The sequence below is a fragment of the Plecotus auritus genome, assembly GCF_963455305.1.
Source record: "Plecotus auritus genome assembly, chromosome: 6".
NCBI lineage: Eukaryota > Metazoa > Chordata > Mammalia > Chiroptera > Vespertilionidae > Plecotus > Plecotus auritus.
Window position 1 is genome coordinate 148,171,081 of NC_137773.1, and position 499,189 is coordinate 148,670,269.

General features: G+C 40.1%; 3 protein-coding genes and 2 pseudogenes across 9 annotated transcripts; 3 read left to right on the forward strand and 2 right to left on the reverse strand.

Moving 5' to 3' along the window:
* The first annotated feature begins 7,825 nt into the window (after positions 1-7,825).
* LOC308250538 (ubiquitin-conjugating enzyme E2 C-like) lies at positions 7,826-8,374 on the forward strand (annotated as a pseudogene). Its single transcript has one exon. The product of its transcript is annotated as a ubiquitin-conjugating enzyme E2 C-like (transcript).
* Positions 8,375-32,857: 24,483 nt separating this feature from the next.
* Positions 32,858-33,100, forward strand: LOC308250468 (large ribosomal subunit protein eL37-like; annotated as a pseudogene). The gene has a single exon. The product of its transcript is annotated as a large ribosomal subunit protein eL37-like (transcript).
* Positions 33,101-45,868: 12,768 nt separating this feature from the next.
* Positions 45,869-389,646, forward strand: STAG1 (STAG1 cohesin complex component; the record flags this gene model as incomplete). 3 transcript variants are annotated; one of them, XM_080674892.1, is made up of 34 exons in its annotated part: positions 45,869-46,111; positions 159,403-159,514; positions 165,893-165,995; positions 186,987-187,151; positions 203,661-203,757; positions 226,210-226,286; positions 236,962-237,166; positions 254,535-254,686; positions 257,052-257,125; positions 274,952-275,075; positions 287,683-287,781; positions 288,292-288,371; positions 298,065-298,172; positions 304,198-304,312; positions 308,493-308,610; positions 317,820-317,923; positions 327,098-327,190; positions 327,288-327,377; positions 327,534-327,737; positions 329,005-329,075; positions 330,914-331,001; positions 332,337-332,417; positions 349,343-349,435; positions 352,280-352,454; positions 353,939-354,078; positions 360,958-361,059; positions 363,512-363,660; positions 364,596-364,724; positions 378,676-378,881; positions 380,926-381,100; positions 385,213-385,323; positions 385,878-385,992; positions 387,464-387,544; positions 387,634-389,646. In XM_080674892.1, exons 2-34 carry the CDS (start codon positions 159,486-159,488, stop codon positions 387,655-387,657), a joined length of 3,777 nt encoding a protein of 1,258 aa, XP_080531018.1. In that variant the 5' UTR covers positions 45,869-46,111; positions 159,403-159,485. The 3 variants fall into 3 exon arrangements, with proteins under 3 accessions (XP_080531018.1, XP_080531019.1, XP_080531017.1); XM_080674893.1 differs by having other exon boundaries at positions 330,959-331,001; XM_080674891.1 differs by lacking the exon at positions 387,634-389,646 and having other exon boundaries at positions 387,464-387,604.
* Positions 194,876-197,494, reverse strand: LOC308251468 (UPF0500 protein C1orf216-like). The gene has a single exon (XM_080674894.1). The coding sequence runs from the start codon at positions 197,343-197,345 to the stop codon at positions 196,668-196,670; it is 678 nt and encodes a 225-aa protein (XP_080531020.1). The 5' UTR covers positions 197,346-197,494; the 3' UTR covers positions 194,876-196,667.
* A 7,226-nt stretch (positions 389,647-396,872) lies between the features above and the next one.
* PCCB (propionyl-CoA carboxylase subunit beta) lies at positions 396,873-485,174 on the reverse strand. Of its 3 annotated transcripts, none has more exons than XM_080674897.1 (15): positions 485,069-485,174; positions 483,196-483,315; positions 481,817-481,885; positions 477,223-477,279; positions 474,057-474,170; positions 446,012-446,122; positions 424,973-425,081; positions 418,029-418,149; positions 416,154-416,235; positions 405,597-405,720; positions 400,603-400,710; positions 400,249-400,349; positions 399,721-399,819; positions 398,627-398,726; positions 396,873-397,183 (listed from the first exon to the last, which is right to left on the reverse strand). In XM_080674897.1, exons 1-15 carry the CDS (start codon positions 485,135-485,137, stop codon positions 397,062-397,064), a joined length of 1,506 nt encoding a protein of 501 aa, XP_080531023.1. In that variant the 5' UTR covers positions 485,138-485,174; the 3' UTR covers positions 396,873-397,061. The 3 variants fall into 3 exon arrangements, with proteins under 3 accessions (XP_080531023.1, XP_080531021.1, XP_080531022.1); XM_080674895.1 differs by having other exon boundaries at positions 484,937-485,172; XM_080674896.1 differs by lacking the exon at positions 481,817-481,885 and having other exon boundaries at positions 484,937-485,164.
* Between the last annotated feature and the right edge of the window lie 14,015 nt (positions 485,175-499,189).

Genomic DNA, 499,189 nt, shown 5'->3' on the forward strand with positions numbered 1-499,189 from the left:
TCATGGTTTGATTCCTGGTCAGGGCACATGCCTGGGTTGCAGGCTCCATCCCCAGTGTGGGTTGGGCAGGAGGCAGCCGATCAATGATTCTCTCTCATCATTAATGTTTCTATCTCTCCCTCTCCCTTCCTCTCTGACATCAATTTTTCTAAAAAAAGAAAATTAAAATTTGACTCTTTTTTTTCTCATTAATTAATTTTTTAGGAGTCTTAATCCTCCCCACCCTGTGGTTAGTAGATACCTTTGACTGACTAGAGAAGTCATATACATAGAAATGCAAAAGAGAAGACTATGTTGATATGTTATTTTATATTAAGTAAAATGGACTGATTTGGGCAATAAGGGAATATAATTGCTCACATAACTACACAGGTTCAGAGGTTCAGGCCAGGCTTGATCCAAATGCTGAAATAATGGAATCAGAGTCCAGTTTCTCTCTGTATTTCAAATTCACTATTATTGACTCCATTCGTGGCAGGCTTCTCCCCTTGTGGTGTCAAGATGACTACCAGAGGCTCTAGGACCCACATGCTTTTTTGTTCACATGAAAGGAAGAAGAGCACTTTCCCTCTCCTTCTTGTTGAACCAAAGTCCTGTGCTTAGGCTGGTTGGACTTGTTTTCTAATCCAATCAAAGTGGTGATTGGGATGGTGTTTATGAGCTTAAGGTAAATTCCATACCTCATATCATATATCCCATTTATAAATCAGAAGAGGGGTAGCATCAGGTTCCCTTGAAAACCATTGACTATTGGAATAAACATTAGATACCATTACCAAAAAAGGGAAATGTGTGTTCAGTGGTCAAGTAGAGCAATGTCCACTACCTCCGATGTCTACCAGATCTGATTTGACTTACTGCTCAAGCATTTGTTGACCTAAATACTGAAAGAAGCAAAAAAGAAACAACTTAATCTTAGCAACTTTTCCCCACATTGCTCCTGATTCTTGCTCGGGAAATTTCTTCTTAAGTAATATTCTAGTGTCTGCACTTGATACACTAAAATCCTCCTGTATCCCGGGAGTCCTAGGCCATTTCTTTCTTCAGTCTCTGTCCTTCCCCTAGGACTTGGTCTGAACCCTGGTCCCTTGTCAGGAACTGTGCTTAGCACTACCTGCCATGTAGGCAGGCTGCTAGTCTGCATGTCCACGGCTCCTTAGAGATCATTGAAGTGGTTTGTAAACCACCTTATAGCTGAATCAGAGTTTGTGCTAATTTTAATCACATTGATTATTATTACATATAATAATACTAGAGGCCTGGTGCACAAATTCGTGGGGACCCTCGGCCTGGCCTGCGGGATCGGGCCGAAACCGGCTCTCTGACATTCCCCGAGGGGTCCTGGATTTCGAGAAGGCTCAGGCCAGGCCAAGGGACCCCACCAGTGAATGATCAGGACAGAGAGGGATGCAGGAGGTTGGTCAGCCAGGAAGGACCACAGGAGGGCTCCAGGGCATGTCTAGCCCATCTCTCTCAGTCCCAGCAAGCTAATCTATTGGGGTCAGTGTACATCATAGTGACTGGTCGACCGGTTGACTGGTGGTCAGTGCACATCATAGCGAGTGGTTGAGCGGCCTTAGCATATCATTAGCATAGTATGCTTTGATTGGTTGAACGGACAACTGGACACTTAGTATATTAGGCTTTTATTATATAGGATATATAATATATGAGTGTCTCTGCTTAGATATGACTGTCAAAATACTCACAAACAAAAGGAGAAGGGGGTCACCAGGGTTAGGCCCAGTAGAGGTAAGGGGTTAGAGGTGGCTCATTCCAGCTTCCTACCTTTGCCCATCAGCTGCTTCACTATGTCACCCCTCTGTACCCTCTGTAAACACAGGCAAAGAACAACAGCCAGCCTGTTACTAAATTTCCTATATGCAAAATAAGCCCTCTCTTTTTTCTCCATTAATCCTCAAAAACTTTTTCATTTAAAAACTTGAGATGTGGCTGCTCATGCTGGGTCTTTAATATTAGATGTAATAATCATCAACGTGATAAAAATTACAACACACTGCTTCATCTGTAAGGTGGTTTATGAACCACTTTAATGAACGTTAAGGAGATGTGGACATGCTGGTTGGCAGCCTGCCCACACAGCAGGTGGTATTGGGCACAGGCTCCTGACTAGGGATGGAGTTCTATTGTTAGTTCTGCTGTTGTGCAGTTATGTGACCTTGAGCAAATCAACTAACCCCTAAGGACCTACCAGTTCCTCAACTCTAAAACAGCAGGGTGAAACTCAGTGTTTTCTAAGTTCTTTTCATCTTCAGCATTCTCAGATGTTCTAAAAAATCAGTTTTGTTTCTAACAGTTGATGAATAAGAAGTTATCAGTGAAGAGTTACCTTTTCTAGAGCAGGGAAGATTACCAGGAGCTACTCATTCAGGTTGAATGAGGTGAAAGAAGAGGTGAAGTGTAGACAAAACTGCAGAATGAGCAGTATTGTAGAAGATAAGATGCAGCAGTGGGTCATGAGCCTCCTCTCCAGTGAGCCTTAGATAGTACATGTATAGCCTCAGGAAGTTGTGTGGACTGACTTGCAAGAATACCCATATTCTCTGGCCTGGGAAAAAGTTGGAATTTTCTAGGTTCACAGGATTTTATTCTTCTGAAGCTCCTCCAAGGACCTAAGCCTCTCCCCCACCACCTCTGTTTCCTAAAGGAGGGACCTGACTAGGGTGGAGTATCCAAGGTTTTGTCCTATGATGCCTAAATTAAAGTAACAAATAGAAAGCACAAATTAACCTCCACTCTCTCTCAAAATCTCACTAAAACAACTAGGAAGAAAAAAAAATTTAAGGACAGAAATGCACAAGGACAAAAAGAAAAGAAGAGGAGATAGCTAAATTTTCAACATTAGAAAATGCCTGGACAAGTTTAACTGGCTTAGCAGATCCTAGTAAACTGAATCCTAAGTCAGTAATGGTGAAAGATATCAAGCAACTTGATTCACACTGCAAAACCCAATGGTCGCTTGAATCAGCAGCATTAGGTACCTATGGAAATGGGTCCAAAATAAGGGTTTGAGATAAAAGGGATTGATTGAAAGTTATTTTAAGAAGCTGTCAGATCCTAGATGCCCTTCCCAATTCACACAGCAGGGCAACTATCTCTCCCCGACCCTAATAGGAGATGAGCCCTTCCTCTGAGAGTGAAGAGGAAGGGTCTCTGGAGGAGAAAAGCCTGAGGGTCTCTGCACTAGGGGACATCAGGCACAGCTGAGCATAAGGACAGCCATATAGAAAACAGGAGGGTGTGAATGTTTACATACTGAATGTTGAAACCACCAGACTTCTTCTCCCACTCAGCTCCCGGAATACTGGCAGCCAAGCTTGCACTGTCTAGGAGACTAGAAGATTCTTCTCTGAGCATCCTGACCAGCTCAGCGAGAAGACTTCCAAATTCTGACAAGGGGGTTTACAACTGATTGGCCCTGCTAGACCACGGTACAGTGAAATAAGAATTGACAAGTCCCAATTCATGCTCTCAGAGCTTCCATTCAGTTTTTACATCCTGTCCTTAAATGTGAGCAGAGGCCAAAGATCACCACACATCTAAGGAAACATTCAGAAAGACCAAAACCAACACACAGAGAAAGATAACTTTGAGGAAACAGAACTTATCCAGAGAGGAAAAAAAACCCAACATTTTTTAAAATATATGTTTTTTATTGATTTCAGAGAAGAAGGGAAAGGGAGAGATAGAAACATCAATGATGAGAGAGAATCATTAATTAGCTGCCTCCTGCACACCCCACACTGGGGACCAAGCCCGAAACCCAAGCATGTGTCCTGACTAGGAATCAAACCATAACCTCTGGTTCATAGGTCAATGCTCAACCACTGAGCTGGGCAAAAAAAAAAAACACAAAAAACAAACAAACAAACAAAAAACCACATTGTTTTAAATCACCAAAATCCTCAGAGAGATGGATATTGCATCAATAAAAGAAGAAAAGGTTGTACTTATAAAAAGGAATGTTCAGAGAACACAAAGGGAGCCTTTATTTTCTTTCCTTTTTATTGAATTTATTGGGGTAACAGTGGTTAACAAAATTATACAAGCTTCAGGTGCACAATTCTACAACACATCATCTATACACTGTATTGTGTTTTCACTACCACAAAGGAAGCCTTTTAAATTTGAACATGATGGTTGAATTTTTTTTAAATAAAAATATTAAGACTGCCCTAACCAGTTTGGCTCAGTGGATAGAGCGTTGACCTGCGGACTCAAGGGTCCCAGGTTCGATTCCGGTCAAGGGCATGCATGTACCTTGGTTGCGGGCACATCCCCAGTAGGGAGTGTGCAAGAGGCAGCTGAATCGATGTTTCTCTCTGATCGATGTTTCTAACTCTCTATACCTCTCCTTTCCTCGCTGTAAAAAGTCAATAAAATATATTTTTAAAAAAAGATTAAGGCTGTCTCCCATGGTATGGAACAAAAAGGCAAAAAGATAGGATATTAGACAGAAAAGGTAAGAAAATTAGAAGACCTTCTCAGTAAGAAAACATCCAAATACAGTCCAAAAAGAGAGAACAGAAAAAACTGAGGTGAGGAAGTAATCCTTGAAATAATTCAGGACAGTATACTACTAAAGTTTGCAAATCCAAGGGGCCTGTAGAGTACCCAGCGTAAAATAGACCCACATCAAGACGTATCTTAGTGAAATTTCATAACTCCTGGACAAACAATATCTTTATGCTTCTAGAAAGAAAATAAGCAAAAACAAAACTATTTATTTATTTATTTTTATTATTTATTTTTTTTGCTGTTCCACTTATTTATGTATTCATTGGTTGATGCTTGTATGTGCGCTGACCGAAGATCAAACCTATAACCTTGGCATATTGGTACCACTGAGCTACTTGGCCAGGGCCTAAAAACAAAATTTTAAATAAGTCATAAAAAAATCAGAAATCAGAATTCTTGAGGTTTCTTGATGAAGTCCCTACCATGTGCTCAGAGCTTTCAACCAAATTTTCAGTGCTCCATTCTTAAAAATGAGTCAAAGATAGAGGTTAAAGGGGATTTGTAAATGATGATTGTAAAAGACCAGGCCAGTCTAAAACTCTTTCCCCTCTTCACTACTCACTGAGCTGCCAGTGGGACGGATGTAGCCAGAGTCAACCAAAGACCTGTCTACTCAACCATCCCTTACTCTTCCCTTAGGCTCTACCTCCACCACCCCACTGGACCACTCCACCCTTCCCTATTCACCACCATCAATCATTCTCTCTCTCTCCTCTCTCTCTCTCTCTCTCTCTCTCTCTCTCTCTCTCTCTCTCTTTCTCTCTCTTCACACACACACACACACACACACACACACACACATACACACACACACACACATTCACTGGCCTGATTTGAGGGCATGCATCATGCTGATTTACTTGATAGCAAACCTTGTTAATTATAGCTCTACCCAGGAAACAGACAAAGATCCCAAGAGCTTAGGCCTTGACAGTAGGGAGCTGTACTTCTTTCTGGACAAAGAGTCAGACTAGATTTAGTGACACATTCTAAATTGGTATGAGACTTTCCCATTTCCTTGAAGCATAATGCTCCATTGATTGCAAGCTGAGTCATATATTGAGGCTGCTTCTCACACTGTCAGTGGGAAGTGTAATTCCTAAATGACTCCTAGCACACATTTATAGATTTTTTTTTCAGTCTGTTGAGTTATAAAAGCTACTCAAAGTATTTTTTCCTGAAGACTTTTAAATAAATCTTGATCTCAACAGCTAAGTCATTGAACATAATTATGTGCAACACACATGGAGTAATCTGCATAGAAGCAATAGTTAAGATAATGAGGTTAGAAAAAAAATATATCAAGTAAGTGTGAAAAACAAAGAACAGAGGACTGAGGACTGACGTTCCACCTTCCAGTTTCCTCGTGGTTAAAGGGTAGAAGAAAGAAAAATAACCATTCAAGGAGATTGAGAGGGCAAAGATAGAAATAAGAACCCAGTTAGGGTATCAGGACAAAAATAAAAGAAAGAGAATAAATACTTCAAGAAAGGGTGGTGGGCAGAGTAAAATATGTTGAGGAGTCAAAGAAGAAGTGATGTGACAGACCCAGTCAATACCATGTTCATATACTCTTGGATCTTATAGGGCAGGACTTCTGACTCCAACTTTCTAGGGACCTTTCCCTGCTGCAGCCTCTAACCCAGCTGTGACAAGGCAGAAATGCTGGAGAATTAATGTTTCCTTATCCTCTCTCTAATGCAGCAGTCCTCAACCATTGACTACCTAGAGTTGGTGTAAAAATACCCCAGACCCCACACCCTTTAGAATAACTCTGAGCCCATGCTCTTCACTGACTCCCATAGTTTCCCATAAGGATTAAACTCTAGTTACTCACAGTGGTAATTGATTTGATAGGGCACCATTTATTGGCTTCCTTTCCTTTTCTTTCTCACTTTCCCACACCCCTACTGGTGCTTTCTGGCATCATCTCCAAAGGACTGGGATGAGAAAAGACCATTGATAAGATAGCCTGAAGGTCCTCAAGAGATCAAGGTCAATAGAATGAAAAAGGCAGAAGCCATGCTGCTGGATTCTAAGGGGAGAGTTGGAGATGAGGAATTGGAGACAGAGATGGAAAACAACTCTTTCCAGAAGTTTAGCATTTAGAGGAAGGAACAAAATGGGGGAATTATTAATGGGACAATGGGATTGGGCAAAAATTTCTTTTTGTTTGCATCTGTCTAGGAGAGATCCAATGCATATTTTTAGACCTTTGACTCTAGGACTATTTATGCCTTTCTGGAAACTGCCGCACCCCCAGGTTTACCTTCCTCTCCTGTTTTTATCATCTCTTTGGCTAGCTTCTCTTCTTTGCCCAGATTTAAGTGTTTGTTTTTCTGAGGATTCTGCACTTGGCCCTCTCCTCATCTCTTTCAACAGCCCTCTCTCTCTCTGGGTAATCTAACCCTCTCCCATAGCTTGGACTTCCAACAATACACTACTGATTATTAAACTTGTATCTTTAACCCAGACCTCTTTTTTAGACTCCAGATCCATATACTCAACTGCCTACTTTATAATTATTATTGTCTATCCAGCAGGCACTTCAAATTAATCATACAAAAATTGAATTTGCCAGCTTCTCAAATTTATTTTTTCTTCATAGTTGATTGGTGAATGGTATACTATTCATTGAGTTGCCCATATCAGAAAAATAGGACTCATCATGGACCCCATCTTCTCTCTCATCACCTTCACCCAATCAAGTTGAATAAGTCCTTTCCTTTTCTTTAACATCTCTAAAATCTGTACATTCCTTCATCTCTCTCATGGATCATAAAGGTCTCCTAAGTGGTTTCACTGCTTTTAGTCTTGACCCATTTAATGCATTCTTCACACTTCAGCCAAATAGATTTGCTCCTGTTTAAAACATTTCCACGTTTCAGTGTGTGTGTGTGTGTGTGTGTGTGTGTGTGTGTGTGTGACTTTAGAGGGAAATTGTGCCAAGGACCCAGCTTGAAGAATATCAGACTTCTGAGTCCATTCCCCATCTTCCTTTCTATGTGTTTGGAATAAGAATCTGCCCACCACCACCAAGATATTAACTCCATTGGGATATTTTCCTGGGGTCAGCCCCTATGAATCAGGGTAGATATAGGAAAGATATCCCCTGGTATTTTTTTTTTTTTTTACCTATTGAGGACAACCACCAGTGGAGGACCCAAGGTTAAGAAGTTCTGTCTCTACAGAAAGCTCAAAGTGCAGAAGCCCTCCTAAGACAAGCATCTTCAAAGTTAAGGCAAAGAGTTATACTCGTGTTCTCCGAGTTCGCGTCTCTGCCAGCGCTGCCCGGATGGCCTCCCAAAACCGCGACCCAGCCGCCGCAAGTGTCACCGCAGCTCGTAAAGGAGCCGAGCGCAGCGGGGGTGCCGCCCGGGGTCCGGTGGGCAAGAGGTTACAACAGGAGCTGATGACCCTCATGACGTCTGGCGACAAAGGAATTTCTGCCTTCCCTGAATCAGACAACCTTTTCAAATGGGTGGGGACCATCCATAGAGCAGCTGGCACAGTATACGAAGACTTGAGGTATAACCTCTCCCTAGACCTAGAGTTCCCCAGTGGCTACCCGTACAACGCGCCCAACGGTGAAATTCCTCACTCCCTGCTACCACCCCAACGTAGACACCCAGGGTAACATCTGCCTGGACATCCTAAAGGACAAGTGGTCTGCCCTGTATGACGTCAGGACCATCCTGCTCTCCAGCCAGAGCCTGCTAGGAGAACCCAACATCGATAGCCCGTTGAACACACATGCTGCAGAGCTCTGGAAAAACCCTTCAAGAAGTACCTACAGGAAAACTACGCCAAGCAGGTCTCCAGCCAAGAGCCCTGACCTGGGCTGTCCAGCCTGTCTCCTTGTGCTGTCTTTTAACTTTTTTCCTTGGATGGTCTGTCCTTGCCTTGATTTCTGTATAGGACTCTATCTTCAGCTGTGGTGTCATATTTGTTTTGTGTCTGTTTTTTAAATTAAGTCTCTGGTTGAGCCCCTGTGATGAATATATTAAATAAATACATTTTGAATTAAAAAAAAAAAAAAAACAAAAAAAAAAAAACAAAGTTAAGGCAAAGACCGTGGGGTGGTGAGAGCCTGGGATGGGGGACAGGAGTGGGCTGGAGGGGATTGATGGGGGATAAAAGGGGACATATGTAATACTTTCAACAATAAAGATTTTAAAAAACAAAAAATCACAAAGTTAAGGCAAAATCTAAAATAGCAAGACACAAAAAGAGATTTATTTTTCTTACAAAATTCTTGCTTAAAAAGTTCATTCTAGCCAAAACCGGTTTGGCTCAGTGGATAGAGCGTCGGCCTGCGGACTGAAAGGTCCCGGGTTCGATTCCGGTCAGGGGCATGTACCTTGGTTGCGGGCACATCCTCAGTTGGAGGTGTGCAGGAGGCGGCTGATCGGTGTTTCTCTCTCATCGATGTTTCTAGCTCTCTATCCCTCTCCCTTCCTCTCTGTGAAATATCAATAATAAAATATATATATATAAAAAAAATCTTAAAAAAAAAAAAAAGTTCATTCTAGACCTGAAGGGGTGACATTTCTATCCTGGCTCCCACACAGGTTAGCAATAATATCTCCTAACACAGTGGTCTTCAACCTGAGGTATGTGCAGCCCTAGAGGCACATGACTTTCCAAGGAGTTTAAGGGCAAGGTGATTCTAAGACAGTGGTCGGCAAACTGTGGCTTGCGAGCCACATGCAGCTCTTTGGCCCCTTGAGTGTGGCTCTTCCACAAAATACCACGTGCGGGCATGCACGTACAGTGCAATTGAAACTTCGTGGCCCATGCGCAGAAGTCAGTTTTCGGCTCTCAAAAGAAATTTCAATTGTTGTACTGTTGATATTTGGCTCTGTTGACTAATGAGTTTGCCGACCACTGTTCTAAGAGAATCCATTTTCAGGTCCTCAACTTCCTTATTTCTTTTTTCTAATGATTGATGTAGGTCTGTATCCTGCAAGTTCTCCATTCCTACCTATCGTTTTACAGTTATCCTTCTTCCTCTATACAAAAGAAAGGCACACCTCACCAATCCTGAATCTCATTTTGGTGCACCAAAAAAGGGTGTGCATGTGTTGGGGAGCTTTTGGTATTTTAGTGTTAGTGAGAATGTGAATCATTGGATAACAAAACTTTTTAAAAAAACATTTTTAAAATCCTCACCCAAGGATATGTCCTTATTGACTTTTAGAGCGATAAAAAGAGATAGAAAGACATTGATTGATTGCTTTCCCTACGTGCCCCAACTGGGGATCAAACCCATAACCAAGGTATGTGCCCTGACTGGGAATTGAACCAGCAACCCTTTGGTGCCCAGGACAGTGCTCAAACAGCTGACCCAGTCCAGGCAGGCAATAGTTTATTATTTTTATTTTGTTTTATTTTAATCCTCACCCGAGGATATTTTTCCATTGATTTTTAGAGAGAGAGGGAAAGATAGAGAAATATCAATGTGAGAGAAACACATTGATTGGTTTCCTCCTGTTTGAGCCCTGACTAGGGCCTGGGCCCGGGACGAGCCTGCAACCAAGGTAATGCCCTTGACCAGAATCGAACCCAGGACCCTTCGGTCTGCAGGCCAACCCTCTATCCACTGAGACAAACTGGCTAGGGAAATAGTTTATTTTTAAGTGCCATATTTATAAAGTGCCAGAAACTATATCCTTTGCAATGTTTATACTTATGATAAATATTTTAAAGGTCAATTTAACAATATGCCAGGGGATCCATAATCTTCAAATGAGCAAAAATTTTTGAAGACCACTGAGTTAAGATTTTGTAAGCCAAGCCAATTTTGTTCTGTTTAAGTTAACCAAGAACCAGAAAGACCACAACTACCATAAAAGGGCTCCTGGTCCTGATATTGCTCCTTAGCACTGAGGATAAATATCTTGGCATTGAGGTTCATAAAGCTCTATCTGCCCATTTCAGATTCTATCAGCTTCATATTTGGCCAGCCATCCCTCACTTTCCACTGTGCCTCCTCTCTCAACTTCAAACTAGAGTCATATGAGATCCTTGCAACTCCCACAAACCACCATAACATTTCATACCTTGGCCTTTGCTCAAACTTCTCCTTTTGCCTGGAATGCCCTTCACCTCTCTGCTCAGTTCCCCCTTTCCATACAACAGGGAATTTCTCCCACAAATTTTCATAAATTGTTGGTCCTTAATTTAGGGTAACCAACCATCCCAGTTTGCCAAGGATTGGTGGGTTTCTTTGGGGTGAGGGATTCAGTGCTAAAACCAGGACAGTCCCAGGCCAACCAGGATGGTTGATCACTCTACTCTGATATGTTCAAAGGACTCATATTTTGGCCTGGGGAAAGTGACCCCAACTTTACATCATCAACTTCTGTCTTCTCCCTACTGACAAATCTCTCATCTATGGAAGAAATCACTCTTCCATATTCCAAGAGCACTTTCTTAGGATAGTACAATTGAATGCTTTAAGCACTTAAGTAACTGTTATTCCAACCACTAGCTCACCCTTCAAACAGCAGTTGTTTTGTGATCTTAAAAGAAACACTCTCATCTAATTAATTAAACTCATTAAGCTTGCATATTCAACTGCCAGTGTATGCTTTAGATCAGTATTTCAAAAATAATTTATCTACAAAGATTGGGCTTCCTACTCTCCTAAAAATAATTTTGAAAGAAGTATTATAAAAATCCTATTAATGTGTGTTTGGGAGGTGGAAAGTGAAAGGTTGATTCTAACCCTTAGGAGAACTTCCAGAATTTCCCCAGGTCAGAATGTGGTCAGGAGCAGAAAAGCCATAAAAACATGGGACCTAGATTGGAGAAACCAAGATGGCGGCATAGGTAAACACCTAAACTGCTGCCTCGCACAACAATTTCAAAACTACAACTAAAAGACAAAACAACATCATCTAGAACCACAGAAAGGCTGGCTGAGTGGAAATACTACAACTAGAAGGAAAGAGGAAAGCACACTGAGACTCAGAGAAACTGCAGGAGGCAGAGTTACTGAGATGCATATGCGGAGAGGACTGGCAACTGAGTGCGTGGCTGGCTTTCTCAAGCGGGAGGGAGACAAAAGCTCCCAACTGCACTGAACTCCAGTTCTGGGTGAGACTCTGGGGACCCAGACTCATACAGGGTGAAACTGGACTGTCAGGAAAGAGAAAAGCACACTGAGACTCAGAGGAACTGCAGAAGGCAGAGGTACCGAGGCGCGCACACAAAGAGGGCAGGCAACTGAGTACGAGGCTGGCTTTCTCAAGTGGGAGGGAGACAAAAACTCCCGAATGCTCTGAACTCCAGTTCCAGGTGAGACTCTGGAGACCCAGACTCATTCGGGGAGAAAATGGACTGTCTGGCAGTGGGCGGAACTCAAGGGCGGCTTTCTCTCAGAGGTGCTTGCAGCAATTACCTTGGGACACTGTAATCTAGGCAGGGGCCTCTTAGGGCAGGGCTGACAGGAAGCCGATGCTGTCTGCTCCGCCCTGAGACTCCGCCCCATCCAAGCTGAGCACAGAGGCTTTTGCAAGTCTTGTCTCATAAGGGTGTCTCCAGCACAGAAGTTCTCCCAGCATAGACACAGCTGATCCTCACAGCCAATTGGCCTGGAGGTCAATTCCTCCCAGTGATACCAACAACAATCAAGGCTTAACTACAACAAGACTGTGCACACAGCCCACAAAGGGGTGCACCAAGAGTGTCCACCTCAGGTAACTGGGGAGGCTGAGCCACTGGGCCCTATAGGACACCTAGCACACAAAGCCACTCCATCAACTCAGGGAAGCAGCCAAAATGCAGAGACAAAGAAACAGATCACAAATGAAAGAAATGGAGGAAAACAAACGACTGGATATAGAGTTCAAAACCACAGTTATAAGGTTTTTCAAGAATTTTCTAGAAAAGGCCAATAAATTTAGCGAGACCCTCAAGGATATGAAAAAGGACCAACTAGAAATTAAGCATACACTGACTGAAATAAAAAATATTATACAGAGATCTAACAGCAGACTAGAGGATAGCAAGAATCAAGTCAAAGATTTGAAATACAAAGAAGCAAAAAACACCCAACCGGAAAAGAAAAAAGAAAAAAGAATCCAAAAATATGAAGATAGTGTAAGGAGCCTCTGGGACAACTTCAAGCATACCAACATCAGAATTATGGGGTGCCAGAAGAAGAGAGAGAGCAAGATACTGAAAACCTATTTGAAGAAATAATGACTGAAAACTTCCCCCACCTGGTGAAAGAAATAGACTTACAAGTCCAGGAAGCGCACAGAACCCCAAACAAAAGGAATCCAAAGAGGACCACACCAAGACAAGTCATAATTAAAATGCCAAGAGCAAAAGACAAAGAGAGAATATTAAAAGCAGCAAGAGAAAAACAGTTAATTACCTATAAGGGAGCACCCATACGACTGTCAGCTGATTTCTCAACAGAAACTATGCAGGCCAGACGGGAGTGGCAAGAAATTTTCAAAGTGATGAATAGTAAGAACCTACAACCTAGATTACTCTACCCAGCAAAGCTATCATTCAGAACTGAAGGGCAGATAAAGAGCTTCACAGATAAGAAAAAGCTAAAGGAGTTCATCACCACCAAACCAGTATTATATGAAATGCTGAAAGGTATTCTTTAAGAAGAGGAAGAAGAAGAAAAAGGTAAAGATAAAAATTATGTACAACAAATACATCTCTATCAACAAGTGAATCTAAAAATCAAGTGAATAAAAAAATCTGATAAACATAATAAACTGGTGAATATAATAGAATCAGGGGCATAAAAGGGAGTGGACTGACAATTCTCGGGGGGAAAGGGGTGTGGGGGGTGCGGGAAGAGACTGGAGAAAAATCGTACACCTATGGATGAGGACAGTGGAGGGGGGGGTAAGGGCAGAGGGTGGGGGTGGGAACTGGGTGGAGGGGAGCTATGGGGGAAAAAAGAGGAACAATTGTAATAATCTGAACAATAAAGATTTATTAAATTAAAAAAACAACAACATGTGACCTAGCTGAGCCTCAGTATCCAATCTCTACAGTAAGCATAGTAACACCTAATTTATTGTATTATTGGAAGAGGCTATATATAGCATAAATAGGAGCATAAATTCTGAAACTAGGCAGCCTAGGTTTTAATTTTGTCTCTATAGCTTACTAGCTGTGTGACCTTGTAACATCTCTGTACTTCAATTTCCTCATCTGTAAAATGGGGATAACAATAGAAGCTGCCTCACAGGCTTGTTATGAAGATTAAATAAACTAATATGTGCAAAGTACTTAGAACAGTGCCTGGCACATAGTAAGTGTTATATAAATGTTTGTCAAATAAGTGCCCATAAAGTGCCTGGCGCATTAATAGATGCTTAGGAAATGGAAGCTATTCTTCTATTTATAGCAGTTCTTTCTTAGCTGGAATCTCTAAACTTTCAGTGGATAACTGGTTTCCACAAATTACTGAACCGTGAGCATAGATTTTCTAACTCTCCACTGAGAGTCCTTTGTTCAAATTATGTAGGGCTCACTGAGAAAAAAACTTGGAGAAGAGTGTGGTATTTTTTGTATATTTTTTTAACATTGATACAGAAATCTAACAATAGAGACAACAGAATTTTTAAAAATAAATTGTTTTACATCAGCAAGGGTATCCCTGAGGTTTTCATTGCAAGTGTGTTATTTCCATCATTGCATTGTTCCGGTTGTCCAGGAAGGAAGGCCAGCATATGCAGCCTGATTCAGAGTCCAGGTCAGCAGGCAGCCCTCCTCAGCAGGGCTTCCCATGGTACACAGGACTGTGAAACCAATTTTGGGTTGCTACGGCAACTAAGGGAGCTTCTAGAAAAATTTCCTAATGAAACATTTCTCTGGGCATCAATAGACATGGCCTAGATGGGAGGGGTTGGAGAGAGGGACACACTATCCTTGACCCCACCAAATTGATGAGTTTGTTGGAAAGAGTATAACAAAATCATGGCCCCCCCCCTTAAAAAACAACAACAGTTTAAAGCTTCTGAAATCCGATGTGTTAATAAGTGAGTTCATTTAATATGGGTTCCCCTGACCCAGATATCTATTATTAAGTTAATAGATTAAAATACGTCTTACAATCTCTATTTGTTTGGAACTGAAAAATTTAGTATGCTACTGTGCTATGTGCTATAACAGAAGCACATGCAAATGTCAGGAAGGCCCCAGCACTGGGGGGAGGGGAGAAGACGCATGAGTGTAGGGGGGCTCCCTAGGAAGCATTTTGCAAGCTTCTGCTTTGATTCTGAATTATTTGGATACAGAAGATACAGGACCCTAGCAGCAGGATGCAAATCAAATTGCCTTCTCTCTGTCTATTAAGTAAACATGGCACACCAGCCTCACATTATGACAAGCAAATGACAAAAAGACCAGAGGGACAGGACTTAGTGGTGGCAAGGCTTGTGACCACTGATGGTCAGTATGTGAGCACATAGCCTGGCTCTTCCAGCTACATGCCTAGGCAGCAAGGAGCCTCCTGGTTGAGGAGGCTCTGTCTATAGCACCAGCTTTTAGCATGGCTACTCTCAGGGGCATCTCCAACTGAACTAATAAGGAACTCTACAACTGGGGCCCCACACATGTAGTGTAGCACCAGCACTTGGTCTCCTTCTTGTGGACTGAAGGGATACTATTGTCCAAAAACCGAGAATAGCAAACACTCATATAGCCCTTCCTATGCAAAAATTCTTAGACTGTTCTAGGAGCCTTACCTAGTTAATTCATCTAACTCATTCAACAATTTTATAGGTGGATACTCTTAATATCCCCATTTTACTGATGAGGAAATTAAGGCATAGAGAGGTAAAATAACCTGCTCAAAATAACTCTGTAAGGAGCTGAGATTTGAACCTGGTCTGACTTTAGAGTCCATGGTCTCTCCCCTCTGCTGCCTCTCAGCCTTACTGTTCGTTAAGCAAGTACACATGGGGTGTCCAGGAACACACACTGACAGCTCTTTACTTTGACTTAATGGTATATTCCTATCCTCAGAGAGCGGGGAGCAAGGACAGGAGTTAAAGGGTGGGAAAGGCTTCTATTAAACTTTTCTTTTTCTTTTTATTGCCCTTGACCAGAATTGAACTCGGGACCCTTTCCAGGTAGAAGGAAATAGCAAGAGCAAAAACTGAGAGACAAAAGATGTAAGATCTCTTATGTGACTGGAGAGTATGGGTACTAGATGTGGGAGGGAGGCAAGGCCAGGTATCAGCAGGATTCCAGCATCAAATAAAGATACTTAGCTTTCACCCTGAAGTCAGTGAAAGGTCCTCAGAGATTTTAAGTTGGAAAGTAAGATGCTGTGATTTGTGTTTAGAACCTTTACCCTGACAGCTGCAAGGAGATGGTGAGAGTCCGTGGGGAGCTGGGAGCAGGGTGGGCTGCTTGAACCAAAGCAGAGGCTCTGCAGATAAGAGTGTAGAGGTCCCAGGTATATTTAGTTTGTAGAAATGATAATATGCAGTGATGGGGAGGGGAAGAGGAGAGAAAATTGCAGAGTGGATAATATTAAAACTTGTTCAGGAAAAATATTCAGAATATGATCCTGCTCTTGAATTTCTTTGTTCCAGTCTGTATCATTTTGACTTAAAATTATTCTTGAATTGTTTCAACCTATTATGAGAAAACTAGAGGCCCAGTGCACAAAATTGTGCGTGGGTAAGATCCCTAGGCCTAGCCTGCGATCAGGGCCATCTTCCGCCCTTTCTCTAGTCCCCAGTCACACCCCCCTGCCACCCACCCCGTTCCTCGTAGTTCCCTGTTGGCCATCCAGCGATAGGAGCCTGCAGGCTGCTGGGAGGGACCAAGAGGTGGTCAATGCACCTCATAGCGACTGGTCGATCGGTCTTTCTGGTTGTTACACTGTTATGGTCGCTGGCCTTTTATTATATAGGATTCCTGTTCTAGTTCAGTTGTAATTGAGATGTCTAGTAGAGGAAACGCAGAACCCATTTATGAAGAAACGTGGAGCTAACACAGGCAAAAACGTGGCAGTGGCAGGTGGGCACATAGCCTGTGTTACCCCTGTGGTTCCTGATTCCCATGCTCTCTTGGTCTCTCTCTCTCCCTGTCTTTCTCTCTCTCTCTCAGTGAGAGCTTCCTCCTGGCACTTCCCCTATTCATTCCTCCAAGCTTTAATTGACTGGATCCTTGGAGACAGGCACCTCTGAACTATCTAGTCAATGTCCTGAAGAGCCAAGCCACATTTTTTTCTAAGATTTAAGAGAGGAAGGAAGAGTGGGAAGGAGAGAAGAGGGAGAAGGGAGAAAGAGAAACATTGATGTGAGAGCAAAACATTAACTGGCTGCCTCCTGTACACTTCCTACCAGGGATTGAGCCCACAACACAGGCATGTGCCCTGACAGGGAATCGAACCAGCAATCTTTCATTACACAGGATAAGGCCCAACTAACTGAGCCACACCGGCCAGGGCCAAGAGCAACATTTTGTCAGGGGGACTCCATGTCTTCTGATTGGACAATTAGCAGAAGATAGGGGGCAAATGGGTGACAGGGAAAACTGCACTTTGAATGAAAATCACCCTAGGGATATGTGATGTTGCTGATCAGCACTCAGAGGTTTTGTTCAGGCTGAATCTCAAGGGGATGGATTAGGAGGTCTGAAGGTCAGCTTCAAGCTACTTCACAATGGACAGCACCTGGACACTGGAGAGATGAAATTCAGCAAGAAAAAGTTGTGACCTTTAACTGCAAATCAAACTACCTATAGGAACAGCACAAGAGTTAAATGGTTTGGGGGAGACTGTGGCACCATGGAGCATGAATGCTTCATCTAAAAGGGGTAGCTCTGCTGAAACCGGTTTGGCTCGGTGGATAGAGCGTCGGCCTGCGGACTGAAGGGTTTCGGGTTCGATTCCGGTCAAGGGCATGTACCTTGGTTGCGGGCACATCCCCAGTGGGAGGTGTGCAGGAGGCAGCTGATCGATATTACTCTCTCATCGATGTTTCTTGCTCTCTCTCCCTTCCTCTCTGTAAAAATATCAATAAAATATATTTTTTTAAAAATTAAAAAAAAGGAGGTAGCTCTGCCCTAGCTGGTTTGGCTCAGTGGATAGAATGTCAGCCTTCAGACTAAACCGTCCTCGATTGGATTCCGGTCAAGAGCACATACCTTAGTTGCAGGCTTGATTCCAGACATGTGAGGGAGGCAACCAATTGATGTGTCTCTCTCACATCGATGTTTCTCTCTCTGCCTCTCCCCTCCCTTCCACTCTCTCTAAAAATCAATGGAAAAATATCCTCAGGTGAGGATTAACAAAAAGAATTAAATAATAACAGGGGCAGCTCCTACTCAGTTCCAGCCAAGACCATATGGAAACATGGGGCCAAAGAAGGGAGAGCTGCCATCTTTTCAAGAAAAGGCAGAAGTTCAGAGTTTTATAAGCCATCCCCTGATTTTGGGGTGTTGTCAAATAACTCAAAGTATAAAAACATTGAACAGGTCAAACAAAGCTCACTTATGGGTCAGATTTGGCCCAGCAGCTACCATTTGCAACTTCTACTCTGAAACTTGGACATTAATCTCTGAATTTCATCAGTCTAGAGCTAGAGCAGAAAAAACGGTGGAGCCATTAGGAAGCTGGAGACATACAAATGATTCATTGGACCTTAGAGATCATTAGTTCAATTCCTAATTGCACAGACGGGGAAAGTGAGGCATTGCGAAGAGAAGTGCCCAAGGGCACAAGTCAGGCCCTTGAAAAGCAGCACTCAGCAGGCCTGGCTGACATTGGCTCTTCTCCCCTCAGTTGTCTGTTTGTTTATATATTTCCATGCTCTAGTTTGCATCTGTGACTGATATATATGACCTCTACTGCACTCTGGATTCTCCCCCATTGAAACCCTGGGATCTGTCCTGGGCTTGATCTGGAATCTCTGCCTGACTCCTGGCCTGGAGCTGGTGCTGTTCTTGAGTCTGCTGCCACTGTTTCCCTCGGGCTCCTTGCTGGGCCTGTCTGAGCCCCCACCTTTGCTGGCTATGATACATTAAGGGGCAAAAATAAGGCTTGATGCAAGTCTGCCTGAGTCCTATGTTTCATCTACTCAGATACACTACTTCCTGGAATTAGTATATCCCTTTAGAAAGGAAAAGCAAGTTTGAATGTCATTTTGTGTATGTGAACTACAAAGTGAGTTTGAGTACATTTCAATTTTGCTCTTTCTTTCCCTTTTTTTTTTTTTTTTTTTTTTGCCATCTAATAGTCAGGGGCAACTTATTCATTAGACAGAGCAAGCAATGTCTAGGATCCATGATACTTTTAAAAACCCATGAAAATATTTTAATTTTAATTTCTTTTAAAATAAGAATAAAAATGAATAGATAAAATAATAAACATATTAAAATGATTCCAATGTACTTAATGCCACTGAATTATACACTTAAAATGGCTAAAATGGTAAATTTTGTTATATATATTTTAACACAATTTTTAAAAGTGAAGGGACCCACAAATTTAAAAGTGCCCAGGGCCCATGAAAGTCATAATTCAGCCCTGCTAGTAGTGGGTAGTTGGCTAATTTATATCAATCATAAATTTTGCATTTATGGACCAAATCATGTGGACTGCACCTCTCTCACTTGTCCATGGTTACAAAGGCCTAACCATAAAGGTTACACACTATTAAAAAACAAAATTCTACTGAGTAAATTTTAAAGATCTTAATTGGTTTTATTGAATGAATCATGAATTGGTAGCATCCTACATAATAAATAGAAAGGAGCTATAAAAAATGGAAGGCTTTTATAGGCAGAAGGGGGAAGAGAGTAGATTGTTTCAGGCTTAGGTACCCTATTTATGGGGATTGGAAGGGGTTTTATCAGGGATTACCTCACTAGTGCTAGCCAGGTAATTCCAGGTTGACTGGTTAAAGGTTATATTCATAGGAAAGGCTGAAACTATAATTAGTTTTGGTATGAAGTCTCAGTTTGGTGACATAGGTTTAGCACAAGTGACTCAATTTGGAGCCCCTTGTCTCTTTTGTAACAACACCATGACCCAGGTTTCCAACACCTGCCACCTGGTGACAGCTACAGAGATTATTCAGGTGAGATGCTCAGTACAGTAGCTTTTAAAGCCTTGTTAGTTTTCATCTCCACAGTATAGATTTTTCCTTAGCACAGTTGAAGCCAGACACTTGGAGCTGGTCAATTTTACTCCAAAGGGCATTTTTGATGCCTTTTAAATGAAAGATCTCTCTTTGACTACCAAAACAGCCTTCTGGTGGCACTCCCTGACTTGACTTTTGCTCCCATACAACCCAGAATGATCTTTTAAATATGTATCTCCCTGGAATAAGATTATTCAGTGACTCCCAATATTTTCATTATTTCAAAAGTTCATTGGAAATCCCACTCTTCATGGCAAGTGAAATAGACTAACCCAAAGCTGCTTTAGTTTGGGCTGGAATTGTACCAGCATGCTTGGTACAGTTAATACATTTTGAAAAAACAAATGGATTTTTCTTCCTGATGCATAGTTGGTATTACAATGAGGTCTTTCACTCATGGGCCTTTGGGGAAAAGTTCATGAATGGGGTCCTTGAAAGTGAAAAGGCATGTGGGGATCCCTGGAAGTGTCCGAGTAGAATTTGCCTGACCCTTCTAGGAGGACAGTATCACTCCAGCCACAGAGGAATCACTGACTAGCTGACTTGGGAGAAGGGAGGTGGGGCAGCAGAAACATCACATTAAGATTCAATGCAAAGTGAAAGCTTTTCTTGAGTAAGGGTGAATGACTCAGCAAGGAATTTGTTTCCAGGATTATAGTTACTGCTCTGTCTGAAATGTCTATATTACATAAAAAAGTAGATTCTCATTATTTCCTTGAAGTAATTCCATTACTCGCCAGAGGCAAATAAACACAAACACGTTTCCTAGAATTTTTCCCCCCTAGAATATTTTTTAAAATCCTACAGTGAAAACACCGCTTTAGATCACAAATGCTTGGCACATCTGGTCATTGAGAGGAACTTGGCCTTTGGCAGGATGAAAGACATTTTGGTTTTTAATCCAATTCTACTTGTTTGTTTGTCTCTTAGTGCGCATAGTTATCATTTCACATTCTTATACTCAGTCTCCTTTCTTCTGATAATTGTCACCCTTCTCCCCCCAATTTCACTGAGAAATTGTAAATATACACAGACAGCCCATTGTTTTCTTAATTGTTTTAAGTATTCTCTGTGCTATTCTGGACACAGGGGCTATAGCAGTAAACAAATAAAAGTCCTTGATGAAACATATTCAGGAATTCAGGCATGTGATCTGGATTATCCCTTAACATAATTTTTCCTTTAACCACTCATTCAGAAACTAGTTCAAAAATGTACATGTGTCTTAGATGCGTTTCCTAGAAGCAGAGCCTGAGGCAAGAATTCAGATGTAAGAAAGATGGGGAGTACTCTTAGGAAAAAACATATAAGGGCTGAGGGAAGCAAAATAGAGAAGAGGAAGGGGCCAAGCAGAGAGCTAATGTCGTGTTAAGTCCAGATTTGGCCTGATTTTGGATATAAAAGGGGAAGCTTGTCTGTGGAACTCAAATTGCACTACCGAGTTGTTTCTGCCTTAAGGCAAGGGGACTGCCCTTTTATAACTCCTTATCTGTCAATCATTGGTCTAGAGATAGAAGCAATGTAATCTCCCAGGCATCCCTGGGCTAGGAGGGCCAGAGAAACTCTCATAAGTCAAGGTCACAGGTTTAAGCTGCTTAGACACAACCTCTAAACAGATGTGGGTGGTGGGAATAGGGGTAAGGAAGGGAAGGGATGCACCAGTTGATACAAGGAATCTGGGTGGAGTATCAAATGCACTTATTATTGCATGTGTCACAACCAGCTAATCTGAGAAGGTGAGGTTCAATTCTGAAACTTCTGTTGGAACCCTTGGAAAAAGAATCTATCCTTTTGCTCATTATGAAATTAGTAGGGTGCATACCTGAAGCTGCTTAAGCCCACAAAGAGTCAGCTGAAATGAAACAAGTACAATATAGAGAAATGTAAAGAGACAAAATCCTGATGACATTATTTGAACCTCACAACCAGCTGTACAAACAGGCATGTAGCATTGCTACAGGTGATACCCAGTTAGGCAGAGCATGAAAGTTGATGAGGGGCACAAATATTAAAAAAAGAGCCAAAAAAAGAAGCACCTGTGGAGGGTGCTGAGAGGTCAGTGAAGTAGGAGCCAAAACTAAAGAAGTAATGTGAAATATTTCCTGGTAGCACATTCCCCGTTTTTCTAGATTTCCTGGGACTATGAAATGGACATGTTCATTTTTGCCTCCAATTCAACACTCCCTTCTTGGAGATTCTGAGCCTTGCATAACTCCTGCTCACCCTGTGATCCCACTTCCCCTGGCCACATGTTATTAGAACCAATAGAAACCAATCCAAAGACAACCAAATTCTCTGGATAATTTAAGGTGAGGAACCCAGTGATGATCTCTGATGGACATTTTAATTAAAAAGCCATAGACTTGCCCTAGCTGGTTTTACTCAGTGGATAGAGCATTGGCCCCTGGACTGAAGGGTCACAGGTTCGATCTCAGTCAAGGGCACATACCTTGGTTGCAGGTTCCCTGGCCCTGGTCAGGGTGGGTGCAGGAGGCAACCAATCAATGTGTCTCTCTCACATTGATGTTTCTCTCTGTCTCTCCCTTTCCCTTCCACTCTCTAAAAATCAATGGGAAAATATCCTTGGGTGAGGATTAACAAAAAAACCAAACAAATAAAAAAACACAAAAAAAGCCATGGACTGTGAGCCTAAATCACCACAGGGTTAAGGCAACACCACAGCCAGTAGGAAACTAAAATAATGGAAGAAGAGGCACCTTGGGAAGACAGAAGAAACCGGTCCTCACAAAGAAACAGGTTAATAAAGCAAATACTAAGAAAGCAGAAACCAACTTTATGGGAATTGGAGAGGTAGTTTCACATCCTGACTTTTTAGCTTCAATTCTGTGTCATCAGAACATTTCCTGTCCCCAGATGACCTCTTACAATAATGTACTCTTCACATAAGTTAACTCAAATGGCCTTCTGTTTTATTGTCAATCTTGTCTGAAATAGAGACAAATTGCCTATCACATTTATGTGGCCCATTAAACAGAAGTATATCACATTTATACAATATGGTAGATTGATTGATTGACACCAATTCTTTTTTCTTTTTTTAAATTTCAGAGAGGAAGGGAGAGGGAGAGAGAGAAACTCAATGATGAGAGCGAATCATCCATCGGCCTCCTGCACACCCCACACTGGGGATCAAGCCCACATCCCAGGTATGTACCTGACCAGGAATTGAACAGTGACCTCCTGGTTCATAGGTCAATGCTCAACCACCGAGTCATGCCGGCTGGGCTGACACCAATTCTTCACCTTTGCCTTCATGCATTCCCTTTGCCATATGACTTTACAGTTCCTCTCATTAGAGGCAGAATGTATTTCTCCTAACTGTGTGCAAAGCATTATGACTTGCTTTGGTCAAAAGGGTGTTAGAAGACATTATACATTTGAAACACTGAAGACTTCTTGTGCGGTTGGGTTTGCCTCATCAACCTAAGCCCTAGAATGAACACATATGGAACTTATCTGAGCCCTACTCTTTTTTTTTTTTTTAATCCACACCCCAGGATATGTTTTTATTATTCAGAGAGAGGAAAGAAGAGATAGAGAAAAACATCGATGTAAGAGAGAAATATTGATTGGTTGCTCCCCCCATTGCCCCTCCCCTGCAACATACATCCCCCCAACTGGGATTGAACTGGAAACCTAGGTATGTGCCCTGACCAGGAAAAAAACTCTCAACCTTTTTGTGTAGGGGACTACACTCCAACCAACTGAGCCACATGGCCAGGGCTCAGCCCTACTCTTAATGAGGAACCAAGCACAGGTGAACCCACTGCTTAAAGTAAAGCCAGCCAACCAAATCCCATCTAGATCAGCTAACTCCAAGACACACAGCAAGAATAAGTGAACTTGGGATGATTTGCTACACAGAATTATTGTGACTATAGCTCACTGATATGTACACTGATAATTCCTGGAATAGTCCAGCCTAGCAAAGCTATTGCACCCTTCCTATACTTAGTGAACTTTCCTTGGCCTTCCTCTCAACTCACAGGGGAACCTGTGTGGTGGGCCCAGCTTTGTGCATCAGGCTTCAAAATATCCGAGCTGTCTTGAGGTTCCACTGGACACATGAACTTTGGTACTCTTCAGTGTCCATTCTAAAAACATAATTCTTCAAGTTCATGGCTCAACCCTAGCAAGGCTGATGAAGCTTTCCTACAATAGGTGCTGAATTTTGGAGCCTAACAGCAAAGCAGTGCCAACTAACTTCTTTCTGCCATAGCCAGACCAAGAGATAGTTAAGAAGACCGTAAGACACTGACAAGTAATTTACATAAATTATTTCAATTAACCTTATAGTGTCTTGAAGTATGTATTATAAAATATTATCTCCATCCTTTATCGGAGATGAGAGTTTTAATGACATACCCAAGGTCACCAGGCTGGTTAATGGAAGAATGAATTAGGATTCGTATCCCTTAAATCCTAGTGGGTGTTCTTTCCTCTGTATACCAGTGTGTACTCCACGGCAATGTGTCCAGTTCCTTTCAGCACATATCAGCTAACCCAGCTGGAAGGGACTAAGTAGTCATGGAGTCCAATTCTCTTACTTCAGAGGAGTGATTAAGTGAGATCAAAGTGGCAGAAGATTGGGGATTATACTCTAAAATTCATGACTGAAATTGAGGGCATGTTCTGGGCACTAGGCTGTCCCAGCTCTTGGAAAGGACTAAAATTCTTTTGCCAATGAAAGAGTATTTATTTTAGAAGGTCAGCCACACGGTAAGAGAAATACAAACAGAAACTGCCTGGTGATTATCCAGTGTATCCAGTTTATGGAGCCTAAGATCCCTTCTAGACTCCCACCAGCTTTAAGTCAAGGTCTGTACCCTCTCCCACTTCTGGCTGGAGTCTCATAGAGATTGACTGTTCCATTCAAATCAGAATGAGGGCCAATTTCTGTGCTGACCTATCAGTTCTGCCTCCTGGCTACATGGAAGTCAAGACAGGCCCTTCCTAGAGGCTGTAGCTGCACTCTGTGAATGCAGGCTGGGCTGCACTCACTCACAGCCTGTGTTGGCTCTGTATTTATTGCATTTCAAGGAGCCAGCAGGCTGAGGGCTGGAAGAAGATCCCATTAAGGATTATGAAACAGATGCTTCACTGCTCCTTTTTTGCTGTCAAGAAGACTGAAGAATTAACCACCAATGAATTTATGGAAGTAAACAAAAATAGTTCCAGAATCAAGAGTGCAAGAGAAAACACCAATTAAAAAAAAAAAAACGAACTATAAATTTGAAGAGACTATAAAGTTTCAAGCTGTTGGCCATCTGGCTACCTTGCAGTGACTCCCCTTTCTCTTCTCCATAATTCAAAATTTGAAAATGTTATTTCTGAGACATATCCTCCTCCAAGTATTGGCAATATCTTGGAAGGACTAGTTAGTGATGCCTCAGAAATTAGAATAGAACTTTTAAAATTTGAAATTAGGAGTCTCTAACTGTATTTTTACCTTTTTAAAATACAATGTCGAAGACTACCTCCTTCCACAAGGACAGCTCAGCCATACAGCTCTGTGAGTTTCTCCCTTGTGAATGTCATGGACATGGTGATGTGCCACTAAAATCCCTTTCAATGAAGGATTGCTGCACCAGCTGTTAGGAGTGCTATTAACAAACAGCTTCCAGCCATCAGCCCCTTCAGGGTCATCTGATCTATAGAGATTAACCTCTCCCGAGGTCAATCTTTCAGGGCTGGCCATATCCAACAAATAATGATGCAGAAAATAAAGGCCTGGACACTTCAACTCAATGTGGAAAACTCTGAAGGGCCATTCTCACTCTGAAATTCCCTTTGAGAGGCCAAAGCTGCATCAGTTTGATGCCTCCCTATGTCAACTCTTGCTTCCTTCCTTCCTCTTACTTCAGCAGGAATGGACCCTAAGGGCACTTCCCAATAAACTTCCTGCACACTAAACTCTATCTCAGATCTGCTTCCTGTTTCATTATCTATAAATTGTTTCCATATTTTTTCAACTTTTAAATAGGCAATTTTTGAGCAGGTTTAGATTCACAGCAAAATTGAGCAGAAGGTACAGAGATTTCTCATATATTCCTTGCCCACCACACACACTCCCATATCAAAATCCCACACCAGAATAGTTCATTTGTCACAATTGATGAACCTACATTGACACGTCATTATCCAAAGTGCATAACTTATATTAGGGTTCTATGAATTTTGACAAATGTAAAATGACAGGTACCCACCATTATCAATAGTTACTTTAAGAATTTCTGCTTTGCCCAGCCTGTGTAGTTCAGTGGTTAAGCATCAACCTATGAACCAGGAGGCCACGGTTCGATTCCCGGTCAGGGCACATGCCCAGGTTGGGGCCTTAATCTCCAGTAAGAGGCATGCAGGAGGCAGCTGATCCATGATTCTCTCTCATCATTGATGTTTATCTCTCTCCCTTCCCTTCCTCTCTGAAATCAATTAAAACATTTTTTAAAACAAACAAATTTCTGCTTTATGTCCCTGACCATAGCCCTGTTCTGATTAGTTTTATCATGGTCTTCTTTTTTTTTATTTTATTGTTTAAAGTGTTACATATAGTAGTACATATATCTCCCTTTTTTCCCCCCATTGACCTTCCCCCAGCCTCCCCTACCCCCTGTCACATGCCCTCATCCCACCACCCCCAGTGTCTTGTGTTCATTGGTTGTGCTTATATGCATGCATATAAATCCTTTGGTTGATCTCTTTCCCACCTCCCCAACACTCCCCAGCCTTCCCGCTGTAATTTGACAGTCTGTTCGATGCTTTACTGCCTCTGTATCTATCTTTTTGTTCATCAGGTTATAATGTTCTTTATTTTCCATAAATGAGTGAGATCATGTGGTATTTTTCTTTCATTGACTGGCTTATTTCACTTAACATAATGCTCTCCAGATCCATCCATGCTGCTGCAAATGGTAAGAATTCCTTCTGTTTTATAGCAGCGTAGTATTCCATTGTGTAGATGTACCATAGTTTCTAATCCACTCATCTGCAGATGGGCATTTAGGCTGTTTCCAAATCTTAGCTATGGTGAATTGTGCTGCTGTGAACATAGGGGTGCATATATCCTTTCTGATTGGTGTTTCTAGTTTCTTGGGATATATGCCTAGAAGTGGGATTACTGGGTCAAATGCGAGTTCCACTTTTAGTTTTTTGAGGAAACTCCATACTGTTCTCCACAGTGGCTGCACCAGTCTGCATTCCCACCAGCAGTGCACGAGGGTTCCTTTTTCTCCGCATCCTCGCCAGCACTTGTCGTTTTTTGATTTGTTGATGATAGCCATTCTGACAGGTGTGAGATGGTACCACATTGTCCTTTTGATTTGCATCTCTCGGATAATTAGTGACTGTGAGCATGTTTTCATATGTCTCTTGACCTTCCTTCTGTCTTTTTTCGAAAAGTTTCTATTTAGGTCCGTTGCCCATTATTCTATTGGATCATTTATCTTCCTTTTATTAAGTTGTATGAGTTCCCTGTAAATGTTGGAGATTAAACCTTTATCAGTGATAACATTTGCAAATATGTTCTCCCATACAGTGTATCATGGTCTTCTTATGTTCTGATCAGCCCTCACTATAGACACTTGAATAGACCCAAAAGAGGGAAAATCAGGGAGGATGGGGTTTCATGACCAGAAAGTCATGAGGAGGAGCTGGCTGGGTTTTAAATATAATCTCCTTTTTATTTATTTTATTTTTATATTAAACATGCTCCTTGTGAAAAGACAGGTTTCACATGAAAAGTAAGAATGTCCCCTACTCTGAAGCCCTAATTCCTCACCACATAGTTAATCAGTAACTGTGGTTAATGATTTCCTTTGTGTCTGTATTTGAAGGATTGGTTTTAAGGGAGAGATGATGATTCTGGCTCTAGTCTAGACACATTAAGTTGAGGATTATGATGTTACATCTTGGTGGCAATGTTCCAAGAAACAGCTGGATATTTTTAAAAGGCAGTTGGAGAAGTGAGAACTAATGGGATAGATCTGGATCTCCCTTCCCCCTCCCCCGTGTTGTTAATGGTGTGAGAGTGAAGGAACCATGAGAGAGGGAAATAAGAGGGAATAAAACAGAGCACAATTCATTTGTGGACTATAACGAACAACATAAACTGATGAACAAAAATAGATACAGACAGAGAAGTATCAAACAGACTGCCAAACATCAGTGGGAAGGCGGGGGGTGGGGGGGGGAGTGTAAGAGATCAACAAAGGATTTATATGCATGCATTTAAGCATAACCAATGGACACAGACACTAGGGGCGTGAGGACATGTGCTGGAGGGTGGGGGTGGCCGGGTAGAGGTCAATGGGGGAAAAAGGAGACAAATGTAATACTTTAAACAATAAAGAATTAAAAAACAAAAACAGAGCACAATTCTCAACCTTAGGCAACATCCATATTTCAGAGGTGGCCAAAGAAAGTGAGGCCCTTGAGGAAACAAAAGCAATGGTCAGTGAGATTAAAAAAAAAAAAAAAAAAGTTGAGAAATGCTTCTGTGTTTTGGTGACATATAAACTCCATGTCCCTGTGAAAATGCAATATAAATATAATTGATAGTCAATATTTCTTCCAGCAGGAAAATTTATAGCAAACATAATTACATTTTGTGCTGTATTTTACTGCAGAACTGGCTGCTGCTTGCTCTTGTTCACCAGTCTTGGTTTCTATATACTGGACTTTGGGCCTCATGTCCATCTAGATATGTCACATGGACCATACAAGCTCTCCCCATGCCTCAGCTTTCTTGACAATTCTACTCTTTGGTTGAAAACCTCCCTCCTGTCCTACTGTGATAGGCCACCTTCTAAGATGGCCCCCAAATGATCCCCCAAACACTGCTATTTATACCCTTGTATAATTCCTTCCTATACATTTGGGCTGGAACTAGTGAGTTGATTCTATGGCAGGAAGAAGACCATGATAAACCTAATCAGAACAGGGCTATGGTCAGGGACATAAAGCAGATGGGATGCCACTTCCGTGATTTTTAAAGACTCTAATTTCTGTCTTACTAGCAAACTCTCTCTATTACCTCCAGGCTTGAACATTTTGATGAAGTAAGCCCCCATGTGCCAAGGAAGTGAAAGCAGCTTCTAGCTAATAGTCAGTAAGGAACAGAAGCCCATAGTCCAACAGCCCATGAGTGACTGATGGTTCCTAACAATCCGAATGTGAGCTTGGAGGCTGATTCTTCTCCAGTTGAACTTTCAAATGAGATCGCAGACTCTGAACTAACACCATGATTGCAGCCTTTTGAGACACTGTGAAGTAGAGAACCCAACTCATCTGTGCCCAGATTTTTGACCCCAGAAACTATAAAATTAGTTTGAAGCCACTAAGTTTTGGAGTAATTTTTACACAGTAACAAATAACTAAATCTCTGATGCTGGTTGTCTCAGAAATGTCCCAAATCTCAAGTTCCAGTATCCAGGAGTGCAGGAAGGCAAGTTCAGGAGAGTGATGCTGAGGCATGAACCAGAACAGTGACAGGGGGAATAGAGAGGAGTAGTGTATAAGAGGCAGGACCAGCTGGACTTGATCAACTGGATGGTGGAGGATTAAGGAGAGGAGTCGACATGGACTACTAGGCTGAGAGTGGGGCTGTTCCCTAAAGAATGGTAAACAAAGGATAAGGAGATGGAGAGATGGTTTTACATATTATTTCCTGTGTTCAAGCTAGAATAAAAGTTTAGTTTTAGACTTTCCTGATCTGTTTAAAAGCAGATCTGTTGGGACCTAGCTGGTTTGGCTCAGTGGATAGAGCATCGTCCTGAGGACTAAAGGGTCCCGGGTTTGATTCCAGTCAAGGGCACATGCCCGGGTTACAGGCTCGATCACCAGTAGGGGGTGTGCAGGAGGCAGCCGATCAATGATTCTCTCTCATCATTGATGTTTCTATCTCTCACCCTCTCCCTTCCTCTCTGAAATTAATAAAAGTATATTAAAAAGTTTTTTAAAAATAAATAAAAGCAGATCTGTTGGGAAAGTGTGTAGGGATATTTATAAAATAATTTTGAAGCTGGGTCATGGGTACATGAAGATACACTGCATTTTACAATTCCTTCAAAATTTATATGTTTAAAATTTTCCATAGTAAAACTTTCTAATGGAGAAAGGTTAGGAGCATTTGAGATCTTCCTTCCCGGCATGTCATCAATTTAACTCAAATAAACATACAAATTTTAAAAAAGGGCTAACAGCTAGGTGGATTATTTAAATCTATGCAAAGGAACAATGGAGAGAGAAAGAAAGAATATATATTAAAGGTAACAGGCAAAAAACAACAATAACAAAACAAAACAAAAAAAGGACAATTTAAAGCAAAATATAAGAGAAGGAGCCTAGGAAATCCCCTAAGTGAAGAGGCAGTAACTAGAACTTTTAAGGGGAGCCCATGGCCTTGTCCACTGAAGGCTCAGAGCCAACCTGAACTCTGAGTTTCAAGGATAGTCTCGCCCTCTGTTAAGATGCTTAGGATATTTCATGGGTAGAGACAGTAGCAGTATCATCTAGAGCAGGGTCATTGTAGAAAGACATCTGTAAACCAGGCAGGAAAGTACAAGAAACAAGCCCCAGAAAATGGACCTAGCTAGGGAAAGCATCCAAGTAAGTACCAGTAGCCTGCTGAGGTGCAAGACTGCCTTCTACTTTGGCCTCACTGATTGAGAAAAGAGGGCCTGGGAACAGAGTGTCTAAGTGTATATATTAGACCTTCCAGAAGGAGGTTTGGGAGGCAGAAGGCCTTCCTTCTGGGTGGAAGTAAAAGATACTGCCTTACAAAAGCTAAGAAGGAGCAGCCCAAGACTGTTACCAATCCCACTGACTCTTGGGATAAGGGCCACCCTACTAACCTTCCTTGTCAGTCTTTTATAATCCCAAAGGATAGTGGGCAATCTGCAGATAGCTGGATGGTTGATTTGAACAACTGGGATGAGGCAAGAGTAAAACAAATACTGATAGTTAACCTACAGACTTGGGCTCATGGTAGGAACTCTACATGATCAAATAAAATATAGAACCATCCACACAGTACTATGCAAGGCAGATTATAGTTTAAAAGATCACTCATGGGAACAAGGCCATCATGATGGGCCTTGCAGAGGTAAAGTAAACATTCCTTACTAAACTGAGAGACATACTAAACTCCACTACTGCTCTCACCCAACCTCTCCCCTCAGGTGCAGATAGCATCTGCAGCTCTGCAACTGAGTCCTTGCCTTGGCAAAATATATTAGTAGCAGTGGTGTGTTGGTAAATATTTAATAACAAGCTTTCAAGGGCTGAAATGGAGGAGAATCACTGATTTAGCATTTGCCAGTATCAGTGGTGTAAATCCTGATTCCAACTTGCCGTCAGAGACATCAGCACAAGTAGCTCTTACAAGCAACCCATCCTCTGAAGTCTCAGCTAAAGAACCATTCCTTTGAAGTTGCCTTTCTGAGAATCCTCACACCAGTCAGGTGTCCCATTACATGGCTTTATAGAATCCTGTACTTTTTCATAGCACTTATAACAATCAGAGTAATTATATAACTAGCCATTACATAATTAGTTGTTTGTTATATAAGTAGTTATTATATAATTAGCTGTTTAATGTTTTTATCCTCTGCTAGTATATAAATCTCTACAAGGGCAGGGAATGTGTCTGTCTTGTTCACCATTGTCTCCCCAACACCCAATATGGTGCTTTACATAGAATAGGCATGCAAATATACTTGTTAAATGAACAAAAGAATGACTTACGGGAACTGCTCCATTCTCATTTCTCCCAGTCTTTTGTCAGAAGGGAAATCCCTTTTTCAGGATTCACAATCCATCTTGATCTCAGCTTCTGGGAGGCACATGCGGATACCCTGGGCCTCACTCTTTCTTGTAGGAGGTATCATGTACTTTGGTTTCATGTTCTCTTCCTGGTTCTAGATATCTGATTATGGCACATGTGCTCAAGACCATTTATTTAAGAGAATCATTCAGTGCTTTAGCCTTAAGTTAAAAATGAAAATTAGCTGTAATTATTTCAATAGCCCTTTCATTATTGAAATATTAATATTAGTATTTTAATAAGTTATTTCTCTTCATGGTAAGTTGTAATTAAATGCACTTATTTTATAGCCTTGAAGGTAAAATACAAAATGATGTTTGCAACACTATTCATTTTCTAGAAACAAATACAGTAAAGCGTATAATACACTCAATATTGTTTAGTTTTAAAAACATTTTTTCTCTGATTATAATAGTGTGATTACTATAGAAAATTTGGAACATGCAGAAAAATGTAGAGAAGAAAATAAATGTCACCTATAATTCTAATACCTTGAGAAATCTACTACTAACATTTTTAAAAAATATATATTTTTATTGATTTCAGGAGAGGAAGGGAGAGGGAGAGAGAGAAACATCAATGATGACAGAGACTCACTGATCAGCTGTCTCCTGCACACCCCCTACTGGGGATCAAGCGTGCAACCTGGGCATGTGCCCAGACCTGGGAATTGAACCTTGACCTCCTGGTTCATGGGTCAAAGCTCAATCACTGAGCCACACTGGCTGGGCTACAATTAACATTTTTGTGTAGTTTCTTTTATTGCATTTGTTATCTGTATCATATAGTTCAAATTTTTAGGAAAAATAAAACCATATGCATTTTTAGTTTTATATTATGTTGTTTTTTTGTTTGCTTGCTTGTTTGCTTTGTAGATTGTGGATATAAATTGGCACTCCCTCTTTGAAGTGCAACTAAAAATAATGATACAAGTTTTAAATTCACATACCCTTTGACCCAGCAATTCTATTTATCCTCCAGATGTGCCCCTTGTGCATGAAAAGGTGGATGTATAAAAATGTTTTAACAGTAAAAGCTCCAAAACAACCTAAATGTCCACATTACATCCATATAATGAAATACTACTTAGCCATTAGAAAATATATATATACTGTATATATACATATACATATATGTATCTTCCAAGCTTAGTTGTTAAAGATGAGAAAGATATAGAACAATGTTCATAGTATGCTCTCTCATCTGTGTAAAAACTTTAAAAAGTATAAAAAGGAGATTATATACCTTTATGCCAATATGGTCATAGAATATTTCTGAAATCCGACATTGAAAATCTGTAAAAATGGCTCTTTTTGGTCTCAGCCTCAGAAGTGAGATGACGAAGGGAACGTTATGGTTCAGAAAGCACTACAACAAGACTGTGCCACTGCTGTGCCTCAAAGGCCTACCACCTTCAGAAATCCACCAGTGACAAGTGTGGCTACCCTGCCAAGAGGAAGAGGAAGTATAAACGACAAAACATCCAAAAATTGTATACTGCAGGTTCAGGCATGGATTCCATAAAGGAACAACACCTAAATCCAAGAGGGCAGCTTTTGGAGCATCCAGTTCATCTTAAAGATTTCAATAATTAGTTGCACAATGAATTTTCTGGTTAAAAAAAAAATCTGTAAAAATGGTTCTGGCCCTAACCGGGTTGACTCAGTGGATAGAGCGTCGGCCTGCGGACTCAAGGGTCCCAGGTTCGATTCCGGTCAAGGGCATGTACCTTGGTTGCGGGCACATCCCCAGTAGGGGGTGTGCAGGAGGCAGCTGATTGATGTTTCTCTCTTATCGATGTTTCTAACTCTCCCTCTCCCTTTCTCTCTGTAAAAAAAAAATCAATAAAATATATTTTAAAAAAATGGTTCTCTTGGGGAAGAATCTGGGGGTCTGGAATGTGAGGAAGGTTTAGTATCCCTTGCATATACCCTTTTGCAATGTCATTTTCTTTTCTTTTTTATAATCATGTATATATGTATTTTTAAATTAGAAAAGGTAAAGGATTTTTAAAAGGACCTGCAGTTCTAATATTTACAAATATTCACTGTTAAAATTTTGATATTTTTTCCCTTTACTATGAGTATATGTGTGTGTATGTGGATACATAGCCATGTATATATGCTGATAAGAAACAATCCCCAAAATAATGTCAAAATTGGTATCAAACTATATGTATAATCTTTTATTAATCTCTACCATTCACTATTTTTATATTGTGATATTTTTCATGTCAATGATTATTCTTTGAAAACAAAGAATTTTGAATGGCTATACAAATTTATACACATACATGTACATCCTATATAATAAAGAGGTAATATGCAAATTGACTGCCACACTCTCATGAGATGGCTGCCTATGACCAGGCCGACAGGGGGGTTAGTGAGGGATGACCAAACAACAGAACAGCAGGCTGTGTGGGGCGACCAGGCCGGCAGGGGAGGCAGTGAGGGGCGACCAGGCCGGTGGAGGGGGGCAGTTAGGGGCAATCAGGCAGGCAGGCAGGTGAGCAGTTAGGAGCCAGTGGTCCCGGATTGTGAGAGGGATGTCCTGGATTGGAGAGGGTGCAGGCTGGGCTGAGGGGACCCCCCCTTCCCTGTGTATGAATTTCATGCACTGGGTCTCTAGTATACTATAAATGGCTATTTGGTTTTCCAGGAAGCAGACTCTGAAATAAATTTTAATAGGCAGGCTATTTATTAAGGCATGCCCTTCATATCAATATCTGTAGAAGGAAGGGAAAAGTGGAAGACTTGAACAGAGGGAGAAGTTAAACAGGAATGCAAGCCCAGTGAGCCTTGGCTGACCTCATAAGGAGTTCTGGTGCTAGTGAAGCATAGTAACCTCCATCTTGGGTAAAAACTGCTGTTTGAAATTTTAACCCTGCTATTTTGGCTTCTGTAAACACTTGCTTGCTTAAATAATAGGGAAAAATAAGACTACTCCCATTCCAGAGAGGCCATAAACTAGGCCCCAGACAGAGTTGTCAGTGCTGGTGCCAGGCCAGGCCTTGAGATATAATCTCACAGCCCAGTCCCAGCACACAGGACTTTTTCTCAGAAGGTCCGGAAGTCTGATTCCAAATTTGGAAGACAAAGAGCTGAAAAAGGTATAAATAGAGAAGACTTCCACCACTTGGGGGCCCAGAATTTGACAGAGACATTCTACTCTGAGCCCGCTAGTGCTAACGTAAAAATAAAAGACTTCCAAATTAATTTGGCTTATTAAGGCATCTTCTGATTTACACTATAACACTAGAATGGACCCTTAGCATCATACCAAATTAGACTGAGATGGCCAGGCCTTTTTATACCCTGGCACTGATCAGTTACTGGATATGGGCCATCCTGGGAAGGATCATGCCTCTCTGCAGCTGAAGCAATCCTTGAAGGGGCCAACATTATTCCTAGAAGTTGGGCTAACAAATCCTTCACTGAAGAGGGATCTGGACAGCATATCACAGTGCCCACTATAGTCTACCTCTTGTTCTATTCAGATATACTTCATCATATTTGTTCTGGGAGCAACATGATTGGAGTGGGCCTCTTTTTCTGTGGGAAACTTTTCAAATGAAGGTTAATGGAATAAACTACAACCCCTGGCATTGCAGCTAGTCTCAGGGGCTTGATAACTCATCATCTCCCTCTTCCTCTACCATTCTAGATTCCCCTTACCCTCAGCTATCATCTCTGCTGGTCTCAGTGGCTTACCAGAGGGCAGACCCTCATCCTGGCCACCCCATTCTTGGGCTGAGATTGCTACACTTGTTTATTTATAGCAAAATTGGATAAGGGTGAACCAAGAGGTGTCCAAGTAGATCATCTGAATGCCAAACATATTCTTCCATGGCTCCATTGTGTAACCTGTGCCAGAATGGTGACTCCCCTTTTTGCCTGCTGGTCTCTGGACTCAAAGAACACAAATAGCTTAGGTTTCCAGCCACAGCTTATAGCTCAGTTGAAGTCTTGCTGTGTTCCCTTGATAACCTTATGTTCCCTTTGGAGACCAGTACCCTCAACCTTGCAGAATCGAGTTGGAGACAATTTTTCCAACTCTTGTGTTTCTGCACATCTTGTAAGCAGACACCAACAACTTTTATTCTGAACTTTCATTCCAAGGATGTTTGTATAGTTAACAGCATCAGAAGATATCTATGATATCTCTTTTCAGAATAAAAAAGTTTTGTTTACTGTCCAGTATAATGAAAATGACGTTATAACAAAGGGTTGGAGAATTAACATAACCCTGGGGCAGAAATGTAAATGTATATTGTTAGCCATTATATGTAAATGAGAACTGTTTTTTCATTCTCTTTTCTGAAAGATGGAAAAGAACATACTTGTCAGATTAATGGTTGTATACCAGCGAACTTATGTTACGCTGATCTTGCAAAGACACCACATCTTGTATCTTTCTCCAGAATCAGGCTGTGTGTGTGTTTTTCAGGGACCACACTACTGAATAAAATGGAGGTATGATGGGGATCACCACCACTCCTGCATCCTTTAGATCTTTAGGAGGAGCACTAATTCTCACCATTTCCCCCAGCAATACAGTTTTTTATTTATGTCTTGGCTAGGGGAGGAGGCGGTTTCAGAGGTTTCCAATAGGCCTTCCCCATTATGATAGCTATTACTTCATAGGCCAAAGACCCAATGTGGTGATTGTGCTAACTATGAAGTATAACTATTCTGATTATATATTCAAGAAGTGAGGATGACTAATGTTGGACCTTAGATAGGACTTCATTTATTACCTGGACTCCATATGCACCTACTCTAACAAGCAGACCATGATTTTGGGTCTCTAAGTATCAATCTCAATTCAGACTCTGTGATCAACAGCCCTTGAAATGTTTGTGTATCCCCATTCTCTCAGTACACAGTTGTCTTAGTAAATTGCCTTAGGTCCAAAAGTCCTGGAACAACTTTTGGGGAAGGACTGTACATTACTTTGTACATTTGCCATGGTGTTGCAGGTTCCTTTGTCCTGGGGACCTGATCTCTACTGGAGTTTATCATGATTTTATTGGGATAACTGCCTTAGTCTCCTGGCTATACATTTTTTAATTCATCTGAAGGTACCACCATTGGCTACCCATCAATTTTTCCCCTAGGAAAACCAGGTTCTATTAATTATCTTCAATAATTCTCTGTGGATTACTTCCACCTGACTGCTCCTTTGATTTTATATTACAGTGATTGTCCAACTTGGCTTCTGACCATTAAACACTACAACTGGACTCTTATTATTTTGGGGTCCTACCATCCCTATTACTATAGGTAAACCTAGTTCTTTAACGACTTCCTTTATCATGAACTCTGGCTTCTAGAAAGTCACCACAGAGCTGCGTAAGGAGATTGGTGTCCTTCACAACAATATATTTATGTCCTTGACATATGGTGTAGCCTCCTGGCCTTCTGTACCCTAACCATCTGGTGTGCTTTCCATCTTTACATAGTATATGGTCTTCAGCATAACCGATTGCCTGATCTTTTAAATCTTTTATTTAAAATCCTCACCCGAGGATATGTTTATTAATTTTTAGAGAGAGAGGGAAAAGGAGAGAGAGAGAGAAATCAATGCAAAAGAGAAACATCGATTGGCTGCCTCCCATATGTGTCCAATCAGGGATGGAACCTTCAACCTAGGTATGTGCCCTGCCCTGGAATTGAACCTGCAACCTTTTGGTGTACCAGTTGATGCTCCAACCAACTGGCCACCTGTCTGGGACTGCCTGATCCTTTAAATTCTTTCTTCCACTGTCAGCCACATCAATTATGAAATTTTGAGGTTCTTACTACGATGTTAAATCCTTAGTACTGCGAGAGTCCCAAATCTAAGTTTACCCTTTCTTTTTCATCAAGAACCCTCAAAAATCAATCCTATACTTAGTCTCTCAGTTCATGCTGGCTAGATAGTAAAGCTCCTTTGGGATATAGTTTCTTTCCTCCATTATCATATCCAGCATATTGAGACTTAATATCAGTTCAGGGCTACTCGACAGGAGACAACCTAAAAGCAAATCTTGAGAGGAAGAGGTCTTGATGGGAAGAGGTCTCTGCATTATCCCTAAACAATGGGAAAAGGATAGTCTTAATAGGGAAGGGTGGGCTACTTCTGGGAACATCCTCATCTAGTGTATCAAACCTTATTCTTTCCCAACCAGGGCCCTTAGTATATTTGTCTTGATTAGAAGTTTAATCTTTGGAGCTTAGCTGCTCTGACTGAATTTGTTCTTTAAATTACTCTAGTCTCCCATTTGCAGGAGATGAGAGCCACTTTGTATGCTACAAATGTAGTCTTCACTTTAGCTTTCCATTAGTGATTAATCACTCTCAGATTTTCATTATCTTTTTCCAGTGCATCAGTCTGCCTTAGGAATAGTCACCTGTCTTAGCTCAAACTGCCATAACCAAATACCTTAGACCAGGTAGCTTAAAAAATAGAAATTTATTTCTCACAGTTCTGGGGAGCATGGGATCAAGGTGCCTACCTGCTTCAGTTCCCAATAAAGGATCTTTTCCTGGTATGTGGACAGCAGGCTTCTTGCTATGGCCTTTCCTTCAAGGGGAGAGGGAGAGGGAAAGAGAGGGATAGCTTCCTTTTCTTATAAGACTACCAACCTTATTAAATAAGGATCATACTCATGACTTCATTGAACCTTAATTACCTCCTAAAAGTCTTACTTCCAAGTACAATCACATTGGGGGTTAGGACTTAAATATAGGAATTTCTGGGGGAACACAATTCAGTCCATGGCATCACTCAATTTCATTGTCCTTATAGTATTTTACCTATATTTCTCAAATACCTGATACACCATACCATTTAATACATACCCTTCCACTGGTGTACCAACCTGATTCACCACCCATGAAAATTTTAACAATTAGACCAGGCACACAGTGTATTATTAAAAGTTACAAAGAGTCAGGCCAGTGTGGCTCAGTGGTTGAGTGTCAACCTGTGAACCAGGAGGTCCCCGGTTCAATTCTCAGTCAGGGCACATGCCTGGATTTTGGGCTCAATCCCCAGTGTGGGGCATGCAGGAGGTAGCCAATCAATGATTCTCTCTCATCATTGATGTTTCTATCTCTCTCTCTCCCTCTTCCTTCCTCTCTGAAATCAATAAAATAGATATATATATTTTAAAAGTTACAAAAATAACCAACAAAAGAGCTAAAATTAATGCAAATGTTAAATGTTGGAGGAGTAGATATTAGCATAATCCTTATTTTTCATAGCAGGGAGTCATTACGTCTAAAATTGATATGGGCATATTTAGAAATACCAAAGTAATCACACACAAAAACATGTAAAAGAGGTTGTCCTTTGGGATTGTCCTAGATTTAGAAAGTGTTAGGATGAAATTTGTTGCTTTTCATCATATATATTTTAGTGCTATTTGATTTTGTTATAATTTAATTTATTTTTATTTGTTGGCATGTGTATTTCTTTGACTGAAAAAAAATTAGAGGTTTGGTTTTTTGTTTATATGGAAACAATATTTTAGATATCTACCCTATCAAGGTTCACTCCTTAAAGTGGGTCAGGTCTCATTCCAGATCTTTTAAAATAAGCAATGAGGTAGAAAACCAAGGACACCAAGAAACTTGGACTAAGCAAATGGTTGTTCTGCTGATACTTTATTCTCTACCCTAAATAATATTTAAGAACACTTAGGTCCTACCCACACTAATACATCCCTCTGCTTATGAGATTTCCTTCAAGTGTCTGAGTAGTTCTGGTCTTCCATATTTTGGGAACTGGATTTTGTCTGCAACCAGGTTACTGACTTTGAAAGGGGAGGCATTCTGGCTCTCTCTTATTATCAATTTTGGGACAGACTGATTGCTCATGTTTACAAGAAATTGTGTTTTTCATATTAAAAAGGAATAGAAAAAATCATGGTTTAATCTGATAGGTAGAATACCATGGCACATTACTGCCACCAGTTGGCAGAACACCTTAATTGCAAGAGTAGGAAAGAGAAAACAATTTCTGATTTTTTCCAAAGGTCTAGCAGCAAATGTCCTGTATCAAGTGAAAAATGCAAAGGAAGAATACTAAATGTATGAAGAGTGAAATGAAACAATGGTCATGATCCCTAAAATACTATTTTACAGGTTTGTGGAGATAGTGAAAATGAAGAGTTTTGAAGAATAATTAGCAGACCTCTCTTTGGTCTAAATATACAGTAGCTGCACCTGGAACTCTGTAAAAGTGTGGGAAGGGAAGAATCATTAATGAAATGTTACTTTGAAAAGTCTTTCTTATGAGATCTACAGGAGAAAAACTACAAAATTCTGATTACTGCAATCAGAGAAACTACATAAATGAAGAGATATCCCATGTTGATGAGTAGAAAGACTCATTATAATTGAGAAGTCAGTTCTTCCCAACTTGATCTATAGATTCAATGTAATCCAAATAAAAATCCAAATTAATATCAACAAACTGATTCTGAAGTTCATATGGAGGGCAAAAGATGCAGAGTAGCCAGAACAATATTGAAAGAGAAGAACAAAGTTAGAAGACTGATGCTACCTGACTTTAAGATTTATTATTACGCTACAGTAATCAAAACAGTGTGATATTGGTGAAAGAACAGACAAATAGATCAATGGAAAAGAATTGAGAGCCCATAAAGATAATCAAGTGATCTTAGACAAAGAAGTGAAGGCAATACAATGGAGTAAAGAAAGTCTCTTTAATAAATAGTACTGAAACAATGGATATTCACATTTAAAAAAAAATCTAGACACAGATCTTACATCATTCACAAAAAGAATCTCAAAATATCATAGACCTAAATGTAAAAGGCAAAAATATAAAACTTCTAGAACAATAACACAGGAGAATACCTAGATGACCTTGGGGTGGTACCATTTAGATACAACACCAAAGACACAATCCATGAAATAAATCATTGATAAGCTGGACTTTATTAAAATTAAAAATTTTTGCTCTGAAACACATAATGTCAAGAGAATCAGAAGGTAAGTCACAAACTGGGAGAAAATATTTGCAAAAGACATATAATAAAGGACTATTAGGCAAAATATACAAAGAACTCTTAAAACTCAACCCCAACAACCCAAATAAAAAATGAGCCAAAGACCTTAACAGACATCTCACCAAAGAAGATATACATATGGGGAAATAAGTATATGAAAAGATGTTCTACATCACATGTAATCAGGGAAATGCAAATTCTAACAATGAGATACCACTACACACCTATTAAAATGACCAAAATCTGGAACACTGACAACACCAAATGCTGATGTTGTGGAGCAAAATAAACTCTTACTTTGGGAAAGCAAAATAGTACAGACACTTTGGAAGACAATTTTACAGTTTTTTATAAAACGAAACATACTCTTAGCATATGATCCAGCAATCAAACTCCTTGGTATTTACTCAAAGGAGTTGAAAACTTATGTCCACACAAAAATTCTGCATAGGAATGTTTATAGAAGCTTTATTCATAATTGCCAAAACTTGGAAGCAAACAAGATGTCCCTCAATAAGGGAATGGATAAATAAAATGTGGTACATCCAGACAATGGATTATTATTCAGTACTAAAAAGAAATAAACTATCAAATTACTAAAAGACATGGAGGAAGCTTAAATGCGTATTACTAAAGTGAAAGAAGCCAATCTGAAAAGGCTACATTCTCTATAATTCCAACCATATGACATTCTAGAAAAGGCAAAACTATGGAGACAATGAAAAGATCAGTGGTTGCCAGGGGTGAGGAGGAGGAGAGATGAAAACACACAACACAGAGGATTTTTAGGGCAATGAAAATACTAGTATGATATTATAATGATGGACATATGTCATCATATATTTGTTCGAACCCATAGAATGTACACCACCAAGAGTAAACCCTAAAATAAACTATAAACTTTGAGTGATTATGATGTGTCAATATAGGTTACTCCGTGGTGACAAATATATCATTCTGGTGAGTGATGTTGATAATAGGGAAATCTCAGTATCTTTCTCTCAATTTTATTGTGAACCAAAAACTACTGTAAAAAAAGGGGGGGACATTTAAAAAAAGCCTTCTTTTAAAGGAATACAATTATTATTATGAAAATAAGTTGGCTGAATATTACTTTAAGCAGAACTTTAAGGTCAATGGAATAACTTTGAAATCTTCTTCATGGAAAAGGTGTCCAGAGAGTAAAAAGACTTACAAATTTTAAAATAGTTAAAAATTAGCTCTGTGCTAAAAGGCAACATTATTAATGTTATTGGTTAATAAATGTTAAACATTTACCTTGAAATGCATTTATATTACATTTACATTAATATGTAGTTTTATAAATGTAATTCTAAAATTTATAATATTAAATATTTACTTTTGTACCAGGTTGGCTGAAAGATTAAATTGAAATAAAAGTCTAACGGGCACTTGTCTTCTTTAGAAATCTAACCTATCAAGGATGAAAGCTCAAGGTGGGCCAAGTCCCATTTCAGATCATTTGAAATCAGCAATGAGTAGAAATTCCAATGCCAAGAACTTTGAACTAAACAAATAGCTGTTCCATTGATATTTTAGTCCCTATCCTAAATAATATTTAAGAACTCTTAGCTCCTACCCATACTAGTCCCAGATACCCTTTTTGATATTTTGTTCACACCTATGACCCAAAGCTGTAATTAAAATTAAGGTGTTTGAAAATCTTTTCCAAGAACTTTGGAATCTCCATTGAGAATTTCATGGAAACAAAGTCTACTGGGAAATGTGTGTTTTGTAACAAAGTCAACACATTATGGAACCTATTACTTTATTTTACCAGATAGCTAAAGATTAAATATATCTGCCTTTTGCTTACTAGTACATTTATGATTTATTAGACTAGACTAGACTAATGAATGTGAAGAATTTGTAATAAAATAGAAATTGAAAAAAACAAGGCATTTCTTGAAAGTTATTATTTTAGATTATATTTTGTAAATCTAGGACCCACAGAACATTTTTGTATATTTTTAAAAGGGAGGTGGTGAATGAAAGACAAGGATTTTTTAGAAGGCTATTATAATTGTTCTGGTGTATGGCAAAGGGAATTGGTGGGAAGGGGTTAATGAGGATAGAGCAGTTGAAGAAAAATCAAGGGATTTGAATGAGAATATGATGGGATCTGGGCTTTTTGAAGGAAAACAATCAAGCCTGGCCTTACAATTTGGGGACTAGGTAGTTATTTACAAACAGCAGTTCAAGTAAGAGATCAAAATAAAGAACATTTTAGATATCTATAAACTCAGAAAGTTGACTACCCATGTCCCTGGGTATTTTTTAAAAATTGTTAAACATTCTTAGCAAGATAAAAACAATGTAATAACCAATGACATTTCTATATGTGTTAATTTGTTTAACTGTCATAACAAACCCATGAGATAGATATTATTGTTATGGCTGTCTTCCAATTGAGGAAACTGAAGCATAAAGAGATTTGCCCAAGGTCACATAGCTTTCCAGAGCAGTCTGTTTCCAGAGTCCACAATCTGAAATTATGATGCTATTAAGAGAAATAAGGAAATTAGAATAAGAAAGTTGCATTGTTTTATATGTTAAATTTTGAGCTGGAACTTCCTGGCAAGTAAGTTGAACATGAAGAATCTTAGTTACAGAAAAATCAGGAACAGACAGTAATTTTGGGAGACTTTTGAAGAGAAAGAATGTAGTAGAGAACAGAGAACTAGGAGTTGAATTATGGGGGGGAATAAAGAGGAGGAGCTAACAAAGAAACCAGATGACCAGTAATCTAGGTAGATTGTAGAACCCAGGAATTGTCCTAAAAGCAAGGGAAATAGGGTTTCAAGGAGGGACTAAGGATTGGGTGGGCCAAGAAAACGAGGAATGAGAAAATGGTTGGAAATTAGAACTCTGGTAACTTAAAAGTGTAATTTCAATTTGCTGTTATGGAGTCACTGATAAAAGGTAAAGAATAAGGTGGAAATGAGTTCTTTTGAGAAATATGACAGTGAAAAAAGGTTGTATGGACCCCAAGAAGATTCATTTGGTATGAACCCCAGAAAGGAATTTCTCTCCTGAGATGGACTCCCCATGATCAACTGACAGCCTGAATTTTATAAATAGTAAGAGCCTAATAGCCATTTACTGACAGGGGCTTCTCGAATATTCTGGGTACCAGGAAAAACGTAGACAGAACTTGTGGTTTCCTGCAGTTTGCCCTGTCTGTCCACTTACGCTGGCGGATGTCAACAACTGCAGGGAAAACCTGGATTGAGACCTGCCCTGAAATGTGCAATTTGGACACCTCATTTACATAAAACAGACCTAATTGAGAACCTGGGTGGGAACTTTTGCTATAAAAGGTGGCCTCCCCTTTGGTAAAACACAATTTAGGTTGCTAATTTGTGTGTCCTGGGCTGCAGCTCCTTTTTAGTTAAATAAATGCTTTTTATCTTTTATTACATTATAAAATTAACTTTGGTTTACAGTTGACAGTACAGTAACTGGAGGGAGTAGCACTGAATTTTTAAAAAGGAATGGAAACTGTCTGTTGAAAAATAGAAAGGAAGAAGCCAGTGAATAGGAAGATATTGAAGATATATCAGACCCTATTAAAGTAAAGGTGGGCCCTAACCGGTTTGGCTCAGTGGATAGAACATCAGCCTGCGGACTGAAGGGTCCCAGGTTCGATTCCGGTCAAGGGCATGTCCCTTGGTTGCGGGCACATCCCCAGTAGGGAGTGTGCAAGAGGCAGCTGAATCAATGTTTCTCTCTTACCGATGTTTCTAACTCTCTATCCTTCTCCTTTCCTCTCTGTAAAAAATAAATAAAATATATTAAAAAAAAAAAAAAAAAGTAAAGGTGGAAGGAGGAAGTGGGAAGGGTGGCATATGTAGTCCAGGGAGAAAGACTGGTTTTGGAGAGAAGGGAAGAATGGATTAATTTGATGAGAATTTTTGAAATCAAGAACAGGATGTGGCTAGATATTTTAATATGGAGAGAATATCAAACCGATATGGGAGTCCCATAGCTTTGATCCCAGGAAACCAGATGAAGTTTATTAGTATAGATTGGGACTGGTACCTTGAACAAGGAAAGTTAGAAATAGTCTTTGTGAGATTGAGGCAACCAAAGATTAATAATTATAAGTGGGGTTCCAGGTCGGTTGTGATTTCAAAAGCCACACACCTTATGACCCTTGGGAGAGAAACCAAAAATTAGGGTAATTTACTGGAGATTGTCACTCAAGACTGTAAAGGAGTTGAGCGATTCTAAGGCATTACTAAAATAGAGCTGATTATAGCAACAGAGAATTTAGTCATAAATGGGGCTGATGACCTGGGAGATTAAGGATTCAATTTGTATAGAAAAGTTGTGAGCAAGTGGAAAGGTGGGAAACACGGCCAAGACCACCGCGAGGAAGGCAGATGGAAAGCAGGGAAGAGACCAATTTCAAGGGCAATATTTTAGCCTTGATTTCACGTTAGTCAATTATTTCCCTTTTGGCAGCTACAAGGCCAGGAACGTCCATTTCAGGACCACTGAGAGTAGTCCTAAACTGTGGGAGAAGAGATCTAATTCAAAAGCTGAGGCTGCAGCCTCCTAGTCTAGCTACATTCCATTTCCACTAACTGGCCAATGCTGCCGCCTATGCAAAGCCAGCACCACGAGAGGCTCTGCTTTACTGAGTCACGGACAACGCCGGTCGTGCCCTGGGGTGGGCACTGCCGCTTCTAGATCAGCGGCGAGGGAGGTCTCAAACAGTTCTCGAAACCTTTTCACCCTCTCCCGGTAAAGCGCCAATCAACAATAAGTCGCTAATACAATGCTAGGTTCCGAGGTCCTGGTTACACCGGAGAGGTGGGAGCAGTTTTGCGCCGCCACTCCCACCCGTTGCCGCAGAGAGTTCGGGGCGGGGGCAGGGGTGGGGGCAGTAGGAGCCGGGCAGGGCTGCAAAAAAGCGCCAGTCCCGCGACCAGGGGAGGGGCCTGGGTGAAGGGGCCGGGGCAGGTTTCCCTCCTAGGTCTCCGTAAAGCTCCAAAAATGGCGGGCGGCAACTCGGCTAGTGAGGCGCGCAGGCGCCACCGTGGCCGTCTTTCCGACAGCCTCGGGCAGCCCACGAACTGTCCACAACACCCTCATCCAGCAGGACCCGCCGCTCACGATTGGCTGAGCTGGCCCAGTGCTCCGTGCAGGGGCGGGGCCGCCACGCAGAGGCCACGTTTCCCGCCCCGCTGGTGCGCGTGCGCGCAAACCCCTCTGGAAAGCATTTGAGCGCGTCCCCGCCGGGGCCCCCAGCTCGCGCCTCTGCTCCCTCCCCTTTCCGGGCAGGCCGGTCCCGTCAGCGAGGCAGTATGCACCACGGCCAGCAGAGGGCGGTCCGGACCCAAGTCTGCAGCGGCGCCATTGGCGTGTGGAAAATGCCACCAGATGGCGGGTTAGGATTGCAGCTCCGTTGAAGGCGCGGCCCCCGCTCCCGAACCCCCGGCGACCACCCCGTAACAACCCCCCCACATCGGGAATAACACACCGGAGACTTTTGGGGGGAAACTAGGTCCACGGCCGGCGGCGCCCGGATGGGCAGCTGAGGTGAGTACGGGCGGCGGCGACAGAGGCGGGGGGCGGGAAATAGGGGGAATGCGGCGGCAGCAGCGCGGGGGCTGGAGACGCCGATCCAAAATGGAGGCCGGGCGAGAGCGAGAGAGCGCGAGCGGGGAGCTGGCGGGCGGGCCCGGCTCGCGCTGCGCGAGGGAGGGAGGCCGCGCGGGCCTCCGCGCGGTGTGGCGGTCGCTGACCGTCCGGGCGCGTGGGGGCGACGGCTGTGGGCGCGGCGGGCACCCCGGAGCTCTCGTTGCTCCTCACCCATCCCGCGGGCCCCGAAAATTGTGCCCCCGCCCGCTCGGGCACTACGGCGACGAGCGCGGAAGCCTTTGTGGCGCGCTCGGGCCCGCCGCCAAGCCCGCCCTCCGCCCCCCCCCCCCGCCCGGACTTCGGGACTCGCCCGCGCCCGGCAGAGCCGGGCCGAGGCGGGCTGGTGTGAACGCCTTCTGCCGCCCTGCGTTTCTGCGGTGTTTTAGCGGCAGCGTCGTCACATGACAACGAGCTCGCCTCAGTGGAGGGGCCTGGGGGTCGCTCGGCGTGGCGGTCGGCCCAGGCTTTTACTTGGTCGGGTGGGGCTGGGAGCTGGCAACTGGGGAAAAGGGGGCGTCGAATCCAGGCTTCCCGCTATCTGCCCTCCCCGCCCCCGACGGAGGCTTCCTCGTGAAACGTGTCCAGGCCCGAGCACGGCCCCGCTAGTTTGTCAATCCCCCGGGAGATGAGACCAATAAAAGTTGTTTTCCCTCTTTTCTCGGGGTGGGGGCGGGGTGAAGAGCTGGGAAATTGGAATGCTTGGAGTTGGACCTGGGCCTCGATTGGAGGGTCTGAACTGGGTGCTGCTTGTCTGCTGCAGGGATTGAGAAATTTTAAGGTTTTAAAATTGTCACCTCACCCCGTCTACCCATATGAAATGGTATCAGTTCTCTTCACATTGCAGAGAATCATGCCCCGGGCGTTTAAGTCAAGGGGTGGTTTTGGAAGCTTATGGACTCAATGATGCTGTTTGTATGTTTTAGTGTTTGTATGTGACTATAGCGAATTATTCGCTGTTAACGTTGGTGTTAAGATGACAGTTTATTCCTTTTCGTGGTTGTGACTAGGAAGGACTATGTTTTGCATCTTAGCAAATAGAGTTAGTGTTTGTTAAAGTATCTGAATTGACAAAGTGTGATTTGTAACTAAAGTTGTGTGGAATTTGAATGTAACTCCACCTTTTAGTTTTCCATGTGTGTGTTTTCAAGAAACTTGCAAATTCTGATGCTCAGGCACTTAGGGAAGTATCCTCAACAGTGATATATTGTGCCACTTTCTCATTTTTATAATGTATGAAGAATTCAGATTCCAAAATTTGTTCAGAGGGTGGGATGTTGAAAGATCCAGAAGGGTTGTTTACTTGCTTGTGATTTTTGTGGTTTTTGAGAATATTTATAACAAATTATTTGCTATCTAAAGTTCTAGAAAACCTACAGGTGTTTTGCTACATTTTCAAAATGTACTTTAAATTTATTCAGGTGGTCTACCAATGGTCATGTTTACAGCCAAATTACTTTTGAATGAAAATTTCTCTGTATTCTCTTTAGTTTTGATGTTCTGATAAAACTAAGGGATATTCAGATGTGAAATATGGAAAATTGTTATGCTACTAGGATTGCTTTCTTTGAAGACAGTAATACAGTTACTGTTGATTTGAATGGCTTTAAGGGGGCTATGGTGTAGGGGCGAGGACTGGACTGAAGTTAAACATTCCCTTAGGTTTGGGATCTTTGGGATGTCATTCTTGAGCTTTACTTTTCTCATCACTAAAATGAAGGTAATAAGTTATATGATAGTTGTTTTTAATATGTGTGTGAAAAAGTCCTTTTAATTGTTAGGACTTTAAAAATTTATACAGTTTTAATCTTTTCCCCTTGATTTTGGATCTGTATAATCAGTGCTTTGAGAGATACCATGCACTCTGGGGAAAAAGATACAAGTCTCCCTCTCCCCCTTTATTTTCTTTGCTGCTTTGTGCTATGTTGAGGGAGTGTATTAATTTTCAAGTACCACAAGTTTAACAGCTTAAACAACACCTCTTTTATTATCTCAAAGGTCAGAAATCTGGGTACTGTTTTTTTGTTTGTTAATCCTCACCTGAGGATATTTTTTCCATTGATTTTTAGAGAGAGTGGGAGGAATGGAGGGGGAGGGGAAGAGAGAGAGAGATGTGAGACACATCAATTGGTTCCCTCTTGTACTCATTGCAACCTGCAACACAGGCACGCACCCTTGACTGGGAATTGAACCCTAGATCCTTTGGTGTGTGGGCGGACGCTTCAACCACTGACCCAACACGGAACAGAGCTCTGGCCACTTTTTGTAACCAGGCTCTCAGTTCAGCATCTCACCAGGCTGAAATCGAGATGTCAGCTGGCTGCAATTCTCATTTGAGGCTTAAGGTCTTCCAAACTCACTACTTGTTGGCAGAATTAATTTCTTTGTGGCTGTATGAAGTTTTTTTGCTAGCTATTGGGCAGGGACCAGTCTCAGTTCCTTACCATATATATGTCCATGTAGGTAGTTACAACATGGCTGTTTGCTTTCATACAGGCAAGCCTGACCAGTCTCTTGACTTCCTCTGTCTCTGATCTCTAGACTCCCCTTTAAGACCTCTTTTAAAAGTTCGTCTGATTAGGTCATATCTACCCAGGTTAATCCCCTTTTTGGTGAAATCAACTGATTAGGGACTTTAACTACAAATGCAAAAATCTGTTTTCCATCTAACAGTCGCAAGAATTATATCCCATATTATACCTTTCCCACACTCAAGGGGAGAGGATTAGTCAGGAGTGTAGGTCATTGAGGGTTCTGATTGCTTTTTTTTTTTTTTTAAATTATTGATTGATTTAGAGGTGGGGAGAAGAGAGAAACATTGATTTGTTGTTCCACTTATTTATGCATTGGTTGCTGCTTTGTGTTAGCCCTGACTGGGGATTGAACATGAAACCTTGGCGTATCGAGATGACACACTAACCAACGGAGCTACCTGACCAGGGCAAGGGTATCAAGCTTTAAAGCAGCGGTCGCCAACCTTTTGGACCTCATTGACCATCTGTGGTCCGAGGACCACCAGTTGGCGACTGCTGCTTTAAAGGATATAGCCAGTAGTTAAAATTGTTAGGGAGATACAGTTTAGTTTCTTAACAGAGAGGTGATGCAGTAGGGACTTGGTCAATCTTTGTTAGCGGAATAACAATATAAATCTTTAGAAATTAGATGATTCTTGCTGCTCTAATATTCTGTAGGGAAAATTAGGAAGTAAAAACCTAAAAGATGCTCTTGCATAAGCCCCAGAATGAGATTAATCTTGAGGTAGGAATTACGGTTGTGTCTAAAGAGAAGGAGGGGATCAGTTTTCTGTCGTTTTGTTAGTTAAGAGGATAGGACCCCAGCTTCCTATCTTTAAATACTGAGAGAATCCTTGTCTTATTGAGAAATGTTATTCTTTTAAAATTAGCTTTTAAGTAGGTCATAGTTAGACCAGTCGGTTTTATAGAATCTTTTCTCCATGTAGTACATCCCTTCCTTACTGCTTCCATCAGGTTTTTTCCTCCTCTTCTCATTCCCTGTTCTTGCCAGTTAGTGCTTGAAGGACAACTTTAAGTCCTACCTCCTTTCTTTAAAAAAAAATAAATAAATAAAAAAAAATATATATATTATTTTAGAGAGAGGGAGGAAGAGAGAGAGAGAGAGAAACATCAATGTGGGGGGAGGGGGGGAAGAGACAGACCAGACAGACATCGATGTGGGAAACATCAATCGATTGCCTTCTGCATGTGCCCCAACTGGGTATGGACCCTGCAACCTGGGTGTGTGCCCTGACCGGGAATAGAACCCACCACCTTTTGGTGTACTGGACTACATCCCAACCAATGGAGCCATACCTGCCAGTGTGAGTCCTACCTTCTTTATGAAATACATTCCTTTATGTTGTGGGCCTAAATGATGTACCAGTTAGTCGTGTCTCTAAGGAGTTTTGTAAATTAAATAGCTATACTAATGGCTTTTAACTTGCTAGAAGCTCACAGTTACCAAAACATTTTACATTGTGACTTAGTACAAAAATGCAATAGAAATAAGTGTCACGAAACAGTATTTTATGCAGTGCACTCTGATATACTGAGTTAAAAAAAATGAAGAATGCTGGTTGCAGCTTGCCTAACTGTGATCTAATAACTCACCTACCCACAGTTGGAAAACTGTTGAATTATAATCTCATTGGTAGTCAGGAAAGTGGAAAGTATACTACTAAAACCATAAGAAGAAACCATTTCACTTCCATCAGATTAGCAAACATTAAAAATCATGATACCAAATTTTGGTAAGAATGCAGAGAGTGTAAATTGATAGTCATTTTGCAAATGAATTTGTTTTAGCTAGTAAATTGAAGTATAGGTACCTTAAATCTAGCAGTTATACTTCTGTCTACATTCCTGTGAGAGAAAATCTTATATATCAGGTTGTGAACAAAAATGTTCATAGTAGCCTTGTTTGTAGTAGCCAATATTTAGAAACAGACTGTTCATCAGTGGTAGAATGGATAAATAAATGGTAGTTTTCAAAAGTTAAAATAATTTTTAAAAAAGTTAATCTTAATTCCTATGATAACCTCACTTGGTCATAGTGTATTATCCTTTTTATATTTAATACTTTGTTAGGAATTTCGGGATATTTCTTCATGAAGGATATTGTGTTGTAGTTTTCTTTGGTTGTAATGTCTGATAGGTTTCAGTGTTAGGATTATGATAGTCTCATAAAATAAGTTGAGAAGTGTTTCCTCTGTTACTGAGTTTGTGCAATACTGATTGATATTAATTCTTTCTGGAATTTTAGCTAGAATTCACCAGTGATACCATCTGAACTTGGAATTTTTTTTTTTTTTTATGAGAAGGTTTTTGATAACATTCAGTTTTTTAGTGGATGCAGGGTTATTCAGATTTTGTTTCATCTTAAGTCAGTTTTGTTAAGTTGTATTTTTACATTTTCATCTCATGTGTTGACCTAAGTTGTTTATACGATGTCCTTGTTAGCCTCCAAATGTCTGTAGGATCTGTAGTGATAACTTCTCTAATTTCTGGGGTTGTTAATGTGTTCTTTTTTTCTCTGCCAGTCTAATTCAGGTTTACCAATTTTGATATCTTTTCTAAATATGCTTTTTTAATTGATTTTTTTTTTAGAGCGAGAGAAAGAAATATCAGTTGCCTTCCCACACACCCCTACAACCTGGGCATGTGCCCTGACCAGGAAGCGGTGCATGATACGACACTCAACCAACTGAGCCACACCAGCTAGGCCTCAATATCTTTTCAAATAATAACATTGTCAGTTTTTCCCATTCATCTTTTCTCCTCATTTATTTTTGTTATAATTTTTTTCTTACATGTATTTCCGTTTTCTTTTTCTGGCTTCTTAAAGTGGAACTGAGGTCATAGAATTCAGACATTTATCTTCTAATATAAATATTCAAAGCTAGAGATTTTTCTCTAATGTATCCCATAGATTTTGGTATGTTGTGTTTTTATTCAGTTTGAAATTGTTTCTAATTTGCTTTGCGATTCCTTTTTTTGTTTGCTTTGTGATTTCTTCATTAACCCATGCATTACTTACAAGTCTGTCTAATTTTCAAGTAATTGGAGTTATTTTAGATATCTTTTTGACTGCTAACTTAATTTCATTTTGAGGTCAGAGAATATCCTCTATATGATTTTAATCCTCTTAAACTTATTGAACCCTGTTTTATGGTCTCTAGCATATTGTCTGTCTTGGTAATGTACCTTTCACACTTGAGAAGAATGTGTATTCTTCAATAGGGTCGTCTTCTGTAAATATCAATTAGGTTAAGAAGTTTTGGTAATACTTTTCAAGTAATTTATGTCTTTACTGTTTGTTGGGGTGGGGGTCAATGGGGTTTGGTCTAGTTCTGTGAGTTGCTGAGAGATGTTAAAATATCTATGACCATCGAATTGTCCATTTCTCCCTTAATTCTGTCAAATTTTGCCTCATGAATTTTGAAGCTTGTTATTAGGCATGTAAAATTTATGATTGTTTGTCTTTCTGATGAGTTGACCTTGTTATCATTATGAAATATCCCTATTTATTCTGGTAGGAGTCTTTGTCTTGAAGTCTACTTTATCAGATATTAACATAGCCACTCCAACTTTCTCCAGCTTCCTGTTTCCATACTATGTCTTTTCCCATCCATTTACTTAGACTTTTCTTTACATTTAAGATGCACTTCTTAAAGCATATAGTTTAGTTTTGCTTTTTTGTCCTTTTGTCAATATGGAATTGGAATATCTCTTTCAATTATAAAAAACATTGATTATGTGCTAATGCCTAGCAAGGTCTGTGAAGGATCTGAGATTATACCCTCCTTGTAGGCTAGCAAGCGTCATGTTGGTTGTTAGCGCCAATAGGAATTCCTAATTTGGGGTGCTGTTGGTGAAGATTAAAAAAAAAAGGAAACTTTAATTCTGCTTAATTGTGATACAGCATAGCTGTGAAGCAGTCATGGGGCCAAGACCCTCTGTCCTGACAGCTCTGCTCCTTGCTGGTCTGCTTTGCTCTGTGCTAGTCTATTCTACTGTGATTTGGTCTGCTCCATTCTGTGCCAGTTTGTTCTGGCCTGTACTGGTCTGCTCTGTTCTGCTCTAGTAGGACATCTTAGGTGTTTCAGCTCAGCCTGGGAGACACAGTTTTCATTCTTGGTGGAAAGGGAAAATGCTTATAGAGCAGAGGGGAGCTGGCTTATATGGACAGAAGTCTCTGCCCTCATGCAAATGAGGATTCCAAGTCATTGAAGATTGATTGGTCCAAAAGGCACTCCTGATTGGTCAGAATAGAGCTACTCTGATTTGTCAGAGGTACACAACTCTGGATGGAGAAAGCCTCAGTCATACCAGTTTAAATAGGATTCTAGGAACTCCTATTTTAAGGGATGGATCTGATGGCAGAGTGCAGGTTTCTCCCTGAAGTGCAGTTTGCATGAGAGGCCACTGTGTAAAAATGGCTGCTAGGCTCTTTTTTTAAAAATTTGAGACCAGTTAGCCACCATGAGCTCTTCTTAGTAGGTGTCTTCTTAGGGTTCACACAGGTTAACCTACCACAGTTTAACTGGATGCTAGTAGGAGCTATGAGACTCTTTGGTCAGAGATGAACAACAATGCACTATATAGCAATAGCAGTAGCCACAGAATCAGCCCCAATTTGCACAGAAGTGTGGAAGAGTGACACCTATACATGAAATGAGTGGGTTGTGTCATAGGAGAGGAATACCAGGGTTGGGGAAACTAAATCATTATAATGAGTGGTAAGTATGCCTCCCCTTTTCTCTGAGGAAGATGCCTGATTATACCAGGTTTATTATTTTTCGTATCTTATTTAGAGCACTGAGAGGTAAGCTTTTTGCATTCTCTAGTAGATAGTATGAAGTAGCAAATGTGTAGATATTTTTATGACAGTAAACAATATGAAAACTAAAGAACATCTTAAGCTCTGTTGTACTTTATTGTTAAATTGGGGGCCCAGTGCACGAATTTGTGCACCTTGAAAGGAACTGTGGGCCATGAGGCTGTGGGTGGGCACAGGGGCGGGTCTCAGCCCATCCTCCGCACCCCTGCCTGGCCCCTCCCACTGTGGCCTCTGGTCCCTTTTCTGCCAACAGCCCTGCTCCCGCCACTGCCGCCCCATGCACTGACGGCACTGGCCCCGCTCGCACCCGCTGATGGCGTGGAGCGATTGGGGCCGGTGCGAGCAGCGGGTGTGAGTGGGGCTGGCGCTGTCAGCGGGTGCGAGCCGCGGCTGCTGCCCCCATCGCCCCTCAGGAGTAGGAGGAGGTGGAAAAGCCCTGAGGGGCGATCGGGGCCGGCAGCTGCCACTCACACCCACTGACATTGCCGAGCAATTGGGGTGGCGCTGGGTGCCCGCAGTAGGTGCGAGCGGGGCCGGCGGGACTGTGGCTTGTGGGAGCAAAGAATTTTCAGTAACCACCAGAGGCTTGCCCTGATGTCAGTGACCAGCACCCTGCCTTGGTCTGGCGCCCTTGCTCACCTGCTCCATCATCCCGCTGGGACTGATGCTGGCCATGTTCCACACGCACCCCCTGGTGGTCAGCGCACATCATAGCGACCGCTTGTTCGGCTGTTTCACCGTTCGGTCGATTTGCATATTAGGCTTTTATATATATAGATTCTAAATTAACTTTTGAGAAGAAAATGCCTTACTCTGTGCCTTGTATTGTTAGGGATAATTAAAAAGTTGATGCTCACAGATGAAGGAAGCACTGTCACATGGTAAGTGGCTAAGAATGCCATTGTTCATTATGTAAGAGAGTTCCTGGCACTTGAGTCACACTTGTTTTAAATTCTAACTCAACCCCTTCCTAGGTATATAAACTTGGGCAAATTCTTTAACCTCTCTAAACCTCAGTTTTGTATTGTGTAATATGGGAATAATAAAAGCATGCCTCTTATGGATTAGTGTAGAGGTGAAAAAGGTAGATTTTAAGTGTTAGACTATATTGCATAAAAATCCAAAGGGCATTAATCTTAAAATTAAAAGGAGAATGAAATTATAATTAAATAAATGATGAGGTTACTTTCCAGAAGTAAAGAATTTTAATTAATTGTTTCTTAGCACATAGAGCTAGCAGATTAAAACTTTATTAATGAGAATGGTCAGAGAATGAAGTACTTTTGTTAATTGAGAGATGAGGGTTATAGCCAGAGTTTTTTGCTTATTGTTAAACATATTTCAAACAGCAGGCTCTTTTTCTTTCCTTAGAAAGTACTGCATCCTAGAAAGGCAAATTTAATGCTTTCTTGGTAATTGAGAAACTTTGATGGTTGAATGAGGATTATTATTTAATTATTAGCTTTATGTATAATTTTGTAAAGACACTACGAATGAATCTTTACCAAGAGCAAAACATATCTTGAAAGTTACTAGACAAAATAAGATGATAGATGGTTTCTTTTATTATCATAAAAATGGGGTACAAAGAAGAAAACCCTGATTAACCTAAGAATTTATTTTAGTTACGAATTTTAAAAATTTTTTTATAAATGTAAAAGCAGTGTGGTGTAGGAGAGTGAAAACTAGGGCTAAAGACATGAGTTTTAATTACACTTGTAGCACTAACTACTTGTAATGTCTTTGAGTCATTACTTTTCTCTGGCCTCTGTTTCTTCATTGTAAAAGTGTCTTGGGCCTCGGTTCCAAGATTCTTTTAAATTTTGTAGTATCTGTTGAAATAATTAAGAAACTGACTCTGAATTAGGTCATGTAGAATGTTTGATTTGAAAGTCCTTAAGTTTGGAAAACCTAATTGTGTTATCACTAGGCTCTTTTCGCCTCCTCATCTCCAACTAGTTATTAGAATGGTTCATACTATCCTCTAGCTGTTAAGTGTACAGAACAGTTACGTTAATATTGAGATAGTAGTTACAGGTTTTGGTGTGTGTGTGTGCTGCTTTATTTGGCAAGAAAGAGATTAGCAAGTGCTTTCATATAGTTTTATTCAATGTGAGTTATTCAAGCATTTATTGAACATCTACAATGAGCCATACACTGGGTACAAAGATATTAAAGCATAGTTTTGTCTTTCTGATGTACAGAGAAGGTGATTCACGATTCAGAACTTAGGTGATATCTTCTCTAAAAATCTTTTCCTGATTGCTCCTTTCTCCCTTCCTTAAATCCAGGGTTGATCTAAGTGCTCTTCCTTTGTGTTTTAATGGTAATGCTGTGCCAGGGCTGCTATGACTGTAGAATTGGTGTTCTCCCTGGCCAAGGGAGTTGGTGGGGGCTGAAATCCAGATTTTATTCTGCTTGATGAACTGTCCATTTGCTTTTTCACCTTTTTCTAATTCACCTGACCAAAGGAGGCCTTCCCCCCACCCCAATTCTTAAAAAGAATTTGTATATGCTAGCAGATATCTACATTAAGAACGTTTTGTAATGTATTTTTTCTTTTTTTTAATCTAAGTTGTATACTAGGTAATAAAAGTGTTGAGGTGATTTTTTGAAGTGAGAAAATGCTACCTGAAGTTGAATTCTTATGTAATTTTGAAAGAAAAGTGAAACTTAGCTAGCCAAGAGTGAAATAATGGATATGGGAATGGCATTTCAGGTGAATGCAAAGGGACAGGTTTGTGATCTAATGTTGCCCATTGCTTTTTCAAATTTTGGTCCTTGCACCAGCAGTGTCAGTATTACTTGGGAATTTGTTAGAATTCAAATCCTTGAACCTCACCCCAGTCCGACTGAATCAGAAATTCAGGTGATTTCTGCTGCAGACTGAAGTTTGAGAGTCACTACTATAACCCACTTTGTGAGAAAGCATTAGTTAAATGTATGTTCAGACCATAGGGTACCTGTGAAGGACTGATTAAAATATAGAGCTGTTAGCAGTGACCAAAGTGTCTAGTGTGCCAAACTAGAGTTTGAACTTTGACCTTAGGCTGGTGGTTGCACATTAGAATTACCTGTGAGCTTTAAAAATATACCAGTGATTGGGATCTACTCCAGACCAACTGATACCAAATCTCTTGAGTATCTGATGCACATTGTGAACTATGTAATTGACTGAACTTGGTTACTGATTATAATAGTATACACCTTTATTGAGAATATGTCAAATACTATGTCAAGTAGCATGGTAATAATTAAATAACAGCAATTTTATGGAGGTATTATTCCCATTTCACAGATGAAGTAGAGAGATTAAGTACTTTTTCCCAGTATTACCTACCTAGGAAGTGGTAGGTTTGACTACAGGTTTTTGTGACTGTAAAGCAGCCGTGGGCAAACTACGGCCCGTGGGCTGGATCCGGCCCTTTCGGCTGTTCTATCCGGCCCGTGGAGCCGAAAGAGCGGAGGGTTCTCTTGCTCTCCCCTCCGCTCCTTTACTTTGAATTTATATTAGTTCACACAAACACTCCATCCATGCTTTTGTTCCGGCCCTCCGGTCCAGTTTAAGAACGCATTGTGGCCCTCCAGTCAAAAAGTTTGCCCACCCCTGCGTCTAAAGTCTAGTCTTTTAAGCAATTTTTTTAAAAAACCTGGGGTACATAAACTTAGATGGAATACAATCATATCTTTTATTTATTTTTTATTGATTTCAGAGAGAAGAAGGGAGAGGAAGAGAGAGACAGAAATACCCATGATGAGGGAGAATCATTGATTTGGCTGCCTCTTGCATGCCTCTTTGAGCCCGCAACCTGCGCATGTGCCCTGACCAGGAATTGAACTGTGACCTCCTGGTTCATGGGTTGATGTTCAACCACTGAGCCACACCTGCTGGGCACCAATCATATCTTTATTTCACTAACCTCTAAGTGAGATTTAGCATTTTCTTTGATTTTTGAATATAGGTAACAAATCACAGTTGTATAAGCAATACCTGTGACTTTGTTACCAATAGAAATCAGAAATACTTTCATATTAAATTACAGATGTTGCAGATATCTCACAATGTTTAGGCTATAATTGTTAGTCCCACCTAGATATATATTTTTTAATTCACACCCAAGGATATGTTTCTTTATTGACTTTTAGTTAGGAATAGAGAGAAAGAGGAAGAGAAACATCGATCAGTTGCCTCCAGTATATACCCCGCTGGAGGTCAAACTCGCAACCTAGGTATGTGCCCTGACTGGAAATTGAAGCTGCAACATTTTGATGTACGTTCGATGCTCCAACCAACTGAGCCACCGACCTCTAGACCTTTATTTGCTGTGTTGAAGAAGTAAATATATATATTGCTATGTCATAAGTTTGCTTTTTAAAATACATTTATAATTGTATTTGAGTATAATTAATGCATTTTCTAAGCATGCTACCATGTGCTGAGGAAGAGAGATTAGTAGGGTAGGGTAGAAGGGAATTTAAAAAATCCATTTGTTTGGTTATCTCTCAGAATATAGATGAGGTCTTTATAAAAGAGACAATCTCTTTTCATTTCCCAGTCCCCTTTTATTTAACTTGTTAAATAGGACTGAATGCCAAGCTTTTTGTTACATGTCAGAATTCTAGGTTAAAATATACTTTGGGTTTAGATTGCTTTTTTCTTAATATATTTTTTGATTGACTTCAGAGAGGAAGGAAGAGGGAGAGAGAGATAGAAACATCCACGATGAGAGAGAATCATGGATTGGCTGCCTCCTGCAAGTCCCCCACTGGGAATCGAGCCCACAACCCGGACATGTGCCCTTGACTGGAATCGAACCTGGGACCTTTCAGTTCATAGGCCGATGCTCTATCCACTTAGCCAAACTGACTAGGGCAGATTGCTTTTTTCTAAGCTCTTCCAAGAAAAATTAGAGATAATGATATGCATTATCTCACCAGTCATTCTAACTATCCTGTAGTCTAATAAGTGCTATTCAATAGAACTTTCTGCAGTGATGGAAATGTTTTGTGTGAGTGCTGTCCGATATGGTAGTGATTAACTACAATGTTGCAAAGAGACAAAATAATATCATTAACAGCAATATAACAATCTTCTATAATAATAAAAGCGTAATATGCTAATTAGACCAGATGTCCCTCTGGACGACCTTCCAGTCAAAGCTGGGTCTGCAAGGGAAGTCTGGGTCCCGGGTACCAGAGGGAAGCAGGTGCCAGCAGCCGAGGGAAGGCAGGCCTACTCTTGCACGATTTTCATGCATCAGGCCTCTAGTATATAATAGCTGATAGTATTGTTCACATGCCAGGTACTGTTTTAAGCATTTTACGTATGTTAACTGAGGTAATCCTTATAACAACCCTGTACCGTGTGTACCATTGATATGACATGGATACTGTTGTTAAGTCTCAGTTTACAGATGAGGAAATTGAGGCACAGACAAGTTCAAGTGATTTTCCAAACGTCACATAATTAGCAGAACTGAGACTCAGACCCTGGCAGTATGGCTTTCTTTATGCTCCCTTTACAATGTAGTCCTTTATCACTTTCTTTAAACCCTCAAATGCATATACAGAATGCTGTCAGAAAGAGTATACTAAAAGGAATTTAAGCCCTAACCGGTTTGGCTCAGTGGATAGAGTGTCGGCCTGTGGACTCAAGGGTCCCAGGTTTGATTCTGGTCAAGGGCATGTACCTAGGTTGCGGGCACGTCCCCAGTAGGGGGTGTGCAGGAGGCAGCTGATTGATGTTTCTCTTTCATTGATGTTTCTCTTTCCCTCTCCCTTCCTCTCTGTAAAAAAATCAATAAAATATATTAAAAAAATAAAAGGAATTTAAGATAAGCCATTTTGTTCTATTATTAACTGAAGTTTATAATACTTTGTTTTTTATTATTTAACTCTAATCATAACTAACATTGATATTATTAAACAGTAATTTAGATTTTACCCTTCAAGATTAATTTAAAGCTCGGTTCAGAAATTAAATATTAACACAGACATACTTGTTTTATTGCACTTGGTTTTATTGCACTTTGCAGTATTGTGCTTTTTGCAAATTAAAGGGTTGTGGCATTGAACAAGTCTGTTGCCACAGCATTTGCTCAATTCATGTCTCTGTGCCACATTTTGATAATTCTCGCAATATTTTAAAGTTTTATTTTATGATATTTGTTAACGGTGACCTATAATCAGTGATCTTTGTTACTGTTGTAATTGTTTTGGGGCACCACATACCATGCCCACATAAATGTTATGTGTGTTCTGACTGCTCCCCTGACTAGGTGTTCCCCATCTCTTTCCCTTTCCTTTGGCCTTCCTATTTTTTTAGACATACAATATTGAAGTTAGGGCAGTTAATAACCTTACAATGGCCTCTAAGTGTTGAAGCAAAAGGAAGAGTCGTGCCTCTCTCACTTTAACTAAAAAACTAGAAATGATTAAGCTTACTGAGGAAGGCATGTCAAAAGCTGAGATAGGCTGCAAGGTCTCTTGAGGTCATTAGTTACCCAAATTGTGAATATAGAAGAAAAGTTCTTGAAGGAAATTAAAAGTGCTATTCCAGTGAACACGTGAATGATAAGAAATCAAAACAGCCTTATTGCTGATATGGAGAAAGTTTTAGTGGTTTGGATAGAAGATCAAACCAGTTACAACATTCCTTTTAGCCAAAGCTTAATCTAGATTAAGGCCCTAACTCTCTTCAATTTTACCAAGGCTGAGAGGTGAGGAAGCTGTAGAAGAAAAGTTTGAAGCTAGCAGAAGTTGGTTCATGAGGCTTAAGGAATGAAGCTGTTCCATAACAGGAAAGTGCTGATATAGAAGCTATAGCAAGTTACCCAGAGGATTTAGATAAGATAATTAATGAAGGTGGCTGTACTAAACAACAGATTTTCAATGTAGACAAAGTAGCCTTACATTGGAAGAAGATGCCATCTAGGACTTTCATAGCTAGAGAGAAGTCAATGCCTGGCTGTAAATCTTCAAAGGACAGGCTGATTCTCTTGTGAGGGGTAATGCAGCTGGTGACTTTAAATTGAAGCTATGTTCATTTACCATTCTGAAAATTGTAGGCCCCTTAAGAAATGTGCCATACCTACTTTGCCTGTGTTCTATACATGGTAAACAAAGCCTGGATGACAGCACATCTGTTTATGTTTACTGAATATTTTAAACCCACTGTTGAGACCTACTGCCCAGAAAAGGAAGATTCCTTTCAAAATATACTGCTCATTGATAATGCACCTGGTCACCCAAGAGCTCTGATGGAGATGTACAATGATATGAATGTTGTTTTTATGCCTGCTAATATAGCATCCATTCTGCAGCCCATGGGTCAAGGAGTAATTTTGACTTTCTGATCTTACTTAAGAAACATTTAGTAAGACTATAGCTTATAGCTGCCAGAGAGAGTGATTACTCTGATGAATCTGGGTAAAGGAAATTAAAAACCTGGAAAGGATTCATAATTCTAGATGCCATTAAGAACACTCACGATTCATGGGAAGAGGTCAAAATTAACAGTTTTTGAAAGAAGTTGATTCCTCATGGATGACTTTGAGGAGTTCAAGACTTAGGTGGAGGAAGTAACTGCAGATGTGGTGGAATTAATAAGAGAACCAATTAGAAATGGAGTCTGAAGATGTGACTGAATTATGCAATCTTATGATAAAACTTCAATGGATAAAGAATTGCTTCTTTTTAAAATATATATTTTTTATTGATTTCAGAGAGAAAGGGAGAGGAGAGAAAGACAGAAGCATTAATGATGAGAGAGAATAATTGATCAGCTGCCTCCTGCACACCCCCTACTGGGGACTGAGCCTGCAACCCAGGCATGTGCCCCTACCGGGAATTAACTGTGACCTCATAGGTCAACGTTCAACCACTGAGCTATGCTCAACCACTGAGCTACGCCGGCTGGGCAGAATTACTTTTTATGGATGAGCAAAGAAAGTGGTTTCTTGAGGTGGAGTCTCAATTTTTGTCTTTGTGCACTGCACAGTAACTTTGTTTCAATGCCAAATTATAAAGTAATATTTTAAGGAGCATTTTAAAGGTAGTTAAACTCAATATGCATGAAACAGTGCAAATAACTCAATGCGTGGTGAACAGCTGTGACTGAGTTAGTGGATGAACCATGGCAACTATGTTTAGTATCTGTCCATTGTTATAAAATGCTATTGATTGTGAGGTGCAGCTTTATCTCAGAAATATTAAAATAAGGGGGAAAATGTACATGTTTGAATAGGTGAACAACAGTAGATGGTGAGAAGCTTCCCATACCAGCTGATTTAACGTGATATGGGTGGGAAGTGGATTAATAGCACTGCTGATAGTATAGTGTTAATAGTATGAATGGCTTCTATGTTATGGAAGCTCACCTTTTGAAGACCACTGGTAACTGAAAATTTGTATTTGCAGTGGGCTGTTCAGATAGTTGTAGAATTTGTTAAAAGAATGTCTTAAGAGGGCAACACGCCCTGGTTGGGTGGCTCAGTTGGTTGGAGCATTGTCCCATGCACCAAAAGGTTGCAGGTTTGATTCCCCGTCAGGGCACATAACCTGGTTGTGGGTTTGATCCCTGTTGGGGCACATACAGGAAACAACCGATTGATGTTTCTCTCTCACATTGATGCTTCTCTCTCTCTCTTTCCCTCCCCCCCCCCAAATCAATAAAAACATATCCTCGGGTGAGGATTAAAAAAATAAAGAGTAACAAGTAAGAAATAGTTTTTAGACACTATGTATAAGCTAAGTTATGAAATTAAAGTAATGACACTTTGATATGTATGTTTTGAGAGATAGTTCAGTACTAGCAGCACAGTTAATACAGAGTAAGTTATAGGCAAATGTATCTTAATTTTGGAGAACCTGGCTGCCATTTTTTTTTCATGTTGCACTGTAAGTTCTAGTTCAATTTTCATAGCTTTGGAAAACAGTTTGCTAGTAGTTTTGGTGCATTTTATTAGAAGGGTAGTAACTATCACCTAAAACATACTGAAATTTTATTAACCAAAACAAAGTTCCTGTGTGTATAAATGGCGTGTGCATATGTGTGTATTTGAGTATAATTCCTTTGACATATTAAACCCAAATCTTTCCACCACCACCCTTAAGCAGGAATGTATCTCTTTAATCTGGGCCATAGCCAGAAATATCAGTTACTTCTGTCAAGTCTGATAGTGATTTTTTTTCATATTCATCCTTTTTTTGTTAATTGATTTCTCCAAATGATCATATCTTTCTGAGATTACCTTTACCAAGAAAAGTAATCACATTGGTTAAGTTGCAAATGCCTTGGGCATTCCCTTATGGGTAACTAACTGCTTTTCTCTTGCTGCTTTTAAGATTCTCTGTCTTTAGCCCTGGACATTCAAATTATGACTTTATTTTACTTTTTGTATTGGGATAAATTGATAATTCAGATGTAGCTTTCTTTTCTATACTGTTAAGTGTCTTCAGGGCAGGGGCATGTTGCATTTGTGTGTTCCATAGCAGCAGAACACAGTATTGGACAAAATAATAGACAATAAATAGTGCTTAAATTCAGCCAAATTGAATAACTTAGATTCATACCGTAGACTAAGCTTTATTGCTATACTTTAAGCCTATTTATTAGAGGTTATTTCATTATAGCTTCAAATATACTTGATAATAACATCATTCTTTTCTGAGATTCATTCTTTTATTGTGCTATTTATTCCTAAATTTTTTCAACCACCTTTTTCCTTTTTAATTTATTCATTCATTGATTACATATTGTTACTGATCAGTTTCAGTCTAAGGTCAAGCTAGATAGAGCTTGGAAATAGGAAATAATTCTTTTTTTCTATGACCCCACTTTAAATAGAAACAGACATATTTATAAAAATCCTTATCTTTTATTTATTTAGAAAAATTATTCAAGTTCTCTTCTGACGGCATGTTTTCTTTTTTTGTAAATTAATTTTAAAGGTAGAGGAAGCGGGGCAGGGGGTTGCGGGGGAGAGCTGGTCAGGGGGATAGAGAAGGAGAGAGAGAGAGACAGGCACAACCCAGCTGGACCAAGAAATGAACCCATAACCTTTATTTTTTTTTAATCTTTATTGTTGAGAGTATTATAGTTATCCGTCTTTTTTCCTCCGATTGCCCTCCTCCACCTGGTTCCTGCCCCACTCCAGGCCTTTGCCACCCTATCGTCTGTGTCCATAGGTAATGCATATATGCATAAAAGATCTTTGTTTAATCTCTTCTCACCCCGCTTCCCTCTGAGAATTGTCTGTTCCATTTCCATACCTTTGATTCTGTTTTATTCACCAGTTTATTCTGTTTCTTAGATTTCTTGTTTGTTTATTTTGATTTTTCAATTGTTGATAGATATGTATGTATTGCCACTTTATTGTTATATATTTGATATTTTTCTTCTTCCTCTTCTTAAAGAATACCCTTCAACATTTCATGTAATCCTGGTTTGGTGGTGATGAACTCCTTTAGCTTTTTCTTGTCTGTGAAGCTTTTTATCTGACCTTCGATTGTAAATGATAGCTTTGCTGGGTAGAGTAATTTTGGTTGTAGGTCCTTGCTGTTCATCACTTTTAATATTTTTGCCACTTCTTTCTGGCCTGCATAATTTCTGTTGAGAAATCAGCTGACAGTCATATGGGCATTCCCTTATGAGTAACTAACTGCTTTTCTCTTGCTGCTTTTAAGATTCTCTTTGTCTTTAGCCCTGGGCATTCAAATTATGATGTGTCTTGGTGTGATCCTCTTTGGGTTCCTCTTGTTTGGGACTCTTTGTGCTTCCTGGACTTATAAGTCTATTTCTTTCACCAAGTAGTGGAAGCTTTTTGTCCATATTTCTTCAAATAGGTTTTCAGTATCTTGCTCTCTCTCTTCTCCTTCTGGCACCCACATAATGTGAATGTTGGTACACTTGAAGTTGTCCCAGAGGCTCCTTACACTATCTTCATATTTTTTAATTCTTTTTTCTTTTTGCTCCTCTGATTAGGTGTTTTTTGCTTCCTCATATTTCAAGTTGTTGATTTGATTCTCAGAATCCTCTACTGTTGAATCCCTGTAAATTATTTTTTATTTCAGTTAGTGTATGCTTAATTTCTGACTGTTTCTTTTCCATGTCTTTGGCATTCTCACTAAGATCCTTGAAAGTCTCACTAAGTCCCTTGAAGTTCTCATGAAGATCTTGAGTAAACTTATAACTGTGGTTTTGAACTCTGTATCCAGTAGTTTGCTTTCTTCCATTTATTTCATTTGTGACATGTTTCTTTGTCTCCACATTTTGGCTGCTTCCCCATGTTTGTTACTATGTATTGGGTAGAGCTGCTCTGTCTCCTGGAGTTGGTAGAGTGGCCTTGTGTAGTAGGTGCCTTATAGGGCCCATGGCTCAGCCTCCCCAGTCACCTGAGCTGGGCACTCTAGGTGCACCCCTTTGTGGACTGTGTATACAGTCTTGTTGTAGTTGAGACTTGATTGCTGTTGGTATCACTGGGAGGAATTGACCTCCAGGCCAATTGGCTGTGAGGACCAGCTGCAACTACAGTGGGAGAGCTCCTGTGCAGGAAACACCCCTATGGAGCAGGACTTGCTTCAGTAGGGCTTTGGCACTCACTGGGTCTGCCCCTTGAGTGTGTCGCTTGTGGATGTGTAGGGTTGTAATCTGGTATGGTCTGAAGCTGTCCACTGGGTTCACTGGCTCTTGGGTCTCCAGGGAGGTGCAAAGTCAGCCACTGCTTGGAGCCACTTGGTAGGAGCTACAGAGATATCTGCAGATTCCTCCTCTTTGTATCGGGTTTGAAAGTGTCCATGCAAAGCCCAGCAGTGAAGCAAGGCAGGCAGGTGCTAGTGCCAGGTCTTGGGCTTTTATTGATAGGCATGGGGCATGCTGGCAGCAGTTGCAGCTTCTTTGAGAGATTTTAGCAAAGTCTGAAGCCTGAGCCAGGATAGGCCATTCATATGGAAAAGCTGCTGCAAATAGCTTGGGTGGGGCTGCAAATTGGATGGGGTGGGGTCTCAGGGAATCACTAGGGTGGAGCAAACAGTGTGCTCCAGGTTGATGGGGACTCCGATATGGTTGCCAGTCAGCCCTGGGACAGGGGAGGTCTCAGCATAGGAACAGTGATCCCTGCAAGCTCCTCTGTCTGGAAGAGAGCCACCCCCAAGTTCCTTCCCCACTGCCAGACAATCCAGTTCCTCCCTGGCTGTGTCTGGGTCCCCCAACACCTCCTGGCACTGGAGCTCCGAGGAAGGGAGTCCAAGTAAGTTCCTGCACAGGCCCTTTAAGAGGGACATGTGGGTCTCCAGCAGCCTTGGTGTCCCTTAGCCACAATCCCCACTGGTTTTTACAGCCTGAAGTTACAGGGACTTCTATTCCCAGCTCTGGGACCTTGGGTGGGGGATCTGGTGTGGGGCTAGGACCCCTTGCTCCTCACAGCAGCCCCTGCAGGGACGATTTCCCTCTGGATTATAAGAGCGGCCCACATGGGTGCTGGACCAGCCCCTTCCGCACCTCTGCCCCTTCATGCTTTCTTCTTTAGGACTTCTATTCAGCCAGCTTTCAGGTGGTTCTGGATGATGGTGGTTCTGTATTATAGTTGTAATTTTGATGTGGTTTTGGGAGGCGGCAAGTACCAGCATTTACCTAAGTCGCCATCTTTGTTCATCAAACCTGCAACCTTTTGGTGTACAGGAAGATGCTTCAACCAACTGAGCCTTCCAGCCAGAGCAAAAGCTCTTAGTTTTTAAAGGGTGATATGTTGATGTGTGAGGAGATGGATTTGCTTACAGTAAGATTTTTGGTAGTGGTTTACTGAGGACTTTGGATGCTTCCTTGGTTGATTAAAAATGTTATTGAAAAAAATATCATTGGATTTACATAGAAATGTTGAGGAATATATAGATGCATAATTATAATACCAACATTTGGCCTTTTTCACTTGGAAGCTTTTTAGTTCCCTTAAAAAAGGAAATTTGACTTGTTAAGCAGGAGCATTCCATTGTCTAAAATAAGAAGAAATGGCACTTTGTTATTAAAGACCTAATTCATGAATTTTTACATGTTGCTGAGTTCTTTTGTTTTTGAACATAGATACTGACCATTTCTTTTCAATCTTACAGAGCCCTTTAGTCCTTTGAAACCTGTTTTGTCCCCCTCCTTCCTTAATGTTCTCATCTAGCCTGTACTCTTATTTAGCTTTTGAAATGTGTTGAGCTGCTTTCCACATTTGTTCCTTAATTGTATCTGTTTAACCAACACTCAATTACAAATGAGTTCATCTTTCTGATTTTTACATACCTGGCTCTGAGCACTTCTTTGTTTTTAGTTAGTTCTTTCTCATAGCAGTTATTAACAAACTTCTAATATCCTGTAGCCCCCTTACTTCAATACCTATGATCATACCTATTCATTGGGAAACTTGGATTTAATTATTTTATTTCTGAAAGGTGAAATGATTGAAATGCAGCTAGATAGAGATTACCCTGACCTTTTGTGATGCTCAATCCTTGGAAGCATACAGGAAACTAAGAGACATTTTAGAACAAAATTTGAAGGGTGTATCTTTGATAATTTTGGTTGAAGCTACGGTGGGTTAATCCTACATAATAAAGAGGTAATGTGCAAAATGACCATCACGTCCTCACAAGATGGCTGCCTACGACCAGGCCGGCAGGGGGGTTAGTGAGGGACAACCAAACGACTGAACAAGCAGGCTGTGTGGGGTGACCAGGCCAGCAGGGGGGCCAGTTGGGGGCAACCAGGCCAGCAGGGGAGCGCAGATGGGGGAGATCAGGTCAGCGGGGGGGGGGGGGCAGTTAGGGGCGACCAGGCTGGCAGAGGGGGGCTTTGGGGGCAATCAGGCTGGCGCGGGGGGGGGGGGGCAGTAAGGGGTGACCAGGCTGGCGGGGGGGTGGGGCGGGCAGTTAGGAGCGATCAGGTTGGCAGGGAGCGGGCAGTTGGGGGCGACCCTGACTGGCAGTGGGGGGCCGTTAGGGGAAACCAGGCCTGCACACAGAGGCAGTGAGGGGCTATCAGGCCAGCAATGGGGGGCATTTAGGGGCAACCAGGCAGGCAGGCAGGTAGTTGAACGATTAGGAGCCTGTGGTTCAGGATTGTGAGAGGGGTGTCTGATTGCTGGTTTAGGCCCGATCCTGGGGATTGGGCCTAAACCAGCAGTCGAACATCCCCCAAGGGGCCCCGGATTGGAGAGGGTGCAGGTTGGGCTGAGGGGACCCCCCTACTGGTATGGTCTGAAGCTGTCCACTGGGTTCACTGGCTCTTGGGTCTCCAGGGAGGTGCAAGGTGCACTGGGCCTCTAGTTTTAGTATAAAATCACTTTTTCAGTAATAGTTACATTCTTGGAATAGTCTTGTGTTTTAAAATGAAGACTAAAGAAAGTTTGTGTTGAGTAAAAGGTTAGTTTGTTTATTAGCAGCATGTCCTTTTGTAAATTACTTTTACCTCACTGCCTCACTTGTATTGGATAAGCATTATGTCCTGGCCATCTTAGAGGATGTTGGCTAGTAAATAAGGTAATGTAACAGTGCTATGAAATATGAATATAAGCAGTTGAATGTTGTGGGGGCCATTTTGTACATTTACAGATTTCTAAGCAGCATTCATCTAGTTTATAAAGAAACAAAATACAAATTGCAGTTTTCAGAGGCATGCAGCAGGACAGGAGAGTGTCACCAGGGAAGGCTGACTGCCTAATGAGTCAGTTCTTTCGTGTGGCAGGAACTGATGAACTATGTACCAGACTCTGGTTCTCAGAATTGATATGCTTAGAAGTTCAATTTTTTATTTACATCCAGGTGTGATTTAGGTTTCAAATGATTTCAAGTCTGAGGTATAAACCAGGATGTCCTATTATTGATATACATTGAGAAATGTAACTGTCAAATGAAATGGACTGCCTTGTTCACCAATCAGTGCATTCTACCCCTGTAGGAAGAGCTGTATCAGACACAGATTATAATCTGAAAATTGACCTGTAAACCTGGAGTGAATCCAAAGTGAGCTGTATTATAGAGCTGTGATGACCTGATAGATCTGTTTGCACTATAGCTGATCTGGGTCAGGGCACTATCCACAGACAGTGTTGGAAACAAACTGCCAAATTTAGTTTGTTTGAACATTCCTCATTATTCAGTTAATCTGATTTCAGCTTTCATATAGTCACAGACAAGATCTAGGTCCTGCTTCCCATGCCACCTTGTTTGGATTTTGTGTATTTACTTTCTTCATTCTATAGGTAACTTAATTCTTATGTTTGATTCCTCCTTTTTTCTTGCCATATAGTTCTCACCATAACTTCACGTCAGTTTTAAAGGAAACTTTTCTGTGTGTGCCATGTACTGCTCCACTACTGGATTCAAGTTATCCTTGCAAAGTTGAGTAAGATACACTGCTTCTAGTGCTCCCTTTCTTCTCTGGATGTAGGAAGAATATGGATTTTGTAGTTAAGTCTGGATTTCAGTATTGGCTTTGCCATCTACTTAGCTGAGACTTTGACTGAGTTACTTCTTTGAGATCCATTCATCCATCATCCCAGAAACATTATAGTCTTCCTGCTCCTCCTTGTCTCCTTCCCCTTCTCCTTCACAGTTATATTGAGGTATAATTTATGTAACATAAAATGCTCTTGTTTTTAAGTATCAATTCAGTGATTTTTTTAATTTGCAAACTTTTCAATCATCACTACAGTCTAATTTTAGAATATTTTCATCACCCCAAAAAGAAAATTCTAGGACCTTTTGCACCCACTTCTCATCTCCACCCCTAACTAGTCAATACCTAATTTGTATTCTATATAAGTTTGTCCCCTTTGGATATTTCATATAAATGGAATCATATGATACATGGTCATTTGTGTTTGGCTTCTTTCATTTAACAATGTTTTTGAGAATGATTCATGTTCTACCATGTTTTAATACTTTTTGTTTTTATTCCTAAAGAGTAAGTCCATTTTTTAAATTCATTACCAATTGATGATGGACATTTGGGTTGTTCCTATTTTTTTTGTGTGTGGAATAATGTTAATAATGCTGCTTGTGAACATTTGTGTACAAAACTTGGTGTAGATATATTTTCATTTCTGTTGTAACCTAGGAATGGAATTGCTGGGTCATATAGTATATTTATGTGTAACATTTTAAGAAATTGCCAAACTTTTCTGAAATAGTTATACCCCTTTACATTTCTTCTTATCCATGTATGAGTATTTCAGCTTATCCTTTATTTCTATCTGAATGTTTAGGATGTCTGTTTTATTAGACTTTAATATCATATATGACATTAGCTGATGTTAGTGAATAAGAATCAGCATCAAAACATTTAAACTCTAGCTAGAAAAGAAATATTAAAATTCTATTTATGTTAAATGCAAAAATATAATGCTGAATGTTTAAAGACCTAGATTTCTATTAGGTGAATGTGATTACTTGGAAAATTTCAATACAGCAAGATATAGCACTCCAAAGAACAGTGGTCACAATTTATTAACTTCATTAAAAATAATTATGGAAAACTTAAGACATGCAGCTGAAGACAGAATAGTTTAGTGCAGTGGTCGGCAAACTTATTGGTCAACAGCGGCTAACCGCGGCTCGCGAGCCGCATGTGGCTCGCAAGCCGTGGTTTGCCGACCACTGGTTTAGTGGTTTCTCACATAATTATCACCCAGCTTCAGAATTGTTGTCATATGCTGTCTTGTTTCATCTATGCCCATATCCCTCTATCCCATATTATTTTGAAGCAAATACTAGACATCGTAAAGATAAATATATTGCCATTATCTTACTTAAAGCCATTAGTAACAATTCTTTACTAAGAATTTATTACTTTTGAAGAGTGAGATGCAGAAAGGAAAATTTAAATGTCTACTTTTATTTAAAAACGAGTGGCCCAGTGCATGAAATTTGTGCACATTAAAAAAAGGGAATTAATTAGAGGAAATATTTTAATATTGCTATTTGTCCTTCCTCTATAATAGAAGTGTCAGAGATGGAAGAAAATTAGTAAAATGTATATGAAAATCTTCCTTCTGTCAGAGTCTGGGGTGTGCCGTGGGACCCAGAGTCAGGTCCCCACCCACCCACCCACCCACACACACCTTGAAATTGTGCGAGACCCAGATCCAGCCGGCCCCACCCATGTCAAGCCCCACTGGGTGGGGGGCGCAGCCTGAGGTCCCCAGTGAAGCCCGCCGGGCAGGGTGCACGAACTGAGGTCCCCCGGCCCGGTGCTGGGGTGGGGGGTGCAGACTGAGGACCCCAGTCAAGCCGGGGGGTGGGGGGGGCGGCGCAGCCTCAGGTACCCCGCCCCGGCTCCATGCAGCCTCAGGTCCCTGCTGATCGCTCGTTATGGGGACCCCACCTCCGCTGTTGGTGCAGCCATCTTGTGACATCGTGATGGTTAATTTGCATATGACCTCTTTATTATATAGGATAGAAACATTCAAATTGATTTCCAACTTCAGGAATTAGATTTTTATATAAATATGTGTGTGTGTTTTCTTTTTAAAAATATGTCTCCCCCTTTTTAGGGATTTTTAGGTTGCATGTTTTCCTCTCCTCCTCTCTAGAAAAAAATCATAAGAAAGTTTTGAGGATGTGGTGGTGGGGTTCTGTTTTTATTTGGTCCATTTACATGAGAATAAGTATCCTTGAAAAGTGGGTGAGTTAGAAGGAACTTGCCACTTTTATTTTATTTTATTTTATTTTTTTTTAAATTGCTGTTTAATATTTTATTTTTTTTAAATATATTTTATTGGTTTATTACAGAGAGGAAGGGAGAGGGATAGAGAGCTAGAAACATCGATGGGAGAGAAACATCGATCAGCTGCCTCCTGCACACCCGCCACTGGGGATGTGCCCGCAACCAAGGTACATGCCCTTGACTGGAATCGAACCTGGGACCCTTCAGTCCGCAGGCCGATGCTCTATCCACTGAGCCAAACCGGTCAGGGCGGAACTTGCCACTTCTAATTGGAATTCATTGTATTGCTGTTTTAGGAAAATTTTATCATTTACATTCAAAATTTAATTGTTTAAAAAAATTAAGTTCCTGAGTTTTACTTTCTATTACATTATTTCTGATTTGGAGTATAGATCTACTGGATACTCTCAGATCCATGATCTGTTTTTTGTTTGTTTGTTTTTCTTAAAACACTACAATTTTTCTGATAAGTAGAATTGATTTCTTATTAGTACTAAAATGCCTATAACATCAAAGCCAATGATAACTATTTATGGTAAATGTGGGCTTCAGTTTTAATTCCATTACTAATCTATATGGATTACTCTTTTTTTTTGAGACTCAGTTTACATGTGAAACGGAGACACTACCGTGTTTCCCCGAAAATAAGACATCCTCCAAAAATAAGATCTACTCACAGGTTTCCTTCTGAGTGAAATATAAGGCATCCCCCAAAAATAAGGCCCCAGGCTCTGTCTCAGAATGAAAATTAATTTACCGTAAACTGGTCGCTAGGGCCGCCCCGACTGGCGTCTAGCAACCAGTGATGTTACGCGGAGTCCTGACGTCACTGCTGTGTGGAGGCGGAGCGGAGGTCGGAGTGTGAGCAGTGAGCGCGGGGTGGGAGAGAGGAGGAGACTTTCGCAGATGCGTGTAGAAGAACAGGAGGATTAGAGCGGACGGGACGCGGCGAAGGTGGTGAGTGCTGGTCTGTCTCTGGTGACACTACCTGATGCTCACGGCCGCCTTCATGATGACTAAAGGTTCTCAGTCAGTGGCAGACCCTGCTCCAGCCCAGATCCAGGCCCCAGCAAGCCCAGTGACAGTCCCCAGGCAGGACCCAGGGGGTAAATGTCTGATAAAGGGGTAGGAGGGATGTCTGGTGAAGGTGTTCAGTGGCACAGGGGTGGGGGGAGGGGGATCACTTAAAATGACACAGGAGGATCAGAGGGGGCAATCAAAATGACACAGGAGGATCAAAAGGGGTTACTAAAATGGTAATCCCCCCTCTGATTCTCCTGTGCCATTTTGATTCCCCCCTCTGATCCCCCCTGTGTCATTTTGAGTGATCCCCCTCCCCCCACCTTGATACCCCAAATTCCTTTTTTTTTTACCCCTACGGTAGAAATGAGCGCAAAAAGAAAAAGCTACTCCGTGGAGTACAAGAAAGGAATCGTGGAAGACTCTTGGGGCCAAAATCTTACTGCTTTCTGCAAAGAGAAGATGTTGAGTATCCGATTGGTCCGAAAATGGCGAGCAGAGTATGGTAACCTCATTGAACAAGTGGACAAGGGAAATGCTAAAAAGCGCAAGTGTGGATCAGGTCGGCAACCATTATTTTCCGAGCTGGAAGACCTGATCTGTGAATGGGTTGTTGACAGGAGAGCAAAGGCTTTGGTTGTGAATAGGGCTCAGATTCAAGAATTTGCCCTTGCAATGGCACCACAGTTTGACATAGCCCCCGAAGACTTCAAAGCATCACAACACTGGCTGGATAATTTCCTTCAGCGAAGTGAACTGTCTTTAAGAAGATCTACAACATTGTTTAGGTTGGAAGATACTCAAGTTATTAAGCGAGCACTTGCATTCAAGTCCTTTATTGATGATGCTGACTTCTCTAAATACAATCTTTCCAACATGATTGTTATGGATGAAACTGCAGTGTTTATGGGCCAATCATCTCAAACAACAATTGAACAGCGGGGTGCCTCCTTAGCGTACATTCCCTCCACTGCTTACGAGAAAGTGCACGTGTTTCCTGTATTTTGGCAATTCGTCTGGATGGCACCAAAATCCCACCTTTAATCATTTCTAAGGGCAAGAAGGAAAAGATTGAACGTGTTTTGGGTGTTTTTATTCTTGAAACTGAGAAAGCCTGGGCCACACAAGCAGTTATAAGGAAGTGGGTCGTTTTAATGCTGCCGCTTGTTATGCGAGGGAGCCAAAGAGGTCTGCTAGTCTGGGATGCAGCCAGCACTCACCGCGCTAAAGACATGAAGACATTTCTTCACGAAAGAAAAATAGATCAGATAATGATTCCCGCAGGAATGACGGCCTATCTCCAGACTCTTGAGATTGCAATAAACAAGCCATTCAAAGACAATTTGCGCATGGAAATTAATGACTACATTGAAAATAGAATGGAGAGAAATCAGCGTGGAAACTTTGTGAAACCTAAACTGCAAGAAGTTGTGACTTGGGTGAAGAATTCATGGGAGAAAATCACTGACAGTTGCATTGCAAATGCACTGCGAGCAGGCTACCTTGACAAGAAGTACTCATTTAAAGACAGTGCTATTGCTAAACATGAGAGATTTGGTCCACTGATTCTGAAAGAAATGGAGTCACAAGAAATTGACCAGGAAATTCAGGAATTGGATTGTTATGATGATGTTCCAGAAGATGATGACATGATTGTCATTGAATAAATGAGTAAATTCTTGATACTGTAGGATTCACAGTTTGTCTAGTTTGTGTTGACAACTACCATACTACCGTACTGTATACAGGTAATAAATTTCCTTTATTGTCATTTAACAATAAATGTGTACCGTATTCTTCTTCATGGAAAAATAAGACATCCCCTGAAAATAAGACCTAGCGTGTCTTTGGGGGCAAAAATTAATATAAGACACTGTCTTATTTTCAGGGAAAACACGGTATATATCTGTACTTTATTCACTTATGATTGCCCAAAGGGGAAAAGGAGAAAGTTAAGTAAGTGCATGTGGATTTTATTTGGGGTGTAGGTTTGAGGCAAGATTAATAATACTTGTGTGGCTTTATGCTCTTGGAGGAAGACGGAAACTATTAAGTGCCTATTATGTACAATTCATTGTGATAAACCATTTACGTACATTCCCACTTTATCCTTACAACAATGTTGCTGCAAGGTATATTTTATTTCTCCATTCTAAATCAAGGCTCTAAAGTGTGAAGTAATGTAGAGAAGATATACATTGTATGAGGGAAGGCTTGGAAAAATAATTTGTAGAAAGTCTTGTGAGTTAATGTGAGAATTTGAGCCCAGAGAAGCTTTAATTAGAAAGTTTAAGCTCTTTTTCTATTATGGGTAGTTGTATACCAGGGAGAGAATGAATAGATGCTTTTATTCTTTTTTTTTTTTTTTTTTCCTTAAGCATTAAAAGCTGCTTTGGCCAGTTAGCTAATTAGAATATTGTTGTTATATAGTTATATTTGTGGATTTGGTCAGTAATTTATTTAAGCTTTGCAGAAGAGAAATTATTTGCATTTATGTTCTGTTCTCTACATGGTTAAATTGGGTTGGTAGGATAAATATTCCCAAAGCACATGGTCAAAGCAATTTTTTATAGCAATTTTCAGAACTTCAGTTTTCCAGGCACAAATGTCAACATTTTGGCCATAAATATTTACCACCTTTTACTGCTATTTACTTGTTTGTTTGTTTTTTAATTGACATTTTCTCCCTACATTCATTTTTAAAAGGAAACTAGAATATTATAGTGAGTGGAAAACTAATTTCACTTGCCATAAATAGAAAGTAACTCTTAAAATCAATAAGCAACTATTAGATTCAACATTTTTTTCAGTAGTATAGCACCTGAAACTGCTCCTTAGCCACAAATGGTTTGCATATCACTTATTGGGAATATCAGATTTGGAAGATTTAACCCCAAAAGTTTTATCTTTTTCCAATATAAAACAAGCTGGTAGAGAAAGTTTGACGAAGGTGCAGGCATTCATTCTAAATAAGCAAGAGTAGAGCAGAAAACATTTGTGAAGAGGCCCAAAGTGACTTCTTTATCTAAGTGTCCTGAACCATTAGAAAGAAGTGATTCATATCAATTTATGTATACCTTATATATCTTTTTTACCTATACTAATTGTCTAAAATGTCTAGTAGATTTTTCTCATTTGCTTTTTGAAGTCATGTTTTAATTTTGAAGTAAAATAGTGTGCATTAAATAAATTACTGCTTAAATAATTATAAAGTAAACACTGTGAAACTCTTAATTTGGTCAAGAACCAGAACATTGTCAGCACCAAAGAAATTCTTCCATTGCATGCTCATTTGCATTAAAATAGCATACTCATCACTTTACCCTAAATGAACCATTATCCTGACTTTTATGGTTCTAATTGTCTTGTTTTAAAAAAAATCTTTCTACCTCCTAAGTCTGTGTCCTGAAGTGCTATAGTTACGACTTTTGTCTGTTTTTGAGTTTCATATAGACAGAATCACTCTCTATTTTTTGAGTCTTGCTTTCTTCACTCAGTAATGTGTTTGTGATATCTATCCATGTTGTGTGGATCTGTAGTTGATTTTTATTACTTTGGTATTCAATTGTGTGATTATGCCACAGTTTATTCATTATACTGTTGATGTACATTAGATTATTTTCAGTTTGGGGCCATTACAAATAATGCTTTTAAGAACATTCCTGTGTATGTTTGTAATGCACATGTGCAGCCATTTCTGTTGGTTCTGTATCTAGGAGTGAAATCTCCTGGTCCTAATGTATGTCATAAGTATAAAATGCCAGGTTGTTTTCCAAAGTGGCTTTACCAAACTTTATAGTTTTCTGGGTAGAAGTTTTGCAGACCTTTGTTAGGTGTATTATATTTGATTTTTTATGTCACAGTAAATACTATCTTGAACTTTTGAAAAGTGGGCTCACATAAATTAGTATACTTTAATCAGGAATTTTATAGCAATTTTTTTGTGTGTGACAAAATTTTATTTTAGATCTAAATCAAATTGTCCCAAGCATCTCCATACTGGGAGAATCCAAGATGGTGCTCCGCAAAATAATTGCTTCTGATAACATCGTTTTTCTTTTGTTTTCAAAGAAGCTGGACAAAATGATTATTGTAAATTGTAAAAAAGAAAAACATTTTACATGACCATTACACTTATCTTTGCTTGGTTAACTAGGTTGGTTTTTTTCTGTATTTGGCTTTTAGTTGCATTTAGGGTTTTGAGCTACTCATAAAAATAGTTGCTTAATAAAATGGTTTATTCACTATTTTTTAGTTTTAGATTTTTCTTTTAAACTTTGCAGTAAATAGTTTCTGCTAGGGGCTATGACTTAAACATTAAAATGAAGTACATTATGTAAATTGCAACCTTGTTGCAATGGATATGGAATGTAAAAAATTTTTTTGAAATTCCAGAACTGTGGAAAGGGAACAAAATAGAGTATACTAGTAATGCTGCATAGTGTGTGCTTGTGTGTGAGAGAAAAGAATTAGACAGGAACCCTGGAACCTGGAGCACTGGAGTAGAAAGTAAGGGGGAAAAGTATTAGAGATTAAAGGGAAAATGAAATATTTTGGAGAAGGGAAAGATAAAATAATATTTTAACAGCTTATTTTTGGGAAACCATTATGAATTCAGATTTCAATATTCCAAGAAAATTGATCTTTATAAATAATCATTTTTAAATTGGAATTTTGTGAAGGTGAACTTTTTGAGGCCTTACTATAGTAAAAACAATATTCAGAAAGGAAAGAAAAAGAACAAAAATTAGCATATTTCTGGGGTTACATAAGCCAGAAAAAGTTGCATTATGTTTTATGAATAAGTTCTGTGGTACTTATCTGGAGTTCTCAAACCCTTCTTTAATTAGGAAAAAGTTCATTTAAACTGAGAGAAATAACCATAGTTTATCTGCATAAATCTTATTTTAATCTGACATTCCTAGAGTATAAATTCTGCATTAGGGTTGGTTATAAAGTAGGCATAGTAAATATGCACATGCTTAAAATAATTGTCAGAATTCACTATACATTTGAAAGATTCCATGATTATTTGCTACTCATTATATTTTGGGGTTTTGTGGGGGGAGGGTGAATTAAGCACCTAATAGTAGTATAAATACAATGTAGTAAGCAGTGAAACTGTTTCTTATTAGTGTACTAGAGGCCCAGTGCACGAAATTTGTGCATGGGAGGGGGCGTCCCCTCAGCCCAGCTTGCACCCTTTCCAATCTGGGACCCCTCGGGGGATGTCTGACTGCCGGTTTAGGCCTGATCCTGGGGATCGGGCCTAAACTGGCAGTCGGACATCCCTCTCACAATCCGGGACCTAACTGCTCACCTGCCTGCCTTGGTCTCCCCCAACTTCCCCCCCTGCCAGCCTGGTTGCCCCAACTGCCCCCCCCCCCCCGCTGGCCTGGTCGCCCCCAACTGCCCCCTCTGCCAGCCTGTCGCCCCACGCAGCCTGCTGTTTGGTCGTTACTGTGAGGGCATCTTGACCAATTTGCATATTACCCTTTTATTAGTATAGATCAGTGGTTGGCAAACCACGGCTTGTGAGCCACATGCTGCTCGCGAGCCACGGTTTACCACTCTGTTGACTAATGAGTTGCCGACCACTGGTATAGATGATAGTTAATATTGGTTCCCCAATATTAGCCTTTATCTTAGTAAAACAAAACAAAACTGAGGTGATATTTACATAACATAGAGTTAACTATTTTAAAGTGTATGGCATTTAGTGCAGTTGTACTGTTGTGAAACCACCAACTCTGTAGTTTCGAAATGTTGTCATAACACCAAAAGAACACCTGATATCCATTAAGTAATCACTTCTAGTTCCCCTGACCCCTATCAAAAATCAATGCTTTTGGCAAACACCTACTTTCTTTCTTTACGGATTTGCTTCCTTATGGTATTTCATACAAGTGGAATATTTTAATATGTGTCTAGCTTTTTTTACTTAGCATAATGTTTTTGTGGTTCATCCTCCAAGTGGTAGTTTGTACCATTACTCATTCCTTTTTATGGCTGAATGATATTCCATTGTATGTATAAACAATGATTTATCTGATGCATATTTTGGCCATTGTCCGTAATGCTGCTATATATATTTGTGTAGAAATTTCTATGTTTCCATTTCTCTAGAGTATATGTCTAGGAGTAGAATTGCTAGATCACACAATTAATTCTTTGTTTAGCTTTTTGAAGAACTACCATACTGTTTTCAACAGTGGCTGCATCATTTTACATTTCCATCAGCAATGTAGGATTCCTACGCTCCACATCCTTGTCAACATCTATTTTTATTTTTGTTTTGATTAGAAAAAATCACTGCTTTGATTATTGTAGCTTTGTAGACCTGTGAGCCTTCCAACTTTTTTTTTCTTTTTCAATATGGTCTTGACTGAAGGAGAATATAGGGGGCAACTTGGTGTGGGGGGACGGCCAACAATCTGAATCTGTGCAAGTGACTGGTGTCCTAATGCACATTTTTTTTTTTAGCCTATAATTAAGTCACTGCCCCTTCCTTAGGCAATAGTCTGTTTTCCTGGGTGCTCCCAGTTTGCAGGGGCCACGGCTGGGAATTTGGCAGGTTGGCCATTGGTTGGGTCGCTGGTGCCATCCAGGCCAGGCATTTAGATACAATCTAACCTCCCCATTCTAACTGACTCAGGAGGGGCTGTGAAGCCCACCACAAAAGCCTGGTAGTTAGGAAACAGATAGGAAACAAAGAAATTTAGGAATATATATAAGGAGTAATCTCATTGTAGAGATGGTTCAGGCTTTGGATCTTTTAATCCCCTGAGCCAGCAACGCTGCTTTAAATAAAAGGGTTTTTCCTGAATCTTCATGTACTTGTTGTGTATTTTCCAGTTGCCTCGTAAATTCTACAACATGACTATTTGAGGCCCCTTGCAATTCCATATGAATTTCGGTATTGGCTGTCCAATTCCACATCCTACTATAGGTGAGGTAGTATCTCATTGTGGTTTTCTCTTGAATTTTCTTAATCACCAGTGAAGATAAGTATTTTTTCATGTGCGTATTGTTGGTCAATTATGCAAGGGTGGGCAAAAGTAGATTTACAGTTGTAATACAACAATTAATAAAGAACAAATGTTCACATATTCATAACTGTAAACTTACTTTTGCCCACCCCATATATCAACTTTGGAAAAAGAATGTCTTTTCAAGTCCATTGCTTAAAGACTTTTGTCTTTATTATTGAATTAAAAGAATTCTTTTTATATTCGGCATACTAGATTTTTATCAGATATCTAGTTTTCAGATATTTTCTCCCATTCTTGTGAGTTGTTTTTTAACTCATTTGACACTGTTTAATGAGGTGCAATTTATATATTTTTTCCCTTTACGTACTTGTGTTTTTGTGTCATATCTAAGAAACCATTGCCAGCTCCAAGATCATAAGTTACCCCCTTAATGTGTTTTTCTAAGAGTTTTATAGTTTTAGCCCTTAAATTTAGGTCTTTGGTATATTTTGAATTTTTATATATGGTGTGAGATAAGAGTCTAACTTCATTCTATTTCATGTCGATATCAAATCATCCCCCCCCCTTTTTTGTTGTTAAAGAGACTATTCTTTTTGCATTGAATTGTCTTGCATCCTTCTCAATAATCAGTTGACCATGTATATTTTTGGACTCTCAATTTTTCTCCTCAATTGGCTTATTTCTATCCTGATGCCAGTACCACACTATTATTGTAGTAGCTTTGTAGTAAGTTTTGCAGTCATAAGTGTGAGCCTCCTACTTTTTCTTTTTCAATCTTGTTTTGACTATTTGTGGCTCCTTGCAATTTCATGTGAATTTGGGGTTGACTTTTCGATTTCTGCAAAAAGGCCATTGACATTTTGATAGAGATTGGACTGAATCTGTGGATAGCTTTGGGAAATATTGCCAAATATTACATAGTCTTCCAATCCATGGGATGCCTTTCCATTTAATTTTCTCCGTAATTTCGTTCTTTATTTAATTTTTATTGATTTGAAAGAGTAGAAGCGGGGAGAGAGAAAGGGAGAACCATCAATTTATTTTTCCACTTATTTATGCATTCATTGGTTGATTTTTTTTTTTTTTTTTTATGTATGCTGATTGGGGGATTGGACCCGCAACCTTGGTGAATCAGGATGATGCTCTAACCAACTGAGCTACCTAGCTAGGGCTTCTCCTTAATTTGTTTCAGCAGTGTTTTGTAGTTTTCAGTTACAAGTCTTTAACCCCCTTGGTTAAAATTATTCTTAGGTACTGTATTTTTCTGTGTATACGACACTGTTTTTTTCTAACATCGTTAGACTGAAAATCGAGGGGTATCTTATACACAGAAGTCAGCCAAGGAGGGAGACGCGCTGGTGCGTAGCTGCCCATATCTTGTCAAACAGGCTTCCTCTAATCACGAGCCTTATTGTTACTGACATCAGTTGATGCCATAATTGGAGGTGGAGGTGGAGAGTGTGCAGATGTAATAGGGACCAGAGCGCTCTGAGCCCATAAAGATGTCAAAAAATAAAAAGTTAAATACCGGTGAGTGATTGTCTTACTCTGCAAAATTCAAACTAAATGCAATCAGCTATGCAAAAGAGCATGGAAATAGAGCTGCAGAGAGACAATTGACATCCTCCCACTGAGTGTATGATCAGTCAGTGGAGAAAACAGGAAGAACAACTCCTTAAGATGCCAAAAAAGAAGACCTTAAGAGGAAAACCAGCAAAATGTTAAAAATATTAATTTCTTAATTTTGGGTTGGAAAAGTGGGGGGCACCTTATACATGGGGGCGTCTTATACACGGAAAAATAGGGTATTTTATTTTCTGGATGTTATTTTAAATGGAATTGTTTTCTTAATTTAATTTTTGGATTGTTCATTGCAGTAGAAACACAACTGAGTTATATGTTGATCTTGTATCCTGTAACTTGGCTCATTTATTAGCTTAGTAGTTTGTTGATCCTTTGGGATACTCTTTCTCTGTAGGATCATGTCATGTGCAGCTAGAGATAATTATACTTCTTTATTTCCAATGTGGATACTTTTAATTATTTTTCTTGCCTAATTGCTCTGGCTAAGACTTCCAGTACAGTGTTGAACGTTATTGGATCTCCTTACCTTGACCTCCTGGTTCATAGGTTGATACTCAACCACTGAACCACACTGGCTGGGCTGGATCATATTGGCATTATTTTAAAATCATTTTGCCAATCTGTGTCTTCTTTTTGGTGTGTCTAATAAGCCTTTTACATTTAAAATATTAACTGATAAGAATTCCTGCCATTTGCTATTGTAGATGGTCACCGAAGCCCATGTTATATTATCTTCATGGTCAGCCAGTGACTTGGCAGGTTCTTGAGTTCATGGGTCAAATAAAGAAAGAAGGAAAAAATTATTCTGCTGCCCAGGACACTACTTTAGCCCAATAGGGTTGAAAAAATGGCCAGCCTGTATGCACTATTCTCTCAGTTATCTGTTTGGCAGATCACAGCACAATCCCAATTTTTGAAGAGACTATATTCTTGTTGACCACTCTGGCATCAGTAAAATGCAACAGGTATGCAGTGCAGGCTGCCATATCCAGAGGTGCCTGCCTCCAGGCTAGTGGATGGGGGACGGTAGCTGTTACAAAAAATGCAGAAATTCATGAAAGTTTAGCAGCCTCTTTATTAAGCACTCTTGTGGACACGGCAAGTGTCCAGAGTTCTGAAATAGTTGATTCTAATAATTCTTGCCAGCACAATATTGTTTTGATGGAGGGACCAGTGTTTGGAGATTTTTTTCTCTGTCCTCTTTGGTGATGTCACCTCAGCCTTTACTTTTACATATTGACATTTTATCTAAACAATTTGCTGGACTAAAATCTGTGAATGAGTTTGGATAATTGAAGTGAATTTTAAGTTTAATTATAGGTGAAAATATAACTGAACTTATAAAGCTGTATTTACTGATTTAATGAAATGATTTAAGTTTAGTATTGGCCACTATTGGTTGGAAATAATTTTAACAAGTAGTGATATAAGTGTAAAAGAATAACCAAGTTGGGTATGAAACAATAATTAAAATCTAATTTGTACAGTAAAACTGTGGGGGCAAATAAATAGCTCTTCCTATTTTATGATGTTAATTAGTAGGCTTCATTTGAAGTTTTTTTAAAAAAATATTTTTATTGATTTCAGAGAAGAAAAGAGAGGGAGAGAGATAGAAACATCAATGAATAGAGAGAATCATTGATCCGCTGCCTCCTGCACACCCCTACTGGGGATCGAGCCTGCAACCTGGGCATTGCCCTTGACTGGAATTGAATCTGGGACCCTTCAGTCCGCAGGCTGACGCTCTACTTACTGAACCAAACCAGCTGAGGCCATTTGAAGTTTTAATGGGTAAAGAATGGATTTGTAAAGTGACTCTCCCAAAAGTAATAGCTACCTTTTATTGAGTTACTGCTGTAAACTTAGAACACTGAAAGATGTGTTGGATGATCTATTTTAATTCTCAGAGCATCCCTACAGGATAGGTATTTTCTTTATTTTTTCATTTGAGAAAATTGATGCTCAAGAGGTCAAGTATATTTACATGAGGGGAACGGCAGAGATAGGAAGCAAGTTCAGGTCTTTCTGGGTCTTTGTACTTCTGAGCTGCTTTTTAAAAGTGCTTTTATTGATTTTAGATAGAGAAAAAGGCAGAGGGAGAGAGAGAGAGAGAAACATTGATGAGAGACAAACATCAATTGGTTGCCTCCTGCACGCCCCATACTGGGGATCGAGCCCGCAATCAGGGCATGTACCTTGACCAGGAATTGAACTGGCAACCTCTGGGTGCATGGGTTGATGCTCAATCACTGAGGCACACTGGCCAGGCAATAAACTTTATTTATTTATTTATTTTAAAATATATTTTATTGATTTTTTTACAGAGAGAAAGGGAGAGGGATAGAGAGTTAGAAACATCGATGAGAGAGAAACATCGATTCAGCTGCCTCCTGCACACCCCCTACTGGGGATGTGCCCGCAACCAAGGTACATGCCCTTGCCCGGAATCGAACCCGGGACCCTTGAGTCTGCGGGCCGATGCTCTATCAACTGAGCCAATCTGGCCAGGGCTAAACTTTATGTTTTTAGAGCAGCTCTGAGCTCACTGCAGCCTGAGCTGCTTTTGAAGATAGGAATTGTTACATTAACTTAAAATATTTGAGATAGCACATTTATGTCCTTTTAAATTGTTTTTGAGAGAACCATTGTTAATTTCTTGCTAATAATTCCATTATAAATAACAGAATTGTTGATTCATATATTCTATAACTAGAAGGGATTTTTGAAATAATTAAGTCCTATTATTTAACAGATGAGAAAACTCAGTTTGAAAGTTACCGAGACTAGTAAAACAGTTTGGTGATTCTTTTTCTTAAGTGCTTAATTGCTCAAGATTAGGAATGGAGGATAGCATGAGCATCCAGAAATAATTTTCTATAAATGTCAATTCTAGGCACAGCTTTCTAGACAGAGAAGAAACAATTTGGGAGGCACACCAAAAAGGAGAGGAGCTGGAAGGACATTATCACATTATAGACATATAGAAAAACATAGCACATCAAAGAAAGGGAAGAATAAACAATTCCTTTTCAACAATAGGACAACTTTGAATATTCTAAAGTAAATTTAGAGGTATTAACAGGCAAGAGGAAGAATGGAGGTGAAGCACAGCATAGAAACATCTATGTGAGAGAGAGACATCGATTGGTTGCCTCCTGCATGACCCTGGACTGGGGCCTTGAGGTGGGGGTGGGGTCAGGGATATAACCTGCAACCCAGGTACGTGCCCTTGACCGGAATTGAACCTAAGAATCTGTGTTGATTGAGCCACATGGGCTAGGGCTAAGCTGGTTATTTTTAAAGCCCAAAGGCTCAGGAACAACTTTTGACCTTCCCTATCTGAAAGAATTTAAGTTGAAAGGGCTTTATTCAAGGAAGGAGCTATCCAGCTATCACTACAGATAACTATCTCTCTCTATATAAAAAGCCAGCGACTGGAATGACTGGAATGACCGGTCGCTATGATCCCCACTTCGGCTGGCCACCTGGCCTGATCAGGGGCGGGGCCGGCTGGCCAACCTCCTGCGCCTCCCCCCCCCCCAGCCCTTCCCCTGATTGGCCCTCTCTCCATCAGGGGCGGGGCCCACAGACCTGCGGCCCCTCCCCCCCCACCGGCCTGGCCCTGATCGGCCCCCATCAGGGCAGGCTAGCCGAACCCCACCTGTGCACGAATTTGTGCACCAGGCCTCTAGTAGTGTAATATGAACTAAGTATGGTAGACAGGGAGGAACCTAGCAAGGTTCATTTGATCAAAGTCCTATGTGTCTTTTTGTCTCTTCATGGCCCAGCAAACATGTTTATCAAATATTTACTTTCCTATCTTCATGTGAATTTCCTTTCTCTCCCCCTTTGAAGTCCCAAACCACTATGCCATCTTCTCTTTAGCACAAGATAGCAATTAAGCCTAGACTGCCTGATTTGTCCTGGGGCCTCATATTCTGATGGAACGCTTGTACATATTCTCATAATTAACTTGGTTATTTTCTCTTGTTAATCTGTCTCATGTCTATTTAATTTTAGGCCAACCAGAAAAACCTAGAATGGTAGAGGAAAATCCCCCCCTCCTGCCACAGAGAGATATAACATGGTAACAAGCATAAAATTTTTTAAATGGTCATATGTAGACATGATGTGGCTATTTGGTAGGATCCTTTTTATTAGGAGCATTCAAACCTATTTGCTGTTAACTTTTTACTGGTCCCTCTGAAAATATTTTTCTCTTGATGTGTAGAGACTTACAGATTGTGGATCACAAGCTTTAGTAGTCATGTTGTACATTTTAATTCAGTGGCTGTCAGTGTAGTGACTGGGTTGTATTACATCAAAATTGTCTAGGGAGGTTTTTTGGAAAGCATGTATCTATGTCTCCCTCTGGTAAATCAGAATGTATAAAAATGTAAGGCCAAGGTAAAGAAGAGCATTCTATTTATATTTTGGAAATACTACCCAGGTGATTTTTCTGCATCAGTTCCCTATCTACTTTACAAAAAAGAGGTTAAAAAAAATGTTTTTGTCAAAGACAGTAAAGTAATTTGGCAGGAGTTTGGTTGATCAAGAGAGCTTTAAAATAAGAATGAGTTTTAAAATAAGTTTACTTAAAACTGAAACTATTTTGGTGCCTGGGATAGGAGTTAATGAACACGGACTGATGTGTGGCAAAGGAGGACTTGTTGAATAACTTTAGGAATAAAAATAGAAGGGGTCAGTGGTGAATCACATAAGTAGACAAGTGAAATTGGGGTAGCAAATGAACTACAAATACAAATGTTAGTAGAATTAAGAATGGCCTTTTTATTTAAAATTTGACAGGTTCTATTCCAGATAAATCGGTGTGAACAAAGAAGGCAAAGATCCATGTCCTAATGGAAGTTACATTTCAGTTTAGGGAAGAGAGCATAGTATAAATACGAGAAGTAAATTAAATGGTAGGTGATAACTACTGTTATAAAAGAAAAAAGTAGAGCAAGTTAAGGTAATGAAGAGTGTTGGGAGACAGAGGTTTCAATTTTTATTAGAATGGTAAGGAAAAAAAACACATATTGAGCCCCACAGACCTAAAACAGTAACTATATGATGTAAATATATGGTGGTGGGGAAAGTGAGCTTTGCTGATATCTGGTGGTGATGTCAGTGTAGGAAGTTGCATAATACAAACCAGGAATTTGGGAAAGATTTCTAGGCTAAAGATATAAAATTGAGATTATCAGTTTACATGATATCTGAGTGTAGATATTGAAGGGGAACAAAATATACTACGCCAAAATATGCTTCTTTGGCATATCGATTATTTAAACTGATTAAAGAAACAGCCTATACTGCTGAAGCTCTAAAGCTGAGTAGAAGTTAACCTTTTTGTAAGAAACATTTACATTTATAAGGAAAACCTTTATTTGTAAGGATGCTTCCCTCTCTGTACTATGAAGAGAAGTATGATTCTAAATCTCTAGAAACTTCTTTTCAAATCCTCACCTGAGAGATATGTTTATTGATTTTAGAGAGAGAGGAGAAAGAAATCGATTTGTTGCCTCCTGTAGATACCTCGACTAAGGATCGAGCCCACAACCTTTTGGTGTATGGGACAAGGCTCCAACCAACTGAGCCACCCAGCCAAGACTATAAACTTGTATGTATGTATGTATGTATGTATGTATGTATTTATTTCAGAGAAAAAGGGAGAGGGAGAGAGAGATAGAAACATCAGTGATCAGCTGCCTCCTGACACCGCCTACTGTGATTGAGCCTACAACCTGGGCATGTGCCCTGACCTCCTCTCCTGGTTCATAGGTTGATACTCAACCACTGAGCCACACCGGCTGGGCTAGACACTTTTTATTAATGAAGAAGGCAGTGATTTAAATTTGAGTAACAACCTTATCTTTGTTTACTGTGCTTTTTCAGGTAACCCCCATAACATATTCTTCACTCAACATCCTCTTTTCTCTTTAACTGAAGATGGTATTTAGGCCATTTCTGAGAATTTCTATTTTCCTTGGTTTCTCCATGGGTACAGGAGGTCTACACAAGATGTACTAAACTTTTGTTTTCCTCTGGTTAATCTGTCCTTTATTAATTTAATTAGACTAGCCAAAGAACCTAGAAGGTAAGGAAGGAAACATTTTGCTCCCTTATGATACAGAAGAGCACCCTGGGTTATTTTGCATGGGGGTATATATTCCAATCTTAAGTGGTGGGGAGGGGAGGAGGATCCAGTAAAAGTTGGTACCAGCGATGAAGGACAGCTAGAAGAGTGTTCTGGAAGCCAACAAAGGTTTTCAGTTTTGACTGTGTTGCTAATAGTCAAGCTAAGTTGCAGGCTGAATATTAACCACTAGTAGCCCTGTGCATGAATCCGTGCACCAGTAGCTTGTTGCCGCCCTCCAGTAGCTCTTCGCCTGCTGCCCCGCCCTCCTGTAGCTCCCCCGCCCTCCTGTAGCTCCCCCGCCCTCCTGTAGCTCCCCCTGCCCCACTCAACTTGCTGCCCTGTCCCATCCTGTAGCTCTCCGCTGCCCACTTGTAGCTTGCTGCCCCACCCTCCTGCTAATCCGTGATCTGGATCGTTACGTGGTTGGTCGTTACACTTCACGGCGTAACAACCATTTGCATATTACATCTTTATTATATAGCAATAGATTTAATAGTGATTTCGATTAGCTGTTTTGGTGGCATAGTGGGGAAAATAACCTTGTAGTATTGGGTTGAAGAGAGAATGGGATAAGAAATTTTGGAAAAAGCAACATAGACCATTTTTTGAGACATTTTGTTGCAAACGGAGCAAAGATATAGGGAACCTAGACTAGAAAATTGACTCTAGAGAAGGTTTTTAAAAGAAATGGAGTAGTGAGTAAAAATGATGTAGAAAAATTATTGAGCAATTTTGGCAACATATCTTTGACAAAGTAACTGCAGCAGAAGCAAAGTATGTGGGTGCAGATGCTGGTGAGTAGGTAGATGTGGAGTTTTCAGTCTGTGGAAGTTTTTTTTATTCTTTCAGTTTTCTCAGTGAAGAGGGAAGCTGAGCAAAGGTGGGAGGTTTGTTGTAGAGTGGAGAAGTTTATATATGACTAGGGGCCCAGTGCACGAATTTGTGCACCTTGAAAGGAACTGTGGGCCACAAGGCTGCGGTGGGCACAGGAGGGAGTCTTGGCCCATCCTCCGCGGCCCCTCCCGCCACGGCCCCCGGTCCCCTGTCTGCTGGTCCCCTGTCTGCTGGCAGCCCTGCTCCCTCTGCTATTGCTCCTGAGCGCTGATGGCTCTGGCCCTGCTCGCACCTGCTGGAACGATTGGGGCTGGCACTGTCAGCAGGTGTGAGTGGTGGCTGCTGCCCCGATCGCCCCTTAGGAGTGGGGAGGTGGAGAAGCCCTGAGCGGTGATCGGGGCCAGCAGCCACTGCTTGCACCCGCTGACGGCGCTGAGTGATTGGGACCGGCGCTGGGCACTGGCAGCGGGTGCGAGTGGGGCCAGAGCTGGCAGTGGGGGCGAGTGGCGACGTCGCCAGCACCGGGTGTGAGAGGCTGCTGCCAGCCCCAATTGCCCCGATTGGGACTGGCGCCAGGTGCCGGCAGCGGGTGCAAGCGGTGGCTCGGCGCTGGCTGCAGGTGCGAACGGGGTCAGCACCGGCAGTGGGTGCAAGCAGCGGCTCCGGTGCCAGCAGCGGGTGCAAGTGCTGAGTGGGACTGCGGCGTGCGAGAACAAAGAATTTTCGGTAACCGCCAGAGGCTCGCCCTGATGACGTGACTGGCACCTTGCCTTGGTCTGGCACCCCAGCTCACCTGCTCCACCATCCCACCATGGCCGACGCCCACCATGTTCTGTGTGTGCCCCCTGGTGGTCAGTGCATGTCATAGCGACTGGTTGTTCAGTTGTTCTGCCATTCAGTCTATTTGCATATTAGGGTTTTATATATATAGATTGAAATGGTTGTATAGTACATTTAATTTTTTTCAGGGCTACAGTTATGGGCCGCATAATGATGCTCTTGTCATCGACAGACCGCATATGCAACAGTTGTCTCATAAGATTTTAATGGTTATAAGCAAATGTATGTTTGCAGTGTTGAAAGAAAAGGCTGTACTCAATTAAGATGTTGAATTTACTCCTAGCTCTTGGTGGTTTAAATAGAAGAGGAGGCTCAGTGTGCTGTCCATCCACCCTTGTTGGTCTGAGGTTGGGCCTAGAGTTAGCCAGTATTGGGGAGGAGAGGAGCCTGGAGCCCACCCACGCCCATCCCTGCACATGCACATAGACACACACTCTTGCGCACAGACTCACTTTCCCTCCTTCAGTTTCTCTTTCCTTTCAGTCTTATTTTTCACTCTCCCTCTATTACTCTTTCACTTTTCTCCTCTCCTTTTCTTTCCTTCGCCTCTCCCTTTTATTATTTCTCCTCTCAAGCTTAATCTGTATGGGTCTCTTGAACTCTGCCCTCACTTTCTCTCCTCTTCCTTTCATCTCCTCTCTTCCTTCTCCTGATGTCTACTCTTCCTCGAAGAGTGCTTCTCTTCACAGCTCTCCCTCAGCACCCCCACGCCCTTAACGTGCCTGCACATGTGGATACACACACACACACACACACACAAACACACACACACTTTATTTTTTATACCTTGTTTTTACTGTACCTTTTTATGTTTACATGTGTTTAGATACACAAATGCTATTGTGTTACAATTGCCTACAGTAGTCAGTATAGTAAAAATGCTGCACAGGAGGGGTGGGGAAGAACGTTTGGCCCATGGGCCATATAAGGCCCACAAAATCATTTAGTTTGGCCCTGCCAAGGCATTAAGTGTGAGTTAATTAAACGTTTGGCGAAATATAGCAGGCTAATTTTTAAGTTGATAATTTTGTATGGCCTTCGAATGATGTTATAAATATCCAAATGGCCCTTGGCAGAAAAAGGGTTCCTCACCCCTGCTGTACAGGCTTGCATCCCAAGAGTAATAGACTATACCACACAACCTAGGTATGTAGTAGGCTATATCATCTTTGGTTAGTCTTAAGTCAGTGGTCGGCAAACTGCAGCTCATGAGCCACATGCGGCTCGCGAGCCGCAGTTTGCCGCTCTGTTGACTAATGAGTTTGCCGACCACTGGTCTAAGTACAGTCTGTGATGTTTGCACAGTGAAGAAATCACCTATCAAACATTTCTCAGAAACTGTCCCTGTTATTAAGCAGTGTATGACTGTATATAAGATAGAATATGAGAATTTGCATTTGCTTCTTTTCCAAAGAGGTAACTATTGTTAATGGTTTTCTCTGTATCCTTACCTGCCCTTTTTCCTAGCTACTTACAAATATGTGTTCATACGTATGCAGTTGACCCTGGAACCACTTGGGGGCTAAGGGTGTGTGTCTACCTTCTGTGTAATCGAAATTTCTCTTATAACTACATTCAGTCCTTGGCATATGTGAATTCCTAACCATGAAGTTGACCCTTGAAAAATGCAGGTTTGAACTGCAATCAGTTGGGGAGAAGAACACAGGGGTGGGGAACCTTTTTTCTGCCAAGGGCCATTTGGGTATTTTATAACATCATTCACGGGCCATACAAAGTTATCAACTTAAAAGTTAGCCTGCTATGATAAAAGCTCCTAGATTTATTGAATTTCAAGTCATGACTGTGGTTGTCTTAGCAGAGCCAGACCAAAGACACAGTCTGGCCTGGACGTTCCCCACCCCTGGTATAAGTGACCTGTGCAGTTCAAGCCTGTGATGTACAAGGGTCAACTGTATGTAATAAAAAGCAAAATGTAACTGGGCCACTCTAAAAAATGAACAACTCCTAACCTTTGGAACCTGTGAATGTGACTTGGAGAAAACGTCTTCGTAAGTATAATTCAGGATCTCAGTTGGGTAGAGTGGACACTAAGTCCAATGACAAGTCAGTCTTCTTAGAAGAGAAGACACAAAGAAGCAGGCCATGTGAAGACAACAGACATGGGAGAAGGTGATGTGAACTTGAGGCAGAGGCTGAAGTTAAGCAATCCATAAGCCAACAGAAACTGGAGAGGCAAGGAAGGATTTTTCTCTATAGGCTTGGGAGGGTGCAGGGCCCTGCCTACACTTTGATTTTGGATTTCTGTCCTCCAGAATTGTGAAGAATAAATTTTTGTTCTAAACTACCAAGTCCTATATAATAAAGAGGTAATATGCAAATGGTCGTTATGCTGAGACGCATAACGACCAGCAGAGAGCTACAGGAGGGCGGGGCAGAGAGCTACTCACGCATGGCGGAGAGCTACGAGCGGCAGTGGGCGGGGCGGGCAGCTGAGGCACGTGGCAGCGAGCTACTCGTGCATGGATTCGTGCTCAGGGCTACTAGTTTGTGATAATTTGTTATGGCAGCTAAAGGAAACTAATATAGGTTAATACTATACATTTTGTTCTACAGCTTTTAATTTTTTATTGTAAACACTAGAGGCCCAGTGCACGAAATTTGAGTACGGGTAAGGTCCCTAGCGGCTGCCGGCTGCTGGCCAGGGCCTTCCTTCATTCCGCGCCACCCCCTGGTGGTCAGCGCACATCATAGCAAGCGATCAAACTCCCAGTCTCCCAGTCGAACTCCCACAGGGACAATTTGCATATTAGGCTTTTATTTATATAGACTAGTGGCCTGGTGCATGAAATTTGGGCACATTAAAAGGGAATTAATTAGAGGAAGTATTTTAATATTGCTATTTGCCCTTTCTCTATAATAGAAGTGTCAGAGATGAAAGAAAATTAGTAAAATGTATGTGAAAATCTCCCTCCTGTCAGAGTTTGGGGCACTCCGCGGGACCTAGAATCAAGTCCTCGATCACCACTTGCACGCGCTTCGAAAATGCAGGAGACCCAGACCTGGCCGGCCCCAACCCCATCAAGCCTCTCCGGGTGAGGGGTGCAGCCTCAGGTCCCCCAGCCCGGCACCATGTGGGGGGTGCAGCCTCAGGTCCCCTGGCCCGGTGCCAGGTGGGGGGAGCAGCCTCAGGTCCCCCAGCCCGCCACTGGGGCAAGGGGGCTGTGACCTGAGGTCCCCCATCAAGCCCTCCCGGGCAGAGGCCATGGCCTGAGGTCCCCCATCAAGCCCTGCTGGGTGGGGGACACGGCCTGAGGTCCTCCAGCCCAGCACTGGGGCGGGGGGCATGGCGTGAGATCTCCCGGGCCAGCGCCGGGGTGGGGGGCGCGGCCTGAGTTCCCCCGTTAAGCTCTGTTGGGCAGGGTGGCACAGCCTGAGGTCCTTGTCAAGCCCGGGGAGGGGGGGCACGTCCTGAAGTCCCTCGCCCTGGCCAGGCGCCATGCAGCCTCAGGTCCCTGTTGTTTGATCATGACATTATGGCATCCTGGCTAATTTGCATATCCCTCTATTATGATCTTTCATGTTACTGCATATGGATGGGTTTTGTTCTTTTATAACAACTGGTTTGTATTACATAGGGTGAATCTACTATGCATGGTGTACTGTGGGCATTTAGCTTATTTCTAAATGTTGTTGCACAAGTACATTCCTGCCAGTTAAATTCCTAGATTTGCCAAATATGCCCTCCTAAAATATTAGTTTTATTTATATTGCCAACAATGAATATTAAGAACCTTTAATTTCTCTTATATGATGGGTGAAAGATAGTATATCACTGCCTTGTTTTACTTTTCTCTAATTGACAGTGAGATTAAATATTTTTGTCATGCTTGGCCATTTGTAAGGCCTCCTAAAAATGCAACTCATTGTTTAAAAAAAAATATCAAAGTTTAGTAAACTTTAAGTATGCTTTTTTTTTTTCTAAATATGTTTTTATTTCAGAGAGGAAGGGAGAGGAAGAGAAAGATAGGAATATCAATTATGAGAGAAAATCATTGGTTGGCTGCCTCCTGCCACATCCCCTACGGGGGATCCAGGCCGCAACCTGGGCATATGCCCTGACCAGGAATCGAACCCTGACCTCCTGGTTCATAGGTTGACGCTTAACTACTGAACCACACCGGCTGGGCTAAGTATGCCTTTTTTTTTTTTTTTTTTTTTTAAATATATCTGTATTGATTTCAGAGAGGAAGGGAGAGGGAAAGAGACATAGAAACAACAATGATGAGAGAGAAACATTGATTGGCAAGCCTCCTGCACGTCCCCCAATGGGGATCAAGCCTGCAACCCAGGCACGTGCCCTTGACTGGAATCGAACCTGGGATCCTTCAGTCTGCAGGCTGATGCTCTATCTACTGAGCCAAACCAGCCAGGGTCTAAGTATGCTTTTAAGAGACAAGTGTGTAACTTTCTTTAAGTTCAGTTATTTTTTTAATATGTTTAATCAATTTTTAGAATAAGTTTGATGGAAGTGGTTCAAGACCAGCCCCCCTTTCCCCCAAATGTACAACCTTAACATGTGCATTATTGCAAGCTGAAGGTAAATCAAGATCCAGCAGTTTCAAGAAAAACTTTTACCTCTTATTTAATTACCTAAAAGAATTTAGATAGGGGGCCCTGGCACAGAGAGGTAACTTATTATCTGAGTGAAGTGACCTATCCATATGGTAGGACAAACATTTAATTAGTAAACATCTGCTCTTCTTATTCTGTGAATCACTTTCCTATGAAGCCCCAGGCCCGTATCTCATTCCTTAGTTCAGAATGACATATAAGCTTCAAGTACCATCCTTGTCCTTGACTCTCATTGTCTTTGTGAGGCCTCTGTTTACACAGAATTAAATTAGCTTTTCTCTTGTTAGCCTGCCTTATGTCAATTTGATTATTAGACCAGCTATTGGAACTTATAAGGGTAGAGGAAAAATTTTTTCCCACCCATACACTTAACATAAATGGTAGAAAAACGGGGCGGGGGGGAACTTGTTAACCTTTGAAGGCAAAAGTAGAACTTGTGAATGTAGTTTGACTTATTGAACTTAATAAATACAAGTAGTCCTGCATAAAATGGAATTGTGTAACTTGCAGAAAACTGGCAGTTTGTAACTAACCATGAGACAACCACTTTAAAAAATATATATATTTTTATTGATTTCAGAGAGGAAGAAAGAGGGAGAGGGAGAGAGAGAAACATCAATGATGAGAGAGAATCATTGATTGGCTGCCTCCTGCACGCCCCCCCACTGGGGATCGAACCCGCTACTGGGGCATGTGCCCTTGACAGAACTAGAACCTGGAACCCTTCAGTCCGCAGGCAACGCTCTATCTACTGAGCCAAACCGGCTAGGGCGAGACAACCACTTTTGTCATGAATACAACTCTTACCACTTAAAATCATGAGTTCTAGGTAGAACTTCTCACACTGCTCTTCTCTGAACCCTATGCTTAGATTTCTAATTTTTTAAAATTTTGTGTGTGTGTGTGTGTAGATTTAATGTCGGAAATATATCTTTTATCTCTTTCTCACAACTTTGGGAAAATTGTCCTTTATATTTTCTTCAGGAAAATTATAGCTTAGTTTGAAAATAGGGATATAAATCATGAGTAAAGTAACATGGACCTTTCCTAATAAAAATCCTATGTCTTCTGAAAATCAGTGAAATCATGATAATGATCTTTCGTTATTGAAATTTAAAAATATTTAGGGCATCTTATTTTAAATGAAGATAAAAAAAAAGACTTATTGCTCCTATAATAGATTTAACAGATAGTGAATTGAATTGCCACGTGTTCCCCACTCTGAATTAAATAGTGAATTAATCAAGAAACTCCTATATAAACTATCTCTTACAACACTGAGGATTTGTTGATACCATGGTTTTTCCTTGCACTAGGTATACCACTGTTAATGATAGTCTGTTGAGTCCTAGGTCTGTGAAAGATGGTCCAGATTAAGTATGCTCTCTTTGCTGTTATTATCCTAAGAAATTTATTCAGAATACTCTATATAAGTTTTGTGAGTTTTGTTGAGATCTTGGAAAAAAATTATTTTTCTTTTTCTTTATTTTTTCTTACATCTGTCCAAAGTAATGGGTGAAAAATGATAAATTGTCATGAAGTTAATTAAGAAAGGCTAAACAACACTTTGGAAATGTTGCATGATAAGACAAGTCAATAGCATTTAGGAGTGAAAGTGAATGAAAAAGTTAGCTTTTAAAGTTCTTTGTCTTGTTGGATGTGAACATAGTTATGAATGAAACTGAAAAACACTAAGGACATGAAGAGCATCAGGCCAATATCATCAAGTGATGATGAGAAAATGCAGTTGACTAATCCTCTGAGCAGGAACAGTTTCTGATTATGTGGCTGATTAGGAAAAACACTCCTATATGTCTCCTCTCCTTTATTACAACACTAGAGGCCCGGTGCATGAAATTTGTCCACTGGGGGAGAGGGTCCCTCAGCCCGGCCTGCGCCCTCTTGCAGTCCCAGAGCCCTCTGGGGATGTCTGACTGACATCCTTATTGCTGCCACAGAGGTGGGAAAGACCACCGCTGCTGCACTCACCAGCCGTGAGCTCGGCTCAGGGCTTCTGCTGAGCGGCATTGCCCCCGTGGGAGCGCACTAACCACCAGGGGGCAGCTCCTGCGTTGAGCGTCTGCCCCCTGGTGGTCAGTGCACGTCATAGCGACCGGTTGTTCCTCTGTTTGGTCAATTTGCATATTAGCCTTTTATTATATAGGGTCTTTTATTTCTAGACGTTCCACTTTGCTCTTTTCTCTTTTTTAAAATTTTATATATATTTTTATTTCAGAGAGAAAGGGAGAGGGAAAGAGAGAAGCATCAATGATGAGAGAGAATCATTGATTGGCTACCTCCTGAATGCCCCCCACTGGGATCAAGCAGAAACCCAGACATATGCCTTTGACTGGAATCAAACCCTGGACCCTTCAGTCCACAGGCCAATGCTCTATCCACTGAGCCAAACCAGCTAGGGCACACTTTGCTCTTTTCTATATCTTCTATTTATCTCCTTATTATGTTCATGCTTTCCTTTTAAGTTCCTCAATGTATTTATAATAGCTGTCTAAAATTTTTGTCTGCTTTCGATCAATTATTGTTTTATTTAGTCTATATTTCCTGATTTTGATTCTCACTTTCCTGCTTCTTCCCAGTAATTGCTAAGTGTCTAAATTTTTTGTTCTTCTTTTAAAGAGCAGCTTTACTTGGAAGACAGTTAAATTGCCTGCAAATCAGCTTTCAAGACTTGAATTTAAGCTCTGTTGGTATGGATTTATGGTGGCCTTTAATCTAGGGTTATTTATTAGTAGCCTTAATATCAAGGCATGGCTCTTCTGAGGTCTCTATTAACTGTACTAGATGTTCAAAAAGGTCTCATTGCTGTGTGGGATCAGAACTCTACCATCTCTCAATTCTTTGTTAGTGTTGGGACTTGTTTAGTCTATAGCTTCCTAGTAGTTTGTTCTGTTCTCAGTAATTGTTCTTTGATCAACCACTTGAAATCTAATTCTAAGTATGCAGGGCACAGAATTCAGCTAGAGACTCAATGAGACCCCATGCAGATGTTTGGGGCTCTTTATCTGGGTAATGCCCTTCTCTCTGATACACTGGCCCACAAAGTCCAACCATGCAGCCTCTCTGATCCCCGATCTGTTTCCCCAACTCAGTGAGACCACCATGCTCTGTTTAGAATTCCCTTCCACGTACTGTGTATGATCCAAAAAGTTTCTCCAGGCAGAAAATCAGGGACATACATATTAGGGCTGTCTCCCTTTGTTTCCCTTCTCTCAGTGATCAAAATTCTGCATTGCCAGTTGTCCAATGTTTGCAAACATATGGTTTATAGACAGTCCAGTTCTTTATTTACAATGAAGAAAGGCACCCAGGACCCGGACTTCCCTCCTCAGGTCGCTGGCAGGCACCCGAGACCTGGGATTCCCTCCTCAGGTCGCTGGCAGGCACCCGAGACCTGGGATTCCCTCCTCTGGCTGCCAGCAGGCCCAGGATCCGGGCTTTCCTTGCAGCCTGGGCTTTGTCTGGAAGGATGTCTGGTCTAATTAGCATATTATGCTTTTACTATTACAGATTGAGTACCTTGTGATTATATGTGTGGGTTTTCCATATATCAAGTAATTCCAGCTGGGTTTCCTAAAATTTTAATTCTGGCACAATTTTTCTGGCATTAGCATCAGATCCCACAAGTTAAGGATTCCGTTCTGCAAGGAAATCCCTCTTCCCCTTCCTTGTTCAGGCTCTTACACAAAACTTCAGAAACCAATAGCAAGTCCATATTGTTACTTATGCTTCGGACCAACTGACTATGAATTGGAGGCTCCTGTGACCCCCTTCCTTGGTTTGATTAATTTGCTCATGGAACTCTGGCAAAACAGTTTACTTGCTAGTATGGGCTTATTCTAAAAGGATATAGACAGATGGAAGAGATACATAGAGCAAGGTAAGGGGGAAGGGGCATGGCACTCTCCCAGCACCTCCAAGAGTTCACCTACCCAGAAGCTCTACCTACTCCATTATTATTATTATTATTTTTGTGGAAGCCTCAACAGGTAGCAATGATTGATTAAATCATTGACTGTTACTGATGAATTCAGCCTCTAGCCCCTCTCCTTTCCTTTTCCTGGAGATCAGGGGATGGGGAATGTCTGGCCCGCAGGCCGTATAAGGTCTGAGAAATCATTGGTCTGGCCCTCCAAGGTATTAGGGATAAGTTAATTAAATGTTTGACCAAATATAGCCGACTAATTTTTTAAGTTGGTAATTTTGTATGGCCCTCAACTCAAATGATGTTATAAATATCCAAATGGCCCTTGGCAGAAAAAAGGTTACCCCCCCCTGCTCTAGAGGTTGGTTCGTCACTGATCACTTAGGAAATTACAAGGGTTTTAGGATCTCTGTGCCATGAAAACCAAATATATATTTACTAGAGGCCTGGTGCACAAAATTCGTGCATGGGGGGTGTCCCTCAGTCTAGCCTGCACCCTCTCCAATCAGGGACCCCTTGAGGGATGTCCGACTGCCCGTTTAGGCCCGATCTCACCTGGACATCCCTCTCACAATCCAGGACTGCTGGCTCCCAACTGCTCACCTGCCTGCCTTCCTGATTGCCCAAACCCCTTCTGCCTGCCAGCCTGATCACCCCCTAACCACTCCCCTGACAACCTGATTAATGCCTAACTGCTCCCCTGCCAGCCTGTTTGCCCCTAACTGCCCTCCCCTGCAGGCCTGGTCACCCCTAACTGCCCTCCCCTGCAGGCCTGGTCACCCCTAACTGCCCTCCCCTGCAGGCCTGGAACCCTGCAACTGCTCTCCCCTGCAGGCCTGAGTCCCCCCCAACTGCCCTTCCCTGCAGGCCCGGTCACCCCCAACTTCACTTCTCTGCCGGCCTGGTCACCCCTAACTGCCCTCCCCTGCAGGCTTGATTGCCCCCGACTGCCCTCCCCTGCTGACCTGATTGCCCACAACTGCCCTCCCTTGAAGGCCTGATCCCTCCCAACTGCCCTCCCCTGCTGGCCATCTTGTGTCCACATGGGGGCAGGATCTTTGACCACATGGGGGCAGCCATCTTGTGTGTTGGAGTGATGGTCAATCTGCATATTACTCTTTTATTAGATAGGATAGAGGCCTGGTTCATGGGTGGGGGCCAGCTGGTTTGCCCTGAAGGGTGTCCCGGATCAGGGTGGGGGTTCCCTTGGGGCATGGGGCGGCCTGGGTGAGAGGCTTGTGGTGGTTTGCAGGCCGGCCACGCCCCCCCCCCGGCGACCCAAGCAGAGGCCCTGGTATCTGGGATTTATTTATCTTCTATACTTTAAACTCTGTAGCCTGGAATGGAGGCCTGGGCTGGCCAGGGCAGGCAGAAAGCTTGGCTTCCTCCAACGCCAGGGGCAACCCTAGCCTCCTGCTCTCTCCAGCTCTGTGGCTGCCGCCATTTCTGTTGGGATTTACTTACCTTCTGTAGTTGAAACTTTCTAGCCTTGAGTGGAGGCCTGGGCCGGCAAGAGCAGGCGGAAAGCTTGGCTTCCTCCATTGCTGGGGAAACCCAAGCCTCCCTCCTGCTCTCTGTGGCTGCAGCCATCTTGGTTGGGTTTATTTGCATATTCGCTCCTGATTGGCTGGTGGGCGTGGCTTGTGGGTGTGCAGTCAATTTGCATATTACTCTTTTATTAGATAGGACTAGTGGCCCGGTGCACGAAATCTTGCACATTAAAAGGGGATTAATTAGGGGAAATAATTTAATATTGCTATTTGCCCTTTCTCTATAATAGAAGTGTCAGAGATGAAAGAAAATTAGTAAAATGTATATGAAAACCTTACTCCTGTCAGAATCTGGGGCACACCACGGGACCCAGAGTCAAGTCCCTGCTCACCCACATGTGCCTCAAAATCATGTGAGACCCAGACCCAGCCACCCACCCCCCATTGGGCAAGATCCAGACCCGGCCAGTCCCACCCTTGTCAAGCCCTGCCGGGCAGGGGACGTAGCCTCAGGTCCCCCAGCCCAGATTGGGGCGGGGGACATGCCTTGAGGTCCCCCATCAAGCCCCACCAGGTGGGGGACACGGCCTGAGATCCCCTGTCAAGCCCGGCTGGGGTGCAGCCTCAGGTTTCCCGGCCCGGTACCGGGAAGGGGACACAGCCTCAGGTCCCCCATCAAGCCCCGCTGGGTGGGGGGCATGGCCTGAGTTCCCCCGACCCAGCACTGGGGGTGCACCTTGAGGTCACCTGTCAAGCCCCGCCAGGCGGGGGGCGTGGCCTGAGGTACCGTATCAAGCCCTGCCAGGTGGGGGACACGGCCTGAGGTCCCCCGGCCTGGCACTGGGGCGGGGGGAGCAGCCTGAGGTCTCCTAGCCCAGCACCAGGACAGGAAGCTCACCTTGAGGTCCCCTGTCAAGCCCCACAGGGTGGGGGAGGGTGTAGCCTCAGGTCCCTGCCAATTGCTCATTAAGGCTCCTTATGGGAACTTGGCTTCAGCTGTGGGTGTATCCATCTTTGTGATGGAGTGATGGTCAATTAGCATATTCCCTCTTTATTAGATAGGATTACAAGTTATATCACAATGGCTAAACAGTCAGACACAGAATCCTTAAGTATTTGAATAAAGCTGTGATCTCAGCAAAGAATATCTTCCTATAAAATTATGTTAGTGAGACATTACAGGAAGACATTTATAATAATATTTTGTTGATAGTTCCTCTTCTTTTTAAAAAAATATTTTTATTGATTTCAGAGAGGAAGTAAGAGGGAAAGAGAATAGAAACATCAATTATGAGAGAGAATCATTGGTTGGCTGACTCCTGCAAGCCCCCTACCAGAGGTCAAGTCCACAACCCAGGCATGTGCCCTGACCACGAATTGAACTGTGACCTCCTGGTTCATAGGTCCACATTCAACCACTGAACCATACCAAGTGGAGGAAGACTTTTATTGATTTCATAGAGGAAGGAAGAGGGAGAGAGAGATAGAAACATTAATGATAAGAGAGTATTGTTGATTGACTGCCTCCTGCATGCCCTCTATTGGGGATCAAGCCCACAACCCGGGCTTGTGCCCTGATCTGGAATCGAACTTTGACCTCCTGGGTTTATAGGTGGATGCTCAGCCACTGAGTCAAGCCGACCAGGCGAGGAAGACATTTTTAATAGGAGCAAAAGATGGTTTGATCTCTTCTGTAAGACAACTGGTTAGCAAATCAAAAGGCTGTGGAAACTATAAGGACTAATACACAAAATATTTTCTAAAGTAATGTTCAGCTGTTTAATGTGAACAAAATAGGAAACAATTTATTGATTCTTGATTGTAAAGCCGGTATGGTTGAATTGTTAGATACAGAAGCTCAAGAATGTAGATTTTTGCCTCCACGGGAGCAGCATCTCTACCAGCATTCGCTAGTCTCAAACCTTCTGATGATCTTTCACAATGAGAGATTTTTACAAAGGGGAATCTCTACTTTAAAAGAAACTACATTTTCTAAAGCATGATTTCCCATGTTTTATGTAGGTTGAAATAACAAGAAAGTGTGTTCTCCACAAATTTGTTTACTATTTTATGATACGAAACATGATTCCAATAAGAGAAAATTATACTTTCAGGAAGTAAGGGATACTCTTAAGAAGAATTACTTTGCAACTATTATTCCAGGAGCCAATAGGTCTTAAATGGCAGTCATTGACTGGTCTTTAGGAATTAATCTAAATGGCATTTGGAGGCAGAAGAGTATATTTAGTCTTGGGTTTGTCACTTCTTATTTGATTTTTGGGCAAGTGATATGCCTCCTTTAGTCACAGTTTCCTGTTCTGTAAATTGGTAATAATGTTTGTGAATGAAGCTGAGGGAAGGTGTTACTGGAGAAATTAGGGGGTTTAATTTCCCTGACACTAGTGGATGTGGGGAGGCTCTTGTAATATCTTCAGAAAAAGAATTTTCTAAGATTCGCATAGGAGAATTAATGGTTTTTATTGTTGTTGAGTTACATTCCTTGGGTTGTAAAGTCTCATGCTCCATGAACCAGTCCTGAAAAAAGGTGTAGTTGGGATTCCAGTAGAGCCAAAAGCAAGGCCAATGTCCAGAGCTTCCAGTCCATCTTGCAGCTGGGTCTGGGTCTAGTTCAGCATCAGGCTAATTAAAGTCCATTAGTCCATTGTGTGGAGTCCACATGGTTGAGAGCCACATGGGCACAGGGCAGTCCACCCCTGCAGTTGGAGAGGCCCTGTGCATGAGAGAAAGTCCCTTTGTTCAGAAGTTTAAATATTCAGGTCTTGTGCCCTTGCAGTGGCCACACCTATTCTGGCCAATTACCTGTTCCCAGGTGTAATTGACACACAGGTAAGCATCTTCCCACTCAGACCTTATTGGGCATACTTCTAAACTGCCTTTGTCCAGTCCCTTCCCCCATTGATCAGCAGTGAACAGATTTGGAGAGTGTTAAATTACCAAAGCTGTATAAATGGCATGCCTCTATTATCTAGTCTTCCCTTTACTCCTTTCCTATTAAATAATAATCAGGTTATTACAGTGATATCAAAGGTATCTGAAAGTGATATAGAAACTGTCAAATGATATATATTTAAGGATGTTTAGTTATATATGTTCTGCTTTTAAAGATTGTAAATGGAAAGTTAGGTGAAAACCAAAAAAAGGGAAAGAAATGTTTAACAGTGGAGTCGTATTAAAATTCCAAATAAAATTTTGTTTTATTTTTTTAAGTTTTACAAAGAGGATTTAATGTCATGAATTATTTTTGGCAAAAGTTGACAATTGGCTCAACTATCATTTACTTTTCTTCAACAATTGTTTTTTAAAATTTGAAACAGATAGGACCTGTGCTAGTATTAAATGTTTAATTGTGGGGTTTTCTGTAGTTATGTGTATTTCATTTTTAAAAAGACTGAATATCTGACTTGTGCTAAATGTACCTCAAGTTTGTTTATTGAAACATTTGCTGTGTAGTTCCATTTTTAGAAATATATTCTCTAACTCCTGTATTAAACAAGATATCCAGAGAATACAACTTTTGTTCTCTTTATTTTCTATTTCCTTAGTTGTATAATTCCATATATAAAAGTGTCTGGGTTGTGTCTAATTTCAGAGTTCAAGTAGATGAAGTTTACCAGTAATAAAAAAAGTACAGTGCACAGTATTTGATTGGATTTTTTTTTTTAAAATCACAGATCCTTAGATTACTGATATTAGAAACAACGGGGAGTGTTTGTTAAAATTCTGACCTCTGATGCTCACCCAAGACTTACTGAATCAAAATCAACATTGGTTACACATTGGAATTATCTGGGGAGTTTACAAAAATACTGATGCCTAGATTCCCACCCCAGAAAATCTGATTTAATTAGTCTGGAGTTGTGGCTAGCCGTTCTTAAACTGTATTAGAATTACCTAGAGGGTTTCTTAAAATAGAAATTGTGACTCAGTTGGTCGGGATTGGAGTCAGAGATTTTGCAGTTCTAATAAGTTTATAGGAGATGCTGATGCTAGTCTAGGAACCACACTTTCAGAATTGTACTCTGACCATTTAACTTGGAGGATGTGTAATATTAAATGAGGAAACTAAATTCATAAGAAGCATAGGAAATGTAATAGACTTCAAAGTGATAAGTGTGGTATACTCTTTGAACTTACAAAGTTAAAATTTTATCTTTCAAGTGGCTATATTAATTACATAAGTCTAAAATCTTTTTCATTTACAATGAAAAATCCTAAACATTATAAATAATAACTTACCCCCAAAATATCCGAAGAGATGTTAAATAAATAAATTTTTTTGTCAGGTTTGTTGTGCTGTAATTTGCATACAGTAAAATTGATTTTTCATAAGTTTTTACAAACGCATCAATTTTGCAACCATCAACAGAATCAAGTTCAGAGTTACAACAATTACTCATGCCCCTGTGTGGCAATTCTTTAGCCAACCCCAGCCCTTGGCAAGCACTCATCTCTTTTTTTACCATATAGTTCTGCCTCTTTCAGAATGTCATATAAATGGAATCGTGAAGTATGGAACTTTGTGATTCCGGCTTCTTTCACTAAACATAATGTAATTTAGAGCCATCCATGTTATTGCGTTTATTAACTCTTCTTCTTGTTCTTTTTTGAGAGCACTTTAGGTTTACAGCAAAATTGAGGTGTAAGTGCAGAGTCCCCGTATAGCCCTTATTCCCACACATGTACATCCTCCTTCACTAGCACATTGTAGTTCATGGTTAGAGTCGGTGGACATATGTCATCATAACCCAAGTCCATAGTTTCCATTAGGATTCATTCTTAATGTACGTTCTGTGAGTTTTGACAAAAGTCTGATCACACGTATCCATCATGGTACTATCATACAGAGAATAGTTGCAGTGCCCTAAAAATCTGTGCATCGCTTATTCATCCTTTGCACTTGCTTAACCCCTGGCAACCACTGATCATTTTACTGTCCTCCATCGTTTTTCCTTTTCCAGAATGCCATTTGGTTGGAATTATACTGTATTTAGTGGTGGTCTCAGATTGGCTTCTTTCACTTAATAATATGCATTTAAACTTCCTCCATGTCTTTTCATGGCTTAATAGCTCATTTCCTTTTATTGCTGAATAATACCACACTATCCACTCACCTGCTGAGGATGTCTTAGTTGCTCATAAATTTTAGCAGTTGAGAATAAAGCTACTATAAACATCTGTGTGTAGTTTTTTATGTGAACAAAAGTTTTCAATTCATTTGGATAACTTTCAAGGCTGGAGAAACATGGTCAGCCTGTTTAGTTTTGTAAACTGCCAAACTATCTTTCAAGTGGCTATATTATTTTTCATTCTTGTCAGCAGTGTAAGAGAGTTCCTGTTGCTCTATATCCTCTCCAGCATTTGGTATTGTAAGTGTTCCAGATTTTGGCTATTCTGATAGATGTATAAGTGGCATTCTGTTATTGTGTATGATGTTAAGTATCTTTTCAAATGTGTACATGTGTTCCATGTATCTTGTGGTGATACATGTCTTTCTCTTACTGCCTTATTTCACTTGGTATAGTACTCTCCAGGTCCATCCATGCTGTTGCAGAGGTAAGATTTTCTCCTTTTTTATGGCCGAATAGTATAGCATTATGGAAATATGCCAAAGCTTTTTTATGCACTCATCTACTGATGGACACTTGGGCTGCATCCAAATTTTGGCATAGGCAGTAAATCTTGGAAATTTCTTGTAGCAGTCTTTTTCCTGATATATCTCCTCAAGCAAGGGAAACCAAAGAAAAAATAAACAAGTGGGCTACATCAAGCTAAAAAGTTTTTGTAAAGCAAAGGAAACCATCAACAAAATGGAAGAACAAGCCACTAATGAGAGAACATATTTGCCAATGATACATCTGATAAGGGGTTAATATCCACAATTTATAAAGAATTTATAAAATTCAATGCCAAAAAAAAAAAATCCAATTAAAAAATGGTCAAAGAACCTGGATAGATACTTCTACAAAGAGGACATACAGATGAAAAGATGCCCAATGTCATTAATCATCAGAGAAATGCAAATTAAAATCACAATGAGATATCACCTCAAATTCTCAGAATGGCTATTATCAGTAAATAAATAACAAGTGTGGCAAGGATGTGGAGAAAAGGGAACCCTTTGCACATTTGGTGAGAATACAGATGGGTGCAGCCACTGTGGAAAACATTATGGAGTTACCTAAAAAAATTAAATATGGCGCTGCCATATGAGCCAGCGATTCTACTTCTGAGAATATATCTGAAGAAACCTGAAACTATAATTCGAAAGAATATTGTATCCCTATATTCATTGAAGCATTCTTTACAATAGCATATTTGTTTTTAACTATATTTGTTTTGTCCCCTGCCTCCCTTCTTCTTCTCCTCCTCCTCCTCCCCCTCCTCCTCTTTCCTCCCCTCTCTCCTCCTCCCTTTTCTTCTTCTAGAAGCCTTTTAACATTTCTTGTTACTGTTTTGGTGGCAACAAATTCTTTTAGGTTTTTTCTTGTCTGGAAGCTCTTTACTTCTCCGGTTTTAAGTAATAGCTGGGTAACGTAATCTTGGTTGTAGGTCCTTGTATTTCATCATCCTTGAATATTTAATGCTAGTTGTGTGAGGTAGGTTCGCGCTGAGTCACCAGATAGGGGCAAGTGGTGTTCACTAGATTAATACAGGTCCTAGCTCAGTGCCTGTGCTGGGTCTGAGGTCACTCAGCAGATGTCTCAGGGTATACCAAGTGTAGTTGCCACCTGTTAGGTGCTCACACACCTTTGTGATGGACGTGGTCTTAAGGGAGTTTTCAGGGTGAGGTCAGCAGAGTTTATCAGGCACAAACAGACCAAGATTTGGCTGTATGAAGAGAGGGCCCTTCACTGGTTGTGAGTGCAAGGGAAGAATGTCCCCTATGCTAGAGCCACACAACTCTGTCCCAGATTCTGCCAGGAATGTGATCTTAGCTGGGTGGGGCTGCTGGGAGTCCAGAGGATGAGCTAGTGTAGTGGTCGGCAAACTGCGGCTCATGAGCCACATGCAGCTCGCGAGCTGCGGTTTGCCGCTCTGTTGACTAATGAGTTTGCCGATCACTGAGCTAGTGGGTCTTCCATGTGGAGGAGGTACCAGTGAGGTTCATCAGAAAGTGGGGGGAATGGCTTCTGCCCCCAAACCCTTTTGCCCCTCAATCACTGACACCCTCTAGTTTGCCCGGACCTCTGTACCCTGTCCCAGGCAACTGACTTCTCATCAGGGCGAAAGCTTCACAGGGCAGGGCAAAAGGAGCCCAGAGGGTAGACTGTTGCATCCCACTCTTGTATGCAGGGGAGTGCTCCACCAAGAAAGATGGCATTTGTGGTGTGGGAGAGGAACTCAGCTCAGGAATCCTGGTGGTTGTCCCTTCAGCTTTCTTCCCAGAGCCACAAACCTCACTCTTCTCACACGACTCTAATCTGCACCACCCTCCCTCCACCAGAGCCCAGGGTCTGTGGCTATGAAGGAGATTTTGTGTGTTGGCCCTTTAAGAGGATGCCTGTGTCTCTAGCGGACTCCTGTCTCCTCCCTGCTGACAGAATCCCCACTGATTTTCACAGCCAAATATTACGTTGGCTCTTCCAGCTTTGGTGCTCTGTGCTGGGAAGCTCAGCTTGGGGTTGGGACCGCACGTTTGTCAGGAGGAATCTCTGCAGCTGAGACATCCCTCCAGAATTTCATCCACCTCTTGTGGGAGTGGGGCCCATACCTTGCATGTCTCTGCCCTTTCTACCAGTCTCAACATGGCTTCTTTGTAAACTTTGTGTTATAAGATTTCTCTTCAGCTAGTTTTTAGTTGGTTATTCAGGTTGATTGCTCGTTATTTTAGTTGTATTTCCAGTTTGGTCCTGGGAGGAGGTGAATGTAACATTCACCCCTACTCCACCCCCTACTCCACTGCAGTCCTGAAATCCCTCTGAGACACAACTGATTTTAAGTGTTGATTTTGTATCATGCAACTTTGTTAAAATTTTTTTTAATGGTAAAATTTATTTTGTGTGGAATCCTTTTTATATATAACTAGAGGCCCGGTGCACGAAATTCGTGCATGGGGGCAGTGGGGTCCCCTCAGCCCAGGCTGCACCCTCTCCAATCCGGACCCATTGGGGGATGTCCAACTGCCAGTTTTGGCCCGATCCCAGGACATCCCTCTCACAGTCTGGGACCGCTCACCTGCCTGCCTGCCTCATTGCCCTTAACTGCCCCCCCCACCAGCCTGATCACCCCTAACCGCCTCTGCCTGCCAGCCTGATTGCCCTTAACTGCCCCCCTGCCAGCCTGGTCACCCCTAACTGCTCCCCCCACCGCCGGCCTGGTCACCCTTTAGTGCCCCCTCTGCTGGCCTGGTTGCCCCCAACTGCCCCACTCTGCCAGCCTGGTCACCCCTCACTGCCCCCCCCCCCCTTGCTGGCCTGGTCACCCCACGCAGCCCGCTGGTCACTCTTTTGGTCATCCCTCACTAACCCCCGTGCCTGCCTTGTCGCCCCACGCAGCCTGCTGTTTGGTTGTTACAGTGAGGGTGTCATGACCAATTTGCATATTACCCTTTTATTAGTATAGATAAGTTTTTACAAGCAGAGAGAGTGTTACCTTTCTATTTTGGAAACTATTTTTTTCTTGCCCAATAGGTGTGGTTTCTAGTACTTAGGACTTATGGACCATGTTGAATAGAAGTGTTGAATAGAAGTGCATTCTCAACTTTTTCCAGATTTTAGAGAAAAGCTTTGAGTCTTTCACTATTGAGTATGATATAAGTTGTGATTTTTTTTTTTTTCATATTGGCCTTTATTATGTTGAGATAGTTTTCTTCTTTGTTAAGTGTTTTTAATTGTGAAAGAGTGTTGAATTTTGACAAACGCTTTTTCTGTATGAATTGTGATGATCATGTAATTTTCCCCCCCTCTCATTTCATTAATGTGGTATATTGCCTTGATTGGTTTTTATATGTTGAAACATCCTTTCTAGGAATAAATCCCATTTGATTTTATGGTATGTAATTTTTTTACTAATTTATTGAGTTCAGTTTGTTAGTGTTTAGTTTATTTTTAAAACAAAGATATTTTGTTTATACAATACCACTGTTAATAAATGGCAGGAGCTATGTTCATTTAAATAAAAGGCTTAATTTCACATGTGAAAGCTGCTCATTTAACTTGTAGAATTAAATAGTTTGATACTTTTCAGTTCCAGTATTTTGCCACTAGAGCTATTTTCAGATAATATAATTTATCGATATCACAATTTTAAATGGTTCTCTTTTCCTCAGTATAATTTGATACCTCACATTTATATTTCATATTTATATATTTTACCACTATTTTTTGAATGTGTTACAGCAATTGATGCTTAGTTTTCTTTATTATATATTATTAATTCTTTCATCCTTATATTGACATTTATATCTTGATATATCTCCTTAAATTAAAACAATTTTTAGTTTATTTTTTACATAAAGTCAGAAATGAGAATTTATCCTTCATTCTTTTTTTTTGTACCATTCTTCTTGACTTGGCTTTCAACATTTCCTTCCCACTGCAGCAGAACTACCCCACCCCATCTTAAATCTGTGTTAATACCTTTATATATTATATATTGCTCCTTATTTATTTCTCTTTTCATATAATCTTATACAGATATTTTTATTCCCAATTACATATATAGGCTTGTTGTGATGATGAGTTTTTTTTAAATGGAATCATTATATATACTTTTCTTCAGCTTTCTGTTTTCACTAAATATACCTCAGAGAAATACCCCATCAAAGGTATAACTCTGTTATTCATCTAAGGCAGTGGTCGGCAAACTTATTAGTCAACAGAGCCAAATATTAACAGTACAACGATTGAAATTTCTTTTGAGAGCCAAATTTTTTAAACTTAAACTTCTTCTAACGCCACTTCTTCAAAATAGAGTCGCCCAGGCTGTGGTATTTTGTGGAAGAGCCACACTCAAGGGGCCAAAGAGCCGCATGTGGCTGGCGAGCCGCAGTTTGCCGACCACGGATCTAAGGCATAACTCTAATTAATTATTTTCATGACTCCATAATAAATTTATCATAGTGCATAATATAATCCTTATTTAACCATTCCCACATTTATGGTAATATTCTGTTTCCAGTTCTTTGCCATTTTAAACAGTGTTATATCTTTGAATATATGTCCTTATTTTTAGATGCTTTCATTTCTGTGGGATTAGATTTCTAGAAGCTGAATTGCTGTCTTGAAGAGTTTTTATATTTTTTATTTCAGTAAACGTCAAATTGCTTTCCACAAAAATTTTTCCACCAGCAATTTGGGAGAATACTCTTTCTCCTGCACTGCTGCCAGGAATTGCACTATAACTTTTTAAACATTTACCAGCTCAATAAGTATAATGTTATATCTCATTGTTACTTTTAGTTTTAATTTTCTTGAGTACTTATGAGTTTGAGCATCTTTATGGTTCATGGACATTTGATTTTGATCTTTCGTGAATTGTTTTTTTGAATTCTATTGGAGCTGTTTGCCCGTTTCAAATTGTAGGAGCTCACTGAGTATTAAAGCATTAATACTTTGTTATCTTTGCAAATGTTTTTATTTTCCTCCAGGTACAAAAACCTTTAGCATTTATTTATCATTTTTATTTTGACCCTCACCCGAGGTCTTGTTGTTTTTTATTCATTTTAGAAAGAGGGAGTGAGGGAGAGGAGAGAGAGAGAGAGAGAAAGAGAGAGAGAGAGAGAGAGAGAGAGAGAGAGAGAGAGAGAGAGAGAGAGAGAGAGAGACCGATAGGTTGCCTCCCATTACAAGCCCTGTCTAAGGATTGAAACTGCAACCTATGTATGTGTGCTGACTGGGAATCGAACCTTTAAATCTTTTGGTGTACTGGACAAACGCTTCAACCAACTGAACCTCCTGGCCAGGGCTAACCTTTTAAATTTTGTATGGATTTCTTTAGACTTTTTAGTTTGAGTTGTAAGATGTTGCCCATACTCTTTCCCACAAGATTTTTATTGTTTTTATTTTTTACAATTCACATTAATCTTTAAGTTTTTATATGTCTTACAATATTGGGTACTCAGTTTTTCGTCTAGAAGATTACTAGCACTTTTTAAAAAACATTTCAACCAATTTGAATGATTGCCGTTATATTCAAAACTTTTATTTTTATGGCAATCTTTCCTTAATTGTATACTATTACATTGATATTCTTCTTCTTTTAAAATATATTTCTTTATTGATTTCAGAGAGGAAGGGAGAAGGAGAGAGAGATAGAAACATCAATGATGAGAGAGAATCATTGATTGGCTGCCTCCTGCACGCCCCCGCACGAGCCCGCAACCCAGGCATATGCCCTTGGCTGGAATCGAACCTGGGAACCTTCAGTCTGCAGGCTGATGCTCTATCCATTGAACCAAGCTGGCTAGGGCTACATTGATATTATTCTGTTTCTACAATAATATTGAGTTGTTTTCTGTGACCATTGAATATTTGAAGTTGTTCCAATTTACCCTTTTTCAAAATCTTTGGCTGGTCTGCAGCATTAGTTCTTATATACATTTAATCATTTTTTCTTTTTTGTTAATCCTCACCAGAGGATATTTTTTTCATTGGTTTTTAGAGAGAGTGGAACAGAGGGAAAGAGATAGAGAGAGACAGAAATGTCAGTTTGAGAGAGACACATCGATTGGTTGATTCCAGCATGTGCCCTGAACTGGGGCCGGGGATGGAGTCTGCAACAGAGGCATGTGCCCTTAATGGGAATCGAACCTGCAACCCTGCAGTCTGCCAGCTGACGCTCCAACCACTGAGCCAAACTGGCCAAGGCAGATGTGATCATTTAAAAAATATATAGCAAAAAGCCTTTTGTGTTCTTATTTGAATTACATGAAATTCATTAATATAAAGTGACAACTGATACTTTATGATAGTGCTTTTTACATACATGATAGTGTTTATGCCTTTTAATAAGAATGTATAGTTTCTTCTTATTAGTTCCAATCTAATTCATTCAGAAGTATTAAATAGGTCTTTGTTGCTGTTGTAATGAAAACCTTTTAATCTCACATTTTTAAGATTATTGTTTCTGTAGCACAGAGATTATTACTTTTTGTATGTTGCTCTTTTCTCTAATCATCAATTGGTGATTAGGCAAAATGTGATATATTTACACAATGAAAAGTTTGCCATAAAAAGGAATGAAATGTGCTGATTTATGCTATAGGATGAACCTTGGAAGCATTATGCAAAATGAGTAAAGCAAAACCCAAAAGCTCATATTATGTATGAGTCTATGTGGGATATTCAGAATAGGAAAATCCAGAGAGATGGAAAGTAAATTAGTGATTGTTAGGACCCAAAGATAGGGGGAATGGGAAGTTAATACTAATCCGTATAGGGTACTTTTGGGCTTAGATAGTGATAATGGACTTAGATAGTGATAATGGTAAAACAACCTTATGAATAAGGTAAAACTACTGAATTGCATGCTTTAAACAGGTATATTTTATGGTATGTGAATTATATCCCAATTTAAAAACAAAAATGGTGGCTGTAATTATATTAGAGTTGAATTTAACATTAAATAACAGAAAACTTGACTTCACTACATTGATAAAAATAGGACTTTATTTTCTTATAATTGTTAATTTTGATTCACTGGTAGAGTGATATCAGAACAGATGTCTCCATGATTAATTCTTGGTGTCTCTTTCATGTTTGCGTGTGGTTGTTATGGTTCCAAGCACTCAAAGATAGAGGAATGGGAAGCAACAATGACTGTTCCAGGAACTCCAAAGCAGTCTTCCCAACTCAATGGCTGGACCACGTTAACTAGTTATTCTTGGCTGGAAGTTGGTTGGGAAAAAGATGGTGGTGAGGAATGATATCAGAGTCACAAAGTTCTTGCCACATCTATATCCTTATTTTAACTAATGTAATTTAATGTTTTCCAATCTGAAGGACATTTGTTCTTGGTTTTTCTTTATGGAAAGGGAAAGAGGGAACTAATTATTTAAAACTGTAGTTAGCTTTGCTTATAACAGCTTAATTGAATTAGAATTGACATACAATAAAGTGAACATATTTAAAATGCACAATTTATTAAATTTTATGTAAGTGTACACCTGTGGAAACACCAAATACTACATAAAGACACTTTTTTTTTTTTTACTAGTGTCCTTTTTTCTTATTGGGGTATATTGACATATAATAGTATATTCATGTGACACAATGATGTTTTGGTCACCAACAGACTGCATATACTAGTATGATGACAGTCCCATCTACACTAATAAAAGAGAAAAATGCTAATTGACCGTACCTCCACTACACCCACAGCCAATCAGGAGTGGTATGCAAATTAAGCCAACAAAGATGGAGGGTAAATTTGCATATTCAGGAGGGACGGGCTGCGCCTGACACTGCCTGCGGGGTCCAGGCCACCATTGGGGACCAGGCAGGCCAGGCTGGCTGCGTCTGATGCCGCCCACTGGGTGGAGGCCACAATTGGTAACCGGGAAGGCGGGGTGGGGGGGAGCAGCGCTTGACACTGCCTGCGGGTTCCAGGCAGCCATCGGGGTCGGGCAGGCCCGGCGGGCTGCGCTTGACGCTACGGGGTCCAGGCCGCCATTGGTAAACGGGCAGGCCAGGCTGACAGCGCCTGACACCACCACGGGGTCTAGTCCACCATGGGGGACCGGGCAGGCCAGGCGGGCTACACCTGACGCCGCCCGCTGAGTCGAGGCTGCAGTCGGTACCCGGGCAGGTCGGGGTGGGGGGGGGGGCGGGGTCCAGGCAGCCATCAGAGTCGGGCAGGCCTGGCAGGCATTGCCTGACGCCACCTGCGGGGTCCAGACCGCCATCGGGGACCGGGCAGGCTGGGCCGGCTGTGCCTGATGCTGCCCGTGGGGTCCAGGCAGCCATCGGGGTCGGGCAGGCCTGGCGGGCTGCACCTGATGCTGCCACGGGGTCTAGACCGCCATCGGGACTGGGCAGGCCGCGGAGTCCAGGCCACCATCGGGGACCGGGCAGGCCTGGCGGGCAGCATCTGATGCCGCCCGCAGGGTCCAGGCCACCATAGGGGACCTAGGTAGGTGGGGGTGGCCAGGGTCTCTGGGATAACTGTCTGTCCCCGGGCCGCCTGTGGACATTGGTGGAGCAGGCTGGGGTTGAACATTTCAATGAAAATGGGATGTCTGTGCCCCGGCCCACTGTGCCCCGTCCCTGGTGAGGAGAGGGCAGTGGGCAGTTAGCAGGCACCAGGGCTTGGAAGGGACTGGGAGCAACCTGCAGGCATGCTACCAGGAAGAGGTGCTGAACCATGAGGATGCAGAGGGCTGGCTGATGGAGGCGCACAAAGGTGCAGATGAGTTGGCTCTCGCTGGCGCTAAGCTTGAAAAGCGCATCGACAGCCTGATGGACTAAATCGCCTTTCTGAAGAAGGTGCATGAAAAGGAGATCGCCGAGCTGCAGGTGCAGATCCAGTATGCTCAGATCTCCGTGGAGATGGACATGTTCTCCAAGTCCGACCTCTCTGCCGTGCTCAAGGACATCCGCGCCCAGTACGAGAAGCTGGTTGCCAAGAACATGCAGAATGGAGAAGAATGGTACAAGAGCTGCTTCACCATGCTGACCGAGAGCAATGCCAAGAACACCTACAGGGTGCGCGCCGCCAAGGAGGAGGTGTCTGAAAGCCGCCGCCTGCTCAAGGCCAAGACCCTGGAGATCAAAGCAAGCCGGGGCATGAACTAAGCTCTGGGAAAGCAGCTGCGAGAGCTGGAGGATAAGCAGAAATCCGATGTTAGTGCTATGCAGGACACAATCAACAAATTAGAAAATGAGTTGAGAACTACAAAAAGTGAAATGGCATGATATTTAAAAGAATACCAGGACCTCCTCAATGTGGCTTTGGACATTGACATTGCAGCTTACAGGAAACTCTTGGAAGGTGAGGAGACCCAGCTCAGTTTCACCAGCGTGGGAAGCATAGCCAGTGGCTACTCCCAGAGTTCCCAGGTCTTTGGTCGATCTCCTACGGTGGTTTACAGACCAGCTCCTACTTGATGTCCACTCACTCCTTCCCTTCTTAATACACCAGCCACGTCCAGGAGGAGCAGATCAAGGTGGAGGAGACCATTGAGGCTGCAAAAGCCAAGGAAGCTAAGGATGAAACCCCCTCTGAAGGAGAAGCTGAAGAGGAGGAGAAGGAGAAGGAAGTGGCTGAGGAAGAGGAAGGAGAGGAAGAGGAAGAAGGTGCCAAGGAAGAATTTGAGGATGCAAAGGAGGAAGAAGAAGGTGAAGGAGAAAAGATGCCCAAGAAGCTGAGGATGAGAAGAAAGATGAAGGTGCTGGGGAGGAGCAAGCAACCAAGAAAAGATTGAGCCCCCCTTTCCTTAATTATTTCAGGAATAATCCTCCTGAAACCAGGTCAACCCCATCACCAACCAAGCAGTTGAGTTCCCGATACTATATGAATTAAGAAGTCAATATATATAACATTCTGAGGTGACTGAGGTTGGACATTAAATGTTGTGCTATGACTTTTCTCCTTATGCAGAGTATCTGTTTGCTTGCAGAGTGGCTTCCTGGCTTGCTGCCAGCCTGTGCATGGTCCATGCTTATGAGTTCAGGATCTATGACAATGTGAATAATTCAGATGTTTACAATAAAAACACATGAATACATGAATTCACTGATGTTAATGTTAAACTTCATGGAAAAAATAGTCCTTTGAATCTTTGGTGGTTAAAAATTAGACTTCAACTCATGTGCAATAAACAGTAAATAAAGTTAACACTGAATGACCAAAAAAAAAAAAAAAATACATTAGGGGCCAGGAAACGTTCAAAGAACTGAGACCATTTCCAAATCAGGAAGGGAAGTCACAGGGTGTATATTATTGCTATGAATACAGTATTTCCTACTACTTACAACATATACATTGTAATGTATTAGATGCCTTCCTATCGCATGAAGTATGTATTCTCATAGAGTAATACTGGTACATATGTTATAGTTATGGCAGTATGTCATATCCTATCTATATTAATAAAAGGGTAATATGCTAATTAGACCATGAGACCTTCCAGAAGTCCTTCCAGACAGAGCCATAGTGGCGGGGCCGAGGCAGAGGTGGTTAGGGTGATCAGGCCTGCAAGGGATGGCAGTTGTGGGCAATCAGGCCAGCAGGGGAGGGCAGTTGGGAGGGACCAGGCCTGCAAGAGAGGGCACTTGGGGGCGATCAAGCCTGCAGGGGAGGGCAGTTAGGGGTGACCAGGCCGGCAGAGGAGGGAAGTTGGCGGTGACCTGGCCTGCAGGGAAGGGCAGTTAGGGGGGGACCCAGGCCTGTAGGGGAGAGCAGTTAGGGGTGACCAGGCTTGTAGGGGAGGACAGTTAGGGGTGACCAGGCCTGCAGGGGAGGGCAGTTAGGGGCAAGCAGGCTGGCAGGGGAGCAGTTAGGCATTAATCAGGTTGTCAGGGGAGTGGTTAGGGCAGCCTTGGGCAAACTACGGCCCGCGGGCCGGATCCGGCTGTTCTATCCGGTTCTCTTGCTCTCCCCTCCGCTCCTTTACTTTGAATTTATATTAGTTTACACAAACACTCCATCCATGCTTTTGTTCCAGCCCTCCGGTCCAGTTTAAGAACCCATTGTGGCCCTCGAGTCAAAAAGTTTGCCCACCCCTGGGTTAGGGGGTGATCAGGCTGGCAGGCAGAAACGGTTAGGGGCAATAAGGAAGGCAGGCAGGCGAGCAGTTGGGAGCCAGCAGTCCTGGATTGTGAGAGGGATGTCCGACTGCCCGTTTAGGCCCAATCGGGCCTAAACGGGCAGTCGGACATCCCTCATGGAGTCCCAGATTGGAGAGGGTGCAGGCTGGGCTGAGGGACCCCCCCCACCCCCCCCCCCCCCCCCGTGCACGAATTTCGTGCACCAGGCCTCTAGTAAGATTATAATGGAGCTGAATGTGATGTCACAGCTCTAGTAAAGTGATTGCACAATGCATTACTCACATGTTTGTGGTTATGCCGCTGTTAACAAACTTACTGTATTGCCAATCGTAGAAAAGTATAGCACATAAATTTACATAACTTATGTTACTTTACAGTATTCTCTACTTACAAAAAAATACTTTGCTATAAAACATTATACCTTGTTATGCAGGAAGCAGCCTCATATACCTCATGTTTACCACATCTTTTTAAAAAATATATATTTTATTGATTTTTTTTAACAGAGGAAGGGAGAGGGATAGAGAGTTAGAAATATCGATGAGAGAGAAGCATCGATCAGCTGCCTCCTGCACACCCCCCACTGGGGATGTGCCCACAACCGAGGTACATGCCCTTGACCGGAATCGAACGTGGGACCCTTCAGTCTGCAGGCTGACGCACTATCCACTGAGCCAAACCGGTTAGGGCTAGCACATCTCTTGATTACATCATTTCTCTTGTCCTAGATTTAATCTCAGGTTGTTGGTACAACATCATGATATATAGGCTTGTGACTTAGGAGCAATAGGTTATACCATCTAGGTTTATGTAAGTATATTCTGATGTTGAAAATGCCTAACAATGCATTTCTTAGAATGTATTCATGTCAAGTGACACATGACTGTATACTAGTTTAGGTGTACAACATAATTCAATATTTGTATGGATTCTGCAGTAACTGTAGTTAACATCCATCACCTTACATAGTTACAATTTTTTTCTTATGATGAGAATTTTTAGGACATACTATCAGCAACTTTTAGATATACAGTATTATTAACTATAGTCATTGTGCTACATATTACATCCCCAGGATTTACTTTATAACTGGCAATTTGTACCTTTTGTCCACCTTCACTTATTTTGTCCACTCTGACCTTTCTTCCCTCCCTCCTTCCCTTCCTATCTCTGGCAACCACCAATCCACTCTCTGATATTTTGTTTTTTTTTAGTTTTTTTTTAGATTCTACTTATAAGTGAGCTTGTACAGTATTTGTCTTTCCCTGTCTGACTTCCATTAGCTCATATCCTCAAGGTGCATCCATGTTGTCAAAAAATGGCAAGATTTCCTTCCTTTTTATGTCTGAATAATATAGTGTGTGTGTGTGTGTGTGTGTGTGTGTGTGTGTGTGTAGAGAGAGAGAGGTGGGGGGAGATTTTCTCTTTACCCATTTATCTATTGGTGGAGACTTGGGTTGCTTCCATGTCTTGCCTACTATAAATAAAGCTTCAGTAAACAGGAGAGTACTCTATATAATTGGTTCAAAATAGTGTTTTTGCTTCCTTTGGATAAATAACCAGAAGTTTAATTGCTGAGTCATGGTAGTTTTTGTTTTAATTTTTTTTTTACAGTTTTTCATAGTGGTTGAACCAATTTATATTCCTACCAAAAGGGCACAAAGGTTCTTTTCTCCATATTCTGGCCAACACTTGTGTCAGGTGTGAGGTGACATTTCATTGTGGTTTGTTTTGACTTGTATTTTCCTGATGACTAGTGATGTTGAGCATCTTTTCACATACCTCTTGGCCATCTGTATGTCTTCTTCGAAAAATGTCTATTTAGATCCTCTGACTATTTTTAAATCAAGTTGTATTTTGTTTTTTTGTTTGTTATTGAGTTGTATGTGTTTTTGGATAGTTTGGATATTAACCTCTTATCAGATATGTACTGTGCAAATATTTCCCCCATTTGGTAGGTTGCCTTTAATTTTGTTTATGGATTATTTGTTGTGCAGAAGCTTTTTAGTTTGATATTGTTCCAATTATTTATATTTACTTTTGGTGTCAAATCCAAAAAATTGTCACTAAGACTGAAATCAAGGAGATTACTACCCGTGTTTTCTTTCTTTTTTTTTAAATATATTTTATTGATTTTTTTACAGAGAAGAAGGGAGAGGGATAGAGAGTTAGAAACACTGATGAGAGAAATATCTATCAGCTGCCTCCTGCACACTCCCTACTGGGAATGTGCCCACAACCAAGGTACATGCCCTTGACCGGAATTGAACCTGGGACCCTTCAGTCCGCAGGCCAATGCTCTATACACTGAGCCAAACCGGTTAGGGCACTACCCGTGTTTTCTTCTAGAAGTTTTATTCTTTTAGGTCTTATGTTCAGATCATTAATTCATTTTTAGTTAATTTTTAGTGTATGCTGTAAGAATAGTGGTCCAGTTTTATTTTTTTTTGCATGTGCTTGTCCAGTTTTTCACCATCATTTATTGAAGGGACTATCCTTACGCAATTATGTGTTCTTGGTGCCTTTGTCATAAATTAATTGATCATTTATTTGTGGGATAATTTCTGTTTTTTTTCTGTTCTGTTCCATTGATCTTTGTATCTCTTTGTAGGCCATTTCCATTCTGTTTGGATTACTATAGCTTTGTAATATAGTTTTAAATAAGGAAACATGATGCCTCCAGCTTCATTTAAAATACTGTTTATACATTTAAAATACTGTTTCCATCTTAACAAATGCATTTAGCAGACATTCATTTAAAATATTGTTTCCATCTTAATGAATGCATTTAGCAGGAGCAATACTTTTTAGTTTTAAGTTTCATTCCGTGGGCTCATCTGAATTCTAATAACATTTCTAATATTCTTATTAAGTGCATGTGCATTGGCTAGAATGCCAGCTATAGATCAAGAGAATCCTTGCTTTGGTAAACAATAATAAAAAAATAGAGAAGTGTTTGAGTGAAACTGTGGAAAGGTATTTTACTGGTGAATGGGTTATGTAAGTCAGCTCGTGTTTCAATACCTTAACTTATTACCTACCTAACCTTATAAGTCACTGAACATTAAAACATTAATTTATATAATTATTTCTTTGGTTCTGCACTTACATTATTGAGTTCATTTATATTTATCATTTCAATATATTACTTTAGCTTTAAAGTCCTTCAAAAGCCTTTCTACTAGTATTTTCGAGCCTCAGTTTATCTTTTGAAATTTCCTTAATGCTATCAAAGAAGTTATCTACAGATAGGTGGGGTCAAGACATTAAACTTTCACCTTTATTTCCTATCTATTCATATTTTTAAGTTAGTAGGCTAAAAAGTATATGAAGCAGTTAGTGTCTGCCATAGGTATATGAAGCATGTGTAAGGGAAAAAACATGAGCTATATGGCATATACACTATTTTATAAACAATAATTTTTTTTATTTTTTACAGAGAGGAAGGGAGAGGGATAGAGAGTTAGAAACATCGATGAGAGAGAAACCTACTGGGGATGTGCCTGCAACCAGGGTACATGCCCTTGACTGGAATCGAACCTGGGACCCTTCAGTCTGCAGGCCAACACTCTATCCACTGAGCCAAACCGGTTAGGGCTACATATACACTATTTTAAAAATAATTTTTGTTTTTGAGAGAGAGAAACATCGATATGAGAGATATAGTTGCCTCCCATAAGCACCCCAATAGGGGGATTAAAATCTGCAACGTTAGGTATGTGTGTTGACCGGAAATTAAACCCTCAGCCTTCCCGTGTACAGGATAATGCTCCAACTAACTGAGCCACACTGGCCAGGCTTTAATAATTTTTTTAAAAAGATATACATATATCATTAAAAAATTAAGAACCACTTCATTTTTGTTTGTTTCAAACCTACTTATAGATGCAAAACAAAAACAAACAAAATTCACCAAGAGCTGGAAACTCACCCATTATTGAAACCCCCAGTGGTGTCAATTAACATTTATCCCAGCGTGTATTGGGATACATGATTTTTCTTTGAAAATACAAGTTGCTAAAAAGAAGAAGAAAATTTAGATTTTTTTTAAAGCTCTTTAAAAATGAATGCACTGTGATTCTGTTAATATACAGTTCTGGTTGGAGGTGTGAGTTCTGCAGGAGCCTTACCAGTGAAGTCTAAAAATCATTTAATTATGAATCAGTGTTTTTCCCTGGCATTGCCACTTATCCGCTTGGTGACCTTGGCCTCATACATCAAATTCTGCATTTATTAAATGAGAACACTAGAAGCTGTCTTGGCTACATGATTGGGAAAACTAAGAATAATATGAAGTTATGTGCTTTTTACCAGAGATCTTGCTGATAATACTGAATGATTCTATAAAAGTGAAAGGATTTGTGAATTATTTGACTGTAAATTATTTCTGCTAGTTATGTATTGAAAGCATTGAAAATTTTCTAAAAAATTATGTAATATGTTTTAGTTATTTGTGGACTACTAAATGCCATGATTTCATTAGTTGAATGTAAAAATGTTTTATGGAAAAATTAAAGTGTATGTATATATTATGTCTTAAAAGGCAGAGCACTTTTTGAAGTGCATGTTATAGTTTGCAAGTGTGATTTTTGTTTGTTTGCTATGATTAATAAGAGGCCAGGTAATTTTCTGTAGTAATATTGCTCTTAAGTTCTGAGGAGAGTCATTTTGTTAGTTGAGAGCTTTTTTTTCCCCCACATAAAATTTTAAGTTAGTTTACTTTTCCCTATTACCAAAACCTTATAATGTAAATTGTAAAAAGTACAGAAAATACAGGTAAGCACAGACGTTTTCATCTCACCGCCCAGTAGGTAATACCACTGTTAAAACATTTTGATGTTTGTCCTTCCAATTATTATGTGTGCACATTGCAGGCTCAAGCTTACACACAAGCATAAAAGTTAATTCTAAACACACATGTTTGTTCCTGCTTTCAATTAAACGTTATTTTGTGATAGATTATTTTTTAAATTCTTTTTAACAAGGCAGTATTGTTCAAACAGCTCGTAAGGAGAAATGCAGTATATAAAACAGCTAAAAGTGAAGTTGCTTTGGTTCAATGTGGTATGGAAATGCAAAGCCTCAGTGTTTGGCTTTGGCTTTTGTCACTAGCCTGAATAATCTACCTCGGAGAGGTACCTCTGAAAAACTCTAGGGCTTAACCATAGGAGGCATAGTTGAACATTACTGCTGTCTAACATTTTTAATGGCTGCAGAGTATTCCCATATATATATCCTATATAATAAAAGCTCGGGGATCATAACGGCGTAACGACCAGAACGACCGCTCAGCTATTTGCTATGAGGTGCATTGACCACCTCTCAGTCTCTCCCCGCCCCCGGCCCACAGGCTCCAATTGCAGGATGGTGAAAGGGGAACCAGGGGGGCTGGCATGTTGGCGGGGCGGGATCAGGGCTGGCGAGGGGAACTGGGTGGCTGGCAGGGCGGGACTGGGGACTGGTGAGTGGGCAGAAGATGGTCCTGATTGCAGGCTAGACCTAAGGACCCTACCCGCACACGATTTCGTGCGCTGGGCCGAGAGAGAGAGAGAGAGAGAGAGAGAGAGAGAGAGAGAGAGAGAGAGAGAGAGAGAGAGAGAGAGAGAGAGTGTGTGTGTGTGTGTGTGTGTGTGTGTGTGTGTGTGTGTGTGTGTGTGTGTGTGTATGACAGCCCTATAGGTGTTCTGCTTAGATATTCCTTAGCTGACAGCCTCCAGCTACAGAGCTTTTGAGATTTGCTGCAGCATTGAGCCATGGCCACATTCTCCCTGGGAAGCTCCCTGTGGGTAACTGATCACATTAGGATAAGTAGGGTTTAGCCATTTCTTCCCAACATGTGATTTCTCTAAGGGCAATCTTTGCACCTAAGCTCCCTATTGGGTTGGCAGACCACAGTTGGACTGATATGAGGATCACACAGTTGTCAGATCTTCATTGAAGCCTGAAGGCTTTCTCTATTTACTCACCTCTGCTCCCTCTCCTCTTCATTCTTCATAGCCATGTTTTACAATGAAGAAGTTCTTACATTTTTTTATTTCATCTGGGGTCTGCTTCTCAGAAAACCTGACCTGACACACATCCATGTGTGTTTAAAATAAATATTTTAAAAAGTTATAGATATATGTTCATGGTTTTAAAAAAGCAGAGAAATGTACAAAATGAAAAGTAAAATATTCACCCCTTCTCCAAATCCTCAGAAAACTGACTTCACATGTTCATTTTTATACGTATGTCATATTCCTATATTACTATTTCTTTATCCATTTCAGGTAGCACTTATCTTACTGTTCTGAAAGATAAGGGAAACTAGTGATATTTTTACCTTTTCAAGGCTTTGTTTATAATTAATTACATATCTATAATTTAGACTGTACTTGACCATAAATTGTTTTTAAAAATTGAAAATCAACATTAGCATTTGCCATAATTATATAAATATAATTTAATTGTGAACCAAGTGATTTGGTGGAAATATAAAGGAGGAATGTAATTCTATATATCTTAGATCAGCCAAGGAAAGTCATCAGGTTTCATTCCAGATGCTTGGCTATCTCTGTTCCTTGTTGCTCATGTTGTCTTCTTCAGTAAGAATACAAGGTGTATCCAACCGGCATACCTTGTTTTATTGCACTTTGCTTTATTGAGCTTCACAGATGCTGATGATGCTGATGATGTGTGTATTTTTTTTTTTTTAAATAAAATGAAGGCAAGATCCTCTACCAGCAAAAAGATTATGACTTGTTTTATTGTGATACTTGCTTTAGTGCAGTAGTCTGGAACCGAGCAGTATCTCTGAGGTATGCTTGTACTTAATAGTTATTGGTTAATGTGATCATGAGCAAGTTACTTAAGCTCTCTGCATTTAAAGTTTCTGATCTGCTAAAGAAATAAGTTATCTCCTCCAAAAATACAGTGGTAGGACAGTAATAGACAGACTAAAAAAGGGTTAAAATATAAAAAGGAGTCACAAGTCCCTCAAAATTTCAAAAACCAGCTAGGGGAACTTGACTAGATTTCTTTTAAAAAATTATTTACTTTTTTATTTTTCAATTATATTTGACATACAATATTATATTAGTTTCAGGTGTACAACATAGTATAGAAATTTATATAACTCATGAAGTGATCATCCCCCATTAGGAAACGACCAAATTTCAGGGCCTGGGAATAATGCTCTGTAGTTGGCAGCTTTACCCTCTATTCTTCTCTTTGTTGTTGTTTTTTGGTGTATGTTTTTTAAATTGATTTTAGAGAGAGAGGGATAGAGGGATAAGAGAGAAATGATTGGCCACCTCCTGCATGCTGCCCCACTTGGGATTGCTGCCCCATCTGGGATCGAGCCTGCAACCCAGGCATGTGCCCTGACCGGTAATCTAACCGGCAACATTCTGGTTCATGGGTAGATGCTCAACCACTAAACCACACCAGTGAGGCTCTTTGGTTATTTTTGTTGTTTTAATTCAGATTTGGTAATTCTTGGTTGTTTATCCATATTCATGGAAAAAAAAAAAAGAGTAAATTGGTCAGTTTAGGTAACTGGAATGAGGTTTTCTGCTACAAGTTTGTTTCATTCATAGGTCTTTCCTTAGCCAGGGGTCCTCAAACTTTTTAAACAGGGGGCCAGTTCACTCTCCCTCAGACCGTTGGAGGGCCGGACTATAGTTTAAAAAAAAACAACTATGAACAAATTCCTATGCCTACTGCAGGCCCGGGACGAGTCTGCTGCTAAGCAGGACAGGCAGCGGCACCTGGCGGGCTGGATAAATGTCCTCGGCGGTCCGCAGTTTGAGGACGCCTGCTAGACTGTGGTATGTGGTAGGCTTATTTACTCCAAGGAATGCATTCTCAAAGGGGTAAAAATTGGTTAGGGGGGGTAAAAAAAGAAGTGGCTCTTTTTATGTATAAGCCACAGATAGACAGTATATGTATGGTACTAAAATTCATGGGGAACAGGGTGATTAAGAGGAAATTATCTAAAAATGTTACTTGGGTGGGGGGTTGATAATGGAAAAAAAGGTAGAGAAATGGTGCTTTAACGCGTATGATGGAGGAGGAGGCAGGCTGTTAAGTACCCACAGTTGCCAAACTAATTATGGCTTATCTGGGGAGTGGAATGCTTTAGTATCTCAAGTGCTGCTCTGCTTTTCTTTTAGGCCTCACCAACCACCCTAGGAGTTCTCCATAGATCTGCACACTTTATTTGGAGCACTAGTTTTCAGCTTTCAAAACTGATCCATAGTGCAGTATAAGATGTTCTGTATTGCAGCCTAGTATATGCACATACACACAAATTTATAAATATATAACCAAACAAAAGTTCCATGAGACAGTACATACCTCACTTTATATTTTCTAGATCAGGGGTGGGCAAACTTTTTGACTCGAGGGCCACAATGGGTTCTTAAACTGGACCGGAGGGCCGGAACAAAAGCATGGATGGCGTGTTTGTGTGAACTAATATAAATTCAAAGTAAAGGAGTGGAGGGGAGAGCAAGAGAACCGGATAGAACAGCCAGATCCGGCCCGTGGGCCGTAGTTTGCCCACGGCTGTTCTAGATCATTGAAAATTGCTAGTTGTAACCCATCAAAATTGTTTCAAACATTGAAGAACGCTTTAGACTAGCATGTGTATTTAATCCTGATGTTGACAGCCATTGCTCTCAGCTCTCTCTCTTTGATCAGGGAGAGATGGAGAGGCCTAGTTGGCTATGTCATTTGGAATGCAATTCTTTAATTACTGACTTATATCCTTGATGATATCCCACCAACACGTCCTGTTCTTTGTTTATTTTAAGTTTGGATCCTCTCTATGCCTTCCACAGGAAGACCCAAACTGGTATCTTTTTTTTTTTTTTTTAAATATATTTTATTGATTTTTTACAGAGAGGAAGAGAGAGGGATAGAGAGTTAGAAACATTGATGAGAGAGAGACATCGATCAGCTGCCTCCTGCACGCCCCCCACTGGGGATGTGCTCGCAACCCAGGTACATGCCCTTGACCGGAATCGAACCTGGGACCCTTCAGTCCGCGGGCCGACGCTCTATCCACTGAGCCAAACCAGTTAGGGCCCAAACTGGTATCTTGGTTGCAATTTCTTTTGCTCACTCTTTCATAATCTGATCTCATTTGTTTTTATATTTTCTAGTTGTCACCCAAAATCTTTGATTTGATGATGAATGCTTTTTCTCGCAAACATTTATTTGATTTATTTTCTTTGTGAGTTTGTTTAAAAACAAAACAGGTTTCTAACAAGGAGAAAATGCATATTTGTTTGCTCAGTCTGCCATCTTCAATTGGAAATCCTATAGTTTATTTAGCCGTCCTAAAGTGTTATATTTTGGTGTTTTCCAGTTTTTCTAAAAGTTGGTTCTTGCTAAATCTGCATACATAGCCATGACTATTTTTTTTACTTGTTTTACTCCTCACCCGAAGATATGCTTTGTTTTTTTAATTGATTTGAGAGAGAGAGATAGGCATTGATGTGAGAGAGAAACATAGATCCCTTGCCTCCCATACATGTCTTGACCAGGGATTGAACCCGAAACCTAGTTATGTTCTCTGACCAAAAATTGAACCTGCAACCTTTTATTGTACGGGATAATGCTCCAACCCACCGAGCCACCTGGTCAGGGCAACCATGATCATTTTTAGAAATGATTATAACATGTTGACTGGCTGTGTGATGTATCTAGTTACTTGTAAAATCTTGAATTTCCCTTTTCACCGGCGGTAATTATAATTAGTTGGATTATGGTTAAGAATGAAGCTATCTCTGAAGTAGTCAGGCTTTAGAATTTCATTTCTGCCACTTATTAGCTGTGTCCCTGTTTGCTTATTCTAAAGTAGAGATAGTACAGTAATCCTCAATATCATCAGTAGGTTCTTGGAAACTGTGAGTTTAAATGAAATTATGTACTATAATGAAAACCTATTTTACCATAGACTAATTGATATAAACAAGAGTTAAGTTACTATAGCATATTTCCAGTCACAGAAACATTTCCAAACTTCTAAATAAAGATCCCAAAACACTTAAAATATTAAACATTCAAATAAATGTGAGCTAATTTAAGAAAGATTAATATAAACAAGTAAGATCATTATTTTCCAACCCTCTCTTCCAGTTCAGGGTCTTGGGTGGCTGGAGCCTATTCCGGCAGCTCAGTGAGCAAGGTGGGAATCAATGCTGGACAGGATACCATTCCATCACAGGGTGCACTAACATACACACTCACAGTCACTCATGCTGAGACTGTTTAGACATGCAAATTAACCTAACTTACACATCTTTGGGATGTGGGAGGAAACCAGAGCACTGTAGAAAACCAATTTGGACATGAGGAGAACTTTGCACTTGACAGTTGGCCCTGGCCAGAAATTGATTTTTTTTTTCCTTCTCATCAACATGATAATGAAACAACGTTGAACAAAACAACATTATTTGAGGAGAGGACCTGTTTTATGTACTTCATAGGCTTGTTGTGAGAATTAAATGTTAGAGGATATAAAGAAAGGTCTTAGACCAGTAGGAATGTAGTAAACATTAAATAATTTATTTGTGTATATCATCATTATAACCATACTCATCCATACATTTATGTCTTTTTGCTTAAAAAAATCACATACAGGGTGGGCAAAAAGTAGGTTTACAGTTGTAATATAAATAAACACAATAATTAATAAATAATATAAAATTAAACTTTATTTGCAATCGTAAACCTACTTTGCTTACTTTTTTGTATATTTTATCCTCTTAAGTAATTTTATTAGGCTTCATAGTTGAGTCAGTTGCTCATTTTTTGTTTGTTTTTAACCTACTTGACTTTTATTTTAAAATAGCTAATTATTTCCTGGAATTATTAAGCTGGGAGATTAGATAGCTAATAATGAGTTAGCTAAACTAAGGAGAGAAGCGGTGAGAGGCAACTGGAGAAACATCAGTTTGTAGGGAAAAAGGATTGTAGTCACTTTCATGGGCTTTGTGGATAATGTTAAAGGTAAGGGATATAGAGTCAGTCTGTCTGGTTTAGAACATTGATTCCACAACTTACTGGCTGTGTGACTTTGGGTAAGTTACTAAACTTTTGTGTTAGTCAGTTTCACCATCTGTTAAGTAAGGATTATTAGAGATATGGTGAAGATCCCGAAAGTTAACACATATAAATTGCTTAGAAGTACTTAGCTGTTAGTAGCAGTAATATCTGTTAGAATTTTTTATTCAATGTTTGATTATGTTTAGAGTTTGTGTAAGGAATACAGAGTTGAAATAAAGGGTGAGATTTTTATGTTAAAAGGAGAAATGTACTACATTTTCCACTACTTAGAGATGGAATAGCATTTGGGACAAAGGAATAATGAATATTTCATTAATACAATAATACTTCAATCATTGGTCCTTCTAGGGTTTTCTGGGGCCACATATAGTCATTGCTGTGGTGACTTGTTGCTAGTTCTCTCACTAAACAGCCATTAAAAATTTTTGCTTTCATTCTTATTATACCTTACTTTCTGAATATCTGCCATCCTAATTAATAGTATTTAGTCCCCAGTTTTTAAAAATCCTTCCTTTGAAGTACAAAATTTAAAGTTAGAATATGTACAAAACAGAATCTTACGTTACAGTTTATATATATATATATTTAGAATATGTTGCTCAAAATGTTTTCCCAGTTTTTGAGTATTGGAATATGTTTATTAGTAATTTCAGTGTATTTTATCTAGTTATCCTATTTATAGCTATTTTTTCCCCTGATTAAACAACACTTGAATAATACTTCTTAAAATTTATTTTTTAACCCTTAGGGGAGGTTATTTTTTTTATTGCTGTTTTAGAGAGAGTGGAAGGGAGGGGGAGGAGAGAGAAAGGAGCAGGGGGGAAATGGGGGGCAGTGGGAGGGAGAGAGAGAAACATCAATGTGAGAGAAACACATGCCTCTTGCACCTGCCCCAACTGGTGCTGTGGATCAAACCTGCAACCCAGGTTTCCTTGACTGAGAATTGAACCCAAGACCCTTTGGTGCGTGGGCCGATGCTCTAACTGTTTAGCAGCACTGGCCAGGGCTTGATAATACTTTTTATGCATTCTATTTATTTACATGAATTACATGTTTGAGTATAGTTTTAGAAATAGATTTTGCTAATTTTGTTTACTCTTTTCCTTTAATCATGGACATTCATTATCAATTTTGAAGTTATTTTTCAGAGACAGGTTTGTTTTTTAATGTTTCTTATTGCAGAATTGCACACTGTTCAGATGACTTCATTGCTTAATGCTGGCTAGCTGTGCATCTTTTTATGAGAAGGAACTTTCTCAGGATAGCCTTTGAAGAAGAGATGTCTATTTCTGATGAATTGCCGAAAGAATGATTTTTTCTTGAAAACAGTAGAATGTCTTTTGTGTTTACTACTTGCCTGCATATCTTTTCATTATCTATGAAGGAGGTGTCATGCACGCACATACACCCCACATACCATGTGTGTGGGAAATATTTTAGTCTACCACATTTAGGCCCAACTTTTTCATTAGTAAAATTGTATATGAAAATTTAGCATTTCATTACAGCATATAATCATTCTTTATCCTAATGGTCCATTGCTAAATGTAGTCCTGATTCTTCTTTCCTTTACTGTAGCAATTTTGTGTATTACTAAATGGTATGCAACTATTATGTGTTATTAATTATAGGCTTGATTTTGAAATTTAAAAACCAAAATAGCATTTTGGTTCAAGAAAATCAAATATCCCTTTTGTTGCAATGGTAGTTGCCCTGTTAAGGTAGTTGAATTTTTAGTTTCATTTGGGTAATATGCTGTATTGAGCTTTGGTTGTTAATTGATAGATGTAGTATCTTCTCCGTGAGCTTTTAAAATGCATAACACGTATTTCAGAAAGCAGCTGTTGCTATGGCAACTCTCAGGTCACTTGCAGCTCAGCTTACATGATTGGCTGTTAATGGAGTCTAATATGCTTGAGAAGAGAATTGAGCAAATGAAAGAGGGTTTTGAAGGAATACTCTCAAACCTTGAAGTTTAACAGAACAGCACACAAAAATTTAACACTTATATTGCTGTTACACAATTTTACTGGGGATAGTTTTATGAATAATAAAAGTGAGACAGGACAAATTTTTGGAAAAAATAATTTTCTAAACCCTTTTAAGACTGTTGGAAGCTTTTTAATGGTACTCTTCCTCATTTTACTATTGTTTAAAGAAACACTCTCACAGCTATCAGTTGCATTCTGGATTCTACCCTCTGTAGCACCTACCTAGAGGAGTTCATTATATTGAGACATGGGCAGGTTGTTAATTGTGCAGGGTCAGAAAGAATCATAAAACCAGGAATAATGTCTAAATTAACAGTGGTTACGTGAGTTAGAGTCTGCTCTCACTTGAATTCTTAAGGTAGTCCCATGAACCTGACCTAATTGTCTTAAGGGCATATGAAAGGCATGAAAAGGGAGGTGGTGATGTGTACTTTGGATTTTAAGGACTGTGAAGTAAGTAAAATCAAGTTCAAGAACTGGAACTACCATAATAAAAATTAATAAAGCCATACAAAAATGTCACAATAATGATCTGTTTTGAAATGATGGAGTTTTCATCAGTGTCTACCTACCACTTCTTTTGTAACTATGATGCTAGAATGAGGGCAGTTTTACTAATTTTGGCAGTTAAATACCAAATGTAAGTAGAGTAAAATTAAGGAATTTGAAATTCAGATATAATATGTGATACAACAAGTTAATATCACCTTGGAAGTGATTTCACTTTGTAAAACCAACTCAGCTGGTTCAGCTAGTGTAGGAAATAGGTCTAAGACATATATGTAGCTTATTTTAAGTATCTGCTATTTCTACTTTATGTCAGAGTTGTAAAAATATTATCATAGTAGTATCAGATTGCTACACTAAGTAAGTTACAGCTATGTTAGTATGTATAGTTGTATTAAATTTTTCTTATTTTGCAAGCAAAAATAACATGATAAAAATTAATTAGTACTGACACCCTAAATTACCTTTGCATTATTATTTCCTTTATTAAGGAAATACTTTGAGATATTAAAGAAAAACTTTTTATAATAGGTTACATAAAAATGTAGGGTACCCCCAATAATTTTTTTTGACAAAACACTTTAGAAATTTAATAATGTTTTCTAAACTCTAAAAACTGTATGTCCATTATCAGTATGACATTTGGAAATTAAGCTATTTTTTTTTTTTAAATGAGTGTCCATGTGACCTAGTGACATAGGTCCTGGTCTGCCTGGGGCAGTTTTGGTAGTACTGGATTATTCTGTTACCTAATGTAATTATTAATAGCATTCCCATTTTATACCAGGAAATATAAAGAAAATTACGGGAAATCACATATAAATATGTAACTCATTGATGGCCACTATTAAAATTTTACTTTTAAGCATTTTCTTTTCAGTATTCTTTTGTGCATGAGTGTAGATAAAACATATATAGTAGGAGTCATCAGTTATATGTTTTTCTTTCTATATTAATGGTTGATGTTTAATTTTTTACTAACATTTATTTTAATGGTACATAAAACATTATACAAGCAACTATTCTCATTTGTATGCTATTAAATTGTCTTTAGGTTGTTGTTGTTGTTTTGCTATTATAAATAGTTCAGGACAAGTGGACACCTTTACCTGTAAATATATTCACAGTTTCTTATTTAAGAACATTCAAGAATAGGAATTACTGAATCAAAATTTATTGATATTTTAAAGGTCTTGATATGTATTTGTTGCTTTCTAGAAAAATTTGTAATATTATTGACTTTGAAATTATTTTAAATTTACTTGTTGGAACTCAAATGCAGAGTGAATTATTCCTTTCATCAGTTCGGTCTTGCTTTCATCTTATTTATTTCCTTTTATCTGCATTATTCTTTCCTCTCATAATGTAGCTATTCATTTAACATCCTTGAAATACACACATGCACACATACATTTATTTGTATGCAGAAGTTCTGTTCATGTTGTTTTATGCCTGTCTTGTCTATTTAATCTACTAATGGTTTCTTAGTATTACATAGTATGCATCTTCCATGTTTCACTTAACCATTACTTCAGTGCAGTTATGTATACCGTGATTCCCCTCGCTCTCTGCTATCACAAGCAATACTAAAAAGAGCATCCTCTTATATGTCCCACTTATGGATATATATTCAAGAGTTGGATGCCTGAGTTAGCTATGCTCAGACCCATTGCACTAAATACTGCCAGGTTCTTCCAAATAGTTGCATCAGTCTGTATCCTCCACCAGAAGAACATGAGAATACCTATATCTCCACTACAGATAAATCCCAATAACCAGTATTCCTATCAGAATTAGTAAGAAAGGTAGCCAGAATTTTTTTCATCTAGCTGATTACCTCCAAGTTCTAGGAGTGTAATTGTTTTCCAGGCACCCCTTTTCCAATCTTTCCAGGGTTTTACCTGTGCAGTGTTTTGACAGGTGGGATAGTGAAGTGGTTAAGAGCATGTGTATTCTGGATCCAGTCAGCTTGGGGTTGAATTCTGGCCCTATTGTATAGTAATAAGGTGATCCTGGACTTGCTTAACCACTGGATGCTTTATTTTTGTAATTTGTAAAATGAAGTTAAGACAAGTTTCTGCCTTAGTGAGGGTTAAATTTGTGGATTTGTGTATAGTGTTAAAAAATAGTGGCTGGCCTATAGTAAATGCTATATAAGTGGGTTACTGTTAACAAAGTTAAAACAAACAAAAAAAAACACAGCTACAATTAAAATGGAATTGCACTGACATGAGAGAGAAATCACATCCTAAGTTGCCCCTCCAAGAGCATGGAATGGCTCTCCATTGATAAAAACTTTGCATGTATTTTAATAAAAGTAGACTTTCTTTTGTTTTTTTCATAGTACATGTTCTTGATCACTAGTTCTTAATCAGGGACAATTTTGTCCCCCTAGGGCCATTTGCATTGTCTGGAGACATTTGGTTGTGACAGTTTGAGAAATCTACTGAATCTAGTGGGTAAAGGCCAGGACTGCTGCTAAACATCCTACAATGCACAGGCTAGCCCCACACCAAAGAATTATTCAGCCCTGTATGTGAATAATGCTGAAGTTGAAAAACTCTTTTTAGATATATGGTTTTGGTTTCCATTGTGAATGCTGTTTATTTTCTGATTAGTTATTGCTATTGGAGGGAAATGTTATGGATTTTTCTGTTGCCCTTGTATCTGGCTATCCTGCTGAACTCTTTAGTTCTCAGAGTCTATCTGTAGATTCTGATTATTTTTCTTTGTAGATGACTAGAGGCCTGGTGCACGAAATTCAGCCTGCCTGCACCCTCTCCAATCTGTGACTCCTTGGGGGGATGTTTGATTGCCGGTTTAGGCCCGATCCCTGTGGGACATCTGGCAGTCGGACATCCCTCTAACAATCCAGGACTGCTGGCTCCTAACCGCTCGCCTGCCTGCCTGATTGCCCCTATCCGCTTCTGCCTGCCAGCATGATCATCCCCTAACCGCTCCCCTGCTGGCCTGATTAACACCTAACTGCTCCCCTGCCGGCCTGGTCACCCCCAACTGCCCTCCCCTGCCAGTCTGATCTTGCCCCCAACTGCCCTCCCCTACTGGCCTGATCTCACCCCCAATTGCCCTCCCCTGCCAGCCTGATGGCCCCTAACTGCCCTCCCCTGCCAGTCTGGTTGCCCCCAACTGCCCTCCCCTGCCGGCCTGGTTGCCCCCAACTGTCCTTTCCTACTGGCCTGATCTCACCCCCAATTGCCCTCTCTTGTCAGCCTGATCTTGCCCCCAACTGCCCTCCCCTGCAGGCCTCATTGCCCCCAACTGCCCTCCCCTGCAGGCCTGATTGTCCCCAACTGCCCTCCCCCACAGGCCTGGTTGCTCCCAACTGCCCTCCCCTGCCGGCCTGGTTGCCCCCAACTGTCCTCCCCTACCGGCCTGATCTCACCCCCAATTGCCCTCTCTTGCCAGCCTGATCTTGCCCCCAACTGCCCTCCCCTGCAGGCCTGATGGCCCCCAACTGCCCTCCCCTGCAGGCCTGATTGCCCCCAACTGCCCTCCCCTGGAGGCCTGATTGTCCCCAACTGCCCTCCCCTGCAGGCCTGGTTGCCCCCAACTGCCCTCCCCTGCCAGCCTGGTTGCCCCCAACTGTCCTTTCCTACCGGCCTGATCTCACCCCCAATTGCCCTCTCTTGCCAGCCTGATCTTGCCCCCAATTGCCCTCTCCTGCCAGCCTGATCTTGCCCCCAACTGCTCTCCCCTGCTGACCTGATGGCTCCTAACTGCCCTCCCCTGCAGGCCTGATTGCCCCCAACTTCCCTCCCCTGCAGGCCTGATTGCCCCCAACTGCCCTCCCCTGCAGGCCTGATTGCCCCCAACTGCCCTCCCCTGCTGGCCTGGTTGCTCCCAACTGTCCTCCCCTGATGGCCTGATCTTGCCCCCAACTGCCCTTCCCTGCTGGCCTGATCACCCCTAACTGCCTCTGCCTGCCTGATCACCCCTAACTGTCCTTCTCTGCCGGCCTAATCTCGCCCCCAACTGCCCTCCTCTGCCGGTCAATTTGGTTCTGATTGGTCAGTTTCTATGCCAGTCAGCGTCCAAAACTCTGCCTCCTAGGCAGCCATTGGCTCCTCACAGTTCACCCAGATTTGGTTCTCATTGGTCGGTTTCTGTGCCAGTCAGTGTCTCTGGGCCTATCAATGGGGCCTGATCAGAAAGATGGGCTGATCAGCAGCCCCCGTTGAGGCCTGGAGAGAAATGGAGGTGCGGCTGCTGGCCAGACCCAGAGAGAAAGAGAGAGGCAAGTGCTGATCAACAGCTGCCACAGAGGCTACAGATCAGACCCTGCTTCTCTCTTCAGGCCTCTCTCCAGGCCTGATTCGCTGCCCCCTCATCAGCCACGGCAACCCAGCGCTGACTGCAGGACTGACTTCTGGTTGGTCGAGCCCCGGTCGTGATGGACCCGTGTTTTTATATATATTAGGATTTTATCTCTTCCTTTCTGATTTCTCTCCCTCCCTTCCTGCTCTCCTTCCTTCCTTCTCCCCCTTTTTTCTTTTCTTTTTTATAGCATTGGCCAGGACCTTTACTGTTAAGTAGTCATAGTAGGAAACTTCGCAGTGTTTCCAACTTTATGGAAGGAGTTTGAAGTTTCTTAACTTTGAGTAACACCAGAAATATGAGTCAATCTCATTTTACCTTGCCATTATTGCATATTAACACTTAAAATATGTTCTTGGGAGAAGAATGCTTAATGTAACTTGATCAAAGAAATGCCATTTAAAGCAATAATGAAATAATGTTTGTATTTCACTAGTGATATCAGGAATTTTTCTGCAAGTGCATTAGCCATTTTTCCTGTGTCTTTGTCCTTTGTTTTTATATGCAAAGTTTTAATTTTTATGAAGTCAGATCTACTTACCCTTGGTAAGATCTTTTTTTGCTCTTATGCACAGACAATCCTTAATTTCCTTTCCATGAGCTTTCCACTTCTATCTGTGACATTTTCCTGGTCAAACAAGGGTATATTTATGAATCCTTTTTCCTTTTTTTCTGAATTATTCAAATGACTTCAGGTTAACTTCTGCTAAAGTGCTAGAATTGAAAGTGATCATAAGTGATTATCCATTCTGTGTCATCATCCCTTCAGCTTTCCCCCGGATTCCATAGCGCTCAGGATTATATGAAAGTATCTCATAGGCCATTGGAGATATGGCACTAAGGTGTGCAATTGATAAATGGGCAGGGCTCTAGACTTTCTATCCATATTAACTTAGGTTCAATCCTTTTATGCTGGTATTCTGTATATGATTATCTCTATATAGGTGGTCTGCTTAAGGTTATTTGTAAAAAGGTTGATCTGCCATAGAGAGAAAGCAAAGTTTGAAAAATATATTGATCTATCATGAGAAATCAGAGTTTAATTACCAGATCACAAGTTAGTAAATATCAAAACCAAGATTAGAGTCTGTGTTCCCTGAATCCAAATGCAGTTTTCCAGTTTCCTATATATTACATGATACTTCTGTCTTTGTGTTGCACATTTCTGGCAGAATGATCTGTCACCTCTCAGTTCTAAAACTGATGCCATTATCTTAACGCTTCGGGGGGCGGGGGCGAGGGGAGGAAGGGTTGCTTCCTTCCCCAATTCTTTTTTGTTTTGTTAATCCTCACCCAAGGATATTTTTCCATTGATTTTTTTAGAGAGAGTGGAAGGGAGAGGGAGACACAGAGAGAAACATCATTGTGAGAGAGAGACTTGATTGGTTGTCTCCTGCACGCACCCCAGGGCCAGGGAACCTGCAACCAAGGTATATGCCCTTGACTGGAATCGAACCCAGTACCCGTCAGTTGCGGGTCGACGCTCTATCCACTGAGCCAAACCGGCTAGGGGCCCCCAATTCTTTATCCTTACTTTTTTTTTTATAATGTCCTACCACCATTCTCTAATGTGAGGACTTTGAAATATGTCACTTACATTGGCTTTTTTAAATCTACCATATCCAGTTCACTGCTAAGAACTACCAGTTTGGTCTTTATATATATTTTTTTGAATTTATCTCTTGTGTTGTTTGCCTGCTGTTAGCACCTTGGTTGAGTTTCTTAACATCTCCTGCTAGTACTATTATAGTAGCTTCATAATTAGTTTGCTTATATTTAGGCTTTAATTCCTCTAGTCATTCCTACACCCTGCCTCAAATTAATACTTATAAAATACTAGTGTCCCAGTGCACGGATTTGTGAACATTGAAAGTAAATTAATTAGAAGAAATATTTTAATATCACTATTTGCATCTTGCTAATGAAAAAGAAGATAGGCTTCTACTGAGCCTCCTATCTACTTACTCCAGGACTTCTGTGAGGATCAAATGAGATGAGGCACAGGAAAATGCTTCACAAACATTTGGATAAACTGTAAAATGTTTGCACCTGGCTTTAAAGCAAGTCGGGTTTCTGGGCTGAAGAAACTCCAAGAAGGCTAGTCACTAGGGAGAGGAAGCCAGGCGTTGCTACGTGACGTCATTACCTGGCGCCCACAGGCTGGGCTGGGCTGTGGGTCGCATTTTGCACCATGGGGTCTTGGCAACATTGGCTGCGATTTGGTGGGGTGTCGCTCCGGGGTGGTGGCGGGGCCTGTGTCCCACTTGGAGGAAGCCGAGTGTTGGTTTGTCAGCGCCAGGTCCGTGGTGCCGTTTATTTTTAAATAGCCATTGCGCGTCATGGCAGCTCCTGTGCTGAGTGTCCACCCCCTGGTGGTCAGTGTGCGTCATAGCTACTGGTTGGATGGACGGACACATAGCCTTTTAAATATATAGATAGCTTCTTTGGATAAATTCTTAACTTTCCTGAACTGACATTGAAGGCCTTTCACAATTTGGCTAGGTTCTAGGTATGTAAATGCAGGTAAATATGTTTGTAACTTTATAGTAATTTACACTGAGTGGCCAGATTATTATGACCACCCCATCAGTCCTTCGTTGGGCCACCTTTTGCCTTCAATACTGCAGCGATTCTTCTTGGCATTGACTCAACGAGATGTTGAAAGGTGATGCAAGGAATCTGACACCATGTCTGATGAATAGCACTGTCCAGTTCTGTGAGATTTGATGGTTGTGGAACCAGCTGCCTGATAGCTCTTTTGACTTCGTCTCACAAATGCTCAATTGGATTGAGATCTGGTGATTGTGGGGGCCACCTAAGCAAGGTAAAGTCTCCCTCTTGTTTTTGAAACCACTCCTGCACAATACGAGCACCGTGGCATGGAGCATTGTCTTGTTGGAAGAAGCCATCTCCATTGGGATATGCCATCAACATGATAGGATGAACTTGATCAGCAACGATACTTAGGTATGTTGTGCTATTCAGATGTTGTTCCACACGAATTAAAGGGCTCAAATCATGCCAGGAAAACATGCCCCAAACCATAACACTGCCCCCACCAGCTTGAAGGGTTGTACTCACGCATGTGGGGTGCATGCTTTCATGCTGTTTCAGCCAAATTCTCACTCTGCCATCTGCATGATGCAACTGGAAACGTGATTCATCGGACCACATGACTTTTTTCCAATGCTCAACTGTCCAATCCTTGTGTTCCTGTGCGAATTGGAGATGTTTTATCTTGGTAATTGCAGACAGCAAAGGTGTTCGAACAGGCCTTCGGCTTCCATATCCCATACGATGCAGTGTATGGCTAATTTGCCTACAAACGTCAGGTGGTCAGAATAATCTGGCCACTCAGTGTATTCCTGTCTGTATAGGTCTATACAAATATATTTTTTAAAAATCTTACAGTTCTTATGTCTATTAATACTTGTTTTATAGTAAGTACAGAGGAACAAAAGTAAGGAATAAAAGTTGTCCATAAATTCACTCTTCAGAGATAATCATTAGTCAAGTCTTTTAAAATGAACTTCAGAAGAGTTGACTATTTTTATATTTATCCTGTGTATGTTTTGATAAGTTTATATACATAACTTTTTAATTTTTGTATTGCTATTATGAACTTCAGAATCTTTATTTTCTATTCAGGTTTTTTTTAATGAACCATTTTTTATATTTTATTGGCTACCTTATTAAGTGTTTATTTACTCTAACTTGAATCTTTTAATGTAACAATCAAAACTGTGAATAGACTATTTCAGGGAAGAAATAGTATGAGCAAAGATGTGAAGATGTGAAACAGAAAGGGTTTGCAAGTAGTTTGATACCACCAGTGACATATAAAATGTCAGGGAGAGATTGGAGGTGAGGCTAGGGAGAAGCTAGATCATTAAGAATTTTTCCTTCTGTGCTTATGAATTTGAATTTTATCCTAGAAGTAATAGGGAGTTATTTGAAAGATTCAAACAGGGATCTGATGTGATTAGATTAACATTTCAAATACACCAGTCTGGCTATAGGATGGGGGAGGATTGCATTGAGGGAAGCAAGAAGACTAAGGGACTATTTCGATTCATGGGGACAGTGGGAGCCTTTATTAAGGGAAGTGTGAGTAGGATTAGAAAGGAGCATTTTACTTGTGCATTTTACTATTAAAATGGGCAAGATTTTAAGGGGGAATCAAGGCTGATCTCAGGGTTTCTGATTTTCCAGCTTGGGTGACAAGATGATTCCATTAGGTTAGGTGAATTATTTGGAGGAAAACATAATTTTAAGATATAATTTTTATTAAATCAATTTCTTTTTTGAAAGATAGGAAAGTGGGGCACTATTGAGAAGGGAAGCTCAATTTGTGATAGGAATGTCATGACTAAATTCACAGTTTTACAGCTAAGAAATTGTATATTGGAAGCAATAATAAAATCAGATATGTAATAAAGATTTTAGAGCCATCAGGTACTTTAAAATTAGTAACAACAGCCCTAGCCGGTTTTGCTCAGTGGATAGAGTGCCTGTGTGGACTGAAGGGTTCCAGATTTGATTCCGGTCCAGGGCACGTACCTTTGTTGCACGCTTGTTCCCTGATCCCTTGGTCGGGGCTTGTCCAGGAGTCAACAAGTCCATGTGTTGTCTCTCACATCAATGTTTTTTTCTCTCTGTCTCTCCCCTTTCCTTCCACTTACTCTAAAAATCAATGGGAAAAAATATCCTCAGGTGAGGATTAACAAAAATAAAATAAAAAATTAGCAACAACTTTTTAAACTGCCTAACATACCTAAAAGTTGCATCACAACCCATTGGTTAAAGCAGTTTACTGTTACATGAAGACAGGGATTGGAGAATGTTTTTGGAGCTTCAGGGAGAGGAATACTCCCCCAACCCGCTGTCTCAGTGACTTCTATGGTTGTTAAAAACCATGGTCTAGTTCAGTGGTCGGCAAATGGCGGCTCGCGAACCACATGTGGCTCTTTGGCCCCTTGAGTGTGGCTCTTCCACAAAATATTACGGCCTGGGCGAGTCTGTTTTGAAGAAGTGGCGTTACAAGAAGTTTAAGGTTTAAAAAATCTGGCTCTCAAAAGAAATTTCATTCATTGTACTGTTGATATTTGGCTCTGTTGACTAATGAGTTTGCCGACCACTGGTCTAGTTGAAAGGGATACTATAATGTAGAGATCTGTGTTTTTTATTATTATGAGCTTATTAAGGAAAATTCCAAGCATAAACAAAAGTAGATGCATTTGTATAGTGAGCCTCTATATAACTATTTCCCATCTTCAACAGTTATAAGCTCATAGCTAATTTTGTTTCATCGGTACACCTCAAATCCTTTATTCATTTGAAGCAATTCCCTGATACATAATTTAATCTATAAATATTTTATTTTTTTATTAACTTTTAGAGACAGAGGGAGGGAGAGAGAAAGAGACACAGAGAGCAATGTGAGAGAATGATTGGCTGCCTCCTGCACGCCCCCTACTGGATATTGAGCCCACAACCCAGACATGTGCCCTAACCTGAATGGAACTGGCAACCTTTCAATGCTGTACGGGATAATGCCCAGCCACCTGAGCCACACCAGCCAGGGTTCATCTGTAAGTATTTTAGTGTGTATCTGTAAAAGATAATAACTTTAAGGAATATTAAGTCCTTAATAATTTATAATATCATAGAATATTTCCTAGTGTTTTTTTAAAAAATAGTTTTAGCAAAGAATTAGGGCTAAAATAATATATATTTTTAATTTATTATTATTATTTTTTTATATTTTATTGATTTTTTACAGAGAGGAAGGGAGAGGGATAGAGAGTTAGAAACATCGATGAGAGAGAAACATCGATCAGCTGCCTCCTGCAGGCCCCGTACTGGGGATGTGCCCGCAACCAAGGTACATGCCCTTGACCAAAATCAAACCTGGGACCTTTCAGTCTGCAGGTTGACGCTCTATCCACTGAGCCAAATGGGTTAGGGCAATATATATTTTTTAAACTAGAGGAGGGAATGAGATGCGAGGTGGCAACAGTGAATGTAAGTTGCTTTTCTAGGAAGAAAAACAGGAAGTGTGGTACCTAGTGAAGATAGGGGCTATAGTTTTTTATGTTTTACGTGATAGACGGCACACTTGAGTGGTTTGTAGACTTAGGGAAAGAGTTAGTAGAGAGTGAAATATGGACCAAGGATGGACCAAGAGAAAGGACACTTTATTTTCGGAGGTAATATTGAAGGACAAAGAATAAGTGAGGGAGAGCCAAAACATTGAGTAGATAGTTCATAACTAGTTACCTCTTTGTTTAAATGAAATTCAAGGAGGATGGAAGTTGGCTATACAAAAGGGTCTTAGATTAGTGAAAATTTAGAATACTTGTTGAAGACAATGGGAGAGGGAGCCCAACATAAAGAATAAGTAAAAAAATTACTTTCGTGGATTAATATTCTACCTGAAATTGGATAGAGTGGTATCAATTTTCATGTCTCTGTGATCCTTTATGTAACAGTATAAAAACTTGGATGTTTAAGAGAAGATAGTTTGTGGAATTTATTTTAGGCTTAGACTTTTGCATGACAGGTCCTGCAGAATGACCAGTGATAAAAAAGTGTTGGTGAGGAAGTAGTTTAGGAGCTCATTCATGTGTAGATTTACTAAGGAGATGATAAAAGGACAGATAGACAGTGTAAGGAGTAAGTGCTAAGCTGTGATTGAGGAGCAAGTGTAAGGATAGTTTGGGCAGGAGAGAGCTGTGAATATTGGAAGATTAGATTAGGTTGGCTGTGAAAATTAGTACATTCCAAAGGCTGTGTGTGAAGGTCTTTGGAATTGAAAGGTTCAATCATCTTGAGACTTGGGTTTTAGATAGACATTGCCCATGATAGTAGGGCAGTAGGGCAGAAATCTGACCACGATGCAAACATCTTCAGCAAATGTGAAGAGCAGTGGTAGGTGGTCAGGAAGTGAGTAGATAACTCTGATGAGTAATATTAGAGGGCAGTGTACAGGTGGAGGGTGGGAATGAATAATGGTTTAGGAGAGAGTGTGGGTAATTAAGAGAATTCAGAGCATGGGAGAATATTTGTCCTAGTGTTCCTGATAGTATAGATGTTTCTATATGAAGATGCCCCAGACCTTGGTTAACATTATGTTCAAAATAGTAATATAGAAATATAAAACAAGACAATTTTGTAAATAGGTGCCATGTATGGCATGGGTGGTACTATTCTAGGAAACTTTGAAAGAAAAGATCACTTCATTCTGTGACTCTGACATTGGAAATGTCAAGAGATTACAGAAATGCAGAAAGAGGGATTATCTATAATAATAAAAGAGTAATATGCTAATTAGACTGGACGTCCTTCTGGACGAAACTGGGGCTGCGAAGGAAGTCCAGGTCTTGGGTGCCAGAGGGAAGCCCAGATCCTGGGTGCCTGCCAGCAGCTAGAGGGAAGCCCGGGTCCTGGGTGTCAGAGGGAAGCCAGTTCTGGCAGCTGGGGGAAGGAAGGCCTACTCTTGCACGAATTTCATATATTGGGCCTCTAGTGGTGGTATAGGTGAACTGGAGTTGTGGCATGGAGAACTGGCAATTGGGGCTGAAGACATTGAAACTTACAATCCTATATAATCCTATATAAAAAGATGTAATATGCAAATTGACCCTCACACAAGATGGCCACCCCCATGTGGTCAAAGATGGCTGCCACAAGATGGCTGGCAGGGGAGGGCAGTTGGGGGCGACCAGGCTGGCAGGCGAGGGCAGTTGGAGGCGACTGGGCCTGCAGGGGAGGGCAGTTAGGGGTGACCAGGCCGGCAGGGAGGGCAGTTGGGGGCGATTGGGCCAGCAGGGGAGCAGTTAGGCATCAATCAGGCTGACGGGAGTGGTTAGGGGGTGATCAGGCTGGAAGGCAGATGCGGTTAGGGGCAGTCAGGCAGGCAGGTAGGCAAGCATTTGGGAGCCAGCAGTCCCAGATTGTGAGAGGGATGTCCGACTGCCGGTTTAGGCCCGGTCCCACAGGCATCAGGCCACATCCCCCGAGGGGTCTCAGATTAGAGAGGGTGCAGGCTAGGCTGAAGGACACGCACCTCCTCTACCCCCCCACCCCCCAGTGCATGAATTTCGTGCACCAGGCCTCTAGTTTTACCTATAATAGAGCATGGGGGTATGGGTAGCGGAAGAAAGATAGTAGGTTATGTACCCCCAAATCCCACCTTTATATGTTTAGCCTTTTCACTAGATTTTCCAAACTGAAACCTACCTCTCATAAGAATATCCCTTATAGCCCTTTGGGGGTGGAGAGATAAAAGGTGTAGCTCTGAGCCGTGAAATCAGTGGAAACTTTAGTATAATTTAGGTTTGCCATTCATATGCTTAAGTGTTTTGTCCTAGATACTTCATAAATGGAATCACTCATATTCTACAGATTTTAGTTAATAGAGGTTTTGTTGTAGTCTCCAGAATACCTAATGTTTAAAACAAGCTCATGACAGAAATACTGCAGGTTTGTAAGAACTGAGACATAAGAAATGAGTCTAGCAAACTGCTAACCCTATATTATAAAAGGCTAATATGCAAATTGTCTCCTCAACTGGGAGTTCCACCAGGGAGCTGGCCAGATCCCACCCATGCATGAATTTGTACACCGGGCCTCTAGTTAAATATAATAGTCTGAAACCAGATCAAGGTGTTATACTATATTAAACAACAATGATAATATTTTAGAAATTTGTACTCAGTACAATAGTTTTTGCACTTTCACTAATTCCCAGAATCACTACCTTCAGTGGTAATGATTGAAGTACTTTATTACCTAACTAGTGGCTTGGTGCACGGAATTTGTGCACATTAAAAGGGAATTAATTAGAGGAAATATTTTAATATTTCTATTTGCCCTTTCTCTATAATAGAAGTGTCAGTGATGAAAGAAAATTAGTAAAATGTATATGAAAATCTCCCTCCTGTCAGAGTCTGGGGCGCGCCGCGGGACCCAGAGTCAAGTCCCTGCCCACCTGCACATGCCTCAAAATTGCGTGAGACCCAGACCCGGCCAGCCCCACCCCCATGAAGCCCCACCAGGCGGGGGGGGGGGGAGTGGTACACAGCCTCAAGTCCCCTTGCCCGGCGCTGGGCGGGGGGCGCAGCCTCAGGTCTCCCGTCAAGCCTCTCCAGGTGGGGAGTGCAGCCTCAGGTCCCCCGTCAAGCCCCGCCGGGTTGGGGGTGCAGCCTAGGTTCCCCATCAAGCCCCGCCGGGTGGGGGGTGCAGCCTAGGTTACTTGTCAAGCCTCGCCAGGCGGGGAGTGCAGCCTCAGGTCCCCCGTCAAGCTCCATCGGGTGAGGGGGCACAGCCTCAGGTCCCCCGTCAATCCGTGCCAGGCAGGGGCCCCGGCGTGAGGGCCTGATGACAATTTGCATATTAGCTCTTTATTATATAGGATGAGCATGGCATTAGGGAACACTAAAGACATAAAGAGAGAAACCTGATCAGAGGCTTCACTGGAATGTATTTAATCAAGATGATTACCTAGGGCAGCTGGCAAGCATGGTGTTCCAGTAAGCAGTGATGAAATGGTACGGTTATGATTATTCCAAGACTTACACCTACACTTTATGGAACTTTCTGCTCCACCCCACATTTCATAGTCAGTGGATTCTGAAAAGCCTTCTATTGAGGGAATACTGTAGACTGTTTTTCAATTTCTGTTAAAGTTTTATTCCCCTCAAATTAATTTTTCCTAATTATGGAACACTGTATTTATTAAACAATAAAAATACAACTATATAAGCTGTACTTTTTTATTATAACAACACATTATGTTGGCCTAGCCTTCAATTACTAATTTAATGTTCTTTTGAACTCATGATTTACTGATATGGTGTGATTATGGGCTATTCAAATGTAAATTTTCTAAAATTGAAATTGCATAATATTAAAAATTAAATGCCTAACATTTTGATGTACAAAGTTTGATAGAAGACTTTTAAAGTAAATAAAAATTTTTAACAATCACATCAAAGTTATGCCTTATAGCCCAAACCGGTTTGGCTCAGTGGATAGAGTGTCGGCCTGCGGACTGAAAGGTCCCGGGTTCGATTTCGGTCAAGGGCATGTAACTTGGTTGTGGGCACATCCCCAGTGGGGGGTGTGCAGGAGGCAGCTGATCAATGTTTCTCTCTCATCAATGTTTCTGACTATCCTTCTTCCTTCCTCTCTGTAAAAAATCAATAAAATATATATTAAAAAAAAAGTTATGCCTTATAAATTGTGAACTGCACCATTGTCACATGGCCATATCACTTAAGCAAACAAATACCTTCCCCGACTTTCGGGAATAGTCACTCTGCTCCACCCGTCTACCTTGACCATTACACTTGCACAACCTTCAAGTCTTAGCTTAAATGTTTACCCACCCCCTCCCCTTAAAAAGTCTTTCTAAGAGCCATACCTTTGAAGTACTTTCATCACCTCATATAACTTCTCATCATCTGAATTTGTCATGTGTATCTCTTAATTGTCTGCTTCTATGAGTTAGAAATACCATCTACTTAAAGAAAGGGATTCCATCTAATTTATTTACCACTCTATGTTTATCACTTATTTAGAACATTGCATAGCATATAGGAGTTTCTCAGTAAACATTTTTTAAAATGGTTTTGGATAACTAACTTCTAAACAATACTATTGAGGAATAGTGGGGTATTGTAGGCTGATTTGTGTCCCTCCCAAAAGATAATGTCAAAGTCCTAATCACTATATGAATGTGACCTTATTTGGAAATAGTCTTTCCAGATACAATTAACATCAGGTCAAACTCAATTAGGGTGGGCCCTAATCCAAGATGACTGTTGTTTTAAATAGAAGAAAACAGACACAGGGAGGAAAATGGCATCCAAAGACACAGAGATACATAGACACAAGGAAGACAGCCATGTGAAGATGACTATAGAGATTGGAGTTATGCTGCAACAAACCAAGGAACTTCTGTGGCTGTGAGAAGCCAGAAGAGGCAAGGAAGGATCCTCCCCTAGAGTCTTTGGAAGAGAGCATGGCCCTGCCAACATGTTGATTTTTGACTTCTAGCTTCTGGAACTGTGAGAGAATTAAGTTAATTTAAAGCCACCCCGTTTGTGGTACTGTTTTATGGCAGCCTGAGGAAACTACAAGGAAAGAACTTTGGAAATGCAAAATACAAACATAAATGGTGAAAGAACAATTGCTCCCAATTGTTGTAGCCTATGGCTTTTAACATTTTTTGGTTAGTAATTTTCTTCACGGGATTGAACATTTATGGCATTTTGAGGCATGCGGACGGGTCACGAGAATTCTCGTGTTTTCTATTACACAGTGTTTTACCAGGTATCATACTTTAAAAAGATATTAGCTTGTAAGAACTTGTAATAAATAACTTCAAAATGCAATGGGTATTTAATTTTAAAACGTGCCTTTAACATTTATGTAAAACGTTTTTTGTACTCGTTCAATAGAAACTTATCTGGCCACTGGGTAAAGCTAGCAATAAAACTACTGGTCCGCATTGTGTTGAGATATCATTGCTTTTATCACATGATGTTTTTTCCCCTGCAAGGATTTATTGAAATTTCACTTATTGCACAGTTTACAGTCCCATGGAACTCTATGGGATAACAAGACATAATTTTGTTTAAGTGTAATTTGATCATAATTGAGTTAGAATAGTTATCATAATCTCAGTCTTCAAGAGGTATAGACTATGCTGGGTATGGGGAGCAGAGAGAGTATCTACATAGCACTGATGATGCCCAGTAGTAAGAATAAAGAAATATTTTGAACCCTGGGGAGAAACTGTGATGATCATTTGACAAAATACTTCACCTGTCTTTTCCTTTATGTTCTTGGATCTTTTAATGAGTTGTATTTTAGTGTACAGTTTGGGAATTAGTTCAGATTCTTCTCCTGAAGTAATTTTAGTCTTTAATAAAGTTTCAGAAATAATACAGAGGTTTTCCTCTGTACTCTTCATTAGCTTACCCAGATGCTGATATCTTACATACATACATAGCACAATTAGCAAAAGCAGAAATTAACTGATATCATACTAATAACTAATATGCAGACCGTATTCAAATTTCATCAATTGTCCCACTGATGTTTGCTTTCTGATCCAGGATCCAATCTAGGATTACACATTATATATAGTTGTAAAGTCTCTCCTCTAACATGGCACAGTTCCTGAGCCTTTTTTATTTTTCTTTTTAAATATATTTTTTATTATTGACTAGAGGCCCGGTGTGTGAAATTAGTGCAGGGGAGGGTGTGTGTCTCTCAGCCAGGCCTGTGCCCTCTTGCAATCTGGCCCCCTTGGGTAGGGTCCCTAGGCCTGGCTGGCGATCAGGGCCTATCGGAGCTTTCCTTCCCCCGGCTCCACCGCTGCCACTGCTTGCCATCTGTGTGGCACTGTCTCCCCCGCCCACCACCAGTCACCTCCCTCTGCAGGCAACAGATGGGTTCAATTGCTTGGCTGGCCTGGGCCTCCCTCTGTGGAGTGATCCCTGGCCGGCTCTGCACACCCGCCTCAGCATCGCTGGCCGGTGGCCTGGGCCTCCCTCTGGGGGGCGATCGATCACAGGGTCCCCAGATTGATCGCCCCACAGAGGGAGGCCCCGCCCACCCACTGTGGTGCCTCCTGTCGGGTAGCCTGGGCCACCCTCTTTCTTTTTTTTTTAATATATATTTTTATTGATTTCAGAGAGGAAGGGAGAGGGTGAGAGATAGAAACATCAATGATGTGAAAGAATCATTGATCAGCTGCCTCCTGCAAGCTCTCTACTAGGGATCAAGCCCACAACCCGGGCATGTGCCCTTGACTGGAATCGAACCCAGGACCCTTCAGTCCACAGTTTGATGCTCTATCTGTTGAGTCAAAGCAGCTAGGGCATGGGCCTCCCTCTTTGAGGCAATCGATAGTGGGGCTCCACGATCGATCGCCCAGCAGAGGGAGGCCCCGCCCACCTGCCGCAGTGCTGCCAACCAGGTAGCCTGGGCCTCCCTCTTTGCGGCGATCGATCTCGCGGGGCTCTGAGATCGATTGCTCAGCAGAGGGAGGCCCAGCCCACCCAGCTGGGGCTCCACAATCAATCACAGCACAGAGGGTGGCCTGGGCCTCCCTCTGTGGGGCAATCGTGGGGCGATGGCGGGGGCCCCCGACCAATCACATCGCACCTGCCTTGGCTGGCCTGGTGCCAGTGCGTGTCATAGCGTGGTCATCTGGATGGTCATTTTGCTGTTCAGTCATTCGGTCGATTTGCATTTTACACTTTTATTATTATACATAATATTACAGATATCTCTTATTTACCCCCACCCTTTACCCTCCTCTTCTCACCTCCCCCCACCCCCCCAGGTCTTCACCACCCTATTGCCTGTGTCCATGGGCTATGCATATCTTCTATATATATAAAAGGCTAATATGCAAAGTGTCTACTTGGGAGTTTGACCAGGAGTTCGATTGCTTACTATGACGTGCACTGACCACAAGGGCAGCCAAGGAAGGGAGGCCCCGGCCAACAGTCGGCAGCTGGGGAAGGGAAGCCCTGGCTGGTAGCCAGAAGGCCCCGATCAGCCCTGATCACTGGCCAGACCTAGGGACCCTACCCATGGAATTTCATGCACCAGGCTTCTAGTAAGTATATAACTTATTTGGTTTATCTCTTCTTGACCCTTCAACCCCACATCGAGGTATGCCAGTCTGTTCCATGCCTCCATGCTTTGGGTCTGTCTTTGTTGGTCAGTTCATTTTGTTCATTAGATTGCACAAATAAGTGAGATCATGTGATAAATTTGTCTTCCTCTGGTTTGCTTATTTCACTTAGCATAATTTTTTCCAGGTCCATCCATGCTGTCCCAAAGGGTAAGAGATTCCTCTTTTTTACAGCTGCATAGTATTCCATAATGTAAATGTCCCATAGCTTTTTATCAATTCATCTACTGAGGGGCACTTGGGCTGTTTCCAGATCTTAGCTATTGTAAACGCTGCTATGAACATAGGGGTGCATATATTCTTTCTGATTGGTTTTGGGGGTTTTAGGATATATTCCCAGAAGTGGGATCATTGGATCAAATGGAAGTTCCATTTTTTATTTTTTGAGGAAACTCCATACTGTTTTCCATAGTGGTTGCACCAATCTGCATTCCCACCAGCAGTGAACTAGTGTTCCCTTTTTTCCCCACATTCTCGCCAGTACTTGTTGTTTGTTGATTTTTTGATGATAGCCATTCTGATAGGTGTGAGGTGATATCCCATTGTGGTTTTAATTTGCATTTCTCTGATGATTAGTGAACTTGAGCATTTTTTCATATGTCTCTTGGCCATTTGTATGTCCTCTTTGGAGAAATGTCTTCTGCCCATTTTTTAATTGGATTGTCATCCTTTTGTTGAGTTGTATGAGTACTTTATATGTTTTGGATGTTAACCCCCTATCAGATATATCATTGGCAAATATGTTCTCCCATACAGTGGGTTCCCTTTTCATTTTGCTGGTGGTTTCTTTTATTGTGCAGAAGCTTTTTATTTTGATGTAGTCCCATTTGTTTATTTTCTCCGTAGTTTCTTTTGCCCTAGGAGGTGTATCTGTAAACATATTGCTATGTGAGATGTCTGAGATTTTATTGCCTATGTTCTTAAGATTTTTATGGTTTCATGCCTTACATTTAAGTCTTTTATCTATCTTGAGTTTATTCTTGTGTATGGTGTAAGTTGATGGTCTAATTTCATCTTTTTGCATGCATTTGTCTAGTTTTCCCATCACCATTTGTTGAAGAGACTGTCTTTACTCCATTTATGTTCTTGCCTCCTTTGTCAAGATTTAATTGATTGTAATGATGTGGATCAATTTCTGGGTTCTCTGTTCTGATCCAGTGGTCTGTATGCCTTCTCTTGTGCCAGTACCAGGCTGTTTTGGTTATAATGGCTTTGTAGTATAGTTTGATATCCGGTATTGTGATCACTCCTACTTCGTTCTTCTTTCTCAAGATTGCTGCATTCTTTCATAACCTTGACACTTTTGAAGAATACTGGCCAGCTATTATGTAGAATGTCCCTCAGTTTGAATTTATGTGATTATCCTTGTGATTAAATTCAGGTTTTTCTTTTTTCTTTTTCTCTTTTTTTGGCAAGAATACACAGAACTGAAGTTGTACCCTTCTTCATCATCACATCAGGAGGCTTCTGTTGATGTCTCTTTATTAGTGGTGTTAACTATGACTTCTTCATTAAGGGAGATTTTGCCAGGTTTCTCCACTGCAATATTACTATTTTCCTCTTTTTAATTAATTAGTTATAAAAGAACTTTTGCTAAACTAGTCCAAAAAGTACTGAGTCACTATACTTTTATATCTTTTTTTTTTTTTCTGTTTTGGACCACACTCTTTAAAGTTTATTTAGTCATAAGGATTTGTTAAGAACCCTTATCTTCCTGATCAAGGTCCCATAGAATTTGTTTATTCACTGCTTCATCAAACTTAATAGGTATATATTCTTTACTCAAGAAACGTAAAGTCCACTTATCATGGATTCTATACTTTTTCTGTCTTGCTGAATTTTAAGTTCCTTAAGAGCAGGCATTTATTACTAGATTTTAAATACCAGTTGGAGGTATGGAATGGTTGGCACCAAAAGAAGGTGGTATTGGCTTTTTAACTTGGTGTGTCCACCCCCAACCCCGCCCTGTGAAACTAAGCATATAGAAAACCATTTTAGAATATCTCTTGGAGATTTAAATTGGAGATTTATCCCTAGCTCAGAGAACAGAATGTGCACAATACAGTGAGGAAGGTTTTTAATATTGTTCATGTTTCAAAATTAGAATTAGTATTGTGGATTTAGTTTTGTAAATTAATATTTTATAAACAGTTAATAAGATATGGAGAGAGTATATGGAAAGATAGTTAAGCTTTAGGTATAAATTGTGGGTGAAATGTTAATCTTTATTTCTGCAAAGCTTTATTTAATGGATTAATATATTCACACATATTTTAAGGGAATTGAAAAAAAAAGGTTGGCCTTCAGTGATGCTTTCTTCATCATATTAAAATGAAAAAATGTGTATTTCACAAATTTTTCTTAGGTCGGTGGTAAAGTAATGGCTGTTGTTTCCACACTTTTGAAATAATTTTTATATGAAAATAGTTGTGCTATATAACTTAATTATTCATAAGGTGTTTTTTAAAGTCATTTTCCCATAAGTATTTTTATTTTTCAGAAACTTTTTAACCTTAGATGTTCATTTGCTTTAGGTAAAGGTCATACTTTGGAATGTTTCTATTGTTTTCCGTGTGCAGTTATAAATTGGTGATAAATATATATTTCCTTTTGAAGCTGTTAGACAGTTCTTATTTGTATGAGTGGGTATGTTCATTAGGAAAATATCTAAAAGGATTTCATTTTTAGCTGGGAGAAGTTAAGTGATGGTAGTGGTTAAATTATGCAAAATTTGTAATTCTTATTTATTATTTTTTAAAATATGTTTTTATTTCAGAGAGGAAGGGAGAGGAAGAGAGAGATAGAAACATCAATGATGAGAGAAAATCATTGATCGGATGCCTCCTGCACGACCCCTTCTGGGGATTAAGCCCGCAACCTGGGCATGTGCCCTTGTGACCAGAGTAGAACCTGGGACCCTTGAGTCCACAGGCTGATGCTCTATCCACTGAGCTGAACCAGCTAGGGCGAAAATCTGTAATTTTTAAAAATTACAATGCAGTTTTCATATAAAGCAAATGAAAACAAATTTCTGTAATTTTGATAGGCAAGTCTGTCAGTTTTTTATTTGCAAGTATTCTCTCAAATATTTAGTGCAGGGTGATTTAATATAGGCAACTTAATTTCCTTGGGTTTCCTTTTTACTTGATAGCTATTTTAAAAACTGATGGCATTTTTAATACTTTTTAAATTTAGAACACACCAATCAATAACATTTATTTGTGATCAGTGAATTATATGATTTAATGTGGTATAAGAATAGTTTAGAGGGCTCTATATTTAAATAAATTTATTTAAATTAAAAATTTTATCTTAAAATGGTAATGAACACAACTGTAATCCTTTTTTTTTAGTTTGATTAATAATAGAGCTATGAATTAATATCTTGACTGTGCCACAGATCCACATATTAAATCCCTGCAGTCTTTGAACTGTCATTGTTTCCAACCTGTTCTGGTCTTGATAAAGTACTTTATATTTATTAGACTTGTTATTTTGCATATGACTTTTGATTCTGATCCCTCATCAAAGCTCTAGTTTGGATATGTCCAATTGATACGCTTAGATTTTTCTCCCTTTTTCACATAGTGCACCTGCCCTACCTTAGGTGAACACTGACATACAATGTATTACCAGGAAGCAGTATTCTTCGCCAGAGAGATACCAGGGATGGAGCTTTTTTTAGCTTCAGTGTTTTACAGATTTCCAGAAATGAAAAACTTGTATTTAAATTAAAAGGTAAATTATATAACAGTTATGTAATTGCATAGTTAGAAATTATAATGGGGATAAGATCCCATGCACAGTAGCATTAAAAACAAACTTACTGTTGAATTAGCTATTTACCACCTTATTAATGTTAACTAGTGGCAATGTATGTCTTTGTTTTTAGACTTGCTAATTTTTCTGCCACTTTTGGGTGCCAGGTACTAGACAATTCCTTAGGAACAGAAAGGGAAGACAGTTTTTCTAAAAGATCATGTGGCAATTGCTGTTAACTTTCAACTGTTCTAAAAATTAAGTTTATTGCCCATTCTGTGTGGTTCAGTGGTTGAGCGTCAAGAGGTACATTTGATTCCTGGTCAGGCCACATGTCTGAGTTGTGGGCTCGATCCCCAGTAGGGAGTGTGCAGGAGGCAGCCGATCAATGTTTCTATCTCTCTATCCCTCTCCCTCTCTCTCTCTAAAAACCAATAAAACCATATTTTTTAAAAAAAGTCAACATAGATTAGTCAAAAGGGAACTGAATGAAATTTATAACTACTATTTACAGAATAATATTTGCATGCACACAATATATTGCAAAAGTACTGAGTTGTGTTCATGTACAAGATAGAACGAAAACTTATAGATGTGAGACCTAATTCTGCCTAGATTTCAGGAAGGTTGGAGATTTCCAGTTTGTTTCAGGAAGAGTCAGGTATGGGGCATGAGCTAGTATGTACATATCAGGAAAGCAGAAGAGAGTTGGTTTTGTACAGGAAATAATAAGCAGTTTGGGATTAGAGTAATGGGAGAGGAATAGTGAAAGATGAGATCACTGGAGAGCATTAAGGTTCTAGGTGCCATTTCATGATGTTGGAGTTTATAAGAAGATAAAATTCAGAGAGTAGTGATAGTAAGGAAAATTGTGACTAGATATGAAGATAATATGGAGGCAGCATTTGGGGAAAGCTTGAATGTGTTTATCATGGAATTGTATTTTCAGAGGTTAGTGTGTAAAGTTTTGGGAGAGATTCATTAAAAAATGTAAAGCTCTCTTCATCTGAGAGTTATTTGGCTTGTCATTTTTCTTTAGACAGTGGATATTCATCTGTGTTGTGGGATGGCATGTGTATATAAGATCATTTATGAAAGCTTTTCGAAACTTAACTGTCCTCCATTTTGATAAATTCTATTTCTTTATCTCACATCCTAATACCTGCTTGGCCTCCCATCTTCCCCCTTCACCAGCCTTAAGTGTCACTGCTGAATGAGTCACAGTAAGAATGCAATCCTCAACTGTTTATCTTTCTAATAAAAACACTGCTAAGTTTGATTAGTTTGTTAGCTGAGAGTTCTCCTTATGTTCAATTTTGCATCCTCTGTTTTTATATATTTACTAGAGACCCAGTACACAAATTCATGCACAGGTGGGATCTGGCCGGCCCACCCCAATCGGGCCTGATCAGGCTGGGCTGGCCGGGAGAGGGGCCACGGCTGTTGACAGGCTGGCCCTGTGCCCTGGTTGAACTTCTGGTTGAACTCCCAGTTGAACTCCTGGTCAAGGGGACAATTTGCATATTAGCCTTTTATTATATAGGATATGCACACACATTGTGAATTCAACAAATGTTTATTAGGTTTCAGGGTGGCTCATTTGGTTGTGGGCTCGATTCCTGGTCAGGACACATACCTAGGTTGATCCCCGGTCGGCTGTATATGGGAGGAAACTGATCCATGTTTCTCTCTCACATCAGTGTGTTTTTTTCCTCTCCCTTCCCCCCCCTCCTCTGTCTCCAAAAAGCAATAAAAACATATCCTTGGGTGAGGATTAAAAAAAAAGAATATAGCAATGGAAAGACAAAAAAAATACCTGTCCTCATAGAGCTGACATTCTTTTATATTATCTGCTCCTTCCTACTGTAGCTAGAAGTTAATATTTGCTAAAAAAATTACAGACATTCTTTTAGTTACTCTCTCTTAACACCCATATGAAGTATGGTTCTTCTTTTATTATTCCTCTGTAGAGATGGGAATACTGAGGCATAATATGTTACAGAGTTAGAAAACATATCTGTTCTAAGAGCCCAGTCCAGACCGATTGTTTTAGGTGGTTTGTATTATAAGTCCTCTTTTTCCTTATTGATCTGTCTTGATCGTCTGTGTTTTATTAAAAGCGGTATATTAAAATTACCAACTATTATAGCACTTATTTCTCCTTTCAGTTCTGTCAGTGTTATATTTTGGGACTGCTGTTTGGTATTTATCCTATATAATAAAAGGCTAATATGCAAATTGTCCCCTTGGGAGTTTGACTGACTGGGAGTTCGACCACTCACTATGACATGCGCTGACCACCAGGGGGCAGCACGGAACGAATGAAGGCCCCGGCCGGCAGTTGGGGAAGGGAGGCTTGGATCGGCCCTGATCGCAGGCCAGGCTAGGGATCCTAACCGTGCATGAATTTTGTGCACTGGGCCTCTAGTATCTTTATGATTGTTATAACTTCCCGATGAACTGACCATTTTTACCCAATATATCATATTCCTTCTTGTCTCTCATAAGTCTTGGCTTAAAATTTATTTTGTCTGATATTACCATAGGCACTCCAGTTCTCTTTTGATTATTTGCCTAAAATGTCTTTTTCCATAATCTTTTAACCTATTTGTGTATTTAATTCTAAAATGAACTCTTGTAGACAGAATATAGTTGGATCAGTTTTAAAAATCCATTGTGTCAAGCTTACCTCTTAACAGATGGGTTTAATACATTTATTTACATTTAAGGTGATTACTGATAAGGAAGCACTTTTGCCACTCAACTATTTGTCCTCTCTATGTGTTATATCTTCTTTGTTGTTTAATCTTCCTTTGTGTTCAATTTTTTTATAATGTACAAGTTTCATTTTCTGTATAGAGCAGTTTCTCAATATTAACAGGCGATTGGTTTCAGGATCCCCTGTGGATTCCCAACTGCGGATTGAAAGTACTGTTTTCTATCCACAGTTTTATGACTTTGAGGATTTAAAGCCTGCAAATGCGAAGGACCAACCAACTATATATATATATCAATCCTCACTCGAGGATATTTTTCCATTTATTTTAAGAGAGAGGAAAAGACTGAGAAACATCAATGTGAGAGAAACACACTGATTGGTTGCCTCCTGCAGGAGCCCTGACCAGGGCCCGGGCCGGGGAGGAGCCTGCAACCAAGATATTTGCCCTTGACTGGAATCAAAACTGGGACTCTTCAGTCGCAGGCTGATGCTCTATCCACTGAGCCAAACCAGCTAGGGTCGACTATATCTTAAAATTATTTTCTTAGTAATTACCCTGATGCTGACCATTAACATCCTAAATTTATACTGATCTCATTTGAATTGATATTAACTTCATAAGTAATAAAATTTTGCTTCTATCTCCACCCCTCTCTTTTATGTTATTGTTATAAATTGTATCTTTATACATGTATTCATGTATATAGGCCTATAATTATTATTTTATGTATTTTTCTTTTATTATTTTTCAAAATATACTTTTATTGATTTTAGAGTTGGAAGGGGGAGAGTGAGTGATAGAAAGAAACATCAATGATGAGAGAGTATCATTGATTGGCTGCCTCCTGCACCCCCCACACTGGGGATCGAGCCCATAACCCCAGTTTGTGCCCTCACTGGCAATCAATCCAAGACCTCCTGGTTCTTAGGTCGATGCTCAGCTACTGAGCCATGCCTGCCAGGCATGTATTTGTCTTTTAAATCATATAGGAAACAAGAATGCCAATACCACAAACATATAGTAAACTAAAAATACAATAATATTGGCTTTTATGTTTACTTGTGTAGTTACTTTTATCAGTGTTCTTTATTCTTCATGTGTCTTTCAAGTTACTTTCTCTTGTCCTTTCATTTCTGGGTGAAGGACTGTCTTCGGCATTTTATTGTAGGGTAGGGAGTATCTTAATTTCTCTGCCATTTTTGAGTGATAGTTTGTGGGATGTAGAATTCTTGCTTGACGGTTTTCTTTCAACACTTTAGATATGTCACCCTATTACCTTCTGGCTTCCATGGTTTTGATGAGAAATTGGCTATAGTCTTAAGTGGGGATTACTTGAATTTGACAAGTCATTTTTTTTTCTTAAGATCTTCCATTGTTTTTGGCTTTTAAAGTTTGATTATAATTTATATCTGTGTTAATCTCTTTTGAGTTTGTCCTACATGGAGTTTGTTGACCATGACTGTGTAGATGTCTATAGTTCATGAAAATTGGGCAGTTTTCTGCCATTGTTACAGACGCAATGTTCTTTCTACCCCTTTCTCTCTAGTCTTCCGGAAATCTCTCCATCCACTTCTGCAAACCTAAGTTTTATATGTTGGGCTTACTCAGAGATGATTTCTATTAACTTCCATTTTTTTTTTCCTGTTAATGGGCCATGCTTTTCTGTTTCTTCATATGCTCACGGTTTTCTGTTATTGGTAAAAAATTGGACACTTTGAATATTATAATGTGGTAACTAGACACTGATTCTTTCCTCTTCCCAGGGTTTACTGTTGTTACCTCTTAAGGACTTCAGTCATCTGTTTAGTGACGTTTCCAAACTATTTTTGCAAAGACTAATCCTTGTCATGTATAGTAAATGAAATTTTATCTCCATCATAAGCAGCGATCTCCCGTGTCAGTGGTAGTCAAAAAGAAAAAATGTTACCTCTTGGTGTTTGCATACTGTTAGTTTTAGCTGAGGTATTCAAAGGTTAGCTAAGTAGTCTTAGTCTTTACCTTAACGATTTCACACAGCCCAAAGATCAACTAGAGTTGAAAGCTTATGCTTCTCTCAGTTTTTCTCTAAGTATGCATCCATCTGTGGGCTTGCATGTAGCACTCTGGATTTCCTGGTGTACAGATAGCCCTTTAAAGCTCTTATTCCTCACAGTATCTTCCTTCTCAGCCTCCTTATTTCAGGGCTTTTCATTTGTTCTGCCGTTTGTCCCATCCACTGTCTCTTGCTTCAGGCAGCTACTTGTAGTGTCTGTATTAAACTTTTTTTTTGAAAGATGACAGCTGGGAAGCCCTTCAAAACACACAGTTTCAATTTTTTAGAATACTGTGATCCATGTTTTTCTTTTTGGCACCAGCAAGCTGTACCAGGAACTTGGACTGCTGTCCCTATTCACCATTGAGCTGGGGACGGGTGGGTGGTAGACAGGTAAGCAAAATGCCTACAGTACTTTCTTAGAAGATTTCATAGATTCTTTTAAAAATATATGTTTTTATTGATTTTAAGAGAGAGAGGAAAGGAGAGAGAGCAAGCAAGAAACACTGATGTGAAAAATAAATGTTGATCAGCTGCCTCCCACTTGTACCCCAACTGGGGATTGAGCCTGCAATCTGGGCATGTGCCCTGACCAGGAATCAAACAGGCAACCTTTCAGTGCATGGGATGATGCTCAACCAACTGAGCCACACTGGCCAGGGCTAATTTTTTGTTGTTGTTAAGAACTCCTTTATTTATGTTTTTATTAGATTCCATAAAGTTGATTTTTGTCCATAAGTGCTGTTTTTGTCTTCCTCCCCCCGCCCCTGCCCCCAGCCTAAGAGTTGCTTCACTGAGGGGCTTATTCTTGGAGCTGCCTACTTCTCCATTTTTCATGACATCACTCTTTTATTTCATTTTTGAAGATTATTATCATTGGGTATATAATTTAGGGGCCACTTTGTTTCTTCTCAGCACTGTAAGGATATTATTCCATGTCTTTCAGCTTACATAGTTTCCAGTGAAAAGTCTGATGTAATTTTATCTTTGTTTTTTGATATGTGAAGAATTTTATTTCTTTAGCTTCTTCTTGAATTTTCTCTAACTTTGGTTTTTAGCAATATTTAGTCTTTAAAGTATTTATTTTGCTTATAAATATATTCATCTGTGTTTTTATATCTTAAATTATTTTTGACATATTCTCTATCTCATCAAATATTTTTTCTGTCTTGTACATTCTTTTTCTGGAATTCCAGTTGAACCTATGTTAATCCATTTGATATTACATCTTGGCCTGTCTTAGATGCTCTGTTTTGTCCTACTTCCCCTGCTACTTTTCAAAAATAGATTTTATTTTTTAAAATATATTTTTATTGATTCCAGAGAGGAAGGGAGAGGGAGAGGGAGAGATAGAAACATCAATGATGAGAAAGACTCATTAATCGGCTGCCTCCTGCACCACCTCCACCAGGGATGGAGCCTGCAACCCAGGCATGTGCCCTGACTGGGAATCGTTCCGTGACCTCCTTGTTCTTAGGTCGATGCTCAACCACTGAGCCATGCCGGCCAGGCTAGACTTTGTTTTTTTAAACAAGTTTTAGGTTCACAGCAGAACTGAGCAGAAGGTAGAGAGAACCCCTGCTTACCCCTGATATCCTGTGTTCCCACATACATACAGCTTCCCTCACTATCAACATCCTGCACCAGAGTGGTACATATGTTGCAGTCAATGAACTTACACTGACACGTATTATTACCCAATGTCCATAGTTTACATTAAGGTTTACTCTTTTTTTAAAAATATATTTTTATTGATTTCAGAGAGGAAGGGAGAGGGAGAGAGAGATAGAAACATCAATGATGAGAGGGAATCATTGATCAACTGCCTCCTACACATCCCCCATGTGGATCGAGCCTGCAACCTGGGCATATGCCTTGAACGGAATCGAACCGTGAAATCCTGGTTCACAGGTTGATGTTCAACCACTGAGCCACACTGGTTGTGCTTAGGCTTTACTCCCGATGTTGTGCATTCTATGGGTTTTAACAAATACGTGACATAGAGCTGTGTCCACCATTGTAGTATTATACAGAACTAAAGGCCTGGTGCACGAGATTCATGCACTCGGGGTTGAGGGTCCCTCAGCCCTGGCCTACACCCTCTCACAGTCTGGGAGCCCTCAGGGGATGTCCGACTGCTGCGGAGGCGGGAGAGGCTCCTGCCACCACTGCTGCGCTCGCCAGGCATGAGCCTGGCTTCTGACTGAGCGGTGCTCCCCCTGTGGGAGTGCACTGACCACCAGGGGCAGCTCCTGCATTGAGCGTCTGCCTCCTAGTGGCCAGTGCACATCATAGCAACCGGTCATTCCGTTGTTAGGTCGTTTTGCATATTAGCCTTTTATTATTATATAGGATAGTTTCACTGCCCTAAAAATCCTCTGTGCTTACCTATACATCTCTCTCCCGGAACTCCTGACAACCCTGCATCCTTTTGCTATCTCCATAGTTTTGCCATTTTCAGAATGCCATATAGTTGGAATTACATGGTATTTAGCAGTTTCAGATTGGCTTCTTTTCCTTAATAATAAGCATTTGAGCTTCCTCCATGTCTTTTCATGACTTGATACCTCATTTCTTTTTAGTGCCAAATAATATTTCATTTCTGCTTATATCACAGTTTATTTATTCATTTATCTCCTAAAGAACATCTTGGTTGCTTCCATGATTTGGCAATTTTGAGTAAAGCTGCTATGAACATCTTCATGCAAACTTTGGTGTGGGCATAAGTTTTCAATTCATTTGGGTAAATACCAGGGAGTATGATTGCTGGTGGTATTGATTGATTGTAGTCTGTATAGTTGAGATATTAATTTCATAATAATTTTTCTTTTCAAATGGCCTAAATAGACATTTTTCTAAAGAAGACAAGCAAATAACCAACAGGTACATGAAAAACTATTCAACATCACTAATCATCAGGGAAATGCAAGTAAAAAACACTATCACTTTACACTTGTTAAGATATCCATTATCAAAAAGACAAGAGAAAAATGCTCTGAAGATGTGGAGAAAAGGAACCCTTGTACATTGTTGGTAGGAACATAAACTGGAAAAAACAGTATTGAGGTTTCTCAAATAATGAAAAGTAAAAATACCATATGATTTGGCAATCCCATTTCTGGGTATATTTTCAAAGGAAACAAAATCGATATCCCAAAGAGATATTTGTACTCCCATGTTCACAGCAGCATTATTCACAAATTGCTAAAGTATGAAAATAACCTAAGTGTCTGTCTATAGATGAATGAGTAAAGAAAATGTGTGCATGCGCCTGCGTTTCTGTACACAGATATAAACACAGGAAAATATTTCTGTGTTTTTAAATAAAGGAAATTCTGTCATTTGACAATATGGATGATACTGGAGGACATTATGCTAAATGAAATAAGCCACACAAAGAAAGACAAATACCACATGGTATCATCATATATGTGAAATCCCTGGGAGAAAGAGGGCAGTTGAATTCTTAGAAACAGAGTGAAAAATGATTGCTAGGGACTGTGGGCTGGGGGAAATAGGGAGAGGTTGGTGCATATATGCAAACTTTTACTTAAAGGTAAATAAGATCTAACGATCTAATGTATAACATGGTGTCTATAGTTGATAACATTTTATCGTATAATTGAAATTTGCCAAAAAGAGTAGAACTTAAGTGATCTCACACAAAATAAAGGTAAATATGTGAGGTGGTGGATGTGTTAACTTGTGGAAAAGCGAAGCCCTTCACAATATACATGTATATCAAGTAATCACATTGTATGTTACAACATTGTACATTTTAAACATCTTAACAGTTTTGTCAATTATACTTCAATAAAACTGGAAAAATATTTTTTTTTTATTAACAGGATTGCCTTTGAGGTTATTTATAAAGATTTGAGTTGTACAGCACTTGATTCTTTTGCTCCATTGTGGAAAGATCTCTCCAGCAATGATTACTTCAGAGTTACCAGTGTTACAGTAAGTATTGTAATTTTCTTATTTTTTTAAATGTATATAACATTTTTCTATATAAAAATGTTGTCTTTTATGAGACATATCAAATATGTTCTCTGATATATTTAGATAGGCAATATGTTTGAATTCAAAGAACAATTAGAGTGCATAATTACCATATCCATCCTTGGCCCGTGGTATTATAATCTCAATATGTTCTGTGGTATTGAACAAAAAATAAAGTGTTAATTTAAAAAGAGCCACATTCATTCCTTTATAGATGGTTTATGATTTCTCTTGTGCTACAAGTTGTGACAGAGAATAAATTGCTTTAAGCCATATATATTTTGTTTGGCTATTTACAGAAAATGCTTGTTGACCTTTATCCTGTACCACAGTTTCTCTATCATACCTCCCACCTCCGCCTTGTTTTCCCTGAGATTGAGATTCTTAGTCTATTCTGGTTGCCAGAAGTAATCTGAAGGACATACCAGTTGGCATTTCTGGTGACATCTCATTAGATTTTTTGGAGTTATAGGACCATTCTAGAATTGAGTCTAATTTTTGGATTTTCTTGGAAATGTGATCAGTGTAATGGCAGATACTTTTCCTTTCATAGGTTTCATCAAGGTGCTAATTAGGAATATGTATACTATGATTTTATGTGATAACAGTTTAGATACAATGAAAGGGATCAACAGTTTACACAATTATATATATACTAGAGGCCCAGTGCACAAAATTTGCCTGCACCCTCTCACGGTCTGACATCCTTAGTGCTGCCGCAGAGGCAGGAGAGGCTCCTACCACCGCCGTTGCTCTTGCCAGCCGTGAGCCCGGCTCAGGGCTTCTGGCTGAGTGGCGCTCCCCTGTGGGAGCACACTGACCACAAGGGCACAGCTCCTGCATTGAGTGTCTGCGCCCTGGTGGTCAGTGTGCATCATAGCAACTGGGTTGTTCTGCCTTTCAGTTGATTTGCATATTAGCCTTTTATTATATAGGATGTTTATCGTCCCAGTTCATTTAATTTCTTTTTTAGTGCAAAAGACTATTTTTTAATTTTTATTTTTTAATTGAATTTATTGGGGTGACATTGGTTAGTAAAATTATATAGGTTTCAGGTGTACAAATCTATAATACATCCAGTTTATTTATATACCTTTTTTTCTAAGAGATTATAGTTGACTTTCCATTTGTCTCCTGGCTCTCTGTTTTTCTTCCAGAGCTCTAAGACAAAGAAGCTGTCCAAACTGCTTTACCTGCTTGAAAAACCATCAATACTTGCCCTCCTTTCCTCCAAATATAGGAGATACAATTTAAGCTTTTTCTAGTTACTTACCTCAAGGTTCTTTATTCGCCCTTTACTTGAACATAATAATGATTTTTGTAACGTAGGCACTAGAAAGGTCACTGTAGTGAGTGATCTCATTATTTCTTGGCTTACTTAGATATTATAATTATCAATGAATTTGTCATCATAGTAGTGTTGCTTACTATTAGGCATTGTCAAATACTATCAATTGAGATATATATTCCACCACATAATGCTGTACCAGGAAGTATGCTAGATTTTTAGGGAGAAAGAGCATGTAAAAGAGACTCAGTCCTTGCCCTAGCTGGGTGGCTCAGTTGGTTGTAGTGTCATTGGTACACCAAAAAGGTTGCAGTTCTATTCTCGGTTAGGGCACATACCTAGGTTACAGGTTAGATCCCCTGTCTGAGTGCATACGGGAGGCAGATGATTCATGTTCCTCTCTCACATTAATATTTCTCCCTCTCTCCCTACTTTCTCTCTCCTTTCCTTCCTCTCTCTCTAAAATAAAAAACAAAACATATCCCTTGGGTGAGGATAAAAAAAAAAAAAAGAGTCCTTGTTGCTATGAAGCTTATTATAGATAGATATTAATCAAATAACCACAAATATATACATCTAAATGCCTTCAGTGCTATGAAGGTAAATTAGAGGATTTTATGAGAATTTTAACACATGCCTTGATTTAGTCAACTTTTTAAATATATATAATTTTATTGATTTCAGAGAGGAAGGGACAGGGAGAGAGAGAAACATCAATGATGAGAGCATATCATTGATGGCTGTCTCCTGCACGCCCCACACTGGGGATCATGCCCTCAACCTGGGCATGTGCCATGACCTCCTAATTTATAGGTCGGTACTCAACCACTGAGCCATGCCAGCTGGGCAAGTCAACTTTTCTAAGGGTGAGATAGAGCCACATGCGGCTTGTGAACTGCGGTTTGCCGCTCTGTTGACTAATGAGTTTGCCGACCACCGGTTCAGGTGATAGTAAGTGAAGTGAGGGTTTGGAGAAAGAAGGGAACAGTATATAAATTCCAGACTGAAGGAATGGCATGTGCAAAGATGCTGAAAAAGGGGGAGTTATGGTATATTTGAGGGACTGAAATAAAGCTGGTTTTTGTTTGTTTCCTTCCCACCCCCTCTCCCCAGTTTGGGAAGAGTGACATGAGATAAGGCTTGTGACGAGAGTGTGGCTATATCATACAAGAATCTGCTAAATCATATTAAGATTTGGAGTCTTTCTTCCTAGGAATAGTAGGAAACCACTGTAGAATTTTTAAGCATGTAAGAGAACTAATAAGACATACTTAGAAAATCAATCTTAGTGCAGTATAGTGATTAAATTGGAAGGGGCAACAATAGAAGCAAGAAGACCTAATAGGAGGAGGATGTTGCAGTATCCAGGCCAGAGATGATGACAACTTGAACTAAAGTGATTACAATGGAACTAGAGAGAGGTAGATAGAATTTTAAAGAGTTTTAGGGAGCAAAAAAATCATCTATACTAATAAAAGGGTAATATGGTCCTTCCAGATAAAGCCACGGTGGCGGGGGCCAAGGCAGAGGTGGTTAGAGGTGAACAGGCAGGCAGGCAGAGGGATTAGGGGTGATCAGGCAGGCAGGTGAGCAGTTAGGAGCCAGCGGTCCTAGATTGCGAGAGGGATGTCCGACTGCCGAATTTCGTGCACTGGGCCTCTAGTCCTATATCATAAAAACTTAATATGCTAAGTGTCTGACTGATCATTCAACCATTTGACCACTTGCTATGATGCGCACTGGCCACTAGGAGGTAGACACTCTGACCGGTAGGTTAGCTTGCTGCTGGGGTCCGGCCAGTTGGGACTGGGCGAGACGGGCCGGACATGCCCTGGAGCCTTCCCACAGTCCCTCCCCAGCCCCAATCTTGCACCGGTGGGGTCCCTCAGCCTGGCCTGTTCCCTCTCGCAATCTGGACCACTTGGGGGATGTCTGAGAGTCGGTTTCAGCCCAATCCCCACAGGCTAGGTCGAGGGACCCCACTGTGCACTGATCCTTTAGTTTTGATAATGATTGATCTGATTTTTCCATTCTCTTAATGTTCAATAGTCATAAATATGAACATTAGCTGTTTACAGGGTTTGTGTAGAGCAATTGGTTGAACTTTGAATTAGCATACCCTTCAAACCCAGCATTCTATTGTGTCTATCCTAGAGAGATATATACTGGCATATAGTAAGAGTTAATGTACAAGGGAAGTTGTTTCAGCTCTATTTTAATAGTACAAAAACTAGACACAATCTAAGTGCTTTTGATAGTGAAGTAATTAAAATAAATTTCATATATATTATGGAGTTACTATTCAGAAACCCCACATATTTGTATGGAAATTCCTATTTAAAATTTTTAAAATTGAAATATAGTTTTGTTTTATATTTTTATATATAAAAACAAACATTTATGAAAAGTATTGATCAAACTATTGTTATTCTGCATGTTGGGATTCAGAGTTAGGGTGTGGTGAAGTGAAACTCTTCGTATTCTTATATCTTCTCTATTACTTGACATTAAAAATTTATGTAGTGTATATTCTCATAAACATTCCTACATATACTAATTGAAGTGTATTAGCTTATTTGTTGGTAATAGCATTCACCTTTAAAGCTGGATGTAATTGGCAGAATTTGAAAACAAATTGTACTTTTCTCTTTTGTCAGTAAACTCTTGTTCAAGGATAAATTAGTTTCACTAATGGGTCACACATTATAACCTGGAACTAACTAGATCCTGTAGTTGCCAGGAGATTTTTATAAGCATCAAAAGTGGGTTCTGTTTACACAAGAGAAATACAAAACATAATATTTGCATTTTAGTATCCTGACAGGAGATAGAAAATTGAAGTTTACCTTGTTAACTAAGTGGACTCTGCCACTTAACTAGGTGTTTGTCTATGGACAAGATAAAAGGTTTTCATATCTTTTGTTTCCTCATCTAGAATTGGGAAAATAGTATGTTTTTGTTTTCTTTTTTACAAAGTTTATGTGCATGTTTTATATAAACTGGCACGCAGTATATGCTGAGTATAGTCTATTTGAACTGTAGTGAAGAGAAAATGTAGTATGATTTGTTGTTCTTTAGTAGAGATGAGTAAGATCAACTAGATCAGGAACTGACAAACTACTGCTAGTGACTCAGATGCCTCTTTTTAAGTATTATTGGACCATAGCCACATCTATTCATTTATGTATTGTCCTTGGCCACATTCATGCTATGGTGCCAGAGTTGAGTAGTAGACATAGAGATGTGGAGACCCCCCCTCCCCCAAGACTAAAATATTTACAGTATAGTTTTTTAAGAAAATGTTTGGTGACCCTTGAATTAGATCAATATTATTTATAGTTTTAGGTACTAGATTACCTTTGAAGATTTGCAAGTAGGGAGGTAACATGCTATAAGAATGTTACTGGTAGCATTGTACAGAATGGCTTGGACAAGGGAATTAGGAGAAGCAGGGAGATGAGATTAATTCAGGGAGTGGTGATTATAGGTAATCGAAAGAATGAGAGACAGAATTTTTATACTGAGGACAACTCAAGAGGATTTGTTAGCTGATGGGCTTGAGGAAGATTGATGTGATTCTAATAATTTGAGTAAGACAGGATAGTAGTGTGGTGACAGTAATAAATTTTATAACAACTTAAAGCACATGCATGCATTAACTTAATAAATCAGTTAATTAGTGGTATGGCCATGAGCAGAGAGCTAGAAAAAATCAGTATGGACATAGTTTTACATGTGGTATTTGGTGAACTTGAGGTAGAATTCAAAACATGTTACACATGCAGTTAAAAATTTTGAGCTACAGATGGTCAAGACTATTGATAATATATAGTTACTGATGTAGAATTTAGTGAAGAAGTTTTTGTTCAGATTATCCATACCTTTTCAGTGCCATGCTGGAGCCAACTTATACTGGCCTGGAGGACTGAATATTAAATTTCTAGGAATTTTTCTGACCCCAATTAAATATAATATAGCCATTTAAAAAAGTTAAGTCATACAAACTTAAAATTAAATAATATAAGTAAAAGTAATAATAGTCAAAATTCATCACTCCTTAATTACATATTATTTTCTGCTCTTTAGTTTTTATTTACATCTATATTATCTGTATGGTGGAAATACTTTTTAGTGGTGTACGATTACTGTTCATTACTTCCCAATTCTGGTGATGTCAATTTTGTAATTTGAAATTGGCTGTGGTGGAAATACTTAGATTATGAACATCAGTAAATAATGTAAATCAGGGCTCAATTTATTGTTTTATCAATTGGTTATAGATTCAATAAAGTGATAGAGAAAGTAATAATGGAGATTAAACTTGTATCAAGTCTATAGCTATTACTTTATGAAAGCACAAAAAATTGAAGCAGTCCAGTATTTGAGATTTGTTATCCAATTCAATGAAGAAGTTGCTTACACCATTGAACAATGATTTAAGTTCCAACAAATGTCTTTTTAATTTCACTTGCATTCTTTTCATTCAAGTGAACAAAGCTATAAACCATCTTTCGTGTCAAAACCCTATTTGTTCTTCACTTGCAACCTTAGGTTAGTTATGAATACAGGAGTTTGGCAAAATTATTGAAATCATTTTATGTGAATGTAATTTACCTTTATAATGGTAACATTTCTAAGTTTATGTTAATATATATATATATATATATATATATATATATATAAATTGTTAAACATTTACCAGCCCACCACTGATTTTAATGATTTATAAAATGAGTAAAATTCTTCCCAAACCTTTCTTTTCATATTGAAGAATTGTCTTTTTCAGTTGTATTTTACATTTATATTTTGTATAGCAGCTGTCATTTCCATAGTCATTTCCTCCTTTTTATTTCTCTATTTGGGAGCTTCATTTCACTCAATGTTATGTGATATTAGACAGAGAGGATAACATTTTTGATTTGCTAAAGTAGAAGTATAAACCACTTCTAAGCATCCATATAATAGGAGGTAAGGAAAATAGTGGAAACAATACTGCATTGTATTTATGAATTAAATTGTTCACTAAAATTATATATCACATTTTATAGGGATTCAACTAATGAAACTACTGCTCATTCTGATGCTGGCAGCGAACTTGAAGAAACTGAAGTCAAAGGGAAAAGGAAAAGGGGTCGTCCTGGCCGGCCTCCGGTATGTATTATGCTTCTCTTCTTTGTTTCTGTAATGATGACCAAGTAAAAGGGCTTGATAAGAGCTATTTGTTAATTCTAGTACTGTTAATACTTTCATTGACTACTAAAGATTCTTGGAAACTTTACTTCATAAATTGTCTTAGGTAGTAATCAGAAAAAAGATAATGGTTATAGTATCTTTCTTGCTCTCCGTGTTTCTCTTGCAAGTAAATAGTAGTCCACGTGAAGACATAGAGATGATTAACATGGAATGAGGTATAGTTAGTAATGACTTCCCTGCTTTTTAAATGCACCTCTGATTTCTTGTGAGAACCTATGTTTGTAGTTTGGTAGTGTTAGTTTGGGATTTGGGGCCAGTCTCAGAATATATTCTCATTCATACATGATTGAGAAATTTAGAAGAGCTCTAAGCATTCTTACTTTGAGGGATATCTTTATGTATTCTGAGTACGTGAGTCATTTAATTTAAGGCAGCATAAGCTCTTAGAGACAATAGTATGAATGTGTCAAGGAGTTAAAGCTTGTACTACACTACTTTTATGATATTTGCCATTAGCAATTTTATCTGTTTTATAAAAGTTCTTATTATAGAATATTTCAGCCTCTTTTTTAGGATGCATAATAGTATAAAGAACCCTTCATGTAACCATTGCCCAGCTATAGCAGTTATCAAATCATGGCCAATCTTGTTTTATCTCTCTACTCGTTTTCCTTTCCATGTTATTTTGAAGGTCATCTTAGACATCATTTCATCTGTAAATATTTCAGAATGTAGTACTAAAAGATAAGGCTTTACACCCTAGCCATTTTGGCACAGTGGATAGTGTTGGCCTGGGGGACTTGAAGGGTCTCAGATTCAATTCTGATCAAGGGCACATACCCGGGTTTTGGGCTTAGTCCACAGTACGGGGCCTGCAGGAGACAGCTGATCAGTGATTCTCTGTCATCATTGATGTTTCCATCTCTCTCTCCCTCTCTGAAATCAATAAAAAAATATATTTTTTAAAAAGGTTTTACTTTATTGTTTTTTTTTAACATCACTCTAATATCATTATCATGTCCCAAGGTAGCGATATTTTATTAATATCACCCAATAACCAATTTAAAGTTTATAATCATTTCATAAATGTTATCACTTTTAAAATACAGTTTGTTGGTTTGAATTATGACACATAGGATCTGTCTGTTTTAATTGATGATAATGTTATTTAACCAGTTATTTATGTATATGTCTTTTGTAGTGACTTAGGGTTTATACACACACACCCAATTGGGGCCTGATCAGGGCCGGGCGGACTGGGGTGTGGGGCCACGGGCCATTGGCCGGTGGGCCCTGCCGCCAATTGGGGTGGGAGAACCAATCAGGGGTCAGAGGCTGGGGGAGGGGCTGTTGGAGGTTGGCCAGCCAGCCCCACCCCTAATTGGTGTGTGTGGGGCATTCAGGGGAGGATCTGGGTCGATTGGGGTGGTGGGGGCTGATCAGGAGTGGGGCCAGCCATGGGAAGGGGCTGTGAGCAGTGGGCCAGCTGGCCCCGCCCCTGAATGAGGTAAGGGGACCGATCAGGGGCCAGCAGCCTGGGGCAGGGGCCATGGGTGGTTGGCTGGCTAGCCCTGCCCCTAATCGGAATGGGGGGGGGTGGATCGGGGGCGGAGATGGTTGGGGGGAGGGGCCATGGCCGATTGGGGTGATAAGGGCCCATCAGGGCGGGGCCGGGTGCGGGAGGGGCTGCAGGGGTTGGCTGGCCAACCCTGCCCCCTATTGGGGTAGGTGGGGGTGATCAGGGGTGGGGCTGGCTGGGTGGAGGGGCTACGGGCCAATTGGGGTGGTGGGGGAGCCCATCTTGGGCGGGGCAGCTAGGGGGAGGGGCTGCTGGAGGTTGGCCAGCCACCCTGCCCTCGGGCGGGGTGGGAGAGGCTGATCAAGGTGGGCCTGGCTGTGGGGAGAGGCCACAGGAGGTTGGCTGGCCAGCCCCACCCCTAGACTGGGCCAGTTTGCTGGCCACACTGGGCGTCATAGTGACCAGTCATTCTGGTTGTTCCAGTGTTCCAGTCGCTAGCTTTTTATAGATAGATAGATAGATAGATAGATAGATAATCTTCTTTGTAGTGACTTAGTATTTTTTTATGTGTTTGCTGTTTCATCAGTATTAATTTGTTTGCCACAGTTTTTAATTAACTTCAGTGAAACTTCATGCCCTTTACTTTTCCAGGATGACTTCTACCATTTTTCTCTTACACTTACTTTTATCCTCCACTTTTATTTAAAGGACAAAAATATTATGGAGAAAAAGATACGCATTGTAATCACTCTTTATAAATCTTCTTAATTTTGTAGAAGTATTTGGTGGTATAACATTTTTTAAAAAAACATTTTGAGAAAAGTGAAAGAGTCTTGCACTTAGAAGCTGGAGACAATTCTAGCTCCCCTTTGTATGATTTTTCTGAAACTCTAGGCAAATTACATTGCTTTTTCTGGGACTCATGGATATACAAGCAAAATTGGAAATTAGACTAAACTTGCTTGAAGGTAGGAGAATGAACTTGCCTACATGATTTCTTACTTGAATTTGTAGTAGGTAAATAGTACATATTCATCTCATGTCTATAAAAATTGAAAAAAATGTTGACCAGGTAAGATAGTAACTTTCTAGAGACTTGTGTTAGTTAGACTTCAGTCCATATTTTCATACTTGTTAACTCACATGGCTATTTACCTACATTTCCACCTGACCCAGGCCTATGTCTTGATCTTGGAAACAAACAAGACTTTCTGAGTTTGTACTCTGGACTTGGCACTGAGATGGTAATTTTTATGTCACTTAAATCCTCACACCAATATTATGAAACTAGTGCCCTGGTGCACGAAATTCGTGCATGGGGAGGAGTGGTCCCTCAGCCCAGCCTTCACCCTCTCCAATCGGGGACCCCTTGGGGGATGTCCTCCTGATGGCTTAGGGGAGCGGGGAGCGGGCCTAAGCTGCGGTCTGGCCTCCCTCTGGGGGAGGTGACTCACCGGCCGATCAGGATGGTGTGGGCAGCAACTGGCCGGCCCTGCCCCCAATTGCGCCGCGGCCACTGGTGGCCTCCCTCTGCAGGAGGCAACCCCAGCAGGCCTATCTGGGGACGGTGCTCAGTGGCCCTGCTCTGAATCACTCCACTGCTGCTGCCGCCCGTGGCCTCCATCTGCGGAAGGCGGCCAGGTGGACGATCGGGGGATGGCACCAGCCCCCATTGCCCCACTGCCACTTGTTGCTGCCACCCCCAACCCCCACCCCATCGCTGTCCCCTCCCTCTGCCCACTGGCATGCACCTTGGCTGGCCTGGCGACACCTGCTCGTTGGCCCCGCCCCCCACTGACCAGTTGTTGCGGTGTTTGGTCAATTTGCATATTACACTTTTATTATATAGGATTGCTTTACTTGGAGATTTATCCACCAAAATGAGCTCTAGAAGGAGTGTTTTTCAAGGTGTGGTCCTACATTTTAACAGGCAACCCAGATGAGTGTTATGCATTGTATTATTTGAGAGGATGTCTTTTGAAGTGTGACACTTCAGTAAAGAGACATTGGCTCATTAAAATTATGCCTCTGGCATGACCACATTCAGTATCTGATTTTTAAAGTTAAAAATTGAGCACCCAATATCTCTTTATCAATCTATATAGGCTCATAATGTTTCCTTATCTTGAAAGTCCCCATACTCACAGAATGACTTCGATAAGTATTTTTAAGGAATCATGCAGGAAAGCTAACTTAGGTGCTAGGAATGTGTAGTACATAGATAATATCCTAGATTAGTAGAAAAAATGGCACATTAGCCTTACATGGTGGTGGCTGAAGGCAGAAGAACAAACGTTGCAGCAAAGAAAGCACTAAGTCTGTCTTCTGTCCTAATTGTTTGGCTATTGCTGAACTAAGCAAGCTCCCTTACACTGTTCCTTTTCCTCAATACCTTCTCCCAATTATTAGAATCACCCATTCAACGAAGTTGCTCCAACTGGAAAACCTGGGCTAATACCATTTGCTTTGTTTGCTTTCATCCCTGTGTAATCAGCCAAATAGTTCCATCAGGTTTCCTCATAAATATGTCTCTGATCCACTGCCTCCTGGTTCCCAACATCAGTCTCTCTTTTTCTTGGGCCCAAAAACACTGCAGCTGTCTAAATTGATCCTTCCCACAGCCACCAGAATGGTTCACTTAAAATGAAAGCAAGACCAGGATGCGCCCATGCTTGACATTCTTCACTTTTCCTCCTTCTGTGGAATAAAATCTAAGCTCCCTGCTATGGTGTATAAGACCCTCAGTGGTCTGTCCTCTGCCTACTTCTCAGACTGCCATGGGAGTCGGGCTGAGTGGCGCCATGGGCGGCCGGGACCCAGACATTGACTTGCACAGTGCCGGCTGCCTCGGGAGTCAGGGCCTGACTGGCGCTGCGGGTGGCCAGGACCCAGACCTGACTTCCGCCCCAGGCCCCCCTTTCTCCCCTACCTGTGTAGGGCTCTGGGGCCGCTCTGTTGTTCTCTCAGGCTCTGGGCCCGAGCCAGGCTCTTCCTACTGAGCTGATCATGACCATTACGGTGTCCCGGCCTAATTTGCATATTACCTCTTTTTATACACACACACACAGACACACTAGAGGCCTGGTGCACGAAATTAGAGCAACGGGAGAGGGGGTGTCCCTCAGCCCAGCCTGCACCCTCTCCAATCTGGGATTCCTCGAAGGATGTCCTACTGCTGGTTTACAGGGATCGGGCCTAAACCAGCAGTCAGACATCCCTCTCGCAATCCTGGACTGCTGGCTCCTAACCGCTTACCTGCCTGCCTGTTTACCTGATTGCCCCTAACCACTCTGCCTGCCGGCCTGCTCACCCCCAACTGCCCCCCCTTGCCAGCCTGATCACCCGCAACTGCCCCCTGTGCCAGTGTGCTCACCCCAACTGCCTCCCCTGCTGGCCTGCTTGCCCCCACCTTCCCTTCCCATTGGACTGCTCACCCCCAACTACCCCCCTGCTGGCCTGCTCACTCCAAACTGCCCCCCATCCGCTGTCTTGATCACCTCCAACTGACCTCCACTGACGGGGTGAGGGACTGAGGGCTGTTTTCAGGCTGGCCACACCTCCTTCAGGGTGGGGTTCCCCACTGGGGTGCCTGGCCAGCCTGGGTGAGGGGCTGATGGCTGTTTTCAGGCTGGCCAAGCCCCTCAGTGGGGACCCTCACCCCATGGGAGTGTGGCCAGCCTGGGAGAGGAGCTGAGGGCTATTTTCAGGCCGGCCACACCTCCTGGTGATCCAGGCTCCCAGCCTCTCCTTTTTTTCTTTTCGTTTCTTTTCTTTTTTTTTTCAGCACCTCCTTGAGCTGAGGCCAGGGCCAGCTGGAAGCAGGTATCTGGGATTTATTTATCTTCTATAATTGAAACTTTGTAGCCTTGAGCCGGAGGCCAGGGCCCGCCAGGACAGGCAGGAAGCTTGGCTTCCTTCATTACCGGGGCAACCCAAGCCTCCTGCTCGCTCCAGCTCCGTGGCCGCTGCCATCTTGGTTGGTCTAATTTGCATACTCACTCCTGATTGTTTGTGGGTGTAGCAGAGTGATGGTCAATTTTCATGGTTCTCTTTTATTAGTGTAGATACTAGAGGACTGGTGCACGAATTCGTGCTTGGGTGGGGTCCTTCAGGCTGGCCGGCAATTGGGGCCAATCAGGGCAGTGGAAGGTTGGCCAGGGGGAGGGGCTGCAGGATGTTGGCTAGCTGTGGGGAGGGGCTGCAGGAGGTTCCAATCCGGGCCATTGAGGCCGGTCAGCCAGGGGGAGGGATCGCGGGAGGTTGGCTGGCCAGGGGAGAGGGGCCGTGGGAAGTTGGCCAGCTGTGGGGAGGGACTGCTGAGAGGTTGGCTGCCCCGATTGGGGCCATTGGGCTGGCCGGTCAGGGGGATAGGGGCCACGGGAGGTTGGCCGGCTGTGGGGGGGGTCACGCGTGGTTGACTGGCTGGAGGGGCTGTGGGTGGTTGGCTGGAGGAGCACACTGACCACCAGGGTGCAGCTCCTGTGTTAAACATCTGCCCCCTGGTGGTCAGTGCACATCATAGCGACCGGCCGTTCGGTTGCTTAGGTCTATATATATATATATATATATATATATATATATATATAGAGAGAGAGAGAGAGAGAGAGAGAGAGAGAGAGAGAGAGAGAGGTCTTATATACAGCTAATGAAGTACAAAACAAAAATAGAAAGTGGTAACTTTCCTAATGTAATTTACCACAGACTTACTTGTTGTAGTATTATTTATTTATAACTAGAGCCCCGGTGCATGAAAATTCATGCACTGGAGCGGGGGGGGGGGTCCCTCAGCCCAGCCTGCCCCCTCTCACAGTCCAGGAGCCCTCAGGGGTGGGAGGTAACCCGGCGATCAGGGGAAGGCGACGCCCCCATCACACCTCTGCTGCTTCCACTGCCAGCAGCGCAAGCCTTGGGCAGCTGGGCTGCTGACATCTGAGGCTTGCCTGCGCTTCGGGCGTCAACTGGGCAGCCGCCATCCAAGGCTTGCCTGCACCTCAGGCCAGCCCTGGGCGGCTGGGGGGCTGAGGGGACTGGGGGACTCCGGAGGGAGGCGCCCTGGCAGGGCTGAGGGGACTGTGGATGCTGCCATCTTTGGCTGTGGATGCTGCCATCTTTGAGGGCGTGACAGTCAATTAGCATATTCCCTCCTTATTGGCTGTGGGAGCCGCCATCTTTGAGAGAGCATGACGGTCAATTAGTATATTCCCTCTTTATTAGATAGGATAGTAAAAAATTCTGTCTTCCAAACTCTTTTTCTTAAGAATGCCAAAATGCCAAGCTATTACTTAATATTGAGAGGTATAATTGACAGAATGGTCAGATTTGAGTTATGCCTCAGTACCTGTTCTGAAAATTGCATGGAGATTTTCTTACTAAAAATAAAAAATTACTGACTAATTTGAGAGCGAGCAAAAAAGTGAGAGGAAAATATTGATTTGTTGTTTCACTTTCTCAGGCATTCATTGGTTTGTTAATGTAAAAAACAAACCAAAAAAAACAAACAGTGAAACCTGTAAAGAATTTTTGTGAGTTTATTTGAGCCAAACTGTCAACATATGCCAGGAAGCAGCACTTCAACAAATTGAGATAATGCTCCAGAGAACAGTGGGTTACATCTGTATTTACTAGTATACATTGCAATTAAAGGAAAGGGACGTAGGTGGGTTACATGAAATCCATTGGTGATAGACTAGAGAGGCGGGAGAAAACAAAGCAGGGAAATCCCTGGGATTGGATAAAAAGTAAAATGATAGATACATAGTTAGGTGGGTGCAGGAACAATTAACATAACAATGAAGGAATCTGTGGTATCTGTCCTGGAGCCCAGGCACATTAGGTTGTGCCCCCAGGGGTCCAGAAAAAGGGAATTTACAAGTTACTTAGACATTTCAAAGGATATGTTATTACAGATGCAAAAAGACAGATAGGCTCAGATAAGGTAAAGGTTGACCTTGTCAGTGAAGATACTGGCCTAGGATGTAACTACCCACCATAACTGCTTTTAGTTAAAGTTTAATTTCAGACCATCCTTTGTGGTTACTTTAGGTCTCTGAGTTTGCAAGACCGCCATACAGGCCTTCCCTGAGCTTGTCAGGTTAGCATGTGGCTCCTTTTGTCCACAGGCTGATGCTTATATGTGCCCTGACTGGGGATAAAATCCATAATCTTGGTGTATTGGGATGACGCTTTAACTAACTTAAGTACCTGGCCAGGGCCTGTTTGGACATTTTCTGTCAACTACCTCCATTTTTAATAATTCCAAATTTTGATTGATAAATACCTTTTATATAGCTACTAGAGGCCTGGCACATGAAATTTGTGCATGGGTACAGTCCCTAGGCCTGGCCTGCGATCAGGGCCATCTTCCTAAGCTGCCCGTAGCCAGCCCTGCCCCCCCGCCGCCACCCACCCCCGGTTCCCCATTTGCCATTGGGTGATTGGTGCCTGAAAGCTGGGGGAAGGGACCAAAAGGTTGGCTGTTCCCACCCGCTCACCGGCCCTGCCCCCCACCACAGGTGGCCATCAGGCAATCAGAGCTTGCCAGCCAGGGAAAAGAACCAAGAAGTGATCAGTGCGCCTCATAGTGACTGGTCCAGTGGTCGTTCTGGTTGTTCTGCTGTTAGGGTCAATTTGCATATTACCCTTTTATTATATAGGATTTTAATACTATTTATACTTTTGAGGAAGACTTCATGGGTTTCTGGTTTTATTCATTTACTCAGTCACATGATAGCGATAGTATAAGGACTTTCTGATATGGGCAATATTGTTTCCCATTTCTTAGTTCTTAGGGGACATCTCATTTTTGTTATATCTTTTTGGTGTACTGTTATTTCAAAGACTTTTGCTACTTATTAAACCACTCTTATTTTGCAGTTGTCCTAATTCATATTTGTTATAGCTCTTTACCCAAGTAGTTACTGATTTCTAAGTAAACACTATATATAGTATCAGACTAACTATGATTGCATTAACAAATAATGGACATCATTTTCTCTGTCTACACACATTATTTTGATGATCGCATCCAATCTCATAACTTAAAATAACATATCTAAGCTTATGTCACTTAGATTTATGTCTCTGGCTTGGACTCTACACTCATAACCAAATGTTTGTTGAACATCTTCATTTAAATATTTAATGGGCCAAAGATGTTTTAAAAACGAAACTCCCTAGCTTTCTATTCCCCTGCCCACCTCTCTTCCATATGGCAACTTCATCGCTCTGGCTGCTCAGGCTATAAATCTTGTAGTCATCTTTGACTCTGTCTTTCTTAGCCTTTATCCAGTCTATCAGCAAATCCTATTCAATTGATTTGAAAATAAACATAATTTTTTTTTCTATAAAACTAGACTAAAACACCATCATATGCTTTTGCTCAATCTTTTCAGTCTTGCTCCTTGTTTCAGGGCCCTCTGTTTCATCTTCTTGTTGAGGCCTCCCCTAAAGATTTAAAATAGCAAATCCTCACTCCTACCCCAGGGGACTTACAATTCCCTTCCGTGTGTGTGTGTGTGTGTGTGTGTGTGTGTGTGTGTGTGTGTGTGTGGTGTGTTTTCTCCTTTCTTTAGAGCACTATTGCCATCTAACATAGTATACATTTTATTTACTTACTGTCTCTCTACCTCTAGAAGTTAAGCTGTATCTTTTTTTTTTTTTAAGCTGTGCCTGACTTTTCAGTACATGTGTATTGAATGTATGGTGTTTAATTTTGTTAAATCACCACTCTTTTTTTTTCTGTTTAAAATTCTTTTTATTTTGAAATAATTTCAGACACAGAGAGTTACAAGAATGCAGATTGTCCAATTGTTAGCATTTTACTAGATTTGTTTTATATTTTCTCTCTATTTATACAAATGCATATACATATATATTATATATAGTAGCATCATATATAAATATATATTATATACCTCTATTAACTGTTTGAGAATAAGTTGCAGACATCATGCCACTTTACTCCTAATGCTTTAGTATGAATTTCCCTGAAATGATTGACATTCTTATACTCAGCCATAGAACAATTTTGAAAATCAGGAAAAAATGTTTATGGAATACTAACCATATCTATACACTTCATTCAGATTTTGCCATTTATTCAGATAATGCCCTAAGGAAAAAGAAAAAAAAATAATGGTTCAGGATTCAATACAGGATTTCATTTATAGTTGTCATATAAATCAGTACTTCTATAGCTTAACCTATCTTTAATCCCTGTTTTAATATTTTATTAAGGATATTTTACTCTTGTTCTATTTGAGTGAGAACTAGCACTTCTATTCTCAACATTATTTAACTACTAGAGCCCAGGTGCACGAAATTCATGCATGGGGGTGAGGGGTTCCCTCAGCCCAGCCTGTACCCTCTCCAATTCAGGATCCCTCTCACAATCGGGGACCACTGGCTCCTAACTGCTCACCTGCCTGCCTGCCTGATCACCCCTAACTGCCCCCCCCCCACCAGCCTGATCACCCCTAACCGCCTCTGCCTGCCGGCCTGATTGCCCCTAACTGCCCAACCTGCTGGCCTGGTTGCCCCAACTGCCCCTCCCCCCGCCAGCCTGGTCACCGCTAACTGCCCCCCCCTCCCCCCAATGGCCTGGTCGCTCCTCACTGCCCCCCTTTGCCAGCCTGGTCGCCCCTCACTGCCACCCCTGCTGGCCTGGTCACCGCACACAGCCTGCTGTTCAGTCTTTTGGTTGTCCCTCACTAACCCCCCTGCCGGCCTGGTCGCCCCATGCAGCCTGCTGTTCAGTCGTTACTGTGAGGGCGTCGTGACCAATTTGCATATTACCCTTTCATTAGTATAGATTTTATTTGTCTAGACTAAATAGGAGAAGTAAATAAGTAGAAGTATGCCCTCTTCTTTTTCATGTTAGCTTTGTTTTATTTTCTTAAATATTTATTTTTATGCCTTTATATTCATACATTTAGAAAGAAAATGGAGACTACACAATAAAATATTAACAATGAGTATCAGAAGGAGGAGAGATTAGCAGGTGATTTTATAAAATGTGGATATTACAAATTATTTGGATCTTATATTTACAATACTGTGAGTTTTATGATATCATTTAAATATTTTACATAATTTTTAGTAAGTATATAGTATTTTGTATCAAGTTAATCCCCTATTGAACATTCATATTAAAATTTCTTTACTAATCTAAACCGTGCTGGCATAAACTAGCTTGCAAAAAAAATTTTTTTTAGAGCCATTGATATTTTTTATCTTACATTTCTAAAAGTGGATTGGGTAGTCTAAAGGTATGCCATATGTTTGAAAGCTTTTAATGTGTCTTATTGGTTTGCCTTTCACACAACACAGTATGTGGCATTGCTTATCATACCTTTGATTAATACTGTTAAATCTTTACTAATTTCTAAGTGATGTAAAATTTCATCATTATGTTCTGAAATATTGATCATTTGTGTTTCTTTTCTGAATTGGCCTATTTATCATCTTCTAGGCCAATTTTTATTTTTCTAAGAAACAAATATTTTTATAAAATGATTTTTGTAGCTTAAACTTCATGGTCACTTTTGGAAATGTATTTATCAGTTGGACTTGTATGCTCTCTTCTTTTTCATGTTAGCTTTGTTTTATTTTCTTAAATTATATTTAGCATTTCTTCCACGGACTAGTTTTTAGTTCTTACTTCCTTAATTTTCTTAAAACATACCAAAATTTTTCCAGAAACCCAGAATTAAAACATGAGTCACTATTGAATTTCCTCCTCCAAAATTTCTTCCCCCTCTACATTATCTAATGAGATTCTAGATCTGATGAAATTTTATTTCACAGTGTCTTCTCTGTAATTCCTTCTACTATCTCTCTACTTACAATATTTTTTGTTTTCCCTTACATCCTTTTAAATACTGCCAGGTTGACTTTTTTTAAAAAAACATCGGTTGCCTCCGGCATGTGCTCTGACCAAGTATCAAACTGGTACTTGATATGTGCCCTGACCAGGAATCAAACCCGCCAACCAACTGAGCCACACCGGCCAGGGTGCCAGGTTGACCTTTGCAAAAACTTGTTCAAATAGCAAGAAGTGTCTTTGTTTGGGGGAATGTTCTTTTGACTTACCTTACACCTAATATTTTATGTGTTTCCCTAATGATAGCCTTTCATTCAGTCAGATACCTATCTTTGTCCTTCTACACGTGGCTTGTGCTTTCCTACTTCTACACCTTAGTCTATGATGTTTTTGTCTTTCTGGAATCCTTGTTTCCTAAGTTCTTCTTATGCTGATCTTACTAATTTTACTAATTCATTAAGTTCCAACTTGCAGCTCATCTCTTCTGTGAAACTTTTCCTGTTTACAGCCACTAGAAGTAATCTCTTCCTTCATAGAGCCCTTTCAACACTTGTCTTGAACCAAATTCCTTTACAGAATATTTTTATATACTATAGTTTACTATATTATATTGTAGTTATTTGTGTTTCTGTTTTTCTTTCAATTATATGTATGTTAAGATTTTGCAGTAAGCTGTTGCAGTTATGTTTATACATTATTTGTGAAAGGTAGGGGTTATTTCATATTTATAACTTATGGATAAATACAGGTAAGGCACAAAAGTAAAGAAAGTTGGTATGTCTGTGTCTCTTAAAGCTTATAGAAAAGTCATTGCTCATTCATACTACAGTGTATCCTATTCATAGCTTTGGGATAGAGTAATTTTTAATAATTTTTCTATACTGCTATACTAACTTTTACTTAAAACTGTTTACCAGAAATGTAAGTATACATTTAAATTAAATAGTATATAATTGTAGTAAGGCATTTGTCCTAAAGATTAATTAAAAACCTCTGACACTAAATTGCAACATTTTCACAAAGATGCAGTGAGGAGTGTATATCTTTGTTACTTCCTGAGAATATTGTCCATAACATTCATTACATAATATGTTGAGGCAGGCTTTGTTTTAGGTAACTTTATTTTTCTACAGATATTTATTAATATCTTTTTCTCTCTACTGTTTGAATTAGCTACAGCAATGAACATGTAACCCTAGAGTCTGTATTATTAACCCTGTGGACCATAGAAATCTTTCTTATACAAATGTTTATGAAAAAGAAAGCAGAAGCATTTCTCCACCATCAATTGACAAAATTGTATTAGAATGTTGAAAAATACATCTTAAATACTGTAAGCACTTTGAAAGTTACTAGAGGCCTGGTGCACGCTATGTTGAGTGTCTGCCCCTGATGGTCAGTGCACATCATAGCAACTGGTCGTTCTGCGTTTGGTCAATATGCATATTAGCCTTTTATTTTATAGGATGTGTTGTGCTACATGCAAGGGTCAATTTTTTTTAAACATATTTTATTGATTTTTTACAGAGAGGAAGGAGAAGGATAGAGAGTTAGAAACATCAATGAGAGAGAAACATTGATCAGCTGCCTCCTGCACACCTCCTACTGGGGTGTGCCCACAACCAAGGTACATGCCCTTGACCAGAATTGAACCTGGGACCTTTCAGTCCACAGGCTTACGCTCTATCCACTAAGCCAAAGCGGCTAGGGCAGGGTCAATGTTTTTATGTGCCTGTACATAGTAACTACATGGTGAATGAAAAAATAAAAGTTACGTTGCATGAGCAAAAAATCTGTTTTCTAATACCTTGTGTTCTGTAAATTGAGTCAGATTCAGATTATGCATATTTAGCAGCAATATCACATATGTATCATTTGGGCACGAATTATGGAAGGTTGAATAAGTGAGACTCCATGAGTCAAAACATAAACTGCACATGACTACTAAGTTGAAGCAGTATTTGGGAAGAGTTCCACTTGCTATTAATGGGAGAAAGATTTCCTAGGTTGGGAGTAGATGGAGTAAGCTGATCTTGTTCCATCAAGAAGACTATGTCTCTGGGATCAGTAAGCATTTAAAGATCTGTGTTGAGCTAGAAGAGCTAGTGTGTATGCAGGTCTGGCAGACTGTTGTGGCCTGGGATTCAAGGATAGGACTTTAGTCCCTGGAGTAAATGGATAATCCTAGCTAATAAAAGGGTAATATGCAAATTAACCATCCCTCTGTCACAAAGATGGCGGCGCCCATAGCCACAAGATGGCAGCGCCCAGTCCTCTCAGCCCCACCGGAGTCCCCCAGTCATGGGGGTGAGGGAGGGCGGTCGCTGAGAGTTGGCAGCGTGAATGGCCGGGCGGAATGCTTGCTTTGTCGCCGCAGCAATGAGGCAAGAGTTCCACCCTGGCCGCGGATGGGCCTCTGGCCAGGCCAGGGCACAGAATGCTTGTGTTGTCGCCCTGGTGACAAGGCAGGCGTTCCAAGCCTGGATGCAGATGGGCTTCTGGGCCGCGGAGAGCCTCTGGGCAGCGGGCGCGGAGCGGCCAGGCTCCACAGAGAGCTACTGGTGCACGGATTCGTGCACAGGGCTACTAGTATATATATATATATATATAAGGCTAAGTGACCGACCATGTCTGTCTGACCGACTGACCGGCTGGTACATGTGACGCGCACTGGCAATTTAAAAATAAACATTGACTCGCACATGAGCAATACATATAAAGCTCTCGCTGGCGCCAATCTAGACAGAGTAGGAATATTTCTACCTGAATCCGTTTTCAGACATGGTCAGTTATATGTTGCTTTCTCTCAAGTTCGAAGAGCGTGTGATATTAAAGTTAAAGTTGTAAATGCTTCATCACAAGGGAAATTAGTCAAGCACTCTGAAAGTGTTTTTTACTCTTATTGTGGTATACAAGGAGATATTAGAATAAGTTTAATCAATTTATCAGTCATTGTTTTTATCAATGTTGTTTTTATATCATGTCTTTGTTGTTATATCATGTTATTTATTAATTTATATGTTATTTTCATATACATTCTTCTAATTTTTCATCTCTGACACTTCTATTATAAAGGACAAATAGCGATATTAAAATATTTCTTCTAATTAATTTCCTTTCAATGTGCACGAATTCGGCCACTAGTTACTGTATATTACCATCTAGATCTGTACTAGGAAAATCACTCTTCTGATAATGGGGGAAAATATAGATAGAACCTAGGTAAGATCAAATGGGTTTTTGTTTTTTATCTATATTTTTTGCCACATTTATAATCAATGCTAAAAGCCTTTTGAGTGTGAGAATTACGGGTATTTTACTTTTACACACACAGACATTCCTAAACATACACAGGCTTATTTGTTGTATTATTATTTGTAATAATAGAAGGTCCAAAACAAAATAAATGTCCATCAACAGATTATTGGCTAAGTAAAGTAACATATATCTCTGCTGTGGAGCACTGTAGCTTTTAGAAAAGAATAAGACATTCTCTAGATCTTGATATAAATTAGCTACAAAATATATTGATAATGAAAATAAGATGATGCACATCTGTGCATAAGATATCTTTTGAGATCTTGCTTTCATTTCTTTTAGTTGTTTTATGTCAAATTTTTATTGTTGAAATACATGTAAGATTTAACCAACGTAATCATTTTTAAGTGTACAGTTCAGTTGTATGAAATATATGTCTAATGTTGTGCAATCATCACCACCATCCATCTTCATCTTAACTCCCCATTCTCTCCTCCCATTAGTCTCTGGCAATCATCATTCCACTTGTTGGCTCTATGATTTTGACTAAGTATCTGATATAAGTGGAATCATACACTATTTGTCTTCTTGTTACTAACTTACGTCATTTAGCATAACGTCCTCGAGGTTCATCCATGTTGTAGCCTGTGTCATAATTTTCTTCCATTTTAAGACTGAATTAATATTCCAGTGTACATGTATAGCACATTTGGTTATCCGTCCACCAATGGATTGCTTCCAAGTTTTAGCTATTATGAACAATGTTGCTATAAGCATAAGGTTATACAAATTATCTTTTGAGACTCTCAGTTCTTTCAGATATATACTCAGATGTGTAAATTGCTGGATCACATGGTAATTCTATTATTAATATTTTGAGAAACTGCCATAGTGCTATCCACAATAGCTGTATTTTTTGCATTCTCAGCAACAGTTCACAAGAATTGCAATTTTTCCAAATCCTCCCCAAGACTTACATTCTTTTTTTGATAGTAGCCATCTGCCAAGACTTGTTTTCTGTTTTTTTGATAATAACCCCTCGTAGGTATGAGGTGGCATCTCATTATAGTTTTGATTTTCATTTCTCAATTGATTAGTGATATTGAGCATCTTTTCATGTGCTTATTGGCCATTTGTTTATCTTTGGAGAAATGTCTATTCAAATGAGTCCTTCAATGATTTTCAGATATGTTGTTTTGTTGTTTTAGGAGGCTTTTTATATATTCTGGGTATTGATTTCATATCAGATATATGATTTGCAAATATGTTCTCCTATTCTGTGGGTTTTCTTTTTTTTCTTTTTCTTTTTTTTTTTTCATACTCTTCATTGAATAATATTGGTACTCTTGTCAAAAAGTATTTAACCATGGCCGAAACCGGTTTGGCTCGGTGGATAGAGCGTCGGCCTGCGGACTGGAGGGTCCCGGGTTCGATTCCGGTCAAGGGCATGTACCTTGGTTGCGGGCACATCCCCAGTGGGAGGTGTGCAGGAGGCAGCTGATCGATGTTTCTCTCTCATCGATGTTTCTAGCTCTCTATCCCCCTCCCTTCCTCTCTGTAAAATATCAATAAAATATGTTTTAAAAAAAAAAAAGTATTTAACCATGTATGTGAGGCTTTATTTCTGAGGTCTCTATTCTTTTCAATTGGTCTTAGTCTTGCCTTTATGTTAGCACTACAGTTTTAATTACTATAGCTTTGTAGTAAGTTTTGCAATCAGGAAGTGTATGTGTCTTTCAGTATTGTTCTTTATTCAAGATTGTTTTGGCTACTCAACATCCTTTGAGATTTTCTATTAAATAAATTTTTTTTTTTATTTCTGCAAAAAGGTCATTGGGATTTTGATAGATATTTAATTGAATCTGTTGAGCACTTTGGGTAGTATTGACATCTTAACAATACTGAGTCTTCCAGTTTATGTACATGGGATAGGGTTTCCATTTATTTATGTCTTTTAAAAATTTTACTTTTGCATTTTTTTATTATGTTTAAATGTCTCTGGAAGGACATATAAGAATGAATAATATGTCATTCAAGAATTGGAAATTAAGACAAGATACCATTACACATCTGTTAGAATGGCTGAAATTTAAAAACCTGACAATACCAATTTCATGGCAAGGATGTGAAGGAACAGGAACTCTTATTTTTTGCTGGTGGATAGACAAAATGGTACAGCCATTTTGGAAAGTAGTTTTGCAGTTTCGTACAAAGCTAAAAATAATTTTACCATATGATTCAGTAATCATCCTTCTAAGTGTTTATACTGCTTTGAAAATAACGTCCACACAAAACCATTCGTGTGAGTGTGTATAGTCAGTCGCTTTATGCCTAATTGCCAAAAATGGTGACTGAGATGTCCATTATTAGGTAAAGGGATGACAATTGTGGCACATCCATACAATGGAATGTTATTTAGAAATAGAAAGAAATTTGCTCTTTAGCCACTGGAAGACATGGATGACTCTTCAGTGCAAATTATTAAAGTGAAAGATGCCAGTTTGAAAAGGCTACACATACTGTGTAATTTCAATTATATGACTGAGTATAAAAGACTATATAGGTGATGACAAAAAAATTTTAGTGTTTGTCAAGGGAAAATGGGAAGTTTGAATAGATGAAGCTCAGGGATCTTTTAAAGGTTATGAAACTTTTCTTTATGATACCAGAATCATGCATACACAACACTATGCATTTGTTAAAACCCATTGAACTCTACAGAAAAAGAATGAATTTTATGAATATAGATGGTTTAAAATTCACACACACGTGCACACACACATACTAATGGGAATATGTCAAATAGACATAGAAGCCAACTAAAGCTCTCCCAATGGCCAAAGCTGAAACAAGTTGAACAAGAAAATAAAATAGTGTTGGAATTATAATCCAAAGTATAAAATAAATATTGATTAGCCCACATTAGTATAAATGATTAAATGTATAACTGAGAATAGACAAATCTCCCATTCTGAAGGATTCCAAATAATATGTGTAAATATTTCTCCCTCAAGGGGATGGAGTATAATTTCCCATCCCTAAAATGTGGGTGCTTGTGGTAACTTTCTTTCAAAGGGTATAGTATGAAAATTGGAGTAAAAGTAACTTTACAGTGGAGAAACTTGACAAACATCACCTCAACCAACTGATTAAGGTCAACATTAACAGTGATAAATTGTGTTGATAATACGTACTCTTGATATGAGGAACTTAAAAGTAACATTTTATCTCTCACATCATCCCAAACCTACAGTTCCAGTCGAGTCATGGGAAAAACAAGAGACAAACCCAGTTGAGAAGCATTGTGCAAAATACCTGACCAGTAATTTCTCAAAACTGTCAAGGTCACCAAAAATCAGGAAAGTCTAAAAACTGTCATAGCCAAGAGTAGTTTATTTATTCTGGGTGGAGTCCTCAAAAAAGAAAAAGGTCATTAGGCAAAAACTAAGAAATCTGAAGTATGGACTTTGGTTAATGTACCAATATTGGTTCATTCAATTGTAGCAAATGTATCAGATAAATGGTAACTAGATGTGATGTATTTGGGAATTCTCTGTACTGTCTTCATTTTGAGGGAGTAAATATAAAACTTCTAAATAATATAATTAAATAAGCAGTAAGCTCATTGTGTGTAAATCCACACACAAAAGTGGTTGTAAGGCTATTTATTAAAAGGAGTGAAAGTGTACTAAGAACACAGGAATAGAAAATGAAGGGAACGGGTACTGTAAGCTGGGAGAGAAGCCCTTCCATGCTATGCTTTGTAGTATTCCTCCAGTGCCCTCTAGTTACAAAGCCTAACACCGTAGCAGATGATAAAAGATAAATGTTTACAGGGTTCAGCACAAAGTGGGACAAATAAGGGTGGATTTGGAGGTGAGGGGCAATCTATATACACTGAGTGGCCAGATTATTATGATCTCTGAACACATAATAATCTGACCACTCATTGTATATCCTGTATAATAAAAGGCTAACATGCAAATTGTCCCCTCGACCAGGAGTTCGACCATCAGGCAGGCCAGCCAATGCCCATGTCCCTCCCCCTGGCCAGGCTGGCCGGACCCCACCTATGCACAAATTCATGCACCAGGCCTTTAATAAACACACACACACACACACACACACACACACACGCCTGATTATTATGCATTCAGAGAGCATAATAATCTGGCCACTCAGTGTATATAAAAGCCTAAGTGACTGGCCTATTGGACGGTAGCTATGACACGCAATGACCACCAGGGGGCAGATGCTCAATGCAGGAGCTGCCGAGTGATAGCAACTTCGCAGAGTGCCCTCTAGCACTCTGGGACCCCTCAGAGGATATTAGACTGCCAGTTTTGGCCTGAACCCAACAGGCCAGGCCAAGGGACCTAACCTGCTGGAGGGACCCCGCTTACTCCCCAGATGCCCTTCAAGCCCCGGCACCGCCCCAGGTGTGGCCGGCCTGGGTGGGACTGTGGAAGGTTGGCTCTAGGGCATGTCCAGCCCATCTCGCCCAGTTCCGTCCCACCGGCCACCTTCTAATTAATTTCCATTCAATGTGTACAAATCCATGCACCAGGCTTCTAGTAAATTAATAACTGAACAGGCCTATTATGACAATAAATCACTCAAAAGAGAATATAAATACTGAGAAGAACAGGTGCTCAAGAGCAAGCATGTCAAACTCAAAGGCTAACACCGGCCAAATAAACAAAGTTTAAGTTTATGTGGGCCACAAAAAGTCAAAAACTTCAATTTTCATAGAAACATAGGTTTATTTCAATGGAGACATGCTGAATACAAAGGGCTGAAATAAATGAGTAATCATTAACATAAAATAACATTTTAATAAAAATTAATATTTTTTCTTGAACATTAACTTACTAGACACTGAATAACTGCACAAATTAATAAGCGTAACGCAAATAAACCTATTTTTCTTGTTCTCTGAAAACAAAATATTTGCTGTTGCGTACACCAAACAAGTCAGTCCAAGACTAATGACGTGGCAGTCCGCTGCTAAAATATTTGCTGCTAGTATTCGTGGAGAGAAATGGTGCACCTGCGCGTAAGGGAAATGAATGCAACACTATTATGGTAATCAGTCATTAGCGAATGTTGTTACTAATAATTATGCATAACAGGATATTGTAAACATTTAGTTACAAAGTTTTTATTAAAACGTTTCTTACATACCGTTATGTTGGCTGGGCTGCAAAAATATTCGTTGAGGGCCGCAAGTTTGACATGCTTGCTCAAGAGAGACCTAAGGTAACACTAAACAGGTAAGGAATATAGGGAGGGAGAAGGTAATGAAATGAAAGGAAGATATCATGAGGCCTGTTGAGAGTTTCAAGAAATATTTATTACAGTTAACAACATTAATTTCATGGGTGAGTTTGGCAAAGCAGCAACCATGATGAGTTTATATATAAATTAAATTTATGTGAATAATAACAGCAACTGGAAGCAATTCTATTAAATTACCCTTCACTCTAAAGGTGAGACATAGGTAAGGTGGTAGTTAGTGTTGATTTTTTTTTTTTAAACTGGTGGCATGAGCCCTAGCCAGGTAGCTCCGTTGATTTGATTGTCCTCCAAGGTGCAGAGCACATACAAGAATCAATGATATGCCAAGGCTGCAGGTTTGATCACCCGTCAGAGCACACAGGAATCAACCAAATAATGAATGCATGGATGGATGGGGCAACAGATCAATGTTTCTCTCCATCTTTTCCTTTCTCTCCCTCTCTCCCCTCCCCCACTCTCTGCTTTCCCTCTCTCTCAAATCAATTTTAAAAATTCAAAAACTTGGGGCATGAGATGGGATGTTAATTGAAGAATGTAAACTCCAGCAAGGCAGAAATATTTACTTTGCTTATTTCCATATTTCCAGTACCTAGAGTGGTTCCAAATATGTTCAAATGTATAGTTGTTGCATGACTGGCTAGGAAATACTTGTGCACTTAAGTAGAAGTCGAATATACAGTATTTCCAAGTAGTTTTATTGAGCAGGGTTTCTGAAGAAGGAGAGTAATGAGGAGGGTACAAAGAAGGATATGTCAAGAGGGGGACGTGGTTAAAATGTTCAATCTTGGCATTATTGTTGTACAAAATACTAAATCCTTTTTCTTTAACTTTATTTTCATGACTTATATAAATTAACTTATGCTTTGCTGTTTGCGCTTTTTTATCACTGAAAACAAATTGTAAATCTTCCTTTGGTTAGATTATGTTTCTTGCCTTTAGTAAAGTATAGTGCTAACTACCTTTCACAGGATTACACATAATTTGAGATCATTCTGCCTAAAGCAAAGTATGCCTGCATTTATTTTTTTTTTTTCTTCTTCATCTTTTTATCCAGTCTACAAATAAGAAACCTCGAAAATCTCCAGGAGAGAAGAGTAGAATTGAAGCTGGTATTAGAGGAACAGGCCGTGGAAGAGCTAATGGGCACCCTCAACAGAATGGTGAAGGGGAGCCTGTCACATTATTTGAAGTGGTGAAACTGGGGAAAAGTGCAATGCAGGTAAATTTTAAGTGTTTTTATTTTATTTATAATAGTCAATATAAAGTAATAGTCAATAATTTATGTGGAACTTGTTAGTATATAGATTGACATTTTATATACTCTTTTTTGAAATTTATAATTCTACTTTTCTATAAAATTCTTTATTGTTGAAAGTATTGCATATGTCCCCCTTTTCCCCCATTGACCCCCTCCAGCCTGCCCCCACTCCCCGCCCCAGGCCTTCAGCACCCTGTTGTCTGTGTCCAATGGTTCTGCATATATCCACACAGGTCTTTGGTTGATTATCTCCCACCCATCCACTCTTCCCCGCCCTCACTGAGATTCCCCACTCTGCTCCATGCTTCCGTGTCTCTGGATCCACTCTGTTCATCAGTTTATTTTGTTACTTAGATTACACATATGAGTGCAATCATGTGATACTTGTCTTTCTCTGACTGACTTATTTCACTTAGCATAATGCTCTCCAGGTCTCTCCATGCTGTCTCAAAGGGTAAGAGATTCTTTTTCTTTTAACTGCTGCATATTATTCCATGGTATAAATGTACCACAGCTTTTTTATCCATTCATCTACTGATGGGCACTTGGGCTGTTTCCAGATCTTAGCTATTGTAAATTGTGCTGCTATGAACAAGATAAGTGAAAATAATGACATAGCTATTAATAGTGCAGTGTAACTGCAGAATATTGAGGATAAAAAGAAAATCTTGAAATATTTTATCAAGGAATGTTTTACCTTGTTCTCTGACTACAATTCAAGTGATGTTAAAATACACAAAATAAATTTCCCTTCTAAATTATGTTATACTTACAAAATATTTTGAAGAGCCTCCATACTGTTTTCCATGATGGCTTTAACAGTTGGCATTCCCACCAACAGTTTCCCAGAGTTCCCTTTTCTTCACAACCTCACCAAAACTTATTATTTATCTTCTTTTGGATGATAGTCATTCTAACAGGTGTGAATGATATCTCATTATGGGTTTGATTTGTTTCTAGTTGGTGATTAGTGATGTTGCTCATCTTTTCATGTACTTCTTGGTCATTTGTATGTCTTCTGCAGAACCTGTCTATTCCGTTTCTCTGCCCTTTTGTAAAAAATATGTTTTTATTGATTTTAGAGAGAGGAAGGGAGAGGGAGAAAGATAGAAAATCTATGATGAGAGAGAATCATGAATTGGCTGCCTCCTGCACACCCCCTACTGGGGATCAAGCCCAAAACTCAGGCATGTGCCCTGAGGGGTGAACCAAACCGAGACTTCCTGATTCGGGTCAAGGCTTCAACCATTGAGTTACATGAGCCGGGCATCTCTGTCCATTTTTTATTCAGATTATTTTTTTATATTAAATGTTAATTTATTAAATTTTATTCAGTATAAAAACACAATTGAATTTAATATAGAAAACAACTGTTTTCTGTATGTTTGATTTTGTATCCTGCAACTTTATTAAATCTGTTGATTAGTTTTTTAGATTTCCTATATATAAGATTATATCATCTGTACACAGAGATTATTATACTTCTTCCTTTCCTGTTAGGATGCCTTTTTTTTTTCTTGCCTGATTGCTGTGGCTAGGATTTCCAGTAATCTGTTGAACAGAAGTGGTGAAAGTGTTAACCCTACTCTTGTCCTTGATCTTAGAGAAAAAGCTTTCAACCTTACTAGTATATCACTGAGTATAATGTTGGCTGTGGGTTTGTTATATATGGTTTTTGTTGAGGTTGGGTATATTTCTTCTGCACTCTGTTTGTTTTTTATCATGTTGCATTTGTCAAAAAAAAGCTTTTTTGCACCTACCGAGAAAATCATATGATTTTTATGTTTCCCTGTTTTAATGTGGTATATCACGTTTATTGATTTACATATGTTGAATCAGTTTTGCATCCCAGGAACAAATCCTACTTGATCACGGTGAATGCTTCTTTTAATGTGCTGTTGAATTTGGCTTGCTAATATTTTGTTGAGAATTTTTACATCTATACTTTCCAATCAGTATCATCTGACTTTGTTATGTGTATAATGCTAGCCTTATAAAATGAATTTGAGAGGGTTTCTTCCTCTTTCATTTTTTGGAAGAGATTGGTTTGAGAAGGGTTGGCATGGATTCTTCTTTCAATATTTGATAGTATTCACCAGTGAAACCATCTGGTTCTGGCATTTTCTATTTTGGGAGGTTTTTGATTACTGATTTAATCTTCATAGCAGTAATCAGTCTGTTAAGATTTTATATTCATGATTCAATCATAGTTGTATGTTGCTACAAATTCATCCATTTCTTCTAGGTTGTTTAGTTTGTTGGCATATAATTGTTCATACTAGCTTCTCATGATCCTTTGTATTCTGTGGTATCAATTTATAATATCCTTTTAGTTCTGATTTTATTTGAGTCCTCTTTTTTTTTTTAAGTTTAGCTAAATGTTGGGCAATTTTGATTCTTTTAAAAAATCCAGCTCTTAATTTCATTGATCTTTTCCATTTATTTCTCCTCTGATCTTTATTGTTTCCTTCCTTCTGCTGTGTTTGGGCTTAGTTCTTTTTTTTCTAGTGCTCTGAGGTGTATAGTGAGGTTGATTATTTGAGATCTTTTTTGTTTCTTAATATAGGGATTTATTGCTGTAGCCTTCTTAGAAATGTTTTTGCTGTATTCAATTGGTTTTAATATGTTGTGCTTCCATTTTTGTTAGTTTCAAAGCATTTCTTGATTACCAGTTTTATTTCTTCTTTGACTCATTGATTGTTCAGTAGCATTTTGTTTAATCTCTACATTTTGCGATTTTTCAATTTTCTGTGTTACTGATTTCTAGTTTCTACCATTCTGGTCAGAAAAGATACCTAATATGATTTCAGCTTTAAATTTGCTAAAACTTGTTTTGTGAAATATGTGATTAGCCCTGAAGAATTTTTCATGTGTCTTCTGTACCTGTTGGATGGAATGCTCAGCATTTGTCTGTTCCATTTGTTCTGAAATATGTATGGTTCAAACCTTCATTTTATTTCTATACTAGTGGCCTAGTGCACGAAATTCATGCACATTAAAAGGGGATTAATTAGAGGAAATAATTTAATATTGCTATTTGCCCTTTCTCTATTATAGAAGTGTCAGAGATGAAAGAAAATTAGTAAAATGTATATGAAAACCTTCCTCCTGTCAGAGTTTGGGGCACACCACGGGACCCAGAGTCAAGTCCCTGTCCACCCACATGCGCCTCAAAATCGCGTGAGACCCAGACCCGGCTGACCCCCCCCCCCCCCTCATTGGGATAGATCCAGACCTGGCTAGTCCCACCCTTGTCAAGCCCCGCAGGGAATGTAGCCTCAGGTCCCCTGGCCTGGTGCCAGGACAGGGGGCGTGGCCTGAGGTCCCCCAGCCCAGACCGGGGTGGGGGGGGCATGCCTTGAGGTCCCCCGTCAAGCCCTGCCAGGTGTGGGACATGGCCTGAGATCCCCTATCAAGCCCCGCTGGGTGGGGGGCATGGCCTGAGGTCCCCCGTCAAGCCCCACCAAGCAGGGGATGGGGGGGCTCAGACTCAGATCCCCTGGCCCGGCACTGGGAGGGGGAACAGCCTCAGGTCCCCTGTCAAGCCCCACCAGCAGGGGGGTGCAGCCTCAGGTTCCTCCTGGGCGGGGGGGTGGTGTGGCCTGAGATCCCCCGACCCAGCACTGGGGATGCACCTTGAGGTCTCCTGTCAAGCCCCGCCAGGCAAGGGGGCACAGCCTCAGGTCCCCTGGCTCAGTGCTGGGGCAAGGGGTGCGGCCTGAGGTCCCCTGTCAAGTCCCACCTGGTTGGGGGCATGGCCTGAGGTCCCCCATCAAGCCCCACCAGGTGGGGGGCATGACCTGAAGTCCCCCGGCCTGGCCCTGGGGCGGGGGGAGCAGCCTGAGGTCCCCTAGCCCAGCACCAGGACAGGAAACGAACCTTGAGGTCTCCTGTCAAGCCCTGCTGGGTGTGGAAGGCAGGCTGAGATCCCCTGTCAAGCCCCATGGGAGTGGGGGAGGGTGTAGCCTCAGGTCCCTGCTGATTGCTTGTTAAGGCTCCTTATGGGAAGTTGGCCTCAGCTGTGGGTGCAGCCATCTTTGTGATGGAGTGATGGTTAATTTGCATATTCCCTCTTTATTAGATAGGACTAGAGGCCTGGTGCATGAAATTCATGCACGTGGGGGTGCCCTCAGCCCAGCCTGCACCCTCTCCAATCCGGGACCCCTTGGGGGATGTCCGACTGCTGGTTTAGGCCCAATCCTGGGGATTTGGCCTAAACCGGTAGTCAGACATCCCTCTCAAAATCCTGGCCCACTGGTTCCTAATCGCTCACCTGCCTGCCGGCCTGGTTTCCCCAGGCAGCCTGCTGTTCAGTCATTTGGTCGTCCCTCACTAACGCCCCTGCCAGCCTGGTCACCCCACACAGCCTGCTTGTTCAGTTGCTTGGTCGTCCCTCACTAATCCCCCTGCCGGCCTGGTCATAGGCAGGCATCTTGTGAGGGTGTGAGGGTCATTTTGCATATTACCTCTTTATTATATAGGAGGATGATCTATTTTTGAAAATGGGGTATTGAAGTTCCCTAATGTTGTATTGAGGTCTGTTTATCCCATCTACTAGTATTTGCTTAATATATTTAGGTGCTCTGATGTTTGGTGCATATATATTTATCATAGTTGTAGCTTTTTGATCATTTCACCCCCTGATCATTATGTACAGGCTAGAGGCCCAGTGCACAAATTCATGCACTCAGAGGGGTCCCTCAGCCCAGCCTGCGCCCTCTCACAGTCCTGGATCCCTCAGAGGATGTTCGACTACTGGCTTAGGCCTGCTTCCCGTGGGGAGCGGGCCTAAGCCAGTAGTCAGACATCCTTAGCGCTGCCATGGAGGTGGGAGAGGCTCCTGCCACCACCGCTGTGCTTGCCAGCAGTGAGCCCAGCTTCTGGCTGAGTGGCACTCCCCCTGTGGGAGTGCACTGACCACCAGGGGGCAGCTCCTATGATGAGCAACTGCCTCCTGGTGCTCAGTGCGTGTCAAAGCAACTGGTCATTCCGCAGTTTGGTCGATTTGCATATTAGCCTTTTATTATACGAGTATACGATAATCTTTGTCTCTTGTGACTGTTTTTGGCTTAAAGTCTATTTTGTCTAATATAAGTATAGCTATCTTTACTTTCTACTTTCATGGAATATTTTTGCCATCTCTTCACTTTGAGCCTATATGTGTTCTTGAAACTGAAGTAAGTCTTTTGTAGCCAGTATGTATTTGGGTCTTGTTTTTTATTCTTCCATCCATCCACTTTATCCTTTTGATTGGAGAGTTCTGTGCATTTAGATTAATTATTGATAGGCAAGGACTTTCTCAGGCTATCTATTTGATTGTTTTCTGGTTGTTTTGAAGTTCTTTTTCCCCCTCTTTCTTTCTTACTGCTTTCCTATGCAAATTGATGGTTTTCCATAATGATATACTTTTAGTCCCTTCTGTTTGTCTTTTCTGTTTATCTCTTAGAGCAGCGGTCACCAACCTTTCGGACCTCACAGACCACCAGTGGTCCATGGACCACTGGTTGGCGACCTCTGTCTTAGAGCACTCTGGGCTTCCATCCAGATGGCGGAGTAGAAATGGAAGAAAAACATAAATCAAGAAACAAAACAATTTTGCTCTGTAGTTCCCATGAGATTTACATAAAACATCTTATACACATATAATAGTCTGTTTTATGCTAATAGCAATTCAACTTTGATTACATACAAAAACAACCCTTTTATTCCCCTTCCCTTTTATGTTTTTCAGTAATTTTTGTTTGTTTGTTTGTTTTTTGTTTGTTTTCAATCTTTATTCAGATTATTACAGATGTTCCTCTTTTCCCCCCCCATAGCTCCCACTCCAGCGCCCCCGTGCCCCGACAGTCATATGGTTACTCCCTTCCCTTGTAGATAACTGTTTTTCTCTTGCTGCTTTTAATATTTTCTCTTTGTCTTTTGCTCTTGGCATTTTAATTATGATGTGTCTTGGTGTGGTCCTCTTTGGATTCTTCTTGTTTGGGGTTCTCTGCACTTCCTGGACTTGGAAGTCTATTTCTTTCACGAGGTAGGGGAAGTTTTCTGTCATTATTTCTTCAAATAGGTTTTCAATATCTTGCTCTCTCTCTTCTTCTGGCACCCCCATAATTCGGATGTTGGTACGCTTGAAGTTGTCCCAGAGGCTTCTTATACTATCTTCATATTTTTGGATTCTTTTTTCTTTTTGCTTTTCCGGTTGGGTGTTTTTTGCTTCTTTGTATTTCAGATCTTTGACTTGATTCTTGTTGTCATCTAGTCTGCTGTTGAATCTCTGTATATTATTCTTTATTTCAGTCAGTGTATGCTTAATTTCTAATTGGTCCTTTTTCATATCCTTGAGGGTCTCACTAAATTTCTCAGAGGTTCCTAGAAGATTCTTGAGTTACCTTATAACCATGGTTTTGAACTCTGTATCCAGTATTTTGCTTTCATCCATTTCTTTCATTTGTGACTTGTTTCTTTGTCTCTGCATTTGGTTGCTTCCCTGTGTTTGTTTCTATGTACTAGGTAGCTGCTAAGTCTCCTTGAGTTGATAGAGTGACCTTGTGTGGTAGGTGTCCTATAGGGCCCAGTGGCTCAGCCTCCCCAGTCACCTGAGGTGGACGCTTCTGGTGCACCCCTTTGTGGGCTGGGTGCACAGTCTTGTTGTAGTTAACCCTTGATTTCTGTTGGTATCACTGGTAGGAATTTACCTCCAGGCCATTTGGCTGTGATGACCAGCTGTGTCTACACTGGAAGATCTGTTGCGCAGGAGACACCCTTATGGGGCAGGACTTGCTTCAGTGGGGCTTTGGTGCTCACTGAGTCTGCCCCTTGAGTGTGTCTCTTATGGATGTGAAGAGTTGTAATCCAGTATGGTCTCACTCTGACCACTGGGTACACTGGCTCTTGGATCTCCAAGGAGGTGCAAGGTCAGCCACTGTCTGGGGCCACCCAGCAGGAGCTCCAGAGACATCTGCAGATTCCTTCTCTTTGTATGGGATTTGGAAGTGCCCAGACAAGGCCCAGCTGTGAAGCAAGGCAGGCTGCTGCTGCCAGGCCTTGGACCTTCTTTTGGAAGCTCTGGGGCTCTCTGACCCAGCTGCAGTTTGACAGGTTTTAGGTGGAGAAAGGACAGGCCATTCATATGCAAAAGCCGATGCACACAGCTTGGGTGGGGTTGTAAATTGGGTGGGGCTGGGTCTCTGGGAATCACCAGGGCAGAGCAAACAGCAATGGCTGCCAGTTAGCCCTGCACCAGAGAGGCCCCCGGGGTCTCCGTGTCCCGCACCCCCACGTAGGAACAATGATCACTTTGAAGCATCTCTGAGAGAAAGCCGCCCTCACGTTTCTCTCCTGATGTCAGACAGTCCAGTTTCTCCCCGTATGTGTCTGGGTCCCCCAGAGTCTCGCCCGGAACTGTAGTTCAGAGCAAGTGGGAGCTTGTATCTCCCTCCTGTTTAAAAGAGCAGCACATCCAGGTGCCAGCACTTTCTGCGCCTCAGCACCTCTTAGCAGTCTCAATGCGCTTTTTTCACCTCTCTAGTTGTGGAACTTCCACTCAGCCAGCTTTCCCGCGGTTCTGGGTGGTAGTTGTTCTGCCTTTTAGTTGTAATTTTGATGTGGTTGTGAGAGGCAGCAACTATCCTGCTATCTTGGTTCTCTCCCCTCAGTCATTTTTTTTTTTTTTTTTTTTTTTTGCATTTCTCTGCTCCAGTTTATTCATCTTGGTTCAGACTCAACATGCAAGAGCTAGACACAAGTCCCCAGGGTCACTGTCTCAGCCTCACTCCCCATTGCTTTCACCCACCCACCCACTTAGAGATAGAAAGAGCCCCCACATTTTACAGATAGGAAGACTGAGAGCCAGACTACTAGTATCAATGACCTCCATGCCACTGCTCACACATTAGGATCTTGCAACCTCTTGGCTCCCAGAAGCAAAACAGAGAGCTTGGCTACCTTAGTCTTTGGCTCTATCCAGAATTCACCAGCTCTCCACCTCACAGAGCTTCTGCTGGAGCCTGTCAACTCCCATTTAGAGGGAATTTCAATGATGAAAGGGGGTATGATTCAGCATCCTAAGAGTTTACAGAGGTAGGGCTGACCCTGCGCCCTGTTCCCTCTTCAAAGAACTGTGGCTCCTCCTGGCACAGACCGTCTGATTTAAGGGAAAAGAACCAAACTAATTCAACATCCAGTGCTGCTAAATCCAGAGAGGCACAGCAAGTAGAGGCACAGAGATGCAAGAGAGATTTTACCCAACAGCCGGGGAACACCTTGTCCATTCCTTGCAAGCTTATTAGCACACATTTCTTTTCATCAGAAGCATAAATCAATATGGTCTGTAACAGCTCCTTTGCAGTGGAGAGGGGCTAGTTTGTGGTTTGTTTGGAACTGGCATTTAAGAATTCCCAAACTCCTATTTTTCACAGGGTTCTACCATTATCATCTCCACATCCCCATCTCCCACGTGCTGGGAGGCAGAGTTCAAGAGAGACAGTCCCTTTCTTCTTCTCTGATCCCACCCCCATCCCTGCCACGGTGTCAATCACCACCCCCAGCTCCCCTGCCTGATACTAATTCTCTACCAATTGCTCTGGCAAAATTGCAGCCAAAAGCCTTGACAGGCCAAAGCGGCTACTATCTACAGCAAATCCATGGTCAGGGACAACAGCCTTAGCAGAGCAAAATCTAGGAAGAGTAAGGGGAAGGCGAAGGAGGGGTGGCCTGGGAAACCCCAAGAGAACCTCTTTCCAGGAAGCAGTGGGGCCCTGTGGAGAAAAAAAGCTAGAGCAGGTCATGGGTAACATAGGGTGTGGATGGATGCCCCACATGTGCAATTGAATATATATTTGCACACCCTTGCTCAGCAGTCTGCCTGCAAATACATATTCCTAATAGACACTTCCCAGGCTTCACCAGCACACATGCACCCCTACTTATAGGCCTACACAGACAAGAGCTCACTCATATACACCCACCACAAGCCTCAACATTCAAACCTACTCATAGGCACACACTTCTTTTGTATGTGCAGTTGACCCATGAGCAATGAAGGTTTTAGAAGTGTCGATCCCTGAAACAGTCGAAAATCCATGTAGAACTTTTGACTCTCCAAAAACTTAACTACTAATAGTCTGCTGCTGACTGGAAGCCTTATGGATAACATAAATAGTCGATTAACACATATTTTGTATGTTATATGTTTTATACACTGTATTCTTACAATAAAGTAAACTAACCAAAATGTTATTACTCTCTTACATACATACATACATAGATGGACACACACACAGGCCTGCACATAATTTAGGCTGTGTATATATACAGCACACATAAGCTGATGCCTGGCACATGTTAGCACATACATACTCACTTATGCTTACCTGCACTCATACCAGCTAATAATCATATACTTGTGCACAATCACACACATGCCTGCAAATATATACAAATACCCTTGCACCCCAGAGAGGCACACTCTTAGTCCTGGTCCTAAGGCCGGGATGGTGCTGCCTTATGTTGGAGACAGCGGATAAGCTCCTTTCGGTTGTCTAGGATGGTGTCGAAGCTCTCCTGAAGACGGGCCTGCTGGTCAACCAACTGATGCTGCAGGCCTCGGATCCACTGGAGCAGGGCCAGGCGGCGGTACATCACCAAGTGCATGTGGTGCTTCTCCTTCTCCTGCTCTTTGTACCGCTCTTGAGCCTGCAGCTTCTGCACAGCCTGGGCCACCGAGGGCAGAAGGGGATCTGAAGGCCCAGGGCTGTGAGGGGTCCCACAGGAAGGCTCAGGGCTGCTACTAAGGCTGTCAATGCTTAGGGAGCTGCTGGCATAGCCGTTGTCCTCCAGAGGGGAGCAGATTGTGCCAGCACTACTCATCTTCTCAGGCTCAGCTCTGGGGATCTCTGCTCCCTCTGGTGGGCTGCGGAGCTCCCCCTCAGGGAGTCCAGGGTCCTGAAAGGCCTGGTTGTCAGAGGGCAACTCGGAAGAGCTCCTCATCAGGATGGGCTCCACTTGGTCTGGCATCCCATGCCAATTCTCATTGGCGTCCTTGGCACTGGCCATGAAGTTGGAGTTGCTGTCTGGATGAAACTCAGGTTGACATACTCCAGGAGGCAGCCCCCCCAAAAACTGGCCCCCCTCAGCTGCCTCTGGCTGGATGGCAAACATCTGGCGGCCTAGAGGCGCCCGCCCCGGCACGGCCAGCTCTGGGTCCACTGGCCCCGCGACGGGAACTAGCCCCTCCGGGCTCGGGGTCTCTTGGCCTGGGCGTCCACGAGGGTCCGGCGTGGGGTGCGGGGTTCCTGAGCTGCGCTCCCAGCTCCATTTTTTTTTTTTTAATATATTTTATTGATATTTCACAGAGAGGAAGGGAGAGGGATAGAGAGCTAGAGACATCGATGAGAGAGAAACATCGATCAGCTGCCTCCTGCACACCTCCCACTGAGGATGTGCCCGCAACCAAGGTACATGCCCTTGACCGGAATCGAACCCGGGTCCTTTCAGTCCACAGGCCGACGCTCTATCCACTGAGCCAAACCGGTTTCGGCAGTCATTTTTTTTTTATATTGTGTAAACATTAACGAACTATTGAAGGTATTTTTAATATTTTTTTCTTCAACATTTATACTAGAATTAGGTAGTTAACAGAGTACCATATCACTTACTATATTACGGGTTCAGAATCTGACTGTATGCTTATATATCATCCCATTCTCCTAGCTTGTAAGGTCTCTGGTGAGAAATACGCTGATAGCCTTATTGGGGTTTCCTTTGGAGAGAATTATTTTTTCTCTTGCTTTAAAATTCTCTCTTTAGTTTTGGTTCAGAGAGTTTTGTTCTTATGTATCTTGAAGAATAATGTTTGTTTGTTTGTTTGTTTGTTTGTTTTGTTAATCCTCATGGAAGGATATTTTTTCCATTGATTTTTATAGAGAGTGGGAGGGGGGAGGAAGGGAGGAAGAAATAGAAACACCAATGTGAGAGAGACACATCTATTAGTTGTCTCCTGCACTAGCCCCAAATGCAGGTTCGTGCCCTTGACTGGAATTGAACCCACGACCTTTCAGTGCATGGGGCGGCACTCTAACCACTGAGCAACACTGGCCAGGACATGAGGGAGTTGTTTTTTTGTGTTTTTTTTTTAATTGATTTTAGAGAGGAAGGGAGAGAGAGAGAGAGAGATACATCAATGATTAGAGAGAATCATTGATTGGCTGCCTTTTGCATGCCCCCAACTGGGGATCAGGCCCACAACCTGGGCATGTGCCCTTGACCGGAATCGAACCCGGGACCCTTCAGTCCCCAGGCCGATGCTCTATCCACTGAGCCAAACTGGCTAGGGCAGGAAGTATGTTTTTGATTGAAGATTTGAGGTGGCCTATTTGCTGCATAATGTTGGATGTCCAAATCTTCCTCCAGGTTTGGGAAAATCTTTGCTATTATTTCTTTAAATAAGCTTTCTATACCTTTTTCTCTGTCCTCCTGGGACTCCAGTGGAGTATATGTTATTACTTTTTTATGATGATATCTCATAATTTCTGTAGGCTTTCTTGATTTCTTTTTCATTTTGCTCCTCTGATTGGATAATTTCAGCTGATCTGTATTCTAGTTCAGTGATTCTACTTTCAGTTTGTTCAAGTCAGCTGTTGAAACTCGATTGAATTCTTCATTATAGTCATATATTCTTCAGCTCCAAAATTTGTTTAGTTCTTTCTTGTGTTTTCTATTGCTTACTGAACTTCTCATTTGTTCTTGTATTTTTTATATCATTTTAATTGTTTATCTGTGTTATTTTGTAGCTCTCTGACCATCTGTAGAACAGTTTTGAGTTCTTATTCAGGCAATTTCTGGATCTGTTTCTTTGGCCTAGTTACTGGAGATGTACTATATTCCTTTGGTGGAGAAATATCTCTCTGATTCTTCTAATCACTGTGTCCTGATTTTGTGTCTGCACATTTGACGAAGTAGTACCTCTTCCAGACTTTATAGACTGATTTCCAGTAAGGGAATTCTTTCACCTGTGGTAAGGGCACACTGGGCTATGCTGTGACTTGAGTCTAGTGGTGCAGAGTACTAAATGCAGGGGCATGTGGCAGCACTAGGTCTGGCAGAGAATAGGGGGCTCGTGATGTCTCTTGGGCTCATGCCACTTGGGTCCACAGCATTGACTGTGTGGTTGTTGGTGAGCAGTGTAAGCAACAATCTGCAATTGCTGCAAGGGTTGTCGATGTGTTAGGCAGCACCTTCAGATCCAGTAACTAGGGATGAAGTCAGTCAGTGATGGTGGTTGGAGCCGGTGGTGTGCAAACACTCTGCTGTGGTGGTCAGCTGCAGACACTAACATGTGGCAGAGGCCATTTGCATACACACTTGTAGTGATGAGGGCCAGTGCAGGTAGCGAGGACTGGGACTAATTGGTTTCACTGGCAGCTATAGAGGACCTGGCTAGCAGCATCCTCTCCTGTGGTTGCCAGGTCTCTCTCCCCAGACATGCACACTACAGTGGAGACTCATGCCAGGTTATGGTGTGCAGGTACACAGCTTGGCGGGGGTAGTTACAGTAGGCATGGTGATGCTGGCTAGTTACAGAAGACAGAGCCTGATTTGGGTCTACAAACAGTGACAGGGTACCTTGGCTGTCAGTGCACTCATTGGTATCTGCATACCTCCTCACCCCCCTGCATTTGCACTGCAGTGAAGGCCAATGATTGGTATCAGGTTAGTGGTGCAAAGCCGGAGGGGGTTACTACTGAGCATTGGCACAGTGGTGGTGGTGGGGATGGGCACTAGGCTGGTATCTTGCAATTGTGAAGCTGCAGAATCCCAAGTTGGCTTTGAGCCATGGCTCCTATGGTGGTGGGGTGGGGGGGTGACAGGCTGAGGAAACTGGATTATTACACTTTTTCAGCAGTAGAATTCATGGATGGCTGAGGGTGCTGTCCTGCAGTGGCAAGAGAAAGGAGCAGGAAGGACTCCAGTAGTTGGTATTTGTGAGTGCAAATACCTCTGGGAGGAAAGTAGACAAGGCTTCAGTGGTCCTGCTGGCCTTTGGCTTCATCAGTGGCAAAATCTGCTGAGTTAGTCTGCAGAGCTGGTCTCTGAACCGTGATCACACCTGCTGTTTGTCTTCTAATAATAACCTCTGCTTTTATTCCTGTTCCTAGCCGGCTTACCACATTTCAGCTTTGCTGGTCAGGGTGGGGTGAAACCAAAGTGTGACCTGTGTGCAGTGTCCTGTGAAGCTGAAGAAGCTGGTCACTCACCCCACTCTGTTCTGTTCAGAGGAACTCTTCTTGCTGGGAAGTTTCTTAGCACTGAACAATATCAGTTTGGGGGATGATGCCGGTTAAAAAACGATGTCTTCCTCTTTTTCTTGTGTGATTATTCTCAGTTTTGTTGTGTTAAAATTTCCTTAGTGGACTCTAGAAGTCTCCCAGAACTGTTTTCTTTGTAGATAGCTATCCAATCTTTGATCTTTGTAGGGCAACAGGGAAGCTGGGTTTTTCCTCCTACTGATGGGCAGTTCTTTTCTCTTTCAGTATTTTAAATATGTCATTCAATTATCCCCTGGCTTTCATTGTTTTTGATGAGAAGTGTGCCATTTTTTTAATTCTTTGGTTCCCTGTAGGTTGTTTTAAAATTGGTTGTTTTAAAATTCTCTCTCTTTTTTTAAGATTCCCAGCAAGTTGATTTTGATATGACTTATGTAGTTTTCTGTTTTATCCTGCCTCCTGGTTAAGGCCCTTATATATAATCATCCATTCACCTATGCCCATAGTTGGCAGTGCCTCTAACAATCACCAGTTTCTGCCAGTCCAAGAAGGGTTTGTCTCTCTGGAGTTTAAGTTCTTTAGAGTCCTTTGCTTCCACACCTCTCTGATAGCTTTTAAAAGTGTAGGGTGTTTACTTCCAAATGAATAATCCATTACATCAGTTATCATTTATTAATTCACCCCTATTCCTCTAAAATTGAAAATTTTCCTGTGTCATAGCTTAAGTTCTATGCTTACATGGATTGATTTCTATTCTTTTATATTGTTTTTCTAGTCCTATATTATTTCCAGTCTGTTTTGTTTTCAATATATTTGTATGCAGTTTTAGTATTTCTAATGCAAGCTCTTGCTCGCTAGTCTTACTCAGCATGTTTTGGGCTCTTTCATACATAACCAGTGAGATTAGAAATTGATATTATCACTTTGGGAACTAAAGAAAATTTGGTCACCATCTTCATTGTGCCTTCATAATTGCTAGGCCTCATGTAGAAGTGGGGAAATGACTTTCTCCTTATTTTTGTGCCACTCTTTGTTACCTGTGTCACAAAGTATTTCTCCTTGGGTCCCGAGTCTCAGTTACTCTTGACTTGCTCTTTCCATTCTTAGTACTTATTACCATAGCCCATGTGGTTTGACACATTATTCAGTAGAGCTGAATATTGAACAGACACCATGCCATTCTTTTTCTTTTTAACCTCTCCCACAACCATAATATTCTTTCTAATTTTCTTTTTATTTTTAAAATAGTACCTTCCGAACACTAATGTGATAAGACAAAGAAACAGTGTTATGTATAGCAGCAATTAACATAAAGTTCTCTTTGACATAGAAGAAGGGAATGTGGTTGCTCCTCAGTAGACTAGGTAATAAATTAAACAAGGTGTATTTTCAACCTGAATGGGTTATATTAAAGGGACTGACAATACCTAGTATTGGTGAGGATATGGAACACCCAATCTCATACATTGCTAAGATATTATACATTGTAGGTGGAAGTACAATTTAATATACCTGTTTTGGAAAATTATTTGGCATTATCTCCCAACCCTCAATGTACATATTTTCTCTATTAACAAGTCTGCTATTTTGTATATATACAACAGAAAAATGTGTATGTCTATCAAAAGATGTGTACAGTTATATTCATGACAATTTTGTGATAGCCTAAAATGTAAACAACACTCATGTCCATGAACAATAAAACTGTTATAAATTGTGGTATATTAATACAGTGGATACTACCCAGCAATGCAAAAAAGGAATTACTGATAAACATAGTAATATGGCTGAATCTCTCTTTGATTGAAAGAAATCAAACAAAAGATGATACTGTTTATATGAATTTAAAAAACATGTCAAATGTTAAGGAAAAATAATTAAACCATATGAGCTGGGGATAGTTACTGACTAGAAGGAAACTTGTGAGAACTGTTTTGGTTCTAGAAATGTTTTATATTTTCATCTTTGTTATAGTTACATAGGTACATGTAGTATTTATCCAGTTTCATCTAGGTATAACAAGATGTATGCATCTTACTGTATATAATTTATATCTCAGTACAAAAACAGAAAAATTTTGTTTGATTTAAAACTTATTTTTATACCTTTTCTCTCACCCAAGAAAATTCCCAACCAATTTTTACCCACTAATATCCTAAGTACAAATTACATTAAATTTGCCTACCAACTTGGAGAAACTTTATTGATACAGTACTAAGCCTTTTTTAGATTCAAGTTTAGTGTATGATACGTGTTTAGGTAAGTTTTTATAATTTTCTTTATTAGTACATATACCTTTTAAAAATGTATTCTTAGATATTTTTAGTTATGAACAGGCTATCATATTTTTCACAATATTGCAAGTATTAAAAAGTTATTTTGTACATTTATCCTTTGTCAACTATCTTAATTTTTTTAATTATTCATCTTTCGAGTCTGTTTAGTACAGACTAAATAGTTTTGTGTGTGTTTTTTTTTTTAAATCAACTTTAGGAGAGGAAAATTGTCTTTACCAATATTCTACTAATTTTTTATAAATTGAATTATTTGATTTGTCTAAAATTAAGCCATCCTTACATTCCTGAAGAAAAATGCATTTTGTTATATATGGTGTATACTCTTTTTATGTGCTAGTAGTAATGGATTGGATTTTCTGATACTAAAAAAGTTTATATTTATGTATAAATAAAATTAGTTTTTGTGTTATTTTTGTAATGTGTTTTGAATATTAGTATCTATAGTTGCTAACTGTTGAATTCATGGGATTTTGAACAAATTTTTGAAAACCAGTGACTTTCAATTGTCTTAATAAAAATGAGGTAATCCCACACCAGTTGGTTTGGCTCATTGGATAGAGCATTGGCTTGTGGACTGAAGGGTCCTGGGTTCGATTCCGGTCACGGACATATGCCTTGTTGCGGGTTCAATCCCCCAGAGGGGGCATGCAGGAGGCAGCCAATCAATGATTCTCATCATTGATGTTTCTATCTATCTTTCTTCCTCTTCCTTCCTCTCTGAATCAATAAAAATATATTTTTTAAAAAATGAGGGAATCTCTACTTTTATTTGGCTACAGAGAAATAATTTCAGGTAAGTAGTTATTTCTTTGTTTGAATAAACACACAGAGAGAAGCACAAAGTTTTTTAAAAAAATTTATTTGCTCTAATATTTTTTTCTGAAGTTTTCATTTTTATATTTTCTTTTCCACAGTCCGTGGTGGATGACTGGATTGAATCATATAAACAAGACAGGGACATCGCACTTCTGGATTTAATCAACTTTTTTATCCAGTGTTCAGGATGTCGAGGTACAGAATGTTGGAATAAATGATGTACATTGAGCCTGTCAGTCCAGCAATGTCAATTTATTTAATCTCCCATTAGTTATACATAATTCATCATAGAATTATGTGCTAATTTTTTCTGATAAAGAAGATTATTAAAATTTTTAAGGATGTTTCATTTTGTTCTGGTTTAGCTTGCTCCTGTGAAATAACATATTTCTAAATATTTTAAGCCCTAGCCAGTTTTAGCTCAACAGATAGAGAGTTGGCCTTCAGACCCAAGGGACCTGGATTCGATTCTGGGCAAGGGCACATACCTTGGTTACAGGCACCTCCCCAGCCCCAGCCTAGTCAAGGCTCATGCAGGAGGCAACCAATCGATGTGTTTCTATCTTTTTCTCTCTTCCACTCTCTCTAAAATCAATGGAAAAATATCCTCGGATGAGGATTAACAACAGCAAAACATATTTTGAAATTTTGAAGGAAATCTGAAATTCATTTCAGGAATTTATGAATTCAGCTTTATAATAAATATTGTCTGGTATTATTTGTACCTGTGCTCCATATCAGGAACTTGTGCTAGTTGCTGTCATTGGTTATTTTGTTTGCTTGTCAGTATTTTTGTCTTTATTTTATCAATGAGGTACTTGAAGCTCAAAGAATTTGTTTAAGGTTGCATAAGTACCAGAATCAGGTTTTTTTAAGTTTATAGTTGGTTGGAAATCCGTAGACAGTTTGTTAAAGTGAAGTTTTATTTTTATCATGTAAATGGATAACTGATATTTTTCTTCCTTAATACAGATAAGTCTTAATAGATTAAATTCTACATGGGGGAAATCATTTGGTAAATCACCATTACTTTCTTTCCAATAGAGAAAGAACAGTGATAGTTTATTGAGATCACTAATCAAATTGATTTCTTAAAGGCTCTCTTATTTCTGTTCAAGTTATAGCTCACCATCCTATAAAATAAAAGAGTAATATGCAAATTAACTATCAACTCCACTACACCCACAAGCCATGCCCACCAGCCAATCAGGAGCAAATATGCAATAAACCCAACCAAGATGGTTACAGACACAGAGAGCAGGAGGGAGGCTTGGGTTTCCCTGGCAATGGAGGAAGCCAAGCTTTCCGCCTGCCCTTGCCAGCATAGGCCTCCACTCAAGGCTACAAAGTTTCAATGATAGAAAATACATAAACCCAAACAGAAATGGCGGCAGCCACAGAGCTAGAAAGAGCAGAAGGCTAGGGTTGCCCCCGGCGATGGAGGAAGCCAAGCTTTCTGCACACCCTGGCCGGCCCAGGCCTAGATTAAGGCTACAAACTTTCAATTATAAAAGATACATAAATCCCAAGAGACTACCGCCAGGGAGCAAGCAGAAGGCTTGGCTCCGCTTCAGGCTACAAAGTTTCAATTGTAGAAGATAAATAAACCCCAGATACCAGGGCCTCCACTTGGGTCGCCAGGGGGCGTGGCCGGCCTGCAAACCACCACAGGCCTCTCAATCAGGCCGCCTCACGCCCCAAGGGAACCCCCACCCTGATCCGGGACACCCTTCAGGGCAAACCAGCTGGCCCCCACCCATGCACCAGGCCTCTATCCTATCTAATAAAAGAGTAATATGCAGATTGACCATCACTCCAACACACAAGATGGCTGCCCCCATGTGGTCAAAGATCCTGCCCCCATGTGGACACAAGATGGCCACCACAAGATGGCCAGCAGGGGAGGGCAGTTGGGAGGGACCAGGCCTGCAAGGGAGGGCAGTTGGGGGTGATCAAGCCTGCAGGGGAGAGCAGTTGGGGGTGATCAGGCCAGCAGGGGAGGGCAGTTGGGAGGGACCAGGCCTGCAGGGGAGGGCAGTTAGGGGAAAACAGGCTGGCAGGGGAGCAGTTAGGCATCAATCAGGCTGGCAGGGGAGTGGTTAGGGGGTCATCAGGCTGGCAGGCAGAAATGGTTAGGGGCAATCAGGAAGGCAGGCAGGAGAGTAGTTGGGAGCCAGCAGTCCTGGATTGTGAGAGGGATGTCTGACTGCCCTTTTAGGCCCGATCCCCCACCAGGATCGGGCTTAAACGGGCAGTCAGACATCCCTCGAGGGGTCCCAGATTGGAGAGGGTGCAGGCTGGGCTGAGCGAATTTCGTGCACTGGGCCTCTAGTATTGATATAAGTAGTTTAATAAATATTTACAGAGCACCTACCTTGTACTAAGCACTGTTCCTGAGCATACAATTGTTACCAAGAATCTCTGTGACCCCCCCCCCCCCCGCCCTCCAGTCAATATTAGGGGATGAAAATTTTTTTTTTAAATCCTCACTCAAAAATATGTTTTACTGATTTAAGAGAGAGAGAGAGAAACATCTATCAGTTGCCTCCTGGGATTGAACCACAATCTTTGGTGCATAGGATGACACTCCAAACAGCTGAGCCATACCGGCCAGGGCAGGGGATTTGTAATTTTTAATGGAGGCTTTATTACAAAGAACAATGAGGGAAATATACCAATAGTTAAGTAAAGTGCTCAGGGTCAACGTAAGAGTAATAAAGCTGGTTACTATCTAATGACTTTATATGTGCCAAGCTGTGTGTACTTTACGTACATTAGCTCATTTAATATTAGTTCCTGATTTTATCAGGCAGATGTGGTCTTTATTTTGTAGATCAGGAAAATGAGAATAAAGGGCTTAGATAAGTGTTTGGACATCATGCAGTTTGTAAATTCCAAATTCATGATTCAGAGTTTGTCTTAATCTGGGATCTATATGCCTAACCACAGAATACTCTGGGAATAATAAGGAGGGATTCTCATCCAGCCGGGGCTCTCTGTGAATGGGGGGATATTTGTAAGAAAGTGCATCGAATAGGAAGAAACTGTGGTGAGACTGAGGTTGAGTAAAATAACGTTAATGGGGAGGAGAAAGGCCAAAGTTAACAACTTGTGCAAAAATGCCTGAAGACAAAAAAAGCACTGCACACTATAGGACATAAATTGAGTTTGTGGCTGAATCCGAGACCATAGAAATGGGTGAAGAGTTGCAAGAGATTAGGCTATGTGATAGAAAGGGAGTGTTAATTTTACAGCCTTAAAATGAGCAAGGCAAGCACTGAGTGATGTACTTACATATTTTATCTAATTTAATCTATATGTGTCCTATTGGATTGAGGTGTTTTTTTTTCCTCTTTTTAAAAAAATCTTTATTGTTGAGAGTATTACAGATGGTTCCCCATTTCCCCCCCCCCCCCCCATTATCCCCCTCCACCGGGTTCCTGCCCCACCCAGGTCACAATCCTATTGTTTGTGTCCATAGGTAATGCATATATGCATATGTTCTTTGGCTAATCTCTTCCCTCCTCCTCTTCACACCCCCCTCCCTTTGAGATTAGTCAGTCTGTTCCATGTTTCCATGCTTCTGGTTCTGTGTGGGTTTTTTTTCCCCAATTGACCCCCCACCACCCCAGCCATTCCCACCCCAGGCAAGCCCCCACCGCCTCAGTGCCTGTGTCCATTGGATATGCTAATATGCATGCATACAAGTCCTTTGGTTGCTCTCTAACTGCCCACCCCCCCACCCCTACCATTTGTCTCTGGATCTATTCTTGTTCATCAAATTATGTTGATCATGATATCCCACATATGAGTGAGATCATGTGATATTTATCTTTCTCCGACTGGCTTATTTCGCTTAGCATAATGCTCTCCAGTTTCATCCATGCTGCTGCAAATGGTAAAAGTTCCTTCTTTTTTATAGCGGCATAGTATTTCATTGTGTAGATGTACCAGTTTTTAATCTACTCGTCTGCTAATGGTCACTTAAGCTGTTTCCAAATCTTAGCTATTGTAAATTGTGCTGCTATGAACATAGGGGTGCATATATCCTTTCTGATGGGTGTTTCTGGTTTCTTGGGATATAGTCCTAGAAGTGAGGTTACTGGGTCAAATGGAAGTTCCATTTTTAACTTTTTGAGGAAACTCCATACTGTCTTCCACAGTGGCTGCACCAGTCTGCATTCCCACCAGCAGTGCATGAGGGTTCCTTTTTCTCCACATCCTCCCAAGCACTTTTCATTTGTTGATTTTTTGATGATAGCCATTCTGACAGGTGTGAGATGGTATCTCATTGTTTTGATTTGCATCTCTTGGATGATTAGTGACTTTGAGCAGGTTTTCATATGTCTCTCTCAAAAAATGTCTATTTAGATCCTTTGCCCATTTTTTGATTGGATCGTTTATCTTCCTTTTGTTAATTTGTATGAGTTCTCTGTAAATTTTGGAGATTAAACTCTTATCGGAAATATCATTGGCAAATATGTTCTCCCATGCGTTGGGCTTTCTTGTTTTGTTGATGGTTTCTTTTGCTGTGCAGAAGCTTTTTATTTTGATGTAGTCCCATTTGTTTATTTTCTCCTTAGTCTCCATTGTCCTAGGACCTGTGTCTGTAAAGATATTGCTACGACATATGTCTGCTATTTTGCTGTCTATGGAGTCTTGTAGGATTTTTATGGTTTCCCTTCTTACATTTAAGTCCTTTAGCCATTTTGAGGTTGTTTTTTTTTTTGTTTATGGTGTAAATTGGTAATCTAGTTTCATTTTTTTGCATGTATCTGACCAAATTTCCCAGCACCATTTATTGAAGATACTGTCTGAACTCCATTGTATGTTCTTGCCTCCTTTGTCAAATATTAATTGAGCATAATGGCTTGGGTCGATTTCTGGGTTCTCTGTTCGGTTCCATTGGTCTATATGTTTGTTCTTGTGCCAGTACCAGGCACTTTTGAGAACCGTGACTTGGTAATATAGCTTGGTAATCTGGTACTGTGATCCCTCCAACTTTGTTCTTCTTTCTCAGGATTGCTATGGCTATTCAGGGTCTTTTTTTATTCCAGATGAATTTTTGGAGAGTTTGTTCTAAATCTTTGAAATATGCAGTTGATATTTTAATGGGAATTTCATTGAATCTGTAGATTGCTTTAGGTAGTATGGACATGCTCTTCAATTTGTTTATGTCTTACTATATCTCTTTTTTCAATGTCCTGTAGTTTTCCGAGTATAGGTCTTTTACGTCCTTAGTTAAGTTTATTCCTAGGTATCTTAATTTTTTTGGTGCAATGGTAAATGGGATTGGTTTTATTTCACTTCTCTTTCTGTGAGTTCATTATTAGTGTATAAAAAGGCCATAGATTTCTTAGTGTTAATTTTGTATCCTGCTACATTGCCAAATTCATTTATTAGGTCCAGTATCTGGTTCTGTTTTATACATCACTTTATTTTGTTTATTAGATTCCTTGTTCATTTATTTTGATTTTTAGATTCAATTGTTGATAGCTATGTATTTATAGCCATTTTATTGTTTATTTTTTTATCTTTTTTTTTTTTTCTTCTCCTTAAAGATACCCTTCGACATTTCATGTAATACTGGTTTGTTGGTGATGAACTCCTTTAGCTTTTTCTTACCTATGAAGCTCTTTATCTGACTTTCAATTCTAAATGATAATTTTGCTGGGTAGAGTAATTATGGTTGTAGGTCCTTGCTATTCATCACTTTGAATATTTCTTACCACTCCCTTCTGGCCTGCAAAGTTTCTGTGAGAAATTAGCTGACAGTTCTATGGGCACTATCTTGTATTTTCTAGGTGCAGTTGTATGTATTAGGTTAAGATTGTTCAATAATTGTGTTAAATATTTTATATTCTTCTCATTTGTTATTTGTTTTTGTAGTAAAATCTCACATCATGATTGTAGATTTATATATTTCTTCTTGATTTCTCCTTGAACTCCTTTCCCCCCGCCCTTACCATCTCATTCATGTCCTCACTTAACCCCTACCCTCTGCTATGTATTAGGTGCATGCAAATATTCAAATATATCTTATAACTAAAATATTTTATGTTTAGTTAATGTTCCTTTTTATCTCTGGCAATGCTTTTTTCTGAAAGTCTCTTTATTTCAGTGGTTCTCAACCTTTCTAATGCCGCGACCCTTTAATACAGTTCCTCATGTTGTGGTGACCCCCAACCATAAAATTACTTTCGTTGCTACTTCATAACTGTAATTTTTTTACTGTTATGAATCGTAATGTAAATATCTGTGTTTTCCGATGGTCTTAGGCTCTACAGCAGTTGTCAACCTGTGGGTTGAGAACCGCTAGCAGGGTCGCCTAAAGGTTGTATTTTCCCTTTTTAATACAGTAGACTTATTTCTTTTACACTCTATCTCTGATAATTCTAATAAGTCTTTGTGGGTCTATTTTTGTGGGCTTTTTGTTGTTGTTGTTGATATAGTCTAGTTACTTGTTATTCCAAGTTCTATATTTTCTCTTAAATATATTTGAAGTCTAGAATAAATGTACATTTTTCTAGAGATGATTTAGCATTTGCTTGACAAGTACCCAGTGACACTACTAATCTAGGACCATTTGCAACTTGAATACAGTTTGGAGTTTTCTTGATCAGGTATGGTAATTTAAGATATTTGTGGGACCACCATTTTTGATTACTACTTCTTAGGTACATTTATCTTCCTCTACACAGGACCAAAAAAATCCCCTTTATTTGTAGTCCACCTAGTATAAGGTGTTAGATTTACTCTTGGTTTAACCTTAACTTAGAGATGAAATCCTTTGAGCCCCCGCTTCATGAATGAGTTGTTTCTCTTAGAACCCTATACCTCAGAACTCCCAATTCATTCATTTGTAGGTTCACCAACTGTTATTAGAGAAAAAGTTATTTCAGGGCTCCTTCTATATTTTAGGTTTCTTCTTTTAGTTAGTTATTATCCCAGTAATTTCTTACTACTTCATAGTGTTTCAGATGCTTTTCAAAGTGTATTTCTAATTTTAATTAGAACTTCAGGAATAGCATTTATGTAAATACTATTGGTTACAATCCTAATATACTGTATAAAAACCCTGGGTTGTAACGACCAGTAATGACTGAGGCTCGACCAACCAGAAGTCAATCCTGCAGTCAGCGCTGACTGTTTCCGCTGCAGGCACGGTGCCCCAGCACTGACTGCTGAGTGGGCTGCGAATCAGGGCCAGAGAGAGGCCTGAAGAGAGAAGCAGGGACTGATCTGTTGCCTCTGAGGCAGTTTTTGATCAACACTTGCCTCTCTCTTTCTCTCCCAGTCTGGCCAGCAGCCGTGCCTCCATTTCTCTCCAGGCCTCCACTGGGGCTGCTGATCAGCCCCGCCTTTGTGATCAGGCCCCGTTGATAGGCCCAGAGACGCTAACTGGCATAGGAACCAACCAATCAAAACCAAATGTGGGTGCTGTGAAGAAACAATGGCTGCCTAGGAGGCGGAGCTTTTGACGTTGACTGGCATAGAAACAAACTAGTCAGAACCAAATCTGGCTGAACTGTGGGGAGCCAATGGCTGCCTAGCAGGCGGAGCTTTTGACACTGACTGGCATTGAAACCGACTAATCAGAACCAAATCTGGGTTCTGTGGGGAGCCATTGGCTGCTTAGGAGGCAGAGCCTTTGATGCTGACTGGCATAGAAACTAACCAATCAACACCAAATTGGCCAGCAGAGGAGGGCAGTTGGGGGCGAGATCACGTCTGCAGGGGAGGGCATTTGGGGGTGAGATCAGACCAGCAGGGGAGAGTAGTTGGGGGCAACCAGGCCAGGAGGGGAGGGCAGTTGGGGGCAAGATCAGGCTGGCAGGGGAGGGCAGTTGGGAGCAACCAGGCCGGCAGGGGAGGGCAGTTGGGGGCAACCAGGCCAGCAGGGAAGGGCAGTTAGGGGTGATCAGGCACGCAGGCAGAGGCACTTAGGGGCAATCAGGCCGGCAGGGGAAGGCAGTTAGAGACAATTGGGCAGGCAGGCAGGTGAGCAGTTAGGAGCCAGTGGTCCCAGATTGCGAGAGGGATGTCCGACTGCTGGCAGTCGGACATTCCCCAAGGGGTCCCCAATTGGAGAGGATGCAGACTGGGCTGAGGGAACCCCCCCTCAGTGCACGAATTTCATGCACCGGGCCTCTAGTATTATCATAATCAGAACTTGTGTATATCAGTTTAAATGATTTCTTCCCTTGGATAGTGTGAGAAATGGCTTATCTCTCCGAATTTCAAGTGACAGACTCAGAAACAGAAGCATGGCAAAAATGAGACTTTTAATAACATTCTCGAGAGCAGGCATCCATTGTACAGGCACACATGTGGGGCAGGGAACATAGCCTATTTATTTAGTCCCCCATCCGGTTCCTCATTGGCTAAGTACTATGAGGTCACCTATTTCCTCATACATTGCCCAGGTCTTGCTGTCTCCCATTGGGCCATTTAAAAATATTGGGCTGAGGTCTTTCTAGCTACCTCTACCTTCCCTGTCTAGCTGAGGCAGACGCCTCAGGGGTTTCCACCGTGTTAGCCTACGTGCACAGTTCTTTGTACCTCTTCTCTCCTCCCTAAATTCTGGGGAAATTTAGTATTTTCCAGCAAAGTGGGGCGGGGGGGGGGAGGTAATGGGGAAATAAGGACACATATGTAACACCTTAATAAAAAAAATTTAAAAAAAAAGCTGAACATGCTGGAGATGGATCACAGAGGTCCATTTCCTACAATAGTGTGTTTGTATATAAATATAACTCATGATTTTGAAGCTTCCACACTTTGGGCATATTTTGCATTTTATATTTTACTAGAGGCCCGATGCATGAAAATTCGTACAAGAGTAGGCCTGCCTTCCTCCAGCTGCCGACACCGGCTTCCCTCTGGTACCCAGGACCTAGGCTTCCCTCCTCCGACCGCTGGCAAGCACCCAGGACCCGGCTGCTTCCCTTCTCCAGCAGTTCGCAGGAACCCAGAACCCAGGCTTCCCTCCTCAGGCCGTCTACAGGCATCTGGGACCCAGGCTGGCTTCTCTCCGGCCCTGGCTTCATCAGGAAGGACTTCCGGTCTAATTAGCATATTACCCTTTTATTATTATAGACTAGAGGCCCGATGCATGAATTAGTGCAACAGGCTCGGCCCTCGCGGCCCCAGCTGCCTCGCAGCCTTGCCCACTGGTCATTTGGAAGGTCGTTCTGCCGTCTGGTCTAATTAGCATTTTAGCTCTTTATTATATAGGATGTTATTGTAAGGCAATATCTATTTTAACGGACTATGAATTTCTTGGGACTAATAAAAAGTCTTAATATCTTATTAATCTGATGTTTCCCCAAGAGCTCATGAATATAGACATATACAGTACTATTTTAGGTAGAGTGAAGTAAAAAACCACAGATAATTCTGATGGGTGTGTCATTTAGGAAAAATTGTGGGATATGCAGAGAACAGGATAAAATTATTAAAATAGAATGGAACATGAAATATTTTGGAATCTTTTATCCTCCTTTTCTCATAATGTTTTTCTTTTCTGAAGAGTTGTATATATTATTCTTTAAAAATATTACAGGACCCACCCAAATATAGTCAACTGATTTTTAAAAATAAAGATTCAGAGGCAATTAAATGGAGAAATAATCTTTTTTAAAAATTATGCTTGAACAATTGGATGCCCATATGAAAAAAGGAATGTAAACACAGGTCTTACCCCTTTACAGAAAAATTAAATTGTGTAAAATGCAAAACTATAAACTTCTAAGAGAAAATGTAGGAGAATGTCTGCATGACCTTGTGTTTAGTGATGAGGTTTTTAGATAAAACAAGCGAGAACACAATCCATAAAAGAACAAATTGGCAATTTGGGCTTTATTAAAATTAAAAGTTTGTGCTCTGTAAAACAAGCTTAAGAAAATGAAAAGATAGCCTGGGAGAAAATATTTGCAAAACATATGTGATAAAGGATTTGTATTCAAAATAGACTAAGAACACTTAAAAGCTCAAAAAATAAATAACCTGATAAAAACTGGGCAAAGAATCTGAACGGACACCTCACCAAAGAAGGGATAGAGATGGCAAATAAGATATGAATAGGTGCCCAACATTATTTGTCATTAAATCAATGCAAATTAAAGTAACAATAAGATATCACTACTTGGCTATTAGAATGGTTAAAATCCAAAACACTAACAATATAAATTACTGCCACTGATGTGAAGCTGCAGGAATTTCATTATTGATGGGAATGCAAAATAGTACAACCACTTTGGAAAACAGTCTGACAGCTTCTTATACAACTTACTATAAAATCCAGCAATTACATGCTCAGGTGTTTACCCAACTGATTTGAAACACATACACACAAAAAAACTGCATGTTACCGTTTATCCTATCTAATAAAAGAATAATATGCAAATTAACCATCACTCCGCTACACACAAGCCACGCCCACAAGCCAATCAGGAGCGAATATGCAAATAAACCCAACCAAGATGGCTACAGACACAGAGAGCAGGAGGGAGGCTTGGGTTTCCCCGGCAATGGAGGAAGCCAAGCTTTCCACCTGCCCTTGCCGGCCTAGTCCTCCACTCAAGGCTACAAAGTTTCAACGATAGAAGATACATAAACCCAAACAGAAATAGCGGCAGCCACAGAGCTGGAAAGAGCAGGAGGCTAGGGTTGCCCCCAGCGATGGAGGAAGCCAAGCTTTCCGCACACCCTGGCCGGCCCAGGCCTAGATTAAGGCTACAAAGTTAAAATTATAGAAGATACATAAATCCCAACAGAAATGGCTGCCGCCACGAGCAAGCAGAAGGCTTGGCTCCGCTCCAGGCTACGAAGTTTCAATTGTAGAAGATAAATAAACCCCAGATACCAGGGCCTCTGCTTGGGTCGCCAGGGGGTGTGGCTGGCCTGCAAACCACCATAGGCCCGTCGTCCAGGCCGCCCCACGCCCCAAGGGAACCCCCACCCTGATTTGGGACACCCTTCAGGGCAAACCAGCTGGCCCCCACCCATGCACCAGCCCTCTATCCTATCTAATAAAAGAGTAATATGCAAACTGACCATCACTCCAACACACAAGGTGGCTGCCCCAATGTGGTCAAAGATCCTGCCCCCATGTGGACACAAGATGGCCACCACAAGATGGCCAGCAGGGGAGGGCAGTTGGGAGGGACCAGGCCTGCAAGGGAGGGCAGTTGTGGACGATCAGGCCAGCAGGGGAGGGCAGTTCGGAGGAACCAGGCCTGCAAGGGAGGGCAGTTGTGGGCGATCAAGCCTGCAGGGAAGGGCAGTTAGCGGTGACTAAGCCCGCAGAGGAGGGAAGTTGGGGGTGACTGGGTCTGCAGGGAAGGGCAGTTGAGGGGGATTCAGGCCTGCAGGGGAGAGCAGTGGGGGGTACCAGGCCTGCAGGGGAGGGCAGTTAGGGATGACCAGGACTGCAGGTGAGGGCAGTTAGGGGAAAACAGGCTGGCAGGGGAGCAGTTAGGCATCAATCAGGCTGGCAGGGGAGTGGTTAGGGGGTGATCAGGCTGGCAGGCGAGCAGTTGGGAGCTAGCAGTCCTGGATTGTGAGAGGGATGTCCGACTGCCCATTTAGGCCCCATCCTACCGGGATTGGGCCTAAACGGGCAGTCGGACATTCCTCGAGGGGTCCCAGATTGGAGAGGGTGCAGGCTGGGCTGAGGGACACACACCCCCGTGCACGAATTTCGTGCACCGGGCCTCTAGTAGTAATTATATTATACTTGCCCCAAACTGGAAGCAACAAAGATATTCAGTAGTTAAAATGGATAAACTGTGGTATAACGATACAATGAAATACCACTTGTTGATCTGAAGGAATGAGCTCTTAATCAACACAAAAGCATAGATAAATCTTAAATGGGTATTGCTGTATGAAAGGAAAGAAGCCAGTCTGAAAAGACTACATATTGTATGATTTCAGTTACATGACATTCTCGAAAAGGCAAAACTGTAGAGATGGTAAATAGATCCGTGTTTGCGAGGGTTTGGGGGAAGGAGGGTTGAAATAAGTGAATCACAGGGCATTAGGGTGATGAGAGTATTCTGTATGATACTGTAATGTTGGATGTATGATAACTGCATTTCTCAAAACCCATAGAACTTTACGGCACAAAGAATACACTGATACATACAAATTTTTATTTTAAAAATCACTTATGAGATCATCCCAGGCTGAATTCAGACTATTAAAAAAGAATGCAACTGTACTAAAAATACATGAAATAACCTCACCTTGAAGGGGTTTGGGGAGTAGGTGCTTTTCTAAGTAACCGAAGAAATGAGTGGTGGTTGTGAGAGTAAAGGCCAAACAAAACTACACAAGCACTGTATTCTAGTTGGCAAAGTTGTTTCCCATAGAATTATGGGTTACCAATTCTGAAATCACTATACATGTATACTGGAGTTGAAAAGTTCAGTAAATAGGTGGTTGATGGTGGGAGCTAGATTTTTGACTGTTGTACGAGTAGGAGATTATGGATAAGCAAGGGAGGATGCTAGAATAATCCATGTTGTAATGGGGTAGTTTGAAGGCATTAGTGTAACTTATAACTTAATATGGACACAAATGGCTACATATAGAAATATTTATAAATATGTTTGTATACTCATAAGTATGTACACACACGCATATATATATTTTTTTCCTTGTTCTTTCAGCTGAGGGGGCCTAAAAGAAATGGCATTTTTCTTTTTCTTTTCTTTTTTTTTTAGAAATGGCATTTTTTTAGCATAAAGCCAGTAGCAGTAAGCACACCTAGCACCTAGATCTTGGTTTCCAATTATATTCTCCCATAAAAGAAATTAAGGCTGCTTTAACAAATGTTAAATTCTAAGACTGGGACAGAAAATTCACAAGGTTATCGTGATCCTGGAGCATTTCAGTGTCAGAATAAATAAGTGCTTTAGGAAAACTAAACAACATGAAGGTATGTCAAAAAGACACAGGAATTAACTTAAAGAGCCCTCAATGGCCAAAGCTGGGAAAATTTGAGCAATAACGTAAATATCATAGACTTGAATTATAACCCAGAGTGTAAAATATTCATGGGTCTATTCCAGGGGTGGGCAAACTTTTTGACTCGAGGGCCACAATGGGTTCTTAAACTGGTCTGAGGGCCGGAACAAAAGCATGGATGGAGTGTTTGTGTGAACTAATATAAATTCAAAGTAAAGGAGCGGAGGGGAGAGCAAGAGAACCCTCCGCTCTTTCGGCTCCACGGGCCAGATAGAACAGCCGAATGGGCCGGATCCAGCCCGCGGGCCGTAGTTTGCCCACGGCTGGTCTATTCTGATATAAACAAATGACTGAATAATGATACAAATGGGTGAGAATAGACAAATATTTCCTGTAGAATTCAAGATAATTTATGTAAATACCTACATAAGGCTCAAGGAAATGAAGCATAACTCCCTAGCCCTTAACTGTGGACTGTACACCGTGACTTCTTTACAAAGAGTACATTATTGAAAAAAGGAAAAAGTGAAATTTGTAACAGCAGAGAAACGTGAAAAATACTACCTCAGCTAGATGATCGTGATTAAGTTAATAGTGTTTAGTCATGTTGTTAGCATGTAGCCTTGTTTTGATGTGATGAGAATGGCACTTTATCTCTTTCATCTTTGTCTCAAAAACCCATAAACTGGCTCTGACTGATGTGCTCAGTGGTTAGAGTGTCAGCCTGCACACTGAAGGGTCACAGGTTCAACTCCCAGTCAAGGGCATGTACCTGGGTTACAGGTTTGCTTTCCGGCCCCAGGTCAGGGCATATGCAGGAAGCAGCCAGTTGATGTGTCTCTCTCATATTTATGTTTCTCTCTCCCCCTCCCTCCCTTCCATTCTCTCTGAAAAGCAATGGAAAAAATATTGTCAGGTGAGGATTAAAAAAAAGAAAACAGAACAGAAAAACATGAACTGTATCTAACCATGAGAAAATATCAGACAAACCCAAATTGAAAGACATTCTATAAAATATCTGACCGCTGCTCAATAAAACCATCGTGGTCATCAAAAAACATGAAGTCTGAAAAAGTGGTCACAGTGGCCTAAAGAGACATGGCAGCTTATCCCCTTCTGTTGTATTCTTGGATAAAATCCTGGAACAGAAAAAGGACATTAGGTAAAAACCAAGAAAATCTGGGTAAGGTATAACTTTTAATAATAATGATACTGGAGTGGAGGGAAGGGGTACTGGAGAAAGGCAATCAAAAGGTACAAACTACACTTAAAACGTAAGTAAGTACTAGGGATGTAATGTAAAACATGGTAATTATAGTTAACTAGAGGCCTGGTGCATGAAATTCGTGCACGGGGGTGTATGTCCTTCAGCCAAGCCTACACCCGCTCCAATCTGGGACCCCTTGAGGGATGTCCGACTGCCCGTTTAGGCCCGAGCAGATATTTTATAGAATGTCCTGCCGGGATCAGGCCTAAACGGGCAGTCGGACATACCTCTCACAATCCAGGACTGCTGGCTCCCAACTGCTCGCCTGCCTGCCTTCCTGATTGCCCCTAACTGCTTCTGCCTGCCAGCCTGATCATCCCCTAACCACTCCCCTGCCAGCCTGATTGATGCCTAACTGCTCCCCTGCCAGCCTCATTGCCCCTAACTGCCCTCCCCTGCTGGTCTGGTCCCCCCCCCCCAAATGCCCTCCCCTGCAGGCCTGGGTCCCCAAAAACTGCTCTCCCCTACAGATCTAGTTCCCCACAACTGCTCTCCCCTGCAGGCCTGGATCCCCCCCCAGCTGCCCTTCCCTGCAGGCTCGGTCGCCCCAACTTCCCTCCTCTGCCAGCCTGGTCACCCCTAACTGCCCTCCCCTGCAGGCTTGATCACCCCCAACTGCCCTCCCTTGCAGGCCTGGTCCCCCCCCAACTGCTCTCCCTTGCAAGCCTGGGTCTCCCCCCAACTGCCCTTCCCTGCAGGCCCAGTCGCCCCCAACTTCTCTCCCCTGCAGGCCTGGTCACCCCCTACTTCCCTCTCCTGCAGGCCTGGTCCCCCCCAACTGCCCTCCCCTGCAGGCCTGGTCCCTCCCAACTGCTCTCCCCTGAAGGCCTGGGCACCCCAACTTCCCTCTCCTGCAGGCCTGTTCCCCCCCCCCCCCCAACTGCTCTCCCATGCAGGCCTGCATTCCCCCCACTGCCCTTCCCTGCAGGCCCGGTCGCCCCCAACTTCCCTCCCCTGCAGGCCTGGTACCCCCCAACTGCTGTCCCCTGCAAACCTGGTAACCCCCAACTGCTCTCCCCTGCAGGCCTGGGTCCCCCCCAACTGCCCTTCCCTGCAGGCCCTGTTGCCCCCAACTTCCCTCCTCTGCTAGCCTGGTCACCCCTAACTGCCCTCCCCTGCAGGCTTGATTGCCCCCAACTGCCCTCCCTTGCAGGCTTGGTCCCTCCCAACTGCCCTCCCCTGCTGGCCTGATCTCCCCCAACTGCCCTCCCTTGTAGGTCTGGTCCCTCCCAATTGCCCTCCCCTGCTGGCCATCTTATGGCGGCTATCTTGTGTCCACATGGGGGCAACCATCTTTGACCACATTGGGGCAGCCATCTTGTGTGTTGGAGTGACGGTCAATTTGCATATTACTATTCTATTAGATAGGATGCTGCTGTATGATAAAAAGGAAAGTTGTGTTAAGATGATTCCTAAGAGTTCTCATCACAAGGAGAAATTTCTTTTTATTGTGTCTGTATGAGATTATGGATGTTAACTAAATCTATTGTAATCATCTTATATATGCAAATCAAACCAAAATCTGTACACCTTAAACTTACACAGTCATGTATGCTAATTATTTCTCAATAGCACTGGGGGCAAATAATAATGTTATCAATATTGGCTCATTAGTTGTGACAATTGTACCATGCCACTGTGAGATATTAACAATAAGAGAAACTAATTGTGTGTATATGAGAACCTCTGTACTGTGTTTATTACTTTTCTGTCAGTCTCAAACTTCTTTTAAAAAGTATATTTTAAAAATACTGGAGGATTCAGTTTAAGGACAATATTTTAAGATTCTTTCATTAAGCCCAACCCTATCAGTTTTTCCCCTTCCTTTAATCACCTACTTAAAAGTTTGAGAAAATAGGAAAAGAGGTATGCTAGATAAAAGATGAATTGAGAAAGTCTTATTAGTACATTAAAAAAATAAGAGGGCTTCATAAAAGTATACTTGAGATTATTTGGGACCAATTAAAGAAATACGTCTTGGTCATTTGTATGTAGTTTGATAGGAAACTGCCAAATGACCCTAAATAATTTTTAAGTCCTAGTTATCTTACTATATTATGTAACTGGAGTCAAATATGTATATTTTCACTCTGTAATTTATGTATCGCTGTAACATTATGGGCAATTTTCCTTGAGCTTTTTTCTTTTACACTTTAGAGATGAAACCTGGCTCTTTTTAAATGATGCCATTTCACTCATGGCTCGATTTATTAGAAAGGGAAAGAATTTACCCTTTTCTCCTCTGCATTCCCCATCCCCAGAGTCTTGGCTTTTCTACAACTATTTTTTATTGTCACCATTTTATTTCTCTTTTCAGTTTCCTAAGACCAAAAGTCTTTGGTCAATATTTTTTTTGTAACGTGTAACTTTAACCTTTTTCTGTTCTCAAATTTCTTTAATAATGTTCTGAAATATTTGGGCCTTTCTCCACAAAAGTTCCCCAAACCTAAATTTTCAGAGTTTCAAAAGGTTCATAGATGCTTAAGAATCCATGTGCCACAGATTAAGAAGCACAGCTTGCCCTAGCTGGTTTGGCTCAGCGGATAGAACGTTGGTCTGCGGACTCGGTTCCAGGTTGAATTCTGGCCAAGGGCACATGCTGGGGTTGTGGGCTCGATCTCCCCCCCACCTCCCCACCCCCAGTAGGAGGCATGCAGGAGGTAGCCAGTCAATGATTCTCTCTCATTGATGTTTTTCTCTCTATATCCCTCTCCCTTCCTCTCTGAAATCAAAAGAAATATATATTTTTTAAAAAGCCCAGCCTGGCCGAAACCGGTTTGGCTCAGTGATAGAGCGTCAGGCTGTGGACTGAAGGGTCCCAGCTTCGATTCCGGTCAAGGGCATGTACCTTGGTTGCGGGCACATCCCCAGTGGGGGGTGTGCAGGAGGCAGCTGACCAATGTTTCTCTCTCATCGATGTTTCTAACTCTCTATCCCTCTCCCTTCCTCTCTGTAAAAAATCAATAAAATACATTAAAAAAAATAATAATAAATAAATAAATAAATGAAAAGCCCAGCCTGTTTTTAATCATATTAATATTATTCATAGAACCCAAATAGATTTATTTTCTTCTGTTCTTTACTCTGATTCTTTTCTTATGTGAACAGCATTAGCACTGATGGTGAGGTTATTTTAATAGTTGTTCAAGATTCGAAAAAATAATTTGTAAGGTTATATAACTCTAGGACAATAACTATATTTGCTTTTGGCCTATACTAGCATCACTTAACCTCAAAATTTGAAATTCTAATATTTAGTAAATTTATCTGTTCTTGATATGTATGATGTGTACCTTGTGCAGTCTTGAAAGGGTACACATTTAATTGGTGCTCGCATATTATGTGCCAATGTGATTTCTTTTTTGAGCACTTAGTTTGATGTTTCACTTGCCTTTTGTATTTACAGAGACAGAAGTATACAGTAGTCCCCACTTACCCATGGTTTTGTTTTCTACTGTTTCAGTTACCAATGGTCCAAAAATATTAAATGAAAACTTCTAGAAATCAACAATTGATACGTTTTAAAATGTGCAGCATTCTGAGTAGTGTGGTGATTTCAGTGCCATCCTGCTCCATTCACCGAGTACTTGAATCATCCCTTTGCCCAGAATATTTACGCCATATACCCTACCTGCCTGTTGGTCACTTCGTAGCCGCCTGGGTTATCAGATCAACTGTATCGCAGTTCTTGTGTTCAAGTAGCCCTCGTTTGTGTGGTGAAGAAGGCCTTGGGGGCAGGGACATGTGTAGGGTGGAGGTGGTCATTGGGGAAAAAAGGGGGGATATCTGTAATACTTTAAACAATAAAGATACATTTTTTTTTTAAGTAGCCCTTATTTTGCTTGATAATGGCCCCAAAGTACAAGAGTAGTGATGCTGGCAATTTGGATATACCAAAGTGAAGCCATAAAATGCTTCCTTTAAGTGAAAATTTGAATACAGTACAATAAAATATTTTGAGAGAGAGAGACCATATTTGTGTAATTTTGATTATGGTATATTTTTGTAATTGTTTTATTTTATTGTAAGTTCTTAATCTTTTATTGTGCCTAATTTATAAATTAAACTTTATCATAGGTATGTATATATAGGAGAAAGCATAGTATCTTATACGGTTCGGTACTATCTACAGTTTCAGGCATCTACTGAGGGTTTTGGAACATATTCCACATGGATAAAAGTGGTTTACTGTATCTGCTTTTCACAAGGAATGTTACAAAGTGCAGGCTGCCATCTAGAGACAGGCTCATCACTGGAGATACAATCATAGTAATTTCTGTTTATAAGGCATTCTGAAAGATTTATAAGTTTTCAAACATGTATCATTTTATTATAACCTTCGAGGTAATTTTTTCCATTTTTGCATAATTTACTTAGACCACATATATCCCAAGATATTATTAAGCTTTAAATGCTCATCAAAAGGCCACCAAAGTGTCTTGTCTCTCTCTGTTTCCCCCACTTCCTCTCCTTAAATCTTGAGAAAGACTCTTAATTATAGTCATTGCAATCCGAGGTAACCGTTAAGTCCCACATTTCTGGTATTCAGATGTTTCTTGAGTGAATCCTTGTTCATTTTAGTAGCCTCAGCATTTTTTCTCCTTTCCTAACTCAGATTTTCTCTACTAATTTTTACATATTTCTTTTCAGTCTTTCTCCATTTTATTTTGGTTTACAATCTGCTGTCTATTACATAAAATAAAAAAGAAACAAAAATGAGACTGCTAAAAAATTGTCTTGTTCTATGCTTAGGTTATCTCTAGTCCATCACCGGATTAGCTTTTATTAAGATAAGAATCTATAATCCATTTTAAAAGAAAATCCATCTAAAGGCAAAGCCATTTCACACATGGAACAGTTATGCATCTATTATTTGGAAGACTCTCTGCGAAGTGCTCTTAGGCAGCATATTTGAGCCATACCCAGGCTCAGTAATTTTGAGTGAGCCAGAATGTTAAAGGTTTCAATAAAAGCTATAAACTTAAAAGGGTCTTTTGTTATATTTGGATAAATTATTTTGCTGCTAAGTAAAGTTCTATCTGCCTTCAGCTTTCTCTTCTACCTGCTTCTGTATCCAGTTGAAAGGATACAAACAAGGCTAGAGTTCTGCTGTAGCTGGCATAGACTAGAGGAGGGATAGAATTGAAAATGGTGAGGGCAGCCCGGCCACAGTGGCTCAGTGGTTGAGCATTGACCTATGAACCAGGAGGTCACGGTTCAAATCCTGGTCAGGGCATATGCCCGGGTTGTGGGCTCAATTCCGGATCATGCGGGAAGCAGCCAATCATTGATTCTCATCACTGATGTTTCTATCTCTTTCCCTCTTCCTTCCTCTCTGAAATCAATCTATATATATAAAAACCTAAGCGACAAGCCGACAGTTCGACTGGCTGGCAGTCTGGTAGCTATGATGCGCACTGACTACCAGGGGGCAGATGCTCAATGCAGGAGCTGCCAAGCTGCGGTGACTTGGCAGCTGCAGTTCTCGGGCAACGCACCGGAACCAGAGAGGAGGGAGCCCAATTCTGGTGTGTGTCACCCGAGAACCGCCCTCTCGCAATCCGGGACCCCTCGGGGGATGTTGGAGAGTCGGTTTTGGCCGAATCCCCGCAGGCCAGGCCGAGGGACCCCACCGGTGCAGAAATCCATGCACTGGGCCTCTAGTAAAAATATATTTAACAAAAAAAGAAAATAAGGATAAGGTGAGACAATTCTCTAATCCATGGATGGGTTCATATATATGGGGTAAGACACTTTGTGGGTTTCCACTTGGCTTTTCTGAGAAGGTCTTCTTTATTCCCTTAACTTAAAGAATTTGGCAGCCCAAGATTTCTTGTCTTTTTGTTTGTTGGTTTTTCATTAAATTTATTGGGTTGGCATTGGTTAATAACTTTTTCTTGTGTTTTTTTTTTAATAACTTTACACATTTTAATCAAATTCACACATTTTAAGTGTACAGATTGATGACTTTTGACAAATATATACAACCTTGTAATGACATACCAGTCAATATATATTTTCACCTTCCAAAGAACAACTAATTTTACTTCTTGTTTAGTACTTATGAATATAATTTTACTTATCAGGAATACTTTGAAACAACCCCTGAAATTACATGCCTTTTATCTATGGGAGTCCATTTCAGATTGACAAAATAGTTCATGACCCAAATAATGTTAAATACAGTTGTCCCTTGAACAACAGGTTTGAAATGTGCAGGTCTACTTATAGGTGGATTTTCCTCCCGAAAAAAATGCGTAGTCAGCTCTCTGTATCCCAGAGTTTCATATTCACAAATTCAACCTAGTGACAACTGAAAACAGTATATTTGATCTTCTTTTGAGAATTGGATGGTCCTTGGAGCCAATACTGCATGGATACTGAGGGATGCCTAAAGTTACACTTTGGGGGAGTAAAATGTTACACGTGGATTTTTGACTGCATGAGGGTTTGATGCTCAAACCCCACGTTGTTCAAGGTCAACTGTACAGTTAAACAGTTTTGTTTAATTTGATTCTAAGAATGTCTGACACAAAGTAACTTTTACTTGAGATAATTTATAATTAGCAATTTATAATTATAAATTATAAAACTTTTTTTGTGTTTTCAGTTTATTTAATTTTTAAAAATTATCTGAAAATAAAGGCTGTGGGCATCAACAAAACTGTTGAAAACTATCTATAGTACTGTTTTTTGGCATTAAAAAACACAGTATAAAAGTTTCTCATTTTGTTTAGGAAATTGGATGTTGTGGTGGAACTCTTTAAAAATATTTTTTTATTCACCCGAACCTCCCAATCTAGACTCTCTCATCCCTACAGCTGGTTATAAGGAATACCTGTCGGTGGTACATAACTCAGCATCCTAAAAATGAATGAGAGAGCTATACAGTATGGGGCAAAAGTAGTTTTATAGTGTGAGTACTAGAAACACAGAGCTTATTCTTTGTGTTATTATTTATTGTTTTCCATACAAACACTGGTAAAGCAACTTTTGACCTGTCCTGTATATCATGTAATTAAAATGTGCTTTAAAATGGTTTTGATTAAAAGAGAGCAGGTATGACTTTTCTCATTTTACAGAGCAGTAAAAATTAAGTCAGATTCAGTTTAATGTGCCATTATAGTTTATGAATTAAGACCATATCTTGATGACTTTTAGTGGCTGTTTGGTTCCATGCTGTTTTCTGTAAGAGGGTACAGTACATTTCAGAGATGTCCCCACATTACTAGATGTGATTTGAATTGGAGCTGGTAATCACTGGCAAGGAGCCAGACAGAGGTTTATAAAGTAACTATTTTCTTACTGACTCATTGAGTAGTTGTTTTTTGTGGGTTTTTTTCCACATTGCCTTCTCTCAATCTGTCGAGTTTTTAACTTGAATGTTTTACATTTATACAGTTGAAATTGAACATTGTTTAATTATTAGGCCAGGGTTCTTTGTCTTTAAGGTTGACTTTAAAAACGTATTTTAATATTTTTAACTTATCTTCATTTTTAACCTAAGTTTTTTGTATAAACCACCCTTCATTATTGTAAAAGTAATAGTATTTACATAATCATGTTTGAGATAAAAATTAAGTAGCTAAAAGTAATATGAAAGAAAGATGAAAAGGGGGTTAACTTTTTGTTTGTTTGTTTGATATTTATGTAGAAGTTACTTAGAAACTTTTTTTTTTTTTTAATCCTTACCCAAGGATATTTTTTCCATTGATTTTTAGAGGGAGTGAAAGGGAGAGACAGAGAGAAACACCAACGTAAGAGAGACACATCGATTGGTTGCCTCTCGACCAGGGCCAGGAGCCTGCAACCGAGGTACGTGCCCTTGATCGGAATCGAACCCGGGACCCTCCAGTCTACAGGCCAACACTCTATCCACTGAGTTAAACTAGCTAGGGCACTGAGCAACTTTTCATGAAAAGTTCAGAGAAAATATTTTAACTGAAGTGTGTTACTAAATTAAGGGACATTTCATTTCAATCTATAGAAGAATATCCTGGTGATAAAGAATATCACAAAGGGCCATGAAAGGATATAATACCATAGAGATGGATGTTATTCAGACTAAGGCAGCCACCTATATGTCTGGATAATGCCAACATACGTCTAAGTCAGTTTTTAGGGCTCTCCCTACAAAATAAATTTGTTTTATGTCTCTGTTTTTACCTTTCCCAATACTCCTCTCAGTATTTTTTTCTTACACTAATCTAATTCACAGAATATTCCGTTTTTTAAAAATGTCTAAAGAACTTTGAACTTCTTAAGAGATTTTTTTTTGTATAGATACCAGGTTGGTGAAGGAAGGAAAAACCCAAACATATAAAATTTTCCAAACTATGGTCAGATAAAATTTAATTTTAGCATGGAATAGAAAAAGATTAACTGTAAAATCTGTTGTTTCACAGGTACTGTGAGAATAGAGATGTTTCGAAATATGCAGAATGCAGAAATCATCAGAAAAATGACTGAAGAATTTGATGAGGTATATAGCATTTCAATATTTATACAAATGTCCTACTTATACTTTTAAATGTTGATTATTTTAAGTTTTGTTTTGATTTAGTGTTCAGTATAAATGATGAGGATACACTATTTCCTCATGTATATATGATAATCCATGCTACTAATTCCAAAATTAATGATCTCTGAGGATTTGATGACGTTGCATGGAAGATGCACTAAATAAACACTAAGGATAAGAAGAATATCAGTGGTATGAGATAGAAGTTGATTCTTGACACTCATTCTTGAAGATCACCTAAAATCCCCAATTTAAAGAGGTATCTCCAACAGTTTAATATTCTGTGGAATGCTATTCCTATTAAATGCTTAAAGAAAAAGGATTTGGAGGACAAAGAAGTGTGAACAGATTGCATAGGTTTTTTAAAATTCTAATGGAGAAAAAAACTGCTAAACTTCAATCCAAAATTCCCAAAATTATTTTATGTGAACCTTTACCACATGCCCTTCCCATATGTGTGTATGTGCACACGCGCCCGTGCGCGCATGCGCCTCTGTGTGTAAAACTTAAGCATGTATTAGGGACACTCTGAGACTATTGTGATTTATGGTACATGTTTTCTTTGCTAGTCTTCACAAATTAATCATGCAGAACTCATTTTTCTACACATTTTTAAATTTTCACTGAAATAATTCTCAAGTAGTTTTACACAGATTTGATGTTGAAACACATAGTTTTATTTCTGCATTGTGTTTATAGTGAACTCAATTTATGCCATGCTTTAGTCCACCATTAATTCCAATTTAAACATTATGCCTTTTGATTTAAGTAAGAATTCTATTTTCCGGTAGATGTTCCTTTTTCTTTACTTTCAACACTAACAACAAAGATTAGTTCTCTTCTAGGTTCACTCTTTCAGTGGCGTGGGCTTTTTAGTAGTAGTAGTAGTATATATTTTGTACTACCAACTTACTCAAATACACATTACACAATATTTCTCTTTCATCAGATGTCCTTAACTCTAGCAGCACACACTAAAACATTTTTATGTGCGTATTTACAGAAGTATTCTGTCAGTGCCTTTCAGACTATTTAGTCATATTCTGTGGGAAGTTGGAGAGATCTCACATTGTGATCCATGCATGCATATATATATATCCATAATTGCTTATCTTCATTTCTGTAATCCAAAATAGCTCTGAAATTTCAAAGAACTTTTTGGCAATTTAATCAGTGGCAAAACCTGGCCTCAACTAACATAAGGCTATTTACAATTTGTATTTATCCCAGTCAGTGAAAACATCTGTATGTATTTTTGTTGAAATAGTAATGTTCTTGATTTTAGGGGGCTGGCCCAGATTATTTTGGGGTTATTGATGGAATATAAACTATGTGCACTGTATTAACTTTTATAGCTAAAAAATTAGATTCTGAAATATTTCTGTGGGATCACTTTTCCTAAAAAATACTTTTTTGTTACTTCTTGAGTTTATATTTGGCAAATAGGAGATAAGGAAGCCAGATTATTGTGAAAGTGGCAGGTTTACTGACTGACTACTGAACTACCATGCCAGACTTGAAATATAGGTAATTCAGGTTACAGATTTAATATTATACATCTTGGCAATAACACATGATGGAATGATTATTAAGAGTTTAAGATGATAGTTTCCAAACTTTGCACATCAATATCACCTCAGGGTATTTATTTTACTTAATTTTCTAATTTTTTACATTACAACTTACATGCAGTATTATTTTGTATAGTTTCGGGTGTACCAGCATAGTAGTTAGACAATCATATACTTTACAAAGTGTTCCCCCTGATATTTCCAGTACCTAACTGGCACTATATATAGTTATTACAATATTACTGACTATATTTCCTATGCTGAACTTTACATCTCCATGACTGTTTTGTAACTACCAATCTGTACTTCTCAATCCCTTCACCTTTTTCACCCAGTTCCCCAAACCCCTTCCTCTCTGGCAATCATTAGTCTGTTCTCTGTGTTTATGAGCCTGTTTCTGTTTTGTTTGTTTATTTGTATATGTTGTTCTTTAGATTCCACATATAAATGAAATTATATGGTGTCTTTCTCTGACTGACTTATTTCACTGAGCATAATACCCTCTAGGTCTATCCGTACTGTTGCAAATAGTAATATTTCATTCTCTTTATGGCCAGGAAATATTCCATTGTATATATGTATCATAGGTTTTTTTATCCACTTGTTTATTGTGGGCACTTGGGTTGTTTCCATAGCTTGACTATCCTATATAATAAAGATGTAATATGAAAATTGACCATCACTCCAACACACAAGATGGCCACCCCCATGTGGACACAAGATGGCTGGCAGGGGAGGGCAGTTGGAGCAATTGGGGGCGACCAGGCCTGCAGGGGAGGACAGTTGGGGGGGACCCAGGCCTGCATGGGAGAGCAGTTAGGGGTGACTGGGCTGGCAGGGAGGGCAGTTAGGGGCAACCAGGCCTGCAGGGGACGGCAGTTGTGGGGGGACCAGGCCTGCAGGTGAGGGCAGTTGGGGGAGACCAGGCCGGCAGGGGAGGGCAGTTAGGGACAATCGGGCCAACAGGGGAGCAGTTAGGCATCGATCAGGCTGGTTGGGGAGTGGTTAGGGGGTGATCAGGCTGGCAGGCAGAAGTGGTTATGGGCAATCAGGAAGGCAGCAGGCGAGCAGTTGGGAACCAGCAGTCCTGGATTGTGAGAGGGATGTCCGACTGCCCGTTTAGGCCCGGGCCTAAACGGGCAGTCGGACATCCCTCGAGGGGTCCCAGATTGGAGAGGGTGCAGGCTGGGCTGAGGGACACACCCCCTTCATGCACAAGTTTCGTGCACCGGGCCTCTAGTCCTATATAATAAAAGGCTAATATGCAAATCGACCGAATGGTAGAATGATCAGTCTTATTTTGAGGTTGGCCTGTAACGCTATGAATTTCATCACCTATGGATATTTAAAAACTACAGATGCCTGGCTCCGTTTTACATCCCTCAGACATTCTGATGTAATTTGTTAGGTATGCACCTGGGCGTAGGGATTTTTAAAAGCTCACCAGGTGATTTAATATACAGCAAAGTTTGTGAATTTCTGTTCTAAGGGACATAAAAAAAAGAAAGCCAAAATTTAAGTTAGAAAAGCACTTCATATATGAAAATAGAATAAGGGGAAAACAAATGAGTATACTGTGAAAATGCACAATCACACTAGATAGTTGCTTTTCTAAGATTTTGAGATAACTAGAGAAAAATAAGGATCTCAGAAAAATAAAATTCATTGTATACCTTACCTAAGAAAATATTCCTGTGAATGTTTTCAGATATTCAGGGTTTATTGGAAAAATAGTAAACTGATACCAAAACTGATGAGTTAAATATAGTGAAATATTTTAAGATGCACTTATTTCATATTCCTAAATATTTTTCTCTCTCAGCATTGGAGCTTACTTAATCAAAGAAGAGTAACAATCACTGTTCTCATTTTTTTCTGTTTGACAGTGCAATTAAGTTTTTATTATGATTAGAATGTATTTGTTTAAAGCACAACTATATTATATACTAGAGGCCCAGTACATGAAATTCACCCTCTCCAATCTGCACCCTCTCCAATCTGGGAGCCCTTAGGGGATGTCCTACTGACAGCTTAGGCCTGCTCCCCATGGGTCTCTGCTCTCTGCGAGACCTGCCTGCTCCACACTGCGGTGACTGCCAAGCAGGCCGTGCTGGGAGCTGCCTCCTCCCTGCTGTCAGTCTCCACAGAGGCGATGCGGTTAATTTGCATACTCACTCCTGATTGGCTGGTGGGTGTTGCAACGTGATGGTCAATTTGCATATTTCTCCTTTATTAGTGTAGATTAGATCTATCTTCCAATGCTTTTTGTTCATTTTATTTTCAATCACTTTACCAAGTATTACTCTTTTTGATACTTTATCAAGAAACTGCATTTAAATGCCTGCAAATGTTAAAATTCACAACTTTTTTTTCCAAAAATATTATATAGGTTATGTCAGTGGTCGGCAAACTGCAGCTCATGAGCCTCAGGTGGTTTGCCGCTCTGTTGACTAATGAGTTTGCCGACCACTGGGATGTGGTCTCCTGGGAGCAGAAGGAGGTTAGTTTTGGTAAATTATATCTTGTGGCAATATTCTGAATCATTGTATCCCAAGAGCCTAGAACAGTGGTTGGCAAACTCATTAGTCAACAGAGCGGCAAAGCGCGGCTCACAAGCCGCGGTTCGCTGACCACTGGCCTAGAACAATGTCTGTTTCACAGGAAATGGCCATTAAAATTTTGTTAAATGACTTATAGAGAGCCACTCTAGGGGGCAGGGTGGGGAGAATGCCTGTTGTTGGGGAGGGTGGAGGGATTGAGCAAAGAAGAAAAACAGAGAAAGAACTCACGGACGTGGACAACAGTATGGTGATTGCCAGGGAGTTGTGGGGGAGGGGTGGAGGTGGAAGAGGTAAGAGAGGGGATAAATGGTGATGGGAAAAATAAAATAAAAATAAAATTTTATTGAATGAGTGAATATAATGTCTATAAACTAAAGTAATGGTGAGATGAGTTACAAGTGGCTTAGATGCAAGGTATTTAAATTTTGATAAGGTGGTCCAAGAGTATGTCGTTGCCTGAAAAAGTGGAGTGTAGCTTTTGTTCCTTATTATTACAACCTGGTTTTAATGTTACTAGAGGCCTGAAGCACGAAATTTGTGCAAGGGGCTCAGCCCTCACAGCCCCTGCTTCGTCCAGAAGGTTGTCCAGACAGTTGTTCTGTTCAGCCTAATTAGCATATTAACTCTTTATTATATAGGATTATTAAATAATTTTTTTAAAACTTCTACAAACCTGCACTCAGCCTAAAGTACTTTGTAATTTTAATATCAATCACATTTATAAATATGCTAATTCCCAAAGCAGTCTATAGCTCCTTGCAGTTAATAGATACACTTGTTTCCTGTTGGAGCTAACCTTTTGGAGGTAAAGCAAAATGTAATGGTATTTCTTCCCTAGATTTATTAGAATCACACTTCCATATATAATTTCTTAGCTTTGTTGCCCAAAGGTCAGTTTTTATGTATTATGGCATCTGTGTAAGGAAACCCTCGCAATAAAGCACATTTGATACATTTACTTAATGCCTTCAATTCTTCTCTGTGTTTGTTTATATTGTACACTCTCAGTATAGAGATTTTGCTCATTGTGCTCTTTTGTAATGATGACAGCTTATCCAATAGTTTTTTCTCTTGTTTCGAATATGTGCTTTTGTAAATTTAAATATAGAACTTTTGATTTGTTTATCCATTTCAGCATTTATTAATCCATTAAAATTTTTAAGTAATGTACAAATGGTTAAATAGCATACAAAGTGATAAAATGTTAAGGAAGTATCAAAGATGTAGTAGAAGAAAGTTCAAATTATCTCCATTCAAAAATTAAAGTCTTGAAGTTTTCTTGATTGTGCATCCAATTAATAAAACATTTTCCAGCCTGTATTCTTAATAGGGAATACCTGTGATATGGCCAGTTTTATTTATAAAAGTATTGTTTCCTAGTCTTCCTCTTTCACACACTCTCAAAAAGCTAGATTTTTTCTGGTGATTGTTTCAGACTTTCTTAGTTCTGTACTAAGTCTCTTTCATAAGTATCTGTTAAATAAAAAATAAAGAGTTAAGTTTATTTTCCTTCCACACTTGGTGATCAGAATACCAAGTGTGTAATTTTGGTTTATTATATTACAGTGTAGTTTGCAGTATATGTGTATTTAATTTATAGAATTAAATGCACATACTACTAAATCAATTTCTTGTCAGACATCATTAGATTGTCATGGCTTTAACTTTTATAATGGTCTAAGAAGAGCTTCTGTGGCAAGTGCCAGTACTGCCACAGTTTGTTGTTATTCATTTATGATTATATATTCATTTGATAATGATTTTTATGTTTTCTCCAGAAGTCTTCGTAAAGAGTTAAAAATAGTTTATACCATGAATCTATTGCATTGATCATATGAAACTTACAAAGTGAACCAAGTCAGTGAAGCGTACCTTAATGTCAATCCCTTTGAGCATTTAACTCTTCTTACATACTCTTCTCTTGGGATTTCCCACCTGGTGGTCAGTGCGCATCATAGTGATCGGTCATTCCACCACTTGGTCATTTGCATATTAGCCTTTTATTATATAGGATATTCTGTAGATAAGGCCCCCTAGAACCATAAGAAATGCAAAAAATTCACTGTTAACTCATTCTCAAACTCCCCTCACTTAAAATCAAATTGCCCCCCTGTGGGGCGTGTGCTGCACCTTGGGAACCACTGGGCTTGACACTTTTCCTCTCTGAGCTTCATTTCTGCATACATACACATATACCATGGGATTTGTAATCTCTTCTCCGCCTACCTCACTGGGTTGTCAGGAGGTTCTGAGCTAATAAACATAGAAATGTTTCATCAAGTAAGTGATGTCTAAATGGGAAGGGCTTATTTTTAAGCCCATGGGTACCCTCACAGGTAGCAGGTGCTGATTAGGGGAGGAGGGCATGATTGTTTCCTGGGACTGTAGCTATTGAAGCTTTGTAGAGGGTTCCGCAGGCTCTGGCCAGCAGACCTGTAGCCTGGTCGTCCCTGAAGGCGCTGGCGGGGGTGGGGGTGGGTGGTCCGCTGGGGGGGGGGCGCGGCGAGGCCGAAAGGGGAGTAACTGTCAAACCTCCCCACTTGGCGCCGTTCTTTCACAGCTGTATGCTCACGGCGGGGCTCCAATCTCCTGGAGCTGGGTGGGGGCCAGGGAGGGGCCAGGCAGGATAGGAGGGCGGGTTTAGCCGCGCCCCCAGCGAGATTCAGTGTGCTTCTGCAGAGAAGGCACCGCTGCTGGGGGGGGGGGTAAGGGAGGGGGGTGTGGGTCTGACCCTGGGGGGCCGCTCAGGCCTGCCTCCACCCAGGTTTGGAGTTGTAGGGAGGAGAGGGGTGCCCTGCCCCAGCGGAGGGGGCCCGGGTGCCTCCGGGGCGCTGATGAGTCGTCACCAGCGTGCTATTGTTGTGGGCGCCCCTGGTGAGGGTGGCAGGGGAGTCGGAGGTGCTGGCTGTGGCTACCCCCGAGGCTGGGTCTTCTACCCGTCCGGTCAGCCTCCCTGTCCCCCCCGCGGGTGCCGGGGCTGGGGTAGGGTGTTCGTGCAGGGGGATTGGAAGAGCTCCCCGTGCCTGCTTCCTCTTCCTTCTTTGCAGTCTGGGCTCCTGTCAGGCACTCTCCTCAGACCCCCGGGAACTTGTCTCCCGCCGCCCCGCCCCTCTGTGGCACGCTGCAGCCCCAGCCCCACTCTGCTCTCCCCGGCTGCCCATCTGTCAGGAGGCTGCAGGGGCGCCCTGCTGCGGGCAGTACGGTCCTGGGACAGGGGGCAGGGGTGTGGGGAGCAGCTCTAGTAAAGTTTAGTAAACTCCAGGTCGGCGTTGGGATTGGGCTGCGGGGCTGCGGGGGAATCTGCCTGGGCGGGACGAAATCACACTAGACCTGGAGTTCCGCCCCGCGGCCCGGGCAGCCCAGCTCACCCTGTGAACAGTTGTGATGTGACGGCGTCCCGGATAATTTGCCTATTTCTCTATTATGTATATATAGATAGCCATCACAGTGTATTGATAATACAAGATTATGTGTGTGAAAAGTGCATGTCATATAAATGCTAACTATATTGTACTTTGCTACATGGAGATTTCTCCCCTTGTATTTGCCTAAACATATTTGGGGGAATTGCTTTCTTACTAGACCTATTTGGTTTGTTCTATATTATTTTTTTTTACAGATTTCTACCTGATATTTTTCCTACTCTAAGTTTCTTTCTACATTTCTATGCCTGTTTCTTATTTTATATGGATTACCTTTTCACTAGTTTATTCAAAAAATTTCTTGTGCAAAGTGTCATAACAATACTGCCCTCAAAGAACTTAAATATTAATTCTAGATAAGGCATTTAGGCTACTTGGTTATCTTTTTATTTTATCCTCACCTGAGGATATGTTTTTTATTTATCTTAGAGAGGGAGGGACAGAGGGAAGAAGGGGAATGGAGTGGGGAGAGAGAAAGAGAGAGAGAAACATCTATCACTTCCCTCTGGTATGTGCCCTGACTGGGGATTAGACCCACAACCTAGGTTTGTGCTCTGACCCAGACTCGAGCCTGCAATTTTTTGGTATACCGGACAACCAACTGAGTCACTGGGCCATGGCCTTGATTGTCTTTATTATTATTGTGTTTTCTTAGCTCTCCTAAAAAGAAGACATTACTGTTTTGTGAAGAGAGTTAGTTTTCAATACCTATTACTTGTCATTAACTAGACAATTCTTTTTACACGGCATGTATAAGTGTGTGTAATAAAGAGAAATTTATAACTAGTATTAGAATAAAGCAAGAAACTGTTTTGAAGTGGATATGAGACTTTCCTTTCTTTTTCCAAAATGTTTTTCCTCTTGATCACAATATTTGCATGTGCTACAAAAATTAAAAAGGTATACATTATCAGTCTAGTTAGGAATTGAGCTGGGCATGTGTTCATTATCCTTAGTGTACTACAGAGTTCAGATTTCTCTAGTGGTTGGTACTGTTGTGCTTAGAATACCAGAGCGTTTTTTGTTTTGTTTTGTTTTGTTTGTTTTCAGCGTTCCTGGTACACCCTCAGCTTTCAGCTCTCTATGCACTCCTGTGCCACAGAGCACTTTTGCCCCTCCTTCTAGGGTAGACTGGTATTAAAATGAGGGCATGTGGATTATCTGTCCTAGTCTTGCCTAAATTGTAAGCATGCCTTGTGTGCTTGGAGCCACTGGGGGACTTTCTCAGCTTTTGTATCCCTCCTTCCTATAACAGGGTGTGACCATGTTTCTGTCCTCTCAGTGCTAGCAGACCCCTTTGGTATTAGTATAGGGTTTTTTCTTTTCTTCCCCAGGTAATGGATTTTTTTTCTTCTACCCTTCTCCGAGCTGCAGGGGTTCTTTGCCTGTGCTATGGTGTAGTGACTCAGTTTGCTGACCTCCCATCAGATTTGTAGGAGATAATGATATAGAGAAGTGATCTGGGCTTCTTACTCTTCCCCCAACAGTTAAGGGTTATCTCCTGCAGGCCTGAACAACAAAAGAAATACTCTCTGTAATACAAAAATTACTTTTATTTGGATGAATTTGTTGGTCTTTTAGAATTTCTGTTTTTTTGTATTGTATTTAGAAAAATACTTCCCTACTCTAAGAATATTCTCCCATGTTTTCTGCAATTTCTTTTTTGGTTGAATATTTTAAAGTGTTTTGGTTCTTTAGGAATTTATTTTGGTGTAAGGTGCAATGCATATCTTGTTTTTTCTTTTTTTATATATATTTTTATTGATTTCAGAGAGGGAGAGGGAGAGAGAGATAGAAACATCAATGATGAGAAAGCATCATTGATTAGCTGCCTCCTGCACGCCCCCTACTGAGATCGAGCCCGCAATCTGGGCATGTGCCCTTGACCGGAATCAAACCCAGGACCCTTTGGTCCACAGGCTGATGCTCTATCCATTGAGTAAAACCAGCTAGGGCTATCTTGTTTTTTATAATGAACAGCTAGTTTTACCAAAATCATTTACTGAATAATTCATCTTTCCCCACTGTTCATAATTTTACCATAAATAGGAAGCTGCATTTGTCTGTAACAGAAAGTCTGATCAATAGTGACTTTAAATTCACAGGAGTTTGTCTCATGCAAAATAAATGTATGAGTAGATAGTACATGGTTGGTTCCACTTCAGTAGAGCAAACACCTAGACTTTTTCCATCTTTCTTTACCATTCTTTATATTTTTCTTTTTTTTATTTTTATTTATTTTTTTATTTTTTTAACATTCTAAGTTTAATTTTTCCAAATGATTTCTGTGTACATGCACTTTAATTGCAGAAATGCTTACTTAACAGAGTCCAGCAGCATCTGAGAGAATTTGGTGCACTTGATTCTTCTCTTCTGTCTGTCCAGGTTTCCAAAATCTCCAAATAACTAATGAGTCCAGTGCATTTTATACATAGATTCATTTAATACTTGTATTATTTTCCTTTTTTTTAAATAATTCGACCGAGGATATGTTTTTATTGATTTTTAGAGAAAAACATCAATGTGAAAGAGAAACATCAATCTGTTGTCTCCTGAACATGCCGGTGATAGAACTGGCAACCTTTTGGTGCAGGGAACAACGCTCTAATCAACTGAGCCACACCAGCCAGGGCTAAAATGTTTATACTTTTGAAATTTTCAATTAAAAATTCTGTTGAAGTAATTGAAAGATGCATAACATAGATATCATGAATACTTGGATCTGAATTTAATGGCAAATACCTTCTTTATCTAAACTTCTGTAATAATTTTTGTTTTCTGCTTCAAATTATCTCAACTTAGACCCAAATGCAACAAAACGGAACTATTATTTTAGATGAATGGCTTAAAACAATTAATTAAATACTGGGTCTAAGTAATAATTTTGAGTACATTAAGAATTAGTTGTAGATGATAAAAATAAACAAAAAAGAGAAAGCTGTCAATGTACCTGTGTAAGTTATCTCCACTTTCTGTCCACATTTACTTTGAGAAAAAGGTCCCTTTACAGGTAGGAAGAAAAAATAAACGTTCAAATTAATATCATATGTTATATTTAATATGTTATTTTTATCCCTTTTAGGACAGTGGTGATTATCCCCTTACCATGCCTGGACCTCAGTGGAAAAAATTTCGTTCAAACTTTTGTGAATTTATTGGCGTCCTGATTCGACAGTGTCAGTATAGCATAATTTATGATGAGTATATGATGGACACAGTAATCTCCCTTTTGACTGGTTTATCAGACTCCCAGGTCAGAGCTTTTAGGCATACAAGCACCCTTGCTGGTGAGTAACCAACGTTTTATTTCCTTTTCATTTAGTTTTATTAAATATGTTCTATTTAAACCTCCGAGTTAAATATTAATTTAAAATTATTACTGTGCTCCTTAAAAATATCATTTCTCTTCCTTTCAAATTCATCTGAATGGTTTGTGTTAATCTGTGCAGGTAAAATATTTGCCTATTTTGAATAACTAGTATTTGATAGCCTTGAGAATGAAAATTTCTGGCAAATGTCAACAAATATCTCTCTGAATTTATTTTCCTTTATTCTTCTTTTATAATTAAAGAAATTTTAGGAATCTAATAGGCCATATTCTTTGATAACCCCAAATAATAATAGTTGAAATTTCAAATTCATAGTATTTTTTTACTTACATTGTTTTATTGCTCATTGTTATTGTCCATAAATGTGTACATATTTATTTGTTTATGTATTGAAAACAATTCCATCTAGTTATAATAAGGTAATTGTTACCTAGCTGGCTTTCTTCTTATTTATAGTACTATACTATCCTAAGCATATCTGAATGTAATGTCTCTCAAAACAGTTCATTTATGTAGACTGTAGATAATCTGAATAACTGATAATTTATAGTTTTCACTTTTACTTTAATCTTAGAATTATCTAGATAACTTCTCAGCCAAGTACATCAATTTTTTTCCTTGGTTTTTTTTTTCCATAACAAGGTAATTTTGTTAATTTTGTAATTGTTCTGTTTTCCTTCAACTAATTTAACTGTGCTTACCTAAAATGACTATTCTTTTTCACCTATGATACACAGTGTGTCTGTGTGTTTGTACACGCACAGATATTTAAATACTCCAAAATTACATTTTTTTAGTAGCAGTAACTTTGTTTATATTCATCTCATACATTATCAGAACAAAAGCTAGATTTAGTTTCACTTCATTACAGTTCATCTGGCATTTAGATTTCTCATTTATCTAATATAATTAAAGCATTGATTTGCAAATTTTAGCATGTAGTAGAATCATCTACAGGGTTTATTGAAACAGATTGCATGGCCTTACCCCCAGAGTTTAACAGGTTTCTAGGTCATGCTGATATCTTGGTGACTACATATTGCAAAGCCCTGATTTAATATTTTGACTTTTTTTTTTTCTTTTTTTTTTTTTTTTTTGCTTTAACTGTTATGAGTCACCAATACTTCCCCCCCCTACTCAGTGTAGTTTAGTTCATCTATTCTATTAGTGTCCATTATTCTTAGTTACAGTTCTATAAGAAACAACATGAAACATAGTTGGTTTTGGTGTGTTTTTTTAAGGGTGTCCTTTTGCTCATCATTAGGAAAATATCTCATACCCCATTTTATCTTTTTTAAAAAGGTAAAATAAAACCAATTTATTGTTGAAATTTTCCTGTACAAAACAAACATCCAACAGTTTATTCTGTGTCTTGAGATTATCTTTTTCCTCATTATTAGGAAGAAAAAGAGATCTTGTACCAGTTATATCTTTTTTTAAAGTTACTATATATTATTTATTATTAAAAAGTATCTGATATGATGCATTCTTTTCTTTCTAATTTCATGACTTTTAGTATTTTCTGCATTTGGTATTTTCTTTATGTTTTCTATTTACTTTTCATCTTACTTTCTTCTGTCTATATATAGAATGTCCATTTAGCTGGTTGTCAGATGGATAGCAAATTCAGTGATTGGAAATAAGAAAACTTAAACATAAAATAGAAATTGATTCTGAATAGTCAGAGTTGCTGTTATAAAAAATTATCTGGTTTCCCAAAGCCAAGAGAAAAGGAGAAGCAAACATGAGATGCTATCTTTCTTATACAATTGTGAAATGATAATTCATAACAAAAAAAAAGAGGACAAAAAATGATTTACAGATATCAAAATAGAGATCAATCTGGGGCTTCTGTAGGGGCAAGCTATCTCTTTAATCAGAAAGCCACGTGCATTTTGTATAAAAGATTAAATATATGTCACATACTCTATTTAAGACGAGAGAAAGAACTATATATTGTAGAAATATGCAGAATATTTTTACTTTTAAAACGTTTGAATTTCCTGTAAAATGCACTTTATTTCATTTGCATTTGTTCTTCACTGCCATGTCAATGAAGTATTTATCACCTACTTTATGATGGTCCTTTTCAGTTCTCCTTTCCATTGGCACGTTTTTGGTGACTTTTTTTGTTGTATTGTTTTTCCCTATATTTATTCCTTTGGTTATATACATATCCTAATTTTACATATATTTAAATATATTTTAATTATGGCTTTCCTCCTGTTCCCTATGAGTTGAGTGGCTCCCTCCTCCTTCCAGTGTCTCCTTCTGTCTTTCTCTTTGCACAATTTGCCTGTGATCATGATAGCTTTTTAAAAAACTGCTTGATGAATGCTCTATTTTGTCTTACCTAAGTGCTATTTTTATATGATTATCTAGCTTATGTGAATTTGAAATTACTTTTCTAAACCAGATATCAAGAAAAACAGATCATTATATTTATACTGCTTTTTCAAACGCTAAAACCATTTTTAAGTCATTCTCAAATTTACTTCATAATATTACTGTAATTTCCATGTGTCTGTGTTAATGATTATACATTCCAAGACTCAGTTTTGTAAAATGTGAGACATATCAGTCACCCTACCCTTCAACAAAGCACAGAGATCTTCTTGCTGAGAACTTAATTCCAGGGTGGGTAATAATTATCTATCTTGTCAAGGATTTCTGTTCTCATCTTTGCTCTCTTCTTTGTTTTTTGTTTGTTTTTTTCTTTATGGTATGTGTGTTCAAGGGGTAGATTAAAAGATAATCATTTTTATTCACTTTGCAGGACGAGTCTTGGGGACTAGATAAAATGGGCAGGAACATTTAATCCTCTGCTTCAAAGACTATGTGCATGGACAGTTACAAGGCAGTTATGGCCAGATATGATTATCGGCTTTGGAATAAAATGCTCCTTGACATTGCTTATATCTTAGCTGAGAAGAGAGACAATCAGGTTAGTTGTTCTGTAGGATACAGATGTGATGAGTTCCAGAGCTTCATAAGTCATCACAGTGGTCTTATCAGTAATACTTTTAATCTGTTTCCAAATATCCCATTTTCTTATTATCATTTAAATAATGTGTCCCAATTGTCACTGTTATGCATTGCATTTAATTGTACTTTTACCACATTTTCATTAAAATTTTTTATCCTGTAGTACTTTAGGTCTATTCCACAATTATAAGTAGTGTATTTTTTTTTTATTGTGGGTAAACAGTGCTTACTCCCCTTTTTTGAATTCTCTTTACCATTACATTGAAACAGACTATTAGCAATTAAATTTTATAGCATATTTTTGTTATATTTTTCTGTACTTTCGATTGGAGTTTTAAAACATACTTTCTATTTATTTTTGACCCATTTTAATAAAGAAGCTTCACCTTGCAGTACGGTTTTCATTAATTATTAATCTTCAGAATCAAATGTCCTTATTTCTATTCTAAATAGTTATCTCAGTTGGACATATTAGAACATAGTTTCTGGGTTTAATTTATATAAGTAGTATTGTTATTGTTATTTTGGCAAATTTAAAATCAGAGACTTGGGCACATTTTTTTTTTTTCCACCCAATTAGGTGAAACTTACCTGAGAAAAATTTTTTTCCCAAGGTAAAAAATGGATGAGATTATTTTTGTGTTGCCACTTTGTTATTTGGTATTATGAAGAAAATTCTACTCAATGAATCTATTTTTCCTATTTATAATTATATTATTCTTAGGTGTTTGCTTTTAAAATGTATACCAATACTTTACAAGTTATTTACTTCAAATATTTTTTAGATGGCAGCTTGCAAGATGAATATAGTTGCTTTAATTTTTTTATTTTTTGCTATTTTATCACCTACATAATTTTCTATGATGTTACAAATAAATTAATATTGACTACCTCTCACTTCTTAGTTGGAAATGCTAATTTGAAAAAAGGGATTAAGAATACAAAACTGGTATTAATAATGGCATAGTGCCCGCTGGTGTGGCTCAGTGATTGGGCGTCAAGCAATGAATCAAGGCCACCTATTTTATTCCCAGTCAGGCACATGCCTGGGTTGCAGGCTCAGTCCCCAGTAGGGGGTATGCAGGAGGCAGCCAATCGATGTTTCTTTCTCATTGATATTTCTATATCCCTCTCCCTTCTTCTCTCTCTAAAAATCAATACAAACATATTTTTAAAAATAATGGCATGGTGATTCAGTCTCTCCTGTTTTTCTAAAGTGAATTTTGGAAAATAACTAGAAAATGTGAGTAAGATTGTCATATGACAGTCAAGTGGCCTTAGTATGCCATGCCAGGAGGCTAATCTTTACCAGTAGATAACAGTAGGTCATTCTCACTCTTGGGAAAGTAAACATTTCTGTATACCTTATTGTTAAATAGTATTATGTTGACATATGGTTGATTTTACATTGACGTAATATTTATTATTAATTAACATTCTTTACCAAGTCAACATCCTTGGATTTCTGAGAAAAAATATGATGTATGAAATTGCTCTGTTCTCCATTCATAGACTGAAAATCATTCAACCTTAGTAAATTGACTTTTTTTCCTTTGGCCTTCAGTTCCTTAAACCATGTAATACAGTGGTTCATAGAATGGGTTCTGGGCCAGACTGTCTGGATCCATATCCCTATATGCCGATTATTAGCTGAGTTACTTGGACAAGTCCTTAACTTATCTGGTGGCCTCATTTTCATTATATGCTAAGTGGATGCTAAGTGGAGAAGATAATGATAGCTACCTCATTAAAAGAAATTAGGCGTATTTGGATCAGTGCCAGACATTTAGTAAGCTACTGATATTATTCAGTAAAGACAATAAAGAGCTAATCGTGTTTGCAGTGTTTCATTCATTCATGTTTTTACTTAAAATTTATTAAACACCTCTATTTTCGTAATAAAAGACATTACAAGTGGGAAATTAGAAATAAACAAGTAAATAAATTAGTTGTATCAAAACTGCTATTAAGAAAACTAACAGCATGAATTTTCATTTTACTTAGTTGTTGGCTCTCAGGTTGCAAATTGTATTTATTAAATCAGTAAGATATTTATAACTTAACCAGACATAATATTTCTGGTTATCTAGAATATATGGTTATCCCTGAAAAATTTAGCTCATTCTGTCATCATCAAAGAACAGACTATAAAGTATAGACAATCTAATCTCTCCTTGTCTTTATATTTTATGTTTCTTACCTATTTTTTTTAGCCTAGAATTTATTTTTTATACTAGAGGCCCAGTGCACAGATTTGTGCACCAGTGGGGTCCCTCGGCCTGGCCTGCGGGGATCGGGCCAAAACTGGCTCTCCGACATTCCCCAAGGGGTCCTGGATTGCAAGAGGGCACAGACCAGGCCATGGGACCCCACCAGTGCACAATCAGGGCTGGGGAAGGGACCGCAGGAGGGCTCCAGGGCATGTCTAGCCTGACTCATCCAGTCCCGATCGACTGGACCCCAGCAGCAAGCTAACCTACCAGTTGGAGCATCTGCCTCCTGGTGGTCAATGTGCATCATAGCAACTGGTCAAACAAGTCGGAAGAACCATTAGCATATTAGGCTTTTATATGTAGAGTTGAATCTCAAGAAGTATTGTAATTATCATTGTAAACAATCTTCACTTTAGAGAACTGTATTGATTTTTAACTATATATTAATTTCATTTCTGGATATCGCCAAAAATATATTTTTCTAGAGTCTTATCTTCTCATTACTTTGTCTTTGCACTATTACTTTTTTTTTAATCACCTTTTTTTTTTCCACTCCTCCAGTACATGTAACACTTTTTTTTTAGTTTACTAGAATTTTTGTATATAGTAGCCTTTTAGTGTTCTTATGGGACTAATGCCAATAATTAACCAAATTTGCAAATGTCACTACATCATATAACTGTACCCATAAAATACATTAAACTTTAAGAATGCAATTACTCTTTCAGCCATACTTCATATCTGTAAGTATAGCTATCTAAAGTAAAATTTAAAATTTTCTAGTTTTAAAGAACTATTATTTTTTTTAGAATTATCTCTTTTACTTTTTATCATCAGGTAGGAAAATTAGCTTTCTTTTGAGGGTTTTTGTAAAGAAATTTTTGAGATTTCAGAAAAGGAAAAAATATACAAAAATAAAAATTAGCCATAATCAGACCACATCATAATTGCAATAGCATGTTGGTATTAAGTTTTTTTCTCATGTGCACATTTGTGATGATTTTTTGTTCTATTTTTAAATAAATAATAGGATGTTATAATCAGTTTTGTGACATGCATTTTCTTTGCTTTTAAATTTTTATGATTATGTTTAATATGGCTGCCTCATTTTCTAAACTCTAGATGACTTTTAAGTTATTTAATTTTCTGTGATTGTTTGGATTCTTTGCCTTTTGTTGAATTCCCTGTCATCTTTTGATTGCTTGCTTTTTTCATTTATTCTCTCCTTTTTGGGTAGCATATTTTTTTTTTATAGCTTCTTGAGAAAAACAATATTGGAGAAGTATATATTTGAGATGTTATATGCCTGAAAAGTATATTGTATTCTCATGTGTAATTGTCTGATCCAATATAAAATTCATTATTGAATATTTTCTTCAGTATTTTTCTCAGCTTTTGAGTCCTGATCCCTTTTGCTCATTTCCCTGTGTTTTATTGAACTTAATATGGAGTGCTATTTTAAGTTTTCTAAGAGTTCTTTCTCATTCTCCTAGCCTTTTTTAAAACTTTGTTCCATTGATTTAATATCTTATCTCATTGACAATGTTAATTATTACTGTGAAATGTTTTTCTGCTCCCCTCACTGGCATCTCTTGATTCTCTGCTTTCGTTCATGTTGGGAACTTTCCTCAAATATTTTTTTCTTGTCTCTCTAGTCATTGCTGACACTGAGACACTAAAAAGCCAATTGTCAGGAGTTTGTGTTGTGTTGTGTTGTGTTGTGTTGTGTTGTGTTGTATTTGATGGAGTAGGGCTGGAGCTCAGGCTTCTTTAGTGAACATCACTGTATGGTAGTCCTGTGGTTAGCTAGCATTTTCATTGTAGACTAAACTTGGTATTGATAATTATTTTATCTGGGGAAGTTTAGTTTCTTTGCAAAAGTATCTTTTAGTTTACTTAAGTTTGGTTGCTGTCTACCATTTGTGTGTTGGACCGGGTGAAGGAGCTCCCAACACTTTGCACTTCACATATATCCCTTCTCTGTGTCTTGTAATTCCAAATCTCTGGTTTATTTTCTTCAGGGAATGCACTACTGGACTTACAAGATGAGTGTGTGGTAGAGGAATTGCCTGACTGTCTAGATTGAAGTGGATATTTAGACATTTAATTACTTCATATATGAACTTGTAAATAATATATTTCACCCTCCATATCCATAGGTTCTGCATTCACAGATTCAACCAACTACGGATGGAAAATATTCAAAAAACCATGTTATGTTGTTACTGACTTGTAGAGCCTATATACTGAACATGTACAAACATTTTTTTCTTCTCATTATTTCCTAAACAACTGTTTACATAACATACATTGTATTAAGTCTTATAAGTAATTTAGAGATGATTTGAAGTATACAGGAGGATGTTCATAGGTTATATGCAAATACTACACCATCTACATATATAAAAGTCTAAGCAACTGTCTGACCGGTAGCTATGATGCGCAGTGACCACCAGGGGGCAGATGCTCAACGCAGGAGCTGCCGAACAACAGCAACTTTGCAGAATGCCCTCTTGCACCCCAGGACCCCTCAGGGGATGTCAGACTGCCAGTTTTGGCCTGATCCCCGCAGGCCTGGCTGAGGGACCCCACCTGCCGGAGGGACCCTGCTCACTCTGCAGACGCCCTTTGAGTCCCAGCACTACCCCAGATGCCGCCGGCCCAGGAGGGACTCCAGGAGGTTGACTCCAGGGCATGTCCAGCCCATCTCACCCAGTCCCACCCCGCCGACCACCTTCTAATTAATTTCCATTCAATGTGCACGAATCTGTGCACTGGGCCTCCAGTATTATATAAAGGACTTTAATTCCTGAATGCTTCGGGTTCTACAGAGCAAAATAGTTTTGTGGGTTTTTTCTTTTAGAAATAGTTGTCACACTTATTGATAATTTGGTTTGATTTGTGTGCTCTCTGCTCATCATTCTGCTTTCCATATTCATATATTAATATATTGTCATTTGGCGTTGCAAGTATTGTCTCTTGATTTATTAAAGGTGAAAATTGTTTTTTCCTTATTATAGTTGGGTTTTTAAGAGGCACAAGGATTGGTAAATCTTTATTATTTATAAAGTAGAAGTTTGTTGTAAGCCTTTTTGTTTCTTTAAATAAGTTTTTTTTTAAACAAAGAAGAAATATAATTATACCTCTCTTACAGATTTAGTTTGTTCTATTAGCAAACATATATCTAGGGTGTACAGTAATAGTTTCCAAATGTATAGTAGATACAACTAAATATAAATGCAGTTTTTAGTTTTCATTTTTATGTTTAGAAAGAATAAATGCAAATTGTTAGATATTGTTTAAAAGAGTCACCCTAGCCGGTGGCTCAATTGATTGGAGCGTTGTCCCACGCGTGCACCAATAGGTTGCAGGTTTGATTCCCAGTCAGGACACATCCTAGATTGCAGGTTTGATCCCTGGTCAGGGTGTGAGGCAAAGGATTAATTTTTCTCACATTGATGTTTCTCTCTCTCTTCCTGACCCTCATCCTCAATGCCTACAATCTTAGTTTAAACCATTTTATTTGCTGGTAACCACTTCCTTTTGTTCCAGTGTTTTTCCTCTGTGTTTCCAGCTCCAGTAATGTTTTTCTTCTATTGGGACTGTAAATCCATTAATGCTATATTTTTAGTGTTTTAGTATACTCTTTATGTCTTCACTTCTTCAGTTCAGATTCTGTCCTTCAGATTTTTTATAATCATGTCCTATTCCATACCTGCACCAAAGCAGCTGAAAGTGGCTGATGAAAAATACATAATCATAATGTTGGGGCTTTACATTTTTCTCTCAAGTGGACCTTTAATGCTACTTAGGAATCCTATTACACTATTCCACTTCATGGATTTGCCACTTTCTTATAAAATTATTTTATACCTTCTTAAACCTATATCTCTTATCCTCTTAGCTGATTATCTAGCTTGCTTAAATAGAGACAGAAGAGATTAAGGATTAAGCCTATTTACTAGTATCTAGGTGCCGCTGTGTCCATATCTCTTATTACAGCACCCTCTATCTAAGGTCAGTCCATACCCTGCGCAGTGGATCTAATCCCTGTTCACCGCCTCAAGAACTTTGCTCTCCAAGATGTTTTTTTCTCTCCCAACTTCAATTTCCCCATTTTTATTAGATAATATTTATCCTTATACTAATATGCTATAGCAGCTCTGATCTTTTAGAAACATTCTTAATCAGTTAGGGCTCTCCACCAACATAGGACCAATAGAAGATACACTTATTTGCGCGCGCGCACACACACACACACACACACACACATACATACATACATACCTACATACACACAAAGATAGGTGTGTGTGTGTGTGTGTATGTATGTGTCTGGGAGAAGAAGATTTACTTCAGTGAATTGGCTCATGAGATTGTGGGAACTGGCAAATTTGAAATTTGTAGAGCAGGCCAGCAGGCTAGAAACTTAGGCAAGAGTTGTACAGTTTTGAGGCAGATACTGCTTCTCCAGGAATACTCAGTTTTTGCTCTTAAGGCATTCAGTTGATAGGATGAGGCCCACTACAGTATTGAGAGTAATCTCCTTTACTTAAAATCAACTGATTGTTGCCCAGGCCAGTGTGGCTCAGTTGGTTGAGCATCATCCCGTCCACCAAACGGTTGCCAGTTCCATTCCTGGTCAAGGCACATGCCCTGGTTTCAGCTTGATCCCCAGTAAGGGGTGTACAGGAGACAGCCGATCCATGTTTCTCTCTCACATTTATGTTTCTCCCTACTCCTTTCCCTTCCTCTCTAAAATCAATAAAAATACATTTTTTAAAAATCAACTGAATGCTAATCATAGCTACAAAATACATTTACAATAACACCTACATTAGTGTTTGATTAAATACTATCACCTAGCCAAGTTGACACATAAGATTATCATACCTTCCCTTATTTTCTTAAATCCCTCTAGCTGCAATTCCATTTCTCTCTTTGCTAATCTCAAAGAATTATTTCTATTCACTATTTTTACTCCCCTCCTATTCTCCCTTTTTAAAACTGTATTTTACTTTTAGAGAGAGAGAAGGGAGAGAGAAAGAAACATGGATGTGAGAGAGAAACATCAATCAATAGAGACAGAAGAGATTAAGAATTAAGCCTACTTATCTAGGTGCAGCTGTATTTTGTATAAATATAAAAGCCAAGTGACCTGACCAACCAGTCACTATGACGTGCACTGCGGCTGGCCACCTGGCCCAATCGGGGGCGGGGCCAGCCAGCCAACTTCCCTCGGCCCCACCCCCCAAGCCGGCCCCACCCCCAATCGGCCCCCAACGCCCTGATTGGGGGTGGGGCTGGCCAGCCAACCTTTCACGTCCCCTACCCCCGGCCAGCCCAGCCCTGATCGGGGCAGGCCGGCCGGCCGGACCCCACTTGTGCACAAATTCGTGCACTGGGCCTCTAGTATATCCATATCTCTTATTACAGTGCCTCCTATAGGCACCCCTACAGGGGATTGAATCAGCAACCTGGGCATGTTCCCTGATTGAGGACTCAAACCCACCCCTTTTCATGCATGGGAGAACCCTCCAACCAACTGAGCCAGGGTTCCTCTTACTCTCTTTGAACCCACTCCAATCAGGTTTCTCTCTCTACCACTTCAGTGCCTTTGCTCTTAAGTTAAGCAGTTACCTTTTTATTGTCCAAATCACCAGGCAACTCTCAGTTACCATCATTTTCTCTCTTGAAAGACATAGCTACTTATTCCTTTTTTTAAAATATATATATTTTTATTGATTTCAGAGAGGAAGGGAGAGGGAGAGAGAGATAGCAACATCAATGATGAGAGAGAATCATTGATTGGCTGCCTCCTACACGCCCCCTACTGAGAACCAAGCCCACAACCCGGGTATGTGCCCTTGGCTGGAATCAAACCTGGGATCCTTTAGTCTGTAGGCCGATGCTCTATCCACTGGACCAAACCAGCTAGGGCCTACTTATTCCTTCTGGAAGCACTGTCTTCGCTTGTTTTCTGGAATACCACACTGCCCTGGTGGATCTTAGAAAGCTAAGCTGTAAATACTGAATTAACTCAGGACTCAATCTTCAAACGTCTTTATCTTTTGTCTTCATTCACTCCTTAGTGAATAAAGTGAAAACCAATTCCATAGGTTTTTTTTATTCTATTAAAATATAATTATGATGGGAGAGATAATACAGTCATGTGACCTTAAAAATTAAAAAACACATAGTATGGTGCAATGTCACTTTTCCATTCACAGTTCTTAGCCATCAAATTCTCTTCCTTGAAGACAACCAATTGTCAGTTTCTTATATATCTTTTCATATTTTCTACGCTAATAAAAGATAAACATGCAAATTGACCATACCTCCGCTACGCCCACCAGCCAATCAGAGCGAGTATGCAAAGTAACCCAAGATGGCAGCGGCCACGGAGCTGGAGGAAGCAGGAGGCTTGGGTTGCCCCCGGCAATGGAGGAAGCCAAGCTTCCCGCCTGCCCTGGCTGGCCCTGGCCTCCGCTCAAGGTTACAAAGTTTCAATTATATAAGATAATAAATCCTAGATACCTGCTTTCAGCTTGCCCTGACCTCCGCTCAAGGAGGGGCTGGAAAAAAAAGGGGGGGCTGGGAGCTTGGGTCGCTGGGGGGCGTGGCCAGCCTGCAAACAGCCATCAGCCCCTCACCCAGGCTGGCCACACACCCATGGGGTGAGGGTCCCCCCCGGGGGGGTTGGCCAGCCTGCAAACAGCCATCAGCCCCTCACCCAGGCTGGCCACACACCCATGGCCCGATCCCTGTAAACCGGCAGTAGAACATCCTTCGAGGGGTCCCAGAGTGGAGAGGGTGCAGGCTGGGCTGAGGGACACTCTCCCCCCATGCCGCGCTCCCCCCCATGCACCGGGCCACTAGTATGATAATAATAGTACATGCATATTTAATGAGAGGCAGTATGCTGTAATGGTTAAGAACTTGGATTATAGAGCATGTTTGCCTGTAATTAAATTCTATCTCTGCAAGATACTAACTGTATAACTTGCAAGTCTCTTAGTCAATCTGTGCCTCAGTTTTCTCTTATGTAAAAAAACAAAAAGATAATTATAATAGTACTTATTTGATAGAGTTGTGAGGTGTAAATGAACAGGTATGTATAAAGAGCTTAGAAGAGTGACTGGCACATAAAAATAAAAAACACATTTCTTCTTTTGCATAAATACTAGCATAATATACACATTGACAGGCATTTTTCTCCCTCCCCTTCCCCATAAACAAATAACTTGGTGGGCTTTTTCTTTACAACACACAAAATCATGCCACTTTTTTCTAATAGCTGAATAGTTAACCATTGGATGGATGTGCCATCCAGTTTTTGTGTCTAAATACCAATATCTTTGATGATGACAACTTCCAAATGTTATATCTACTAGACATTTCTACTCACTAGTAGATACTCAATAACCACAAAACTTCTCTTCTTGCATTTTCTATTTATGTCAATTCATACATATAATCTATTACATTATAGCTCTACCTTCAAAATATATTTCACATCTAAACATTTTTCTCTACCTATTGCTACAACTTACATCCAAGCTAACTTTGCTTTACTGAGTTGCTCAAAGCCAAAATCTTTAGCCATTGTTGCAACCATTCATCAAAATATAGGGTGTCCCCAAAAAATGTATGTACACTCACTTTGAATAATTATAAAGGCAGTGCTTATTAAAATACATTTCATTTTTTATTTTTTTAATCCTCGCCCGAGGAGTGAGGATATTTCTTTGATTTTTAGAGAGAGTGGAAGGGTTGGGGAAGGAGGGAAGAAAGAGAGAGAGAGAGAGCGAGAGAGAGAGAGAGAGAGAGAGAAACATCAAGGTGTTAGAGACACATTGGTTGGTTGCCTCCTGCTCATGCCCTGACCAGGGCCGGGGATTGAACCTGCACCCAAGGTACATGCCTTTGACCAGAATCTAACTTGAGACCCTTCGGTCCGAGGGCCTACACTCTAACCCAGCCATGGGCAAACTACGGCCCGCAGGCCGGATCCGGCCCGTTCGGCTGTTCTATCCGGCCCGTGGAGCCGAAAGAGCGGAGGGTTCTCTTGTTCTCCCCTCCGCTCCTTTACTTTGAATTTATATTAGTTCACACAAACACTCCATCCATGCTTTTGTTCCAGCCCTCCGGTCCAGTTTAAGAACCCATTGTGGCCCTCGAGTCAAAAAGTTTGCCCACCCCTGCTCTAACCACTGAGCAAAACCAGCCAGGACTTATTTTCAAAATTGAGCTATCAGCTATTAAAGTATGTATACTTTTGGGGATAGGACACCCTGTATTTTCAGCTCTCTCTTCAGTGTACTATTTGTTCTCTCCTTTTTCTCCTTTTACTGTTCTATAGTCTGTTCACACAGAAGTTTAGAATGTAAATCAGAATATTTCTCACCCCACATTTTCCAGTGGGACTTAACCTCACTTAGATTTAATCATAAGATCTTATTTGATCCCAGTAGAACCTATAATGTGGCTCCTTGATTTTTTCTTCCACCTCATCTCCTGCCTCTGCCTATTTCTGTGCTTTAGCCACACTAACCACCTTGCTTTTTTATGAGTGCCCGCCACATAACAATTTACCTCATTACCTTTGGAACACTGTTCTGTTATACATGCTTTTTCACTCACTTCATGCTTAAACATGAGCTCTTCAAAGAGGCCTTCTTGCCTGACCATCCTCTTTACTCATTATCCTCTTACCATACTTTTTTTAACCATACTTTAGTTTTCTTGATAGATATTTTCATTATCTGACTATTTTTCAATTATATATTACCTGTTTGTTTATTCTCACTAGGGAGTAAAAAATATGAGGGAAGATACTGTCTTGTGCACTTTTTTTTCACTTTTTTTCTTGTGTACTTTTTTACTTGTAGTACATAATGCTCGGCATATACTAGGTTGACCAATGAATAGGGAAGCATTAAACAAGTGCTTCTTGAACTCTCTAGTGAAAGACTAGTTTTTAAATTACCAACCTGTTATAACTAGTACTTTGTAAAATATAATACAATTATTTTCAAAATAAATAGCTTTAGTGTCATTTCATTATTAGATTCAACAGACATAGATTACTCTGTCAAATTATAACAAACATTTCTAAAAACTTACTTTTAAATTTGTACTTAAAATGAAGTGGTAACAAGCCGTATTTTGTTAGCACCTGTTTGCAAACCACACTTCTGAGCAGCACAAGTTTATCATTCTATAGTACTAGAGTAAGTAGTAGTCAGCAGTTAAAATTCGAAGGATAAATGAAGTATTCTCTTTGGTTAACAAGGAGAAGGCACTTAACAGCCCATGTAACAGAATCCAGCTGAACTTCTATATGATTATCCTATCTAATAAAGAGGGAATATGCTAATTGACCATCACACCCTCACAAAGATGGTGGTACCCACAGCCAATAAGGAGGGCATATGCTAATTGACTGTCACACCCTCAAAGATGGCAGCACCTACAGCCACAAGATGACGGTGCCCAGTTGCCTCAGCCCCGCTGGGGTGGCAGGCATGTGGCCTGGCCGGGCCCGCGTGGGCCCGCTCCCAGGCAGGTCCAGCTGCTCCGCGCGCCTGCCTCCGGAGTCCCCCAGTCCCCTCAGCCCCCTGGCTACCCAGAGCCGGCCCAAGGCGCAGGCAAGCCTCGGATGGTGGCTACTGGGCCGGCCAGGGCTGCCCGATGCTCAGGTAACCAGGGCCGGCCGAGGCTTGCACTGTCAGCAGTGGCAGCAGCAGAGGTGTGATGGGGGTGTCACCTTCCCCTAATCACCGGGTCACTTCCTGCCCCTGACGGCTACTGGACTGTGAGAGGGGGCAGGCCGGGCTGAGGGAGCCCCAAAGGCAGGAATTTTCATGAATTGGGCCTCTAGTTCATTTATAAAATGGTTCTGTTAGAAATGCCAGTAAAATGTAATTAGTGCTCACACTATGCAGAAATTAGTCTTTTTTTAGTAGACTCAATTAGACTTCACAATCCCCATGTTGTATCTATGTCATTAAGTTAGAAAGTCTGTCTTTAATAGTTTTATTTGCTATGTGTTGGTGGTATGTTAAATAAAAATTGTAGTCAAGTGTATGTTTACAGATTCATAAATATTTTGTCTCAATAAATACTACTATATTATATCTAATACTTTTCTGAAAATGTTTTGATTATTTTGCATTTTTTCATTGTTCTAGTGTGTTGATTTATTTTGTTTATATATAACTGGGATGGGTGGCAGGTCATTACACAATGACAGTTGGAGTTTGGGATCTAGGTTCACAAAGAGATACATAGCTGAAAGCAAAAGCTATTAAATTCAAGAAAATATGTATCTCAGCTTCCACTGGTGAATTCCAGCCAGGGTTGGTGTTAATTTTAATGCTTTCCAACTCCTTGATCTTCAAGTCACTTCATTTTATAGAACTAGAAGTATATAGTAAATTAAGCTTCATTGGATAAGACTTTGTATGCTCAGGACATGCTCTGTTAAACTATTATTCCTGACTTGGGCAGTTTTAATTGTCACAGTTCCCTCATGTTCTTGAGCTCTTTTCCTTTTTTATACAGATTAATTTAAAAAGTGCTGTTAACTTTCATAGTGTTATCAGATATTGTGCTGACAATGTGTAAAATGCTTAAAATTACTAGCCTATATTTTGAAACAATATTTCTCAGTTTACTCTATTGAGACATTGTATCTCAGGAAAAGGAAAACATTTTTATTAAATACATTTCTAAATGGACTCTAACTTTAATACATTTGTTGTTAGGATTTATGTTTTATATTTTGATTTAAGGGCAGTAGCAATTACTATTAACATGGAGTTAGCCAAAATGTAGATAGAGTTTCAGAATAACAGAGAGAGAGTGAAAGAGAGAGAGAGAGAGAGAGAGAGTGTGTATGTGTGTGTGTAGATAGGTAGGTAGGTAGAGATACAGCATTTATGTATATATATTTACATATGTATTTTAAATGGAAATAGTGACATTTTCAAAGAAATGCATGCTCATATTTAGGTTTGGATATTTAGTTTGGATATGAAGATAAATGGATCAATTTTTTCAAAACACTGATCAGTTCATTTTTTATAACTGAACATTTGTTTTTGTAGGTGAATAACCTTAAAAAAAGAGGGAAATTATTTTATCAACACCAACTCTCATATTTCTCTACCAATATTTCCTACATTTTCACCATCTCAATAATGAATATAAATATCTATAGACAAAAGTTTAAGGTTTATGTCATACCTGTTTCTCAGAGCACTTGAAACAGAAGTTTGAAAATATTTAACAAGATTTACAAATACAAGTGAACATTTAAAAGTATGTTAACACTATGACTAGGGAAAATAGGTCAGTCAGAAATTCACAGAATACATTTTTAATGAATTTAATGAGATTGGTAGGATCAGTCTGTTTTTCAGGGGTTGGAGGTTATGTTATGCCATTCACTGAGGTTAGCAATATAAGCAGAGGATCCATCTTTGGGGTACAAATCATGAACTGATTGATGCATCTAACTAATATAGGTATTAAGGAAGCAATTGTATACACAGAACTGGTGGTCAGAAGAGTAGGTTTGATTAGTATGCTCTCACTAAGCAGGGGTCCTCAAACTTTTTAAACAGGGGGGCCAGTTCACTGTCCCTCAGACTGTTGGAGGGCCGGACTATAGTTTAAAAAAAAAAAACTATGAACAAATTCCTATGCGCACTGCGGGCCTGGGACGAATCGGCTGCTAAGCAGGACAGGCAGCAGCACCCGGCGGGCCGGATAAGTGTCCTCGGTGGGCCACATGTGGCCCGCGGGCCATAGTTTGAGGACCCCTGCAAGGTGTGTGTATTTGAGGACTCGGGAGATGGGTTGTAGAAGATACTATCTAAATCCGTCCTGCTGATGGTTATTAGGATAGGGCTGTTTTTAAGTGGGAAAGGTTAATGAGCCAAACTCTAGTGACACTGTTTCAGAGTAAGATAACAATTTCTATAAAATAATTTTTCTTTTTCACTTAAATTATGCCTGATTATAAAACAAATTCTTTTCATCTGTTTCCATTATAAATTTGTAACCTTATGGATAAAGTTCTGATTCATAGTTGAATACTATAGTCTTCATTTATTTCATAGCCATGAAGCTCATGACTGCTTTGGTGAATGTTGCCTTAAACCTCAGTATTCATCAGGATAATACACAGAGACAATATGAAGCTGAAAGAAATAAAATGATTGGGAAAAGAGCCAATGAAAGGTTGGAGTTACTACTTCAGAAACGCAAAGAGGTAAGTTTCATGATATCTGAAATTCTTAATGTAAATGTGTAGGAAATATATATCATATTAGTTTTTTTATTCCCTGTAAAAGTTTGTGTATTTTCTTAATTTACTTTTTAAAATTATATTATTTGATCTCAAAGTTTTAAAATGAACCTACAGTATTCAGCCAGTGATTATCTGAGTGCTGTCTAATGGCAGAAGAGAATCACAGAACAATTCTACTTTTGAAAAAAGGTAGTACGGGAGTTGGGTAACTCATAAACATTATCAGGCTATGGGCAAAGAAAGCATGATAAGTATTAACATAAGAACTAAGGGCCAGCAAAGCCTGCATTTCTAGGAGAAAGCTGAAGCCTACACATTAGCTAAATATATAAGGCACTCTTGTGAATAAGATCAGTCTCAGTTTTACAATGAAATTTTCATATATGTGTTGAAAATTACTTTAAACTAGATTTTTAGTAGGTAATATTTTTATTCAATATGAAATAAAATTTTAGATCTACAGTATTCTATATTTTAACTTGAAAAAGGATTACTATCACATTGCTACAAATTTCTATCAATGAATAATGGGTTATAACAGGGAATAAGAAGCAGCAAACTTACGATTAAATTATAATCCATTCTGTATTAGCATGCTAGGGCCACTGTAATAGATACCACAAACTGAGTGGCTTAAAGAAAAGGAATTTTTTTCTCAGAGCTCTATGGGCTACAAGTCAAAGATAATTCCAGTCTTCACATGGCCTTCTTTCTCCCTGTGTGTGTGCAATCTCTAAATTTCTACTTTTTCTAAAGAAACCAGTCATATTGGATTATGGGCCCACCCTACGTTGGTGTGACCCTATCTTAGCCTACAACCTCTGCCACACCCTATTTCCAAATAAGGTTTGATGTGGCAAGGTTTAGCACTTTAGCATATGAATTTTTGAGGGGTACAATTAAACTCAGAACACATACTATATTTGTAATACTATGGGAGTAAATTTTGAAACTGTGGCTTTAGTAAGTACTACTAACCAAACTATATACTTCTTATAAATTATTTTTTAAGAAAAGTGTAACTTATAAGTAAGTTGCAATATTATGGATGCTTTACCATAAAAGTATTCTTAAACTTATTTCAGTCAAACCTGAAACAGTATACAGCAAAAAATAAATCTGGCTCTGGTCGAGTGGCTCAGTCCCATATACCAAAGGGTTGTGGGTTCGATTCCAGGTCAGGACACATACCTGGTTTGTGGTTTGATCCCCAGTTGGTGCATGTGTGGGAAACAACCAGTCAATGTTTCTCTCTCTCTCTCTCTCTCTTCTTTCTCTAAAAATCAGTAAAAAATATTTCCTCAGGTGAGGATTTTTTTAAAAAGTCTGAAGGAATAAGTCTGAGGAGTTTTGTCACATTGGAGTTTGCAGTTAAAGTCAGTACTTCACTGAGTATTAATACAAAACAAATTAGAATAAGAAATAACACATTGAATGTAATTTTATATCAATGTTTTTATTCCTTTTGAGCAGTGAATAAACTCAAAACTTTAATTCTGATCAGTAGTGTTGCCTGAAATTTATTATCTTTGCTGTAGTGTTTTATTTTGTTGATACATTCCACCACTGATGGCTAGGAACCTTGTTACTTTCAATTATGCCTCCTATACTGGGAACTTAGCCTACTCTCAGTCATGAGCTAATCAGATGCAGAGTCATATTTGGATACTTTAGGTAGAATAGGAAATTTCTTCTACAGTGGCAAGTATGATAATCATGGGAAATCTGTTGCCAAGAAAGGCAAAATCAAGCCAAGGACCTGGTTTGGACAAAAGAGGTATAGAAATTGAGGACTATTCCCAAAGCAAATGATATTTTGGAGATAGAAATCTCACCACCTTAGCACCACTTCTTTTAGTGTTAAGAAAGAGAGAGGTTCTAAATCCACCTGTATAGTTGTAGAAATAATGCAAGAATACTGGTAATATATTGCACAATAAGTGAGAAAAAGGATTGATAATTACCCAAAATGAGAATTAGCAGTTGTAAAAAACAATTGGAACTGTTCATTATAAATCAGCTATTTTTAACCTGTGTGCCTCAAGAAGCTTTCTGGTGTGCCACAAGAATTTTAAAACATGCAATATCTGACTATTTAGTCAGGGGCACTGACCTATTTTCCCTGAGATTGTCAAATACAACAATAGCCATCCGCTGTGAATGAATCAAAATTATACCTATTTTTTTGTCAGATCGGAAAAAAAATAATTTTTTGTGTATGCAGCAGAATTTTAATAGTTTGTGTGCGCCATGAGATGAAAAAGGTTAAAAAACACTGTTCTAAATAAAATGATCAACATTTTAATTAATTTATTTTTTATTTCAGCTACAAGAAAATCAGGATGAAATCGAAAATATGATGAACTCTATTTTTAAGGGTATATTTGTTCATAGATACCGGTAAGGGATTTTTAAAATCATTTAGAAGATTTTAAACTTATAACTTATTGCTTCTTTGTAGTTCTAGGTAGTTCTAGAGATATAAAACTCGTCTTGATTTGTTTTCTGGAAAACATCTTTGGTTAAAGAAGCTAAATAAATGTTACTGTTATGCTGTCACTGCCACACTCTTCCAAATTCAGGACATAACACTGTTAGAGGCACCCTATGTACTTAAGTTAATGTGCCCTTAATAAGATGTGATTGTCTTGATAATTGCCTTGCTTCCTGTCCTGTGGTACTCACCTTGTTCCATGGTCAAATTAACCAGCAGTCTGTGAAGATAATACAACAATTTCATAAAATTATTTTTCTTTACCTTCAACTATATGCATGAAAGTAGAAGCATAGTATTTCCCAACTATTTTTGTCATGCTACATTGCAAATGAATTTAGGTTGTCTTTCTGTGAAACCTGTGAACTTTAAAAACATTAACTACATTATTAAAGAGCATATTTCACAAGAATTAGTGGCTCATATACATACGCTTGTTACCTTCTGTTAATTATACATGTTTACTTTGGGTTTCACTTTCTCTGTTCTTTAGTTTCTCAAGGTGGAAACTGAGGTAATTGGTTTGAAACCTTTTTTTTTTCTAATATAGGAATTTAGTCCTCTACATTTCTCTCTTAGCACTACTTTAGCTGAATCCCCTAAATTTGCACATGTTGTGTTTTCATTTTCATTCAGCTCAAAATATTCTTATATTTTGGCTCATTTCTTTGACCCATGGGTTATTTAAAAGTGTGGTATTTAGTTTGCAAATATGAGATCTTTCCAAATAACTTTCTATTATTGATTTTTAATAGTTCCATTGTAGTCAGAGAACATAATTTGTATGATTTGAATGTTTGTTTTTTTTTTATATATTGATCTTTTTTTTTTTTTAAGTATATTTTATTGCTTTTTTACAGAGAGGAAGAGAGAGGGATAGAGAGTTAGAAACATCGATGAGAGAGAAACATCGATCAGCTGCCTCCTGCACACCCCCTACTGGGGATGTGCCCGCAACCAAGGTACATGCCCTTGACCGGAATCGAACCCGGGACCCTTGAGTCCGCAGGCCGACGCTCTATCCACTGAGCCAAACCGGTTTCGGCATGATTTGAATGTTTTTAAATTTATTGAGATTTGTTTTATGGTCCACAATATGGTCTCTCTTGATAAATGTTTTAGTTGCTGAGGAAAAGAATGTGTATTGTGCTTTTTCTTTGTATCAATTAGGTCAAAATTTGTTGATAGTATTGTTTGAGTCTTTCATCTTTACAGATTTACTGTTCCTTTTACAGGAGTACTATTTTTGTGTTCATGATACAATGTATTATCACATAAATGACTTGCAGTTATTTTTCCCCCCAGCCTATCACTTTCTGTTTGTTTGCTTCAGAATGCCTTTTGGAGAGCAAAAGCTTTCAATTTAAATGAATTTATTTCTTGATTTTATTTATATGGTAATGTTTTTGATGTCATATTTTGAGCATTTTGTCTAACCCCAAATTTTCTTCTGTGTTTTATTGTATAAGTCTAATCATTTAATCTTTTCAGTTATGAACCATATTAAAGTTAATTTCTGCATATGGTGCAGTAATAAGGATATAAGTCCAACTTTTGCATATTAATTTGTCCAAGCACCATTTGGTGAAATACTATCCTTCTCCAATTGATTTGTCTTGGCACTGTTTTTGAAAATCAAATGACCATAAATACTGTACAAGGTTTCATTTCTGGATTTGCTAATCTGTCTGTATACTCATACCAACTATATTTATTACTTTAGCTTTAGAGTAGGTGGCATTTTTTTTAGCTTTATTGATTTATAATTGACATATAACATAAGTAATTTTAAGGTATACAATGTGATGACTTGGTACACATATATATTCTTAAATAATGACGACAGTAAGGTTAGTTAATACCTCCATCACATCACATACTAGTAATTACCTTTTATTCTGTGTGTGTGGTGATAAAAATTTGAGATGTACTCTCAGTAACTTTCAAGTATGTAATACAGTATTGTTTCTCTAGTCACCGTAACTATACATTAGATCCCCAGAACTTATTCACGTTATAACTGGAAGTTTATACACTTTGATCCTTATTTCCTTATTTTCCCCAATACTCCCTCCCACCCCTCCAAGCCTCTGGCAGCCACCATTCTGCTCTCTCTTTCTTTGAATTTGACTATCTTAGATTCCATATTTAAGTGAGAACATACAGTCTTTTATAGTAAGTTTTCAATATCAAGTAGTGTTAAGTCCTCCTCCTTTGTTCTTTTTCAAAATTGTTGTGATTATTATACCTCTCCTGCTTTTCTATATAAATTTTAGGATTAGCTTGTCAATTTTTATGCAAAAACTTGCTGGGATTTTGATGGAGAATATAATGAATCTGTAGACCAGTTTGGAGAGAATTACCCTCTTAAATAATACTGAGTCGTCCAATCTATGATTACATCTTAATTTATTCAGATGTCCTTTAATTTTTCTGAGGAATTTTTTATGATTTTCAGTGTACAATTTTTCAGTGATTTTATTTTATGCTATTATTGTGAATGGAATTGTTTTTTTATTTCTGTTTTGTTTTGTTTTTTAATATGTTTTTATTGATTTAAGAGAGGAAGGCAGAGGGAGAGATAGAAACATCAGTGCTGAAAGAGAATCGTTGATTGGTTGCCTCCTGCACACCCCACACAGGGGATTGAGCCTTCAACCCTGGCATGTGCCCTGACCGGGAATTGAACTGTAATCTCCTGGTTCATAGGTCGATGCTAGCTCTAAGTTTTATGTTGTTACCATGTAGTGGGCTGAAGAAATTCCCTTTTAGCCTAATTCGTTGGTTATTTTATAATGGTTGGTCGTTTGATTTTATTTTTCTGTTTTGGTTGAGATGATAATACAGGTTTTTTATTATTCTATTTAATATAGTGCATTATATGAACTGATCTTTTAGATATTAGGCCAATCTTGTGTTCTGGGGAAAATTTCATGTGCTCATGGTATATAATCCTTTTTATATGCTACTGGGTTTTATTTGCTGATATTTTATTAAGGAATTTTGTGTTTACTTTTATAATGGTAATACTTGGTTACCGGCCCCATAGAATACACCAGTAAATGTTCCCTCCTGCTTTATTTTCTGAAAGAGTTTATGAAAGATTAGTGATATTTCTTTTGTATTAATTTGATAGATTTCACTAGGGAAGAAGTTAAAGCCTAGGGTTTTCTTTGTGTGAAGATTTTTAATTACTAATTAAGTTTCTTTATATATATATATTTTTTTTTTTAAATATATTTTATTGATTTTTTACAAAGGGAGAGGGATAGAGAGTTAGAAACATCAATCAGCTGCCTCTTGCACACCTCCTACTGGGGATGTGCCTGCAACCAAGGTACATGCCCTTGACCAGAATCGAACCCGGGACCCTTCAGTCCGCAGGCCGACGCTCTATCCACTGAGCCAAACCGGTTAGGGCTAATTAAGTTTCTTATAGATCTATCCTAACTTTTTATTTCTTTTTTTAAAATATATTTCTTTATTTCAGAGAGGAAGGGAGAAGGAGAGAGAGATGAAATATCAATGATGAGAGAGAATCATTAATTGGCTGCCTCCTGCATGCCCCCTATTGGGGATTGAGCCCACAACCCAGGCATGTGCCCTTGGCCGGAATCAAACCTGGGACCCTTCAATCCGCAGGCTGATGCTCTATCCACTGAGCCACGCCAGCTAGGGCCTAACTTCATATTTCTTATTGATTAATTATGGTGATATATCTTTCAGGCAATATGTTCATTTCAAGTATATTGCACATTTGATGGCATAATGTTGTTCATTATATTTCCTTATAATTCTTTTCATTTCTATAGGATTGACCGTGATGTCTCCTTATTCATTCCTGATTCTGTAATGTGTGTCTTCTCTCTTTTTTGTCTTAGTCTAGCTTAAAGGTTTATCAGTTTTATTTGTTTTTCCAATGAATGGACTTTTTATATGTTTATGTCATTGATTTGTGCTTCATTCCTTACTATTTCCTCCTATCTGATTTCTTTTGTTTTAATTTACTCACCTTTTTCTTAGTTTCCTATATTACTTGTGATGTTTTTGACTTATAAGTTATTATTTTGTTTAACTTCCAAATATTTAGAGGTTTCCCAAATTAATTTTTAATAATTTTTATCTTAATTACATTGTGGTAAGGAAACATGCTCTGAGAAATTATTTTGCAATGATGGGATATATTTTTTTTCTCAACCAAATGGATTTATTAGAAAAAAAATTCCATGTACATATAAAATAATATATTCTAGTGTTCTATTATATCCTGTTGTGTTGACCTATTTATCACAATGAAATGGCCCTTTCTGGTATAAATTTTTGTCTTAAAGATTTCTTTGATAATAAACTCTTGTTCTTTTATAGTTTACTTTTTTCATCCTTTCACTTTCAACCTATTTGTGTCTTTGAATATGAAATATGTCTCATGTAGACAGCTTATAGTTGGATCCAGTGGTTTTATTCAGTCTTACAATATCTGTTATTTTCCTTATGGTTGCTTTAGAGATTAAAATGTGAAGCATAAGTTATTAGAAACTATATACCATTAACATGACTTAATTTGACAAAATCATAGCAACTTTGCTCCAGTATAGCTCCACTTTCTTATCTTCCGTTGTGCTTATTGTCATATATCTATGTATATAAAAGCCTAAGTGACTGGCCAACCGTTTGACCAGCTGACCAGTAGCTATGATGTGCACTGACCACCACGGGTCACACGCTCAACACAAGAGCTGCGGAGCTGCAGTGGACTTGGCAGCTGTGGTTCCAGGCCGAGGGACCCCACCTGTGCACGAGGCCCAGTGCATGACATTCCTGCACTGGGGGGGGGGGGGGGGGTTCAGCCTGGCATGGGCCCTTTAGCAGTCTGGGAGCCCTCAGAGGATGTCGGACTGATGGCAGTCGGACATCCTTAGCGCTGCTGCGGAGGCAGGATAGGCTTCCGCCATCGCCACTGTGCTTGCCAGCCATCAGCCCAGCTTGTGGCTGAACAGCGCTCCCCCTGTGGGAATGTACTGACCACCAGGGGGCAGCTCCTGCATTGAGCGTCTTCCCCCTGGTGGTAAGTGCGCATCATAGCGACTTATTCAGCCATTCAGTCAATTTGCGTATTATCCTTTTATTATATAGGATTATCTATGTTTGTATATATATATTTATGTTGTTAACAATACCATGTTAACCATTATCAATATATACAATCTGTTGACTTAATGAAACTAAGAGAAGAAATGAAATACTTATGCCATCTTCTATATTTACCCTCTTTTTAACATATCTAGCAGTCTTCATTTCCTCTTACGAATTTGAATTATCATATAGAGTTATTTTCTTTCAATTTGAAGGACTTTATAAGGAAATCTGCTAGCAGCAAAGTCTCTCCGTCTTTTTTTTTTTTTAATTTAGAGATGTCATTATTTCAGCTTCAGTGTTGAAAGATAGTTTTGCTGAGTATAGAATTCTTTGTAGACATTTTATTTTTCCTTGCAACATGTTCAGTGTCATTTCTACCTATTGGACTTAATTGTTACTAATTTTAAAAAATCAGTTGTTAATAATGTTGTTCTCCTGTACAATATTTTTTTTTGGAGGAGGGTTGTTTTGTTTGCATTTATTCTTTTTCTTTTCTTTTTTTATTGGGGTGGGAGGTTGTGTAGAGTGGAGGGGGATTGTGTTGCATAGCCTCCCTGTCAGCCAATGATGTTTGGAGAACATGGGTCTGCTCATGTTACTCCTGAGTTAGCACACAGCCCTCTATCCAGCCATTTATTGTGGGAAGATTATATATCTAATCACTCTATGACGCATTTCTAGGATCTCTCTAAATTTTTGGCTAGTCCACATGTGTTCTTGACCAGACCAAGTGGGACTGCAGCTTTTGGCTAGCGGGGCTTTGGGTTTTTACCATTTATTTTTTACTAGAGGCCCAGTGCACGAATTCATGCATGGGTGGGGTCCCTCAGCCTGGCCGGCAATGGGGGCCGATTGGTGATATATCTTTCACCAATTGGGGTTGGCCGGCCAGCGGGGGGGAGGAACTGCAGGAGGTTGGACGGCTGTGGGAGGTTGGCTGTGGGAGCACACTGACCACCAGGGAGCAGCTCCTGCTTTGAGCGTCTGCCCCCTGGTGGTCAGTGTGCATCATAGCTACCGTCCGGTCATAACAGTCACTAAGGCTTTTATATATATAGATAGAGTTTGCTCTTTTTATTGGCACCTCCCCTGGAGTGGTTATTTAGCACATAGCTTCAGATCAGGTCAGTTCCCTCAGCATTAAAGTTGATGGTTTTAAAAGGAAAACAAACAATCCAATAAAAAATGGGCAAAAGACCTGAATAGACATTTCTCCAAAGAGGACATACAAATGGCCAAGAGACATATGAAAAAATGCTCAAGTTCACTAATCATTGGAGAAATGCAAATTAAAACTACAATGAGATACTACCTCACACCTGTCAGAATGGCTATCATCAAAAAATCAACAAACAACAAGTGCTGGCGAGGATGTGGAAAAAAGGGAACACTAGTTCACTGCTGGTGGAAATGCCGATTGGTGCAGCCACTATGGAAAACATGGAGTTTCCTCAAAATATTAAAAATGGAACTTCCATTTGACCCAGCCATCCCACTTCTGAGAATATATCCTAAAACCTCCAAAACTCCCATCAGAAAGTATATATGTACCCCTATGTTCATAGCAGCGTTATTTACAATAGTGAAGATTTGGAAACAGCCCAAGTGCCAATCAGTAGATGAGTGAATAAAAAAGCTGTGGAACATTTATACAATGGAATAATATGCAGCTGTAACAAAGAAGGATCTCTTACCCTTTGGGACAGCATGGATGGACCTGGAAAACATTATACCAAGTTAAATAAGCCAATTCCACATGATCCCATTTGTGGAATCTAATGAGCAGAATGAAGTGACCAACAAAAAGACCTGAAGCGTGGAGGCATGGAACAGACTGACATACCTTGATGTGGGGTTGAGAGGATAAGAAGAGATAAACCAAAGAACTTATATACTTATGGGAATAGCCCATGGACACAGGCAATAAAGTAGTGAAGGCATGGGGTGGGGTAGAGACTGGGAGGTTGGGGGTAAAGGAGGAAAAGGGGAGATATCTATAATACTATCAATAATAAAAAGTTTATTTTTTTTAAATGGTGGTTTTCACAGGCATCCCCAACCCTGGTAACTATACTATACCTGCTTCTCTGTGTTTTAGGATTTTGGAAGGGTGTATTCCATTCCAAACTGCCATAGGTTTCCACTGTTTTAACCCAAATTTCAGCTTTCTATGAATAAATGCTTTTTTTTTTTTTTTTTGGTTCATTTCCAGAAAACTAAAATGACTGTTTTTGTCTTGTGTTATGTGTGTGTGTGTGTGTGTGTGTGTGTGTGTCAGATAATTTTCCAACCACTTCACTTTCCCAGCACCTTAACAACTAGCTGTAACCAATTCTATTATGTTTTTGTTTGGTGCCATTTTCTTTGTATTTTTATCTCTTCTATGCTCTCCTTTAACCTCTTACACATAAATACTTGCTATAACAACTGTTTTAATGTCCTGTTTTAGTAGTTTATCATCTGCATCATTTTCTGGTTCTGTTTGTATTGATTTTTTCTCCTTATAGGTTATTTTCCTGCTTCTTTGTATGATTGGCAATATTAATTGGATGCCAGACACTGTTTTGCTCTGTTGAGTGCTAGATAATTTTATATTATAAGTATTTATCAACTTTTTGGGAGGAGCATAATTATGTTTGATTCTATCAAGACTTGTTTTTAAAGGGTTATTAGGTGGGCCAGAGCCACATTTTGTCTCAGGCTAATTTTCCCTCAATAATAAGATAATATCATTACTTATACTCTATACCTTGTGAATTACAAGTATTTTCTGCTCTGGCTCATTAGTACAGAAAGTATTCCCAACCCTATGTTTTCTCCAGAGATTGATCTCTCTGCTCTTTTCATTCTTTCCCCAGCCTTGGGTGGTTTTGTTCACATGTATGTGCTTTTTATTGCTCAGCTGAGTAAATAGGGTCTTTCATAGCTCCCTCTCTCTATGCTTCTCCCCTCTGGTATACTCTAGCTACCTTGTCCTCTAGAGTCCCAGCTTATTTTCCTCAATTCAGGAATATATCCAGGCTCTGCCTAGATTCTTCTGCAGGCAGCAGTCTGTGGCACTCTTAAGGCTCACCTAATTTTTACCCCTCTATCACAGATTACTGTTCTACTCCGTGTGATATTCAACATATCAAAACTATTTTACATATTTCATGCAGTTTTTAGTTTCTTTTTTAAGTGGGAGCATAAAACTTGTCCATCCTGGCTCAGCGATGCAATCTTGAGTACAGAATTCATATCATTTTTTTAATGATTTTAATTCAGTCTTTAACACCAAAATAACATTGCCTTTATTTTAGTGACTCGCCCTTATCAAGTCTTGCCAAGGCTTTCAACCTGTAATTCTCATAGAAACAACAGTTCTTTAATTTCCTGCTATCATTACTCTATTGATTTGTTTTCTGTTTAGTCAGACCTTTCATAAAATAGTATTGGATATATCACAACTTACTTTGATATATTAAAATATCAGCTGGTCAAAGTAGGATTGCAGATATAGTTGAATGTGTGACCTGCCTGCCAAAGTGATCATGGGTACCAGTCATTGATTTTTCAGAAGTATTGCTTCATTCTTTTTATTGATTAAGGCGAAATATTACTGTATATACACACACTGGAAATAGAAGGTACTGTGCAGAGATGGCACTTTAAGTTAACACTTTGAGTCTCACCTGCCACCTCAACTTCAAACAAAAATTAAACATGACTGTACATATACACTGCTAGATCTAACTCTACTAGTTTATAGGGAATATGGAAAATAGAAGAGTGTTTTAGATCCTCTTGGTATTATCCAAGTTCAGAATGCGGGAAATTGTACAAACCAAATGAACCAGTCCTTCAACAAATAAATGGTATATAATAAGAACAGGTGGATATAAAGACAATTTAAAATACTGAAACTGAAAAAACATTCATTGGATTATATTTAATGAACATGACAAACGTTAGACTGTTAAAGAGACAATTAGTAAATTAGAATATAATACTGAGGAATTTACCCAGGCACAGAATAAGGGATAAAAGATAAGGAATGACATTTCTGATACATGGCAGGTAGAAGAGGCTTCATATAGGATTTACTAGTATATAGGATTTCAAACTGAGAGAAGTATTGGAAAGAAGTAGTATTAATGTGATAACTTAAATTTTACAAATTTAGTTTAAAAAATAGAATCTTTAGATTGAAAAGACTTAGTATTGATAAGTCAAGAAAAAATATTCTACATCTATACATAGTCAAAATGCAAAACATCAAAGATCATGAGGGCCCTGGCCAGGCAGGCGGTTCAGTTGGTTTGAGTGTCATCCCGTACCAAAAACATTGTGGGTTTGAATCCCCGTAAGGGCGCGTACGGAGGCAGCCATCAATGATTCTCTGTCAAATCCATGTCTGTCTCTCCCTCTCCCTCTCCCTCTCCCTTCCCCTCTACCTCTCTCTCTCTTCCCCCCTCCCTCCCGCCCTCTCTCTCCCTCCCCCCTCCCCACTTGCCTCCTCCTTTCTTTCTCTCTAAAATCAATTTTTAAAAATAAAAACATTTTCAGGTGAGAATTTAAATTTTAAATAAAGTTTATGAGAAAGGCATAAAAGCAACCAAAAAAGAAAGACTTATTTTATTGATGGTAAAAGAATTTAAAAATTATTAGGCCATAAGAACAAGCTTAATGGAAGAAGAGATAACAGGAAAGATCTCTAACAATTTTTAGATGATGAAAAGTGAATGTCTTATTTTCTAGTTGAGTTTTTCACCTTTTTATGCTATAGGGAAACATTTCAGAATCATGTTTTCAGAGCTCTTCTTATATAAGACCATGATATGATTTATTCTGAGCAAATTGTCATTCTTTTATTTTAATCTTTTTATTTCCTAACATATTATCTTTTTTTTAAATATATTTTTATTGATTTCAGAGAGGAAGGGAGAGGGAGAGAGTGATAGAAACATAAATGATGAGAGAGAATCATTGATCGACTGCCTCCTGCACGCCCCACACTGGGGATTGAGCCTGCAACTCAGGCATGTGCCCCAACTGGAATCGAACCATGATTTCTTGATTCATAGGTCAACGCTCAAGCATTGATCCACATCAACCAGGCCTAACATTTTATGTTTCACCTAACCTGTTGGGTCAAATTGATAGTTAAAATATGGATATTAATTGAAGATATTTTTATTTGAGTGTTTATATATCTTTAACATTCAGTTTTTAATCTTATGTCTAAAATTATTTTTCTAGTAAGATTAAGAAATAATATATGGTAGCATTTGCCATGCCACCTACTCTGTATGAGACTCCTGTGGTACAATGCCTTTCTACGTATTTTGTCACTATTATGACTAACTAGAGGCCCAGTGCATGAATTCATGCATAGGTGGGGTCCCTAGGCCTGGCTGGAGATTAGGGCCATCTCGCCCAGTCCCAGTTGTGGCCGGGCCAATCGAGGCCTGCTGACTGGGGGTAGGGACAGGGAGAGGGACCATGGGTGGTTGGCCGGCCAGGGGAGGGGGAGGGACTGCAGGAGGTTAGCTGTGGGAGCACACTGACCACCAGGGGGCAGCTCCTGCATTGAGCATCTGCCCCCTAGTGGTTAGTGCACGTCATAGCCACTGGTCATAAAGGTCACTTAGGCTTTTATATACATAGGATAATACAACAAAAATGAAATGAAAAATATTTTGTTTTATAAATGTATTAAATTTCTAATGCATTTTAAATAGCTCTGATCATTCTGAAATAATGAAATGAAATATATGGATTTAATTGGCAAACAGGAGAGTTTCCATTTTTTATGTCTGCACTTAAATATTACTACCTCTCAGAATCTTTTCTTGACCACTTTTACTCCCCTCCATCATTTTACATGCTCGTTTGTTCCTTGTACTGCTCAATACTAACATTTAACACTCTCTTTAAATAACATATATTTTAATTATCTCTATTTAAGTTATAATTTCTATTCTTAAGTTCTTGTTACAGTCTAATAAAGGATACAATATGACTTTTCAGTAACTCCTTCAGCTGTTTCTTTCTCCCCTAGGCTATTTCCAAAAGAATAAGTTCTCTATAGTTCTATTTGGAAAATGTATTTCTGTAGCCAAATATTAATGACAAAATTGGTTGAGGCATGAATTCATTGTGTGCTACAATTTAGATAGTGAACCTTCTTGAAACTGGTAATTATTTCTCACTCTAGAGCTCTCATGAGAATCCTTGTGAGAGATAATAGTAAGTGTCAAAACAGCCCTATTAGCCAAGAGTTATTCTCTGAAATTTATATTGTGTCATTTGAATTTAGTCCACTTTCTTACTAGAAAAACACCTGTGAGGGGTACTACAAGAAACATTTGATTAAAATTCATTAAAGTTAAATTTCTTTTTGTTGTAAGCAGAAAATATTTAAATTCCATCTTCCAGAAAGTAATGCAAAAGGAAAGCTTAAGTCCAGATATTAAAGGTTCATGTCTTCTAAAAAAAAGACATATTAACTGTGAGGATCAGTAAATTAGATACTTTTTTTCATATAAATAAACATTATTTTTTTATGCTATAAAATAGTGTGAACAATGAAGGATTTTGCCCCAGAATTATTCTTTTCTAGTTAGTTTTATTTCTTTGAATTTTTAAGTAAAGTGTATCCTGACTTCGTTTTTAATTATTAATTTCAAGTCTTCAATACCAGAATGCTATGAAAATTAATCTTTGTTATGATTGTCTTAAACCTTCCATCTTGTCTTACTTTTTTGCTCCCAGACTTTAATCTTTGCTTTGGAAACTCCCAGATATCTGCAGCTAAACAATACCTTTCTAAATGGAGCGAGGCCACTGGAAATGAAGATTAAGTTTTTAAAAATAAATTTTATATGAAGACTGAGGATTGGAGGACTTATCTGCATGAGAAAAATAACTGTACTATCAAAAGTTATACTATAATTAAGTCAGGGAATATTTAGAAATACACTGAGATTTTACTTATACTTCATCTACTTAAATAGAATGTTACCTCCTAGAGTTCAAGAAAACTGTTAAAATGTTGGTGGTGCATACAGAAAAGAGCCATGTTCCAAGGCTCTTTAAAAGTCTAGTAGGCAAGATAAAAAGGTATTAGAAATTAGACTTAGAGATGGTTATAAAAAATATTATGAAAAAGTTTTTCCTAGAAACCAAGATGGCAGCATAGGTAAGCACCTAAACTGCTGCCTCGCACAACAATTTCAAAACTACAACTAAAAGACAGAACGGACACCATCCAGAACCACAGGAAAGCTGGCTGAGTGAAAATTCTACAACTAGAAGGAAAGAGAAAAGCTCACAGAGAATTGGAGGTACGGCAAAGGGTCTTTGTGTGCGCAGAGGGAAGGGAGGCTGAGAGCCTGGCTGACTTTCTCTGGCGGAAGGGGGAAGGAAGCCCCCGACCGCACTGAACCCCAGTTCTGACTGCACTGAACCCCAGTCCCAGGCGAAACCCCGTGGACCCAGGCTCATACAGGGGGAGTCTGGACTGTCAGGTAGAGATAAAGGCACTCGGAGACCCGGGGGTGCCCCAGCGGGCAGTGGTCTTGAAGTGCGCGCGCCAGTGTGCACAAAGGCTGCGGAGGTTGCTACAGGTTTCCCTAGCAGAAGGGAGTCAGAAGCTCCTGACTGCACTGAACCCCTGTTCCAGGCGAGCCCCTGGGGACCCACACTCTTGTGGGGGGAATCTGGACTCTCGGGCAGAGACTCGGGAGCCGGGGAAGGCATAGGTTTGGAGGCGCGCGCGCGCAAGGGCAAGGCTGACTGGAAGCCAAGACTGTCTGCTCCGCCCTGAGACTCCACCCCATCCAAGCTGAGCACAGAGGCTATTGCAATTTGGCAAGTCTAATCCTATAAGGCTATCTCCAGCACCGAACTTCTCCCAGCATAGACACAGCTGATCTTACAGCCAACTACACTGGAGGTCAATTCCTCCCAGTGATACCAACAACAATCAAGACTTAACTACAACAAGGCTGTACACACAGTCCACAAAGGGGTGCACCAAGAGTATCCACCTCAGGTTAACTGGGGAGGCTGACCCACTGGGCCATATAGGAAACCTAGCACACAAATCTATCCTACCAACTCAGGGAAGCAGTGAAAATGCGGCGTCAAAGAATCAAATCACAAACGAAAGAAATGGAGGAAAACAAATGACTGGATATAGAATTCAAAACCACGGTTATGAGGCTTTTCAAGAATATCCTAGAAAAGGCCGATAAATATAACGAGACCCTCGAATATATGAAAAAGGACCAACTAGAAATTAAACATACACTGACTGAAATAAAAAATATTATACAGAGACCCAACAACAGACTAGAGGAACACAAGAATCAAGTCAAAGAATTGAAATACAAAGAAGCAAAAAACACTCAACTGAAAAAGCAAAAAAAAAAAAAAAAAATCCAAAAAGTTGAAGATAGTGTAAGAAGCCTCTGGGACAACTTCAAGCGTACCAACATCAGAATTATGGGGGTGCCAGATGAAGAGAGAGAACAAGATACTGAAAACCTATTGGAAGAAATAATGACTGAAAACTTCCCCCACCTGGTGAAAGAAATAGACTTACAAGTCCAGGAAGCGCACAGAATCCCAAACAAAAGGAATCCAAAGAGGACCACACCAAGACACATCATAATTAAAATGCCAAGAGCAAAAGACAAAGAGAGAATATTAAAAGCAGCAAGAGAAAAACAGTTAATTACCTACAAGGGAGCACCCATACGACTGTCAGCTGACTTCTCAACAGAAACTATGCAGGCCAGACGGGAGTGGCAAGAAATTTTCAATGTGATGAATAGCAAGAACCTACAACCAAGATTACTCTACCCAGCAAAGCTATCATTCAGAATTGAAGGGCAGATAAAGAGCTTCACAGATAAGAAAAAGCTAAAGGAGTTCATCACCACCAAACCAGTATTATATGAAATGCTGAAAGGTATTCTTAAAGAAGAGGAAGAAGAAAAAAGTAAAGATAAAAATTATGAACAACAAATACATATCTACCAACAAGTGAACCTAAAAATCAAGTGAATTAAAAACCTGAGGAACAGAATAATCTGGTGAATATAATAGAATCAGGGGCATAGAAAGGGAGTGGACTGATAATTCTCAGGGGGAAAGAGGTATGGGGGGATTCAGGAAGACACTGGACAAAAATCATACACCTATGGATGAGGACAGTGGGGGGAGGTAAGGGCAGAAGATGGGGTGGGAACCAGGTGGAGGGGAGCTATGGGGGGAAAACGGAGAAACAATTGTAATAATCTGAGTAAAGATTTATTTTTTAAAAAATTTTCCTACTGAAATAAAGCTAAACCTTTATATTCTCTAGCCTTAGGAATTAGCCACCCATAATCTCAATATCATTGGTAATGGTAATGCCAATGGTAATGAATGAGCTGTGTATATGTGAAGCTACCATGCTTAGTCGTCATTATAGTTTTAATTAGTGTGCCATACCTATTTATCTTGTTCTCAGTCTGAGCTTCTGAAATTGTGTGATAAAAAGGGTAGCCTAGTTTTTTGTGTCTCGGTTTTTTATTGTTTGTTTTAGAATTAATTTTTTAAAGGTAATAGAGTACAGCAGAGAATAAGTCCAGTGGATCTCTGGGTGATGACTACTGAATAGGACTGAGAAAGCTAATAAAATGTTGTGATTTGGGTGGTTAGAGGTTGTATTTTGTTTTTCGGAGGAGGGGCTGTTTTATTTTTGCTGCTGTTATTTTGTTGTTGTTGTTTTTATTTGGACAGCCAGTAGAAGACAAAGTACATCAATTTGCACTTTACAAAAATGGAAATTTATATTAAATAGTAGAACGATACCAAGTGATAGACAAGGATGTGTGAAGCATTGATTTATGAAGAAATTGGGTTAATACTAATAAAAACTGAAAATGTGTACTCTTTCTCACCTAGTAATTTCACTCTCAGGTACTATAAAAACAGTGCCTTACAGACTTATTTGACCATGTTCTACATCATATACACAGTCTTCCATGAAAAAAAACTTAGTGCCTTGCCACATGTGAATTGTTTTAATATTTTCTATCCTAAATACTTTTATATTTTTGTTACCACTCAGTTTATTTCATAATGTGCCCATAAGTAGTGATGCACTACTTGAGAAACACTACTCTAGGGAAACTCATACATGTGCACAGGATACTACTATCTAAGAATGTTCATGGCATTCATTGTTAATAAAGCAAAAACTTAGAAACAACTTAGATGTGTGTCCATGAGAGAATGTATAAATAATTTGTAAAATATTTGTAGAAAGGGTCACTAAACGTCAGTTAAAATTAATATATTGGAACTGGAGCTATGTGAATCAGTATGTATGTCAAAACATAGTTTGGCCCTGATTGAGTGTCTTTGTTGTTTGGAGCATTGTCCCATACACCAAAAGGTTGCAGGTTCAATTCTCAGTCAGGGCACATACCTAGGTTGTGGATTCGATCCCTGGTTGGGAGACAACCAATCGATGTTTCTCTCTCGCGCGCTTCCTCTAAAATAAATCCTCAGGTGAGGATTAGAAAAAACCTGTCCAATTTTTGAAAAAGCAAATTGGAGAGGGTATCTATAGGATATTAATTATGTAAAGTTTCAAATACATAGAACAGTACATAAAAAGTTAAAGCATGAAGATACTAATGGGAATGATAGTCATTGAATCAAGAATAGTCATTTATTCTTGGGAAGGGAATTGCATCAGTAAGAGGTAATATAGTAAGCACTGAGCTAAGTTAAGAACTAAAATACTACAGTTGAAATAGTTTTATTGTCTCTATAACTTTTATATCTGAAATTTTTCATATTTTGAAAATAAGAAATGTCCTTGAGCCATTTATGTTCAGTATTATAATGGTTTAGGAACATCATTTTGCAATTGTAGTAAAGCTACTTTTAATACACTATTGTCTATATAATAAAAGGCTAATATGCAAATTGTCCCCTCGACCAGGAGTTCGACCAGGGGGCGTGGCCAGCCCACCAACTGCCCATGGCCCCTCCCCCAGCTGGCACCGCCCCCGATCGCCCCTGCCCACCCCAATCAGGGTGGGCACACCGGACCCCACCCATGCTGTGCACCAAGCCTTTAGTTGTCTATAAATGACTATGTTGATGGCACTTAAAAAATTATAATAGTAAACAGTTATGGAAGGTTTAGTAGGTGCCAGGCACAGTTTTTAAGTGTTACTTTTATTAGTGATTTAATTCTCACAATAACTTTGTGAGCTCCAAGTACAGTTATTATCCCTATTTTACAGATGATGAAATCTAAGAAAGAGGATGTAACTTACCTAAGCCACACAGCTAGTAAATAGCAGAGCCAGGATTTGAACTCAGGATGTCATGCTCCAGAGCCTGTACCATTAGCCTCTATGCTATAGAATCTCTCCATGAAGAAAAGGTATTAACAACAAAAAATAATACAGGAAAACTAAAGATTGTGATTAGTAGTGTAGCTTTGAAAGAAAGTGTCTGACATTTTTATTTTTAAGGAATGACAGGGACTTAGAAGTAACAGATTAATTAGAGCAAAGAATGAAATATTAGAATGCCAACACCCATTTTGTCACAAAAACAGCAACTAAGAAAAACTCCTTAGTTAATATTAAAATTTCAGCTAAATTATTGCCAAATTAAATAATTAATAGATGATTGATTTTATATTAATTGGATAATTTAAAATTATCTTAAATTTTTAAGTTACATGATAAATCAGAAACTTTGACGATCAATCTACAAAAGAAAGTTGGGATTCACTTTATTTTGTTTAGTATACTTTTTTTTTTTTTTAGCCAGAGCTAATAACCTGTTGAAAGATTAGGTAAATATATGAACATTGTATTTGCTCATGATTCACAGATTTGAGAGGAGGAAGATTTCAGGATATTATATTGGATGCTTACAGTGAGGTGAAGCCATCTGGGCATGGAGCCTAGAAACCTGACTTTTGGGGTTGGTTCCACCACCACTTCAAAGTGTAGTCACCAAGGTTGTTTCCATTGTGACTAAATGTAAATTCTGTCCTGTGCAATTACATTAAGGTTTTGGGTTTTGCAAAATAGCATACGTTTTCAAATAATATTTGCTTCTGCAGTTTTGCCTCATAGATATATTAGTTTGTGTCTTTGTCATAAAAATCACTTTCATTTATTTTATTACATGTGTGCCAGTTTAGAAAGATTCACAGCTATTTAGAGCAACAATTTTTTAGTTCTACATTATTCTGTATTTGGATGTTGGTACTCTGATTTCCTCAGAAGATTTTAACATGTTTGTTGACTTCATAATAGTTGTGAGGCTTTCAGAAAACTCCCAAGTGCCTAGTTCAATGGATATATGAACTGAAATAAGATGATTTCCAGAAGCATTATTTTTTAATTTGGTATTGGTAGTTTTTATTCTACAGGAGCCATATTAAAGATACTCAAGTTGGAGGCCTGCAGATGTTAAATACAATATTATGAATAATGTTAATATTTATTGCTTGCTGAAAATGCATATGGAGTATGTCCTGGCTTTTCATATTATTCAGGTTTTTGTTTCTTTTTTCCTTCCTTCTCTAGTGATGCTATTGCTGAGATTAGAGCCATTTGTATTGAAGAAATTGGAGTATGGATGAAAATGTATAGTGATGCCTTCCTAAATGACAGTTACCTAAAATATGTTGGTTGGACTCTTCATGACAGGGTAAGTTACTCTGTTCCAGGCTTTGATAGAAGAAATGCTTGTCTTATTACTAGACAATATTTATAATAGTGTGGAAATCTAAGATGATACAGCAAAATAACTATTCACTTTATGGCTATGATAAAATTTGAGATATCAGCCCATGAATGAAAACCCTTACTTAGTTGTAATGCTCTCTAAAACCAAAATTGAGCCCGGCTGGTGTGGCTCAGTTGTTGACCATCAACCTATGAGCCAGGAGGTCATGGTTCAATTCCAGTTCAGGGCACATGCCCAGGTTGCAGGGGGTTGCATGCTCAATCCCCGGTGTGGGGCTTGCAGGAGGCAGCCGATCAGTGTTTCTCTCTCATCGTTGTTTCTATCTCTCTCTCACCCCTTCCTCTCTGAAATCAATAAATATATGTATGTTTTTAGTTTATCAATCTGTTACATATAAAATTTTAAGAGAATATATTATCCCAAGAAGCTAATTATAATCTTTTTCTAATTTGGAATCAAAAGAAATTCCTTGTTTTCCTTAAAATGTAAGAACTAAATAAGCTTCCTGGTTTTAATTTTTTTAGGCTCATGTCACAGTAGAGTGTTTTCTAAGAGTTGAATAGATTTTTTTGAATTCTAGGATATTTGATCTGAAAATGTATTTCTATTAGAAAAGGCTCTGACTTTAGAAGGAACCCCACATTATTGAGGCCTGGATAAGTAATCTTCAAAATAATCAAGTAGGGTTGATAAATTACTAGAATTTTTATAACGAATTACTGGATTTTCTATAACTCGAATTACCAGATTTTCACAAATATAGAAATGTTGCCATTTACTTTAAATTGTTATGCTGGCAGTGATAATGGCACCAGGTGTTAGACTGATGGAGTCAGACCGGACCTCGGTTCAGCAACCTCAGTACTTGAGTTCTGGCTAAGAAAGAGTTCCAGCCAAGACTCAAACTATAAGAGAAAGTTTATTCGTATATATTTTTTAATCATTACCTGAGCAGATGTGTTTTACTGATTTTAGAGAGAGGGGAAGGGAGGGAGAGAGACAGACAGACAGACATCGATGTAAGAGAGAAAAGTCAATTGCTTGCCTCCCGTGTGTGCCTCCACAACCTAGGTATATGCCCTGACAGGGAGTCCAATCCGCAACCTTTTAGGTGAATAAGGTCAATGTTCCAACCAACTAAGCCACATCAGCCAGGGCAAGAGAAAGTTTATTTAGAAAGTCACAGAGGTACAAGAAGTGAGCGGTATAAAGAAATGGGCTCAGGAAACAAGTTACAGAGACAAAAGAAGGGCCCTTGCAGCTTGGAGAGAAAGATAAAGGTAAAACACCTGTGGGGGAGGGAATTGGGGAGGCTGGGGTGTTCTCCCTGGAGGGAGAGCCTTACTTGATCCTCTGTCTTGAGGTTATTTATCTGGAGGTCTTAGGGAAGGATCCCAATAGAATATTCATCAGCTTTCCAGGTGTTTCCTTTCAGGGTGGTGGTCTCTACTGATTGGTCAGTGCCAGGGCAAGGGGTTATTAGTCCATGCATCTGGTCCTGATGTCAGCCATGGTGTCACTTGTCTGGTTTTGCTGCTTTTTGGGGCCTGGAGCTGAAACACAACTGCGGCTTAAATGTTATCCCTAGCGGGGTGGGTTAATGCTTAAGGGAGTGGGTGTGCAAGGGTTTAAATGGGATTCATGTGAGGCCACTCTGGCCCTTATTTCTCCTCCAGGGTGGTCTACTGTGTGAATAGCCACATGCCAGGGGGGGAAAGGTCAGGGGAGTGTCCCAACCACATGACTAACAATATGAAAGGTCATGTGGTCTAAACTGCATCACCAGCAATATTCTAGATGAAGAAAGGTTATCCTGGGGGTGAGGTCCTTGTTTTCCCAGTTTTGCTGCTAGGCACTTAGGGCTTCCACCCTGGTGACCTTCTGTACCTGGCCTATCTGCTCATGTGTGTCTAACTGCCTACTAAGTTATATTCCACTAGAGGCCCAGTATACGAAATTTGTGCACAATAGTGGCAGTGTGGTGTCCCTCAGCCCAGCCTAAGCCCTCTCACAATCCGGGACCCCTTGGCTAGGGTCCCTAGGCCTGGCCAGCAATCAGGGCCTATCAGGGCTTTCCTTCCCTGGGCTGCCGGCAGCTGGCCTTGCCCCGCCGTTGCCACTGCTTGCCATCTGTGCAGCGTTGCCCCCCTCCCCCGCCACCTGTCGCCTCCCTCTGCAGGTGACAGGTGTGGGGTGTGATCGCGTGGCTGGCCTGCGCCTCCCTCTGTGGGGTGATTGATTGCAGGCCCAGATCAATCGCCCCACAGAGGGAGGCCCCTTCCACCCGGCCAGAGCTCCGTGATCGATCACCGTGCAGAGGGTGGCCTGGGCCTCCCTCTTTGGGGCAATCGTGGAGCACCCTTCCCCCCCCACACACACACCCCACCCCCGGTTGATTTCCCGGTAGCCTGGGCCTCCCTCTTTGGGATGATCGATCGTAGAGCCCCCTCCCCCCCATCAATCGTAAGGTGATGGCGGGGCCCCCCAACCAAACGTATCGCACCTGTCTTGGCTGGCCTGGCACCAGTGCGTGTCATAGCATGGTCATCTGGACAGTCGTTCTGCTGTTTGGTTGTTCGGTCAATTTGCATATTATGCTTTTATTATTATACATTATTTGAATTGTTAAAAGTTATCACAGCTATTGGAAGACATTTTATTTTTAATGCAATTATATTCTTAGATTTTTAAGGCAAATTTGGTAATATAATAAGCCTTTTTCTATCTTACTATTATCAACTTGTAGAGGATTTAAACAACAACAACAAACATTTATTTTCTGACATTGTTGATTAGGAATGTGGACACAGCTTAGCTGTGTGACCCTGCCTCGGGGTTTGTGACAAGTCTACAGTCAAGGTGTTGGCCAGGGTTTGTAGTCATTTCCAAGCTTGAAAGGGTCAGATTCTGCCTCAGGTCCTTGCTAGCTGTTGGCAAACTTCCTTTCCTTGCCAAGCAGGTCTCTGCATAAGGCAACTCATCACATGACAGCTATCTTTCCCAGAGTCAGCAAGGCACTTCAAGCAGCTTCCATTTCGCTCAGCCACAATCCCCACTGGTTTTTACAGCCCCAATTTACGGGGATTTCTCTTTCCTGCTCTGGAACCCTGGCCTGGTGTGAGGCTGGGACCGCCCAATTAAAAAAATACCCAGTTCAAAACATTACACCCCTCCTACCAATCTCAGTGTGTTTTCTTCCTTACTTCTGTAGTTGTAGGACTTCCAGTCAACCAGATTTCAGGCGGTTCTAAATGATGGTTGTTCTGTATTTTACTTGTAATTTTTATGTGGTTGTGGGAGGCAGCGAGTACCGGCATTTACCTACACCACCACCTTGGTTCTCCCCAGTGATTTATTTTTTAAATTGCATGTGGTAAGTATTATCAAAGATATTTTGAAAACCACAAAATTATATAAATTATAATAATATAAGGTCCCAAGGAAGTTTTGCAGGCCGTTTTTGCTGTAAGAGAGAGTTCCGTGTATGAAGATCCTCACAAATTGATTTCTCAGCTTCAGAATTGCTAATTTTTAATGGATGATTAAAAGGGGCCCTTCTCCCCTACCTCATTTGAAGGAAAATTTTGTAAGCACGTAGTGATTTTTTTCCTGAATATTTATCTTCCCTAGCAATTGCCTTTCTCTTCACTAATAAATTCCAAAATTGATTCTGTGTTTTCTTTGTCTAAAGTTCTGGATTTTATTCCCCACCACTGTCATACCAGTTTTCCTTCTCCCCCACCTCCTTTATAGAGTATCGTACTGAATTTAAATAACAATCACCAGTTTTAACAATTTATGTGTGACCACAAATTCTGGGAATAATACTGATTTGATATGATTTATCAAAAGACAAAAAACTATCATTTAAAATCAGTAAACTGCATTTGTTTGTAGAAATCCTCTGTCCAGATAAAGGAAAAGGTGGGTTTCTCTTGTATGGTGTTGATAAAATCACGTAAGGAGTACTGTTTTTAGTAGAATGACTTTATAATCTTCTACAATTTTCAATTACATTATTTAGACTTGGTGTTAGAATTAAATAATGCCTTCTAAACTTCCCTTTTTAGCATTCCCACTTTAATCTCCTTGTCCTTTTTTTTTTTTTTTTTTTTCCTGTGACGAGTATAGTCATTTGCTTCTCTACTTTTAGTATGGTTGAAACTGCTCATTCTGTGCAATATGGCTTCTGCATTCAGACTCATCCTGTGCCTTTTCAAATGAGCTAATAAAACTTGTCCTTTTTTAAAAAATATGTTTTTGTGAGTTTTTTTTAGAGATGAAGGGAGAGAGAGGAATTTCCATTGGCTGCCTCCTGCATGCCCCCTACTGGGGATCCAGCCAGAAACCCCAGCATGTGCCTTGACCACCATGTGTGCTGACCTGGAATCTAACTGGAGGCCTCTCAGCCCATGGGATGACGCTCAACCAACTGAGCCACACTGGCCAAGGTTTAATTTTTTATTTATTTTTTATTTTAGAAAGATAAGGCGGAAGGGGGGAGAGAGAGAAACATCAATTTATTGTTCCATTTATTTATGCATTCATTAGTTCTTTATTATATGTGCCCTGACTGGGGGTTGAATCTGCAACATTGGCATATGGGGATGACGTTCGTAACAATCTGAGCTACCCAGAAGGGACTGTCTTTTTTTTAAGATTACATTTTAAATATCAGTTGCATTTTTTCCAATTTTATTGAGATAAAATTGACATATAATATTGTATTAGTTTTAAGTGTACAATGTAATAGTTTGATATCTTTTCTGTCTTGATTTTATAATTTTTGAGGTTATAACCCAGCCTACCCTCTAAATAAGACAGACTTCTTTTAAATATTGCCAGTTAATATAAGTTTTATAGTATATGTTTTAGTCAATGGAAAGACACTAACAAGTAAATGAGTTATTAGAGATTATCTTTTTTTTTTAAAATATATTTTATTGATATTTTACAGAGAGGAAGGGAGAGGGATAGAGAGTTAGAAACATCGATGAGAGAGAAACATCGATCAGCTGCCTCCTGCACACCTCCTACTGGGGATGTGCCCGCAACCAAGGTACGTGCCCCTGACCGGAATCGAACCCGGGACCCTTCAGTCCGCAGGCCGACGCTCTATCCACTGAGCCAAACCGGTTTCGGCCGAGAGATTATCTTTCTGTTGACTAAAATTTACATCTAAATTTCTACCCAGTTGTTTAGTTCTGTGACTATTTCATCTGACATGGAATAAATCTTATTTATATACAGCTAAAGTAATCTCTGTGTTCTGGACTAAATATCTTAATCTTTTTTGTATTTATGCTCATGACACTAGGTTGCCTTTCTCTATCCTTTCCATTTTGTCTGTACTGTTTTTATTTTTAACTTGTGTAAAATTTTTCTGCTGCCTTCTTGCATAGGCTTGATTTCTCATATCAAAATCTTTTAGTGCTGGGTGGCATCTATTTTCAGTTAGTCCTCTTATTTGTTTTGAATCATTTCAGATTCTGTTTCTCTTAAGTTCACCAAAACCTTTCCAGCTCTGTATATGTCAAGTAAATGACATCTGTTGCCTTTCACCAGAAGTAGAAGTTCCAACACTTTTGCATCTTGACATTGGGGCTGCCAAGGAAAACACAACACAGTGAAGCAGTGGATGGAACAGTGCTTTACTCACATAGAGAAGGGGCAAAGCAAGATCAGCTTCAGTAGTGTGTGTCAGTCCACCATGGCCAACTGTCCCTCCCAGGAGTCAACTCAGGGCAGTCTTCCCTCAGGGGACAGATTTATTAGTAGTGTTGGCCAGATGCCATATGGCACACAGGCTTAAGCAGAACAAAAGAACAAATATTGAATCTGAAACAGGAAAGGTATTACCACACAAGGTGATAAACCCAGTACAGGCTGTGAGGACTCTATCTCTTGATAAGAGAGTGCTCCAGGCCCAAGGCCTATTCTTATGCAGTCAGGGAGTGGGTGAGGCGGGGGTCAAAAGACTTCATGCAGGAGACTGTCAACATTCCACTCCCTGCTCCTGCTCAGCTACTGAATGGCAGATAAAATAATCAAATCCTGTGGGACCATCACCCACCTCAAACTTAGAGGTGGAGTTGTGTCTTCCTGGGCCCTGGACAACCTATATGTACATGGATTGCTCATAGAGCCTTTCTGTCATTTGGAGGCAGCACTATACAAGGGTAATTAGGAGAACCAGATCTAGGAGGAAGAACAGGCTTCCCTGGAAGATGGTGTTTGCCAAGCACCCCAAATGCCTGGATTAAGACAACTAAAGGTCAAAAAGTGAGAGGGAGGTGCTGAAACTGTATAGCTGATAACCATCCCACCTAAGCATAGATATTTACCAGCTCAGTTTTTTAAGTTCCTCGAATTGTTAATGTTCTAGTATATGCAGCAAGAAATTCTGGCAATAACACATCACCTTGTTCTGCCAGCAGATTTATTTGATTACCCATCACTACCTTGACTGGTGGATTTTAGTGAGTCTTGTTTGTCTTGAATGGCTGGGCAATAGTGTTAGCTGTTCTGCCATGGTTAAGGACAGGTTGTACACTATTTTTTCTAGTCCCTCTATACCTATACCTGGTATTAGAATTTGGACAACAGAATGAAACCAGTGGTTAGTTTTTCTCCCCAGGAGGGTATTGTGAGCTACTCTGTGGTAGCTCAGCAAAATGAGTTCTTTCTAGCATCTGTGAAGTTGCTCACTTGGACTGTGAGCCCTATACCTCTTCGAGCAACAAAATCCTTCCCCTGGAGGCTGACATTTTGTTGCCCATTTTGGGGGTCCATAGAGAAAATATATAACCCAAAGGGGTGCAGGTGACACCTTTCAGGGACTTGTTCTCATAGTGCTGACTAGACCAGTCATATACAATCTCAGCTTGCTTTTGCCACATGGTTGCAGAGAGAGAAAAGTTACAACCAGAGCTTCCAGGTTCGAAATGCCACTATATATAGATCAGTAATAATCATTCTGGTCGTTTCTGACACATTATAGGTAATATTAAAGCAGGGGACTTCAGAGAATGACTGCATCTGGACCTGTATCAAAAGGGTCACCTGACAATTTGAGGGAGGTCTGAGTAGCATTATTTTGTCTCCTCTCAATATAGCTATCCTGATTTTTGTCAGGGTGTTTTATCACAATAGAAACGTCTACAGGAATGAAAAGAGGAAAGATGAATGTTCCCACACCCCTCTCATTCCATGAACCTCCTGAGGCCAGGATATCTCATCTGCTACTTGTGGAGCTGGGACATTGCAACCCAGACTGTTTGTCCCAATCCTAATGCTACCTCTGTGGGCCCCCACTGCTCTTGTTGCTTAACCCAGTCTGTATAGGGAGGTCACATCTTTTATAAACTATACATGTCCAAGTGGCATCCATCTGATGAGAAGAGCCAAATGATCCTAGCACCACTAGAAGGACCCTAGCACACCAGTGTTCCTTCATTTTATCCACCAGTTAAGTATCCGATAAAACAGAAGTGTCCAAAGGGAATATCATATTTTGATTAGAGTCAAGGAGCACTGTCTGGGGTGCTATAGCAGCTGGAACTGCAAGCTACTTGAGATGGACACTCCAAGAGGAAAAATGAAAAAGAATGATTTGTATACTTAGATTGGGATTTCATGGGGCACAGCCTAAACACACAGCTGCCAACTCCACTCCCATCCCATCCAAGCTCAATATTTTCTAGCATGTGCCGCAATACCATGTTTTCCATGGCAGTCTTTAGTAGTAGCCATATAGGCCTAGTTCGATGGGGGCACACAGATCTGTTAGCAGGATGTCTTGGTTCATTTCTTTAATTGTTTCGTTTTTGTTTAGTTGCTGTTAATTTGTACAGTGGCTCCATTGACATGCGGTTGATAGGGTGCCTGGAAAGTTCACATTCCATGAGAGTGTGCTCATTGTTGTCTTGTTTGGAGAGTGAAGGATGTTCCTTAGTCAGAGTGAAGTCCATGGGGTCTCCCAAAAATATGACCAGAATAGGAATATTATAGCTTGAGTAACTGTTAATGCTTAGTGAGGCATCATCTGTGCCCAGGGCTGGGGGGTAAGAAGTTTAGTGTAAATCTGCCAGACCTTTGGTTAAATGTGTCCTGATTCTCCTCTCTGGATGACTTGAGTACATTGACAACAATTACAAGAGTTCCATGCATGTGTTGTTGTTTTTAAGGCATTTTCCATGAGTATCTACATGAATGACATATTTTTTCTGCCTAGGCAGTAAGGTGCTACCATAATTTTTTTCCACCATGTGGAGGATACCTTAATTGTTTAATCTTTTAGCTGCCATTCTCCTCACCAGGGCCATTGGCAACAGCCATGAGTTGGTGAAAATGTATCAAGGCATGTTGGTAGGGGTGGCCTGCACCACCATCACCACATTTTGGAGCTTGGCCCATTAGTTGAAATGTCCACATCTGGTCACAGTCAAAAGATGGCCCGATGACGACTGCCATTTATTAGACCCTATCTGCCTTTAGTTGCACAGAGCTGTCAGTAAACCATGCCATATTTTCAGAAGATATGTCTTTGACTCCTGGGTGCCAGGTAGCCTCAGGGAAAGTGACAGCATTTCCTATGGATTCTTTGGGCCTTTCTAATTAGTGGCTTTTTCCTTATGGAACCAGCTGATCCCTTGAGATTTTGGCTGGCCCAATCTTAGATGTTTTGTTTCCCTTTTATGATCAAGTCCTGTTGAGTCCAGTTTTATTGGTAGGCTTCCTAATCACCCACGTGAGAATGGGCAGTACAGATTGTAGTATCATATGTGGCACTCCATCCATAAAGTGCTCCATCTCCACCAGTGCCCAATAGCAAGCAAGGAAATGTCATTCAAAAGAAATGTACTGGGTAGCAGCTTATAGAAGTTTGTGGGTTCAGAATCCAAGAAGCCAGTGTACCCCAGTGGCAGTTTCCTGCTGCCACAGATTCTAATAAGTGTTTGGAGGGCGGGGGGCGGGGGGGGAGGCGTTATGGAAACCCCCAGTTCCATCAGAGGAACAGGCTTAAAGGTCCCAATGGCTGTGCTTGGACCACAGTTTGTTAAACAGCTTCCAAGGCCTGCTGCTGCAAAGACCCTCATTTAAAACTGACTGCTTTTCAGGTCACCTTGATTAAAGAGGCCAAGAGAGCACCCAGGTGAGATACACGCTGTTTTAATTACAGAAAGAGGCCCACTAGCTGTAGGGCCTCCTCTTTATTGGTGGGAGCTCCCGTGGTCTACAGTTTTTGTTTGATCATCTCTGAAATATTTTTTTGGCTCCCTGCCAAATGGCTTCTAGGAATTGTACCTGCTCTGCCAGGCCCTGGACTTTATCTGGATTTATATTCAAATTGGTGCTAATCATTCCTTCAGTGATTAAGTACAACACTGTAGCCATGTTTTTTGGTTGGCCTTGCTATCAGGATGTTATTAATGTAATGAGTGACTAAAATTTCTGTGGGGCCTTGGGCTTGTTGAAGATCAAGCCCCACCCACTGGTGGTATATTGCAGAGGAAATTAGGTATCCCTGCAGAACTATCTATATATATAAAAGTCCAGTGACCAGAATGGTGGAACAACCAGAATGACCGGTGGCTATGACGCGCACTGTGGCAGCCAACCAACCTGATCTGGGCCCTGGTTGGCCCCCAATACCCAGATTGGGTAGGGCCAGCTGGCCAACCACCCGTGGCCCCTCCCCCTGGCCAGCCCCCAATACCCTGATCAGGGATGGGGCAAGCTAACCAATTACCCGCGGCCCCTTCCCCCCACCGGTTCGGCCCTATGGGCCCCATCGGGGTGGGCCAGCCAGATCCCACCATGAATTTGTGCACTGGGCCTCTAGTAATAAAAATATGTTGCAGGCCAGTCTGTGTGAATGCAAATTGGTCCTGATCTTTAGCCTCCAATGGGATCAAGTAAAAGGGATTAGCCAGATCAGTAACTGTACTAGTTTCCATTTGGGTTGCCACTGTTTCAGTGACAGTGATAATATCAAGGACTGCTGGAACCAGAGCTGGAACTTTCATGTTTAATCTGTGGTAATCTGTCAACCTCCAAGCTCTGGAGGCCTTCCTGAGTGGGAAGACAGACTGTTAAATTTTGATAGAGTGGTTATCAGCACCACTGCTTGCATTAAGTCTTGAATTAACAGAATAATGTCCTCTTCCCCAGCATACTTTTGTTGAACAATATGCCATATTTTGGCTGTATTATTTATTTGTATTGTAACTATAAACCTACTTTTTCCCATCCCTGAATTATGCCCCCCTTGCATCTAATAGTTCTCTGCTGTTCTGTGATCTTATCATCTCTTGGCTCTTGGAAGCTAAATTCTGTTTGAAAAATCTCCTATTGTCAGCCCTAGCCTATAAAACATAACCACTGTGGAGCTTCTCAGTAATGTCTGTGCCTCTATCACAAGTCTTGTCCTTTTTGCCTTGGTAAACAAAGTATTCTCTAGGCCCTCCTGAGAAACATACTCAACTGGTATGTCTTCTGAGCTTATATAATAGGTCCTTTCTGGCATGCTTCCTTCCCTGTGTCTTTGAATTCCTTTTTTCACAGTCTGGCACACAATTCTAGCATCTGTTTTATTTAATATGCACCATTGTTTTCCAAGAGCTATCCAGCAATATGTTGGGCCATTTCCAGGGACCCTTAACAGGGCCTTAAATCCTGAGTCAAGGGAGATTGTCCCAGATCCAAAAGCTTTCCTGTTTTTTATTCCTACTCCCAGGTCCAGTACCCTCAGCAACTACTCTCTACCATGTTTTTCTAGTTCTTTCTTGTTCAAATTGGCCCATTCCTTTAGCACTTATAGCATACTAGAGGCCCGATGCACAAAATTCATTCAAGGGTAGGCCTTTGCAGCCCCAGCTGTCTCAGCCCTCACAGCCCTGGCTTCATCCAGAAGGTTGTCTGATGGTCTTTCCACTGTTCAGCCATTAAGTCGATTTGCGTATTATGCTTTTATTATTATAGATAATCCTTCTCCTCCCTTCGTAGACATATTACTTTCCACTTGGGCCATGCTGAGATTTGATGTTAGCCTGGTGGCCACAAGGGGAAGTTGCTGTAGATCATGAGGAAAGCTACAAGCATTGTTCTTAACGGCACTTACTTCACTTGAGGCTTCCATATAGCCAGGGGTGGGGGGCATACTATCCTCTAACAAGAGATAATTGAGCCTTAATTTCAGGCCCACAAGTTCCTGAGAAGCTTGGAGTTCAAGGTTCTCAGCTGCATCTACCCAGATATTCTTTTTATATTTTTTTAATTGATTTTTTTTTTTTTTTTTTGAGAGAGAGAGAGAGGAGGGGAAAGACAGATATATCGATGTGGAAGGGCAACATCAATCAGCTGCCTCCTGCACATTTGCTACCAGGAATTGAGTCCGCAATCTGAGCATGTGCCCTCACCAGGAATCAACCAGCAACCCTTCAGTATGCAGGCTACACTCTAACCACTAAGCGACACCGGCCAGGGCTACCACAGCATTTAATCCTTATAACAGTCTTACAAAGTTGGCATCACCATTTCATAAATGAGAAAACTATTAGAGTGATTAATATACTTGCTATCTCTCATGTAGCTTATAAGCTATAGAATTGGAAATAAAATCTAGTTTTGTCTGATTCCAAAACTTGGATACCTACTGTTGCTTACTTTTTGAAAAACAGAAACTTCCATCCTCTTTGAATCCTTTGAAAGAGTTAGATAAATTTCTAGATGATTCTGAACACACTTTGGTCACCAATATCTACTCCAAGTTAATAACTTTATCTATATTTACAAAAGCCCAGCAACCAGAACGGTGGAACGACTGGTGGCTTTGACGCACACTGTGGCAGCCAACCAGCCTGATCTAGGCCCTGATCTGTCCCCAACACCCTGCATGGGGGCAGGGCCAGCCGGCCAACCTTCTGCAGCCCCTCCCCCACCAGCCCGGCTCTGATGGGCCCCCATCAGGGCAGGCCAGCCAGACCCCACCCATGTACGAATTTGTGCACCGAGCATCTAGTTATAGATAATGTAGTAGTAAATAGCAGCCCCAGAACACTTCATTCTTTTATTTTGCTGTTTTAAACATTCTGCTGTTTATCTGTTTATTAACTGCTCTTTCTGGAATATAAAAGGTATTCCATAAATATTTGTTAAATTAATAAATGATGACTCTTAAATATGAAATTAGGTTTTTCATATAGGATTATTCAGTAGTTACATGAAGGACAAATTAGGGTGCCCTTCTCTAATTGAAATCCTAGGTTAAAAATTCTCTCAAAGTGCCACAGTATAATATTCCATATTGAATCAGAGTTGGTAAATGTTTGAAAAGGGTGTAGGTTACTCTCAAGTAACTAAAGGGTTTTCATTGCATTTTTTATTAAATATAAGTGAAACACAGACTATAAAATTGTTCAGTTCCACCCTATGTTGTTTTACAATATGAAGTAAATAGAATGGTTAAGCTAAAAATTACTTCAGTCTTCATAAAGACTAGAAAATCTTTTCAATCCTTTTGGCTCCATTGATGGCTTCTGTTGTGTTTTTATTTGTATTTCTATAGCAAGGAGAAGTCAGGTTAAAGTGTTTGAAAGCTCTACAGAGTCTATATACTAACAGAGAATTATTCCCCAAATTGGAGCTATTCACAAACCGATTCAAGGTAAGCGTCAAGAATGCTTAGACTTAATTTATTTTTCACTTTAAAAATGCTAGTTATAGCTAGTTTAGCAAATTACATTACCATAAAAAGTATTTAATTGATATCCTTTACTGCATATTCTTCAGATAAATCTGTATTAAGTAGATGAGTGAATATTTGCTGTACAAAATATATTACCACATGAATGCTTATTTATTGCCGCTGATAAAAGGCTCTCCTTAAAACAAGATTTTCTTTATTATAGCTTTATATAATTACATTAATTTTGCAAGTTAACGTTTATTTGTCTCAATGTTAGAGAATGCCAGTCAATGAGAAAGATTTTAGGTTATGAACATTTATCCTAATATCTCCTTTCTGTGAGTAGGACTATGATAATACTGTTTCAAGATTAAAGTTTTCCTTTTAATTTATCTTTAGTCTTGCATATATCCTCCCAAAGACATTTCCTTAGGTTTGTCCCAACTTGTTTTCTGCTCATGGATGATTTGATTTGTAATTTATTTTCAGGATCGCATTGTATCAATGACACTTGATAAGGAATATGATGTTGCTGTGGAAGCTATTCGATTGGTTACTCTGATACTTCAGTAAGTCTAATTAAAACCTTAATCATTAATATTGTAATGTCCTTTCCCCAGCATTATTGATATACTTCACATATACTAGTATTACCCTAATATACAGGGTGGGGCAAAAGTAGGTTTAATAATATAAAAGTAAGCTCTGTGTTTCGTGTACTCGCAATTGTAAACCTACTTTTACCCCACCCTGTACTTATCACTATAGGTTCTACTTTTATATTTTAAGGTTAGGTTTGAAACAAAATGTTTTCTGTTTTTCTCTTTTTGTTTTTTATTTTGACTATTTCTGTTTCATTCATATTACAGTTCTTTTATGTAGGATATATCAGTGAAGAAACTAGTCCAGAGGAAATATCAATGAAGAAACAGAACTTTCTCTTTTAAAAAAAGAAAGAAGGCTTCAAAAGAGTTAGGATTTTCAAATAGGCTTCTTTGGAATGGTATAGAAGTAGGAGAAAGGAAATAAGGCATTTAAATTGTATCATTACTATGCTAGATATTTAATAATTGTATTTACAGAGCTTTGACTAAAAATTGGGAAAAAGTATGTGAGAGAATGTAGATCCTAGCAAAGTCATTAAAAATCCTCTCCTACCTTGTGATGCCACATCTATCATGTCCCAATACCAACTATGGTAGGGTCTATTGTTTTCATGTATTTTTTCTCTTTCTAATCTAGTATCATACTCTGTTTTATGGTAGCTTTATAATATAGTATATGTTATAAATACGGCCTCTTCTTATTGGGTGATTTCTTCTTTACCTTTCTTTTTAAAATTCACTTAGCTATTTGTGGGCTTTTTTCCCCCTTCTGTATGAATTTTTAAAGTATAGTTGTTTAGTTCCTCAAAAACTGGCTGGAATTTTAAATATCTGAACTGCATTTAATTATTCGTTGCTATTGTTGTTGGTAGTGGTGGTGATGGTGGTGGTGTGTGTTTTAAGAGAGAGAGAGGGAAACATTGATTTGTTGTTCCACTTATTTTTTTTTTAATTTAATAAATCTTTATTGTTCAGATTATTACAATTGTTTCTCCTTTTTCCCCCCATAGCTCCCCTCCACCCGGTTCCCACCCCACCCTCTGCCCTTACCTCCCCACCACTGTCCTCATCCATAGGTGTACAATTTTTGTCCAGTCTCTTCCTGCACCCCCATACCCTTTCGCCCTGAGAATTATCAGTCCACTCCCTTTCTATGCCCCTGATTCTATTATATTCACCAGTTTATTTTGTTCCTCAGATTTTTAATTCACTTGATTTTTAGGTTCACTTGTTGATAGATATGTATTTGCTGTTCATAACTTTTATCTTTACTTTTTTCTTTCTCCTCTTCTTAAAGAATACCTTTCAGCATTTCATATAATACTGGTTTGGTGGTGATGAACTCCTTTAGCTTTTTCTTATCTGTGAAGCTCTTTATCTGATCTTCCATTCTGAATGATAACTTTGCTGGGTAGAATAATCTTGGTTGTAGGTTCTTGCTATTCATCACTTTGAATATTTCTTGCCACTCCCATCTGGCCTGCATAGTTTCTGTTGAGAAATCAGCTCACAGTCGTATGGGTGCTCCCTTGTAGGTAATTAACTGTTTTTCTCTTGCTGCTTTTAAGATTCTCTCTTTGTCTTTTGCCCTTGGTATTTTAATTATGATGTGTCTTGGTGTGGTCCTCTTTGGATTCCTCTTGTTTGGGGTTCTCTGCGCTTCCTGGACTTGTAAGTCTATTTCTTTCACGAGGTAGGGGAAGTTTTCAGTCATTATTTCTTCAAATAGGTTTTCAGTATCTTGCTCTCTCTCTTCTTCTGGCACCCCCATAATTCTGATGTTGGTACGCTTCAAGTTGTCCCAGAGGCTTCTTACACTATCTTCAACTTTTTGGATTTTTTTTTCTTTTTTGGTTGAGTGTTTTTTGCTTCTTTGTATTTCAATTCTTTGACTTGATTCTTGCGTTCCTCTAGTCTGCTGTTGGGTGTCTGTATAATATTTTTTATTTCAGTCAGTGTATGTTTAATTTCTAGTTGGTCCTTTTTCATATCCTCGAGGGTCTCACTAAATTTATCGGCCTTTTCTAGGATATTCTTGAAAAGCCTCATAACCGTGGTTTTGAATTCTATATCCAGTTGTTTGTTTTCCTCCATTTCTTTAGTTTGTGATCTGTTTCTTTGCCTCCGCATTTTCGCTGCTTCCCTGAGTTGGTATGGTAGCTTTGTGTGCTAGGTTTCCTATATGGCCCAGTGGGTCGGCCTCCCCAGTTAACCTGAGGTGGACACTCTTGGTGCACCCCTTTGTGGAATGTGTGTACAGCCTTGTTGTAGTTAAGTCTTGATTGTTGTTGGTATTACTGGGAGGAATAGACCTTCAGGCCAGTTGGCTGGGAGGATCAGCTGTGTCTATTCTGGGAGAAGTTCGGTGCTGGAGACAGCCTTATAGGATTAGACTTGCCAAATTGCAAAAGCCTCTGTGCTCAGCTTGGATGGGGCAGAGTCTCAGGGCGGAGCAGACAGTCTTGGCTTCCCGTCAGCCCTGCCCTTGCGCGCGCCCATCCAGACCTCTGCCTTCCGCAACTCCCCTGAGTTTCCACCTGACAATCCAGATTCTCCATGTAAGAGCATGGGTCCCCAGGGGCTCGCCCAGAACTGGGGTTCAGTGCCGTCGGAACTAGGGTTCAGTGCAGTCAGGAGCTTCCGACTCCCTTCCGCTAGGGAATGCCTGTGGCAGCCTCCGCATTCAGCTTTCTCTGCGAGCACTCACATGTGTGCACGCGTGCCTCCAAACCCGCCGCGGCTCCCCCGGGTCTCCGAGTCTCCGTGTGCCTTTCTCTCTACCTGACAGTCCAGACTCCCCCTGTATGAGCCTGGGTCCACGGGGTTTCGCCTGGAACTGGGTTTCAGTGCAGTCGGAACTAGGGTTCAGTGCAGTTGGGGGCTTCCTTCCCCCTCCTGCCAGATAGAGTCAGCCAGGCACTCAGTCGCCTTTCCTCTCTGCGCGCGTCTCCATACCTCAGCCCTCCTTTGCTGCTCCTCTGATTCTCCGTGAACTTTCCTCTTTCCTTCTAGTTGTAGAATTTCCACTCAGCCATCCTTCCTGTGGTGCTGGATGATGTTCGTTCTGTCTTTTAGTTGTAGTTTTGAAATTGTTGTGCGAGGCAGCAGTTTAGGTGCTTACCTATGCCGCCATCTTGGTTTCACCCCTGTTGTTCCACTTATTTATGCAGGTATTGGTTGTTTCTGTATGTGCCTTAACCAGGGATTGAACCCGCAACCTTGGTGTTATGAGGACAGTGCTCTAACCAACTTAGCTACCTGGCAAGGGCAAGACATGCTTTTTAAAAAATTATTATTATTGATTTTGGACAGAGAGAAAGGGAGGAGCAGGGGAGAGAGAAACACATCGATGTGAGAGTGAAACAGTTGCCTCCCGTATGTATTCCGACTGGTGACCAGGGACTGGGAATTGGGGATGGAACCGCAACCTCATTATATGCCTGGAATGGGAATCAAAAAGGGATCTCTCTCTCCACATGGGCCTGGGCTGGTGCATTTTTTTATTCAAATCTTATTTTGTCTTTTACATAAGGTTTAAATTTTTTCATTGAGCTATTGTACATTATTTATTAGGTTAATTTTAAGCACTTTATGGTTTTGTTGTCATATGATTCATATTTAGTCTTAAAAGTATTTTCTGCTTAGTTTTTGCTGAGGCACAGAAATCATTAATTTTTATGTTATTCTTATATATGCACCTTACTAGAACTCTATGCATTCTGATGGTTTGTTAATTCAGTTGGGTTTACTATATAGATTATTCTGTCATCTGCAAACAATTTTAGTTTTGTCTTCTCCTTTTTTATCCTTGAAACGTTTGTTTTATTCTCTTGTTTAATTGCGTTAGCCAGGACTTTCAGCACTATAAAAGTATCACTGGTCACAGCACATGCCCAGGTTGTGGGATGTTTTTTATTCTTTTTGTTCTTTAGATGGCATCTAAAGTTCTTTGTTTCTGTGATTTCTGAGATATGTTTTTGATATATGATAAAAGTTCTTTTGTGTTCTGTTTTGTGAGATTTTCCTTTCATACATTGATGAGCCTTAATCTAATTGACAGCAGATTTGTCCAGTGGGTAAACCACCATTGCATTTCTAGATTAAATCCTGTTTGAACACAATATATTTGATTTTATTGTATTTTATTAAAACACATCTTACATTTGATGTCTTATTTAGGATTTTCCCATATGTTTTCATGTGTAAATTGGACATAATTTTTTTTTGTCTTTTATCCAGTTTCAGAATCAAGAGAATTATCTGTAAAATATATTCAATAGTTTCTTGCCCTTTTTCTGTTCTGAAACAAATTTTCACTGACAGAGATTACTTTTTCCTTGAAACTTTTAAAGAATTCTCTTGTTAAAGACATTTCAGTTTTTGGTTACTTTTGAGGAAAAGGTCTTTAATTATCATTTCTACTTATTCAGTGGTTATATAAATTTTATTTCTTGTGCTAATTTTTGCTTTTTGTGAACTTTAAAAAACATACCAATTTCATCACTGCTTTCAGATTTATTATTTTATAGTTTATCATATTACTTCTGCTATTTCTTTCGTTAATTGCACTTTTTAATTTGTTTTATTTATATCCTCTTTTTCTTTATCAGTCCTGATAGAGGTTTGTCCATCTTACTACTGTTTTCAAAAAACTTACTTCTTTTGGCTCATTTGTTTCTTATTTTCTAATAATCTTATTTAAACATCTATTTCTGCCGAAGCCGGTTTGGCTCAGTGGATAGAGCGTCGGCCTGCGGACTGAAGGGTCCTGGGTTCGATTCCGGTCAAGGGCATGTACCTTGGTTGCGGGCACATCCCCGGTGGGAGGTGTGCAGGAGGCGGCTGATCGATGTTTCTCTCTCGTCGATGTTTCTAGCTCTCTATCCCTCTCCCTTCCTCTCTGTAAAATATCAATAAAATATATATATTTAAAAACAAACAAAAAAAAAAACAAAAATAACATCTATTTCAATATTACTTTACTGGTCTCCTAAGAAGTTGGACATACAGTATTTTCATAGACATTTAATGATAAATAGTTGTATTACTTTTATGATTACCATTATAATCATAGATTATTCACTATTGTGTTTTTGTTCTCCCCAATTATATCAATTTTTTAGAGCTGTCCTTTCTGTTTTATTGCATTATATGAGAACGTGTTTGGTCAGTTTTCAAACAACATATACATACAGGGTGGGACAAAAAGTAGGTTTGCAATTGTGAGTACATGAAACAGAGTTTACTCTTGTGTTATTATTTATTAATTATTGTGTTATTTTTTACATGAACACTGTAAACCTACTTTTGCCCCATCATGTATGTTGTATATATAGTTATGTATTTATAAATTCATTATTTTGAATTTATTTACTGTGTTGTTCAAATTATCTATACCTTTGGGGTTTTTTAAATGTTTTCATTGATTTTTAGAGGGAGAGGGATAGATAGAAACATCAGTGAGAGAAAAACATCATTGATCGCCTGCCTCCTGCACGCTCACTACTGGGTGGTTTGATCCCACAACCTGGGCATGTACCCTGACCAGAAATCAAACTTGGTTCCAGGGTCGACCCTCAACCTCTGAGCCACACTGGCCGAGCTGCCCATTTTTTTATTTTTATTTTTTTAAGTCTTACCCAACGATATGTTTCTTTATTGATTTTTAGAGAGAGAATAAGGGAGGGAGGGAGGGAGAAACATCGATCTGCTGCCTCCTCCCTGACTGGGGATCAAACCCACAACCTAGGCATGCACCCCCACCAGAAATTGAACCCGCATCCTTTTGGTGTACAGGACAATGCTTAACTAACCTAGCCATCTGTCCAGGGCCCTTTGCTTATTTTCTGTACGGTTTTTAAGGGGAATGTGTTACGTCTCCCACAACTGTTGTTATCTCATAAGTTGTTGCTTGGTATACTTCTTAGTATATAGATTGGAACCTATATGATCATTAATTTGCACCTTCTGATAGTGTTCATTTTTCCTTACATACAATTTTTTTCATTTATAAAGAATTGTCCCTTTTCAAATTTATTTTAAAATATTAGGCCCCCTAGTTAAATTTTCCTTGTAAATTTTATAAGCTTATCAATATCTTTCCCTTGAACAAAAAAGTACCCTGACATTCCACCCACCTATTTCTTTTTATTATTATTATTTTTTTTTTTATTGATTTTTTACAGAGAGGAAGAGAGAGGGATAGAGAGTTAGAAACATCGATGAGAGAGAAACATCAATCAGCTGCCTCCCACACACCCCCTACTGGGGATGTGCCCGCAACCGAGGTACATGCCCTTGACCGGAATCGAACCTGGGACCTTTCAGTCTGCAGGCCGACGCTCTTTCCACTAAGCCAAACTGGTTAGGGCTCTACCCACCTATTTCATTGGAATTATCTAGAGCAGCGATTTTTAACCTTTTTTCATCTCATGGCATACATAAACTAATTAGTAAGATTCTGTGGCACACCAAAAAATATATTTATTGCCAATCTGACAAAAAATGGTTATAATGTTGATTCATTCACACCAGATGGCTATTGTTGTATTGGCTGTTGTCATTTTTATCTGACAATCTAAGGAAAAAGAGGTCATTGCCCCTGACTAAATAGTCAGGTATTGCATGCTTTAAAAATTCTTGCTGCACACTAGTTGTAAATCTCTGGTCTAGAGTTTAAGATCTGTGTTAAGGATGTGCTTTTTTTTTTTTACTTTCTTATTTAGTTTCAGTACTTGTTCATTTAGACAGGAATAAATGTTCCTTTGATATTTCTTCTTATTTCCAGGGAAGAGTAATTATCTCATAGATACCTCCAAGATTATCTTTTCCTACTAGTTTACTTTCTTTAAGAGTGTTATCAAACCATCTGAGATCTTGTTTAGCCCCCAAAAAATCCTACTTTCTTCCTGAATTTAGAAAATGTTTTCACTAATTTCAAGTCCTTTTTTTAAGGTAATTTTCTATATTTTTTTTGGAGGAGATAAGGGCTGAATATGTTGTATTTAAAAGGTACAGTTATGGCTCTTCAGCTCTGTGGATTCCTCAGAGTAACCTCCCCACTCTGGGTATTTACTCCTGCAGGTCCCAGAGTGGTCAATGCCACCACTGGCTTATTCACTTTCATAACTAAGCCCCCAATTTTCAGGTTTCCTCTGTTGGAATTGCTTGCCTTATAAGTAGTCTTCTTGGGCAAAGTTTTAAAAACTATTCAGGCTGGCTTCCTTTAAGTATTCCATATCTAGCCTACAAGAAACATGGACTGTTTATTGATAAAGTACAACTCTGTCCTTGTAACCCTCTCAATCTGCTACAATGAGTTGCTTATTCAACTTTTCACATTTAGGCCTTTTCTGCACAAAGTATCATTTCTTAAACTTTCTCACAATTCTAAGGAATGCTTATAAATATTTCATAGTGAACATTTTCCAGTTTGGCTGGGGAAGACGGTTTCTGGCATCTTTCTCCTGAAAGAAATCCTCTCTACCCATTATAATGCTTAATCCTCTAATTTCTATTTACATAGTATTTTGGTAAGTAATAAGCTAAGGATCAAAAAATCAGCTTTCCCATCTCTTACAGCATTTGCATGACATAATCTGGCCTTATTTTTTTTTATTTTATTTTTTTTTGGCTTATGTTATATCTTCTTCCAAAAACAACAGGTAAAGTCAAATTTAATATACTATTATATCTTCTCTAAATTTTTTTTCTGTTTGGTAATTCTATTTCTTTTAGTATATTTTTATTTTCCTTTCACATATGAGCCTACGGTCCTGAGATGTCTTATTAAATTTTTATTTCTATGAGTTTAACTTTCTCCTGAAGTTATTAGCTAATAGCTGATGATACATAATTGGGTTAAGCGGTTAAAATTTAGGCCTTAGTGTCCGGCGGTGTGGTTCAGTTGATTGAGAGTCGTCCCAGGAACCAAGAGGTGGCACATTTGATTCCCAGTCAGGGCACATGCCCAGCTTGCGGGCTCAATACCTGGTGGGGCAGCCCATCAGTGTTTTCATCTCTCTCTACCTGTCTCTAGAATCAATAAAAAATATATTTTTTAAAAAAACAAACAAAAAATAAAACAACTTAGGCCTTACCTTGTGCCCATCCTTATAATTTAGGAGTATAAGTTGGGCATTGGCAAAGGTCACTATAATTTTATGTGTACTTGACTGATACCTTAATCTCCTCCTAGCTTCTGAGGCATCTCCAGGATTGAATCCTGGGTAATGAGCTTACACTCCTACATGTTGTCAAGAACCTGTACAGCCCAAGAATTCTATAATCCACCTAGTGGTTTCGAATCTACACTGACAGCAGACATATTTAAGCATTTTTATAATCAAGAAATAGTTGATTTTTGGTGTGTATTTTTTATGGTATATTTTCTTTTTGGGGGTGGGAAATACTTAAGGACACATTCAGCAAACTAAGAAATGGCTCATACTTTAAGAATACATGAATGGAAAGGTAGGAATTAGTGTTAGTAAAGGATTGGTTGTGACCATTAAATCAATTTTATTTAAAAAGAACACTAAATAGTGTTGTAAATCCTATATAATAATCCTATATAATAAAGAGGTAATATGCAAATTGACTGTCACACCCTTGCACAAGATGGCTGGCAGGGGAGGGCAGTTGTGGGTGATCAGGCCAGCGGGGAGGGCAGTTGGGGGCAATCGGGCCAGCAGGGGAACAGTTAGGCGTTGATCAGCTGGCAGGGGAGTGGTTAGGGGGTGATCAGGCTGGCAGGCAGAAGCGGTTAGGGGCAATCAGGCAGGCAGGCAGGCAAGCGGTTGGAAGCCAGCAGTCCCAGATTGTGAGAGGGATGTCCGACTGCTGTGGGATCAGGCCTAAACCAGCAGTCAGACATCCCCAAGGGGTCCCAGATTGGAGAGGGTGCAGGCTGGGCTGAGGGACACCCCTCCCCCCCAATGGACAAATTTCATGCACCAGGCCTCTAGTATGGTGATAAAATAAAATTTAGCCCTAGCCTGTTTGGCTCAGTGGATAGAGCACTGGCTTGCGGACCGAAGGGTCCTGGGTTTGATTCCATTCAAGGGCATATACCTCAGTTGCAGGCTCCTCCCCAGCCTAGTTCCTAATCAGGGCGCATGCAGGAGGCAAGTACCAATTAGTGTGTTTTTCTCACATCGATGTTTCTCTTTGTCTTTTTCTCTCTCTCTTCCACTCTCTCTAAAATCAATGAAAAAATATCCTTGGGTGAGGATAAAAAAAAAAGAAAAAATGTATATATATAAAATTTAAAATAGGCATTTATGGAGAGAAAAGCTACATAGCATAATAATAATTTCACTCTATGAAACAGGGATAAATATCTTTCCAGTGCTTACCGACAAAAATCTCATGCACATTTAAAGAACTTGCTAATTTCAGCTAATATATATTCCAAGATATTAATAGTCATTGTCTATGGTTATGTGCAGGAGAATTGTGGACAATTTACTTTCTTGTTTTATTTGTATTTTCAGAATTTTATGTAATGTTATGAGAAATATTATTTTCAAAGTAAGATTAAAAAGATGAAAATAAAATTCATATGCCTTGAGCTTTTATAATGAACTTTACAAAACTTAAAGTTAGGACTAAAAATAAGCATTTGTTTTGACTCACATGTCACTTTGAATTTTTCAGTGGAAGTGAAGAAGCTCTTTCCAATGAAGACTGTGAAAATGTTTACCACTTGGTGTACTCAGCACATCGCCCTGTTGCTGTTGCAGCTGGAGAATTCCTTCACAAAAAGTGAGTTAATTATCTTTGAAAACAGGTTCTTCTTTTGTATTTTGTTTCTTTATAGTTTTAGAGCTCGTAGAAGAGAATAGTAGTGACTGAAAACAGTGCTAGAAGTGGCCATTTCAGATTTTAGGGAGTGTAATATCCTCACAGCCTTTGTGCACATCATGAATCACATCCCTGGGAACAATGTTCTTTGTGACATCCCTTTTCCGTGAAATTTAAAAGGATGGTTACCCTTTAATGTGTGAATGAAAATTGAAGAAATGCATGAAATTTGTAAAAGCTCCCTCAGAAATTGATATTTCATTTCACCAGTGTTTTTTGTTTTTTTGTGTTGTTTGTTTTTGTTTTGTTTCCTTTTTTTTTTTTTTCATTTAAAATTCTGACTTCTCATCTTACCTTCTCAACATTTGTATCTAAATGTATCTAAATTCACTTTCAAGGCCCTGGCTGGGTAGCTCAGTTGGTTAGAGCATCATTCAGTATGCCAAAGTTGCAGGTTTGATCTCTGGTCAGGCCACAGACAAGAATAAGCCAATAAGTGCATAAATAAATGGAACAACAACAAATCGATATTTCTCTCTCTCCCTCCCCTGGCTTCCTCATTCCTTTCTCTGTCTCTAAAAAGTTAATCAATAAATAAAATAAAATAACCTTTAAAATGCTCAGTATTTCATGTCTTTTCTTTCTATTGGGATGAGGATTATTTTAATTGGTAATCCATAGTGATGCTGAAAATTATATGTACAGTTGAGTTTAATTAAAAAGCAAAACCTCATCTATTTTTTTGACAAAACATAAAGCTAATGAGAGTTCATGAAGATAATTAAATAGTCTTCTGGAATACATTTTTTATTGTGGTCTACTATACATATATCTACTATATCTTAATCTACCCTATAATTTATTAGTATATTAATCTGTTCGTGAAATATAAACATTTTTACATGAGTTTGCTTTGTTTTTGTTTTTTAATTCATAGATTTGACTTTGTGACTGATGAACCCAAAAGTCCAGTACATGTAGTAACTTGTGACTATGCTAAGTACAGATATAAATCTTGCACTAAGCAACTGTTGTACATGGATGATTAACTTAGATAATGAGCAGGCCTCCATCCAGCATCTGTATCTCAGTACTGCAGTAACAAACTGTTCTCTCAAAGTTGTGTCTATGGGAAAAAAATTTTCCTTAAGAAAGAAGCTGGGTACTAGTGTGTGCTGGTAATTAAAGTGGGGAAGAAAGGCAAGAGTTTCAGGCATGACTTTTACATTAATATATTGAATTTGCCTGTGACTCTGATCTATGGCTAATAGAATAGTGCTATTTCCATATTTATCTTGAGGTATTGTTTGTAATAAATATTAAGGATATTTTGTAGTTTTTACTTCTCTTCCTTTTCCAGAACTATTATATTCTAGTTAGCTTTTGTTCTCTATTTAACTTTCAAAAGGCTTTATGTTTTTAGAAAGACTTTATTGCTCTAATTTCAAAGAAAAAATAAACTAAAAAGATTATTTCTCTATATAATAAGAGATCATAAACTGGCAGCAGCTGAGCCAGAATGAGCCTTTAATCTGTATTGCATTTTCCTAAATTTGAAATACTTGCTAAAATTTTTAAAATTTGAATATTTTACATAGAAATCCACATGTAAGCTCCCTTATATTTATTATTTGTAAAAATGAATCCAATTCCTATTCAGCTAAAAGCTTCTCATAAACTTGTTTGAGAACTTCTGATGCTTAGTGATTTTTTTGAGCATTCTCCCATGATTCAGTATTGTGATCTTTTTTTTTTTTTTTTTGCTGTACACAATTTTTTTAATAAATCTTTATTGTTCACATTATTACAGGAGTTCCTCTTTTTTTTCCCCCCATAGCTCCCCTCCACCTGATTCCCCACCCCATGCCCTTACCCCCAACCTGTCTTCATCCATAGGTGTAAGATTTTTGTCCAATCTCTTCCCGCACCCCTGAGAATTCTCAGTCCACTCCCTTTCTATGTCCCTGATTCTATTCACCAGTCCATTCTGTTCTTCAGATTTTTTATTCACTTGATTTTTAGATTCACTTGTTGGTAGGTATGTATTTGATGTCATTTTGTTGTTCATAATTTTTATCTTTACCTTTTTCTTCTTATTCCTCTTCTTAAAGAATACCTTTCAGCATTTCATGTAATCCTGGTTTGGTGGTGATGAACTCCTTTAGCTTTTTCTTGTCTGTGAAGCTCTTTATCTGACCTTCAACTCTGAATGATAGCTTTGCTGGGTAGAGTAATCTTGGTTGTAGGTTCTTGCTGTTCATCACTTTGAATATTTCTTGCCACTCTCTTCTGGCCTGCGTAGTTTCTGCCGAGAAATCAGCTGACAGTCGTATGGGTGCTCTCTTGTAGGTAACTAACTGTTTTTCTCTTGCTGCATTTAATATTCTCTCTTTGTCTTTTGCTCTTGGCATTTTAATTATGATGTGTCTTGGTGTGGTCCTCTTTGGATTCCTCTTGTATGTATGGGGTTCTGTGCACTTCCTGAACTTGTAAGTCTATTTCTTTCACCAGGTAGGGAAAGTTTTCTGTCATTATTTCTTCTAATAGGTTTTCAATATTTTGCTCTCTCTCTTCTTCTGGCACCCCAAAAATTTGGATGTTGGTACACTTAAAGTTGTCCCAGAGGCTCCTTACACTATCTTCATATTTTTGGATTCTTTTTTCTTTTTGTTTTTCTATTTGGGTGTTTTTTGTTTCCTCATATTTCAGATCTTTGGTTTGATTGTTGGGGTACATTGATCTACAGTTGAGTTTCTGTATATTCTTTATTTTAGACAGTGTATGCTTAATTTCTGACTGGTCCTTTTCCATTTTTTTGCCATTCTCAGTAAGATCCTTAAGTTCCTCAGAGGTTTTTAGAAGATTCTTGAGTAACCTTATAAATGTGGTTCTGAACTCTATGTCGTCCAATAGTTTGTTTTCCTCCTTTTCTTTCATTCGTGACATGTTTCTTTGTCTCCGCATTTTGGCTGCTTCCCTGTGTTGATGGAGTGGCTTTGTGTGGTAGGTAACCTATAGAGGTCACTAGCTCAGCCTCCCCAATCACCTGAGGAAAACTCTCTTGGTACACCCCTTTGTGGGCTGACTGCAAAGTCTTGGTGTAGTTAAGCCTTGATTGCTGTTGGTACACTGGGAGGAATTGACCTCCAGGCCAATTGGCTGTGAGGTCAATTCCCGCTGTGTCTATAATGGAAGAACTGCTGCACTGGAGACACGCTTATGGTGCAGGTCTTGTTTCAGTGGGGCTTTGGTGCTCACTGAGTCTGCCTCTTGAATGTGTCACATATGGATGTGAGGAGTTGAAATCTGGTGTCTCACACTGACCACTAGGTACACTGGCTTCTGGATCTCCAATGGGGTGCAGGTCAGCTAATGTCTGAGGCCACCCAGCAGGAGCTACAGCGAGAACTACAGTTTTCTCCTCTTTGCTTGGGGTTTGGAGGTTTTGGAGCTGTCTGACCCGGGCTGCAAGTTTGCTATGTTAAGCTGCGATAGGGCAGGCCATTCATATGCTAAAGCCGCTGCTTGGGTGGGTTTGTAGGTTGTGCAGGGCGGGGTCTCAGGACATCACTAGGCTAGAGTGTGGCAAACAGCAATGGCTGCCAGTTAGCCGGCTCGGTGTCTCCGACTGCGTCCCGCGCCCCAGCGCAGTAAACAATTATTCCTGCGCACAGCTCTGCAAGCAAACCACCCTCACTTTCCGACCTGATGGCAGACAGTCCAGCTTCTCCCCATAGGAGTTTGGGTCCCCCGCGTCTCCCCAGAAACTGGATTTCAGAGTAATCGGGGGCTTGTCTCCCTTCGGGTTGAAAACAACGCCTGCCACCAGCCCGGATCGCGCGCCTCCGTACCTCAGCTTTTCAGCGCTTGTGCACGTCTCAATGCTCTTTTCTGTTTCCTTCTAGTTGTAGAACTTCCACTCGGCCAGCTTTCCCGTGGTTCTGGGTGATAGACGTTTTGTCTTTTAGTTGTAGATTTGAAATTGTTGTGCAAGGCAGCAGTTTAGGTGTTTACTTACGCCGCCATCTTGGATCCTCAATCCAGTATTGTGATCTTTAAAATCTTAACTATAGAGTGGCCTCAGGAATTCCATTATTTTTTTTTTTAATCCTCACAAGAGGATATGTTAATTGATTGTTTTGGGGTTTCTTTGTGTTTTTTTTTTAGTTTTTTTTTTTAGAGAGAGATAGAGAAAAGCATCCATCGATTGCCTAGCCAGTGGTCGGCAAACTCATTAGTCAGCAGAGCCAAATATCGACAGTACGATTGAAATTTCTTTTGAGAGCCGAAAACCGACTTCTGCGCATGGGCCATGAAGTTTCATTCGCACTGAATGTGCGCTCCCACACGTGGTATTTTGTGGAAGAGCCACACTCAAGGGGCCAAAGAGCCGCATGTGGCTCGCGAGCCGCAGTTTGCCGACTACTGGCCTAGGCATGTTCCCTGACTGAGAATCGAACCCACAACCTTTTGGTGTACAGGAGAACACTCCAACCAACTGAGCCATCTGGCCAGGGCCATGATTAAGTTTTTTTAAAAATGCATGCATGCGCATATACTCATGGTTGTTTGTAGTCTATTTTACGATCTTAACCAAGTATCCAAAAAAATAGTAAAATGCATCTGAAATGAATATTTCAGTGTCATCAAAAATTCTACATTTTAATGTTTTAAATATTACCTAATTTCTTAGTACCTCTTAATTATATACAGTGAATGCAATTATCCAAATTTGTTCCCTCTCTGAAAGCCACTCAAATAAGGAAAACTTTCTCTTAAACCAGTATGATAGCTATGCCAATATACTTCAAGATAATACTCTAGTCTTCTCCCCCTGCCATAAACTGTCTCCTCCCGTATCCAAATATTCAACTTCTCTGTACTAATTTTCTACTTGAGATTTATTTATTTTTATGACACATGAAAATTTTCTTTTTTGAGAGAGTATGTTTATTAAAACTGGGAACTGTTGAAACAAGGAAGGTTTTAAATGGAAAAAGCAACCGAAGAGCCTAGCTGTGAGGCTGCTTTAGCTCACTGGGAGTCAGAAACAAGGGGTCCTTGGAGACAGGTTCAGGGGGTTAGACCCAGACAAGCTGCTGCTTCCTATTGCTCCCCTGAAATTATTCTTTCTTCAGTTATTTAGCCTCTCATCTAATAGGCCCATTGTGATGTCCATATCTAAATTAGGACACTCCATATCCCCATCCCTAGTTCCTCATTTTTCCTTGTTACAACTGAGAAAATTATATATTTATCTGTTTATCTTCATCCACCTGAGTGAGAGCTCAATGAAAGCAGCAGTTTTGTCTTTGTTCACTGTTATATCCCTTTTACCTGGAGCAATACCTGGGAATAAGGCACTTTGGCAGTCTTTAAATTTTGTTAGAATAAATCTTATTAGCAAATAAAAATTTTCAGGCCATTTCTTTGTCATATTTTAGAAGTTTTGTTGCTAAGTGATATATTTGTAAATTTAATGTTTATGTCATTTTACTCAATATTATTGAGCTAGTTGAGTACTGTTTTTAGGTAATAGGCTAATAAGTACAAAAGAATGCAAGAAGTAATCATGACTAAAAGTATTAATTTTTAAATTATTGATGGAACATTTGGTTAAATGCTGTAATTACTTGACTATGAAATCAATATTTAAGGAAATAGAACTCTTTAAAATGGTATACTCTATATCTTTCATATAAGAAAAAAATAGTTTCTATTTTTTGTATTTGAACATTAATTAGTCATCAGTAAAAAAGCTTTCTTTTACATTTTATATATGGTTGAACTGTATGAAATTGTTCACGTCTAACTTCTTTTTTATCTATAAAAATATCAATTACATACTTGTGTTGCAATAAATCAGTAACCTGATCTCTGATATATATATTTTTCACACCAAAATAATTTTTGTACAGTGAAGGAAAGGATTAAAATTTATATCCATATAAATTTGTGATGTTCTTGTTTTGTTACTTATTACCAGGCTGTTTAGCAGACATGACCCACAAGCAGAAGAAGCGTTAGCAAAAAGGAGGGGAAGGAACAGTCCGAATGGGAATCTCATTAGGATGCTGGTTCTTTTCTTTCTTGAAAGTGAGGTAAATTTTTAACATAACTATTTTTTTTGTTTGTTTTAGATTACAGATTAAATAACAATTGTCATTAAATTTTTTGTAGTTAATTTGTACCAGCGTTTGGGTTCTTGGGTTCCCAAGAATTAAGGAGAAACCACAGTGTAATTTTCATACCTATTTTATTAAGCATATGCTTGAGCACAAGGGAGACAACACAGAGGAAAGGAAGGTCCTCTGAACGGCCTGTGGGGAGGGTGAGTGGCTCTGCTTGGCTGATTTTGTAAGCTGGGGGTAAAGCGGGTGTGAATGAAAAGACAGGCTTTTTTAAAAGGTGGGCTTGTGGAATTTTCCATGTCAGGGTAAGAAAAGTAAGCAGAAGAGATAAAATTCTGCTTTTTTTTTTTTTTTTTTTAATCTTTCTGGCCACCTGCTCTTAACTTGGCTTTCTGGCCACTGTTTTCATTCCTGGGCTCAAGTCCCTCTGCTGTCTCAAATTGATGTTTTTCAATCAAATGAAAATAAGCCTGTTTCTTACGAAATTGCCTCCATAGATTGACTGATTATGGAATCAGTACTCTACCTTTTATGAGTATACTAGAGGCCCAGTGCACAGATTTGTGCACTGGTGGGGTCCCTCAGCCTGGCCTGCGGGGATTGGGCCAAGTCCAGCTCTCTCCCACCAGTGCACGATCGGGGCCGGGGAGGGACCGCGGGAGGGCTCCAGGGCGTGTCCGGCCCGTCTCACCCAGTCCCAATGGGGCCAATCAGGGTTGGCCAACCAGGGAGGGACCACAGGAGGGCTCCCAGGCGTGTTCGGCCTATCTCACCCAGTCCCAATTGGCCAGACCCCAGCAGCAAGCTAACCTACCGGTTGGGGCGTCTACCCCCTGGTGGTCAGTGCATGTCATAGCAACTGGTCAAACGAACAAACAGTTGGACACTTAGCATATTGGGCTTTTATTATATAGGATAGGCTATGCAGGTGTGGATCAACACTGAATATAGACTAGCAATTTTTAAACTATTACAGTATTGCAATACTGCATACTTATTGTTGCTTTGTGTTTTTCTTGAATTTTTTCCTGTAGTTTTTAAATTATTTAAACAGTTTGTGAAAGTTGTCAAGGGTTAAAACCATTTGTTCTATTTTGTTTGAAATTATATTATTTAATGAGAAAGAAAAATATTTGAGTAATAATAATTTTACAAGCTCCATAGCAGTATTTCCATGTGAGTTATCACCTAAATAATTTTGTAATTAATATTCATACTATATTATCTATCAATCTGTTTGTACAAGTGAACTTTGGTTTATGCACTAACATGCTTTTTGTTAATACAATTGTATTTTCTATTACTATTATTACACTGGGGAATGACAAGCTAAACCTAAAGAGCACCTGACTGAATAAGCTACTTGGCTTAGAAATGAGTGGGAACAGGGTGGTAAAGAAAGTGGAGAAAATCTAGAAATTTGGGACTCTTAATTTTACTTTAGATAAAGTATTTTTGGTTTGTGTTGGAATGTCCTGGAAGAAGAGAAACTTAAAAGGTTTTATTAACTGCTCAAATTTGAAAGTGCTGGAGAAACTGTAGGAATAGAGAGAGGGATAAACAGGCAGCATATAGGAAAAATAAAATTCGAGTTAAATAAGTGAGTCAGTGGAATGAGTTGGGTTTAGGGCAAAATGGAGCAGAAAAATAGTGGAGTTACCAATATTTTTTTAAGTAAATTGGGTTATGAATAGAGCAAGAATAAAGTCAGAAACAAAACTAGCTAGAGAGTTGCATTTGAGTAAAGGATATGTTTAATTTAAGAACAGTGTTTTAAATATGTATACAAATTACCTGGGGGTCTTGTTAAAATGCCAGTTCTGATTCAGTAGCTCTGGGGTGGGGCCTGAGGTGCTGCATTTCTATCAAGCTCTCCTAGGTGATTTTTATGCTTCTGGTCAAGGAACTACACTTTGTAGTAAGGGTTTAAATCATTGTTTTCTTTTTAAAGCAAGTATATGTTGTGGGTAAAATACTAAATGATTGTGAATGTTTAAGATAAAACATTAAATACTCAGTAAATATCACTCTTGTGATAGACTATTTCAAATTATACCCTTAGCCTCCTTAGGATTTAGAGGAACAGGATTAAAAGTATTATGCAGGATTCAATGCAGTATGAAAATTTGACTTTAATAGTAACAACAGATTCAAAAATTGATATGGATGAGACATGCAAATACTATTTAAATTATTTGCTGAAAAGTTTAGGGAATATGATGATCTAGGTTAATTATTAATTGAGGAAAATGTTTTAGATCTCTGAAAGCCCAAAAACTTTTTTTCTTTTTAATATATTAAAAGGCATAAGTACAGTACTTAGTTTTATGCAGTTTTATTTTTTATTTAAAGCCATAATTTGTAACATTCATTGCTGCTTTATTCTCAGATGGTATTACTGTATTCTGTTTTTACTGCTGTTTACTAAAGTGTTACAAGAATGTTAAAATATATTTCCTAGTTCTCTTCTATGGCATTCTTGTCAGCTGCATAAGCAATTACAAATCATATTTAAGTGTTTCTAGTTGATTCATGATCATAATATTGTCCTGTATGATCTCCTATGTTTCACAAGAAACATTCTTTGTTAAATCTCTTTTCTTATTCTGTTATACTAGTGTACACCCATCATTCCCATCTAATCAGGAGATCTGGGTGTGGGTGTGTGTGTCTGGATATGGATGTCATGAGGCATTTAAGGAACCAGAATGTGAGATTTGAAGTGCAGTGGAATGAAGTATAGAATTGTGAAGGTCAAATGAAGCAGAACTCTAAATTGATCATCAACATGCACATTGAAGTTAAGAATAGTAGTGGAATTGGCATGTGAGTAAGAAAACCAGCTCATGCCAAATGTGCCAAGATATCAAATAGACAACCAGTAGGTCTAAAAAGCTCTATATTTTGAGGTCATTACTCATGAGAAAACCAAGTACGAGCACATATAACTGAAATAAGAGTTATCTACATGAATAAAAGAGTAAGATGCAAATTGACCGTACCTTTGTGACACCCACCAGCCAATCAGGAGTGAGTATGCAAATTAACCTAACAAAGATGGCGGGTTAATTTGCATGTGCAGGTGCCAAGCAGCCAGGGCGGGAAGCTTGCGTCATCGCCATGTGATGCAGGCGTTCCACACTGCCCCAGCCGCTCTGGGCCTCAGGACAGCATGGGAAGGTGGAAAGGCGGCTCCGGGCCGGAGTGAAGGCAGTGCTGGCAGCCAGGGGAAGGAAGGCCCATTCTTGCACGAATCTTCTAGCATAAAATAGTACTTATCTTTCGATGTGCTATATATACTCTTCTACTTTGTTTCAATTTTTGAAACTTTGGTCTCAATGCATTAAATTAGTTTAACAGACAACGAATGGGTTGCAATCTATAGCTTGGAAAATATTTATCTACAAAGTGGTTTAGCTAGATATTAGGAGCCTCAAAGATGGAATAATTTTTATGCAAGGATAGAGAAGTTAATTGTAAGCAGCAGAAACAAGAACAATGCCAACACCTTCTCTGCTTATCTTCCCCGAAGAGCTTTATTGGAGTAATCTTCTTCATGGTTTAATGGCTAACAAGTGGGAGAGGGTTTGGTATGAAGTGTTAGATGAGAAACTTGGTGTTTGTTTACTGTGGTTACATATCAAGAAAATTGTCAAAAGTAACAAACAGCATAAATGGGGAGGAGGGTGAAGTTGAATATGGAGTGCATTAAGTTAAATGGACATGAAAGTAGAAAAGAGAGATCGAGTAACTTTAACTTTTGACCTTAACCAAAGGTGACAGAGGTATAAAGTAAGTATTTAGGCTGGTATCAAAGTTTCAAATGCAATTCTCAGAGAAAGTAATTTATTTCCTTTAATAAATAAATTTTTAAAAATAGGAGAGACAATCCAAGAATAGTGAAAAGTGTTAATAATCTCAGGGATTCTGTTCATCATACTCTTTTTCCTTGTCTATAAATGATGTCATTTACTATTGTAAAAAAAAAAATTTATTGAGTCTACATAATACATTCCATTGATAGTGGAATACATTGGAAACATTGTGAACAAGTCATTTTAATTATGAAGAAAATGGTTTATTAGCTCAAATATTATTAGTAGTTTCTTCATTAAATGTTCATCAGTCACACTTGATTTGTTGTTTTTAGTTGCACGAACATGCAGCCTACTTGGTGGACAGTTTGTGGGAGAGCTCTCAAGAACTGTTGAAAGACTGGGAATGTATGACAGAGTTGCTATTAGAAGAACCTGTTCAAGGAGAAGAAGGTATAGTACTGTGACAAGTTGGTTTACAAATTGTTATGGTATCTATTAATAATAATACCATCCTATATAGCTCATATCTTAAAAATGAATGTATGCAGGAATGCTGTGAGTCTTTTTGCAAAAAGAAGAATTTGTCTCCTATAACAAATAAGGATGTGTCAATAGCTTTTAACACCTTTCTGGATTAAGACTGCTACCATGTCGCAAAAGTTTTTTAAAATCTACGTGTCTGGTAATATTCAAAAGAGTACTCCTTTGTTATATTTTCTTAATTATTAAAATCAGAAAGTAAAAAATAAAGTCATTTACCTATTTATGCAAGAAATAGGGAGGTATGATTGCTATAGGATAAATTCTGAATATCTTATTACATGTTGCATAATAACATGAACAGCAAAGTGGATATGTATATTTAATAAAGTATTTGTATTCCTAAAGCTTATGTGAATATTCCTCAGAACTAGAAATGCATTTTTCTATTTATGGTTTATTTTTCAAACTAGCTCACCATAGTGCTTTAAAGAGCTGCTGTTTCATTTAATTCATACAACATTCCTGCAATGTAGATGATACTTTGATGTAAGTGAGGCATGTAGTGAACATAGACTTCAGAATTAAAATAAATAAATTCAGATTAACTCTATCTTTTGTGACTGAGGTCCTCATTTTTTTTCTTACCTTTAGGTTCCTTTGTAACAGAGATTATTTTCCCTATATATCTTACATTGTTGTAAGGATTAAATGTACTTAAACTATTCTCTGTTCTGCTTTCCCTGTTGTTCTATATGGTTCAAAATCTTCTGGGAATGAAAAATAAATAAATAAAAATAAAATAAAGTAAAAGCACAATGAACCATCTCCTGCAGTAGACTACCCAAAGGGGTCACCAGGAGAGTGACCATCTCCCCAGTGTTCTTTCTTTAAAAAAAAAAAAAAAAAAAAGTTGACACATTTTATTTATTTATTTTAATCCTCACCTGAGGACATCCTGAGAGAGAGAAAGAGAAACATCAATCCTTTGCCTTCTTATGTGCCCCAGCACCAGGTATGTGCCCTATCTGGGAACCAACCAGCAACCTTTCGGAGCACAGGATGACACTCAGCCAACTGAGCCACTCTGGCTGGGTCCCCAGTGTTCTTGCCTAGTAGTAATGCTAACTGGCATTATCTACTCTGGCTTTGATAAATTTAACACAAATCCTTCCCAGACTTTTCCCAGATTTTATTTCAAGATGGAAGTTATGGTACATTGGGCTTTACCTCTGATTATTATTCTCAATTTGCATGGGTTTTCTTCTCCATATCTTTGGTAAGAAGATGGCCCTATTACTAAGTTGCCAGGACCTTACACTTACACGGTCAGACTTAACTGTACTCTGAATTTCTTTCACGTTTGTGATCACAGGAATATGAACATATATTCTGTGTGTTTTCCTTTTTTACCTATATACAGTCCTGCTAAGTTCACTCATTCATTCTATTTCTGACTAATCTTAATATATTCTCTAATAAAATCAATTCCCCTTATAATTACTACTATGCAATCAACACTTGAACAAAGTACCTAGCATAGTGTTTCATCCATTTTTCTTCTTTTGCTTGTGGCTAAAGAATCTGTACATTATCAGTGGGTTAGAGCTTCTTCTTTATTGTGATTCCAAGACTTTTTTTTTATCACCCCATGCTTTATAAGGTTATTGCCAAGGAGAAAGAAGGCAGGGGATATAAATTCAGGGAAGAGCCAAGGAGGTATGCTTTGGTATTGTTAACGTTTTACTCACATTTAAATAAGATGTCTAAGTCAGTAAATAGTAATTACTAAGTCTGTCAGTTATCAAGGTAGTCTAGATGGATTTACCTCATTAAAATAACTGTACTATCAGTTGTTGTGTTTTAAATTTAGTTGGCATTAGATTTAATTTTCAGTCAAGAAAATTAAATAAAAGTTGGCTTGGGTTTATTGGTTTGATTTTAGCTAGAAAAATGAGTTATAAAATGGGGGTGGTTAAGTAAATCATAGTTTTAGGGTATGACTGAATCTGGGAAGGCAAGGCTGGGGAAATTATGTATAACAAGTGCAGTGCTGTATTTATGTCAGAACACAACTTTTTTCAAGTGTTTGTCCAAATGTGTGCTGTGTCACATATAAGCTCTGGCATGGAATGGCATCCAAATCAATTTTCTGTGCCAATATTTTTCTATATTTTAGGATAAAAAATGTTATTAGTAACTTGTTTCTTTTTAAGACTAATAAGAAATTATTATATTTTAGGTAGGTAGAGTGTGATAGATGTTCCAGTGGGTGAAAGTTGAGTTAGCAGTTGGAGATAGAGGAGTATGATTTGGGAAAACAGACACATTATCAAAGACTACAATTTAAATCACAGTAGCCTTAAGACTACTTACTTGCAATGATTTTATAGGACAGGGAATTTTTGTTGATCATGTGTATGTATTCTACAGCAAAATCAAATCGCTGAATAAATTTTTAGTATAATGTGAGTGTCTGGGTAACAGGTAATAGCAAAACCATAACTAAGTCATTTAACTTCATTGTGTTTCAGCTTCTTCATCTATTTAAGCCCTAGTTGGTTTGGCTCAGTGGATAGGGTGTCGTCTTGATGACTGAAGTGTCCCAAGTTCAATTGTGGTCAAGGGCACATGCCCAGGTTGTGGGCTCAATCCCCAGTAGGGGACATGCAGGGGGCAACTGATCAATGATTCTCTCTCATCATTGATGTTTCTATCTCTCTCCCTCTCCCTTCCTCTCTGAAATCAATAAAAATATATTTTAAAAGCAAACATAAAAACCTTTGATTAGCATTAAAAAAATTATGTGATCCAGTTGATGGATGAAGTAAATGTGGGTAAATGTAATTCTTGAAAGCAGGCAATCCTTAACTCATTTATAATTTTAAAATATTTTCATTGGTCGTCTTCTCTGTACTAACTAGTATACTGAGCACTGAAATCAGTTCACTGTCCATGTGGGGCTTACATTCTAGTGGGGAAGGTAGCCCAAAACCAAGTAAACAGAGCAATTTCAGGAGTTTATAAGTGAGGTGAATAATAGTAATAATGAGTGGTCCATCTTTAGATTGAATCCTGAAAGAAAGATCTCTCTGAGGAGGCCACCTGTGAACCAAGAATCTCAGGGATGGGGGGGCTTGCCGTGGAAAGTGCCAAAAAAGAGCTGTCTAGATAGAGGAAATAGCAGTTGCAAAGTATCTGAAGCCTGATGATATTTACATTCCAGGAGCAGGAGTGGTAAAGCATAGTGAGCCAATGGCACAAAATAAAAAAGAGGCAGAGGCCAGATGATGTAAAATCTTTTAGTTCATGAGTGGACTTAATTTAGTTCACTCTGAGTGTAATCGGAGCCATTGAAGGATTTTAAACAGGAGAGTGATGTGGTCCAATTTGTATTTTAAGAAAAATGCCTTATGTAAACATGATTTGGAGTAGGCAGAAGACCAGTTAAATATCTTTTGCAGTAGTTTCTATGGGAAACGAAAACAAAAATATAAAAGAAGATGGATTATAAAGAAGGGAAGAACCCTAGCTGGTTTGGCTCAGTGAAGAGAGCATCAGCCTGAGGACTGAAGGGTCCCGGGTTTGATTCCGGTCAAGGGCACATGCCCAGGTTGTGGACTTGATCCCCAGTTGGGGGCGGGGGGGCGTGCAGGAGGCAGCCAATCAATAATTCTCTCTCATCATTGATGTTTCTATCTCTCCCTTCCTCTCTGAAATCAATAAAGATATACTGTATTAGAAGAAGAAGAAGGGAAGAGCTTGTGGCTGAGTTTTAAAGATTGTGGATGGGGGACAGAAACAGGAAGACCAAGAGCAATTAAGAGCCCTAGCAAGCTTTAAAAAGGATAGCAGATAATTGTACTCTATAGAAACCCAGTTAAAAGAGGGTTCAAGAGCTATACTTAATAACATCACATACTGCAGAGGAGATAAAGGACTACATGATTTAGGTCACTGTTGACTTTTAAACACTTCTTTTCAATGGTAGTAAGAGAAATTCATGGTGATAATCAATAATGGGCAAATGGAGATGATGTACAAAGAGGTTTCCATAGATATCAAAGTTGTATAATTATCTGATGACTTATAATATAAACAGCTGCCTATTTATTCCAGGAATTGTATTTGGTTCTTGTCTATGGCTTAATGCTTGCTTTGCTTTTTTTTTATCGTTGACACCATTACAGGTGTTCTCCTCATCCCCCACTTGTCCACCTCCTCCCAGCCCTCGCCACCCTTCCCTCACTTCACCACTCTGTTGTCTGTCCATGTGTTCTTTGGCTAATCTCTTCACCTTCTTTTATCCATTCCCACCTGGCTTTGCTTTCAATTTTATTATTTGGTTTTGCTGTCATAATCCCAAAAGAGATTTCAATTAAATTTCAACTAACCTTGCCTAAGTGGATGGTTTCAAATTATAAATAACGAAGTAAATAACAAAATTGTTGTTAATGGGCACTGGATACAATTGGGTTATTTTTCAACACCAATGTGGAGTTTAGTATATAGTAGAGGAATGTTTCCATACTTGAGATAACTTGTTCTCTCCTTGCTTTCCATAGAACTAGATCATTCCCCTAAAAAAAAGTAAATGCATTTAGTTCATAGACAATCTTACCATTCCTTTATCCTTAGCCAAATGTGGAAAATTATGAAATTCTAGAATCATAAAAATAGGAACTTAGTTGTTTTATTGGGTGGAAAGCTTTTTTATATTATTGGGCATTGGATCAGGGAGTATAAATGGAAAAGCTGAAGCTATTTCATGTGATTTTCCTAAAACTAAAGTTCATGTATTTTTCCTAAAGCTATAGAATCTTAAAACAAAAATGATCAACTTAGGCCCTGGCTGGGTGGCTCAGTTGGTTGGAGCATCGTGCAATACACCAAAAAGTTGAGGGTTCAGTTCCTGGTCGGAGTGCATACAGGAGGCAACTGATTGATGTTTCTCTTCCTCACTCCCTCTCAAAATCAAAAACATATCCTCATGTTAGGATTTTTAAAAAATGATTGAATTAGGATGTGCATACATATTCTTATATAGGATGATTTTGGGAAACAGTAAAGGAAAAGATGTTATATCTTTGTTTGCCTTTTCATTGTCCTTGCCAAAATTTATTTTAAAATAATTAGTGTAAACTTCTAAATCTATAAGTCTTAATTTCTTTTCATTCAGTTTATACCTACTCTCTCTATAATCTCCACATCTATTGGTCTTTAACACAGTTAAGTTACACAGAGGAAAGGAGACAGAGGGGAAAAAGGAAGACAGAAAGATAAAATTAAACTATTCAAATTAGTCTCAAAATCTATCTTTAAAAATACATAGGATTGAATGCAACAAGGAAAGTACAGAATCAATGTGAATAAAATGATAATGTTTTGTTAAATGACCTAAAATAAGACCTCAAAAATGAAGAGGACTATATTATATTTCTGGCTGGAAAGATTATAAAAATGTCAGTTATTCTGAATATAATGCATAATTTTCTTAAAATACCAGTCTGAATTCTACTGTGTGTTCTGTGAGCTAAAAAGGAACCAAGTAAAATGATTTTTAAGTTTATAGAATTTTAAGCTTATATATATAAAAAAAAGGCAGTGTGGAATAGTGCTTAGGATCACGGATTCTGGAGTCAGACTACATAAGTTTATAAATGGCTCTACTACTGAGTGCTTTGAAAAGTTATTTAACTTTTCTGTGTGGCTCATTTTCCCCATGTGTGGAGTGTGAGGATGTTAGTTCCTATCTCGGAATTGTTTTGAGAATATAAAAGGTTAAGCATATAAATCACTTGTAACAGTGTCTTATGCATAGAAAATGCTTATCATTTGCCATTAGCACTAGAAAATATTTAGAAAAAGAACTAGGTAGGGGAATCTTGTTCTATTAAATATTCAAATTGGGTGAATTGAGTTACATATTAAAGTATATTATAATATACTAGAGGCCCGGTGTATGAAATTCATGCATGGGTAGGGCCCCTAGCCTGGCCAATCTGTGGGGTGACCGGGCGGGGGGCCCCACTGGCACCCACCTTTGCTAGACTGGGGGCAGCTCCTGCGTTGAGCGTCTGCCCCCTGGTGGTCAGTGCGCGTCTAGCGACCGGTCATTCCGCCAGTTGTTCCACCGTTCAGTCAGTTTGCATATTAGGCTTTTATTATATCTCTATATACAACCCTAATATGCAAATAGACTGAACGGCAGAACAACCGATTGCTATGATGTGCGCTGACCACCAGGGGGTGCGTGCAGAACATGGCGGGCGCCAGCAGCAGGCAGCAGAGCGTGGAACATGGCGGGCATTGGCCGTGGCAGGATGGTAGAGCAGGTGAGCGGGGGCGCCAGACCAAGGCGGGGCACCGGTTGCTGTCATCAGGGCGAGTCTCTGGTGGTTACTGAAAATTCTTTGCTCCCACGCACCGCATCCCACTGGGTGCTCGCACCTACTGCCAGTGCCAGCCCCACATGCACCACTGCCAGCACCGGAGCCACCGCTCACACCTGCTGCCGGTGCCCCATGCCAGCTCAGATTGGTCAGCGGGTGCAAGCGGCAGCTGCCAGCCCCGATCACCCCTGAGGGCTTCTCTACCTCCCCCTGCTCCTGAGGGGCGATCAGGGCAGCAGCCGCCACTCGCACCTGCTGAAGGCGTCGGCCCCGCTCACACCTGTTTCTGGTGCTGGCCCCAATAGCTCTATGCCGTCAGCAGGTGCAAGCGGGGCCGGCACTGTCAGCATGTGGGAGCAGTGACGGTGGGAGCGGGGCTGCCAGCAGACGGGACCGGGGGCCTCGGTGGGAGGGGCCGGGCGGGGGTGCAGAGAATGGGCCAAGACCCGCCCCTGTGCCCACCACATCCTCGTAGCCCTCAAGGTGCGCAAATCTGTGCACAGGGCCCCTAGTAGGATTATAAAGCTGCTATAATCAAAACAGTATGGCATTGTAATAGAAATAGATACATTAGTGAAACTAAAAGAATCCAGAAGTAAATCTAAGTATATATAAGAACCTAAAATATGTCAAAAAGTGATATTTAAATTCAGCAAGGAAAGCTTGTTTGTTTAGCAATGTTGGAGTCATAATTGGCTCATCTGGTGCTAATAAACAGGCCCACACTTTATACTATCAGCAGACATAAATTCCAGAAAGATTAAAAGTTGACAAGCAAGTGAAGGACAGAGGGGGAGGAGGAGAGAGGGAAGGCAATGAAAAAGAAAATATATTTCTATAATCTCTAGAACAAGGAGACCTTTGAAAACAGTACAAGAAACCCAGAAACTTTTTGTATGTGTATGAGATGATGGATGTTAACTAAACTTACTGTAATCATTTCACAGTATATGTCAAATTATTACACTGTACAACTTAAACTTATACAGTGCCATATGTCAATTACATCTGAATTACTAGAAAGGATGAAAAGAAACCCAGAAGCTATTAAACAAATTGGTACAGATATGACTTCGTAAAAGTTAACTCTCTTTCTCATAAAACATACTATAGCCTGACAACAAACGGACAAACTGTGAGAAAAAGTTTGTATTGTTTAAAAAACAAAGTTACTATTTCTAATACACAAGAGTTTATAAAGAAGGTGACTAACAGTAGAAAATGAGCAAAGAATAAACAAAAATCTCAGAAAAAAATTCAAAATCAATGAACAAGAATATATACTCCACTAATTAGTAGATAAGAAGGAGCAAAATAACAATGAAATAATCATTTTTCATCATTGGATTGGCAAAAATTAAAAGGCTTTATAACATTCAGTGCTGGCAGGGATCTGAGAAACCAAACATTCTCATGATTGCAGTTGGAAGAGTAAATTGCAATAAAGAAACTTTGTCAGTATCAAGATTTTAACCTTTGACTCAGTACTCCTCTTGGGAATGTATTCTGCAGAAATCAGTTACATAAGTATTTCTATATTGATGGTATTTATTGCTGCATTGTTTATAATTACAAAAATTTGTAAATAATTTGAGAAGGTTGACTAAATTGTGGAGCAAATTATGTAATAATTTATAGATTTATAGAAGATAATTATTCATATAATTTTGCAGTGACTAGAAAGATATTCAAAATCTATTGTTAATCGAACCCAACCAGTGTGTGTCAATGATTGAGCATCAACCCATGAACCAGAAGTGCATGGTTCGATTCTCAGTTGGGGCACATGCCCAGGTTTTGGGCATGATCCCCAGTAGTGAGTGTGCAGGAGGTAGCCAATCTGTGATTCTCTCTCATTGATGTTTCTATCTCTCCCTCTCTTTTCCTCTCTCTGAAATCTATAAAAACATATTTTTTAAAATTTTATTGTTACTATAATACCGCATGATCTTTTTTTTATTATTATTGACTTCAGAGAGGAAGGGAGAGGGAGAGAGAGATAAAAACCTCAGTGATGAGAGAGAATTATTGATTGGCTGCCTCCAGCATGCCCCTACTAGGGATCGAGCTCGCAACCCAGGCATGTGCCCTTGACTGGAATCGAACCAGGACCCTTCATTCTGCAGGCCAACACTCTGTTCACTGAACCAAACCGACTAGGGCAGCATGATCTCTTTTATTTAAAAAAAAAAAAGACAGCTTGCCTTAACTGGGTGATTCAGTTGATTGGAGCATCAACCCATACACCGAAAGGTTTCATGTTCAATTCCTGGTCAGGGATATACCTAGGTTGTAGGTTTGATCCTCGACCACGGTGCTCATGCGGGAGTCAACCAATGTTACTCTCTTTTTTTCTTCTCTAAAAGTCAATAAAAACATCCTCAGGTGAGCTTTCAAATGATATATAAGGAAATATAGTAAAATTCAGCCTAACTCAGGAGCCTAGTAATAGAAGATACTAGGTATTAGAACAGATCAGTGTTTATACTCTTTTTCTTTATATATAGTGTCCCCCAAAAATGTATATACACTTTAACTGCCCGTAGCTCAATTTTGAAAATAAAGTGTATTTTAATAAACACTGACTTTATAATTATTCAAAGTGTGTGTATACATTTTGGGGGGACACCCTGTATTTCTTCTTGACTTCAAAAAAGAACAAGGTACAGAACTTCAGTGTTTAAAATAATCAGTAATGGAATATATTCACAGTTTTTTATAATTGTTTTCATTTTCATATGCATTTTTATTATAAATCTCATGCTAATGTGTTTTGTTTCACCTTAGCAATGTCTGACCGACAAGAGAGTGCTCTAATAGAGCTAATGGTTTGTACAATCCGTCAAGCTGCTGAGGCACATCCTCCTGTGGGAAGGGGTACTGGCAAGAGAGTAAGTTATATTAGTAATAAATCTACAAAAAAGATTTTAATGTAATTAACTGTCTTGAGTATTTGAAAATTTTATTGGTATATGTATCCCTAATAACATGATGTTTTTGTGAATGATACATGCTGTGGTATTTCATCTTCATATTGTCTGCTATATTCAGGTTCCAAAAATAGATTATTTCCTTCTATGCTTCTTTAGCACTTATACCTACTGCTTCTAGTCTAGTACTTGTAAGAAATTTTGCATCTATATCTGTTAAAAGTGCAAAGCAAACTGCCTAGTTTGTATGTTCTTCCATTTACCAACTAATCTTCAGATAGTTATATTCTTTGTGCCTTTATTTCCTCAGCTGTAATATGGGGGTTAATAATGCAGGTTTTATTGGTATTAAAGATGAATTGAGATAATCACAGATGGGAAGATTATCTGAAGAGGTAGGCAATTCCTCTGTGCAAAAAAAAACAACACACAGAAGTATAAAACTGGAAAAATTGTTTTTAAAAAACAAAAAAACATCAGGGGTCTGGGACTTCACCAAAGTTTAAAAAAAAACAATTTGAGAAGCATTTTTCTTGAAAAACTGCTAAAGCTTCTGTAAAAGCAGATTCTTCTTGCCAGGGGTTACATACAGTACACATACATCCCTTAAGTTTGATTGACGGATCTGTAGTTTTACCTGAGTGGTACTGTATACAAAAACCAACAGCTTTTAAGGAACTAGTGGGAAAAGTCCCTTTGTCAGCTAGAAATGGCAACTTGGTAGAAACAAGTAGGAATACCCACATATTTGATATTCAGAGGTTGTGTTCGCAGTTGATAAGAACAATGGACAAGCCAAGAATCTAACTAAAAAAAATCCTAGAAATGAGAAATCCATAAAAGGATTAAATAAGCTCTCCATACATCCTTGGATGACTGGGAAATCTGAGAGACCCTGACCTAAAATAAATGTCAAGCCAAACTGAACTTTGACTATGCTCTTAAACCCACAAACAGATCAAGTCTCATAAGGGAGAAGCCTTATATATTTGAGGTATTTGAGCACAACCTTTGCCCAAATAATTGACCAGTAATCTGTTGAAAAACAGAGGGGACTCCTAGGAAGACAGGCTAAAAAAACCCAGTAAGAATAAAAATTTCAGGCAGAGGCCACTCATCATGGAGAGGATAGTTACACAATTTAAGTTAAAGGTTACTTAATTTTTAAATGAAACTTTAAAAATTGAGTTAAAGTCCATATTTACTATATTATCCAGATATGTCCACTTTTCTAGAAAAATTATAGCCAAAGAAGCAGTAAAATGTGGCCATACTAGGGGAAAAAGCAAGAGATATATAAAAACATGCTCAAAGTCACTACTCATCCGAGAGATACAAATCAAAACAAGAAGAAGGTACCATCTCACACCTGTCAGAATGGCTGTCATCAACAAATCAATAAATGACAAGTGCTGACGAGGATGCGGAGAAAAAGGAACCCTCACACACAGCTGGTGGAAATGCAAACGGGCGCAGCCACTGTGGAGAACAGTATGGAGTTTCCTCAGAAAACTAAAAATGGAACTCTCATTTGACCCAGTGATCCCACTTCTATGAATATATCCCAAGAAACTAGGAACACCAATCAGAAAGGATATATGCACCCCTATGTTCATAGCAACACAATTTACAATAGCTAAGATTTGGAAACAGCCTAGGTGCCCATCAGCATATGAGTGGATTAAAAAACTGTGTACAGAGCAGAAATAAATGACAGAGACCAAAAAACAGTACAAAAGATCAATGAAACCAAGAGCTGGTTCTTTAAAAGGTTAAACAAGATTGATGAACCTCTAGCCAGGCTCACCAAGAAGCAACGAGAGAGGACCCAAATAAATAAAATCAGAAATGAAAGAGGCAAAATAACAACAGACCCCACAGAAATACAAAGAATTGTTTAAAAAAATAATATGAATAACTCTATTCCAACAAACTAGACAACCTAGAGGAAATGGACATATTCCTAGAAATATACAAACTTCCAAAACTTAATCAGGAAGTATTTAAAAATCTCAATAGACCGATAATTATGGGGGAAATTGAAGCATTCATCAAAAAGCCCGGGGCCAGATGGCTTCACAGGGGAGTTTTACCAAACATTCAAGGAAGAACTAAAACCTGTCCTCCTCAGACTATTCCAGAAAATTCAAGAGGAAGGGACATCCCTAACCGGTTTGGCTCAGTGGATAGAGTGTTGGCCTGCAGACTGAAGGGTCCCAGTTTCGATTCTGGTCAAGGACATGTACCTTGGTTGCAGGCACATCCCCAGTAGGGGGTGTGCAGGAGGCAGCTGTCGTTTCTCTCTCATCAATGTTTCTAACTCTCTATCCCTCTCCCTTCCTCTTTGTAAAAATCAATAAAATATATATATATTAAAAAATAGGAAGGAACACTTCCAAACTCATTCTGTGAAGCTAGCATTACCCTAATACCGAAACCTGATATAGACATCACAATGAAAGAATATTTACCAATATCTCTCATGAACATAGATGCCAAAATCATCAAAATTCTAGCAAATCAGATCCAGCATTACATCAGAAAGATCATACACCATGACCAAGTAGGATTTATCCCGGCGATGCAAGGATGGTACAATATCCGCAAATCAATAAGTGTAATATATCACACAAACAAATTGAGAGATAAAAATCACATAGTCGTATCAATTGATGCAGAAAAAGCATTTGACAAAATCCAACACCCTTTCTTGATAAAAACCCTCAGCAAAATGGGAGTAGAGGGATCATACCTCAACATAATAAAAGCCTTATATGAAAAACCTACAACCAGCATCATACTCAATGGGCAAAAACTAAAACCATTTCACCTAAGAACAGGAATGAGACAGAGATGCCCACCTTCACCACTCCTGTTCAACATAGTTCTGGAAGTGCTAGCCATAGCAGTTAGACAAGAAGAAGAAATAAAAGGTATCCAAATTGGAAAAGAAGTAAAACTGTCATTATTCGCAGATGACATGATACTGTACATAAAAAACCCTAAAGACTCCATCAAAAAAAATTATTAGGCTTAATAAATGAATTCGGAAATGTAGCAGGATACAAAATTAACGCCAAAAAATCTGTGGCATCTTTATATACCAACTAGAGGTCCGGTGCACCAGATTGGTGCATGGGGCGGGGGGGTGTCCCTCAGCCCAGCCTGCAACCCTCTCCAATCTGGGACCCCTTGAGGGATGTCCGACTGCCCGTTTAGGCCCAATCCTACCCGGATCCAGGGACTGCTGGCTCCAAGTTGCTCGCCTGCCTGCCTTCCTGATTGCCCCTAACCGCTTCTGCCTGCCAGCCTGATTGATGCCTAACTGCTCCCTGCCAGCCTGTTTGCCCCTAACTGCCCTCCCCTGCAGGCCTGGTCCCCCCCAACTGCCCTTCCCTGCAGGCCCGGTCGCCCCCAACTTCCCTCCTCTGCTGACCTGGACACCCCTAACTGCCCTCCTCTGCAGGCTTGATCACTCCCAACTGCCCTCCCTTGCAGGCCTGGTCCCTCCCAACTGCCCTCCCCTGCTGGCCATCTTGTGGTGGCCATCTTGTGTCCACATGGGGGCAGCCATCTTGTGTATTGGATTGATGGACAATTTGCATATTACTCTTAGATAGGATAGAGGCCTGGTGCACGGGTGGGGGTTCCCTTGGAGCATGGGGTGGCCTGGGCAAGGGGCCTGTGGTGGTTTGCAGGCGACCCAAGTGGTGGCCCTGGTATCTGGGATTTATTTATCTTCTATAATTGAAACTTTGTAGCCTTGAGTGGAGGCCTAGGCCAGCCAGGGTGTGCGGAAAGCTTGGCTTCCTCCATTCCCAGGGAAACCCAAGCCTCCTGCTCGCTCCGTGGCCACATCCATCTTGGTTGGGTTAATTTGCATACTCGTTCCTGATTGGCTGGTGGGTATGGCTTGTGGGTGTAGCAGAGTGGAGGTTAATTTGCATATTACTCTTTTATTAGATAGGATAGTGAACTTACAGAAAGAGAGATTAAAAAAACAATCCTATTTACCATCGCACCAAAAAAATTAAGGTACCTAGGTATGAACTTAACTAAGGAGGTAAAAGACCTGTACTTGGAAAACTACAGGACATTGAAAAAAAGAGAGGAAGACATAAACAGATGGAAGAACATACCATGTTTATGGATTGGTAGAATCAACATCATTAAAATGTCTATACTACCCAAAGCAATAGATTCAATGCACTGTCCATTAAAATACCAACGACATATTTCACAGACCTAGAACGAACTCTCCAAACATTCATCTGGAATAAAAAAAAGACCTCAAATAGTTGCAGCAATCCTGAGAAAGAAGAACAAAGTAGGAGGGATTTCAATACCAGATATCAAGCTGTATTACAAAACCACTGTTCTCAAAACTGCCTGGTACTGGCACAAGAACAGACATATAGACCAATGGAATAGAATAGAGAACCCAGGTATCGACCCAAACCACTATGCTTAATTAATATTTGACAAAGGACGCAAGAATATATAATAGAGTCAAGGCAGTCTCTTCAATAAATGGGGTTGGGAAAATTGGACAGATATATGCAAAAGAACGAAACTAGACCACCAACTTACACCATCCACAAAAATAAACTCAAAATGCATAAAGGGCTTAAATGTAAGACAGGAAACCATAAAAATATTAGAGGAATCCATAGGCAGCAAAATCTCAGACATATGCCGAAGCAAATTCTTTACCGATACAGCTCCTAGGGCAATGGAAACTGAAGAGAAAATAAACAAATGTAACTACATCAAAATAAAAAGCTTCTGCACAGCAAAAGAAACCATCAACAAAACAACAAGAAAGCCCACTGCATGGGAGAACATATTTGCGAATGTTATCACCAATAAGGTTTTAATCTCCAACATTTACAGGGAACTCGTACAACTTAACAAAAGGAAGATAAACAACCCTATCAAAAAATGGGCAACAGGAGAAACCAAGATGGCGGCATAGGTAAACACCTAAACTGCTGCCTCGCACAACAATTTCAAAACTACAACTAAAAGACAGAACGGACACCATCCAGAACCACAGAAAAGCTGGCTGAGTGGAAATTCTACAACTAGAAGGAAAGAGAAAAGCTCACGGAGAATTGGAGGTACGGCAAAGGGTCTTTGTGCGCGCAGAGAGGAAGGGAGGCTGAGAGCCTGGCTGACTTTCTCTGGCGGAAGGGGGAAGGAAGCCCCCGACCGCACTGAACCCCAGTTCTGACTGCACTGAACCCCAGTCCCAGGCGAAACCCCGTGGACCCAGGCTCATACAGGGGGAGTCTGGACTTTCAGGTAGAGAGAAAGGCACCCGGAGACTCGGAGACCCGGGGAAGACCCGGGGGAGCCCCAGCGGGCAGGGGTCTGGAGGCACGCAAGACAGTGTGCACAAAGGCTGTGGAGGTTGCCACAGGCTTTCCCTAGCTGGACTCTCGGGCGGAGACTCAGGAGCCAGGGAAGGCAGAGGTCTACGAGTGGGCGCAAGGGCAAGGCTAACAGGAAGCCAAGACTGTCTGCTCCGCCCTGAGATCCCACCCCATCCAAGCTGAGCACAGAGGCTATTGCAATTTGGCAAGTCTAATCCTATAAGGCTGTCTCCAGCACCGAACTTCTCCCAGAATAGACACAGCTGATCCTTACAGCCAACTGGCCTGGAGGTCAATTCCTCCCAGTGATACCAACAACCATCAAGACTTAACTACAACAAGGCTGTACACACAGTCCACAAAGGGGTGCACCAAGAGTGTCCACCTCAGGTTAACTGGGGAGGCCGACCCACTGGGCCATATAGGAAACCTAGCACACAAATTTACCCTACCAACTCAGGGAAGCAGTGAAAATGCAGCATCAAAGAAACAGATAACAAACAAAAGAAATGGAGAAAAACAAACGACTGGATATAGAATTCAAAACCACGGTTATAAGGCTTTTCAAGAATATCCTAGAAAAGGCCAATAAATATAACGAGACCCTCGAAGATATGAAAAAGGACCAACTAGAAATTAAACATACACTGACTGAAATAAAAAATATTATACAGAGACCCAACAACAGACTAGAGGAACACAAGAATCAAGTCAAAGAATTGAAATACAAAGAAGCAAAAAACACTCAACCAAAAAAGAAAAAAAAATCCAAAAAGTTGAAGATAGTGTAAGAAGCCTCTGGGACAACTTCAAGTGTACCAACATCAGAATTATGGGGGTGCCAGAAGAAGAGAGAGAGCAAGATACTGAAAACCTATTTGAAGAAATAATGACTGAAAACTTCCCCCACCTGGTGAAAGAAATAGACTTACAAGTCCAGGAAGCGCACAGAACCCCAAACAAAAGGAATCCAAAGAGGACCACACCAAGACACATCATAATTAAAATGCCAAGAGCAAAAGACAAAGAGAGAATCTTAAAAGCAGCAAGAGAAAAACAGTTAATTACCTACAAGGGAGCACCCATACGACTGTCAGCTCATTTCTCAACAGAAACTATGCAGGCCAGATGGGAGTGGCAAGAAATTTTCAAAGTGATGAATAGCAAGAACCTACAACCAAGATTACTCTACCCAGCAAAGCTATCATTCAGAATTGAAGGGCAGATAAAGAGCTTCACAGATAAGAAAAAGCTAAAGGAGTTCATCACCACCAAACCAGTATTATATGAAATGCTGAAAGGTATTCTTAAAGAAGAGGAAGAAGAAAAAAGTAAAGATAAAAATTATGAACAACAAATACATATCTATCAACAAGTGAACCTAAAAATCAAGTGAATTAAAAACCTGAGGAACAGAATAATCTGGTGAATATAATAGAATCAGGGGCATAGAAAGGGAGTGGACTGATAATTCTCAGGGGGAAAGAGATATGGGGGGTTCAGGAAGAGACTGGACAAAAATCATATACCTATGGATGAGGACCGTGTGGGGGAGGCAAGGGCAGAAGGTGGGGTGGGAACCGGGTGGAGGGGAGCTATGGGGGGAAAAAGGAGAAACAATTGTAATAATCTGAATAAAGATTTATTTTAAAAAATAAAAAATAAATTAAAAATTGGGCAACAGATCTAAATAGATACTTTTCGAAATTGGACATAAAGAAGGCTAAGAGACATATGACAAAATGCTCAAAGTCACTAATTATCCGAGGGATGCAAATCAAAACAACAATGCGGTACCATCTCATACCTGTCAAAATGGCTCTCATCAACAAACGACAAGTGCTGGCGAGGATGCAGAGAAAAAGAACCCTCGTGTACTACTGGTGGAAATGCAGACTGGTGCAGCCACTGTGGAGAACAGTATGGAGTTGCCTCAAAAAAAAAAAAAAATGGAACTCCCATTTGACACAGTGATCCCACTTCGAGGAATATATCCCAAGAAACCTGAAACACGAATCAAAAGGATATATGCACCCCTATGTTCATAACAGCACAATTTATTATAGCTAAAATTTGGAAACAGCCTAAGTGCCCATTAGCAGATGAGTGGATTAAAAAACGGGTATATCTATACAATGGAATATTACGCTGCGATAAAAATGAAGGAATTCTTACCATCTGCAACAGCATGCATGGAACTGGAGAGCATTATGTTAAGAGAAATAAGCCAGTCAGAGAAAGATAAATATCACATGATCTCACTCATTTGTGGAATATAATGAACAAGAAAAACTGATGAACAAAAACAGATTCAGAGACAGAGAAGCATTTATCAAACTGTCAAACCTCAGAGGAAAGGTAGGGGATGGTGGGGGTAAGCGGGAGAGATCAACCAAAGACTTGTATGCATACATATAAGCCTAACCAATGGACACAGACACCAGGGGGGGTGAGGGCATGAGTGGAGGGATGGGGGGACAATGAGGGGATAAGGACACGTAAATATCACATAATCTCACTCATTTGTGGAATATAATGAACAACATAAACTGATGAACAAAAACAGATCAGAGACAGAGAAGCATTGATCAGACCGTCAAACCTCAGGGAAGGCAAGGGAGTGTGGGGGGGAAGGAGGAGAGATCAACCAAAGGACTTGTATGCATGCATATAAGCTTAACCAATGGACACAGACACTAGGAGGGTGAGGGCAGCAGCAGGTGGGGGCAGGGGGGGTGATGGGGAATAAAGACATATATGTCATACCTTAATTAATAAAGAAAACAAAATTTTTTAATAATAAAAGAAATGGCTTCTCAGTAGGTCCAGTTTTTTAAAATGTATTACATTGGCTCAGTAAGAGATTTGAAATGAAATAAGAAACAACATGGAGATGAATTAATAACCAATTATCCATTCTGAAGAACAGAGGAAATATGATTGAACATAAATGAACAGAGCCTCAGAAATGTGTGAAACATAAATGCATCCAATTTGTGTAATGAGGTCTCAGAAAGAAAGGAAAGAGACAGGAAACAAAAACATTTGAAGAAATAATTGCCAGAAACTTAACGAATTTGATGAGAAATAGTAATGCACATATCAAAGAAGCTTAACAAAACTAATAGGATAAACACAAAATATTCCACCTCTAGACACAGTATAGTCACACTGTTGAAAGCCAAAGACAAAATTTGAAGGTAACTAGAAAATTCAGGTAGAAAGGGCAACAGCAATAAATTAGCAGTTGATTTCTTTTCAGAAACAGTGGATGCCAGAAGACATAGAATGTATTTAACATAGGGGAGATCACTGTTAACATATTGAGATTAAAACTCTAGAAAAATTGGGGGGGCGGGGTTCAAGTGGGGAAAAAGGAGACATATGTAAAACTTTAGACAATAAAAAATAAAAGTAAAAAATAAAACTCTAGAAAAATTATTTTTCCATTGGTTCCAATATTTTTCTCTTTATAACTCTAGTTTTATGGAAATGTTTTTGTTTTCACTTAATCTAAATAAGTAATTTGTCTAAACTTTAATGATTCTTAAATAAGGAGCTAATTAATAAAGTACTAGTGAATGTTGACTAGAAATTTGCATAAAACTAGATGTATTAATTTTGGTAAATAATTTGTAAAGCTCCTCTCAAAATTCTCAGTTACATTATCTGTCAGTGCTTCATCATTCTGTCTAATGTTCTAGATTTATAAATTAGTACATAACACTCTTATTCTATGCCCATTTGAATTTATTTCTAGGTGCTAACTGCCAAAGAAAGGAAAACTCAAATCGATGATAGGAACAAATTGACTGAGCATTTTATTATCACACTTCCTATGTTGTTATCAAAGGTACAACTTCATTTACATTTTTTTAATAATATATCACGGAGTTTACTTATTACAGTATAAAAGTAGTTACTTCTTTTCTATTTTTTCCTCCCTCTAGTATTCTGCAGATGCAGAGAAAGTAGCAAACTTGCTACAAATCCCACAGTATTTTGATCTAGAAATTTATAGCACAGGTAGAATGGAAAAGGTAAGACTATGAAATTAAAATTCTGCTATTGTATCGAGTTTTATTAACTAGAATATTTTAATTATATGTGATCATATAGACTTATTTTTTTATTTGACAGATGCTTATTTTTGTTTTATCTACTTATCATAGTTGCATGTTTTTTTCCCTCCTCAGCATCTGGATGCTTTGTTAAAACAGATTAAGTTTGTTGTGGAGAAACATGTAGAATCAGATGTTCTAGAAGCCTGCAGTAAAACCTATAGCATCTTATGCAGTGAAGAGTATACCATCCAGAATAGAGTTGACATAGCTCGAAGCCAGCTGATTGATGAGTTTGTAGATCGGTTCAATCATTCTGTGGAAGATCTATTGCAAGAGGTATGTTTTAAAGTTAATGTGAAATATAATAATTTTGGCTAATAATTATTAAAGGTAGCTGAGTGTATAAATTGTTTCCATTTTAAAATACAATTTAGTCAAATTTTCTACACCTTTCAGAACTTAGCAGCATTATTGTAATTGTTCATCCTATAAAGATCAGCCTTTGTTATACTTTTTTTTAAAGATTTTTAATTTATTTTTCTTGAAGGGAGAGGAAGAGAAAGAAACATTGATGTGAGAGGGGAACATGGATCTGCTGCCTCCTGCTTGTCCCCTACTAGGGATCAAGCCCAAACCAAGGCATGTACCCTGGCCAGGAATCAAACCAACTGAGCCACACTGGCCAGGGCTATTATACTTTATTTTTATTTTTTAAATTTGTTTCAAACAAGCTAGATTTTTTTTTTTTTTTTTGTCTTTTAAGAAAAATTTTGTTAAGGACTGGCTTTTTTTTAATTTTTCTTTAATGTTCTCTTCATAACTTTTTAAAAAATATTTTTATTGCTATCAGAGAGGCAGGGAGAGAGAGATAAAAACATCAATGATGAGAGATAATTATTTATCAGCTGCCTCTTGCACAGCCCCTACTGGGGATCAAGCCCACAACCCAGGCATGTGCCCTGATCAGGAATAGAACCATGACCTCCTGGTTCATTGGTCGATATTCAACTACTGAGTCATGCCAGCCGGGCAAGGAATGGCTTTTCTTAAATCTTTTTTTTTTAATTTTCTATTCCTGGAATCTTATTTGCATTTTAATATTACTTTATGATATGCTAATGTGTAGAAAATTAAAATTATGTGCTTATGAGGGATGGCTGATTACTAGTGGTGTGCCCAAGATAGCAGGAAGCCTCTCCAACTGGTTATTTTTGTAATTATTTCTGTGATTATCAAATCCTGTCTTTTCCCTCCAATCTGAGTAAGGCAACCTTGAAACCTCACAGCTTTCTATGCTCTGAGATCCAAGCTGATGATCTTCTTAATCCATGTAACCGATATCCCCCTACTTTTAATTTTAAATTTTTAAAAAATTTAACCATTTTTGATGTTTTGATTTATCTCTCACTGTTGGGATTATGGGTATCTTTCATTTTTTGGTTTTTTGTTTTATTTGTGTTTTGTTATTTACCAACAGTGAATATGTACTTTTTATATAATAATGACAATTTTTATTTAAGCAGTAAGTATTAACAAACTTTCATGTGAATATGAGGATACATAAAGGTGTGGTAATAAGGTGATGTCTACTTTTTATTTATAGGGAGAAGAAGCTGATGATGATGATATTTACAACGTGCTTTCTACATTAAAGCGGTTAACCTCTTTTCACAAGTACGTGATTTCATTGGAAGTAGATTCAGTGAAAAGCAGATTAGTCAACATAAACCAGACTGATTATATTTGTAATGTTTAACATCCATATAATAGTGGGAAATTTTAAAGAAATATCAAGGTGTTGTAAAGTTTTTCTTTATTATTCTAATTTTCTTCAGGTAAATTATGGGGTTTTATTTTAATACTAGAGGCCTGATACACGAAATTTGTGCAAGAGTAGGCCTTCCTTACCCTGGCTGCTGGCACCCGGGACCCAGGCTTCCCCCAGAGAGGGAGGCCCTGCCCACCTGCTGCAGCCCGCTGGTCGGTGGCCTGGGCCTCCCTCTGCGGGGCGATCATGGGGTGATGACCGGGCCCCGACCAGTCACATCGCATCTGCCTTGGCTGGCCTGGTGCCAGTGGGTGTCATAGCATGGTCCCAGATGGTTGTTGTTATTCCGCTGTTTTGCTGTTTGGTCGATTTGCATATTATGCTTTTATTATATAGGATGGTTATTTAAGGAGTAAGATTTATCACTCCTTGTAATAAATGCACACTGTAAAGGTTTAAGTTAATTGTATTTTTAACATTTGATGAGCTTATTCTGTAAGCTAGCATTTCTGAAGTATAATTTTCAATGGATAGTTTTTTAAAGTCTTACTAAATAGGAAAAAAAATGTTTTGAGAAAAGCCATGAAAGTTATTTCTGTGAGCTTTTATTTCTGAATTGTTCTTGTTTGTTTTATGTAGACAGAACAGTTGGATTTGAAGAAGGACAAAAGGCTTGTTCAAGGAAATAAGTGTCATTTTCAAATTTTAATTTGCATGTCCCTTCTAGTAAGACACGCTTATCTTCTCTATAAAAAAAGGAAAATAGAGAACTTCGTTGTCAAAAGTATGTTTAAGTGTAGGCCTACATCAGTAAATACTTCAGATTTTAAAGCATTGTCCAAAATCTAAGCCTTTTCTTTATATACAATACATTGTTTGATATTTCATGGAGACACAAACTTATTTTTTAAAATATTTAGATGTTTGAAAATAAAAGTTGACAGCCAGTTATCTACTATTTTTAGTAGTAGAGCTCATGACAATTTAAAATGTCAGCATTATCTCATTCAAAACTCCTTAGCCCGTGCAAATAGCTACACTAAAGTTATTGGGCTTTGCCATATTTTCTTTCCCCTGGTTTTGTCAAATCTTTTTTAAAATACATTTGCTTAATTCTATGTGATCTCAGGATTTGCTTATATGTATTTTTAAATATACTAGAAGAGAAAGAACTATGGAAGATGAGCTTAGGTTGACCATGTTGTAATAATCTTCACTTAAATGTGTGAAGATTGTTTTTTATTATGGTACTAGAGGCCCGATGCACGAAATTCGTGCAAGGGGCTCGGCCCCCACCACCACAGCGGCTGCCTTGGCCTCCGCCCACTGAGGTGGCCGCAGGCCTCTGCCTCTGTCCCTGCCCACCTACCGCAGCAGCCACCAGCCTCTGCCTCGGCCCCTGCCTGCTGCGGCTTCGTCCGGAAGGTCGTCCAGAAAGACATCCGGTCTAATTAGCATATTAAGCTTTTATTATTATAGATAGTTTTGTTTTATTTTAGAATGTGTGAAGTTTTGTTATTACTGATTTCTTTTAATGAATTCCTAATATCATCTTGAGCTCTCTCCACCTCTTTATTTCCCCCTCTCATTTCCCTCTTTTTTCCTTCTTAAGTATGAGCACTCGAACATTTCCTTTATGAATCTTTTTCAACTCTACAAGAAAATGAAGTTATTTTTCTTAAAGTCATTTTATTTAAAATTTCTTTCATTCTAGAATAAAGTTAATACATTTTGTTTATTTTAGCGCTCATGATCTCACAAAATGGGATCTGTTTGGTAATTGCTACAGATTATTGAAGACTGGAATTGAACATGGAGCTATGCCAGAACAGGTAAGAGTTTATTAATCTTCCTTGTATCTCATTTCAGAAAGCTAAAGTTTTTTGTGATCACACAGGATTATCAAAAGCCTTTCAAAGAAAGTAGTTGATAATTCTTTAATGTAGCCACCTTCTTTGAGAATGGATTATCAAAAGCCTTTCATAGAAAGTAGTTGATAATTCTTTAATGTAGCCACCTTCTTTGAGAATTCTTGCCATAGTGATTAAATGTTACTGATAGATATATCTTCAGGTTTAAGCAGAAAAAAATAGGAAACCTTTGCTATAATGTTCTCAAAAATTTTATGTTAAGGTAAGCATTTTTAGGATAACATCCAGTTTTCTTTGTCATGGTAAGATGACTATATTATTGTCCAAATAAGTGTTCTTTTAAAAGTGAAAAGGAGTGCTATTAATTACTCTAAGATAGGCATTAGCCAGATGGTTACCCTCCAATAAGGTCCTCTGTGATTTGGTTTCTACTGATTTAGACTTCTTGCTTTCTTTTCTTTTTTTTTTTTTTTTTTTAGAGAGAGTGGGGGAGGATGGGGGAGACACAGACATCGATTTGTTGTCCCACTTATTTATGCATTCATTGGTTGCTTCTTGTATGTGCTCTGACTGGAGATGGAATCTGCAACCATGGCATATCTGGACAACACTTTTAACCAACTGAGCTACCCAGCCAGGGTTAATCTAGTCTTAGTTTATGCTTACACTTATACTCTATGAAACTTTTCACAGTTTTAAAGAAACATCCTTTGAAATTTCTGTTCCTTCACTTATGTTTCCTTTTATTACCAGATTAAATCTTGTATCTTTCTTTAAAGATTTAGTATAGATATTTTTCTTCTCTAGAAAGTTTTTCCTAACCATTATCACTTTCTATTCCTGGCTAACATGTGAGTTCCTCTTCTCTCCCCTCAACACATTACCCTATGTATGTATACTTTATCAGACTAATTATTAAATATTATAATTGTTACTAATTTGTCTTTTCAGTTGATTCTTCTCTGAGATGAGAGAATATGTTTATTTTTAAGCCCCTGTGTCTAGCACTAGGCTTAGATACTGAATAAAGATCTGTTTTAAGAACAGAGTTCAGACAGTGAACATTTGGTAGTAGTGTTGTTGTTTTTTTTCCAAATGGTTATTATTTTAAATTTTTATACATTTATGCCTCTATGATGATGTATTTCTTTTTTTTTTTTTAACCAAATGTTATTTTATACATGCTCCTTAATTCTGTAAAACTCTTGGACTATAAGCTATGAAAAATATTGTATGATATAAACTGTACAAATGTAAATTATGTCTCATTTGTTTGAATTTTTTTATTTGATACAGATAGTCGTACAGGCATTGCAGTGTTCCCATTACTCGATTCTTTGGCAGTTGGTGAAAATTACTGATGGTTCTCCTTCCAAAGTAAGTAAGAGTTTCTGTAGGCAGAAGGGTTATTACTAAAATAAAATAACCTTCATTCATTTATATTTAATACGTTATTATCAGTTATAGCAAATTATCATCTTGACTAAAATATAAAATAATTTTCTTGTTATCAATTTTTGCTTTATCCTATGAGTAAGTATATTTTATCTCTTTGGAAGATAACTAGTCTTCAAGCAATAGATACATACTTTTATTTGTACAAAAGTTAAAATTCTTACAGGAAATAACCATTGTAGAAACCAAAAAAGGTAACATGCTATAAAAAATAGAGTAATATTGGGAGATAATAGTATGCAGCTTTCATTTCTGGCTGGCATCATGGCACCTTGGGACTCAAACTGAGTAACACTCATGTTAAAAACAACTCAAATTGTTGGATAATTTTTTTTAACATTTATTTTTTGACTGACCATGTGAAACAAAAAGGGAAATACAAACCAGATATTAAATGAAACTAGGATTCAAGAGAGTCGGCAAAGCGCTGAAGCCTACTTAACCTTAAGGATCTTTTCTAATCTAGACAAATTGTAAAGCCCCCCCCAAGGTGGAATGTCTTATAGGTAGCACACCTCCCTGAAAATTTGGGGACCTATAGAGCTACTCCCAGCTCAAGGGTAAATTAGAAATAAACTCACACCAGCTCCATGAATGGAGAAATACAAGGAAAACAGCTTGTCTTAAATTTATCACTGATTAAAAGGGAGAAAACAGGTGTCCCAGGACGATCTATAACCATGACCTGGCTTTCACATAGGTTTTCACTCACCCTAAAATTATACTACTTTAGTGGTCCATTAAAAAATAAAAAATGCGATTTTGATTTTAAAAAGTCTATATCGCTCTTGAAATGAGAGCGGCTTGAACATATGAGTTCAAACACTTGATAAAGAATCAAATAGCCCTAACCGGTTTGGCTCAGTGGATGGAGCATCTGCCTGCGGACTGAAGGGTCCCAGGTTCGATTCCGGTCAAGGGCATGTACCTTGGTTGCGGGCACATCCCCAGTGGGAGGTGTGCAGGAGGCAACTGGTCGATGTTTCTCTCTCATTGATGTTTCTGACTATCTCTTTCCCTTCCTCTCTGTAAAGAGTCAATAAAATATATTTTTTTTAAAAAAGAAGCAAATAAAAATATTAGGATGTTTACATAGCCTCATCTTAACAAAACAGAAGCTGTTCAGCCAATAAAGAAGGTCAATAATACATTTCTATACAGAATGAGTAACTTGATATAGAGCATTCTTTTCTCAGAGAAAGATTTTTTTTTTTACCCTTCTGATTAAAAATTTGAGGAATTTGCTGCCTTTGGAAAGTAATTGGAGTTTTTGTTCTTAATTAGAAGAAGAGTGATATATTAGTTAGCTTCCTGGTTGTTTTTATTTTATTTTATTGACAATTTAGTCTTGATAAGCAAAAACTGAAGTTAACCTTTTGTAGTAACCAAAGCCACTTGAAAATTGCATTACATCCTCATGTTTTTAAAAATGTTCTTTAATATGATATAATTAACAGTGATTGAATATATGTAAGTTAAATTTTAATAACAAGAGTTTATTATATGTTACAATTAACTTTTTTTCTAATTTATTCTGGTTAGTTTTGTATTCTTTTTTTTCCACTGAGATAATTTTGGTTATCTGAGGCACAGATTTTCTGATTGTCATTGCAAGGAGGGCAATGCAGATTTTGTGGCCAGCACTGATTTCTTTTATGCCAGAAAGAATGATATAGCATCTTTTTTTTTTTTTTTTTTTTTTTTAATAATCCTCACCTGAGGATATTTTTCCATTGATTTTTAGAGAGTGTGGAAGGGAAAGGGAGAGACAGAGAGAAACACCGATGTGAAAGAGACACGTTGATCAGTTGCCTCCTGCATGACCCCAACCAGGGCCAGGAGCCTGCAACCGAGGTGCGTGCCCTTGACTGGAATCAAACCCAGGACCCTTCAGTCCACAGGCCGACGCTCTATCCACTGAGTAAAACCAGCTAGGGTGCTATAGCATCTTTTAGGTGTTTTCATTATTCAGTTGATTTCTATTTATATTTTTTGTTCATTTATATTATAAGTGAAATTCTTACATAGGTGTCTCTCAAGTTATTTCTTCTCACTTTGAAGTCGTTGGTAATTTTTCATTCAAAATATATTTAGTAATTATTGTGTTCAGTTGTGTCTATAAAGTGGTTTTCTAAATGATAATCTTAAAAAGCATGAATCTTAAAGATACATGCAAACTTAAAAAAATTAATCTTTCATTGCTAAGATTCTTTTAAAACAATTATTTTAATCACTCATATAATAATTACTAGATTCTTTTAAAACAATTATTTTAATCACTCATATAATAATTACTAATTACAAGCTTTCTATATAGGATATCTTTGAAAATTTAATAGCCACATACATAAGCTTTGTACACATATAATTTATATTACTAACATCCCAATTGATAAGATATTGACAACTATAGTTCTAGCCGAGGATTAACTTGTTATGCAAATAATCTTGAGGCAAGTCACTTAAATATATTACAGAGACACAGACAACAGCATGGTGATAGCCAGAGGAAAAGGGGAATGGGGTTAGGTGGGAGAGAGCAAAGGGATGATAAATTGGGACAGAAAGAGACTTTAGTTTGGGTGATGGCCGCATGATGCAGTATGCAGATGTTTTGTTGAGTTGTACACTTGAAACATGTATGGTTTTGTTAAACAATGTCACCCCAGTGAACTCAATAAAAAAAATAATTTTAAAGCAGACAACTTATGTCAAAGCATTTACATCGATTGTGAAGTACTTTCCAGATATTAACAATTTTAAAAATCACTTACCTGTGTTTAAGGTTACTTATTTATAAAATTGGAAGTTGTATTGTGCCAACCTTTTCTGTATCTAAAATTCTGCAATCTATGTTATGATTAATAGCTGCTATACTAAAGATGTCTGGGTAGATATACTAGAATCTTAACAGTGTTTATCTCTGGAAAATAGAAATTCTTTGGGGGCAGACATAAGAAGAAATTTATTTTCACTTTATACCTTTTGATACTGTTTGAGTGGTAGTTTTGTTGGTGATTCTTAAAAGTGATAATTTGATCACAAAAATTAATTTTTTAAGACTACTAGTACAAAAGCATCTTGATTCTCCATTCTAAACTTAGGTCTGATTTATCACATATAACTCAGAGTTGTTGAACTTGAATACTAGAAAAATGCTTAGAGTGTTCTATATCTTATTTGCAATAATAGCATTATTCTTTTGTTTATAAATGTAATATTAGAGCTACCAGAGAATTTAGAAATTACTTGATGAAACCTGTTCTTTTTAGATAAGGCCTACAGGGGGAGATTGTTATTATTACATTGTTGATGTTTTACTATTTTTTAATATATATTTTTATTGATTTCAGAGGAAGAGAGAGGGAGAGAGAAATAGGAACATCAATGATGAGAGAGAACCATCCATCGGCTGCCTCCTGCATGCCCCCTACTGGGGATCAAGCCAGCAACCTGGGCATATGCCCTGACTGGGAATCAAACTGTTACCTCCTGGTTCAGAGGTCACTTTGTAAATCACTTTAATATAAATGCTCTAAATTAATTAAATCTTTATCTTTAAAGTAGATATTACCATAGTCTTATTTTACAGATAAGGAACCTGGAAAAATTGGGCTTACCTAAAATTACAAGTCTTTTGAATCTCAATCTAGTTGTTTTTCTGTTAACACTCTTTAAATTCTTGTATTATTAAGCTTTTAATACAACTTGTTCTAGAGAGTTTTATTGTGGCTTTTTAAAAAATTATTTTCTAAAGGCTGGCATGTTGGTTGACTCCTCACTAAATACAAATGTCTGTTAATCAATTGGGCATTAAAAAATTATGTCATACAGCCTTTTTTCTTTTCATCATTCTGTATCTATAAAAGCATTTGAATGAGAAGTTACCATGGTTTTAAATGGCTTATTTTGTAATGCCAGTGGTTTAAAGTTAAAATATATGGAGGACTTTGGTAATGATGCACCTAAAACATTTTTCCCCTCTGTTTTCTAAAATTTAAAAGTAATTCAGTAGGCTCTTGGGGTCTAAATATTTAGTTTGTAATGTTGATCATTTATAGACAACTTGAAAATCTTACTGCATTAATTAGTATTTCTGTTGTTGAATAAGTATTTCAAGCATGTCAAACTCAAAGGCTAACACGGACCAAATAAAGTTTAAGTTTATGTGGGCCGCAAATAAAACAAAAGCTTCAATTTTCATAGAAACGTAGGTTTATTTCAATAGAGACATGCTGAATACAAAAGGCTGAAATAAATGAGTAATCATTAACATAAAATAAGAGAACATTTTAATAAAAATTAATATTTTTTCTTGAACATTAACTTACCAGACACTGAATAACTGCACAAACTAATAAACGTAATGCAAATAAACCTATTTTTCTTGTTCTCCGAAAGTGAAATAAGTCCTGTTGTGCATACCAAACAAGTCAGTCCAAGACTAATGATGGGGCAATCGGCTGCTAAAATATTCACTGCTAGTATTAGTGGAGAGAAATGGTGCACCTGGGCGTAAGGTGCATAAGGGAAATGAATGCAACGCTATTATAGTAATCAGTCATTAGCAAACGTTGTAGTTTGTTATTAATAATAACAGGATATTGTAAAAATGAAGTTACAAAATTTTTACTAAAATGTTTTTTACGTATTGTTATATTGGCTGGGCTGCAAAAATATTCATTGTGGGCTGCATGCAGCCTGTGGCCCAAGAATTTGACACGCTTGAAGTATCCTATGCAATAAAAGGTTAATATGCAAATCGACCAAACAGTGGAACGACCAGTCGCTATGACGCGCACTGACCACACCAGGGGGGAGCTGCCCCCTGGTGTGGTCAGTGTGCTCCCACAGGGGGAATGCCGCTCAGCCAGGAGCCAGGCTCACGCTGCGGCAGTGCTAAGGCTGTCCACTGAAGGCTTAGGCCCACCCCCCGCCATCAGTCGGACATCCCCCGAGGGCTCCTGGACTGTGAGAGGGCGCAGGCCGGGCTGAGGGACACCCCCCACCCCACCCCTCCCTGAGTGCATGAATTTTGTGCACTGGGTTTCTAGTTATGTTAATAATATGGAATGAGCTATTTAGCTAGTGAAGGAGCTAGCCAGCTGACCTCTATGTTTTTCTCTACTCAGTACATTTATAGAAACTCCTTTACCGGTAAATCTCTGAAGGAGGTCACTTGCATCTTTAGTTAATAAATTATATGTGTTAGTTTTTGGTGTAAAATATAAGGTAAAGTGCTTTTCATAAAGTTGGGCTTTCTTACTTGAGTACATGTTCATTGTTAAAATAAAATAAATTATTTTAATTTTACCACCTGTAGGTAACCACTGTTAATATTTTGGTATGTTTTCTTTTAGTGTTTTTTCTTACATATTTTTCAATCTTATTGAAATCATAATGTATTTACAATTTTATGTCTCCTCTTAGTTAACATGGGATTTCCTTCAGTTATTAAAAGAAATGTCGATAGATATTTTTTTTCTGTGTGCATTAGTCCATCATATAGCTATACCATAATTAATTTTACCATACCACTCTACTCTCTTTGATGTTTAGGTTGTAAACATTTTAACTAATAAAATTAATGCCGTGATCAGCATTTTGGTGCAAAAGCTTGTTCTGTGTTTTAAATTGTTTTATCTTAGAAATGGAATTGCTGGGTCAAAGATTTTACTTACTTTGAAGGTTTGATACATACTGCCAAGTTGTTTTTTAGACAGTACTTTCTAAAATTTATTTTTCGAATCTATTATATGAATGGTAGTTATATTTGAAGTTTAAATTCAAATTATAATTTAACTGAACAGTGAACACTATTTTATAAAATGAATATATGAGAAGACTATATCAAGAACAGGATTAGATCTTTATTTGAAATGGAAGTGCACTGGGTTTCACCATTGAGTATTTCCTCTATTCCCCCTGAATTCCAGAGTTGAATCTCTTTGGCAGTCTCACAGGTCATGCTCAGTTTACTTTGTTCCGGTGCCCCCTAGTGCTGGTCCTGTAGAAGCAGCCTTCAGTTTCTCTAGCAGAAAACATCCTTCTTCAGCTCCTTCTGGACATATACAAAGACTTTTAAAGAGCCAGGTAAATAAGAGGGCTAAAATAATGCCCCATTGCCTTTTTTGGCCTGGGGATCTAGAACTTATTTTTCCTACTGGGAGGAGCTGTCCTACTCTCTGTAATCTTGAATTTGCAGTGTTCTTAGCCTTACCCTACATGTTTCTATTCTAGACAGCAGTGAGGAGGACCTGGGGCAAACATTCCTGCCTTCTGGATCCTGACCCTTTTCCTAATCCTTTAAATTGAAGAAACTAAATATCCCTCAGGTAGCTACAGATCAAATTATCATTTGGGTGTTTAGCTGTAAAATTTGTTCCATTGCCTTCTTAACTGAAGGGTCTCCTCTGCAAATTCCAGCTTGTTTAACCTCTAAACAGACTGGGGAAGAGCAGTGAAGGGTAAAGGTGGCCAGACTCATGAGGAGATACACTTAACCTTGCTGTTCTTCATATAAGCATACATTCCTAGAAATGTACTAGAAATAGGCTCAAATGTAAAATAATCAACAGGCTGCTTTTTATACTTCCCCCTTTCCTTTTTCCTCCCCAGGCCTTTAGAATGTCAATGAATAAGAATGAGATAGCTTGCTCAGGTCCTTGCCCCAAATTCCTATAATATCAAAATACAGGTACCACTTCTTCACCTGCAGAGGGGAAAAGGAATGGGACCACGAGTGAGAATAATGGCTGTCTCTCTAGGAACAAATGTTTAGCAGTGTATAACCATTTTACTTTATTCTTTTTTATTTTAGAATCTTTCCCATTACCTTTTATTTCTTAAGAATTCTATGCTCAGTAACTATCTAGTTAGTTTTAAGCCTTCCCTATGATTATTTCATAACTTCAGAGTTGTTCTTTGATAATTGTGGTTTCTGTTAATATTATATCTTACCTCAACTGCCTGATTGGTTGATCTAGGAAGGTTAGAGGTGAAAGATCCAAGTCTTGTTTTATATCCATTTCTTGTTTAGCTCTAAGAATTTCTTTTTAATCTGGAATATAGAAGTAGATAGGAGTTTAGACCAAATTCTGAGCTTCTCCAGAATTTTATCCAACTCTAAAATTCATAAAGATCTTTGGAAGCCAGAAGTAAATGTGTTCAATTTAGCAAAGAACTTACAAGTCATTATTCCAACATGCTGCAGTGGCTCAGTGATTGAGCATTGACCTATGAACCAGGAGGTCATGGTTCAATTCCTGGTCAGGGCACATGCCCGGGTTGCAGGCTCAATCCCCAGTAGGGGGTGTGGAAGAGGCATCCCATCAATGATTCGCTCTCATTATTGATGTTTCTCTCTCCCTCTCCCTCCCTCTCTGAAATCAATATATATATATATATATATATATATATATATATATATAAAAGAATGCCATGCTGTCTTATGAACCTATCTATTCTTGGAATTGCTATCTGATAGGGCAGTGGTCGGCAAACTCATTAGTCAACAGAGCCAAATATCAACAGTACAACGATTGAAATTTCTTTTGAGAGCCAAATTTTTTAAACTTAAACTTCTTCTAACGCCACTTCTTCAAAATAGACTCGCCCAGGCCGTGGTATTTTGTGGAAGAGCCACACTCAAGGGGCCAAAGAGCTGCATGTGGCTTGCGAGCCACAGTTTGCCGACCATGGTGATAGGGAATACCCTTCTTCCCTTAAGGCTGCCTTAGTTTCACTAGCCTGTCCAGTTGGATGCTTTTTTGTATGCTGGTGGTTGTTTTTTGTTGTTGTTTTAATTTTGGATGCTGTTTTTACTTACACAGGGACACAGGCTTTGAAAGCACCTTTTATAAATACGCAGATGCCTTAAGATATTTAATACCTCATAATCTCAGTAATGAGCCAGAACTGAAAAGATTTGTCCTAAATGACAATTATTATAAAGTAATAATAAGTAATAATGTGTTTTAACTGAGCTTATCAGAGGTCTAAAGCAACATTAACAATTTAAATAAAACATAACACTTCTTTCTTTCTTGTACAGGTATTGGATATTTTCTCTGCCAAAATTAATGGTAAAAGAAGTTTACTTTCCTGTCAGGCCATTTATTTGAATAGAAAAGATATAGTTGTCTTATCCTACTTAATATCCCCTGAGTGATATAGAAATGCATTTTCCTTCCTAAGTAGGTTTTTTTAGAAATGTTTTTCCTTCAGTGGCCATTCTATGCATAATTACTAGGTATTTGTTAAGTGACTTCTTATTGCTGACTCAATTTATAAATAGTGTGTATTTCCAGCATTTTTTTGTGTTGGAACATGGTCTTCAAAATTAAATCCAAGTTTGAATTTTGGCTCCATTTCTTACCACCGGTGATAAAGATAAGCAAGTTACTTCGCCATTGAACTTTATTTTCCTTATGTGTGATATTCACTGCTAGATGGGCTTGTTGGGAAGATTAAATTGAAAGAAGTGTTTCACGGCCCTGGCTGGTGTGCTCAGTGGTTAGAGTGTCGGCCCACACACCAAAGGGTCGGAGGTTTGATTCCCAGTAAGGGGCAAGTACTTGGGTTGCAGGTTCAATCCCCACCCTAGTTGGACATGTGCAGGAGGCAACCAATTAATGTGTCTCTCTCATATTAATGTTTCTTTCTTTCTCTCTCTCTCTTTTTCTCTCTCTCGCCTCCCTTTCTACCCCCTTCCCTCCCACTCTCTAAAAGAAAATCAATGGGGAAAATATCTTCAGGTGAGGATTAACAAAAAAGAAAGAAGTGTTTCAATAAACAATAGCTGTTGTTCTGATGGAGTTAAATTGTGGTCCTAGTCTAATCTTCCCTTGTACCAAAAACAAGAATTGATACTAAATGAACTATTATCATGTAAGACTACAGGACTATGTAAACATGCTCAGGAGCTAGTGTACGTTTGGGATACAACAGCATAGATTTTGTCCTCCATGTGTACATTGGAATAATTTGGGAATTCAGTTCTCTCACTTTGATTCTAACAGTTACTGCTTTTCCCCTGTCCCTCTGATTCCTCCTTTATCTTTCTTCATCTTTGTACACTACAGGAAAGAGAAATCAGAAGATGTTTTGGAACTACAGTAGGCAGCTTAAGGGTTCCTGAATCATAAGTGAGTGGATTAGCCTTTGAGACAATGACAGGAGTCAGCAGGTGGAGATTCAAATAGTCAAGAACAACAACAACACTGAAAACTAGGTATTACATTTGGGGTTAAATATTCAATAGTTATTTTATTGTGTGTTCACGAAAGTAGCACACTCTCCCTACCCCCCGTACCCCCAGAAAGAGAAGCTAATAGCAGTTACTCATATAAGAAAGCAATTTGAAAGGTATTGCATAGGGTCTATCCTACTACAATGGAAAGGCTTCTTGTCTCTTGGTCACTGTTGTGTCCCCAATGAAAGAATTTAGTTCCATCTGTTTTTATCATTTTTAGTATGGATACTGACTTAGTTGAGCTGAAAAATAATTTAATGAGCCTTGTTATGTGTCAGTAATTGTGCTAAGTACAGATAAATGGAACACTTTTGACATAAGAAACGTCCAAACCTGTAGAGAATTTTTATGAGTTTATTTGAGCCAATCTGAGAAGAATTACCGGGAAGCAAAATCTCAACGGATTGAAAAAATGCTCCAGAAAAATGACAGTTTTGCTGCTTGTTTTATACATTAGAATAAAAGGAGGAGACTTACAGAGGGTTACATGAAATCATTGGTAGTATATTAAGGGGGCAGGAGAAAGCAAAATGGGGAAATATCTGGGATTGGATAAAATGTCAAAATAGAGAAACATATACTTTTATATTGGTAGGTACAGGGTAGTTAATTAACTTCTATAGCACATAGAGATGGTTTTTGGAAACAAGATAACGAGAGCCGTGGCCAGTTTTGCTCAGTGGCTAGAGCATCAGCCTGCGGACTGAAGGGCCCAGGGTTCGATTCTGGTCAAGGGCACATTCCCGTGTTGCGGGCCTGATCCCCAGTAGTAAGTGTGCAGGAGGCAGCGGATCAATGATTCTCTCATCATTGATGTTTCTATCTCTCTCTCCCTCCCCCTTCCTCTCTAAAATCAATAAAAAAATATTTTTATAAAAAGATAACAATAAGGGGGTTCTGTATTCTTGTGCTTTAGTGCCAGGCAATTGTGCCTTGAAAGGTCTAGAAAAGAAGATTACTCTGACATTTCAAAGGTATATTATCTTATATGCAAAAAGATAGTCTCACTTAAGGTAAAGATTGGCCTTTGTCAAGAAAGCTACAGGCCTAGGACGTGACTACCCACCATGACCCGCTTTCAGTTAGGAATTTTTACATTCAGACTATCCTATGTGGTTATTTTTGGTCTCAGTTTTGTAAGTCCCGCCATGCAGGCTTCCTATGAGCTTGTTAGGTTTAGTATCCACTACAGCAAGCATGTCAAACTCACGGCCGGTGTGCCGCATGCCTCGCGGGCTGCGAGTTTGATATGCTTGCACTACAGTTTATGTCTTTGAAGAACTTTATAGCCTAGTATAGACTGGACAGACTACAGTCTATGGGCCAAATCTGGCCTAAATAAAGTTTTAATGGAACACAGTCATGCTAATTCATTTATGTTTTGTTTTATTTTTTTTATATTTTTATTGATTTCAGTGAGGGAGATAGAGATAGAAACATCAATGATGAGAATCATTGATCGGCCACCTTCTGCACGCCCCCTACTGGGGATCAAGCCCGCAACTCGAGCATGTGCCTTTGACTGGAATTGAACCTGGGACCCTCCAGTCTGCAGGCCGATGCTCTATCCACTGAGTCAAACCAGCTAGGGCCACTTATGTCTTGTTTAGAGCTGCTTTCATGCTACAGTGGCAGAGTTAAGTAATTGTGACAGACTGTAAAACCTACAAAACCTAAAATATTTACTGCTGACCCTTTACACAAAAAGTTTGCCAATCCCTGGCCTACTAAGGTAACCCCTTGGTCTTGTTTACCACACTTTGTCAGTAACCCTATTTGCCTATTCTAGATAACTAAGTTAGTTTTGTGCCCCTTTTTTTTATTATGAAAATTGATCATTCTTAACACGCTATGTATATTTTTACATTCTGAGATCTTTAACTGGTTTAGTTCCTTATTTTACTACTTTATTCTGTTTTATTTCTGCCCATTCTAAAAATATGTATTTGTCAGATAATGTTGAACTACTTTTATGTATTTACTACTAGTTTTTCCATGGCTTCAGTTTCTGGCTAGGATTATCTTAATGGTACTTCCTAGCTGTGGACAAAAAAAACCAAACAAACAAAAAAAAAACTGCTAAATTTGGTCTTCTTCTAGACACACAAAATTGTAATACAAAATGAAAATGAATCACCCATTTAAAATCTGTACATATTTGTGTGTGTAGGAATGAAATTCTCTTTTCTCACTGACTAGTATCATCATATTGAAATAGGTGGCTTTTAAGAGGCAGTCTTACCTTTAATATCTGTTTTGGTTTTTTATTGGTTTGAGAGAGAGAAACGTCAATTTGTTGTTCCACTTATTCATGCATTGAGTGGTTGATTTTTTTTTTTCTCGCCTGTGGACATGTTCATTGATTTGAGAGAGAGGGGAAGGGAAAGGTAGAGAGAGAAAGGGAGCAAGAAATATTGATCAGTTGCCTCCCTAAGCACCCCAACCAGAGAACAAACCCTGCAACCTAGGTAGGGCTCAAACCCGCAACCTTTTGATGTATGGGACAATGTCCAACTGAGCCACCCGGCCAGGGCCATTGGTTGATTCTTGTATGTGCTCTGACCAGGGATTGAACCCACAACCTGGGCACATCCGGATGACACTCTTAACTACTGAACTACCCAGCCATGGCCTCGACATTTTTAAAGAGGTTCAGGATTTGCCATTTTAAAACTCTAGTATTAGGATTACAAGTTTGATAGAGTAAGCTTTATTTTTAATGCCCCTTGAAAAATAAGAATCAAGAGCGCAAGAGAAAACACCAATCTAAAAAAAAAAAAAAAAACTGGCCCTGTTTTGGCAATCATAATTCTATTTAAGTCAAATAAAATATAGTAAGATCTCAGCACAATGAAGTAAAAAATCATGGAGTGGATAAAAGCAGTATTCCAAAGTCCACAAGAAACCTAAATTCCCACCTGTTCAAAGGGATTTACCATATGAGATTAGCTAACTCTGTTAAATATTCAGTATCTGTACATATTTACCTAAACCTATTGGTACTTGTGTTTCTCTCAATGGAATTGTCATTGTAAGAAGGTCCAAACCTGTAGAGAATGTTTTAAAATATATTTTTATTGATTTCAGAGAGGAAGGGAGAGGGAGAGAGAAATAGAAACATCAGTGATGAGAATCATTAATCGGCTGCCTCCTGCATGCCCCCTACTGGGGATCGAGCCTGCAACCCCGGCATGTGCCCTTGACTAAAATCAAACCGGGACTGTTCAGTCCGCAGGCCAATGCTCTATCCACTAAACCAAACCAGCTAGGGCCCTGTAGAGAATTTTTATGAGTGTAAACTAAGGACACATCAGGAAACACAATTTTAAATGCACCTGGGGACTTCGGCTTTGTGGTTCTGTTTACACATTTGGAATCAAGGTGGGAATTTAAGAAAGACTACATAAAGGTGGGATAAAGCAAAACTGGGGGCAAGGGAGTGGAATCTCTATGATTGGGTTAAAGGATAGTTAACAAGATTATGTGCTCCCTTGAGGATGGTTACACTTTGGGGGTCTCAAAAGAGGGTTACTCTGGCATTTCAAAGGTGTATTAGCCTAGGTGCACAAGAACAATATATAGGGCTTTTTTATACCTACCAAGATATGCAGTTAGGAATTTATAATCAGATCACCTTGTGAGGTTAGTTGCAATCAGATTTATTGGAGACCCCTTTTTTTATCCACACAATCTAATTCAATTACATTAACTTTCTTGAGGACTCAAATAATATTTAGGTTGTATCCAAACTTTACTGCTAAAGAAGGCCTCTAGCTTCTGTTTCCTTGGTTGCTTCCTATTTTCAGTTTCTTAAAATATTACTACTGATTAGTCATTGGTAGACTGCTTACTTATTACATTTACAACTCTTCAGGTGAATTGGCAAGTAATCATCTCTCAAATTCAACTGTTACCTTAGCATTTTCCATAATCCATATTTTTATGATTGACTTTTAAAGGAATCTTTTTGCCTCTAACTTCAAATATAGCTGATTCCCTGTGCTGCTTCTTTGCACATTAACCAGGAATTTTAAGAGAATAAAGGAACATTAATACCTCCTAGCATCATTTTTAAGCTCTATTTATTTTTTGGTAAGACGAACACATTATATATTTGTTCGTAGGGTTTGTGGTATCATCTGTGTACTTACATTTCATTCAGTAAATACAAACCCCTGCCATGTACCAAGCACTATTCTAGGTACTAGCAATGGAACAGTGAACATTCATCCTTTGAATACTAGGAAGTTTACCAGTTAGCACTTAATTTGTCTCATTTGGTTACCTAGGAGTTAATTCAGCAGAATCACAGAATATCATATAATCTCAGATTATACATATATCAACCTTCTTGTGTATAGATTTTAAAAATCTGTAATTCTGAGATACAAAGTAATTTCTTTAAGGTCACATAGCCAGTTAGTAGTGTTGAGGAGGAAAAATCATCCTCTGCCCTTCAAGATTCTTCTGACTGGTCTAATAATCAAATTGACATGAGACAGTTTTGCAGGAGAAAAACAAATTAAAGTTTAATAGCATGTTGACATAAGAAACATCTAAACTTGTAGAGAATTTTTTTTTAAATATAACTTTGTTGATTTCAGAGGGGAAGAGGGAGAGACAGAGAGATAGAAGCATCAGTGATGGAGAATCATTGATTGGCTGCTTCCTGCACACTCCACACTGGGGATCGAGCCTGCAACACAGGCATGTGCCCTTGACTGGAATCGAACTTGGGACCCTTCAGTCCTCAGGCCAATGCTCTATCCACTGAGCCAAACCAGCTAGGGCGTAGAGAATTTTTATAGGAGTTGAAGTCAAAACTGACAACAGTTGCTGAAAAGCAAGATCTCAAGTGCTTTAAAGAATAACAGTTTTGCTATTTCTTTTATGCATTTGAAATTAAGGAGGGAACCTAAGGCCTTACTATCTCCGTGATAGTTCTTGCAGCCCTTATTGGGTTATGGCCATATCGCCACATACTCTATCTCAGTCACACTTTAAGAGGGATCTGAAAGTGTGGTCATATATTAGAAGGAGTGGTCTGAAAAGAGGCATTTCAAAGGTGTGTTAAACTAGATGCACAGAAACAATGGCTTGCTTGAAGCAAAGATTAACCTTTACTAAAGAAATTATATGTCAAAGGCATGCCTACCCACCATGACCTGACCGGTTAGGAGTTATTTGGTTCACCCTGTGAGGTCACTTTCCATAGAACACCTTTTTTCATCTACGCTATTCACATCTTTACTGCCAACATTTTATTTCTAGGCCCTCATTCTAGATTACTCCTATGGCCTTTGTTAATATGTAAGGAAATATAGAATAATGATTAATAACATGGACTTCAGTGTCAGAGTAATCCTAGGTTTCAACTCTTAATCTATCACTTAAAATGGTTTGGATTTAACTTCAGTTTTCTCATTTGCAAAATAGTAGTATTACCACTTAATTCATAGAGTGACGGTGAGGTTTAAATTTATGGCCCAGGACTAGGTACATAATAAGCCCTCAAAAGAAGATTGTATCTACTATTAACTAGTCTCTGTGTTCCACATTATTCTCCTGTTCCGGTTATAATGATTTTTTTACACAAAATTTTAGCACTCATAAAAATCCTTCAGTAGCTCTTCATTGCCATGAGACTAATATCCAAATTATTTAACATGGCGTTTTTAATGGCCTTTCATTTAAATGGAAATGGATCCTGTTTTTCTCTTTGGCTTTCTCTCTAGCCACTCAACTGCCTATTTAAGCCCCAGCTACAATAAATAACAGTCTCTCAAAAGCACCTCCAGGCTTCTGAACATCCTGTGCCTTCTGGAACATCTTTTTCTATAGCTAGATAATTTTTAGTAGTTGTTCAAAATTCAGCTTGTATGTTATCTTCTTTGGGAACTCTTCAGTGACTACTTTTTACTCTGGGTTTCCAACATAGCACTCCTCATATTCTAATTCAGCTGACTGTTCCCTTGTGCATTATAAATTTCCCTTAATGTATTGTATTATCTTTGAAATTAAAGAAGGTAAAGTACTGTTGAGGTTGATTATTGGATGTTCATCTATAAGAAACATTAAAGGTTTGCAAGGCAGTGAGTTTTTTTAGTACTCTACACAAGGTGAGCTTACTCCTTCTTCCAAATACTGCACTCATGTTAGCAAAAGGAAACATGTATATAAGTATCATTATTTAGGATGTAAAGGTCCAACAAAGCATTGAGTACTGTCATTGGTACAAAAGGCTAAAAGAATTTTAGTTTAATAGAGTACTTTTTTAAAAAATATATATATTTTATTGATTTTTTACAGAGAGGAAGGGAGAGGGATAGAGAATTAGAAACATCGATGAGAGAGAAACATCGATCAGCTGCCTCCTGCACACCCCCCACTGGGGATGTGCCCACAACCAAGGTACATGCCCTTGACCGGAATCGAACCTGGGACCTTTCAGTCCGCAGGCCGACGTTCTACCCACTGAGCCAAACCGGTTAGGGCAATAGAGTACTTTTTAAAAGTAATTTCTATATCTGTCTTTTTCACTTAATTATCTTCATTACCATTTTAAATATCGACACAGTGGGCATATGCCATTGGTCCAACAGACTCCTCATTCATGGGAAGAGGTGCAGTCCAAAGAGAGTCAAAGTAGAGCTGAGGGCAATACCATTTCCATGAAGTGATTTTGTGGAAATTATCTGAATGCATTTTGCTCATTACTAAGTGAGAAGAATATGAGCTCTGATCTGAGACAGTCCTGGTGTCAAACCCTTGCTAATAATAAGTACTACTTCTAATCGATATATTAAATTATGTAGCAGTAAGCCCTCAATCCAGTGTCTGACACATTATAGGTACTTAATAAATTTAAATTTCCTTTTATATTTTTCAAGTGTTTGCTATCAAATATTACATGGCCATCGAATTAAATCTTGTTCACCCACCCAACCTTAGATTAAAGCCCATCCCCCTGTGAAGGTCCTTCTAGCTCATCTCTCTCTACTATAGTTAGAGTTAATAAAAAAAATTTTAAACACTTACTCTCTGCTAGGAAGTTAACTCTGAGGACATGGGCACTGTCTTAAAGTTATCTGTCTTCCCTTAACATTTTGCAGAATGCTGAGAATATAAGAGAAACTCAGTACACATTTGTTGCTTAATTGATTTTTTTAGAGTGCTGCTGTGCTCCCTCGCCTTGCAGCTAGTATGTTTATGAGAATGACTAACAATTTTAATATCAGCTTAAGTGAAGCATATTTATAAAGGAAAATTTGTTGGAGAAAATCATACTGAGCATTCCATAGCTAATTAGAACTGAGTGTTTGGGTTTATCAGTTTTGTTGCCCCTTTTTATTAGGATAACTAGGACAGCGGTCGCCAACCTTTCATACCTCACGGACCACCAGTGGTCCGCAGCCCACCGGTTGGCAACCGCTAAACTAGGAAATAACTATATGGTTGGTTCCCAACAATAGATTTGGCTTTATGACTTTCTTTGACATTAAGCCAATTTGGCTCTTTGCTATGTATTATTTCCTTTGGATCCGTTTTCTAGGATACTGTAATTCATGCTTGCAAATTTGAATGTGTTTTACAGGAGGATTTGTTGGTATTGAGGAAAACCGTGAAATCCTTTTTGGCCGTTTGCCAACAGTGCCTATCTAATGTTAATACTCCAGTGAAGGAACAGGTAAGAAATTATTAAAAGCTCTCAATAAAAGTAACTCAAGTGCATTACAGACCATGTAAGAAGATGTAATTTTTTATTGCAGTTCTTAGCATGCTTGTTTTTCCCTAACATTAATGAGACCTAGGACAAGATTATAGATATCTAAATATTTAAGTTACAAAGCAATCTAACAAACCTGTTACATGTCTTTTTTACCTTGATAAGTATGCTGACCTAGAAGGCTGGGTGCAAATTAGAATTCTTGACTCCTAAGAATTCTATGCCAGAACATGGGAGGGCTGGCCTATGAGCCTCTCTTTTCTCATCTCACTTTCAAGCTTTTTCCCGCACTAGGAAGAACTTCTCATACATGCATGTGAACACAGCTCACATGTCCAAACTTTATCAGCATCACCCCCTCAAACAGCTACTCCTTGACCACCCTGGGACCTAGGAGTATGGGCACTGGGGATGCAATGCAATGAGCCTGCAGAAGAATCCTGTGCAGGCTCTGGTAGCAGAATCAGATTTGTTAAGGCAATGAATCTCTGAGTCACCCTAGCCGGTTTGGCTCAGTAGATAGAGCATCAGCCTGTGGACTGAAGGGTCCTGGGTTCGATTCTGGTCAAGGGCAGGTACCTCAGTTGCAGGCTCCTCCCTGGCCCGGACCCTGGTCGGGGCACATGCAGGAGGCAACCAATTGATGTGTTTCTCTCACATCAATATTTCTCTCTGTCTTTTCCTCTCTCTTCCACTCTCTAAAAATCAGTGGAAAAATATCTTTGGATGAGGATTTAAAGAAAGAAATCCCTGAGTCCTTGTACCTGGAGGGTGGTATAGAAGTAGAGATGCAGGTAGGCATATGCTATTGGTCCACCATATTCCTCATTATTGGGAAGGGGTGCATTCCAAAGAGGGTCAAAGTAGAGCCCAAGGCAATACCATTTCCATGGATTGATTTTGTCAGCTATTTTACTGTTTTTCTATTAGGAAATACTTTAATATGAAACAGAATGTACCTTTTCCATACTGTTTTTATTATGTTGTTGAGCTAGAAATAAAGTCTAGTCTAGTTAAAGTGTACAGTAGTACTTATCATTTGCTATATATTTTGTAAATAGGTTATCGTGGGTTTTCTTTATTGGGTTATCAGCATCTAACTTAAAATGGGAACAGAGATTATCTACCCTAAACCTTGTTCTCGAAATCTCTGATTGCCACCAGTACTATCTAAAATTACCTAGCTCTGGACATTTAAACCAAAAAATTCAGTGTTTTTTATGTCATCACTATTTGGTGATATCAGAAACTATGGCCTTGGTTAAAAAACAAAAGGTCTGGATTCTTTTTATGCTCCCCTTTCCAAGTGGCTTTTTCTAAATAGGCTCATGTATTTCATGGTTGTGTAGTCAGAGCATGAATTTCATGTGTCTTGCTGGAGGTTTCTAGCAAAGTATATGGCAATCTCCAAATACGTGCCAAAGTTGTATTTTGCCATAGAAATCAGTTTTGGAGGGGGCTGAATAGATTGCTTTTTAAATATCAGAGCCCTCAGATACCAACAAAACCTTTCAGTTACAATAAACTGATGACAGTTTTATTTCATACCACCCATTAAATAGGGCAAATTTGGCAACATAACTATAATAATTTCTCCTTGGGGAAATGCATTGAAAGTTCCCTTAAATCAGGGGTGGAGGACCTTTTTTCTGCCAAAGGCCATTTGGATATTTATAACATCATTCATTGGCCACTCAAAATTATCAACTTAAAAATTAGCCTGTAATATTTAGTCAAACATTTAATTAACTCACCCCTAATGCCTTGGCAGGGCCAGACCAAGTGATTTCCTGGGCCTTGTACGTTCCCACCCCTACCTTAAATGATTAAATTTGTTGGGAAACTTGAGATACTGGTTTTTATGTGAATGGTCTTGAATTTAATTTTACCTAATATTAGAGTTTTTTTACATTAGATTTTGTTTTTTAAATCCTCGCCTGAGGATATTTTTCCCATTGCTTTTCAGAGAGTGGAAGGAAGGGAGGGAGGGAGAGATAGAGAGAGGAAGAGAAACACAAATATGAGAGAGACACATCCACTGATTGCCTCTGGCATGCATCCCAATGCAGGGGGGCGGGGTGTGAAGGGAGAGGCAAAACCTGCAACCAAGTACGTGCCTTTGTCCGGGAAATCAAACCCACGACCCTTCTGTGCACAGGCTGATGCTCTAACCACTTAGCAACACCACTAGGGCTACATTAGATTTTTAAAAGAACATATATGCATACTCCATGGACATGGACAATAATTTGGTGAAGTTCAGGAAAGGGTAGGCAGGGCGGGTGGAGGTAGGCAAGGATGTGGAGGACTCCTGCAATAATGCCAACATTAAAAAAAATTTTTAATTAAAAAATGTGAGGGGAAAAATAGTAGCTTACAGGTTTATAGTACTGCATTGTAATTTATGAAATTATACTGGTCTTAAGATTTATACTTATTATTTGATTAAACAGTGTATGATTGATTTCTAACCACTGTCGTAATTTATTGTATCAATTTTGTATTTCCAGAGTTGAGTTCAACTCATTGTATCTTTACATTCAAGTCAAAAATCTCTTAATCAGTATTTGAGTTAATATAACCAAATAAAAGAAATAGATTATATTTGGGGAAGGAGGAATCTTAAATATGACTAATGTTTAGTTTTATTAAGTTTAGAAACTTAAAACTAAGTAGTTGGAATTTAAATACCCAAAGTTTCTATTATGATACTATTATTGAACTATATTTAATTTAGTATATTTTTATTAACATTGATTTGTCATTATAGCAATATTTTACTAATGAATTTCCTTTGCATTCCAGGCTTTCATGTTACTCTGTGATCTTTTGATGATTTTTAGCCACCAATTAATGACAGGTGGCAGAGAGGGCCTTCAGCCTTTGGTATTTAATCCAGATACTGGACTTCAGTCTGAACTCCTCAGTTTTGTGATGGATCACGTTTTCATTGACCAAGATGAGGAGAACCAGAGCATGGGTATTTGTAGCCATCATCTTGTCACTATCTTGTTTTACCAGCCCTGAAAGATATGAGAAAAAAAAATTCAATTTTTAAACATATTAGAATTTCTTTTTTTAAAAAATGATAATACATTTGTGTAATTCAGAAACCAAAATGAATAAAAATGCATAGTGAAGTCTCCTTGCTTTGCTCTAATGAATAATTCTATACATTTTCACTTCACACGTGCATAATGTATATGAGGGATAGATTTTGTTTCACGGTTTTTCTGAAGGGGAAAACATCAGTTCCTTTCTCATATAGTACTTAAATGAACAACATATATTAAGTTTCGAAAGACTTATCGAACCTCACTAGTCAAAACTGTGCAGAGCCTGCAGAATAATTAGCAAAATTAGACGGAATGTAAACAATCGTAAATAAATTATATAGGTTATTTGTGAAAAAGATAATTTAAGTTCTCTAAAATAAGATCTATGGCACATCTGATCCACAGATCTATTTTGGTGCTATTAGAATGTTCTTTAACAAAACATTTTAGAATATACTAAACTGTGAAACAAAGTGTCTTTATTTAGAGTCCACATTAATCTCAAAAGATAAAATTTACCTGCTACTTGTTTTAAGCAAAAAGATTTCCAACTTCTCCAAGCATTGATGCTTCACAGCTGGACCAATTAGTAGAAAGAGAAAGAAGTTGAAGAGAAGTTTTTGGGGTTATTTTGGGGGTTCTTTGTTTTATTTATGAATCTAAAGATGGGAAGAATGAACATTGTCTCCAAATAAGGGCAGATTAAGACATGAGAGGATCAGTACAGAGCCTGAAACAAAAAAATGTGGTAAATGTTATCATCTGAGCCTTGTAGAGAAAGTTTCCCTAGGATTAGAAATATAGGGCCTGAGTACGTGCGTAAATAAATAAATAAATAAATAAGAAACACTACTTGTTTTAAAAGCATTTGATAGGGCTTTTTTTATGTATATGTATATAATATGGTTTGCAAAATAAATTTTATTTCTCAGCTGATACTGTAGACCATGTTTAGGACAAGCATTGAAAACTAACTCCCCCATATACTGCCATTATTCCCCATATATTTTTCTAAAAGAAAATTTTTCCTGTGATTTAAAAATTTCTTCTCTGTGGAAATACATTAGCAAATAAGGAATATTGAAATAAGACCACATTTTAAAGTAAACAGACAACAATATTGTGATGAAAATATCAGAAAAAAATAATATTTTTACATGTAGTTCTCTTATCTTAGTCTTTGCTCTGACAGTCTCCTAGAAGATAGGAACCTCAGTGCCTAGCAAATATATGATAAATGTCTAACTAAATATAGCACCCTCAAATAATTAGTATAACATTATTTCATCCCATCTAAAACTGAATTGTACCTTTTTGTAAAGGTGTAATATAAGCTGGTTTTTTATTATAGAGATTTTCTACATTGTTTTACCTTGGATAAAGTTCTTAATTTATTTTCTGTGGTTAGAGGGTGATGAAGAAGATGAAGCAAATAAAATTGAGGCCTTACATAAAAGAAGGAATCTACTTGCTGCTTTCAGCAAACTTATCATTTATGATATTGTTGACATGCATGCAGCTGCAGACATCTTTAAACACTACATGAAGGTATATTTTTGTATTCTTTTTTCTCTTTGCATCTAATTGGCAGAGAAGTTTGTAATTAAAAATGCAAGAAAGGATGGTAACAGAAGCCAAAATTCACAGCTTTTATGTATATATAATTGATGATTTCTTATATGTTTAAAGTTTGTCTCTTATATAAGTATAAACTTTTTATCTATACCATTATATCAATTCTGTAAAGTAAGAGTTCTTCACATTTATATGAAAGAATGTGTTTTTATTTTCATGAGGCCATATATTCTCTTTTTTTCTTTTTGTAAATAAAAAGTTTATTTAGAAAGCCACAGAAGTAGAAGTGAGCTGTAGAAAAAAATGGGCTCAGGAAACAAAAGTTACAGAGGCAAGAAAAGGGCACTTGGAGATTAGGAGAAAAAGAGAAGCAAGGAAAACACACCTGGAGGATGAGGGTGGGAAACGGTGCAGGCATGCTCCATATAGAGCCGCCAAGGCCATGTATTCTCTTTTTATTATTTTTATTACTAGAGGCCCGGTGCACAAAATTTGTGCACTCAAGTTGGGGGGCCTCTCAGCCAGGCCTGCACCCTCTCACAGTCTGGGAGCCCTCGGGGGATGTCCAACTGCTGCAGAGGCGGGAGAGGCTCCCGCTGTTGTGCTTGCCAGCCATGAGCCCGGCTTCTGGTTGAGCGGCACTCCCGCTGTGGGAGCACACTGACCCCCAGGGGACAGCTCCTACGTTGAGCATCTGCTGCCTGGTGGTTAGTGCACGTCATAGCGACCGGTCATTCCGCCATTCAGTCTATTTGCATATTAGCCTTTTATTATATAGGACTAGAGGCCCAGTGCACGAACTCGTGCATGGGTGGGGTCCCTCGGCTTGGCTGGCAATTGGGGCTGATTGGAGCCAGCCAGCCAGGGGGAGGGACCACGGGAGGTTGGCTGTGGGAGCATACTGACCACCAGAGGGTGGCTCCTGCATTGAGCATCTGCCCCCTGTTGTTCAGAGTGCGTCATAGCGACCAGTCATTTCGTCTTTCGGTTGCTTAGGCTTTTATATATTTATATTTTATTTATTTTTAGGGGGGAGAGAGAGAGAGAGAGTGAGAGAGCAACATCAATCTGTTGTTCCACTTGTCATGCATTCATTGGTTGATCCTTGTATGTGATCTGACTGGGGATCAAACCCCAAAGCCTGGTATATTGGGACGATGCTCTAACCAACTTTGCTGCCCAGCCAGGAGGATGGCTTTATATTCTCTTGTCCAAAATGGCAAAAAGCTAATGTCTCTTCCTTATGACATCTCTTCAGATATTTTTATAAGTATGACAACTGTGTACCCTGTTGCTTGCCAATGCTAAAGTTACGAAGATTTTTTTTAATCTCTGCTTTAATTCCAGTCTAAAGCTGGATAGAGTCAAGTAATTAAATAATTGCATTATACAGAAGTATATGTAGGGCGTCCTTAAAACAGATAACCAACTCTTAAGAAATGTGAGCATTACCTGGCCGGTATTGCTCAGTGGTTGGGTGTCAACCTATGACCAGGAGGTCATGGTTTGATTGCTGGTCAGTGCACATGTCTGAGTTGTGGGCTGGATCCCCAGTAGGGGGTGTGTAGGAGACAGCTGATAATGATTCTCTCTCATCATAGATGTTTTTATCACTCGCTTCCTCTCCCTTCCTCTCTGAAATTATAAAAAATATATTTTAAAAAAAGAGTAAAATATGAGGGTTAATGAAAACTGCTTAAAAGTGACTTCTGAACTAGTCTGAGACAGTTAAGCATAAATTAGTCAAGCAAAGAGGTAGTGGGAGGACTTGTAGACTGATTGAACTTCATGAACATCACAGAGTAATATGAATTGTTTAGGGAAAATGCAAGTAATTTTATACATAGATTGCTTATGAAAACGGGCAGAGATAAGATTTTTTAAAAGTGACAGAGGCCTCGCTGGGTAGCTCAGTTGGTTAAGAATGTCATCCTACACCAAGGTTGAAGGTTCAGTTCCCCATCAGGGCACATACAAGAATCAACCAATGAATGCATAAGGAAGTGGAACAACAAATCGATGTTCCTCCCTCCCTCCCTCAACTCCCCTTTCTCTTTTTCTCCTTCCCCTTTCCTCTCTGTAAAAAAATCAATAAATTAAACTTTGAAAAAAGAAAGTGACATGTTAGACCTAATAATGCTGTATGAGAAGTTTGGGTTTTTCCCATAGGGAAGTAAAGAGATATTGAAGTGTTTTAATCAATTTTTCATATGACAGTTTTGGTTGGTACTTACCTTCCTGGCTGCTCTTCTTTCCAAAAGCTCCATTTTGCTCTTGACCCTCTAAAAAAGCAGTGCTCAGAAATCTTTATAACATAGCCTGACAGGCACAGATAAGAGACAACACCTTTTTGTGGTTGTGGGTGGCCTTATTCTCATGTCAGAAACACTGTTTTACTTTTCCAATAATCAGAATATTGTATACCATTGATCCACTTGTGTCTTTATCCATGTTTAGGTATAATCCAATTATAGTTATGACGTAGTAACTAATTGATCATATTTTGTCAACAACTGAAATGTGACAAACACTGTTTTGGGGGGTTCTTTTTGTGCCAGAAATCAGGATCTAATCAGGTAGCCAGAGATTTAAATAAGACATGATTTGATCAGAGAAACCAAGGTGGCGGCATAGGTAAGCACCTAAACTGCTGCCTCGCACAACAATTTCAAAACTACAACTAAAAGACAGAACGGACACCATCCAGAACCACAGGAAAGCTGGCTGAGTGAAAATTCTACAACTAGAAGGAAAGAGAAAAGCTCACAGAGAATTGGAGGTACGGCAAAGGGTCATTGTGCGCGCAGAGAGGAAGGGCGGCTGAGAGCCTGGCTGACTTTCTCTGGCGGAAGGGGGAAGGAAGCCCCCGACCACACTGAACCCCAGTTCTGACGGCACTGAACCCCAGTTCCGGGCGAGCCTCTGGGGACCCACGCTCTTACAGGGGGAGTCTGGACTCTCGGGCGGAGACTCAGGAGCCGGGGAAGGCAGAGGTCTGGAGGCGCGCGCGTGCCAGTGCGCACAAAGGCAGCGGAGGTTGCCACAGGCTTTCCCTAGTGGAAGGGAGTCAGAGGCTCCTGACTGCACTGAGCCCCAGTTCTGACTGCACTGAACCCCAGTTTCAGGTGAGCCCCTGGGGACCCACGCTCTTGTGGGGGGAGTCTGGACTCTCGGGCGGAGACTCAGGAGCCAGGGAAGGCAGAGGTCTACGAGTGGGCGCAAGGGCAAGGCTAACAGGAAGCCAAGACTGTCTGCTCCGCCCTGAGATCCCACCCCATCCAAGCTGAGCACAGAGGCTATTGCAATTTGGCAAGTCTAATCCTATAAGGCTGTCTCCAGCACCGAACTTCTCCTAGCATAGACACAGCTGATCCTTACAGCCAACTGGCCTGGAGGTCAGTTCCTTCCAGTGATACCAACAACAATCAAGACTTCATTACAACAAGGCTGTACACACAGTCCACAAAGGGGTGCACCAAGAGTGTCCACCTCAGGTTAACTGGGGAGGCCGACCCACTGGGCCATAGGAAACCTAGCACACAAATTTACCCTACCAACTCAGGGAAGCTGTGAAAATGCAACGTCAAAGAAACATCACAAACGAAAGAAATGGAGGAAAACAAACGACTGGATATAGATTTCAAAACCACGGTTATAAGGCTTTTCAAGAATATCCTAGAAAAGGCCGATAAATAAAACGAGACCCTCAAAGATATGAAAAAGGACCAACTAGAAATTAAACATACACTGACTGAAATAAAAAATATTATACAGAGACCCAACAACAGACTAGAGGAACGCAAGAATCAAGTCAAAGGATTGAAATACAAAGAAGCAAAAAACACTCAACCGAAAAAGCAAAAAGCAAAAAAAAAAATCCAAAAAGTTGAAGATAATGTAAGAAGACTCTGGGACAACTTGAAGCGTACCAACATCAGAATTATGGGGGTGCCAGAAGAAGAGAGAGAGCAAGATACTGAAAACCTATTTGAAGAAATAATGACTGAAAACTTCCCCCACCTGGTGAAAGAAATAAACTTACAAGTCCAGGAAGCGCACAGAACCCCAAACAAAAGGAATCCAAAGAGGACCACACCAAGACACATCATAATTAAAATGCCAAGAGCAAAAGACAAAGAGAGAATCTTAAAAGCAGCAAGAAAAAAACAGTTAATTACCTACAAGGGAGCACCCATACGACTGTCAGCTGATTTCTCAACAGAAACTATGCAGGCCAGATGGGAGTGGCAAGAAACTTTCAATGTGATGTATAGCAAGAACCTACAACCAAGATTACTCTACCCAGCAAAGCTATCATTCAGAATTGAAGGGCAGATAAAGAGCTTTACAGATTAAGAAAAAGCTAAACGAGTTCATCACCACCAAACCAGTATTATATGAAATTCTGAAAGGTATTCTTAAAGAAGAGGAAGAAGAAAAAAGTAAAGATAAAAATTATGAACAACAAATACATATCTATCAACAAGTGAACCTAAAAATCAAGTGAATTAAAAACCTGAGGAACAGAATAATCTGGTGAATATAATAGAATCAGGGGCATAGAAAGGGAGTGGACTGATAATTCTCAGGGGGAAAGGGGTATGGGGGGTTCATGAAGAGACTGGACAAAAATCATACACCTATGGATGAGGACAGTGGCGGGGAGGTAAGGGCAGAAGGTGGGGTGGGAACTGGGTGGAGGGGAGCTATGGGGGGAAAAAGGAGAAACAATTGTAATAATCTGAATAAAGATTTATTTTAAATAAATAAATAAATAAATAAATAAATAAATAAATAAGACATGATTTCTGCACTAAAGAGCTTACATATAATAATAAAAGCTTAATATGCTAATTAGACCCGACATCCTTCCGTAAGAAGCTGGGGCTGTGATGGAAGCCCGGGTCCCGGGTTCCTGCAGTGGCCAGAAGGAAGCCCAGGTCCCGGGTGCCTGCCAGCGGCCAGAGGAAAGCTCAGGGCCCAGGTATCAGAGGGAAGCCGGTGCCAGCAGCCAGGGGAAGGAAGGCCTACTCTTGCACAAATTTCGTGCATCGGGCCTCTAGTAGATTAATAGAGAAACTAAAATGTAACCATAAAGTTGCCTATGTTTTTGTTTGGTTGGTTTGTTTTTTGCTTGGGGTTTTGTTTTTTGGTTGCCTATGTTTTTTTATGTGTGTGCCATTTATATTTGAGACACTGTTCTGAGGCTTTTACATTATTTTTGTTGATTACAATAACCCTATGAGGTAGAAAATCAAATTATTTACAAATAAGGAAGTTCAGGCGTGGGTTGAGTAGCTTTCCAAGATCACACAATTATTAAAGTAGCAAAAATTGGGATTTCATTGTAGGTTTGTTTAGCTGCAAGACTTAACTCCTTCCATAAAGCCTCAGCATAATTATCATAGTGACAGATGTACAAATTTTAAAGCAAGCATAGGATATAGAGACAGACTTATGTGAGAGGAATCAGAGAAGGCTTCCTAAACTAATGTCTAGACAGGGTTTGGATGAATGAATATGAGCTTACCATGGTTGTTCCTTGTCAGTCCTTAACAATATTGTATTGGCATCAAGAAGTGAGTCTTTTCCCAACCTTTTATAATCCTTACAAAATTTTGCACGCCTCTGATCATTATATGCTTTAATCTTTTTGTGAGTATTCTAATAGCTATTTGTTAATAACCCTTTTTCTATATCCCTGGTTATGTGGCGTTTTGCCCCACTCTTCTCTGTGGTCATTAAAAATCTGAATTTATTATCGATCTGTTTGTTGAACCACTTTAGTATTTCAATATATCTTTCTCTTTTTTCTCCTACATTGAGATAGTTTTTAATTGCACTTAGAGGATTATTATTTTGAATTATTTTTCCTTCTTTGCACCTGATATCGTGGAAGCCTACCCTCCTTTTTGAAGATTATGAAAATTTATTTGGTAGGCTAATATACTCACTTCTTCACATAGGTTTAGGGTTTAAGTTTTAGCTTGGAAATAAAATTCAGATTTAATGGTTTCAAATAAAACTTTTCCTAATATTTTACTACAAGGAAAATTTTTTTACATTCTGTATAAAAAAAACTGAATTATAAAGAAATTAAATTTTTCTCAGTCACTGTTGAAAATCAAATGTTTTTACTCAGTCAATTTTTTACTGTTTACAGTATAATAGTAAAATATAGACATGTTAGAGGGATATATAAGATAGTACACAGAGTATTAAATGAAAAATTAAGTTTGGCCCTAACCAGTTTGGCTCAGTGGATAGAGCATCGGCCTGCGGACTCAAGGGTCCCAGGTTCGATTCTGGTCAAGGGCATGTACCTTGGTTGCGGGCACATCCCCGGTAGGGAGTGTGCAGGAGGCAGCTGATCGATGTTTCTCTCTCATCGATGTTTCTAACTCTCTATCCCTCTCCCTTTCTCTCTGTAAAAAAATCAATAATATATATATATTTTTTTAAAGTTAAGTTTGTTACCTACTCTACCTTTCCCCCTTATTTAGGCCCACTTCCCAGAGGTAAGTAATTTTAACTGTTTTCATTTTAGTTCTTAAGGAAGTTTCTACCAAAGTCTATTTCTTGATTTGTCACCTTTTAAATAGTGTCTTTTGAGTCTGTGTTATAAAGAATAAGGAATTCTGTTTACCCTATATGACTTCCTCTTCTCTTGGAATTGTCAGCTTTTTAGTTTTATTAGTAGTAGGATTTCACAATCTTAAATATGTTTAAATTCTCACTGTGTTTATGATAAATTAAATACCTCTGTACTTACCTATTTTTTTCACCAACCCATTCTCTATCTTGTGAAATTTCAATAATTTTAAAGCTATGATTTCTTTCTTTTCTTCACAGTATTACAATGACTATGGTGATATTATTAAGGAAACACTGAGTAAAACCAGGCAGATTGATAAAATTCAGTGTGCCAAGACCCTCATTCTCAGTTTACAGCAGGTAAGAAATTTGAAAGGAAAGAGATAAGAAGTGGAATTAATATATTGGGCACTTCCTTGCGTTTAGTATGTGCTATGTATCTTACCTCATTTAAACTAAGTCATTAGTATATTACTATGGATATTTTCTGGTACAAAGATATGTATTGCATGTCTTTTCTTTTGGAAGATAATCCAAAAATTCATATTTCAAATAGATGAAATCATAAGGTGATCTGTTGGACCAGATAAAATGTCAAATTGGATATTTAAAAAGTAATAATTAAAAAGAAATATGTAACATATATTGTATAAATACGATTCCTAATAATTGCCTAGTAAATTAGTATAGAGATTGGGGAGAGAGGCATAGGTATGTGTGTATATATTTAGTCTATGATATAAAGGTCTCATTTCAAATCAGTGGGGAAAGGATTGGGCCTGTTCATTAAATGATGATGGGTCAATTGAATATATCTTTGGGGAAATAGTTATTTATAGCCCTACCTAATGCATACCCAAAATAACTTCTAGTTGGATTATTATATAAATGTTAAAAATTAAAAGTTTATAAGAAAATGAAAGAGGATATTTTTATATCCTTGAGTGGAGAAGTCCTTACTGAAGAAAGAAGCCACAAAGTAAAAAATTGATGATATGTATAAATTTAAATAGATTAATCATCAACTAGTACTATGAACAAAGTTAATAAACAAATGAGATTGGGCGCAAGTATTTTTAATCATACATTACAATCAGTAAGAAAGATAAATACACCCCCTAGGATAGTGAGCAAGGGATATGAAAAGCCACTTTTCAGAAGAGGAAATCTTAAAAACCAGTAAACATATGAAAAGAGGCATTACTTCATTAATCATTAATGTAATATAAAGTAAAACAAGGAGATATTTATCACAGCTGATCAGATTGGCATGAATTGAAATGATTAATAATACCTATAATTGAAAAAGATGAGGAAAAAAAGATCCCTTATGAAAGAAATTGCTTTTGTCTTCTTGTAATATAATTTTACAGTATATTACAAAATTCAAGATGTATATTCTTTTTAAACTTAATGTTTTGTTATTAGGTATCTACATAGTTACATGCAGGTGTGCACAAGATATATATGTAGCCCTAGCCGGCTTGGCTCAGTGGATAGAGCATCGGCCTGCGGACTGAAGGGTCCCAGGTTCAATTCTGGCCAAGGGCACATGCCTGGGTTGCAGGCTCGATCCCTAGTAGGGGGCGTGCAGGAGGCAACTAATCAATGATTCTCTCTCATCATTGATGTTTCTATCTCTCTCTCCTTCTCCCTTCCTCTCTGAAATCAATAAAGACATTTAAAAAAAAAAAGATATATATGTAAAAGACGTTTCATTGCAGCAGTTTCTGTAATATTGAAAAATTGGAAATAGTCTCAGTGTCCATCAACAGAGGAATGGTTAAATAAACTGATTATCTCAAGTAGCTAAAAGATTTTTAAGACAAAACATTAAATGAAAAATAGCAAGTTTTAGGACAAAATATGTAGTATGGTGCCATTTATGTAAAAGTAAAAACTTTGTATATGAAATATCAATATTTCTAAACTGGCCTAGAAGACTTTTGAACTTAAACATTGATTACCTTTGGAGAGAAGAATGATATTTAGTGGGAAAAAGGGAGGGAGTAAAATTTTTACTTTGATGTTCTTTGAATTTTATACAATGAAATATATTCTTTGTATTTATTTTATTTATTTACTTTTATCCTCACTCCAACCCACAGAGCCACACTGGCCAGGGCTGTATTATTTTAAATGTAAACTTTAAAGTTAAGAAGTGAGGGCATGCATCTAGGAGAGGGAATAGTTAATGATGCAGGAGGGAAGAGTCAATAAGCACAAGAGCAAAACTGCCAAATCGGTAGAAGGGAGTGAGGTCTTTAGTACTCTGAGGTTTTGTTTTTGTTGTTATTTTGACACATGTATGTAATGTATATAAAATTTATAAAAGCCCTCCACCCGCTTAAGAACTTTTTTGTATATTTTGTTATTGGGTGGAAAAAATCATAGCCCCATATATACAAATGGTCTTTTGCACAATGTTCTTGTCTAAGATATATAAGTGAAAAAACAAAGTTCTCAACCCTTTATTTTATACATTGCCATTCCTGTGAAAATGACAACAAAAAGAACATATAGATGTTTATGAATATGTAGTGTATACAAACATTTCATTTTCCCAACCCTGAATGCACTTTTTTGTTCAAAAGAAATAAATTCCTATTTCATTTAATCACATAACTAACATGAAAATGATCTTAAGAAACTAATAATAATAGTAGATGACTTAGAAAAGGAGAACAGTATGACTATACTTAAATATTTTACCATATGCCTCTGAAATATTTTTAAATTATATTACCTATTCTAACAATAAATACAGTAAATAAATATTTTTAACTGTAGTTTCTTCTTTTCTTTCTACCAGTTGTTTAATGAACTTGTTCAAGAGCAAGGTCCCAATCTAGATAGGACATCTGCCCATGTCAGTGGCATTAAAGAATTGGCACGTCGCTTTGCCCTTACATTTGGACTGGACCAAATCAAGACACGAGAAGCAGTTGCCACACTTCACAAGTGAGTAAGCTAAATAATCTGTAACATTCTATTATACGATTCTGGTTTACTGGAATTTAAGATAACTGTTATTTGACCCATTTTTAAAGTGACAAATGAACAAGTATTTTAAGTTATAAAAACTTTAGAGATTGTCTGGTGTCATCATTCTCAACTCTGAGGCCATTTTTAATTTGGAAAAAAACTAAAACTGCCCGTTTTTTATCTTATGAAGTATAAAAAGTAAACTTTAACAAAATATTCTTATCTGGTCTACCAGTGAGAAAATGTTGTGGGAACATGGGTTTAAAAACTGTGCAGTACTGATTTGGTCAGCCTCAATTCATAACTAAAAACTGAATGACAAAACTTTACTTTGCAAAAACTCAGAGCTGCCTGGTACCACAACCGACCCGTAATAAATTTTCTGACTATCTATCTTTCCATGGTATTCTGTTACCCCTAAAAATACAAATAGGAATTAACATTGTGGCTTTTTAATTTTTTTTAAATATATTTTTATTGATTTCAGAGAGGAAGAGAGAGGGAGATAAAGATAGAAACATCAATTATGAGAGAGAATCATTGATCGGCTGCCTCCTGCATGCCCCCTACTGGGGATCGAGCCTACAACTGGGCATGTGCCCTTGACCTGAATCGAACCTGGGACCCTTCAGTCTGCAGGCCAAAGCTGTATCCACTGGGCCAAACTGGCTAGGGTGCTTTTAATTTTTTAATTACTTTTCACAACTTACAGTTTTTTACTGTAAAAAATAAAAATAAATTAATATTATCCAAATATCTCACATGGGTAACATTTTACCATTGAATTTATGAGATTTTACTATCTTTAGTGATGATTTTGCTGCCTTCCCAACTATTTTTAAAACTCTAGCCCACTGAGAGAATTACATTAGCTATCTGGAAAAACTAGATGATATTTTCTTTTACTTTAGGGATGGCATAGAATTTGCTTTTAAATACCAAAATCAGAAAGGACAAGAATATCCACCTCCTAATCTGGCTTTCCTGGAAGTACTAAGTGAATTTTCTTCTAAACTTCTTCGACAGGACAAAAAGACTGTGTAAGTTCCACATTGCGGGGGAAGTGGCTTTTATCATGATACCATTTAATTTAAAATGTTTATTGTATGAATAAACTTTATTATCTAGATACAATTACTATTGATAACTTAGGCTCTGATTGTTTTAAGGAATTATAGTATTCTTTCAAGCTTTTGTATAGTTGTTGTTTCACACCTTTCAGTACCTAGAATTTACAGATTATATTAAGCAAGTGGGAATGATTTCTTACTCTGCAATTCAAAAATATATGAATATTGGCTTAGCCATTGTATATTATATTAATTATATTTGTTTTATTTTTTATTTAACTTGCTTTAAGAAGATTGTTTTTTTGCATTTTCTATTTTTTATAAGAAACAATTATAAAAATTTAAAAGAAACGATACGCTATTTTCAAAAAATGTTGGTGGGATAAATTTTATTTAAAACTAGGAAATTTAAGAGAGTGATTCTGTAATGGATCCCAAATTTTATAAATTGATAGGAAGATGAGTCAGTAATAATATGCTAAATAAACGAATTTGGATTGACAGTTAAAGCTTATCTAAATACAAGTGGTAGTTCTAAGTAAGGTGTTGGTCAGAAAACATTTATTAAGCCCCTAATATAGTCAGGTACTGTTCTATAGCTATTACTCTAATATGGCCAGGCAGTGAACAATACAAAGTTTCTGCCTTCAGAAAGCTTATGTTCCAATGAGGGGAGACATAACATAAACATACAATGAGAGTTTCAGGCCCTGAAATAGAATAATATGATAGAGAATGAATGGTGTTGGGTATTGGTGGGGTGGGGTGGTTTGAAAACTTTTTTAATACAGGCATTTATGGGTATAAATTTCCCTAGGAGCACTACTTTAGCTGCATCTTGTAAGTTTTGGCATTTTGCATTTTTGTTTTCCTTTATCTCAAAGTATTTTCTCATTGCCCTTGTGATTTCTTCTTTAATCTGTTGGTTATTCAGGAGTATTTTATTTAATGTCCACATATTTGTGAGATTTTAATCCTTTAATTATCAAGGCTTGTTTATGAGCCAATATATAGTCTATTCTGGAGCATGTTTGATGTATACTTGAAGAGAATCTCTATTCTCCTGCTGTTGTTGAGTGGAGTTTTGTTCTATAAATAGATGTCTCTTAGGTTCAGTTGGCTTATTGATTTTATAGTGTTGCTCAAGTCTTCTATCTCCTCATTGATCTTTTGTCTAGTTGTTCTATCCGTTACTAAAAGTGGAGTATTGAAGTCTATAGCTGTTATAATTGAATTATTGTTTCTCCTTTCAGTTGTCAGTTTTTGCTTCATGTATTTTGGGGCTCTGTTGTTAGGTGTATATATGTTTATAATTATTATGTCTTCCTGAGGGATTGACTGTTATTTATTATAAAACTAGAGGCCTGGTGCATGACATTCGTGCACTGGGGGGAGGGGGACCAGCCCCACCTGTGCCCTTTAGCAGTCCGGGCCTTAGTGCTGCTACAGAGGCGGGAGAGGCTCCCGCAACCACCGCTGCGCTTGCCAGCCATCAACCTAGCTTGTGGCTGAGTGGCACTCCCCCTGTGGGAGCGCATTGACCACCAGAGGGCAATTCCTGCGTTTAGCATCTGCCCCCTGGTGGTCAGTGCGTATCATAGCAACCAGTCGTTCAAACAATTTGCATATTACCCTTTTATTATATAGGATAGGATTATATAAGATGTCCTTCTCTGTCTCTAGTAATTTTTGTCTTAAAGTCTCTTTTGTCTGATACTAGTGTAATTACTCCAGCTCTATTTTAGTTACTGTTTGCATGGTATAACTTTTTTCTTTTCATACTTTCACTTTCTGCCTTTTTGTCTTTGAATCTAAAGTGTGTTTCTTGCAGACACCATATAGTTGGATCATATTTGTTTGTTTCATTGCTTTATCCAATCCATTATACTTTGTTTTCTTTATGTCTTTGTTTTTTGCTCCTTTATTGCCTTCTTTTACATTGAATGGTTTCTAGTGTAATATTTAATTCCTTCAAAAATCTTTAATTATACTGTTTTATTTTTTTCCAGTAATATATTCACTTATCAAATTTTACTTCATATTTATTCAAAGGGGATATAAAAACTTTGCTCCTATATAGCTCTACTTCTCTTTTTGTGCTATTATTGTTCTACATACTGCATCTAAATATTACAAACCCAACAGTACATTGTTATAATTATTACTTGATATAATCATATGACATTTAAATAGACTGAGAGAAGAATGGGAGCCAAGTACTATATTTATAGCAGTATTAAACTTTTTATTTACCTTTTCTGGTTCTCTTCATTTTCTTCCTATGAATTTGAAATATCATCTAGCATCATTCCCTTACTTTAATATATCTTTGCTCCTGCCCCCTTCTTTTTGTGTTTCTTGTCAAATATATTACATTTCTGTGTTATTGGCACAATAATACAGTGATACATATTATTTTATGTAATTGCTTTTTAAATCAGTTAGAAGACTAAATAATTAAATATGCAATTATATTGTCTTTTATGAATACCTACTAATTATCTTTCAGTACTCTTTGGTTTTTTGTTCTTGTAAATTCAGCTTACTCTCTGGTAATTCTTGAAGAATTTCCTTTGGTATTTCTTATAAGGTAGGTTGGCCAGCAATAAATTCTCTCATCTTTTGTTAATCTGACAGTGCTTTTATTTCATCTTAAACTTTGAAATATAGTCTTGCTAGATATAAGATTCTTGTATAATAGTTTTTTACTTTCCTCACACTGACTATGTTATCCTGCTGTCTTCTGGCCTCCTTTGTGTCTGATGTCCCACATTTCTCTCAGGCTCCACTCATTTTCTGCATTCTTTTTTCTCTCTGTTTTTCAGATCATAATCTCTATAAATATATCTTCATGTTTACTAATTCTTTTGCTAGTGAAATCTTTTGAGCCTCAAGTGAATTTTAAATTTTTGTTAGTGTACTTTCAAACTATAGAACTTCCATTTTGTTTTTTAAATCATTTCTATGTTTTTATTCATATTCTCTGTTAAATAAGAGATAGTGTCATGCTTTCAATTAGACATGGTTTTCTTTAATTCTTTGAACATATTTATGATGATTGCTTTGCAATTTTTGTGGACCAAATTTCTATTGCTTGCTTTTCTTGTTTTTGCTATACATTTTCCCTATTTTTTGCTTGTCTCAGTTGTTTTCTTTTGTTGAAATCTGAACATTTCAAATAATATATTGCATATATGATACATTGTGCAATAAGGTAGCTATTCTTCTTTTCTAAGGTAGCTATTTTTTTTTAATCCTCACCCAAGGATATATGTATTTTTTTAATATATTTTTATTGATTTCAGAAAAGAATGGAGAGGGACAGAGAGATAGAAACATCAATGATGAGAGACAATCATTGATTGGTTGCCTCCTGCACGCCCCCCACTGGGGATCAAACCCGCAACCTGGGCATGTGCCCTTGACCAGAATCGAACTCAGGACCCTTTAGTCCACAGGCCAATTTTCTTTCCACTGAGCCAAACCAGCTAGGGCTCAAGGATATATTTCTATTGATTTTTAGAGAGAGTGTAAGGGAGAGGGAAAAACTGCAAGAAATGTCAGTGTGAGAGAAACACATTGATTGGTTGCCTCCTGCACGTAACCCAACCAGGGCCTGGGCTGGGAAGGAGCCTGCAAACCAAGGTACATGCCCTTGACCGGACTCGAACCTGGGACCCTTCAGTCCACAGGTTGAGCCAAACTGGCTAGGGCAGGTAGCTGTTCTAAATACTGATTTTCTGCGCACAACTCCCTGAGATTGATGTCATTGTTTATTCATTTAGACTTGAATAACAAACTCTGTGAAGTATGTTGCCTTTCTAGTGTACAGTCTCAGCTGTCCCTACTCAGATTTTTTTTCCCCCTTATTTTTTATCATTTGGCTTGGGAACCCAAGGATCACCCCTATGTGAGTATAAACCTCTTATTAATAAAAAGTTATATTTAAACCTCCTTAGCCAGTTAGATTTTTACCTTTGACTGTTGGATATGTGTGTGCAGCTTGAAGGCTGCTATCATAATTTAGCATTTTACTTTGCCCCATGGTCAGCCAGGCGATTTGCAGTTTGGAATTTTCCTCTTTAATTGCTCCTGAGAAGGGCAGGCTTGGGTTTACACAGTCTGCCAGACTAGTAAGAAAGCAAGCATGTGATTTAGTTTATTTATTTTTAACTTTATTTTTTTAGAGCAGTTTTAGGTTCAGCAAAATTGAGGGTACAGAGAATTCCCCCCACACATGCATAGTCACCCATTATCAAAAATCCATCACCTGAGTGGTACATTTGTTACAATTGATGAACGTACCTTGACACATAATCACCTATAGTTCATTGGTTTACTCAGTGTTGTACATTCTGTGGGTTTATACAAATGTATAATGACATATATCCATCATTACAGTATCACACATGGTGTTTTTACTTCCCTAAAAATCCTGTGCTCTGCCTATTCATCCTTCCTCCTTTACCCTCAATCCCTGGCAACCAGATTGCTTAGTTTCCATAGTTTCTCAGAATGTCACATATTTAGAATCATACAATATGTAGCCTTTTCACATAAGCTTCTTTCACTTAGTAATATGCATTTTAAGTTCCTTCCCATCTTTTCATGGCTTGATAGCTCATTTCGTTTCATCATTGAATATCATTCCACTGTCTGAATGTGCCAGTTTATTTTTCTATTTCCTTACTGAAGGACATCTTGGTTGCTTTCAAGTTTTGGCAGTGTGAATAAAGCTATTGCAAGTTTTTATGCGAATATCAGTTCTCAACTCCTTTGGGTAAAAACCAAGGAGTGCAAATGTTGGATCGCATGGTAAGAGTATGTTTGGTTTTGTGAGAAACTGGAAAACTGTCTTCCAAAAATGGATGTACCATTTTGCTTTCCTGCCAGCGTTTGTTAATAGTGTTCTTGATTTTGGCCATTCTAATAGGTGTGTATTAGTATCTTGTTTTAATTTGCATTTCCCTGATGACATGATATGGAGCATCTTTTCATATGCTTACTTGTCATCTATATGTTTTCTTTAGTGAGGTGTCCAGATGTTTTGCCCATTTGTTTTCTTATTGAGTTTTAATAATTCTTTATATGTTAGATTATAGTCCTTTGTAGATATGTATTTTGCAAATGTTTTTTCCAGCCTGTAATTGTCTGCTCATTGTCTAGACCAGTGGTTCTCAACCTTCCTAATGCCGCGACCCTTTAATACAGTTCCTCATGTTGTGGTGACCCCCAACCATAAAATTAATTTCGTTGCTACTTCATAACTGTAATTTTGCTACTGTTATGAATCGTAATGTAAATATCTGTGTTTTCCGATGGTCTTAGGCTCTACAGCTGCGGCTCTCAACCTATGGGTCGCGACCCATAGGTTGAGAACCGCTACCAGGGTCGCCTAAGACCATCGGAAAACACAGATATTTACATTACGATTCATAACAGTAGCAAAATTACAGTTATGAAGTAGCAACGAAATTAATTTTATGGTTGGGGGTCACCACAACATGAGGAACTGTATTAAAGGGTCGCGGCATTAGGAAGGTTGAGAACCACTGGTCTAGACAGTGTCTTTTGCAAAACAGAAGTTTTTAAATTTTAATGAACTCCAGCTTATCACTTATTTTTTGCAGGGATCTTGCCTTTATCAAAAGGTCATATCCAAAAAGTCATCACCATAGCCAAGGTCATCTACATTTTCTCCTAAGTGATTTTCTAGAAGTTTTATATTTTGTGTTTTACATTTAAGTTTGTGATCAATTTAGAGTGAATTTTAATGAAATATTTAAGGTCTATGTCTAGATTAATTTTTTTTGCTTGTGGATGTCCAGTTATTCTGGCACTGTTTGTTATAGATATTATCTTGCTGAATTTTACTACCTTTGCTCCTTTGTCAAAGATCAGATAGCTGTATGTCTGTCTCTTTCTGAGCTCTCTTCTGTTCCGTTGATTTATGAGTCTACTAGAGGCCCAGTGCACGAAATTCGTGCATGGCGGGGGAGGGTTCCTCAACCCCAGCCTGCACCCTCTCCAATCTGGGATCCCTCTCACAATCCAGGACTGCTGGCTCCTAACCGCTCACCTGCCTCTGCCTGATTGCCCCTAACCGCTTCTGCCTGCCAGCCTGATCACCTCCTAACCACTCCCTGCCAGCCTGATGAATGCCTAACTGCTCCCTGGCCAGCCTGATTGCCCCTATCTGCCCTCCCCTGCCGGGCTGGTCACCCCTAACTGCCCTCCCCTCCAGGCCTGGGTACCCCCCCCAAATGTCCTCCCCTGCAGGCCTGGTCCCCCCCAACTGCCCTCCCCTGCTGGCCTGGTCTCCCCCAACTGCCCTCCTCTGCTGGCCTGGTCCCCCCCAACTGCCCTTCCCTGCAGGCCTGGTCCCCCCAAGTGCCCTTCCCTGTAGGGCTGGGTCCCCCCCAACTGCCCTCCCTTGCTAGCCTGGTCTCCCCCAACTGCCCTCCTCTGCCAGCCTGGTCACCCCCAAATGTCCTCTTCTGCTGGCCTGGTCACCCCTAACTGCCCACAACTGCCCTCCCCTGCAGGCCTGGGTCCCCCCCAACTGCCCTCCTCTGCCAGCCTGGTCACCACTAAATGTCCTCTTCTGCTGGCCTGGTCACCCCTAACTGCCCACAACTGCCCTCCCCTGCAAGCCATCTTGTGGCGGCCATCTTGTGTCCACATGGGGGCAGCCATCTTGTGTCTTGGAGTGATGGTCAATTTGCCTATTACTCTTTTATTAGATAAGATTCATTCTCCAGTACCACACTGTCTTCACTACTGTAGCTTTTTTCCCAGCCTTATTGAGATATATTAGACATATAATATTGTATAGGTTTATGGTGTCCAATGTGATGATTTGATATGCGTGTATATTGCAAAATGGTGATACTATCTATATATATAAAAGGCTAAGTGACCGACCGTACATATGTCTGACCGGCCAACCAACCAGCTGGTACATATGACGTGCACTGGCAATTGAAAAATAAACGTTGACTCGCATATTTCTATTATAGAGAAAGGGCGAATAGTGATATTAAAATACTTTGTATTTTAATTTTATACGACTACTAGTAGCCCTGCGCACGAATCCGTGCGCCAGTAGCTCTCTGTGGGGCCTGGCTATTCTGCACCCGCTGCCCAGAGGCTCTCCGCGGCCCAGAGGCCCATCCGCTCCGGGGCGACGACGCAAGCATTCTGCCAGGCTGCTCACGCTGCCAGCTCTCAGTAGCCACCTCCCCGGGACTGGGGGACTCCAGCGGGGCTGAGAGTGGGCACCGCCATCTTGTGGCTATGGGCGCCTCCGTCTTTGTGATGGGGAGTGATGGTTAATTTGCATATTACCTTTATTTAGATAGGATATTGTATATACTATTTTGACAAGTAATTTTTTGCAGTAATGTAATTACCACACGAATATTTCTTCTAATTAATTTCCTTTCAAGGTGCACAAATCCGTGCACTAGGCCACTAGTAGCTTTATAATAAGTCTTCCAGTTGGTTAGTGTCAGTCCTCCACTTTGTTCTTCACCTTCAATAGCATGTTGTCTACTTTGGGTGTTCTGCCTTTCCATATAAACCTTAGAATCAGTTTATTATTATCCACACAAAAACTTGCTGAGGCCCTGACCGGTTTGGCTCAGTGGATAGAGCGTCGGCCTGCAGACTGAAGGGTCCCAGGTTCGATTCCAGTCAAGGACATGTACCTTGGTTGCGGGCACATCCCCAGTGGGAGGTGTGCAGGAGGCAGCTGATCGATGTTTCTAACTCTCTATCCCTCTCCCTTCCTCTCTATAAAAAAACAATAAAATATATTTGGAAGAAAAAACTTGCTGAGATTTTGATGAAAACTGTTTAGAATCTGTAGATCAAGTTAGAAGAACTGACTTCTTAACAATATTGAATCTTCCTCCCCTTGAACATGGAGTATTTCTCCATTTATTTAGTTATTTCATTTATTAGTGTTTTGTAGTTTTCCTCATATAACTCTTTTATGTATTTTGTTAGATTTATACCTCAGTAATTATTTTGGGGGGTGCTAATGTAAATGGCATTGTGTTTTTTATTTTCAAATTCCTCTTGTTCATTGCTAATATAGATGAAAGTGATTGACTTTTGTATATTAAATTTGTATCCTACGACCTTGCTATAATTGCTTATTAGTTCCAGCAGTTTGTCATTTCTTTAGGATTTTCCACATAAGATTTTCATCATGTAATCTGTGATCAAGGACAGTTTGATTTCTGCCTTTCCAGACTATATACTTCATATTTCTTTATCTTGTCTTATTGCATTAACTAGAATTTCCAGTACAATGTTGAAAAGGGGAGTGGTAAGAGGGGACATTCCTGCCTTGTACTGATTTAGTAGGAAAGTTCCAAGTTTCTCAGCATTAAGTGTAACGTTACTTGTATAGCTTTTTATAAATGTTCATTATCAGGTTGAGGAAGTTACCCTCTGTTCCTTGTTTAGTTACTGAGAGTTTCTATCATGAATGGGTGTTGTGTCAAATGCCTTTTCTATATGTATTGGTACAATCATTTGATTTTTTTATCCTGTTGACAAGATTACATTGATTTTAGAATGTTGAACTAGCCTTGTATACCTGGGTTACATCCCACTTGGTCATGGTGTACATAAAAAAAATTAGTCTGTACATTAGGACTTTCCTTAAACCATCTTTATTTTTTACTTAATTTATTGGGGTGACATTAGTTAATAAAATTATATAGGTTTCAGGTGTACATTGCTATAATATGGTGTATATAATTCTTTCAGTACATTGTTGGATTCTATTTACTAATATTTTACTGAGGATTTTTGCATTTATATTCATGAAGTTATTAGTCTCTAGTTTTCTTGTGATATCTTTGCCTGCTTTTGGTATTAGGGTAATGCTAGCCTCATAAAGTGAATTAAAAAGTATTCTCTCTCTATCCTGCAAAAGATACTGTAGGGAATTTGGTATATTTTCTTCCTTAAATATTTTGGTTGAATTCACCAGTGGAACTAGTTGAGCCTTGTGCTTTCTGTTTTGGAGAATTATTAATTATTGAATCTATTAATAGATGTAGGCCTATTCAAATTGTCTATTTCTTGTGTCAGTTTTGGCAAATTGTGTGTTTCAAGGAATTGGTCTGTTTCATCTAGATTGTCAAAGTTGTGGGCATAGAGTTGTTTATAGTATTACTTTATTTTCCTTTTAATGTCCATAGATTCTGTATAGTGATGTATGTATCCTCTTTCATTTGTTATTAGTAATTTGGCTCCTATCTCTTTTTCTTAGCTAGCTTGGCTAGAGGCTTATTAATTTTCAAGGAACTAAGCTTTTGATTTTGCCCATTTTCTCTGATTCATCTCTCATTTTTGTTTCTTTCTCCCATATTGGATTTAATTTGACTTTATTTTTATAGTTTCATAAGATGGAAACTTAGATTTTTTTTTCCTAAATGTGTACATTCAGTGCTGTAAATTTACCTCTAAATACTGCTTTCACTGCATCTCACAAATTTGATGTTACATTTTCTTTTTACTTCAAAATATTTTAAAATTCCTTGTGATTTCTTTGACCTATGTGTTATTTAGAAGTGTGTTATTTAATCTCTACATATTTGGGGATTTTTCCAGCTATCTTTCTAATGTTGATTTTCAGTTTAATTCCATTGTGGTCTGAGAGCAGACATTGTATGATTTCTATACTTCTAAATTTGTTAAAGTGTGTTTTATGACCCAGAATGTGGTCTGTCTTGGTGAATAGTCCAGATAAACATGAGGATAATGTGTATTCTGTTAATGTTGAATGAAGTCGTCTATAAATATCAAGTATGTAAGTAATTGATGGTGTAGTTGAGTTTAACTATGTCCTTACTGATTTTCTGCCTGTTGAATCTGTCCATGTCTGATGGGGGGTGTTGAACTCTCCATTTCTGATAGTGAATCCATCTATTTCTCTTTGTAATTCTATTAGTTCTTTGCCTCATAGTTTTATATTGTTATTAGGCACAAACACGAGGAGGATTATGTCTTCTTGGAGAATTGATCCTTTTATCTGTATGTAGTGCCCTTCTTTACCCCTGCTAACTTTTCCTTGCTGTGAAGTCTGCTCTGAAATTAATATAGCTATTCCTGTTTTCTTTTGATTAGTATTAGCATGTTATCTTTCTCCATTTATACTTCTAATCTAATTTGTGTTTTTATTTTTAAAATATTTTTATTGATTTCAGAGAGATAGAAACATCAATGATGAGAGAATCATTGATCGGCTGCCCCCTGTACACCCCCCGCACTGGGGATAAAGCAACCTGGGCATGTGCTCTGACCAGGAATCAAACCGTGACCTCCTGGTTTATAGGTCAATGTTCAACCACTGAGCCACTCCAGTCAGGTGATGTTTCTGTTTAAAGTGAGTTTCTGTAGACAACCTATATTTGGGTCTTGTTCTTTGATCCACTCTGACAATCTGTCTTTTTACTTGATGCATTTAGACCATTGATACTCATACAATTGGATTAACATCTACCATATTCCTTACTATTGTTTTTTCCCTTGTTCTTGGCTCCTGTTTGTTCTGTGTGTTTTTTGTTTGTGTGTGTGTGTTTGGTCTTATACTCTTTTTTTCTGTCTTTTGTGGTTTTATTTGAACATTTTATGATTCTATTTACTCTCCTTCCTTAACATATTGATACTTTCTAAGTGGTTGCCCTAGAGTTTGCAATATACATTTACAGCTAATATAAGTCTACTTCACAGATAGTATGAAAATAATACAGTTCATCCCTCCCATCTCTTGGATCATTGCTATCATTCATTTCATTTACAACATACATAATTAAACACATTATTGGTATTATTCTGAACAAACTTATTTGTTAGATCAATTAAGAATAAAGAAAGTAAGTTTTTTGTTTTTTGTTTAATCCTCACCTGAGGATATTTTTTCTTTGTCCTTTTTTAAAATATATTTTTATTGATCTCAGAGAGGGACGGAGAGATAGAAACATCAATGATGAGAATCATTGATTGGCTGCCTTCTGCATGCCTCCTACTGGGGACCTAGCCCACAACCTGGGCATGTGCCCTTGACTAGAATCGAACCCGGGACCCTTCAGTCCGCAGACCAACACTCTTATCCACTGAGCCGAACCGGCTAGGGCTGAGGATATTTTTTTCCATTGGTTTTTAGAGTGGGAGGGAGAGAGAGAGAGATACATACATAAATTGGTTGCCTCCTGCACATGCCCAGACTGGGCCTAGGATAGGGCCTGGGATAGAACCCGGAACCCTTCTTGCATGGGCCTAAGCTGTAGCTACACAGGCCAGGGCAGAAAATAAGTTTTTATTGTACCTTCATTTATTCCTTCTTCTTGTAGATCCAAGTTTCTGACCTATATTATTTTCCTTCTCTCTAAAGAACATCTTTTAACATTTCTTGTAAAGCAAATCTACTGGCAACAGTCTCTCAATTTTTGTCTGAGAAAGTCTTTATTTCCCCTTCACCTTTGAAGAATAATTTTGCAAGACAGACTTTAGGCTGGTGGGTTTTTCTCTTAACATTTTAAATATTTCACTCTACTCTCTTCTTGCTTGCATGGTTTCTGAGGAGAGGTTGAATATAATTTTTGTTTGTTTGTTTCTCTGTAGCTAAGGTACTTTTTTCCCACTGGCTTTTTAATTTTCTGTAGTTTGAAAATGATATGTCTAGATGTGGTTCTTTTGGCATTTTTCCTGCTTGGGATTCTTTGAGTTTCCTGGATCTGTGGTTTGCTATCTTTTTTAGTGAGAGAGAGACCTTTGTTGTTCCACTTACTTATGCATTTATTGGTTGACTAACGGGCCAGGACTATGGTTTGATGTGTAATATTAATTTTATCATTGTTGTTTCAAATATGTCTTCTGTTCCTTTGTCTTCCCCTTATTATATTCCCATTATGCATATGTTATAGGTTTCACAGTTGTACTATAGCCCTAGGATATTGGGGGGGAGGTGGTTATCTGCGTTCTTCACTTTTTAAAGGATTCTGTTGAGACTAGGGGCCCAATGCACGAATTCGTGCACCATGAAAGGAAATGTAGACTGCAAGACTGTGGTGGGCACAGGGACGGGTCTCGGCCCATCCTCTGTGACCCCACCTGGCCCCTCCTGCCGCGGCCCCCAGTCCCGTCTGCCAGCAGCCCTGCTCCCACAGCCGCCGCTCCCTCACGCAGACGGCGTTGGCCCCACTCGCACCCGCTGACAGCGCTGAGCAATCAGGACCGGCGCCAGGCACTGGCAACAGGTGCGAGTGGTGGCTCCAGTGCCGGCAGAGGTTGTGAGCGGGGCCGCTGCCAACAGCAAGTGCAAGAGGCGGCTGCCAGCCCCAATCACCCCTAGGGAGCAGGTGGAGGTGGAGAAGCCCTGAGGGGCAATCAGGGCCAGTGTCGACAGCAGGTGCAAACACTGGGCAGGAGCAAAGAATTTTCAGTAACCATCAGAGGCTCGACCCGATGACAGCGACCCGTGCCCTGCCTTGGTCTGGCGCCCCCGCTCACCTGCTCCACCATCCCACCACGGCTGATGCCCGCCATGTTCTGCACACACACCCTGGTGGTCAGTGCACGTCATAGCAACCGGTTGTTTGGTTGTTATGCCATTAGGTCTATTTGCATATCAGGGTTTTATATATAAAGATATCCTCTAGCTCAGATAGAGTCTCTCCTTACCCTTTTTTCATTAGAGCTCTTAGCATATTAATCTTAGTTGTTTATTCCCAGCCTGAAAATTATAGCCTTTTTGCCCTGTCTGGTTCTGATCTTGCTGTTTCTTCCAATTGTGTTTTCTAACTTTTGGTATGCCTTGTAATTTGTTCTTGATAGCTGGACATAATACTGGGTAAAGTGAATTGCTGTACATAGGCATTTAGTAATGTGGTAATGAGATGTTGGGGGGAGGGGAAGCATTCTGTAGTCCTATGGTTAGGTCTCAGCCTTTTAGTGAGCTTTGCCTCTGGACTGTGAACTTTACTGTGTTTCTCAGGATTGTTTTTTCTCTTCCACCCGTAGGCAGAACAGGATGAGTGGGCTGCAGTTGCCTGTTTGTGGGGTGGAGGTGGGGTCATTCGCTCCTAGCTTCTACCAGACCAGAGCAGCTCTAAACAGAGAGAAAGGGAGCCCCTATCTTATCCATGTCTGCCGAGTAGAGCTCCGGTAACACAGAGCTGTGGTGGAGGAGAAGGGCAAGGGAATGATTCAGGATGTGGTTCAAATGCTACAAATGCTCACTGTTCTTACTGAGATTTAGTAGATTTTCTTAAATAAATGTTTCTTCCATTGCTATGTGCCTTTAGGACAATTTCTAAAGAACTTAAATGATTATCTTTTATCATTTTCACTAGTTAAAAGGTGGTTTTGATGGGGAAAGCGTGTGTATGCAAAGCTCCTCACTCCACCATTCCAGAACTCCTGTCTTGGTCTGAACATTTAAAAGAAAATTCAGTGTGTTTTTTTGTCAGTTTGGGGTGGTTGTTTGTTTTTTTTTCTCAAAAAATAGAACTCATGGACATGAACAACAGTGTGGTGATTGTGGGGGTAAGAGAAGTGGAAGAGGGCATAGAGGGAATAAATAGTAATGGAAAAAATGGAAAAATTTTTTAAATTAAGTAACCTTTTTGAGCCAAATTTCTCAGGATTTTTTTGAACATTGGTATTTTAAAACGAAGGAAGAAATATGGGAACGACCAGACATATAGACACACACACCCTTAGTAATACATTCACTTGTTTAAAGTATTCCAGGATTATGTGAAGCAAAACCTACTCAGTCCCTCTCTTTCCAAAGGTAACCACCGTTGAAAGTGTGTCCTTAGGGATTCTTCAGAGCCTTCTGAGAGAGCCTCGGGTTATGAAAAAATGAAAGTCACTGCTTCTTCTATTGTGTTTCTAGTCATTCATACCTAGAAAAATTCCTTACGGAGCAGATGATGGAAAGGAGGGAAGATGTGTGGCTTCCACTCATCTCCTATAGAAATTCGTTAGTCACTGGAGGTGAAGATGATAGAATGTCTGTCAACAGTGGAAGTAGCAGCAGCAAAACCTCCTCAGTAAGGAGTAAGAAAGGACGACCCCCGCTTCATAAGAAACGAGTAGAAGGTAAGTTGCCTGTAAACTATGAGGCAAATCACCTTCCTGATATTATAGAAATAAAGTAGCAAATAAATCTGCTGAAGCAAGGTGATACTGTTAAGCATATTATTTCCTTGTATAGTTGATACACACTAAGAGATTCAGGCAAAAAGGTTGGAATAGACAAAGTGGGACAAAAGAAGTTGAAAAAAATGGATACAGAGGAAGGTAGGCACAGAGAAAAAAGGACATAGTTACGGTAGTTTAAAAATTTATCCCAAACCATAGTCCTCTAATACATTAAAACTTAGAATAACATTCTAACTATGTTATTTTATCAGAATTCATACTAGTATAGGAGAAATTCTGATAAGTTGAGGGTAGACCTCTGCAGCAAATTAAATATATCAGAACAGCTTTCCATTTCTACCACTTGGTGGATCATTTATTTTTGTATATTAAAATAGTGCTGGCCAAATCTGGTTTTACAAACTCATGAACTGGTGATTGGGGCATTGAATTATGATGAAAATGTGAGCAATAGTTAATATTCATATAACCAAAGGACTAAAAAAAAATAAGAAAATTTTCAAAATAAAATGCTTATTTCCTCATAAAGATTCTAGGAAATTTTCTCCAAACCAAGAAAGGAAGACCGTGATCTGAATCCTGTATTCTTGCAACTTTCTATATACCTTTAAGCATTTCATCTCTGCTGCCTAAAAAACAGTGACTCATCTAAGATTTTGTTAAAATCTGTGGCAAAATAAGAATTTAATAAACTTCCATCATTGGGGAGGCAGTAGTGACTATTGATTGAAAAGTCCAAACTCTAAAATCAGAGTTCTAGAATTCAAACCTGACTTTCTCATTTTTTAGCTATGTGACCTTTCAGCATGTTACTTAACCTCTCTAAACCCCAATCACCAATCAAATGATGATCAGAGTACCTATCCTGTTAGCTATTGTGAATATGAAATGAGGTACTCCAAATAAAACACAGTACACATATGTATTTAGCTCAGTGCATGGCACATGGGTCTTCAGTAAATGTCGTCAGAATGTCATCATCATATAGTAAGGCCTCTTATCTAGCATCAGTTAGTAAACTAGGCTGGCCGTATGTTTTTAAGAGAATTAAAGTTAAAGATTTCCTTTCAAGGTTCAGCTGTGGGACTTAAAACTTTGGGGTCCAGTGAATGAAAATACAAAACTCTGCTTTATACTGTAGGATCCTGAACTTTTCTTTAAAGATTACTCCAGTCATTTCCTTTAGGAAATGTCTAGAGCGGCCATATTCAGATAGGTAGGTAGATAGATGTAGATATAAAATATATTTTCCCTATTCATAGCTTTTCATAGATGTAATTTCATATTAGCCAACATACATCAAATCCTTGCTATGTACCAGCAAGCACAGTGTGGGTTACATCATTTAATCAATCATTTGACTAATATTTATAAAGCACTTAAGTAAGTCCCTGGCACATAGTAAATACTGTATAAATTTTTTTTACAAATCATCTTTGAGTTCAACACTATTATCCAGATTTTACACAGAAGAAACTAAGGCAAAGAGAATTTAAATAATGGAGCTGTCAGTATGATTATCTTTAGGACTAAGAGAAGCATATATATAGACCAGATAACCTTAATTTGGTAATTGTTAAATTGCAAAAAAGAAAACTTGCTTTGTCAATTTGAAACTTACCAGGTGACTAAGGTTATATGCCAAATAACCCTTAGGAAGCAGAGTTTCATCGGTTGGTGTAACAATGAGAGAGCTCTGCAAGAAGTGTTTCCAGTGCAGAATATTTAGGGGTTAGGAGGATCTCTTCAAGAAGAGTGGGTTCTTCCTGAAGTTATTCTTGCATTAAGTCTACCAAGCATCCCCATTTTGTATATGAGAAACTTGAATTTGTGGAAGTTTAACAACTTATACAAAGTCACATAGTGAGTAGTATAACTGGGATTCAAACTAGGCAATCTACCTCCAGAGCCATGTTCAAGTCTGTGCTAACTTCTACCAGAGTTCACTTCACCCAGGACATTCTTAACTGGAATTTTACAGATGAGAGCCTGGATAATACATGGCTAAACAGGACTGACACCATGATTCAGACTCCTGGACCCCTGCCAGCACCACAGCTCACTTCCACTGTCCTGCGGGAGAACAGCCGACCCATGGGAGAGCAGATTCAGGAGCCTGAGTCTGAACATGGTTCTGAACCCGACTTCTTACACAAGTAAGTAGTAAAAATTGGTTTTCTTGACATAAAACCTGTAACTGTTAAAGAAATTAAGAAAATCTTTTCATTCATCAGGCCATTTATAGGTCAGTTTCTGGGAAAACAAAACCACAAATAAAGGTTAAATAATTTACATGAGAAGATAATAAGTTACTCAAAGTCCAGAGACTTTTAAATGCATGATGTCTCACTAAATGCTACTTTCACTTAGAGTTTGCACATTCATTGGGCAGGTCTGTTTCTTCTGAGGGTCTTGCCTAGAAGACATGCAGGTTACTTCCTTGGCACAAGAGCTTATACTAGTCTGAACACCAAATAAATAGACTGTACTACTTTTATCATCCATTTAATTAATAGTACTTACCTTATTTAAGCTTATATTTTAACAGTTTGAGGACTAAAAATTAAGATGCTTGATAAATTCAGAGAAATGGTAGAATTAGTTGCCCGTTTGCTAAGAGAAAATAAAGATCTTATCTTTTTTCCATAGTAGCAATTAAAATGTTTTCTAGTACTGGGGCTCTGAAAAATGTGATTGCATGACTTTTGCTATAAAAAAAATTTAAAAACAACTTTTTCTGTTGTTCTCCATCCAACTTTGAAATTCTCTTAGCTCTTCATTTGTGTTTCTATTTATCCTGTTGTGTCTTACTCTGATGGATAAAAGAGAATTCTCACTTGAACTCAAGAAATTTAGCTGGTTGGAAATGGAAAGAGGCAGTGTTAGAGTACCCAGATCCTGGGTTTTCATAAGACATCTTTCCTCTGGGGATTTTCTTTTTCTTTTTTTTTTTTTTTTAAATAAATCTTTATTCAGATTATTACAATTATTTCTCCTTTTTCCCCCCATAGCTCCCCTCCACCCATTTCCCACCCCACCGTCTGCCCTTACCTCCCCCCCACTGTCCTCATCCATAGGTGTATGATTTTTGTCCATTCTCTTCATGAACCCCCCATACACCTTTCCCCCTGAGAATTATCAGTCCACTCCCTTTCTATGCCCCTGATTCTATTATATTCACCAGATTATTCTGTTCCTCAGGTTTTTAATTCACTTGATTTTTAGGTTCGCTTGTTGATAGATATGTATTTGTTGTTCATAATTTTTCTCTTTACTTTTTTCTTCTTCCTCTTCTTTAAGAATACCTTTCAGCATTTCATATAATACTGGTTTGGTGGTGATGAACTCCTTTAGCTTTTTCATATCTGTGAAGCTCTTTATCTGACCTTCAATTCTGAATGATAGCTTTGCTGGGTAGAGTAATCTTGGTTGTAGGTTCTTGCTATTCATCACATTGAAAATTTCTTGCCACTCCTGTCTGGCCTGCATAGTTTCTGTTGAGAAGTCAGCTGACAGTCATATGGGTGCTCCCTTGTAGGTAATTAACTGTTTTTCTCTTGCTGCTTTTAAGATTCTCTCTTTGTCTTTTGCTCTTGGCATTTTAATTATGATGTGTCTTGGTGTGGTCCTCTTTGGATTCCTTTTGTTTGGGGTTCTGTGCGCTTCCTGGACTTGTAAGTCTATTTCTTTCACCAGGTGGGGGAAGTTTTCGGTCATTATTTCTTCAAATAGGTTTTCAGTATCTTTCTCTCTCTCTTCTTCTGGCACCCCCATAATTCTGATGTTGGTACGCTTGAAGTTGTTCCAGAGTCTTCTTACATTATCTTCAACTTTTTGGATTTTTTTTTTTTTGCTTTTTGCTTTTTCGGTTGAGTGTTTTTTGCTTCTTTGTATATCAATTCTTTGACTTGATTCTTGTGTTCCTCTATTCTGTTTCTGGGTCTCTGTATAATATTTTTTATTTCATTCAGTGTATGTTTAATTTCTAGTTGGTCCTTTTTCATATCTTCGAGGGTCTCGTTATATTTATCGGCCTTTTCTAGGATATTCTTAAAAAGTCTTATAACCGTGGTTTTGAATTCTATATCCAGTCATTTGTTTTCCTCCATTTCTTTCGTTTGTGATCTGTTTCTTTGACGCCGCATTTTCACTGATTCCCTGAGTTGGTAAGGTAGGTATTTGTGCTAGGTTTCCAATATGGCCCAGTGGGTCTGCTTCCCCAGTTAACCTGAGGTGGACACTCTTGGTGCACCCCTTTGTGGACTGTGTGTACAGCCTTGTTGTAATTAAGTCTTTATTGTTGTTGGTATCACTGGGAAGAATTGACCTCCGGGCCAGTTGGTGTAAGGATCAGCTGTGTCTATGCTGGGAGAAGTTCGGTGCTGGAGACAGCCTTATAGGATTAGACTTGCCAAATTGCAATAGCCTCTGTGCTCAGCTTGGATGGGGTGGAGTCTCAGTCTTGGCTTCCTGTCAGCCTTGCCCTTGCGCGCATGTGCGCTTTCAGTCCTCCGCCTTCCCCAGCTCGAGTCTCCGCCTGAGAGTCCAGACTCCCCCCACAAGAGCGTGGGTCCCCAGGGGCTCGCCTGGAACCGGGGTTCACTGCAGTCAGAACTGGGGCACAGTGCCGTCAGGAGCCTCTGACTCCCCTCCACCAGGGAAAGCCCGCGGCAACCTCCGCAGCCCTTGTGCACACCGTCGCGGGCGCGCTTTCAGTCCTCCGCCTTCCCCGGCTCCCGAGTCTCCGCCCGAGAGTCCAGACTCCCCCCACAAGAGCGTGGGTCCCCAGGGGCTCGCCTGGAACTGGGGTTCACTGCAGTCAGAACTGGGGCTCAGTGCAGTCAGAATCCTCTGACTCCCCTCCACTAGGGAAAGCCTGTGGCAACCCCCGCAGCCTTTGTGCGCACTGGCCCGCGTGCGCCTTCAGACTTCTGCCTTTCCCAGCTCGAGTCTCCGCCCGAGAGTCCAGACTGCCCCCCGTAAGAGCGTGTGTCCCCAGGGGTTCGCCCAGAACTGGGGTTCAGTGCAGTCAGAACTGGGGTTCAGTGCGGTCGGGGGCTTCCTTCCCCCTTCCGCCAGAGAAAGTCAGCCAGGCTCTCAGCCGCCCTTCCTCTCTGCGCGCACAAAGCCCCTTTGCCGTACCTCCAATTCTCTGTGAGCTTTTCTCTCTCCTTCTAGTTGTAGAATTTTCACTCAGCCAGCTTTCCTGTGGTTCTGGATGGTGTCCGTTCTTTTAGTTGTAGTTTTGAAATTGTTGTGCGAGGCAGCAGTTTAGGTGTTTACCTATGCTGCCATCTTGGTTTCTCCACCTCTGGGGATTTTCTTTAAAGTTGAAAGGATAATTGTCAGCCACTGCATAACTGGACATTCTTAGAAGGTGGTTTTGCTGTATGACCAACTTCCTGCCTTGCTTCCCTGACCTTACCACTTGTCAGTTCCTCCTACCTCCTACCTCTGCCTCCTTTTCCCTGCTAAAGGTTTACAGGTTTTATCAAAGTGGTGCCCCACACAATTATGTAAAGAAAGCTGCCTAGAAAGAACTTCATGCAACAGATTTTATCTACTAAAAATCATTAAAGTATCTCCTGTAAAAGTCCCAAGAGGCATGTTTATTGCAAGTGTTCATGTGCCAATAACAAGTATTGCATACAGGTGCGGGATTTGGCCCAGCATGCATCTAACTCCACATCTCCTCAGAAGGACAGAAAAAACTGTATACCCTTCCTTTTCAACTCTGGAGGGTTCTGAGCTACCAGGACAGCATAATTTCTGTCCCTTAGGGCAGTGGTCGGCAAACTGCGGCTCGCGAGACACGATTTGCCGCTCTGTTGACTAATGAGTTTGCCAACCACTGACCTAGACTCTCAATTCCAATAATTACAGGCTGTTGTTGTTCCTTGTGATTAAGCCCCTATCCCAGTGGTTGGCAAACTCATTATTCAACAGAGCCACATGTGGCTCGCGAGCCGCAGTTTGCCGACCACTGACTTAGGGGATTGGCTGCCCAGCTAGGAACACTTGTGAGTACACAGCAGCTGAATACAGGGATCTAAGGAGCACTCATTTGGCAGGGATTTGGGGAAAGAAACTGATAAATTAAGCACCTGTAGGGGAGGAAAACGTTTTTCTCTATTCGGCCCTGGAATAAATGGAGCTAACTCCCCCTACATGGGGGTTAGGCCAGCCAACTATAGCCTTCTTAACATCGGACTTATTAGCTAATTCTATTATCTGCTGCCACAAAATGAATAATAGTGCTGTCTCTTAGTCCTCAGATGCAGATCTCTTGGTTAGGCCAGCCAAAATTAGAAGACTTAAATCGGAAGGACAGAACAGGAATGAACTACATGAAAGTGAGAACTGGAGTGAGGCATGCTGTGTAAGTGACACATCCAGTATCACAAGAACATGACTGTGATGCTGGTCATTTTGTGGAATGACTTGGGATCCTCTGATGTTTGGTCTTAGGAGTTAAAATCATAATTCAGGATCTGCTATGAAGCATAGGACAGGAATGGAGGCCTTGGGCCCTTGAGCTGTTCATTGTTTCAATCCTATGCTGCTATTTGCCAGCTATGTGGCTTTGGGCAAGCTCTAAAACCTCTGTGCTCAGGTTCCTTATTTGTAAATTTGGGGTAATAGGAGTACCAACTACTTAAAGATTTGTGGGAATGGATACATAGCTAAATAGATGTTAACTACTATTACTGTTACTGCATTTAAATTGTACTTCTTTATAATGGGTTGAGATGAAATTTTGAGTGAATGGAATGATCTTTAATTAGAGTTCAATATCATAATTTGTGCAGTCTATAGGTTGTAATTGGAAAGTGTGCTTTCATTGGTTAGAAGACCTAATGTAAGAAAGAGCCAGGACTCACTCCAAACTCAGTGATTCAGAACAGCTTTCTGACTGGGCTTTTTCCTTATCAGTCGGGGCTTAATGGAGGAAGATGCTGAGCCCATCTTTGAAGATGTGATGATGTCATCCCGGAGCCAATTAGAAGATATGAATGAAGAATTTGAAGACACCATGGTTATTGATCTGGTAAGGAAATGCAATACATTTTTCTTTTGTTAAAATATGTGAAGGTGTTGGTTAGAGAGGAAGGGAAAGAGATAGACACATCATCGATCGGCTGCCTCCTGCATGCCCCCTCCTGGGGATCGAGCTTTGACCAGAATCAAACCCGTGACCTCTTGGTTCACGGATTGACGCTCAACCACTGAGCCACACCAGCCAGGCTGGCCTCTTTTACTTTAAATCGGATACTGACAATATACACTGCACTCCAACATAACCCGATAATGCAGAATATGGACTAGGTATATTAAGACATTAACTTTATCAGGAATAATAATACTTGGTGGTTATGGTTTTTAAAATTTCCATCCATTGGAGATACATATTGAAGGTAATTATAGGTGAAATGACATGGAGAAGAAAAACTGAGATGACTCAGTGAAACAAGAGTTTTAAGTTGGGTGATGGGAACATGGGAATTCATCAATTTTCTCTGTATTAATCTACTAGGGTTGCCATAAATACCACTGAGTGGGTGGCTTAAACAGCAGAAATTTATTTTCTCACCGTTCTGGAGGCTAGAAATCTGAGATCAAGGTATCAGTAGGGTTGATTTCATTCTGAGACCTCTGTATTACTTGTGGATAGCCATCTTCCTTTGTCTTCACGCAGTCTTTTCTTTCTTCTTCTAAGGACACAAATTATATTGGATTAGAACCCATGACCTCCTTTTACCTAATTCTTTTTTTTTTTTTTTTAAATATATTTTATTGATATTTTACAGAGAGGAAGAGAGAGAGATAGAGAGTTAGAAACATCGATGAGAGAGAAACATCAATCAGCTGCCTCCTGCACACCTCCTACTGGGGATGTGCCCGCAACCAAGGTACATGCCCTTGACCGGAATCGAACCCAGGACCCTTCAGTCCGCAGGCCGACGCTCTATCCACTGAGCCAAACCGGTTTCGGCTTTTACCTAACTCTTTAAAGCCCTATCTCCAAATAAGTCACATTCTGAGGGTTAGGACTTTAATATATGAATTGGGAGACATGATTTAGCCCATAATATTCTGCTTTCTATGTTTTTTTCCATGAGATCATGTCACTCCAATCTGTAACCGCCCTTTCACGAGCCCATCATCTACCTGCCTTGGGGAATTTAGTGCAGTTTTGTCACCTGGCATTTGATCAATTTTATAGTTATGTTATGATGGAAGGAATGTTCTATGTTTATAGGCCCACAAATTTATAGGCCTTTACACATTCAATTGATTCATAATTTGAAAGTCTTTTTTCTTGTATAAGGGATAATTAAAAACCAGTTATTTTTTTAAATGTATGCTCCATGTAAAAGCCAGATTTTTTTCCCCAAAATTGACCCTTAACAGTACTGTACATTTATGGTACCATCAGAAATACTAGCTGCTTATTATCACAGTTCATTGTATTAATGTATCTCAGAAATAAAATGAAATAATTTGGCTTCTCTTTCCAGCCCCCATCAAGAAATCGGCGAGAGAGAGCCGAGCTGAGGCCAGATTTCTTTGATTCTGCAGCTATCATAGAAGACGATTCAGTAAATGTTAAATTATTACCGCTTTTTATTTATGGTTTCTGGGTCTTGTTTTTTGCATGAAGTTAATAATTGTGTTTTTCATTTTCTAGGGATTTGGAATGCCTATGTTCTGAAGTCTGAAGAAAATTTACAAATATGGAACTCTATTATTTAGAGCTAGAGGCCTATATACTGTGATAGCTTGTATGGGGAATAAACACTTTTGGTGTGATCTGATTTGTTTTTTAATCAAATGATTGAGGTCAGTCCCCTTGTGCAGTGACAGAAGAGGAGCATGTAACTTACCCAAGGGAATGGTGGTGACCATCACCTCAGAGAGACTGACCTGAGAAATCATTTGTGCCCTAACATTGGACTTGCCCAACACAGATAGACGCGTTTTTCTGAAAGGAGGAAAAAATTTTAAATTTTTAAAACAGCTGTCAAGATAAACACTGTTATACACCTGTTTTATGAAAACTCAGCATTGAGTAAAAAAAAAAATATTTTTAACTTTATTTTCCTGTTGTACAATTTAAAAACCGTTTTAACATTTTGCCTTTTTATGTTTTAAAAGCTAACCATTTTTATTAAACCTATGAGTAAGCAGCTCATTTTAATTGCCGAAGAGTGTTTTGGAGCTCACTGGATTTGGTTGACCTTGTGGAATACAGAAATATGGAGGAGCAGAATATTGACAAGCTAAGATGATCTGACAGTGCATCTCTGCCAAAAACCACACGCCCTCTATGGATATGGATTCCCAGATTTTATATACTCTTGAATAAAAAGGTTTATTTTTATTTATAACAGGGGCATAAAATAAGATGTCCATGCAGCCATTTTTCCAACAGATGCTGTACACCGTTCATTTTATATAGAATAGGGAGATTCAAATACAGTACATTTTCTATTGGTATTTGTTCTGTGCATTTTTAGCAACTTCTACCAGCAAATAAAGTATTCTCAGTAAAACAAAAATGGTTCTCAAGTTATCAGTTTGCTGTTTTTACCACTTATTTCATGCCCTGCCAAATTGAAGTTAAATGGACTTCCATTTTCTTAAGATAATCACAACTCCTTTGCCATGCAAAATTTATTTTAAGTGTAACATAACTGTGTCTACTTCCCATGCACTTAATACCTTTATGCGCTAATTTTGTGAATTAAGTTTACCGATTATAGAAGTATGTGCTGCATAGAAGTCTGTGCTTAGAGGGTGAAGTTCCTAAGCTTACCTTGAAATACAGCTACATTTCAGTGTTAAATGTGCATATTGAGAATAATTCTTTTGGGGAAAGAAATTACGAATCTTCAGGACAGCCTTCAATGGTTTAGAGTTACAGACTGCTTAGATCTTTTATGACTTGCTGCTATTGTTGTTTTTAAAAGCCCACTTAGTTGCTTCCTTTCTGATTTTTAAAGTAAGCCTCAATTTCCAAACCAGTCCATCCATAACTGTTTCTGGGCTTGTTTTTAAAGTAGCTGCAACAGAATCATGAGGTTTGCCCTTTTTATCAAAAATGAAAAGCATTTTTTAAAATCTGTGCACCCAATGATTATCTTTTGTCCAGAAAAGCAAAATGGATTTTCTTCATCCTTTTAGTAAACAAACACAAAACAAATTTTTCTCAACATTTGGGTAGTTCTGAAAAAACTCAGTTGCCAAAAATGTTTTATCTGCTAATTTAGAAATTCCTGGGCTCCAGTTAGGAGGGGGTGGGGTCTTGCTTTTTTCCAGAGATGTGGACTTCCCTGGAAATAAAGGGGCAGGAATGACCTGGACAGTCCACCACGCCTGCCCTGCCTGTGATTGTGGCCAGGAAGCAAGCGGGAGGTGCCCTTGCACATGCACAGATTGATCCTTTGCTTGACAGTCTCATGTGGGAAACAGATGCTGACTTAGAACGGTAGACTACCATGCAACAAAAAAGGCTTAATATCTACTCCAATGGTTCCCAGTTCAGTTTAAAATCAATCGAAATTTTGTATTTTCAGTGTCTCCTTGATTGGTTTTGCTAGTAATTCTGTAAATTGTACATTTGCAATATGAGGTTTTTTTCCTTTTGTACAATTTGAAACTGATGCTTCACCTTTCCTTTAATAAACTATTCAAAATCAGGCTGTGGTAGTCATACTATTGTTCCTACTAGGAAGGCTTTAAAGATTTTCTGTCCTGCTGCTCTGGAGAGTTTGCTCTTTCAGATAATTGTTAAATGGCAAAATTACTGTCTCCGTGAGATTTACAACTAGCTTGTTAATTTCCTTTCATTCCTTGGATTTCCCATGAGAGAATGGGTGGCCAAGTTGCCTTGGTTTCAAGGCTGCGTCTTGGAGGCAGAATCCAGGGACTATCCGCTGGTCTATAGCCTGGATTCTCCCCTGCCTGAGATCCAGACCCTGGGCTTACGCATGGTTGCCCCCTCAGTGGTCCTTTAAAGAATGGATTCTGCATGGCTGTAGAAGGAAGGGGTTTTCTTGATACTAGTGCTGGAGAACACACTTAAGAGGTCACACACTTTATGGGCCTGGCCATGTACTGTGGACTATGTTCATTAGGTGGCCCAAGTTTGCAGAAAAGGCAGAGGTGCAGAGGATAAATCAGCAGGTGAGCTCTTAAGGCAACTAAGGAGGGAAGGTGATAAGGAACGGTTTGTCTCTGGCAGCTCATCTTAAAGGTTATGTTTATAAAACAAAAGCAGGGCTTTATCCATGTGTGACTACTTTGGGACAAGCTTTTACTTAACTGTGACTTTGAGTCTATCAAACACAGAACAGCATCTTCTTGGGAAACAAAGGCTTAGTGCCAACTCGGGCTTTTCAGTATGAACTGCCAAAAACTCTCATAAGCTTCCATCCCTATTCTCCTAAGTGTCTTGCTCTACAGGTCTCTCGGGCATCATGTTTTGAAATACAGCTTTCTGCTCCCAAGAACACACAAAGGAGTCATTTCTCACCAGCACAGTAGGGACATGGTCAGAACCTGGCTGCCACATCTGCCCAAGTGTGTTGGCTGGACGCTACAGAGGCCCCAGACAGATACTATGCCTATGAAGTGGCCACAGCTCTTGGCTTAGAATGGTGGAAATCCCATAGTAACAGGTGCGCGAGAACATAAATATCAGTTCTCTCTAAAAGAATACAGCCACAGCTCTCCAGAAACCCTGTGAAATAGAGGGACTTGAAATGCATTTGTCAAACAGGTTCCAGAGTGGGGTGAGGGTCCTTCAGAGGCTTCTCTGAGTGGTCAGACTGCATCTAAAGCACCAGCATCAGTGCATGCAGAGGCAGAGAACGGCTGGGGAGACCAAGACATGGTCAGAAGGGAAGCTGGAAGAATGTTTCTCTAACAAGCACTAGAAAGCTGCATGTGGGTGTGCTCCCCGTTACTCTAGCGACACAAAAGATGACTGGCCATCATGGATAAGGTAGGAAAGTTTTTCCAATCCAATAGCTTTTTGAGACAGTGAAGCAGACCACCACTTCCCAACCCAACCCTTAGGAACTCATCTCACCTACCTCATCATGTGAGAGGTAACACTCTGAATAGCTTAAAAAACAGGCTTGGGGTTCAGAAAGGCCTGCCTGGGTTCAAATCCCAGCTTCACCACTCATTAATTGTGTGTCTCAGGTCAAGTTAGTTTACTTACTTGGAGTAGGGACACCTGCAGTTTCTACTACCCTCTACAACTCAGTCTATAGACAGACACTTGCCAGCACTCTGCTCATTGACCCAAGTCCTCTCTGGTCACAGAATCAACATTTTTCTTTTTCCCCTTGAGGAGAGACCACCAGTTGGGAAAGGCATTCCTGCACAGTAGTCAGTACCAGTACTCACTGTCACCGTTCTCTGGGCATTCTGCGGTCCACAGAGGCTGGTCTACTTGACAAGAGTTTCCAAAGTCGCAGCTTCATGTTTCCTCAGCCACCAGCTTGGTTTTGGATGAAACTTCTCCCACTGTCTCTACTCCAAGGCTTTCTAGAAGCCTCCTGCCCAAATGCTTGACTGGGCTGGCTTCCCTATTTTAGCAGGCCCAGGCACAAAGCTGCTCAGCATCCAGATTTCACAACCTGGTAAAACAAGCTTGCGTTTGCTCTTACTCTTAACATGGACTATAGTACAGTCGTTCCCAAAATAGATCAAATCCTAGACTGGCTGACCCCAGGCAATGTTAAGCTGTTGAGCCACATAGTGACCAACCTGTATGATTCTTCCTTAGCCAGGAGGCCTCTAAAAGCCGAGTAGTCTGCTGCACCTCCTTTCCCAGCTTACAGTGTTCCTGTTGGTTCTGTACTAGGAGCCAAAGAGGAGTACAAAGAACCTCAGGCCAACACAGTCTCTGCCCCTCAGGAGCTTACCTCCTAGTTAGAAATACAAATATATGTAAGGGGGGACGGGGGGATGGGGGGGGGGGGGGACAGGTACTTTAAGAAAAAAAATCCTGCTATAAGCAGAATCAGTTCACAATTTAAGATGAACTCATGGAGATGTCAGGCCCTTGAGCAAGAGCAGAATACAGAGCAAGTGTTCCAAGATGAGGCAACAAGACTGGGCTCAAAAAACTCACTAGGCAAGCAAGGGAGGAACAAACAAGAACCTTCTATGTGAGCCAAAGACTTTGGAGACCAGTGTATTATCCACTGGAAGTGCTAGAGCAGAGGAATGCAACAAAATCTGGACCTGCAGTTAGTCTATTAACTCAGAACAGGCTTAGGAGGAGGCCATAGAGAAGAGAGTAAAGACAATTTCAAAAACACAACTAGAGAGGAGAAACCAAGATGGCGGCATAGGTAAGCACCTAAACTGCTGCCTCGCACAACAATTTTAAAACTACAACTAAAAGACAGAACGGACACCATCCAGAACCACAGGAAAGCTGGCTGAGTGGAAATTCTACAACTAGAAGGAAAGAGAAAAGCTCACGGAGAATTGGAGGTACGGCAAAGTGTCTTTGTGCGCGCAGAGAGGAAGGGCGGCTGAGAGCCTGGCTGACTTTCTCTGGCGGAAGGGGGAAGGAAGCCCCCGACCGCACTGAACCCCAGTTCTGACTGCACTGAACCCCAGTCCCAGGCGAAATCCCATGGACCCAGGCTCATACAGGGGGAGTCTGGACTGTCAGGTAGAGAGAAAGGCACCCAGAGACTTGGAGACCCGGGGGAGCCCCGGCGGGCAGGGGTCTGGAGGCGCGCGCGCCAGTGTGCACAAAGGTTGCGGAGGTTGCCACAGGCTTTCCATAGCAGAAGGGAGTCAGAAGCTCCTGACTGCACTGAACCCCAGTTCTGACTGCACTGAACCCCAATTTCAGGTGAGCCCCTGGAGACCCACGCTTTTACGGGGGGGTGGAATCTGGACTCTCGGGTGGAGACTCAGGAGCCGGGGAAGGCAGAGGTCTGGAGGCGCGCGCGCACAAGGGCAAGGCTGCCTGGAAGCCAAGACTGTCTGCTCCGCCCTGAGACTCCACCCCATCCAAGCTGAGCACAGAGGCTATTGCAATTTGGCAAGTCTAATCCTATAAGGCTGTCTCCAGCACCGAACTTCTCCCAGCATAGACACAGCTGATCCTTACAGCCAACTGGCCTGGAGGTCAATTCCTCTCAGTGATACCAACAACAATCAAGACTTAACTACAACAAGGCTATACACACAGTTCACAAAGGGGTGCTCCAAGAGTGTCCACCTCAGGTTAACTGGGGAGGCCGACCCACTGGGCCATATAGGAAACCTAGCACACAAATCTACCCTACCAACTCAGGGAAGCAGTGAAAATGCGGCATCAAAGAAACAGATCACAAACGAAAGAAATGGAGGAAAACAAACGACTGGATATAGAATTCAAAACCACGGTTATAAGGCTTTTCAAGAATATCCTAGAAAAGGCCGATAAGTATAACGAGACCCTCGAAGATATGAAAAAGGACCAACTAGAAATTAAACATACACTGACTGAAATAAAAAATATTATACAGAGACCCAACAACAGACTAGAGGAACATAAGAATCAAGTCAAAGAATTGAAATACAAAGAAGCAAAAAACACTCAACCGAAAAAGCAAAAAGAAAAAAAAATCCAAAAAGTTGAAGATAGTGTAAGAAGCCTCTGAGACAACTTCAAGCCTACCAACATCAGAATTATGGGGGTGCCAGAAGAAGAGAGAGAGCAAGATACTGAAAACCTATTTGAAGAAATAATGACTGAAAACTTCCCCCATCTGGTGAAAGAAATAAACTTACAAGTCCAGGAAGCGCACAGAACCCCAAACAAAAGGAATCCAAAGAGGACCACACCAAGACACATCATAATTAAAATGCCAAGAGCAAAAGACAAAGAGAGAATCTTAAAAGCAGCAAGAGAAAAACAGTTAATTACCTACAAGGGAGCACCCATACGATTGTCAGCTGATTTCTCAACAGAAACTATGCAGGCCAGACGGGAGTGGCAAGAAATTTTCAAAGTGATGAATAGCAAGAACCTACAATCAAGATTACTCTACCCAGCAAAGCTATCATTCAGAATTGAAGGGCAGATAAAGAGCTTCACAGATATGAAAAAGCTAAAGGAGTTCATCACCACCAAACTAGTATTATATGAAATGCTGAAAGGTATTCTTAAAGAAGAGGAAGAAGAAAAAAGTAAAGATAAAAATTATGAACAACAAATATATATCTATCAACAAGTGAACGTAAAAATCAAGTGAATTAAAAACCTGAGGAACATAATAATCTGGTGAATATAATAGAATCAGGGGCATAGAAAGGGAGTGGACTGATAATTCTCAGGGGGAAAGGTGTATGGGGGGTTCATGAAGAGAATGGACAAAAATCATACACCTATGGATGAGGACAGTGGTGGGTAGGTAAGGGCAGAAGGTGGGGTGGGAACCGGGTGGAGGGGAGCTATGGGGGGAAAAAGGAGAAACAATTGTAATAATCTGAATAAAGATTTATTTAAAAAAATAAATAAAGTGTACAGAAGTGAGGCAAAAAAAAAAAAAAAAAAAAAAACACAACTAGAATGGAGAGTACCATTCTCCAATTGGAGAGGGAAGAAAGATGCTCAAAAGAAATTAAAAAAATAAACTCCCAAGGACTTAAGCCTGGCTACCTGGACTGGTGGGGTAGCTGGTAGAAATGGGAATGTGGATGATGGTCACATATTGGCATTGGTCAAAATGAGCTTTAAATCATGCAACATCCAAGCAGGGTTTACAGACCTTTGGAGCCAAGGGGCTGGGAGAAGGGAAAGTTGTCAGCTGTGGGATGAACCAGGGGTCTCACCACAGACAGAAGCAAGCACACCCTATGGGGCGTACTGGAACAGCACTCCATGGTTGGTCTTTCTGCTGAAACTACTTAGAATCTCCATTTCTGTATGACTCAAGGCTTTACATACTCAAAAAAATAGTCTACAAGGATGAGGGAAACAGACAAAAGACTCAAACAGATAACCACCCAGTTACTAATCCAAATAACTAACTTCAGTTTAAAGACAGAACTACAAAAAAGTCTTGAACTTTACCTTAGGGTTTATTGTTGATATAGTTGTAGTGGTTCTGAAACTTTTATATTTATTGTAGGATTGAGCAAATGAGTAAATATGTTAAAGATAATGGAAGTCAGTTTTATCACTGTGGGAGAAAACAGACATAAGAATGGAATGGGGGAAGGCAAAGAAAAACCAGTATGTTAGATTGGAATTAATCTAACTCAGTATGAACTCATGATTTTAAAATTATATATCAAATAAATGCATACTTACACATGCAAGTTCCCCACATACATATATATCCACATATTTGTATAATCATTTCCATGTCTGCTGAAAATAGAAGCAATGACACCCCAGAATCAACGTGAACATCTGCCAATTATAGCTTCTAAATGACGTCTAAAAGAAACCAGGGCTCTGGGAGAAATCACTATACTATGCCAGGGCTACATTATCATGTGTCAAGAAATAAGGAAGTGCACAAAAAATTATTGGGACACATCAAAAGCATCGAGCAAGCTTGAAGGAGCCCCCAGAGGCTAAATCAGGAAGTTTTCTGCATCAAAATAAATAACATTAAATTTTAAATGAATCCAGGAGTCTAAAGTTTTATTAAACATTTATTCATTAAAACATTTATGAAACACTTACTGTGTACCAAGCACAGATTTTAATTACGAATAATATATGGCTCCCAATCTCAAGAAACTAACTCTCGTGGTAGGTAGGGTAGGGACAGAGCAGGGAGAAAAATATAACTAATGTGGGCTTGAAAATTTGATAGGGTGATGGCATAGTAAGAAAAATTAATTATTTCAGAAAAAAATGTTTTTAAAAAATCAAGAAGTCAAAACTAATACTAAAACAAAAACGGAAGAGAAAGTTCTTCCTTCCAATAGAGTACAAACTAATAAAGGTAGACATTATGACAGGGTTAGAAATGTGGTATTTTACAACCAATGTAGAATAGAATTCATCATCAATGAATACTAAAAGTATTAGATAAAAGTTTGTTGACAGACAGGCTTTAAAAAAGTTTCCAGATTAGTTATTCATTACAAAGAGAAAATGGTAACCTTTGCAACCACCACCTTAACCAAGTGATCTGAGTCAACTTCACCAATAATGGGAAAAACTAACATCACCTGTTTCCTAATGTGATACACGGAAACAACACTCATATGTATTGCTCTTACCTGAATCTGAACATCCAGAAACAATCAGACAAACCCCAATTTAGGGACATTCAACAAAATAATTGGCAAACACTTCAAAAATGTCAGTCATGAAAGACTATGTAAGATAATAAGCCTTGTTTCCTATGAAATAAACTGACAGTTTGGGGGGACAAAGGGTCAGGATTCTGTAACTTATTTTCAAATGGGCCAATAAAAATAATGATTTTAAATTTATGGAAGAGATGAAGCAAATGTAGAAAATGTTAAGAACTGAAGAATCTAAGTGAAGGTTCCATAATACAACTTCTGCAACATTTCTATAGGTTTGAAAATCAGGAATGTATTCTGTTAGATACACACACACGCACACACACACACACACACACACACACACACACACACACACACCTCATTTAATCCTCTACAAGTCCTGGAGGAATTAAAAGGTAGGGTATATTATTTCAAAGCAAGGAAACTAAAGCCTAAGCAGATAAATACTTTACCCTAAAACCTACTCTCTCACCTGTGGAGAAAAAAAAATTAATTCTTGGGGAGAAAAGGAAAGTAATACACAGAGGTGTCAAATAAGGGACAGCTCTAGGTGACAATACTATATATACTGTTTCTAGTTTTCCTGATTTTTCGTATTTCTACCATAAAAAAAGAAATGTATGCTCAAAAATATACCAATTTATATTTTTAATAAAGCAAATAATTTTACAGCAAATGAAATCTTTCTAGAATTTAATAAACTTGGCCATTCCAAGTAAATACTGTTATTTAGATTCAATGGTTTCATGATTACAAAAAGGAAGGGATGAGTTCAAATGGCCAGGCAGTAATTAGCTCTTGGTTTACTTTCCTTTGATTCGTTTACAATGGAATATTTGCATGCTTCCTCCAAGGACGTTGTACCTTCTTGCTGGCTAAAACATCCAGGTCACTACAGATCCGGGCACGTGTAGAGGAAGGCTGGATGATGTCATCCACAAACCCTGGTGAAACACAAAAAAGAGAGATCATCTGCATCCCCCGTGGTGCCACTCTCCAATCTTGTGCTCAACCTGGGCACCATCTCTGGGACCCAAAGTGTGAGCTGGACCCAACTTGGTGTAAGAGGGGCTGGGCCCTCTGAACTCTCTTCTGCATCACTGGAGCTCCCCTATTCCTCTGCCAGGTCCCCAACTTTGCAAGAAAAGGAAAATGTGACCCTCTCCCTGCCAACATGAATTCAATAGGAAATAAATGTGTATTTTCAAAAATAGCTACAATTCCTCCCATTCCTGTACACAAGTCCCTCTATAAGGTGACACTGACACTCCTTCCATGAAGAAATAGATTCTGGCCCTAGCCTGTGTGGCTCAGTTGTTAGAGCATCCTCCCATGCACCAAAAGGTATCAGGTTCGATTCCCGGTCAGGACACACCTAGGCTGCAGGTTTGGGTACAGGAAGGTAACCAATCAATGTTACTCTCTCAGAGATCAATGTCTGTCTTTCGCTCTCTCTCCTTCTCTCTAAAATCAATAAGCATATCCTCAGGTGAGGGTTAAAAAAATAAAAAAATATGCCCGGCCAGTGCACTCGGTGGTTGAGCATCAACACATGAACCATGAGTTCACTGGTTTGATTCCCAGTCAGAGGGCATATGCCCATGTTGCAGCTCGTTCCCAGGGGGATATGAAGGAGGCAGCTGATCGATGCCTCTCTCTCATCAATGGTTCTCTCTCTTCTCTCTCTAAAATCAATAAAAACATGTTAAAAATAAATAAAATATAAAATAAATAATAAATAAATGTAAAAAGATGTAGATTCTATTTCTTTACCTGGCTTTATGACTTGCCACAAAATGTGGCAAAAGTGACACTGCAACTTCCAAACCTAGGCCTCAAGGCACCTTGCAGCTTCTCCTCTCAGCCTTTTGCTGCCCTCAGGTCACATGGACTAGCCTCAAGAATAAGAAACCATATGGAGAGAGTCTAGCTAGTGGCCAGCACCAACCATGTAAGAGGCCATCTTGGACCTCCAGCCCCAGTCAAGCCACCAGATGACTACAGCTGAATGACTGATCCCAGGCAAGACCAGCAGAAGAACCACCCAAACCAAATCACTGATCTACAGAGCCATGAGCAAAATAAGGGGGAGGGGTTATTTTAACTCACTCTGTTTTATGGTCAAGTTTTGCACAGTACTAGGTAACTAGAACAAAACTAAAAAATTATCCATTTCAGCAATGTTGCTTACATCTTGGTTACCAAAGCAGCCTAAAACAGGCCCCATTGTCCTTAAGTGATGATTGCCCAGGGACAACCCCTACCCTTAACAGTCTCCAGGTTATGTAATGGCAAAAGGCAGTTTATGTGAAATTTTTTGGAGGGAAAGAATGAGAGCAAGTGACCCAACAAATGAACTATGCTGCCATCCCCACCACAGTTCCTACCTCTGACTGCTGCAGGAAAAGGATTGGCAAACTTGTTGATATATTCTGCTTGAGCATCTTCCACATTCTCACGTCCTTTGAAAATTATCTCCATAGCACCCTGTCATGAGAGGGGTTAATGAATTTCAATGGAGATTCCAACAGACCTCCCTCAACTCATTAACTCATTATCTGTGATTGCCAATCTCTAGGTAAATCAAAGTATCCTGGAGTGAAGGGCTAGTTCCAGGTGCCAGGGCACAGAAATGGGAACTGCCTGGAGTCAGCCATCATGATTCCATGATGGGGCTATGTGATGGGACGCTCAGCTATGGCCCCAATAACAGGCAGCTCAGGCAAAGCCAGGAGCTTGTTTCCCCAGATTCCTCCTACCATCAGCCAATTGCACGTATCCAAAGACGTGTGGCCTATTTTCCACTATTAGGTCCATGGTCTCCTGCATCAAAGGGAAGTAAAATGCTGTTTTCCTTTTTCATTATCCTGAACCCTGAGTACAAAATCCTGTGGCCAGAGGATGGCACATTGAACTGCAAATGAAGAAGTATGAGGAATTGAAAAATAAGCCTTCACATCAGAATCCCTAAAAGTCAGCTCAGGGGGTGGAGGGTATAGTTATCTGGTTCAACACCAACAGCTATTTCAAAGCAGGAAAGGAGTGAGGAGCAGGCTGAGCAACAGGAAGTACCTTGCCCAAAGTCACCAGGTTCAGAACAAAACAGTCACCAGGGTGCGTTCAGCTTCTATGGGCTCAAAGGAGTAGCTCTGGGACCCTCCCTAGGAGATGAGATGGGGTTGGGGGAAATGTCCAGTCCTCCCAACGGCTCCTTCAGCTGACTCATCTCTTTACTAACAATCTCAAAACCCTAAGCATGAGATAGCAACATGGTCCTGAAGTGAGAGTGCAGGACAGGAGGCCGAGCTGGCCTTGGGGCCCCAGGAGGGAGACTTTCCAAGTTCTAGGCCCCATCTCCCTGGAGTCTGGGTCCATCCTGGGAACCCTGGCCTCTCTCAAACATTTCCCAGCTGTGCTTTAAGCTCCTGCTGGGAGGGCACAGTCTCTAGACCCAGGAAAAAGGAAAGCTAGAGATCCTCACCTTTGCTCCCATGACTGCAATCTCTGCTGTGGGCCAGGCATAGTTGGTGTCACCACACAGGTGCTTGGAGCTCATGACATCATAGGCACCACCATAGGCCTAGAACAGACCCATATGGTCAATGTTAGAGCTTGAGTCAACCAGATCCTGTCCCTGACAGATCCCGTCCCTGACAGATCCCAAGAATCCAAATGAAATGAGAATGAAAAGAAGAAGAGCCCCCCGGGCTACTGAAAGCCCAATGTGTGTGAGACCAGGGAGCCAGAGCAGAGAATCCCTGGGCACAGGCCAAAAGCTTTCACAGTCAACACCACTGTCTTTCATAGCTTCTTCCCACTGCTATTTTCAGTTCCCAGAGATGACCATGGACATCTCTGCAGGATGTGTCCCCAAGTATATACACGCTGCCCTCACACAATCTTTTAAGGGTGAGCGTATACTCCTCCTACCCCTGCTGAAACTCTTGGCAGATCTCCGACCACGACCATATTAGGAGTGGGCTCACAGGCTCTAGTGTGAGTTTCTCACCTTCCTGGTGATGACTGTCACTTTGGGCACAGTTGCCTCAGCAAATGCGTAGAGAAGTTTGGCGCCATGCCGGATGATGCCCCCGTATTCCTGTGCTGTGCCTAGGTAATGAAGAAGAGTTACTAGATACCCACAACAGCCCTCACAAGGTCCGCCTGCCATTCTCAGCTGTGAGGTCTTCCCCTGTTCCCCAAAAGGCCAGGAGAGGAGCAACCCTCACACAGCCTTATATTCTGGACAACCAGACTATGAAGAAGTCACAAATCTTCAGGGAATTTGCAAAATCTCCAAATGAAGTGGGGATCTCAGTGGGAAAGCCACCTCTCCTGGATCCCACCTCTGTCAATGACTTACCAGGCAGAAAACCAGGGACATCAACAAAAGTGATGAGTGGAATGTTGAATGCATCACAGAATCGGACAAAACGAGCCCCTTTCACAGAAGAATTAATATCCAAGCATCCTAGAAGAGAGAAATTATCCATGCTGAGCTTCTGGGCAATTCCCAGTTCCACTCACAATGGGAATGTGCTCTCAGCAACCATTCAAGAGCTGATTTCTACAGAGGCACCAAAATCTCCTCTTCAGAGAATGGAAAAGGGGAACTCTCACACTCCAGGAAAAACAGGGCAGACAAGAGAACCCACCTGGCACTGGCTGAAGAGGGCCTGGGAGTGGCCTCAGCCCCACAAGCTCCCTTGCTGGGAGCACAGCCCCGTGCAGACTATCAGGTTCTGCCTCACACTGAAGGACTGCTGCCATCTGAGGCACAGCCTAGTTTACCCCCATGGAACTGTAGTGGGAGGTATCATTCAGGAGCTGGTCTTAAGAGTCCCTATAGCTTGAAATCAAATCCTGGCCCCACCAATTACAGCTATGTGCCCTTGGGAAATGACTTTATGTTTCTGAGGTGAGGTTCCTTACCTGCGAAGTAGGATATTACTACCTCCTACCAAGTTTGTAAGGATTAAAGGAGAGGGCATCTATAAAGTAGCATGAAGTAGAGTTCAATTACTAGTAAATCCCCCTTCCTAGAACAATTATCAACATATTCTATGAGGCCAGCACTACCCTGATACCACAGAAAAAGGATATTATGACAGAGAATGCAGACCAAAATCCCTCATCAACACAGATGCAAAAATTCCCAATATATTACCAATTCAAATCCAGAAATATATAAAAACTAATGCATCATGACCAAGTAGCATTTATCCCAAGAATTCAAGGTTGATTTAACCTATGAAAAGTAGTGAAACTACTAAATAAAGTAGGAAAATAATATGGTCATCTCAACATATATAGAGAAAGCATTTGACAAAATTCAATATTCATTCATAATTAAAAATTAGCAGTAAACTAAGAGTATGATGGAACTTCTACAATCTGATAAAGAGTATCTACAGCCCTAGTCCAGTGGTCGGCAAACTGCGGCTCGCGAGCCGCGGTTTGCCGCTCTGTTGACTAATGAGTTTGCCGACCACTGCCCTAGTCGATTTGGCTCAGTGGATAGAGCGTCGGCCTACAGACTGAAGCATCCTAGGTTCGATTCCAGTCAAAGGCACATGCCCAGGTTGTGGGCTCAATCCCCAGTAGGGGACGTGCAGGAGGCAGCCAATCAATGATTATCTCATCATTGATGTTTCAATCTCTCCCTCTCCCTTCCTCTCTGAAATCAATAAAAGTATATATATACACACACACACACACACACACACACACACATATATACACATACATACATAAACAGAATATCTACAAAAAAATGTAACATACTGGTGGATCAGAAGAATAAATAAATCTCCAATTTGCTCTATACTAGTGCTGTCCAAAAGAACTTTCTATGATGATGGAAACGTTCTCTGGCTGTGGTAGACATTAGTCACATGTGGCTATTACGCACTTGAAATAGGGTTAGTACATCTGAGAAACTATGATACTAACTAGTGGTCTGGTGCATGGATTCATGCACATTGAAAGGAAATTAATTAGAATAAATATTTTAATATGAATGTCAACAAAAACAACCAAATTCACGATCAACAATGACAAATCAGCACACGTGTGCAACTGACACCAGCGATTCAACGTTTATTTTTAAATTGCCAGTGCACATCATGTGTACCAGCCAGTTGGCTGGACAGTTAGACAGATGTACAGTCAGTCACTTAGCCTTTTATATATATAGACTGTATTTAATACTAATAATTTACTTATACTATTTTAATTATTTTATATTTAATTATTTTTTAAGTTTTATAGCTAACATCCTGGATAGATCTATATTTTCAAGCAATCCCTATCAAAACTATAGGCAGTTATCTTGTAGATATTGTTAAACAGATTCTTCTAAAATTCATATGGCAATACAAAGAAGACAGACTGGTCAAACAGTATTTAGGAAAATAACAAAACTGGAAGATGGACACTAGTTGACCTCAAGACATACTTACAAAGCAGGTTTCTCAACCCTGGCACTACTGACATTTTCAACTAATTCTTTGCTGGAGGTTTGTCTGTGCACATAGGATGCTGAGCAGCATTGCCAGCTTCTACCCTAGATAGCCCAACCTCCATAGGCACCTGTGAAAACCAAAAATGTTTCTAACATTGCCATATGTCTCAAGGATATCAAACTTGTCCCAGGTTGAGAACTATAAAGTACAGTAATCAAGACAGTATTGGCAGCCCGGCCGGTGTGGTTGAGCATCAACTTATGAACCAGGAGGTCACAGTTCAATTCCCGGTCAGGTCACATGCCCGGGTCATGGGCTGGATCCCTAGTAGGGGGCGTGGAGGAGGCAGTCAATCAATGATTCTCATCATTGATGTTTCTGTCTCTCCCACCCTCCCTCTCTCTGCCTCTCTGAAATTAATTTAAAAAAGACAATATTGGCATAGGCATAAAGATAGGCAAAAACAACAATAAAACAGATTGTGAAAAAATATACCCACAAACTAATATTAGACCAGGCACCAAAATAATTCAATGTGGAAAGAAAGTCTTTTTACAATGGTGTGGAACAATTAAATATCTGTATGGGGAAAATATCTTAAATAAAAAACAAACTCCTGTTTCATCTATAAATTATATGCAAAGATAGTTAATTCATTCCAGGTCAGGGTACATGCCCGGTTGCAGGCTTAATCCCCAGGAGAGGGTGTGCAGGAGGCAGCAATCGATGCTTCTCTCTCATCGATGCTCTTATCTCTCTCTCTCCCTTCTCCCTTTCTCTCTCTGAAAGCAATAAAAATATATATTTTTTAAAGTCCCTCTTGCCAAATGCATTTGCTGAGATGATAGAAATGTTCTATATCTTGCTTTAGATGGTGATTACAAGGCTGAATACAACTATCAAATTGATGAAACCCATCAAAATGAGTACTTGAAAGTTGTGCACTTTATTGTGTGTAAATTATCCTAATATATAAAAAGCCAGGGGCCGTCACAACCTAAACAACCCGTGGACAACCAAACAGCGGGCTGCGTGGGGCAACCAGTCCGACAGGGGGGTTAGTGAGGGACAAGCAAACGACTGAACAGCAGGCTGCGTGGGGCGACCATGCCGGCAGGGGGGTTAGTGAGGGACAAGCAAACGACTGAACATCAGGATAAAGTGGTAATGGTGAAAGAATAGACAAACAGGTCAATGGAACAAAACAGAGAGCCCAGAAATAGACCCACATAAATAAAACCAACTGATGGTGAAAAGGAGCAAAGGCAATACAATGGCATAAAAATAAGTCTTTTGAACAAATGGTGCTGGAACAACTGGAAAAGAAATTTACCTAGATACAGATTCTACTTTTCACAAAAATCAATTCAAAATGGATCCACAGACCTAAATGTAAAACATAAAACTCCTAGAAGATAACATAGAAGAAAACCTAGAAGACCTTAGGTATATGGGTAAATTTTTAGATATACAATCAAAAGAATGATCCATGAAAGAAATAATTGGTAAGCTGTGCTTGATTAAATTAATACCTACTGCTCAGCAAAGTACACTGTCTAGAGAATGAGAAAACAATCTCAGACCAGAGAAAATATTTGCAAAATATGCATCTGGTCGAGGACTGCTAGCTAACATATACAAAGAACTCTTTAAAACACAGGAATAAGAAAACAAAACACCAATTTAAAAATGGGTGACTTCAGGTCAAGATGTCAGAATAAAAATGGCAAAAATTTTATAAATAGGTTTCTTCTCAGAGCCAACAGTTGGTAAGGGTGCCCCGGGAGACAGAATGGACAGATGAGGAGAAAGAAGAGCAGACCCACAAAGTTAAGGCCACTGAGAATGAGGTGTTGGCCTGGGCCTCCCAACCACACACACAAATGGCAGGGAGTTCTGATACTTGACCTTCTGTTTGCCTTAGCAAAGCTAACGGGCATTGTCCAGGTGTAGAGTAGAAAACAAGCAAATAAACCTCAAAACAAAAGCAAAAGCAGACTATGTGATATTTTAAAGCAGAAAAGTTATGTGTTTTTAGATGAATAAAACAAAGTCCAAGGCAGACTCCTGAAGCTATCACTGGTATTCCTGTTCCTTCATAAGCTTTGTCACTTGCTAAGAGGGACAGGCTGGCCAGCCTCTGTATAGATAGCTGGCTGCATGTTCACTCTGGGCCATGTCCCTTTAGGAGCCATCAGTTCCTCTTTCTGTATACCCTGACTTGGGACTTGCTGAGCCCTGCAGAGAAAGCCCTGCTGCCCTCCCATACCTAGAAGCACATTGGAAAGCAAGAAAAATTTTCCTCCAGAAATAAAATACACATTTCCATGTAAGGATCCCATACATGAGAGGAAAGCAGTGTCTAAAGTCCTCATTCCACACTCCCAACCCCACCCAGAGCACAACCATGGAAGAGTCCCTGACACCTGGCTGTGACTCAGGTCCGGCCATATCACCAGAAAGCTGTAGGGCACAGACACAGCAAGATTTGTTAACTTGACACATACTCTGTATCTGGAACCATTGAAGGCACTGGAGATTAAACTGAATAAGACACCAACACCCTGCCCTCATGGAACTCAAGAGTTTCATGGATGAGTCATAAATCTAACTAAAGGGAACAAAAAGCAGACCTCTGAAAAAGTTAAGACCTTACAAGTTCAGGAGGAAAGTTATCAATAAACCCTTAAAAAATAGGAAAGTATAAAAGAAGCATTGGAGAAATGAACGTTAAAAGAGAAAAGAGCTTTCATAAGAACATCAATTGGAGTTTTTTCTTTGGCTTGGAAGGCCATGTCCAAGGAAAAAGCAGAAGGTAGACACCGAGGGCCAGGCAGCCCTGACCGCCCCCTCCCACCACCACCTGAGGTTTATGAGAGCTTCTCCTTCCTACCTGAAGCCACGTTAGGTTGGTTGCCAACAATTCCAACGGTCCTCCCGTTCATTCTTGCAAAACCAACAATGATGTTCTTGGCATAATTGGGCATGATCTCAAAAAATTCCCGCTCATCAACAACCTGCAGGGATAAATTAACTCCTGAGCTCAAAATGATAAAGAACAAGATACAACTAACTACATTACAGAATTACAGAGCTGGTTAGCAGCCACCCCACCACAGGCTCTCCAAGGAAGCAAGACAACAGGGGCACCTTCTCCCTGCTGGATGGGAAAACCCCTGTGCACACTGCTAGGAGAAGATACACTAGTACAGCCTTTTTATTTATTTTTATTTTTTTGTTAATGTTTTTATTGACTTGAGAGAGAAAGAGAAAGTGAAACATCACTGTGAGAAACATTGATCGTCTGCCTATTGCACAGCCCCTACTGGGAATTGAGCCCACAACCTAGTCATGTGCCCTGACCAGGAATCAAACCAGCGACCTTTTGATGCATAGGACAACCAGGAAAGCCTTTATAAAAGGCTCTATTTGAATTTGGCATGTTTTACAAAATATTTTTGTATTGATTTCAGAGAAGAAGGGAGAGGGAGTGATAGAAACATCAATGATGAGAGAGGATCATTGATCGACTGCCTCCTACACAGAACTGGCAACCCGGACATATGCTCGGGCATAGTCTCAAACTGTGACTTCCATGGTTCATAGGTCAACGCTCAAGCACTGAGCCACACTGGCCAGGCTGAATTTGGCATTATTCATTACACTTTTTAACTTTATTTTTAAACCATTTCAAGCTTATATAAAAATTTCTAGAATCACTTTTTTAAAATGTATATATCCTTCACCCAGATTCCCCATGAACATTTTTAATATGTTATTTATTTTTAGAGAGAGAGGAAGGGAGAGGGAGAGATAGAAACATCAATGAGTAAGAAACTTCATCAATCAAGCTGCCTCCTGCATGCCCCCCACTGGGGATCAAGCCAGCAACCTAGGCATGTGTCCTGACCGGGAATCGAACCAGTGACCTGTTGGTTCATGGGTCAATACTCAACCTCTAAGCCACAATAGCTGACTAACATTTTACCACATAAGCTTTACCATTCCTTCTCTCTCCCTACCTATCTCCCTTCCCTTTCACTGTGTGTGTGTGTGTGTGTGTGTGTGTGTGTGTGTGTGTACATTCTCTTTCTACATATATATGAATACTAGAGGCCCAGTGCACGAATTCACATTGCTTTGAAATCTTTCAATTCGTGCACGGGGGTTGGGGGGCGATCGGGGCCAGTCGGCCAGAGGGAAGGACCACGGGAGGTTGGCCGGCAGGCCCTGATTTAGTCGTGTAGATGTGCTGAGGTAGCGGCAAGCAAAGACCACAGACAGAGCACCCCAAAACGGCCTGAACACCAGCTACGCTCTGAAATGGAAATACATACAGCTCTACTTCGCTGCCTGCACTCGGGCCACCTCACTCTCCCCAGGGCAGAGTTGCTGACAGACAGACAGGTCGTCTCTCCTACCTCAGCCATACATTTTCTCGGGGCTCCGCCCCCAAGCATGATAGGTAGCTGACTTTGACCAAGGGTGGCACACTGCCATAGGAGTGCTAGCCAATCAGCGTTGGAAGCCCGGAAAGGCATGGGGCCTCGCTAGAAGTGGCTGACAGGGGCAGAAGGGTGAGCGGCACCACGGTGCAGTGGCAGAGGTAAGATGGTGGTGGTGCTTACTTTACATCTTCGCAGTTAGGCTGCTGCTTGCCCCTTCTGCCCCCTCTGAGCTGCTACTCTGTCTCGATCAGCATCGAGGTCGCTCTCTTCCTCAGGCTTCCTGGACCCAGATTCTCAGGTGCCCAGAGCCTTAGCCAGGGGGAGGGACCAGCCATGAGGATGGACTGTGGGAGGTTGGCCGGCACAGTAGTTTGGTTGTGGGAGCACACTGACCACCAGGAGCAGCTCCTGTGTTGAGCATATGCCCCCTGGTGGTCAGTGTGCATCAAAGCAACTGGTCAACTGGTCATTCCAGTCATTCAGTCGTAACGGTCACTTAGACTTTTTTATATATAGATATACACACCCACAAAATTTTTTTCCTGATCCATTTGAGAATAAGTTAAAGATATGATACCTCTTTACCTCTAAGTTCCTCACTGTGCATCTCCTACAAAAAAGGACATTCTCTTATAGAACTATAGTGGAATTATCGAAATCAAAAAATTAACATTAATACTATTATTATAAAACCTTATTCAAATTTTTCCAGTTATTCCAATAATATCCTTTTATAGCAACCAAAACCTGGTTTTAGAATCTTAGCCTAGATCACCTGGGGCTTTAGTGGTCATGTCTCTGTAGCCTCCTTTAATTTTTCCCTTCAGTCTTTGTCTTTCACAATCATGACATCTTTAAAGACTACGATCGATTATTGATATATTTGCCTTCTATTTGGATTTGCTTCATGTTTAATTTCAGGTTAAACAGAATATCATAAGAGTGTCCCTTTAGCGAATCACATCAAAAGACATATGGTGTTGGGGAATGGAGAAGGTGGAAGAGGTTAAAGCTAAATGGTGATAGAATTGACTTGGGGTGATAAACACACAACATACAGTGTAGATTTGTACACCTGAAGCCCATATAATTTTATTAACCAATGTCACCCCAATAAAGTCAATAAAAAGGATTAATAAAATAAAATTAAATAAAAAGATACATGGTATCAATTTCTCCATTAATGATGGTGATATATGCCAGATTTCTCCCTTGTAAAATTACTATTTTTTCATTTATAAGCAAGCATTTTGTGGGGAAATACTATGAAACTATGTAAATTCCTATACCTCATTAAATTTTTACCCACTAGGTTTACCATTCATTGATGATTCTTGCCTGACCCAATGATAATTGCCAATTGGTGATTTCTCTATCTCCATTTCCTTTCATTTCTTAATCAGCTTTCTACTGTCAGAAAGATCTTTGCCTTTCTCACTTATTTGTATCATCCACAAGTATGAACTTAAGGATTCCTGTTTTATTATGTAGATTGTAATCTCTTACCAACATTATTTTATGTTCACATTGCCCCACATTTGCTAGTGAGAACTCATTCAAGGTGGCTCCTAAATCCTTTTGATGTTTCTCCATCATTCTTTGAGTACTGCCTTACATTCTGGAATTACCTTATTTTCGAGTTCTTGTATTTTTTTTCCTGCCTCAAGTGTTGAATTAGCCCCTTTCTCCAAGGAACCCACATTCCTTTAAGGGGAAAGGGGAAAGTGTGTGTGTGTGTGTGTGTGTGTGTGTGTGTGTGTGTGTGCGTGCGCGCGCGCGCGCACGCTGTCCTAAAGAAGCTGTCCTAAGGACAGCACACACACACACACAAACACACAAACACACACAGAAGCTGTCCTAAAGGACAAAGCTAGGAAATCCACAGGCACACACGCTTATGTCTAAAACTGATATAAAAAGCCATGAATGTATACTGATAACTCTAATTCTAGTCCAATTCAACTAGTCCAATTCTAGCTCTCACCCTTCAACATTCATTAACTCCTTTCTCCTACAGTAGACACTTTACTACCATTATCCTCAAAATGTACTTATATATTATATCCCAAACTACAGAGAAAATGGTTTCAGACTGGCTCATTCATATGACTGCAAAACCCAACTAAAATTCAGATTTCTTTACCACTATTTCTGTCACTAAACTAAAAGTAGTTTTATTTAAAGGTTTTCCCCCAGTCTCATTGTATGTCTTTGCCTTCTTTGTCAAATATTGACAGAAAGACATGGGTTTATTTCTGGGCTCCTTATTCTCTTTCAGTGATCTCTATGTCTGTTTTTATACTAGTACCATGCCATCTTGATTACTATGGCCTGGTAGTATAGTTTGATATCAGGTAGCACAATACCTCCAACTTTGTTCTTCTTTCTCAAGACTGCTGAGACTATGCAAGCTCTTTTGTAGTTCCATATAAATTTTCGGAATATTTGGGTTCTAGTTCTGTGAAATATACCATTGGTATTTTGATAAGGAATTGCATTTAATCTATAGACTGCTTTGGATAGTATAGACATTTTAATTATGTTAATTTTTCCTATTTAATGAGCACAGTATATGCTTATTTGTATCTTCCTCAATTTCTTTCTTCAGTGTCTTATAATTTTCCTAGTACAGGCCTTTTACCTCCTTGGTTAAACTTATTCCTATGCACTTTAATTTTTTTTTTTATGCAGTTGTAAATGAGATTGTTTTTTAGTTTCTCTTTCTGATAGACCACTGGTATATAAAAATGCCACCGATTTCTGAATATTAATTTTGTATCCTCTGCAAAGTATTTTAAAAAGCAGATAATCCCAATGCTATTTAAACTGTTCCAGAGCATAGAAAAAAGAAAACTTACAAATTCTCTTTATGATACTTTATAAACTAAACTGTGCCCCCCCTCCCCACAACACAATTTATAGGTTGAAGCTGAACCCTCAATGTGACTATATTTGGAAATAAGGCCTTCAAGGAGATAAGGTTAAATCGGATGATATGAGGTAGACTTATTCTGATAGTACTGGTGTCCTTACAAGAAAAGAAAGAGACACCAGAGATCACTCTTTCCATGTGCACATAGAAGAAAGACCACATCAGGACACAGCAAAAGACCACCACCTGCAAACCAGGACAAGAGGCCACACCAGAAACCAACTCTGCTGGCACCTTGATCTTGGACTTCTGGCCTCAGAATTGTGAGAAAATAAATTTCTGTGGTTTAAGCCACCAGTCTGTGGAATCTGTTATGGCAGCCCTAGCAGTCTAATACATGAAACAAGTACAACATTGACACCAAAACCCAATTTTAAAACACCTAAAAAAAAGATCAATATCACATTATGTTGATGCAAAAATCCAAAATAACAAAACATAACAAGATAGAATTATAAATACATCTAAAGAGAAAAATCACATGATCACCATAAATGCTGAAAGCGCATTTAACGATATTTAATACCCATCCCTGATTTTTAAAAAGCAAGCAAACAACAACAAAAATTAATATATGCCCTAGCTGGCCAGTTTGGATGAGTGGATAGAGCCTTGGCCTGCAGACTGAAGGGTCCCAGATTCGATTCCGGTCAAGGGCACATGCCTGGGTTGTGGGCTCGGTCCCCAGTAGGGGGCGTGCAGGAGGCAGCCAATCAATGATTCTCATCATTGATGTTTCTATCTCTTTTTGCCTCTCCCTTCCTCTCTGAAATCAATAAAAAAATATATTTTTAAAAAATAAACAAAATTAAATTAAAATAGGAACCAACGGTAGCTTTCTGAACATGAGAAAAGATATAATAAAAAAAACACTGCCCTGGCTGGGTCGCTCAGTTGGTTGGAGCATCGTCCCGTACACCAAAAGGTTGCGGGTTCAATTCCCATTCAGGGCACATATCTACACTGCAGGTTCCATCCCTGGTCGGGGTGCACACAAGAGGCAACCAATCGATGTTTCTCTCTCTCCCTTTCTCTCTCTCTAAAATCAATAAACATATCCTTGGGTGAGGATTAAAAAACAATAAAAAATAAATTTAAAAAACACTAATGGCAGTCTATCTACAGTTAGTGACAAGATGACCATTATCACAGTCATTACTTATTATTGCATTTGGTAAAATATGGAGGTGAGACAGGCTAAGCCTCTCCTAGATAAGACTGGCATTTCCTTTAGTTACTCCTCAAACCCTGCAATCATCAGCACTAGATAAAACAGACACCAGCAGCCACAGGGACCTGCTTTATCAGCAAAGACCCTCCCAATCCTAACACATCTCAGTTTAGCCTCAGAACCACCACTGCATGACCTTACCCTCAATCTAATAGCAAAAAACCCAGCCCTGGGTGGAGACTTAGGATGCTAATAAAACACGTATCACATGTTAGAGCATGTAGCTCCACTGCACCTGCATGAGCCAGCGCCAGCCCACTAAAAGAAGGATCCAGAGGATGAACCAAAAGAACAAAGAAACCCGGCACTACGGAAGCCAGATTCCAGCAGCAGATGGGGGAGCCTTGCTCTCTCCTGGTGGGTGATCCCTGGATGGATCTAACTTTTTCCTTGTCCCAAATAAATCTTATACTCTGTGAATCAGTTTTGCCTACTCTCTTGATTTCTGTCCTGAGAGGGGTAAGAACCCTCTCCATCAGTGACAGAGGTACAGTCAGTGCAATTAGACAAGGGAAAGAAATGACAAAATAATTAAAAAGGAAAAGATAAAACTCTTTATATGCAGGCATTATACAAGTACACTTGAAAAACCCAAAAGAATTAACAGTAAAAAACTATCACAGCCCTAGTCAGTTTGGCTCAGTGGGTAGAGCATCAGCCTGCGGACCAAAGAGTCCCAGGTTCGATTCCAGTCACAGGCACATACCTTGGTTGCAGGCTCCTCCCGACCCGGGCCCTGGTCTGCATTTGTGCTGGAGGCAACCAATCGATTTGTTTCTCTCACATCCATGTTTCTCTCTGTCTCTCCCTCTCTCCCTAAAAATCAATGGAAAAATATCCTCAGGTGAGGATTAACCAGAGAGAGAGAGAGAGAGAAACAAAAAACTTATCAGAAATCATCAGAGAATTTAATAGGTAACAGGATATGCCCTGGCCAGTGTGGCTCAGTTGGTTGGGCATCAGCCCATGCGCTGAAAGATTACCGGTTCAATTCCCAGTCAGAGCACATGCCTGGATTGCCCTAGTAGGGGGCATGCAGGAGGCAGCCAATCAGATGTTTTGCTCTCACATCAATGTTTCTCCCTTCCTCTCTCTAAAAATCTTAAAAAAAGAGAGAGAAAGAAAGAAAAGGTAATAGGATATAAAAATGATAAACGGAATCAACAGCTTTATTTATGCCTCAAAAAACAGAAGCTAGAAAAGACCTAATGTATGATGATTGTAGCGGGTGGGGTGAAGGAGAGTATTGGGGGAATAAATGATGATGGGAGAAAATAAAATAAATAAAAAAACTAAAGGCAGGGGATATTCCCTGACTGCAGAAAAAAAAAAAAAGACCCACTTATAATAAAAAGATAAGATACTTAGGAATCAATTTAATAAGATATCTGAAAAGCCTACAGAAGAAAATCTTCAAAACAATTCTCAAGGGGGAAAAAAGAACAGTTTTAACAAAAAAAATACAAGCTATATTTTTAAGATTGTTTCAAATTTATAAGGATGTCAATTCTCCCGGGTTAGTTCATAAATTTAACAGGATCCCAATAAAAATAAAACATGATTCCCTATTTCCACACACTTCTACCCTAAAACAAGACAAACTGACTCTAAAGTTTCTATGGAAAAATAAACAAGCAAGATTAGGCAAGAAAACTGTGAAAGAAGGATAATCAAGATGAACTATTCCTACCAGATTGAAAGCATACTATAAACTCTCAATAATAAAAAAAAAAAAAAACACAGTCTTAGCCAAGTGTTGGCGAGAACATGAAGGAATTGGAACTTTCATAGACTGCTGGTGGGAGTGCAAAATGGTACAATCCCTTTTTTGAAAAACCCTTTGACAGTATCTACTAAAGCTAAATGTATGCATGACGTGCTACTTTCATTCCTAGGTATGGGTCCAACAGAAATGTATAATTGATTCACCAAAACCACAAAATAGTATGTTCGTATCAGAACTATTTGCAATAGTCCCAAACTATGAATTACCCAAACGTCCATCCACAGTAGATAAACTGGTCTGTTCATACAAAAGCCTAAAGAGACCAATGAGAACATATGCAACAACATGGACAAATCTTCTAAACACTGAGTGAAAGAAGCACAACACAAAACACCACAAACTATATGACTCCATTAATATAATACACAAAACCCAGAAAAATTACCTTGTGCTGTTAGTGGTAATTTCTCTCAGGGGTTTGGGGGGAAACAGTGACTAGAAGCAAGCACGAGAGAGGCTTCTCTGTTTCTCCATCATTTGATTTGATCTATTCTATGCAATATTTTTTGTTACTTAGGAAGGTTTTTATTTTTTTCCTATGGTTACCTCTATAACTATACCAATTAAATGCCCTTAGTCCCCTGGGTTTAGCAATTAGAGAAGTCATTAGGAGGTCTGTCATTCAACAGAGGGAGAAAACCAGAAGCCAGAGCTCAGTGAGGAGAAAAGAGAAAGACAAGAGTAGTTTAGATCAGCGGTCGCCAACCGGTGGTCTGTGGACCAATGGTGACCCGTGAGGTCTGAAAGGTTGGCGACCGCTGGTTTAGATGAAAAGGGAGAAAAGAATTTCAACAGCAGTTAAACAGAGATATAGGTTAAGAGGTTCTTTTGCCGAGACCGGTTTGGCTCAGTGGATGGAGCGTCGGCCTGCGGACTGAGGGGTCCCGGGTTCGATTCCGGTCAAGGGCATGTACCTTGGTTGCGGGCACATCCTCAGTGGGAGGTGTGCAGGAGGCAGCTGATCGATGTTTCTCTCTCATCGATGTTTCTGGCTCTCTATCCCTCTCCCTTCCTCTCTGTGAAATATCAATAAAATATATATTTAAAAAAAAAAAAAAAGACTTTAAAAAAAAAAAAAGAGGTTCTTTTGTTTTCTTTAAGTAGATGGGAAAGCTATACATGTTCATACACATTTATTGCTAAGAGAAAAGTTACAAGAGGGAGAAAAAGTTAAAGGTTTTTTTGTTTGTTTGTTTGTTTGTCTGTTAAATATATTTTTATTGATTTCAGAGAGGAAGGGAGAGGGAGAGAGAGATAGAAACCTCAATGATGAGAATCATTGATCAGCTGCCTCCTGCACACCCCCCTCCAGGGATCGAGCCTGCAACCCAGGCATATGCCCTTGACCAGAATCGAACCTGGGACCCTTCAGTCCTCAGGCCAACACTCTCTCCACTGAGCCAAACTGGCTAGGGCAAAAGTTAGAGGTTTAAAAAACAAAAAAAGTCAAGAAAGTAAGACTTTGGCTGGAGAAGGATGGAGTCAGGAGCCTGGTAGAGACATCTCACTTAGGAACCCAAATGGAGACACCTTATTCATGAGGCTGAAGAAATGGTCACTTGTGGGGAGTGAGAAACGTGATGCTCTCAATTTTCTCCATAAAGGAAATGCCCATATCATCTGATCAGAGTGGGAAGTGGAGAAAGAAGTTAGGGGTTGGATCAGGCCTTAGGAAAAGTGAAGAACAGATGCTGAGGGGAGGCCCACAGCGCATACTCCGACCAGAGAGGCACACTGAGGACCCAGCTCGGGCTGGAGCAGGGCTCTGGGGCTTTCCTCCGGCACCCTCCAGCCCCGCAGGCAGTACGTGGAAAGATGATTGAAGCCTTGAACCAGGGACAGGGCTCTACAGGGCAAAAGGAGAATTGGGGGGTTCATGACTGAGACCCTATTTTACCTTCTTCACAGTATTTTTTGGACCTAAAACGATCCACGCCATGTACGCTTTTGTTTTCTCTCTCACTTACTAGTAAAAGTGAGGTCCTTGAAGCAGAAATTTTGTCCATCATAGTGTCAGATAGAGCCAGCACCAGGAACAGTACCTGGCCATTAGTATCTGGTAGAGTGGCAGAGTCCAAGCTGGGACAAGAAAGCAGAAGCCAGGAGGGGTTGAGGACTCCAGAGGATAAGAAGATTGAGGGCTGGAGAGTCAAGGAGCAGAGGTAGTGGGAGAGAGACAGGCACAATTGTGAGGATGTAGACAGTACTGAAGGCTGAGGTCAGAGATGGGCAGGCTGATAGAAAGGTCTTGTCTTCACAGCTCTAATGGTGCTCAATAGGCTATAATCTAGCAATGAGGAGAGACAGAGTCTGCCATGGTTACTGACTCACGCTGGCTCCCCAGAGTACAGGAGGAGAAGTAATAGGTCACTGGGGGAGCCAGGGCTCTGGGAGAGGCTGTGCCTTTAGTGATCTGCTTCTGTTAAGCAAGGACTGCTGAGAACACAGTGTGCATATGAGAGTCTGAAGGAGACAGTGGCCATCAACAGATGCCCCCCGTTTGCCCTGATACTGTCCTTTCTTCATAATAATCCAGGGATCTGCTATACCAACAAAAAAGTACAAATGACTCCTTATCTCCCCAGAGTGACTGACCTATGTACCTATCTACACTGACACACGCGCGCGCACATCTTGACATTGTCAGAGGATACCCTATGTACTTACCTTTCTCTAGAAAGACAAAATGCCCTCTAACTATAAGGCTCCAAACAAAGGCACCTAACAGTCACCTGGCCTCAACTCCAGACTCTAGGCCATGGCCCCTTCTCTATGCACCTGAGAGTGCCATCAAAAACTCCTAAGCTCTGTTGGACCAACTGCTCCTTCTCCCTCCACCCCTCAAGTCCATCCAAGCCAGTAGAGTGCCTACAGCCACTAACTTTTCCCAAAACACTCTACTCAGTGGTCCCTGGTCTTGGTCCACCCCATGCTCTGCCTGTATTGCCAGATGTTAAGACCTGTGGGTCCAGCACTTCCTCACTAGGTCAAAGCACAATGACCATGGACATGGCTGAGCTAGCACAGGCAAGACAGGCAGATGCGGCACTTACAGAGTGTATGATGTCCACCATGTTGTAGGCTTTGGTAGATTCCAAAGGGACAATTGTGTCGAGCTCAGGAACCAGACGGTCACTTTGGATAGAAAAAGAAGATGATATAATCAACACCAGAAGAACCAGTTGCCTTCTATAAGTGGGGGATGGGAGAAGAAATAAGGGCTGGGCTGATTCGTCCTTACTGGACTTTCAAAACAGTCCCCAAAGATGTATTCCTTTGTTACCACCATATTAAACTGGACCTAAGCTTGATATTAATCCAAAAGATCTGTTTTCATTTAGAAGAAAAAATGGACTTACTCCCCTGAAGGTGATTCCTTCATTTATCCTCTCTGAATAATTCCTGCATCTTAGGTACTGTGTAGGGCACTAAAGGACACTGTAAGCAAACACAGGACCCAGTTTAACTTTCTTTTTTTTTTTTTAATATATTTTATTGATTTTTTACAGAGAGGAAGGGAGAGAGATAGAGAGAAACATCGATGAGAGAGAAACATCGATCAGCTGCCTCCTGCACACTCCCCACTGGGGATGTGCCCGCAACCAAGGTACATGCCCTTGACTAGAATCGAACCTGGGACCCTTCAGTCCACAGGCGGATGCTCTATCCACTGAGCCAAACCGGTTAGGGCCCAGTTTAACTTTCTGAGACATTATAAAGAAAAGAACAAGGACTTGTAAATGCAAACTCAAAGTTCTGCTGAAATTACTTGGGTTCCCTGCTGGAAGGCAAATCTGCTGGAGCTCCTCTAAAAAGCAAAGCAGCTGGCCCCCTGGTGTGACAAGGACTAACCAGTCACACAGGCTCCTGGCTCTCTGCTTCCTCCTGCCCCTATGTGACTGAGCAGGAGCCCAGCAAGGGCCCACTCCCAGGCCACAGAAGGACTCAGCAACATGCCCCTCTCCAACAAGCCCTCATCCCTTCCTATCCCATGTGGGCCGGCTGAGGTTGTTCTCATCCCTTCCTGTCCCATGTGGGCCGGCTGAGGTTGTTCTGACCCTGAGATATACATGTGGGATGAGATTTGCCTTGATCAAACCACATGCCCAATCAAGCCCAACTTCCCAGAGAGCTCTGCACTGTGGTATTGGGTATAGCCCCACCAGATAATAAAATACTGCTGTTTACACATATGCATATAGCTTCCTTAAGATCCTATGAAGAGGGGGTATGGTTGGGCCAAAACAGGCTATTTAGACATTTCTGAGCCCCTGGGCCATAACACCTTCAAATGATGTCCTAAACCTCTGATTTACTCTATGGACCCCACCCCCCACCCCCTGCCACACACAAACACATCAGGCAGTAGGCCCAACAGCAAGAAGGAAAGAAGGTCTTCTCTAGATGGCCAGCCACACACCCTTCCCCAGGACTGCCCCAGCCTCTGGCCACAAGCAGGTGTGCATAACAACATTTCCTAAAAGGCATGCTGTTTGTACCACTTCACAGTTATTTCATATCAAGACACACACCCACGATGGAGGAAGCCAAGCTTTCCGCACATCCTGGCAGGCCCAGGTCTCTAAAAAAAAAAAAAAAAAAAAAAAAGACACACACCCAAAAACTTCCATCTCTAATTCTGAACAAAACAAGACTCTAAGAAATGAAATTTTTTGGCCACTCTTTATTCCCAAACTCCCTATCAGATATTACACAGAGGAAAAAAGTTAAAAAAAGTAAAACCTTTCTTTGCTCCTGTACACAGACGTCTCACCATTGCCCACACCTGGGAAACACACCACTGCACCCCACAATCTAACCCAGGCTACCCAATGGGAGAGATGCTGAAGGTCCAGTCAGGGCAGAGTGGCCAGACACAAGCAAGCCAATCTGCAAAATGAGAGAAGGTGCTCCAGCCTGCGACTCACCTGGGATCATGGCACTCTCGGATGGGAGCTGGGTCCTGGCTGCTGAGGGGCAGGTAGTTGAAGAACTCCCGGAGATTACACAAGGCGTCCACATCATTTTCAAAAGCTCTGTGAGCAACACCTGAGAAAACAGGAAGAATATAATGGGCCAGGCAGCCTGTCAGCCCAAAAATGCTGCTTCATGCCTATCTGCCCCTTCTAGGGCATGTCTGAAGCAGACTGCTGATCACTCTGCCCTCCTCACCCTCCACTAAGGATGGACTACCACATACCTTCAGGCTGACCTTAAGTACAGGCAGCCTGTTCCCTCTGCTCTGTACCTGTGCAAAGATCACCCCTTTCTTATTTCACATCTTTGTTCTAATGTCACCTACTCAGACAGGCTTTCCCTGACACCTCCCTAGAACACACCCTTCCCTCAACACCCTTCACTTTCCATCCCTGTACTATGTGGGAGAACTCTTCACACTTTTCCCTGCCACACCTGTCCATTTCTTTCCCTGTTTACTGCCTGGCATCTCTCCTAGAATATCAGCTCCAACTGGGTAGAGACAAGGCCTGTCTTACCCCTTTAGTCCTGCATCTAGAATAATGCTTAATTATATGTCAATTATCTCTCAACAAAGCTTGAAAATAAAAAAAAGTGAAAGAATAATGTCTGGCACATAATGTCATGGTTCTCAGCAACAGTGGAAGGAACGGAAGGAAGAAGAAAAGGAGGGAACCAGCTGGCCCTAGTGAGGATTCAAGCCATCATTCCTCAGGAACACGCAGAAAATTCTAGAACAGCCAAAAGAGGCCAAAGACATGCAAGAGAAAGTATGGCCAGAAGCTCTCTCAGATTCACCGCACCGGACTCCCTGCTTCCACTGTTGCCCTATAGTCTCTTCTCTATACAACAACCAAAGTTAGCTTTTTAAGTCAGATCATGTCATGTCTCTACTCCAAGCCTCTCCCTACTCCCCCGTGCCATTCACTATGTATGCCAGCCACTCTCCTTCCACAGGGCCTCTGCATAGGCTCTTCCCTCTGCCTGCAATTCTTCTCCGCTAGACAGCCATGCAGGTAACTCCTTCAACTATTATCCTCACAATGCGGCTGGACCTTACCACCCTATTTAAAACTGCAACAATCCCAACCCCCTTTACTCTGCTCTACTTTTTCCACAGCACATATTACTTATTTATTAAGCTTATTGTTTATAGTCTATCTTCTCTGCTAGAATATAAGACACATATAGGCAGAGTTCTTTTTGTTTCTTTCACAAATGTATTCCTGGGACATAGAACAATGCTTGAAATAGTCATTAAATGAATACAGTGTGGGGCAAAAGTAGGTTTACAGTTGTGCCCATGGAAAATAATACAATTAATAATAATTAATAAATAATTGCATGAGGATAAATTGTTTTGTGTACTCACAACTTAAACCTACTTTTGCCCTATTTGTTGATGAATAAAAAGTATGTTCCACGGACAGAATTCTTTCATTCAAGATTTATAAATTTGCACAGGCACTTTGGGGGACAGCATGGCAGTTCCTCAAAAAGTTAAACAGAGTTACCACTTGACCCAGCAATTCCACTCCTAGGTACATAACCAAGAGAAACAAAAACTTGTACATGGATGTTTATAGCAGCATATTCATAACAGCCAAAAAGTGAAAACAATTCATGACAGCCAAAAAGTTTAACTGATTAATGGATAAACAAAATGCGGTACAGCCATATATTGAAATATTATCTAGCCCTAGCCCAGTGGTCGGCAAACTGCGGCTCGCCGCTCTGTTGACTAATGAGTTTGCCGACCACTGACCTAGACTCTCGATTCCAATAATTACAGGCTGTTGTTGTTCCTTGTGATTAAGCCCCTAGCCCAGTGGTCGTCAAACTCATTAGTCAACAGAGTGGCAAACTGCAGCTCGCAAACCGCATGTGGCTCGCGAGCCGCAGTTTGTCGACCACTGCCCTAGCCAGTTTGGCTCAGTGGATAGAGCATCAGCCTATGGACTGAAGGGTCCCTAGTTCAATTCCGGTTAAAGGCACATGCCTGGGTTGCGGACTGAATCCCCAGTGTGTGACATGCAGGAGGCAGCTGATCAATGAGTTTCTCGCATCATTGCTGTTTCTCTCTCTCCCTCTCCCTTTCTCTCTGAAATCAATAAAAATATATTTTTTAAAAAGAAATATTATCTAGTAAAACAGGAATGAAGTACTGATTCATGCTACAATATGGTAAGTAAATACTATTATGCTCAGTAAAACAAATCTGTTTGAAAACACTACATATTGTATGATTTCATTTATGTCCATCCCATATATATTAAAATAGAGAAATCCATGGGAAGAGAAAGTAAGATTAATGATTGCTTAGAACCAGAGTATTTTGAAGAAAATGGAGAGCAAATGCTAACAGGTAGGGGATTTCTTTCTAGGATGATGAAAATATTCTAAAATGGACTGGTGATACTTGAACAACTTGTGAATATATTAAAACCATTGACTTGCATACCTGAAATGTGTATTTCACATGTATGGTATGTGAATTATCTATCTACACTAATAAAAGAGAAAGATGCAAATTGAGCATACCTTCACAACGCCCACCAGCCAATCAGGAGTGAGTATGCAAATTAACCCAACAGAGATGGCGGGTTGATTTGCATACACAGGCACTGAGTGGTCGGGGGCGGGACACCTGTATTGATGCCATGGCGACGATGCAGGCGTTCCACAACGCCCCAGCCGCTCCAGGCCTCTGGGCAGCGTGGGAAGGCAGAAAGGCAGCTCCAGGCTGGAGCAAAGGCAGAAAGGCGGCTCCGGGCCGGAGAAAAGGTGGAAAGGCAGCTCTGGCCGGAGCGAAGGCGGTGCCAGCAGCTAGGGAAAGGAAGGCCCATTCTTGCATGAATCTTCGTGCATCGGGCCTCTAGTATATATATAAAATCCTAATATGCAAATAGACCAAACGGCGGAACAACCAAACAACCAGTCGCTATGATGTGCACTGACCACCAGGGGGCGTGCGCAGAACATGGCGGGCACCAGCAGCAGGCGGCAGAGCTTGGAACATGGTGGGCAGGCTGTGGCAGGATGGTGGAGCACGTGAGCAGGGGCACCAAACCAAGGCAGGGTGTCATCGGGGCAAGCCTGTGGTAGTTACTGAAAATTCTTTGCTCCCATGCACCACGGTCCCACCTGACGCTTGCACCTGCTGCCAGTGCCAGAGCCACCACTCGCACCTGCTGCCAGCTCCTGGCAATGGCTCCAATCACTCGGCACCATCAGCATTTGAGAGTGGCAACTGCTGGCCCCGATCGCCCCTCAGAGCTTCTCCACCTCCCCCTGCTCCTGAGGGGCGATCAGGGCCGGCAGCTGCCTCTCGCACCCACTGCTGGTGACAGCCCCGCTCACACCTGCTGCCAATGCCGGCCCTGCTCGCATCCATAGCTGGCGCTGGAGCCGCCGCTCACACCAGCTGCAGGCACCCGGCGCCAGTCCTGATCGCTCAGCACTGTCAGTAGGTGCGAGCAGCAGCTGCCGGCCCCGATCGCCCCTCAGGGCTTCTCCACCTCCCCCTGCTCCTCTGAGGGGTGATCGGGGTGGAAGCTGCCACTCGCAACTGCTGACAGCGCCAGCCCTGCTCGCACCCGCTGCTGGTGCCGGCCCCAATCGCTCCGCACCGTCAGCAGGTGCAAGCGGGGCCGGCACCGTCAGCACTTGGGAACGGCGGCGGGAGCTGCCAGCAGAGAAGGGACCAGGGGCTCCAGTGGGAGGGGCCGAGCGGGGGCGCAGAGAATGTGCCAAGACCCGCCCCTGTGCCCACCTCAGCCTCACGGCCCACAGTCCTTCCATGGTGCAAGAATTCATGCACTGGGCCCCTAGTATCTCAATAAAGCTGTTATCAGAAGTGTGTGTCCACTACAAACATGTAATATTTATTGAAATAAAAAATAGATATTTCATCAAATCTAAGATGTAATCAAGACTCAACAGCCGAAACCAGTTTGGCTCAGTGGATAGAGCGTCGGCCTGCGGACTGAAGGGTCCCGGGTTCGATTCCGGTCAAGGGCATGTACCTTGGTTGCGGGCACATCCCCAGTGGGAGGTGTGCAGGAGGCAGCTGATCGATGTTTCTCTCTCATCGATGTTTCTAGCTCTCTATCCCTCTCCCTTCCTCTCTGTAAAATATCAATAAAATATATTAAAAAAAAAAAAAAAGACTCAACATTATTTTATATCCCAGTAAGAAATAAAAACTGCTGCCCTAGCTGGCTTGGCTCAGTGGATAGAGCGTCAGCCTGCGGACTGAAGGGTCCCAGGTTCGATTCCAGCCAAGGATACATGCCTGGGTTGTGGGCTTGATCCCCAGTAGGGGGTGTGCAGGAGGCAGCCAATCAATGATTCTCTCTCATCATTGATGTTTCTATCTCTTTCTCCTTCTCCCTTCCTCTCTGAAGTCAATAAAGAAATATATTAAAAAAATAAAAATAAAAACTGCTGGCAAGTAAGCCCTGAGACAGGAGAGTGATGACAAGCTGTGGTGGATTCTAGGTGTGTATTGGAGCTGATGGGCAAGGAAAAAAATGAATCAAGGTTGATGCCAACCTCATAAGGAGGGGAATCACTTTTGTGGACAGGGGGATTAAGAGCTCTCATGTTATTTTTAAAAATCATATTTCACCAAATCTAAGACTTCACAAGACTTCTGGTCAAGATGGTAGTGTAGGTAAATACAGTACTTGCATCCTCCCATAACGACATCAAAATTACAACTAGACCACAGAAAAACCATCATGCAGAACCACCTGAAGTTTAACTGAACAAAAGTCCTACAACTAAGGATATAAAGAAGCCACAGCAAGACTGGTAGGAGTGGAGATGCAAACCAGCTGGTCCCACACTCAGGTGTGGCAGATAAAAATCCAGAGTGACAGCCCTGCAGGTTTGGTTCAGCGGTTAAAGTGTCAGCCTGCGGACTAAAGGGTCCCAGGTTCAATTCTGGTCAAGCACATGTATCTTGGTGGCAGGTTCATTCCTGGCCCTGGTCAGGTGCATGTGGGAGGCAACCAATCGGTGTCTCTCTCACATCGATGTTTCTCTCACTCTGTCTCTCCCTTCCCTTGCACTCCCTCTAAAAATCAATGGAATCCTAGCTGGTTGGCTCAGTGGATAGAGTGTTGGCCTGCAGACTGAAAGGTCCCAGGTTCAATTCCGATCAAGGGCACATGCCCAGTTTCAGGCTCAATCCCCAGTAGGGGGTGTGCAGGAGGCAGCCGATCAATGATTCTCTCTCATCATTGATGTTTCTATCCCTCTCCCTTCCTCTCTGAAATCAATAAAAAATATATTAAAAAATAAAAATCAATGGAAAAATACCCTTGAGTGAGGATTACCAAAATAAATAAATAAATAAAATAAAAGGGTAATAAATACATATTTATCAACAAGTGAATCTAAAAAAACAAAATAAACACGCAGAAGAGAAACAGACACAAAGATACAAAGAACATTTTGATGGTTGCCAAATGGGAGCAAGGTTGGCGGATGGATGAAAAAGATGAAGGAATTAAGAAGTACAAATTGGTAGTTACAGAATAGTCACAAGATGTAAAGTACACCATAGGGAATATCTTCTATCTATATATATAAAAGCTTAATATGCCAAGTGTCTCCTTGGGAGTTCCGACCGGGAGACCAGGAGTTTGATCGCTCACTATGACGTGTGCTGACCACCAGGGAGCGGCGCAGAACAAAAGAAGGCCCTGGCCGGCAGTCGGAAGGCCCCGATCGGCCCTGATCGCCAGCCAGGCCTAGGGACCCTACCCGTGCATGAATTTCGTGCACTGAGCCTCTAGTAGTCAATAATATTCTAACAACTATGTATGGTGTCATATGGGTACTAGATTTATCGGGATGATCACTTAGTAAGTTATGTAGTGTCTTGATCTCTGGGCTGTACACCAGAAACTAATATAATATTGTATGTCAACAGTAACTGAAAAATGAAAAATTATTTAAAATAAAAAATCTAACACTACTGAAATTAAGACATGCCTATATAATATGTACACTAAGAAAGCAAGAAAGAAAAAATTTAAACAACAACAAAAAAAACCAACAGTTAAATCATGATGCACTGAGTTAACTACAAGACAATGCAGTGCAAAAATCAGTCATACCAGCCTCACATTGCTTTGAAATCTTTCAGAGGCAATTACTCCTGTCTTTAGTTACTGTGTGGTAGGCAATCCTTATACAACTTGGTGTATTTTTCCAAGAAAATGTGGAATTCCAACCATTACTCTAACAACAAATGTCTTCACTAATATCAGATTCATGTCCTGCTCCCAATTCCATGCCTCTCAGTATAAACCAGCAGTCGTCAACCTTTTGGACTTCACGGACCACCAGTGGTCTATGGACCACCAGTTGGTGACAGCTGGTATAAACAATAACTTTTTGTTTCAATGCCAAAGCACCAAATAATCTTTATATATTTTGAACTCGGCATATGTGGCAAATAACCTCAAAGAGGTAGCTATGACCAAGTTCATGAATATGTGGGCCATGATCATCACATTACAACTGTACCTGGCCAACAGTGATCGGTAAAATGCCATCTATGCTAAGACATACCCCAACTTTGGAGTAAAAAGAAGTCACAGTAAAATATGACATTTTTTTAAAGATTCAACTGTGTATATGTAAGTCATACCTCTCATAACCACCATTCCAGTTAGCTTTAAATTTTTAAATATCAAAGCATTTGTACTACTTTAACAAATTTGATACTAAATTCACCTTTATCACTATATCTGTAGCCAATATACCATACTACAGTCTTCTCAAATAAATTCTGCCAATTAAGTGACATTTGTAAAAGACGGTCACCATTCTCTTTGGCAATGACCTTAAAAACAGTAAGGTGAGCCTCGAGGCCTCTAACCTGACATGGTGGTGTGTGTCTTGGCACCACCAAGCTCCTCCTGCGTAACGTCCTCATTGGTAACAGACTTCACAACATCAGGGCCAGTGATAAACAGGTAGGAGGTATCCTGAAATCAGAAAATTCCAGAAGGATCAATTTCAGAGCAGCAGAACTAGATAGAGCCTTAGGGTCACACAGCTGAAAAGACAACAACAAAGACGGCAGTGACACACAGAACCAGGAAGGATGCAGCTCAAAGATACCTATCCAAACTAAAGACCAAGTTTTCCCTGTCTATTTTTAAAATCTTCATTGTGTGGTTCTATCTCAGCAAAATGACGTGGAGTGTGGCTAACATTTCTGGGTCATTCATCTGTAGAACACCCTACCAGGTGGCCCTTACTCATAACTTGTGGTGACTGAAGCTTTTTTCTAAGCACTTCATGAAAATGTGTCATTAAAGCCTAGGTATTATTACATTACCTCCCCATTTACAGATGAAAAAAACTGACGCACTGTGATAGTATGCAGCTTGCCTAAAATGAACCAGCTACTTAAATGAAGCCATTTGGAGACAATGATAATCAATGCTTTGGTGTTCTCAGAAAGGGACAAGCTTTTACTTTTTAGTTTTTCTTTTTTTGTTTTTTGTTAACCCACACCTGAGGATATTTTTCCATTGATTTTTAGAGAGAGTGGAAGGGAGGGGGAGAAACAGAGAGAGAGAAAAAAACATTGATGTGACAGAGACACATCAATTGGTTGCCTCCCACACACACCCGACCAGGGCCGGGGATCGAGCCTAGAACCGAGGTACATGCCCTTGACCAGAATCAAACCTGGGACCCTTATGAGACCCTTAAGTTCACGGGCCGATACCCTATCCACTAAGCCAAACTGGCTAGGGCTAGTTTCTAAATTAAAGGTAATAAAGGCATATTGTAAAAAAAACTTTAAAAAATTAAAGATGCAGTGGAAAGTAAGTCTATAATGGGAGAACATATTTACCAATGCTATTTCAGATAAGGGTTTAATCTCCAAAATTTACAGAGAACTCATACAACTTAGCAAAAGGAAGATAAATGATCCAATCAAAAAATGGGCAAAGGACCTAAATAGATACTTTTCGAAAAAGGACATACAGAAGGCCAAAGACATATAAAAACATGTTCAAAGTCACTAATCATCCGAGAGATGCAAATCAAAACAACAATGAGATACCATCTCACACCTGTCAGAATGTCTGTCAGCAACAAATGACAAGTGCTGGTGAGGATGTGGAGAAAAAGGAATCCTAGTGCACTGCTGGTGGGAATGCGGACTGGTGCAGCCACTGTGGGAGACAGTATGGAGTTTCCTTAAAAAGTTAAAAATGGAACTCCCATTTGACCCAGTAATCCCACTTCTAGGACTATATCCCAAGAAACACCAATCAGAAAGGATATATACACCCCTATGTTCATAGCAGCACAATTTACCATAGCTAAGATTTGGAAACAACTTAAGTACCCATCAGCAGGTGAGTGGATTAAAAAACTGTGGTACATCTACACAGTGGAATACTATGCTATAAAAAAGAAGGAACTTCTACCATTTGCAACAACATGGATGGAACTGGAGAGCATTATGCTAAGAACAATAAGCCAGTCGGAGAAAGATAAATATCACATGATCTCACTGACATGTGGGATATAATGATCAACATAATCTGATGAACAAAAATAGATCCAGAGACAAATGGCAGGGGAGGTGGAGGGGTTAGAGAGCAACCAAAGGACTTGTATGCATGCATATTAGCATAACCAATGAACACAGACGCGGGGGCAGTGGGGGCTTGCCCAGGGTGGGAATGGCTGGGAGGGGGTCAATGGGCGGGGGGGGGGGGGGGGGGGAGGGCGGGGAGGGGAAGGAGACATATGTACAACTTTAGACAATAAAAAACAAACAGCCGAAACCGGTTTGGCTCAGTGGATAGAGCGTCGGCCTGCGGACTGAAGGGTCCCGGGTTCGATTCCGGTCAAGGGCATGTACCTTGGTTGCGGGCACATCCCCAGTGGGGGGTGTGCAGGAGGCAGCTGATCGATGTTTCTCTCATCGATGTTTCTAGCTCTCTATCCCTCTCCCTTCCTCTCTGTAAAATATCAATAAAATATATTAAAAAAAAAAGTCTATATCCCAGCCCTTATTTCCAGGCTTCCAATTTCCCTCCCCAAAAGCACCACAGTTAAGTTTCTCTCTCTTTTCATTGATATCCATGCATATATGAACATTACATAAACATATAATATGTACATCCACCTTTTTATTTTCTTTCCAGCACAGTGTCCTCTAACCACTGTTGCCAGAAGTCAATTCCAGCATGTCAGCAAGGCTGAATCATCTGGGATGGCTAAAGGCATTTCCCCAAACCTGAAAGGGATGATTGCTTGCTGCCAGACAGCTCAGGGCATCTTAATCTACATGTTATTGCCTCCTGTTGGCCAAACACCTGAACAGCCATAGGCTATTCCCCAATCTGACAATGGACTCTGTAGATTAACCCTGGCCTTTGAAGTGTATATCTCCACCTTGCCTTAGGACAATTTGTATTTATAAAAAGCAAGGGGTCCTGAGACAAGGAGAACTTGGTTTCTTCAGCCAAGCTCCTCTGCCCACCCCCCCCCCCCACCCCATATGCCTTTCAAAATTATGTTTCGTCTCTGGACTCTTGATTAATTTACGCACAGCCCCTTCTCCAGATTGCTGAACCCTTCTAGATGCCGAATCAAGACCACGGGCGTTAAATGGTGCCCAACATCCGGCTACTGTTCTGAAACTTCTTGAAAATCACCTCATATCATTATAGGATATGTATCATAATTTATTTAACTGGTACCTACTGATGGTCATTTAGGATGTTTCCAGTATTTTGCTATAACAATAAATTCTGCAATAAATATCTTACTATAGTCATCTCTGTCAGCTCACTATTCATGTTCTTCGCCCATTCTTTCTTTTATTGTTTTTATTTTTTAAATATTTTTTTATTAATTTCAGAGAGGAAAAGAGAGCGTGAAATAGAAACATCAATGATAAGACAGAATCATTGATCCACTGTCTCCTGCATGCCCCCCACCTCCCATGGGGATCAAGCCTGCAACAGAGGCATGTGCCCCTGACCAGAACTGAATTTGGGACACTTCAGTCCACAGTCCAATGCTATATCCACTGAGCCAAACCAGCTATGGCTGCTCATTCTTTTGCACAACAAGGAAATTAGTCCTTAGACTATTGTATTATTGTATCATTATTTTATTGCTCATTGGCTTAAAATCTTACTAGAAAACATGTTCTTCCCTCACTCTATACAAAGATTCATAAGCAAATGTTCATAAAAGTATTATTTCTAACCATCAATAACTGGAAACAACCCAATGTCTATCAACAGGTCAATCACAAAATAATCATCTTAAGTGAAAGAAGGTAGGTCTCAACCCTCAAAAAGAACACATACTCTTTGTATGTATTTTGTACATATGACATTTTGTATGATTGTATTTATATAACATTCTAGAAAATGCAAGTTAATCTATTGTGATAAGAAACAGGTGAATAGTTATCCTAACACAGGAATGGGAGGTAGGAAAAAATTGATTACAACGATACATGAGGAGCCCTAGCCCAGGGGTGGGCAAACTTTTTGACTCGAGGGCCACAATGGGTTCTTAAACTGGACCGGAGGGCCGGAACAAAAGCATGGATGGAGTGTTTGTGTGAACTAATATAAATTCAAAGTAAAGGAGCGGAGGGGAGAGCAAGAGAACCCTCCACTCTTTCGGCTCCGCGGGCCGGATAGAACAGCCAAACGGGCCGGATCCAGCCCGCGGGCCATAGTTTGCCCACAGCTGCCCTAGCCAGTATGGCTTAGTGCAATTTGCCGACCACTGGCTTAGTGGAAAGAGCATCAGCCTGCAGAGTGAAGGATCTTGGGTTCAATTCAATTTCCTCAGTTGCAGGCTCGATCCCTAGTCTCAGTCAGGACACATGTGGGAGGCAACCAATCAATGTGTCTCTCTCACATCAATGTTTCTCTCCCTGTCTCTCTTTCCACTCTCTCTAAAAATCAATGGAAAAACAGACAGAGAGAGGGAGGGTGTCAAGAGCCAAAGAATGCAGCAACCTCAAGGAGTGGGAATAGGCAAAGAACAGATTCTTCCCAGGATCCTCCAGAGGTGCCAGCACTGCCATCACCTTGACTTTAAGTCCCGGAAGACATATTTCCAACTTTTGACCTTCAGAACTATTAACTAAAGAGAAACCAAAGAAATTGTCCTTAGTTGCTTCTGAGGGAAATGGTGGATGAAGTAAAGACAGGTGGAGAAAAAGAGAAAAAAAAAATAATGTAAGGAAAAAAGAGAGAAATTTATAACTATTTAAAAACTAGTGGACCGGTGCATGAAATTTGTGCACATTAAAAGGGAATTAGCCCTAATTGGTTTGGCTCAGTGGATAGAGCATCGGCCTGCGAACTGAAAGGTCCCAGGTTTGATACCGGTCAAGGGCATGTACCTTGGTTGCAGGCACATCCCCAGTAGGAGGTGTGCAGGAGGCAGCTGATCAATGTTTCTCTCTCATCAATGTTTCTGACTCTCTATCCCTCTCCCTTCCTATCTGTAAAAAATCAATTAAAAAAATATATTAAAAAAAATAAAATAAAAGGGAATTAATTAGAGGAAATATTTTAATATTGCTATTTGCCCTTTCTCTATAACAGAAATGTCAGAGATGAAAGAAAATTAGTAAAATGTATATGAAAATCTTCCTCCTGTCAGAGTCTGGGGTGCACCATGGGACCCAGGGCCCAGTCCCCGCCCACCCGCGCATGCCTCGAAATTGTGCGAGACCCAGACCCAGCCGGCCCCACCCTCATTGGGCGAGGTCCAGACCAGGCTGGCCCCACCCCCGTCAAGCGCGCAGCCTCACGTCCCCTGGCCCAGTGGCAGGCAGGGGGCGCAGCCTCAGGTCCCCCGGCCCGGCGCCAGGTGGGGCCGCAGCCTCAGGTACCCCATCAAGCCTCGCCAGGTGAGGAGTGCAGCCTCAGAGCCCCCATCAAGCCCCACTGGGCAGGGGGCATGGCCTGAGGTCCCCTGTCAAGCCCCACTGGGTGGGGGCGCAGCCTCAGGTTCCCCCGACCTGGCGCCAGGGCAGGGGGCACGGCATCAGGTCCCCTGGCCCGGTGCTGGGGCGGTGGGTGCAGCCTCAGGTCCCCTGCCCTGGCCCAGCGCCACACAAGTCCCTAATGACTGCTCATTAAGGTTCATTACAGGAACTAAGCCTCCGCTGTGGGTGCAGCCATCTTGTGTTACAAAAAACCGCCCCCTCCACTGTGGGTGCCACCATCTTTGTTGCGACGTGATGGTCAATTTGCATGTTCCCTCTTTATTAGATATGTGAGAGAGATTAAAAATGGCTGCAGAGTAAGTAAATGCTACACAAACATGCTCTCAGGACCAAACTGGAATTACAACTAAAATACAAGAAAACAAGTAGGGAAACCAAGATGGCGGCAAAGGTAAGCACCTAAACTGCTGCCTCGCACAACAATTTCAAAACTGCAACTAAAAGACAGAACGTACATCATCCAGAACCACAGGAAGGCTGGCTGAGTGGAAATTCTACAACTAAAAGGAAAGAGAAAAGTTCAGGGATAATCAGAGGAGCGGCAAAGGGCTGAGGTACAGAGACATGCATGCAGAGAGGAAGGGCGGCTGAGTGCCTGGCTGACTTTCTCTGGCGGGAGAAGGAAGGAAGCTCCCGACTGCACTGAACCCCAGTTCTGGGCGAAACCCCGTGGACCCAGGCTCATACAGAGGGAGTCTGGACTGTCAGGTAGATAGAAAGGCACACGGAAACTCGGAGACTCCGGGGAGCCGCGGTGGGCAGGGGTCTGGAGGTGCACACGCGAGTGCTCACAGAGAAGACTGAATGCGGAGGTTGCCACAGGCATTCCCTAGCGGAAGGGAGTCGGAAGCTCCTGACTGCCCTGAACCCTAGTTCCGACTGCACTGAACCCCAGTTCCGGGCAAGCCCCTGGGGACCCACGCTCTTACAGGGGGAATTTGGACTGTCAGGTGGAAACTCAGGGGAGCCGCAGAAGGCAGAGGTCTGAAGGCCCACGCGCAAGGGCAGGGCTGACAGGAAGCCAAGACTGTCTGCCTGCCCTGAGACTCTGCCCCATCCAAGCTGAGCAAAGAGGCTTTTGCAATTTTGCAAGTCTAATCCTATAAGGCTGTCTCCAGCACCGAAAATCTCCCACTGTAGACACAGCTGATCCTCACAGCCAACTGGCCTGGAGGTCAATTCCTCCCAGTGATACCAACAACAATCAAGACTTAACTACAACAAGGCTGTACACACAGTCCACAAAGGGGTGCACCAAGAGTGTCCACCTCAGGTTAACTGGGGAGGCCGACCCACTGGGCCATATAGGAAACCTAGCACACAAATCTACCCTACCAACTCAGGGAAGCAGCCAAAATGCAGAGGCAAAGGAACAGATCACAAACGAAAGAAATGAAGGAAAACAAACGACTGGATATAGAATTCAAAACCACGGTTATAAGGCTTTTCAAGAATATCCTAGAAAAGGCCAATAAGTATAACAAGACCCTCGAAGATATGAAAAAGGACCAACTAGAAATTAAACATACACTGACTGAAATAAAAAATATTATACAGAGACCCAACAGACTAGAGGAACACAAGAATCAAGTCAAAGAATTGAAATACAAAGAAGCAAAAAACACTCAACTGAAAAAGCAAAAAGAAATAAAAATCCAAAAAGTTGAAGATAGTGTAAGAAGCCTCTGAGACAACTTCAAGCGTACCAACATCAGAATTATAGGGGTGCCATAAGAAGAGAGAGAGCAAGATACTGAAAACCTATTTGAAGAAATAATGACAGAAAACGTCCCCCACCTCGTCAAAGAAATAGACTTACAAGTCCAGGAAGCGCACAGAACCCCAAACAAAAGGAATCCAAAGAGGACCACACCAAGACACATCATAATTAAAATGCCAAGAGCAAAAGACAAAGAGAGAATCTTAAAAGCAGCAAGAGAAAAACAGTTAATTACCTACAAGGGAGCACCCATACGATTGTCAGCTGATTTCTCAACAGAAACTATGCAGGCCAGATGGGAGTGGCAATAAATATTCAAAGTGATGAATAGCAAGAACCTACAACCAAGATTACTCTACCCAGCAAAGCTATCATTCAGAATTGAAGGGCAGATAAAGAGCTTCACAGATAAGAAAAAGCTAAAGGAGTTCACCACCACCAAACCAGTATTTTATGAAATTCTGAAAGGTATTCTTTAAGAAGAGGAAGAAGAAAAAGGTAAAGATAAAAATCATGAACAAAAAATACATATCTATCAACAAGTGAACGTAAAATTCAAGTGAATTAAAAATCTGCGGAACAGAATAATCTGGTGAATACAATAGAATCAGGGGCATAGAAAGGGAGTGGACTAATAATTCTCAGGGGGAAAGGGGTATGGAGGGTGCAGGAAGAGACTGGACAAAAATCGTACACCTATGTATGAGGTCAGTGTGGGGGGAGATAAGGGCAAAGGGTGGGGTGGGAACCGGGTGGAGGGGAGCTATTGGGGGAAAAAGGAGAAACAATTCTAATCTGAACAATAAAGATTTATTAAATTTAAATATAAATAAATAAATAAATAAAATTCAAGTGAATTAAAAATCTGAGGAACAGAATAAACTGGTGAATATAATAGAATCAGGGGCATAGAAAGGGAGTGGACTGATAATTCTCAGGGGGAAAGGGGTATGGGGGGTGTAGGAAGAGACTGGACAAAAATCGTACACCTATGGATGAGGACAGTGTGGGGGAGGTAAAAGCAGAGGGTGGGGTGGGAACCAGGTGGAGGGGAGCTATGGGGGGAAAAGGAGAAACAATTGTAATAATCTGAACAATAAAGATTAATTTAAATAAATTAAATTAAATTAAATAAATAAAATACAAGAAAACATTGTAAATCAGTGGTTCTCAACCTTTCTAATGCTGCGACCCTTTAATACAGTTCCTCATGTTGTGGTGACCCCAATCATAAAATTATTTTCGTTGCTACTTCATAACTGTAATTTTGCTACTGTTATGAATCGTAATGTAAATATCTGTGTTTTCCGATGGTCTTAGGTGACCCTGCTAGCGGTTCTCAACCTATGGGTTATAACCCACAGGTTGAGAACCGCTGCTGTAGAGCAGCTATCTGCCAGGGAGACATGGCTGGAAGTGCAGGCACCCTATTAAAGGGCCAATGCAAATAATCTCATATGCAGCCACTCACCTTGTGCTCCAGTAGAGGTGGGGCAGAGTAGACTGGAGCTGTGTGACCAGAAGCCAGGTTTGGGGACTCTGGGATTAGAGCTCAAAAAGCAGACACCTTGTTTTTCTGTGCTGAGTCATTCCCTCATGCTATAGAGGTCATCTTTCTCAGGCAGACCTCTGCTATCTGGGCGGTTTTGCCTGGGGGGAAACAGTCAACCCACCCTTTTGGAAAACACCTTGCCGCACAGTGTGGAGACTCTGAGGCCCATTAAGAGACCAAGAATAACAATTAGCCTCCAGGCAGAAGCAAGTGCCATATCCTGTTGGAAAAACTCTCACCACACCTGTGGATGATTGCCTGAGGGCTACTCAAGACTGAATCCAATCAGTCTGCTAGCAGAGGCAGTCTCTGGAGGCCTTGAGTCTTTATGCCTGATAAAATTAGTCAGAAACAGCATTTGACACTGTCCTGCACTAGAGATTGAGGCATCACAGATCTACCTAATACACAGTTACAAACCCAAACAGGTGGCCAAAATGGGGAAACAAAAAAAAAAAAAGAACAAGATAATTCTCCAGAAGAAAAGATACATAAAATGGAGATAAAAAATTTATCTGATAGAGAGTTCAGAATAATGATGGTAAAGATGCTCCACAGCATGAGAAAAGAAATAGTAACTATGAAAAAGGAACAGTTGAAAATAAAGAATGACAGCACTAATAAAGAACACGCTGGAAGAAATACACAGCAGATTAAGGGAAGCTGAGGATCAGATCAGTGAATTAGAAGACAGGGTAGAAAAAAAACAATCAGAGAACCAAAAAGAAATATCAATTAAAAACCAGGAGGACAGCTTAAGGGAGCTGTGGGACAACATGAAATGAAACAATATTCGCATAGTAAGTGTGCCAGAAGAGGAAGAGAGAGAGCAAGGGATAGAGACCATGTTTGAAGAAATAATGGCAGCCTGGCTGGTGTAGCCAGCAACTGAACGTCGACCCAAGAACCAAGAGGTTGCTGGTTCGATTCCTTGTCAGGGCTCATGCCTGGGTTGCAGACTTGATCCCCAGTGGGGGCTGTGCAGGAGGCAGCCAACTGATAACCTCCTCTCTGATCGATGTTTCTATCTCTCTATTCCTCTCCCTTCCTCTCTCGCTAAATATCAATAAAAATATATTTAAAAAGAAAAAAAGAATGGCAGAAAACTTCCCTAACCTGATGAAGGAAAAAGTCACAGTTCAAGAGGCACAGAAAGTCCCAAGCAAGAAAAACCCAAGCAGGCCCATGGCCACACACACAAAATTAAAATGCAAAAAATTAAAGACAAATAGAGAATCTTAAAGGCAGTAAGAGAAAAACAACTTGTTACCTACAAAGGAGCTCCCACAAGGCTGTCAGCTGATTTCTCATCAGAAACTTTACAGGCCAGAAGGGAAAGGCATGAAGTATTCAAAGTAATGGAAAGCAAGGATCTGAAACCAAGACTACTATCTCCAGCAAGGCTATCATTCAAAATAGATGGTGAAATAATGAGTTTCCCAGACAAAGAAAGGCTAAAGGAGTTTATTACCACCAAGCCAGCATGACAAGAAATGCTAAAGAAATTGCTGTAATGAGAAGAAGAAAGAGAGAGAGAAACCTAAGCATACAGAATTAAAATGGCAATAAATAAGTACCTATCAATAATAACCTTAAATGTAAATGGTTTAAATGCTCCAATCAAAATACATAGGGTAGCTAAATGGACACAAAAACATGACCCAACTATATGCTTTCTACAAGAGACCCAGCTCAGAACAAAAAACCTACACAGCATGAGAGTGAAGGGATAGAAAAAACTTTTCCATGTGAATGGCAACAGAAAAAAAACTGGCATAGCAATACTCATATCTGACAAAATAGGCCATCACAAGAGACAACAAAGGTTACTACATAATACTAAAAGGATCGATCCAATAAGAGGATATAATCCTGGTAAACAGATATGCAACCCAATATAGAAGTACCTAAATATATAAAAAAAACTTGTAGAGGATTTTAAGGGAGAGATCCACAATAAGTCATAGTAGGGGACTTTAACACCACGCTGACTGCACTGGATAGATCTTTCACACAAAAAATTAACAAGGAAACAGATGGATTTAATTGACATTTATAGAACATTTCACCCCATAGCTGCAGAATATATATTCTTCTCAAGTGTACATGGGTCATTCTCAAAGATAGACCACGTTAGGACACAAACCAAGTCTCTACAAGTTCAAGAAGATTAAAACCATATCAAGTATCTTCTCAGATCACAATGGAATGAAATTAGAAATCAACTACAGTAAAAACACTCAAAAACATTCCAATACCTGGAGGCCAAATAGCATGTTATTAAATTATTAATGGGTCACCAATGAGATCAAGAAAGAAATAAAATAATTCCTTGAAACAAATGAAAATGAACACACAACAACCCCAAATCTCTAGAACACAGCAAAAGCAATCCTGAGAAGAAAGTTCATAGCACTACAGCCCTACCTAAAAAAATAAGAAAAATTAATAATAAACTCTTTAACCCTACAACTTAAAGTATTAGAAAAAGAACACAAGAAAAGCCCAGAGTAAGTAGAAGGAAGGAAATAATAAAGATCAGAACAGAAATAAATGACATAGAAATTAAAAAAACAGTATAAAAGATAAATGAAACCAAGAGTTGGTTCCTTGAAAAAATAAACAGGATTGATGGACCATTAGCCGGACTCATCAAGAAACAGAGAGGGCCCAAATAACTAAAATCAGAAACAAAAGCAGCAAAGTAACAATGGACACCATAGAAATACAAAGGCTTGTAAAAAAAAAAAAACACTATGAACAACCATATGCCAACAAGCTGGACAACATGGACAAAATGGACAAATTCCTAGAAAAATACAACCTCCCAAAACTGAATCAGGAATGATCAGAAAACCTGAACAGGCCAACAACAACTGATGAAATAGAAGCAATAATCACCCGGCCAGTATGGCTCAGTGGTTGAGCATCGACCTATGAACCTGAAGGTCAGGGTTCGATTCACAGTCAGGGCACATGCCCGGGTTACAGGCTCAATCCCCAGTGTGGGGTCTGCCAGAGGCAGCCAATCAATGATTCTCTCTCAGCATTGATGTTTCTCTCTCTCTCTCTCTCTCTCTCTCTCTCTCTCTCTCTCTCTCTCTCTACTCTTTCCTCTCTGAAATCAATAAAAATATATTTTAAAAAATTAAAAGAAAGAAGTGGTAATCAAAAAACTCCCAGTAAACAAAAGCCCTGGTCCGGATGGCTTCACAGGAGAGTGTTACCAAACATTCAAAGAATTAACACCTGTACTCCTCAAACTATTCCAAAAAATCCAAGAGTAAGGAAGACTTCCAAGCTCTTTTTATGAGGCCAGCATTACTCTAATTCCAAAACCAGAAAAAGACACCACAAAGATTACAGGCCAATATCCCTGATGAACACAGATGCTAAAATCCTCAACAAAATATTAGCAAATCAGATTCAGCAATATATTAAAAAGATTATACACCATGACCAAATAGGATTTATTCCAGGGGTGCAAGGCTGGTACAATATTCACAAATCAAAGAGGCCCACACCAAGACACATCATAATTAAAATGTCAAGGGTTGGAGAGAAAAAGATGGCAGCACAGGTAAACACCTAAACTGCTGCCTCGCACAACAATATCAAAACTACAACTAAAAGACAAAACGGACACCATCCAGAACCACAGGAAAGCTGGCTGAGTGGAAATTCTACAACTAGAAGAAAAGAGGAAAGCACATGGAGACTCAGAGGAGCTGCAAAAGGCTGAGGTACGGAGACTCGCACACAGAGAGGACAGGCGGCTGTGTGCATGGGCGGCTGAGAGCACGGCTGGCTTTCTAAAGTGGGAGGGAGAAGGAAGCTCCCGACTGCACTGAACTCCAGTCCTGAGTGAGACGCTGGGAAACCAGACTCATTCGGTGGGAAACTGGACTGTCAGAAAAAGAGAAAGCACACTAAGACTCAGGGGAGCTACGGAAGGCAGAGGTCTGGAGGCGCGCACGCACAGAGAGGACTGACTGCTGAATGCATAGGAGGCTAAGTGCACAGCTGGATTTCTAAAGTGAAGGGAGACTGAAGCTCCCGACTGCGCTGAACTCCAGTTCCGGGCAAGTTTCTGGGAACCCCGACTCATTCGGGGAGAAACTGGACTGTCTGGCAGCGGGCAAAACTCGAAGGCGGCTTTCTCTCAGAGGTGATTGCAGTGATTACCGAGGGACACTGAGACACAGGGGCCTCATAGGGCAGGGCTGATGGGAAACCAAGGCTGTCTGCTCCGCCCTGAGACTCCACCCCATCCAAGCTGAGCACAGAGGCTTTAGCAATTTTGCAAGTCTTGCCTCATAAGAGTGTCTTCAGCACAGAAGTTCTCCCAGCATAGACACAGCTGATCCTCACAGCCAATTGGCCTGGAGGTCAATTCTTCCCAGTGGTACCAACAACAATCAAGACTTAACTACAACAAGGCTGAGCACACAGTCCACAAAGGAGTGCACCAAGAGTGTCAACCTCAGGTAACTGGGGAGGCTGAGCCACTGTGCCCTAGAGGACACCTACCACACAAAGCTACTCTACCAACTCAGGGAAGCAACGAAAATACAGAGACAAAGAAACAGATCACAAATGAAATAAATGGAGGAAAACAAACGACTGGATATAGAGTTCAAAACCACGGTTATAAGGTTTTTCAAGAATTTCCTAGAAAAGACCAATAAATTTAGCGAGATCCTCGAGGATATGAAAAAGGACCAACTAGAAATTAAACACACACTGACTGAAATAAAAAATATTATACAGAGACCTAACAGCAGACTAGAGGACCGCAAGAATCAAGTCAAAGAGTTGAAATACAAAGAAACAAAAAACACTCAGCCAGAAAAGCAAAAAGAAAAAAGAATCCAAAAACTTGGAAGATAGTGTAAGGAGCCTCTGGGACAACCTCAAGCATACCAACATCAGAATTATGGGGGTGCCAGAAGAAGAGAGAGAGCAAGATACTGAAAACCTATTTGAAGAAATAATGACAGAAAACTTCCCCCACCTGGTGAAAGAAATAGACTTACAAGTCCAGGAAGCGCAGAGAACCCCAAACAAAAGGAATCCAAAGAGGACCACACCAAGACACATCAAAATTAAAATGCCAAGAGCAAAAGACAAAGAGAAGAATATTAAAAGCAGCAAGAGAAAAACAATTAATTACTACAAGGGAGCACCCATACAATTGTCAACTGATTTCTCAACAGAAACTATGCAGGCCAGATGGGAGTGGCAATAAATATTCAAAGTGATGAATAGCAAGAACCTACAACCAAGATTACTCTACCCAGCAAAGCTATCATTCAGAATTGAAGGGCAGATAAAGAGCTTCACAGATTAAAAAAAAGCTAAAGGAGTTCATCACCACCAAACCAGTATTATATGAAATGCTGAGAGGTATTCTTTAAGAAGAGGAAGAAGAAGAAAAAGGTAAAGATAAAAATTATGAACAACAAATACATGTCTATCAACAAGTGAATCTAAAAATCAAGTGAATAAAAAATCTGATGAACAGAATAATCTGGTGAATATAATAGAATCGGGGCATAGAAAGGGAATGGACTGACAATTCTCGGGGGGAAAGGGGTGTGGGAGGTGCGGGAAGAGACTGGACAAAAAGCGTACACCTATGGATGAGGACAGTGGGGGGAAGGTAAGGGCAGAGAGAGGGGTGGGAACCGGGTGGAAGGGAGCTATGGGGGGGAAAAAGAGGAACAATTGTAATAATCTGAAAAATAAAGATTAAATTTAAAAAAATAAAACTACAAAAAAAATTAAAATAACATGTCAAGGGTTAAAGACAAAGAACGATTCTGAAAAGCAGTTAGCTACCTACAAGGGAGCACCCATACGACTGTCAGCTGATTTCTCAACAGAAACACTGCAGGCCAGAAAGGAGTAGAAAGAAATACTCAAAGTAATGAATAGCAAGGATCTACAACCAAGATTACTCTACCTAGCAAAGCTATCATTTAAGGTCAGATAAAGAGCTTCATAGACAAGGAAAAGCTAAAGGAGTTCATCAGCACCAAACCACTATTACATGAAATGTTGAAGCATATTCTTTAAGAAGAGGAAGAAGAAGAAAAAAGATCATAAATATGAATAATAAAATGGCAATTAATACATATCTATCAACAATTGAATCTAAAAATCAAATAAATCTAATTAAACAAGAAATCTAATGAACAAAATAAACTGATGAGTAAATTAGAATCAGATGCATGGAAACGTGGAATAAACTGACAAATCTCAGAGGGTAGGGGAGTTGGGGGGCGGTAAGAGATTAACCAAAGATCTTATATGCATTACCTATGGACACAGACAATAAGGTGGTGAAGGCCTGGAGCAGGGTGGGAACCAGGTGGAGGGGGGGCAATGGGGAATAAAAAAGGGAACATCTGTAATACTTTCAACAACAAAGATTTAAATAAGTAAACAAATAAGACATAAAGACCAATGGAACAGACATAGCCCAAAAATCAAGAGCCCAGAAATAAATCCTCACATATAAAGTCAACTAATATTTGACAAAGGAGCCAAGAATATTCAATAGGGAAAGACAGTCTCTTCAATAACTGATGGTGGGAAAACTGGACAGCCACATGTAGAAGAATAAAATTGGGCCCATATCTTTCACCACTCAGAAAAATTAACTTGAAACGAATGCAATACTTAAAGACCTGAATCCATAAAACTCCTAGAAAAAAAACATAAGGAAAATACTCCTTGACAATTGCCTTGGCAACAATTTTTATGGATAAGATACCAAAGGCACAAGCAACAAAAGCAAAATACAGTAAGTGGAACTACATCAAACCAAATAGCTTCTGCACAGCAAAATAATCAACAAGTTGAAAAGGCAACCAACCTAATAAAATATTGGCAGCCCAGCCAGGTGGCTCAATTGGTTGAGCGCCATCCCATGCACCAAAAAAGTTATGGTTTCAATTCCCAATCAGAGCACACACCTAGGTTGCGCATTCAATCCATGGTTGGGGTGCATACTGGAGGCAACCAACCGATGTTTTTCTCTCACATTGATGTTCCCCTCTCTCGAATATCAATTTTTTAAACAATCCTTGAGTGATGATTAATATATATATATATATATATATATATATATATATATATACACATATATATATGCAAATTATGTATCTGATAAGGAGTTAATATCCAAAATACATAAAGAACTCATACAATAGCCAAAAAAAATCCAATTAAAAAATAAGCAGAAAATCTAAATAGATAATTTTTCCAAAGAAGATATACAAATGGTACATGAAAAGATACTCAACATCATTCATCATCATAAAAATTCAAATCAAAACCACAATGAGGTATCATCTCACACTTGTTCTATCTTACCTTTTCAAGTACAGGAATTCTAACAAGCATTGGCACGGATGTGGAGAAAATGTGACCCTTGTGCACTCTTGGTAGGACTAAACTGATACAGCCACTATGGAAAACAGTATGGAAGTCCCTCAAAAAATTAAAACTGGAATTATCATATGATGCAGCAACCTTACTTCTGGGTATATATCCAAAGAAAATGAAATCAGGACCTTGAAGAGATATCTACACTCCCATGTTTGTTGCAGCATTATTCACAATAGCCAAATATGGTAACAACCATTGATGAATAAAGACAATGTGACACAAACATACATACATACACACATACACACAAATATTATTCCATTGGATATCCACAGCCATATAGACAAAGAAAATGTGATACATATATACATACACACAAATTACAGAATATTACTCCACCATGAGAAAGAAGGAAATCCTGACATTTGTGACATGAATGGACTATGAGGACATTTCACTTAGCATAGTGAAGTAAGTCAGAGAACAATAATGTATGATCTCACTCATATCTGGAATCTAAAAAATGCTGAACTCATAGAAACAAGAGGGTCAAATGGTGGCTACCAGGGGCTGGGAGGTAGGAGAAATTGGGAAATGTTGGTTAAAGGGTACAAATTTCCAATAATAAGATGAATAAATTCTAGGGATCTAATGTACAACATGTTGACTATAGTTAACAACTAGAGGCCCAGTGCACGAAATTCGAGCACTGTGGGGAGGGTGTGTCCCTCAGACGGCCTGCACCCTCTCGCAGTCTAGGACCCCTTGGGGGATGTCCGTCTGACAGCGGGCCTAAGCCGGCAGTCGGACATCCCTCTCTCAGTCCGGGACCCCTCACTCCTTACCGCCTGCATGCTCGCTCCTTACCTCTCGACTCGCTGCTCCTTAGCATTGCCACGGAGGGGGAAGAAGCTCCAGCCACTGCCACTGCATTCGCCAGCCATGAGCCTGGCTTCTGGCTGAGCGGCGCTCCCCCTGTGAGAGTGCACTGACCATGAGGGGGCAGCTCCTGCATTGAGCATCTGCCTTCTGGTGGTCAGTGCACATCAGAGTGACTGGTCATTCCGCCATAACGGTCGCTTAGAGTTTTATTATATAGATGGAACTACCTGACAGTCAATGTGCCCCCTTGAGGGGTCCCAGATTGCTAGAGGACACAGGCCAGGCCAAGAGACCCCCACCGGTGCACAATTGGGGCCAGGGAGGAACGTGGGAGGTTGGCCAGCCAGGGAGGGACCGTGGGAGGGCTCCTGGGCATGTCTGGCATGTCTGGCCTGTCTCGCTCAGTCCCAATCGGCCGGACCCCAGCAGCAAGCTAACCTACTGGTCAGAGTCTGCCCCCTGGTGGTCAGTGCACATCATAGCAAGCGGTTGAGCAGCCTTAGCATATCATTAGCATATTATGCTTTGATTGGTTGAACGGATGACCAGACACTGGTGCATATCAGACTTTTATTATATAGGATACTGTATTATATACTCAAAAGTTGCTAAGAGAGTGGGTCTTAAATGTTCTTGCCACAGAAAAGAAATAGTAATTGTGTGAGGTAATGAAGGTGTTAGCTTAACTCAAGCATGTCAAACTGAAAGGCTAACAGGCTAAATAAACAAGGTTTAAGTTTATGTGGGCTGCAAAAAAACAAAAGCTTAAATTTGCATAGAAACATAGGTTTATTTCAATAGAGACATGCTGAATACAAAGGGCTAAAATAAATGAGTAATCGTTAACATAAAATAGAACATTTTAATAAAAATTAATGTTTTTCTTGAACATTAACTTATCAGACACTGAATAACTGCATAAATTAATAAGCGTAACACAAACCCATTTTTCTTGTTCTCCAAAAGCAAAATATGTCCTGTTGCGCACACCAAACAAGTCAGTACAAGACTAATGAAGTGGCAATTGGCTACTAAAATATGCTAGTATGAGTGGAGATAAATGGTGCACCTGCATGTAAAGCACGTAAGGGAAATGAATGCAGCACGATTATCGTAATCAGTCATTAGCTAACGTTGCAGTTCGTTATTAATAACTAGAGGCCCGGTGCACAATATTTGTGCACTGGAGGTGAGGGGTCCCTCAGCCCGGCCTGTGCCCTCTCACAGTCCAGGAACCCCATGATCGATCACCCCAAAAAGGTAGGCCCCACCCACCCATCCAGGGCTCCTCGATGGATCACCCCAAAGAGGTAGGCCCTGCCCACCTGGCCAGGGCTCCGCAATTGATCACTGCGCAGAGGAAGGCCCTGCCCACCCAGCCGGGACTCCGTGATTGATTGCAGCACAGAGGGAGGCCCTGCCCACCCTGCCAAGGTTCTGCAATTGATCACTGCGCAGAGGAAGGCCCTGCCCACCCTGCCAGGACTCTGCAATTGATCGCCGCACAGAGGGAGGCTGACCAATCGCATCGCACCTGCCTTGGCTGGCCTGGCACCAGTGCATGTCATAGCATGGTCGTCTGGAAAGTTGTCCGGACAGTCATCCAGACGATCATTCTGCTGTTCAGTCATTCAGTCAATTTGCATATTACGTTTTTATTATTATAGATTATGTATAACAGAATATTGTAAAAATTAAGTTACAAAATTTTTATTAAAATGTTTTTTACATACCGTTATATTGGCTGGGCCACAAAAATATTTGTTGTGGGCCACATGCAGCCCATGGGCCGTGAGTTTGACATGCTTGGCTTAACTAATGCTATGGTGCTAATCATCCTATCTAATAAAGAGGGAATATGCTGATTGACCATCACTCCATCACAAAGGTGGTTGCACCCACAGCTGAGGCCAAGTTCCCATAAGGAGCCTTAACGAGCAATCAGCAGGGACCTGAGGCTACGCCCTCCCCTACCCCTGTGGGGCTTGACAGGGGATCTCAGGCCATGCCCCCCACCCAGCAGGGCTTGACAGGGGACCTCAGGCCATGCCCCCCACCTAGCAGGGCTTGACAGGGGACCTCAAGGTGCACTTCCCGTCCTGGTGCTGGACTAGGGGACCTTAGGCTGCTCCTCCCGCCCCAGGGCCAGGCCGGGGGACCTCAGGCCGCACCCCCAACAGGTGGGGTTTGACAGGGGACTTCAAGCCGTGCCCCCCACCCAGCAGGGCTTGACAAGGGACCTCAGGCTGCGCCCCCCTCCTGGTGCTGGGCCGGGAGACCTGATGCTGCGCCTCCCCACCTGGCGGGGCTTGACGGGGGACCTCAAGCCATGCCCCCCATCCAGCGGGGCTTGACAGGGGATCTCAGGCTGTGTCCCCCACCCAGCAGGGCTTGATGGAGGACCTCAAGGCACGCCCCCCACCCCAGTCTGGGCTGGGGGACCTCAGGCCACGCCCCCCATCCTGGTGCTGGGCCAGGGGACCTGAGGCTACGCCCCCTGCCTGGCAGGGCTTGACAAGGGTGGGACTGGCCGGGTCTGGATCTAGCCCAATGCGGGGTGTGGAAGGGGCCGGGTCTGGGTCTCATGCAATTTTGAGGTGCATGTGGGTGGGCGGGGACTTGACTCTGGGTCCCGTGGTAAGCCCCAGACTCTGACAGGAGGAAGGTTTTCATACACATTTTACTAATTTTCTTTCATCTCTGACACTTCTATTATAGAGAAAGGGCAAATAGCAATATTAAATTATTTCCTCTAATTAATCCCCTTTTAATGTGCATGAATTTCATGCACCGTGTCACTAGTTCTGTAATATGTAACTGTATCAAATCAGCATGTTGTGCACCTTAGGCTTACACAATGTTATATCTCAATTACCTCTCAATAAAGCTGGAAAAATTAAAAATAAGAGAAAGCAGTTTAGAGTGAAATAATAATAGAAACCAAGATAGTAGGGCTAAAGATGTGAGAAGAAATGCCAGAGTGTGGCATCATGGAAGCCAAAGGAAAAGAATGTTGCTGAAAATGTGAGGAAAATAAAAGTTACAGAGCATTTATAGTGACATAGATGTCACTGATTACCTTAGAGAAACAGGTTTAGTGGACTGAGGGGCAGAGAGGTAAATTAAAATGTGTTAAGGAGAGGACAGGAAGATAGAAATAGGACAATAGCCACAGAGAGATACAGATTAAGGGAGGACTTTTGTCTTTGTTCTGAAGATAGGAAAGCCCTGGACATGGATGGATAAGTTCTGATGGGAGGATCTAGAGTACCAAGGGAGACACTGAAAATAGTATGTAAGAGAAAAGAACTGATAGGATAAGGCCACTAAAAAGAGTTGTATTCAGCAATGTGCATCTATGTAGAAAGAGGGGAAGGAATGGCCTTAGCCAGAGGAATGGATACCACATCTCCATTCCTACCAGGCAGGAAGGAGAAGAGAACTGGGGTAGAACCAGGTAGATATGGAATACATAAATTTAGTGGGCAAAGTTGAGGGAGTTCTGCTTTGTTCACGAAGATATGTGGTCATAAAATCCACCTCTGTTGCTGAACATTTAGGTTGCTTTCAATCTGTCACTAAAAAAAGAAGACTTAGTCAAAGGGTAAACACTTTTCTAAACCTCTGAATTTCCATTGCCAAAATACCCTTGAGAAAAAAAGGTTTTCCTATTTACACTGTTCTCCTCATACTGGATGACTATCTACTCCCCACCCCCCAGTCTTTCTGTCTTGGCATGTACTCTCATTATTGTTAAAAATATTTTAAGAGGAAAAAGACTGAACTTTTTAATGGTATTAGGTTAAGGGTAAATTCAAGTAGGCTTTATTTAAATATCATTTAAAAACATCATCCCATCAAATCACATAATAAAGATATGCACCTTTCAAAATGAAGTTGGAGATCAGATTTACTATTTTCATTATAGACAAAAATGTAATAAAAAGGCAAACAGCCAAAGAAATAAAGGTGGGTCATAAGAAACAACTTCCCAATAAAGAATATTATAGAAAAGTCTTCCATGAGAAACTTTTTGAATAGGATTCAGTAACAATCATCTGTCTGAGCAGAGGACAGAATCCTTTGATTACCTGAAAATCATTTGCAATTCAGATCAACAAGTAAAATCACCCACCAATGAAGTACACAAGTGCATTTTGCCACTGAACCCCCACAAGCTACAGGTTTTGTGCCAAAACCTTTTCTTCACTAAGACCTTATCATCACTAAGCTGGAAGCCAATGAGAATGAAGATAACAACCTAGATCTGGGTCAGGAATTATTTTTATTTCAGGTGAGGTACTGCACAACTCTCAAAGAGCAGGAGAAACAGGTCTTCCTTTCTTACCTTTACCATGAACGTGAAGTCTGTCAGGGCTGGGGAGTACACAGCCCCACCAGCACATGGGCCCATGATCAGAGAAATCTGAGGGATGACTCCGGATGCCATGACATTCCTCTGCCAAAAGAGAAAGGTAAAAATATCTGGTTACAGAGATATTTGAGGCATTATGTGTAGAAAGATAAAGGCAACAATAAAACTACTCTTGGCTTTTACTCACAGAAATTCGATCCTAGAGGCAAGAAACCTGATTAGTTTCTTTCAAAACTATATATGCAATTTGTCCCCATAACAAGTGGAATAGTTGGCCTATTACTTTCTGGGGCAAATACCCTCTCTCCTCTCCCTCCTCCTTTGCAGTAGTTCCCCAAAAGCTCCACCAGAACATGAGCTCATATAGAGCCATACCACTCTCACCCCAGCTCCAAACACACCTGAGGCCCAGCATCCCTGTCTCCACAAAGCTGTCTGGAAGGATGAATGAGAACCTTAGGCAGGACATACAGGAACAACTCTTATCCTGGAGCCATGACCTCCATTTGGAGTCCTTTGACAACCTCCACACAGGGTACCCAGCAGTTATAAGGCAAGGCTAAGAGGCAGATGCTACTTAACTCAGAGTCTTCAAGGTCTGCCCACCTCCCACTGTCCCCTCACTAGAGCATATGGGAAGACATAGTTAGTAGGAGCCAGAAAGGCTCCATGAAGACAATGGTGTTGTGAAGGGCCAAGCCTCAGACCACCTCCTAAGAAAGGTAAGATTGGGGTTGGAGGACCCAGGCAAGATAAGGGCCCAATGACTCCTTGCCTAACCCCCAACTTCTTTCCTTCCCCTGAGCTCTATCAGCTTAAAAAAAGAAACCCAACCTCCTCACCCCCCCCCCCCCAACACACACACACTTTTAGCACTGCCTTGGCTCTCGGATCAACTTCTATAAATCACAAGACACAGCTAAGGACATTACAAAAGGGCATCTATCTATAAAGAAAGGATTCTGGGAAGATGGTGGAGTTGGAAGCACTAGGCATCTATCTTCCTGTCTTTTTTAAAAAAATATATTTTTATTGATTTGAGAGAGGAAGGGAGAGGGAGAGAGAGATGGAAACATCGATGAGAGAGAATCACTCGATCCCCACTGAGGATCGAGCCGCAACCCAGGCATGTGCCCTTAACGGAATTGAACCAAGGACTTTTCAGTCTGCAGGCTGATGTTCTATCCACTGAGCCAAAACAATTAGGGCCTGTCTCCCTGTCTTAAAAACAACTGCAGTGGCATGCCGAAACCGGTTTGGCTCAGTGGATAGAGCGTCGGCCTGCGGACTGAAGGGTCCCGGGTTCGATTCCGGTCAAGGGCATGTACCTTGGTTGCGGGCACATCCCCAGTGGGAGGTGTGCAGGAGGCAGCTGATCGATGTTTCTCTCTCATCGATGTTTCTAGCTCTCTATCTCTCTCCCTTCCTCTCTGTGAAATATCAATAAAATATATTAAAAAAAAAAAAAAAAAAAAACAACTGCAGTGGCATAATCTGTCCGATGTAACTTTTGGGAACTCTGAACTCTATTGAAGGCTTTCAACTTTCAGGAGAAATGTGAAGGGTAAATTGTGGTTAACTTGCATCCATTTCAGCTCTTAGCACATAGCAGCTACCAATTTTCGAACCCAGCCATAAGGCAGGGAGCTGTTCACTTGTTTCTGGAGCAATTCACATAGAGCTTTCAGAAGTCAGGGTAGGTAAACAGGATCCTGTCCTCCATATATCAGGAATCTGTGTTCTGATCTTCAGTTTGTGATTCTAATCTCACAAGTGCAGTTAGAGAAGTGGATGGCCATTATTATACCTCCCTCCACTGTTGCAAGCTGTCCACTCCCCAGCTCCAATCACTACAGAAATGCAAATCAAAACTAAAATGACATACCACATCACATGCATTATGATGGCCACTAATAAAGAAAAAACAACAACAAAAAAACAGAAAACAAGTAGTGTTGGTGAGAATGTGCAGAAATTGGAACCCATTGTTGAAGTGAATATACTAGTAAAATGGCACAGCCACTGTAGAAAACAGTATGGAGTTTCCTCAAAATTTTTAAAGAGAATTATCATATGATCCAGAAATTTCATTTCTAGGGATACACCAAGAGAATGTAAAGCTGGGTCTCAAAGAGGTATCTGTACACCTAGGTTCACAGCAACATTACAACTCACAATAGCTAAAATATGGAAACAACCCAAATTCCAATCAATCACTCTAGGCCCAGAAAAACATCAAAACCAGAAGCAACACCACTGCTGACCTCAGGACCAGCAGCCCTGACTAATGACCCACTGCCCTGACACCAACCAATCAGTGGAGACCACGACCCTAAAGAGACACACCTGGAAAGCTGATAACTATTCCACTAAAATCCTCCCCTTAAACTTCTCCTAAAATCCCCACCCTTAAAAGCCCTTAGTACCAAGGACCCAGCATACTTTCCCTCCTGGGCACATTACCTTTACCTTCCTCTCTCCTAAGCTCCAAGGGCCTTTCTTTTACCTTTGTAATTTGTTTCGTGAACTCATTTCTTCTACAGCTCACTTGTTCTACTTCTTTTTTTTTTTTTTTAAATGGCAGGATTTCATTCTTTTCTTTTTTTTTTAAATATATTTTATTGATATTTTACAGAGAGGAAGGGAGAGGGATAGAGAGCTAGAAACATCGATGAGAGAGAAACATCGATCAGCTGCCTCCTGCACAACTCCCACTGGGGATGTGCCCGCAACCAAGGTACATGCCCTTGACCGGAATCGAACCCGGGACCCTTCAGTCCGCAGGCCGACACTCTATCCACTGAACCAAACCGGCTAGGACTCACTTGTTCTACTTCTGCGACTTTCTAAATACACTTTCTCTTATAGTTTGAGTCTTGGCTCTGAATTCTTTCCTAGCCAGAACTCAAGTACTGAAGTTGTTGAACCAAGGTCCAGTCTGACTCCACTGGTGTAATATCTGATACTGTTCTCAGCCACCACCACCAAGAGGAGGGGATGGAGTAAGAGGAGGGGAAGAGAAGGGAGGAGGAATAGGGAAGAGGAGGAGGAGGAAGAAAAGATGATAATGACCAAAGCCTGAAGATCCTGAAGGAAAGCTTTAAATGTACTAAAATATACACTACAGCCCTCACTGGTTTGGCTCAGTGGATAGAGCGTCGGCCTGCGGACTGAAAGGTCCCAGGTTCGATTCCAGTCAAGGGCATGTACCTTGGTTGCACGCACATCCGCAGTGGGCGGTGTGCAGGAGGCAGCTGATCAATGTTTCTCTCTCATCGATGTTTCTAACTCTCTATCCCTCTTCCTTCCTCTCTAAAAAATCAAAAAAATATATTTTTTAAAAAATGAATAAAATATACACTACATTAATCTCAGAAGAAGAAAATAAAGAGGCAGCTAAAATATTCCATATTCATAGATTGGAAGAATTAATATTGTTAAAATGTGCCACACTACGCAAACAAACGACATACTCAATGCAATCCCTATCAAAATCCCAATGGCATTTCTCACAAAAGAACAGAGAAATCCTAAAATCTGTATGAAAAACCCCAAATAGCCAAAGCAATCTTGATAGAGAAGAACAAACATGGAAGCATCACACTCCCGGCTTTCAAAATATAATACAACGCTGTAGTAGTCAAAACAATATAGTATTGCATTAAAATAGTGACACAGATCAATGGAACAGAATAGAATGCCCAGAATTAAACCCACACATATAAGGTCAATTATTTAACAACAAAAGAGCCAAGTATATGCAATGGGGAAAGGAGAGTCTCTTCAATAAATGGTCTTAAAAAAATGGATAGCCACATGCAAAAGAATGAAACAACCTTACACTGTATGCAAAAATAAACTCAACATGAATTAAAGATTTGAACGTAAAATCAGAAACCATAAAACTCCTAGCAAAAAACTTAAGTGGTAAGCTCCTTGACAAAGGTCTTGCAATAATTTTTAAAATCTGACACTAAAAGCAAAAGCAACAAAAGCAAAAATAAATAAGAGAGACTACAACAAGCTAAAAAGCTTCTGCAGAGCAAAGGAAACTATGAACAAAATGAAAAGATTACCCATGGAATGGGAGATAATACTGCAAATCATATATCTAATAAGGCGCTAATATCCGAAATATGTAAAGAACTCATACAACTTAATAGAAAAGAAAAAAAAAACTGATTAAAAAATGGGCAGAGGATCTAAATAGACATTTTTCCACAGAAACATACAGAAGGCCAATAGGTGCATGACCACATAATGAACATTACTAATCATCAGGAAAATGAAAATCAAAATAACATGAGATATCACCGCACACCTGTCAGAAAAGCTATTATCAAAAAGACTAAAAATGCCCTGACTGGTTTGGTTCAGTGGATAGAGTTGGCCTGCGGGACTGAAGGGTCCCAGGTTCGATTCCGGTCAAGGGCATGTACCTTGGTTGCGGGCACATCCCCAGTAGGGGGTGTGCAGGAGGCAGCTGATCGATGTTTCTAACCCTCTATCCCGTCCCCTTCCTCTCTGTAAAAAATCAATAAAATATATTTTTTAAAAAAACTAAAAATAACAAGTGTGGCAAGGATTGAAGCAAAGGAAACCCTATGCACTGTTGGTGGGAATGTAAACTGGTACAGTCACAACGGAAAACAGTATGGAGGTTCCTTAAGACTTTAAAAATAGAACTACTATATAATCCAGCAATTCTACTTCTGTGTTCTTATCTGAATAAAATAAAAACATGAACTCGAAAAGATACATGCACTACTATGTTCATTGAAACATTATTTACAAAAGCCAAGATATGGGAACAACCTACATGCTCATCAATGAGTGAATGGATAAAGAAATCGTAGCACACACAAGGGAATAGGTCAAGGGAAGAAGAAAGGAATAGAGAACTACAAAACCAACCAAAAGATAATTAACAAAATGTCAATAAGTACATACTTATCAATAATTACTCTAAATATAAATGGATTAAATATTCCAGCAAAAATACATTAGGAGTGGCTGAATGGATTAAGAAACATGACCCGCCCAGGTTCCTCTAGCTTGCTTACCAATGCAGACTATACCACCGGCCAGGTCTTTGATTTGTCTGAGAAATTAGAACAGTCAGAAGCTCAGATGGGACAAGGGAGTTTCGTGTTGGGTTTAGAAACACACGACCAAAAGTCAGAAGACAAACTTGCCAAAGCTACTCGAGACAGCTGTAAAACGACCATAGAAGCTATCCATGGATTGATGTCTCAGGTTATTAAGGATAAACTGTTTAATCAAATTAACGTCTCTTAAACAATCACTAAGTAGTACTTTTGCCTGAAAGCCAGTGTGAGAAAAATACTCAAGTAACACTTTAAAAACAGTTACCAAAAATCTGATTAGAAGTTTAAGGTGCTCTGAAGTGTCCTGAATATATTAACATCCTGTAATAAAAGTCCTTAAAATGAAGAAGAAAAAAAAAAAGAAAAATGAGAAACTTCATGCACTGTTGGTGGGATTATAAATTCGTACAGCCACTATGGAAAACAATATGGAGATTTCCTCAAAAAATTAAAAATAGAACTGTTACAGGATTTCAGGACCGGAGGAATAGGGAAACTGAAACAGGAAGTTAAAATAAGGCCAAACAGTGTGGGCAATTTGCAGTCAGCTTGTAACTAACAAACCATTATCTTCCCAGCCAAGGACATGAGAGAAACTAGTTTTTAAAAAACCTCCCCAATAAGAGAATGCAGAAAGGGAGGGGAAAAGAAGAAAGAAAAAAGGGCAGTTTTCCCTAGTAGGTTTGGCTCAGTGGATGGAGCGTCAGCCTGAGGACTGGGGAGTCCCAGGTTTGATTCCGGTCAAGGGCACATGCCAGGGTTGCAGGCTTGGTCCCCAGTGTGGGACATGTGGAGGGCAGCCGATCAATGATTCTCTCTTATCATCAATGTTTGTCTCTCTCTCCCTCTCTCTTCCTCTCTAAACTCAATAAAAATTAAACAAATATATATTTTTTAAAAGAAGAAGAAGTAGAAAGGGCAGTTTTACTCCATACACAGAGAAGACAGCAGTTTCAAGGCTTGGCAAAAATTGCCAGGAGTTTCTCATGATTTCTAGGAAGGGCACAACAAAGTAAAAAAAAAAAAAAAAAGTGAGGGGGAGACCTTGAGAATTAATCTGTACCAAAATATTCAGCAGAGGAATTTTGAGAACTATAGATAGGTTATATAATACCTCGAACCCCCATGCAACCTGCTCTTCAGATTAGCTGAGAGCCCATCTGCGCTTCATAAGCCATATGTATAGGTTTGCTTGCTTGCTTTACTTTTTCAATAAAGGTGCATGCTTTAATTGCTTTAATAAATTGGCTTTTCAGCCCTAGCCGGTTTGGCTCAGTGGCTAGAGCATCTGACTGTGGACTGAACGTCCCAGGATCAATTTTGGTGTAGGGCATATGCCCGGGTTGTGGGCTCAATCCCCAGTAGGGGGCGTGCAGAAGGCAGCTGATCAATGATTCTATCTCATCATTGATGCTTCTATCTCTCTCTCTCTCTCTCCCTCTGCTTTCTTCTCTTAAATTAGTGGTCGGCAAACTGCGGCTCATGAGCCACATGTGGCTCTTTGGCCCCTTGAGTGTGGCTTTTCCACAAAATACCAAGGCCTGGGCGAGTCTATTTTGAAGAAGTGGAGTTAGAAGAAGTTTAAGTTTAAAAAATTTGGCTCTCAGAAGAAATTTCAATCATTGTACTGTTGATATTTGGCTCTTTTGACTAATGAGTTTGCCGACCACTGTCTTAAATCAATAAAAATATCTATCTATACTAATAAAAGGGTAATATGCAAATTGGTCAGGACACCCTCACAGTAATGACCGAACAGCAGGCTGCCTGGGGCAACAAGGCCGGCAGGGGGGTTAGTGAGGGACGACCAAACGACTGAACAGCAGGCTGCGTGGGGTGACCAGGCCGGCAGGGGGGGCAGTGAGGGACAATCAGGCTGGCAGGCAGAGGCAGTTAATGGTAATCAGGCTGGTGTGGGGGCAGCCTGATCACCCCTAAACCGAGATCAAGCCTAAACCATCAGTTGGACATCCCCTGAGGGGTCCTGGATTGGAGAGGGTGCAGGCTAGGCTGAGGGGACCCCCCCCCCCGTGCACGAATTTCATGCACCGGGCGTCTAGTATATATATATATATATAAGGCTAATATGCTAAGTGTCCAACCATCCAACCGGTCACTATAACACGCACTGACCACCAGGGGGCAAATGTTCAACACAGGAGCTGCCGTAACATGCACTGGCCATTTGCAAAAAAAAAAAAAAAAAATGGCACCACGGGTTAGGGTTAGGGTTAGGGTTAGGGTTAGGGTTAGAAAAAAAAAAATGGCACCACGAACCTGGCGCCCACAATGCAACACTCGGCTTCCCCCAAGTGGGACAAAGGCTCTGCCACCACCCCGGAGCGACACCCCACCACATGGCAGCCCGTGCTGCCAAGACCCCATGGCACAAAATGCAGCCCACAGCCCAGCCCGGAAACGGTCACTGTGGGTGCCAGGTAATGACATCATGTAGCAACACCTGGCTTCCTCTCCCTAGCGACTAGCCTCCTTAGAGTTTCTTCAGCCCAGGAACACAACTTCCTTTACAGCCAGGTGGAAACATTTTAAACTTTAAACAAATGTCTGTGAAGTGTTTTCCTGTGCCTCATCTCATTTGATCCTCACAGAAGTCCTGGAGTAGGTAGATAGGAGACTTGGTGGAATCCTATTTTCTTTTCATTAGCCAGAAAACAAAGATTTAGAAACTTGACCCAACTGAAAAGAAGAAATGGTGAACCTTGAAAATGACTTCAGGTTTTCTCACTGCACAAAATATAGTCAAACACTGCTGCAGTTAAATATTTTACCCTTTGTTCTCCTGCGTGATCTACAATAATAATCTGTTTCATGTTGATATTTACTGCTGTGTTGCTGACAATTACCTGAAAGAGAAGTTGGGGTGCTTCACTGGGCTGGAAAAAGTTTAGCTACATCAGAAAGCAGGTCTAATTAAGCAAGTTTATTATATATATATATATATATATATATATATATATATATATATATACACACACATACACACACACATATATGTATGTGTGTATATATATATATACATATATATATGAGGCCCAACGCACAAAATTCGTGCAAGGGTAGGCCTTCCTACATAGAAAGAGAGGGCTCACGGCTGGCGAGCGCAGTGGTGGTGACAGGAGTCTCTCCTGCCTCCGTGGCAGCAAGCCAAGTGGTAAGGAGCAGCAAGCAGGTGGGCAGTAAGGAGCGAAGGGTCCCGGACTGTGAGAGTGATTTCCAACTATTGGCTTTGGCCCGTTCCCCTGAGAAACAGGCCTAATCCGGCAGGCGGACACCCCCTGAGGGGTCCCAGACTGCGAGAGGGTGCAGACCGGGGTGAGGGACCCCCCACCCCCGCCAGTGCACAAATTTCATGCACCAGGCCTCTAGCTATAGATAAAAGGCTAAGTTGACTCGCACATGCGTGATACATATAAAGCTCTTGCTGGCGCCAATCACATGCATGTATTTCGATCTGTCATTGTCAATCGTGAATTTGGTTAACACTTCTATTGTAGAGAAAGGGCAAATAGCGATATTAAAATATTTTTCTAATTAATTTCCTTTCAAAGTGCATGAATTCATGCACTGGGCCACTAGTATGAAAATAAATAAGTTTTAAAATAATCATAAAAATAAATTGGCTTTTCACAATGCAGTCAAGGTCTCTCATATAAATTCATTTATATGAGAAGACAAAGATCGAGGTTGGGAACAGCCCTCTCCCACTGACTTAGGGGCCTGTCCAGTAACACCTCTCCAGTGTTGGTGCGAGGTGCCTACAACAGAACTACCATACGACCCAGCAATTTCACTTCTGGGTATTTATCCAAAGAAAACAAAAACACTAATTAAAAAAGATATATGCACTCATATGTTCATTGCAGCTTTACAATAACCAAGAGATGGAAGCAACCTAAGTGTCCACTGATAGATGAATGGATAAATAAAAGGGGATATATACATGTATGTGTATATAGTGGAATATTATTCAGCAATAAAAAAGAATGAAATCTTGCTGTCTGCAACAACATGGATGGACCTAGGGGGTATTTGCTAACTGAAATAAGTCAAACAGAGAAAGAAAAATACCGTATGATTTCACTTATATGTGAAATCTAAAACAAAACAAATGAAAGAAAAAAAACATAGAAACAGACTCACAGAGGAAAATATTGATGGTTGCCAAAGGAAAAGCAGTAGAGGGAAGGGTAAAATTTTAAAAAAACAACCTCATGGCACAGTACTCTTAAGACTTGTTAATTTCACTGTGTATTTTGCCTCTAAGAATATAAAAAAGGTAACATAGTATGTAATGTGTCAAAATGTAATAGGTGTTGTGATTTAAAAATAAAGCAAGTGGCCCTAACCGGTTTGGCTGGGTGGATAGAGTGTCGGCCTGCGGACTGAAAGGTCCCAGGTTCGATTCCGGTGAAGGGCATGTACCTTGGTTGCAGGCACATCCCCAGTAGGGAGTGTGCAGGAGGCAGCTGATCGATGTTTCTCTCTCATCAATGTTTCTAACTCTCTATCCTTCCCCCTTCCTCTCTGTAAAAAAACAATAAAATATATTTTAAAAAATAAAAAATAAAGCAAGTGAAGGGGTAGAGTTTGAGTCTTGGGACTTGAGTCTTGGTGGCTAAGATAAGGGGTAATGTTTCCTAGCTTGCTTTGTTCCCCAGAACCTGCATCTCATTCATTCATTCATTCAACAAGTGTCTGAGTGCCCACTCTGTGACAGCCACTATTCTAGGCACTGATGTTAGAACATTGGGGAGGGGAAAGGCACAAAAAAATTAAAAACCTCTTGTCTTCATGGTGCTTATATTTCAGTGAGAGAAACAGACAACAAACAAGTAGCTCGGCCTGCGTGGCTCAGTGGTTGAGCATCGACCTATGAGTCAGGAAGTCACAATTCAGTTCCCCGTCAGGGCACATGCCCAGGTTGCGGGCTCGATCCCCAGTATGGGGTGTGCAGGAGGCAGCTGATCAATGATTCTTATCATTAATGTTTCTCTCCCTCTCTCTTCCTCTCTGAAATAAATAAAAAAATATATATTTTTTAAAAGTAAAATATATGGTTTAACAATGTGGAAAGTGTTATGAAGAAGTATAAAGCAGGGAAGGGGAATAGTAAATCCAATTTTAAATAATGTGATCAGGAGTGGGCCTCAATGAGAAGACTATATTTGGGAGGAAAGCCAGAAGATATGAAGACCCAACCATGCAGGGGGAAGAAAGGAATTGTGATATAAATATATACACAATGGAAGATTGCTCAGCAATAGAAAGAGAATGACATCTCGCCATTTGCAACAACATGAATAGATCTCCAGGGCATTCAGCCATGTGCAATAAGCCAGACTGAGAAAGACAAATACCATATGAGCTCTCTTGTATGTGGAAATCTAAAAATATATACATACATTTTTAAAACTAAGCTCACACATACAGAAAAGATTCATGGATGCCAGAGGTAGAGGCGTAGGGTAGAAGAAATGAGGGAACATCTTTATTTTTCAAGTTTAAATAAACTGAATAGAAATAAATATCTAAAGAAACCACTCCTTAGATGTGAGGACACAAAGAAGTTGAAAGTAAAAGGATGGAAAAAGATTTCTAGCCAATGAATAACCAAAATAGAGTCAGGGTGGCTATATTAATGTCAGACTAAATATCAAAGAAAGTTACATGAGACAAAGACAGACATATATTGATAAAAAGTTCAATACACTAAGAAGACATAACAGTTAAAAATATATATACACCTAACAACAGAGCCCTAATATATATGAAGGAAAAATTGAGAGAATTGAAAGGAGAAATAGAGAGATGTACAGTAAAAGCTAGACTTCAACACCCTGGTTCCAATAATGGATGGAACAACCAGACACAGAATCAGTAAGGAAATAATGGACTTGAACACTATAAACCAGTAGGTATAACAAACATCTACAGAGCACTGCTGCCAGCAAGAATATAATATACATTTTTTTCAAGTGCACATGGAACATTCTCCAGGAGAGACCATATACTAGGCCACAAAATAAGTCTCAATAAATTTAAAATGATTGAAGTCACACAAAGTATCTTCTAATAATAATGTAATGAAACTAAAGTAAGAAACTGAAAAATTCACAAATATATTAAAATTAATCCTAACACTCCAAAATAACCGACAAGTGAGAGAAAAAATTACAAAGGAAATAAAATACTTTGAGATCAATGAAAATGTAACACACCAAAACTGAAGGAAATATACAGAAAAACCGAACAACTGAACCACCAGTCGCTATGATGTGCACTGACCACCAGGGGGCATGCTCAGAACATGGCGGGCATCGGGCGCAGTGGGATGGTGGAGCAGGTAAGCAGGGGCGCCAGACCAAGGCGGGGTGCCGGTTGCTGTAATCGGGGCAAGCCTGTGGTGGTTACTGAAAATCCTTTGCTCCTGTGCACCACAGTCCCGCCCGGCTGCCAGCGTCAGCCCCACTTGCACCCGCAGCCAGCACCAAAGCCACCACTCACACCCGCTGCCAGCACCCAGCACTGATCCTGATTGCTCGGTGCTGTCAGTGGGTGCGAGAGGCTGCTGCCGGCCCCAATCACCGCTGAGGGCTTCTCCACCTCCCCCCCCTGCTCCTGAGGGGCGATCGGGGCAGCAGCCACTGCTCACACCCACTGACGGCGCCAGCCCCATTCGCACCCGCTGCTGGCACTGGCCCCAATTGCTCCATGCTGTCAGCAGGTGCAAGCAGGGCTGGCGCTGTCAGCACGTGGGGGCAGCGGGAGCGGGGCTGCTGGGAGAGAGGTGACTGGGGGCCGCAGCAGGAGGGGCCGGACCGGGGCATGGAGGATGGGCCGAGACCCACCCCTGTGCCCACCGCAGCCTCACAGCCCACAGTTCCTTTCAAGGTGCACGAATTCATGCACTGGGCCCCTAGTATAAATAAATAAATAAAGTGCTACATTAAAAAAAAAAAAATCAATTGTGCTTCCTCACGCTTTCAAACAACCCAAAAAGGAAATCAACAAAATTCCATTCACAATAGCATCAAAAAATAATAAAATCCTTAGGTACAAAGAACCAAAAAAGTGTAAGACATGCACCTGGCCAGCGTGGCTCAGTGGTTGAGCATCAACCTATGAACCAGGAGGTCACGGTTTGATTCCCGATCAGGGCATATGCCCAGGTTGTGGGGTAGATCCCCAGTGTGAGGTGTGCAGGAGGCAGCCAATCAATGATTCTCTCTCATCATTGATGTATTTCTCTCTCCCTTCCTCTCTGAAATCAATAAAAATATATTATTTTTAAAAAGTATAAGACACACATGCTAAAAATTACAAAATATTGTTGATATACAAAGAGGATCTAAATAAATGGAGAAACATTCCATCTTCATGTATTAGAAGACTCAATATATTAAAATATAAGTTTTTGCAAATTGATCTACAGACTCAATACAGTTCCTATCAAATCTCAGGAGGCATTTCTGTATAGTTGACAATGATGCAAAATTTTATATGGAAATGTAAAGGACCCAGAAGTATCAAAACAGTTTTTAAAAGAACAAGATTGGAGGATTTTACACAACTTCAAAACTTCTAGAAAGTTGCCAAAACCGGTTTGGCTCAATGGATAGAGCGTCAGCCTGCGGACTCAAGGGTCCCAGGTTCGATTCCGGTCAAGGGCATATATACCTTGGTTGCGGGCACATCCCCAGTAGGGGGCATGCAAGAGGCAGCTGATCGATGTTTCTCTCTCATCGATGTTTCTAACTCTCTATCCCTCAAAAAAAAAAACTACTAGAAAGTTGCCCTAGCCGGTTTGGCTCAGTGGATAGAGCATCAGCCTGCGGACTCAAGGGTCCCAGGTTCGATTCCGGTCAAGGGCATGTACCCTGGTTGCGGGCACATACCCAGTAGGGGGTGTGCAAGAGGCAGCTGATCGATGTTTCTCTCTCATCGATGTTTCTGGCTCTCTGTCCCTCTCCCTTCCACTCTGTAAAAAAATCAATAAAATATATTTTTTTAAAAAAACTACTAGAAAGCTAGAGTAATCAAGATAGGGTGGTTATGATGTAAGAATTAGCATACAAACCAATGGAAAAGAATCAACTCCAAAAATAAACCTTACATTTATGGTGAACTGATTTTCAAAAATGCCGAAACAATTCAATGGAGAAAGAATAGTCATGTCAATAAATGGTGGTGAGACAAGGTTGAATTTAGACCCTGACCTCACACCATATGCAAAAATTAACTCAAAATAGATTTACAGACCTAATATAAGAGAGCCAAACCTAGAAAACTCAATAAAAAAAACAAAATCTTCATGACTTTGTATTGGGCAGAATTCTTACATATGACTATAAAAGCATGATCCATAAAAAAAAATTAATAAATTGGACTTCACAATTTAAAGCTTTTTACACTTCAAATGCCACCATCCTATACAAAAGGCTAATATGCAAATTATCCCCTCGGGAAATCAACCGGCTGGGAGTTCGAACACTCGCTATGACGTGCGCTGACCACCAGGGGGCAGCGCGGAACAAAGGTCCCGACCGGCAGCTGGAAGGCCCTGATAAGCCCTGATCACCGGCCAGGCCTGGGAACCCTATTCATGCACAAATTTCATGTGCCGGGCCTCTAGTTAAGAAATAAAAGAGAAGCCACAGACTGGGAGAAAATATTTGCAAATCATATATCCAATAAAGGACTAGTATCTAAAATATATAAAGAACTCTTAGCCCTTTCCAGTGTTCTCAGTGCTTAAGAGCATTGACCCATACACCAAAGTGTCACAGGTTTGATTCCCAGCCAAGGACACGTACCTCGGTTGCAGGCTCAATCCCTGGCCCAGGTTGGGATATGCATGGGATGCAACCAATCAACGTGTCTCTCTCATAATGATTTCTCTCCATCCCCTCCACTCTCTCTAAAAATAAATGGAAAAATGTCCTCAGGTGAAGATTTAAAATCTTTTTAATTAAAAAAAAAAGATATGTACTCGTAGTGGGGTTGGATGAAAAAGGTGAACGGGATTAAAAAGAACAAATTGTAAGTTATAAAAATAGTCATGGGAGAGGAGAGACAAAATGGCGGTGGAATAGACAGACATGTCCCAAGCCTTGTCCTGGAGCAGATAGGAAGAACAGCTGAGGGTTGCACTGGGAGTGTTTGTTAGTGAGTTGAGGGACAGCTCTACTCCAGGAGACAGTGGGGGACTGCTGGACAAGGCTCCCCTGACCAGGCAGTCTCCACTGCTGCTGGGTTCCCGCCCGGAGCAACAGGATCAGACGCGGAGCACATGCCATCTTGAAGGGGAAAGTGGATGTTATCAGACGCCTGAAAAGCCCAGGGAATCTACACCTACAGCACCCACCGAACAGTTGCGAACCTGAGAACATCGGTCCCCAAGTAGCACAAGCACGCTGATTCAGAGGAGCTCTACACTCCACCACAGAAAGGTCAGATTTCGCCTGGGATAAGGTGAGGTCTCTGGTCCCGGCAGGAGAGAGAAATGCACGCACTGCGGGAGCTGGAGACCTGGGGAAGTCTGCGCCTAGGAAAATCCGTGGCTGTTGGGGCTGGCATGATCCATGAATGTGGAAGGGGGTCCACAGAGCTGCTAACAGAAGGGAACTCTAAAAAGCAAACCCATGCCCTACCGGTTTGGCTCAGTGGATAGAGGGTCAGCCTGTGGACTCAAGGGTCCCAGGTTCGATTCCGGTCAAGGGCATGTACCTTGGTTGCGGGCACATCCCCAGTAGGGAGTGTGCAGGAGGCAGCTGACAGATGTTTCTAACTCTCTATCCCTCTCCCTTCCTCTCTGTAAAAAATCAATAAAATATGTTTTTTTAAAATAATAAAAATAATAAAAATAAAAATAAAAAGCAACTCATTTTGATCTGGGCACAAAAGGACAGCATAAACATTTTAAAAGTGTGCCGGCTGCTTAGACCCAAGGGGAAAAAGACTGCACAGACTTGCGTGCAGCCCTGGATTCGCACACTTACTCTGGCTCTTTTTTTTTCCTCTTTAAATCCTTGCTTCTGATTACTAAGCCCAATACATAGGATCACCCAATTGGGGTCACTCTAAGAGACTGCAGGGGAAAGTTGTTTTTCTGGAAACTGGGGTTCAGAGCGGGGAATAACCATCAGAGAACCAGCTCTGGGGCAACCCACTCCACCAAACCGGTATTAAGTGCCACAGGGAAAACAAATCTAAACTCTAGCTAGAGAGGACCTATAGACCCGGAGGTCAATCTGGAAACACTGCCACCCAGGGGTTGAAACACAAATTGACTCCTGTGTAAAAACAAAGGAAAATAAGAAATAGAGACGTATTGCTTGCTTAAAAATCAGGACTGGCTTACAACAATGAGGAGCAGTGGAATGCAGGGAACTTCAAAACTGTACTGACTAGGAAACAGGTGTGCCAAACAGAACAGTAGAGGAAGTGAATGACCTTAACTACTGCACATTTTTTTTTCATCTTTTACTTAAGAAACTAATTTTTTTTCTTTTTTCCACACTTGATTTTACCTTTTTAATTATTACATTTTTACTTTCAATCAGTATTATTACGACTACAATTTTACCTTTTTTTAAAAAAAAAACAAGTGTCATTTTATTTTCTCTTTATTTTACTTTGGGATTAGTGTTCTACATTCTATTTTCATCTTTCCTTTAGCATCATTTTACTCTATCTCAACTTTACCTTTATGCCAACACTCTCTTCCTCACTTTCCCCCTTTTGTTGTCCTGTTTCTCTTACCCTATTCCTGTTTTAGATTTTCCCCATTCCTTCTTTTTACCCCGTTAAAATTTCACCCTACTTATATATCTAATTTCCAATCCCCTGCTCCAAGTCCATACACACCTCTCTTCTCTTTCTTCACTATCCAAAATTTTTTCTCTCTGTCCTTATGTTGTTGTTAGCTTGATTATTGATTATATTTTTCATGCTTGTTTGAGAGATTGTTTTTCTTTTTCTTTTTTTTTGTTTCTTTTTTTGTTTGTTTGTTTTTTGCTTCTGTTTTCCCTTGCCTTGCTTGATATTAGTTGTTGTTTGTAGTTGGCATTCACCTCCGGATACTTGTTGCTGGCATTTGTTGGGATTAGTGGCTGTTCTATTGGAGTTTTCTCCCCATATATATAGTTTTTTCCCATCTTCTTTCTTATGCTCTCTCTTTTCTCTACTTTTTTTTCCTTTTCCCAATTTCATTTTTGCACTCCTCTTTTTTTCTCTTTTTTTTTCTCTTCTTCTTTCTCTCCTTTTCTCTAATTCGCCTTTCTCCAGTGGTCACCTTTATTTGGGGTTATTAATATCATGAATATATTTGTGTTCAGTCCCTTGTATGTTGTACCTGGTTGTGTTGTATTTTGTGCCTTTAAATCAACGCAGGAGAGAGAGAACTACATAACCAGACAACGGAGAAGAGAGATCACGGGGAGACAAAGAAACAGCCTGCATATGAAAGAAAAGCAGGCATCACCAGAAAAGGAAGTAAATGAAATGGAGGCAAGCAACCTGTCAGAGAAAGAATTCAGAGAAATGGTCATAAGGTGGCTGAAAAGAATGGAAGACAAATTCAACAATATGTGTAAGAACCAAGAGGAAATGAAGAACCAAGAAGAAATGAAAAATGACATCGCTGCTGTAAAGAACTCAATAGAAAGCATCAAGAGTAGACTAGAAGAAGCAGAGGACCGCATCAGTGAGCTAGAAGACAAGGTAGGATAAAATACCCAAATAGAGCAGCTTCTAGAAAAAAATAATTAAAAAGCGGGAGTAGAGCCTAAGGGAACTTTGGGACAACAAGAAACCAAACAACATCCCCATTATAGGGGTTCCAGAAGGAGAGGAAACTGAACAAGGAATAGAAAACTTGTCTGAAGAAATAATGACAGAAAACTTCCATGATATAGGGAAGAAAAACCCCACACAAATCCAAGAAGCTCACAGAGTCCCAAGCAAAATGAACTCCAAAAGACCGACGCCAAGGCACGTTGTAATTAAATTAGCAAACACCAACGACAAAGTAAGAATCTTTTTTTTTTAAAAATATATTTTATTAATTTTTTTACAGAGAGGAAGGGAGAGGGATAGAGAGATAGAAACATCGATGAGAGAGAAACATCGATCAGCTGCCTCCTGCACACTCCCCACTGGGGATGTGCCCGCAACCAAGGTACATGCCCTTGACCGGAATCGAACCTGGGACCCTTCAGTCCGCAGGCCGATGCTCTATCCACTGGGCCAAACCGGTTTCGGCGACAAAGTAAGAATCTTAAAAGCGGCCAGAGAGAGACAGAAAGTTACCTACAAAGGAACTCCCATCAGACTAGCGAGTGATTTCTCAACAGAAACTCATCAGGCCAGAAGGGAATGGAATAAAATATACAAAGTCATGCAAAGGAAGGGTCTGAATCTAAGAATCCTGTACCCAGCAAGGCTATCAATCAAAATTGAAGGTGAAATCAGGAGCTTCACAGATAAAAAAGGATTAAGGGAGATTATTACCACCAAACCAGCAATGCAAGAAATGCTAAAGGGTCTGCTGTAAAAAAAACAGAAATAGGAAGCGAAGAAGGAACACAGGGGTAAAGAATTAAAATGGCGACAAACGCCCTGGCCGGCTTGGCTCAGTGGATAGAGCGTTGGCCTGCGGACTCAAGGGTCCAAGGTTCGATTCCGGTTAAGGGCATGTACCTTGGTTGCGGGCACATCCCCAACAGGGCGTGTGCAGGAGGCAGCTGATCGATGTTTCTCCTTCATCGATGTTTCTAACTCTCTATCCCTCTCCCTTCATCTCTGTAAAAATCAATAAAATATATTTTTTAAAAAATGGCAACAAACAAGTACCTATCAATAATAACTTTAAATGTAAATGGATTAAATGGTCCAATCAAAAGACATAGGGTAAAGGATTGGATAAGAAAACATGACCCATATATCTGCTATCTACAAGAAACCCACCTCAGAAAAAAAGACGCATGCAGACTGAGGGTGAAGGGATGGAAAATGGTTTTTCAGGTGAATGGAAATGAAAAAAAAGCTGGGGTAGCAATACTTATATCTGACAAATTAAATCTCAAAGTGAAGGACATAAAATGAGATAAAGAAGGCCACTTCATAATACTAAAGGGAGCAATTCATCTAGAAGAAATAACTCTAGTAAACATATACAGGAGCACCCAAATACATAAAAAAACTCCTGGAGGATATCAAGGGAGAGACTGACAGCAATACAATCATAGTAGGAGACTTTAATACCCCACTATCACCATTGGACAAATCCTCTAAACAAAAATTCAGCAAAGAAACATCAATCCTAAATGACTCACTACACCAGATGGAATTAATTGACATCTTCAGAACATTTTACCCCAAAGCCACAGAATATACATTCTTCTCAAGTGCAAATGGGTCATTTTCAAAGATAGACCAAATATTGGGTCACAGGCAAAGTCTCTTCAAATTCAAGATAGAAATCATATCAAGCACCTTCTCAGATCACAGTGGCATAAAACTGGAAATCAACTACAATAAAAACAATCCAAAAAAATCAAACACATGGAGACTAAATAGCATGCTATTAAACAATGACTGGATTACCAGAGAGATCAAAGAAGAAATAAAAAACATCATGGCAACAAACAACAATGAAAACACAACATTCCAAAATCTATGGGACACAGCAAAAGCAGTCTTGAGAGGGAAGTTCATAGCTCTACAAGCCTACTGCAAAAAAAAACAAGAAACAATGGTAATAAATTACCTAACCCTACAACTCAAAGCGTTTGAAAGAGAGCAACAAGAAAAGCCCAGTGTAAGCAGAAGGAAGGAAATAATAAAGGTGAGAGCGGTGATAAACGACATAGAGACCAAAAAAAAAAAAAATACAAAAGATCAACAAAACCAAGAGCTGGTTCTTTGAAAGGATAAACAAGATTGATGAACCTCTAGCCAGGCTCACCAAGAAGCAAAGAGAGAGGACCCAAATAAACAAAATCAGAAATGAAAGAGGAGAAATAACAACAGACCCCACCGAAACACAAAGGATTGTTAAAAAATACTATGAACAACCCTATTCCAACAAACTGGACAATCTGGAGGATATGAACATATTCCTAGAAAAATACAACCTTCCAAAACTCAATCAGGAAGAATCTAAACACCTCAAGAGGCCAATAACTATGGAAGAAATTGAAGCAGTCATCAAAAAGCTTCCAGCAAACAAAAGCCCGGGGCCAGATGGCTTCACAGGGGAGTTTTACCAAACATTCAAGGAAGAACTAAAACCTATCCTCCTCAGACAATTCCAAAAAATTCAAGAGGAAGGAACACTTCCAAGCTCCTTCTATGAAGCCATCACCCTAATACCAAAACCAGATAAAGACAACACAATGAAAGAGAATTACAGGCCAATATCCCTCGTGAACATAGATGCCAAATCCTCAACAAAATTCTAGCAAATCGGATCCAGCAGTACATCAGAAAGATCATACACCATGACCAAGTAGGATTTATCCCAGGGATGCAAGGATGGTACAATATCCGCAAATCAATAAACGTGATACATCACATAAATAAATTGAGATATAAAAATCACAGTCATATCAATTGATGCAAAAAAAGCATTTGACAAAATCCAACACCCTTTCTTAATAAAAACTCTCAGCAAGATGGGAACAGAAGGATCATACCTCAACATAATAAAAGCCATATATGATAAACTCACAACCAACATCATATTCAATGGGCAAAAGCTAAAAACATTTCCCCTAAGAACAGGAACAAGACAGGTATGCTCACTCTCACCATTCCTGTTCGACATAGTACTGGAAGTATTAGCCATTGCAATTAGACAAGAAGAAATAAAAGGCATCCAAATTGGAAAAGAAGAAGTAAAGCTGTCCTTATTTGTACATAAAAAACCGGAAAGACTCCATCAAAAAACTATTAGACTTAATAACTGAATTCGGCAATGTAGCAGGATACAAAATTAACGCCAAGAAATCTATGGCATTTCTATACACCAATAATGAACTTACAGAAAAAGAGACTAAAAAAGCAATCCCATTTACCATCGCACCAAAAAAGTTAAGATATCTAGGAATAAACTTAACTGAGGAGGTAAAAGACCTCTACGCGGAAAACTACAGGACACTGAAAAAAGAGATTAAGACGTAAACAGATGGAAGAACATACCATGTTTATGGGTTGGTAGAATCAACATCATTAAAATGTCCATACTACCCAAAGCAATCTATAGATTCAATGCATTCCCCATTAAAATACCAATGGCATATGTCACAGACCTAGAAAGAACTCTCCAAAAATTCATCTGGAATAAAAAAAGACCCCGAATAGCCACAGCAATCCTAAGAAAGAAGAACAAATTAGGTGGGATCTCAATACCAGATTTCAAGCTGTATTACAAAGCCACTGTTCTCAAAACAGCCTGGTACTGGCACAAGAACATATTTGCAAATGTTATCACTGATAAAGGTTTAATCTCCAACATCTACAGGGAACTTATACAACTTAATAAAAGGAAGATAAATGATCCAATGAAAAAATGGGCAACAGCACCATCCAGATATCACTGCTGACATGTACACATAAGGAAATGTTTGACATTGAAACGGGGACTCAGAACTGTTGGACATTAAAATTGGGACTCAAACATTTTTTGTTATTATATGTTTATTTCTAGTCTGTAGAGGCAAGATTTTTTAAAGGAAAGAAAATAGATACAGAGACAAAGAAGCATTAAACAGACTGTCAAACTACAGCGGGAATGCAGGGGAGGTTGGCGGTGGGAACTGTAAGAGATCAACCGAAGGACTTATACACATGCATATAAGCATAACCAATGGATACAAGACACTGGGTTGGGGGGCAGGTAAAGGCATGTACTGGGGGGTAGGGGAGGCCGGGGGGGGGGGAAGGTCAATGGGGAAAAAAAAGGATACATATGTACTACTATTTGTAATACTTCAAACAATAAAAAAAAATGGGCAATGGACCTAAATAGAATCTTTCGAAAGAAGACAGAAGGAAGGCCAAGAGACATATGAAAACATGCTCAAAGTCACTAATTATCCAAGAGATGCAAATCAAAACGACAATGCGGTACCATCTCACACCTGTCAGAATGGAAATCATCAATAAATCAACAAACGACAAGTGCTGGTGAGGATGCGGAGAAAAAGGAACCCTCATGCACTGCTGGTGGGAATGCAGACTGGTGCAGCCACTGTGGAGAATGGTATGGAGTTTCCTCAAAAAAACTAAAAATGGAACTCCCATTTGACCCAGTAATCCCACTTCTAGGAATATATCCTAAGAAACTAGAAACACCAATCAGAAAGGATATATGCACCCCTATGTTCATAGCAGCACAATTTACAATAGCTAAGATTTGGAAACAAAGTACCCATCAGTAGATGAGTGGATTAGAAAACTACATCTACACAATGGAATACTACACTGCTATAAAAAAGGAATTATCACCATTTGCAGCAGCATGGATGGACCTGGAGAGCATTATGTTAAGTGAAATAAGCCAGGCAATGAAAGAAAAATACCACATGATCTCACTCATTTATGGAAAATAAAGAACATTATAACCTGATGAATAAAAAGATAAATACAGAGGCAGTAAAGCACCGAACAGAATGTCAAATTACAGCAGGAAGGCTGGGGAGTGTTGGGGTGGGGGAGAAATAGATCAACCAAAGGACTTGTATGCATGCATATAAGCACACCAATGGACACAAGACACTGGGGGGGTGGGATGAGGGCATGCGACAGGGGATAGGGGAGGCTGGGGGAAGGTCAATGGGGGGAAAAAAGGAGATATATGTACTGTATGTAATAAAAAATGCAAAAAAAATAGTCATGGGAAGGGGTAGAGGGGATAGGAGAGAATAGGGGGAAAAAGGGACATATGTAATACTTTCAACAATAAAGATTTATAAAAAAGAAAAAAATAGTCATGGGGATGTAAAGTACAGTATACAAACTATAGTCAATTATATTGTAATAACTATGTATGGTGTTGGATGGATACTACACTTACCAAGGTGATCACTTTGTAAGGTATAGAAATGTCTAATCACTGCTATAGCCGGTCTGGCTCACTGGATAGAGCAGGGATGGGCAAACTTTTTGACTCGAGGGCCACAATGGGTTCTTAAACTGGACCGGAGGGCCGGAACAAAAGCATGGATGGAGTGTTTGTGTGAACTAATATAAATTCAAAGTAAACATCATTACATAAAAGTGTACGGTCTTTTTTTTTTTATTTCAATAGTTTTATTCATTTCAAACATTTTAACAAGAATGTAAACACTAATTATTATAATTTGAAAATTCAAAAAATGGAGGAATCATAGCACAATAACATACCTTATATTGAAGATGGCAAAGGCAAAATAAAATTGCCTAACAAAGGAAAGGTACAAAAGCCTTTCAAATTAAACTTAAATATAATAATTTAAAACTAAAACAAATAGAAAAGAACAAAATGTGTAAACAGTAAATGAAACATTTTCTTTAGTGCAACTTCCAAATTATACCCGGGACGTAGATGTAGATGGCAATGTAGACTGGGTTGAAAGGTTTTTGGTCTTTAAAACATCAACTTCAGTGGGAACAGTGTTGTTGGTCTCCTTTTTAGCTAATGCTCTGATACTGTGCTCTCCAGGGGCGTGTCTCCCTACATCACCACGATAACGTCTACGCATTCCCAGGGTGATGTCGGGGGACGCGTCCGGGGGCATTACAAGGAGCCTCTGGAAGATTGAGAGGTTGTTCCTTCTACTGAATGGGCGGATATAAATCCGCCACTCAGAAGAAGGAGCTGCGGCCGTGTTTCCCGACGTTGCCATGTTAACACTGCTGCTGGTGAAGGAGCGGAGGGGAGAGCAAGAGAACCCTCTGCTCTTTCGGCTCCGCGGGCTGGATAGAACAGCCTAATGGGCTGGATCCGGCCCGCGGGCCGTAGTTTGCCCACGGCTGGGATAGAGCATCAGCCTGCGAACTGAAGAGTCCCAGGTTCTACTCCGGTCAAGGGCATGTACCTAGATTGCAGGGTGCTCCCTGGCCTGGGCCCTGTTCAGGACTCAAGCAGGAGGCAACCAATCAATGTGCTTCTCTCACATCGATGTTTTTGTCTTCCCCTCTCTCTTCCACTCTCTTTAAAAATCAAAGGAAAAATATCCTCAGGTGAGAATTAAAAAAAAAAAAGTCTAATCTCTATGTTGTGTACCTGAAACTAGTATAATATTGTATGTCAACAGTAACTGAAAATAAATTTTTAAAAGGATATCCACTCTTTTTTTTTTTTTTTTTTTTTTTTTTTAGGATATCCACTCTTAAGTACCTACCTAAAGGTAATAAAAACATAATGTCCACACAGAGTTATACACAAATATTCACAGTACTTTTTTTTTGTTTGAAAATTACCATTTATTATACAAATTTGTAATCACATATATTCTTGAACAAATAACAACAAAGTATAAGATTATAATGCAACTGTCCGTAGAGAGCTGGTATGTCTCCTTCATAGTACTAGTAGCATATTTTCTACCCTGCCAATTTTGTCATCTCAAAGGCCCTTTTTAATTTATAATTTATAGTATTTGATTCTTGCTTTATTGTTTATAGCATTAACTCTTGAGTTTATCTTCTTGTAAGCTTATCTAGTAACTTTTAAAACATTCCTCATTTTATTTTACCTTTTTTCCCCTACCTGACCAGCACTAGTTAAATAATCTGTCTGGGCAGGGATGGGGAACCTTTTTTCTGCCAAGGACCATTTGGATATTTATAACATCATTTGAGGGCCCTACAAAATTATCAACTTAAAAATTATCCTGCTATATTTGTTCAAACATTTAATTAACTCACCACGAATTCCTTGGCAAGGCCAGACCAAAAGATTTTGTGGGCCTTAATATGGCCTATGGGCTGGAGATTCCCCACCCCTGCCCTAAAGGAAAGTAACCTTGCCATAATCAATCGGCTTTTTGGCCTACTATAACTTCCTTGTTCCTGCTCCCTTCTTTTTTTTTTTTTTTTAATATATTTTATTGATTTTTTACAGAGCGGAAGGGAGAGGAGGGATAGAGAGTTAGAAACATCGATGAGAGAGAAACATCGATCAGCTGCCTCTTGCACGCCCCCCACTGGGGATGTGCCCGCAACCAAGGTACATGCCCTTGACCGGAATCGAACCTGGGACCCTTGAGTCCTCAGGCCGACGCTCTATCCACTGAGCCAAACCGGTTTTGGCATTCCTGCTCCCTTCTGATTATAAAAGTTTTCATTCTGTACAGCTCCTTAGAGTTCCTTTCTGTTCATTAGTGAATTCTATCAAATATTTATTTATATTTTTTATATCCCTTCTCCTTTTTCACCTATTCCCCACCCCTCTTCCCTCTGGCAACCATCACTTTGTTGTTTCTATGAGTCTGTTTTTGCTTTGTTTGTTCATTTGCTTGGTTTTTTAGATTCCATATAAATGAGATCATATGGTATTTGTCCTTCTTTGACTTACTTCACTTAGCATAATACCCTCTAGGTCCATTCATGTTGTCGCAATTGACAAGATTTCATTCTTTTTTATTGGTGGAATATTAATACAATATAATATTCCACTGTGTGTGTGTGTGTGTGTGTGTGTGTGCTTGTATATCACATTTTCTTTATCAATTAATCTATCGATGAACAACTGGGTTGCTTCCATATCTTGGTATTGTAAATAATGTTGCGATAAACACAGAGGTGCATATATTTTTTTTGAATTAGTGTTTTCATTTTCTTCAGACATATATCCAGAAATGGAAGTCCTAGGTCAAATGATAGTTCTAGTTTTAAGTTTGCGAGAAATCTCCATACTATTTTCTCTAGTGACTACACCAATTTATAATCCCACCAACAGTGCATGAGGGTTCCCTTTTCTTCACATGTTGCCAACACTTAATATTTGCTGAATTCTTAATAGCTGTTCCAAAGGTGTGAAATGGTATCTCATTGTGGTTTTAATTCGCATTTCCCTAATAATTACTATATCCATATAACAGAATATCCTATATAATAAAAGTGTAATATGCAAATCGACCGAACAGCGGAACAACCGGTCGCTATGACGTGCACTGACCACCAGCGGGCAGGCGCTCAACACAGGAGCTGCCCCCTGGTGGTCAGTGCGCTCCCACAGGGGGAGCACTGCTCAGCCAGAAGGCGAGCCCAGCTGTAGTGGCAGGAGCCTCTCCCCCCGCCGAGGCAGCACTAAGGAGCAGCGAGCTGGGCTCACGGCTGGCAAGCGCAGAGACAGTGGCGGGAGCCTCTCCCACCTCCGCTACAGGTGGGCGGTAAGGAGTGAGGGGTCCCGGACTGCGAGAGCCCCAGATTGCGAGAGGGATGTCTGACTGCCGGCTTAGGCCCAATCACCGGGGGGAGCAGGTCTAAGCCAGCAGTCAGACATCCCCAGAGGGGTCCCGGACTGCAAGAGGGCACACACAGGCTAGGCTAAGGGACCCCTCCCCAAGTGCACGAATCTCATGCACCAGGCTTCTAGTTCATCAATAAAAAGGAATGTACCACTGATACATGGCATAATGTTTGTTGAGGTTCAGTCATATTGTACTAAGTGAAAAGAATCAGATGCAAAAACTGTAAAGGGAAAGCTGATCAGTGCTTGCCTTCAGCTGGGCAGGCATTGACTGCAAAAAGGCATGAGGGACCTTTTTGGAGGGAAAGGTTCTGAAACTGGATTGTGTTGATAGTTACCAAACTCTATAAATGTATTAAAAATCACTGAACTATATGCTTACAAGGGATTGATTTACGGTTTGTAAATTACACCTCAATATATCTGCTTTTAAAAAAATATGTCAAAGTCATGAAGAACAAAAACTGAGGAACTGTTCCAGTTTAAAGAATATTTAGGAGATAAGACAAGTAGAGGCAGTACTTAATCCTGGATTGTATCCTAGCCAGTGAGGGAAAAAATAGCTATAGCCCTGCCAGCTTGGCTCAGTGGATAGAGCGTTGGCCTGCAAACTGAAGGGTCCCAGGTTCGATTCCAGTCAAGAGCACACACCTTGGTTGCAGGCTCGATCCCTGGTCCTGGTTGGGGTGTCTACAGGAGCCAACCAAATGAGGTGTCTCTCTCGAATCAATGTTTCTCTCTCTCTCTGTCTCTCCCCCTCCCTTCCACTCTCTCTGAAAATCAATGGAAAAATGTCCTCAGTTGAGGAGTAACCAAAGGAAAAAGAATAGCTATAGAGAGCTTTATTAGGATCACTTGATGAAATCTGAATAAAGACTATGGATAAGAATAATATTGATGAATCAATGTTTAAGTTTCCTGATTTGTATTATTATACCCTGGGACTGTGCTTTCTTAGTTAACATACAGTGAAAGATTTAAGAGATAAAGAAGGCACAATCTCTAATTTACTCTCAAATTTTTCAAAAAAAAAAATAACATACAGATATGTAAAATATGGAGAGAGAATAATAGAGCAAATGGGCAAAACGTAAACAACAGGTGAATCTGGGTAATGGACAAATAGGAATGCCTCAGACTCTTTTGCAATTTTTCTATGAAGTTTGAAATTATATCAAAATTAAGTTACAAAAAAATAACAATTCAGGCAGGAAAAAGTGAGTGGAGGTATGACAAGCAATTAGCAAGCAATTAATTAATGCAGATCTTAAAGTCACTAAAGCCTGTCCCCCGACAACAAAAGAAAACCCAACTGCCCCAGATAACTTAGTCTGTACGACATTCTAAAATCCTGACAAGCTCTACAATGTAGCGGTTTACTGCCAGTTCTCTCAGGGCCACTCTGTCTTTCCTTCATTTCTGACACAAGCATGATTTCCAGGCGAGGGCCAAAGTAGACCTTCCAGGCCTAAATTGTTCTAGCTAAGCCACCCCAAAAAAACTAATTCTCCCCAGTAGGTTATCCCTGGAGTTCAAGTTTAGAGATTAAAAAGTAGGATTAAGGTCTATAAAGTGGCTTCTCAACTAACACAAGTGCTCCCACAGCTAACAGAGTACCTTACACAAATTTAAATACACATTTTTCTGACTGATCGCAAAGGGCAGTAGCCAAGGATAAAAACCCTCATAAGCCTGCAGGACAGGGGATGACAAGAACAGCTGCCCTGATTATAAACAATGTCTGTCTGTCTCCTTCCTTCCTTCCTCTCTTTCCTCCCCTCCCTAGAAATGCTGATCTGTCTCTTTTCTAAAGTTTCCATCTGGCAGTATCTCTCCCCCTTACCCCAATCTCCCTTACTCTCTCTCTCACAATATACTTCCAACTTCAAAAAACACACTTCATTCCTTTTTTGTTTCTTTTCATTTCTTTCTCTTTAATGTAGTCTGTGTAAAGAGAAAGATATCTGAAATGTTGTTCACCAAATACTTCTGAATGGTAGGATTTGGGTGATTTCTTTTTTCTTCGTACTACATGATCTTGTTGTGTTTTAACCAAAAAATAAAAAGCAATGCATTTTTTAAAAAAATTCCTAACTCTAGCAAATCAGTTCATTTGAACCTTTTATATTCTCACCCTTGCTTTTGAAAAAAAAAAAATTTAAGTGACTTTTTCTTATGAATGATCTTGAATGTTGTTTCCCTGATGAGTGTCCCTGTATGGGGAAAAAAACAAAAACCCTCCCCACCTACTCTCTCTTGCTTTTCATCTACCCTTCATGCCACCCCTGGTGATTGATACAGGAGGAAGCTACGGAACAGACACAATGGGGCAGAGAACAATGAGAGATAGGAAAGCTCTGACCAGGACACAGTTTAGAGAACTAAGTCCTATGCTGTTTTACTCTCTATTCTCTGTTGACAGGTATCTCACCAGAAAGATGTCTGCGTAGCCAGCCAAAGACTCTACTCCCTCTTGAATCCGTGCTCCCCCAGAGTCATTCAGTCCAATCACTGGAGCCCCCACTGTCATGGCCTGGTCCATGATCTGAGAGAGCAGAGAAATCTTTTGTGAGACAACTGATCCTGTTATCAAATACAGCATTTACAAAGCACCACAGTGTTTCCTGGACAATGTTCTGAGGGCACTTTTCAAAACAGAGTGGCACTGGCTTCATTCCCATGATGATTGGGTATCATCATGGAAGACAGAGAACCATATTTTAAAGGGCTAAAGACACCCAAAAATCCAAGTGCCAAAGCACTTCCCATTAGCAGGGGATAATACTTCTCATGGCATGTCTAGAACCATAGGCTGAGGCTATAGCCATGTACCACAGAACGATATTTACTCAATGATGGACCACATATTTAACAGTGGTCCCGTAAGATTATAATGAAGCTGAAAAATTCCTATTGTCCAGTGATGTCATAGTTGTTGTAATGTGATAGCACAACGCATTACTCAAGTGTTTATGGTGATGCTGGTGTAAATGCCAGTCCTATAAAAGTATAGTAGCACAGCCCTGGTCAGTGTTCCCAGTGGTTAGAGCATCGGCCCAAACACCGAAGGGTCTCAGGTCCAATTCCCGGACAAGGGCACATACCTGGGTTACAGGTTTGATTCCCAGGCCAGCCAGGGAGCATGTGGGAGACAACCAATGTGTCTCTCTCACATTGATGTTCTATGTATTTTTTCTCTCCCCCACTCCCACTCCCTGTAAAAAAAATCAATCCTCCAGTGAGGATTAACAACAACAAAAAAGTATAGTACAGCACATAATACTTAATAATGAATGACTATGGCACTGGCTTATGTATTTACTATAATATACTTTTTAAAAATCTTTATTGTTGCCCTAACCGGTTTGGCTCAGTGGATAGAGCGTCGGACTGAAGGGTCCCAGGTTCGATTCCGGTCAAGGGCATGTACCTTGGTTGCAAACACATCCCCAGTAGGGGTGTGCAGGAGGCAGCTCATTGATGTTTCTCTCTCATCGATGTTTCTAACTCTCTCCCTCTCCCTTCCTCTCTGTAAAATATCAATAAAATATATTTAAAAATAAAAAAATAAAATAAATAAAAATCTTTATTATTGATACTATATCTTTTATCATTATTTTAGCGTGTACTCTTATTCTTAAAAAATAGTTTGCTGTAAAACAGTAAGCTGTGTTACACCGGCAGCAGCTTCATACATCTTGTGCTTGACGTGTCTCTTGATTGTATCATTTTTCTCTTGTGTTTTATTTAATCTCATGTTGTTTTGTACAATAACATGCTGTGCAGGCTTGTAGCCTAGGAGCATTAGGCTACCATATGGCCTAGGTGTGTAGTAGGCTATGCCATCTAGATTTGTGTAAGTACATTCTGATGTTCATACAACAAAACCGACTAACATAATGAACAACATAAACTGATGAACAAAAACAGATCCAGAGAAACATCAATCAGAATGTCAAACCTCAGGGAAGATAGGGGACGGTGGGGGTACGGGGGAGAAATCAACCAAAGGACTTATATGCATGCATATAAGCCTAATCAACGAGGGGGAGGGGGCATGAATGGGGGTGGGGGGTAATGGGAGAATAAGGACACATATGTAATACCTTAATCCAGTAGTCAGCAAATTGCAGCTTGCAAGCCACATGCGGCTCGAGAGCCGTGGTTTGCCGCTCTGTTGACTAATGAGTTTGCCGACCACTGGGATAGGGGCTTAATCACAAGGAACAACAGCCTGTAATTATTGGAATCGAGAGTCGAGGTCAGTGGTCAGCAAACTCATTAGTCAACAGAGCGGCAAACCATGGCTTGCGAGCCGCAGTTTGCCGACCACTGGATTAAGGTATTACATATGTAATATGTTTGCCGAACACTGCCTTAATCAATAAAGAAATTTTAAGAAAAACAACTAACAATGCATTTCTCAGAACATTGCCCATTAAGTGGCACGTGACTATAATATTTTTAAGCAGCCAGTGTGTTTCCAGTTACTCTTTTGAAAGAACAGATAGATAGAATGGCAAAGAAGTGTTTTCATGAAAGTAAATGTGGACCCATCTGTTAACCTGAGGCCGGGCTCAGGCCTGCTTTTACTTCTGAGACAGATTATCCTCATGCGTTAGTAGCTGACAGCCTAATGAGCAATATTCCTAAGAGCCCTTGACAGTTTACAAAGCACTCTGACTTCCATTATCTCGTTTAACAATTGTAACAGAAGCAGTAAAAGAGAAAAATTAGGTTTCAAAGTTAAATGATTGGCTCAAGGACTCAGGAGTAATAAATGACAGGACCATGTCTAGAATCCAAGTGTTCCATTACATAGGAAAGCCCTGTCTAGCTACTAATAGTCAACTCTACTTTTACTCCAAAATTCTCTAAATATGATCTACACTTTTATTCATCTCCAGAGCATCTCATCTCTAGCACTGTTATTAAAACACCATCATGTAATCCTTGCAATGCTCTTTATCTTTTAGCACCTGGACTCTCCACCGAGACCATAGGGTCCTCAGAACCCCAAGGCATCTGTGAAAGGATTTGAGGAACTCAATGAACTTGGATGGGGAAAAAATTTACATCTTTATCTTTATTACCTTTACCCGATCTTTAGCATTTCCTTCAATTATGAATACAGACCAAAAAACACATAAGTACTAGAAATACCTGTGACTTTGTCATTAATAGCAACCACAAATATTTCTGTGTCACATTCAAGTTGTTGCAAATACCTTGAAATATTTTTATTCATGCCTATTTGAAATTATAGCACATTAGACCCACTGCTAAATCTTATTTAATGCATTAATAAAGCACATATATTACAAATGTGATGTTTTAAAATTTTTATTTTTAATCTTTTGTAGTCCTACGCATTTTATTTGAAGCATGTAAAACAATGAGAGTCCAGGCTTCAAAAGCCTGCCAAAGAGATCCATAGTACAAAAAATATTAAGAACTCCTGCCCTGGACTGAAGGCACCATATCTTTCTTACCTCTGCCCCATCCCACATACTCAGTGTCTTGCACCCCAAAGATACTCAATATGTACTATGTAACTGAGGAAAGTACTGGGTTTGTTGTTACTATTAAATACTTACTTTGCAGATCTTTTGGGCATGTGCTCCTGACAGACTGCCTCCAAAAACTGTAAAATCCTAAAAAGTAAACAAATCAACAAATAAAATATAGTGACTAACCAGAGATGAAGAGCCAGTAGTAGGAGGAAATAAAAAATTCATAGATAAAGTCTTTAAAGGATTTCCAGAAGTTAAAAAAAAATTTAAGTCTGATTTATAAATTATCCCACAGAATAGTGAATATATACATATATATTTTTTTATTGATTTGAGAGAGAAACATCGATTTGTTGTTCTACTCATTTATGCATTCATTGGTTGATTCTTGTATGTGCCCTGACTGGGGATCAAACTCACAACCTTGGCTTATGGAAACAATGCTCCAACCAACTGAGCCAACCGGCAGGACAGAATAGTGATTATCTTTAAGGGAGTAAATACACTTTCGAGAGCAAAAGATCTAGTCTTTGTTCTACAAAAATCATCTGTAGCTCTGAGGAAAGGAAAATTTTTCAGACAGAATTAAAAATCAGATTCTATGGAAAAGTGAATCAGAGCCCTCAATGCTTCTTTTGCTTATGGATTTTCATTACCCTCTGATGTGAAGGGCTTCTTTGTAGAAATGACCCCCTTCCTAAACACACCCCCAAAAGACAGTGGTGATTTAAAAACACATGATGGCCCTAACCGGTTTGGCTCAGTGAATAGAGCGTCGGCCTGAGGACTGAAGGGTCCCAGGTTCGATTCCAGTCAAGGGCATGTACCTTGGTTGCAGGCACATCCCGGTGGGGGGCATGCAGGAGGCAGATGATTGATGTTTCTAACTCTCCCTCTCCCTTCCTCTCTGTAAAAAATCAATAAAATATATTTAAAAAAACAACACATGATGGCCAAAAAAGGAAGAGGAAACAACAGAAAAGAAACTGGACAAGTTTGAATTGAAAGCACAAGAAGCCCTAACCAGTTTGGCTCAGTGGGTAGAGAGTCGCCTGTGGACTGAAGGGTCCCGGGTTCGATTCTGGTCAAGGGCATGTACCTCAGTTGTAGGCTCCTGCCAGGCCCGGGCCCTGGTCAGGGCACGGGCAGGATGCAGCCAATCGATGTTTCTCTCTCGTATCGATATTTCTCTGTCTTTCCCTCTCTCTTCCACTCTTTCTAAATATCAATGGAAAAATATCCTCAGGTGAGGATTAAAAATAAATAAATAAATGTAAAAAAGAGGGAACCATTTGGAAAAAAAGAAAGAAAGCACAAATAGAAGCCTATGCACCTGCCCAGGGAGTAACCATAAGAAAGGGACAATCCTGGAAAGTGTGTGGGGTGGGGGGCGCAAATTAATACGAAGTCTGTGTTAGGAGCAGTTACACCCCACGGGGCCTCATGTTCACTTTGAGAGGAGAAAGCTTTATTCTCTAAATAAATTTAACCAGAGGGGGCTCTGGCCAGGTGGCTCACTTGATTGCAGCGTCATCCCATGCACCAAAAAGTTGTGGGTTCAATTCCCAAATGGGGCATCTATGGAAAGCAACCAATCAATGTTTCTCTCTATATCTATCTATGTATCTATCTCCCCCTACTCCCCCTTCCTCTCTCTATAAAATCAATTTTAAAAAAACAAAACAATGACATCCTCACATGAGGATTAAAAAATAAATAAGTGAAAGAAAGTTAATTTAACCAGAGGGGTTCTGGACTCACAATCACCAGCAACAAACGAAGAAAAAGGTGAAACTGAAAACAGGTGAGATTAGGAGCCTGTACACCAAGCATGTCAAACTCAAAGGCTAACACGGGCCAAATAAACAAGATTTAGGTTTATGTGGGTCGCAAAAAAACAAAAGCTTCAATTTTCATAGAAATGTAGGTTTATTTCAATAGAGACATGCTGGCCAAAACCGGTTTGGCTCAGTGGATAGAGCGTCAGCCTGCGGACTGAAGGGTCCCGGGTTCGATTCCGGTCAAGGGCATGTACCTTGGTTGCGGGCACATCCCCAGTGGGAGGTGTGCAGGAGGCAGCTGATCGATGTTTCTCTCTCATCGATGTTTCTAGCTCTCTATCCCTCTCCTTTCCTCTCTGTAAAATATCAATAAAATATATATATAAAAAAAAATTAATATTTTTCTCGAACATTAACTTACCAGACACTAAATAACTGCACAATAAGCATAATGCAAATAAACCTATTTTTCTTGTTCTCTGAAAGCAAAATATTTCCTGTTGCGCACACCAAACAAGTCAGTCCAAGACTAATGATGTGACAATCGGCTGCTAAAATATTCGCTGCTAGTATTAGTGGAGAGAAATGGTGCACCTGGGCGTAAGGTGCATAAGGGAAATGAATGCAACACGATAATAGTAATCAGTCATTAGAGAACATTGTAGTTCATTATTAATAATTATGTATAACAGGATACTGTAAAAATTAAGTTGCAAAATTTTTATTAAAACATTTCTTACATACCGTTATATTGGCTGGGCCACAAAAGTATTCGTTGTGGGCCACATGCAGCCCGTAGGCCACAAGTTTGACATGCTTGCTGTACACTAAATGATGAACCAGCACTGGCCCCTCCTTTCCCCCTACTCCCCTCCCCAGAAAACACACCTACAGCCAATTCTCAGGTAAGAGACTGAGGCTGTTACTGTGGAAAAACAGAAGCTCCCCAGAAAAAATGCCTACAGATATTGAGGCAAGATAGTAAGACACTAGGAAAATTCCCTGTAAACTGGAATAGGGAAACTGAGACAGATGGCTGAACAAACTGGCCAAGTAATTTAGAGCCAGATACAGAAGGTCACCTACCTAGAGATAACATCTAGGCCTCAGCTGTATTTCAGCCCCAGGCCAAGAAAAGCAGCAAAACCAGGTGAGAGACGCCAGGACCAACTACAACTATGATGACTAATGACCCCGTGCCCTGGCTCCAACCAATCAGTGGAGACTACGACCCTGAAAGGATACACCTGGAAAAGCTGATGACTATTATATTGAGATCCTTCCCTAAGATCTCCCCTAAACACCCAGCTTTTAAAAACCTTCAAAATGAAAGTCCCAGAGCTCTCTCTCCCTCCCTAGAGTACGCCCACACCTTTCCCTTTCCCTTCTTCTTCCCCCACAGGTGAGCATCCCCTAAACTAACTTGAAGGGACTCCATGAGACTTACCACCAGGGGAGCAATAGATAGCTGCAGCTCGTCCAGGGCTAACCCCCAAACCTGTCTCCAAGACCCCCTTTTCTTTGACTTCTCATTTCTTCCCTATAACATTTCTAAAAATTCAGTGGCTTGAAACAACATAAATTTATTACCTTACAGTTCTGTAATTTAAAAGTACCACACGGGTGGCTCAGTTGGTTGGAGCTCGTCCCGATACACCAAAAGGTTGTGGGTTCATTTCCCAGTCAGATATCTAGGTTGCTGGTTCAATCCTGGTCAGGGCGCATAATGGAGGCAACTGATTGATGTTTCTTTCTCACATCCATGTTTGTCTCTCTCTCTAAAATCAATTATAAATAAATAAATAAATAAATGTCCTACATGGGTCTCATTGAGTTAAAATCAAGGCTAGCAGGGCTATGCTCCTTTCTGGATGCTCCAGGGAATAATCTGTTGTGTGTGTGTGTTTTGTCTTCTCCAGCTTTTAGAGATCGTCCATATTCCTTTGCTCATGACCCCCTCTTCTAAGCCATCTCCTAAGCCAGTAACTACAGGTCAAGGCCTTCTCCCAACTCCTATGCCTCCTTCTCTGCCTCTGTCTTCCACTTTTAAGGACACTTATGGTTACACTGGGCCCACCTGGATAACCCAGGCTACTCTATTTTAAGGTCAGCTGATTAGCAACATTAATTCCATGTACAAGATTAATTCCCCTTTGCCATGTAAGGTAATATATTCACAGGTTTCAGGGAATAGGACTTGCACATCTTTGGAGGCCATATTCTGCCCACTATATTCTCCTATGGTCTTAATGTAAAGAAACTGTATGTGTTTTGATTCAGCCTGATAAAACTGGTTTGAACATTTTCATGAAAGCCAAAAACGCCCGTGGTTCTGAGAGTCAAGTTCCCTCCACCCAGGCTTCATCAAGGTCTCTCAGGTCCACACACCCTACCCAGGACATAGCTGCCCTCCAGATACACAATCAACCTGCCAAGACTTACAAGATTACTGACCTGTGATCCTCCCCCAAAGAGACTAGGGAGCCAAAACCGGTTTGGCTCAGTGGATAAAGCGTCAGCCTGCGGACTGAAGGGTCCCAGGTTCGATTCCAGTCAAGGGCATGTACCTTGGTTGCGGGCACATCCCCAGTAGGGGGCGTGCAAGAGGCAGCTGATCGATGTTTCTCTCTCATCGATGTTTCTAACTCTCTATCCCTCTTCCTTCCTCTCTGTAAAAAATCAATAAAATATATTTAAAAAAAAAAAGAGACTAGGGATCTGTCTCCCTAAGAAAAACACAAAGTATAATATTATGTACATATGCACTGAAAAAGAGGAAGTAAATCCCTCATCTGTCCCAAACTACATGCAAGTTTCCCAAGTCTGTTTTCTCTTCACATATTTTGCTCCTGGCTCTGCCCTGGAGGAAAGCTCCACCTCTTGCAGTTATGAAATACCTGACTGAAGATGTAAACCAATCTTCCGTTGATTCGGCCACGTCCAGTGACAACACTGTCTCCAGGAAACTACCAAAAAAATTTTTTAAAGTAAAGGTTAAAAAACACAAATGTTTCTTTTAGTAAATTTAGTAATTATGACCCAATGAAAGATGCCCCCCAAAAAAAACACCCCAAATTCTTTAAAATTCCATATGAATTAGGAACACAAAGGAATATCCCTTCCCCTCCTCAGCTAGTACTAAGCTACTGCTTTAACAGAAATGGAGGGTGCCATAGTCTTAGGCCTCATCTCCTTCCTAAAAGCAGAATTATCAATAGACCCTCTAGGGCTGTCACTACCAAATGCTAACAGGAAGGAAAAAGACATAAAAAAATATGGCAACTTCTACAAACCCCACACCCCACCCACAAACCTTAAAAAGGATTCCAACCTATCATTTTGCTTGGAATCCTTGCAATCACTGTGTGGCCTATAATAGCCCAAATGGAGCCAGCTGGTTTGATGCCAAGTTTACAAATCTTTGGTCTCAAACACCATATATGCAGACCTGAAGAAAGCTGACCAAAGCAAGCCCAAAGAACTCTGCACACTCATGGAGAACACTCAATTGAAGGAAGAAGTGTCAGTGATTCTGACCTCAAAAACTCCAAGGCAGACAAAGAGAAAAAAAGAAAAGAAAAACTCCAAGTCATAAACTTAGTGTGTGAGAGGCAAGTGGTCAGTCTCTAAGGGTCTCTGATGCCTAGTCAGATCAGAACGCAACTAAAAGATTTTCTCACCTTTTCTTCCAAGTTTGTCGTTCTATACATGTGAGAACTCTGAACCCACAACCAGAGCCTTAGGAGCTGAGCCAGAGTCCCACTGCACAAGGTTATTAGCAGTCCACTCACATTCCTTCATCTGCAGACAAAGGTAAGTGGGGGACCTGGAGGCCACAGGAGAGCCTCTCCAGCGGCATTCTTGCATTCTAGGGCCCTAAAGCATGAAAATGTTTCAATGTATCCTGAGTCCCAGAAGAATTTCATTAGTCTAGTGCAGCCATTGTCAAATGGCTGTACAGCAAAAATTTTTAAAAAATGCTATACCTGACTATTTAATCAGGGGCACTGACCTTTTTCCCCTTAGACGGTAAAAAAAAAAAAAAAAAAAAAAATGACAACAGCCAACACAATAGCTGTCCAGTGTGAATGAATCAAAATTATACCTATTTTTTGTCAGATCAGCAAAAAATACAACTTTTTTTTGGTATGCCTCAGAATTTTAGTAATTAATGTGTGACATGAGATGAAAAAGGTTGAAAATCGTTGGGTAGGCCAGCAAGGCCACAGCAGGAAAATACAACTTAGAGGCTCACAACACCATTGTGAACAGATACCTTATTCTTATCAGCAGCCATTCCGAAATCTGCACATCTGTGTTCCACAAACATGTCGCTCTCAACAAAACTGTCAGGATCCAACAAGAGACTGATCCGTTCTCTAGCCGTTAGCTTTCCCTAAAATGCAACAAAAATCATTCAGTGATATCATCATAGACAAAGTAAGCAAGGAGTGCTCGTAGGAGGGTTAGAAGAACAGGTTTTGCCCCTTCACCTCAAGTGAAAGCCTATATTCCATCAACCTGTCTAAGAGACAGGTGTTATCAGTAGACTTCACCTAGTTAGAAAATCAGAGTAGACAGAGTACTCCAGGAGCCACTAACTGTGGAAGACAAATATCCTATATAATAATCCTACATAATAAAAGTGTAATATGCAAATCAACTGAAAGGCCGAACAATGGAGGAACACCGACCATCCGGGACCACACTATGACACCCACTGGCACCAGCCAAGGCGGGTGCGATGCAATTGGTCAGGCCGGCCATCGCCCCATGATCACCAAGCAGAGGGAGGCCCAGGCCACCGGTCAGGGTGCCTGTGGCTGGAGGGAAGCAGGTGCTGACAGCGGGGGGGAAAGGAAGGCCTACTCTTGCATGAATTTTATGCATCGGGCCTCTAGTATATATATATATATATATATATATATATATATATATATATATATATATATATATATATATAAATAAAAAGAAAGAAACTGTCACCTTTAGACCCTTGTCAAATGGGAATTTTACAACACCTAACTCAACACTCAATTCAGACTCACAGGGCTGGTTCAAATCTCCTCACGAAGATCCCAGGCTTCCTCCCTAGTCACCGCCCCCACACTTGTGAGTTATGCTTCAGTGCCCTTCACCTCTAAAAATTTCTCTTCTGCACTTTCCAGGTTGGTTATTTAATTCATCCAGCAAATCGGTCCAGACATACACATGTCAGGGACGCAGTACGCGAGTCTAGTTTGAAGTCCCAGAGATAACCAACAGATCTGGACCTGTTTCCTCTGCTGCTAATCGGCCCACCCAGCATACCTCCATCAACGCCTGGGCAGTGGGTAGCAGTGTCTAGGCTGCTCACTCCAGCCAAAGATATAAACTAACATGAACACCCCCAGAAAAACCACCTACTTTAGAAGTGTGCCTTTCCTACCCGGCAGGTCGATGCACGCGGAGACCCTGAGATCCTAAAGGGGCTTAGCTGGTGTTCTGGGGACAAGTCCCACAAGTTCCCCGCATGCACCACACACCCCACCCCAGGTTAATGTAAGAGTTTGCTTATGTTACTTCCCCTGCCACCTGTCTTGATTTTACTGCTTCCATAATGGAGCAAGAACCATTCTTTCATGGGGCATGAGAAGAATAAGCATAATTTTTAAAAATGAAGTGCCTATCATTGCTTCACTATCTCTATTTTAACAATAAGATTGTGAGGGGAGAATTATTACTATCCTCTGTTTAGAATAACTTGACTCCTAAAGATTAGTAACTTGTCCAAAAGTTTACAGCTGTTGAGTGGAGAGCCAGGTCCGCCTAACAAACATTCCAAGGGGAAGCAGAAAGTGATAAAGCACAACAGGGCTCTGGGGGAAGGCAACAAGTTCTCAAGGTGAACATTCTCGACCCCGCCTCTCCTCAGCTTTGCACGGATTGGCTGGGAGGCCTCGGGCGCCCGGAGCAGGGCGCGCTGTGATAGGTCGCGAACGCCGGGGCGGGACGGCCTCGGTCCCCCCCGGACTTACTCGCTTGTGCTGCGCGTCAATGCGGCGCTGGCCCCCTCCCATCAGCGCGGCGCGGCGCTTGTCCTCTATGCGCTCGTTAATGGAGACGGGTTGACTGCACAGGCTGCGGACTGCGACCCGGAGACCGCTCACCCCAACACTGAGCCTTGTACCAGCCGCCGCCACGCACATTGCCGCCGCCACGCGCATTGCCATCGCCATATTTGTTCCGCCGGCGCGCCCCCAACCAGCAACCTGAGTACGCAAGTGCGTGGCCGAGCGTCAGTGTAGCGGGGTCTGCGCCTGCGCAACGTCAGCGGGACGTAGAGGCTGGATTGGAATGCAGAGCATGCGTGGGAGGAAGGCCTTAGATTTCCAGATCCGGGGCCGCCCTACAGCGTCGCCCAGAGAATTGGGAATGGTCCTCTGATCGCGTACCCTCCTGGCCACACACAAAAGACCTCGGTCCTTGCTCTTCTCTGACTACCTAGACGTCTAGTTTTCTCATCCCACTTGCCCCAGGAAATAAATAATGAATTAACCAACATTTTTTGAACAGTGAACCAGGTGAGGCATTAAGCACTTACTTGAATTAGCTTGTTATCCTCATTCCACAGATGAAGTCAATGAAATACAGAGTTAGAGTGATTTGATCAAGGCTCAATATGTGGTGGAGCCAGGATTCAAACACAGGGATGTGCTATGTGCCAGTTATTGATCACAGGGCTCCTAGCAGGGGTCCTCAAACTACGGCCCGCAGGCCACATGCCGCCCGCCAAGGACATTTATCCGGCCCGCCGGGTGCCGCTGCCTGTCCTGCTTAGCAGCCGACACGTCCTGGGCCCGCAGTGCGCATAGGAATTTGTTCATAGTGTTTTTTTTAAACTATAGTCCGGCCCTCCAACGGTCTGAGGGACAGTGAACTGGCCCCCTGTTTAAAAAGTTTGAGGACCCCTGTTAGGGAGTGGTGCTCAAAGTGCGGGCCCAGCAACTTCAGCATCACCGAGGAAAGAGTTGGAAATACAAACTTTCAAATTCTCAGACTCCACACCAGACCTACTGAATTGAAAGTTCTGGGGGTGCAACCAGCAATCTGTTTCAACAGATGACCTCTAGATGATTTTTGATGCTTTCTAGACTTTTACAGTCACTTCGCAGGGGATTTAGCACTGAACTGTTGGGAATTTGTCCTTGTTGCATACCCCCAAGAGGCCAGTAACATTAATGCAATTCAATTCAGCAAACATTTTAGAAATTTTGAGCACCTACTTTGTGCCGAGAACGAACCACCAGTATTTATTATGCTTCCTGGACTAGGAATTGTTCACCCAGCTATTCAGGGAAGCTGAGGGTCGGAGGCCTAAAGTCATGTAGCTGGACAAAGTTCACTCCATAGTGGGTGCTCTTGGCTCTACATTTGGGTGCCTGTTTAAGGACTGGGACTGACCTGGTAGCACAGGGGAGAATTTGGGCAAGTCTGGGTGCATCAAGGAGAATATCTCTGAGAAGGTAATTGCATGCGAGGGAACATCAGCAGTGTGAGCAAAAGCCTGGCATGTTCAGATTTGTACACACACACACACACACACACACACACACGGCTATGTCCCCAGCTTTTGGAGGAACCATGGTGAATGAGAATGGAAAGTGATGGAGAAACCAAGATGGCGGCATAGGTAAGCACCTAAACTGCTGCCTCGCACAACAATTTCAAAACTACAACTAAAAGACAGAACAGACACCATCCAGAACCACAGGAAAGCTGGCTGAGTGAAAATTCTACAACTAGAAGGAAAGAGAAAAGCTCACAGAGAATTGGAGGTATGGCAAAGGGTCTTTGTGTGCGCAGAGGGAAGGGCGGCTGAGAGCCTGGCTGACTTTTTCTGGCGGAAGGGGGAAGGAAGCCCCCAACCGCACTGAACCCCAGTTCTGACTGCACTGAACCCCAGTCCCGGGCGAAACCCCGTGGACCCAGGCTCATACAGGGGGAGTCTGGACTGTCAGGTAGAGAGAAAGGCACCCAGAAACTCGGAGACCCGTGGGCGACCCGGGAGAGCCCCGGCAGGCAGGGTTCCGGAGGCGCGAGTGCCAGTGTGCACAAAGGCTGCGGAGGTTGCCACAGGCTTTCCCTAGTGGAAGGGAGTCAGAAGCTCCTGACTGCACTGAGCCCCAGTTCCAGGCGAGCCCCTGGGGACCCACGCTCTTGTGGGGGGAATCTGGACTCTCGGGCGGAGACTTGGGAGCCAGGGAAGGCAAAGGTCTGCAGGCGCACGCATGCCAGTGCGCACAAAGGCTGCGGAGGTTGCCACAGGCTTTCCCTAGTGGAAGGGAGTCAGAAGCCGGGGAAGGCAGAGGTCTGCAGGCGTGCATGCGCACAAGGGCAAGGCTGCCTGGAAGCCAAGACTCTCTGCTCCACCCTGAGACTCCACCTCATCTAAGCTGAGCACAGAGGCTATTGCAATTTGGCAAGTCTAATCCTATAAGGCTGTCTCCAACACCGAACTTCTCCCAGCGTAGACACAGCTGATCCTTACAGCCAACTGGCCTGGAGGTCAATTCCTCCCAGTGATACCAACAACAATCAAGACTTAACTACAACAAGACTGTACACACAGTCCACAAAGGGGTGCACCAAGAGTGTCCACCTCAGGTTAACTGAGGAGGCCGACCCACTGGGCCATATAGGAAATCTAGCACACAAATCTACCCTACCAACTCAGGGAAGCAGTGAAAATGCGGCATCAAAGAAACAGATCACAAACGAAAGAAATGGAGGAAAACGAGGAAAACAAATGACTGGATATAGAATTCAAAACCACGGTTATAAGGCTTTTCAAGAATATCCTAGAAAAGGCCGATAAATATAACGAGACCCTCGAAGATATGAAAAAGGACCAACTAGAAATTAAACATACACTGACTGAAATAAAAAATATTATACAGAGACCCAACAACAGACTAAAGGAAAACAAGAATCAAGTCAAAGAATTGAAATACAAAGAAGCAAAAAACACTCAACCGAAAAAGCAAAAAGAAAAAAAAATCCAAAAAGTTGAAGATAGTGTAAGAAGACTCTGAGACAACTTCAAGCATACCAACATCAGAATTATGGGGGTGCCAGAAGAAGAGAGAGAGCAAGATACTGAAAACCTATTTGAAGAAATAATGACTGAAAACTTCCCCCACCTGGTGAAAGAAATAGACTTACAAGTCCAGGAAGTGCACAGAACCCCAAACAAAAGGAATCCAAAGAGGACCACACCAAGACACATCATAATTAAAATGCCAAGAGCAAAAGACAAAGAGAGAATATTAAAAGCAGCAAGAGAAAAACAGTTAGTTATCTACAAGGGAGTACCCATACGACTGTCAGCTGACTTCTCAACAGAAACTATGCAGGCCAGACGGGAGTGGCAAGAGATTTTCAATGTGATGAATAGCAAGAACCTACAACCAAGATTACTCTACCCAGCAAAGCTATCATTCAGAATTGAAGGGCAGATAAAGAGCTTCACAGATAAAAAAAAGCTAAAGGAGTTCATCACCACCAAACCAGTATTATATGAAATGCTGAAAGGTATTCTTAAAGAAGAGGAAGAAGAAAAAAGTAAAGAGAAAAATTATGAACAACAAATACATATCTATCAACAAGTGAACCTAAAAATCAAGTGAATTAAAAACCCGAGGAACAGAATAATCTGGTGAATATAATAGAATCAGGGGCATAGAAAGGGAGTGGACTGAAAATTCTCAGGGGGAAATGGGTATGGGGGGTTCAGGAAGAAACTGGACAAAAATCATACACCCCTGGATGAGGACAGTGGGGGGGAGGTAAGGGCAGAAGGTGGGGTGGGAACCGGGTGGAGGGGAGCTATGGGGGGAAAAAGGAGAAACAATTGTAATAATCTGAATAAAGATTTATTTAAAAAAAAAGAGAGAGAGAATGGAAAGTGATAATGGAGTTAGATTGTGAAGAATTTTACCATGTTTAGAAATTGGGACTTGATTTGGGCTGGGGGCAGTGGGACTCTTTTGTCTTAAAGTGCTTCGTAGATCCTCCCCTATGGCGCATCTTAACACCATGTTAAGATTGTTTAGCTCTCTCCCCAGCTAGATTTCTAAGCCAGAGGGCAGGGACCATGGCTGGCTTACTCACCACTGTTGCCCCTGCAACTGGAACATGTCCCAACACATAGGAGGCCTTAAGAATGTATTTGTGAAACGGAATTGAGCTAGCACATAGGCAATTGCATATGGCTCTGGAGGTTTTCTCCTTGCAACTATGCATGCTCTTCTACACCTATGACACCTTCCTCATGTATCATCTCCTCAAGGCAGTCTACCCTGATCCCCTCTCTGCCTGGATTAGGGTAAGTATTGGTTCCTCAGGGAGACAAGGATTTTTTTTTTTTCATATTTAACTTTGAATAACCAGTGCATAGCAGAAAGCCCAACACAGGAGGGATCCATAAATGACTGTTTTGTTTTTATTTAATCCACCCAAGGATATTTTTCCATTGATTTTTAGAGAGGGAAAGACAGAAATATTGATGTGTTAGAAGCACATAGATCGGTTGCCTCCTGCACATGCCCCACCAGGGCCCGGGCCGGGGAAGAACCTGCAACCTCACTACATGCCCTTGAAACTGAAATCAAACCCAGGACCCTTCAGTCCACAAGCCAACGTTCTATCCATTGAATAAAACCAGATCCTCCAAGAAGCTGAAGCCCAGATAGGACTGAATTTGTAAGAAATGTATTCGGGTGAATGCCTGTGAGAGAACATGGGAAGAGAGCCAGAGGAGTCTGGGAGAGTCTTCAGACTGTGATTATAAGGTAAACCTGCCCCTGACTGAAGGAGAGAGGGAAGGATGGAAGGCAGGCCCAGTGTAAGCATCTTATACTGTAGAGCAGGTTAAGGAAAATTGAACAAGACCATCATGGAATCTTGGAGCAAAGTCACCTGCCAGATGAATCCCACATCTCCCAGGAAGGGGCCTGCTTCAGTTTCCCTGCCACACTCAGTCGTTGGCTGGGATGCATGGCCTCAGAGCAAATCCAGCCATAGATTTCAGAGACCAGCAGCTGGGGTGTGTGGTTGATTACACTCCTTGCAGTTGGAGATCTGAGACATACATTCTCATGGACACCAAAGTCTACCTTTTGCCCCACACAGGTGTACCGCTGTGCACAGGTTTGGGAAGCAGTTCCTCCCTGGATCCTGTGGGCTTTGTTCTGAGAGGAAACTCAGAAGAGGGTGTTAGTGGAACAAACTCTGTTGATGCAGTTGATCTCAGAGCCACACCTGGTATTATTCTCTCCCTCCTTTACTATCCATTCTCAAATCCGCTCACCCTCAGCGATTGCCTAGGCCAGTGGTCGGAAAACTCATTAGTCAACAGAGCCAAATATCAACAGTACAACGATTGAAATTTCTTTTGAGAGCCAGATTTTTTAAACTTAAACTTCTTCTAACACCACTTGTTCAAAATAGACTCGCCCAGGCTGTGGTATTTTGTGGAAGAGCCACACTCAAGGAGCCAAAGAGCCGCATGTAGCTCGCGAGCCGCAGTTTGCCGACCACTGGCCTAGGCAGGTCTTGGTGCCTTACCTGGTGAGATAAACCAAACTTATATTCTGGAAGGGTCTGAACCACTGGTAATATCCTTTCAGTCCAGTGCTGCGGGTATGTCCATTCATGGTTGCAAAAGAGCAGCAGGGTATCAGGAGGCACCCAAGTGGATCGCCTAACTTCCACGTGTGTTCCTCCTTGTCCCCATTGTGCAAAAAAACAGTCCTCCTGCTGATCAGAACCAATTACCCTTGCTGGATGGTGATTCTTCCTTGCTGATTTCTGGACACAGACTTCAAAGTGACCTGGCAGCAGCTGTAGCTTTTAATTCAGTGGAATCCTTGCTATTTCCCTTGGCAAAAGTGTGGCCTCTTTGGGGACTAGAACCTCGAACCCTGCAGAGTCAAGAGTTGTGAGGACAGCCCTAGGAGATGAGCTCAATGGTTAGAGCATCGGCCTGTACACCAAAGGATTGTGGGTTCAATTTCTGGTCAAGGGCATATTACTGGGTTGCAGGTCCAATCTCTTACACCGGTTGGGGTGCATGTGGGAGACAACCAATCAAGGTGTCTCTCTCACATTGATGTTTCTCTATCTCTGTCTCTGTCTTTCTTTCCCCCACTCTCCCTCCCTTCCACTCTCTCTAAAAAAAATCAATGGAACCTATGGATGAAGACAGTGGTGGGGGGTAAGGGCTTGGGGTGGGGTGGGGAATCAGGTGGAGGGGGGCAATGGGGGAATAAAAGAGGAACATCTGTAATAATCTGAACAACAAAGATTTATTAAAAATAAAATAAAATAAATCAATGGAGCCCTGGCTGGTTTGGCTCAGTGGATAGAGCATCAGACTGAAGGGTCCCGAGTTCGATTCTGGTCAAGGTCACATGCCTGGGTTGTGGGCTTGATCCCCAGTGGGGGGCATGCAAGAGGCAGCCATCAATAATTCCCTCTCATCATTGATGTTTCTCTCTTCCTCTCTGAAATCAATAAAAATATATTTTAAAAAAACAATGGAAAAAAATATCCTCAAATGAGAATTAACAACAGCAACAACAAAAAAGTGAGGACAGAAAGCACAAAATCCCTTAGTGGGGCATTGGGTGTCACAATAAGTGTGGTCATTCCTGCTGCTTCTGTCTGTTGGTTCCCCAACCCATGTATTCTTCCTATTCAGGACACAGCACCATAAAGAGGTCTCTGATTGAATACATACACTGTGTCCTAAAGGAGGGCACCTCATCCATCCAGACTGCTCCCTCTGTACTGTACTTCAATGCTTGTAGAAGGCCATTCCAAACCAGCCTTAGCTGAGCGTTCCAATGTCTCTGGAGCTTTGCTACTCTAACAATTAGGTCTTCATCCTGCCACTCAGCTGTGTATTCTCTTCCCCTGACAGAGAGAAAGGTCTCTTTGTAAGCTATCCCAAAGGCTTTATGTTTCTCTCACTTAGCCAAAAACTGCTTGTTGTTAATGGCCTTCAGTCTCTCATGATTTCAACATAGGGTGTCAATGCAACTTACTAATAACCACCCAATTTTACTATCTTTGTAGTCATCATTCCCTCCTTGTTTTTCAAATGCTTGCATCATCACATCTGCCACAGCATTCCCATCTACCGGAACATTTTCTAAGGTTAACACTGGTGAAAGCTTTAGCAGTTGAGTTACCACCTTGTGCCAGGAGCTGAGTCCAACCTACTAACCAGGATGGCATCCTCTTTGCCTTGTGGGTAGTAGATGAGCCAGTCCAAATTCCTATCTTACCACGTATTTTCATGGACCACTCCCAGTACCACTTGTGTTAGTCTGGGTCCCTGAGAAATGGATGCAAGATAAAATTATCTATGTAAGACATTTATTAGAGGAAATGTCTATGAGAGAAAATAAGGAGGCTGGCAGAGCCATCAGACTACAATGCAAGTCCGACCTCAAGTGAAGAAATGAAGGAAGAAAAATTGGATGGAAGCATCTTATACCCCAGTGCAGTTCTGAGGAAAGTCTGACAAGGCTGTTTGGGATTTCTCCAAGTCACTTGTCAGAGGAGTCTGGCATCTCCCAGGAATGGGCCTTAGTTTCTCTGCCACACTTAGTCATTGCCGGGAAGCAGTCCATAGGAAGCAATAATAAACTATCTGAAAGGGAAACGAAGGAAGCTCCCATTTACAATTGCATAAAAATACATAGAAATAATTTAAAATATATTTTTTACACTTGATAATTGTTAAGTGATATTTAAGATAGGAAAATGTATTTTATTTTAATTTATTTTTAAAAATATATATTTTTATTGATTTCAGAGAGGAAGGAAGAGACAGTAACATCAATGATGAGAGAGAGTCATTGATTGGCTGCCTCCTGCACACTCCCTACTATGGAATCCAGCCGGCAACCTGGGCACGTGCCCTTGACTGGAATCAAACCCAGGACCCTTCAGTCCGCAGGCCAATGCTCTATCCACTGAGCAAAACCAGCTAGGGCCATAGAAATAACTTAACCAAGGATGTAAAAGACTTGTACTCAGAAAATTGCAGCCAAAACCGGTTTGGCTCAGTGGATAGAGCGTCAGCCTGCGGACTGAAAGGTCCCAGGTTCGATTCCGGTCAAGGGCATGTAACTTGGTTGCGGGCACATCCCCAGTAGGAGGTGTGCAGGAGGCAGCTGATCGATGTTTCTCTCTCATCGATGTTTCTGACTATCTATCCCTCTTCCTTCCTCTCTGTAAAAAATCAATAAAATATATTTAAAAAAAAAAAAAAAAAAAAAAAAAAAAAAGAAAATTGTAAGACACTGAAGAAAGAAATTGAAGAAAATACAAATAAGTGGAAGCATATACCATGCTCATGGATAGAAAGAATTAACATCATTAAAATATCCATACTATCCAAAGCAATCTATAAATTCAATGCAATTCCCATCAAGATACCAATGGTGTATTTCACAGAACTAGAACAAATATTCCAAAAATTTAAATGGAACTACAAAAGATCCTGAATAGCCACAGCAATCTTGAGGAAGAAGAACAAAGTTGGAGGAATCCTGCCACCTGGTATTAAGCTCAAATAGCCACAGCAATCTTGAAAAAGAAGAACAAAGTTGGAGGAATCATGCTACCTGGTATTAAGCTATACGACAAAGCCACAGTAATCAAAACAGCATGGTACTGGCATAAAAACAGACATATAGATCAACAAAACAGAAGAGAGAGCCCAGAAATAAACTCATGTCTTTATGGTCAATATTTGACAGAGGTGGCAAAAATGTGCAATGGGGTAAAGCTAGACTATTCAATAAGTGGTATTGGGAAAATTGGACAGGTACATGCAAAAAAATTACACCACCTTCTTACACCATACATAAGAATAAACTAAAAATGGATTAAAGACTTAAATGTTAGACTCAAAACCATAAAAATCCTAGAAGAAAACATAGGCAGTAAAATCTCATACATTGCTTGCAGCAATATTTTTTCTATGTTTCCGTGGGCAAAGGAAACAAAAGAAAAATAAACAAATGGGACTACATCAAACTAAAAAGGGTTTGCACAACAAAGGGAACCATTAACAAAATGAAAAGACAACCCACTGAATGAGAGATCATATTCAAAAATGATACATCTGATAAGGGGTTAATATCCAAAATTTATAAAGAACTTATACAATTCAATACACACACACACAAAAACACACACACAAAACAATCCAATTAAAACATGGGCAAAGGATCTAAATAGACACTTTTCCAAAGAGTACATACAGATGGCCAATAGGTCTATGAAAAGATGCTCAATGTCAGTAATAATTAAAAAAATAAAAATTAAAAATACAATGAGATATTACCTCACACCTGTCAGAATGGCTGTTACCAATAAATCAACAAACAAGTGTTGGCGAGGATGTGGAGAAAAGGGAGCCATTGTGCATTGTTGGTGGGAATGCAGATTAATGCAGCCACTGTGGAAAGCAGTATGGAGTTACTTAAAGAAATTAAAAATGGGCCCTGGCCAGTGTGGCTCAGTTGTCTGGGCATCATCCCGTGCACTGAAAGGTTGCTGCATTTGATTCCTGGTCAGGGCACATGCCCCAGCTGTGGGCTCAATCCCATAGGGGGCATGCAGGAGGCAGCTGATTAATGTTTCGCTCTCACATTATTTCTCTCCCTCTCCCTTCCTCTCTCTCTAAAAGTCAGTTAAAAATTTAAGCCCAGCCCTGACCGGTTTGGCTCAGTGGACAGAGTGTCGGCCTGCGGACTGAAGGGTCCCGGGTTCGATTCCGGTCGAGGGCATGTGCCTTGGTTGCAGGCACATCCCCAGTGGGGGGCGTGCAGGATGCAGCTGATGGATGTTTCTGACTCTATCCCTTTCCCTTCCTCTCTGTAAAAAGTCAATAAAAATATTTAAAAAAAAAATTTAAGCCCACTTGGTTTGGCTCAGTGGATAGAGTGTTGGCCTGCGGACTGAAGAGTCCCGGGTTTGATTCCAGTCAAGGGCACATGCCCAGGTTGTGGGCTCCATCCCCAGTAGGAGGCGTGCAGGAGGCAGCCAGTCAATGATTCTAATCATTGATGTTTCTATATTTCTCTCCCTCTTCCTTTCTCTCTGAAATCAATAAAAATGCATTTAAAAAAATAAATAATAAAAATTTAAAATTTAAAAATTGAACTGCCTTATGACCCAGTGATTCTACTTTGGGGATATATCCGAAGAAACCAGAAACACTGATGCAGTGCAGCATTATTTGCAATCACCAAGATTTGGAAGCAGCCCAAGTAGTAAAGAGTGGATAAAAACGCTGTGGTACATTTACACAATGGAATACTACATGGCCTTAAAAAGAAAGAAATCTTACCTTTCTGGACAGCATGGATGGACTTGGAGAGTATCAAGCTACTAGTAAGTGATATAAGCCAGTCAGAGAAAGACAAGTTCCATATAATTTCACTTATACGTGGAATCTAATGAACAAAATAAACTAACAAAGAAAATAGAAAAAGACTCACAGATACAACGAACAGACTGATAGCTGTTAGAAGGGAGGCATTTGAGGGACTGGGTGAAAAGGTGAAGGGATTAAGCAAAGAAAAAAAAACAACCTCATAGATGCTGACAACAAACAGTATAGTGATTTCCAGAGGTAAAGTGAGGTGGAGGATGTAGCAGAGGATAAAGGGGAGATAAGTGGTGATGGAAGGAGACTTGACTTGGCGAACACACAATATAGATGATGTATTATAGAATTGTACACCTGAAACATATATAATTTTATTAACCAATGTCACCCCAATAAATTCAATAACATTTTTACAAAAACTGATAGGGAGCTTAAGTAATGGAGAAATAGACAACCTCCAGGGACAAACGAGCTGTTTTCCAAAAATTCAATTTTAAATTATTTGGAATGCAGAACACATTTCCCTTAGAAACAATGCTATGAATAATTGCAGTTATTTTCTTAGCAAAGTCCACGCAAGATTGTTTTACTCATAATGTAACAGAAATATCTGTTAAGAAATTTTAGGCTTGCATCAATTGCATCCCTAAATCCTCACCACTCTGAATTATAAAATAGCTGTGTATGTAACTGCCACCCCAACTAGACTGTGAACTCTTTGAGCACTGGAAACTGTTGAATTATTCATTTTTTTATTCTGAATGCCTGGCATGTAACTGGAAATAAATGTTGGTTGCATAAATGAATGGACAAATTTAATAGGCATTCGAATAATGTTGAAAGTATCTTAGGGAATAAAAACACTAACATTTAATGGGTACCTTAAATGTGTCTGGCACTGTGCTAGGTGGATAATCAATAAAGCAAGATGCTTTGTTTATACTAGAGCTAGGGATGAAGAAGCTGGAGACAATTTTAATATTTGAGATATAAAATAAATGAGTGCTGGAGTTGCTAAATGTTTTTGGATGAAATGAATGGATAGATGTATTGATTTGAAAGAAATGTCATAGAAAAACATCAATAGGAATTGACATGCAAAGGGAAATAGTTCTTTTGAGGATCTCAAGACTGAATGTTGGGGAGGTATAACCACAGCTAAAGAGCAGAAAATGGAAGAGGAAGTTGTTAACAGAGAGGACTGGTCGGGAAAGAGTAGAAGGTCTGGTCTGGGTTAGGCTTTGATTTAATTTCATCTGATTTACTGCTCCCTGTAAAAATGCATTTGCTCTTGACAGTCTCCAAAGATTTGTTATGAGTTTAGATTAAGGTTAGATTGCAGTTAGATTGATTTCTTTCCACAATGATAGTACATTAAACACTTGTTAAAATTTTATAGGGATGGTGTCGTTAGCTTGGGCTGCTATAACGATGCCATCAACTGGGTGGTTTAAACAACAAACATTTATTTCTCATAATTCTGGAAGCTGGAAATCTGAGATCAGAATGCCAGCATGGTCACCTGGTGAAGCCTCTCTTCTCATCTGAAGATGGGTGACTTCTCCTTGTATCCTCACATGGCAGAGAGAATGAGAACTCTCTGGGGTCTCTTTTATAAGAGCACTAATTCCATTTATGAGGGCTCCACCCTGGTGATCTAATTATCTCCCAAAGGCCCCACCCTCCTAATACCATTGAACTGGGGGTTAGGATTTCAACATCTGATTTTGGAGGGGACACACACATTCGGTCCAGATCAGATGGCTATAATTGGAGAAGACAGTAGAGTGGACATACTAGGGAGTAAGGGAGAATTCAACATAGGAAAGTGGGAGAGGAAAATTGTTATCTTTAGATAGTTTTTGGTGGAGGAAGAAAAAGATGGGGACAGAAGAAGGAGGAGGAGGGGAAAGGCAAACAATTATTTCATAATTTCATGAAGGGCTTAACCTCTCAGAAAGTCCCTCTGACTTACTGCCAGCCTGATCATTGTTCTTTGAAAGCATCACTACAACTACTTCTGCATTTACTTCATTGTCCACAAAGTGCAATCAATAAATATTTGTTGATTGATTATTCTGAGTGTTTCAAATCAATCCACACTTCTAGTTTTATTAAGGATTTTAGAATTGACATTGATCAAGCTGAAATAAGAACTGTCTTTAAATTTGCAAGACATTTTATGTCTCTCCCCAAGGAAAAGCAAATATGTAAACATTTGTCCATGCCCATTATGCACCAAACACTGTACTGGAGGTTTTCTTTACAATATTGCATTCCTAGTAACTCATTATTATTTTAAAAATTACTTAGTGCCCATTATATATCAGATTCTATGCTAGGCAATGATGATAAAAGGCAAAGAGGGAGAAACTCTGACCTTTTAGCAGTTTTAGTATAATGGGGAGAAGATAGGGACAAATCAAGAACTGTCAATAACTGTAAGTACAATGAAAGAGGTAAGCACTTGGCAATAATGGAGAATAGAAATAAGTTTTAATTAAAAAAGAGTAGGTAATACAATTAGAATGGAACATCTGTTTAAATGAAAATTTTCATTTGTCTGAATAAAAAAAATATTTTTTGGCCCTGACCAGTTTGGCTCAGTGGACAGAGTGTCGTCGGCCTGCGGACTGAAGGGTCCCAGGTTCGATTCAGGTCAAGGGCATGTACCTTGGTTGCGGGCACATTCCCAGTGGGGGGTGTGCAGGAGGCAGCTGATCAATGTTTCTAACTCTCTATCCCTCTCCCTTCCTCTCTGTAAAAAAATCAATAAAATATTAAAAAAAAAATTTTTTTTTGAATGACAATTTAACTGGATGCCAAGAGGAGCCTAAGGAGACATGATTAAATGTTGTAGGCCCTGGATGGCATCCTGGATCAGGAAAAGGATATTAGAGAAAAACTGAATAAATATAAATAGAATATGGATTTTAGTTAATCATGTGTATTACTATTAGTTCCTTGTGACAAATGTACCATACTAATGTAAGATATTAATAATAGGTGAAATTGGGTGTAGAATATACTAGAACTATTTGAAGTATCTGTGTAATATGTAAATTCAAAACTGTTTTAAAATAAACATTTCATTAAAATATTTAAACTGGCATTTTGTATTTTTGTTAGATCTGGCAACACTAACACTTACTTCCAAATAATCATTAAGCATAAAATATAAAAAATAATCTTAAATTGATAATTAAGGGATTTGAGTTGTATATAATTTCTCCTAAGTATTTGATCCGAACTTTCTTTATTTTTAAATATAATATTAATTGAATAAAGCACACATAGAGAAAAGGCTGCAGTAAACATAAGTGTGCAACTAGATGAATTTTCACAAAGTAATCACACTAGTGTATGGGTGTAACTATAACCCAGATCAGGAAAAGCATGTGACCAGCAGTCTAGAAGCAACCTCATGGTCCTTCCCTATTAAAGGTAATCATTATCATGACTTCTAGCACCACAAATTAATTTGCCTGTGTACCTAACATAAATGAACTCAAACAATATGTACTGTCAAATACTTTATTTTCTATACACAGTTCATTTGTTTTCCCTTTTTTTTTTTTTTTTTTTGGCAAGGCTCAAGCAACCAAATAATTATTAGGGATTATTCTTCAATGTAGAAAAAAGAACTGGCTTAAGCCCCCCTCCCCCACAATGAACCATCAATAAAGTTAATCTTAATTTGGTTTGTGCACATCTCAAGAGACTTAAAAAGTACAGTTATGAGAAAATCAGCAAGGTTAAGATCCTGCAAGTAATCACTTTTCTGGGGTGACTGCTAATTTATGCTGCCTGAATAGAA

What these genes read in the sequence shown, in the direction of transcription:
- LOC308251468 (XM_080674894.1), bottom strand. Translation starts at nt 197,345, where the DNA reads ATGTTTGCCATCCAGCCAGAGGCAGCTGAGGGGGGCCAGTTTTTGGGG.
- PCCB (XM_080674895.1), bottom strand. Translation starts at nt 485,137, where the DNA reads ATGGCGATGGCAATGCGCGTGGCGGCGGCAATGTGCGTGGCGGCGGCT. An exon ending in TTGACGCGCAGCACAAGCGA is followed by an intron (nt 483,316 to 484,936) that starts GTAAGTCCGGGG and finishes GTTGCATTTTAG; the next exon opens with GGAAAGCTAACGGCTAGAGA. An exon ending in ATGCCCAAAAGATCTGCAAA is followed by an intron (nt 474,171 to 477,222) that starts GTAAGTATTTAA and finishes CTGCTCTCTCAG; the next exon opens with ATCATGGACCAGGCCATGAC.